Source organism: Callospermophilus lateralis, chromosome 6 (assembly GCF_048772815.1).
Source record: "Callospermophilus lateralis isolate mCalLat2 chromosome 6, mCalLat2.hap1, whole genome shotgun sequence".
Taxonomy (NCBI): domain Eukaryota; kingdom Metazoa; phylum Chordata; class Mammalia; order Rodentia; family Sciuridae; genus Callospermophilus; species Callospermophilus lateralis.
The window spans coordinates 103,598,709-104,175,424 of NC_135310.1; the positions used below are offsets into that span (position 1 = coordinate 103,598,709).

At 37.4% G+C, this 576,716-nt stretch overlaps 1 protein-coding gene and 1 non-coding gene across 2 annotated transcripts; both read left to right on the plus strand.

Moving 5' to 3' along the window:
- Window positions 1–38,977: 38,977 nt before the first annotated feature.
- Pkhd1 (PKHD1 ciliary IPT domain containing fibrocystin/polyductin) lies at window positions 38,978–468,365 on the plus strand. Its single transcript, XM_076860094.2, has 66 exons — window positions 38,978–39,032; window positions 40,585–40,662; window positions 41,284–41,428; window positions 43,762–43,870; window positions 47,483–47,540; window positions 51,358–51,436; window positions 52,665–52,739; window positions 53,707–53,771; window positions 54,266–54,305; window positions 55,196–55,266; window positions 61,948–62,049; window positions 62,852–62,947; window positions 65,264–65,405; window positions 67,427–67,541; window positions 69,220–69,498; window positions 70,502–70,591; window positions 70,700–70,790; window positions 71,489–71,631; window positions 72,976–73,106; window positions 74,100–74,275; window positions 77,138–77,276; window positions 81,756–81,880; window positions 84,132–84,316; window positions 85,203–85,325; window positions 85,929–86,034; window positions 86,513–86,788; window positions 93,690–93,820; window positions 95,870–96,005; window positions 100,288–100,483; window positions 100,950–101,017; window positions 102,730–104,337; window positions 106,271–106,414; window positions 111,458–111,677; window positions 118,141–118,291; window positions 161,018–161,174; window positions 178,914–179,126; window positions 196,435–196,645; window positions 197,049–197,206; window positions 199,430–199,621; window positions 202,637–202,762; window positions 204,970–205,026; window positions 205,320–205,450; window positions 215,357–215,469; window positions 219,311–219,416; window positions 225,462–225,596; window positions 232,437–232,572; window positions 234,896–235,142; window positions 249,375–249,552; window positions 251,059–251,254; window positions 262,239–262,304; window positions 270,977–271,105; window positions 301,317–301,454; window positions 326,349–326,462; window positions 329,478–329,565; window positions 346,352–346,506; window positions 348,047–348,199; window positions 354,499–355,374; window positions 356,104–356,272; window positions 358,206–358,363; window positions 429,096–430,113; window positions 438,468–438,603; window positions 440,003–440,090; window positions 447,457–447,564; window positions 450,889–451,047; window positions 455,332–455,454; window positions 467,926–468,365. Exons 1-66 carry the CDS (start codon window positions 38,978–38,980, stop codon window positions 468,363–468,365), a joined length of 12,222 nt encoding a protein of 4,073 aa, XP_076716209.2.
- Trnaa-cgc (transfer RNA alanine (anticodon CGC)) lies at window positions 112,427–112,499 on the plus strand. Its single transcript has one exon. It is a non-coding gene; the product is annotated as a tRNA-Ala (tRNA).
- Window positions 468,366–576,716: the final 108,351 nt, after the last annotated feature.

Below are 576,716 nucleotides of genomic sequence, written 5' to 3' on the forward strand. Positions count from 1 at the left end.
AAATACAAAATAGGGCTGGGGATGTGGCTTAGTGTTTGAGGGCTTCTGAATTCAATCCCCAGCACCAAAACAACAACAACAACAACAACAAAAAAAAAAACAAAAACAAAAAAAAAAGAAAAAGAAAATTATATAGTATTCTATTATCAAAATTATTATTTATGATCCATCACTGATGACTGGATGGGGTTCTTCAATTTTGTTAACAGTTAAGAGAAGGAAATGGACAACTTGCAGATGAACTTGTTACCCAATTCTGAGCGTGTTTTGTTGGGAGACGTGGTCCACTATGGGCCTGACTGTCCCTGCTCATCCTTGCTGAGCAGGCCAAGAATGGAAGGCTCTCACCTTTTTTACCAGGACCATTTCTCTGAGCAACTTGAGATAAGGTTACATCTCTTTCAGATAAAGGACAGGAGGTTAACTTTTGTTTGCTATAAAAGTGGAGAATTCCTCCAGTGCAGTGGGATACAAACCCCCGGTGTGCATAGCATCCATTTAAGTCGAACTTGTTACCCTCTTGGGACACAGGGAACATGGGAAATGGATACAAACCAACATCCTGCTTGTGTGTCCTGCTCTGCTGACAAGAATAAAGGTTGTAATCTTGGACCCAGGAGTTTCATACCTTGTGCCAGCATTCATAAATCAGTTACAGGTTGGCTTATTTGCTGGTAAGTGAGGTAAATCTCAGATCCTTCGCAGATCTTGAGATATTTATATTTATAATTTCTCGGAATAATACCGAGAAGGCCTTACCAGGACTCATGGAATGAAGGTTAACGGTACTAGTTAGTCTTTCACACGGAGGCATCCTGTTTACTATAATAAATTCAAAATTCTGGAAAAATCAAAATTTTGTTAGTATTAATGCATAATTTGCCTCTATATTTTTGAAAAGCACTTTAAAAATCTTATGTGCTTTAAATATATACGCACCCAAAACTTGGAAGCATAGATTCAGTTCATTCCATTTTGGGGAATGCCTGCCATCATAACCTGATTGGAAAGTCAGTCCTTAGTTGTCAAATTGATCAATCAAAATAAACTTACTCAATGTTGCTTATCTGTCTTTATTGTTTTCAATGCAAACATATGTGTTATTAATATGTTACCACATGCCCTTCCAGGATCCCCTTCTCATTTTTAAATGCAATAATAAATAAGTGTGAATTTCCTCAAAAACATGGAATTCAATCCCCTAACTTTGTAACATATGCTATCTTAAAGGCAGCAACCAATGCACTCAATTTTTTTGCCAACTCAAGCTTGTTTATAAGTAAAATAAGGTTTCATTAAGATTTAAAGCAAGAATCTGAGAACTTAAGCCCCCAAGCTACCCCTTGGGCATTGAAACAGTCCCATAAATAGATGTTCTTATTCACTTTTTCCAAGAAAATCAAATCAACACAAACAAAAGAGAAAGGTTTGAAAATCACTTCTCCAAAAATATACTGTAATTTTCAACAGTTAATTCTATTTCCTTTGGTGTAACGGTGGGCATGGATTATTAATTGGGAGTCACTGAAAGTATCCCTGAATCCATTGATCTGAAAGGGAGATAGTCCTACTGCAATTTTTGCTACAATATGCTGAGTGATGTTTCAATGAAGCACCAGGGTGATGGAATACAGAGTCAGTTTAATCCCCAGAGTGCTGTTTTCTATGTTTCTGAACCACACATTCGCCTGCCACAATCGCATTGGAAAACTCAAATTCATCGTCTCTAGAGTCTTCAATTCTAAAACTGATTCACAAAACTCAACTCAAAATAGATCAAGGATGTAGGCATTAGACCAAAGACACTGCACCTACTAGAAGAAAATGTAGGCCCAACTCTCCATCATGTCAGCTTAGGAACTGACTTTCTCAACAAGACTCAGAGAGCATAAGGAGTAAAATCAAGAATCAATAAATGGGATCTTATCAAACTAAAAAACTTCTTCACAGCAAAGGAAACAATGATGTGAATACAGAGGTTACAGGATGGGAGAAAATCTTTACAACCTGTAACTTAGAGCATTAATCTCCAGAATATATAAAGAACTCAAATAACACCAACCCCCCCCCCCCAAAAAAAAAAAAAAACCACACCCAAATAACCCAACCAATAAATGGGCAAAGGAACTGAACAGGCACTTCACAGAAGAAGAAATATGAATGGTCAACAAATATATGAAAAAATATTCAACATCACTAGCAATTAGAGAAATGCAAATTAAAACTACACTGAGATTTCATCTCATTTCAGTCAGAATGGCAGTTATCAAGAATATAAATAAAAAATGTTGGTGAGGATGTGGGGAAAAAGGTATATTCATATATTGCTGGTGGGATTGCAAGTTGGTGCAACCATTCTGGAAAGCAGTATGGAGATTCCTCAGAAAACTTGGAATGGAACCACCATTTGACCCAGTTATACCTCTCCTCAGTCTATACCCAAAAGTTTTAAAATTAGCATCTTACAGGAATGCAGCCACATCAATGTTTGTAGCAGCTGAATTCTATAGCTAAACTGTAGAACCAACCTAGGTGCCCTTCAACAGATGAATGGATAAAGAAAATGTGATATATATACACAATGGAATATTACTCAGCCATAAAGAAGAATAAAATTATGGCATTTGTTGGTAAACGGATGGAACTGGAGACTATCACGCTGTGTGACTGGCTTGAAAATAAGCCAGTCCCTCAAAACCAAAGGCTGAATGTTCCCTCTAATATGTGGATACTAACATGAAATAAGGAATGGCGGGGAGGGGTGGTGGTGAATAGGATTAGACAAAGGGGAATGAATGGAAGGGAGGAGGGATGGGAATAGGAAGGACAGTAGAGGAATTGAATATGACTTTCCTGTGTTCTTATATAAATACATAACTAGCAAAATTCCATAGCATGTACAACCCCCAAACTGGGATCCTGATTAGAATAAGTTATACTCCATGTATGTACAATATGTCAAAAATACACTTTACTGTCATAAATATCTAAACAGAAAAAAAGAAAAAAGAAAAAAATATAGCTTATTCATCTTAAACTTCCCAATCTTTTTTGATGATAACTTCATCCGTCAGTGGTTTTGACTATAACCATCCAATGCACCTGTTTTCATTTTTTAATCCAAATCCAAGTCATCATGAAATTTTGTAGGCTTTCCTTCAAAATATATCTAGAATCTTGCCATTTATCACCTCTCTACCATATTTACCTTATTCTGAGACATTGCCTTCTTTTTTTGTACTGAGAAGGCAGAGTCCTGCTTCGGCCTGTGCCCTCTTATAGTCTGTTTTCAAGTGAGCAGCCCAAGTGATCATTTGAAGCAGATCAAATTATGTCCATCCTCTGCACAATACCTTGTAATGTGTCCCCATTGCTCACAGTAAAAGTCTATGTAGGACCATGAGACCCTACATGAGCCCTTGTTCCCCAATTCCCTTACCTCCCACCTCCACCCCAGCTCCTCCGCTTTTTCTACTCCTGTCACCACGGTGACTGGCCTCCTTCTTGTTTCTTTGACATGACAAAGGTACTTCCACTTGAGGGTTTTTCCTACTCCCTGTTTCCTCTGCCTGAAACATTTTCCATAAATATTTACACAACTGATACTTACCTCCATCAGGTTTTTGTTCAATTGTCACTTTAGTACAACTTACTCTGAATACCATTAAAAATTGCTGGCTTAGTGTTTCAACCCCTTTTACCCTTTCTCGTGGGCACCTTTAAGAGGGCCCTAGTGACCTTCACCTCCAGTATTTGCAGCCTTGTGTAATCCTTTCCCTTTTATTAACTTGCTTCTAACTAATAGAATGTGACCAAGTTGAGGGGACACCACTTCTGTAATGAGGTTAGGTAAGATTTTGACTTTCATCTCGCCAGCAGATCTCTATATCGCCCTCTCGGCTTGCACACACTGATGGAGCAAGATTCCACGTGGGTTCACGTGCAAAGGAACCGAGGGGCTCTGGCCAGCAGCCTGATGGTAAACGGGGCTCTCAGTCAGACAACTTTCAAAGAACTGCCGGCTGCCTACAGCTGCTGAATGAGCTTAGAGTGGAACCTTCCCCAGTGTAGCTTTCAGATGAGACCACAAACCCATGGATGATGCCGCTTGGATTGCAACCTTGGGAAATAATGTGAAGCAGGGCATTAAGTCATGCCTAGATTCCTGTCCCACAGAAACTAGGAGATAAATGAATATGTTCTTCTTCTTTTTTTTTTTTTTCCCTTGTACTGGGGATTGAACCTAGGGGTGCTCTACCACTGAGCCACATCCCCAGCCCTTTCTATTTTTTATTTTGAAACAGGGTCTTGCCAAGTTGCTCAGGACCTCACAAAATTGCTGAGGCTGGCCTCAAACTTGTGATCCTCCTGCCTCAGTCTCCTGAGTTGTTGGGATTACAAGTGTGTGCTACCACACCTGTTATAAATGTGTTCTTTAAGCTACTATTTTTTTCGGGTAATTTTTTATTCATTATAGTTTATTAAGTCCCTTAATTTTCCTTGCTAGATTATAAACTCCATAAGGGAAGAAGTATTTGCTTTGCTGTTAATTCATTCTAACAATTGTGAACGGTGCCTGGGATTTTGTAATTCTGCATATTTGTTGGATGAATTAATAAACTATGAATTAATAAATAAATGATGTTTTTTGGCATCTAGTATCATTGTAACCATCAACAATGTACATATCTGTATCTACATATATGATAAGCTTTTCTACAATCATATAATTTTCTATCTTTTGCAACGAACATTACTAATTTGTAGTAGATTTTTCAAACTCTGATAAGCACATGAAAATGTTATTTACATTTTTGTCAATACCCTCTGTTTTCATTAACAAAAATATAAAAGTTTTATTTTTCAAATCTAGGTGTTGGAAATTAAGGATGCCATACTATTGTTTGTAGCTAGTCTCATGTGGCTCTGCTTAGGAGTAATACATTCTTCAGTAATAGGAGATTAAAGAGGTAGAGTAATTAAATTAAAATTGAGCCAGGTGCCATGGCTCAGGCCTGTAATATTAGCCACTCAGGATGCTGAGGCAGGAGGATCCTGAAATCAAAGCCAGATTCAGCAAGGCAAGGTGCTAAGCAACTCAGTGAGACCCTGTCTTTAAATAAAATACAAAATAGGATTGGGGATGTGGCTCAGAGATTAAGTGTCCCTTAGTTCAATCTCCAATAACCCCCAACTCAAAAAAAAAAAAAAAATGGCATCACTCCTGCTATTTTTTTCTTCTGTAAGTCTAAATTCTGAAGATCCTGATGCTGGCCTAAAGTTTCATGTCTAATGCCAGATTTAGTACAGACTAAGAAAGAGACAGCCAACTTGATTGTACTTTGAGTCTTGAATAAAGCATGTTTTGCAAATTTTTTAAACTGCTGCTTTGTTCGCAACCCAGAGTTGTTTTTTTTTTTTTTTTTTTTTTTAACTCAGGAAAATGTACCTCAGGAAGAATCAAAGTCATACATTTCTTCTTATAAAGTGGAAGAAATAGAACCAGGGCAGAAACAGAAAAAGCACTAGATTGAGCTGGTGAGGGATGAGTTTCTGCAGTGAGTATACATGGGCACCAAGGACCTGGACAGTGGTTCTTCTAGAACTGTTTATGTCCTTGTAACTTGCAGAAGGCCCCTGTGTACTCCAGTTAAGACCCCTAGTCTAACCAACCGAAAAATGTTTGCTTGGAGTTGGGTGGGGACAGAGAAGTTTAAAGAACCAAGTGACTCTTTTCCTTAGACTCCCAGTTGACTTCCTTCCCATTTAAGACTTAATCATTATTATACTGAGCTAAGAAAAGAAAAATATTGTCAGGTTTTGAGCCTACAACATTTGAGAATCACCAATTCTGTAGATTTAAAGGTGCTCATGAAAAATGGTGAAATTCATCACTAATTACATCTAAGAGTCCTACCATATAAGAAATACATAGGTCACATTTCTATGTATGTATCTTATTAATATTGAATGTAGGTAAAAATGGATTCAATCTATAGAATGATGAGGTCATGAGAATATCAGTTATATTGTACAGAGAGTCCTATGGTACCCATTATTACTGCAGCTGGACCCAAGGAGTGGTCAGTAGGGCCTAGCAGAGGCCGGTTGGCAGCTGGTGTGCTTATCTCTGACTATATAAAAACCTTCCTGATGAGTCTTAGAAATTTTAATGTATTTAGGAGGCACCGTAGGAAGCTAAAGTTCTGCTGAGCATGTAGATAAGAGCAAGTGCTAGTGACACTTGGGTTAATGACACCACATTTGCTGCCACATTCCAGTGTATGTGGGGGCCCTGTGGGAACTCAGGTTACATATAAAAACCTTAGTTCTTTGTGAGCAACAACTGGTGAAACCCTGTCCCTCTTCCTTCCAGTTGCCTCTGGAGTTAACCACCCCCAGCTCCCCCTCCCCCCACCACCTTTCTCCTATGGGCTGGGAACTACTATTTTTGCAATGATTCTAGGCAAAGAAAACTTTTTTCTCCTTGATTTTTTTCCCCCAAGGCATAATTGGAGGTAGACCCCCAGGCCTCCTACGAATCATCTAAAGGAGCAGTGGGAGTGTGGTCCTCACAAGGGTGTCAGGACAATGGTGAGTGCAAATTGCCTGGCCCCCCGGGTGGACAGAAAGCGACATTCCCTTCCACCTGTTTCCCCAGTTTAGCCTTGCCCCAAGACCAAGAATGCCCAGCCGCCTGGTTAATGTTTAAAACAAAAACCTGTTGCACAGAAGGAAATTCCCCCAAAGCACAAAAGGCTTTCATGCTGAAACCCCCTCCCAAGTTTCTCTGGGGCAGAGAACAGTAGATGTATTATCTCAAATATCCTAGTTCTCCTGGTGCAATGGAAGTTCAGCCTCCCAAGGAAAAATGTTCTTAGCATTTGTGTCTAGAAATTAAAAAACCAAAACCAAAACAAAACAAAACAAAAAACCTAAGGAGATTCTAGAATTTAGGGCCAGGAGAGGGCACTGGGCCCTTTGAACACAAACCAGTTACAAGGTTGGCATCCAGGGGGTCCACAGGACAGCCGGACATTCAGCAGAGGGTTCAGTCCAAGTGGCTTCTGAGAAGGGCCGACCTGTCAGTAATTTTGTAAGAAGGCAATCATTAACCTGTCCTAACCACCCTGGAAGAATGTTTTGGAATTTTGATTCAATGTGGTCAATGTGAACAACAAGAAGAAATAACTAGGTAAATATTTGACATTTAGCCTGTGCTCTGGAAGAGACAAGCAATGGAAGTCTACTGAAATAAACCATATTTGATTTTGAATTGTTTGGTAAGAATAAAGGAACTTGTCCCTGGATTGTCCACATCCCTTCTTCCTCAGCTTGGAGTATCCTAGGAGACCTCCTGAGCCTCCTCCCAATCTCACTCTGCTAGGGCTCCAGAGAGGTCTCTTCAGGGTTTATAAATATCATAGGGGTGTATGAAAGGTTAACCCTGCAGGTAGAAGAATGGTTATTAGAGGACTTTAACTGACAACATCATGCTCCCTTATACTAAATTTCTAAAGAGTGAAAGGGGAAAGTTTCAGGGCACAGAAAGGATGATGGCTAAAATTTAAATCAAAGTTTTGTTCACTGATGTATCCTGCTTGATTAGAACAGTGCTTGTTGAATGAATGGCTCTACTCTCATGACAGACAGCCAGCCCCTGCTTACAGACACTTGGGTGCTTCACACAGCTATCCAAACTCCAGTCCAGTTCCAGTGTCCTTTCCCCACCTCTTCCATTAGTCTCTCTCTCTTGCCCCTCATCATAGCCTGTCCACACTAAAAATCAACTAAATATTTATTATAACCCTTTTCCAAATGGTGGATATTCCTTCTCCCTATCTTTGATCACCTGTCCTGATTCTGAACTCTACCCCTGCAAAGGGGAAATGAGTTTGCATGTTTAAGATGAAGAAAATAAGAAATGCAACTTTGTTCTCTATCAGAATTTTTGTTATGGGCAAACAAATTATCTGCCTGTGAAATTGGCCTGCCCACCTCTGGACTCAAAGTTTCTAGGAGGTCTTAGGGAGCATTTTATGGATTAGAAGAAATGGAAAAGCTTTATTCTGTAAGGAATAGAAATTGGCCCAACATCAGCTAGGTTGATGTGTTATGGGTACATTTCAGAATAGTACAGAATTGAGGAGCAGGAGTAGAGAGGAAGCATCATTTCTCTGCTCTGTCACTCATTCATTCAAAATGCATTCATTGTACAATGACTCCACAGTTGCTAGAAGTTGGGGATGCATTGGTAACAGAAAGACAAGAACTCACAGTTTGCCAGAGAACTTAGAAATATCCTACCTATGTCACAATAGCCAGAGGAGTCGCAATAGCCAAAGGCTGTGAATTATTCCAAACAAATCTCAATAGAAGCCTGGGATATTTGGCTGCTAAATTAGCCTGATATAATCAAAATTGTGTTAACTTCTGGGGACACAAAACCTGATCTCAGAAAAAGAATTAAGAATGATATATGAAGAAGTTTTCTAATCAAATATGAGAGTAAGAGTGCATTTAAAAAAATTCAGCTTTAGTGCTGCAGACATGAACTTAAATCTAAGAAAAATACAAAGACTACCATAAGACAAACAATAAATTAGAAGAAAGTATTTGCAACATATATATTAAGCAAAGAGTAGTGTATATTGTATGCATAATGCATTATATATAAAGAGTTCCTACAGATTTATAAGCTATGATGTGAAATTACAATACAAAAACAGGCCAATGTTATTGTATCAGTCAGTTTCCAGCAAGAAACAATTTCTCTCTCAAAGGATTTCAGTGAAGAAGAATTTAGTGAAAGGGCTATTTACAGTTGTATCCAGAACAGAGAGGATGAGAAAATAACAAGAAGTCATTATCATCCCTAGGTCTGGGGGCCTAGGGAGAAGGAATGGTTTACCAGAGCCTAGGGAGAGCTGGCATCCTGGGTGAAGGGACTTCCCTCCTGAATCTGAGCTTGAGTGGTGTAGCCCATACAAGTCAGCCTGCACAGTCCAGAGCAGGGCATAGATGAGCCAAGACAGTTATAAATAGGCACACAACTGAAATTGTAAATAGGAATTATGGCATAGTTTAAAAATAAATGTCTAATAAATGCTTGATTTATTTAAAACTCCTCAACCTCATTAATAAGCAATGAAATCTAATTTTGGAAGTAAAACACTATATCCTCACGTTAGACAGGCAAAACTGGTAAAGTTAGTAAATCACTTAGCACTGTGGAGAAAGAGAAGTAGAAGCACTCTTACGTTTTTGGTAGTGTCTAGAGAACAATTTGCCATTAACTTTCCATTTTTGAAAAGACTCTTTGACCAGCATCTAGAAGCAACTTACTCCACTGAGCAAAAATGGAGTTGAATTACTGGAATTGAAGGTTGTTTTCAGAACACCCCTGCCCTCCTGGAGTTTGTCGTTCATGAGGGAAGAAGGCAGAGTTTTCCTGCCCATTAGTCATATGTGTGTCCCAAAGATGTAGGTCAACTAATACTTATGGAGTACCCACTATGTGCCAAAGTCTTCATCAGGCCCCAAGGACAGAAAGAGAATGAGCCCTGGCCCCTCTCTTTGAGGGTTTATATGTGATGAGGTGATTATAGAAACAGAAAAACAATATAAAGTGGTAAAAAGGAGGAAATAGGCCACAATCACACAGCAATATGGGGGCAAAGAGGAGAGGGCGTATCAGCCAGCCATGGGGTGCAGGGGGATGGTCTTAGAGAAGCTAACATTTTGAGTGTGAGGAGGGACACAGGAGTTAGCCAGGTTATAAGGAGAAAAGGCCTGACCTGTGGAGGAAGTAGTGTGGGCAAAACCTGAAAGCAAAGGCAGATTGGTATGTTGTGGGGACAAAACTAGCCTGGTGGAGACTGCCATTTCTGTGAGGGAGGGTATCAGCAGCTGGACTTAGCCTGTGGCCTGAAACAACTGAGAAGCTCAGACAGAAGGTTCAGACAGTTTTTAAAGAAACTGGACATTCGTGAATGTACTATGGTCCTGGAGAGACAGAGACAAATGAGGAGTTCTAGTATTACTATTTAATTATCATTGAGACATCCAGACCTAGGTGCTGGGGTGGGAAACCTATGAAGTCTCCACCAGACTCCCTGAGTGGAGCAGACAGCTAAGTCCTGGGAGACTAAGGGGGAAAGATTCCACTGCCAATTAGAAATTACGAGTCATGGTGAGAGAAAGTGATAGATCGAACAATGGAGAGTTACACCCTATTCATGGGTTGGAGGACTCAGTATTGTTAAAATATCAATAATCCCCCAATTGATCTAGAGATTTAATGCAGTCCCAAACAAAATTCCTGTAGATGAGGATCCCAATATGAAATGATAAGCAGATTCTGGAATTCACAAAGATCAAGTTATAACAACTTTAAAAAAGAAGAGCAAAATTGGAGGTCTATTATTACTTCATTTCCAGACTTACTATAAAGTCACAGCAATCAACTTTGGTATTGGCATTAAGATAGACAATGGAATGGAATAAAGTGCAGAAGTAAACCCACATATAAATAGACAACTGATTTTTTTTTTTAAATAAGTGTGGAAAGGAGGTTGGTGGAGAAAGCTAGTCTTTGAATAAGCGGTACTGAAACAAGTGGATATATTGAATATGCACATGATAAAAAGGGGGGAATTTGATCTATAGTCTAACCACATAAAATTGACTCAAAATGGACCATAAGCCTAGATGAAAATATCTGAAGCTACAAAACTTCTACAAAATATAAATATATATGATCTTGGGTTATACAAAGTTTTTCTTTTTTTGAAAAATACCAAAAGCATGATAAACTAGCCTTTATCAAAATTAAAAATGTCTGTTTTTTCCTGTTGAGAGAACAAAATTTTCCTGTTGAGAGAACAAAAATAAATAAATAAATAACACAGGAAGGGAAAGATATTTGTAGAGTTTTATATCTTGTGAAGAATTTATATCCAGATTTTATAAAAGGAATTAACTATTGATAAATGCAATATAAATGGGCAGCAAAATAATTATGCTGAGTTAAAGAATTAAGAGAAAAATAATAAATATTAGATAAATATTTTAATACTCTATAAAGGGCAAACTAAATCTATAGTAGTAGACAGTAGATAACTGTTTTCTTGGGAAGATGAGGTTGGAAAGGCCTGGGAGGGAGGGATTACAAAGGCATATGAGTATACTTTGGAGAGTGATAGATATTTCCTCTAACATGATAATGATGATAGTTTCCAAGATGTACACATGCAAAAACTTATCAAACAATGTATTTTAAATAAGTATTGCTTATTATATATTAGTTATACTTTAAGAAAACTATTAAAATCTGGCCTAGCAAAATGATCGGAGAGGTAGATGAAGGCTGGGTTGTGCAGGCCAGGTTGGGCAGGCTTCCCTCCTTTCCTAGAGGCCACCCCAGGGTTCCATCATCTTTTACATAGTGCTGTATTGAAGAGTTTTCTTAGTGATCAGATCAGGTTTTGTGCAGCCTCTTTGGGCAGTTCTGTAGAGGCTGAATTTGAAGGTGGCAAGACTTGAAGAACAGTGCCTATTAGGAGGCTATGGTGATATGTAACATGAGACAGGACAGGAAGCCCTGAAGCAGGACAAGGGCAGTAGGCATGGAAAGATGGGATGCATTGGATGTTAGAGAAAAAAGGATGAATACAAGTGGATCCTGGTGACTGAGGGCACAGAATGTGGTGTGGACAAAGGGTCTAGCATTACTCTAGGTCCTGGCCATAATATGGGGAGAGGAGAAGAGGAGTGGGAACAGGCTTAGCAGAAAAGACAAGAACTTACATTTGGACAGGTGGAATCTGATGCCCCTGTGTGTCATCTAGCTGGATCTGCCCCGTAGACAGTTCAGGAGAAAGGTCAGAATTTGGGAGTCATCAGCATAGAGCTAGAGAAAATAGATGACATTAAGGAGAATATGAAAACCTCAGGGGGAGGAAGGGAGCCCTGGGGAGTGACGGGGCTCAGAGGGCACAAGCTGAGGAAGAGCCCCCATTGACTTAGAAAGAAAGAAGGAGACAAGGGAACAAGGGGCTTGAAGAAGTAAATGGCCAAGCCTCCTTTTTATTAGTTTAAATGTTGATTAGCTTTTGTTTGTTTCTTTTGCTGAGTAAAAATGTACCACCAACTTATAGGCTTAATATAATAATATATATTATCCATTGTTCAGTTCTTTGCTTCACTGACCAAGCAGAGTGTAACTTGCAATCAAGGTCTTCCTGATGCACATTCTCATCTGGGGACTTGATTAGGGAAAAATCTGCTTCCAAGTTCATGCAGAATATTTTTGGCAGAATTCATTTGCCTGCAATTGCACAACTGAGTTTCCTGGCTTTTTACTGGCTGTCAGCTGGAGGCTTCTCTCCTTTCCCAGAGGCATCCCCAGGGTTCCATGTGACCCTGTGGTCACCACAGGCAGCTCACTACTCAACCATTACTTCAAGGTCAGCAGGAGGGTCTCACTCCTGTCTACTAAGGTGGATTCTTATATAATGCATTGCAATCAAGAGAGTGGCACCCTACCACCTTGGCCATAGTGTGTTGACTAAAACCAAGCCCCAAGCTTTGCAAGTACTCAAGGGAGGGTGTTATACAAGTGTATCCTACATGGGGTCACCTCTGGGCGTGGCTGCTCAGAAGTTTCCAGGGTTTGAGGAAATGAGACCAGTTCAGAGATAGTGATAGTGATTCAGGAAAAAGGTGTTGGTGCTTGAGCAGGGATAATGGCTGTAGAGAAGGTGATGGGTTTGACAAGAAGAGCACTTCAAAGTTTCTGGTATTATTGGCATGTTTGAGGGGAGGGGTAAGTTTATGGGTATTATAAGGGCAGATGATGGAGCATCTTGTAGTGATATCTGACAAGAAACCTGGTAAATGACTTGAATTATGAGGGTGTACTTGATTAAGATAAAGAGTTGAACATTACTGACATCTTTGTTTTATTATCAGGCAAGGGAATTGACGGGTCCTCTCTTCCATTCCCATAAATGCATATCAGGGAATAAACAGACGTGTGAAGAGCACCATATCATGCTACTGGTATAAGTCTTTCTATTTTATTTTTAATGATATCTAATACCACTGCTAGCGCTCTATTCTGTTTGGATGGCCAGGGTGCAGAGGGAGAAACCTAGTAATCTCTCCCTCCCCCAGAACATCTGCCCTCCATGATGGGAGTAGCTGGAAGAACACCTCCTAAACCGTGGCAGATATAGGAGGTGCATGGGGCTGAGCTGGTGGCTGAAACCAAAGAAGCTCCAAACCTGTTGTCAGAGCAGCTGCAGGAGCCATAAATTGCTTGTCCAAGCAGACCAGTGACTGGTGATGAGGGGGGAGTGAAACAGGAGCAGCCCCAGTCCGTACATTTTCCTTTGGCTTCTTCATCCAGCTCAGAGCTGCAGGATTCCAGGTTTTTTTCTGGGGACAAACATCCCTGGCTATTTTTTCCCCTTGGATTTCCTTAGAGTGGGGCAGCTTTTCTTAGGGAGGGTGACTCTACCATTGGACTAGCATCCCTTCCCAAGAGAGCACTGTGGAACCTCTTTCTCAAAAGACCTTCCCTGGGCTTATCATGTTGATCTTTATGGCCTTAGAAATGTCTTTTTGCAGATGAGAAAAAGCAATCTTGTGAACTTGCCTCTGCAAGTCAAGTGGGTCCTCTGCCGCCAACCTCTAAGACAGAACATTATCTGTGCATAAAATGTGTGTTTTTGTGTGGGTGGTGTGTGTATGTGTTCAGAAGGGGTAGTTAGTAACAAATTCAAATTTTAACAAGGGCTTTAGTTTACTTGGTGCTACAGAAGAGTTTAAATAAAAGAGGCATCTCAAAACTCAGACTGCTCATTAGAACTATAATAAGAGCAGTAATCTTACATCTTATGTAATTCCCTCCCTTCCCCTTCTTTCTTCCTCCCTCCCTCCAATAATCCTTTAGTGAATAAATAGTTCCTATATGCCTACTGTTATACTAGATGCTGTAGTTATTGAAATGAATTAGTTATTGGCTGTCCTTGAGGAACTATCAATTCTGAGAGAGCTTCCCCCACAGTCAGCAGCAGGCTTGTTTTGTAGACTAATCACCAATAACCAATGGCGTATTACCTTGGTGCCATAGCAGACCCATCCTCTTTGTGGTCTGAATTTGGAGTTCTTTCCCAGCTCTGCTCTTGGATTTGAATTGATCCATCCATACTATCATCTAGTCTCCTGGTCAATCTTTTTTGGACAATCTTTTTAAGGACAATCTTTTTTCCCCAATGATTGACCCCATTTGAGGGCACAATCTATCACTCTGGAAGGCAACAAAGACAACCAGAATACAGCTTTGGGAACTTGGAATTAATGAGTGCAAAGTCTGAGCAATGTACCAGGATTATGCCACTCATTGAGAATCCATTTCTCTCTTTCTTGGATCGTCTCCATTGTCATATAAGAATGACCCAAGATCCCCATTAAAACAACCACCAGCATCACAGACCTACCAGAGCAAAACTTCTGGACAAAATTATCTATGGTCTTTTTCTGCGTTTTCATCAGTTTTTTTTCTCTCCTCTTCTTGACAGTTGGGCTTCTATTCTCTCTGTAGTGAAATTGCTTTTGCAAGGTCACTAGTGATTTTCACATTGCCAAATTCAACTGTTTTCTAGAACTATTTTTGCATCTCAGCAGTGTTCAACTCACTCATTGCATTTTCTCAGTTATTTGTCTTAGTTATTTCTCTTGCTTGGCCTGTAAATACTAGCGTGCCCAGGTAACCTCCAACTCTGCTCTGATATGATCTCTCCCTAGGTGATCTATATAGTTCCAAAGCTTAACATAGTATCCATATGCAGACAATTCCAGGTTTAACTCTCCCCAGTCTTTCTCTTCATTATCCAACTTCCATCTTGATCACTCTGTTTGAAAGTCTGAAAGAACCTCAAAATTAACATAGCCAATACAAACTTTATTCTCACCTCCACTTTACATTCTTTTCCCATTCTTCCACATTTCAGAGTATAAAACTTGATAATTGAGGTCCCAAATCCAGGTTGCTCTCATCTTTGACTTCTCATTTTCTCACATCCAGTCTTTCAGCAAGTCGTTCAAAGTATATTGCATATCTATCTCTTCCTGTCCAGTAACATTTAATTCCAAACCATCATTTCTTGTCCGATTTATAACCACTTTTGCTTCCCTTCAATCAGCTTGTACCTAATACTAGTTTTAACATCATATATCAGATAATTTTACATCATGATTTAAAAACTTCTAATAGAGTTCCATTTTATTTAAAATAAAATCTTAACAGCTTTACCATGACCTCTATAAATTACATGGTTCCTGCAGCTTCTCTTGTGTCAACACCTGCACTTCTGCTTCCCTGCTCTGTTCTAGCCACACTGGCCTCCCTTCCATCCCATAGATACCGCAGCTCCTGCCCACTTTGGTCCCTCTCTACTTATCCCTCTGCCCCCAGATTTTCACACGGCCATCTCCTGCCTGACATTCGAGCCTCTGGACATACTACTGCTTCAGGATGACCTTCCCTGAACATCTGGGGATGCTAGGCAGCCTTATCACCCCCCTTGAATCATCATACCTACTTTTATTATCCTGTTTCTCATTATCTGAGATTGTCTTGCTCACTTATCACTTACTGTGTGTTGCCTGTTTTCCCCAGAGGGATGCATCTTGGTGGGAACACAGACCTTGACTATCTTATCTAGCACTCACTTCCCAGTGTCTGCAACCCATCCCCAGAGCGCATGGTAGTTGTTCATAAGTCACCTCTCTACTCATGACCCCTCCTTTTTCGTTTCTCATGCTGAGTAAAAGTCTTGAACTCTTGATGATCTAAAGGTCCTACATGATCTGCAACCTCTTCTCTATCTCCAATCACCCTCTCTGAGCTCATCTTTCCTTCTCACTCCAGTCACACTGGACTGCTTTTTAAATGATGAGCATACCAAGCAGGCTCTTGTCTCAGGGTCTTTGCTTTTTTTCTCCCTCTGTTGGGAAATTTCTCAGCTGATATCTTCATGGACTTGCTCCCTTACTCTTCTGTGTCTTTATCTAAGAATTTCCCTGTCACAGATTTTAGTTTCTATCCTAATAATTCCTCTCCTGTATCTTTTATTTTTGTCCTTGACACTTAATACAATCTAAACTATTACATATTTTGCTTACTTTTCTTCTGTATTTTCTGTCTCTGTCACCTGGCTGCAAATTCTCTGAGGGCAGGGATTATTGTCTATTTAACTCGCTCCTGGATTTCAGTGCTTGAGCAGTTCCTAGCACACAACAATCCTCAATAAACATTTACTGAATGAGTGAAAAATTAGGGAGAGCCCATTACAAATTTTGGACTCTATTAGAAAGTCATCAAATGATTCTAAGAACAGCATGTCAATTAGCTTTCTGTTGAAAAAAAGATCCATTTAGAGATTGGGACAAATGGATTGAGAGAGTGGACATTAAATGACAGGTTAGGGGGAATCTTGCAAGAAGAGTTTTCAGGAAGAGATGATAATTGCAGGCCGAGGGGTGTGGTAGTGAGGTTTTGAAGGGGGGTGGATTTGGAAAAGTGAAGAAGCCTAATCTGTAAGACTTGGAGATTGATTAGAAGTGGGGAGTTAAACTGTATCAAGAACAAATCTAAGGTTTCTAGTGTGAGTAACTGTGTGAATGGTTGTTCTATTTCTGGAGACAGAAAACACTAGAGGAGGAAGAGCTTTCAGGCAGAAGATCAAGGGCTCAGTCTTTGGACTTGCCTAGGTTCGGATGTCTAAGAGATAGCCAAGTGGAAATTCTGTATTGGCATTTGGAGATTCGGGTTAGGAGCTCAGATGGTTTGAGTCATCGGCACATAGATAGCACATGAAGCCATGGAAGTGGATGATAAATATAAATCAGTATCAGGTCACACCTTTGAGACCATAAACCCACCAAATATTTTTATAGTTCCAACATGGCTATTTCTCTCTGGGAAGATTCATTTGCTATATTGAATGTCATAGTTCTTAGTCTTCAAAGTCTCCAACGGGGACCTTGAAGCCAGTTTCTTCTTCCTGCTGGGCCCTACCTGTGACTCTCTCATCAGGGTTAATCTGTACATAACAGTCAGCTCTCTCTGTCTGTAGGTTCCTCAAATATGGATTCACCCAACTGTGGATAGAAAATACTCGGAAAAAAAAAAGCTGCATCTGTACCAAATGTGCATAGACTTAATTTTGTTGTCATTTTCCCCTAAATGAGCAATTATTTACATAGAATTTACATTGTAGTAGCTATTTTAAATAATCTAGAGATGATTTAAAGTATATGAGAGGATATTCATGGGTTATATGCAAATAGTACATCATTTTGTATAAGATACTTGAGCATCCCTGTAGTTTGGTATTCTCAGAGGATCCTGGGACCCATCTCCCAAGGACACTGAGTGAGGACTAATTATTATTATAATGCTTACAATAATAATAATTGCTATTATTATTCTGTCTTTAAACTCAGTTCCGTTTTCAGGCCTTCCTTTTTCACTACCACAGAGTCTGCCCCATCAACCACTGGCTGTGAAAAAGAGATGAGGGGATGGTGACAGTCACCAAACTCTGCTGCAGATGAGAATTTTCTCCCCTGGGACTTCTGTATGTATCTGTGCTCAGTGTTGAAGGGTGTACATGAACAATGCAATTCCTTTTTCTTCCTCCGTGCTTTTAAAAAATTTTCTTTTAAAACTGGTTCAGTTGATTATCCTGTTAAATTTTATTTTAACTTCAAACTTGGTTGGGCTCAGTAACTTGGCATGACTTGCTCTGGTCCCACTCAGATTTCTCAGGAACAGCTGTTGGCCATGGATGAATACCTTGCTTATTCTGGGGTCTTCTATGTGGCTTCTCCAAGCAGCTTTTGATTCCAAAGCACCTGGAAGTACAGTCCGATCTTTTAATTCTTGGGCAGGAGATGCCATACTCTGAGGACAGGCAGCTGCCTCCCTTCAGGAAGAGAGGGAGCAGGTGGGGCAAGAGGGCGCTGTGTCACCAAATCCCTTGCAAATTTTTCCCCTTCCTCAGCAGAGACTGCCAATCAGGCTGAATACCACAGGGAGATATTTTCCACTGTGAACAACTGTCCCTGGGACAGGGAGCTGGGGATCATGTTTCAGGAATCTCCTATTGCCCTTAAGAAGCCACACTGATGGCTGTCAAGTGTGTGCAGGGGATTAGAAGGCTCCCAAGAGAGGTGATGAGTCACGAGGCACTGAGTGGAAGGCAGAATTCTGGAGGGGTGGCCAATGGAGGGGGTCAGATATTTCCTGCATTCACTTCAACTTTTCATGGAAGTAAGTTAACAAAATCATAGTGACTCATGCTTTAAAAAATTATTCACTTCATTTAATCTTTTTTCTTTACATTTCATTTCATCCAGCTTAAAACATAGTATTATGAAATCTAATTTAAACTTACTAAAATTAAAATTAATTGGACACATGATAATATACCCATTAAAATTTTTTTTGTAGTTGTGTATGGACAGAATGCCTTTATTTTATTGGTTTATTTTTATGTGGTGCTAAGGATCGAACCCAGTGTCTCATACATGCTAGGCAAGTGCTCTGCCACTGAGCTACACCCCAGCGCCCCCATCTTTTATTTTTATTATTATTTGGCTCTAGAACATTTTAGTACCGTCATCCCAAGCACTGTCCATCTCTGTTTTTTAAAATCACACAGGTGGTTATACAAGAGTATATCTTTTTTTTTTTTTTTTTTGGCGGGGGGTTACTAAGGATTGAACTCAGGGTCACTTGGCCTCTGAGCCACATCCCAGCCCTATTTTGTATTTTATTTAGAGGCAGGGTCTCACTGAGTTGTTAGTGCCTCACTTTTGCTGAGGCTGGCTTTGAACTCATGGTCCTCTTGCCTCAGCTTTCTGAGCCACTGGGATTACAGGCATATGCCACTGTGCCTGGCCGTAAGTACATCTTCTTAGTAAAATTTTCAAATAATGTCAAATAACCCTTGCATTTGAGCCACAATACTTACAAAGTGTGTTCATATTTATTTTCCCTTCTACTCTCCAAAAGAAACAGATCCATTGCTTCTTGTCTGACAGAGGAAGAATCCAAAAGACAGAGAATGAGAGAGTACAGAAGTGAAATTAGGATCTTCCCTCCTCTTTGCATCAATTTCCCCACCACACATAATGGAGGACAGTCAGTCTCCCAAGATGGTCCCATCCACAGTTGGATGGAGCAAAGGAGGTCATTTAGTAGAAGAAGTCCTCAACTTTTGCTGTGCATCTGCACATCTTTTAAAGACCCTGGGAAAACAGCACTTGTGGGCAGACTTTTCCAGAGCAATATGGGGAAATACAGAGGAAGGGAGAGGGAGAGGGAGGCTGATTAGAGATGGAAGGTCAGATGGCAAATCTCATCTAATTTCTAATTTAACTTGATGAACCTACATCACTGCCTGGGATAGTTCCTGATCCTGGCCCAAACCCTTTGTTAAAGTTACCTAATTTATATCAGGCCTCTTTCTTAGATCTCACATCCGGGGGCTAGGAGTGGGGGAGCAGGAGGGGTGATGGCACATTTTATGACCAAAGGGATCGATTGGGATTCCAGGAGGCAGCAAGTTAGAGCCAAGTAATGCACTAACACCAAGCCTTGGGGAATGATACACATATTTCACACCTGCAACTCTTCTTCCCTGTGCCTGTGGCCCATCCCAACATTGTCCAGGAAAACCAACCAGGTGACATGGCTCTTCTCCTCTTTACTCCCAACCCCTTCCTTTTGAGAACTATTTTATGGGTCTTTGAATCATTTAAGTCAACACTCTGAACTCATTTTACCAATATTTCACCTGCATGCCCATTTTGTTAGGGGAATTTGGGGCATTGAGGGTGAAACTTAAGGAATGTTTTATCTGAGCCTCACACTCAATTAAAAGAACCAGATCTTATCTGGATTCCCTCCTCCAGGGTTGGTTGGGTACAAGGTAAAGAGCTTTGGTTTCATCACATTCTTCTCTCTGCCCTGATACCTATATTATTAGAATTAACTCTCTAAATTCTAAATTATTAGATTTCTCCTGAAATGGAGAATTGGGGAAAATAGTTCATTCTTAAAGCCTGAGGTAAAGTGAGACTCAGGTTTGAAAAAGGAGGCGACGCCAAAGCTGCAAGAGAAATCTCCCACAATGAGCCTCAGAGTTCCATTTATCAAGAGCAGATAGGGAAGGTGAGCCAAGCACTGGGCCTCACCTTGCCCTCAGCCAGCTGTGGGTCTCAGGCAAGTTATGTTCTGTCTCTAGGCCTCTGTTTCCTCATTGTTAAAACGAGTGCCTGAGACTAGCTGATGATATTGACAATAGTGATTATGATAATTGGTAGATGGCAATTCTAATATCTTCTGATGCAAAAGGCAAGGCCTCCCAGTTCAGGAGATCTGCAAGAACACAAAGCAGAGGGATATTGCTTCTTGGCTTTTAAAGCCTTGGGACTGTTTGCCTTTGCTTCCCCTTCCAGGGTCCTACCCGCTCTCCTCACTGCTGTAGATTTTCCCTGGTACACCTGTTCTCCTTCTTGACCTAACCCTCTCCATGTTGATGCCTCTTATCTTCTGGGAATGGATGCCTGCTGAGGGGTTACCTGGGCATGATGACTCTGCTCAGCCACATCATTCTGCTCCATATGACTGAGAAGAACCCTCTGAGAAGACATAGCAGAGCTGCCTACTCTCATTTGATTGTTCTCTGTTGGAAAGGGCCTACACATGTTGGGTCCCCTCACCTCAGCATCCCATGGGAAGAGTTAACCTGTCCTCAATCCTCCCATCTTCAACTTGGTGTAAAAAATATGTGAAGGCTCCAGAGAGAATAATCAAAGTTCACAGAAACAATGGTGCTGCTCTTTAATTGGCCCTGGATGCCAAAATGTTTGCGATCCAATCTGTGCTCCCAGCCCATCTCATATGCTCTAGGGATAATTAAAGAGGCATCAGTATACAAGAGTTTGCTGCATGGACCAGGTAGCTTCTTTTTCTAGAAATTACTAAGTTCTACCAAACACTAGAAAAACCAACTCCTGAAATTTCACCTGGTGAATACATTGCTTCTCTCAGATAACATATTGTGGGTGTCTTACATCTGAGTCTGTAAATTAGAGTTTCCCAAAGAATGTGGGAACCGCTAGTTCCCAGTGAAAAAATGGATCTGTGATGAAATAAGTAGGATTCCTTTCTTCTGGACCTCTCAGAGGCTTTAGTAAGCAGTTATGCTTTGTCAGTCTTTAAAGGAATGTATAATGTTTGGTTTTTCCTAAAGTTATTTGACCACAGGACTTGGTTTTTCATGGATTGTCTTTCTAGATTATTGAGTCACACAGAATATGCTCTTAAATATTGCTTTACATTAAAAGAAGTTACTGTAATGCTACTCTGTGAAGCTATTTGGTAGAAAGATTTTTTTTTGGACCAGGTTGGGCACTGAAGAATCTCAAATTTTACATTTTGGGTGGTTATCTTTTCCTCATTAGCATTTGCTTACAAGAGTTTGGTTGTATGTTCGTCTTTAAGGGCTTAATATTGCTCTTAGGATGTCAGTCAGATCCTGAATTTTCTGTATAATTGTCCTATCCTTGGGAAGTAACTTTGGCAGTTCCTTCAAAAAATATTTTTTAAGTCACAGAAAATGTAATAGTGCTATTGTACATGATGTCACTTAAAAACGTTTGGCACAGATTATACATACTTGTTTTAAAATGAGAAAATAAAGGTAAGAAAAATGAAGAAAATAAGAACAGCCTATAATATTACTGCTAAGCAATTACCTATTATCTCTTTGATAGATTTACCCTTTCAGTCTTTTGTCTACATGTATACATACAAATCATACCTCTCCACCTCCTGAATTAAAGAGAAATTGTATTGGCTTTTTGGGGGTATATTCTAGCCCCAGTGAAGAATATGTTTCTTGAGTACTTTTGATCACTTTGAAGTGGGTAGGATGAGAGAAAGGGTAAAATATTGAAGGGGTAACTCAGGAGTTAAGTAATCCATTATGTTATACATAAATGTACCATGTCTTCCAATAGGTCCTCCATTGAGGCCAAGTGACAGTTTTTCCTGGCTATGTCAGTTTCCTGTGACTGCCATAATATTGTAGTACAAACTTAGTGGATTAAAATAATTGATCTACTACTGTACCATTAAAATAATTGATCTACTATTGCATCATTCTGGAGGACTGAAATTAGCATCACTGGGCTACAGAAAAGTGCTGGCTGGATGGTTCTTTTGGGCATCTTGGAGGGAAAAAGAGTTTCCTTGCCTTTTCCAGCTTCCAGAGACACTTGCATTGCTTGGGTTATGATCCCTTTCTGTATCATATCAATTCTCCTTCTATTATCACATTTCCTACACTGAACTTGATCTTTAGCCTCCTTCTTGGGGACCCTTGAGATTACACTGAGCCCAGCTAGCTAATGCAGGATAATCTTCCCATCCCAAGACCCCTGATGTGATCATATCAACAAAGACCCTTTTACTATGTAAGGTGATTAGGACATGGACCTCTTCCAGAGGGCCATTTTCCAGTCATCTACATTGATGTTCTGTTTATTTTTAAAGACTCAAAGATGAAAATTGGGTGTTCATGTTCTGGAAGTGACAGTCTCTAAGGACCATGAATTAATCTGGTGAATATGAGAGTTTGATCATTGCAGAAAGTCAACTACAGTCCACTGTGTCACCTGCCTTGGCTGACAGCTGCTCTTTGGGACTGACATAAAGGACTTTGGACATCTACTGCACTGAGGGGACAAGTGGGCATTCTTGGCATGGTTCAGAGTTAGGTCCCAAGGGCTGTTGTGTACTGTCCTTTCCATTCTGAATTTGAGAATTTAGCACTTCAGAGTGTTCCCTCCACATCCCTGCCTTGGCTGTGTGCCCCCTTTGAAGTTCTGTAGCAGTTGTTGTCTATAAATAAGGCATGCCCAGGGCCATCAAAGCGCTGAGATGAAGGGCATGGCTCGTTTACGAGAATATTGAAAGTGCAGGACAATGTTAGGGAGCGATCCTGGCTTCATCCTTCTTCCTCAACCTGTCCTCAATCCTCCCACCTTCAACTTGGTGTAAAAAATACATGAAGGCTCCAGAGAGAATAATCAAAGCTCTGTCACACTTGGCAGATTCTTTCTTGCTTCTCTTTAACAAGAAGGAAGAAAAAGAAACAAGCATTTGGATGAGAGCCCAGTAACCCTCGTCAGTTCAGACTTCTGGAACAGCAGTACCTCCTGGTCATCTCCCTAGGAGGCAGCACTAATGATTACCCCATTTGCTGAGCTTACACTTGTCTTCTTATCTTTGCCTCTACTATGCTAGTTTATTTCATTTCATCCTGTTCACTACACATTGGAGTTGGGGTATAGGAATTTCTATTTTGCAGATGGGAAATCAGGGCAACAGAGAGGTGAATCAGTGCTTTCCCCAAAGCTTTACTTTGAGGCCTACATAGAAATGATAATATTGGAACTTCACCCTGAGGTGAACTGATGGAACTGCTCAAGGTGGAGATAAATGACCTTGGCCCCAGGTACCACCTAGAAGTGGTGCAGAAAATGGTAAGACTTGTAGATACCTGTGAGCCAATCATGATTAAGCAGTTGCCCAAAATTAAAAAAGTTAAGCTGTAGATTTGAAATCATGTTTGTCTGCAACTTGAGTCCAGACTTTTTCTCTTCCCTCCCTCCCTCCCGTTCCCTCCCTCCCTCTTTCCTTCCTTCCTTCCTTCCTTCCTTCCTTCCTTCCTTTCTTTCTTTCTTTCATTAGTCTCTCTGGAAGCATCTCAAATTGAAATCATCATCTCACCTCTAAAGCATGTCCTCTTCCCAGTTATCTTGTTGTCAATCTTAGATTGGCTTCCCTAGAAACAGAGCCTCTGAAAGACAGTCTTGGGCAAGGTGTTAATTGAGGAAGTGGCCTAAGGAGATAATCTGTAAGAATGAAAGGAAGCCAAGCAAACATGTAGTTTAGCGGAGTCTAACCTCAGCCTGATCCCTTGGGGAGCTCTGGAGAGTGTGTGTTGTCATAGTTCTCTCTCTTTGAGGCAAATAGTCTAGACTTTCCCACTTCACAACATCAGTGATTGGGGCTTCTTGGAGTGAAGGGTGTGATCTTCCACATTCTGAGAGAAGGTGGCTCCCAGAGCTGAGTCTCTAGAGTAGGGAGTAGCTACTAAGGAAGCCTCACTCACAGAAACTGGGAAATGGGTACAACAGCCTGGTAAAGGGTATCTGAGCTGGGCATCAACATCTCCACCCCATGATCTCGGTCACCACACTGCCATTTACCCAGTTGCCCAAAATAGGAGCCTCACTCATCTTTGATGTCCTTTTATGCTACCTTATGTCATTGGCCAAGTTCTCTTGATTCGTACTAGAAATTCCTTTCTAATGTGTTCTCTCTCCTTGATGCCTCTGGATGTCGCTTGGGTTTATTATTATTGTTATCATTATTATTATATTAGTATTAATATTATCATATTTTTATATTTTGTCTTTTCCCCTGGACCATTCGGCAAATCTCCTTGTTTCTCTTCTGCATCCATTTTTTCCATCCATCAATTCATACAGGCTCCAGAGTTATCCTTTGTGTTTGCTTCTATCATTGTATGGCCTAGAAACATGGACAGTTTTCCAAAGACTACAGGATAAAATACTATTTTCATGGAATGGTCAAAAATGTTCTTTGTAAGTTGTTTTTTCCCACCTGGTTGTCAGTATTTCTCATTCTCCTGGAGCTACACAGTCACCTGAGATGTTTATCCTGTTTCAGACACCTGCTAAGTTTTTGTTAGATTAATTGATGAATAAAGACAGGTGGTTTTGTATAGAGGTTTACATTTTTGGGTTAATATGGAGAAATTGTGTATTTTTGAAGGATTAGCATACTGACACTGGGTGTTCTTGTTTTAATTCCAAGTCTGAACCATGTTACCAGGGCATGAACTCTACATTTTACTTGCGTTAACTTAGAATAATCTTGTGATTGCCTTATCTGATTAAAATCAGTTTGTTTGCTTTATTTTTTAAATACTAGGAGGTCAAGCATTATACTCTAATGATCAAAATCTTGCCTTTTTTAATCTGCCCAGGTTCTGCTCCCAACCCCACACTGAGCCCATTTAATTTGACTTATTTTGGGGACCTAAGTCAATATTCAATGTCTACATTGAAAAGATATGGAGGAATCAATTATTTCTTAAGGTGATGCAACTGGTCTTTATAGGTAATAACAAATAATCATCCAGTTTTTACTATTTTCTTATGATGCTGGTCAAGAGTTGGTGAGGCTGGTTGAGGGATACAGGAAATGGAGCTCAAAGGAATGGTGAGATGCAGCCCAAAGGTGAGTGTGGGCCCAGGGGCAGGGGGACCAGCCAATGCACCATTATTCAGAAGTGACTGGGAAGGGTCCACACCAGTTCTCAGTTAGTGAATCTGCAACCAGAGACTGATGGACAAAAAGAACAAGTTTTGAAGACTGAGGAGGACAGAGTCTGAAACTCTAGATGAGGGGCCTTCAATCTTCAACTCGGGTTGAGAGGGAGCAGGATCAGATCAGATCATATTTTTCTTTTTTTTGGTAAATTATCTGTTCTCCATGTGTATCAACCTCTCTTAGAAATATTGTATAAGTTGATTTTATCCATAAAAATACAGATCTTCTGTTTCTATTTACTCTACTGGTGTCTGTAAGGCTCATGGCAGTTCATCTACTGAATTTGACCCCAGAAATCTTGGATACAGCATGGGCTGTGGTTTGGGCCTCAATACAGCACCAATGAACTCTGATGTCTATAATCTTCAATGTTGTGTTACAGGGTCTCCCAAGGCTAGCTGATCCATCTGCAGTTCTGAAGCTTTATTTTGCAGGCTTTCAATATGCAGTTTCAGTCATACTTTTGTATTTCCATTCCTGTCAAGAAAACATAGTCCTCTTTTCTCTCCATCTATAGAAATCTCACTTATCCTTCTGTGTCTCCTTCAAATGTCAGCTCCTTTAAAGAGCTTCCCAATAATCTCCAAGCAGAGTGACCACTACTTCCTCTGATTTTGTCATTTGTCCCCCTTCTGTAACACTTCCCCTGTCCTGCTATATGTGGCTTTGTTTGTAATTGTTAATTTTTTTTTCAACTAGATTGAAAGTTTCTTGAGGGCAGAGGCTACATAGTGACTTCCTAGCGACTGGTGTAGCATCCTAGGTGCCCAACCAATGTTTGCTTTTTTGTTTAATTGGATTACATTAAAATCAAGTGTTCTCTGCCTCCACCCCGCACCTCTGTGGGCCCTAGAACATTCACAGAGTCTCCACTAACCAGACTGTCTGTGTGGGAAATGGGATTCACAATAAACCAAAATGAGTTAAGCAGAAAAATCTGATGAGATCACAAAAGATGAGCGGTTGGAAGCTCAACAGCCTACATATCCAGCAGGTGGACATGAACTATGTGGTCACATAGGGCTTTACGGAAGCAGCAGAGAAGTTTTGCATGGAATCTGGGATTGAATCCAGTGTGGATTTAAAAACTCTTAATGAGTGAATCTGGAGAGGATTCTGGAGGGTCAGATTCCGGAGACCATGGCGTGGATCAACAGCCTCCACCTGGAGTTCTTGGACACAAACATATACCCTTTACTTTCATCTGCAGATTTAGAGTGAAGTTGACCAAGCTGTTCCAGATTATGAAAACCACCAATCAACACTGAAGCTGGTAAAATTACTGAAACTGCTACTTTGGGCTCAGAGTGAGCTGGACCAAAATAAAATATCTCCTAAATGACAGAATTTAGCAAAGGTGTGATCGAGGAGCCCAAATAGAGCCTGTACAGGCCAACCCCTCTCAGTCCCATTGCATGGGACTCACCTTCCCTCATTGTGAAAGATTTTCATTGCAGTAGGTTAATAAGGAATAGATAGATAAATTAGGAAAGTTGTAAGTTGTAAAATTATGCCAAGCCATCTGTCATGTTGATTATGAATGAAACACTGTGCTCAGATGTTAGTATTTTATTATTACATGGTTGAGATTTTTGATTTTGTACTTTATTTATTTTGTGGGGGGACTCAGCATCTTTCTTAAAAGGAAAATGTCCCTTTTAAGTGCTGGAAACCCTACAGTGAAGAGCGCCCTCTGGGAAGGCTGGCTGGCTGTGCACATGGCGTGTCATGAGCATCTGGACACCACCTGTCCACATGTTAGGGTGTTCCTGTGCCTGGCTACCACGGGGTGCTGGGTGCCTTGGGCTGTAGATTAAACCCAGGCCTCCCCTGGAGGGACTCGAAGAGCACCCCTCATTCTTGCTTTCTGCGAGCTTGTAGAAAGATACACAATACATTTGTTAATCTTCCTAAGTCTTGTTGGGCCTTCCGCTTCAAGTTTTTCCTGGCTCCTTGTTTTTCATTTGTTTTTTTTTTTCTTCCATAGGAAAGAATGTACAAATTTATAAATGTTAATTCAAAGATGGCTTTTGTGTGAGGCTAAAATAAAAAAAAAATTAAATGTTCTCATTTTCCATGTTCTGTTTCTTTTTTAAATGATAAACCAATGCATTCAATTAATGATGACAAGGGGTGAGTTGTGGGATCAGTTCTTTAGAATCATGTTAGCATATGCTAATTATAGGATTGGTTCTTTAGGACCATTGCTAAGTGCATCTGTGCTGGGGTCTCTGGGGCTGAGGAAGAGAGGTTTCCTTTTAAGTCATCTATCTTCTCTACATTGCATCTAAGGCTCCCAATACATTGGTGCCCATTCAGCCCATACAGCAGATGCATATATCAGTTATGGCTGCAATAACACAATGAATCAATAATCCAGAGACTTGATTGCTAGACATGCAATGCTAAGCACTGTGACTTTTGAAGAGCTTCCTAATATTTCTTGGTGCTACAAGAAAGTGGCGCCTGTAAAGTGGTACAACAACTTACTGGACTGTATTAAGGATCACATGAGTTAATATATCAAAAAAAAAAAAAGAAAAGAAAAACTTAGAGAAAGCAAAACTACCTTATAAAATAAAAAGTCTCAACCATGTAATAATAAAATACTGATATCTGAGCACAGTGTTTCATTCATAATCAACATGATAGATGGCTTGGCATAATTTTACAACTTAGAACTTTCCTAATTTATCTAGCTATTCATTATTTTGCTGAGCATCTATATTGCATCATATAAGATGTAGCAAAATTAAAAGGTTAATCTAGTATATGGTGAGACTGGCCACCTGAGAAGGCTGTTTGGCTCTCATTTAGGTCCTTCCCCATGCTGAACTCTTCCTGAGCCAATTGCCCAAGTTCATGATGAAGCCCAATTCAGAAATCTGCTTCACCAGGATAACTAGAGAGATCTATGATTTATCTCTCTCTAGTGATCACCAATTTCTAAAAAAATGACTGTTTTCTTCCACTGCTCATTAGTTTGTGATCTGGGAGATCCTGGCTAGTATGTCTTTCCCATTATAGCTGCATCTGAGAACCAAACTGTAATCAGGTATTGCTTAGTGGTATGGGATCAGAAGTAACAAGTAATTATTTGATTTGAATATTCAAGGACATCCAGCTTATGGATCCAGTACAACCTCTTCCATAAAAGGATGGCACACTTAAATGGTATCAGACTGTGCTCGTTCTCAAGCTCAAGGATACCCTTCACTAGTAGGGTGGTCTTTTAACCGTGTGTAAAATAGATACTGGTAGAGCCTACCTGGTAGGGTAGGTGTGAAAAATAAATGAAAAGTTAACATATAGGTCAGGAAAGGCTAGTAATTATTAACTATGTACATTGAATATCTCATACGAGTATGCCTGGTCACATTTATTCACTCATTCATCCAACAGACATTTACTGAGTATCTACTATGTGCTAGCTCCTGTGAGCAACGTGGACACTTTCCCTGTGATGCTGGAGCCTATTCAGCTTTATTTAAATAACCCTGGGAGATGGATGATCTGATTTGGTATTGGTGATAGTGGGGAAGTCTTTAAGATGTTGAGTATCTGACACATTTTTGTCCTTAGCCTTCATTAACAGCAGCCAAACAAGACATCGCTGCTTTTTTTCTGATTTTTTAAATGATTTTTAAAAATTTATTTATTTTGCATCACAATTCTTAATACACCATTATACAGTAATTTATCATATCTCTAATTATATATAAGGTACGTTGACACCAAATTCACATCTTGATTTTTTTCTGATTTTAAGTGAGACAGATTCATATGGATGGACAGGTAGACCCCATATTTTAATGAAATAATGGACAAAGAATTTGTAGCCAGTTTTTAAAAACTATCACACCACTCAGCATCATAAACAGGCTATCTGAAGAGTTTGCTATGTTGTGTTAGTTTTATAGGAAATTTTGATCTGCCACTTGATGTTTTCATTATTTAAGTGTGAAGGCAATCTTGCTTCTAGAGTTTTAGCGTTCCTTCACTTTTGTTGTTTACATGTTCCACACATCAGATACTGGAGTTTGTGTTGTTTTATTAACTGTGCAACAGTTGCCAGAAAAGGGGCAAACATTTGGTTTTAGTATCTTTTTTGCTGCTGTGAGTAAAAGACCCCATCAGAACAATTTTAGAGGAGGAAGAGTGTATTTGGGGCTCATGGTTTCAGAGGTCTCAGTCCATAGAGAGCTGGCTTCATTCCTCAGGGCTCCAGGTGAGGCAGAACATCATGGTGGAAGACTGTGGTAGAGGGAAGCAGCTTACATGATGACCAGGAAGCAAAGAGATAGAGGCTCTACCAGTCAGATACAAGGTATCTACCCCAAAGCCACATCCCCAATGCCTATCTCCTTCAGTTATATCCTAACACCTTCAGTTACCACTCTGTTAATCCCCATTAGGGGATTAATTCAATGATTGGGTTAAGGCTCTCATAACCCAGTCATTTCTCCTCTGAAACTTATTTCATCATCTTATACATGAACTTTTGGGGAACACCTAACATCCAAACCATAACACATTTCTTCCATTTTAAAATAATTTCTTCTAAGATATAAAATTGACAGTGTAATAACATTCTGTTCCTAAAGCAAGTATTCCACTGGGCTGCAGAAATGTATGACTTCAATGTCACTCATAATTTTAAAACTAACTGTGAGATATACTTCCAAAATCTCAGTTGGGCTTCCAGACCTCAGACAGTAACATGGTATTAAACTAGAAAAAAAATTAATTGCTTTCGTGTTGTTGCTCCCTGCTGGTATGATTTATTTTAAATTCTTCTGAACCCAGAGAAAAGGAGCTATACTGTAATTCAGAAACTGACACATGTTGTTTTGCTCACATCTCTCACAGATGCTTCAAATTCAAAGAAAAGAAGAATTCTGTGGTTTGGGAAACACTGGCTATTGCAACATCCATTTTATCTGTTGTGGCAGGAATTGAGTTACTACACATAAGTGAATTCTGTGAACAACTGAGGTCTACCAGCCTTGGGTGCCAAGTGTTTTAGCAAATGCTTATTTCTTTCTGGCATAAGATCTGTCTAAATATATCACACTTTTTATTTTTTTATTTTTTATAGAGTTAGGGTGATCAACCATCATGGCTTGCCTGGGACTTTCCCTGTTTCAGCATTAAATGTCCCAAGTCCTGGGAAATCTCCTAGGCTTAAGCAAATTGGGACAGCTGGTCAATTTACAGATAGATGTCAACTTGACTGCATGACTTTCTGATGACCCTATGCCATTTGTATGAACTTGCTGTGTTGAATATTATAACCCAATGACACCCTCAGGATGACTGAGGTATATGGTACCATATTGCATCTGACTACCCGATGCTACAACAGCCAGGCAGCTCTGCTTGTCTGAGAGATGATACTCTCTACGTGCACGGGCTTCATAAGCTTTCCCTCTGTGTTACCCAGTTTCCTTGTTGGACTTAAGGACTCTCATCAGGAGTGTGGAGGTCACTGCTGTTTGCCTTCTGGATAAGTGAGGTTGTTGTTATCAAAATACATTAATGAGCAAAAGGACTTAGGGCAGAGGTCATTTTCTTCTGAATAATTTACTTACTGAGAAAGAAAACTTGTCAAAGAAAGCATGAAGGAAATATTTTGCCTATAGCTTAACCCTCTGGTAGAAAAGATTCATTTTTCATCCAAATTTGAGTCTATGTATTTATTATTCTTGAGAATCTAGTTTAATCAGAAATACAATATTACCCCAGAAGAAAGGTAATCACTTTAATTTGGCTTCTCTATGAAAAGGGGAGACCTAGAGACTTGAGGAAAAGAAAGAAGCATGAGTTGGGTCAGTTCTAGAGAGGTAAAAGGGGAATCTCCTGAGGAGGAGTCTGATGACATAGAAAATGCAAGGGTCTAGCTGCTGCGTGTCTCACAAGAGATGTACCTGCAGAGCAGAAAGAGCTTTCTCCAGAGTCCTCTTGCCCAGGGAAGTTTTTACTTGGAAGGGCCATGTTAGTGTCCTGCTGTCTTGATGACCTACTTGCTTTCTACAGAAATAAGTGTACAACTTGCAGAGAATGAAATACAAGAAAATGAGAAAGCAGGAGAAATGAAAGTGCATGGAACATACTTAGTTTGATTCGCTACCCCTGTCCATTCTGGAGTGCCTTTTCTCAAATGAATCCATGATTCCATTTTATTGTGTGTTGACTCAAAATAAGGTACAATGCAATATATTTTGGGGTCAAGGAGAAAAAGATAATTCTTTTCCTGAAGAAATACACCTCTGCTCCATGTATGTATAATATGTCAAAATATACTCTATTGTCATGTATAAACAAAAAGAACAAACAAAAAACAGCAATGTACATCTGAACTTGAAAATATTGTGTTAAGTGAAATAAGTCAAACTTGGAGAGTAAAGGATCATATCATTTCTCTTATATATGGAAGCTAGGGAGGAAAAGAAAGGTGTATGTGTGGGATCTCATGAAAATTGAGGAAAGGGGCCAGAGAGAGGGAAGAGGGAAGGGAAAAGAGAAATAATGGGGGCTGATATTGACTAAATTACATTATTATATCATGTACATGTACATATATGCAACAATGAATTTCACCATTATGCACAATGTGCAATACACATATTTATTTTTTCCTAAAAAAATAAGGGGGAAAAGTAATATGTCATCTAGTTTAGGAATGACATGTATACTTCAAATGCTGCCGGCAACATTACCAGCCTATGCATGCATATGAGGTCACATTTACAGTAGCACCCAAGTTTCATTGACTTTGAAATCTGTATTTGTTCATATGGGAACTTAGCTCGCTCTTAGAGTTTATATATCAGTTAGGAGTCCAGTAGGAAAGAGATGGCACATTTGAGCTACAAAATTAACACCAGGATTATTTCTAAGAGATGTAGTTAAGGTTTAGGAAGAGTAATAGGGATAGTATAGTAAAGGAAACTAGCAACAGTAGGAACTGTTACCATCCTTGGCCTGAAGAGCCAAAGAGGTGAATTGCATCCGAATCTGGCAGGGTGGGGGGAGAGTGAATCTGGCAGGGTGGGGGGAGAGGGAGAGGGAGAGGGAGAGGGAGAAAGTGAGAGCATGGGAGAGATCACTCTATGTAAAAGAGCCCTCTAGTTCCTGTGCATGTCCCCCTGAACTCAGATTATTCTCTAATTTGTGAAGCCAACAAGACACCAAGGAAGCCCCCTGATACAATCCACATCATCACCCTCTTCTGGCACAGAATAGAAAGGGTAGCGAGCAAACTTAAGTAGAGTAGATGTAGAGGAGCAAATGGATGATATCAAGCACATGATTTCAGAGAATTCCTAGATGATGCCTGTCTCGTCCATCCTCTTGTCTCCTGGCTTTCTTTGTTTCCTATCCATGTCCTCCAACGCTATCTGAAGGGTCTTCCCCATTGACACTGCTCCTGGGGCTGAAGTTCTTGCCAATGGTGCACTCTTCCATTGTACCTGTGTTAGTCTGGTTCCTCTCAGAAGCAGATACTAAGACAGGAAATGCTTCTGAGAGAAAATGGAGCTGGAGGGCTCTGGGGGAGCTGTTGATCCTAAGGGAAGGACAGAGGGTGGAAGCATTGCAGTCTGCCATGTGCTCTAAGGAAGGTTCATAAAGATTGTCAGGGAATCTTTTTTTTTTTTAATATTTATTTTTATTTTTTAGTTTTTTAGTTTTCGGCGAACACAACATCTTTGTTTGTATGCGGTGCTGAGGATCGAACCCAGGCCCCACGCATGCGCTACCGCTTGAGCCACATCCCCAGCCCTGTCAGGGAATCTTTAGGCCAATGTTCCTAGCAGAGAAGTCCTAGGTCCTGACTATCCTTGCCATAGTCAGTCCTTGACTGGGAGCAGCCTATAGAAGTGTGTCCTTAGTGAAATAGATAATGAACTTTAGGGTGCAGCAGCAGGCCTGTGATCAATTATGCTTTCTGTAATTGGTGATCTGCAAGGTGCATTCTTACGGCACTCCCGTAGGTCTCCAGGAATTCAGAATAGGGTAGGGATACAAGAGAAAGCCGTGAGAGAATGACCTTCTCCTTTGACTTCTCTGAGTTTGCTTCATGAGCCTAAGCAACAATTTTTTACTGAGAATTTCACAAACAAAAAACGTTTCCTGTGGAATCTTGTCAATGTCTGGGGTGTGCCTGGTTGCTCTCTTTGGAGTGGCTGGGACCATACTCAGAATGCCATCTGGGGAGGATTTGTCTTCTTAATTAAGTCAGAGATGTGACTGCAAGACTTTACTTAGATTTCTGTGTGAGAGAGCCCTTGGGGTGATTAGATGGAAAGTTGGGGCTTGTCTGGAGGCTGGGTTTACATAGCAAACTTAAGTGTGGGTGTACATTTGAGGTCTTGGGGTGATGAGGAAGCTCCTCTGTGACCTCAATCATGTGATATAGAGTCCTATAGTTTCTCTTTCTAGGTTTTTGGGGTCAAAATGACTCCTTTTACCTCATTTCTTTAAGGATAAAGCTTAATTGTTCACCAGGAAGTTCATGGATCACAGAACCTAGAAACCAGAGTCTTAGATATCATTAGAATTCTTTTAGTCAACACTGGAGGGATACATCTCCACATAAGAAAATTGGGGTTCTTCTAAGATGGGACCTTGAAGGATGGGGAAGGGAAAATGGGAAGGTAGATGTATATAGCATGTTACAAATATGCTACAATGAATCTCATTATTCTGTATGATTAATAGGTACTAATAAAAAGAAATGTTAAAAATGGAGTCTTCAAGAATTCAGAATAGTGTTGGGATACAAGAGTGAGAGACAGCTAGGTTGTCAAAAATAATTATAAATGTCTTCTATCGAAAAAATTTATCCTCGGATAGATGGAATTAATTTACGGATTCATTTTTTGGTGGTGCTAGGAATTGAACCCAGGATCTCATGCCTGCTAGGCAAGCACTTTATCACTGAACTACTTTCTCCAGTCCTAATTTATGGAAATCTTTTGCTGAAATAGTGAAAAAGAAAACAACAGTTAAGCCTCAGGAGACCTATAGGGAGACTCTACAATAATAGAGTATACTTATTTGATTATGTTTCTGTTTTCCTTGCCAGGGAGCAAGCACTTTGAAATGGAAGTTGTGTCCCATTTTTTCAAAACAATTTTTGAATGCATTTAAGTGATTCATTAGTATAATTTCTTTTTACAAAAATAAAAAAAAATTAGTAGGTTGAAATCTTTTGTAAATTTGGTCTGTTACCTCCTTTCCATTACCTGTATGGGGGACACACAAATGTAGTTCAAATGATGCTGCTTGACCTGCATTGTAGGGACCCAGAGTAGAAACAGGGTTCATCAGTCAGACAGGCTTTGAGCTTTTACTCTGATGCACATTTGATCAGGACACAGATGATTTAGGCGAGTTATAGACAGGGAGATTTCCTCTCTGCCATCCCAACCTGGCCAAGCACCCTCTCTCTATATTAATGGCTGCAATTGTACAAGAATTCTTTGGCTTATGGCTGGTTGCCAAGGTGTGCTAGACAGGAGAGTTGGTGTAAACTTCTACCTTCCCCAGGACAGTTTCACTGCTCTCAGGGTTGTACTGTACTTTCGTGGATTAAATCTGATCTTGCTGGGGTTGTTCTTCAGATCTATTGATGTTCCTTGAAGGTGGAGATAAGACTATAAAATTCTACCAAAATGATTTCTCTTCCAAAAAGAGAGGGTGGGGAAAGATGAGAATATGTTCTTACTAGGTACCACACAAACAGATGGTGTAAATTGGAACGGATTGTGGGACAAGGATGGAGAAGTCAGATGTAGACTAAGTTAGATAATATTGACCCTTCTAGGTCCACTGGTTCTCTGGTCTTTATCAAGAACATGTAGTGAAAAAGGCACACTTATACATTTCTGGTGGGATTGCAAATTAGTGTAACCACTATGGAAAGCAGTATGGAGATTTCTCAGAGACCTGGGAATGGAACCACCATTTGACCCATTTATCCCATGCCTTGGTTTATAACTAAAGGACTTAAAATCAGCATACTATAGTGACACAGCCACATCAATGTTTATAGCACCTCAATTCACAGTAGCTGGACTATAGAACCAATGTAGGTGTTCCTCAATAGATGAATGGATTAAGAAAATGTGGTATATATACTCAATGAAATATTATTCAGCTTTAAAGAAGAGTGAAATTATGGCATTTGCCAGTAAATGGTTGGAGTTGGAAAATATCATGCTGAGTGAAATAAGCCAATCCCACAAAATCAAAGGCAAAATGTTTTCTCTGATATGTGGTTGCTAATTTACAATAAGATGGGGGGCATTTGGGAACAATAGTGTTACCTTAGATTAGGTAGAGGAAAATGATGGGGAGGGAGTAGAGGGGATGTGGGGATAGGAAAGATAGTAGAATGAAACAGACATTAGTACTGTATATATATGTGACTATATGACCAATATGATTCTGCAACATGTAAACTCGAAAAATAAAATTATATCCCATCTATGTATGATATATCAAAGTGCATAAATGCATTTCTACTGTCATGTATAACTAATTAAAACAAATTTTAAAAAAATAAAAAAAGAAGAGCCAGTCAAACCAATGACTGGGACTTGTGGTCTGGGTCCTACTGGAAAGTGCTGGTGCAAGTCAAGGACTTCTTGATAAAGAAAGCAAAGTAAGAAGAGAGAGTGAAAAGTGAAAAAACTAAATCTGATCTTGCTGGGGTTGTTCCTTTTTACAGAAGGACTCTGGATAAGATACTTCCTCACTCTGCTTCTTTGGGCGTATACCCCCATAGTGAATGTACACTATCACCCCATAGTACAGCATGCCTGAGTCATTCTTTTGAAGACCCAGAGACCATTCATGAATGGGGATCAGACATACATAGGACTTTTTCCTGGGTTTTCTGTTTTGTCACTAACTTTCTGGCAAATTCTGTCAATCACTGAATGCCTGTTTATCTCACTAGGTGGATTTTTTTTTTTTTTAACATTCTTGTCTGGGGCACATGCAGTAAGTGTAGCAAAATGTAAGATTCTTTTTCTTTGGTCTTAATAAAAGGCCCCAAGGGAAAAATCCGAAGTAGCTTGGGTTAATCATTAAACATGCCCTATGGTCAGTTCTGAATTTTCACTCTGGCTCACGTTTGGCCAGGATACAAAGGAGGTAGGTGAGTTACAGTCCAACAGGAGTGAGCTACCTGCATGGTAACTGCAGACTGGGCTCCCACCAGCTCTCACAGTCTTCGGTTCTTGGCAGAGAGAAACAAGATCATTTGGAAAAGAAAGATAAGTTCTCCCTTAAATCACGACAGAAACAGAAAAGGTACTGTTTGATTTAGAGAAATCTCTGCTCTCTGTTTTCTAGGTATTGCATCTCTTGCTAATGTGGTGAGCCAAAGGAAACCAGGAGGGAAGGTCTAGAGTAAGAGTCTGGTAGCTTTGTCTTAGAGGTCCTAGAGGAAGGGAAGCCGAGAGAGGAAGAAAGGAGGAGGAGGGGAAGGGCAGAAGAGAAAAGAGAGTCAAAAAGAGAGGACTTGGCTAAACTCACACTGCTCTCCTCTGTGGATAGAAACTTTCTAGTTAAAAGATTAAGTTTAGGAAGAATTAGTTACATTTATCATTGATATGATTACTCTATTTTAGAGGAAAAGAGATATTTCTGAATGTAAAATTTAAAAAAATCCAGTGTTTAAAAGGTTATCTTCAATGTCTTAAGCTTGGGAGTAGACACTAAAATGAAATATTAAAATAATGCAGCCAGATGGAAAGCAGACTCCTCAGTACTGAGTTTTTATATTGGGTGTAACAAGCAAGTTCTATCCTGTGCTTCTGGACTAAGTAGCAAATATTCCTGAGGACTAATCTCCGTGCAGTAGATGTATTTCTGCAAACTGAATGTTTGTAAATTAAATTCTATTCCAAATATATTTTAAAATGTAAGGAAGTCTGTGTCTTCAAGGAACATCTGGAGAATCCACTTTGAAATTTAAGAACTCCTTTTAGAAATGCAGGTAGCCTTTATCTATATGCCATTTGCTAATGATGAGGGCAGGTACACAAACTTTATCAGTTTTCTTAGCTCCTAGTACAGTGCCCACCATCTAGTGCTCATACAATAAACCTTTACAGTATTGAGTCAAATATAAGTAATTTTATATTTTGGGCTGTTTTAATCAGGCCCAAGTTTACTGCAACTTTGTTGCTGATATTCTTTTTCTGAGATTGTATTGGGAATTTTACTTCTGCTACTCTCAGTGCTTCCTTAAAAATCTAAATTAAATGAACATTTAGAAGTATATGTGTATATTTAGTGCTTTTATTTATTTAGTTTTGAATTTTCAGAAGACCTCAGAGGCACTATCTTCAAGAGAATTTTGTCATTCTCCCTGACTGGGTGCTGGAGAGCAGCTAAGCACCCTCCGTAGGGAAGGCTCTGGGTATTCCCTAAGGCATAAAGGGGTTCAGCCAGGCTTCTATGGATTCTGCCCATCCCACATGGATTTGAAAGCCATTTCTCTCAGATTAGGTAAAACCAGATTTAGGGTATTTGAACATGCATCCATCAATTAGAATTTAGTGGGCTTTGTGTGGGATCTTCACACTAAGGGGTTTGTGGAAACGGGAGACTAGTCCTGGTCTCTTCAAAGAAGATACTGTTACTGTCTAGAAGACAAGGCCCCTGTGGGGTACAACATTGACTGGTCCAGGTTCATAGGACATGAGGTAGAGGCTTGAGGGGAAGGTCAAGGAGACCTAAGGTGGGCCCTGAGCTGGGCCAGGATCTCATACAGCCATGGAGAAGAATTGGGAATCCAGGAAGACACAAGTAGCAGCCAAGACAGACGCTAATGTGTCAAAGTCTTATCTGAGTGTAAGAGAACAGCACAGCTACAGTGCAGGGTTTAAGTTGGAGAGTCATGTAAGACAGAAACAGAAGGTTGGAAGAAGCAAAAGAAAGTCAACCTCTCCATGAAAAAATTTATTGATTAATAATGAGCTAATGAAAGATATTATCATTCACCCAGTTTAAACATGCATGAAATAAGCTAGTGAAACAAGAGAGGCTGAGTGGTGATCATTTTCTCTAAGATTCTTAGATGATTCCTTTCTCCTGAGCTTGGAAAGATGGTGAGTCCCTTTGAAGACACTAGGGCCATATTTATCTCAACTCTTAAACAATTTCTTGCTTCAACACAGCAAAGTGATAATATATAAGCAAAAATGATAATCATTTTTTAAAAATCTGTTTTTAGTTGTTGATGGACCTTTATTGTATTTATTTATGTGAAGTGCTGAGAATTGAACCCAGTGCCTCAGACATGCTAGGCAAGTGCTCTACCACTGAGCTACAGCCCCAGCCCCCAAAATGATAGTCATTTTTAAAATGTTTTTAGAAAGCTATGCTGCTCCAATCAAAACTGAAAATGCTTTTAACGCCTGAGCAATCTTAAGATGATTGACTTCAGTGGACATGATGGCTGGCTGGCTGCTCTCTGTGATGAGTATTGAAGTACTACTTTTGGCAGGTGAGTAGAATGTAATTGAATGGATTATAGATTAGAACTCGTTAGGTAGCCTTGGGAATTATTAATAATAAAAGATTATTTTGATTGTACATCATAAATATATATAATTTTTACTTGAAAATTGAAGACAAATTAAAAGTATTATTTTGGAAGGAGGTGTTGAAGAATCTGCTTCTGGGTTTAAATTTTTGTTGAATATTTTTTTTCTGATTTATATCTGAGGTTATATACTAAATTGTTATGAACTTTTAATGGCCAGTTCAATAATAAATTTTAACCTTCCTTTTGTAACTCCTTTTAGAGCTACATGATGTAATTATTTTTAGATTTTTCTGCTCCACCTTCCCTAATGAAGTAACTTTTGTTGTCTTAGTGATTAATGACTGCTTATGTTAAAATCTCCTTTTCTAAATCATGTCTCCAACTTTCTCTGTGAAATTTGGTCATCCATGGTCTGATTTGGCTGGGGTTGCCATGATGGTTATGCTGATATAATGGCTCCCCACTATCCTCAGGTGTTCAGTGTGTTACCTGCATGACTGATGGTACATGGAAGGCCTGTGCCAGCCGCAGGTAGCATGGCTTAGATTATTTTTTAATATTTCTGACATGGAAATGAAAGCATGTTCTACATAACAGTTTCCTGCCTCTTTATCTCATTGAGGAACTGAGTGATTTTTGCTGGTTTCCGTGAAGTGCCTTTACCTGTGGCAAGACCTGAACAGAATCATCAACACAGATGGAGGGATTTATTAGGATCAGACTCAGTTGATGGTCTGTATGGGAAAACCAATTTAGCCTAGCATGTGAAGTCCATACTGATTTTTGAAAAGGAAATTCCAGTGATGAACCATGCTTTAGTCCTTTTCTGAACCATCAAGGCAAAAAACAATAAAACAAAAACAAAAACAACCAATCAATCAAACAAACAAACAAACAAACAAAAACCCCAACAAAACAAAACAAAAAACAATGTAGGGAATTTTGTATTCCATTTGGAAGTCATTCTGAACACATGGAAACTTAGAAGACAGGGAACTAAGCAGGAAAATTGAAGTGTGAACAGCTTCCAGAAGTTTTTCTCATTTCTATGAAGTAGAAATACAAGAAATAAATGGTGATCTTTATACTTAAGTGTGGCCAATTGATTAAAGAGTGGGACAGAGGCGGGAAGTAGTACTGGTTCAATTAGGAACTAAATGTGTCTAAAGGAAGTAGAAATTCACGATTGTCCTGGTAAACACTGGGATTTTGAATGTCTAAAATGAAAGGGATTAATTTTCCATATAACAGGTGTCAGAAGGAGTGTTCTCCAGACCTGGTTAAAATGTAATTCTGGTACAAATATGTAACAATGAATCTCATAATTATATATAATGAAAATGCACCAATACAAAAAGAAGGCATGTAAATTCTGAACCAGAAACTCAGGGGTCGGGGCCCAATGATCTATGCTTTATCAGGCTCTTGTGATGATTTGGATACATGCTAAGTTTTGCTTTAAAATATTGGGGAATAGGACCTTCCACACCATTTTTTCACTTATTTGCAGAACCTTGCCTGAATTTATGTATTGAACCTGAAGAAGGTAGCCTTGCAGGGGGAACATGGATCACAGTCATTTTTGATGGTAGGTTTGGGTTTTCTCTTTATTGACCAAGAGTCCTAAGGAATATAAATTCTTGCTTTCTTGTCTAAAGGCAGGTAAAGGAGCTCGTGAAGGAAACAGGTGGATCCACTTCTGTCTTTGCAGATGCTCACTGGCTAATGTCACAGGGGATATTAGGGAGCACATCTCACCATTGCACATTGAAGCTCACTTTCCTGTTCTAGGCTGTGGGATGGAAGGGAACTCTTAAAGAGACTATATGAAAGTGCATATCATAGTCCTTGGCAATGCTTCCCTTGATAATCTAGGTTATCTTCCTCACAGGCAACTCTATCATTGAGAGCTTCTAAACAATGTGCTTAGCATGACTCTTTCTAGCAAAGTACAGAGTAACTTTGTGGGTTGACAATTATTTTGCAGATTTAGGCATACCTGAAGAAAGAAGGCTTTTTAAAAAAAATCAGCTCATAAATGAGAGAACTACTCCTTTTTATAGCAGGCACAAATGCCTTTGGAGATGAGTATTGATTTGCTCCTTAGGCAAACTGGGTGTCTTAGATTGCCCCCAAGTGGCCACTTTTCTCTTTGCCCTATGTGGATTGTCACTGCTCAGCCTAGATTTCCCCTTTACCTTGAGTTTAGGTTTGGAGCCAGGTGTCCTTTACCCCTCCAATGGCTCTCAGCTGGAGATACACCTGGTGAACATGGCTGTGCCTGCATTGAGGAGCATCCCCTGTGACGTCTCTCCTGTCTTCTTGAATTTCCCCGTGGTGACATGCCGTACCAGGTATACCTGTCTAGAATAAGGCCAGAAAGGTTCAGTGGGTTTTGAAGACATATTACAACAATTCTGCTGTGACCACAATTATCAGCTATAGCTTTCAGAAAAGTTCTGCGTGAATACGGTTCTTACATGTTCCTATCAGGGCTCTAGGACTTAAGGGAAGATGAGAGAATGGGGAAGAATTTTGAGATATTTATAAGAGAAACTGGATCATTGTTTCATTTGTTTAGTTTACAAGGAATTCTATTGCTATAAAGATTTCAACAAATGCACCACTTTGGATTCTAAAGTACTCATCACTTGGAATAGACATAATTATAATGATTGTGCATAAATACAGGAAGGAATTTTTGCTTTGGGTTCAGTTGGTTGCTCAGTTTGATATTCTATTTAGGAAATATTTGTATGGAATTCCAGGTAATCTATTGTTCTTCTCAAATTTTTGTTGGCCTATGAAGATTATAGTAGTTCATTCCTTCTTTTTGTATATCTTAGTGGTGCTTCATGAAAAGAATCATTGGCTCAAGGAAAGAACATTGTCATTTCATTTTGTCTTCTGTTCCTTCTTTCAGAAAGACTCCCATCTTCCATTTTCTTCTATTGAAATTCAACAACCAGAGTATAAATGCCACCTCTTTCCTGGCCGTCCAGCTCAGTGTCATCTTTCCCTTCCTTGACAGGAGCCAAAGGATCCCTTTTTAGTGATCCACCTGCAGGATGCACGTGTGCACACACACTCTTTTGTGCAACTCATCATGCTGTACACAAAATCAAAGCATGTGTTGCCTTGTGGCCCTGTTTCCTCTGCCTTGTGCTTCTGATGACACTTAGGTCAGTTGCCCACATGTCAGATTCATCATCATAGAATTAAGTGATGATTAATGATGGTGCATAAACCCAAACTTCGTCTAGGGGATGTGTTTAATTTCACAATCATCATCTTTGGGTGCCTTGCACAATATTTTACGTGTAGAAAATGCTCATCAGATGTATGTTGAATGAATTTCTTTATAGCACTAGTAATGACTTATAAATTGAGATCATTTTTCCTTAGATTTTTATGGAGTATTTGGTCATAACCTTCCTGCAAGTACTTGCCATGAAAAAGCCAAAGCTTTATATGTCTTTATATGTCCAAAGGTTTATATGTCTGATCTCCTCAATCCCAACATACCAATAATTTTAGGATGCATCGTTGATTTTGTGTCACCTTTTTAGAAAACAAATATGCCCCCTTTCTTATACTCATTGGTTGGAAAATAAATATAAAATTCAGTTAACATTCAAGTGTGAAAAATGTAATTTGTCATCACTGAAATGCTATTCTATTCAGTATCATGAAATGATATACTTGCTTTCACTGGGCAGTCATTGTAGCATCGAAATCAGTACTGGCCAAACAAAATATAATGTGGACAAAAATATAATTTAAAAGTTTCTAGTAGCCTCATTAAAGTTAAAAGAAACAAACAAAATTAAATTTAATATTTTATTTAGCCCGATATATACAAAATATTATTTCAACATGTGATCTCAATATGTCATTGAGATATTTTATACTCATGGTGTATCTTAATCGAGACCACCCACATTTCAGATGCTCAGTTAAGCATACAAGGCTGGGGTGAATACAATGAACAATTCAGATTTAAACATTTAAGATTGTGCTAAAGATTTTTTTGGGGGAGGTTTGGCAAGGAGGAATTTCTTGACTGTAACTTCCTTTTGTTCACCATGTTCCCCTTCTTTCAAAAAACCATGTAGATGGCAGCCTTGAAGGGGCAAAGAAGCCACAATGGTATTTCTGCAAAAAAGGTCCAGGACCCTCTGTCAGGTTCATGAGATGTGTGTGGGCTGCTGCAATGATTATGAAGCCAAGGTTTTTTTTTTTTTTTTTTTTGGGCACAAGTAAGATCAATGCCTTTTATCAGTTTGTCTGGGATTCAAGCCCCACTTTACCTGAACATTTGGTGTTTATACACATGTCTCAATCCACATGGGACTGTCAGATTTTTTAAAAAATGGAAACTGGAAATAGATTATCAAAATTCCTTCCAACTCTTAAAAACCTATGAACCCATAATTCTAAGAAACAGGACATTTATTAATTCAATAACTTTCCATAGGCACAAAAAATTATAACTCCTTTTGCTGAAGGATGTGGTGTTTAAGGTATGGTGATTCTGAGTGGACCAGGGGGTGAAATGTGACATAAAACCATGTTTGCTTAGCTATGTTTCTCTGGTGTGGGATGACGTTTGAAGTGGTTATGTGAGCTGCTTGCTTTGGAAATTCTTGGTTTCTGATTCATAAGAATTTGCACTTTTTGCCCTCAGATCTCTGCCATCCAAAGCTCATGAGGGTCTGTATTCCCTGGAAGTGTGCTCTGGGGGACAGGAGGTGGGCAGCCCAAGTTCAAGACCACAAGACAGCTGTACTTTCAAGGTGGGTTCTAAGGGTAGAAGATATGTGTCTGCCTAGTCTGAAGGTGTGCATGTGTTATCAACAAGCAAGTTATAGATCAGCCAGAGTCTGCTTTGACAGAATAAAAAGAAAGGTGAATGGTATTTATGGGGTTTCTAATGAAAGGTTAGTATGTCAGCATCCAGCTCTGTACTTTTTGTACACAGTGTAATGCTCATAACAATTTTCTGAGGTGGCCATTTTTATCTGTTTTTAGAGATGACCAACCTGAGGCTTAGGGAGTTTAAATAATTTGCTTATGTCACCCAGGTAATAAATGGAAGAACCAAGATTTGAACCTGCATCTAAATCTAACTAAATCTGCACCTCACTTGAAGTTCATAGATGAGTGGAAAGATTACCTTTGTGAGTTAGAGTTTCACTTTTTAGCTGAGCTCATGCTGATTGTTAGGATGATGAGGGGACTCAGGAACCCAAGTTCCCTGGCTCAGGAACCCAAGTTCCCTGGTTCAGGAACCCAACTTCTACCCTCTCATTCTCTCTGCTTCATGGTACATTTCTGCTACTCTTCCCGACACTAGAAAGGGATTTGCTTGTGGAATTCTTTGTCATGTTCAGATAGATCAAAAAGGAGGGAAGAAGGGAGGGAGGGAAGAGAAAGAGAGAGAGAGAGAGAGAGAGATTGATTTTATGAGGCCAGTGTCTGACTTATTGTTGAGCCTTGATGTGTATGCAGGGCCTTAATTCTTTGGTTCAGTCTAAGGCTCATTTCAGATGAGTTACACTAACATTTAACACTATCTCTAAGGTGAGGCCCTAGTATTTTCATAAAAAAACAGAGCTTTGGGAGTGCTGCTAATGGCAAAGAGTGCCTCAGTGTTATAAAGAAGGCAATTTAGTGATTCACCTGTGCTCTTTTAGAACTTTACCCTTTGGATTCATCTCTAATATAATACCCATGACATTTAGGCAATTTGTTTTGAAATTTGGTACATGCTCTCCATTGACACTCATCAATTTCTTTCCCAGTTCAAGAGAATCTTGTTTTCTGAAATTTTGCTTTTGCACATATGCAGTGGACAGAAAAAAATTTTCACCATTCTTTCTTATTAAGAGCAGCATTACCACTTCTGCACTGTCTCAGGAAATTCAGCAGAAGAGAGCCGGTCAAGATGCTCCTTATTCTCCATGTTCCTTTTTATCCCAGATAGTAGTTTTTCTACTTATTAAAAGAGCATCAAGGAGAGAGGGCAGGGGGTGGGGAGAAGAAAAACACTTCCTAAAATTGTACATTAAAGAAAACAAGTCTGTCAGCGATTCAACTAGCATGGTGAGTTGATGAAAAATCACCAGGGGATGCAGTTAATGAGAGGCATTCCAAGCTCAGTAAAATTCAGTGTGTCTCTTTGCTTTGGGACCAGGACTAGGGGAACCATGCACATTAAAAATTAATTCCATCTTGCCAGTCCACTCCAAAGAGCCTGCTGCGGGCATTGACAAGTTCGAACAACTCACAAAAGGTTTATTAAGCAGCTGGTGGCTGTGGCTTTATCATTCTAATCTGTGCCACCCCCCCCCCCCAACACACCACCACCCAGTCTTGCCATTGCTGACCTCACTTGGGCTCAAGGATCAGCATGTGGGAAGCTTGATTTGGAAGCTCATTAATTTTTCACTGTCATGTCTCTAGCCTGGTGGGTGACCAGGGGCCACTTTCTCTTAGAAATGTACCATTTTATGTTGTGCCAGTTCAGAGAGAATCACAAGTGAAGTTTTTTTTTTTTTTTTTTGGTTTAACCCTGAGCACTCTCCATCACTCTCAGGGGAGTTAGGAGGGAACAATAAAGGAGTCACTGCATTCCCCACAGACTTTGGTTGAAGGATCACAGACTGAGTGGGTCTTAGATTTCCCAGTGGAAACTGACAGGCATACTTCCTTATTTGGTTTGAACTCAGTGGTTCTCCTGTATCCATTTCTAACACGTGTAAGATGGGACAGTACCCACTGCTGTGCTTTATTCAGGAGGTTCCTATGATAAAGTTCCAATTGAAATAACTTTGGTTAAAGGCCATCCTGATGGCAGACGAAGGCCTGGCTGCAGTCTTGGCTGGAAGGCTGGGATAGGGATTGAATGTTTGGCAGGTGTGTGCAGAACGGCGTTCATTTTTATCTTTTGGTACCACCATAGGCATCTCCTAAACTGTGAAGTCACAGCATTCTTATTTTGACCTCCTGACTGTACATGTTTTCTGTGAACTCTTTTCTAACCTTTTTCTTTACAGAATGAGGAAAATAACCTTGATGGAAGATTGTATAGCTGTGCAGATCAATACACAAACCCACACTTGACAGGCACCATCAGCTTTGTTGAAATGTCTGTTGATTCTTAATGTCTGTTTAGGGCTGTTGATTAACTATTGAGTGATTTTTTGGTGATGTTCTTCTGGGAAGGCAAACTCCTGCCATGCTGGAAGCAGACCAAACAGAAGGATTTGCTGTAGTTTGTTTTGCAAATGGGAAACCTTGTGGGTTGTATGGAATGGAGGCAGTTTAGGAGACTAGGGAAGGTGGGAGTGACTAAGTCTCTCCCTGAGTGAGGCATCAGCTCATGATCAAACCTTGATCTAGTCAGTCCAATTTTTTTGTGCTTCTCCATTTCTTCACATTGGTTCTGACATGATTTCCTGAAGGAGTATTTCACTAATCTTAGATGAATCCAGATGATCACAGGTGAGATGGAATTCCTGAAATTCCCCCATCCCCCAGCTTTTCTTCCCAGCAGTGTATTAGTCATTCCAGATTGAAGTTCATAAAAATTTGAACATCTTCTTCATACCAGGCTATGCATGGTGGATGCAGTAGCAACTGAATCAAGCATTATCCTTTAAATATGGAGCTTGTGATCAACAGATGATGTGCTTCATGAGGCGGAGGCATTGAAAGTTGATTTGGAATACTGTGACTAGGCTTTGGCAGGCTCCCAGGTCTCCAATCAATACCATTTTCCTCCTTGTTGAAGAACAATATTGTTTTTCCTTCCTTGAGTCTTTTGAGTCCTTTTTCTTCCAACAGACATCTTCCATTTCTCCAATGAGCACCTCACTCATGTATATCTAACTTCTCATTTTTTTGTAGCTTACTGATCCTTCCCAAGATGCTGGCTGAGAGTAATTTGTCACAATACTTACATTTAAACAACAAAAAATATTTTCTAGAAAAACAAACACCTTCAAGACTTGAAGACATCAGATTATAATAATGAATTTTTAAAGATTGACATTTCTGTGTGATGGCTTGTCTACCTTTCCTTCTGGTAAAATGTGTGCTTGGGTTGGGTATGGTAGGTGAGCAGGTAGAGAAATAGGTTTACCAAAATTTGAACAATATGGGGCAGGACATGCATGTATGACATGATCAAATTCCCTTTACTTCATCTGTAGAAGAAATGTAATAATTTCTGTCATCTCTGCCTCATGGAAATGAGGGAAAAAAATAAGTAGGTATGAAGGCAATTTGAGGCAAAGAATTCATCCCTATTTTAGACTAATGCTTTTTAAGAAATGGCTTGTATCTCTGATGTTCAAGAATATTTAATTTGGATATTGATATAAAATATGATATTTTTTAAATAGTTTTCCAAGGCACAGACACCCATTGTTTACCAAGTTAATCCGACAAGTGGAGTTCCAGGTAAGGAATCTTCTATTAACATGGGAATAATTGGGAATCCCTTTTTCAAAGCTTGTTGCTAACTTTTGCCTAGGTGGATGGTCTCTGTAAGTGGGAAAAAAATAACTTCTTCTTTGTTATTGTTTTGAAAATAAGTCTCATTCTCTGGTTCATTTTCAACCTGGTTTGGTTTCACCTCTGGGCACTTTTGTTCTATTATTTCACTGATAAGAAAGTCAAACATGATAAAAAAAGAAGCCAGCAAAATCAAACCAGTTGATGCTAGAAAATGGAGGAAAAAGAAATAACTATTGCTCTTAATGTATAATCATCCAAGTAAGAACAAACTCTAACTGAACCCTTACTGTGCTCCAAATTCCATTCAAAGATCTTCATATATATTATCTTACTAGACTTTCACAGGAACCCGATAATATAGGAGAGGAGCTATTATTATTTTCATTTTGAGATGAGGAAAAGAGGTATTAGGAGGTTATGTAAATTGACCAAAGTCAAATAGCTAATACATAACACCACTGAGGTTGGAATCCAGAGAGGCCCATGGACCCATCATTTTGCCTTATGCTTCATTGTGCTGGATACCATTTGGAAGGCCATGAACCCTGGTCTTTCTCTAGGGATTTGTTTACAAGTTAGAGAATATATAAAGCAGACACATAATGATTAGGAAGACAGAAGAGAAGAAAATTGTGTAAAGATGGGGGATTTACATAAAAGGAGATGGGAATTGCTAAGCCTGCCTTAAAACTAAGTAGTAAACATGACTAGGATTATATACACTTTGCTGTCTTATTCTTGGCAAATTTCTCCCTATATTCCAGGGTTTCCAATTTTTCAGTGTTTCCAGAATGGTATAAGTGTGAGAATATAAGTTGCTCCATTTTTATATATGGTTGTGTCTAAATATATTTGTTTTGATTGACTTGGCTGGCCAAGAATGTCAGAATGAATACCTAAGTTATGGAAAAGTATTTGTGCATTTTGTGTGTTTGTGCGTGTGTGTGCATGTGTGTATAGACACAGATTATATGTGTATTTAAATTATATTTCAAAGAACATGAATTCAGCATTATCTCACTCCTGGGTTTTTCACAGATCTGTTCCATTCCATTAATCTGAGCAACCAAGGGGTGATATGTTTTATTAAAGAGATGAGATCTGTGAAAATCCCATGCATATGTTTGGGTTCCTGCTGCTCCAGTGTTAGAAAGCTCCTGTTTAGATGACAGAAGTCTTGTTAAGGTGAAGAATGAGGAAGGAGCCAGCCCTGAGAGGTGTGAAATGGGATGTCAGTTGGCACCCAGATCTGTCAAGCCCGTTTCTCCCACTGAGGTGGAGTTCTGCACACTGGGTCCTCTACTTTCTGGGGGAACGATTGGTGGTTGGCCAGACTGGAGTGGTCCCTCCAGGCAGCATCCACACGGCTGCAGCTTTGCAATCACTTTCCAGATGATTAGTTTCATTTCATTCGGGAAGCCTGCCCAGAGTAGCAGCTAGGGAGACGGGGGAGGAGGTAGGGACAGGAGAGACAATGTTTTAGGAGCAGTTGAATTTTGATATGTGGTGGTTAACAGTCCTTTGCTGTGACAGAATCCCCTGGCATGGTGGTCTGGTTTAGCCTGAATCTAAACAAAGTTGGGCTTCCATGTTTAGAAACAAAACAAAAATTCACAGGATTTTCTAATATCTACAACCTGTTATTTCTTTTTAAAATTGTGCCTACAAAAGTAGAAGTCAAGCCCATTAAAGCTAGGAAATAACTAGTTCAGCTCTATTAAAGTTGAAGTGAATTATTCTGCCAGTTTTTAGCAGTATCAGAGAACTCGAGACTCCACACCCCTGGGAACTATGTGACCTTTGTCTAAATCTGGGTTCCTGCTCTTTCTACCCGTCCATCTGTGGGATGGCTTTAGTCTCACCCTAAAAGTTCCTATCATTTCAGTACAAGTTATCCAATGACTATAGATTAGAGTTACTTCTTATTAATAACACACAAGCATAGTATCAAGGAAGAAGCGTGGTGATGTTTTTTGGTGGCTTTAAGTGTCCATAGAGAGACCCAGAGTCCTCTGGTTTCAGTGACCTGATGAACCTGGTAGGCACTCTTTTCTTTCTCACTTTATAAGGTTTTATCTCACCAAACAACACCTCTCCCATCTCTAAACATTTTCAGTGAGGCTAGAAGTTTACAGAGTAGATGATTAGATTCTCTAATTATTTGAAAGGCACACACATCCAAATAATTGTGGAGCTGTGTGGTAAATTTTAACAATATCGTCTTATTCAGGTGTATTTGCCTAAAACCTTGTCTTGTGCAGTTCCAAAGGTCCAAGTTTCATTTTTTTCCCCTCAAATATGAAATAAACCAGCTCATGTAGTATCTGGCAGGGGCTCCCCAACTCTTTCCCAACTCCTATGAGCACTGGTGCAGGAGTGGCACGGAGTGCTTCTTGCTGAGGGGGCATTGCTGATGCTGCATCTGCATTTATGTGCACTCCATAAGGAGCAGATTAAGGAAAAACTTGCTACCTAGTGGAAATCCTTGCAAGAGGTATAGAGGAGGCCCAAGGATAGAAGTCATCATCCAGATTGGTGTTGGGCAGAAACCAACTGTTGGCATAGCTCCAATTTGCTTAATCTGTTTTTTTTTTTTTTTTTTTTTTTTTTAGATAGGGTCTCACTATGTTTCCCAGACTGATCTTGAACTCTTGGTCTTCCAAGTGGTATCCAGCACAATCTTGAACTCTTGGGCCCAAATAATCCTCTTGATTCAGTCTCCCAAGTAGGTGGGACCCACTGGATTGTGTGATATGAGCTTCTTCATATCACATGTTATTTTCTTATTTTAATCAACACATAAAACTTGTACATGTTTATGGAGTATGTATACATAGTATGAAATGTTCAAATTGGGGTTTGCATATTTAGCTCCTCAAACTTTATCACTTATTTGTGGTGAAAACATTTAAATCCTTTCTTCTAGCTTTTAAAAAAAATGCCGTACATTATCGTTACACGTAGTCACCCTACTTTACAATAGAACACCAGAACTTAGTTTTTCTTTCTATCTGTAACTGGCCTCCAGCTGACTGGCGTTTTCTCATCTCTCCCTTCCTGACTGTTTCCAGTCCCTGGGAACTACTATTCTTTTTAAAAAAATATTTATTTTGTAGGTGTAGATGGACACAACACTATGCCTTTATTTTTATGTGGTGCTGAGGATCCAACCTGGGTCCCGAACGTGCTAGGCGAGCGCTCTACCGCTGAGCCACAATCCCCGCCCCCCTGGGAACTACTATTCTACTCTCAACTTCTATGAAATCAACTTTTTAAGATTTTACATAAGAACGAGATCATGTGGTATCACATGTTTATTTTAGCAAGTGTCCTGGGGAAAGTCCTATAGAGATAGGGCACCCACTGCACATTGTTCTTAGATCCCACTTTGGGTGGATGGTCTACATGAAGCCATGAGAATGGGTGGGAAAGTGTGCAGAAATTGGCCCCTCTTTCTGAAAACCTCCCACTTTATGATACCACGAAGAAGAATCATTACCTCTTCTATACTCCGTGCATAGATAATTAAGTTTATGTTGAAATAATTGGTTATTTTAGCCTTTCTATTGTGTAATATTGATTTTTGGATCACACTATTGACTTTACTGTTATATAGTTTATTTCAAAATTGTGAATTTTACGCATGATGATCAGCTTTGCCATATTGGGTATATGTATGTTATACACATTACAGGCTGTATGTTTTACATTAATTGTTTGAGCTAACTGCATTCAATCTTTAAAACTCTTCTTAAAACAGGGAAACTAATTCAGGTGTATGGCTGGATTATCACTGGGAAGTTGGAGACCTTTGATTTTGATGCTGAGTACATTGATAGGTATGCATGTTTTGTGTTCAACACGTTACATAAGTGCTGGATGACTTCCTGAGGCCGACTTCCCCAATAGCAATAAATTTTAAGCAATTGGCTCAGAATTGCTATTTTTCTCTTTACAGTTTATGGACCCTGGTGGTGTGGGCTTCAGCATTGACTTTGTTCATGTAATTGTGACTGGTCGATTAAGTTGGTCCATTTATTTACTGACAACTATCACTTTGGGCTCAGTGGGAATTGTACTGTAGTTACATCCATGGCTTTTTTTTTTTTTTTTTTTTTTACTCTTTCTCTTTATCCCCTCCTTTCTCAGGATAAAATGAAATCTTTATAAAAATAATACGTAAACCCAAAAGCACATTAAAAAATTCTGGCTTATTTTTTCCATTTGTGCATTTAGAAATGCCATTTATAGTGTGATCAGAAGAAAAAATGTACACGGGTATGAAACGCCATTGAACTTGTAATGTTCTCTGGAAATGATTAGGATGTCCACACCAGTTTTTTTTTAACTGGACAATCATTAAGTGGAAATGTTACTGTTGAGTCATTCATGCTAGGAAAAGACCTGAACAAGATAGAGAGTGTTGAAACTGGGGAGCTTGTGGGAAGCACTAAGCAACTCTCATCATTCAACAGATGAAACAATCCCAGTGAGGATTTAAAAGGTAGATAAACCATATACTCGCACTGTTCCCCACCTGCACAGAGCCTGGGTCTAATCAGTCCTTCACCCTGGATGGATCGGAGGCATTCTCCTCTGTTCTCCGTCTCTTTGATTCTGTCCAGAATTCCAGGCATTGAATAATGGTCAGCTTGTCTTATAAGGCTATTTCTCTTCCTGTAAATAATAGATATTCCAAGGACATTCTTGACAGTATGCAATATTTGCTACTTCGATCCATCTCAGCTTTGTTCTGGGATCCAGTCTTTAAGAGCTGGATAGCTCTGTAGATCCAGTATGGCCAATGTGGAGATAATAGAGATATGTTTTGGGAGAAAGGACAAATGCTCCCTCTGTGATCTGAAGGCTTGGGCCATGAGGGCTTCCCTAGTTTCTGGCCAAGAATTTGACTCAACATCCATTTAAGACACAGCCCTCAGGCCCTAGCCATATGAATATTTCTGAAGGAAAACGTTCATAACCGCGTGTCCTCCACACTTTGACAGGAATGTTTGCTAGGAGCCTCACACTACTGTCTCTTGACTTTTTTTTTTTCTTCTTATCCAGCCCGTTGATATTGGAAGCTCAGGGAGACAGATGGGTCACTCCTTGCTCTCTGATAAACAGGCAGACAGGAAGCCAGTGAGTGTTTTTTTCTTTTCTTGATAATGGGTATGTTTTTAGGTTCTTCCTTATGAATATAGCACACACCTTTTAAAAATATAAATCACTCATAAGTGTTAACTATTTATTTACACTTATGTGAAAGGACACAGGAATTGATTTGAAATGTAAATTGAAGTGGAATCTAAAACTTTGTAGAACTTTTCATGAAAACAAATAGCTAATACTTACTAAGAACTTACTCTAGGTCAAGGCTTGCTCTAATGCTTTCATGTTTAAGTCTCTCGATGATCTTGTGAGTATGTATGGCCAGTAGTTTGACTCTATGGGTGAGAATGCTGAGGCCCAGGGAGGTTAAGTAATTGGCTCAAGTCTTTCAGAGCAAGTGGCAGAGCTATGACCAGAGACCTTTCTGACTAATTGGCCTTCAGGGTTCATGTTCTTAGCCACTATACTGTCATAACTAACCCAAAGGAAAAAAAAACACACAATTTTTAAAAAAATGAGTATCTATGTGCTTCAGCTTGTGCAACCATCTTGCTAGATTTTTACTTCACTCTGAACTGGGTAGTGTAATTTCCTTTGAGGCTCTGGCAAGAATTACATTTCATGGCTTTGCTTTTTGGGACTAGTGTTTAGTAGAGCAAGTTTTATAATGTAATTTCTTCTTAGAGTCTTCATTTACACAGGATAGTCCTTTTTGGGGTTCATACTTTTTTTTTAATAAGGGTTTTGATATAGATTTTAGAAGGTATCAAATGGAAGTTAGGGGTAAGTTAAATTTTGTCTCTCATGCTGTGTTTGACTTAGCTTTTTTTTCATTCATAATTTGTTAGTAAGAACTTGCCCAATGAGCTTGTGATAACTTTAGTACCCATCAATTTTCTGTGGCCAATTTGCCTTTTATTTATTACTTTGCTGGTTAAAGTGTCAGAACTTGTGAGCTGGGTTGTCTGACATTCTCACCTGTTTGTCTTTTCCTTAGCTATCCTTCTCAGGAAGACCGTGGTCTTGGTACTCTGCAGTGCCGTGTGGAAGGCGATTACATTGGTCTGTTAGAGAAGTGACATAATTTTAAAGTCTTACCCATTTCATTTTCTGTACGCAGAAACAACATTTCAACAATTGGTTCTCATGAAAATAATAACTATCATGTGCTGAGAACCCCCTAAAACATACCACACAAAGCAGCTTATTTATAAACTAACTTGATCCCCACAATGAGCCTGTGAAGTTGTTGGAATTATTTCCATTTTACAGGTGAGAAAATTAAAGCTGGTAACCAGTGAATCAGGATTGAAATCACACTCAGTCTAAGTCCAGGCTGGGCTCTTAGCTGCTCTGCACTATTCTATTTGTCCTTTTGTCGTTGGAAATCTACATTGCTGATGGTGCTGCCTAAGATATTTATTTTGTGCACCATCAAAAAAAATGACAGGTTTGGGTGGTAATTTGATGACTTCGGAGTCTTTGGGTTTATGGTAGCAACAGCCCAGGAGATTCATGCAGATCCCTGTACTAATGTCTGTTCCTTTGTGTTTCAGGCTCCCAGAATGTTAGTTTCTCAGTATTTAACAAAGGAAAGTAAGTAACCGGGAGTAGGCAAATTTGTTGTCATCTTATACTGCCTGATTCTCTCATCTTCCTTACTTTTTTTAACCTTTTATAATGGAAAATTTCAACCATATACAAACAGAACAGTATAATGAAATAGCATAATGATTTCTTCGACTTAGATGAGCATAATTGCATCCTGTGCCTAATCTAGAGGCATTATACCTGTTTCAACGTGGTGGTGGTATAGAGTTTTGGGAATTACCTCTTAGGTAATCCCAAAGTTTTGTAAATCTAAACTTTTCCCACATGCCTTATGTGGGATACAGTTTCGTGAAATTCATTGTGCCATTCCAGGAATGCCTTCTTCAAGAAGGAAAGGGTCCAAATACCATCAGCTTTGGAGAGAGAAATTATGATTCTGGATTTCTGTAGGTCTTACTTCATGTTCTGGTGTCATATGATTTGCTAGGTACACCTTTAAAAGTATATCATCTAGCTAATATTAAATTCATTGTGATGATAGTGACATGTTACCTATAGACACACAGCCCTAAGTATGAAATTTCTTCGTTTTCTCTCACTTTGTCCCAAGAACACATCTAGTGTCTCTCTGATATCTACCATAGACCAGCACAATACTGGGCCCCTTCACATTTGTCATTCCATTTAATGCTTGTGACACTTTTTGAAGGAGTTCTTATTCTCATACACTAATTTTATAGATTAGAAAACAAACTTGACCATTGGTGTTATTCTCATGTGTTTAAAGAGAGCTGATAACCAAACTGTTCTTTAGGTCATAATCTTCCATAATCTTCTTGTCCATAATCTTCCTTTAAGGCAGCCAGTTGAATAAGTATAATCTCAGATGATGTTTTACTAAAAAGCAGAATTTTCTTTTTTTTTTTCTTTTGCAGGTCAATGGTGCACAAAAGTGCCTGGCTGATCAGTGCTAAACAGGAGCTCTTCCTGTACCAGACACACTCAGGTACTGTGTCCCTGCATCTTATAAGCCTCATCCCTTCCTTGATGCCTCTTTCTTCTGGCAATCTCTCTGTGACTATTAATACCTGAAGCTGTCCCTGTCATCACGGATGGTTCTTTGGTTTTGGTTGAGATTTGATTCTATGAATGTCAGCTTTAGTTTCTGCAGTCATGCATTGCTATAGAAATGCCTCATTAGGCAATTCATGTTTCTATGAACATTACCGAATGCACCACAGGGATAGATCACTCACTCAGGGTGGCTTCTTGATCTAATCAAGAGAGGAGCTGAGTGTGAGTTGTAGGAGGCTGCTGCCAGTGTAGCCAAGCAGGCTGTTTTACATAATTTTTTTTGTTTTATAAGTAGAAGTACATTCTTAAATAACAATGAAAAGTATGACATAGTAAATACACAAACTAGTAAAGCCATCATTCATTATCATTATTATTATCATATATCACTGATTATTATTATTATCATTCATTATTGTTATTATCCAGTGTGGCACATAATTGTATGTGCATTTTTTAGAGGACTGGCAGTGCAGTAGGTTCATTTACATCTGCATCACTGCAAACATATGAGTCATGTATTGTGTGCTATATTCCTACAAGAGCTGCCACATCACTAGATGATAAGACCTTGTCAGCTCCATTATAATTTTTTGGGGCCACTTTCACAGATGTGATCTGTTGTTGATCAATATTGTTACGTGGCTTGTGATGCACATTAAAAAAGGCTGGATCATAAACTTCTATACAAAGTCGATAGATTCAGGTTGAATGAAAAAAAGGAAAAGTCATGACTTGTTCTATGTTCTGAAAAATCACAGAAAACAGGTAGCATTTAAACATCTAAGAGCATATTCTTCCAGTTACTCTGATAGCCCATCTCTGAGTGTTCACTGAATAACTTATAATTTGCTGAAATTGATGCTAAGCTATTGCATTCCATCCATGAGTAAACCCTCACACTAGAAAATGAATCTTGAAAATTAGAAATTTGCATAAAATTGCGAACTCAGTTAAGTAGTACAAAGTCAGTTGCTAAAGAAGAATACCTAGATTCTAGGATTTGATACAATCACAAAGTCATTGCAGGTATGTCTAAGTGAGTTCATATTCCAGGAAGCAATCAATACCTACAGTTGCAAGCTGGGCTTGGTGGCCCATGCCTGTGGTCCTACCACTTGGTAGACTTAGGCAGGAGAATCCTTTGAGTCCAGGAGTTTGAGACTAGCCTGGGCAACATAGTGAGACCCTGTCTTAACAACAATACAAAACCTCAAATTTGCATTTGCCAAAAGTGCAAGATATTTCACAGGTCATAGGAAAAATGCCATTCACTTTAATTTAATATTTAAAATCATTGCACATTAGTTACAGAGAATAGTGGGTTTCATTGCAGCATATTTGTATATTCATATAACATAATGCATCAATTTCACTCCTCCTCTTGCTCTTCTCTCCTCTCTGCCCCTGATATCTTTCCTCTACCCTAATGGTCTCTCCTTTACTTGCTGAATTTTAATCTTGCTTTTCCTTTTCTTTTAACAACACAATTAGCATGTTGGAGGGTGAATTTGAAGAAGCACCCAAGGTGATATTTACAGTGACAGCATAAACAAGAATGTCAGTCCCTTGCTGAGGGTTTTACATACAACCTCAATACCTATTTTATTAACTAAATTCATTAACTATGAGATGGGTAGCATTAATTACATTTTTCAGATGAGAATACAGATGGAAAGAGTCAAAGTAATTTATCAGAAAGTTCAAGTGCTAAAAAATGCAGATAATTCCAAATCTTTTTTTTTATTTGTTCTTTTTAATTATATTTGACAGTAGGATGCATTTTGACATATCATACATACATGGAGTGTAACTTCCCATTCTTGTGGTTGTATTTGATGTGGAGTTATACTGATCATGTATTTATATATGAACATAAAAAAGTTATGTCTGATTCATTCTACTGTCTTTCCCATTCCTACCCCCCCATCCAATCTGGTGAACTTCCATTCCCTCTTCCCCATATGTTGTGAATCAGCATCTGCATATCAGAGAGAACATTCAGATTTTGGTTTTGGGGTATTAGCTTTTTACTTGGCATGATAGTCTACAGTTCCATCCATTTACCAGCAAATGCCATTACTTCATTCTTTTTTATGGGCTGAGTAATATTCCATTGTATATATGTACCACATTTTCTTTATTAATTCAAACTTTGAAGACCCTAGGTTGGGTCCATTGCTTAGCTATTGTGAAATGAGCTGCTACAAACATTGATATGGCTAGGTCACTGTAGCATGATGATTTTAAAACCTTTGGGTGTAAATTGGGGAGTGGGATAACTGGGTAAAATGGTGGTTCCAATCCAAGTTTTCTGAGGAATCTCCATACTGCTTTCTAGAATGATTGCACCAATTTGCAGTCCCACCAGCAATGTATGAGTGTAATTTCTTCCCCACATCCTCGTCAACATTTATTTTTATCTGTTTTCTTGATAATTACCATTCTGACTAAAGTGAGATGAAATCTCAGTGTAGTTTTAATTTGAATTTCTCTAATTGCTAGTGATGTTGAACATTTTTTTCATATATTTGTTGACCATTCATATTTCTTCTTCTGTGAAGTACTTGTTCAGGTCCTTTGCCCATTTATAGATTGGGTTATTTGGGGTTTTTTTGGTGTAAAGTTTTTTGAGTTCTTTATATATTCTGGAGATTAATGCTCTATCTGAGGTACAGGTGGCAAAGATTTTCTCCCATTCTGTAGGCTCTCTGTTCACATTCTTGATTGTTTCCTTTGCTGTGAAGAAGCTTTTTAGTTTGATAGGATCCCATTTACTAATTCTTGTTTTTACTTCTTGCTCTTTAGGAGTTTTGTTGAGGAATTTTTATCACATATAGATTTTCAGTTTTCCTAGCATCATTTGTTGAAGCTATCTTTTCTCCAATGTATGTTTATGATGTCTTTGTTAAGTATGAGATAATTGTATTTGCATGGGTTTGTCTCTTTGTCTTCTGTTCTGTACCATTGGTCTTCATGTCTGTTTTGGTGCCAGTACAATGCGGTTTTTGTTCCTATAGCTCTGTAATATAATTTAACATCTGGAATTGTGATGCTTCCTGCTTCACTTTCCTTGCTGAGGATTGCTTTGGCTATTCTGGCTCTCTTATTTTTCCAAATGAATTTCATGACTGCTCTTTATGTTTCTTTGAAGAATGTCATCAGAACCTTAATAAGACTTGCATTAAATCTGTATAGTGCTTTTGGTAGTATGGCTATTTTAACAATATTAATTCTTCCTATTCAAGAACATGGGAGAACTTTCCATTTCTAAGATCTTTATCAGTTGCTTTCTTTAGTGTTCTGTAGTTTTCATTGTAGAGGTCTTTCACCTGTTTTGTTAGATTCATTCTCAAATATTTTATTTTCTTTAAGGTAGACAATTCTAAATGTCATGCACATAATCAACATGTTCTTGGAAGAATGCTCTCCTTGTCATCCCACCCCAATCTTCTCTGTGAATCTGCAATCACTGTGAATCCTGGCATGCTGGATAGATTGGAAGAATGTCTGATAACACAGCTATTTTGGATTTCCAGGGTCAGGCCAGAACTTTTTCATAGCCAAGGAGGTTGGGGGGAGAGCAGAGATGGCCAACCCCACAGAGCCCCGGGATGAGCACATTGAGGGTTGGCATTCAATCACTAGTCTAGTTTATTAAGCCAATAATCTTTCTGAGTCTCAACTAAACACCTATAAAATGAATAATGTGTTGTTTGTTCTTCCCAACTCCAAAAATTATCCAAAGAAGTTAATGAGCAAGAATCTTGGACTTCATCTAAGATTTCCTTCCCCCTCTCATTTCCATGTCCATTCAATTGCTAATTTCTCCCAGTTTCACTTCTCACGTTTCTTGATTGTGATATATTCACTTTATCTCCACAACTACTGTCTAAATCTGGCCCCATCATCTCTTGTTACAGACTATGCTGAAATGGTTTCTAAATGGCCCTCGCTCTGACCTTGTCCCTTGCTGATCCATGCTCTACATAAACACAACTACTCTACACCACATATCTAGTAGCATGTGTCTGATGCTTCTTTCTTGCATGCTGTCTATAAGGGTTCTTATCCCCTACAAGAAATGATCCAGGCTTCTGTCCATGGCTGATCTGCTTCTCCAGCTCCATTTCTCCATGTATGTTCCAGCAATACTTGGAGACACTGTGCATTTCTTCCCCATATTTAGACTACCATTTGCTTTTAGTGTCCTTTCTCACCTTCACTTGGTCAGTTCTGATTCATCCTTTAAAATTCAGTTCAGACTGTAATCCCAGAGACTTGGGAGGCTGAGACAGGATGATCCCAAGTTCAGAGCCAGCCTCAGCAACTTAGTGAGACCCTAAATAATTTAGCAAGACCTTGTCTCTAAGTAAAATATTTTCAAAAAGTGTTGGGGATGTGGCTCGTTGTTAAGTGCCCCTGGGTTAAATTCCCAGTATCCAAAAAAAAAAAAAAAAAAAAAAAAAAAATTCAGTTCAGATGTCATCTCTAGAAATTTTGTACCCTCACCCCATCCCCAAACTTCTCTGCACTTCATATACTTTCTCTAGTTTTGCTAAGCAAAATGACTATAATTTTACTCTTTGATACCTTCTCTATCCTAACATAGTGACCTCCTGGAAGAGAGAAACTGTGTTATGTTTATCTTTGTATCCTTATGCTATAAATTAGTTGTTCTGTGAATGTTGAAAAGTTTACCATATATCAACTTTGTTAAAAGTTTAAGAACTTCCTAAGTTGATTTTGTCTGTGGTCTGTGTAATTTTGAATGCATATCAAAAGAATGTGTTAGTGGAGCATGGTGGAGTGCTCCTGTAATCTCAGCTAATTGGGAGGCTGAGGAAGAAGAATCACAGTTGAAGAACAGTCTGGGCAACTTAATAAGATCCCATTAAAAAATGAAACAAGCTGTGCATGATGATGCATGCTTGTAATCCCAGCAGCTCGGGAGGCTGAGACCAGATGATTGCGAGTTCAAAGTCAGCCTCAGCAACGGCGAGGTACTTAACAACTCAGTGAAACCCTGTCTCTAAATAAAATACAAAAAGAGGGCTCAGGATATGGCTCAGTGGTTGAATGCCCCTGAATTCAATCCCTGGTACAAAAACATGAAAACAACAACAACAACAACAAAAAGATAAAGAAGAAAGAATATGTTAATCTTTTCATGTAGATAACCAGAAAATTCCAATACCCAATTCTAATATCCAATATGTTATACTGATAAAATGTGATAAAAAAGTGTATAAAAAGGGGGAGGTTATTGTTAGAATATTGGAAATGGAGGGAACATGTAGGAACCATTTGTTCTGCCAGGAGATCTGCTTCTCTGGTCGGTGACATCCAGGATGCAGTACGGTGTCCCCACACACATCACACTTACCCTCCCAGCTCAGCCCAGTGGTTCAGTAGCACATTCCCAGTGAATGGCATTGCATGTTGTGGCTTTCTTTCTGGTGACCATGAATTGCCCTAGGCTCTATGGCTCTGCACTCTTTATTGCCTGGCCTCCTTCAGTTGGATGACAACAGTTGGTATTCTGTCCACATCTAACCCTTTGGCTTAGGGTAGGACTCTGTTCACTTCAGTCTGGTCCTGCCATCATATTAATATATTTCTCTATTTATAGATCTACATGAGTATTTATATGTATGAAATATAAAAATATTCTCCTTAGGTATTCCATGTGATATTAGACATGTGTCTCCCAAAACACTTGTTTTGTCTTTTAACAGGATCTTATTAAGTTTCCCAGACTGTTCTTCAACTTGTGATTCTTCTACCTCATCCTCCCAAGTAGCTGAGATTACAGGTGCATTCCACTGTAGCCCGCTAACACGTTCATTTTTATATTTGAGTGTTGGAGATCATTTTTTGCCCCGTATACCTCTTCTGCTTTGTCTCATGGACAACAGCACTATGAAATACTCCCATTGAATTCATATTTTGAAGTGGCAGCTATTTATGATTAGCCCCCTCCTTCAGCTTATCCGAGAACGCAGCTCCTCTTTCCTCTAGAGGGAATGAAATTTGAGCAAAGTGTCATAATAGGAGAGGAAAGGATGAGGTGAAGTGGGGATATGTGGCATATTGTGGTAGAGGACCCAAACAACCGGGAACAGCTTGAGGTGGTGAGCACACAGCGGGGAGCCTGCAGCAGGGGCAGCAAGACTGAGTAACTCGTTCTTCTGCTTAGAGCACATCACAGATTCACATGGGTGACTCAAATTCTTGCCCAGTGCAACCAAAGTTGACTCCTCCAGATGGTGTAAACTGCTGTTCCTGACTTGTAAATAAAGTCCTTGAAGCTGGGAGACAGATTCCCTAAGAAAGCATCATGGTATATAGAAGCTTTTCCTGATATGATGAGTGATTCTGCATGTCCCCTCCATTTCCGATATTGATTGGTATAATATATATTTATAGTCTTTTCTTGATATGTGCATTTAAAAATGATTATTAGTAGAAAAAAATTTCAACTGATGCTGGACTAGGAAAGTTAGAATAGAAAATAAAGTATGATAGCTTCTATTATTATATGATTATCTGGGTCATATTCTGATCTATATTTGGAAGCTTACTTTTTTTCTTTTTTTTTAATTTCTTGCAGAAATCCTATCTGTGTTTCCAGAAACTGGGAGCCATGGGGGAAGAACAGATATCACAATTACGGGAGACTTTTTTGACAATTCTGCCCAGGTTACCATAGCCGGTAACTATGTTGGGATAGCTGAAAATAGTTCACGGTTTCAAATGCTGTAGGAGCTTACATATCTCTTATGGCCTGGGGGGCTGTGAAGAAAAGCAGTCTTTGCCTTTTCTATCGTTTCATGTCACTAAGGTCTTTTACTGGTGTTTGGTTGTGACCTGGTGGTCTTTTGGTCCTGTTGCTTTGCCAGTGGGTTATGGGAACAGGATGTCCTATAGACACACTTAAAATGCATGGGCAATTTCCTCAGGTGTCTCCATCTTGTCGGGTGAAGAGAAGAAAAAGATACAGTTGCCTCTTCACAGAGGTTTACTTCTACTAAAAAGCAAGCCCTTTCCTCACCTGCCCTCCTTACCGGGAGTAGGTGGGCACTGGTTCTGCAGACTCCTATGGAATAGCCCTTGGAAACTCTGTCATGGTATCTGTCTGGAACCATTGGTTCTGCCAGGTGGTCTGCTTCTCTGGTGGGTGATATGTAAGATACAGGACAGTGTCCCCACACATTGACATCACACTTACCCTCCTGGCTTAGCCTAGTGGTTCAGCAGCACATTCCCAGTGAATGGCATTGCATGATGTGGCTTTCTTTCTGGTGACCACAAGCTGCCCTAGGCTCTGCACTCTTTATTGCCTGGCCTCCTTCAGTTGGATGACAACTGTTGGTATTCTATCCACATCTAGCCCTTTGGCTTAGGTAGGACCCTGTTCACTTCAGTGTGGTCCTGCCATCATATTGATATATTTCTCTATCTATAGATCTACCTGTGTATTTATATATATGAAATATTAAAAAAATTCTCCTTAGGCATTCCATGTGATATTAGACACGTGTCTCCCAGGAAGATTGAGTGCACCACCCAGGCTCCAGGAAAGGGGGCAAGGCTCACTGCTCCTCAGGCAGGTAAGAAAGTCACCAGGCTGTTCAGTGAACTCTCCAGTTACGTGCTTAGTCATGAGGGCCTGGAGAATTGGAACAAACATGTTTGAATTCTGTCTCAGCTGCTTGGCTGGTTAGCTCAGTGAGCTCCTAGTCTATGATACCATTTCAAAGCTTTCATATCAGGGAGGCTCTGAGCTTTATTCAGTTGCTTAGTGACATTGCACTCCCAGCCCCAGTCAATGTGTAGCCAGTGGAATTCAGCAGAGACCATGATCCTGACAGCATAACTACCATGCAGACACGAACTGCTGAAGGAATCTCCAAAACTGCCTCCCTGCATCTGAGGGGTCAGTTGCTTGTTCTTTATCTAAGAAGATAGGAGCAGTGGAGTGTGCTCTTCTGTGCTCATAAGAGTACTATTAGATAAGACAGGAGAGTTGGGCACAATGGGGTGCATTTAAATGTTGTTTTTCTCCCCTGTGGGCATCTGTCTGCTCCTTTCAAAAATAGGGTTGTATCATAACATTGCCACTAGCAGAGGCCTGCAGTGGGTAGGAGGCAAAGTAGCAGGTGCCACCTGTCCTCCTCTGTTGAAAGCTTCCATCTCATAGCTGCAAGCACTTTTCTGCTAAGCATTAGTATTGGAGGCTGAAGTGTAGTTGGGGACTAAAGGTGGTTGCCATGTTACCCAGCCCAGAAACACAGGCTGCACATCTGTGCACAGCGCCTGACCTAATGGTTAGACTAGATGCAATGAGAGTCAACTCCAGAGGCTCAGTACTTGGAAGGAGAGTTGCCCCACAGGGGAGGAAAACTTTCTAAAGAAAGGCCATTCAGGTGTGAAAATGCATGCAAAGCTTTGGCTTGAGAATTCTCCAGTTCCCAGATCCACAGTTTTTACTTAAGGAAAGCTCCCATTCAAGGAAACAAAACTATTAAAACAAGTAATTGAGAGAATGTGTGTTTCCTGTGTCAGGAAATATATAGCCTGCTCCCTCGTTGAGCGTTTCCCACTTTAGCTACTTGGATAGTGGTAGGGTAATTTCCTGAAAGCAGCTATTTTTGACAGGAGTGTCCTTTATGAAATGCTTTTGAAGTTTCTGCTATGGAAGTAGGGCAAGCTACTATGCAAAGAAGTGTTTTTCTACCACGAAATGTGGTGGATTCTGCCTCTAGGGGACATTTGGCAATGTCTGAAGGAATTTTAGCTGTTTTACTTTGGGATGGTGGTAATGATACTGGCATCAGGTAGGTAGAGGCCAGGGCTGTTGATTAGCATCCTGTGGTGCACAGGACAGCCCCTACAGAGTCACCCAGACCTAAATGTCAACAGTGCTGAGGTTGAGAAACCCTGGGTTAAGGTAACATTATTAAAATATGCTCAACTTTCTGCTTATCCCTTACCTACCTCTTCATCTTATGGAGGAACGACAGTAGAAGTTTAAAATAATGATAAAAACCCTAGCCATCTCTACTGAACACTTACTATATTTTGGACTCTGTATTGAATGTATTTCCAGCTTCCTTTTTACTGGGGTATCATCTCTATTGGCCCCATTTTGGTGCATGAAAAAATGAAGACACAGGAGAGAGGCATTAAGCAGTTTGTTCCAAGCTGCATGGCTAGTAAGTAGGAGAGCTGGGATCTGAACCCTCAGCTATGAGTCCAGAGTTCACCCTTGACCTGAGTCAGTATCCAATATTGATCACACATTTGCTTTGACCTCAGGTTTAACTTAATATAAAACATAAATTAGTAAGCACATTGTTTAAAGTGACACATATTAGCAGTATGCCACATAATTGGCTCTGAATATACTTCCACATGTTGAGGTTGTAGCACTTGAAACATTTTTTTCTGGGAAAAGTGAATTTTATGGAATGGAATTTCCAGGCTGAACTGGACCTTTAAAGATACTGAGGTCCACTTGAGGCTTTGGGAGGCACAAAGACAGGCCATGCCACAACACACAACACCCTGTTATCCTTCACTCGCCCAAAGCGTTTGTCTGTTCTGCTTCTCAGTTCTCTTCTCCAGAACTCCTGTTAAAAAGGGCTCCCTACTCTTCTCTGGTCCTCTGAGAGCATCTCCCTTTACTGTTTCCCATCAAGTGTCTCTTTACAAGAGGTGGCGGTCTACCCAAGGAATATTTTCTGCTTTCCAGAACATTTGTAGTATCTGTAGAGGCTCTCACCTGATTAGTCCATCTTCTCAGATGACTCACCTTTACAGAGAGTACCTGGGTCATTTTCACTCTGTAATTTTAAATTCAGTAGTCTCTCAATTTGGGGAGGGTTGCTGTCTGAAGATTATGAAAAAAAAAATATGTCTTGTAGGCAATCGAGGGCTTCTTTTTGAAGTTGGAGATGCTTCTGATGGCTTGGAACTGACTGAAGCCACCCCTGGGTACAGGTGGCAGATTGTGCCTAATGCCAGTTCTCCATTTGGGTTTTGGTCAATGGAAGGACAACCTTTCAGGTATGTTGTAGAAAAGGTGGGAGTACTTTACTGGCTTCTGTGAGGCTGATACAGATAATTAAGGCAGTGAGGTTTCTGGAGGAGAACTCATCACACCAGCCGATTCAGCAATGGAGCTGGACAGTGTTCTCAACTGCTAGTGATCAGCATAGCCAAATATGGATCAATATGTAAAATTCATATTTTCTACAACTCTGCTTCCAATCTGCTTTGGAGATGATAATCCACTAGAATATCAAGCTAAGCAGTCTTGGTGGATAGCAGAGTAGTATCTCCTGCAGATGTAGTGGAAGTAAAGTGAACATCTGGTTGACACCAAAGTAAGATGCAAGAACTTCCCCTTTGGGCCTGTGAAGGAGCAAAGGCTGGGCAGCAGCAATTCTGTTGGAGCAGCCATCCACCGCTGAAAGTTCACCTCATGGCCAGTGTACAGCAGGGCAATCTCTTGTGGGCTCTGCAAGATGTGGTTTTCTGCCATAGTTATTGCTTGTGATCATGATTTTCCTGTTGAGTGTTTTGAGTCTTTACTTTCTTCAATGCTGAGATTTATAACATTCTATAGTAATCTTAAAAAGATATGAAAAGTTCAAGAATTGTTTAGACACTGCTTCCTTAGTGCACTCTCAGGGTAGTTAGAGAAGCCAATCCATTGGAGCTGATCCCTTCAAAATCCTGCTCAGAGAGGACAGTGGTGGTTCCTGAGTGTGAACTTGAGTCCGTCTGAGACCTCCTCAGGGGTATTACCTTTTAGATTTCAGCTTAGTTGTGGAATGAAAGGCATTTTTCCTGGTCTAAGGAATTCCAGGCAAGGAAGAAGCCAAGGAGGGAAGGAACACTGTAGGTGGAATAATGCTTCCTGGAGCCTCACTGACTAGGAAGTGAACCAACAGTCTGCCATTGAAACGTGCCATCACCTGGGGTCCATTGTAGCACCTCGTATGCATCTTTATCAATAGTTTTTGAGGACCATTAATAATGTTCAATGAAAAACTTTTCAGCTATATTCACTGTGTAAATCAGTGAGCCCTGACCTCCTCAAAAGGCAAAACCAAAAAAACAGAAAGGGTTTTGATTCATATGATAGGACATGTAGGTTATGTCCCTTTAACTGTTATTTCAAGGAGCCACAAACTCGATTGTAAATCATTTTCCATTCTCCCTCTTCTTCGTTTTTTAAAATTAAATATTGGTGTATTGATTGATTGATTGACTAATAAGGTAATGTTGTTATATTGGTGACCCTTTAAAACCACTATTTTGGAAACCATTTTCAAATATAAAATTCTCTCTAAAGACAAAAATATATGTATACATTAAAGGAAAAATTCAAAACTTCTTTATAGTGATGACCTGATGATTTTTAGATAATAACATAAGCAAAAACTGGTGTTGGTATTTATTTAAGTGCTTTGATCAGTTTTTAAACTGTATCTGTCTCTAATATAAGATCACTAGAATTTATCTTGAAACATTTCGTTGAAATGGTCTTATTTTTAAAATGTTTCACAAGACTTCCTATGATCTTCAAAGTTTCATTTTATGACTTTCAATTTAAAAATTATGGACCCCCAATTGATTTTTATCTTTGGGCCATAATTGTTTCTAATTTGGAGATTATTCTGTAGGTGTTGAGGTTGTCTGGCAATCTCAGAGCAAATTCCAATGGGTGGTCTCTCTTTACTTCTGATCTCATATGGATGACATTACATTGGTTGAGTTACCACCATGGTTCATGGCTTATGCTGGTGATAGCAGGCCTTCTTCTCAGGTAGGCCTTCAAAAAGTCCTATACTATGGCAGTGATGCTCCCAGTGATGACATAACCACAGAGGGATTTGTGACCTTGTGAAGCAAGATTTATGGCTCTTCCTAAAAAACCCTGAACAATCATGTGGCATAAGAGGCAGGATTTTCATCATCATTACCATAAAGAAAAGCAAAGTACCAGGACAACCATATGTTGGCTCAGCGATTCAGACCTTGGTTGCTCTCACTTGACTCTGTGTTCTTCTGCTTTACAGAGCGCGGCTCAGTGGGTTCTTTGTGGCTCCAGAGACAAATAATTATACATTCTGGATCCAGGCAGACAGCCAAGCTTCCTTGCATTTTAGTCAGACAGAGGAACCAAAGACTAAGGTATTTATCTTCCTCTCATTTTCCTTTTCTTCGCCCCCAGTCCTGTACCCTTGAAAAAAGGAAGAGTCAAAACAGAGTTCTCATTTCTATAGGTGATTATAATATTCCATGAGATGATCAGGGGCTCTAATTGTTGAAAAAGAATGTGGTTGAATATAATGGTATCTATTATTTATTGAGCATTTACAATAAGCCAGGAATTCTGCTATAGTTTTTACATAGCTCACCTCTAATCTTCACTGTATATCTGTGAGATCTGTATATTTATCTCCATTTCCCAGATAAGGAATTTGAGGCTAAGAAAGATTGTATGGCCAATTCCAGACAGCATGGATAATAAGAGGTATATTCAGGATACATAATCATATTTGTCTGACTCCAAAATGTATGCCTTTCCACTAATTTTGGGTAGAGATGCAACCAGCCTCATATAGAAATTTCCTCATAAACTTTGGAGGAGAAGAGAAGATGCCTTTAAAAAATAGCCAAATGAAGCCATCATGTGATATGACCCAGCTATTCCACTCATAGGTATTTATCCGAAAGAATTAAGTCAGCATACTATAGTGATATGTGCATACCCATGTTTATAGAAGTAGTACAAATCACAATAGCTAAAGTACGAAACCAGCCTAGATATCCTTCAGTGAATAAATACATTAAAAAAAATGTGGTATATATATACAGAGTGGAGTTTTATTTAGCCATAAAGAAGAATTAAATTATGCCATCTGCAGGAAAATGGATGGAATTTGAAAACATATGTTAAGCAAAATAAGACAAACTTAGAAGATCAAGGGTCATATTTTTTTTTTCCTCATATGCGGAAGATAGAGAGTAAAAGGAAAAGAAAGGTGTGGAGGGAATCTCATGAAAATTAAAGGGAGATCAGTGGAGTAGAGGAGAGGGACCAGGAGAGGGAGGAGGGGAGAGAAATACTGGGGAGTGATACTGGCCAAACTATATTGTTACATTGCATGCATGTACAAATATGTGACCACAAATCCCACCATTATGAACAAATATAATGTACAAATAAAATATGGAGAATTAACTTAAACATAAAAAATGCAGCCAAGATTCACTTGTGCTATTGACAGAGAGCCACCATACTTTTAATTTGGAATTGATTTGCTAGTTGGTTAGAGAAAGGTCATAGATTGTGATGTTGTTGAGTCATTCTAGGTCAGATAAGGAAATTGAGGCTAAGAAAGATTGTATGGCTAATCCCATAGGGCTTAATACTACTTTTAAGTAATATTAAAGGCTTAATACTACTTTTTTTTCTCTAGGGCTTAATACTATTTTTTTCACAACATCATGTAGACCTGTGTTGTTAAGTTGGCTGTTCCTGCTTTAAATGTGGTCTGTCTGGCCTCATTTGAATACTGTTGAGAGAAAGAGAGAGAGAAAGAGAGAGAGAGAGAGAGAGAGAGAGAGAGAGAGAGAGAGAGAGAGAGAGCTGGAGAGAAAGAGAGAGAAGTGGAGAGAGAGGGAAAAAGAGGAGATGGAGGAGCATGAGTATTAGCAACCACAGGGCTAAGGTGAGTGGGCCCACTTGCTGGGAAGGGCTGACTGGTTCAAAAGTCTCACATTAGCAGCTGTCCAGACATCCAAAATTTGAGAAGAAAATGGCTGGAAACTTCATGTTTGTCCTGATGTGTGAATTTGGGCACAGGTGGAAGTGGCCTCCGTCAGGGTTGGCACTGCTGATTGGTTTGACTCCTGGGAACAGAACGGAAATGAAGGGCCCTGGCAACAGAAGACAGCCAAGTTGGAGCTGTTGGGGGGAGCCAAGTACTATCTGGAAGCAGAGCATTATGGGACAGCTCCCAGCAGGGGAATGAGAATTGGGGTCCAGATCCACAACACCTGGCTGAATCCTGATGTGGTCACCACTTACCTCCGAGAGAAGCACCAGATCCGAGTCCAAGCCCAGAAACTTCCAGAAATACAGGTCTGCATTTCCTTTAGTCCCACGAAGCAGAAAGTCTTGCTTAGTAGAAGTACTGTCTGGGAGAGGGGACCTGAGTTGTAATTATACTAGGATATGCACTAGATAAAATTGTGAAGATGTTTTCTTAAAAATGCAATTTTATTATTGAGATTACCTTACTCATTGACTTAGTTTCAGGAATTTAAGTTTCAGGTAAGTCTTTTTTTTGAAGACTTATTCCCCATATCCTTCAAACACACACACACACACACACACACACACACACACACACACATACACACACGCAACACATACACTCATGGTGAGTACATAAACAGGAAACACCAGTTTTTTTGACTAGTGCAGGTCCTATTTCCTGATATGCTGTGCTTTCTAAGTCTACCCATAAAGGTTGTCCTACTTAGTAGGTCTTTGAGTTTTGCCCCATATTTTTGGTGAGAAACTTTGATGTACTTTTTGTTGTTCACTTTTTGATGTACAAAGACAAATGGATTTAGACTCTGCCTTCTAAAACTTCTAGTCTAACAGCATCATGCACATAGATAACCATAGAACAAAGTAGAAAATGACAGAAGATTTAAGGAATTAAAAGCTACATAGATCTTATTCCAGAATAAAACTGTAATGGGTGCAAGAGAGAACGTGTTGGAAGCAGAGACTGAATAAGCCTCTGGGAGAGTGGGACATTTCTTGTGGCTGCTTCTGTCTCCTGGGCCACCATGGGAGAAAGCGCTTGGTGAGAAGGGCTGGAAGTGTGGCATTCAGTGGAAATTTTAAGTCTTATGCTCTCAGAAAATTGGTGCAGATAAATGGGGAGGTAGATACATATACTACTCCAATAAAAGTTTCCATTAGGTAAGGACCCTGTGTCTTCAGAGCCTCCTACATCATAGTGCATTTAGAAAACTGAAACTATAATAAAATGGAAATAGCTGGGGAGGAGGCATGTTCTGTGTTTCTAGACTGACTGTGTCAGTTAGTCCTGTCTCTCTTGACTTTTTAGATGCTGAATGTATCAGGCAGAGGCAACCTTTTCCTTATGTGGGACAATGTTTCTAGCCAGCCAATCCCTGCAAATGCCACAGCCCATCAGGTGAGATCCTTCTTCAAATAATGAGGAGTAGGGTGGGAGAACTTGGGATGGTCTTGATGCCTGCCATATGGAATCCTAGTAAAATATATATATTTTTCCTTTTCATAGATTCAAACCACCATTGAGGAGTTACTTGCAGTAAAATGCACACTGGAACCCCTTTCAGCCAACATCCTCCTCCGGCTTGGATTTGAACAAGGTGGTGTTTCTGGCTTGGCAAATTCTGATTCTCTTTCCCATTATTTTCTTCTTCTACTTTTCTGTAAGATAAAGGAACAATCTTTGTTTCCTTCCCAGGGTGTTAACAGATTCAAAGAAAAATGTGAGCACTAGATTTGACACTGAGTGGCCAGAAGAGCAGCTACATGCTTGGGAGCAAGAAGTTTGGCAGAGGGGTCAGGAGAAAGGCTAGGTGTTCCTCCTGAGCTTTGACGTAGGGTGAGGCACTTTCCAGGAAGTAGGAGGTAGGAAGAGGTGCAGACAGACATAGTGACAACTGTATAATCCTGTTTAATTCAAAATGTGTCTAAAAGAATTATTACATTAAAAATTGGTCTTAAGAAATTTTTAACATGTGAAGGCGTCTTCTTAAAACTACACTAAGGCGAACTAACTTCCAGTTGACTATCTTTGTCTCTTTGCTTCTCGTTCTTTCTCATGTCTTGGTGCACAGAGAAAGTGGTAGTGGGTTTCCATGTCCAGGCAGATGGAAAGGGCTTCTGAAAGCTGGAGTCCTTCTAGCTGCAGGCTGCTTGGCACAGTGCCATGTCCAGCTCTCCCGGAGGCTGAGGGGCCACTATCAGAGCGAACACATAACCATTCCCTGCCCACACATTGGGAAGCTCTATCTGTTTAACATCTTTTCCTGCCTTGCTGTTTTACCTGAACTACATCCAGGCCTGGAAGGTTCCAGCTCTGACGGGGACATCACCAGTGGGACAGAGCCCTTCTGTGGCAGATTCAGCCTCCGTCAGCCTCGACAGCTTGTCCTGACTCCCACAGTTACGCAAATGAGCTATCGACTAGATGAGTACCCCCATGTGAGTAGCAGCCCTCATGCTTCCAAGTCCAGTGGGTCATGAAGGGTTGATAGTGTTCTCTGGGTTTGAGACTGAAAACTTCCAGAAAAAGGAGCAATTGCTGTGATTTCCCCCAGGCACCTGGGGGGGGGGGTCCTTGGCGTCTTAACTGCTGTTCCAGGTGTAAATAGACACACCTAGCCACCATTTGTATGTTGTCATCTAGAAATGCCTATATTAGCTATAAGCCTACAGAAGGCTTTCTTTGCAGACCCTGCAGTCAGACTGTCAGACCCTCTGGTTTTGAATCCTGACTATACTCTACAATCCCTCAATATCTTATTTAAGTACAGCATGCTTTGGTTTACTCATCAGTAAAATGGATAATAATGTGGTCTAATTCTCAGGAATGTGGTGAAGATCAAACAAGATGGTCTATTAAAGAGCTTGCCCAGAGGTCAGGACTCAGGAGACTAGTTATTGTTGTTATGGTTATTATTATTACTGATGGATGGATTGACAGGTTTTTTTGAACATCTGTTACATCCTTTGCTTCAATAGCTCTGCCATCCTTCATAAAAGGGCTGCAGCTCATTTGCTCTTGGGAACCAGAGTGAAATCTGGAAAGGTAGAGCTCATGACAGCAGCTTTGTGTTTTCATAGTTGCACTATTAGCTGTGGGAGAGGGGTTAAATGGTTCTGGTCAGGGGCTCAGCTATCTTTAGCCTCTCCTCTATGGCAGGCTCCCACTGGGGGTTGATTGCCCCTTAGGGGAGTGTTGGAAATGCATGGAGATATTTTTGGTTGTCACACTGGGGAATTGCTATTAGTATCTGGTAGGTAGAGACCAGGAATGTCTGTGAACATCCTATAATATGTAGAAATGTCCCCACAACATGAGTTACCCAGCTACCATGATATCAAGAGTGCTGAGGTGAAAAGTTTCTTGTGGCAGAAATCCTTGTGTTGATTTGAATTAGAAACCAAGGATGTTGGGGAGTTAGAGTTGAAGAAAGGCTCAAAGAGGGTGAGTGATTTACTTAAGTTTGCACAGATAATTGGGTTAAAGCAATTAAGATTGGATACTTTAAAATCCTTAGGCATTTAAAAACTCTGTTGAATGTTGATATTTTTGATCTCAAAAAAGCATTTACTTCACTTCCCTCTAGCTTTGTTGAAGTAAGTAAATAACAATTTGCTCTAAATTATTTGTGTCTCAGCTGGACCGGTAAGCTGCAGGAAGGTAGGAACTGGGCTCTCTCATGGCATGTGGCAGGGTTCTAGACACGTGGCCCCTCATTACACATTGTTTAAATGGCTGCTTCTTGCACCAGTGGAACTGAAGAACTTATTTTGTGTCTGTAGCTGTGTATCGCATACAAAGGCTATATGAATAGGATCCTGAAGATGACTGTGTCTTTCACAATTGGCTTTCAAACCATCAAAAAGAAGAATAGCACCTGTGACTGGAGTCTGCCTGGGACCAGCCCTGAGAGGTAGGGATTTGGTGGGAAGGGGAGAAGGGGATTCTTCCAGCTGGGGGAACTGGGGGACAGTGGCCCACTTGAGATACTGAGAGTCTTATATTTGGGACTCAGTTACTAACATGGGGCTTTGAACCTGTTTTTTTTTTTTTGTTGTTGTTTGTTTGTTTAATTTGATAACCAGTTTGACTTAAAAGCAGTCAGCTATTAAGAATAGAATAGTTCTGGGCGCAATGGTGCATGCCTGTAATTCCAGCGACTTGGGTGACTGAGGCAGGAGTCTTGCGAGTTCAAAGACAGCTTCAGCAACTTATCAAGGACCTAAGCAACTCAGAGAGACCTTGTCTCTAAATAAAATATAAAAAAGGGGTGGGGATGGGACTCAGTGGTTAAGCACCCCTGGGTTCAATCCCTAGGGTGAGAGAGAGAGAGAGAGAGAGAGAGAGAGACAGAGAGAGAGAGAGAGACAGAGAGTTCCTAGAAGGAGTTTGACATTTCTTAAAGGAATAGAATTGTAGAACCCTTATTTGGGAGAGAATTTAGAGACCATCCGTTGACATGATAGATGAGGAAAACTGAGAACTTATGATTCACCAAAATGCATTCAGTTAGTGCCTTTGGAAAAATGAAGGCATCCTGATCCTTGATTCAGGGCTCTTTGCACATATTTCTTCTGGGTATTTTCAGCAGCTTTAAACCTAAATGAGTCAGCAATGTCCAGCACCAATCTTCCCTGTGGTTAGAGCTAAACATATAATCTTCTTAAGATGTCCAATTAAATTGTAATTTAAAAATGCTGCTGATGCCGAGTGTCACGAGTGAATGATTGACTTACAGAGTGACTGCCTAGTGTTACGGCCAAAGCTGAGCTGAGCCTATGCCAGGTGGATGTTTGTACCCAAGGCGCTGCTTGGGCTCAGGGATTGTGGAGCCTTTGGCTGCAAAGTCCCTGGACAGGACTGGGGATGTTACTCAGAGGCCTTTTCCCCACTGTGCTGTCTGCAGCTGGGAGTTCACATGCACTGACCTCTGGGACGCATGCATGCATCGCTCCGGGGACCTCCAGCTGCCTCTGTCAAATGTCCCTGTGTCAGTTCATCAGATTGTCCTCCTTCCTTTGCCCCAAGAGACTGGTCAGCTCTATGTGGATGAAATTATTATCACAGACACAAACATAACAGGTGATGATCAAACGTGCTGTCCTCCATGAACCTGCCTGTCAAATGCCTGCCTTGCACTTTCCCGCTAGAGGTTGCTGTTCTTTTAATAGGAGAAAAATGGCTGATTAATGGCTGATTCTCTACTTTATCTGCTGTGGTTCTGAAAGCAGAATGATTGGAGTGAGGTGACCTTGGTTCTACTTCTCTCTCACTGGTCCTTTTCCTCCTTATTTATCTCATTTATTGACTCTTGTTTCTGGTGCTTGTGTTCTTACTCTATCACTTTTTGGCTGGGAAGCTTTGGTTTCCTCATCTGTAAAATGGGCATAAGAAGGAACCTACCTCACTGAATTTCTGTGAAGCTCAACCAAAGTTTAATATAAACCACTCATTACAGGTTCTGACCACAGTGTGCTTTACAAATTAAGCAGTTATTATCATTGTTATTAGGCCAGCAGGATTTCTCCACCTCTCAATTCAATTTATCTGTCATACAGACTGCTAGAAGTATTGCAATGATATTTGGTCTCCCATATAGGCTTGAGGTATGATTTATGAACTTGAAGGAAGACAGGGAGAGTGAGGAGCCATATGCTCCTGAGAGAATGTCCCTGTCCTTCTTTAGGTCCATCCACACTCCTCCCACTCATTCTTCAGAGCTCAGACCTGGTCCCCTCTTCCACAAAGTTTCCTTTGGCCTGTTTTGGGCACAGTGTTCTCCCCTGGCTGGGTTGTCCTTCTTGTGGTAGAGACAAAGTGTTACCAGGGGCCCAGTGAATCTGGCCATGTTTAATGTGCACCATAGCCAAAACCGAATGGTGCAGTTTGCCCTTAGGGTCTCCCCATTTCTCAGTTTTGTTCCTTTTCTTTTTCTGTTAAACATTTTATGACTTTGGGGCTCAGCTTTCCTGTTTTTTTTTTTGTTTTTTTCTTAATAGCTTCTCTCTCTCCAAGGAGAAAAAGATGATATAGTCACTTGAACTTTGATTTACAAAGTGCCTAACGTTTTAGTTTTTTTTTTTTGTCTAAAAATTGCAGATCTGAGTATAGGGAGATTGAGGACAGGTGACAAGAAGACTCTTTGTCAGCCCTGAAATTACATCATCTCTGATACTCATCAAAATTTCATTTCCTATCTGTTTCAGTGAGTTAAGTGTTTTTTTTTTTTTTTTTCTTTTGAGCTGCTGGGTCAGATTGGGCCATTGCATGTATTTCAAACCATTCTTATTCTGGCACACTTAGAAAATGACAGTATTCCAAAGGCATGCAAGGATACCTCTTGGATTTGTTGGTGCCTAAGATAACTGGCTGGGGGACTTTGGTGTCCCCAATTTGCAGTCTGGATTTCCAGAGGGCTGAGGGGATCAGTATTTCAAACACTTGAACCCACTGGTTGGAAAACTCTGGTGCCGTTTCACTTTCTCCTTTAAATGGCATCCTGCCCCTCCAAACCCTGGAAGCCAAGGGTTCAGAACCTCTCTTGCTGCTGCCATCTTTTCTGCCAGCAAATGCTCTGTGGACCTGGAATCATCTAGGAGTGAGGTGCGGAGGGGAGAAGTAATGGAGAGAGTGGGAACCAGAAAGAAGCCTGAGGTTGGCTTGGGTGAAATGGTTTGCTTCCAACTTTGTCAAGTTACTCTACTGGCAATGATTTTGTTCTAAGGATTAATTAATGGCAACATAAACACTACTCAGTTGGGCTCAGGTTTCAAAGTTAATTATATGTTATTTATTTGATAACATATAATTAAATTTAATATTTAATTATATTCACCTATCTAATGTCCTCTATAAACCTGATTTTAATCTAGTGTCAGTTTCCATTTATTTTTCATTTAGTTCCTCAGAAGCCCATAAGAAGGTCCTGTGATCTCCATCCTACGCATGAGGAAACCAAGGCCCATGGGGTATCTCTTAGCCCTTCACTTTCTCCTTTCTCCTCTTGCAGAGCACACAGCTGGGATGTGAGGGAGATCAGAATCTAGGCATGACTGACACTTGAGCAGACCCTTCAGAGGCCCAGTTGAGCTAATAATCATGTACTGGACATACACTCTGTGTCCAGTGTTGTTCTAAACATTGAGCACACAGAGATGGATAAACCAAAGATGTGGCCCTTGAACTCTTTATAGTCTAAATTGTTTTTTTTTTTTTAATTATTGGTTTCTTTTAGTTATCCATGACAGCTGAAACCATTCTGATATAATTATTCAGGCATGGAATATATTTTATTCTAGTTAGGATCCCGTTCTTAGGGGTGTACATGATGGTGGGATTCACTGTGTGGTTTTCATATATGTACACGGGGAAATTATGTCAGATTCATTCTGCTGTCTTTGAAGTTGTCTTTTTTCCCAGTGCCTAAGAGGAAGGTAAAAGGATATTAAAAATATATGGCACCGGTCTCACTAAACTCCCTGCCATGAGATTGTAATCGGTCATGCATGTCAGGATCCCCACCTTACAAATGGGAAAACTGAATCATAGGGAGTTGATGTCAGTTGGCTTACTGGGGACCCAATAGAAGTGGGGAAAGTGTGTGCTCTTTCAGCACCCTGGGAATTAACACTGTGATAGAGGACCTGTATGGGTCTGCCTCCAAGAGCACAGTCAGTGTCCTTTGGCTGACTCCGACCTTATGGGACTTTGCCTTGGAATCAATCATCCACTGAAGCCATGACCTTGCATTTCTTTTTGATATTAAACTGAATGGTGGGTCCTTCTGCCACCTGTCCCTTTGCTTTCTGTGTCAGCAGGTGGGTAGGAACCTGTGCTTTCAGGGTGCACTGTGAGCTGAATAACCTAGCACCTCCATGTGGGATTCTTCATACGTTGCTCTGTCGCCTTGAATTTCTTGATAATAACAGGATCATTGGTCTCTAGTTTCTCCAGTTGATTCTGGAACAGCTCGTCCAGGTGGGAACCTGGTGGAATCCATCTCTGTGGTGGGGTCCCCTCCAGTCTACAGTGTAGCCTTCTGGCTGGCAGGATGTGGCCTGGAGCTCCCACTTATCACTGCATGGTAAGGAGTGGCTGTGTATCCCTGTCCCTCCTTAGGATTGCTGGTTGGCTGTGGGGATACAGAAGTGGGACTTTTGTCTGGACAAGGACCTGTTTTACTGCTTAAAGGAATGTTTTCATCTTGAGCATCTAGCATCAGACTCACCAGGAGATCTTGTTAAAACAGATTGCTGGGCCTGGCTTTCAAAGCCTCTAATGAAGTAAGTTTGGGACAAGGCCTGAGAGTTTGCATTTTTAAATTTTTTTTAATATTTGTTTTTCAGTTTTCTGTGGACACAACATCTTTATTTTATTTTTATGTGGTTCTGAGGATCGAACCCAGCGCCCCACGCATGCCAGGCGAGCGCATTACTGCTTGAGCCACATCTCCAGCCCGAGTTTGCATTTTTTTTATTGGTTGTTCAAAACATTACAAAGCTCTTGACATATCATATTTCATACATGTGATTCAAGTGGGTTATGAACTCCCATTTTTACCCCAAATACAGATTGCAGAATCACATCGGTTACACATCCACATTTTTACATAATGCCATATTAGTGTCTGTTGTATTCTGCTACCTTTCTTATCCTCTACTATCCCCCCTCCCCTCCCCTCCCATCTTCTCTCTCTACCCCATCTGCTATAATTCAATTCTCTCCCTTGTTGTTTTTTTCCCTTTCCCCTCACAACCTCTTATATGTAATTTTGTATAACAATGAGAGTCTCCTTCCATTTCCATGCAATTTCCCTTCTCTCTCCCTTTCCCTCCCACCTCTAGTAGTCTCTGTTTAATGTTAATCTTTTCCTCATGCTCTTCCTCCCTGCTCTGTTCTTAGTTGCTCTCCTTATATCAAAGAAGACATTTGGCATTTGTTTTTTAGGGATTGGCTAGCTTCACTTAGCATAATCTGCTCTAATGCCATCCATTTCCCTGCAGATTCCATGATTTTGACATTTTTTAGTGCTGCGTAATACTCCATTGTGTATAATTGCCACATTTTTTTTTTTTATCCATTCATCTATTGAAAGGCATCTAGGTTGGTTCCACAGTCTAGCTATTGTGAATTGTGCTGCTATGAACATCGATGTGGCAGTATCCCTATAGTACGCTCTTTTAAGGTCTTCAGGGAATAGTCTGAGAAGGGGAATAGCTGGGTCAAATGGTGGTTCCATTCCTAGCTTTCCCAGGAATCTCCACACTGCTTTCCAAATTGGCCACACCAATTTGCAGTGCCACCAGCAATGTACAAGTGTACCCTTTTCCCCACATCCTCGCCAGCACGACCAATGGTACAGAATAGAGGACACAGAGACCAATCCACAAAATTACAGCTTTCTTATATTTGATAAAGGGGCTAAAAGCATGCAATGGAGGAAGGATAGCATCTTCAACAAATGGTGCTGGGAAAACTGGAAATCCATATGCAACAAAATAAAACTGAATCCTTTTCTCTCGCCATGCACAAAAGTTAACTCAAAATGGATCAAAGAACTTGATATCAAATCAGAGACTCTGCGTCTGATAGAAGAAAAAGTTGGCTCCGATCTACATACTGTGGGGTCGGGCTCCAAATTCCTCAATAGGACACCCATAGCACAACAGTTAATAACTAGAATCAACAAATGGGACTTACTCAAACTAAAAAGTTTTTTTCTCAGCAAGAGAAACAATAAGAGGGGTAAATAGAGAGCCTACATCCTGGGAACAAATTTTTATTCCTCACACTTCAGATAGAGTCCTAATATCCAGAGAATACAAAGAACTAAAAAAATTAAACAATAAGATAACAAATAACCCAATCAACAAATGGGCCAAGGACCTGAACAGACACTTCTCAGAGGTGGACATACAATCAATCAACAAGTACATGAAAAAATGCTCACCATCTCTAGCAGTCAGAGAAATGCAAATCAAAACCACCCTAAGATACCATCTCACTCCAGTAAGATTGGCAGCCATTAGGAAGTCAAACAACTACAAGTGCTGGCGAGTTTGCATTTTTTAATGAGTTTCCTGGTGATGCTGATTCTGCTGTTCTGGGGACCACACTTTGAGAACTATTTTCTATTAAATTTGTTTTAAAATAGTTGAATTTTTGTGCTGTTTCGAGATTTCCATTCACATTGTTTTCTGTTTACTCTCCCATTCCATTCCCCATATATTGATCTTGTTGAGATCCTTTGAAGTTAAATGAAATAGTCTTGAGGAACAAAAACAGGCATTTCTGAAAACTCACCACCAGATGGCACTAGAATGCTATAAGTCTGGCTTCTTAGTAGTCAACTATTTCTAGAAATTGGTTTACAAAGCAGCAACTAAGGGTCAGGCTCCCAGAAGTCTGTGGAACACATGCATACTGTAATTCATTCTTTTAACTTTTCTCTTAAACCCCAGTACAATGGAAGAATTCAGATGCTCTGAGTTTCATACGTGCGTTACATGCATAGATATGTACATATGTGTTCGTGTATGCCTGCCTCGAATCTCTTTCTTTTGTTTCAAAAAATGAGTTCTCATACCTACAACCTGCTGGATGGTATGTGAAAGGGAGGGAAAGAAAGCTTGAATCTGTGCTTTATTTTCCTTGATATATTGTTTGTTCCATGATCCTCTGAGCGGGAAATGTGTTAAATCCACCACTAGAAGGAAGAGGTGAGAGAGCTTTGGTGGTGGAGAGGAAGCTTCCATATTGGTTGTCTCTAAATGCCAAAGTTATTAACTCTGAAGCAATAGTGGCTAATTTACACCACTGAACAGTTTCATGCTGAGAGTGGTCCTCACAACCTTAAAGGCTTTCTGAGTGTTCCTCAAATCCCTTGGCTCCTCTGGAAGCTTCTGGCCTAAGCAAGACAGAACAACTTTCAGACTAGGTTCTCCAGGACACATTCCCCACCCAGGCAGTGCCACTCTGTCATTTCTCCATGTTGGCTCATATGCATATCAATATGTGGTACTTAAATAATACTATTGACAGATATTGTACATGTCTCTCATTGAAATTTTGGAAAATACAGAAAAACACATAGAAGATAAAATTCATTCATAGTCTCACCACAGAGAGGTAACGTCTGTTAACACATTGGGCCTATATTCTGCTGTTTCCCCCCCCCCCCAGCAGTGTTTGCATACATGTATCCCTGTGTATATTGATTTTTTAAAAGTCAAACTGGGATCATACATTACATACTCTATGTATTACTCACCCTTTTCAGCTCATATTATAGGTTGAATCTTTAAACCACTCGGCAATGATTTATTTCTCTTTTTTAATATTTATTTTTTAGTGTTAGCTTGACACAGTATCTTTATCTTACATTTATGTGGCGCTGAGGATCGAACCCAGTGCCTCGTGCATGCTAGGCGAGCACTCTACCACTGAGCCACATCCCCAGCCCTCAGCAATGATTTCTATTGAGTGAATTGGTCTATTTGGCTTCTGGAACAAAATCACATAGGTTGGCTATCTTATATAGAACAGGGATTTATTTCTCACAGTTCTGGAGGCAGGGAAATCCGTGATTGGTGCTCCCACAGGTTCAGTGTCTGGTGAGGGTTTTCTTCCCAGTCCATAGATAACACCTCATCATGTTCTCACTTGGTGGAAGAAAGGAACATCTCTCTGGGCCTATTCTGTAAGATCACTATTCCCAGGCATGAGGGCTGAACCCTATGACCTAATCACTTCCATAAAATTTCCGCTTCCCAATAGCATTACCTTGGGTATTAGGATTTCAACATGTGACTTGTGGGGACACGTATGTTCAGACCAAAGCAATAGCTAAATAATGTTCCACTTCATGATGTGTCACAATTTATTGGGCCAATCTGTCATTTTAAAAGCAGGATTGGGTTAGGCATGGTGGCACACACCTGTACTCCCAGGGGCTAGGCAGGAGGGTTGCGAGTTCAAAGCCAGCCTCAGCAAAAGCAAGAAAGCAAGGCGCTAAGCAACTCAGTGAGACCTTGTCTCTACATGAAATACAAAATAGGACTGTGGATGTGGCTCAGTGGTTGAGTGCCCCTGAATTCAATCCCTAGAATCCTAAAAAATAAAATAAAAATAAAATCAGGGTGCGTAGTCTGTAGATAGGAGTTATATAAGAACTGGGCTAGCTGGAATGACTGACGGTACTTCAGCTGGGGATGCTAGGTGAGGCAGCACTTGTGGACCAGAGCACACTGGCTTTTTGTTTGAATATGTAAATGAGACTAGAGAAAACCAAGTTCTGTTTCAACTTTATGGACTGAAGTCATTCGCTGTTCTCTGCTCCTAGGATTAGTGTTGGGTGAAGGGTGGAATGCTCTTAAAGAATTCTAATGTTTATCCTGCATTTTTCCTGCTGTGGTGGAAGAGGGATGCCCAACATATGGGAGCTTGGGCTCCTTTGGCTGGGACCATGGGTGGTGAACTGGTCTTTGAGATGGAGCGGTGTTCTATGTGAACTGGCACGTCTTGAAGGCTATGTGGTTAATGGTTTGCTTCTGCCATGCTGCAGCTCTGTGCCCACTGAAGAAACAGAAGGATCTGGACCGATCCATGTGACAGCACAGAGGCTACAGAGGACAAGTCCACCTTTGGGAGGACATTTTCGCATCCAACTTCCTAACACAGAGATTCCTGGTAAAGGGGCAATTTGGGGGCGCAAGACCTCCCATTTCTATCTCTAAGGGCATTGTTAGACAAACACGTCCTGCGAATAGTTAGATAGTCTGATAGTCTCAAAGTTATTTTGTTTGTCCCATGTCTGAAAATGGCCTTCTTGAAATTAAAGATGTGGAAAGGGACTTACTGTTTACACAACCCAAACTTTTAAACTTTGTAGATATGGAAATTGAGTGGCTTTGCTTCCTGAAACTGTCACAATAAATTATTACCAACTTAGGGACTTAACCCTACAGAAATTTCTTCTCTTCTCGTTTTGGAGTCCAGAAGCTCAAGATCAAGTTATTGCAGGCCCACAATCTCCACAGCAGGTTCTAGGCGAGGACCCCTTTCCTGACCCTTCTAGTTCTTGGTGGACATTGGCGATCCTGGGCTGTGGATATATTGCTCCAACTTTGTGGTCACGCTGCCACTGCCTCTTCCTCTCTGGTCTCAAAACTTCTCCTGCTCTCTCTTATAAGGATACATAGAATTACATTTGGAACCTACCTGAATAATCCAGGAAAAACTCCTCTCAAGACCTTTATTTAACAAAGTCTTTTGGCACATGATAATATTCATTCCTTCCCCTTGTAAGGTAACATTAATATGTTCAGGAGGTTGAAGCATTGGCATGTCTGTTGGGGGCCACTGTTCAGCCAGCTACACTGAGGCACACCCAAAGATCATACAGATAAGTAGTCGATGACAGGGTCTGCATGAGAACCTGTGTACTTGAGTCTCAGATCAGTCCTCTTCTCTCTAGAGCCTCCTAGGCCGAGTTCCTTGATAGCAGTGTCCTTTAGTGTTAACTTAATGGTGACACCATGGGTTCTTGAGTATTTTAGTGGCCATAACAAATGTGGAAAGAAACTGCAGATGCAATTGGGGTAGTGCTTTTAAATCTCTAAGAATACACGTTTCACAACGGACAGAATCAAAAGTGATACCAGAAGGTTACTTATTTGATAAAAGTATGAAGAACCAAAAGGGAGGCTCAGAAAAAAATCAAGAGAGACTGGATAAAAGTTGGTACATAGCTCAAAAGTCTCCTGCTGGAGCAGAAAGACACTCAGCTTGCAAAGGATCTTCTTAATCCAGCAATTTAGGAACAGTTGAGGGCCCCTTGGTCATTATCTGATGCATGAACAAGTGCCTGCAGTGTTCCACTGCCGTGATGTCCCTTACTGACCTTTACTTTTCACAAACAAGAGAGATTATTCGAGAGAGTCCTTTCTGCCGTACTGTCCTGTTGCTGATGTTCCTCACATGGCTGCCTGCAAAAACAACCAGGGGAAGTCAGATTTCACCTGGCATTTTGAAATGGTCATGGGCCTGAAATTATGTTTAAATGTAGAAAAATGATTTTTTTTCCCCAATGATGAGATACTTTTGCCCACTGAAGGAACAGAAGGAAAGTGGCATTTTATTAACCCTTCAGGGCAGTGTGGAATTCAAGAGGAAGGCTCTTGCGTCAGTACAAGGCACCCTGTGTTTTAATCTAAACCTCTCTCGTCAGGTTGGCAAGCTTGTGAATATGGTTAGTTTTCATTTTCTTCATCTCTGAAGTAGGCATCAGTACCCAAGTGACCCACCTCACAGGGCTGCTGGAAGCAGCTAATGAAATGGAAACTTTTGGTAAAGCATGAAGCAGGGTTCAAACACAGAGCTTTGTTATTTCTCTGTGGGGATGTGGAATGGGGAAGCAGGTGGTTGGGCTTAAAGGAAATTCTAATAGAGAAACCGAAGTTAAATGCCAACATTCCTCAGCTGGGTTGGCTAAGTTTTTATGGGTGTCAGCTGCCGTATGCCTCCCCCACTCCCTGTGAAAAGTGGCCAACTTTTCTCTGTTCACAGGGCCAGCTAAAATTTTCCAGGGAAAACCCAATGTTTAATTAGACTTTCAGCCTTTCTATAGATGTCTGGAGCTTATGTTTCTACTTGACAGTCGAGACTGTTTTCTCTGATAAAATGTGTTCTCTGCCTGTTATTTGATATGATTCTGATGGAAGATATTACAACATAAAAAGTGGGCATCTACTTGAGTTTGCACTGGGAAAAATGTTTCAGCTAGGGCTGAAAGTTCTCTTGAAGCTATATCTTGAATTGGAAGGTCTCCTGCAAATTTAGTAGGCATCCTGGTGTTTATTCTTCGTCATCCTTGATGATGAGACCCTGCAAGATGGATTAACCAGGCTTGTGTTTTCTATGCCCAAACCTTCCCTTACAGATGTCCCTGTGCACATTTCTGCAAGGCACCTTCAAAAACTCTTACAGGACAATGCTGATAACTTCACCTCCAGATACCTCAATGTTAGTGATTTCACTGTGAAGGAGGATCTAAACTCTTGCTATGAACATGTATGGACCCTTTCCTGGTCCACCCAGATTGGGGATTTGCCCAATTTTATCAGAGTATGTATGATATCACATTGGGTGCTGTGAATTTGGTGCCTTAGGGAAAAAAAAACAGAGAATCAGAATTATATGAATTAAAACTCTCATGGATTATTATTTTGTTGGGATATTCAAGCAAGGGATCCTATGCTTTCTTTCTGGACGCTTTCAACAAATATTTTGCACTTCATGTTCCTCTTGAGCAATTTAGACTCAATGTCTCTTTCCTAGCCCTCTGTAGTAGAGAAGTTGTTGGTCAGTGTCCGTCGTTCAATAATTCCACATCTGTTATTGGATAATTTAAGCAGATGTGATTGACTTAGATTTTCATGGAGGCAGATGGCAGAACAGAAGGAAGTTTAGAGAAGGATTTGCTGTCTTTGGATAATGACAAAACCAGATGCTCTTGCATATTTAGGATTAAAAAAATAATCTAATGAACATCTAGCATTTGGTTATTATAAAATAAAGCCCATGATGAAATTTTATTCCAGTTATATGGTATTAAGGGTCATCTGGTTTTCAAACAAAACCATGGAGAGGAGATGGAAAAAGTGCTCTTATCTCAAAGCACTGTTTTCTTACATTTCATTTTAGTATTTTGGATTGCAAACACAGAAAATAGAGAAAAATATAGAAGGAAAATATCACAAGACGTAGAAGATTGGTTGGTTATGTCTCTTTTTGAATGTCTCATTTTAAAATAAGTATATTTCTAATCTATTGGGCTTTCATTAGATATTACTACTGAAGGTTTCTAGATCTTAATTCTTTGTCAATTCAACTTCATTCTCTAGCTATCTGAATATCTCAAACAGAATGTGAAGAACCTCTTATCATTTGTTTTAATCAAGAATACATTTCTATTCTATGGCAGAACTTATCAGAAATTTTACTGTCTCAGGTGTCTGATCAAAGTCTGACTGGGATGAATCCTGCGGTAACCGCTCACGTGGTATTTGATGGTGGAGTTTTTCTTGGACCTGTGTTTGGAGACATGCTGGCCACTGCCAACCAGCACACTCAGGTGAGAGTAGATGGGTCCCTGAGGTGCAGGCAGCAGTTCATGAAGTGAAGGTGGAAGGAAAGTGTCTATTTCTTTGGCCTTTAGTCTCAAAGAAAGTTTTTTTTTTTTTTTTACGAGTGAGTGGTACCCAGTTGAAAATAGATTGATTAACAGTCTGTGCAGCTTGCATTTATGACATCTACTTCTGTATGTAGAAGAAATTTACTAACGATTTAGCATATTCAGCTGTGGGTAGTGGTGTATACCCATAGTCCCACCTACTTAGGAAGCTGAAGCGCTAAGATCTCTTGAGTTTGTGACCAGCTTGGAAATCATAGTGAAACCTCCATCTAAAAAAAAAAAAAAAAAAAAATAGCATATTTAACTATAAATATGAATTTCAGTCCTTCTACCATAAATTTAAGAATACTTAATGTGTTTTGTGCCATTCATTACGATTTTAGGTTTTAGGATTTTTATTGGGAAAATAGAAGAAAGAAATGGGAATAAGTGAATCATTAGCATATTTTAATTTGGGAAATCTTCGTAAGTACTTTATGGCTATTCTTGTGTATATGAAGTGTCCACGTTGTTGTTGTTTTAACTTCTTTTACTTTGTTTCAGGTGGTTGTACGAGTGAATGACATACCAGCTCATTGCCCAGGTTCCTGTTCTTTCCAATACCTCCAAGAGTCAACTCCCAGCATCCATTCTGTGTGGTATTCCCTTGGTATGATTTGTGACTTGGCACTGAGACAGTCATGGATCTTAGACTCAGTGATTTTATTTAGAGGCCATGTAGCTGGTGCTGAGGGATAGAAGGTGCATTAGTTCAGTAAGTAGAGGGTGAATAATGAAGCAGAAGGTCCATCTTGAGGTCCATCTAGGGAATTTGTTTATTATTTGAGAAGGAAACAATTATTTTTTTTGATAACTTAAAATATTTTTTTCTTTTTGTCCCTTATTTTGAAATATTCACTTTGATTTTTTAAATTAAGTAGTGGCCTCTCATTACTACTTTGAGAAAATTTAAGATGGAGTCTGTGTGCTACAATGGAAAATGCAGTTGTCAATGGTTGAGTCAGCATTTGACTCTCTGAATTTTCAGAGGGAAAATGAAAGAGAATAAAAATTTGATGTGAGAGAGTGATATCACTGAGAGATGATTCTTTTTTTTTTTTATTTTTAAATTTCTTTCCTCTTTCCAGATGGTGACATCAATCCACTGGTTTATATTACTGGAACTGGTTTCTCTGGTGATTCCCAGTCTTTACAGGTTACGGTGAACAAAATGAGTTGCAAAGTTATTTTCTCAAACCAAACTAATGTAGTGTGTCAATCAGACCTGCTGCCAGTCGGAGTACATCCCATCTCAGTGTTGGTGAGACCCTCTGGTCTTGCCGTCAATGCCAGTGGAGAAGGCCTCTTCCTATACGTGAGACCCAGGCTTGATGCTGTGGAGCCTTCCAGAGCTGCAGAGATTGGTAATCTGGGCCTTGCAATGCATCTGACTCTCTGAAACTAGCTTTCTAGTCAGAATGCTAAATGTAATCCTACCGTGTAGTAAATTCCATATATACCGTAATTTACCGCTTCATGTTCCTATACATTTCTGCAAATAAGCAACAAACCCTTAAGCCCTTATGTGAATTCCTTTGTAACATAGTGTAGGTTGGCTTTGGTGTCAAGCATAATGAGTTAAGTCACCCAGTCACTGAATCCATTGGCCTAGTGGGAACAATGTTGGATTGGGAACCAGAACATTCCTGGGATTTTGCACTATCTCAAGTCAGATGTGTGAACTTAGAAACTGTAGCTACTACCAAGGGATTTAGTTTCCTAATAATGATGATGACAGCAACAATATCATTTATCAGGTACTTCTTTTGAGTAGTCACACATCTTAAAGGCTATACCTGCCCCCCAAATGGAATGATTGTCCACATTATTCAGATGAGACAATGCTGGTTCTAAGAGGAAAGTGTTTTGGCCAAGGCTTCACAGGGAAAGAGGCAGAGCTAGTGAGCAAACCAGAGCTCTCCGACATGAAGTCTCCTTGTTGCCTTTATATGCCATACTCTCACAGCCTTACCAATACAACCACTAATGATGCTTCACTTATAGGCTAGCTAGCCTTGTGTCAGAGGAAGTGAGTTAACAGTTGGGAAAGCTCCTTTAACAGTAAAATCACTCAATAAGTGTGAAGTATAGAACTTGTCCACTAGGAACTTTGTGCATTGCTGATATTTCACAAATGTGTGTTAACTGACGTACACTTGGCTAGTGTGCAAGGCAAACTCCTGTTTGAGTAGTGAGGATCCAGAGGGCAGTGAGTCTTGTTAATATCTGCCCCATGAACTGGGTCTTAGTTCCATGGAGATTTCTCCACGACTTGCTACTTTCTAGGGGACACTACCAGTTAAAAACAACCCAGTTGGATTGTAAGAATCTCAGGAATACTCAGGCTTATGTTTGCTGATGTAAAAAATTTTGGCGCATAAAACTCCTTTCCTTAATGCTTTGGATTTTTCTCATTGTTTGTTCTGGTGACCAGAGGCTTGTAGCTTAGAATACATTTTAAAGCAGTGTATTTTGGCCACGAACTCATTGTTCAAAGGAAGAGTTTGTTTCTGACACTACTTGGACCTAGAAGAGTGAATCACAAGGGCCACCCCACCTCTTCTCTGCACATAAAGCAGAGAAAGCTCTTATTTCTGAGTGGTTTTAGGAAGGACCCAGATGACAAGTGGTGCTCAGAGATCATATCCCATATCGACCCAGTAATTGCTAGCTTGAGTTTAGGGCATATAGGTCTTCCCACTAGATTTATAAGGGATTGTGATTTTATTACAAAGTTGATTTTGCAGTTCAAATCACGCCAACTCTCTTCATCTCTCCCCACTAGTTTGTAGACACCATATGAGCAACGGGTGGCTCAGTTCCGTACACAGAGTGCCTGGCATCAGGAGGGTGGCTAAATGTCCCAGTTTTCCTGGGATGGAGTAGGTTCTCAGGATGCAAGATTTTGAGTTTTTAACTAGGATGCAGAACTTTGAGTATTAAATATTGGTCCCAGGGAAATCAGTTGGTCACTGTACCAGGGATGCTGTACCAATGATACATAGTGAAGGGATTTGAAGGTCTGGGGTGGGGGGTGGGTTATGCATCAAAAGATGAAAAACTCTGAGAAGGGATAAATACCAGTTGGGTGCAAATTTACTTTTATTAAGACTACAGGTAATGGAGGAAGAGAGAGAGGCTGCATCCTGGGTCCTATGTTTAAACTTTCTCTGCCAACCTACGAAGCATTAGCCTATGTTAGTCACGCACACAACACTAACTGTGCCACCCAGTACAGAGTCCCGAACTGTAATGGCAGTACAGTATGTACTGTATTTCAGTACCAATTGGTACTGAAAGGTGGTCCTGGACCAGCAGTATTGGGATCATCTGGGAGCTTGTTAGAAGCATCTAGCCTCAGGCCTGTCCCAGACCTCCTGAACTGAGGTGTATTTTTAAAGGCTCCTCAGACAATGTCCGTGAATAATACAGTTTGAGAACTGTGCTAGAGGCACTTTAAAGAACACCACGTGGAGGACTATGAGAAAAGAACAAAAGAAGACCTGAGTATGTAATGAATATATATCATGTCATCCATAATATTCAGAATCACCACTTCCCCATATGCTGAAGTGCCCCCGAAAAGCTTTTTGAGCACAATCTTGACTGTGCCTTACATACTCCCTTGGTCCCCTGTTGTGCTAGGTAGACTGGCCTTCTGCTTATGCGAGTGCCCTTGTGAGGGACCTCAGCTCTCAACCAGAAATGGAAAGTGTCACCTCCTCAATGACTGCCTTCAACAATGATCAGGATGACAAAAATCGACTTAGCTCTAATATGCCAGGCAATATCAATGCTAGGAATACAGCAAATAAAAGCAAAAAAACCCTCTTTTGTGGAGATGGTAATAAATATATAGGAGGAAAATCAAGAAGGGAAGGGGATGAAGAGTGATGGAGGGGTTTGTGGGCTACGATGGCCATTGGCATTGGAGGAATGGCGTGGATGGCTCTGGAGAGTGGAGACAGGGATGCAGTGTAGGAATGAGTCCTGAGGAAATCTTGGGGGAGAGAACTTGAAGCAAAAGAAAGATTAAAGGTGCCTTGAGTTAGAATGAGCTTGGCTTGTCCCAAGAACAAGAGGTTGCTGAATCTGGATTAGATGGAGTGAGGAAAGTGGGGGAGATGACCAGAAGCAGACCATATGCCCTATGGGACTATGACAGGAGGTTGGCTCCTATTCTGCATGAGATAAGGGCCAATGGAGGATTCTCAGTGGTGGGGGTTGCTGTATAAGGCCATACTACGGGGAGGCAAAGATGAGCCTGAAAAGCTATTACTATCATCCAAGAAAGCGGGTAATGTTGGCTTGCACTCGGCCATATACAAGTAGATTTGCTCTAGTTTTTTTACTCCAAGTGTTCTTTCTTTGAACTTGAAAAGTTAAGAAATAATTCCCACACCACAAAATTCACCTTTTTTTTGTTTTTGTTTTTGTTTACCACATTTTTATGGGTGCATTACAGTTGTACATAATGGTGGGATTTGTTGTTACAGCACACAAAATAACAATATGTTTTGGCCAATATTACTCCAAAATTCACATTTTAAAAGTGTGCAATTCAATGGTTTTCAGTATGTTCACAAAGTTTTGCACTTCATTACTATCTAATGCAAGAACATTTTCAGCACCTCTAAGATAAACCTTGTATTCATTAGTAGCCATTCACTATTCCTCCCTCTTCCCAGTCCTTGGCAAGTATTAATTATTTCCTATTTCAAAGAATTTGCCTATTCTGGACATTTGATATAAATGGAATCATGCAATATGTCATCTTTTGTGTCTAGCTTCTCTACCAGCATTATGTTTTTAAGGTTTGTCCGTGTTAGAGCATGTATCAGTACTTCACAACATTTTATGGTTGAATACTATTCCATTGTGCAGATATACCACATTTTGTTCATCCATTTGTCTTATGATGTGCACTTAGGGTGTTTGCACTTTTTGGCTGTTGGGAATGATACTCCTCTGACAAGGATTTTTGGGAATACATATTTTCAGTTCTTTTTTTTTTTTAAGAGAGAGTGAGAGAGGGGGGAGAGAGAGAGAGAGAGAGAGAGAGAGAGAGAGAGAGAGAGAGAGAGAAGAGAGAGAGAATCTTTTTTTTTTAATATTTATTTTTTAGTTATCGGCAGACACAACATCTTTGTACGTGGTGCTGAGGATCGAACCCGGGCCGCACGCATGCCAGGCGAGCGCGCTACCACTTGAGCCACATCCCCAGCCCATATTTTCAGTTCTTTTGGGCATATATTTGGGAATGAGATTGCCATATGGTGACTGTAGTATTGTTTCATTTCTTGAAGACCTATCCAACTCCTTGCAAAATGTCTGCATGAATTTCCATTCCTACTAGGTTACAGCATCTTCACATCCTCACCAACACTTATCATTTTCTGTTTTTGCTTCTGTTTACTTTTTATAGTAGCCATCTTAATGGGTGTGAAGTGGCAGCTCATTGTGGTTTGATCTGCATTTTCCTACTGATGTTTGCATTTCCTACTGATATTTAGCATCTTTTCAAGTACTGATGGGCCACTTGTGTAACTTATTTGGAGAAATTATTGCTCAAATCCTTTGTCAATACCGAAAGTTGGTTTTTTTTTCATTTTATTGTTGTTATAGCTTTTTTTTTAGAAAATAAATTCCAGATACTAACTTTTTATCAGTTGTATGATTTAAAAATATTTTCTTCTATTATGTGCGTTTTTTTTTTTTAACTTTTTAAGCAGTGTTATTTGAGGCCCAAAGTGTTTCTTTTTTCTTTTGTGGGGCTGCGTTGAACCCAGGGTCTTATTCATTCAAGCAAGTGCTCAACCATTGAACCACATCCCCTGCCCTAAAATTTTTTTTTAATTTTGGTGAAATCCATTTCATATTTGTTGTTGTTGGTTTTGTTTTTGGCACTATATCTATTAAATAATTGCTTAATCCAGTGTTACAAAGGTTTTTGCCTGTGTTTTCTTTTTATAGTTTCAGCTCTTACTTTAGGTTAGATCTTAGACTATTAGCTCTTACACTTGAGTTACTCTTTTTATATAGTAAGATGTGTATTTCCAGTCTTTTTGGTTTTTATCACATTTTTAGAAAAAAAGCAGCAAAAATTGAATAATTTTAATGTGTTTAAGAGGCATTGCATCTTCTTTTGTAATGAACTGTCTGTTCATTTTCTTAGCTCATATTTTCTACTTGAATTATTGTTCTTTCTTAGTGATTTTATTTGTCTCTTATTTTCTATTTTTTGCAATTCATAAATGTGATATATATAAATTTTGTGGTACTGAGGATTGAACCCAGGGCTCACACATGTAAGTGTTCTACCCTTGAGCTATAGCCTCAGTCTCTTTAAAAGTTTTTTTAAAAAATTATTTTGAAACAGAATCTTGCTATATTGCTCAGGATGGCTTTATTTTGTGATCTTACTGCCTCAGCCTCTTGAGTAGCTGGGATTACAGGCATATGCCAATGTACCTGACTAAATAGCTCTAATTTTAATGTAATAAGTTATATCCTCTTTTTATGGCTTTAAGGTTTATAAAATACTTAAGATGAGCTTTCAATCTCTGAAGTTATATGAAAATTAAAATTATATTTCCTCCTAGTTTTTTTGGTGCTTTCTCTTATATGTTTGAATATTTGATGAATTTGGAATATATTTTTGTGAAGGATGTGAGTGAGGTACAAATTCAGATTTAATTTTTTCAGTGTTAACCACTTTTTAAAATTTACTGAATAAATAGTCCATATGTTTCATACTTATGTGAAATGTCATATTTTTCATATCCTATAGCCACATATTTATCTGAGTTTCTTCCTGGACTCCCATTTTATTCCATTCCATGGAGGTGTCTAAGCATGCTCCGTTATTAGGTTTTGATTATATTTTTTTCCAAGATATTTTAATGCCTAGAAGAATATCTCTTTATTCTTACTTTCGAAATTTGCTTTCAACCTATTTTTGTTTATTTTTCATTGAAATTTGAAGTAGATTTTCTAATTTAAGTAAAAATTCTAAAAGAACATTTACTGGAATTGCATTGGTGTTTTTGTTTAATTTAGAGAGATTGTTATTTTAGTTTTCTTACCTAAGTTTTAATCTACCCATTCATTTTTTTCAGTAGCATTATAAAGTCTCTTCATATTTTTCATCTTCATTTGTTCTTCTCATCAAGTTTATTTCCACATATTGTCTCTTTTATGTTGCTCTTGTAGATTGCCTTCTCTTTCTATTTTATTCTCTCATTTAAAAGTGTATTGTGGTCTTGCTCTGATTCTTCAGGATATGATTTAACTTCAGGATATTATTCCACCCAATCACCTTGTTGCCAAGTGTTTTCTTCAGGTTGTGTGAGTTCCCTTTCTCTCCCTGACGTGCCTCTGGCCCCTGCCCTCCTCCTCATTCTCAAGGAGTCCAAATGTCTATTTGGTGGCCTTCAATATTCTCCTAATCACCTTCTGAGTAGAAGGCAGAACTGAATCACTTTTATTCTGAATAATAAGTGGGTCTTCTATTCATCAGCTAGATCAAGAGCTGCTTCTCCCAATAAGACCCTGTCCCACGATATCAGTAGGACTGGCATCATCTCTCTTCTTACCAACCTCTGCCGTGAGGAGGGGGGAGTGTCTGGGGCTGCTTTTCGGTGGCTGGCAGAGAACTCCTGATGGCAGTGGGTGATAGCACCAGTCATTTCTACACTACCATGGTGACTAGAACCTAGAACATGTGGTATGAAATCAAAATCAGTAGAGCTAATGCCATCATTTAAAGATGAGGAAAGTGAAAGCCAGTGAGATGAGGAACGATACTACAAATGACCTGCTTTAAGTGGCAGAGTATTCTGTGATCTTGACTCTGAGCCTACTGCTCTCTTGACCAGGATGCTCTCTTACACTTGCTTTCTCAGGAAAACAATAAGTTTTACAGGATTGGCAGGAATGGTGTTTTGAGGATATTTTCGAATCTAGGACAGAAAGACTTTTCAGAGACCATGTACTTCTCTGACTTGTGGCAATAGTGCATCCTTATGTTTTATTCTTGAAGATCTTCATGATGCATTGCTACTACTTTCTGCACCCTGGCCAATTCTTCTGTGTGTATTGTAATTTGTATATTTCAACTCAGTCTTTTTCTGTAGTTTGAGCATGGCCTTGTATTTTGACTAAAGAATTTCATGATTTAATTTCACTTTCTTTCTCTTCTGATAATTAATTTTTGTCTGCCTATATGCCTGTGGATCCCGTATGAAAATGCTGGTTTTGTTACAGGAGGGCTCTGGGCCACCATCCGAGGCTCTAGTTTGGAAGGTGTTAGCCTGGTGTTATTTGGATCTAAGTCCTGTGACATCAACATCACCGCAAGTAATTCTCAAAGAATTCTGTGCAAAGTTCCACCCAGGGTAAGTGGAATCTTCTTTTTGGCATTTCCTTTTCTTTGGGTGAACAACCATTATTTACAGAAGGTTTTCAGCTAAAACTGCTTACAATTAAATTAACTAAAAATAACTTCTCATCATAAGAGTTTGCTTATGTTATTTATATTGTCTATTTTGCTATGAAGGGGAAAAATTGATCTCACTGATAGTGTTTCTATTTAACATCTGTTAATTCTTTTAATAATAAGAGAATCCAGACAGTTCTATTCTACATGTTCAGTGGATATTAGTGCCACAGAATAAGTATATTTTTATGGGGTGCACATTATGGTAGTAGTTTGCAAAGTTTAAATATCCTATAACTTCTCTTCTTTCTTAAACAAGTGACAAAGAAGTTAGTGTTCACCAACAATTTTGTTTTTTTGCATGGATGTGAATCCTGGAACTCTGTCTTGTAGAATGCCTGATTCCTATGAAGTATCTTTCTAGCAGACTCCTGCCTCTTTCTTTTCCATTGAAAGCAAGTCCCTGAGATCTGGTTTTCATTTTGGTAGTGCTCTGTCATGACCATTAAGGGAGTTGGGGGTCTTTCCTGGTACAGTTGGTGAGTCACTCACAGGTGCAGTTGGATTTCTGTTTAGGGTTGATGGTGGGGGTCAACACACCTAGCACACCCATGATCCCCAAAGGTGTCTGTCTACTGAACAAAAACCTATAGGATTTAAGATTAAGAATATGCTTTTATCCCTGGTTCTGAAATTTTATCTTATCCAGTTCCTTGAATATTATGAAAAGTTGGCTTTTATATGTAAACTACATGCAAATTCCAGTACACTGTATTTTAATTTGTTTAACTCTTTCCTATTGTTGGGCATGTAGAAAATTTCTAGATTTTTCTCTATTATAAATAGTGAAATTTTGATAATCTTAAAAAACTATAATTTTTTAGCATACTTCCCCACCCCCCCAGATAAAGTAATCTAAATTTTAAAGCTTTTGGTATCTAGTATTCCGTTGCTTAAAATTCCTTTTCAGTTTATATTCCCACCATCACTGTGCAAGCGTCTGATTTGGGGCATTTTGGACAACCCTGGGAATTATCTCATTAATATATTTTTTAATATATATTTACCATTTGAATGAGTAGAATTTGTACTGTTTGGATTTCCTTTATAAGAGTGGATACATATTAAAAAGCAAACTTCTGAGTTTGATCAAAGTCATATATACAAAGGCTCAAAGGAAAATAAGCCATCATGTTCTCCTACCTGCTTTTCTTTCTTCTTCTAGTCCTTATTTTTGAAACAATAAATTATTTTGAATTCTAGCAACTTAATTTGTTTAATCAATATAGCATGTATACATTATAATTATTTAAATGATGCTGACAGAACCATAGAATTTTTTTTGTATTTTGATGTTTTTCCTAGAGTTCCTTTTTTTTCTTACCATAGAAATCTACTCTCTTTTAAAAAAAAATCTCATCATAGCAGTTACTTCTTTTCTTTGAAGCTTTCTTGTTTTCCTGTGTCAATTTGGGTTGGTTATTTTATAGGTTATTCTATAGAGTTCACTCCAGTACTTTGGTTGATCACTTTTCTGGTTAGGTTTACTGTTTCTTTGAGTTTATATCTCTTCTTCTTCTTCTTCTTTTTTTCTTTTTTTTGGTTATATTTATCTGTGAGATCATAAATTTTAAAAAATATGCTACAAAAGAAAATTCAGAAAGAATGAGTAATAAATAGTGTCTGAAAGCACTTGGATGCTTGATTGATAGTTTAGCTAGGTATAAATATTTATTTGAAATTGCTTTTTTTCAAAAACATTTGGTGTGTTAGTTGCCAATCATTCTTGTTTACCTTTGAGAGTAGATCCTTCTGCATATCTTTTGCACAGAAATTGCCTAATCTCTCTCTTGCTTTGAGAGAGAGAGAGAGCGTTAAAAGTCACAAATATACCTCTTATTGACAACTTTATTAACCTTTAAAATGAACCTTTTAAAATAGAAATCCATATGGATTTATTTTTTTCTCAAATCAAACTGAGATTGGATTTTAAAAACCTATTTTTCAGGGGAAAGATGAATACAGTGTGAATGTGACTGTTATCAGAGGGAATCATTCTGCAGTTCTTCCCAGAGCATTTACATATGTCTCCTCTTTAAATCCAATGATTGTGTCTCTGAGCAGAAATCGAAGCAATATAGCAGGTAAAATACATGACATCACAAGATATTTATATTTTTAGAGCATCTATTTATAAAAAAGAAAAGCAATGGTTTATGAATTTTGTTGTATTTTAGATGAAAGCTCTTTTTTTCCTGAAAACCAGAAAACTATTTTCTTCATGTTAACTGTCATTGAATTAATATTTTTACATTTTTTTCCTTTAAAATTGACAAGATTTCTATTCTGAAAATTATGTGAGAATTTGAAGGCACTAATTCAATAAATATTTATTGAGTACTTAGTATGTGCTAATAATAGCATAAACATGTATTAGAACTTTATTTAATCCTTACCACTAATTTGTATTAATTTTTACCACTTATTTATTCTCTAGTCTAAGAGAATAAGTGACTTGTATATTCCTTTAGTAAGGAACAAAGCTGAGATTTGAACCATAGTCATTTTTGGCAATAAGTCCTATGGTGGTAATAATTTAACATAATTTGAGAATAAGGTGTCTAGATTAACTAAGAATTCTTGTTCTTTGAGACACTATGTATGTAAAGAATGCATTTTTTTTAGTACTAATTGCATGAAACATTTTAACCTTTGATAATTCAAATGACATGACAGGTTGGAATTATAAGAATATCTTGTCATGACATAACAATATAGATTCAGAAAAGCAGCAGGTAAGATCCCTTTCTGGTTTACTGAATGTCAGTTAACAGATAGTTTATGGCAGCCATGTCTAAGGGTTTGTTATAAAAAGACCATAATATTTCCCAATGAAAAAGCTTGAGTTCAGTTTTTCTGGTACTATTTTAATTTTCCATAACTCAAGAGTATATAAATAAAGAGAAGTGTCCTTTAACTTCTTAATATTATTCAGCTCAGATAGTGCAGTAGAAGAATTTGCTGCCTCAGGCAACCAAAGTGTATAAAATTCCCCAGTGGTATAGATGCTTCCCAAGAAAGTAGAAAAACAGGGAGGAATCTCCATGTTATATTCAGATTTCAGTGACTTAGGCTCTTGATAGACTTTCCTACCCCTAATGAAAAGAGTAAATACATTTCATTAGTGCTTCAAAGACATTCAGGATTAGCTTGACAACTGACCACGTGATATGTGATGCAGTGCCTTCTTTTCAGAATTCACACTTGTATTTAAGTCTTCCTACAGGCATATAGAGAAGAACATAGAGAAGAACATGTTATAAAATCCACAAAGTGTAGTAGCCTATTAGGAAAATCTCTTTTCTTTTGGGGAACCACCTAGTTCCATTCAGGAAATGATGTGATGATAACAATGAAGCCAAGATGAAATGGAAGAATGAGGGAAGAAGGGAGAGAAAACAGGGAGAAAGAATTTGAGGTGCAGAATGATTAGTGTGGTTATTGAAGTCAGAAACAACTTGATCTGAGTGAACACCAGCTCAACCACTTGTTAAAGAAATACTTTTGACAAGTGAATGAAGAATGATTTACAAATTTGGCAGTCCTCAGAACCAGAAGAGGTGCACAGCGCTCCTCTCTGCAGTGTGGGCAGGCAGTACATATAGACAAAAAAATGGAAGTGAGATAAAAAGCAGCTTGGTTTGCTATAGCTCCCCCTTTGCCATATTTGACCATGGTCACGTCATTTGATGGCCTATGATTGGCTGAACTTCAGCTGCTGTGATTGACTGAGAATTAGCTAGTTATTACAAAGGATATACTCAAAATAATTAGGCTTTCAGTTTGTTTACTATTTTGTTAGATGGTAGTTTGTCACACAGGGATTGAAAGCATGGAGGCAGACTCAGGTCAAATAGAGTTTGATTTAATACACAGCCTCAGACATTAAAGAAGAGGTTGGGAAGACATGAAGAAGTTAAGAGGATATGCATGTGAGGAACAGTATGAAGTCAATGGACATTTTTTGGGTGTGTGTTCTGTACTCTATTTGCTTCCCCAGGATATCTAAGTTAATTCTTACAACAAACAACTTGGGATGGACTTTATTGCCATCTGGTTGATGAAAACTCCAAGTTGTTGAGGGTCCAGAGTGAGTCCTCCAAAGCCAAAGAGGTAGTTAAATGACAGATGAAGGATTTGAATGCAGAGTCACAGTCTTCCCATTACATCATATCCCTCTTTTTTGACTTTTTCAAGAAACCTCTTCGTCTAGTTTAGCATGGATTCTATAGATGCTGACTGTGCAGTGGTTCTTCAACATTAAAGTCTAAAGGAGTTGCAGAGGTGATTTACCTCCAGCTGTGGGCACATTGAGACACAGGAAAGGCTTCGTAGACATTCAGGATTAGCTTGACAACTGACCACGTGATATGTGATGCTTGATTTCTGGATTTCATAAAGACTCTAGTTATCTGAAGACTGCATTTCTCTTTCCCTGTAATTCTTTTTAGCTTACAGACTGGAAGAATAGCTTCAATATATTCCTCCTTTGATTATAAATATTTGGAGGTGTTCACAATACATTGAATTTAGTAGATATTTTTCAGGATTAGCTTTTCTATATTCACCCATAAAAGCTCATAAACTTGACCTACCTCCATAGAGTCCCTACTGATATCCACATGAGTCTTATATCCCAGAAAGTCACCCAATTCTATTTCTATTTGCCCAAACCACTGGGTGACTAAGAGAAAGTGCAACAGAAGACTAAATAAAATTGTGAAATTTGAAAAATTGAATTTTAAGTCCCCTATGATCTATCATTATATCTTGGGATATGTCTTTCAAATTGAACTTCAAGTGGCCTCTTGTCCTACTATAAGGCCTTTCCTGACTTCAGAATGTTGTTCTGATTTGAACAATCGCACACCTAATTATGACCTCTATTGTGTCATATCTTTTATAGATGCGATTCTGCCACTTATTTTATCATTTTTGAGGTCTTCTTTGAGGGCATATCTGTATTTAACTATTTTTGTGTACCTTGTGGCATCGTTCTATAGGGCTTAATATGTATTTGAGTTATAAGGAATTGAATTAAAGTGTTCATAATATACCCAACATTTTATTAAGTTAAATTAATTAATTCATTTTATTTGTTCTCTTTAGATATATATGACAGTAGGGTGTATTTCGACATATATACATGGAGTATAACTTATTCTAATTAAGATCCCATTCTTGTGGTTGTACATGATGTGGAGTTTCACTGGTTGTGTATTCATATATGAACATAGGAAAATAATATCTGATTCATTCTACTGTCTTTAATATCCAACATTTTAGCAAAGATGCTAGTTATACTAAAAAGCTATGGAAATTCAGTATAAAGTCTGGGCTCCAGCCTTGATGTTCCCATTTATTGTTATGAGGTTTTTGTTGCTGACCCTGTTTCTTCAAATGCCAAATGTCAGTCATGCTAACTGTCCCATATGTGTCATTAGGATAGTTAGATGATCAAATGGAATTATGTGCATGAAAGTACTGTAAACTATGAGCTGTTACACTCACATACAGCATTATGTAAAGGTTCGTTGCACACAGGAGCTAGAACTTTATATTTCTGTTGGTGGAAAAAAAATTTAGAGAAAGGACAACAGGAATTTGCTAGTGGTGAAGACCATTAGCTCTTCAAACTTATTTTTGAATTGTCTTTACATGAATTAAATTCATGCTTTTTGAGTATAATTGCTCTGACAGTGTTGCTCTTCACAATTTTGAAGTTTTAGACTGTAGCTCAATTAAAAGATTTATTAGAAATTGCATTTAAAAAGTTACGTTAAAATTCTTAATTACATTATTATGTTGAGGGCTGACCATGTATTTAATCCTGAAAGTGTTTTGGCATAGTATAGGAGGTTGAGGTCATAAACCCTCATCAGAGAATATTTTAGTAGGCTTTTTTTTTTTTTTTTTTTTTTACTGCTGTGACTAAAAAGATCTGACCAGAACAAATTTAGAGAAGAAAAGTTTATTTAAGGGCTCACAGCTTCAGAGGTCTTAGTCCACAGAAGGCAGACTCCATTCCTTGGGGCTCAAGGTGAGGCAGAACATCATAGCAGAAGAGTGTGGCAGAGGGAAGCAGCTCATGGTGACCAGAAAGCAGAGAGAAAGGTCTCTACTTCCCAGATACAAATATATACCCCAAAGCCATGCTCCAATTCTCACCTCCTCCAGGCATACCATACCACTTCAATTGCCACTCAGTTAATCCCTACCAGGGGGATAAATTCACTGATTGGGTTAAGACTCCTATAACCCAATCATTTCTCCTTTGAACCTTCTTGCATTGTCTCACGTGTGAGCTTCTGGAGACACCTCATATTCAAACCAAACAGAGAGGTAAACAGATTCTTCTCAACCCAGGAGGGGAGACCCTTTTCATTGGAATGACCCGGCTGCTGAACTATTCAGATTTGGATGTGGAAACACACATCCAGGACACCTTGGCTCAGGTGCATGCACAGTCGGCACAGGGCCTGGAGGTGGTGCTGCCCCCACTGCCAGCCGGCCTCCACAGAATTTCAGTCTCCATCAATGGGGTCATCATTCGCTCACAAGGGTAAGGTGGAACTTTCCAGAACTGGGTTGGGATGGGAGGGGGTGGGTATCTGTAATCAAAGAAGGGAAGTCTGTGCTGTAGCTCTTTAGTAAGATTTCCTCTTGGGTTTTAAATACATGGCCTATAGTAATTGCATGGCCATGTCCTTCCCTTAGCTCCCTCTTTGTCCTGAAGTTGCTCCGCCTGGTATTTCTCTAGAAATTCCCTCTCCCATTTCTGAAAAGTAGCTGAAGTGTATGGGACTGATGTTACCACATGATACTGACCCAGCATCTTTCCATGGCATCTTTCCCCTACCATTTCCTTTCTTCTCTGTTCCAGTTATCATTCACTCTTTCTCTCCATCGCTGCTCCATTTCTTTTCTCCCTCCCCTCCAAATATAAATACCTCTCCTGCCTTCCATCTTTATTTTCTCTCTTTCTAGCCCTGTTGGTTATTTCCTAACAATATCCCTGTCTTCTGTAGGGTTGATCTGCACATCCAGTATCTCACAGAAGTTTTCGGCAGGGAGCCTTGCTGTGGGTCCCTTTTCGGTGAGTGGTTCTGACATCATTGGTGTCATTTACCCGGTGGGCCTATTTACTGAATACACAGATTTTACTCCTGGATTAATTAGCTTGTCACCCTGACATGGGACATCAGGAAGAGACTTTCCTGAGACTCTGGTATAATTTAAGGGTGGGAAAACTTGGTGATGCTTCAGCTCAGTGAGCTCATGAAATTAAAGAGTTTTCATGAAAAGGAGATATGCCTGGCTTTCTTTTCCTAGAGGAAAGGCTGAAATAGTGGATGGGCAGTAATCTTGAGAAGGTATTAGGAAAACAAGAGAAGAGCTTCCTGTCTTAACATTTTAGACCCTGCGTATTCAAGGACCCAAGGAATGAGTCGTTGCCTCTGTACTTTCTTCCAGGGATGCAGATGGAGGAACAGAAATAGAGCCACAAATATCAATGTGGGAAATGTAAGGACAAGAAACAGAGCAATTCCTAAAATTATGCATTTTCAGGAAAAAACTAAAGAGCTATATATTCACTTGTGAATAATGGTTTTAACCTTGCATGAATAGCACCTTATCTTTTTGAACACAGGAAAATCCTTTTTAAATATGGTTGCCTATGTCACAGATTTGGTTAGGATATGGGTTTTGTTGCTCCAGTCTCTGTTCTGAAGATGGGGTTTGATCTTTGATTATCTCTCAACTCAAGAGTAAGACAATGTCTGTGTTTGTTTGTCACCACTGTGACTAAAATAACTAATAAGAAAAACTTAGAGAAGAAGTTTTTTGTTGGGGGGGGGGCTCATGGTTTTAGAGGTCTCAGTCCATGGTCAGCTGACTCTGTTGCTCTGGGCCTGAAGTGAGGCAGAACATCATGGTAGAAGGATGTAATGGAGGAAAACTTCTCGATGTGGGAAGCTGAGAGAGAGATTGAGGCACCAGGAACAAAATATAAACCCCAAAGGCACTCCACTTCCTGTAGTCACTCCCCACCTGTCAACAGCCAGCATCCAGTATAGTAGTTTTCTCAGATTATTAATTCATGAAATGGATTAATCCACTGACTAGGCTACAGCTCTCATAATCTCACTTTACCTCTGAACATTACTTTATTACCTAACATGAGCTTTTAGGGGGGCACCTCGTATCCAACCCTTAACAATGTCTGTTTATATAACAGCAAATTCATTAGTATGTTTCACTGGCTTTTGATATCTGATATATATGTAATGCAGAATATATACAACATATTAGAATATATAATACTATGTATATGAATTCTTGGAATAACATATAGAATAATATAGATGATAAATAGAAGACTTCAACAAACTTTATTTCTTTAGTATGGAAGTTGAGAGCATATAGAATATGTAGAATAATATGTCATATAATACAACAGATGACAAGAAGACTAAATTTGATTTTTTGTATCACGTAAGTGGTAGTTTGTAGGATATACAAAGGTACTTGAAGCGTTTTATCTGAAATATTATAAATATCCTTCATATATATATATATATATATATATATATATATATATTTCATATTATTTTACTGTTACGTGAATTTTAGTACATCTGACTCCTGTAGAAATGATCACAAATTCAGCATTGCTGGGGATTCAGGTGAATTCACCTATGTTTCTCATACCCCACTTTCCACTGAAATGCCTCAGAGCTGACACAGGGGCTCCAAGTTCCTAGTGAAAATCAGCTTTAACTTTTGTTTTCCATCTCTGCACTTCAGGTGGAACCATCCTCAGCATCTCAGGAAGAGGGTTTGGCAGGGACCCAGCTTTGGTTTGGGTACTTGTGGGCAATCAGCCCTGTGACATGGTGAACTTGACAGAGGTGAGCATCTGGTGTGAGACCCCACCTGCCCCGCTGCTGCCCGATGCAGAGGCTCTCACCATCTCAGCCCCCGTGGAGGTCTGGGCTGGCAATGCAACCTTCATAAATGGACCCTCAGCAAGCTTGGTGGGAAAGGGCCTTACCTTCAGGTATGAAGTGGCAGCAACACCAGTGGTCTCCGCCTTGTGGGGAGAAGTCACAAACAGTAGCCTGAAGTTGTATGTGGAAGGAAGTAACCTCTCTAATTCTTTCATCCTCCTGGGGAACTTGAAGTGTGAGGTTGAGGCACAGTCTCTTTGGGGCAACCTGAGCCTGTCTGGGTGCTCCTTTCCCCTGCACACTCTGGAAGCAGGTGTCTACCCTGTCCAAGCACGTCAGAAGCACATGGGATTTGCCAATATGTCTGCAGTGCCCCAGAAATTTGTGGTGACACCTCGGATAATGACCATCTTGCCAGTGCATGGTTCTGTGTGTGGTGGGACTGTGCTCACTATCAGGGGCTTGGCTCTCAACTCTAGAAGGAGGTCGGTTCAGATTGACCTTTCAGGTCCTTTTACTTGTATGATTTTGCATTTGGAAGACCGTATAGTTCTCTGCCGGATTAACCTGATGGGTGACCCCTTGCCTGGAGCTTCCTTCACTCTGAATGTCACAGTCGTGGTCAATGAGCTGCCCAGCGAGTGTGAAGGGAACTGCACTCTCTTCATGCAAGAGGACGAAAGTCCTGTAGTGGATGCCTTGACCATAGACATCATTGGGTCTCTGACCACTCTGCTGATAAGGGGTCAGCGGCTAGACTCCAGAGCTGATGAGCCAATGGTATTTATAGATGATCAACTTCCTTGCAATATAACTTTCTTTAATGCAAGCCAGGTGGCATGCCAAATAAGTGGCTTGACTCCAGGACTCCACTACCTATCAGCTGTCCAGACAAGTAATGGGTATGCTTGTTTGGGTAACATTTCCAGGAATTTCTCCATCATGCCTCAAGTCTTTGATTATTTCCCTAAGAATTTCAGCACACATGGTGGAAGCCTCTTGGCCATAGTGGGCACAATCCTGAGAGGACAGAACTCCACATTGATCTTTGTTGGCCAACAGGCCTGTCTGACAGTGAACATCAGTTCTGAGCTCATCCAGTGCATTGTCCCTGCAGGGAATGACTCTGTTGCTCTGGAAATAGAAGTAGATGGAATTGGCTACCACATCGGAGTTGTTGGTTACAGCGATGTCTTCACCCCAGAATTGCTCTCTGTTTCTCAGAGTAATGGCATTTTAACCCTTGCAGTGGCCCGCATCTCAGGAGCTGCCAATGTTGACATATTTATTGGGAGGACACCTTGTGTGGGTGTGTCTGGTAACTATACGGTTCTCCAGTGCACCACCCCTTTTCTTCCTGCGGGGAAGTACCACGTCAGAGCTTATGACCGCATCAGAGGGTGGGCCTCCTCTGCTCTTGTGTTCCTGTTGAAGGCTACGATTACAGCAGTGACAGAGAACTTTGGTAAGTCAAGCAAGTAATGTTTAATGGCTTAATAGCTTCTCTCACTTCCAAGAGGTGGAAAATCAACATCACTCCATGCAACAGAAGGGAAGAGAAGCCCGGGTGACTTCTTGGAGTCTCAGTGTCTTCCTGTGACTCGTCTTTGTCATGCTCCATTTATGAACTTTATTTTTCATCAAGGAAACTGTGCCTATTCTCTAAGTATTTTATTTTAATGCACTAACCATTTTTAATTTGTGTTTTAAATTAATATCTTTTGTAAGAGCTCATCATTTCATCATTTAAGAATATAAATGCTTTCACCTAGTTTTAGACCTCTATGCCAATTTGCATCGTTTAAAATTTATTAACTGTGATTAATTTTGATCATTTTATAAAACTTCACAGATGAATTCAAATGCCACCAATAATAAGCCAATAGCATAGGACAATTGTATTGGTTTAGCTTTTCTCTGCTTTTATTGTTCTGTTTTGTTGTAGTGCTGGGGATTAAAGCTAGGGCCTCTCGCATGTGAGGCAAATGCTTTACCTCTGAGCCACACCCCCAGATCTTCTGCTTTGCCTGTCCTGAGATTTGCCATGCTTTTCCTTCCAACGATGTTTTTGGTCTCTGCTCACTGAAAGCCTTGCTGCTCTTCAGGTCACTCAGATTTGATGGTGGGTATACAGGAAACTATGGATGAAGGATCTTAGGTCGATGAGGTACTAATCAAGCCATTTTTAGAACAAATTTGTCTTCAACTGGGTGGAACACTGTGGAGATTAGAATTTAGGACTGGTGCTGTGACCCACGTAGCTAACTTAGGCTTGACTTTTCCATGCCTCAGCTTCCTTTTTAAATTTTGCAGTATTGGGGATTGAACCAAGGGATATTCTAGCCCTGAGCTTCCTCCCCAGACCTTTCTTAAAATTTTTGTTCCAAGACAGGGTTTTGCTAACTTGCCAAGGCTGGGCTCAAACTCCCAATCCTCCTGCCTCAGCCTCCAGAATTGCTGGGATTACAGGTGTCTGCCACCACATCCAGACCAGCTTCCTTATTCAATAATGGTATTTGGGCTGGATGCTCACAAAGTTTCCCTATCTACTCCCTAAAATCCATGAAGAAAGAGCATCATGAGATATATCTGAAGCAAAAACAAAACAAAACAAACAAACAAACAAACAAAAATACCTACATTATTCTTGAGTTTGTCAAGTGGTTGTGCAAGTAGCCCCATTCGCCTTGCGGGATGAAGGCTGGAGACTGGAACTCCGTGTCTCAGAATGAACTAGAGTAGTGCACCAACTTCACTTGCCTGAGTGTCCCTAAAATATGTAATTCTTGCAGTACTATTAATAATAGCAAAAAGAGAAATAATGAAGGTATCAGGCAATAGAAAATTTGTTAAACAAATTGTGCCTTAATGATGTAATGAGATTCTAAGTAGCCAGTAAAATAAACTGTAATGACATACCTTTGGAAACCTACCTATACGGTACTTTTAAGTTAAGAAACAAGTTGTAGAATACGTATAGAGTGATCCCTGTATATCAAAAATATATGTGTTGAAAATTCTGTAAGGAGTCACAAAAAACTGTAAATAGAAACCTCCAGGGGTGAGACAGGTGTTTAGGGGGAACTTTCACTTTCACTTTCATTCTATGCTCTTGTATGAAAAGTTTAAGAACTATAAATAATCATTACTTTTCAACATAAAATGGTCACATTACAAGATGCTTTAACATAATACGTTGTTGAATATGGTTGGAATCTGATGGAACCCTGGAGTTCAGAAGCCCGGTGAAGAAGAAGCTAAGGATATCAGAGTCCTCCAGCCAGCTGTGTGGATTCTGCAGGGCATAGGAAGGATATGCAGAAAGAAACCAATAGTTTGAGTTTTGAGTTAAGACAATTTTTCTTCTAAGATCGTGAACTTGTGGTTTGTCTTTAAAGGCTGCCTGGGTGGAAGGCTTGTCCATGTGTTTGGAGCAGGGTTTTCTCCAGGGAATATCTCAGCTGCTGTGTGTGGTGCTCCTTGCCAAGTCCTGGCTAATGCTACTGTGTCCGCATTCAGCTGCTTGGTTCTGCCCCTGGATGGTGAGTAAAAAATCCCATGTATATATTTTTAAAGAGTGTATTAAAATGATGTTCTTTGGCCTTTTTAAAATATTTGTCATTGCTTCTCTACTAGCCATTAATTTTTCCAGGTGTTTCTGAAAATAGAATTTTTCTGTTCTCTTTCAAAAATGCTTGTTACACTCCGGGGCCACCTATTAAAATGGTCCATAATACCTTTTGTCATGGGAAAGGGTCAATAGTAAAGGAACATTGAAAAACTTATTGCCTATGTCCTATGGAGTCACGTGACAAGAAGGAGTAATTCTGGGTTCTGAATATTAGTTCCAGTGACAGCCGTAGACATCAGAAAGAAAACAAGCTTTTGGTCTTGTCCTGAGGTAAGGTTGCCGAAGACATCTGCTTTCTAGAGGGACCAGGAGACGGTGAAGATTATCAAGCTGAATATCTTTTGAATATCAGCTCAATTCCTGAATTCTTATTATAGTCAAAAGAGCCAACATTCACAGTATTCTCTTGTTCTTCAATGTCCAAGTAATTACCTGATCTCTTACTCAGTAGAAAACTATCATTTCTCTCTATTTGAGCTGCGTTCCCATCATGTAAATTGTGGTACCAGAAGCACGGTATTTATGGGAGAGATTATAGAGGAAGGTGCAAAGCTGAGGGCTTCGCAACACATGGTAACTACCCCCTGAGCTTCATGAGGGGGTAATCAGAGGAAAGAAACTACCATTTTCATTACAGATCCTTACTGCATTTGAGAGAACTCAAATCCAACTAGCAATTATCTCATTTACATAATCATAGATCTTGAACCTCTACACTTAAGACCTATTTACAAACATGCTTTGTGTGTAGTGTTTGGAGTTACGTTCCTAATTTTTTGAATGTGAGATTTACAAAGTAATAAGATCACTTCATCTGAGTTTGGATAATATTTCCATCTGTGAACTGCCATTGCAATAGTATTGTCCATCATGGAATTATTATCCAAACTCAGATGAAGTGATCTTATTACTTTGTAAATCTCACATTCAAAAAATTAGGAACGTAACTCCAAACACTACACACAAAGCATGTTTGTAAATAGGTCTTAAGTGTAGAGGTTCAAGTGGTGGTGGTGGTGGAGGGAGAAGGAGTATTAAGGAGAATGAGAATACAAAAAACCATTTAAAATACTAGAATCTGAGTTTCCTAGTATCATGTACACAATGGAAGAGAAATCATTGCACAATAAGAAACCTACAATGCAATAGCAACTTTCAGATGTCATCTTTTATGTTCTTTTGTTTTTTAACCCTGCTACCTCCTTTAGCACAGTGTCAGTCAAGAGTATGTGGAAATGAAACTGAGATTATACGCAACTAGGTTCTAAAGCTTACTTAGTATTACTTCTCTTAAAAAAAATCTATCTCATATGTATTGCTTAAACTAATAAACTTTAAAACCCCTTTGGTATTATTTCAAAACACTTAAATCTCAACTAGAAACACAAAATAAAAATTAATGAGATTTCATGTACAGGTAAATTGTAGTACTGAGAACTCCTAGAAGAAAAATAATAAAATTATTATATTGTAAAAGATTCATTTAAGTTTTGGAAAAGAACATCTCAAAATTCCTTGATATTTAAGTGTTTGGAAGGTGTAACTTTTAATCTTGCCACTAGGTGTCACCAAAGATTCATCTATTTTACAAGGATCATGTTGGGTGAAAAGGATCTCAACTGTTTTCCTCTTTCATTAGGAAGGAAGGAAGGAAAGAAGGGAGGGAGGGAGGAAGAAAGGAAGGGAGGAAGAAAGAGAGGGAGGGTGTTTTTAAATACTTTTAACCACATTCTCTAAAAATGAGGAGCTAGTTCCAAATTTTCCTTACTTAAGATCCAGGATAAGATATTGGGGATTCTGTGATTCTACTGGAACCCAATGAAACCTTTTGAGTCTATGATCATAGTTTGGTTTGTTTTTCTAGTTAGTAGGTCTATAATGGACATCAAAAGTTAAAGGCGTGTGCGTGTGTGTGTGTGGGTGTGTGTGTGAGAGAGAGAGAGAGAGAGAGAGAGAGAGAGAGAGAGGTGAGAGAGAAATCAGCTTTAAGATAGGATTACATATAACTGTTAACTTCTCTTTAGGATTACATTTTATTTCAAAGAGGTTTTTAGAAGTGGCTTCCCACCAGCTATCCTCACACCTGTTTCACACTTGCTTTTCTTGGAGAAATCCATCATTCTACCTAACTAGTGCTCCCCCACTTAGCTTCTTTTCAACCTCAATCAGCTGATAGCCTTTGGAAAGCTCAGGTCACAAAGGCAGCAGTTCTCAAAGCTTGTTCCATGTGGCCAGCACAGCAGCAACTAGTTTTGTGTGTGTGTGGTGGGGTGGAGGCATCTTAGAAATATGAATTCTTGGGACTCATCAAGGCCCAAATTTTCCAAGTAAACATTTTAGTATTTCTTTTCTGTGCTGTCTCTGAAATTTCACATGCTTGCCTAATTGAATCCCCAGACAAGGTAACTCTTCTGAGTAAGCAAGATATAGTCATATTGGGTAACATCATGAAATGCCTGCTTATCATCTGGTCCCAGATCTGTTTGTAAAAGTACACTGATGTTTTGCTGGTTTATAATTTTTTGTTACCTATGATTATCCCAATGTGTGTGTGGGGGTGGGTGGGTGGGTGGGTGTATTTCTAACATAGCTGTTCACAGCTGGATTTTCCTCATATTTATATGATTTATTTTTTCCTTCTGTAGTTTATTGCCTTACTGTTTTCATTGGGCTTTTTGTTTGTTTCTGTTAACTTCTCTAATTTACCAAGGTCACTTTGAATTCTGACTCTTGCTTTGAATTTTAATCTTTAGTTTGACTTTGCATGATAGAGTGATGTTTTACATTCGAGGTTATTGATGATGTCTTAGAATCCAAACTTTCTTAATTATTATTTTGTTTGTTCCTGTGCCACAGTCCTAATATGCTTCATTTTCATGACTGGGACAGGAGATTTAAGCATGGGTCTAAAAATAAAGTTATTTTGCTAGTTTTGTGGTCATCTATCTTTACCTTTCCCCCCAAATTATACTTCTTACCAAAGAAGAATTTTACTTTTTCACATGATGGGTTGCTAAAACATCCTGTTAGGTAAAACTAACACTTTGCATTTGTTTAAAAAGAGCAAAGATCTTTGATCTTCCCGTTTCTTGCATTTATACCTTGAATTATACCAAATGACTTTTTCATGGAAACTTTAACTTTTCCAAGAGGCATGAAAAGCTAAAGCGATTAAGGTCACAGAGCTATTTAGCGGTAGAACTTTGAGTAAAACCCATGGATTTTGATCCCCAGCCCTAGGTGCTTTTTATAATCCACCTTGTCAATTTGCATCCACTTAATCACCTATAATGAATTCATTATTTTATAGGTGTTGAGCCTGTTTTTATTTGCCTTAGGGCTTACTAACTGAGAAGTTCTCATGTTTTGTCTATCCGCAAGAGAATCTTTCTGTCAGTCATTTTTGTTGCTATTATTCATTTAAAGCACATTCACAGAGAACTTCCTTGGTATCAGGTGCTTTGGAATGTAGCAGCAACTATGATAACATCTGGGTGTGATCACAGAGCTACAAACCCTCTCCTTTGGCCCTTGCTGAGGCACTATAATGAGACAGGCCAGCAGAGCCTCAAAGCCTACAGTCCTTGATGGCTGCTGTGGTACCTGCAAGGACAGGTTAGCCACAGAAGTAACAGACCAGAGAGATTTTTCTTTTTCCTCTTTTTTTTTTTTTTTTTTTAGAATTTTCAGAGTTTCTCCTAAACCACTCGTGTAGAGATTTGTTCATCTCCCAGTTAAAGATTATTGTCATTCTGACTTATTGATGCTTTTTACATGTGTCTCATGACCCAGAAAGGGATGGCCTGAGGGACAAAAAAATAAAACCACTTGCTTTTCTTCTTAACAAAATATTGTTGGTCATACGTATATGACAATCAAGAACTTCTGTTAATCAGGAAACCATGTAAAGAGAGAAAAGTCTAGCTACAAACTTAGGAAAGGTAATAGTTACCGTAAAACCTCAAGAGGATTAGTACCCAGCATACTCAAATGAATAGGAAAAAGACAAATATCCCAATAGAAAAATGGGCCAAGGTCAGGAATGGGAATTTCATAGGAGAAGAAACGTTGAGTTATTACTAAATATGAAAAATTGTTCAACCTAAAAAGTAATGATGGAAATGAAAATGAAGGCCACAGTGAGATACCATTTTATACACACTTGACAAAAATTAGGAATCTGATCATTTCAAGTGCTGACAATTGTATGGATAACAGGAATTCATGGCTGGTAGGAATTCATACCCACTTTGGAAAACAGTGTGGCACCGTCTTGCAAAGCTGAACTTGCACTTACCATTTGAACAAGATATTTTCTTTCTAGTCATTCACCCTAGAGAAAACTTTGCACATGTTTGTGGTGGCAACTATTTGGAAATACTCCCAATTCCATTGGAAAAAGAATAGGTAAACACATCTTAGCACTTTCATGCAGTGCAGTCTTTATCAACAGTGAGCCTGTATCTCCAATAGTTACATGCAGTAACAGAGAAATCTTGGAAATTTCACAATGATTAAAAAAAGCAGGACCAAGAATATTTGGTCATGCATTACATTTTATAAAGGTCAAAAGCAAAACTCAATAACCTCTTGTTTAGGAACGCAAACCTGTTTGATAAAGCTATCTAAAAAATGCCAAGGGGTTATTTCCGAGAATGAGGAGGAAAGGAATGGACCCATGAGGGAGCAGACAGATTTAGAAGTATTAGAACTGTTTTCAATCTCATGTTGGCTGATATATACACCCAAGGTTTTTTTTTTTTATGATGATGATTTATATTTTACAAAATTGTTATGTCTTCTATTTGCATAAAATACACATAATACATTTAGAAAGTAAACTGATGCTTCATTTTCCTGTTGGAGGGAGGACATATGAATTTCGTTCTTAAAACAAAGAGCCTTTGGCTCTTTCTGTGAATTTGCCTAACCTGGTAGTGACTGTTCCCTGCAGAGTCCTTGACCTTCCTGTGTGGCCTGAAGCCCAAGGAGGACAGCTGTGAAGTCATCAGCCACACCTATGTGCAGTGTGATTTGACTGTATCCATGGGGACGGAGAGACTGCCGGAATTGTGGCCTTACCTCTATGTTTGTGAAGAAAGTTCCCAGTGTCTCTTTGAACCAGATCGTTGGAAAAAGTCAGACTTTCCATCATTCTCTGGCTTCTTCATCAGGTAGCTACCTTCTCCTTTCCTCTCTGACCTTCCCGATGGCCAGTGGACCCACGGAGTCATTGGAAAGCCCTGGCAGGGTGGACGTGGCCTGGGGGCCTGCCGCTCTCTTGGAGGGGCCATTCCATGGTGGATTCCAGCCAGCTTGCATATCAAAGCATCTCCTGTCTTTTTCAAGTGTTCAAGAGAACATCTGAAAAATCTGCCCAGTAAACAACTCACTTTGTTCTTGCTTAGATTTTAATATTTATCTTCCGATCCAAAGCAACATCTGGTGAATGCCAATGGGGAAAAAGATTAGACATTATGAAAAACAGAAGGCTTTCCCCCCTTTTCCCTTTTTCTTTTCTTCCAAACAGATTCACAAGTATGAAAAAAAGTCATAGAGAAATCCAGCAGATTGCACAATGTTTATTCAAAAGAAGGGGGGTTACACAGAGAATTACTGTAGATCTAGGGCTTAAAAGCCATAAGCTCATAAGGATTTTTTTGAACCTAAAAAAGAAAAAAAAAATCTAAGAAATGAATACCACAACCTTCCAGGTTAAACCCCTTTTCTAAACATTTTTTTTTTTTTTTTAAGTGTGACGGCGTTGGGAACTCTGGATGGCCTTAATTTCAGTCAACAGTTCTTTTCCTATATGTAGGGTGCTAACTCAGGGATGAACAATGCCTTGCATCTTTATTTCTTATCTAGATAGAGTGGTTACATCTGATAACTTAATGAATATAAATTTTCTCATTAAGTGGCTGGGGATATGACTCAGTTGGTAGAGTGCTTGCCTCGCATGCACAAGGCCCTGGGTTCAATCCCCAGCACCCCCCAACACACACACAAAAGAAATCTCATTAAAAATAAAGCTAAACAAGACCCATGGCTCTCAGTGAAGGATATAACCAGTCTGATTTTTTAATGTCTTGAGACAGTCTGTTTTATCAGGAACTTGCCACCAAAGTTTGGTTTTTAGCCATTGGAAAAGAGGAAACTCCTTGGCTGATTGCTTCCTAGAAGGATGTGGAGCATCTTGCTGAGGTGGCACAGGAAATGGGGTATCTCAGGTTGTGCTCTGGTGAGGCTGGATCTCAGAGCTCACAGATGCTGGATACCAAGAAGTACTAGCCAGCAGTTCCTGCTCTACTGAATTCAGGGACTCTACCTGAATACCCCCAAACAATTCCCTTGGATTCTTTGTGCTCTTCCTCTTCACTCTATGCTGAGCCTGAGGCAACTGAGCCTCAGATCCCATTAAAGTTAGACGTTTATTATTCAATATCATTTCAAAAGTCCTCTTCAATGTTCTGGCCATTGCAACAGAAAAACTGAGTGTTTTCTTGAGTTAGAATTAAATGTCCTAGGATTTAAACAATATGTTTTATATTTAGTGGTGATAAGGATGGGGATCCAGTGCTGTCCTTTGTGGACCAGTGGGAAGTCAATATGATCATTAGAAGATGATTTAGCAAAGCACTAATAACACCTTGGTATTCTTCATGCTCTATAGCCCAGGAATTTTATGTCTAGGATTTTGTTCTAAAAGAGCAAATAGAAGTTATAATAGTCACAAACAGCCACATCCTTTGAAATCCCAAGTACAATAAAATAATTTTAAAAAGTTTAAATAATAAAGAATGCATCCAAATGATAAGACATTAAGAAACCTTTAAAAATCATGATGTAGAGTAGTTGAACAAATTGAAAATGCTTGCAATACATTGAGAAGTGAAAAATCACAGGTCACAAAATTGTATATCAATTTAATCCTACTGTTTCATATAATATATATGTATATGTATATACATATATATTTGTACACACTTGAGTGATTAGCAAGAAATACAGGAGAGACATATTCTAAATTGATAGTCTCCATATCTACGTAGCTGAAATACTGATCATATTAATTTTTTTCATTGAATTTTTATGTATTTTTCTAGTGAATATGTGCTGATTTAATAACTGAGAAACAATATAAGTTAAACAAGGGGCATTAAGAAAAGCATGTTTCAAATAGCTTACTTGGTTTCTGTTAGGTTTATGCTTGTGAACCCAGAGGACTATTTTCCAGGGTCTTTTCAGGGAATTCACTTTCATTGAATGCTTTATCTCACGGCCAGCATTACTTTATGGCTTTATTTCATTTGTCAAAGACAGACATATAACTGAAAAAAAAAAAATATATATATATATATATATATATATATATATATATATATATATATAAAATATATGCCTAGCCCATCTGTCCGTCTCTCCTTCTATCATCCATCCATCATTTATCAAGTGCCTACTGTATTCTAGAATACTATATTCTAGCTATTCTTCCAGGTGCCGGTGACTCACTGGTGGTGAGGCAGGAGAGTGTCTGCTCTTAAGAGTGGGGGAGGAAGACAACAAACAGTATGATCACATGTTGTGCTAAATGTCTTAATGCAGTAGAAAAAATGGGGCTGCTTTGGATAGCTTCTTCGGAGGAGTGCCTCTGAAGAAGTGTCTTTTATGCTACTGTTATGGTTGGGATGTGAGGTATCTCCCAAAAGCTCATGCGTGAGACAATGCAAAAAGGATTAGAGGAGAAATGATTGGGTTGGGTGGCAGCCTTAACCCACTCAGTGAATAATTATCTGATGGGGTTAATTAAGTGGTAACTGAAGGCAAGTGAGGTATGGCTGGAAGAAGTAGGGCATTGCGTGCGTGACTTTGGGGTATATTTTGTATTCAGCAAGCAGAGATCTCTCTCTTTGCTTTCTGACCATCATGTGAGCTGCTTCCCTTGGTCACACTCTTCTGCCATGGTGTTGTGCCTCACTTTGAGCCTCAAGGAATGGAACCAGCTGCCTATGGACTAAAACCTCTGAAACTATGAGACACTAAAATAAACTTTTCCTCCTCTATGAATGTGCTAGTCAGATCCTTTAGTCTCAGGAGCGAAAAAGCTGAGTAAAACACCCTTCTCTTGATCCCAAGAATAAGGGATCACTCTGTAAAGCCAGGGAGTGGGGTGGCAAATGCAAAGGAACCATTAGATCTTATGAGCTGTGAGGAGGCCAGTTGAGGAGGAGTATAGTGAGAAGGAAGGAAAGTCCTGGGGAGCTATAGAGGCCTTTAGGCCAAAGAAAGAAGTTGGGGTTCTCTCCTAAGATGATTACTTTCCAAAGTCCACAGTAAAAGCACGGCAGCCATGGCAGCGGAACCCAAGGCTTCTGACTCATGACATTCTTACTGCCATGCTGGACTCTCTGTGTTTGTGATGATAACCTCAGCTGAGCCAAATGGGGCCAATGAGATTCCAGAGCCAGGGGAGCAATTTCCGGCTATGTGGGGGAGACAGAATTTCTGCACAAGCTTTTGCTACCGATTGCAAGGGTGTATATAAGAAGATTGCGTTCTGACTTTAGGATCTGATGAGCCGAACCAAAAGGGCAATACATTGGGAGTCAGGAAACTTAGGTTCTAGAACCATCATTGTCACTATATGAACCCAAAATATTTACCACATTCTCTTAGATATATTTGTATATATATATATATGCATTTGTACATTCATGTCCATCTTTATCTAAACCTGTATCCTTGTCTGTATCTCTACATCTATTTGTACCTATATACATTTTTTTTCTATTTAAATATGTCCAATTCATAACATTATTTGGGAGGAAAACATAGCTATTAAGAAAATTTGAAATTTTGTAAATGCTCATCTATTTTTGATATACTGGTGTCTCAGCTAATTTAGGTAATGGCTTTTAAAAGAAAAATACAATCTTCAGTGAGGTAATCAGGGACGAATAAAACAGTCTAACAGAAAGGGACTGAACTCTCATCAGAGCAGGAAACATGTGATCAGGGAAGACTGCATGTTGCTGACAGGTATTCACAAGGAGGGCAGTGTGACCTGGCCCACTTTACTCACTCCTTTGCCAATGGAGCCCAGTAACGGGGAAAGGTAACGGGCAAATAGTCTCCAAACTAGAAAAGAAAAATGGGAGAATTCTGGAAATTCAGACAACTAAGCCTGACATTAGCCCTGACACAATTCTAGGAGGAGTGTTTAATCAGATGGTTTGTGAGCCTTCAGAAGTAAAAGAGTTCGTCTGGGAACCAATTCACAAAGAGTATGTGGCTGTCAAAAGCCAATGTCATTTCCTTTTGGATAGGTCTACTTGTGACTTATGAGGTATATGGAGGGCGAACTTTCCAAACTATTCTAACAACCTTTCCACCCCCATTAGCAAAAAAGAGTTATGCAAAGTCCTAAGTGGCCTGACACTAACCTCAAATTACTTTGAAGTCAGGTGTTTTAAAAGTTTATTTTGGTTTTGCATTCTATTCTACCATATTGCCATATTTACCTAAATATTACATTGAAATTGCATTCTAATTTAGAAGTTATGTTACTTTGCTTCTCCTTTCTGAATCTTGCAGTTTGACTGACTCTCCAGGAGCAAATGGTGTACTTATTCCATGGCTTCATCTACCCCTTGAATGAGCATTCAACTAAATGGATTTTTATGTTGATTTTAGTCTCCCAATTTAAAAAGTATTGGAGCGATGTGTTTAAGTCAATGAGGTGAAATAAAGCAATAAGGAATGTGAATTTTCATATTTATATTTCAATAACACCATCACCTCCACTACCAACAAAAATTGTGACAACAGTTACCTTTGTTGGATATTTACTGTGTACCATGTTCTGTGCTAATCATTTTGTGTACTTCATTTTTTTTTATTCCTTAATACCTCTATAACATAGGAACTGAGTTATTAGTAACCTCATTTTATAAATGTGAAAACCAAAGCTCACAGAGTCATGTCTTCAAGGCCATATAGATGGGATTCAAATGCAACTGGCCTGTTTCCAAGCCTAACATTTACATGCTTGGGCTTCTCCGAGAATCCACTGACAAATGCAGCAAGGGGAAATTCTCTGGCAATTGCAGCCCTGGGACTTTGACTTCACTACTCTCTTCCAGCAAGCTTAAGGGGACACAAAATAAACAGTGTTAGGTGTTATAGGTGGGAGAGCTCAGATAAAGGGAGACCAGTTCCTCAGTGGTCAGCCCAAACCCTGCATTTTGTTCTGGGTGGTATAGTATTAAAATATCAATATAACCCCCAATAGGTCTAGAGGACAGTAGGTGTTAAAGTCCTGTCTTGGTGGCACGGGGCTCACAATATTTTAGCATGAAGAAGAGAAGAGTAAATGGTGAGATGTGATAGTTCTACTGCTCATTATTTCTAGCAAATTGTGGGAGAAACCATTTCAGTATTGATTTGAAAAAAGACGCTGCAGTTCAACATGATTTATAGTTTCTCAGTCAGTGACCTTTTGCCCTTTCCCCCACCCTTCCTGGATTCTGCCATCTTCACTACTGAAGTTCAATCAGCATCTGAAAATTCAAGAGTGCTGCTCCAAGGAAGCAGGACACCTGGATTCTGAATTTGGGAGCGGCATAATTTTGTGTTGACTTTATGCAAATCCCTGATCTCTTTGGGTTACATTTTTTATTCCTCCACCTAATTTACAGGCTGAAATGAGATCATACATATGAAATTGCTGAAAAGTATAAAACATCATGCATTATTATTACTAATAATCTTTGAGTTAGTTGCAACAGTGCCTAAAGCCAGGATTATTTTTGAATAAATATCACACCTGTTGGGGCTGATATCCTGCAATATCCATGCTTTCACCTCCTCTAAACTGCATATTTTCTGTAATGCTACATACACTGCTGTTTTTTATTTTAAATCTAGTCTGGCTTCTCCCCTTAAAGCAAGGGGACTTTTAAAGTGAGTGGCTGGTAGTATAACTGGCACATATATCGCATCTCCTTAGTCTGGGCTGTTAAGTAAGTTTAATTAATTTACTAAGTTAATGTTCCACTGCTAGCAACAGAGCCTCATTGCCATCAGCTGGGGAGAGGGAATTGAAAGCCTAAATGAGCTCATTTTTTCACAGTTGGAATTAGGGACCAGTTAGCCAGTTGTGTGGGTTTTCCAATTTCTCCATCTGCCCTGGGGGGAATCAGGCAATTCACTCCCCCAACACTAAGTGTGAGTAAGATCAGGAAAAGGGAAGGGGAAAAGGAAAAATAATAATTAAAAAAACCTCTGTCCAACATTAGTTTCCATTTTGGAACTGGAAGTATTGTCTGCGATTATTTTTTTTTTTTGTTAAGTTGGGTTTGGAGAAGCTTTTACTGATGTTCCCGATAGATTGGGAAAAGAAGAAAGGCTTCAGTGAAAGATATTTACCATGTGCATTTTCATTGCAGGGTGAGCAGATAAAGGAAAAACAAATAAACAATAAAAGAATGGAAACAAAATTACAGAAATTTGCAAAATTTGACAAATGGTGGCCTGTAGTTGCCACAAGCTAATGGCTTGCAATGATTAATAAGAGTAAAAATAATTGCATTTCATTAAGATTGATGACACCCCATTTAACCTCCCCTCTCGTTTCAGCCCTAAAGTGGAAAGAGATGAAGTTCTCATCTATAATAGCTCCTGTAACATTACCATGGAAACTGAGGCAGAGATGGAGTGTGAGACGCCTAATCAGCCAATTACCGCCAAGATTACTGAGATACGGAAAAGCTGGGGCCAGAACACTCAGGTATAATCAAATCTTTTTTACAGACTGATTCAAACAGCTCAAATTAAATTTGTAATATTGTGTACATTAAAAAAACAATTTAGTCCAAATGGCAGCGATATATAATATTAAATGCTCTCAAACTTTGAGGAGCTGGTCTAATGCACAACATCTGAATTCATAGTTAACTATGGTTAATCATATATTTTCTCAAAAATAAATGAATGATGCCTGGGCTCTTTTAAAGCAAATTCTGAACAGATAATCTCCCAGCATTTTGTCCTGATTTCTGCGTGCATATTTCTTCATAAAATAAATGGCCTAACATTTAACCAGGCCCTTCTGGAAGGCTTCCAAGTCACTCAGCCCTCCTCACTGTGGTGGGACAGTGAGTCCCTGGACTGTCCTGTTTCTGTCTGTTCCGTGGGGAACAGAGTGCGAATGTCTACCTTGGTGGGGATTGTGTGGAAGGATTGCAGGGCCACTGGCCCAGCATCTCTACCTCAATACATTTGTTTTGAAATCACCCACACCACTCCCTTCAAGTGGCTGTTCTAAGAATGTGTCTTTAAGTCCCCCGTGAAAGATTCACAGCCTCCCCAAGGAATTTGCGAGAATTGAAATCAGAGGCTAAGAGCTCTTTGGAAATGGATCAGATAATCTTTTACAACTCCCCAGGCTTCTCACTGTACACAGACAAAAAATAATATTTATTGAGCACCTTCTCCCCCAGGTGCCTTTCTCTTTATGAAAGCAGTTTTTAGATTTTTCCTCTCTGTCTCTCTTATTTGGAACAAACGTTTATTAAGTGCCTATTATGTGCCACACGCTGTTCCAGATTCACTCAAGAGTGCTGTTTGAGTCAAACCGTCCAAATCCGAAACTATACTTCCTGGTTCATAGTATATGTTTTTGTATAACTTTTGCACAGGTGCTGACAAGGTATATAATTGCAAATATTTTTTTCCCTGTCCTTCCTAAACTGCTCTCTGTTGTCTTTCCACCACTCTGGGGCTTCTCTGTTTCTTCTATCACTTCCTAATCTTCTCCCTCCCTTTACCCCCCTTTCAATGATTGTCCAAGGTTGTCACTTCCTGCTTCTTTGTGTCCTCCTCAAATGCCCCTTCCTTTCAATTCACTGTTGATGTGAATTCTTCATTTCCAGAACCACTGCCTTCCCATTGCAGTCTCCCTTTCACTCTGTGCCTCTTTCTTAGCAGACAGCTCTAACTGACATTTCAAAGTGAGATGGAACTGCTGTGGGATAGTGAGCAACTGTTAATCCTCTCTGGGCTTCAATTCCTGTCTGGATACACAATCGCTTAGTGTTGTTGGGATGCTCACGTAAGCAAATGCTGGTAAAAGGAAGGGAGAGACAGGTTAGCACAGTGGTTAAATCTGTGCGCTTCAAAACTAGAACATTCAGGTTTGAATACATCACTTTCTACCTGGGGGACTTTAGGCAAGTTACTTACCGCTTCCGTGCCTCCATTTCTCATCTGTAAAGTAGATAGCAATAATAGTCACCTAATAGGGTTGTTCTGAGGCTCACACATAGTGAATGTCCAGTATTAGCTATTGTTAGCAATGCTAGTTTACTAGTAGTCATGCCAGAAAAATGATAGAGAGTTGCTTCTCTGTAATTCTTGCTACCTGGGCCAATCATTTAACTTCTAAGATCTTATTTAGCTTTTCATTATCTAAAAGTTGAATTTAGAGACTTTTTGAAGGTTACATGCCTCACTTGTTTTAAAATATTTATGCAACACATAGGTATTGAGGTTTTAAAAATATTTTTAGTTGTAGATGGACACAATGACTTAATTTTATTTATTTATTTATTTATTTATTTATTTATTTATTTATTTATTTATTTATTTTTATGGTGCTGAGAATTGAACCCAATGCCTCACACATGGTAGGCAAGCATCCTACAACTGGGCCACAACCCCATCCCTATCTACTGAGTTTTAACCATGTTCAAGAGCCTCTGCCATGCTCTGAAGCAGACAAGAAAGTAAGACAGAAAGATGCTTCTATTATTAAGGGATATTGGGAAGTGAGGGCACACATGGAAGTAGGTGAGGTTTGAAAGACAGTATCTTAAGTCAGTTTACCATAGTAGGATGAAACATTGGGCACCATCCAGACCAGCCGTCTCATTTCAAAGATGAATTAAGATTTAAAAGAGACCTTGGTAAAGGTCACATAGCTCATTATTTGGCATCATAACCCATGCAGCCATAAGTCATTGTGGTGAAGTGAGCCATTTAATCTTCAGGAACCGATGCTGGGGAGGAGCATATTTGTCAGAACCTACTAGATTAGAGCCTGTGTGGGAAACTTCAGAGGGGCAAAGAGCAAGTAGGTGCCACTGTGAGGTAGGTGCCACTGCTGTAGCTTCAAGACATGATCAGCATTGCACTCAAGTGTTGAAGATAATGTCACACTCTTAAACACTCTTTTGGGAGCAGAGTCCTATCAAGTAGTATGAGGGGAGCAATAGCAGGGATTTACAGCAAAATCATCAGAGTTTAAGACCTACGTTAGCACCAGTGGAGTCCTAAAGAATGCAACTAAGGTCTCAAGCACCATCCCTATCATGCTGACTGGATCAACACGGTGGAGTTGGGAAACAACTATAGCTAACTGTGCCTGTAATTGTCCAGGGCCCAGAAAGCAAAAGGCAATAGAGAAATTATTCATTCTAGATTTTGCTCTCTGGTAGGGTAGTTTAGTTTGCTTCAGGATTGGAATATAATGAAACCTATAAATAGAGGGTTTATAACTAACTGAACACAAAATTGACTTATCACCCAAATCAGAAAGCTTTTGAGAGTGCAAGGATGACAATTAATAATTGTGTTGGGATAATATGGAACTCTTATTGGGGTATGTGGAAACCCTACTGGGCCTGGGAACAACTCATCACTATGCAATACATGGTTACCCTATCTCTGAATGTCTGATTTTCCTGCTTTGGCTTGGGAACAACATGCCACCTTTGCTAGAATGCTTGGTTGCCTTATCTTGGCTTAGGCCTGGGGAAGACCACCACTGGCAGATGATTAATGAGGTCTAAAACCCAGGTTCCCACTTCCAAGTTCAAGGATTTCCTATGTGAGAATATGGGGACATTAATAGAATAGATACGTAAGCAATAAAAGGGTTCCAAAAACAAATACATTTGGAAAGTTGGGTGTAAAATATTTATGTGTGTGTGCGCGCGTGTGTGTGTGTGTGTGTGTGTGTGTGTGTGTTTATTTTCCCACTAAAGGACTTTTTTTTAGAGCACTCAATATGCGAATATATAATGTGATTTCTATAGAAAGCTATGGTGTAGAATGTCACCCAGACTTACCTATGCCCAGATTCCCTCTGGGCTGTTACCTCTCCCACTGCCTTCAATTTGGCAGGTGCCTGTGCCATGCTTTTTCCCTGTGGGAGTGAGGGCTCTGTCCCATCATCTTCAGGTGGGTCAGTCCAGTGAGCTCCATTGAAGTATTATATTATGATGTGCAGTGCAGGTAGGTTTTCAGGGAAGCAGAAGAGGAATCAGGGCAGAAGGTACTAAAACTCTAGGACAGTGTGAGGTGCATGGTGCACATGTAGGGCACTCGTGAGTTGCACGTAATTGTCCAGGGCCCAGAAAAACACACACACACAGGGGAGAGTGGTGATGGGAAGTGTAACTGAAATCTGGAGGTGAATGAAAGGTCTGCTTTCTCTTTAAGGAGAAGTCGGCCTACTCATCCCTCTAAATTCTGTCCTCCACCCAACTCCAGAATCCTGGCAAATCAAATTCTACTCCTCCCAGGAAGGAGATCAAATATTACTCTAGAGAGATTAAACCAGAATAACTGCTCACAGATGCCGGCATTTGAAAGCTTCCTGAAGTCCTACTTAGATTGATCATCTACTTAGATTTTTAGTGTGTTGCTATGACATTTGAATAGACAGATTTCTGGTTTGGGCTAGGAGAGTGTAATGATTTTCAGGCTTACCCACATGCCATTCACAACTAGAAAACTAGTCAAAGTGTATTTCAGATGTTGCATAACTGACAGCACAAAGCTGAGATCCTTGGAGAATGGAAATACACAAGGACAGTGACTTTCTATCTATGAGCATTGTTCAAAACCCAGCACAGGGAAACAGAATCCAGACAGAGTGAAATAGTCTCATTGGAGGGATCATTCAGAGATTGGAGTCCAGGCTGGCTGATGTTGATGGGATTTGCAGGGCAGGTTGATAGAGAGGAGGAAGGAGGTCTGCAGAATAGGAGTTCTAGGAATCTGCATGGGAGTCCTTTGAGACTTTGGCCCAATATTTAAGCAATCATAGTGAGTGCAATTCTGTGATGTTCAGCAGAGAATAGCTACCAAGATGCTTGAAGTGAATAAAAATTTTAAAGTACTTGACAATATAGTACTTGGAAAAGTTCAAGTGAGGATCAATTAGGGTACAGAGACCTCATTTAACATCACAGCATTGAGTTGAGACCACAGAAAGGCCATATTTTCAGTGGCAAGGAAATACAGATAACTGAGTTAGATCACAAATAGGATAGGAAAGGAAGGATGCAAGTAGGTATTATGGTTAGGCAGCAGCTTCCTCATGCCCAAGCTTGCTATCATTGATGGTGGAGAGAGTTTTCTTGAGTTAAAAATATTTTGAATAAAGCTGTGGTCTTTTAGAGTGTTATTGATTTGACAAGATCAAGTCTCCATGGGTCACTTGTCCATTCTTCTGGTGACTACAGAATAGCTGTTAGACAGCTATAATGTTTGGCTGGTTAAATCACCATAATTTTTTTTAAAGTATTTATGTTTCAAAATTCATTTGTGTTCTTTAATGCTTTTTTCCTTGGGAATATTTTTATTTCCTTAAAATTGAAGAATTTTTCTCTTGTGAAATTCCTTAGTACTTTATCATATTCATCTTGTGGAATTTGTCTTCTTATACATTTAAAATGCATTTATTCATTTAACTATCTTAACTGCCAGCGAGGCACTAGTCTGAGGTTGGGGTTCATGTAGAATTCTTCCTTGACCTCTCTTTGGCAAATGAATGGATGAAGACATATATTTGTACTGGACACCGATAAAAAATAAAGCCACGTTGCTTAATTTAATCCCTAATTTTTGTTTAAGGAGAGTCTTCTAGAAAAGTCATGCAATCCGGTGAAGTAACAAAATTTACCTTTTCTTTATAATGTGTGTACCTATTTAGAAACTAACTTGAAAATACTTTTCATTCCCTAATCAATTTTGCTTCTCCTGTTACTGAAATCCAGAAACATTTTTTTTCTCTTAAATTTTATTTACTTTTCTTTTATTTCTTTTAATTTCCTTTTGGTTTTTCTTCGCTTCCACCACCCCACTTCTTTTCCTTTTTCCTCTCCCTTTATCCTTCTTGCTTTCATTCAGTTGTGTATCTTTAAGGTTTTTTGTGCCTCAGACAGGGGTGTTTTGGAAAGCAGAGCTGAGCTAGTCGTTAGATCAGGGATACAAGCTATAGGGACTTGACAGTTTCCCAACTGACTCCAAGGAACCTTACTGAGTTCCTCGTGCCTGTATTTTCTCTGTGAAATGGGGGTCCTAATATATGACAATTTTCTACTGCAGGAGGAGAACAGTCGAGAAGGTTGACATTTCACATCTGAAAGGGCTTTACCTACCTCCTTAGGATAATTAGGCAGGCAGCAGAGACAAATGGGACACACAGTAAGTGGGACTGCTGGCACCTGGCTTCTGATTCTAGCACTGTCCCTGTCTGTGACTGTGGCAACTCACTTCACTTTTAGATTGATTGGTACTATCCCATGGCCACTTTTTGGAGTAGAAAGCAGAACATACCACCTGTTATAGCTGGAGGAATCTAAGTCCATCAGAGGCATTATGATATAGTAATTATGAATGTGGGCTCTAGGATAAGCCTAGATTTATTTGAGGCTCATTCTTCTATTTGTTATGTAATTTTGGGCAAATTTTCTTAATTTCCCTGTATCTGTTAATTCTATCTCATAGTGTAGTAGCAATTAAATAACAAATAGAGAGAATTAGCATAGTGTCTCATCCATAGGTAATTCTCAGAATGTGCCAGACATCATTGTTTGTTAAATCCTACAATTGTTTGTTAAATTCTACAATTGAGAGAGATCATAAATTTGTAAGTGCTCTGCATATTGTTTTACAAGGTTACGGTTGTCATAATTTATGTCCAAGTTTTTCCTGGTGGTGTCGTAACCAGAGCTTGTTGTGTGAAAGCGGTTTTGCCACTTGCTTGAATCTAAGACCTTGCCCTTTTTAAAAAAAGAAAGAGGACATTCAGGTAATATTTAATCTGAATATTGTCTTTAATTCAGCTGAACGAGTTAACTGTGTCTCTCTATGTATTGACTGAATTCATGACATCAGCCTGTTCCTATCATATGTTCATAGTGAATGAGACTGTGGTTTCAATAGTCATTCATCATATTTTGGCAAAAGAGTCCTTATCATTTCTGATTACTATTATGTCAGTGAATAATTACATCACTATACAGGAGTTGAATCATCATAGGTAAACTATGCTTAATATTTACCTTAAAGTCACTCTTATGACCTCAGTGGAAAACAGTGAGTTTTATGAATTCTATGAAAATGACCTTATTAATGACAGGAAGTGGGCAGTCCCCCAGGGACATGACATGACAATTTCCTTCTAAAGTACAGCTTCATAAATTGAAGGCATCTTGGTCTAGATAAATACTGTGTGGAATGTTCTCAGTGAAACTTGATACTATGCAGAAATACATGACTTCATTTTTGGGTTTGACTGTGGGAGTATAATAAGCCTTTCAAAATATGAAATTTTAGCTATCTTGCAGATAGGAATGAATGCTATGAAAACTGCTTTGGATGTTAGAAAGGCCCCTATGAGGGTTCTTTGGATCCTTCAGAGGAGATAAGGCTTGGGGAATGAAGAACCTGAAGTATTCAAATTAATTTATTAGTCGATTCATTAAATGACTGGGTAACAATTTTTTTTAATCTCACATCTTAATTCCCAGATCTGTGTCATAGAAAAATTATATGTAAGACTTCATAACAGCTTGTGCAAACTATAATATGTGAATGTGTTACATTATCAGCACACTTAATTTTTCATGTGAGAGAAAAACTTTTTCACAGGTACATAGTCTAAGGACATTATAGTAAATCACAACTTCTGAGGCTTGATAGAAAGTTTAAAACACTCAGCTATGAGTAGGACCCTTCCCAGGTACAAAGGGTCTCAGATAGGAGTTGAGTGGGTTTCAGAAAGTAGATGTCTTTCTGTTCGGTGTGTGATGTGGTGGTGATATTATGGTGATGGTACATGTGCATGTGGATTTGTGTTGAAGGAATGATGTGAGTTTTGTTAGTGTTTGGATATGTGGTTCCTTACTAGACATTTTAATCTCTTCTTTTTTGTCAAAAGTAATTAAATGTTAGTTTTGCACCTCATGTATGTAGCATGCCTATTTTCAAGAGGAAATAATCATAGTAGTCTTGACATACAAAAGGCAGTAAATTTGGAGATTATCAGTGTCTTCTTAGTGGTTTCTCCTTAAATCTTGTTGTTTCAACCATAGATCTTCCTTTCCAAGGACCTTGCTGTGAGTACCACTGTGCTGAAGTGTGTTCTTTCTTTAAAAAGCCGTGGTAACTGCTTTTAAAATGTATAACTTTATGGAGAACTATAGGAAGGTTTGACAGATAGCTGCAGAGCAGCTGGAGACTGGTTGGTGAAGAAATTTGGGTAAGAGTAAAAGAGGAAGGACATTTCATTTTGGATGAAGGAGAATTTGGCTCTTCAAATATTGAAAGTGTTATGGAAACTGACTCCATCAAATTAAAAATCAGCTCAGAAAGAAAGAACTCCTGTCTCTTAGGAGATTACTTTAGAGGAGAAGAGAAGGAGAATCAGAAGAAGCAGGGGTGTTGAGTGGAATTAAAATTATTGAGCTGGTTTCTGATAATAGCTTTACTCAGAGATTATTTAAATGGTATTATCATTTCTATAAGTGTATGTTAACTTGCCATTGATGCTATAAAATTGTTATTCCAGGCATAAGCTTTTCTGTATGATTTTTGCGTGTTCTGCTCCTTTTCCTACTGGTACATTCCAGCTCTGAGGTAATTACACTAACCTCAATGGAGGGTGCATGTGCCTTACTCCACTGAAGGCTTATTTAGCTATAGTCCTTCTGATGTTTTCACAGATTACTTCCGCCAGTGGCAGGAGGATCAGTCAAGATCTCTTCTGGCCCTTTTGTTAATCTCAGCTAAAGTGGGCCGATGGTTGGTTTGTACAGGGGTATTGAGGAATGTGTGACCCCAGCAATAAATAAATGATAAACAATCAATAAATTTGGAGAACTTGGGTTTCCCCAAGGCACAAGTGACTCTCTGGTTACCTTTCTTTATGGAGCTAGCACAAATGCAATTGAGAGGAAGAATTTGTGGATGAGGGAATCTTTTCCATAAAATATACTATAAAAGATTATTTCAGTTACATTAGAAAGAAGGAAATGGGTCCTGGCTAAGGGAGGAAGGAAAGAAATGTGTAGAAGTGGTCATTTAATGAGGAAATAAATTGCTCTTAAGAGTTCATATATGTCTTTTTTAAAAAAAACAAGAATAACAACAAAAAACAAGAAAGGTGTGCCTGGATCCTATAGGTTTTCTAAGAGAACATCTGGCCTTTTTAAGGTATGATGATCACTAAAGGGAGATGCAGAAAAAAAAACACAGAAGGAATCACTGTGATGTTTTCTTGCTTCCAGCTATAATGCTGGCAACTTCCTCAAATCAATGAGTATTTAACTAATTTTCCATACTCCTCTTTTTCACCTAAGAGAATGTGTGGCAACTCTCAGTTTTTCCATCTGTTTTTCCATCTCCAGGATCTGGTCTCCTCTGTTTTGAGAACAAGGAAGTACTGTACTTGCCCAGGCTTTTGAAATTTGATGGTGCTGTGTGACTTGCTTAGAATGTGGATAGAAGCATTGTATCTCTGGGGCTTAAGCTCTTTTCATTTGCCAGGGTGACTAGCTCTGACTGTGGACTGAATATATGTCAACATATACGTTCTGTTTCAGGGATTTGCACACGTTTGTAGTGGACATTGTGAGAATAAGAAACAAACTTGTGGATATTGTATGAAGAAAAATAAAATTTTTCCCTTGCCCCCACCCCCCATTATGGATCAGCATCCACTTATCAGAGAAAATATTTGACCTTTGGTTTTTTTGGAGTCCAATTACTTTGCTTAGCATGATAACTAATTAGAACAAATAAAAATAAAATAAAATTTTGTTGCATTGTGCCATTGAAGATATGGGATTCTTTGTTGCTACATACAATCTTGACAATAGTCAGTCTTGACCAGATATACATCTTTCACAAGTGACTCTGTGGTCTTGAGGCTGACCCACTGTGTTCCACATGGTGTCTTTAAATGTTTTTTTTTTTTTTTTAATGAGTCCACATGGACATATAACCTGATTTACAATCTTGCTGGCAAATATGACAAGATAGACTATAAAACAAAAACATTAGGCAAAAATTATGGACTTATGTGGATTTAGTGGGGGGGGAAAAACAACTGGATGTTTGATGACATTTAGTTTCTTCCCATCCTTTGGATTCTCCCTCTGCTCCCCTTTCATTGGTGCTTTGGTCCCTATGCCCTGAAGATCCTCTGTGGACTTTTACAGTGCCGAGACACTGTAAAAGACACTTCTTTTGCAGTGTTGTTGAAAGTGGGAGTTCATGGGGAAGACATGGCTCTTCGTAGCATTTCTGCCCATGGTAAGTCTCTGTTTATTTCTTCCTAAGAAATACTTGTGAATGGGCTGGGGTTGTGGCTCAGTGGTACAGTGCTCACCTGGCATGTGTGAGGCACTGGGTTCGATCCTCAGTACCACATAGATTTAAATAAATGAAATAAAGGTGTTGTATCCATCTATATCTTAAAAAATTTTTAAAAAAGGAATACTTGTGAATATTATGCATCAAGAAAATTTGTTCAAATCAAGCTTGTGTCTATTTCTATGGTCCACCTTCATATCCATAGGGCTTTATAATCTATTTATAGATATTTTTAATTACTCATGCTTTCTCATTTCTCTCTTTAAATTTTGCTGTTTAAAAATCTTTTTACTGGGGAGAGGAGAAGACAGGAGAAAAGAGAGGGCAGAAGGGTATAAAAAGGTCAATAAATCCTTCTAATTTGTACAATTGATATGTGTTAATAATTATGATAAAAATATTGTTATGGATACTTCAACCATAGGCAGAAATAGCTCAAATGAGCTTACATGGTGAGGAGATTGAACAGGCTCCCAGGACAGGAAAGCTCAGAGTCCTAGGAATGGTGTGGTGTGGCAGCTCAGGGCTCTACCCTGCCTTTCACAGTGTCAGACTCAACCTGGGCATGTTTCTGTGTGCTCACAAGGTGGTTTGCCAGTAGCCCCCAGGGGAGCTTGCTTTCCTGTTCACATCATATAGGAATGAAAAGGTCTTTTAAGGCAGAGTCTCAGAAGGAGGAAGTTTCTTTCTTAGACTCCAACTTTCAAATGTCTCCTAGTGACACCTAGGTCCAAATCAAGTTGACCACACTGCCCTATGCTCAGGGCAAGGGCTTTGTTGATGGGTTTCAACTAATGAGTGGACCTTAGAATAGAGCTAATCCCACCTCAAACCTTTGGGTAAGAACCTGGGAGCAATGATGCCTGGGAAAATCTTGAGGCTATTGATGAGTGGGGAGCTGGAGAGAGGCAATTGGGAAGTGAGCTAATGCTTAGCACAATGGTCTAGCTTTTGTCTCTACACATCTACAAGAGGGCCTCTTCCTCTGGTCCTCCTCACTGCTCCTTTTTGAGAACTTAAGGCATGCCATTGTATGGGATTTTGATAGAGGTTAAAACAATGTTCCTGTAATTTATAAAGGAGTCAGCTGAGTGAAAAGGAAAGAATTTGGTAAACCTCTTGTAGAATTCATTGGGAGAGTTTGCTTTTAACAAGCTACTATGGCTTAGATATGAGGTATCCCCCAAAAGCTCATGTGTGAGATAATGCAAGAACATTCAGAGGTGGTATGATTAGATTGTGAGAATTATAACATAATCAATACTTAACTCACTTATGTGAACTTGGTGGTAACTGTAGGTAGGTAAGTTGTGTCTAGAGCAGGTATGTCACTGGGGGTGTGTGTGCCTTTGGAGTTTATATCTTGTCCCTGGGGAGCAGAGTACATTCTCTGCTTTCTGGTGACATGTCCTGAGCTTAGTTCCTCCACCACATCCTTCTGCCATGATGATCTGTTCTACCTCAGTCCAGGCCCAGAGCTGTGGAATCAGCCAACCATGGTCTGAACCTCTGAAACTGTGAGCCAAAATACATCCTTCTCTGCATTGTTCTTGTTAAGTCTTTCAGGCACAGGAATGAAAAAAAAATGGACTAAAACACAAACAAGCAACTAAGAAAGCATTATGAACACATAAAACACATTTTTCCAGAAACCTATAGGACCTCAAAATTAGTTTTGTGTTTCTTTTGTAATATGTGTCTTTCTTATTTGAAATGACAGTAGTTGTTTTTATGATATATCAGCTTCCAATGGGGTTCTATGCAAGATAACTCTTCTCTAATAATAAAGAAAAGAGCAATCTAAGGAAAGAAATGGCATGTTCTAGTGTTTGCCTCCCATAATGGTCTTCCCAAACACATCACAAATATTAATTAATCCTCTCAGCCTCTGTGTACAGTGAATGCCTGTTTATACAGATTGCAGTAGACAAAGTCAACTGACCAAGGCTCATCAGTGGTTTAATCTTAAAGACAAAGGCCTTGACTATTGGGGTTCACAGCTGTAGTACCAGCCACCTGAAAACATTGCCATTTAGCTTTCTCCCTTCCCAGAGGGAAGAAACATGCACAGCCAAGCAGAAACTAATGTATTTTTTTCTGTTTCTGCCTGATACCCATTCACATAAGTTTGAAGGACATTACCTGATGAATTTACTAAGACATGGAACAAAGGGAACAATATGACCAGCAGAGGGGCATGGTTCTCCTGTGGCAGGAAAGTGAAATAATCATTTTAGATCTTTAGATATTATTTACAGGTGCCTCAGAGTGTCCCAGAATGGTTATCTTCTAACAGGACATCCTACATTACTAATTGACTAATTGTATTATATTAGCCATTCTATGGGATTTTCAAAAACTTTTCAACAGATAATTTAAGGCTATGAAATTATGAGGGACTTAGATAAAGCAATGCATTCAAAATCCAAAATGGTAGAGCTATTCCAATCCTTTGAACTTTGAAGTATTGTAGTAACTTTTTAGAGGAATAAGATAAAACCCCTACCTTGTTGAATGCAATTTTCAGTAGGAAGGATATAAAAACTTGATATGCAAAGGGTTTCAATGTGATAACAAAGGTATTTGTATTTCAATGTGGAAAATCATTGAAGACAAAGAAATCATCCAACTGGAAAAATGACCTGGGACTTCCTTAAGTGTAGCATTGAAACTTGGATCTAAAAGGATTATTAGGATTTGGATGAGAGGAAATGAGGAACAAAGGTATTCTGGTAAGTATAGAATCCTAGAGGTGGGAAAAGTAGTTCATATAGAAGTAATTATATTTGCCATGGAGTGTAAGATTTGAAAGAAAGCAGTCAGGATAGGAGTCATTGGGAACAAAGGTAGGAAAAAAAACATCTTGTGTGGTCTTGAGTGCTAAACTCAGGAGTGTAGACTTAATCCATAAGGAAATGCAGGCCACATGGGGGCTTAATAAGTTTTGTAGCCATCACTTTGCCTCATAGAGTGTCCCTTTCAGCCCATAATAGAGTCAGAATGCTAGTCTTATTGAATGGCAGCCCCAGGCCAGACTAGTCCTTACACAGGTAGAGCTGTTCTCTTGCACTCAGGTGCTGGTACATGAAGGGCTCTGCTGCCAGTCACAGTGAGAACATCAGGGAGACAGGGTCTTCTTCAAGTGTCAGGGACAGAGGGAGCATGAGTGTCTTGGAGGTTGCCGTGTGGAGGAATCCCTAGCGACTTTCTCAATTAGGAACAACATAAGCACAAGGTGCTTGAGATTCCTGCTGAGATACCCAGAGAGACAGTGGGGCAGAGAGCTGAGAGCAGGCCATCTGAGTCCTCCCTCCCAGGCTTGGGTTTCCTTTGCCTGGGTGATTATAGGCAAGGCTTCAGGAAAACCTGAGCCTGCCCCCATATACAGAGAGGAATTGGACTTGTCCACATTTGCTGATGCAAATACTGTAGGCAATTAGTCAATTAGTAATGTAGGATGTCCTGTTAGAAGATAATCATTCTGTGGTCAAGCGAGACTGAGAAATCCTGCGGACTCAGTTCCACTCTGCAAGTCACCATGGCCAATAACACATTAAAAGCTTGGAGAGTTCTCCAGGAAGGAAGGTAGTTTTACACTATTCAACCTAGTCTTTCCTGTACTTATTTGATCATAAAGAATCTTACTGATTTTTCTTCTGTGCAACACTGATTGGCTTTCTGTTAAACATTGTGGGAAATTTTGGAATAGGTCCTTTGTAGGTGTCTTTTCACTTTCATGGTCTGCTTCCGAAAGTTTCTCCTCCTGTCTTGAATTTTAGAATTCCAAAAGAGGTTTATGCTCCAGCACCGTTGAGTGAATTTTCCTCCCTATATTCTAGTATTGACTTTCTCTCACAGTGGAGGCAAGGAGTTCTTTAAAAGTGTTTTTAAAAGAGCTTAGAGATACTCTGAGGAAGACGGTCCCTGGTGGTTTTGTCATATGACTTCATTAGACACCTTGTATGCTAAGGAGCTATCAACTTCAGCTTCCAGTTAGGAATCATCACTTTTCTAACTTACTCTATTAACTAGGAAAGAGCTGAGGGTTTTTTTTTTTCCTCTCTCTCTTTTTTGCATCTGTATATAATATAATTTAACCTAGCAAAAAAGACACTGATTGTCTGTCCCACAGGACTTAATTAACTCCCAGCTTCATGGTGCTCCATGGAAATAATAAGAAAAGTAAAAGTTCGAGTGTTCCATACCTGTCCACTTCCACCTCTGGTGCATAATGAGACGTCAGGAACAGTGACACTGATGAGATGTGTAAAAGATGCTGATTGCAGGAGGCGGTGAGCTGCTTGCTTAGCTCCTGAGAGCTCTGGCCAGGCTGGAAGAACCACAGATCCAGTGAGCAGTTTTCGCCTTCAGATTACAATTTCCAGCCTTCGCCCCAGTCACCTCTCTGCCACCTGAGCAGTGGTTTTGTTAACCTTTAGCTCTGCCTTCTGCACCCTGGTCGGATGTGATGACAATTGTCACGGGGCAGATGCCATGTTTATTACACTGCCTGTAGCAAATCCAGACTGGTAGTGCAGGATTCTACCAGCCAGCCCTCAGGGGAGCCCATTAAGAAATTGCAAGGCTAATAAAAATCATGCTGGATGAAATTGCAATCCTCTGGTGCCACTCCGTGATGGGTTGACTCTGGTTTTACATTTTAATGGGGACAGGGACTGAAGGTTTGAACCAGGACCCTTGAACCAGTGGTACTGGAGGTTGTACCTTCTTAAACCAGAGCTGGAATGGGTAGCCAGAGATGAGCTTGCTTCTCTCTTTGTGTGAGTTTTCTGCACATTTGAGATAGGAATTTATTAATATTTCTGATACGCTAATACTGCGCTGCTCCTGGAAGAAAGCCTCATTCTGCCACAAATTCTGGGGCATGAAATTTGGGCCATAGTCAGAGTCTCCCAGCTTCTCATTGAAGTCTTCAGTGCCCCATCCAAGGGGGGTCTTGAGAACACAAGACTCTTGGTAAAATTGCTCTCAAACTTTCCTGTACTGGTGGCTTTTTAACAAGGACACTGTGTGGCAATAGGAAGAACCGTTCCTGCATTCAAAGTCATCTTCACATCACACCCTGTAATCCAGAGGCCCCCAGGCCACAAGATGATTCTGCATCCTCTTGCTACATCTCTTCTGCACACATAACTCATAACTTGGATAAATCGATGGTGTTCAAACATTAAAATGAAACAACCAAATATATAATTGCTGTTTGGGGAAGATTGAGGAAAATAGAAGGAAAAACACAATAGGATATTCAATACCAGGTGTGATGCCAATGACAGAAGTATATTCTGCATTTTATTGTAAAAAGTACTGCTGCTACTAACCACAATAGAAAGAAGTAGTATTAATTGCATGCTGATCTCTTATCAGAATTGTGTGATGTACTTTATTTGAGCTACTCACTTAATCCTCAAAAGAAAGCTGTGAAATAATTACTCTTCCCATCTGCATTTTACAGATTGTTAACTGATCAGAGATGGTTGGGCATCTTGTTTCAGGATACACAGCTGCTAAGTATCAACCTGAGATTGAATAATTCTAGAGCCTATACCACTACTGCTGATTTTCTTTAGAAAAAAAAATTCAAAAAAGGAAAATAAAAACCCATTCTCTTTTGTAAACATCACCCAAGATAAATAAACAAAATTACAATACAAATTTGTGGAAGTAGAACACTGGGTAGTGGGAAAGTGTGAATATATTAAAATTTGCCTTCTGAATGCCAGTCACAGCTGTGAGCATGGGTCTGGTGTGCATCACTACAGTTCCTGCCAGCGCCTGCCTGTTTGGGGGCATTGTCCTCCCACTGTTTTCTGGACTCTTCTGGTAAGAATTTCTGCCTCCTCTACCCTTCTGTTGTAACAGTTGTTTAAGTGGAAGTGTGTGTGTGTGTGTGTGTGTGTGTGTGTGTGTGAGAGAGAGAGAGAGAGAGAGAGAGAGAGAGAGAGTGTTGGTGGGGAGATATATATATATATATATATATATATATATATATATATATATATATATATATATATATAGTTCGAGTGTTCTGTACCTGCTGTACCTGTCCACTTCCACCTCTGGTGCATAATGAGATATCAGGAAAAAAAAATATTATATATATATATATATATATATATATATATATATATATATATATATAATATATTTCTTCTCTGTAACTACTATAATAGCAGACAAAGTTTTGTTGAATGAATACCTGAATAAACATAATTAAAATTTGTCCTCATGTGCATCTATAGTTCCATCTGCTTGAGAGACTGAAACTGGAGGAAAACCTGATCCCATGAATTTGAGACCAGCCTGGGTGACATAGAAGGACCCCATCTAAAAAACAAACAAACAAAAATGTTGCCTACATTGAAATCAGTTTTACTGTGAAACTTACTGACTCTGTAGACGTTGAGGGAAAAAAAACTGTACCATACTCTGATCAAAATAATTAAATTATTTCCAGAGTGGTTTTACTCAGAAATCTTTCCTACTTTAAGGGAAGACATTTTGATGTCCAAAATTGGAATAGCTTCACCATTTTCTATCTGGAGCTTTCTGCAGGTTGCAGAGATGCAGGTGAACTTCACACAGGTGATTTTCAGGGTATCTTCTTGAACTCTTTTAATAAGTCTTGATAGTGTAATATTTAGTAGAAATTCTTTATTTTGCAGTATAGGGAGAGCCTTGTAAGTTCCCTCACTGTAATTTTAGTGAAGGAATGGGTGAGCAGATCTGTAGTTCCAGGATGCTTGGTTTAAGTTTGCATTTTTTTTAATTTTGAGGGAAATGAGACAATGCTTCTTGTAAGGAAGGGATGAGAGATGCTTCTGTGGAAGATAAAGACATTTTGTGATATTCAGATGGTTGTCAACATATTGCCCCATAATTCCAACTTCCCTCCTCCTAACACTTTGGCTTCTTCACAATATTACTTCAGTGGTTTAATATACAAGAAAAAAAAATTTAAAACCACCTTCACATCTTATTAAAAAAAATACATGCTTAGAGTAGAAAATTTAACCAGAGACCATAGAAAGAGAAAAAGACAAAACAAACAAACAAACAAATAAACAAACAAAAACCCCTCCTTTCACAATTTCAGCATAGAGTTGCTTTGTTCCTGGTTAAGAATGTTAGTTAGCTGTGTTGTGAATTGTTAAAGTCTTCCCTCGCATCTTTACCCTGTAACCTGCAAGATGGAGAGTGTGGAGATATCTATGGGCATTGATTAAAGAAGTATAATTTGCTGAAATAATTAAAAGATATTCTCTGTACATTGAAATTTGGAAAAATCATAAGTTTAATGCTAGCAATGATGGGAATCATAGTCTATGTCTATGACTATGTATTTATCCATAAAACCCATCATTAAGACAATTTTAAAGATTTTTTGTTCTTTCTTGGGGAAACTTTCTTTTCAGAGCTATCACAAGTAATACAAGTAGAGGTAGGTCACAGTGGGCCTATTTAAGGCAATATGCTTGTTGGGGATTATTTTTATTAATTTTTACTTTAAAATTATGTATGTATGCATGCATGTATGTTTGTGGTGCTAGGGATGAAATCCAGGCCCCTGTGCCTGCACTATACTATGGAGTTATATTCCCAGCCCATTGTTTAACTTTTTAAATGGACAATTTGAAATATAAAAAATAGAGAGAATAGCATAATGAACTCTACACACCATCACCCACCTTCAACAGCTGATTTATTTACTTTTTAAAAAGACATTTAAATATGAACAATTTTATAGGATTTTTACTTTGTGAAGGGGAATCTGTTAAGGAAAATTTTAAGGATAAGGACAAATTTTGACTTGGGGATCTCATAGTAAAATATTTATTTGAATTTATAGAACATGATGCATCTGTGATTTAGATAAAAAGTCAGAGCAAAATATATATGTAATTGAAGTTTTTCTATAATCCCCTTTCATTGTCTTTATTTTATGTTTCTCTCTTTCATTCTGCTCATTTTTAAAATTTAAATTCATAAGGTTTAAAACCTCTGTGGTATATTTGAATTTTAAAACAGGTTTCTTAGAGATCCAATAAGTAAAGTTATAACAGTAGCATAGCAGAAGATCATTTTATCAAGTGATAGCAGAAGATCTTTTTGTATCCAGGATAGTTTATAGCTGGTACCCTATTGAATTCCATCGCCTAAGTAGGTATTCATTAACTTTAAGGCAACAGATAGTAGCTCCAATTTTAAGGCAACAGATAGTAGCTCCAATACATTGAACATTTGTATGTAACATGCATATGGCATATAAGTGTTGTTTTCTACATTATTTTTGCAGTACTCTGGATTAGATGTTGGTAGCTCCATTTTACAGATAGGGAAACGAATGCTTCAAAGTCTCAAGGCCCTGATAACTTCTTATTTTGGAGCTGGGAGTTTGAAATGCAGTCTGCCTAACATTACACCTTCTCTTACCCATAATGTGGCCTGCTGAATAAGTTACTAAGAATGATAGTGAATGAACAGCACGATGTGGGAAAAGGTGGGGTAGGAGAGAAAATAAATTTGAGTTAAATCAAAAGAAATATTTAGATAACAATATCACATCTAGTGAACTAAAAGCCAGGCTATGTGAGTTCACTTTAACTTCAAGAACATCCCTGTATTTACTAAGTAACAATAGAGTTTCTATTTTATTTTGACTTTTTTTTTTTTTTTATAAAAAGGAAGATTCTTTTTATAGCCCATAACTGTTTGCCTGGCTCTGGAATATGGGAAATCTCTGAAAGATGGGAGGGGCTTCGCTCATTTCTACCCTGAGTTACTATGAAAACATGTCCACAGGAATGAAACAAAGAAATATGCCAAACAAGGAAAGCAAAAGGACTCAGGAGCAGATATTATCAGTGCTTGGAGAGGCAACATCTGCACAAGGTTGTTAAGATGTGGCTAGTCAAGATGGCCGCTGCAGTAACCACAGGCTATGGAGGAGATAAATGGTTGACCCCAGCCTGTGTCAGGCTAGGATTGATGCCACTATCAGCCCTAGTGCCTTCCCAATGATTTTTTAAAAAAATCTTTGATAGAGTGTGTTATCTAGTTACTGGCACGAGGGCAATAGCCTGGAGGGGTGAAGGAAAGGGAAAGAATAAAAGGTCACTCCAGGAGGACAATCTCTGTCGGACTAAATGAGAAAAAAGGATCTGGCTCAAAAAGGGAGGGAATAAATAAGTAACAATAAAAGCGGCTGCTAGGTGCATGGATGGGATAAGTGAAACTGCTGTTTCCCTTCTCACTTTCTCTCTCTCTCCCTCTCCCTCTTTCCCTTCTTCCTTCTCTCCTCTCCTGCTCACCTCTTCCTCTCTCTCCCATGCTCCTTTCCTTCCTTCTCATTTTTAAAAGCAAGTTCTCTTGCAGCAGGGGTGGGGTGTGTTAGCAGTCATAGCTATAGATTATTTTCCTCTTGAACTTTTGTAATGTTCTGATTGGGATTGTTAAGTCTTTCTTCGTAAATCTCTAGGAAAGGCGAAATGAAAGGCCTTAGTGAGCACACCCCGTCTTCCTGTAAGATAATAGTGATTCAAGAATGAAGGGGGGGAAAAAAAAGGAAAATAAAATTCCTCCAGGTAATGGAAAATGTCTTTTGAGTATGCCATCAATAATTTATTTGTGGTGAATATGTGAACTCAAATCTTCGATGATTCCTGTCTTCCTCTCCACATCCATTCACATAGACACCCCCACAGGTGTACCCAAGTGCACAGTGTTTTTCGTATGTACCTATATATACTTCTGGAAGGGCAGGAATAAAATTCCTTTTTGCTCTGTATTCTGTTGCTGAACCAACAGAATTCTATTTCATTGTAATAGGAACTTTAATTGGCTCCTTTTGGCTTTGAAAAAAAATTTTACTGGGGAAAAAAGGAAATAGGGAGAGCTGAAGTAGTATTTATGTTGAAAACAGTACAGCTTTAATTAGTTGAATTTTTCTATTTACTTGACCTGGGAACACACCCCTGCCCCACCCCCAGCATGAAGATTTTTTGTTTGCTTGTTTTGGGTACTGGGGATTGAACTCAGGGACACTCAACCACTGAGTCACATCCCCATCCCTATTTTGTATTTTATTTAGGGTCTCACTGAGTTGCTAAGTGCCTCACCTTTGCTGAGGCTGGCTTTGAACTTGTGATCCTCCTGTCTCAGCCTCCGGAGTTGCTGGGATTACAGGTGTACACCATTGCACCTGGCACTCATTGAGTTTTTCTAGGTGGTAAAATGTTAGAACTTCAGGCTGAAGTGGATCCATAGTATGTATATTCTCATTTGAGAATTCTATGGCATATGAAAATATTGGTCCTCCCATTACGTTAAGTGAAATAAGTCAAACTCAGAAGGTCAAGGGTCCTATGTTTTCTCTCATGTGTGGAAGCTAGAGAGGAGAAAGAAAAAGAAAGAGGAAGGGGAATCTCATGAAAGTCAAAGGGAGATCAGTGGAGGAAAGGAACTCAGTGGTGGGAGGTGGAGTGGAAGGAGGTGCTGTGGAGTAACAAATTGGCTAAATTATATTGTTATATTGTGTGTATGTACAGACATATAGTGAATCTCAGTGTTATATACAACTATAATGCACCAACGAAAAAATAGGGGGGAAAAAGAAGCAACTCTGTGAAGAGTAAAACAAAATTCAGCAGATTCCATCCTTTTCTGAAGCCATAGGATTTTAGCAACGTGACTCTCTGGCTCTGTGACATTGTTCTCACTGGTCAGTGCTGTTCAGGGTTATCTTCAGCATCCCTTCCCCTGTCAAAGGCTTCAGAGTACCAGAAAGAGCATGAGACTCGAGGCTGGAAGATGTGAATTTTAGTCCCTGCCAACATTTACTAAGTACTTGGTCTAGGACTTAATTTCTCAGAACTGTAAATTTCTCCTCATATATATGATGACAACAGGGTGTTGTCATCATATATAGGCTAACATCATAGGCTAACAATAGCTTCCTGCAGCAATTTTAAAGTTTAAACATGTATTCAGGTGTGAAAATCCTCCAAAAGTACTAAAGCACTACTCGAACCAAAATGCTTACATCAGTGTGGACTCCAGTATGTGTGTGTGTGTGTGTCAGGGGTGGGGTGGGGTGGGTGGGTTATCTGTCATGTGGCCAAAAGTGCAGTGTAATGTAGGGTTTTCATAGTACAGAAATGAAACAGTGTTTCCTAGAAGTTTCCTTAGGATTATTTAAAGTGGGAGAAAGATAGGAGAATGAAATGTTAAGGCTAGATGAAGAATATGTGGCATGTATTTTTTGAACTTTTAATAGTTTCTAGTTGGCAATGTAACATATATGCTGTATAATTTCATATCATGAAAGTTTTGAGACACCCAACTTAAAATAAAAGTTTATTTTGTAAAGAATTTCTCTCTTTTATTGCTGTGCAAATCATATATAATGAACACACAGATCTTCAATGAACTGTTCATGAACATATGTATATACCAGGAAGTCCATACCTGTCATGGTCCTAGGCAGAACATTCTCATTCTCCGAGGAAGCTGATTTTGCTTTCATTGCTTATATTATTTTATTTTGCGTGAATGGTGATTTTAAAACTAAATCTTTAGAAATTTATTTATTTTTATTGTTTAAGGAAAATATAGGAAAGGGAAGGACCGAGCAATGATACTAAATACCTGTTACATGTGAGGCTCTGAGTTGGTTTTCACATACATCGATTAACTCAGTACAAGAACCCTTGAAAAACCTGCATTTTATGAATAAAGGGTTGAGCTTAGAGGAACTTAAGTGACTACCAATGGCCACACAGTGAGCATACAGTGAAGTTAGGCTATGAGTTTGTGCTGTCTCCAGGGCCTGTTTTCTTCAGTTGGCAAAATAAAACAAACGCAAAGATATGGGAACTCGAAAGTCTTCCGTGGGATCAGAGATGTACTGAAAGTCCACATTTTCAGAATAAAAGATCTAAAGAAAAAGAATTTATCTCCTGTGACAGGAGCAAGCTATGTATACCTTCTGATTGGAGATTCAGTCTGATTTGATCATCTTTCTGTTTCTGAGGGTGCATTTTTCACATCATTTCAGATTTATAAAATCTTTCCTATTATTGAGGCTAATTTTGGTATTGCTCAAGGGTATAGGCTACACAGGTTTGAAAGCAGAGCCTCTGGCTCCCCCTCTTTCTAGGGTTTGGTCTCTGGGCATGTTCCTCTGCTTCTGCAATCTCACTTTTGGCGTCTGTACATAGGCTAATAAGGTGGATCTTTATAGAGATATGAAGAGTAGTGAGTTATAGTTATGAAAGGTTTAGCGTGGTGTGTGGCTTCTACTAGTGTCCCAATCAGTGCTTATCATTATTGTTACTATTTTTTATTTTTGCAGACTTATGCCTTCATCCCTGAGTGCTATCATTGTTCTGGTTTTCATATTAATATTTTTCAAATCTACGTACATCTATTTAATGTACTACCAAAATGGTAGGATCTGAGTGGATGACAAAGCAGTCAGATTTTGAGACTATGCCATGTCCATGTCTTGTCCCCAGCCCTCAAGGGCATCCTGAGCTTTGCTGGCTGGTGCCCTATCCTGATGCCCTCATGTCATCTATGCCTTCTACCATGCCTGTTCCAGTTCTTGTTTTCTGTTAGATTGCATATGTGTCTCAGGGGTACTCCAGGCACCCATTACTGTGCCTGGTTATTAGAGGGTACTGAGCCACTCTTTGTTGAATGAGTAGCATTTCCAAATTTCATTTATGATCAAAACTCCTGATAGTGTCATGTATTTTGCTAGTTTTAAAGTTTCCTAACATCTCAATCTTCTCTTTTCTTTGGGGAATGAGAAATATACTTAAGGAGTTTTCTAGGCAACTGAAAAATTTCCCTTAAAATATCAAACCTTGTTTATTTTGGATATTATCTTCTAAAACATGAAGTTTTTTTCCTGCCCTATTAACTGATTAGAGGTAGTAGTATCAAATATTCATGCTTCTGGATGATCAGCATCAACCTTAGTTAATTTGCTTTTTTAAAAATAATACTTAGGGCTGGGGATGTAGTTCAGTGGTAGAGCACTTGCCTAGCATGGACAAAGACCTGGGTTTGATCCTTAGTTCTACAAGGAAAATAAAAGGTGGAAGATAATACCTTTGCCCTAAGTCATAGTACTAAAATTACAAGAAGGAGTTCCTCACTAAATGGCCCATGATGGTATTGACAGATTTCATTCCATTCTGTGTTATTGGACTGCAAGTCTCATGTCTGGGTGCTTTCAGCAGCCTCTACTGCTTTCTAATTGCTCCTTCACAAGCTGACAAAATAAGAACATTTTAAAAATATATATGCAGAATCAGAGTTAAAAGACTCTGAGTGCTATCTTGAAGGACACTTTCTGAAGAATGCACAAGGTTTTGTGTATGCATATTGTGACATATTCTCCTCTCCCCATTGCTCACCAGTCATCCTCATGACTGAGACTGTGGAAGACTGGCTTTGCTCCTCTCTATATTCAGCAAATAGCTGGGAGTGAGAGCACTTGCCTAGCATATGCAATGACCTGGGTGAAAGAAACAATTTGGTGTATCCATAATACCAGAACCAAATGCAATTGCTTACATTTCTGAATTTTCTAACTTAAGAGGTAATTATAGGTAGACATGTTTCTAAAAAAAAGTAATTTTTTTTGGTATTTATTCCATTAAGTTTATTTCACTTTCTCAGTTTTATCATTGGAAATATGCTAACTAAAAATAAATTGTTAACAGGATCAGTGTTATTTGTTAATTAAAAACTAAAGTACACTCTGATTCCTTAATTACTGTAAGTTATTTTTGACAAATACTACTTGTATAGCTTTTAGAGATAATTTTGAAGTAATGTTCCTTTATGATAATAAAGGAACATTTAAAGATTTTATTTTGTATCTTAAAAGAAATTACAACCCAATGGTTCTTGTTATTTCTATGGGAAGAATATTCAGTAATAACAAAACTATCTTTGGATGTAGTCCAGCTTTCCTGCTTTCCCCTTCTTCTTCCAGGTATGGCTCTGAATCATCTTTGTTGATTTGGCATAACCCATGGGCCTTTTCTCAACTTTGGTTTGGTGAATGAAAACCTTGAGAGTCTGTGTTATTTTTAGTTCATAGATCCTGAACTTCCTCTTCTTTGTAACTGAGATTTCTTCTCCGTTCCTCGGAGGCATCCCAGATTAGGTTATAATTTCTGCTTTTACTTTTACTTGGTCCAGAAATGCCTCTGGCAACGGATATTCCTACATTCTCTAGCAGAACACTGGCTTCAGGGAAAGGGTAGTGGTTCTGAATTTCATACTGATATTGGCATCCAGGAATGTTCAAGGTCAAGAAACTGCACAGGATCACTGCACACAGGACTGTGCCACAAAGTTCAGAACAATGTCCCCCCACACACACACATTTCATGACATCACGCAGGTGGAAACTGACAACAGGTAAATTGTGCCAGAGCAGGCTGCCTGAAAGTGTTCTTTTATTTCAAGCTCATTCCCTCTGTTTTATTTCTTTCTCAAACAAGTCAGAATGCCTTAAAGCCTTCTTCGTTAAGGAGTAAAGCAAAGAGCTCCCTTCTAGGTCTGCCTCTTGGGGAAACCACTTGGTTTATAATGAATTCACTTTCATTCAAAGGACCAGAGTTTTAGTTAGCAAGAATCCACGCCATTTCCCCAACTTCATTCATCTAGTCACTGTGTTTCCTTCTGGATAATGGAATTACCAATAAAGCATAGATGTTTTCATCTTGTCTTTCTACTGAGCAACGGCTGGGGCTGAAGTCTCTGTGATCTTGCTTTATTTTGCCTTATGGTTAGCCTCTTTGTCACAGCTCAGAGTTTCAGACCTGCCTATATTATCCAGGTTGCTGAAGAGCAAAGGACTTCATTAATGTTTTCTTGCTAGGTTTGAAAACAATTAGAACAGCAACTAGAAAGAGTTAAGAGGGCCCCCCAAACCCTGGAACCAAACAGACATCACAGAACAGGGATAGCAGGTAAAGTGGTTGCTATAAACACTTTCTCTTGAAAGCTGTGTCTTTTCAATAAACACACTGTTAGGCTCTAGCAAAATATTTCCAGTTGACTTCATGGGTGGTGCACTGCTAGAAGCTGTTAGCTCATGCTCGGTTAAATTTCAAATGTCAAAGCTCATTAATAGTGATTTTAGCCAAAGACAGCTTGTAAGGAGCTGTGCAAACTTAACTTCCTCAAATAAAATGAGAAGAAAGATGACCATTTAACATTGCTTTTCCTCCCTCCCTCCCCCGCCCCTACTTTCTTCACCTCCGCTTCAAGTTTATTTTTGGTTTTATTGACAGTAGGTTTCAAGTTTATATTCCACATTTCCCTTAATTTGCCTTGTCCTTTTATCCGCCCCCCCTTGGGAAATAGGCCTATTACAAAGGTGTTGCGATGTTTCTTTGAGTTTTAGGAGGAGTGTGTTGTGTGTTTGAAGCAGGCCTGGAGGAGTCTGTGAAAGTGTTAAGGCAGAAGGTTCAGCTTTTGAGAGAAACACACTGTGATATGATTATGTGCTCAGATGCCGTTTCCCAGCCCTGTCTGAATACAAATGTAAAAGGAGATTCCGGTTACACAATAATGATGTTTCAAACTAAAAATACCAGTACTGGAAAGCATCCCCATTATTTGTAATGTGGCCAGTTCTTACCACTGTGGTTACCTGGAAAATTAAGTGGAATAAAAGTTTTTTAAAACCCAGTCTAAATTTACTTGTGCAGTTGTGACCGTGACTCAACCCAGCTGCTGTGTTACATTTCATGAAAAACTAATTAATGATTGAGCTACTGATTATAAATTTCATATCAATATGGTGTCCCTTTTGATTTTGGTTTTTCTTAGCAGCAAACTTTATTGTACTCTCTGTCTGAATTGTCAAAGGCAGTCTGCACTGAGTAAGCAATGCCTGGGACTTTGGCATGTGGTGTGGGTGGCTGGAGGAATCTGGGCAAATAGCTTAGAGGTGGTTAGTTCTTGAGTAGATGTTTGGAGCCTCTCTGTAGCTTCAGTGCTTTTGAGGAATTTGAGCTTGGGTTGAATCAAGATTTCTGTGTGATTGTAATCAAGGTAAAGAGAGAGTGTAGTGGGAATAGAATGTAAGGTGAGTATCAGGAATCCTATTGTTAGCAGAGTTTTCTTCTGAGGGTTATAGAACTTCCTGCTTGGGGGTAATCATTGGTCTTAAATGGAGGTTATGAACCATTAGCTTTTTTTTTCTCTATTTTTTTTTGACAAAAAAAGTCAATTTTATCCTTCCCCAACAATTTGTTTAGATTTCAAGAAGCTGACTGATTTGGATAAATGCTGCTCTGCTGTGGCTGGGGTTGTGGCTCAGCAGTAGAGCACTCGCCTCTCACGTGTGAGACCCTAGGTTCGATCCTCAGCACCACATAAAAATAAATAAACAAAGATTAAAAAAAAAGAGGCTTTAAAAAAATGATGATTTTTTTAAAGGTGATTAATTGCAAATAGTCCATTAACTTGATATCAAAAGGAATCCAGTTACTTTGTTCAAATGGACTACATTCAGATATTGTTCATAGATTTTAATGATATTTGACTCAAAGATAAATCTTTTATTAATATTGGCACCACATATATAAATAAAATAAAAGGTACACTGACAACTAAAATAAATAAATAAATAACAAACAAATAAAAAGTTTGTGTGTTTCTTTGTAAAGTCTGAAATATTTTTTAGGTATTTCTGCAAGTAGGATCTTGGGTCATTCCTAAAAATACTACCTTTTAGTTTTTATTATTCTCTACTTTTGTCTATAAACATCCAGATTTTGTCCTTCTAATAAAAAAAAAAAAAAAAAAACTCTTTGCAGTGATTGGCTTGCGTGTTGGGTGTTAGTCTCTTTTCAACAGTGAGCTTCCTGAGAACAGGAAATTGTATCATTTATCATTTTGTCCTTGAGGTCTGGCAGAGTACCTGACCCGATAAATGTTTATTGGTTGAATTTAGTAAAATTTCATTAATTGATACACTAACAACATTATGGTTGAAATATTTAACTTAAGAGAAAAAAATCAATTTTATGGACTCTAACACATTAATTATCTGCATGCAAATAGAGGCTGCAAATTACAAATAAATGCTATCAATTTATTGAAGCAGGTCTGGAGGCATTCTGCTGGCAGACCCAGTGCCAGCAGTTTGTTACGCCTAAATGGATATTTTTTATAGTCCTTTAAAAAACATTAAATAATTTTAACAGAGGACAAAGAAATTATAGGATTCTAAGCAAGAGAAAGCCTTTTTGGAGTTACGGAAACTCATGTTGCTCCTGTTCCACAGTCATAAGGCTAGCTGAATGTGTTAAGTGGTCTGATTATTTGGTAAGTGCCTACTATGTGCCAAGTATTGTGCCAGTGACTGGGAATACCTAATTGAACACATGTCACACCTGACCTTGGAAAACTCAGAATCTAGCCAGGTAAAGCATTGAAATAACTATGGAGCACAAAAGTAGTTAAGAGCAGAGTGCAGGGCAGATAGAGAGATGGACAGCATCTCAAAGGCCTGAGAATGACACCTCAGGGAGATTTGAAATGGAGCCATTTGAAAGATTCTCTCAAGAGAAGGAGCATATGTACCAGCATGGCCATGATGTGTTAGTGTGACTTCTAGAACAGTTTGAGGATGGTGCCTGATCCAGTGGAGGCTTAGGGAGGAGGCCTGGGGAGAAGCTGCAGATGAAGTTGGAAGGACGATTATCGGGTAGAGGCTTATTTGCCTATTTTAATCTGTATTTTTTTCTCTAGGCATTGGAAGTCAGTGCTTATCTAAGCTCCGCACCTGTGTATCCTAAGTGTGTGTGTGTGTGTGTGTGTGTGTGTGTGTGTGTGTGTGTGTTTGTAGAGAGAGAGAGAAAGAAAAGAAGAGGGAGAGGGAGGAAGAGAATAAATCAGGTTATTTTTTTCATTTGCTTAAAATTTTATTTGTTCTTTTAGTTATGCATATGAATCAGGTTAATTTTTTTTCTAGGAAGAAAATATTAGCAGTAGGGAAGATAATGGAAGGGTGTGGGGAGACTGGACGGGGAGGCTAGAGTGGCTATTGCATGAAATGGTCACTCATTTTTTCATTTAATGAGTTTTTGTAACCTATGATGTGCCAAGTGCTGTGCTAATCTCTGGATGCCTGAACAGAAATACTAGCTCTGCCCAGAGTCAAGAAAATCCAAATAAGAAAAGGGAACTCCTTAAACAAAGGTAGTTAGCACTCCACATGAAGAAAAGGATGGACGAAGAGGCACTGTGAGTGATGACCACTATTTGATGACTGTGGGATGGATGTCATCGGTGAGGGCAGGAGGGGTTGTTAGGTGACTATGGTTTTGGAGCTGGGGAACTTTGTAACTTGATTGGTATTGATGACTAAATTTGTGGGAAGGGAGCTATAACACACGTCATTGCTGAATGTTCAATATAACATATAGATGGTGACGTCAGGCCATTTAGAGGGTACCCAAGCTGTCCTTTCACTCAGAGTTTGAGACATAGGTGTGAGAACTGGGGCTTTCTTGTGTTTGTGGGAGTAGCAAAAAAAAAGGACCAGTCCTACCTATGTTCTAGATTTCTTCCCATCCCTTCGCAGCAGTGCTGGAGATCCAAATGGCCCCAGCCTGTTTTGAATTTTCTATCTCTGTCTAGCTCATCTTCCTCAGTATGCTGTTTAATCTGAAATAATGAATCCCAAACTCCCCCTGGCCTTCGTCTGACCCCATTTACTAAGTGGGTGGGTTTCTTCTTCCCTCACAGCCATGTTTGCTGAAAGGGTAGAGACGTTGGCTGTTTCTGGGGTCCTGACCTCCAGTGCATCCTCTCACAAGCTTCTTGGCCTCAATAGCCACTCCGTACTGAAATGCCTGGCCAAGATCTTCCATGACCTCTGACTGAGAAAAAAATTGGTTGCAAGTCTTCACCGTACAACCTGATTCGAATGTGCTACTCTTGGTGGGCCCCCATACTCTCTCCTAACTCCAGTGTAATCCAGTGTGATTTTAAAACCTCAGAATGTATTAAAATTTTAAGACCCTTTTTACCCCCAGATGGCTTGGAAGTCAGTGTGTGAAGTGGGACGTGGCTCTTTCTCTCTTTCTTCCATCTTTTCCCCTAGTTCTTAGAAGTCTGTCAAGGAAGCGTGCCATGGTAAGAGGAGACATCCTGTGTGGCAGGTAAACCAACTGGGTGAGGTGTGCAGTTGTTAGCCTTCTCTTGGGTCTTTTTGTGGGCCCGTCAGATATCCCTGCTGGGTTACTTTGTGACTTTCTCTGACTGGAGAGCTCATCGTTTCCAGAGTAGGAGCTGGGCTGCTCTCTAGACAACCTGGTCTGCCTCCTGGGAAAGCTCCCTTTCAGTCATACTAGACCTGTGCCTGTTGGAATCCCCATCTACCTTTGTCCCTTGTGAAGTGGCACATAGCTTGCTCCCAAATCAGTACTCTCTTATCTCTGCTACTAAACAGGGACAGCTCCAGCAAGGCTCTTGCCTTCAGATGTTCTAGGTGTGAATCAAACACTGGTGCCTTTTCCAAGAAGCCATCCCATTAGCTCTCTGGAAGCTCCTCTTGCTTGTCTTAAGTGCTGCTGGAGAGGGGACAGAACACACCACAACTTACCAGCCTCATGAGATAGTGTGGGCTAAGGACTGCAGCAGGAGGTACAAAGACCCTGGAAGCACAAGAGGAGTGGGGGGTAGCTCTGTTTTGGAGAGAAGAAATGCTAGTAAAAGCTTTACAGAAAGGGCTGACCTGGTATTTGGAAGAATGAATTTGCCTGGTGGAAAGGGTTGATAGCCTTGCTAGATGAGGTAATAGCAGTAATGAAGACAGGGAATGTGAAATAGGAGTGTCTGACGACTGTAGGTGATATCTATGCACTCTCACACAGTGGGCAGGAGTGATGGAGACGTGAATGAGGACTCAGGCATGGGGCTTGTAGATGCACATGCACTCACACCCTCGCAGACACAAAGTGTATAAGCCCACATTCCAAAGACACGTGTTGAGAGTTTCCTTCTTTTTATTCTTTCATTTTATTGGGACCTTGAAAAACTTATTTAACCTCTGTTCCAGTGTCTTCACCTAAGAAATGAGGAAATCAGATGTTTCATAATTCCCCAATATCAAGTGAGGTTCTATAAAGGCACTGAATGAGCTGGATGATTTTATTGTTTTTAATCCATTGGTTTGTTCCATAGAACTACAGAACAACTTAAGAATGTTGGTAATTTTATGAAATTCAAAGACACATCTTTTTTCAGTTTTAAAAAGTTGTAGAAAAATATACATAACATTTCACATTTTTAACCATTTTAAATGCACAGTTCAGCAGCATTAATTATATTTACATTGTTGTGCAACCATCACTACCATCCATCTCAAGAATGTTTTCTTCCCATTCTGAAACTCATACCCATTAAATCTTAAGTCCCTATTCTGTTCTCTCTAGAACCACCATCCTACTTTCTTTCTTCATAAATATAGCTACTCTAAATACTTCAGTGAAGTGGAATTATGTACTATAAATATTGCGTTGTGTCTCACTTTTTCTCTTACCGTAGTTTCCTCAAGGTCCATTCATATTGTATAAAACATGTATCAGAATTCCCTTTCTTGTTAAGTCTGAATGATAATCCATTATACATACTGAGCTTAGTGCATTCATCTGTTAATGAACACTTGGGTTGTTTCTGCCTTTTCAATACTGTGAATAAGACATGGATGTACAAATCTCTTTGAGATCCTGCTCTCAATTATTTTAGGTGTATGTCCAGAATTTCTTGATCATAGGATGATTCTATGTTTAATATTTTCAGGAACTGCCTTACTGTACTTCACAGTGACTACACCATTTTTCAAATACATATGCAAAGTACAGGAGTTACAATTTTTCCACATTCTTTCCAAACTTTTCATTTTCTACTTTTTAAAAAAAACTTTGATATTAGCTATCTCAATGGATGTGCAGTGATATCTCATTGTGGTTTTGATTTTCCTAATGATTAGCAATATTAAAATCTTTATATGTTCATTGGCATTGTATATTTATTTTTTTATTTTGAGAAATGTTTGTTCAAGGTCCTTTCCAACTTTTAAAATTTAGTTTTATTTTGTAATTGTTGTTGTAGGAGTTCTTTATATATTCTGGGTATCTCCTACATAGAATACACAATTTGCAAATATTTTCTCTTATTCTATGAATTACCTTTTCACTCTTTAATTTCCTTTGATACATAAAAGTTTTTAAATTTGATGAAGTTCAACTTACATGTTTCTTCTTTTATTGTTTTATTTTTGGTGTCATATACAAGAAATTATTACCAAATACAGTGTCATAAACATTTCACTTACATAAAACAAGCAAACAAAAATAAACTGTTAGTCTAAGTTCTGTCTTTGAAATTGAAATGTTTAATCTGCATATTATAATTAAACTTCTTTTTTTTTCACTCTTAATGTTATATATGCTAAACATACTTTGGGTGCCTTCTTATCATCTTCATTGCTTAGAGAATCAGTCAGGGTTTCAATTGTCTATCACTATTACATTGTCTTCATATGTTCATAAATTGTTCAGAATGTTTAGAATAATGTTTTAAACTAAGCAAGGCATAAATTTGCTTTGGTCTCTCCATGTGAAAAGCTTAAAGACTTGTAGATTGGTTATCTACAATGAAAAGGAGGAGAGAGTAAGAAGGAAAGGTTAATTCTTTCTGATTGACAAAGAAATAATGTGGGATTCTTCCCACAACCACTTATTTAATTTTTTTTTGTACTATAAATTGAATCCAGGGGTTCTCAACCACTAAACCACATTCCCAAGTCTTTTTTTTTTTGAGACAGGGTCTCTCTAATTTCTTAGGTCCTTGCTAAATAGTTGAGGCTGGTTTTGAACTTGCCATCCTTCTGCCTCAGTGTCCCCATTTGCTGGAATTATAGGTATGCAATCCACAGGCCCAGCTCACCTATTGATTCTCTAAAACAAAACCAAAAACTACTTTGAGTAGATCCCAGACAGGGGAAATTTCAGCTGGGGGAGGGTGGTATTAGAAATGGTCAATTATTTGGAATTGGGTAATAAGAGAAAGATATGCTACATGCTTGCCAGGTTTTTCTTGGACTGTATTGATGTGTATCTTCTTTGGAATATATCAAGACTACTTCATCAAAAAAAAAAATTCTAAAAGGGCAAAAATCACTTTGATTGGACTCTGGTCCTAGCTCTACCCTTATGCAACTCATTAAGTAATCTTGTAGTAGTCACTTAGTTTCACATTTATAAAACGAAATATTGATAAAGAGATCTAAACTTTCATTAGCCCAAAGTAATATGGGGGCCATATTGGAAGCTGCATTTCCACCTATTAGGAAAATAGGGATAAAAGTTTCTATTTTTTTAAGGCAAAGTACATCCACAGGAATAATTAATCCTCAGTAAGATGGGCCAGTTGGTTTTCAGCAAAGGGGAAATTCCCCAATGTTGGGAGAATTCTGGGAAAAGACATTGTGCACTCATTTTTGAGAGGTGTTGTGGCCTGTGATGACTTTTAATATGGCTCATTGAATTAGCTTGACCTTCAGTTCTTGGGCTATTGATTACTTTAAGGCTCATTTCACGGGGGTCTCTGTGGCTTTCGAAATCCAAAACCATGAGGGGCTTTTTTGGTGATAACTATGCCTGTGGATTGTTTAATATTTGCCAAGAGGTCTGAGTTTTCTGCCTTAAAAGACACATATTAAGAAAAGTTTTTCAAGTATTTGTATAAACTTACATGTGTATGTTATATGCCTGTGTTTATACATTGTGTGAAGAGTATACAATGAATTCCAGGTGACTCTAAAGCAAATAAAAGTGAATTTTGCTGTCTAAAATTATATTGAGCTTTATGAATTTTTAGAAGGACTTTGAAATAATTGCTTTATGAGTTTTCTCTGAAGAGTTTATTGCAAAGGAAAATGCACATATTTCATTAATCTCATTTATCGGCAGTCAGAGCAATAAATTATAAATATATATGTGTATATACACACATATATATTTAAAAAATCTTCAAGTACATTTCTTTGATATACTTCTTATGTGATAATCAATTTTGGGATGTTTTACTTGTTATCACAGGAAGATTTAAATTATATCACCAACTTCTTGCTCCTTTTTCTCATATTGATAACTGGCTTATGGAAATTTGAAAAAATAAAATGCAGATATTTTCAACCTCATGTCAAAATGGCATGTGGTTTTGATCCTGAGAGTGGAGGGTTTCCATCAGACTGCTCTATCTGAAATATCTGGGTCTATTTCCTTCTTTGCCTGGACTGCTGTTACTGGTAGTTGGTGTTATTCAATTATTTCTACATTTTAACCTTGGTGTTTACCTCTAATGCTGCTCAAGTCAGTAAGTGATTCATTGCATCTGGAACTAATAAACAAGGTTTGGCGGAAAAGGGACAATGTGTGGCAGATGCGTTCGGATTAAAGGGAACAATGGATTTGAAACTGGTCTCTAAGAAATGCACTTAGAAATGCAATTACACATTCATGATTATAGGGGTAGGGACCACATTGCCTGGTTCATAGTGAGCACCCTGTGAAGGTTCACAGAGGTGATGGTGATGGTGATGGAGATGATTTTAACCAACCTGCATCTGTCCTACAATGAACAGGCAAGCTCCTTGAATTATCGACTCCTGAGATTTCATCCCAGCTCTGAAGAACTGCTTTCTGGGTTTTCCCATTCCTCAAATCAGACTAATAATTTTATGGTACTAGCATTAATAGAATAATCTTGTGCATTATTGAAATCAGAAAATACATGCATGAATATTTAATAATACACAATGCTGCTTTCAGGAGATTTAAAAACTTAAATTAACATTTCATTTGCCCTCCCTAAAAATTACATAAGTCTCTATTCTGAAGCTTAAGGATACAGGAAGGAAAAGTTATTTAGTGGAGGCCAATGAAGATGCCAGGTGCTGGATGGATTTCTCTGACTTCTAAAACTTGGTTTTCCCTTGCAGTGAATTACTCCCTCACTCCCACCCCTCCTTTCTTCTCTTTCCCTCCTTCCTCCCTTCCAAGGAAGGTAAATAAAAAGTCAAATCCTCTTCTCACCTCAGAAATCAATGTGTGTGGAGAAAGTATTGCTATTAATACCAATTATACTCAACTACCATTCTCAAAAGTGGAGTCAGAATATGGACTTTCAAAAATTCTTAGCTTCTCTCAAAGGACACACATCATGGCTGTGTTTAGCATCAGGTGATTTTGCAGTTCTTCAGCATAAATAAAAAGAGGTTCTAGTTATATAGAAGTCCTTGTGGCATGAGCTGTATCTTTAGTAGTTAAAACTCTTCCTGAGTGAATAGAAGGTCTGCATCCAGTCTTCATTCACACTTCTTGGCATCCTAAAGAATTTTATATTGTGTGTCCTATATGTGAGGAGTCATTTCTGCAGTGAGAGAACCTGCCTTCTCTCTAGTAATGGCCTCCCAACGTGATCTTGTTATCTCCCCTTTAGAGAAGTTACTTCAATGAAGGAGGAAAAAGAAATCATGTTCTCTGTAAAAATTGCTCTTCAAAGAAGGCCATTATGGTGGCACATTATTTTTCTATCTGCTTAATAAATGACCACACTCTGGCAACTTAAAATCATGCCTATTTATTATGTCACCATTCTGTAGTCAGACATCTCACACAGTGTAGCTGATTTCTATGTTCAGGGTCTCACAAAGCTGAAATCAAGGCGTCAGCCAACTGTATTCTCATGTGAGGCTCAAAGTCTTTCTCTACACTCATTCAGGTTGTGTGCAGAACTCAGTTCCTTGAGTCTGGAAGAAGTAGGTCCTCATTTTCTGGCTGGCTGTTTGCTAGGGACTACTTTTAGCTTCTAAAATCTGTACTTGGACCATAGCCACATGGTCGCCTCTTAGTCACATGGAAATTTTAAGACCATTGGGAGAATCTCTTTTAAGCACTTACCTGCCTAGGCAAAGTTCATCTCCCTTTTGAATAACTCAATCAACTGACGTCTGTAAAGAATTACATTTGCAAGACCTTTTTGCTATTGCCATATCACATAAGCTAATTATGGGTATTATATCCCCTCATATTCATAAGCTCTATTCCCACTAAAGAAGAGAGGGTTATAGGGTATGTGTACTGGGGCTGAGAATCCTGAGAGGAGCATCTTAGAAATCTGCTTAATATAGATAGTATGTTAGAGGACTTGAGAAGGTCACTTAGCCTTGGTGAAAGATGAACTTCTGCTAGTATTGCAGGAATCTGATCCATGTCTTTCTGGACTCCACATATTTCATTTAGGTTCAAGGAATGGACTGATCAGTTCTCTCCTTGAAGACTTTACTGGGGCTAAGTTGGCTCCAGTCTTCCTTTAAGAAGCTGAGGCATGGGGTTCCCCGTAAGGGGCTCCTTCCATGAGGTAATCAGAAATCTTAGAAGGTTATCTAGTCCTGTATTCAGTTTCCTCAAGGTTATGGTGTGTTTGATGTCAACCAGAAGCCTGAGAGAAGACTTGGTTTAGTTTGGTTTGGATCCAAATGTAAGGAACTGTCATGGAGTAACCTGAGACCCGTAAGTGTGTCTAGTCAGCTTCTTACCCTCTGTGAGCTATGGGCACCACTCCTCCAAAAAGGTGGGAAAAGAAGAAAAGGGAAGACCCTCCAAGGGAAATCAATTTGTTTGTGATATTTAGAGACCTACCCATTCTCCTAATTGATTGTTCACCACAAAGTAGCTTGACACTTCTTTAGCCTGGGAGCTAAATATAATCAACTTTTGTTTGTTTCTATGAAAAAAAAAATTCTTTTACCCTTGAGGAGATCATTATTTCTATTGTACGAAGATGGTAGCCCAAACATTCGAAGTAATTAGAGCAGATGGCAGTGAATACTTTTATAGTAAAATACATTGATGCTTATAAACTGGTTTTCATTCTTTGGGCTTCTTTTTTTTTTCTTTCTTTTTCTTCCTTGCCATGATATATTCATTTTGCTTCCCTTCAGGTATAAAGGGGAGGAAAAAAAGAAAAGGAGGAAAAAAAAAAGGTTCCCCTGGTGTATGAGACTGAGAAGCTGTCAAAGGTTCATAGCAGGAAAAGTGTGCTCCTGTGTATTCAATCACTGAAATTAAGTGTTTTCGAAAGCGGTGCAGTCACGGGTCCATTGCATGGGGAAATAACATGTTGTAGTCCATCACTTAAAATGTTAACCTTGTCTCTTACTAGTGACTAGGAGCAGAAACACGTGCTGCATGCTCGCTGGTTAAATGGCAGTGTGTCAGCTCTGTGAAAAAGGCTAGCGTGTATCTGTCAATCTTCTGATTCGACTCTGTGTGTGTGTGCATGCATGGGCACACTTGCGCATGTGGGTGGCATGCATACACACATTCACACACGTACACACATATACACACACACCAGCCCATACTTGCTCTTGCCTTTATGTGGTCTCCTGAGACCTGGTCTATTACTTACTAGAAAATGAGAAAAATTGAACCAATTTTCAGTACTTTAGCATACATCCTTTACTAAGATGTTTTTGCTTTCCAGTTCTATAACTGTATTATAATTACTTATTTTTAGTTACAGAATGTTCCATTTGAACATATTTCAATATTGGTAGCATGCAGATGCATTATGCAGAGAATATTATAGTACTATTCTGACAGTATGAATCAGAACATAGCAGGCATCCCCCTAGCTTTTTCTATAGAGTTAGATAGCAAGTATTTTAGGTCTGGCAGGATATGCTGTATTTGTCATGAACAGAAAGCAACAAAAACAATATATAAATGAAATGCTTAGGCTGTGTGCCAACATCAAAATACTGTTGGGGCCAGATTTGGGCTGTAGACTGTAGTTTGTGGACTGTTATATGGTACTGATTATTCCCCTTAATTCTCTTTTCTGTGGCATGTAGAGAGCTTGCTATCTGCCAGGTTTTATGCAGTCCACTGCATCAGCAGGAAGGTCACAGCACAGGAGTGTCCCTTCCTTCAGTTCCAGCACCTGCCTATCCTTGCTGTACATGCAGGACATCAAGCGAGCTCCTTCCTCAGGGTCATCCTCAGATAGTCTCTGCTTTTCTAAATAATCCCTTATCAGGGTCACAGACCTGATCACTCAATATCATATAGTTCCTCCCACCCTGTCATAGCTGCTCAACTTCATCTTGCTTTTTTTAAAACTTTCTTTCAAAGCGTGCTATTTGTTTTATATATGTATCTATTATGTTACTAAAATATAAGCTTCCTAAAATCAGTGATTTGATTTGTTTTGTATTTAGACCAGTGACTGGGTTGTAGTGAGGGCTTAATAAATAAGTGTTGAAGGGGGCCAGGAGGAAGGAGGAGGAGAGGGAAGGGCAAAGTACTGGCAAATGAAATAGATCAAATTATATTGTTGTATGTGTACGTGAACAAATATGTCACAACAAATGCCACTATTATGAATAATTACAATGTACTAATTAAAAAAGAGGAAAATATTTCTTGAATGCATTGGACTCACCTACTGTAGTTCAGGCAAGAAGTCTGAAAAGAGTCTTTGATTATTAAATAAGAAAATACCCATTAGGTGCACTCAGTAAATCTTAGTCATCATTATTAATTTTTTAACCTTAAACTTTAAGTGGAAAAAAAAACATCTGTTTTAAAGTTGTGAGGAACAATGACTCTGTAAGTAAAATGTACAACCATATGCCTGGGACGTTAGAGGCATCTGAGTAACTATTGTTATCATTATTATTTTCTCCAGCAAGTGGAATGATCCTCAGATTTAAAATTCAGAAGAAATCATGTTAGAGACAATTTATAGACCCAAATAGAGGAGACCATAGACTGTGAATCTATTCTGTCTGCAGACTATAATGGTCCTCTGGAGTTCTGAAGTAACTTACCTATATGAACCATTGAGCTAGTATCAGTAATTAATGAGAAATCACAGAGAATAGGAAGAGTGTCAAATTAAGAGATAGCCTGGTGGATTGGTTCACTTTCTACGGGGGACAAAGAGTAAGTTGGAACTGGGTATATGTCAATGAAGAAAAAAGGTATTATTGGTATTTCTTTGAGTGTTCAATGACCTGGGCAGTTTGGAAAGAATTTCTCCTGTTATCTTCCTATCACAAAGGGTTTATAAGCATTGAGGAAAAAAAGTGATCACTTAGGGCCAGCCTGAATTTACTAAGAATAAATTATGCCAAACTAATTTAATTTCCTTTTTGTTCCCTAAAGAGTTATTGAGTTAATAGGATAAGGGCTCTATTAGTAATCCTGGATTTGTAGATGGTTGACTTTTCTACAATGACTATCTTTTGTTTCATAATCAGCTGAAGTAATCTCAGCCTGTGTTAATTTATCTGTAGTGTCCAGATTAAAAGTAGAAAAAGGGATTTCATGCACTGGATTTCACCTGGAAGGCAGTCTCAACAAGGGTCAGCCATCCAATATCCTGAACTCCCAAAGCACATTGGTTATGTTTTCAATTATTGAACTAATCACACTTTAATTATCTGGCTGTTTGTCTTTTTCTAAATGATAATGGAAACACCTTAAGAACGTGAATGGATGGTCACATTTCTCTGGAAGAGATGCCTTTGCAGTAGCTTATGCACAAAAGATTTGGAATTTTAATTGGTTAACAGGTATAATATCACTCAACATTTTAATGCCTTGTTAAAATAGCCAATACTATTAGTTAGGAGTTCAAATATGTAATGAATAGTGTAAAGATAATCATCTAACTATTAGTGGGAAGCAAAGCAAGAATAAAAAACAAGAAAAAATGGAAAACTTTCTAGTAACAAATTTCATGTTAGTTCAGAAATAACATATAGACATAAAATGCTACAAATCAAGAATGTATAAGTGATATTCATGTCAGAGTTAAAGAAGGATCCCCCCTCACAAAATAGTGAAGGATCTCACAAAATGAAAGGTCAGTGAATTAAATTAATTTTTCCTGATATGTTGACACACACCTGTAATCCCAGCTATTCAGGAAGCTGAGGTAGGAGGATGGCAAGTTCAAGGCCAGCCTGAATGTTATGGTTTAGATGTGAGGTGCCCCCCAATAGCTCATGGGTGAGACAATGTAGAAGTGTTCAGAGGTGAAATGGTTGGATTATGAGAGCTGTAACTTTGTTAGAGATTAACCCATTTTATGGATTAATAATTTGAGTGGATTAATGGGTGATAACTATATGCAGGTAGAGCATGACTGGAGGAAGCAGGTCACTGGGGGCATGCCCTTGGGAATTATATTGTTCCTGAATCCTTGCACTTAAGCTGTCTGCTTCCTGGCTGTCATGAACTGAGCAGCTTTCCTCCACCATACCCTTCTGCCATGATGTTCTACCTCACCTCTGGCCTAGAGGTATGGAGTTGGCAAACCATTGACTGAACCTCTGAAATTATGAGCCAAAATAAACTTTTCCTCCTCTAAGATGTTCTTGGTAGTCTTTTGGTTACAGCAATGAAAAGCTGACTAACACATTGAGTAACTTAGCAAGACAGTCTCAAAAAGTAAAAAGGGCTGTGGATATAACTCAGTTATGAAATGCCCCTGGGTTCAATCTCCAGGACCAAACCAAACCAAACAAAAAAAAATCACAATAACTTCTATGTAGAATATTGGATAAAAGTAAAAATAATTTCATGTTCATGTCAAATTTTTGTAGTTATGAAGATATTCTGAATTATGGTATAGTGATTATAAACTCAAATAAGAGTTGGCCATTCTTTCAAATATATTTTAGGGGTACCCACTCTATGCCAGATATTGTTATGGGAACTGGGGATACAGCAGAAAGCTGAGAAGCTCTTATGAAGCTTCTTTACAATTTAGTAGGGATTGATTGATGACAAACAAAAACAACAATGGTGATAAGTACTTTGCAGAAAATAAAGGAGGGTAAGGAGGTGGAGAAAATGTTGGACACACTGACTTGTCTTTTCCTATTTCCAAGACTTGCATACTGAGCAAGAAGGCATTATGGTGAGGTGTCAAAACAGTTCTTCCTTGTCTTTGTCAGGCAGGAGATACTGACTAGAGAGATTCCCATAACCTACCTCTGCCACCCCGGCTCAGTTCATACGCTCACAAATAGGTCTTTGCTTTGCCTGATGTTTCAACTTGCTGATCAATGACTTCTTTCAAGATGACTCTGGTGGTGTTGCAAGTACATTTAAGGTGACAAGTAAGATTTGCAGACACTGCACATTCCCTGAAGTTCAGAGAAGTGCTGACATTTTGTAAGAAGAAAACAAATTGCAAAAGCTTCCAAGCAGAGGCAGGAAAGTTAAATTGCTTTCTTTCTTTCTCTCCTTCCTTCCTTCCTTCTTTTCTCAGGCCTGTATGATTTGAGCTAAAGATGAAGGCATGTGCTAGACAATTCTTACTCATCTATTTCCCTACCTGCTCCCTGTGCTTGTAAGTAAATTAGTTGCTTCATCTGCAGAATAGATATGACTAATTCTTTTATCAAAGAAGAAAATTAAAGCTAGCAGGTGAGCATCCTGGAAACTGATGGGGGCAGAGCTTATGCTAGATGGAAATAAAAACTACATTGGCCTATAAACTAGGTTCATGACAGAGCATATTCTTGACCAAAAACATCTCCTTGGTTGACACTGAGCTAGTCTTTCAAGCTCACTCAGAGCTAGGTAACAAATATGAATGCTAATTATTACAATTTTAAAGTATTCTCAAATTAATGAAAGGCACCATGGAATAAGTTGACACCCTTAAGTACCTAATTGATTCCTGATTGTTTCAGATCTTTTTGCTGTGGGTGTCATGAGGACTGGTTTTCTTTGTAGTTCTGTGGCTATGGATCTAATCACCTGGCTAATATCAGAAAGAGTTACACTGATGAATTCTTCATAATTCTAATAGTTGTTCCACACACCATCCTACCCAGTCTGCTGGAAGTGAGGGGACTCAGACCAAAGACCCTGAGCTTGTGTGCTGGTTTGTAGGAAACTTCTTAGTTTCCTTTTGGGAGGTATCTCTCTCTCTCTCCTTTAGCCCCTCCCTTGACTTGGTCCTCAAACTTTGAAGCAGAATTGTCATCAGAGTAGATCCACTTAAAATTACAGGTCCCTGTGCCACCTCCTGAATTTTGATTCGAGAGCTTTGAGAGGATGTCTGAGACATTGCCATTAGGACAAAAGGGCAGGATTATGCTAGAACATTCTCTCTCTGACTTGGAAATTCAAACTTTTGCAAATGTCATTTTACTGGGGACTCTGAGCTGACAGTACAGATAACCTTGTTCACCTTGTTTTGCAGTTGATGTTACTGTGTTTTCCCCACTGTGTCACCACTTTATTTCCCTCCAGTTTCCTCCTATTTGCCTCCCTTTCTTTTGTCTGTATTTGCAGGAGTGAATTGAAGGATTATAATAATGTATAATGTATAGCCCAATAAGAAATCATTTTCCTTAATTTTACTTGATAGCTACCTCTACAGGGACATCAACTGGAGAGTTAAACTTTTTCTTACTTTTCTGGTCTGTGGATGATCATCAATCAGACATCATTTGTATGTCTGACAATGATGCTTATGGGAAACCCATTCTTTTTTCATCCTATGCCTTTCCATCTCTTAAACTGGGATAAGTCATAGAATTTATTTTCTTCTTTGGGATAAAATTAAAAAAAAAAAACTATGCCTTCTCCTATCCCAAAGCTCCTCAGTGTTTGTGTTGATTCTGCCACTCAAAACTATTGACTTAGGAGTCAGTAACCTCTTCTGGAAAATGTACTGGCCCTTCATGTAGCATAATTCACCAGAGGATCTTTTAGGCACTTCATTTTGCAGGAACTCAGGCTTCACATTTGGTTGGAATCTGGACGGGAAGAAGACCATGTATGGAGAGGCACACACATGCAGTGTGTGTTACCTTGAGGGAATCACCACCTCTATTCTGGTTTTATTCTATTTATCATCCTAATAGTTCCATCACGTCACAAGATATTCAGACATGTTTTCAGCCTCTCACATGGAAGAATACTGCTCTCTGTGATTTTTATATCCTTGTTTTGAAAAAAAAATATGACTTTAGAGTGGCCCTATGTTAACAGAAGAGACAAAAGTTCTGAGAGGAGAACTGCGGCTGGGATGGTTAGGGGCTTCTTCCTTCTCTGGCTCCTTCTCCCAGTGCTGCTCTTTGCCTCTCACTCAAAGGTTTCAGGCTATTCACTTGTCATCTGAAGTTGGACTGCATTTCATGTATGCATGCATGAGCTTTGTTCAGCACCAATGCACCAAGCACAGAGGAAAGGCAACAATAATATTAAAAAAAAAAAGTGGGAGGATAGATCTGAGCACTTGGAAAGAGGAATGTTCCTATAAAACAGGGACACTTGGCAGTAGAGCCAGTGAAAAATGATACCAATTACATAAAGCAAAATGCCACCCATCAAGCAGAACATTTTAATTCTCCCTATTCCAGGCTATTTATGACTTTTTGTCCAAGACTCAATACATGTCTGTAAAAATAAAAAATGGAATCAACTCCATCTGTTAGGTAGAAGGGAGCCTGTGCTGGAAAAAAAGAGTAAATTCCAGGGGCTGAGCACTGAGGCACTTCAAGTATAACTTTGTCTCTTCCATAGTTTCCTCCTATTTGGGTTAGTTATATGAGAAAGAGAGGGGTGACTTATTTTATTGAGACATTTAAAATATTTAAATTAATTTTACTTTCTTTGAAAGTTTCTACGGTGATTGATCACCTGAATAATCTTGATTAAAAAAAAAAATCCTCTCTGTTTCCCAGGGCAACTCTTCCTTTCAGTTCTGCCGGAGATGGTCCAAGGCTTACAGTTGGTTTCCTGAAAAAGTGCCACAAGATGGCGACAACGTCACAGTGGAGAATGGCCAACTCTTTCTGCTGGACACCAATACTAGCACCCTCAACTTACTGCACCTCAAAGGTCTGTGCAGTTGGAAGTTCGGTGGCATTATTCTATGCAGTTCTATCACTTGTAGTGGGTAGTGGGGAGGAGAACATTTTCTACAAGTTCTGGCAATTAGTTGGCAATTTATTCTCAGGCCAAATTGAGATTTTACTATGAAAAGGATGAAGTGGTTGGGGGTTCAAAGTCAAAGGCCATCCTTTTGGTATTTATAAGCACAGAGTTTGATTAGTTTAGTTTTCAAAACCAAAAATGTTAACTGTGTTCTCAACGAACACGATGCTCTCCTGAAACTATTTATAGTCCTACTCATCCAGGGCAGCCTCCACAAGATAACAAAACACCTGAAATGGGGTAATGCTGCTGTATTTGAAATTCCCTCCCAAGGAAGCAAGGCCTTCCTGCTTTTACCCTGTTGTGGTTTTGACTTCATGGTCCCATGGAACATCCTGTAAATTGGCTTCCTCATTGCAAAACCAGCCACCAAGCTCTAGGATCTAGGAAATTGGAAGAAATGAGAATTCAGATTTCAGTTCCTCCCCTAATTTGCCAAATGGCTAAGCAAGTTATTTCACATCTTTGTGTATTTGTTTTCTTATATGTTAAACAAGAATCAAAATCATTGTCTACTTTAGGGGTTGATAGTACGGAATGGTTATCAAGTGATTGTGCTCACTGGCAAATGAAAATTGCTTGGGAGATGTGATTTGTTATGGATGTCTATAAAACTCTATACTAAAACATTATTCTTTACTATAAATACACCTAATACAAATATTTTTCCTTGTTAAAGTAAGAGCATGGCTGTAAATAAAGTATTTCAAGGGGATAGATTAATGCAATTTGGGTGCCTGTGTATTACGGAACTCAGGTTTTTCTGACTAGGTATTTTGTCATTCTGTAGTTTGGAAGATGTCCCCCCAACAACCACCTCCCCATCCCAGTAGGAATGAGAAGAGTTTTCAGTCAAATCCATTAATTAGTTACCAGCTTTGACTCTTGCCCCATCTTTGGGGTGTGTATGTGTGTGTGTGCATGTATGTGCCTACAGCTAGTGGCTATTGAGAGTGATCTATTGACTACCTAAGGACTAGCAATGACAAAGAAAAAGTACAGACTTAGAGCCTCATCTCAAAGCAAAGATTCTCTTGTAAAGTCTTTAAGCAGGACTTTCCCCTTAGGAATCCAATTCTCCTGGGGTATCATCAGGTACTGAAAGATCTTGATCTTATATTGCCACAATCATTTGGGAGAAGTTTCCTAGCTCAAAGTCATGGATTACTAAATCTTTGGATGTGCTATGACTTCCAGGTAAATGTTCAATCAAGGAATGCTCTTTATAGGACAAGATACCAAAGATACAAATAAGGCATCAGAGAAACATTAAAGGGTGGACATGTATAATATATATATATGTGGCTTCTTACCCTTGTAGATTTCAAGATCTGAACAATCCAAATACTTTGCCCTCTATAATGGTTTTCCTTAATACTCCTGGTTTAGATAATATTTTATTCTCTGTTACTAAGAAAAAGTGAGATATGTTTGAAACAACAAAACTTACCTCCTAAAGAGTGAAACTCAGATATCTGTAGGATCCCCTCTTTCTTCTGGGGAGGAGGACTGTTGTAAGAATGTGAAGATAAGTTGTGGACACCATCTTCTATATAAATAGAACAAAGGAGTTGAGCAGGGAGCAGGGTTGTATAGAGAGACCTCTTGAGCTTTTTATCATAGAGACAAGAGTTATCGCTTCTAGACATAGTAGTCAAAAACAAAGAACCCTGATCAAATTTTGTTTAACAGATATTTTGTGAATGCTTATTAAGTGGCCTAGGAACTCTCTGTAAAAGACAAGAAAAAAATAAATAATACTTAATATCAATTATATATAATATGCATAAAAGAAAATATAACTGGGGAATAAAAACAAAGGACTAAAATTTCTAGTTCTAAAATAGGTGATAACAGGCAGTGAGGAAGAATGAGGATTGTGAGATCAGAGTTGGATTGTGAGGGTATGAGGAGCATTTCATTTGTGTCTGAGACATGTTTTGATCACACAGATATAATATCTGCCCCAAATCATAGCACGGGGAATCCCTCTATCTCATTTATTGGTACTGCATCTGTTCAGTGGCTCAGGCCAAAGACATTGGGGGCACCCTAGATTTCTTTCTTCTGCTCACATCCTATGGTCAGTCTATCAGTGAATGCTGTTGGCTGAATCTTCAACATGTATACCAAATATCAGAACTTATATTTGTGTTGATTTAACCCTAATACCAAAATTTGGGGTCAGGACTATGACAAGTTGTCTCTACACTGGTTCCTGTTTCTCCATTTCTTTGTCTTCCTTATAAGCAAAACCCCAAATTCATTTGTGGTAGTAGTGTACCCAGCTAAAATGCTGGGTTTTCTGGCCTCTTTGTTGCTAGACATAATCTTGTGGTTAAGAGTGGGATAAAGAGATGTAAGAGGAATATTGTGTGGGATACCTAGGAAGTCTGCTAAAGAGAGCTGATCCAGTAGGAGGCTTGTACATTCTTCCTTTTTCTTCTTTTCTGCCTCCTGTCATGTAAATGTAACAGCTACAGCTTTGGCCGCCATTTTATCATGAGGTGAAGAATGGGGAAGAAAATGGAAGAAACCCAAGACCCTATAACTTCAGAATTGCTATATTAGCATTGGACTGCCTACCTCTGAAATTACTTTTTCTGATTGAAAGATAAGCCTTCATTTGTTTAAGTCACTGGAATTTGGCATTTATGCTGTATGCTAAAGTAATCCTAACCTTTTATAGTCAATATGCTTTAAAAAATATGTCAGATCTTATTACTTCTCTCCTAAAAACCCTCTAATGGCTTCTCATCTCACTAGGAATAAAACCCAAGTCCTCTGATTAATGTCCTATTCCTTTTTTGATCTTGTCTTCCCTATTGATTCTGCTCCAGCTCTTCTGTGAATATACCTGCTGCAGGTCCTTTGCCTGTAATATTTGTCCTCCAGACCCACATGACTGGCTCACTCCATTTGCTCTTTGAGAAAATATCAACTTACCTAAGAAGATTTGATGGCCATCTTTTCCCAGTTACTACCTCTGTCCATTATTCACTATCCTTTTGATTTGCTTTACTTTTTCAAATAGTTCTTATTACTGTATGACATATTATAAACTGACTTGTTTGTTTACAGTCTGTCTCCTCTGTTAGAATTAGCTAAAACAATGTGAAGGTCTTCATCAATTTACTTATTATTTTCTCTTCAGGGTCTATAATAATGCCTCACATATAAAAAGGGCTCAAAATTATATGTGTTGATTATTAAATGAATGGACCAATAAAAGGTACAGCATTCAGGTGCTGAGTGAAATTTAATAAGTATATTTTAAAAATCCTTGCTCTCTTAAATATCATTTTCTCAACTAAGATCTATGGACTGTCTTTATTTGTTTTCAATGATATACAAGTCTGCCTGAATACACATGTGTATATGCATACATAAACACATTTATTCACATACATACATGTATAGTGTATCCAGACACACATACATGTGTGTGCATGTGTATCGTTATGAGTTCTTAGGAACACAAATTGGCAAATTATTTTTCTGTTTTTAAAAGCATTTGAAGAACAACCTTAGTGGTAGAGAACCAAAACTCTTCAATATGTGGTTGATAGAATATAGTTCCAAATCTCTAATATCTTCTATGATCTATAATATGTGTGAAAGCACTTGAAGTATAATATAGATCTATTTGAATATGTGACTGAATCATTATTATCATCACCACCAACAGCAATTCACTCTGAATATCTGTTACTGCCTTTTTCATATCTATTCATGATATCAGAAAAATAGCTGAGTGGAATTTTTATTTTTGTGATTCAATCTACAGGCTGAGAGAAAGCATGAGATTTTAAAGTCCCAAAATAATTCTTTTAAAATACTTTAAATGAAAAAATATAAAGTACTATGGTAGAAATTCTTTCTCAGTGTTTTCTATACTACAAAGAATGCATTCTACAGGAAGTATGCATACTTTGAAAAGATTAGCGGTAAATGAAAAGGAAACTGGATCACTTAAGAAGCACACCAGATACTACTTCTTGAAGAGATGCATCTGCTGTATTATGTTTCTATTCATAGAAGCCAGAATCCCAATGTACAGAGGATGAGGCTCTTACATTCAGAAACCTAAACTTCTACCTGTGGGCCCTCGGGAGTCTTGAACTCTGTGCTTCACTCATATTTTACCTTAAAAGAGACTTAGCATTTTTTTTCCTTAACACATATGACTTTATAGAATAGAAGGTAGGATTATAAACTTCTTGGTGGGCTTGGGAAATGGCACCAAATAGTTTTGTTCCTTTATTTATGAAGCTCTATGCATTGATTTTTGAACTTTATTGAAAAATGCCAGATTTTTTTGTGTGACCATAATAAGAGATTCAGTTATGTTAATTATTATTTTACTTTAATTAGTAAAAGATCCAAAGCTTTCATCCACTTACTGTCTCTACTTCTTCCTTCCTGCTCCCTCTCCCTCCTTTTAAAAAAGTACTTTAGGAGCACCTTTAAACAAAAAAAGAGAATTAATCAACTGATACTAATGAGCTTGGATAAAAATATGCATATTGTCTTGATTTCATTGATTATATTTTTTGTTCTTTTATGATAAGATGTCCATTGGCCATAGGCATTGCTGAATTAAAATTTATTATTTTTATTCCAAATAATTTTGATGAACCATAATAACAAAGAAGCAATGTTACCCTCTTGTCAAAACCTTATGCATCCTGAGCAAGGATTTGGGAATTCAGTCTGTAGTCAGGGAATCATTCATATTTCCTCAATGAAGCAATGAATCTCTTTCTAACCTAGTGGTCAAGCACCTTGATGTGCGGTGGAATAGAGATGATAACCAATACAGACTCAGTTAGGGGAGCCTGAACTTCCCCATGGTGTTGAGCTTTTAGCTTCTCTTGTACACACACACACACACACACACACACACACACACACACAGTATCGTAATTTTGATTGATGAAGCTATTAATTTGCTAGACTTTAGTAATATCTATAAATGCCATATTGTACACCTTGAGTATACACAATAAAAAGGATGATGCTTTGTGGTTTCTTGCTACTTTGTTTTAAAATGCTTGAGCAGAAACTTGTTTCCAGTCTCTATTGCTGCTTAACGGTGCACTTGTCCCTTGTAATGTGACTCTCTATGTCTTGGTCTGCTGGTGTATACTAAAGCAATTAAATGTGTGTAAGCCTTTCAAGCCGGAAAGAACTGAATTTGAATGTAACCTTCACCACTTACCATCTCTGTGACCTTGGGGACCCTATGTAATCCTTGGGTTTTTCCTCACTAAGACACTGCCTGATTATAACAGCAACAGTGACAGTGATAGCTAGAATTTATTGTTTGTTGTGTGACAATATTTCCATGGATTGCCCTCCTTGTGTAGATGGTTTGAGTATGAAATGAGGGAATATATGTAAAGCCCTTATTACAGAGTCTGGCCCAGTTTAAGAAGTCAATTAATTAACACTGGCTGTTGCATTGGAACTAACTTAGGCTGAATATCAGGCCTAAATTATAGTTTTACTTACAAATAGTTACTGTTTCTATATATAAAACCAAACTAGATTTTTGAAAGGATTATGTAATAAAGACCTTGGGTTGCTTTCTTCCTATTACCTACAGAATGCACATGGAAGTATTTTTCTTTCTGTTGAGAGAGAGGTAGGCATACAGCGGTTGAATTAGTAGAACCTGTTTTGCCTCCACTCACCTTGTTGGACTTTGTGGAAATGGAGGCATGTTTTTCTTTTGCAGCTTGGAAAGTGATCTCATTTTTTTCTATACTTTTTAAAAAATTGTTTTTAGTTCATAATGCTGAGACTCTCAGATCTTTCTGAGTCTATTATAGATGAGATTTCTATAGTATACAAGTTCCTGGTCTTATTTGTTGAGATGAAGTATCTTCTCTTGACTCACCATCAGGTTCATTGTCAAGTTTCTTTATCATTGGCAAAGGTTTGAGGATTTCAGAATGAGGCATCAAGTGCTGTACCCAGCAGTCTTCTATCCCAGGGATTGCATACTTTGTTTTTCCTGAATTAGGTAACCCCTTACAATGCAGTGATCTAGGCTTGTCTTGAAATATGGCTGCCTGAAATATCACTCGTGATCTTTCTTTCTGTACATCAAGCTGATGTGTATCCCTTGGGAAATTACTCTAGGCCTATAGTTTCACGACTTTACAGATACCACCTTGGATTTGAAGGAAACCCATCTGAAGGCAGGTTGGAGTTTGATACCAGTGACATATTATGCAGTAATGTTTCTTCTTGTAAATATAGAATGTCTTGATGAACATGAGATGTTTTTGTAGGCTGGTACAATTGGTTGCAAAGTGGTAGATTTAAAATGATTTATCTTCAAGTTAGCTGTAAAAGATTGACTGAATTGGCTCCTTTCTCAGTTCAAACAGCTGCCCTTTGAGGCAGGAGATGGGATGATTATGGCAGATAATACAAAGTTGACCCATTGTGGTTTACTTAGCAAACTGGGACCTGAGTTCAAGTTTAAGGCAGTCACTGACTCTCCTATGGCATTGAGGAAGCCCTCTCACCCTTGAATTAGTGCACAAGGGGGAAATGATAATGATTCCCTTCCCTTTGAGGGGGAAAGTGCTTTTAGAAACCTCTCCTGGATGTTACTGTTGTTTGTGTGAGCAGCCCAGTGGAGGAAGAGTGGTACGGAAGATAATTAACTCACGTCTGGTGTTTGTATACATGGTGCTTCAGAGGGGGCCTGTCTGTGTAATAACCCAAAGGGGAAGCTTGGTGAAGTCAGCATCAGGAAGAACTAAAACCTGAGTGGTTTTGAAATCTCACCCTCAACTAACTCTCTTTACCTTGATCATCTTTGTATGGCTGGATTTTCTTGGTGACAAGTTGGTGTTACTCATTTTATGGGGGAGTTTTCTATCAAGTTAAGTGGATCATTGATAGATTTTTTTACTTGGATAAGAACTTGATTTACTATTATATTTAATTCTGCACAAATTTAATATTAGGGTGTATTTTTCTTCTATCTTTGGGGAAGTTTATAGAGATCTAGATTATAAGCTTATGTTATGTTTCTGATACAAGGTGCCCCTCCCAAAGCTCCTGGGTTAAAGCAGAAATATTCAAAGGTGACATGATTAGATTGTAACCCAATCAGTCCATCCTAGTTTGAATGGATGGGCAGGGGTGACTAGGGGCAGTGGGTCACTGGGGACAGGCACTGGATGGGGGGCATCTTTCCTCTGCCCCCCCCCCCCAGTTCCTGGCTACCATGCACAGAGCAGCACTCCTCTGACACACCTTTCTGCTATGATGTGCTGCTTGCTTTGGATTCAGAGTGATGGAGTTGGCTGACTAGGGACTGCGCCTCTGAAACCTTGAGCCAAAATAAACCATCCTTCCTTTAAGTTGTTCTGGTCAGGTATTTTGATCACAGTGATGAAAATTTGACTAACGTGGCTTAGGAAAGTCAAATCTGTTTTTGCTTACCTTTATATCACCAGCACCATCATGTCCCGAAGCATGTAATATGTACTCAAATAATTGTTGAATGAATGAACTAATGAATGAGTTTCTGACCTGAAGAGACTGATGAATGTTAGTTGTGAATTTGTCTATAATCAGAGTCCTTCCTGGTATCCTCAAATGTTAGTGGTTCAGTCCAGACAGTGACCAATTTCATTTGCTATTTGTATATCAGGAGATCAGAGACAAAGGCTTTTTAATGTGGGGGACACTTGGCTCTGAAATCCCTTGTTTTTCCCAATCAGACAATGACTTACATTATTTACCTCCAGAGAACAGTCCCAGACACACTTGATTAGCCTTAAATGAAAGATAAGACACTGCTGTGAGAAGGGGCATGTTTTCAGTACATAGGCAGACAGACAGATAGATAGATATTTAACAATTTACAGTTTTATGTCTTGACAACTTGGATATTGTAATATGAAAAATGCTACCAAATGGGATCAGTCTCTTCTAGCACAGCAGCTATAATATTTTCAGTAATGAAAGATAAACGTTTCAAACTTCCTTACTTAAACCCTTCATTGGCTTTCCATTAGCCTGTAAGTTCAAGTCTAACCATAATATGGCTCACAGTCTTTCATGACTTGGTTTCTCCTTACCTCTCTATTTCATTTGTTGATTAATAACCCCTACATCCTATTTATCCAGACTGGGAATGGAACTAGAAATCTGGGATACTTTGGTATCTGGGATTCTTGTGCAGATGAAAATATATTGAAAACTGAGCTTTTCTTTACTATGGGTTTTCATGCACTGGACAATAGACCTGGGGCCAGGTAGGAGATATTCTCATTTTTTTTATTATTGGAAGAAATAACTTCTTTCATTTAGAATACTTTTATGGTATAGCCAAATCATATGTACAATATTCAGAGAATAATTATATTTAGAACCTATTGAATAAATAGATTGCTCAGAGAAGTGTATCAAATAGCAGGCTGGTCAGAAATGTGATTGGATGAATGTTAAGGGAACTTTGATGAAGAGAAGGAAGAAGATTATTTCAATGAATTTGGTAGCTAGGGAGATTTTTATCTGTTTTATCTGGGGGAAAGACAGTTTTTTTGTTTGTTTGTTTGCTTTGTCTTCTTTGTTTCTCTTCAAAAATAGTTTTCTTTCTGAAGTCTTAAGTGACTTTTTAGAAACCCATGGAATAGCTGAGGGCCTTGAGCACTTAAATGCAGGAAGCTTTATTGATAAAACAATGTAATGAGGGCTGGGACTGTGGCTCAGTGGTAGAGCACTTGCCTGGCATATGTGAGGCACTGGGTTTGATCCTCAGCACCACATAAAAATAAATAAATAAAAATGAAGGCATTGTATCTGTCTACATCTAAAAATATATTTTTTAAAAGAATGTAATGACTTTCTGGAAGTAGAAAGGAAATCAAATTAAGTAGTAATTGATAGCAGTAGCTATTGACAAATGCATTTAGTTATATCTCAAGTGTTTGAGTTCCTTTAAACATTTCTGTATAGTTTGTCTTTAACAAATATGTTTTTATTTTATAACTAGTATAGACTTAATTCACATATAAGGCTAATGTATTTTATATTTTGAAGAAAAAGCAAAATCTGAGTTGTACCTTCCTTTTTTTCTGTTATCCATAAAATAGGCCAATTCACTAAAATTTGGGTGTTTCCATTTACTGAGAGCAGTTCATTTTCACTATGAGGTTCTGGAAGTGGAGAGTGTATGTTTTCACGTTTATTTTAGCAGCTGACAGAGGGACTGGAAATTAATAGTAAATGTTGGTTAAATGATTGAGTATTAATCTGTAGTTCCAGGTTTATATTTCTCAGGCTGTTTTAGATGACAGTCAACATCATGAGACAATGGACACCCACTCCATACAGCATTCACTTCATTTGCATGTAGCAGTGTATGAGTACCTTTAGTTCTCAGTGTGTGGTCCCCAATACACAGCAGCAACATCACCTGGGAACTTGCAAGTAATGCAAATTATTGGGGCCCACCACAAACCTACTCTGGAGGTGATGCTGCCCAATCTTTTTTTTTTTTTTTTTTTTTTTTTTTTTTTTTTTTAAGAGAGAGAGGGAGGGAGAGAGTGAGAGAGAGAAGAGAGAGAAATTTTTTAAAAAATATTTATTATTTAGTTTTCGGCGGACACAACATCCTTGTTTGTATGTGGTGCTGAGGATCGAACCTGGGCCACACGCATGCCAGGCGAGCGCGCTACCGCCTGAGCCACATCCCCAGCCCCACCAATCTTTGTTTTAAGATTTCTAGGTGATTCTGAGGCATGCTCCAGTTTGGGAGCTACTACCCTGAAACAATAAAATGAATCTTGTAGAATTCTCAGAACTGGAAGGCAATTAACCTCCCCTACTTTCTCTTTTTTTCTAAAGGCTATGTGACCTTTGCAAAGAACAGTGGCAACTAAGCTGGCCACATTGAACGGGCTTATCCTAGGCATAGTATTTTTAGCTGAATCTGAGCTGATGAAAACTCTTTCTTCCAACTGCTATTATATGCAACTCTAAGTCAGTGATTTTATTTTAGATATATTTTTTTTACCTCTACATTTTCCCCATTTGGCTTCAGTATCAGAATAATTAAGGAATTAATATATGGCATTCTTTCTAGGGAGGTGTATGATTCTTTTCCTGTATCCTGAGAACATTTTTGCAAACACTTTCTAGTTCATATTTTCTTTTTTTAATCAGGCAGAGACATTACAATTAAAATACCGTTAAAGTGATTCTGGCAAGTATTGCAATAAGCATGTTTTTTAATTAAAGGAAGAACAGGGGGATGCATAAGCAGCATCAGCTAAAGGGGAAAATTTCGTCCGATATCTATTTTAATTGAAATGAAAAGCAAATGGAAACACAGCAGCAGCAGCAGCCTTTGCCTGCCCGCGTGTGCATGGCTCTGTCCCAGGTTGCTTGGTTTAGGTGTTCTGTGCTTGATTAATTAGTACCCAGTCAGAGCGTCCATTCCCTTTGCCCCCAATCCTTAAAGCCTGATTTATGCCTCACATCCCCCATGAATATGTGAGAGCTCAGGCATCTATTTCCTGAGCTGCTAGTGGATAGGATTATGGAGCGTGGACTGAGCTCTTGGGGGCTCTCGTTTGCCAGCCAAATTGATTTTCCGCCTCTCTGGCTGGGGACAAGCCCACCTCGAAGGCTTGCCAGGCTCTGCTCCAGTGGATCAGGCACAAGTCTAATCCGGATCTTTCCAACAAAGGAAACTGTGTGCATCCCCATCACAATGCAGGTTTCCAGATGGATGTGGCTGCCTTTGCTGGGTGCTACACTCCTGTTCTTCCTGGCCTCCTCCTGGCTTCGACCACCACAGCACACAACAGTAGGGTACAGTGATGAACCCCAACTCTGCCCAGGTCACTTAGCCATACTCATAATGGAGGCAGAGTCATATCTGTCCGTCTAGGATGGAGATCATCTCTACGATTCAGGAGAAGGGAATTTCCCAGGTTTCCCTTACTATGATGAGACAATTTAACAATTGAACAGTAATGAGATATAGGCTGCTAAAAATTTTAAGAAGAAAAGCTAAATGGCCGTTAATCAATGTAGGTAAATAAATGGGATGGTTTACACCTTAAAATTCAGGTAGTTCAAGCTTTGAGTAAATGAAATATCTAGTCTGGTGATATAGATTATTTAATTAGTTGGGGTCCTCAGATCTCTGCCTGGTCTTCCTTCCATTCACCTCCCACCTTCCCTTTGCTTGTGATGGAGTTCATCTTATCACCTGACACTATCTCCTCACCCAGCCTGCTGGCTCTGGCACTGCCTTGCTCCTTCTAAAAATGACATTAAGTTTTTGACACTCTCATTACCACTTTTATAACCCTTGAAACTTTTCTTAAAGCCTGTGTCTCTGCAGCCTTTCATGTCTTCTTTAATTTATCTAATTCATTGACTCACTCTCAAGAATCTCTGCTACTTCTCCTCATTCTAGTCTTTAAATCTGGGTGTTTGATAGTCTCTTCCTCTTGTGACTCTCTGTCTTCATTCCACATTTCCTTTCCAAGAGACCTCATTCACTTTCACAGCCAACTTGCCATTTTTACTTGAAAAATATTTAGTGATGACATACCACATTCCCCATGTACCAGGAACCTTTCTAGGCACCGAAGAAGCTATGGCTATGAATAAAAGAGATCTAAATCTTTCTCTTGTGGAATGTACTTCTATAATGAAAACAGTAAGTAAGTAAGTGAATTATATTTTTGTTGGATTGACTTACTACCACAGAGCAAAATGTAGTGAGTAGAGAATGCACTTTGAGGTGGGTGGGAGAATTTGAACATGGCAAGGGCCATTGCTATGAGAAAAGAAAGCAAATCAGTGTGCACAGAGTACTGTGAGCAAAGGGTAGAATAGAGGGAGACTGGACCAGAGAAGGCAACACTGAAGAGGGTCGCTGGCTTTGACTCTGAGCCATCAGAGGATTTTGAGCAGAGATAACTGATATGGTTTACATTAAAAGGAAAACTAGCAACACTGGGTGCTGTTTTGACAGTTTACCTTGAAGCAAAGTAAGGGCTGAATAATCCAGAGATGAGATGAAAGTATCTTAGACTTTAGAAGGATTTATGGAGGTGGTGAAATGATCATGGAAATATTTGAAGGTAGAATGCATCAGATTGCCTGAAGGTTTGGTTGTGGGACAGGAGCAAAAGTCGACTCTATGGTTTTCAGAATGAGCAACAGATTGGAGTAAGCCATTCATGGAAATGGGAAGACTATGGAATGATCCATGAGGCCATAGGGGGAGTTGATTTTGGATGTGCCAAGCAGAGAAGCCTGTGAGGCATCCAAATAGAGATGTTGGGTGTATGAATCTTGAGCTGAGGGCAGAAGTCAGGCTTGCAGATATAAATTTGGGAGTGATCAGCAAGTAGCATAGGATGATGTTTAAAATCTTGAGACTGGATGAGACAACCAAGGTGGTGTGCACAGTCTGATAAGTGGCCAAATTGTCTTGGGATATACCAAGTGTTGGTTGGGATGATCAGAGAAATCAGATGGAAGGGACTAAGGAGATACCTGGGAGTTAGGAAAAAATCAGGAAGATATGGTGCTAGGCAAGTGAGAGGAAAGAATTTCAGGAAAGAAGAAGCACCCAGGGTGTCACAGGCTGCTGGCCACTCAGGAGAGGTGAGGGCTGAATTTCTCAGCATGGTTGCCATTTATGACCTTGACAGGAACAGTTTTGGTAGAGAAGACAGGCAAAGGCCTGACCAAGGAGGGTTCAGAAGAGAAGGGAAGAAAAGCATTGAAGACAGGAGGGATGGCCAGCTCTTTTAAAGAGTATTATTATATGGTAAAACACTTGTGCTCTATTTTTTTCTGTGAAGGGAAAATGGAACTTTAAAAAAACACAACAAATTATTTTGTGGTTATTATAGAGGATGGTTAATTGTAGGGTTAAGCCAAAAATAGGTTTTGATGTGCCTTGCAAACATTAGCTAGCTGTTAAAAGTCTCTTTTACTTCCCTTTAAAAGAAATAAAAGAGATGTTTAATGGAAAGAAGTGATTACATGTAAAAAGTTATGATCATTTACTTATTTTAGAGGGGAAGTAACAATAATGATGGTTGATTGATTTTTATAAAATTACTCAAGGTCACTTGTGGGATGTAGTCAGCTTTCAGGAAAGCAATTTAAGGGTCCCAGTCAAAGGCTGGTCTCAGCCCTGCTCTTTATTTTAGCTTTCAGAAATGGGGTCGAGCTCTATAAAGTGAAGAGATAAAGTCCTCCCACTGTCCTCCCATTCTCAAGTCACTGTCCTGTGAAGCAGGCCACTCTGTATTTATTGTAAAGCAATAAAGCGTGAGGATAGAAATCTTGAGGTCTTGGTGCAGATCTGGAGCACATATAAGCTTTATTTTCACAAAGAGAAGCTTTCACTCTGCTTGTTGCTTATTGTTTCAGGCAAAAAAAAAAAAAAAGCTGAATTCCTCATCAGTCTCTCCTTCTAATGTACCTAGATGCACTTGTATTTGCCACTGATGAAGTGGGGAACGGTTGGTTTTTGGCAGGGGTCAGTGATGTTTGCATTAATTAGTCCAACTAATAGCACTCTTCACAGTACAAACTATTCCTTTTCTTTGAGTAGACCTCTTCTCCCTTCATTAGCAGCATTATTGGTTCTGGTCAGTAACCAATGTTTCAAAATTTCTAAAATTTGTTCCGGTGTATTTAATATTTTGCTTACTGCTATAAGGGACAAAGCCCAGGTTTATTCATTTGTCCACTAATCCTTATAATCTGCTTCAAATCCTTTTTGGAACGAGGTGAGGTGTATCTCCATTAACAAAATTAAAATAAACCATATACAAACAAGCCATAGCAAAAGTACTTAGGTTAACACATGTTTTTTCTTAACCCTAATTAGTAAAAAACTACGGTTTATGGAAATGGGTAAAATATGAGCTTTTCTATAAGGTGGCCCTAGGTTCTTGTGCTTGACTCTACCTCTTCTGGGCTGGAGAAGGTCTGAGCTTCTTTCTCCAAGCCCATGTCATGCTTTGCAAAATAGAGAATGGGAGGTTGACCTTGCAGACTTATTTTAAAAGTCATTTCAGGCAAAAATTTAAAGATTTTTTGGTTTATGGTAGGTGCCTAATAAAGGCTAGCACCCTTGTTTTCCTATAGTCTAATTTGAATTGTTGACCATACATAGATTTTTCTCAAGTGAAATTCTAAGTTCACTGCAGCCTAGTTGGTGTGGGGAAAGCATGAGCTTCATGTCTTCATTAGTATCAAATGTGCAGTTGATTGCACTCTTAAAGATGGGCATGTTCAAGACTCTAGAGTGGGGAGGACCCTCAGTGTATACACCACGATTCTACCATCCACTTTGCCAATGAGAAAACACACTACACCTGAGTAATCTGAAGCAGAGTCAGGAGAGGAACTCAGAGTCTGTACCCAGCCTTTGCCACTTACTCATTCATCAAGGTCATTTTGGATTTCCTGATTATTTGAAATAAAGAAACCTGCCATGCAAATCCATGATCCAGCACTTGAACATATTTAGTTATGATGTTAAATGTGACTGTGTATGAAAGTTTTAGTTAACATAAATATGTGAACCACATCAGAAGATGTGTTTTTTTTTTCTCCTTGTTTTCAGGGGGATTCATATTGATTATTGCATTTCTAGGTGCAATGATAATGGAAGGGAAAATTAAAGTCAAAATTGCTCGTGGTTCCTATGGACGTCTGGTAATCAGAGTACAATTGCTACAGCATGCGTCTATAGACTGACAGAAGAGAGTTCCCTATTTTTGCATTTACTTACTTTATAGAATAATTTTTATGATGTGGTCCAAAGAGAAAGTCAGGACTGGTAGCAGTGAAATGTTTGTAGTCGGTAGCCTACCAGTGCTAAAGTGATGGAACAACGGTAGCAATAGCCTGGGGAGCCGAAACGGTGAGTGTGGTGGCAGCAGACACCATTACATTAAGAATTCGGTAGCTATCAGACCCTAGAGCAAAGACCTACAAGTATCATTTTAATAACTTTCACCATAATTCTCTGAAGTAGGACTTCTTCCCATGAACATCTTACAGAAGGAGAAATTGTATGCCTGGATGAGGTCTGTCATTCTAATTGTGGCTGAACAGAAAGAGTCATGAGGGGTCAAGTCCAAATAAATATCTTGTGCCTGTTACTGATGGTGTGTGGCTTGGGCTTTGGGAGTGAAGACTGAAAGTCTTGATGAAGTGAGGCAAAGAAAACTCCAGAAAGTTTCAGAACAGAAGGTCAGGGAAGAAGTGGCCTCTACATTTGACTATTGGTCAAGCATTTATCAATCATTATCTCTGCACTAAGATGAAGGTTAAAAAAAATAACTAAAGGTATCTTAGCCTTTTCCTTCTCTACCTCTCATTCCTCCAGAGTGTGATTAATCACTCTCAGTTGTTATTTCTGGACAGAAGCAATGATTCAATAATTTGGCACACTGGATTTAGGAATAAATTTAGCAGGTTGGGGTCTTTGCTGTCTATAGCTCCTCACTAAGATTCACCCTGTAATAATGGAATCTGCCCTTTGAGCCATTTTTTTTCTGGGGTGCCGGGAGAAGGAAGATACTAGGAATTGAACTCGGGAGCACTTGATCACTGAGTCATATCCCCAAGCCTATTTTGTATTTTATTTAGAGACAGCTCTCACTGAGTTGCTTAGTGCCTCTCTTTTACTGAGGCTGATTTTGAACTCATGATCCTCCTGCCTCAGCCTCCCAAGCTGCTGGTATTACAGGCATGAGCCACCATGCCTGGCTCCTTTGAGCTATTCCTAAAGTGAAAATTCAGTAAAAGAACATTCTAAGCAAAAGAAGATCAAATGCATAGGATTTGAGGTCTGATGAAAACCAACAGGCAGGCCAATATATTTGGAATATGTATTAGCCAGCTTTTTATTACTATAATGAAGTACTGGGTACATGTTACTTTATATAAAAAGAGATTTATTTTGACTTAAAGTTTAGAGGCTGGAATTCTAAACAATATGGTGCAGCTATTGCATGTGGCAGGAACATGTGCATATCTCTGTGTAGTCTCTCTCCCTCTTCTTATATAGCAACTAGGATTCATTTACAGGGGCTGGAAGCTAATGATCTAATCTAATCCAATCTAATCACTTCCCAATGGCCCCCCTTTTAAACATAGCATGGTCAAGTTTCCAGCATCTTTACTTCCATTAACATAAAACTTTGGGGTATAAACCGATACATGAGTTTGAGGGGGATCAACCATATTCAAACTATAGCAGAGCAGATGAGTGAAAGAGTACATTTCAAAAGATGATGTTGGAGAGATGTTCAGAGATGGGTGGCAAATCAAGAGGGATCTTTTGTAGCTCAGCATAAGGACTTTGAATTATTCTGAACAAGATGAGAAACTGTTATAGGGTTTGGAAAAGAGAACCTCTGGTGCTTCCAATATAGTCACAACATTAACCACTTCTGTACAGAGTAGAAAAGTATAGTGCAGTCTGTTTGCAAACCACTTTTAGCAGGAAGATAGATTTAATAGCTTGTTTATGTTAAAGTGTTTACATGTGATACTTTAATTATTTCAACATTATTGAGAAAATTGTGTATGACATGTAAATATTTTAAATCCTTCTGAAGAAAGATATTATAGAGATAAGAGTATCTTTTTGATATTGAATTATTTGCTCTCATGATTGAGAATAGTTTTATCATATTCCTGTGTTATAGATAACTGGGACATTAGAGCAGAATGGTATCTGAATCAGTTAAGGTTATGGGTTATAAATAACAGAAGTTTAACTCTCTTTTAAAAGGAAACATATCAGGAAGGTATTAGGTAGTGTACTGAATCAATGGAAATCAGTCCACAAAGCAGGCACAGAAACAAACAGGAATCAGGGCATTGGATAGGGAGGTGACAGGTGGAGGTCTCAGAAGCAGGAACTCTTCCAAGACTCTTTAGAATACCACCACTGGAATTAAGATTTAATCATTTCCTGTCTTTTCTCCCCCTTTGCTTCACATTCCTTTTGAAATTTTACTATGTGTCTTAAGCTATGGTAGGAAAAGAAAGTCTTGATTGGCAGTGTCCCTCCAATCTATTCAATCGAGGCAGAACTCTCAAAGAAATTAATGTCTATCATCAAAAGAAAGTATAATGGATGAGACCAGTTAAAAATGCCACAAACGGCATTATGTTAGCCCTAAATGTATTACCTTTTATTGTAATTCTTTTACTTTTGGCACATTTCTTCTTTCCCTATTTTTTATACTTGTTTCCCAATTTTTATAAGCTTAATTTTATAAGCTGTTTTTGTTAAATGGTAAAGCTAGTAACCCTCTAATGCTTTGTTTAACTAGTCCTAAATTTCTGTATGTTTAGATTATTGTATTGAAAAATATTACAAATGAAGCTTTAGAATGCCTAACTTCACTGGCTTAATAATACAGTGTTTCTATTCTTGGGTGTCTGATATACCCTAATATAGTTCTGGAAGAGAGTGTAAAATAAAATAAGTCTAAGTTCCAGAAGAAGTATATACATGAAGGGGATTTCATCAGGCATTGGAACTGTCAAAAATGGGTGAGACATACCCTCTTAGGGACTGACTGTTTTCTCTTTGTCTATTAGGGGGCAAGCTGATTTTTATGGATGCAGGACCCATCCAGCTGAGGGCCCACTCCATCCTTATTTCTGATGGTGGAGAACTCCGAATTGGATCCAAGGACAAGCCTTTCCAAGGCAAAGCTGAGATCAAACTCTATGGGAGTTCCCACTCTATGCCCTTCTTTCCCTTTGGAGTCAAGTTCCTGGCTGTGAGGAATGGAACTCTTTCCCTGCACGGTGAGTGAGGCAGTTGACTAGAGGAAATGAAGTAGGGCTCTGTATAGTAAATGTGCAGGCAGTAAAAATCGATGTATAGAAATGGAAAATTTACATCTTTCACTAATCAGTGAGCATTCATAATCTACCTTTATGTGCTTACAAGTCTTTGTGATTAAGCAAATGCCAATTTAAAGAAATCCCCAGTGCCAATGCTTACAGTCAGTATGATGAAACTGAAGCACAGTTGATGAGTCTGATGTGTTTTGAAAATTTTGAAAGTTAAAAGACATGTTGCCTCTCCAGCTGTGTGATGCTACTGGGTACAGAGAGTGAGACCTCTTTTCCCTCTGCTTCTTTCATTTTTATCTTCTCTTTCCTTTTCCTCCTTTTACCCTATTTCCTCTTCTTTATTCCCTTTCTCTCTCCCCTTCCTCCCAGTCAACTTCCCTCTCCATTTATGTTTTCAGATTTGGCTGCCATCAGTGTCTATTCAACTGCTTCCCCGAAGTCCTTCCCTCAGGGGGTGTCTAGGATCTCACATGACATAGAGCTTGCACATTGAACACACGTGAAATAAAGCTATTTCCTCTTTATATAAGACTGTTCCCACCTCTATATTATATAGAAAAGAGTAGCCACTGATGTGAGGTGTATACTGATGTATCTATCAGAGAATCCCAGGTACCTCTGTGGCTCATCAATCCTCTCCCTCACCACCTGAGGTCTCAAACAGATTTCCCCTCAAGCATGGTGGTATATCATGGTTAAAATCTTTGCATAAAGTCCCTGGCCTTTTCCCAGGGCCAAAGGTGGGTCTGATGACACTGAGGCTTTAGAGAAAAACTAATTTTCTTTTGCTGTCAAGTATGCAAAAGAGTGAGCAATATGATTCACTGCTTTGTACCCAGAAAGTCCCTAATGACCCAACATTCACTCTACTTCTCAGAATAGTATAATTCACCATTATTAGGTGCATAAGAGACTCTTCTGGGGAGAGTGTATAAATCTAGATTTCTGGGTCTCATCCCCAGAGTCTGATTCAGTGGCCCTGGAGTGGAACCCAGGAATGTGCATTTCAATGGATCCTACATGTGGTTTGATTCAAATGGTCCCTTGACTGCACTTGGAAATTCACTGATTTTAGTAGTTGACAGTTGTGGAATCAGAAATTGGTTTAGTTCTCCTGCTTTTGAGCTATGACTTTGGACAAATTAATATCTATGAAAGCAGAAAAACACAGCCCCCATGCTTAGTGCTTGTGAAGTGTTTCTGAGTATTTGGCACACAATAACTCACAAGCAGTAGTAGCTATTACTATTTTGATTATATTCTTTTTTTCTTAAATCATGGAGTACCCAGTACCAAATAAATCATATTTTCTTTTAGGGGGTAAGGAAATGTTGAGGGGGCAGAGGCTTTTATTTCAAAATTTGGCATAGGGCCTGTCCTGCCTAGCAATTTTTGTCCTTATTAAATTTTGTGCCTATCTCTTCATCAGCTAGGAGAGGATTTAGCCTTGGAGATTATGAGTCAACAATATTCCCAGGCACCTTTTGTTCTGTTCCCACCACCCAGTGAACACCTTTAGATTTTAATCTCTCTGGGTGCAGCTGCTTTTCGGCACAGGACAACCACTGTCCCTGGACATGGTTAGAACCAAGTTCTTGGAAACCACTTTCGTGGGCCCTAGCATACTCAGAAGTAGAGCACTGCTCAGCAAATCAGGCCCTTTGCAACCTTGATTTTGAACATACAGAAGTAAAGCTACTGATGGATTCTAATTTAACTATTCCTTGGGTAATACTGTTCCCATCCTCTCTCTCCCTTTGTGTTCTTCATTATTGCCCTTTGTAACCCTTCTGCTCTAGCTGATTTTTATCATAGATTAAAATAAGCAAACAAGCTTTGCTGTTCAGTTGTCACAAGAAAAGCTGGAGTTGAAAGCACATTTTATGTCTTTCTATAATTGATGAAACTTTCACACACTCATGTGTAGAAGACTTGCGCCAGACATTAAACCACCCCTTCCCCCATATACAGCTGTACAGGACAGGGGATGTTCTGAATCTTGGGTGGAGTTCAGATTATTTAGTAAGCTCTGTCACCTGCTCACTTTGATGTATTATATGATGAAAGGGTTGTAGGATTCCTCCAGAGTAAAGGTCTGGGGTTTGGGTGGTTGTAGTCAATAAGGAAATTTCACTCTTGCCTTTTGCCTTGGCTGTCCCATCTGCCAATCCAGCTTCACCACCCCGAATAGAGTGCCAATCACTTGTCACTTTTCAAGGGGGTCGCTGTCAGCCTGGGCAACTTGAATTTTTGACAATGTAATTATGGCTCTTGCTTCCACAGTGGGAGGCTGAGCAGAATGGTGGGACTTTTATTGATTGTTCAGCAGGGAAATTTATCAATGTCGCTCATTTCATTTCCAGTTCCTCCCTGAGAAATTTGGCTGACAGTTTCTTAGGAGAAAAGCAGTATTACGGCCTTGACTGGACTTCTGTCTTTGTCCTTTTCAAGAAATTACAAGATACAGACATTAAATATAAATGAAAATTTCTGAGAAAAAGCTAGTATGTGGGGAATGATTGAGGAAAACACTAGTGCAATTGTTATGATCATAAGAATTTAGTAGAAATAAATAAGGGAAAAAAGCAATGTAAGTAAGCAAGTTTACACATGGCTGGTTTTCTTTCTGTAAGTACCATGTTGTCTATATTTCACAGTTCTTGTGAACACTGTACTGTATTCTATTATTTTGGTTGCTAAAGAGAATCAGGCTGTGGTTAAGCACAATCCAGTGTGCATGGAGTAGGCTGTATATGTAGAAGTGTGTTCCTGATTAATGATTTTCAAACTGTGTTGCATGGAACCCAAATGCTTCCTGGAGGGCCTTTCAGGGTTCCAAAAGCTGAAGTATTTGGGAGTCAAGCAATCAAGGCTTAAAATGCTCAAGTAATCTCTTCACTGCTTTTGTTTTTGTGTTGGAAGTAATATTTCTTTAGAAAAAAAAAGAGATCCAAAATGGGGCTCACATCTGTAATCTCAGATACTCAGGGGGCTGAGGAAGGAGGATTATAAGTTCAAGACCAGGCTGGGCAACTTAATAAAACCCTGTCTCAAAAATAGAAAAGCAGGCTAGGAATGTAGCTCTCTGGTACTGTGCTTCTGGAATCAAGCCCCAGTACCAAAAAAAAAAAAAAAAACTAAGAACAAAGCAAAATCAAAAAAGAAAAAGTTCTACTGTCAAAAATTGAGATTAAGAAAAACTCTACTAGGTCATCCTTTCAACTATGGTGTGTAGCTCCTTTTGAGGATCCAGGGCCTCTCTTTGCATGATTCCTCATTTCTAGGACCAAATAAGCTCCAGAATGTTTTCTATAAAATCTGTTCTTTGATGTAGGGGTGAAACTTTCTGGGACCTGCTTTCAAATTTCATAAGATTTTTCTTTCTCAAACATTACATTTTGAGATCTCTGCTCCTTTGTCATTTTATTCATCATTTCTTATCTTGTCTCTTCTCCATCCATATTGTTTCCTCTTGCCCTTACTCCTTACCTACTTCTTCTTGTCCATGATTTTTCTCTTCTGTTTCTTATTCCCTTGGGATGAAATATAAACCATAGCTGCAACATGGCATTTCTTGTATGTAGCTGTATTACTTGTAATTTTTTTAACTAGCCTTGACATGTGTGCCACCAGGGCTCTTAATGCCATGAGGACTCACTCTCACCTCTGGGTGTCTTTGCATGCAGTGGCCTTGATGTCTCCCACTCCTTGCTTCTTGACTATGGCCAGTGACATTTACTGGTTTCACATGGCCTTCCATTTTCTTCTTGTCAAAAAATAACCAGGGAAAGCCTCACAAAGTCCTGCTTGATTGCCTAGCAGGCTTAGGACTATACTTGGCTCCCAGGAAGACAGCGTATTGTGACTGTCTCTGCTCAAGTCACCTTCTCACTCCATTACCACTCTTCAAGGTCCAGAAGAGCCATGTGAGAAGATGCGATTTTGCTTTGCAAGGACCAGGAGGTGTGGGGTGTGTGCACCTGAGTGCACATGCATATATGTGTATGTGTGCTTGAATGAGGATATGTTCTGGGAATCATCGCACCCAAAGAAAGATAGTTCCAGAAGAAAAGTGTTGCTGGGAAGACAAAACCCATAGGTACCCTCTAAGTTACTTCAACTAAAATCTTAAGCTTTTGACTTTTCATTCAAGATCTAATATTTCAAATTGACGGAAGCTCATAGGGAGGAATAGTCATCTTTGGTACAATATTTACTATTATATAGACTGGAGCAAAAAGTTGAAGTCACTTGTCATTTAGGCTGAATAAAATGTGTGTGGGATCAGGCAAACAAAAATGCTTATTAAGTTCCTGGTACAGAGTCTGTAGCATAGAAAAGTCCTATCAAATATCAGCAGAGATTTAAAAAATTGCTGATATGTTTACTCTAATTGGACCCCAAATTTAAAAGTTTGATGTTTCCCAGAATTTTGAAATCTCTCTTTATCCAAGAGCCATTAATATATTCTATTTTTTTAGTATATATTATGGCTTTCCTCCTTTCTCTCCAGGATCTTAGATTTCTTCAGTTCAGAATTGAAAGGGTTTTCTGCCTTCCCCTAATTTTATCACCACAAAATATTAGATGGGATTTCATGGGAAACAAGCTGGTATGGTGTGTTAATTGGCTGCAAGGCTACACAAATGGGAGAGGTACATTTTTAGAGATGTTTGGGAGACAGAATAGACCTGTTTTTCTTTGGTCACTATCATTTTCCTCCTCCCCCCCCCTCCTGTGTATAGGTATGTATGTTATAGGAAGTTGAACCTAGGGTTACTCTACCACTGAGCAACATCCCTAGCCCTTTCTTTATCAATTTTTATTTTAAAATTTAATTTAACTGTTTTTGTGTTGCAGTACTAGGGATTGGACTAGGACATTACACATTCTTGACTAGCAGTCTGACACTGAGCTACATCCCCAGCCTTTTAATTAATTAATTAATTAATTAATTAATTAAAATTTTTGAGATACTATCTCACCATGTACTTGCCAGGACTGGCCTTGAATTTGCAGTCCTCCTGCCTCAGCTTTCTGAGTTGCTGGGATAAAGGTGCACCACAGTGCCCAGCTTCATCCATATTCTAATGGATATTTTTTACTGTCCTTTAATAACACCTTGGGCTGGTACTTTTCATTTGCTTTCCCATATTACAAAGGTCAGTTTTAATGAATCCAGTTTAAGCCTTCAGTCTTGTACTTTTTAAACATCCCTTCCTCCCCTTAAAAAGCTGTAGCGGAGGTGTTTGGAGTATAGGCATGCAGTTGGCTGCTTCATTCTTCCTCCCAACTTTCTCCTTGTACATTCTCTTGCTGTGAGCAAGTAGGGTAGAGTTAAGGCAAGAAATTGAACAAGCTTTTCACTTAACTGTGCAGTGTGTGTTCTTTTGGGTGTTGCTGCCTCTGGATAACACTGGCTGACTGTTGATTCTCTCTCCTAAGGTGTCTGCATGACATCATTGGAGCCTGGTAGGAGATCTTCCCAGGGCACAGTTTCCCAATGTGGAAAACCCACCAGGGTTCGCAATATTCTAAGCTTCCACCTTGGGGTTGGTCTTGGGTGGGGTACCAGAAAGTTGGTTCAGGTCCGTCTATCTTCCCTAGAATCCACTTGATCATAGGAAGTTTTTACAAATCCTTCCCCACCCATAGATGCTTCACTCATCACCTATTTCACTGTCCTGTGCATATGCTAATTCTTACCACTGCTCAGAGGTGTGAACAACAGCAAATCTGCTACATACGCAAGCATTTAATCTGGAAAAAAGTCCATCTCCCTTGCTCTTAGGAAGCTTCATGAGGATATGTACAAAGCTCTCTGTCTTTGCTTATATGGAAAAAGATAGCCTCGTGCATTCTCTGTAGGAAGGAGAGATAAAGGTTATGGCTAGATCTCTCAGGATGATGGCTCATTCCTATCTCTGAGGTACTTTAAATCTTCTCTCTTTATCACTTATAGCCTAGAATGGGGTCTGCTCCAGACCTGGCTGAGATGGCAGATTTAGATTAGTCTCCTTTAGCTAAGTCCAAGTAGATGCCTATTCCCTAAATTTTTAAGGCTCCTTCCAAGGTGGGGTGCTTGTCACCTCTTTGTCAAATGCTTGGTTCATCCTGGTGGGTTCTTCTCTAATACCTGTAACATATGTACACAGGGACACTGGCTCAAAACAGGAGAGCCATTGTTTTGTTTGTTTTTATAGTATTTTGTTGTCATTTAGGGCTGGGAAGGAAGGAAGATGTAAAAGAATGGAGAAATGGAGTGTGAGGAAAATTAAAAACATTCCTGCAATGTTAAATTTTAACAAATTTCAATACAGCTTTGGGGTTTTGGTCACCTGGCATGATGTAGCAGATTGCGATTAGACAGTTAACACTAGTGTATGTGAATCTAGTGTAGTTCAGCGTGGGAAGACAGCCAGAGACAGGATGGCTAGCTCTCCCTTGAATGCATGGATAGTGGTTCTTGGTTCTATATTGTCCAAAACATAACCAGCATTACCAACAAAAAATAAAGCAAAACATTTTCTCTGTTTTGTTCAATAATGCTTCAACAAGGCCAAAAATACACTGTATTGTGCACAGTGGCAGAAACTTCCTTCCAAAATCTTATTGATCTGGACAAGAATGATGATGAAACAATCTATAAGAAAGGGATCCCTAAATTAATAGAAGAAACCACACTTTAAGGAACTTTTAAAAACACGTCTAAGTGAGCATGCTGTTTTTAAGGTCTTTTAATTTTAAGTGTTTACATGTAAATGTATACTGCTAATTAGAAATGAGTTCTAGCTATTCAATAATCCAAGTACAGCAGGAACCCCACTTAGAAACACATTGGAAGGTACTTCAGGTTTCTATATATACTTGAAAATGTTGGCATTACTCAGGTCTTTTTTGGTTGCAAGTGACAGAAAACCCAATTCAAGCAAAAATAAGGGCATTTATTGCCTCGTGTAACTGAAAAACCTTGAGGCACAACTGAGTTCAGGTGCTCTAATGAAAGCATTAAGACTTTGTTTCTCTGTAGCTCTTGGTTCTGCTTTTCCCTGAGTTGGCTTCACTGTCAGGCAAATTCTTCCCTCATGAAGCAGAAATGGGGCCCTGTTGCTCCTGATGAAAACGATGATTACCTATTTCCCAGAGCCACTTGATCTTTGGGCACACTGTGACATTCCCCCGCTTTGATCCAGAATAACCCTCAAAAAGGTCATGTGTTAGAAACATGGCCCCCAATGTAGCTAGGTTCAGAGGTGGGGCTTTTAGGGCAATGATCAGATCAAGGGATTTTGATCTCATTAGTGGATTAATGCATTTAATGAATTAATAATTTGAATGGAGTGCTTGGGAAGTGGTGAAAACTATGGGCAAGTGGAGCATTGCTGAAGGAAACAGGTCATTGGGGGAATGCCCTGGGAGGGTTTAATCTTCTCCCTAGCCACCCCCTTCCCAGCTCATGAGCTGAGCAGCTTTCCTCTGCTGTGCCTTTCCATTATGGTGTTCTGCCTCACCACAGGCCCACAGTTTGGAGTTGGCTAACCATGGACTGAGGCCTCTGAAACTATGAGCCAAAATAAATCTTTCCTCCTCTAAGTTGTTCTTGACAGGTATTTTTGTCACAGTGATGAATAGTTAATGTAACTTTCTTTTTTAACCCTTAGCTTTTAACATTATCTATTACATTTATTTAATTAATTATATTTATTTCACTGCCTCTCCCAGTAAAACAGATATACATCAGAGGGGAGGTAAAGAGAAAATACTGGGGAATGATATTGGCCAAATTGTATTGTTAGATTGTGCACATGAACAGATATGTAACAACAAATCCCACCACTATGGGAAACTATAATGCACCAATAAAAAATTAAAAAACAAAACCAAACGAACCAACCTGTGAACTACTTCCTTATAAAATCCCAACTGTTTATAGAGTAGTAAAAATGGTATGTATGTTCTTATGGTTCTAAACTTACTCCTCTATTTTCTTTTGGCTGGGATTTCATATGATTATGGAGGCTGGGAAGTTCTAGGATTTGCAGTTGGCAAGATGGAAACTAAGGAGAGACAAAGTGCTGTTCCCAGTCCAAGTCTAGAGCCTGAGAATCAGGAAAGATGATGGTGTGGGTTATTGTCTGAAAGATGGCAGACAGGAGATCCAAGAAGAGCTGATGTTTCAGTCTGAATCTGAAGGACAGATAAGACCAAAGTCTCAGTTAATATGGCCAGGAAGAAGTTCCCTTATCTAACCCTTTTTTTTTTTTAATTCAGATCTTCAATTGATTGTACACGGGACACACCCATTAGAGAGAAAAATATGGTTTATTCAGTTTACTGATATGAGTATTAATGTCATCTAGAAACACCCTCACAGACAAACCCAGAATTACATTTGGCTAAATGTCTGGACATCCTTTTGTCCAGTCAAGTTGGTATATAAAATCAACCATTGCAGTCACCAAAGTGGACCTCATTTTCTAGATATATCTTGGACACATAATTCAGACAGAGATCAAACCTCTTGTCTTGACACAAAGTTTTTCAAGGGAAAATAACTAGGTCCACAATCTATCTCTTCAGCTCAGGATTTCTAGCTCCCTTTTCTCTTTACAGTATGGTTGAAGGCATCTTCTCTAGGTGAGCTTGAATTTGCTCAGTCATGGAGTAGTCACTAACCCATTTTCCTATGGATTAGGTGTTCAGATATGGGTCCAAATTTCATCTCTAGCAGGAACCAGCTATGAGTCTTTGAAAAGCTTCTCAGTGTTTAATCTGTCACGTCTTGAGATGATGCTAAAACATTTCTAAGTGTTACAGTTAAGCCAAATAAAATATATAAAGTACTAAGCACAGAGGCAGGCATTATACAAGTACTCAATAAAAGCTTATTATTGACAGTGTTCTTGTGTGCCTCCAGTTTTGATTTGGTGAGCTTGACTCATTATTATTCTAAGAAGGATGGCATGTTTTTTGTTTGTTTGTTTGTTTTCTAGTCATCTCTCAGCCAGAAATCTGGCTGTCATTCTTCATACCTCTTTTTCTCTAATTTCTCATATTTTTGTCTATCACCAAATTCTGTTTAATTTTGTGTTTACTCATGAACCCACATGTTTCTCTCCATCTCCCTTATTGTCACCTTAATTTATGATACCTTTGACTTGTGCTTGGAGTATTGGATAAACATTCTAATTCATCTTTTTGTTACTGTTCTATTTCCTCTCCAATTCATTTTTGTCCTGGAATCAAAGTGATATTTTTAAAACACAATTCTGTTTATAGCATCTTGTTGCTCAAAATTCTTCAGTGGCTTTCCATTGTTTCTAAGATAAACTTCAAAATTTCTGCCATGACTCTAATGTACTAGCTAACTTGGATCCTGCCTAGACCTTCTACCTTGCTTTCCTTCCTCCTCATTTCTATTCTCCAGTAGTAAACTTCTTTTAGTTTATTAACTGGTTAATATAGTCCAGCTTTTACACTCTTTGCATTTTGAGTATCAAAAGAAACTCATCTGTGTTAAGTAAATGGAAAGCTATATATGCACAATCTTGTGATTTTCCCTTCAAAGAACATTCTTTCACATGTGTCATCAAAGCAAAACTATTAATAGCCTGGTCATGGGGAAAGGGTACCATTGAATTAGGTATTATATTCAGTATTTGTTAAAATTGGATTTCACCTAGACCCTGGCACTTTATAATTTTCAAAGCTATTTCCATTCTCTCCTCTCACCTAACTCTCACAACACCTCTGTGAAGTAGCAAAGGCTGGAATTATTTTATTTGAGAGATGATGAAACTATGGCTTGGATGTGGAGGTAACTAAAGTTTACGTCACCCTCTTCATGGCTCAGATGCACATGGGATGCTTTTGTTTTGTGTACACATCACTGATATTTCTCTGTGCAAACATAGAAAATATTCCTTCTGAGTGTCTGAAAGTCTTCTCAATTTTATTTATTTTTTGGGGGGCTTATTTTGGGTTTGCAAGTGAGGCTTTATTCCTTATGGTTTCTTTTGTGATATTCTTCATAGAGGCACAAAAAGCCTGCTTATTTACTATTTTTTTAAAATTTTCTTTCACTATTTTTATGCAATTTTATGATCGCTACAATTTCAAATATACAAATATTTTCCTTTATGATTTCTCCCTTTAATTCTGTGTCAAGAAACTCTTTCCTGTGCAAAAGATTAAATATTTACCTATTTGTTTCTGAGAACAAAAAATTTTATTGAAGCACAGCAATAGCTGCTTTGCCTTTCAGTAGCAAAATTGAGCATTTAGGATAGAGATTGGCTCCTTGAGAAAAAAAGTTTGCTGACTTCGACTTTAATCAATCTAGAATTTATTCTAATATTCCTTGTAAGTCATCTATCCAATTTTCCCCTGAGTGGCTAGTTAATGTTCTCAACACTATTTACTCTATATTGCAATTATAGGAGGCTGAAAAATGACCCTGAAACATGTTTCCGGTCCTGATCCAGGAGACCCACAAATATTACCATATTTGGTAAAAGGAACTTTGCAGATGTAATTAAATTTTAGATCTTGAAATGAAGAGAGTATCCTGAATATCAGTGGGTCCCACGTAATCACATTGGTCCTTATAAAAAGGATGCAGAAGGTGTCAGTCTGAGGAGGGAATATGATGCTGGGAACAGAGATAGGAGTGATGTCCTTTAAAGATGGAGGGAGGAGCTCCAAGCCCAAAACTATGCATGATGCTGAAAACTAGAAAAGGCAAGGGGATGGATTATCCTCCCCATGCTTCTGGAAGGAGGCAGAACTGACAACACCTTGACTTTATCTGAGTGCAAATAATTTCAGAATTCTGATCTCCAGAACTGCAAGAGAAGAAATTTGGTTCCCACTGTATTCAGTAAAGAAATTTATAGAAAAAAATGGCATGTGTATTCTGCTCCACCTGTCCTAGACAGAGAGATGTTTGCATGTGTGTGCTTTCCTGCCTCCTTTCCTGCAGGGTCCTTGGTCACTATGGCATAGTAGAGGCAGCAGTGTCTGTCGTTGTTGGCCTTTGTAGCAGCAGCATCAGTGTCAGGCTCTGCAGAGGCCACCCCCAGGAACTTAAGCCATGGCCCTTTTCACAGCATCCAGAAGCAGTATTGCCATAACCCACAAAGATACCTTGAAATGAGCACATTACTCAATTTCATCAAAGCCCCAATACATAACCAAGATCAGCTTCCTAAACAATGAGTCATTAATGGAGAACTTGATGTCTCTCATCAACCAGTCAGATGTGGAGGTCTGGAGGTACCCAAGCATTGTAGACCTCATGGGTTCTCAATTGATAAGGTGAAGGTGGGCTTCACATCTGAGTGGCTGTCTGAATGAGTTGGTCAATGGCTTAGACAACTCTGCATGGCTTTCTTCCCTGGGACAGATTGTATATTGGAGAAAATGAGCTGGAAGGGGTTTGACTTTGATGTCCTGATGGATGTAAATAATCTGGAGACCATGCCAGATGAGCTTTTAGCTATGTTGAATGATATGTATGATCTTGTGTCCCCTTAATCCAGGAGACTAGTAATGAGCCCCCCACCAGGCAATGACCCATTGAACATCTCCCAGAAAACCCACCAGTTTTCCCCTTTCACCTTCTTGCAGCCTCTTCACCTTTCCTCATGAGCCTCCATTCCGCTCCTTAGTTTAGAGCTGGGCAGTGAAGTGGGTATCTCTTAGAGATAGGAGGCCTGACTACTGCTTGCGATCATGTATAAACATAGAAGAGTGGGTAAAGGAGAAAAAGACATCCCCTCAAATAACAATGGTGGCATCTGTAGGAGCTCTGAGTTCTACCTGGGCTCTACCTACTACCACTCCTCTACTTTTGGGATTTCTCCAAATAGGAGTCTTCCATCTTCCATCACCCTAGGTATCTGCTGTGGCTCTGTACCCAAACCCTAGGACCCTCCTAAAGAGAAGATGGTGACAGCGAAAGTGAAGGGTGAGGAACTGGATAAGAAGCTAAAAACTACAAAGCAAAACAAGATAATATTCATCAGACCGCAGGAGAGGAAGAGGTGGAGCAGGAGGCCCTCACTGGGGAATGTAAAGAGTTAGAAAAGGATAAAGGAGGCTCTGAAAGAGAGGGTAGATTCCCTGTTCTAGGAGATCCAATATTGACCTCTTGATAGAAGAGGTATCGAAGAAAAGTCGGGGGAGAGTCCCCTAGTAGGATAACAGAAGAATCCTGCACACAGGAGTCTTGGCATCACTGATGCTGTGTTGTAATATTTTCTAGTAAGAGTAAAGAAAGAAAAGAGAAGGAATGCATAGAATTATAGTATTTTTTACATATATTATAGTTTTTCAGTATATATACACAGAAAAGGAATAATAGGAAAGACCTATATTAATGTGTTAAGATTGCACATGTTTTTCTGTTTTTTTCCTTCTCTAAATTTGTACTTTAAGTAGAATACATTCATAATTTTTCTAAAAGTAGTTATTAAAAATTAACCTTTTTTCTTGTCCCCTTAACTCTCCTGGAAGACATAAAACCTAGTAATGATAATCAAAATGATTATCTACCTGATCAAAAGTATAGCTGATTTATATTATGGTATCCCCTCAACTCTCTGAAAATTGTGTTTTATGGTTGCATTTGTGAGGCTTACATAGCTTATTTAAAAGCCAAAATTGCTTTTACTCTTTTAATTTTATTTTTTAATTAACACAATAATATTACATACTTACAGGGTGCTGTGTAATGTTTTAATATGTGCATACAGTTTGTACTTATTAAATCAGTGTAATTAGCATTTCCATTTCCTTATCATTTCTTTATATTTAGAGCCTTCGAGCTCCTCTCTTCTAGTTTCTCATAAATATATAATAGGTTGTTGTAAAATATAGTTACCCTATTGTGCTGTGGAATGCTAGAACTTATTCCTCCTGTCTAATACAGTTGCTTTTATGACAGTCTTTGGAAAGAGATGGAAGGTCTCTGCTGTGGTTTAGATATGGTTCAAGTTTTCTCCCCCAAAGTTCATGTGATAAAAGCTTGGTCCCCAGTGTGGCAATATTGAGAGATGGAAAAATTTTAAGAGGCATAAAATAAAATTAAATTAAATTAAAAAAAAGCATAGCTGATTTTTAAATATATTTTTGGGGTAATCAGAAGTAGATGTTAAAGATATTTCATAGAAGACTTTAGCTCTGACCAAGTGGGTTTTGCATCACTAACTGAAGGATATTCACTTGAGTTCTGTACGGCCTAAGCATGGTGTTTATTGAAGACCTGAAATCCTCACAGGAGCTAGAAACAAGGATCCAGATGTTTCCACTTATCTTACAATGTCCTGCTTTTTCTCAGACTTGTTTCAAGTCAAAGCCACAAAAATATAAAGCTCTAATTGCATAGAAATGAAAGCTAGATTTTTCTCTGATACCTTTAGGAAAATATTGCTCATTGTGGCATTAAAAAACAATGGTTAGCTTTAGTCTAAACCAAAAGAACAGTGGAGTCCTTAGTCTTAGAACAGACCTTGTCCCAATTCCCTTTCATCACAATGCAGAAATGCTCACTTCAGCTGTGGATGTAGCTGGCTGATCTGCCCTTTTTCAGAGGATTGCTGGTGATTCACCCTCCTTCAGGGAGGGAGTTCCCTGCTTGCTCAGGACCCCTGAGATGAACCTGTAATGATGCAGAAGGCTCACGGTGCACACACACAGCAGAGCTCATGCAGGGTACCCTTCCAGATTTTGTCTTTATCCAAGGGAGATATCACAGCAAGTGGTTCTCAAGGGCAGAAGGAAATGGCACATGAACAATGTCTCTTCTCATTTTGTCACCTGGGCAAAAGGCTTATCCTTCAAAATCCAGCTCAGCTATTACTCTTCTGGGAGGCATTCCAGAAACAACCACTCCCTTGCTGTGAGTGAAGTGCTCCCTGTCTGTGCACCACTAGACCCTGGGTCTCCCCCAAACTCATCTCTTAGCATGGAATATTTGTGATTTTAGTCTGTGAGGTTCTTATACTAGTAGTGAGTATTGGATAAAGGGGATTCTGTTCACTTTGTTTTGACTTCCAGGTGCTTGAGAAGTGTTTACTTGTATATGTAGGAAAATACAGCATTTCCTGTTTTGCCATAATAATGGGGAAGCTGTGTCCAGAGATAAGGGTGAAATACAGTGTGCATACTTGAGAATAAAATTTTTGGCTTCTTTTGTGAGTTCCTTTATATTTCTATTCTGATGTCAATATTATTTTAATCAAATAGTTCCTTTCTCTCTCCCTCCCTTCCTCCTTTCTCTCCTTCCTTTCCTTTATTCCTTCTAAATGGTTTGGAAAAATCTTGGCAGTTATTCACTTGAAATAAAGATTTAATTCCTACAATATAAACAGAAGACAATTAGAGATTTTAAAGTGTGTCAACCCTTAAAGTTTATTTTCTTTCTCTCCATGCCCATTTGGTAAGAATGGTTCTCTGGGACTGACTAATTATAGATGAATGACACTGAAATGCTTGAACAATAATTTGTAGAAAATATAATTATGAGCAGAAGTCATTAGTGGGAGTAAATGAATAGTTTGTTGGTTAGCAGGTCAATGTTGAAAGCCAAATGTGGTTAAACACTGGATTAAATTACAAGACCATACTCCTTTTGTCATTTAAGTATATTTATAAATTACTGAGCTTCTAAAACTGCTTTTATATGCTTTTTGATTTATGGTACAGAAAGGAAGGGAGCTGCCCAAGCTGGGTTTCAGGAGTTTGACAAAGAGAATGACTCACACGTGTGCCATGTTCTCTTTAGCAGAGGGTCCGCCAGTCCCCCTTGTGTGGTGCTTAAATAACCTTTATAAAGTAATGCATATGATTTTTGAGAATCAAAGCTAATTGGGTATAGTTAATTTATAGAGGCTAGGAGTTTAATTACTTGTCTAGTTTTCTAGTCCTGGACTCAGAAGTCCTGCTTTCAGAACTAGGTACTGAGGCTTCATTATTATACAACCTTGTTTTTGAAGAATTTTAGTTTCTCATTTGTGCAATTTGTAAAATTAAAAAAAAAAAACAAAAAAAAAACCGAAACCCAAGGAGTTCTTACATCAGAGAAAAACTAGGTTGTGTTTATTCAAAAATTCCAGTAACTTTTTTCTGTTTTATATATTGGATATTATATGCTCAGTTAGGTATAATCAGATTATACCTGACAGGGGGTTACAAGTGATTGTCTATAGGAAAAAAATTTAAAATAATTAGTTTAAACCACCCTGAGTTGAATGCTGACCACAAGTCCAATGCTTTGTTGGGAATTGTGACATAAATAAAGAAAACACAAAACAGTGGTCATGCATTCATGATCCATTCTTCAGGAGGAGAGATGAATCATGCATACTGTGATAATTACAGAGCTATTGCATATTGAAATCTATGGCACCGGCTCTAGGTTAGAACTGTTCCAGCCTCTCTAGGCTGGTACTCCTGAAATATTCAGGCTCCATGTGATCATACATAGATATGTCATTTCCGTAATTCAAATGAAAAAGTTATGAGATAGTCTTACTGCTTTCTAAAGATTCTGTCAACACTTGAAAGGACATAAGTGTATTTTAATAGTTTAAAATGGCCTTTAAAGATTCTCTATAATCTTTTCCCATTCATTCTGACTTGACCACTGTTAAGAAAAATTAGTTGAGTAGTATCTTTGTGATCTCTACTCTGGATTCTGCCACACATAGCTTGCATGTATATAATCGATGATCCTTGCATATTGACTGAGCATTGTGAACATGTGTCATTGCGTTTGAGAGCATTTTGCATTGTACTTGATAAACATTTTCTATGCTTGGCATGAATCTTTCTACATAGACAGTCAAGAAGAGGTCAGAGAAATCCACACATATGCATATACATAAAAACAAACCTTATTTCATTTTATTCTTCCCAAAGGTTAAGATATACAAACAAGCAATAAAATTAAAATTATTTTCTTTTGGGGATGATTTATGTCTTAATTTTCACCTGCCCTATAATTAGAAATTTTGAACTCTGTAAATATTTTTAAGATAAAATTATTGCCTGAGTAAACTTTAGAAATTGCATCATTAACCTGAGACCTTCCTAAGACTAGAACAACATTATTGGTGCAAGTGTCTGCATACACAGAGAGAAATAAAAAAAGGGAAGTTTAAAATAATTTGAAAATGATTTATTGTTGGCTACCTCTGTAGTTAGAGATTCAAGTATTATTACTGTATTTTAGTGCAACAAGGGAGGACAGTAACTTGCTGTGGGCTAAAGGTAAATTATGATCTATTGCAAAGGAGGAAGGAAGTGTACTGGGGAAAAAGGAAGGAGTTGGGAGTAACCCATGTGCTTTTTAAAATATTGCTTTAGATAATGCCTTAAAAAATTTGCCATGACCTTTGCTGGAAAAGTCCAGAGTAAACTGAGAGATAGATGATCTTCTTAAATCTTTGCTAGTTAAGGACTAACATGCTTGGTATGGGGAGAGTCAGATGGAAATACCAGAGTGTAGTGCAAACTAAGATACCGAGACTCACAAGTTTTCCCTTCTTCAAATTTTCTTAGCAAGCCTGTCCTGGATACACTCAGGTTTAGTGTTTGAAGGATTCGTTTAATGTACCAAGACAACCATTCCTAAGTAATTTTGATTATGCACTCTGCTTACCTTATTTGTAAAGTGAGTTGAAGTCTTCATATGGGAAACTAGTTATTGCCTCCTACATCAGAGCCCAAGGATCATTTCTTCTTTTTGGAATAAGAAAGAAGTAGTAAAAAATCTCATTCTCAAAACACAAAGTGATGCAGGAAAGAAAGAAAAATGAATAACATTTATTGAGAGTCTATAATGTAGCAAGATCCAAACTAGATGTTTCATACATATTGTCTCATTTTATTCTCCTAAAACCTAGTGATGGAAGACCATGCTATTCCTGTTTTAACTAAAGCCTGTTCACTGAAAGGAACCTGGTTATGTTATGGCAACACTATGACACCAGTCCAGGTTCAGTCTGATCACGTTTGCTGTGTTCTTCATACCTTACTACTCTATCCTGGATTGCTTTTATTATCAACTTTCAGAGATGAGAAAATAATACCCCCTCCCAGCTTACTTCAAATCAAAACCAAAACTAGTATCCAAAAAATCAGTGCCTTTTGATTTTGAAGCTTGTTCCAGACTCTTTTTCACAGAATTCTTTGGCCAAATAACATCACAATTCTCTATTAAATATCTGAACTTTGTTTCTCTGGGCTGCTTTAGGTTCACTGCCAGAAGTAGTTGTCACCCATCTTCGAGCAGCTGCCCATGCCCAAGACAGAGTGTTGTCTCTGGAAGACGCTGTGGACTGGCATACTGGGGATGAAGTGGTCATTGTCAGTGGGACGGGTGTCGAAGGTGCCAGACCAGCGGAAGAGACTGTCATTGTGGAGGCCGTGCACCATGCCGACCTCTACCTGAGGTCGCCCTTGAGGTACTGAGTGACAGTTTGGCTAGGTTCACGTGGAAAAGGAGGAGGTTTTAACTGTGTTGGGGTCTGGACACTGATCTTTCAGTGCTGTATTTTAAAATTAAGTAATGCTAACATTCTGACAAGAAAATTACAAAGCTTGGGATGTTTTGAAGACTAAGACTTCTTAAATAAGTTTCTTGTTGAGACTCTCAAACTTTGGTCTTATATCAATTGGATAGTGCAATAATCAGCACAGTTTCTAATTCTTATATATTTCTGTAGCAATTCACTCTTTTAAATTTGAGTTTCTGTAAAATAGATCCTCAAAGGAAGAATCCCACTCATCTGGTGGCTTACTATCACCATTCTGAATAAGATTAGGGGTGACATCTTCAGATGTATCTTCCTCTTTTTCTCTTTTCAGATATTCTCACAACTTCACAGAGATTTGGGTGGCTGGAGAACACCGCATTTTAAAGGTCACAGTGGCTCTGCTCAGCAGGCGTATTACCATACAAGGAAATCTCACTAGTGAGAGGAAGACATTCCTGGCTTCCTGTCAAGAGGCCAACATGGCAGAAGGTAGAGAATTATTTCAAAGTTCAATAAGTAATGGAAAGTTCAATAAGTAAAAACAAATTTTCACCATCAAATGATATGTATCAGTGCTATGATTGACCACTTTTAAAACAGAATAAGCTCTTAACCTTTGAATGTCCATAAAATTCAGTAATTTTCAGAGGGCTCTTGAGAAATTCTCATTCCACACCCCCATACTTCCTAAGGACCTTAAGAAAGAAAGAGACAAATGACAAAAGAAATAGTAAATTAATTATTTCTCTGGTGTAAAAAAAATCCTGTTGAAGAATAAAACCTGAGAGTTGAATTACCTTTCTGGGTTAGATGTCAAAATAAAGTCTTAGCATTGATTCCAAGCTTCTTCTAAGATTCTCAAGGAAACCCTAATGTCAGAATCCCAGGCTCAAGCAGCACATTCCTATTGATTAGGCTTGTGCTCCTGCTCCTGTTGAGGTTTCTTTCCTGAGTGAACTACCACATACTTTAGGTAAGTGGTAGGAAAAGTCCATTTATCTTCTAGTAGAATAGCAGGCACTGAATCACACTGATGTGCCTATTAAACATCTATTTCAGGGATGGTTAGTTTAGTAGGTTATGTTTTGGTTTCCCAGGCTGTAGATTATGAGGCTTTCACATGTTGTGAAGACATCATTTGTCAACTTTGGTCCAGGATGGTGTGGGTGTCAAGGATGACTTCCAGGCATGAGCAGTGGATGGATGATGAGGCTATTTACTGAGATGGGAAGAGGAGCAGGTTTTGGGGTGGGAGGGTGGTGATCATGAGTTTAATTTTGTACACGTCAAAATTGAGATGGCTGGCCAGCAACGGCGCAGAGATGTTTGGTAATATCTGGAAGCTGGAAGAAATGCCAAGATGAGAGCCAAAGATCTGAGTGGTATCTGTGAATAGGTGCATGTAGATATGATATGACTGGGTAGGGTGTTGTCAGTATATGGAGAAGGATACTGACCTCATCCCCCTCCACCCAAGTCATCCACTGATGAATATGTCATTCTCTAAAACAATGTTTGGGAAACAGTAGGTTAGAATCAGTTGACTGTCAACTTTAAGTATTCTGCAAAATTGCCATCTGTGTATTATTCAGACTCTCTTGATAATTCTCATATAGGTTTTTTCAGATTACATTTTGCAAAATATTGTATTCGGTCATGCTGCCAATGTGACATTGCTTCCAGGTCTGAGTCATTATAGATCCATTAACTCTTAATGGAAAGCATTCCTCATTTCATCATAAATCTTAAATGTAACTACAATATCCTCGGAATAAGTCACTCAGCCTTTGGGTGGGGCTGAAATATTAGGCACCAGTAGCTAAAGCCAATCATAGGAGACCTGACCATTTGAAAACATTATCAGAAGCACCAAGAGTTATGATAAAGCATGCAAATACAAAACATCTCATTATCTGCCTCTTATGTCCTCAGCCTCTGGGCCTTAGCAAATAAGCTGACTCTGAAATTTACTATGGAATGACACATTGTTTTGTATCACTGCTAATTCTTGTTTTATTTACATGAATAATAAAGAATCAATTCAGGATATGATGTCTTCTCCATCCTGTGGTTAGTTCATACACCCACAAATCATGTGTCAGCAGAAAGCATTCTGGATCCTGAGGTCCCAACAGTGTAGCCATGGGAGTTGTGTCTTTTGGGTTCAGGTAGTTTGCTGTCCTCAACTAGTGGCACAGCTGGGGAAGGAGGAGATGTGCAGAGGCAGCCCTTGCTTTGCCATTCTGTGGTGGCCTTATTGCAAAGTCCCTAAATTGTAAAATAGTGCAGCAAAGGGGAAAAAGCCACTGGACTGTGTAAAAAGTTCTGTGACAACATTCAGTATCCACATCTCTTCCCTAAAATTGTGAACCATTTGAAGGTCATCTTACTGTGCATTCCCTCCAGTGGAATTTGGGGATCGAAATCAGCTTCTGTTTAGGTTGGTTGTGGGTTGCAGTCTGCTACTTTGTAACAATATTTAGCTGAATATTTGGGGGGGTTCTGGAAGCAGTAAAGACAACATCATGCCCTAGTTATTGAATTTTTTAATGAATAATCCAAAGAAAGGAATCAAAGTAAAAGTGAAAGCTATTAAATGAAATAAGCAGTAATGGTTTTTCTTTGGTGCCAACAGTACCTTTCCAATGCGGGGAGTTATCTAGAGGTATGTTCTACTTGCTTCAGGTCCTCTGGACCTTATCTGTGTTTCAGGTAACCTGCAGCACTGTTTGTATTCCAAGAGTGAGAAGATACTGGGATCCAGGGATCTGGGGGCCAAAGTCATCGTTTGGTCCTCTCCAGAGGAACCCAGCCAGGTCCAGCTGGAGGGGGTGGAGTTCCGAGACTTGGGACAAGCCTTCCATAAGTACATGAGCTCGCTCACTCTGGTGGGCACTATGAGAGGTGAACCAGACCTACAGCTTCTCATTTTCCCTTCTTTACTCATGTTTGAAGACACTTTTCTTTCTTCTCTCATGTTCATGCAGGGGTCATGATAAGTAGACTTGAGGATTCAGAGATAGATAATTGTTTATATTATTGATCTCTGTTTTTCAAACTTTAGTGTGTCTGAACAAGTAACTTGTGAAGTTTATTGAAATTCAGAGTTCTGGACCTTTACCTAACAAATCTAGTCTAAAGTGGGCATAGGGATCTAAATTCTAAATATAGAACCTTATTATTCTGGACAAAGTAATCTAAAGAGTAAACTTTGAGAAACATCACAAGAAAGTACAGTACTTGTGGAGTGAACCACAGAATCCTGTGCTTTGATTCCTGCTTCTGCCACACACTAGCTTTGTGACTATAGGCAAATCACTATTAAATAGTAGAAATAATAAGCACTCTGGGAGTCCAGGAATAGTGGAAGGCATTTCTATGAAAATTTGTCCTAACTCAGAAGAATCTTCTATCTGGAAAAATGGGGAAAGATGACTGAGACCAGGTGCTTTTCCTGGGAACATGGAATAGGCAGGGGTGTAGATTTTAGGCAGGGTTTAAGATATAGACAGGAAACAGGAAGGATAAAATCCAGGTGAGAACCACCAGATATATAATGAGATCAAAATCAGAAAAAAAAGAATGCAATCATCTGAAAGTATAAAAGTTCTGAAACCAGGATCAGAAAGTTGTAGGATGTGTCTCAGTGGTTGGGTGCCCCTGAGTTCAATCCTCTGTACACCGAGCCCTCTGCCCCCTACCAAAAAATATTATATTTTGTTAGTCTCTATTAAAATGCAGATATGTTTCTTTGCATAACAGGGTAGGTAACACAGTAGCCCAGAGGTTAGAGATTTCTGGCATGCTTACCAAAGAACCTTTTATTAGGCCTTCATGAAGGTTCTCGTGCCCTGTGAGGTAAATTGGCACTAACAGTATCACTAAAAGTTGTTAGAATTTTTTTTTTTTTTTTTTTTTTTTTTTGGTACTGAGGATCTTACCCAAGGGTGCTTTACCACTGAGCCACAATCCCAGCCACTTTTTCTAATTTTTATTGTGAGACAGAGCCTAAGTTACTAAGGCTGGCCTTGAATTTGTGATCCTCCTGTCTCAGCCCCCCCGTGTCCCTGGGATTACAGGTGTATGCCACTACAATGGTCAAATCTTTGCATAGTGCTTTCAGCAGCTTACCAGTCCCCTAAGCTTCACTCACAAGAGCTATTCAGATACATTAGTTGTTACTGATTATTTAGATGGACAGTCATGTTCTCCTGGGGTGACATGGTGGAAAGTCAGTTTGGAAAAATCTGTAACAGCCATGTTTCTGAAAGAAGTAGATATGAGTGACGAAATTTACATAGTGCATCCCTGATAAGTAATATGAGGTTCTCTGGTTTTAGGGAAGCTGAGATTGAGGGAAACAGGGAGTAGTAACTATGAGGTATATCAGTTGAGAATTTTCTGGGTAGTTCAATTTTAAAAGTAATATTCCATAAACAAAACTAACCTTTCCAGTATCCCAAATATTTGTCATCTTCATCTCTTAGTACCTGGTAATAATACCAAACTCCTTTTTCAGGATTTATAATTTAACCATTTACATAATAACTATTTAAGTGTTTTAATGTCAATTTATTTTATCAGACTGAAGATACACAAATTCATCTTAGTTTTCTTCATCTTTACATCTCTAGCATAATTAATAATTCCTAAATATATACCATTTGTGTCAATTAATAATTTGGGAATGTTTTGAAAAATGCATCATTAGGTAATTTTCCTTGTATGGACATCAGAATCTACTTATACAACATAGGTGGTCAAGGTACATCATTCTATGTGATTTCTTGAGGCAATCAAGAGAGGAGGTTAAACATGAAATATATGAGGTTGGTACTGAAATATTGTTTTACAGCAAACTTTTTTAATTTTACAAGTAGAAAGATTATACTAAAAACTTTGTTTTATACAAATACCAGTAACAAAATCATATATTGTCATTACCAAGTATTATATACTCTACATAATTATTTGTGCTGTGCTTTTATATACATGGCACTGCAGAAGGTTGCTTCACACCAGCATCACCATAAGCACATGAATAATGTCTTGTGCTCCAACAGTATGATAGCTATCACATCACTGGCAGATAGGAGTTTTCCACTCCATTATAATTTTATGGAACCACCATCTGATATGCAGTCCATCATTGACAGAAACGTCATTAGTTATTAGGTGGTGCATGACTGTGGCTGATAGTCAGTAAATATTTATTCATTGACTGATCCAGGCCATATAATTTGATTTGGGGGGTCATATATACAGAACGCAGATACAGAACCAGACTAACAATTTTCCAAAATGTCAATTCCTTATAGCATAATAGAGGACACTTCCCTGTTAGCTTCATAAACCTACCATATTCAAATGTGAGAGTTATGATCCTCAGGTCAGCTTTTGGCCTTGCTAATATTGTGGAATAGGAATCTTGGACTATCTTTGGTTAAGAATACTATTGCTTGGCAATTTGTATATACTAATTTACAGCTCAAGAAATAATGACCACATTTCCTTAGGCAAGATGCAATTTTCAAGGATCAGAGTTGATCCATAAGCAGTACTCTCCACAGTCCTTAACTTCTCATCTTCCCATGCTGTGGGAAGAGTTTATGCCTATCAGGAGGCCAGGTAGAGTTCTTAACATCATGTATTCTATTGTGGTTTGAAGATCCTATCTTTTCTCGGGTGATTCTTTTCTAATACTTGATCCTTAGATTTCAACCTCTTTATCTTTGAGGGCCATTACCCTGAGTTGTCCATTTTCTTGATTTGATTGCTCCTTCTGTTTCCTCTACTGAGTTCCCTTATTGTGTGGGAAAATATTTTTAGCCATGGTGTAGCTTGCTGTGAATATGGCCAACAGAATCTAAGGAGTCTTTGAGATCCCACTGTGAATGACACTTACTCTTTCCTGCTCAGATTCCTATGTCCAGGGCTGTACAGTACGGAGCTCCTTTAGCAGAGGCCTCAGCATATACAGGACCTTGGGCCTGAAGGTGGACAGTAATGTGTTCTACAAGATTTCAGGTCATGCTCTGCTGGTGGGTGAGTAAAACAAGCTTGTTTAATTTTAGAATTCTTAAGTAGGATGCACAGTTTTCTACAAGGCACTCTCCTAAAACATTGAATTCCCAATTTATAAAAAAATATTTAGCTTTCTTATTAAGTTTAATTATTACTGGTTGGCTTCCTAAATTTTTATCAATGGGAAACTGATCTTTTAAAGGTTCAGATGAAATTATCAACTATATAATGGGAGGTATTAAAATTTTACTGCCAGAAATTTTAAAATTCTAAGTCAGATGAATATGTCCATGTACAATTTCACAGATTGTCAAACTTGGATATTTGACAAGGATTTAAAAATCTTAAATTATCTTCTTAAATGTTCCTATGACTTGCTGGAGAAGTTCACAGTCACCCTGTTTCCATTATTGTCTCCTAAAGTTCATTGCAAAACCTAGAATTATTATCCTTAGAAATCTCAATTTGGAGTAAGGAGGGTAGGGAAAAAAAGGTACTAGGGGGGAACAAAACTAGCCAAATTATAGTGGTATATTGTGTGCATATACAAATATATAACAATAAATCCCTCTGTTAGATATAAATTATGAAGTACCTACAACCTTTTGAAAATCTCAAATTGAATTATGTCATCCCTCTTTTTAAAACCCTGTAAGAGTTTCTTACTGTTATAAGAATATAATAGGAAAGTTATAATCTGGTTTAAAAGGCCTTTTTAGTGATTGTGACCCTGGTAATCTCTGTAAACTTGTCTTGCTATTTTTTTCTCCTTCTGCACCCTAATGAGGCTGATCTATTTTATTTTATTCTTTCAAAAGATCACACTTCCTTCTGCCTCAGGGTCTTTGGACAAGCTATTCCCTTTGCTCATGCCACGCTTTATCTGGTGCAAGATCCTCCCCCACCAAACCCCCAAGTTCAATGCTTCTGTTTAAGCTCTTTAAACACCAATCAACAGTCACCAATTTAAAATTATATGTCACATTTGTGACCATCTGATTAATGTCATTTTACTACCAGATTCCATGAGGACATAGTCATCTTAGTACTTAGCATAACCACTAGTGCATTGTAGGTCCATCAGTTGAAAGAAATGTATGAATTAATGAGCAAAAGAGTCTAGTTGTATCAGAATAAAAAAGCAAATCAGAAATTTTCACTGAAAGTTAGATTAAATTGTATTTGTTAAATAGTGTTTTGTATTTAACTCTGTGATATGATCAGTGGGAAAATATATGTTTCATTTAAGAACAGCTGTTGAGATGAAAGCTGCAAAGGTTCTAATCCTGAGAGAGAAACTGTTTAGTGAGGAAATATGGATCTTATAAACTTGCTTTAAAACAAACTCCAGCTCTAAAAGGCACAGAGCTAAGGATATTGGAGATGCTTAGGTGCAGAAAAATCTTTCGGTTATAAAAAGGGAGTCCAAGAAAAGACAAACTAACCAACATTGGATTTCTTTATTTTTATTTTTGTCTGTATAAAAGGAAGGGTGACACCTTCAGCAGAAATTCAGGAAGAGACCCCAGTGATATGTAATGGACATTAATCAGGCAATAAAGCAAGCCCACAGGAGGAATTCTCCTTGGATATTATGAATTATAGGCTCTTGACATCTAGTGTATTACAATGAGAGAATTAAAGTATTTGTTTGTTAACACATTCTATATAAAGTACTCTATGTCATTGCAAGTTTGCAAACCCAGACCTTTGAAATGACATGGACAGGGTTGCGTTGAGCTGTTCCCTGTTGATATGGCTTAAGTGATGAGTCTTTCTCTACGTGTCATGACCCAGGCATATTCCTCTGTTCTCTTCCTCTCTATCTCATTGGGTTTGAGGGTCCCTGGTACCATCCTGTTCGCTCCTCCAGGACATGCCAGATCCTTCAGAGAGGAGGGGACCTGTGGGTTGTTGGTGGTCAATTTGAATATCTAGGGGTGAGACTGTACTGACACAGGTTGTGTAGCATTTGACAATAGAGACAGTCAGTCTCCAAAGTAGTGAAACAGAACACAAATTACTCTGCTTTTCTTTTTATTTAAAGTAAACTTCTGATCCATGAACTAACATGTTCATACAATTTATATTTCTTTATGTGGTTCATAGATAAAAACATAAAAATAAAATTAGAACAACCAATACCCCAAGTGAAAATAGGTTGCAGTGTCCCATGTTTTCCTGAGTGGCATCAAATATGCTGAATTGATATGGTCTTTTGTTCTCAGGGACGTACATGGGGATGAGCTATATCTCCTGGGAAGCCATTCCTGGAAGAAAAAATGGTAAATATATAAATTGATTTTAAGTCTGTTATAAATCTATTACAGTCCATTTTCAATTGTTATATATTTTATACACAGACCTGATGGCAAAATGTTAGATGTCTCCAATTTATTCAGCATACTAAATGTTTTCTAAAGATGTATCTATATTTGTATCTACAAATAGACACATATCTACATATAGAGTACATTTTGTGGACTCTGATATTATTAGTAGAATCCAGTGTTGAGCTGTGCAAATTTTGATTGTGTTTGTGAATTCCCTGGGTTTGATTTATCTTTTTTGAAATTAGACTGGTCAGAACAGGGAAATATGATAAGAAACAATGTGATCATCAGTGTTTCTGGTGCTGAAGGCCTCTCCAGTCCTGAAATGTTGACACCATCTGGCATCTATATCCGTAGTCCCACCAATGTTATAGAGGTAAGAGCTTTATCTCCCCCAGGAGGGTTAGAACTAAGGGCACACAATTTACTCCAAAAGTTCACTAGAGTAGCAACATATGATTTGAAACATTTGCTTGCTCTATATTAATATCAAGAAATTAATTTATGCTTTTATTTGTTAGACAAGCACTTCAGAATAAATTTAATCATTTTCTCAGGACTCCTATAAAGAACTCTTTGGAGCAATATTTATATAGAACACAACAACGGAGATATTGATTATTTTCTAGTCATTCAGATTAATGCAAAGCATATGATCTCTCTGAATTATCCACTGTGAATGCTGATTTTTATCTCTCTTGATTCCAATACCAATTGCTTCCAATGCCAACATGTTTATTATTTTGCTATGTTAAATGTGACCATATTGTTGCCTTTTAAGCATGTTCAAAATTGAATAAGGAGGTGTATGAGATCATGTCAGATTTCAGGAGGATGAAGTATACATCTTTTTTTTTTAACCCCACTTATTTGGTGAAAATCAACATTAATTTCTCTTGGCAACTTTTTAACAACTTTATAACATTAGTCTTTCTGTGTACGGTTTAATCATAGAACTGTGAGTGAGGGATTGCCTCAGAATAGTGGAAGATCACTTAATTTCTTCCTTCCCAGTGACTTTGTCCCCTCCACTGTCTACGCAAGGGGGCAGGGCCATGGTATTCCAGGACACTGTTCTGAGCATCTTCTGTGCCTTGACAATTCTGCCAAGCTTCTGAGGAACTCCAAGGATGAGCATGTTTCTCACCAAGCATCTGTTTTTAATTACTTTCAGCTGAATAACTCTGATAAAAGTTGTGGTTACCAGTTCAGTCCTCCTTAGACTCTTAATTGTGCTTATTCCAAGCACAGCATTTACACACCATTTTAGGCGCCTAATGGGGGTGGCTAATATGCCAGCGAGGAAAGGAGGCAGAACTGCATGCATCATAAGAAACCAAACTCTAGACAAATTGCATTTAACTTGTTGGTCACTACAAGGCTTGTTGCACAGCAAGCTTGGGGTCTAAAGAACCATGTATTCATGTACTTTCTTGACTACATTGAAATGCTTAGAAGAAGGAAACCCTTGAGATTGCCCAGCTCATCTTTCAGAGTGAGGCTGAGATGTCCTTGCCTCACTGTGTAGGAAGTATACTTTCTCCCAGACAGGTCTCCTGGCCACTAGTGATAGGAAGAAGTATCAAGCTGCCTATAGTTGCTGTGAGCCAGAGAACCATCTGATCAGCTGGTGGGTCTCCTAAGCCTTTGTAGACTGACCTATAGAATGATCCCCTGTGGAAAAACTGGAGGGGAGGGAACGGAGGGAGTGAGATAGGTCAAATTATGTTATGTACATGTATGAATATGGCACAATGAATCTCACTATTATGTATAATTATAATGTGCCAATTAAAAATTTAAAAGAATTGAGTTCACAATAAGCTATTTGTTTCTCATGCAGACGACTAAGGAGGACTGAATGGGTAAGCACAACTTTTATCAGGGGTTATTCAGCTGAAGGTTATTCAGCTGAGGAAAGTAAAGAATCAAATCTAAAATTTGAAAATCATTTTGATGATTGAGAAATGAGAAGTTTAACCAGTGACAGCATTTAGATCCTGTTGGACTCATCTGTCAGTGTTAAATCTTGCCAAGTCCAGCCCAATTTTTCAGCCAGGTTGCTGGCTTTCTAATATGCTGTATCTTCTGTGTTCTATTGTCTGGACTGTGCCATCACTGAAGACAAGGGTGATAACTGAGCATGAAAGAACGAACAAGGCTTGTCGTCGGAGCAAATGCCCGTTTATTGAGGAGCAGCTATGCATATTTATAGAGCCAGGGGTGGTTTGACAGTTGTCATGGGGTGCTTTTTGATTAGAGGGTAAGGATCAGGTGAGCCAGCAGGACTAGTCTGATTGGTGGTTAGGATCAGGTGAGCCAGCAGGGCTCTGATTGGTGGGTAAGGATCATGTGAGCCAGCAGGGCTCACCATTGGATGGCTCTTCTTGGGGGATGGCGAAGTTAGTCTTTGGAGCCTGGGTGACTCCCAACAGGGCATAAATATAAAAGCATAAGAATTATAAGCTTCATTGGACCTTGAGGGTCATTGAAGGTCATTTCAGTTATTGAGCAAGTGATAAGTTAGTGTTTGTTGAGGGTTTCTTTTCTGGATGATTCACAAAGTACTCTGAAGAATATGTTCTAGAAATGTAGTTTTATTGCACAGGGGTATGAGACAACAACGATAGTAATATGTATATGTGTGTTTGTGTGTGTATATCTGTAGTGTGTGGAACAGAAAGAGGAGCTGTTTCATGGGTAGTGGTTTTCGTTTAGCTATGTGACTGGTTCAGGACCAAATTGCCCCTTGAGAGAATGTATATAAGCCTGTGTATCAGTGGATTAGTATGTTTAATTCAGACTGTCTTCGTTATTTTAAACTTTAAATTTTTGAAATAACTTCAAACTTAGAAAAATTGCAAAAATATAAGAGAGTTTCTATATGCCCATCACCTAGTTTCCACCAGTGATAGTGTAACCACCACCTGGTCATGGAACAATATCAAAACCAGCACATTACACTGGTATGATACTGTGAACTAAACAAAAGCTTTTATTTAGACATCAAAAAGGTGGCCTAGGTGTTATGTCTTGGCAGCATTCCCAGGAGCCTAAACTTTCTCTCTCCATGTGTATGAGTCTGCCCTTGAAATCTCTGACCTGACCAACAGGAGAAGAGAACTTAAGTCTATGCAATAGTTTGTGAATATATATTATTCCTCAGTTGTCCTGACCCAGAGCCCTGGACCTTTCTCTCAGCCACAGTGTAAGGAATTCATCCTGGCTTCCAGTCAGCCACCTTTACAGTTCTCTCACCTTCTACTCTGCATGGTACAAAGGAATTTCAAGTGCAGTATCTCCATTTAGTTTACACATCCACAGATGGTCTGCTGTGTCCCTGTGCAGGCTGCAGCTTCTCCAGCTTCATTTTCTCTGAAAAGCAAACAGAGTCCTGCACCTTTTTACCCATGAGGACTCACGTGCTATATCCTGTTGGAGTCTCCCAGGGCCTTGTGGGGGATTCCTTTGTACACTCCTTCATAGGCCTTTGAGGTGCTTTCTAGAAAAAGGTGGCAGTTCTTCCACACATTGCTGTGGTTTCTTGGCAAACTTCATGCCGAGTCTGTCTTCCCTCAGCATTGGTGTCTGTGACTCCTCTCACAAGCATTGCTTGTATCTATCCAGAGGCTCCATCTTGCTGGAAGGTGTAACCTATGAGAAACTGTCCCCATCTTCTCAGGCTGGACAGTCTTTGCATTCAGATACAAGGGACAGCTCATGTCCAGAGCATCAGTCTCTCCCATGTTTATGTAGGTGTTTGAAATTTTCTCTGAGCAGACTCCTGTTTAGGAGAGTCTGTGGGAAAATCCTGAAGAAGAGCCCTTTGGAGACACCATTTAATTTGAGGGGAATTTGTTCTGGTTTGTGAATCAATTTTGTAAGGAATTCTGTGTTTAAAGGCCCAACTTCAGTTCTCTGGCTCTCTTCACTCAATAGGTAATGCATATTTAAGAGCTGCCTGAAGGGTTAACTCACTTTTTTCTTGTGACTATAGATGCACACCTCAAGGAGCTGGCTTACTTGGGCAGTTAATTTCTCTCTGGAATTTCTCTTGCTTGAATGTCCATAATACATTGACTTCCGCAAAGAATTGATTTCCACACAAAATTCCCTGCTTGCCTTAAACCCTTCCCCGCAAGCCGTTGGCTGCCTGCATAAATATGTGGTTTCCTCATGAATCGTTTGTAGCATACCCAATTGGAATTGAGAGTAAAAGGGCTGGGAAGAAATGTGATCTGACTGTTGATGTGCTTCTTTTATGAGAAAAGTGAGACTTATCGACTGATAGAAGACCACAATTGCAATCTCCTGCCCACCTGACAATGCACCTGGAAAGTGTTTATATGTGATCATGCAAATATTCCATAAACGCTCATGGAATTGAGCAGATGAGTCAACAAATCCAGCCATTAGCTAAAAATGCATGCTTTCTGAGCACTGGTGCTGGCATTGGTGATGACAAGAGTTATAAGCCATGGACAATATTTTTGAAATGTTGAAAACTTTCCCCTTTGCATAAAGTCTTGGTAATGAACTGTCATTTCATTGATAATGAAGTAGAAGTGTGTATCCAAGTGAGATCATCAACTTTAGCCTTCAGGGTATAGTTCTCATTGTATACTTTCAGAAAAGGTGGGTTTAAAAAACCTCTCTCTCTGGCCTGAGGATCACAGGTGTGGGTCTTGGTGTGATCACTTGTGTGCTAGGGAGCTGGACACTATGCACAGGTTTTCTTGAAGGTGGGGATTCACAATTACTCTGAAGGGAAAGATTTTAGCAGTTAATCATGACTGGGAAAAAGAGCTATGACATTTCTTGTGTATTGATGAGGATCAAAGATATATACTGGGCATTTATATTTGCCCATTCAAAGACAAAGATTCTTCATGGGCTTGAGACTCTTTAGTGCATACTCAGTTTTGTGCATAGGGAAGAATTGAGATAACTGATTTAATATTACTAAATGTACTTTTGACATGCATAAGGCCAGATTGATTGCTTAAAAACATATAAATACCCACTTCATTAGGACTATTTTTTTAAGAGAGAGAGAGAGAGAGAGAGAGAGAGAGAGAGAGAGAGAGAGATTTTTTTTTTGATATTTATTTTTTAGTTTTCGGTGGACACATCTTTGTTTGTATGTGGTGCTGAGGTTCGAACCCGGGCCGCATGCATGCCAGGCGAGCGCACTATCACTTGAGCCACATCCCCATCCCAAGGACTATTTTTAAAGCATTGATTTTATAACTGATAATATCTTCATGCTTAAGTTGGAAATATGGAATTCCATCAAAATTTAGAGATGGGCTACTGGAAAGTAGGTATGGATTATTTTCATGGATCCAGTGTAGATTGAAGACTATGGTTTCTCAGCTCTGGTAGGCTGATATTTGGGCCAGGCGATCATTTGTGATGGGTGCTGTCCTCTGTGCTGCACTATCTTTGATTTCTACTTACTGCAGATAGCACTTTCCTCCACCTTCTGAGTTGTAACAATCAAAAATGTCTCCAGAGAGTTCCAAATGCTCTCTGAGGAATGAAATTGTCTTTGGTTGACAAGTCCTGCAATAAACTAAGATCAATGAAGGCTTAGAGAGGACCCTGGATCCCTGAAGTCATGTTAGCATCTTGAATAGTAATTCAACTGAATATCATCATTAATATCCAAAATCCACTTTTGCTGAGTACCACATGGTGAGACCTGTGACAAGCACTGTAAATGACCTCTGGAAGATGGAGAAGTGCTCAGAATCAAAATAATGAAGTGCAGTGGAGAATGGGTCAAGTAGTCCACAGAGGGGGAAAAAAAAACAACTATTCTGCAACTGAGTAAAAACCATAAAGAATGGCTGTCTTTCTACTAATACCCAAGATAGGAGAACTGCCGGGGCCCACAGTGAACAACAAGCAAAAGTTCAGTAACAGCATGATGGCTGCATTGACGTGAGCTGGTTCCCCTCACCTGGCTGCCTGCTCATCTAACTTCCAGCCTCAGGGTGAGCTCTGGTTCTGCCTCATATTCCACCAGAGCCTGAAGCCCTCCTGGGATTGGGATGTTAGTCCCTCCTGACAGGAGTCAGGGAATCTGAAGAGTACTGGTTTAGAAAGAGTGCATGTTATTAAGAAATAGTGCATCATTGGATGTTGCATACATGTAAGCCCAGCTGCTGAAGATGCTGAGTAAGGAAGACCACAGATTTGAGGCCTGCTTGTTAACCTGAGGGAGACACTGTCTCAAAATAAAAAAATAAAAATGGCTGGTGATGCAGCTCAGAGATAGATTGCTTGCCCTGCATATTGGAGGCCTGGGATTCAATCCCCAGAATCTTGACCCAAATGGAAAAAATAAATGTAAAAAATCCTATTTCAGATTTTTTCCCCACGGGGGCTGTGCTTGGCTATGTGTACATGTGTGAATGTGTGTGTGTTCCTTGTGGAATGTGTGACACATCCAGAGAGGAGCAGGGTCTTCAAGCTCTCCTCCTGTCAAGGATGCTGCTAATGGGTCACTCAGGGTCAAAGAGATACCTTTAGTAAGACCTACAGTTGTTCTTTCGTTTATGTGTTAAAGTCAATAAAATACTACTTAAAGGGAATGAGGATGTTATGGAGAAGGAGAGTTCTGGAATCCCAGCATAATGTGCATCAAAATGTCACATCTATTCCCAGCCTACCTTTGGGAAATGTCACACATCCTTTCCCTCAAGTTTTTCTCTGCACTCTGAGCTAAGCATGTTTCCTTTCTATGTGATGAGGGTGGAAGGGATTTTATATTGTCTGGATTTTGGGTGTGGAAAGAGAAACTCCTTAGCTAAATTTGACCTGAAAAGCATTCTCTAATTTTGGAGAAATCTGTATTTATGTAGCAATATCACTTTCCCTAGTTCTGTTTACCAGGTAACCTTGTGTCTGAAGGGCTAGACTTTATGGTGAGAATAGATACACACCTCAAAGAATTGACTTACTTGTACAGTTCATTTGTCTTCTGTTAATGCCCACAAAAACACCAATTTTTGCAGAGAACATGTTTCATATGCTGTGCATTTGGAAGGCCACAGCAAATGCCCCTTCCTCCCAGCCTGGTCACCAGACTCTGCTTTCTGCTCTGCTGTGTATATTTTACCCTACTGTTTGGCATTCTGTTTCCCCGATGTTGGGGAGAAGAAAGAGAGGGTAGGCTCTTCTGAATTACACAGAAGTGTTGTTTATAGATCTACTCTAGACCACTGTTTCTATCATTTCCCAATTTGACTTGGAGTTGGTTTTGGCAATTATTTACTCTCTGACTTTGGGGAAGTTACCCAGCATTCTTGAGTGTTGGTTTCTTTTCTGTTACACTTGTAATCATAATACATACCTCACAGAATTGTGAAAAATCAATGAGACACTTGAATATGGCAACTGGACTAAAATGGCTTCTCTATAAATCTTTATTTAAGGTGAGTATTATCATTATACTTTGTAATAACTTCTTTTAGAAAATATAAAAATACATCTAAGGAAAAGAATCAAATTGAACTGAAGTGTAACTTGCACAGAACTGGACATGCTTTTTGCTTAGGGTCTAGTAAAAGACTCCTACCCTGATTTTCTAGGTTTCTTTCCTCCTTCAGTTTTCAGCAGTGATTTCTATTTGTAGTGAGTTTCCAAAGCAACTCATGGCAAAATCACCAAGAAGTGATCTTTTCCAGTGTTTCTCTCCTCTTTGAACATCTTCTAGGATGAGTAACTACACAGTACAGTGTTGCTCTCTCAGTCATCTCTAGGAAAGTCATTCTCAAATTGGGGTCAAAGATCACATACATCACAACCATCAGAGCATCTTCTGATCAAGAGGGCTCCTGTGTCCCCATCTCTTCATCATGCTACCATCTGCTAAACTTGAATATAGGGTGGTAGGGCCTAGAAATCTGTCTCTTGCATACCCTTACGTTAGGGTTCCCAGAGAAAATACAGTATACCTGGCCAAATTTAAATTACAGATATGCAACAAACAAGTTTTTAGTATATGTATCTTCTGTATCATAATTAGAATATACTTATATTCCAATTTCTGGGTATTAAACAATCTGGAATTCAAATTTCTCTGGCAATTCTGTGTTTTGTTTTGTTTTGTTATGGGGGATTTAACCTAGTTGGGCTTACCCAATGGGCCACATCCCTAGCCTTTTATTTTTTTGTATTTTATTTAGAGACAGGGTCTTGCTGAGTTGCTAAGTGCATTGCCAAGATGCTGAGGCTGGTTTGAATTCGCAAATTCTCCTGCCTCAGCCTCCCAAGTCGCTGGGATTACAGGTGTGTACTACCATGCCCAGCTGAATTCTGTTTTTGTTTGCTAAATCTGACAACTTTACACTACTACACATTAAAGTTTAAGAAGCGGTTCTAGCCTGGCAAAGTGGTGCATGCCTATAATCCCAGTGGTTCTGGAGGCTGAGGCAGGAGGACTCAAAGTTCACAGTCAGTCTCAGCAACTTAGCAAGGTCCTAAGCAACTTAGCAAGACCCTGTCTCAAAATAAAAAAGTATAAGAGCTTGGATGTGACTCAGTGGTTAAGCACCCCAGGATTCAATCCCCAGTACCAACCAACAAACAAAAAACCAAAGTGGTTTTAGGAGGATGTGCATAGTATAGATGCCACTGAGCCCAGCACAGAGGCAGGAATTGCATAGAAGTGTTGTTTACAGAATGGTGTTTAATGCCTTGCTGGGTCAATGGTGTTACAATTCTTCCTTATCCACATTTTTCTTTTCCGTGTCCTGATCCACATTCAGGATGAGTGTTCCAATCCCTGCACTGTGTGCTGTTGAGACTGAGTTACGTGCAGGGAGGACACCCTGGGCGTTCTTTGCCCCACACCACCCCAACTATGTCAAACCTTGATAAGGTCAGGATGAACCATGTGGGAGCCTCTGAGACTCGCTGTATTAGGGTGGAACAAGTGTAGCCTGCAACAGGCTGAGCAAGCTGTTCTTAACTTGGATTCCCTCACTAGACATGAACATCTTGGCCTCGGACAGGCTCTCAGGCTGGAGGCACATATGTGTACAGTGACATAGGAAGCAGTTCAGCAACTCCATCAATGGCCTTTATTCTTCCCACCTTCAGTGTCACCCTAGCGCAGTAGTCTGATAGGGTCCCTAGTTTTAATCAGAGTTCTGTCTCCCTGATGTTGGGGAGAAGAAAGAGAGGATAGACTCTTCTGAGATGTGAGCATCTGCCACTGGCGGGTCTCAGAAGCAATTCAGAAAAAGGGTCAATAGAAACGTCCGTGGAATAGCCAACACGCCAGTTATTTTAGTGCTTGGAGTTTAGAGGTTGCAAATTCAAAAGTGTTCAGGGTCTAGGGAAAAGCATCATAAATATATAAAACCAGAAGGGTGGGGAGTACAGAGAGATAATCCATGGCCAAGAAGGTGGGCCCTTCTTATCTCCAGCTGATCCTGGACCACACCACAGGAATTTGGATTCAGAAAAGCTAAAAGTTTGATTTTTTTTTTATATTGTCTCCTAATTTTAAAATGTTGGAAATAAAATAAAAATTTTTGGAAACATTGGGTAAGCCAAGTAAAATACATCTGTGTGCACTATCAAACCCTTTAGAAAGTCAATTTTCTTAGCTATCTTACACTGTATTACATAGCTATGAACATATTATAGAAACTTCTTAGAATTTACAAAAATAATCTCATTATGTTTACTTTGTGCAAAATTAGATTCCCAAACTCAGTGGTCCAACAGAGAATTTAGATTTTATATGAAAATATAAAAGACACAAAATTATTTTGATAGTAAATCCTATAAAGAAATATTAAGATGATTTAATAATTTAAGCAGCACAAGAGGGCTTTGAGGAGATTTGGCTTGTACTTGAACTCCGCCACCATGTCTCAAACTCAAGCATGGCTAACTCAATGATTTGGTCTTCTGCTTAGAGCCAAACCATTGACTGTGTGTCTTTGTGTATATCATAGAGGAGAGGCTCAGATTAAGTGTCACATGTAACCCTCTCGCTGTGCAAACTTAAAAGGTAGACAATAAAAGATGCTAGTTCTTGAAGTGTGCAAATTATGGTCTAGGTGAGCTGCCTGGAGGAAAGGGAGTGGGAAAGATTTTGATCCTGAGGGGGAAAAATAAATCCACAAGAGTTTCAGTATGTTAACACAAAGTGTATAAAAATGTAGAATCATTGCAAATAAAGAGTTTTTTTCTTTTTCAGCAACCTCAACATATGTGGAATATATTTCAGTTTTTAAAAAACTCTTCATAATTTCTGTAGGGGAACAGAGTGTGTGCTTCTGGCTATGGATACTTTTTTCATCTTGTGACCAGCCAAACATCGCAAGCTCCGCTCCTGTCATTCACTCGGAACATTGCACATTCTTGTACAAGGTAACTTTGGGAAAATTCATATGTGAAATGCTTGTGATTTAGCATTTTTCTTTGGGACTCTCACACAAGGGAAAAACTTTTGAAATTTTCATTTGATATTTGATGATGCTGAAACTGGAGTTTTGAGATGAGACTATATTCCCTGCTTCTGTTGGTGGATGGGGTTTGTGCAAGCCACCGACTGCTTTTTGGGGTCTTTTCTCACAAATTTGAAGAATACAGTCCATGTACAGTGACAGAAAGGAAGAGTGAATGGAGTAGGATTTATTGAGATAAGAAAATAAGAGAGAGCACTCCCATGAGAGGGGGAGATTGATAGCAGAAAACCCCTGTTGGTGTGCTAGCCTGAGGGCCTGTATGATTTTTGATTTTGATCATTGACCAAAATTTATGTTAAACAGGCATTAAAAAAAGCACCAAAGCAAATGGTCAAAATCTATGTTAAACAGATGCTGGAAAAGTGTTAAGGCTCTTGGCTTGGTTCTTTAGTCTTTGAGTTTTAATCCTTCCAGTAACATCCCTCTGGGTTCATCCCCACCTTCCATTTTCCCTCTTGGACAAAGGGGTTGACTAGAATGTTCCCAACATTTTTACTTACTTTCATAAGTAAAGTCTCATGGTCTTTACTTATGAAAAAGACGTTGATGGGGCCCATTACCCGGATTGCTTGACCATTATATATTCTTATTTAATGCTGCCAATTTATTTTTTTTTTAAATCACATTATTGAAGTGTGATTGATGTACAAAAAGCTGTGTATATGTAGTGTGTACAACTTGATAAATTTGGAGAAAGTATACACCCTTGAAACCAATGTCAAATCTATGCTACAAGCATATTCATTACCACTAACAGTGTTATGTAACCTCGTCCAGCATAGCATCCTCTAGGTTTATCTACATTGCTACAAATAGGGGGATTCTTTTCTCTTTAAAAGCCAAATAATATTCCACTGTTAGCATGTACCACATTTTCTCCATCCATTCATCTGTTGATGAACACTTACAGTACATGCTTGTCTTAGCTACTGTAATTGTGTAAGCATTTGGATCATAAAAATTTGGTGGCGAGGGGAAAGAAGAAGTCACTTGAGAAAGCAGCAGGTCAGATTGTTCCTGTTGTACCTGGAGAGAATTTTACAGACAGAGCAATTAAACTTCCAAGAGATTGAAGCAACTGGCAATGCAAAGATCTTAGGAAGCTGCTGAGTCTGACTCAGGATCCCAGTGGAGAAAATAGTCTTGGAGAAGAGGCTGGGCTCATGACTTGCTCCTTTTAAAAGAAGAAGAAACTTGTTAAGTCTTTGTTATGTAGACAGAAAGGCCTTCTAAGAGCAAGGACTTGGGAAACAGGTGGGGGAAAGAATTTGAGAAACGTAAAAAATGCTGTCTTCAGAATCAGATTCTGATTCAAATTCCTTAACTCTATCCCAGTAGATTCACTATTTTTTTTTTTTTTTAAGTCAGATACCTTATTTGTAAAATAGGTACAAACCTGCATTGAAAGTTCCGTGTGAGGGGTTGGGCTTGTGGCCCAGGGGTAGAGTGTTCACCCAGCACACGTGAGGCACTGGGTTTGATCCTCAGCATGACATAAAAATAAATAAAGATATTGTGTCCATCTACAACTAAAAAATTTTTTTAAAAAGAAAGTTTGGTATGAAAATTGGAAATGATTTATGTGATACACTGAGGAGAGCACCTGAAATGTAATAGCAACTTGAGACTTGATAGCTATAAATAATTATGAAAATAACTTTAGTAATGTAACTATGATGTTAAATGATAAGATGAATAGAATAAGGATTATGAACAATTGCTCAGCAATGTTGAGATGCCAGTTGAGGCCGGAGTAGTACATGCTGTTGAAATTATCATTATGACCCTGAAGATTTTATCCAGCAGCTCTGGGCAGTTCTGGAATGTGAGGGAAGAAAGTATCCCTACCCAGAGTACAGTGATGGTCAGGCATTCCAGAAAGAACAAAAGGTGAAAGGATTACAAAGGTCAGTATCCACTCATGTAAGAAGGGTGAATTCAGAGGGGTTGATAGAATAACAAGGAACCTATAGGCTGCATTTTGTTAAGATGCAGGCCCCAGAGGGCAACAGATCAGAAAGGCTGAGGGAAGAGCAGTGACAGAGAGGAGGGTCACAGGCTTAGTGACCTCCACTCTCTCATATTTACTACTTTTATGTCTGATGAGGGATTCATATTCAGAATATATAAGGCAAATGCTTCAATAGCAAAAATAGGGGTGGGGGCAATAGAACTAAATTGACATTTTTTTTTCCAAAGAAGTCATGCAAGTGACCAAGAAATATATAAAACAAAAAATTCTTAAAATCACCAATCATCAGGGAAAGGCAAATCAAAATCACAGTGTGATCACACTTCATAGTTGTTAGAAGAGAGATAATCAGAAAGACAAAAGGTAAGTATTGGGCAGGATGTGGAGAAAGAGAAAAGCTTGTACAGTATTGGTGGGAATATAATGTGTGGATAAACACTCTGAGGAGCCCTCAAAAAATTAAAAATGGAACTACCACATGATCCATCAATTTCACTGCTGTGTATGTATCAAAAAAATGAAATCAGTCTGTTGAAGAGACATCTGTACTCTCATGTTCATTTTAGCACTACTTGTAATAACAAAGAAATAGAATCCATGTGTCTATCAAGTGATGAATAAGGAAAATGTGGTACACATACACAGAGGAATATTTTAAGCTCTAAGAAAATGTCAAATACTGTCATTTGTGACAATATGAATGAAGCTGGAAGACATTATGTTGAGTGAAATAAACCAGACTCTGAAAGACAAGGACCCCAGGATCTTACTTATATGTGGATTCTAAAAAGTTTAACTCACTTAAATTGAGAGTTGAATAGAGGTTAGCAGAGTCTATGGAGAGAAGGAGGGAGAAGGATCAAGTACCAAGTTACAGTCAGGAGAAATAAGTTGTGGTGTTCTGTTACACAGCAGGCTTGGCTGTGTTGTAGGATTCTTGCACAGAGAGACAGGACACCAGGGCTTTCAGCAGGAAGCCGTGTTTATTGGTGCTGGCACTGGCCCAGCAGGTTCGTAACTAAAGGCTGATCCTTAGCACAGCAGGGCATTGCTTTATATACCCTGTGTTAGTCCTCCCCGTACCTGATAGCCCTGTTGCCTCCCCTATATGGTGCCATACATTCTGATTGGATATTCTCTTCTATAGAGATGCAACAGAATTGTGGTAGAGTTACCACATATTTTGGACCTAGGTACTAAGTGTGCCATGTCACCTTCTTTGTGTTGTGGGAGAGCTAGCTACAGAAAATGATAATGTAATGTATATTTCAAAAAATCAAGAAGAAAAGATTTTGCATATTCTCATCATGAAGAAATTATGTTTGAGGAGGTAGATATTCTTACCCTATATGAACATTATATAATGTGTACATGCATAGAAGGATCATATGAATTCTGTAAATATGTACAATTATTCTGAATCAATAATCCCAGAGACTCTGGAAGCTGAGGCAGGAGGATCTCAAATTCAAGGCCAGCCTCAGCAATTTAGTAAGGCCATAAGCAACTTAGCAAGACCCTATCTTAAAATAAAAAATAAAAAGTTCTTGAGATAGGGTTAGTAGTTGAATGCTCCGGGGTTCAACCCCTAGTACCCAAACAAAGAAGCAAATGAAAACAACAACAAAAAATGAATAAACAGAAAACAAACAATTATTATGTATCATTTAAAAAAATAAAAACACATAAAGCTTTTGTAATTCCAATGTGAAAAATTAGGAAGTTAGAAAATAGCAATTGGCTTAGTTTTATTCTTTGTTTCACTTTCTAGGTATGGTCTCTTTGTATATCCTAAATTTCAGCCACCCTGGGACAATGATTCTGGCCCCACTGTGCTCCAAAACTTCATGGTTTGGGGAAGTGCAGGTGGTGCCCAGGTAAGTTTCATTAGCTTTTTGAAAAACTAAAGCTGTTTCTTGTTTTATTCTGACAGTTTATTACATACTTCTAATGAATGGGATGATTTACTGGTGAAGGTGGCACTGACATGTCACAACACCAATGGCATCAGAGGTGTATATGGAGTAGTTGAATGAACAAAGTCTTGTCGGTCATCTAGGGTTAAGTCAGTTTCTCTATGGGACAACCCCAGTAGAAAATAGTATTTAATAACTAGGATGAATTAGGGATTTCAGAGGTCCATCCATTCTTCCTTTCCCATACCTACTTGCAGATAATAAATCAAAGTATAAAATATAAAATTTGTCAAATGTCACATAGTTGCTTAATAGCACAAGCAAGTTCACAGTCCAGATATATTGTTGCACACCGGATACTCTAATATCCTGAGTAATGCCTATACCTGTCTTAGGAAGAAGCATGGCTCATCATGAGAACACAATTCCAGCTCAAGCTGCCATCCTTACTTTAATCAATAAGTTGAACTTTCTTCATGTTTAATCATTTATGCTTTATTATCACAATGATTTTTTTAAGAAGACACTTGTATGTTCGATGCTATTAGCAACATATAAAACAATCCAGGGTTAAGTTGATTCTGTATGAATTGCATACACTTGGTCTCTGAAATCTGGTCTTAGAAATTTGAAGCCAAAGATATATAAATGAAAATTTTTTTATAGCACATTCATGAAATAAAATAAAATCATATAATTAGCTTACAATTAAAGTCAAATATTTATTTTATATATCCAATAAGAAGGAGACACTTGTAAATAAGAAAGCTCAAAATATGAATAACTGGAAGACTACCACTTGCTTTTGGTATTTTTTTTCATTTCTTTTTTTTTTTTTTGGGGGGGGGAGGTGGTACCAGGGATTGAACTCAAGGGCACTGGACCACTGAGCCACCTCCCCAGCCCTATTTTGTATCTTATTTAGAGACAGGGTCTCACTGAGTTGCTTAGCACCTTGCTTTTGCTGAGGCTGGCTTTGAACTTGCAATCCCTCTGCCTCAGCCTGTTGAGTCTCTGGGATTACAGGTGTTTGCCACCACCACACCTGGCCTGTTGTCATTTAATTTTATGAAACACTTTGTCTCCCACAAAGGATGAAAAGTCTACTAGACACACAGGTTTACAGTCTGTGTTCCCTGTCCTTGAGGACATCTCCAATGAAACAAGACCATTAAAAGACATTTATTGAAGATAGTTTTTATTTTATTTTATTTTATTTTTTAAGGGTCTGCCATCAGGAATTCTAATCCTGTGAAAGAAAAAACAGGCCCATACAGATTGAGCTCTTGTGCACTTAAGTTTAGTGAGTCAAAGAGTTGAAATAATAAGAAGGTCTTTGGAACTTCACTCTTATGAGGAAAAATTAAAAAAAAAAAAACTAAATAAAAAGCATGATGGCAGGGAATTTAGAAAGTAATCATCTCCAAAATAATCCTGAGTAAAGAATCAAGATTTATTCTTCCCCACTTGAAAACTTACTACAAAGTGATGATAATCAAGACAGGTAATGGAACAAGAGTAGATAAACCAAGCAGTGGAATACAGTTGAGAGTCTAGAAATAAGCCCCTAGGTTTATGATCAAATGAATTTTGATGAAGGATGTTTAGACCACTCAATGAGGACAGGAACAGTAACAGTCTTTCTCACAAATGGCATTTGGACAACCAGTGCGCCTCATGCAAAAGAATGAATAGAATCCTTATCTCGTACTATTTTTAATTGGCTCAATGAATCAAGGACTTAAATGTAAAAGCAAAAATTATAACACTCAGAAGAAAGCATAGGATAAATCTTCTTGACTAAGGATTTGGCAATGAATTCTTAAAGATAACACCAAAAACACAGGTGATAGGAAAAAAAGCAGATAAATTGGACTTTATCAAAATTAAGAAAATTTAGTGCCACTATCTAGACATCCTATGTTATTTTACTCAACTAAAATTCCAAAATAGGGAAGGCTACAGAGGTGAAACAACCTATAGAATGGTAGGTTATGTTTGCAAATTATGTAGTTTAAATACATAAAGATTACTGTTAACTGCTATAACTTAACAATAAAAAGACAAATGATCCAATTAAAAAATGAAGGTAGTGATCTGAACATACACCTCTGTAAATAAGCTCTTCAATAATCACATGGAGAATTTTTTTTGTTTTAATTTTTATTATGCTGCCTTTTAAACCCAGGACTTCATGCATGCTAGGCAAACATTCTACCACTGTGGTCTGCTCACTACCCCACAGGAAGAAATGTGTGACATCACTAGTCATTAGGGAAAGGCAAATCAAACCCTAAATGAGATACCACCCCATACCTACTAAGTGTCCTGAACAAAGATGATAAGTAGTTGGTGAGGATGTGGAAAAATGATTCTTAAATACTTATGTTGGGAGTTTAAAATGGTCCAGCCTTTTCAGGAAATATTCTGGCAGATTCTTAAATGATTAAAAGTAAAGTTACCATATAACTCATGAATTACAGTCCTAGGAATATGCCTAAGAAAAAAATTTTAAAAATATGTACAAACAGAAACTTGTATCCAAATGTTTATAGCAGTATCATTATTCATAATAGCCAAAGGACAGAAACAACCCAAATGTTTATCAGTGGACAGATGAATAAAGTGTGACAGATTCATGCCATGGAAAATTCTTCACCCAGAAAAAGAAGTGAAGTACATATGCTGTCATATGAAGGGACCTTGAAAACATTATGCTAAATGATAAAAGTCAATAACAGAAAAAAAAATCATCCTATGTTATTTTCCCCAACTAAAAATCCAAAATAGGGAAGGCTACAGAGGTGAAACAATTAATACTTACTTAGGGGTGGAGGGTCGGGGATAATAGTGGAAATGGAAGGAGGAATGATAGCTAAAAGGGCATGCATGAGCTTTCTTCTTGAACTGAAAACAAGGTTCTAAAGTTGACTGTGGTGATGTTCGCCCATATCTGTGAATATAGTAGTACCACTGAATTGTAAAGTAAGTTAGGTGAACTGTATAGAATATGAATTATGTTTTAATAAAGCTATTTACAAAAAGGTAATATCCTATGTATCTGGTTATGCAAAATCTCAAATGTTCCCATTTTCTTTTAATGATTGAGAAAATCCTCCCTAACTTGTGCTTCATTGGTAAGATGGAGACAGTAATAGTAGCTAAAGAATATTTATTTTGAGTGTTAAATAAATACCTAAGTACTAAGTTACAATTCCATAGGAGAAATAGTTCTGGTGAAATAGCACAGTAGAATAATAATCCTAATGTATTGTATATTTCAAAAAAAATTAGAAAGGTATTGAATGTTTTCTGTACACACACAGGAATGATGATAGGTATCTAAGGAGACAGATAAGCTTGTCCTGACTTGAACCTTATATACTCTATACAGGTATTGAAAATTCACATGGCCCCTATAAATATGTACAATTTTATGCATCAAAAAATGATGATGATGATGATGATGATAATGATGATAACAGTAAGTCCCTGAATATAAAATGCCCACAAGATCTTCCTGAATGCTCATGAACTCTAGCTATTATTATTGTGAGTTTCACTAAATAGGATTGGAAAGTAATACACTGATGTTGATAATGATGTCTCTCAAAAATTATACCAAAAAGTGCCCATTACATCATCAAAACTACATTTGTATATAAATTTCATAAACTCCCATTATTTCTGATCATTTATACCCAAGTGTTATGTATATAGATACTAGAACAGAGTATTCCATTAGTAAAATTCCTATTTTTTTCTCATTGGATTAATTTTATTTTATTTTTACTAATTGATTTTAATTGACAAAAATTGTAAATATTTATCATGTACATTATCATGTTTTGAAACATGTATAAAGAATGTCTAAATTGAGCTAAATTGTGCATTAACTCACATACTTACTTTTAGTGATGAGTACACTTTAGATCTGCTCTCTTAGTGATTTCTAATATATAATACGTTGTTATTAACTATAGTCACCATGTTGTACAATCTTTCTCTTGAATTTACTCCTCCCACCTAACTGAAAATTTGTATCTATTGACTAACATATTCCCATTCTTTGTTCCCCTCCTCCAAACCCCATTCTATTCTGTGTTTGACTTTTTTAGATTTCATATGTGAATGGGAATATGTGGTATTTGCCTTTCTTTGCCTGGCTTTTTTCACTTGGCATTAAATCCTTTGGATTTATCCATGTTATCACAATAATGACAGGATTTCCTTCTTGTTTAAATCTGAGTAGCATCACATTTTCTTTTTCCATTCATTAAGTGATGGACACTTAGGTTGCTTCCACATCTTGGCTATTGTGAATGGTGCTATAGGTGGATGCAGGGGTCTCTTCAACATATTGATCTTTATTTCCTTTGGATATATATGTAGTGGTAGGATTTCTGGGTTACATAATTGTTCTTGTTTTTACTTTTTTGAGGAAACTTCACATTGTTTTCCATAGTGGTATACTAATTTGTGTTCCCTCCATCAGAGTGTAAGGGCTCCGTTTTCTCCACATCCTCACCAACCATTATCTTTCTCCTTCTTGGTTATAGTCATTTTGAAAGTTTTGAAGTGATTTTTCATTATGGTTTTATGTTGCATTTCCCTGATGAGGGGTGAAGTTGAACAGAAATTTTCTATTGTGTGTAAACATGAGGCTGTATCTATTTGATGATATTGTTAAGATTTTTGAAACTTTTCCCTTTTAATAATCTTAACCTTGAGGTTATTTTATTTCTTTTGTATGTAAAAGTATCTAAGGGGTAAAATACTTGCTAAAGTCTCACAGCAAAAATGTTAATTCCAAGCAAGTGATTTGACACTTCTACATTAAATAAAATTGAAAAAGTACCTTCTTTTCATCAAGTTTCATAAATGCAAAGTAATACTTCTAGAAGAGGGCAAATTGACAGCACACTGTTAAAGATGAATTGTCTCTAAAAATAGATGCATTTTTCTATTGTATATTGGTTTCCTTTTCAAATCAGCACATTTCCTAGCTCATGCTAGGTGTTAGCTGGTTTTGAACATGAATATATTTGCAAAAAGGGCATATTTGTGGATGTCTATAATTAGGTAATAGCTGTTATCAGTTTTCAGCTCATACCATACCTACTTGTTTCAAGTAAACCTATGCCTTCAAAGAACTATCATTTTATAGAAAATATATATGTCATGCATAATGGAAATTTCAAATACAAAGACTGATTGACATGTAGAAGAATGATAGTATGATAAATCAAATTAAGGATACCTTGGCCTTAATTAATAAGAAACTTCCAGTAAAGGTATGATACTCTTTAATGAATAATTAATACATTTCATTATTATAATTAACAAATTGGTTTTATTGATTATATTAATGAAAAAGGGATGACTCTTAGTTTTAATGATAGTTCTGACTTGCACCCTGATTTTAAAGATGTTTGAACCAAAGCCTATGAGAAGTTAAATATCTTACCTAAGATCATATAGACCAGTGGGATTCTTTCAACATTAACAAACTAATTTTGTTACTACTTGAGCACATACAGCCCAGTTGTCATAAATGTACATATGTACCATATGCTGAGTCCACACACAATCTGTAGCCATGCTAAGTTATTTATTTTATATTTACAATCTGCTGACTCTATGAGTTAATATATACTGTATTGAAGAAAACGCTAAGCACTGAAATTCCCGGGTGCTGTTTTTCTGCATTAATTATGTACTTTTTATGCACTGTAAAACTATTTTAAATAGGTGAAGAATCCACTCTGACCTTTCAACATATTAATTCTTTGAAGAGAACTGGAAAGTACAAAGGGGGTATAAACAAAGGGGACTAGTTGGTGCTGACCTTGTGGCAATGTCTATATGTATATGCATGAATAAAAGTTGCTTAAAAATGGCATAAAATGCTTATTTATATTAATTGATAATTAAAGAAGTTTCAGGAATACTGTAAGACAAACCACAACTCAGACCTTTGCCATAACATATGCTCTTATCTTATAGATTTTTAGAAGTAGCAATCTTCACCTGAAAAATTTCCAAGTTTATTCATGTAGAGACTTTGGAATTGACATCTTGGAAAGTGATGCAAATACTTTGGTTACTGACAGTTTATTACTTGGTCATTTTAACCAAAAGGTAAGTGCTTTAGTGTGATTGTTTATAGGTTGTCCATAAAAACAGAATCATATGGGCAGGGATCCATTATGATCCATGATGTGTAATTTTAATTCTATTCTTTAGTGGATCTTATATTTAACTGGTAAAAACTAGAAGAGCTTTTTATTTGTAACAGTGATGGTATTAACAATAAGATTCAAATATACACTGAAACTCAGGGTTTCAGTGTTGGGTCCTTATAAATAATAATAAAATAATAGCTAGAAGAATTCTTATTTGATTACATTTCAGGCTTACTATTAATTTCTATATTGAACCTAATAATTTAATTTTGTCTAACCATACAAGGATTATAATATAGTATAGTTTCATATTGTTTCTCTGTTTCATGTTTTACCATTTTATTAATAAGACCCTTACTCCATTTAAGGTGCCCAGAGACTGAATCAGATAATATAAATTTACACAGTTTGTTATAGTACCATAAGATTCTGTATGTATTCCCTAGCTCTTGTTTAAGTGTGGGTTCTACATAAAAATTAGACTATAGAAGATGTCTCCTCCTTTGAATGGTCAGGGTATCAGAATGCAGATGAGACAAAGTATATGTCCCAAGGGAGCAGTCCTAGTTCTCCTTAAAAGAATTCAGACTACAGTAATCTCTTAGGCTTTAGTCCTTTATGGAACTCCTATATTCTTGCTTCAGAAAGAGCACTCTACATACTAGCAATCATATTGTCCGAAAAATCATAGACAGAAGAGGCCTCTAACATTCCTGGGAACCATGGAAAAAACTTTCTCTTCAGTTTGTTGCTGAATATGTTGTCCATTTGAAATTTAAATGATAATTATTGGCTTATGCATCCACTGGAGATTATTGCATAGCTCTAAATAGAAACACTATCATTTAGAACACCATTTTCTTACTGAGATACATTTTTCTATATTTGATTTTAAATTTTCCTTAGTTCAATTTCTTTTAAATCATCCTTTCTGAAAGCAGGAACCTGCCATTTCATTTTTTTTCTAGTATAGGGTCACCAACTCAAAGGATGAGTCTTTTCAGACTATAGTTTCCAAGAAAGGATGGCACTCAGATTTATATTTTGTGACACTGGTAGATCAAAGGCCCTTGAACTTTCCAGAATAACTTTAGAATAGATGCTAGAAACAAAACACCCATCAAATTGGATAACTGTCCTGGTAAATTAATGCTGCTGAATATCTTAATTGATGTTAAATAGACATCATAATTAAAGGGAGAGTGACATAAATTAAGATATAAATTATGATAAAAGGGTGCTTATCATGAGATAATCACAAATAATCACATGCCTGGGGTACAACTCACTAGGAAAGCAGTGTAGCTGAGGGTTTAAAAAAAAAAAAAAACCTCTTTTAACAAGTGCAGGACAAGAGTTTTCTGATACAAAATGTTAAACTCTATTGTTCTAGAGAAATCTAGATACTGGTTAGTCATACAAATCTTAAAGCCATGCGATTTCATAGCTCAGTGTTACTTAAAAGATTATCTGAGTAGAATTTCTCAATTTGCAGGTAAAAAAATGGAAACTTTGGGGAATCAAAATACAGCTCAAGGTCTATGCCTGGTATTTCAGATTCAGGGATACTTTGATATCTTCCCAACTTCTGATCCAATAATCTTGATTATATATGGCAAATGGCTTTGCCATGAACATGCATTGGTGCCTACACCAATATTCTCTGAAGCATTCTCTAGAAGTGCCTAGCCCCAAGAATATGTCTGGGAAAGAAGATTAATTATGTCTATACTATGCTGCTTTCCATATTGTCTGTTTTCCAAAACCTTAAATAAAACCTAATGTACAATATGAAGACTCTAGTTAATAAAATTGCATTGGCAATTTTTAAAAAATAAATCAATGTTAGTTGATCTTGTAAAAAATAGTAAATATATGAGATAATGTGGTATTTGCTTCACTGTAATAACCATTTTACAATCTATATGTATCCCATAACATCATATTATAAACCTTAAAGACATACAAAAAATTCATTTAAAAAAAGAAAGAAAAAAATTACAGGTTCTGAGAAATTCTGGGATTAAAACAAATAAGAAAGATATCCATTAATCATTAATTAACACATTTCTGAAATTTATTTTGCTAATCCCTTTATTGCTAGGAATCAGTTGTTTGAAGTGGGTGGAGCAGGTAGAAATACCTGACCTGAGGTTGTAGAACTATGACTTCAGCCTCTATCTCTCATTCCTGAGATTTCTCTCTCATGCCTGACATTCCTTTAGGAATTAAGATTTTCAGAGTATTTGACCCCTTCCATGTATAGGCCTCTCACCTACACTTAATTCATAGCATTCTATTATCAGGGATTCATGTCCTCAAATAGATATCAATATCTAGAAGAACTTTTTTTTTTTATCATTAGAAAGGGTTTATTTGGTACTCTCACACCCAATCTATATAGAATATTTTAATTGACATGAAAAGATGCACTATGGTATTGCTACACATCTCAGTTTGGTTGAGCAGTGTGTTGATATCCTCTCTCCTGACATTCAATCTAATTAGCATCCCCTTTCAGACTCAGAAATACCCTGATTTGGATTTAATCTATGGTCACCCACCTTTTGAACTATCTTTGGAGTGATTGTCTTTCTGTTGCTATTATAATTAATTTGAGCAGAAGATGGTACTTTTAAAAATATCTTATCAGGCATCAGGCAGGGGCTGATGGGGATGCTTTATTCTTTCTCCTTCTTCCCTGGTATTTAGTTTCCATTTTCACTTGTGGATCTGTCTTCCTCAATTTAGACCTTTCATCTTTTTGTTTCCCTAAAGTCTGGTGTAGGGCCCCCTCTCTTCTCATCATACTTGCTCTCCCTGGGAGAAATCTCATTTGCTCTTGTGGTTTCAATTACCATCTTCATGCTGATGTCTCTCATATATTTGCATTTTTTTTCCTACCATCTTATTCTGTGCTTCCAATTTTGCAATCCGTTTTCTTTCTCTTTCCTGACTTTTCTAACTTGATTTGTCTTGCATTGTATTTCTTCAATAGTTTCTCATTTGAAAATTATTTGTTCTGTTTTGATTGTCTTTGCTCTTGGTCTTATATTTTAACATGCTTGCTTATCTTAATGAAGGTCTCAATTACATTAGCACACATGAACATTACCTGTGCATTTCAAGGACCTTCAACTGCTCAGCGTCTTTCTTTAGCGTTTTATGCTCTGTGTTACTTTCCCCTAGTATTTGTCCTACTTTTTAAAATAAATGTTTTGTGAAAATATAATATTTATGAAGAAAAGTGCATAAACCACAAGGGAAAAAAATCAGTGGATTTTTATAGAGCAAACCAACCATGTAAATATCACCCAGATGAAGAAATAGCACATTATGGGTTCCTCTGAAGCCCTCCTGTCCCCCTATTCCAAATCCTACCCATAACTCTACAGCCAGAGGGGAAGTGTTATACAGACTCACATTGATACAGATTAACTTTTCTTTCTTTTAAATTTTGTATCAAAGGATTCATAGAACATGTAGCTCTACTTCACCTGGCTTCTTTGGCACAATACTTATGTCTGTGAGATTCAACTATGTCTTTATTGTGTTCCACTAATTTATTATTCCAACCATTACATACTATTCTATTTTATGACTATTCCAATCATTACATGTCTTTCTGTTTTTAAAGGTATGTTACTATTGATGACTATTAGATTTTTTTTTTATTTTTGCTATCTTCTATCAATATCCTTCTACATGTCTTTTGGTGTTCATGTTCATACATTTCTGTGGAAAATAAGTGAAGTTGTAAAATTGTTGATTGTAGAGTACCCCTTCATCTTTAGTGGATGGTGCCAGGCAGCCATGCAGATGGTTAGTGCTCACACCAGCAGAACCTGAGAGGGTCTCCTCATGTACCTTGGAATCTCTCTTTTCCATGCCCTGGAGGTTTCCTTTATATTTCTATAGTGTTGGAATTCTTGGTCCTCATTCCCACCTCTTCCCTCTTTCTTTCTAGTTTATTTTCTCATTTTGCTAGAGCATAGCCTGTAGTAACTTTCATGAGGAAAGGGAAGTTTAAAAGGTGAAAATTTTGAGCTACCTATAGAAAACCCCTTATTGGTACTTTGTCAGTTATAAAATTCCAGATTAGAGTTAACTTTTCTCTAAATTTTTGAGGGTAAACACTATTTATTCCAGCTTCTAGTCTCGAGGATGATGGTTTAAGATACTCAGATTCTGGATACTTTATATGTAACCATTTATGTTTTTCTTTCTTGGGAGCTTTTGGAACTTTATCCTTGTCCCAGTGTTTTACATCAATACCATGTTTTTGGTGTGGCTCTTTGTTCTAGCTACTGAGTTAGGTATTGAGTGGGCCTTTGAGGACTGAAAAATTTTACCCTTCCTTTTTAGGAAGTTATATTCAATTATTTCTTTGATAACTGTCTCCCTTATATTTTCTTCTTTTTTACTTAAAATATTATTATTTGAATACTTGGCTATATAGATTGCTTTCCTAATATTTTTCTGATTTTTTATCTCTTTGTCTCTTTGTCCTGCTTTTTAAGATATTACCTTAATTTTTCTATTCAGTTTTTTATTTCTACTCTCCTATTTTTATTTTTTTAAAGAATTCTCTTAAGAGTTCTTTTGTTTGTTTCATGGCTATACTTATTTCTCTTAAGTTATTAATGATGCTGTTTAAATTTTCCTCTGATCTCTACAGTATCTTTGTCTCCATTTGGTATTTTCTTCTTCTTTTTTTTGTCCCACTGATGTTTATTTTTGTCACTGTTTTTCATGTTGAAAGCTTTTATAAAAACTCTACTGATTCTCAAAATGTGACTATTTTTAACAATGGAACAGTGAGCAAGTCCCTAAGAAATTGACTGAATGGGGTTTGTTGAAGTGCTTTTATGGGAAAGCTTAGAAGCAGCTTTTCTTTCATTTCAAACGTTATTATTATTTTTTTATTTTAAGCTTTTTATTTAAACAATGATAGACCTGAAAAACAAATCTAGAATTTGTATTTGAAATTCATATTTTCTTTAAGGGTACTTGAGCATATACTGAATCCAACATTTTGTGATAGTTTATTTTTCTATATTGACTATGACAAACCTGACATTTTTGATGAATAATTCTCAGAATTTTAAACACCTACAAATATATATAACCATAACCACCACAGTCAAGATGCAGCAAGTCAGTTACATCAATCTGAATTCTGTGGAGCACCATCTTTGGAGCCACATCCTCTTCTCATTTCTGACTCCTGGCAATTACTAATCTACTTCCTGTGTCTAACTGCCTTTTCAAAAACTATATAAGTGGAATTGACATGGCTCTCAAGCTGCCAAACCTCTGGTCCCTGTCCAGAAGCGGCAGAAGAAGGGGGGAGCAGTGGAATAAACAGCTCATGTAGGTTGGAGCGCAGGTGACAACCATGACCAGAGCCAAGGCACATTGATGGTCACCCTTCTGCGATCAAGCCTGGGCACTGTATGGATGCCTGCTGCAGAAGCTGGCTCCATGCAGCAATGTAGCCCAGAACCTGCAAGCACAGACCATCTCACAACCTCAATCTCCTGCTCCCTGGAGAAAATGGAAGTAGGCAGACCCGAAAGGAAGTCTGGTTTGGAGAGCTGACCAATAGCGGTGGTTGGGTTCCAAACCATAATTTGAATAGAATTGGACCAATAGCATTTTACATCTGTCAAACCCTAATTAGCTTAAGTTTGAATCTATAGCAGTGATCCAAGTACTATATAAACCCCTAGACTTGCACTCTCAGAGAGGAAAAAACCTGATACCAGGTTTTTTATTGCAATGCATTAGTTGTGTTCCTATTCTGCTCATAAATAAATCCTGCTATTACATTCAGTCATCCTTGTCTGTATACTTGAATTTTTGAATTCACAAGACAAGGACCCTGAAAGAAGAAAAATTGACAGTGAGCTGTAGGGGTCTGCTCTGTCTGGATGGTATGGTCTGCTATTAAGAGTTGCCTCTTTTCAGCTGCAGCTGCACCTGCTGGCAGAAGCAGTGAATTGAATTTCATCTCAAAACTTTGTTTTCAGAATCATATGGCACCTAACTTTTGAATTGGCTTTTTTTCATACCCAAATGTGTTTGGGAAATTATGCGATTTGTTTCAAGTATCTTTTTTTTTAACTTCTTTATTGTTACTGAGCAGTGATAGATGTAATATGGGTTGTTTATCCCTCCATGTCTAAAAAAAGCATTTGAGTTGTTCTTGAGATTTGAAGGTTATAAGTGGAATCATAATCATTTATTTAAGGTTTTTGTGTGAATGCAAGTTTTAATTTCTCTAAGGTAAACACCTTGGGGTTAAATTGTTACATCTTATGTGAAGAGTGTATTTAACTTTATAAGGAACTGCCAAACTGTTTTCCTCAGTGGCTGTCCCATTTTGCATTCCACCAGCAACGTATGCATTTTAGTTGTTCCTCATCAGCAGCACTCTTTTTTATTTAATCATTCTAATAAGTATATAGTGAATGTATCTTCTTTTGATCTTAATTTTCATTTCCCTAATGAATATTATGTTAAACATTTTTTCATGTGCTAATATTTCCACTTTATTTAAGAAAATGTCTTTTAATTTTTTTAATTTTTAAGATAAATTTTCTTTTTATTGCTATTGAGTTATGCAGGTTCTTTTTATATTCTGGATCAAAGATCTTTGTCTTATATGTGATTGACAAGTATTTTCTCTTAGTCTGTAGTTTGTTTTTCTATTCTTTTTTATGTTTACTATATATCATTCATAATCCATATTACTTTCTTTGCTTTTTCTTTCTGTTCTTAAAAAAATTCACAGGGAAGTCTTTGTATGTCAGCTGGGATTAAAACTCCCAAAAGATGGGAACTGCTGGTTTCTAACACAACCTTTGTTAATTTTGATCTCATCAACTGTGTGGCCATAAGAACCTGTTCAGGCTGTTCCCAAGGACAGGGTAAGTTTGAATAGACAGGGGAGATGGTAAACATGGCCAATGTTCAAGTGAACATGATAAATAGTGGCAAATCCTTTGTGGGTCAATATTTCTTTCAGATCCAAGATTGCATCACTAGAAACTGTTGCTCTGGCTTCTTAAAAGAACTCCTAAAGGAGGCCCAGTACTCCCATGTCATTTCTGTAGTTCCCTATCTTCTGCTTGTCATGATGCCCATCAGATTCTATTAGTATGTTGCTGTGTCTCAGTTGAATGCTGAGCTTCATAAAGGCTCTCTTGCTCAATGTTTTATTGCTAGTACATACTGGAGAGCATGGTACCTAGAGAACAGTTCATTTATAACATGAATAAATGGACACATGGGCATAAACTCACTTTTATACAACCCCTTCTGAAGGAGCCAGTTCAAGTGCTTGATGTTTTCAGCAGCTTAATGCTTGATATATGCACAACTAGAGCCATAGCATTCTTGCTTACTTGCTATCCACATCTCAGAGGTGGTAAGAAATACCTTGGAGGACTCATGAGTGGAAGGAGGTAGAGAGCAATCTAGTTTATCTGATCATTGTAAACAGCCAAGCAAAGTAATTCAAGTAAATATGCTCTTGTGGTTTAAATCACCAATTTAGATAATTGTTTGTTTTTTTTAATTAAATGAATAATCAGCAAGTCTTCACTTGACTTTTTTTCCCCCTACATAGGCAGAATCAAAGATTGTTCTTATTTGAGAGGTATCTAGGTTTAAAATTTAAAAAATAAATTGTATAAATAAAAAATGCCTTATGGCAAATACTTCAAATCAAAATTCTACAGTTCTTTAATAGCTTTACTGTTTCATATCATTCATAAGTCACTGAAACAAATACCATTTTTTCCATCATTGTATAGAGAGTGATGAGTACAATATCAGAGAACCAACACAGTTAGCAAAGGGGTCCAGGGAGAGAGAATGTAAGACTTCATGGGTGACTTGAGTAGGGTTTTGAAAGGTAAATAGATGTTTGCAAGGGGAAGTAGGCAGAGGGAAATGCCTAGGTATTAAAATTAGCATATGCAAAAAAATAGAGATTCTAAAGATAAGTGTGTTTGGGGAATCACTAAAATCCTCCAATATGTCTGAAGTGTAGAGCTATGGGTGGTTGTGTTATTAGGTGAACTACACATATTTCAAGAGGTAGAATTGTGGAGTCTTTCCTACATAGCTGTATTTACTGCATGTACTGCTAATGCAAAATGGCAATATTAGTCTCAATTTATGTCTTATTCTTTTTTATTTCCTTTTTTCAATATTTTATAATATATATAACAACATAACATCATATGTACTATAAAGTATATACTCAGTTTTTCTTTTTTAGTGACAGGTATGTGTGTTTGAAACAATCACTGCTTCTTCCAGGGCAACTGGGCTGGAAGTACCAAAGAATCACCTGGTGGTGATGTTAGGGAAAGCACTAAGAAGTATAGCCCTAGAGCTAATACATTAAAAGTGTGTTACTATTTATACAAATGACTAATCAAATCTTGCTTTTGAAGGTGAATGTTTAAAGTATATACATCACAGTTAAAAGTTTTGCTGATAGGATTAGAGTCACCAGAGAGGAACAGAAGCTGAAAGATTGCAAGACTGGAGTATAGCACCTTTAGTATTTAGTATTTGATAAATTAGTGTTCTCTGTCTCTATTTCCCACAATACCAGTGTTTTTTACCCTTGATATTATTGGTATTTAGGGCCAGATAGTTTTTTGTCATGTGGACAGTCTTATACATTGTAGAAAGGTTTGCAGCATTCCTGGGCTCTACCTACTAATTGCTAGTAGCACTGTCAATCCTCCCTCCAGTTGTAATGGCCAAAACCAATTCCAAATGATGCCAAATGTGCCCTGGGGAGCAAAACCACCCCTGGTAGTGAACCACTACCATAGAGCACAGGGTGCTTGACAGCTAAGCAATGCTGCTCTCTGGTCCCTCAGTATCTCAAGCACACATAACCTGTCATAAATACTTGTGGTGTTTTTTTCTTGAATGAATAAGGGAGTGAATTATAAAACTGTATAAATATACAGCTTAAAAGTATTAAAATGAGCCTGGTGAATTGAGTTGTCATTTGTGATAATTGTCTCATGCTGTTGATTTGTAGGTGGATTTACTGTGAAGACCAACCAGTTGAAGTTTATAGACTCTTCAAACTTAGTAGCATTTCCATTTCGAATAAGGGAGTGAATTATAAAACTGTATAAATATACAGCTTAAAAGTATTAAAATGAGCCTGGTGAATTGAGTTGTCATTTGTGATAATTGTCTCATGCTGTTGATTTGTAGGTGGATTTACTGTGAAGACCAACCAGTTGAAGTTTATAGACTCTTCAAACTTAGTAGCATTTCCATTTCCTCATGCAGCAATTTTGGAAGACTTGGATGGTTCTCTCTCTGGGAAAAATAGAAGTCACATTCTGGCCTCTATGGAAACCCTTTCCGCTTCTTGTTTGGTCAGTGCAAGCTTCAGTCAGATTGTCCCTGGCAGTGTCTGTGGGGAAGATGTTCTCTTTCATCGCGTGTCCATTGGTTTGTAAGTAGAATTAATTATAAATTTTAGTTTTCCAGTGAGCATGTGTGGGTCATTTGGGTTATTGAGGCTTGTATAAAGAAATTATTTTCTGACTATTTAAAGTCTTTAGTTCCATAAAAGTGAAGTGTGAATAATTTGGATACTTTCACTCACATGTTTCTGATAGTTTCAGCCTGATTCAAATGGCAACTGTCAATATCTTTGGGCCAGATCCAATACCCATAAACTCTTATGAACATTTTGAGATAACAGCTTCTTCTTTAAAAGATTTGCAACCAACAGAGAATTTGAAATATATTCAAATTAAAAATATTATTGAGAAAATTCCAATAATGTCCATTCTCATTTATATACATGCACTGTCTCCACGCTGTCTTTAAGTGCTCACTGTGCTCCAGGGAAGCAATGGCTGATGCCTCCTATTACTTGCAAAGTTGCTCCCAGTTCATTTTCCTTGTTAATTTCATGAACTATTGGATTCGTACAATACCTTTCCTATTAATATTGAAGCAAGGACTCCTTGGTTATACTACTCAAAGTACCATTAAGTCAGCAGCTGGGCTGTTTATAATGCATAATAAGATTGCTTCTGCCCTCTTTAATTTCCAGGTAATGATTGCTGAGTGTCTAGGGTTCTCTCTTTTACCTATTTCAAATGCATTGTATATATTTAGCCACACTTATTTCCTTCCTTTATTTTAAGTGTCCTAACTCCATGAATATTAAGTCACGTAATTCAGTCAGACCACATTGGCATCTTATTTGAATAGGTAAACTCCAGAGAGCAAGAATAATTGTGGTCAGGATTGCACTAACTCTGCATTTTGAATGCATATGGAATCAGTATCTTGTCGTTCTGTTTTGGAAGTCTCAATAATACACTGAAAGCATCGGAAAGTCACTTTTACTTTCCATTTATTATTCTAACATTAATAGTCTCATTTCCAGTGAGTTAAATAACAATAATAGGGGGATAATACATACTATCATATATATTTTTTCTTTTTTAAAATTTTATTTTTTGGTGCATATTAATTATACAGAATAGTGGGTTTTGTTGTTGTATATTTATACATGCATATAACATAATCTGATCAATATTACCTCCTAATACCTTCCCCACTTTCTAACCTTCTCTCCTCCTACTTCCCTTCCTCTCATCTGATGATTTCCTCTCTACTTTCATGAGAACTCTTTCTCTCTTTTTGTTCTTTGAAGGGATATTTTTTTATTCATACTCATGATTGGGTACAGCGTGACTTACTTTTTCTTATTATTCTTAGAAATAGGCTAATTTTAACTGTTAATTAGAGGTTTTTTTTTTTTTTTTTTTTTTTGTAGTGCAGGGGATTGATTCCAGAGCCTTATGAATCTGAGGCAAACACTCTACTAAGGGAGCTATATCACAAGTGTCATTTAGAGCTCTTACCAAAGATGACTTTAATGCATGTTTGAGATTTATGAACGTTAGTGATTAATTTCCTGAATATACTTTTTTTAATGAGGAAAATAAAATAGATTTTGTAGTTAAGAGGAATATTTTATGCTTGTATGATATTAATTTCTATGTATTCATGACAATGCCTTTTGTAATTGCTTTGGGACATTCTTAGGTTGTCTCTTGAAGCAACACTTGTCAACATGCTGATAGAATGTTCTGCAGAGCGTCAGCCTTGTCTGAGAATCTGCTCTTTGAGATCTTCATGGCAGGAAACTTAGGTCCTTGCCTTGGCGACAGATCATGCTGTCACCACTCAAAGACAGACAAAGTCGAGAAGATGATAATCCTGGTGCTATAATCTAAGTTGATTCAAAAGACTCTGCATGGAGTGAAAAATTCAACCTGGTTTTCTTGGAATTTCCTGTTTTAACATAGAAAAATTCCAAGTCCTGGAAGCCTCTTTAGGACCACAAAAACCAGGATGACTGATCACCCTTTACTCACTATGCTTCTATTTAAAAACTTCAGACTGACCCACAGGTTTATGGACAAATACCCAACAATCTAAATTTAATCATAGGGAAGTCTCAGCATACCTCCAGTTGTCAGTCTCTTGGCCCTTGTGTCCTGACCTCTAGGAAAAGGCAGCTGGATTAGGTGAACTCGCAGGCCTTGCTCAAAGTACACTCCAAAGGCTCACCACCACCAGGGCACCCCTCAGAAATTCTGAAACTCAGACTGGACTTTGGACATCCTGAATCAGAGTGCCCAGGTGATTGGTATGACAAGTTTGGGCAGCACGGCTCTAAGGTCCTTCTAATTTTATCCTTCTATGATTCTAGCCTTAGCTATTTGTGCTCCGGGGCTTGATCTTTGTCCCAGAGCATTATAACCTCATTAGGAACATGTCAGAGCTAATGAGCAATTTGGATTCAGTGTAGATACAAACTTTGCTGCATTTCATGGAGAAAGGATTAATTTGTTGTGCTATTTGCCTTGGGGCAAGCACCCTAAGAGTTGATTTACAAAGCTCTCACAGTCATGATCTTTTGGGGTTGCATGTTGATGGAGATCTGATATGGCACAAGCGCCCTGCTGTCTTCACTTTTAACTGTTCACTCTCTCCCTCAGCAAGAGGTCCCCAGAGGGCAAGAGTGAGGCTTTATATATAGGGGCATAAACAAGGTGCTCCTTCCCCCAAGTGCTTGGAGTGTGATTTCTTCCTTGTAATGTCCCCTCTCTGGTCTGTTTTTACTATAACTGTAACTTCTTTGTTTGACTTCAGTGACCTTCTGTTCCTGTCCCTCACTGCCTCATTTTAATCTGTTGAGTGCCCACCTTTGTGATACTTTCCATTTTATAGGTTCAATGCTAGCAGCTTATTGCATATAAATATTTGAGGTTGGCCATAATATATTTAATATTTGGGTGAAGAATAAACTGCCCCCCTGTACAAGGCAGAATCAAGTTTATGTCTTGTTAAAATGACAACATGCTTGATCTGCATGGTTGCTGCTTATATTGGTCTCTCTTGTACCTGTTTTAAGAACATGGTTTCTGTTTTCAATATTCTGAGTCATGTTCCTTCTCTAGCTTCTGTTCCTAACAACCTCCATCTGTGAACTTCATTCTTCCTAATGAGGCAAGGGTTGGGACCTTAGTTCAGAAAAGGATGTCATTGAACATTTTTTTTTTCCAGAGCCCCCAGGATGACATGCTTTACATAGTTCTTGAATTAATTTGTCTAAAAATTTAGATGAGTGATTTTCTCTGTGTAGAAATAATTGTACAGAATGAGGATAATATTCTTGATAGATTTTTATATGCTATTTCTAGATGTCCTTTGTAAATTCTGGTCCCTGTTCTTTAAATGCTGGTTTACTTTAGGGTTCTGTGAGCTTTCATTTTCTCTAAGCCATGTACCCATCCCAGGCAGTCTTGGTTACTTTCACGTCAGTTAAGATTCACTGATGATTACCAATTGTTTCCTCCAGTCCAATGAGCATACACTCTGGACCCATTTTTCTGCTGCCTTGAGATTGTTCACTGTCCAGTATTATAGCTACTAGAAACATATGACTGCTGAGCACTTGACATGTGGCTAGTCTGAACTGACGTGTACCATAAGGGGAAATTAAACACAAATTCTTGAGCCTTAGTATGAAAAAATATATATAAATTAATTTGCTCATATTGGTTACACTGATGATATTTTGGATATATTAAGTTAATATATTACTAATAGTAATTTCTCTGCTTCTTTTTACTTTCTTATTTTTTTCCTTCTTTTTACTTTTGAAATGTGGCTACTACCTCTGACTTGTTCATTATTGCTTTTGAGGGTTTCTTGAATTTCCACCGAACAGCAATACCTTGAGTATTTCCACTAGTAGACTTAATAGTCATTTCAAACTCATCTTGCCAACAGAGAATTTATGATCTTATCTCTTAGACCTGTCATCCCTCCTTGGGTGTTTAGAATCCTGCTGAGGCAAATGTTTATCTAAACCAGAAACATGGAGTCACCCAAAACCAACTCATCTTCTTACCTAACTCATTACATTAATCATCTACCAGGTCCATTTTATTTTCAAAAAAAGAAAAAAAAAACCCACAAATTAAACAAAACTAAAGAAAAACATCCTTCCTGAGTATTTCTGCTTTTCTCCTTTACAACTTGGCCTACTAGTCCGGCCTTCTAACCTATATAACCACGATAGCTTCTGAGCATGCCACTTTGCTGTGTTCCAATGGTTGAACTTTGAAAATAAAGGTCTGGTCTTGCTTGAAACTCCAGTACCTCCAGAGGAAGGTCTACCGTTTTCAGTGTCTTCTGGGCTTTTCATGATCTGCTCCCTACTATGGTTCCAGCATCATCTCTCGAGACTGTCTACCTTCCCTTCATTCTATCCTCCAGCTGCTTTCAACTTCTCTGCCCCTTTCAGTTCATGAGGTTCAGCCTCTGTGAACTCGGCATGGAGCTTGTTTCCTCTGGTAAGCTTCCCTGAGCATCCTGGGTAGATTTTGGTCTCCGGGCTGTATGTCAGCTCTTGAGGTTTGCTCTGATCAATACTCTTAGTCCCTACATAGATCCGCAAATTGTATGTTTTTCCTTGTGCATGGGAAGGAGTGTTTATTTGTTTGTCTTAGGGCGCCAATACCATGTTGAACAAACAGTGGTTTGAAATTAGTGTTGTATAAATTAATACTAATAAAAATATTGGAGATTCCTCAGAAGCTTCCTTTGGTGTCATTATTGCTCATTTCTCTCTTGGGGCATATTCATGAGGTGTCCCTGACATTGACCTTTGCTCCCAAAGATATACACATAGAAAGAAGTGGAGCTGTGATTTGTACATGCAGATCATTTTAAATTACATATCTATTCTTTACTTTTGAAAAATAATTTCAAATAAATGTATATGTCTTGAACACATTTATTGTACAGCCTACAAAAACTCAAAAGGTTTGGTTGGACAACTTAAAACATTTTGCAAACATCTAATTTCCATCACACTCAAGCCAGTCAATAACTGGAAGACAAAATCAAGGTCTGAATAAGTCTATGAAAACTGAAAAAGCTAAAGAGGTCTCTAGACCTCTGGATGATCACTGTGAGGCTGAGTTATCATTCTCCTCCATCCCAATTCCCTGTATGGATAATACCAGGGCAGGAAAATAACTACCAATGTAGGCAAACTGCTAATAGAGGCAGTGGGCTAAAAGTCCCCTGGAAACGGAGTTGGCTAAAATAAATCCTCTGCTCAACTGATAACCTAGGAAGGTAAAAGTTCAGAGGACATGAGGAAAAAGCATTAAGTGTTAGATGATTCTAGGAGTTTTAGAAATAAAGACTGAGAATAGCATTTTAATCCCTAAATTTTTTGGAGCAAAAAAATAAAAAATAAAAAAAATAAGTGCCTGCATTTGTTTTTGCTTCTAATCTCACATCAGTAAAATGGGCATAATAGCATTTATCTCACAAGGTCACTGTCTGGCAGATAATAGGTGTTCAATAAAACTGGCCTTTAAAAAATCTCTGTTTTACATTTGTTATATACAGAGGAACACATCGGCAAACTACTACTTGATTAAAACACTATAGATTTTTATGTTTCTGAGAAACAAATGCCTGGCAAGGAAATTAAATTTGTTCAAATGTAACTTAATCCAATTCTTGCAAACAAGTGAATCATTTCCAATAATCACATGACATTATGCCAGTGGAGCAAAATCTCCCAGGTGGTCATAAAATCTGGAGTCATGCAGTACATAGGCTTTGATTCTTTGCATCCGAGTACCTTCTGTTTCTTCCTTCCTTCTTCTAGAAAAGAAAAGGTTAATGTTCTTGTTGATCACCTTGATTCTTAGATCTTGCTTAATATCCTCTCCTGTCGTGCTTGCGTTCAGTTTTTACCTATGCAACCGCTCTTAATGTGTCAGTGTTCAAAGTACGAGGCACCCCCTGCCTCTGTGAATGCAAAAGTAAAGAAGAGTTCAAATGGAAATTTTGGCCTAGCTTTTCGTCTAATAATCACCTAACTCTCCTTCCTAGGGATAAAGAGGCATAGCATCACTAATGATATCTTTTCAGTCCTTAAAAAACAAAAAGAAAAAAAAACCCTGTAAGACAGGGAAATTTCAAGATGTATCATCCTCTAGCAGATTTACAGAAGTAAAATAGAAAGTAATCTAAAAATCATAAAGGACCCAAACTGTGCTATACCAATACTATAGATTATTAAGTTTCATGAATAATAAAAGAGTACAGTGGTGTGCCAGCAAATGTTTTAACAACTAGCTCTGCAGAAAAAAAAAAAAAAAAGACCTGGATAGTGGTATTTGCATACTTCTGCAGTGAATATACTCTCATATAAATTATTTGAAGCTGCAACGTTACACTGAACATAGAGTTGGGAAGAGAAACTAAGAAAAGATTCTCATGAGCTGATGTCAGCTAGTTCTACCCCAGTATCAGGTATGTCTGTATCTGTGTGTATATTATATATATATATATATATATATATATATATATATATATATGCATTTTATATACATACATTATATATATGTGTATATATATGTGTATACATATGTGTGTGTGTATATATATATATATATATATATATATATATATATATATATTTAAAAAGGAACAATACATATATATGTATATATTAAATGGAAGAATGGAAGACAGGTATATTAGTATAACTCCTACCAGATGCATATTGTTATTTTTCAGTATCCCTGATAAGTACTTGCCTGCATTCTGGTCACATAGCTCTGGGTATGGTATTCTGCTCTGAGGCAGTTTTCCAGCTAGATGCAGCCAAGGCAAGAGATGCCATGGTGTATGAAGGATCATCAAAAATGGGATGATGGAAGACTCTTTTTTTCGTGGATTAAGGTAGAATGAGCAATAAGTAGTGCCCAAATATGACAGTAGATAAGTCTATTGCAAAATGGTAGAGGCTACCTTAGAGGTAGTGCCAGGTTGGTTCTGGGGTCCTCTACAATCATTTATTACTTTAGCCAACTCTCAACAAAGAGAGAAGTATATATTTAAAAAGTCATGGAGGAGGAATGGTTGGGTGAACCCACCAGAAACACAAGAATTATGAAGTCGTATGACTTGACTTTCTGGGTACTCATTTTATTTTGCCTGATAATTTAAGAATTTTTAAAGTTTGGGGAAAGGCTTAGTGATTTTTTTTTTCCTTTAGGTTTCTTACTTTACTCAGAAGGAGCAATATTTAAGTATTTCTGAGTCAATAGTTTATATGGAGAAAAACCTTACTGATAGGCATGAAATATTACTGGATGGTGGTAGGATAGCAGATAAGATAATAACAAGGACTAAGCTTAGTGTATTTTTAAAGGCTGCTCATACAAAGCCAGTCAACAAAAGCTTGCTGTAGAGCTCAAAATTTCAATTTTTGTCCTTTTTGTGCAGTAAAGAGAAACAGCAGTAAGCACAAATATCCAGAAGTTGCTTGCAGCACCCTTTGAGGCTAGCTATTATGATGTGTCTAGCTTAGGAGACGTGTAATTATAAAGAGTTTATTTCACAATTGTTCTGAATCAAGAACATTTAGAGCTCAATGCAGTGTTTTTGTAATACACAGAGATATGAACCCTCAGGAAAAGTAAGCTAATGGTAAACACAAACCAGGGAGTTAATATTTGTTCTCATTGGTATTGTTGATTGCCTAACAAATCCTCTGTGGGCAGTATACGTTCAACAGTTCTGCACAGCACATGGGCACTAAATTACGTAACTGTTTAAGCAACTCATATGGTAAATTGGTACTTTGGGAAGTTTTTATCCAGAGATAGAGTCATATTTCTAACGGAACATATCGCTTAATTAAAAGGAGATTTTTGCCTTTAAAAAAGAACAAACATTAAAGAACCCCCTGGAAAAAAAAGCAGCATGTTAGGCCTACGGTCCTTTGTCTTTTCAGTTGTATACAGGAGCTGCTGCTAATGCAGAAGGAAGGGTTAACATTTAAAATGGACTGGTTGCCTCCTGATTTCTTGCACATAAAGCCATGAGAAGTTCAGGGAGAGACTTCTTCGCCTAGTAATGAAGCTCTCTGCTGCTAATGGCCCATGCAGACTCCCTTGGCTCCTCCAAATTAGAAATACTTTTGTGCTCCTTTGCTTCATTAACAGTAAAGAGAGGGAGATTGGTGGCTATTTAGGGCACAGGGAAATTGGTGGCTATTTAGGGCAAGTGAAAATTGTAGTAATTATGGTTGGTAAATTCTCTTCATGGTGTTCTTTGACTCTTGATGTTCTTTTGGTGCTTTTCAGAAGAGTCCACCACTGTCAATGCTGGCATTTGGCCTAGAAGGATAAGAGCTGATGTGACTTTTAATATTTGGCCCCTGGTAATGGTCAGTGTGAGGCATCTTGCTTACCAAGAGATGGGTCTTTTACATTTTTTATTTGCTCTTTGCAGTGTGCCATATGACCATATCACCAGCTGTGATGGAGGGATGTTTGATAGCCCCCTGACAAAAACTGGTGCTGCTCATGATTGCCTGTGAATTTGTCTCCTGAATAAACCTTGGTTGAAGATGGATCAGGTGGTTTGATAAGATCAGAACTATGAGAGAATGTGCCTGGCATGAAGAGGGAAGAGGAAAGTTTAACTTAGGATCACAGTGTGCTCTGGTGCCTTTTGGGTTGACCAAGGGGATAGCATCACTGCATCACACTATTGGAAGGAAAAGAACCTCAAAAGGAATGTATAAAGGCCTGAAGACAAGTAAAACTTAAATGCTGTGATTTCATTGTTTGACAGTATTTGAAGAAGGGGATGTGTTTGTAAGGGCCTTTAGAAACAGGAGTCTTGAAATTCTTCTTTCAAAAACTGAAATACCAATCTATAGAAACCAAATCAGAAGAAGTAATATCTAAAATTGTTTAGGGAGTGTGTTGCTGGTAAAATTTTGAGAAAAAATTATGCAATTAAGATGACCAGGGGCTGGGGATGTGGCTCAAGCGGTAGTGTGCTTGCCTGGCATGCGTGAGGCCCGGGTTCGATCCTCAGCACCACATACAAACAAAGGTGTTGTGTCTGCCGAGAACTAATAAATATTAAAAAATTTCTCTCTCTCTCTCTCTCTCTCATTCTTTTTTTTTTTTTTTAAAAAAGATGACCAGGTAGGGAGATTCTTGGGGCCACATTGATGGCATTTCTGAAAGTACCTAATTGGTTGTATTGATATATATTGATAAAATAGTTTCTTAATTCTCAAGGAGATGTGAGGGATTGCTAAGCAAAGAATGGTGAGGTAGGAGGAATTAAATGGAAACAGATGAGTGTATTTGAACAAACGGAGTTCTGTTGTTGGATAGTTAAAATAGAACAATTCTTTAGTGGCCCAAACCTGAGTCCTAGGATGTAACCTTCATCTACAAACAACATTGGGTTTTACCACCTGCCCCAACACCTTCTACATCAGCTATCTCTGTAGGCTATGGCTGGTCATGAAACCACTAGTTTGGCCAGTGGCACAGCCAGCATCTGTGCAGGCTCTAGAAGCTCAGGTTCCCAGATCTCTTCTTTCTTATTCTACCAGTATTCAGTGTTTCTGAGGGCCCAGGAGAATGGTTGTGGGGTTGACTGGGGATTGCTTGGGAATGGGTAGAATCCAAAGTGTGAAGACCATGTAAGACCAGAATAACCACCTGTCCTCCACCAGGAGACTGAAGACTGGTAATTGGAGCCTAAAAAGCAAAATTCAGGAATACCTGGAGAAGAGGGGGTCCTCAAGGAAATGAGGACTCAGATCTTTGCAAATTCACTGGACAATGCCCAGATTGTTCTATAGATTGACAGGGCATATTTTGCTGCTGATGGTTTTATGGTCAAGTGTGAGTTGGAGCAGATCATATGCCAGTCTGAAGAGTGTCATCCATGGGCTTCCCAAGGTCACTGATGACATCAATACCATTTAACTGCAACTGGAGAGGAAATTGATGCTCTTGAGAGGGAGTTGATATTTGTGAAGGAGATTAAGGAAGAACTGAAAGGTCTGCAAGCCAAGAATACTAGTTTTGGATTGATAGAAGAGATGAATGCCCCCAAATCTCAGGACCTAAGCAAGATCGTGGAAGAATTGTGGACCAAGTATGATTAGCTGGCTCTGAAGAACTGAGGAAAGTGAAACAAATAGGTCCCAACAGAATGAGGAGAGCTGTAATCCCCAGAGATCAGAGTTCCTGAGATGAAGTTCACACAGCTGAGAAGCACAGTCCAGTCCTCAGAGATTGAACTTAATTCAATGTGATATCCAAAAGTCAGTTTGGAAAATAGCCTGAGGGATGTGGAAGTCTATTAAACCATGCAGAGGGAGCAATTCAATGGGTCCTGCTATACCTAAAGTTCAGTCTGGCACAGACCAGGAATAAGAGTCCCTACTGAACATCAAGGTCAAGGTGGAGGCCAAGATTGCCACCTACCATCACCTGCTGAAATATGGAGAGGACTTCAATCTTGATGATACCTGGTCAAAACAACTCTTTACAAACCATTCAAAAGATCAAGATCACACTTCACAGGATTACACATGTCAAAAAAGGCATCTGAGATCAGTGACACAAAAGTACTCAGGCATTGAGGCAAAAGAAGCAGTGTTCTCTTAGGGGAGCAGGGGAGCAATAAAAGTTCAGAGGTCATTGGACATATGAAATTATTTTCCAAAGTGGTTCAATTGTGAGCACTTGAGTAGAATAGAAGAAATATGGGCTATTAAGAAAAAATTAACATTTTCCTGAACCAGGACCCACTACTAGTGCATATGATTTGTCCATGACCCAAAGAAGTTTTCTGACCACTAAATATAATGTTCAAGTCCTTGTGACAAACATTCTGTAGATATGGGTTGACTATATCAAATTCTGATAACTTAAGATCAGTTGCTTATTTCCTTTGATGAATAAGTTCACAAGAAATATTCTGACACCCTGCAGTTTGCTGGCTGGACTTCTCTGTTGAGGAGAAATGTCACTCAGTAGCCAATAGGAGTGTGCAGGTATACTTCACACTTATTTCTTCATTTGATGAATACTTTATTGAACTCCCATACAAATGACAGTTTTATTTATTACTGAAATTAATTGGAAATTCCAACTTATTGATTAGTTTCTCCTGGATTTAGGTCTTACAATTCTTTATTCAGATCCCATACATCTCTGTGGAAGCTGAAAAGATGCACTTTCACAACCTGAAACACTTGAACTCATTCTCAGGATGGTGGGGAGTCCCATCCCATCCTAACTACTGACCTTGGTACCTATTACAGACAACTTATCTACCTCTTTGATTTCTTAGTTCTCACTATCTCTTCTTATCACATTTGTTTGCATTTATTTCCCCAAACTTATTTTTATTTATTAAAAATATTCTCTAGGCAAATCCTAGGACTGAGGGTTTCACTCAGAGGAAGAGATAGCCAGGGAGACTGAAGACAAATAGCTAGAAAATACAATTTAGCATTCTAAAGGTGTTCTAAACATTACAATTTTAAAATAAATTCTATAAATGTAATGGTTTTCTTTTTGAGCATGTGAACACTCAGAACTAGAAGTGGGGACAGGGTGAAGTACCATGGAGGCAAGTCATGCAATGGCCTGTAAGTTAGAACAGAGGCTCTGTGTGTCCACCCTGAGCTACGACTATAAGCTAAGGATTTTCCAGTTATTCCAATTTAAATGCTGATAAAAATGGAGCACATGAACTCTCAGTATTTCAGGCCCAAAGAGAAGAAGAAATTATCCCCTCCCCCAAGATTTGTAAAGGTACCCTTAATGCTGCATAGAAAATATGGGGAGGGCTGGGATTGTGGCTCAGTGGAGAGCACTTGCCTAGCATGGGTGCAACCCGGGTTCTATTCTCAGCACCACATAAAAATAAAAGGCATTTTGTTGTGTTCCATCTACAAAATAGATTCTCTCTCTCTCTCTCTCTCTCTCTTTCTCTCTGTCTCTCTCTCTCTTAAAAAAAAAATATGGGGAAAGAGTAGTTGCTTAATTTACAAATTATCCCACCACCAGCACTTTTATTTCATTAACAGATTAAACAAACATAATTTCTCTCACAGGTGTAAATGTGTGTATGCATGTGTGCGTGTGCGTGTGTGTTTGTGTGTGTGTATCTCAAGTGCTATCAAGTGCTACATTGACAAGGCCTATTCTCTGTAACATGAAAGCTTTGGGGAATGTTTTAAATGAACAAATACCATGGATAGGCTTCTAGACATACAAATAAGTTGGGAAGAATGGCAAATCTTAAGTGAGCTGTAGGGAGGTGCTGTTGGGCATGGTGATGCCTACTGAGTGCTATATGTAGATGATCTTTTAAAGTTGCACTATACTTACAGGAAGTTTATGTGCACTATCCTTGTCTCCATTTAAAGTTGTGGTTCAGTAGTAGAGCGCTTGCGTAGCATGTGTGGGGCCCTGGGTTTGATCCTCAGCATCACATAAAGATAAATAAATAAAGGTATTGCATCAATCTACAAATATATATATATATATATATATATATATATATATATATATATATATATGAAATAAAAGAAAGGAAACCAAAGCTTAAACAGAGTTAGTCATTTGTCCAAGTTCATATGCACTCCTGTGTGCAGATCTACTTTTCTAACTTATATGTATTAGACTCCAACTTGCTGAGGCATTTAACGTTAATAAATTTCCCTTAGCTGGGCATGATGGAACACCCTTACCCAGGAAGCTGAGGCAGAAGAAGTGCTTGTTACCCTGGAGCTCAAGGCCAACTTGGATGACAAATCAAGATCTCTCCTACCAAATAAAAGTTCCCTTTTGATAATATGCCACCGTATTATAAATTGACTTTAGATATCCTCATGTCCCACTTCACTTTGAAAACCCAACATCCTCCTCCTCAATTTCCTCTATTTTGAGAATTTAATTATCTGCCCACAGCAAAATGCCACAAAGATTCACATGAAAACTAAACCAAAGGGGAAAAGAGTCATAACATGTACTGATTTTTAAAAAACTTTTGTTTTATTTTTTTAAGTCTATTTTGACTCACTTTTAGAGACTTAGCATGTGACTAAATCTATTTATGTTCTAATAGAGACTTAAAAATCACTTTCTGGAATGGGCTGAGTAGAACAACTTGGGAGACATTGGATCATAAATTTCTGTCTTATGCCATTTACATATTTCTGCCATACTCTGCATCAGTTCCTCCATTTGCTAAAACATAGTTCTTGAAACCTTTTATATAAATTAGAATGACACTGTTTGCTTTTGGAAGTTCTTATCATGCATTCTTCATTCATATAATAAACACTATCTGGATGCCAGGGTCTGCAGGACCCAGTGCCTCACAGCAGGTATAAAGAGGCAGAAGAAATATCTCTAACTTAAGGATTTTATAACCTATATTTTTAAAAAAGCAAACTCAAAAACACTGAGGGGCTGTGCTAACAGTGAGCACTGGACAATAGGCCAGCCCACAGAACAGGTACCAGATCACCTCTTCCTTCTAGGGAAGGCTACTGAAGTCTACTTGCTAGTCAGTTGAAGAGGACATCTTAGAGTCTAGGCATGTCAGGTCCTGGACTTCTATCATTGCACCCCATAGATATATCTAATTACTCAAAGTAATGTGTTTCTGCTGTTAATAAACTTGGTAAATGGGCTGAACTCATTGGCGCATGCCTGTAATCCTAGCGGCTCAAGAGGCTGAGGCAGGAGGATTGCAAGTTCAAAGCCAGCCTCAGCAAAAAGCAAGGTGCTAAGCAACTCAGTGAGACCCTGTCTCTAAATAAAATACAAAGTATGGCTGGGGATGTGGCTCAGTGGTTGCATGTCCCTGAGTTCAATCCCTGGTACTCCCCCCACCCCCCAAAAAAATAAAAACCCAAACTTGGGATATGGGAAAATTCTGACTGTAGACATTTCTTTGTTAAAATAATCATACATAGTTCTGGCCCATGTGAACTCACTGAGGTAACATGACATGTATTAGTGAACTTAGATCTGAGTGTTACCAACTGCAGTGTACCAGGCCAGGGTAATTTGGAAATGATCCAATGGCAACTTCCCTCTGGAGTGTTTTGATCCACACAGTGACTGCTAAAACTTCTACATATACTCAAACGATGTGCCTAAGACACACAGGAGAGAATAGAAATATGATTATAATTGATGGACAGGAAATACACTAGATCCAGAAGGGACCAATAACCAAGAAACGCTTTTTTTTTTCTCTTTTCAAATTACCCTAGGGTTAATTCTCCTGATGTTTCTTATGATTTAACCCTGAAGGACAGCAGAAATAAGACAACCACTGTCAATTATGTACATGACACATTGTCCAACCATTATGGCTGGATGGCTCTGCTTTTGGATCAAGAGACCTACTCATTGCAATTTGAGAATCCTTGGATCAACAGATCTTTGCAGGTAACCCCAGGGATCCATTCATTGGTTGGTATATCTCATCCCCAGTATGTGATTCTTGTGTTTCTTCTGTGAAGTAATGAGTTGCAAATATTAGCATCGTCTGATGCTGGAGAAAAAAACTAAAGCTGCATTTTTACTTGGTGAATATAACTTGAATATGAGATTTGGTTGGTTTGTTAACTTGAACATTTCAGAATCTGTTTAAATCCCATCTTAAATGCAGAACGGCTCTGCTTGAAAGATTTAATTTATTAAATCAATGAAAACAGCCTTGCAGCATTCTCTAGAACTGCATTTTTAAAAATTTCAGGTTAAAAACCAAGCAGTTTTTATACCCCAATTTGTAGCCAGAGAAAATGTTTTAACAAGGCATTTGTACATTTCATACTGCCACCTTGTGGTCAAAGATTAACTTCTCAAGCAGAGGTCTCAGTCCGCAGGCTGGGTTGGGTTGAAGGAGTCAAAGGTCTTGGGGAGCAAGAAGGAATAGCTACATGGAAAGTGTGTATATTTGGGGGGAAAAAAGTAATCCAGTGGATACCTCAAGTCTCTTTTCTTCCTTTAACACAGTTCTTCCTGTCTCCTACACATTTCCTCAGTCATGATCCAATGCCAACTTCCCTCTGGAGTGTTTTGATCCACACAGTGACTGCTAAAACCTCTACAGATACTCAAATACCTAAAAGAGCCTATTTTAGGGAGAGAGAAGCTGCTTTAGGTGCACTATGGTTATGAGGAGTTCAGAACAGAATCTCCCGATCCTTTCACCACCGCCCTCAGCAAGTATATTCAGCTCTCTTTCCTTCCCTTGAGGTTCCTCTGGGAACATTCTGGGGAGTTTTCATAAAGTGAAGGTGGTGGGATGTGGCTCTGGATGTGGGCATCCCAGGTGTTATTCTAGCTCAGCTCTCTCCTGTTTTATGAAACAAAGCAAGTTACTGAACCTCTTCTTGCCTCAGTTTCTTCCACTGTAAAATGAGACAGTAAGAGTAGCAATCACAGAGTGTCTTTCAAGAATTGAATGACTCTAATGACTAGTGACTGAGGGTTCGGTGATTGCTCCAACACTGATGGCTATTACTGCTGCAAATGCATGTCGCTCTGACATTGCCTGCCTCTTCAAGTTGTGAGAGAAAACTGGGAAGGGATTCTAGATAGGGCCCTGTCTCATCTAGGTGTTTGACCTGAGACAAGTCAATTCACTTGTCTGAGCCAGGGTTTTCTTCTTTGCTAACCGAGGTGGTTTAAACAAGATGAACTTGATGGCTTCTTTCAGTCTTCCTGTTCTATGATTTTGTAGCTATGAAATTTTGCTTGTAGTTTTGAACTTTTTATGGAATAGATTTAAGTAGGCCCAATTCCCACAAGAAAAGTTTTTGTTTCTAAACTACTCCATCTGTGTTCTAAGCTCTTGGGTTTTGTTTTTGTTTTTGTTTTTTTGAGGGGAGAAAGGGGGGTTCTTACTAAATGATTGTTATTTTGGTGTGTTTTTTTTTTTACTTCAAGTATGAAGCAACATTTGACAACTTTGCTCCTGGCAATTACCTACTGCTGGTGCACACAGACTTGCCACCTCTGTCTGATATTTTTATAAGATGTGGGAGTCAGGTGGGTCAGTCTCTGCCATCTCTGCCATCGCCTGGGCGGGACCAAGGCTGTGACTGGTTCTTCAACAGAAAATCAAGGCAACTCACATATCTGGGTAAGTGTTCAACTGGGGGAGCATTTTGAGGGCATTGAATCAGAAATCACCATTTAGTTTTAATTCCAGACTTTTGTGCTATGATGTGAAGCACTGAAGGGAACAGCTATGTATAATTTATAATTGAATGAGTGGGCTCTGAAATCAGATTGCCTGGGTTTAAATCCCAGCTCCGAGACTTAATAAGTAGGAGACACTAAGCAGGTACTATTTCTAAGTCTGATCCTCCCAATACCTTCCTATTGTTCATTTTTCATAGGATCCCAATGTTAAGATCAGGATTGTCTACCTCTTTTGACTTCCTGGAGTTTATGTCTCATTCTTTTTCCATCCTAATATCAGCACTGGTCACTCTGAGAACCGTGGTGTCCACTTGTACCAACTTCATCAACTCACTGTAAGACCACTTCTTATATGGTCTGTAAGAAAGAGAATCTGACAAAACTTATCTCAAATGATGATTTTCTTATAGATTGCTCTTAATAAATCCTGGTCAAATTCAGGGTACCTTGTCAGTATGGCATATCCCCTGCCACAAGCCAGACTTGGTCCTCAGTCCCTTGACTTTCCCACCTGTGCCTACCCATGTCACATCAAGGTCTGATGCACAGTTCAGCCCTGGGACTCTTCAATTTTAATTGCACCAGAGAGGATAGTCTGGTGCTTTCTCAGTTTTCAGTTTCTTGCCAATTGGACTCTCATGTTTTCTTTATACTGAATTTTACCATTTACATTTTATTTCTAATTTAATCCATCCATAAATATAACCTAAAACTATTAAAACTCAGGATGGACAGAGATTGCTGACAGCGTTTTCCCACTGGAGCCAAATACAGTCATTAAGTAAGAGCAAATAGTTGCCATTAACTTTATAACTATTTACTTGCTATGTACTCTTGAAAAAAAATCAATTTTAATTGCTCTCTTTCTATTACTTAGCACACTTCTCAAAGAGGCTGTCTTTTCCATTGGTCAGGTTTTGTTCATGAACTGCAAGCTAATTTGAATACTCACTTAAGCCAAATGTTTATGACACAAAGGAAAACCAATCAAATGATGCAGCCACCAATTTTCTCCCCTTTTGATAGCATTATTAATTGAATTAATGCAAGTCATCCGTCACACTTTATGTTCACTTCTTTGGTATAAATGCACATCTGTCTAAGTATCTTTACCTGTGTGCATGTGTACTTACACATAGATGTATATTTTTGTGTGTGCTTACATATGACATAGGTGACTATTTTAATATAGTTCATTAGGTAGTCTTTATTAATTTAAGAAATATTTGTATCAAAATGTTCTAAAATCTCTACCTTTATTTATGTTTTGAGTAAGGAACAGGGAGTCACAGAAGGTTGGTTGAGAGTGTCTTAAACCTGGAGACCCTTGCTCCCTGAAGAGGATTCCCAGTAGTAGCTCTCATGGTCAGTAGTACCGCCCTCAGCAGCCCAGATGAGTGATACAGCCATTTCTCTTCCCATCTCGGGGCTGGCCCACTGAGGATGGAGGATTCCAGAGGAACTGAGGCTTGCACCACGCCTCCATGGAGGTTCCCCTGCAGCTGCATTGGGTTGTGTAGATTTGGTTGTAATTTTCGTATATCCTCTGCATAAATTTGCAACATTGGTAGGGAGGTGGTGTTAAGGTACCATGATTTCTGCAGAACTGTCAGCATTTCCCAGTGCCTTGTGGCAGTGAGATAGTTATTGTAGACAGTATCCCAACAAAGCCCCAGGAAGTAGAATCCCAGTCCTTGGGCCACACATTTGATATATTGATTAGGTTGCTACTTTTACCTAATTGTCTTTTCCAGACTCTATAACTCTAAAATTTGGACTGAGATAATTTACATGAAATACACTTAATCAAAGAAAAGGCCTTAGGCCAAGACATCGCTGTCTACATGGGCAGGTGCTAGAATGCAAATGCATGGGAGGAATGGTACCGACAGAAGATTCATTTCATTGTAGGGAGCTCCTCCATCTCTTTCTCTGCTGTTTTTCTCCTGGGTTCTGGGGGTGCTGCTCCTCTCTGTGCTGTTATTTCATTCCTAGTGCTACTTCACTGATGGCTGCGTTTCATTGACTTTCTAAGTGAACCCTCTTTGTATTGTTTGCTTGCAACCTTAGCACATGCCTCAGGACAGGAAGTTTTTACAAAGTCACAATTATCTATGTTTTCCCTATTGGGCTGCTTCACATGTGATTAATCTTAGACCCAGCTGAGAATGGAAAAGATCCGAACCCAGGCATTCTAGCTCCTGGCTATGGATCCCTCCACTAGAGTGTGCTGCCCACTAAATAATCATTGATCACTGACCAAAGAGGATGGGGCGGGTGGGTGCTAGGCAGGGTTATGGATGAAAACTTCTCATTGATCCTCAGTAACAAAGAAAAAAGTGCTGCATGTATGTTTTGACTCTTGTATTTCTCTTTTCCACTAAGTCAAGTTTTGTCTTTGTTCAGCCAACATCCTTATGGAGTGCTAGGTTTTTGAAAAGTTCATAGCCAGTACTTAGGGCTTACAGTTTTAATCAGTGACTGACTGGCTGTTCTATGTAGGGCATGGCATTATAATTGTTCCATGCCTTTACTAGCTTCATTTATACCACAAGGTTAAGAGTATTTACTTGTCTTGAAAATGTGGTATTAAATGCTCAAATATATTAGAGTATGATAAGCATGCCATATTACTTTACTAAAATTTTTCTCAAGAGATTAGTAGGTTTTTTTCTTTTTCCCCAGAAAATTACCAATATTGTGCATCTTGATTTTGGTGTGCATGTGATCAGTTCTTTTTCTTCTCTTTCTTTCTTGTTTTGGTACTGGGGATTGAACTTAGGAACACTTGACCACTGAGCCACATCCCCAATCCTATTTTGTATTTTATTTAGAGACATCTCACTGAGTCTTTTTCTTTTTCTTTTCTTTGCTTTCTTTCCTTTTTTTTTTTTTTTAACTAGGTTTTGTAAGAGAGTTGAGGTCCATGATCATATGACATTAATGGTATATTGTTTCCATGACCGAACATGAATACCACTTAAGCAATCGTTATCTGTAGAATAAGATAACTTTATTCATTTGAAAAATATCTCTTAAGGAGTTTGGTTCGGGGTTGCCTTTCCAAAGCTACTAAACATTTTGTTCGAGGAGCTTCTTAGAAGAGGCCACCAGTTTAAGAGTTTGTGGGCTATGGTTGCATTAGGAAGCAGCAGGAGCAACATTTGATGTGATAAACTGTTGAGAATGACTCTTCCCCACTACTACTTATCTGCCAGGCTTGGGAATGAGTATGACTGTAGAAAAGTGTTCTTTTCTCATTGACAAAGTTGGGAGTCAAATCCAGCAAGCCTGTTTCTCCCTCCATGCAGTTTCCCTTACTGGCAGCTCATGCCTCTGCCTCACAGAACCAGTTCCCTCTGCCTCTTTCCCTGCTGTTTTTTCCAGGGATGTTTCAGTTCATGGTGAACTATTTTTATTTTTTAGTTACATTAACGCTATGAAATAATTAGTCAGCTAATTAATCTGGTTTACAAGCTTTGTAGGATTCTTCAGCTGTCAGTCAGGCCCAGGCCCGAGGCCTCCCTCTAGTCTCAGCTCTCTTGCTCATGTGATTCCTGTTGCCATGGCTACTGGCTACATCTGCTGACACCCCACTCTCTATTTATTGCTTAATTAAGAATTTCACGCTCAGCCCTTATCTGCCTCTAAGAACAAGCGCACACTGTTAAGAAATTCCAAATTTAGGCCCAGACACAAGGAAAGCCTTTCTTATGGGCTTGGCTGTTTGGAGCCTCTCTAACGATCCTCTCGGCATCCCAGCCGCCACCCTTCAATCAAAAATCATTAAATGGGGCAGAGATAATGAGCATGTAGCATATCAAAAGAAGGATGTTTGCTTGGTCCAAAGGAGGAAAAGCTGCTAGGCCCCATGCTCAGCTCCACTTCAAAGGGAGATGAGACCCCCTCATCACTGGGGCCTGATAAAGCCTCATTTGTTCTGGGCTTGACTTATGCAAAAGGTCTGGTATGTCAGAGTCCCATCTCACAGACGTGAGCTCCCCCCCACCTCTTGCTTCCACCTCCACCAGCCCCTGCCCCAGCCTTCCCCACACTCGTGTGTCAGCACTTAGGCAGCTGGGTCCCCCAAAGCATCAGGCGGAGCGTATAATCACTGACTCTCCACTCACAATGGACACTTGTAGGGGGGTGACCAGGAGGAGGTCTTCATCACAATAGAAGCACAATTATTGCAGCTGCTGGGGAGGGCTGTGCTTCTTCCTGTAGAAATATAATAGGACTTGCCCAAAACAGGAGGTGAAGGTTGGGGGGGTAGGGATGGGGGTTGAGAGGGGTGGAGAAACAATCTTGAGTTGATTATTCATATTCTGACTCTTGGAAGCCCGATGTGGAGCCAGTGGGGTTCCAGCAGCTGCTCGTACACAGCCCTCTTCTAATAATTGTACATTCTGTCAGGGGTCAACTTACTTTTGACCCTCTCCTTTTATATTGGTAAAAGGCTCTTTAGGGCAAACTGTTGGGTTGTGGCAGGGTGCATTAAATACTCAGAGCCCCTTCCCTTTGCTTTATCCCCCACCCAACCAGCAGCCGGTGATAAATTCATATCAGATGCTGCACCATTCACGGTTGCCCTCCTGAGTTCACACAGCCCCCACTCAGGCAGCAGAGATGCGGAGGAAGCTGGGATATTGTGTGAAGCAGCAGCTGAACAGGTCCGCCTGGGAGGCTCCAGAGGCTCCTGCTGCACTACCTTCTTCTGATCTGACTGAAAAAAGCCCTCTCTTGGCAGGCTGGCCAACCCACTTGTCCAAATGTCCCCCTCACCAAGATAAAGGCTGGCTGTGTGTCCAGGAGCCAGGGCTGTGCTCTACAGGGTGAGAACACCGTGGACAGGAGGACAGATGGATTTCATTGTCTGTGCCAAGTTGCTTTGAAGAGCTTAAGTCACATCACACAGAGGGATCAGAAAATGTGCTGTTAACTTGGGGGATCTGAAATTAAAGAAGCTTTCCTGAGTTGGAAGCCAGGCTCAGGATCCTGGCTGTTGTTCAGGATTTCTGTTCTCAAAGCAGTGTGGGCGCTGGCTGATGCCCGGACTCATCTGTTCTTCAGGGCGGCTGGAAGACCCCATGTGATTCCTTGAGAAGGAATTCTGTTAGGATCTGAGGGGGAGACGGGAGTCCACTGGCTCCCCTGACCTCTTGGGAGGATTTTGTAGGCAGAGCAGAATCATAATCTTTTGCAACTCTGCAGCCATTCCCATGCTGAAGCCCTCTAAGGCAATCTATAGCATTCTAGTTAATAAATTAATTTACATTCTTATAGAAAACTCATTCCCCAAAGATCCCCAAGGACCTTTACCAGTAATGTAGAGGATTGACTTGAGGGAAATGTACTAACCTTTGCAGCAAAAATATAGATAATGGAATAGGAGGTGGGGATGTGAAAAGGGATTTTGCCTCTTGGTTAGAAGCAACTTCTCCAAAAGGAAAAGATGTGGGGGAGGGGAGAAAGGAAGGAAGGAAGTGGGGGTGGGGAAGAGAGACAGACTGAGGGAGGGAAACTTAGAAGTCAGAATTTAATGGACTTTTTAGTAATCTTTCAGGCTAGGGAACTAAGTCTCTGCAATACTAAATGGCTAACTTTTATTCACACAGCTTATAGGTGGTGCCACCAGTACTCAGACTCAGGTGTTTTAACTCTGGGAACATTGCTTTTACTATGATGTTATTTAAAAAAAAAATAATAAAAAAAAATCTATGCTTACGTAACTACCCTTGTAAGCCACACCTTTTTCCATTTACAAGAAAACTCTGTACTTACTAGCTAACATTCTGCTTCCTAGACTAGATATATAAGCACCATTGTTATACTTTTGTTACATTCTTTTGCCTCCTATACTACCATATATTTAGTAAATATTTCCAAATACCAATTCATAACTGCCTTATTTTTAAAACCCAACTTTTTATTCATATAAGCATGGATTTAATGGGCTAGTTCTTTTTTCTAAATACCTTAAAATTCATAGCCATTAAAACAAAACTTTTTATGCCATCACAATGGTCACTACATGTTGTATATTTGGGGAATATAATGTGGTGGTCTGCAAGGTTTTGGTTGAGTTCATAAAAGGTGGCTATATAAGGATCTTTTCTATCAGGGTCTTTCTCTTCACTTGTTAAGCACACCTGCTCTTGTGAACATGCCATGTGTTGAGAGTATGGTGCAAGAGAAGTTGTATAATGCCTTAAATTGGCATTTTAAAAATTTATCTTAAGGGCAAGCAGGCAGAATGCTTGTTCCTAGGTCCCTCTCTGAAGTTTGTGGTTCTGTAGGTCTGCAGGAAACTCAAGGTGTTACGAATGCCTCCACACAAGTGTAGTAAACATCCCTCTGAGTCAGTGCCACAATTGCTATTGTTCTCTGAGTTAATTAAGAAGGTTTAATTGAGCTAGCTCTCAGGACCGTGGATAATTCAGATATATCTGTTGGCATCTTGATCAAATTCTTTTACACATAAAAACTTACACTCTTTCATGAATGAATGCTATTGGGGTTAATAGAAGACTCTAAGGTGATCACAGGATTGTCATATTGTATTTCCACGAAGGTCTTTTAAAGGACCATGTGTTACGAAGGCCAAGGTGACTTTCATGGTTGTCTGTGTGAAGCTGAATTCATAACAGGAATGTTGGTCCTATGAATCAAGCTCCCCATGGACCAATTGACAAGCAAGCTTTTTCTGCAGCTAAATAAAAATGGTCTGCTTCTGGGGAATGAATTCAAGTACACCCAGCAAGACAAGACAAACAGCAGGAGAATGCAGGTATGTGAGGCAGTTTTGAGGAGAAGAGGTGGAGATAGCAGACATGGCAAGCTAAGATGAGAGAGGACTAGATCCAACAGCTATGTCAAGAAGTCAAAGCTGGGTTCTGGGTCAACTGCAGATAGAAGCAGAAAGCGAAGCCATGAGCCAGGTGAGATACAATTTGTAGAAATCAATTGCAGTTGCTATTCTACGTTCTCTTCATTGTATGGTCAGTGGCTGACTTATTGGATTAACATGGACTCAATGAGGAGTTCTAAAAGGTGAATAAACTGAAGTGTCAAAGTGAGACCTGGGATATGAATGGAAGAGTCAAATAGGGAAGGAGTCTGCGGCTTACTAAGATGCCACATGCATTTTCCTTTTTAAATAGGTACTATTTCTCCCTCCAAAATTTCAAAAGAGAATGAGACCTGTTAGGGAAGAATTATTTATTTTCTTCCCTAGCATCCTAGAGGGACAAAATTTACCAGATACAGCACATCACCCTGTAGGCATTTGCATGGTATCTACTTGAGTAACTCCCCTTCCTCTTAACAGGTGCCATTTCTTGGCACATTTTTCTCCTCCTCATACATGATTGTGTTTATAGCTAGCTTAGATCATATAGTACTCATCAGAAGAATATGGCAATTATTGAGTCAAATGCTTTTTTTCTTTTGGAGGACCAGTTCTTAAAATCCAGGAAGGATCAACTCCATGGGGCTTCATTTACAAACAAGGAAGATTAACCATTCTCATATTACAAATGTAAAATCAGAAATTCGAAGCACCCAGAAAGCATACCTATAAGGGCATGGCTTGTGGAAGGCTTGGGAAAACTCTTCCCAAGTCCATACCTTTATTCTTAAATGACTTTCATTCCTCTTTGTACTTATTCAAATTGGAAATGACACTTCACATTTACAGTCTTTTAGAGTCAAAACACTTAGCAAACTAGCAGATCTCGTTAAGTTGCTTACAACTCTGTAATAGTGCAGCTCATCATGATTAGGTGCAGCTGTAAAAAGAGCGGAAAGAAAGTAAAAGCATATTTCTTGAGCCTTGTTAACTGGTGCCTAGCATAACGTGCATGCCATAATGGTAGTGTTGATAATAGCTAATGTTTATTGTTTACTATGTGCCAGGCCCTGTACTAAGTAGCGTGTTCCATAGAATATCTCACTTTTTTTTTTCTTTTAATCAACAACCCTAGAAAGTAAATAGTATGATTTTCCCATTTTCTGATGAATTGTGTGAGGTTCACAAATGGTAGCTAACTTGTCATTTGTCCTTTTCCAGGAAGGGGAAGAGCCAATATTCAAATCTAGGCTAGGGACCCTTCCACATTTTCCCCACCACACTCCCTTGTCACTCATGACTTGGAAATGGTGTTTGGGAAGATTTCCTCTTGCAACCTGTGTTCACAGGTTCAGAACCAGCCCCAGAGGCACATAGAAAGCAGTGGGATGAAAAGTCAGACTCTGCCAAGTTTTCCTACTTTTGATAATGTCTCTGTCTTTTTTGATACTGAAACTGCTTCATGGCCTTCTGACACTTAACTTTAAAGGATGACTAATAGATTTTTAATATGCCTTTTAACTTTTCAATGTCTGTTTGGGGAAGGGTTCCTCCTAGAGGTGAGGGTGCATTTGTGCATACGTAGAGACAAGAAAATCACTAGCCACTCAGTGCAGGAGCTATCCACAGGGCGCAGTGACAGCTCCACATTTGTCACGCACTGCACCAGGAAGCCTCTGTTTACCAAGAAAAGTAGCTGGGTACAGGGAGAAGGGAAGAGAGGACAAATGGAGCAGCCTCTGATGGATGTTAGATGTGTGGAGGATGTGCTTCTTCAGTCCCAGAAGTCAGTGCAATTAGACCTGAAGCTCAAGGATGCTTGCCACATCCCTTCTCACTCAAGGGGTTTTTGGATACATTGGTTCTTTTACCTCTATTTTAATTTTTTCATCTATGTGGTTGGGAAAAAAAAGCTGTTAATCTTCCTTTCCCCCAACTATTCTCTTATAGGTATAATTTTACTTACTTTAGGTTGAATAAATCATTGTAAAAACTTGTTAGTACTTCCCTTACCTCTGGCTCTGTCATAAAGAAGAGGGTATGAAATCTAGGCTGCTTAGAAACCATTAAACAAGAGTGATTTTTTTATAACATCTTTAAATGAACTGATTTCTATTTCCAAATGTTTCCTGGACTTCTTTTTAATTTCCCTTCCTTAAGAGTTTGACTCTAGGGGCTGGGATTGTGGCTCAGTGGTAGAGCGCTCATCTAGCGCAGGCGAGACCCTGGTTCAATCCGCAGCACCACATAAAAATAAAAGGCATTGTGTTGTGTCCATCTACACCTAAAAAATAAATATTTAAAAAACAGAGTTTGATTCTATGGCAACATTTAATCCCTCATCTTGAAGAAAGGCATTCCATTGTTACTGTCTTTGCATGTTTTCCGATGATGCCATCTTGTCTATTATTGTCTTTTCCTTTTCTGAGTACTGGATACTCAGAGTAGAGCCTTGTAAACTTGAGATTTCTAAATTGACCCATGAATATGAAGTCTCTACTTTTCCAGAACTATCTAGGGTCATAACATACATAAGAAAAAATCCCTCTCTTGAATATTTGGAGCCAGTGGGTTTAGCTCAGAGGAAGCACCTGCCAAGCATGTATAAGACCCTGGGTTCGTTTCCCAGCACCACAAAATGAAACAAAATGTGGAGACAAAGCTAATTGCTGATGCAATACTAAATGAACTGTTGCTAATCAATAACTAGGAATTGAGTTGAGAACAAATTTGGGATAAATGTCATAGTATAGAATTAGAAGAGCTTTTCAACTTTTAAAAAACATATAGATCAGTGTATACAAAAGTGGATATGTCAGAACTTACAGATAAAAAGAGATGAGATGGTTGACTTGTGGCTTTATTATTTTTTTTTTATGTTACAAAGGTGAGTAAAATATGCAAGAAGATAAAGGAACAATTTAAGCAAAGTCTTGGAAGTAGTGATAAAAATGGAACACGTCAAGAGCATGTTGTCATTGTGCCTGGTCTCAGGATGTGACAGTACAAAGAGAAAGTCAAGACTCATGCATTTTATAATTGAAAAAAAATTAAATTAGAAAATGATCAAAATAAGAATATAAGAATTGGAGAGCTCTCATCATTAATCTTTTTAAGAATTATTTTCCTTATAATGTTCTGAAGCTTATGCTTTGTCATTAAAAAGAATGATTTCTAGTCCATCCCATCTGTGATGGAAGAAAGGGTTTAGGGTTCCAAGAAAACAAAAATGGAGAGCAGGGGTTTGACCAAGACCCCAGCATTGGGCCCTCCAATGGTGGGCAATGTCAGCTCACCTGACATCTGATAAGCAGAAAGGTAATTAACCAATAAGAGACAAGGTGTTACCAGAAAAATGGAGTTTGCGCACCTGATTACTAATTAATCAGGCGTGAGAGCACCTTGTAGATGCATTCACTATTTAATTATAGCAGCCTCTCTTGGCAAAGGAGCATATGTTCCCAGCTTAATCTACTGGTTTATACTGACATCAAATTGTCATTATCAGAAAGAATCAGGCCTTTTGATTATTTCCACTAATTTATTGAACACTTAAAATTAATGAACCCCAGGTCTTTTAAATGTGCTCAGTTGGTTTGGAAGATGGGAGGAAAAAGGGGGTGGGGGAAAAGACTTCATTAAAAGGGCAATTTGTTTGGATAAAGGTAAAGCAAATACATTTCATGGGTGATCTGAATTATATTGGCAAAAACCACATGAATTCTGAAAAGTGAGCCTACAAAATGATGAAGACAAAATAGGATATGGGGACTGACCTGCTGGACACCATTGGCTTTCTAAGCGCATATGGCTAAAAGTCCCCCTGTTCCTCAACTATTATTTGCTAGTTCTCTTGGAGAAACTCATTGTAATTAAGCTAAATCAAATTAAAGCAATCAAAATACAATGTTAGAAATCAATTGTTAGGTTAACTAACAAGGACATCATTTTTTTTTTTATTCTGAAAATTTAGTCTGGGAAGCACATGTAAAGTCATCTTTCTCACAAATTAATTTCCTTAATATTAAGATGATCCTTGTGTGACATCCATGTTGTGGCTTTTTATATTCAGTTGCAGGTGAAGGTCAAGTTCAAGTGATTCTCCTAGTGAAGGAAAGTGTGCCCCCAACTATTTCAGGTGAGTATCAACCCACTGAATGGAAGTGCCTGGTACAGAAGAATGTCCTCCAGTAGTTGTAAACTCTTCCTCATTGTATTTATAAACAAGAAAGTATCAGCCCTAATGTGTTTATGCCTAAAAATTCTCTAATGTGTTACCCTATAACTAAAATATGTGTCTGCATGTCAAAGAAAGATATAAGGGTGCATTTATTTGTCAAAACAATAGAAAGTAAGAATTAAAACATGTAAATAAGCACATTTCATAAATTATGGACCATATGTGCACACAGGACTCCAGATCTGCAGATGGGCCATTAGGCCCCCTCCAAATGGAAAGAAAAATTCAGGGTATCTCTAAACTTTAATTGTTCCTGGTAATTTCAGGAAAAAAGGGTAAACAAACCTTCCCCCAAAGTCAGATAATTTTGTGAACTTTAACTCAAAAAAAGCCAAATTCTCACAATCTGAATATTTCATAACAACTGCTTATGTATTTCATGGTTTGTTTTTGTTTACCCTGAGTCAGTTTAACACTATGTTTGCAGGAGGGATAAATCTTTTCAGAGGTGGAGTTTTCCTTGATTTTCAGTGTCATTTTGTGTTATGTCAGAACAGCCATATATAATAATCAGAAAATGATCTAATTCTTTCATTTGAATTAATAAATTAATGAGGCAAAGATATTGGACTAAAACTATGAACTAAAAGAACTAATGGCTTCTAGTCGATGCTTTTTGGGCAATGAAGAGTATAAATTGAGATTGTTTTTGTAACATTTTCTGAGCTTCTATAGTACTTTATTTTCTATGCCCTCTGTTTTTAATCCCTCTTTTCCTTTAGCTGGTTCAAAATGTGTTTATTGAATGCCTCTGAATGAGGTATGGGGGATTCAATAATGGACAAAATGGAATCATCTTTGACCTCATGGGGTTTTATTGTCACTTGGGGATGGATCTCAAACAGGTGACTAATTTCCTCAAAATAACTGTACCAAAGAAAAGGTACCCTATAACTCTTATCTCTCTGAAAGTCATATACTCAAATTCCCTAAGAGGATTGGCTGAGCTCCTACTTTGAAGAGGCCATATATTGTGGAAGTGTTCACCAGACTGCCTATGGGTGACCTTCCTCTAGTTCAACCAGCTATAGTCAGGGTAGCATGTCATGTAGTACCTCATATGAAGATTTCTGTATTAGGGATTCTGTGGAAGGACAGCCTGGGTGATCAGCATCTGAGGCATTTCAGAAGGGGTAAGTTTAACTGGGAGATGTTTCATTTTGTCAAAGGCAACACACTGGTAAATAGGAAGCCAATGTTTCATAGAGTAGTTTTTTTTTTTTTTTTTTAAGGTATTGGAGATTGAACCTGGGTCTCATGCACATCACATAAGCTCTCTCTCTCATGGAGCTATATCCCTAGCCTAAGTAGTAGGATTGTAATAAGAAAAGGGACCATATAGGTATTCCTATCCAATCTGCTTTACTTTACAAAGGGTGTGGGAGTCTGGAGATTAAACAGTTTCCATAGTTATATCTTAGTGTTTGAGCCTAGAAAGAATTCACATGTTCCAACTCAGTCCAGTGTTCTTTCTGCTATCTCATGCAGCCTCTGATGTGTTTAAATTACTTTTTTTGGACATATATTAACTTATGAATTCAACTAAATTCTAGTTTAATTAGAACTAGCATACTCTCATCAGGAAGAAATTTCAAATAATATGGGTCTAAGACATTGCCTGGTTCCTATGGTATAGGTTATATGTGCTAATGCCAAAACTTAAATATGGGAGTATATTTTATTTAGTGAAGGAAGAGTCCTATAGAAAACAATAAAATTATTGCAATATCAACAATTCTTTGCCACACACACACAAAAAAATGGAATGAATAATGGAGTTCTCTATGTCAACCCATTCAATTATTCAATACAGATAAGTAATACAGATGAAATATTTGGAAGACATATGTTGCAGAGACAGCCTCTCAGTTCACTCAGTCAACTGAGGGTCTATTTTGTGTACAAAATTGTGCTGTCATAGTGAGGGCATTGTGGACAAGAAAATTTCAGGGCAGCAGAAACTAGGGTACATATGGGCCAGTGTCAGAGAGGCAGAGAAGGTGATGGTGGTGTAAGCTGCTATCTAAAAGCTTAGTGGTTTTGGTGAGAATGGATGCTATTTTGGCTTAAGGTGGAATCCATGTGTTTGAAGAGCCTAATACAGGTCTTTGGTGCTTCTCTAACATTTTAGCTTTACTGGTTTCTCTCAATGTCCACCATACTGTACTGTATACAAGACAGGAGAGAAAAGGATGAGTGAAGCAATTCCCTCTTCATTTGGTAAAAGATGAAGAAATTTTTGAAAAGTCTATGCTTCAATCACATTGTCATGTCGGGAGGCTAATTAGCAAATAATGTCCACAATCACATGAGAACATCATCAGACAGTCTCTTCCTAAGTTTGCCAATCCTTTCCCCATAGACCTAAGTTTATATCCTTTCCTCTGGACTCTGAGAATCAGGCAGTCCCTTTCTTATTTAAAGCCAGCCTATCCTTTCCAGCATCTTCACCTATCAGATAACGACTCTGTCCTGTCTGGTTGATTTTTTTTTTTGTTTGCTAGTTCCTTGTGTTCAAGGCTTCCCAATGAAAAACAGACACCCCTCACCCAAAACATTGTGAAAAAGAAATTCTCCTTTAGTTGATATCTCTTCTGCAAACTTCCCGAAAGGCTAGCCTCCCTTTGATGCAAAGCAACAAAAAGTGGGGCAAGTGAAGACATGGTAGGCAATATTTGACTCACATGTCAAGCTTGAGACCATCTCCAATCTGGCTACTTTTGAGTGACAAACATTTAGAGGGAAACAGAATGGCACCTTCTTATAAATGCTGGTCCTGACAAACTTTGTGGACTTCAGTTTGGAAAGAAGTCTAATTCTTCAGTGACTGGAAAGGCAGACTGGGAGTCTGAAATCTGAAAGCTGTCCTCTCTTCAGTGAACTTCTGGGAAGATCTGACCCAACATCATTCCTTCTTCCCCTGCAGTGCATTCCACAGTTCACTGCAATATGGTCTCCTCCTCCACCACTCCACAGAGGCCACTCATGTCTTGATCACCCAAGCCCTGATACTATCAATGGTCACTTCTAATTCCTTCTTTTACCCGAACTTTGCTGTTAATGAGATCACTTCTGCCCTCTGAACTGCTATTTCTTAGGCTTCTAAGGAAAGATGAACACTGTATCTCTGACTGTTGCTCTTGTTGGCTTCTTTTTTTCTCTTCAGCTTTCAATATCAATAATAGTCATATGGGGTAGAAGCCTGGTGTTAACTGTTTAGAAATCTAATTACCCAACAAGGGACTGAAACATGTTTTAATCTTGAGGCAGGATGGTATGTAAAATGGTCAACTTTACACATAACATTCCTTAGTTAAAATAGCTACCTACAGGTCTGGTTTGTTCAATTAAAAATAGTTTTACCCCTCCTATAAACTTGATTGAAAATGACAGAAGTGACATTATTTTATATCACCACTATCTGTGATATAAATTTGAAGTAACAAAGGGTATTTGGGGTTTGACACGGAGTTTTAAAGAACCTAGCATTACCCCTTTAAAATATCACTAAAAATGCATCCAAAACATCCTGTCTGGCCATTGTGGTGTGAGTTAGTGGCCACCCCAGGAGTTTCCCTTATCAGATTCCCACTTGTATATTCAGCTATAACACTGAGAAGGAGGGAAAACTGGAAGAAGGCTTGGGAAGGCATTAGAGGGTAGATGTTCACAAAACATTTAAAAACCTCTTTTGAGTGAGGCTTAATCCAAGACATTGTGCCGTGGTGTATGGTACACTTTGTGGTAATTAAATTGCCTATGATTTCCACTTGGCCACAGTCTCCATACTTTCAACTTATCCTGGTGTTCTAATTAGACCATGGCTACTGGGAAATTGGGTGCTGGCAGAAAAATAGTAACTGAATGTTCCACAAGGTTCTGACATCAGACATTTTCTCTTTTCACTTTGCAATACTCTGGAGCTACCACAATCATCACTGGAGATAAAATACAATCTCTGGGTAGATGATGCCAAATCAATCTCCCTCTCTCTCTCTCTCTCTCTCTCTCTCTCTCTCTCTCTCTCTGACTCAAAGCTGTCTCCCAGCTTTCAGACTCAGGTTCATACACTGCTTGCTTGCATTGTTATTTTTTTTTTACCTGGAGACTTCAGAGGTATTCTGGACTCTATATGGACAATTCATATAGAAGTTGATAGAATTCATCAACTTCTGGAAATTCTGGGTCCCCCTGCCTTCATTACCCTTTGCACTCTGACCTCTGATCTTTTCTCCTGCCTCAGCATTTACCTCCTGCTTGTTCTGTGATTCAACAACATTAGGTCTCTATGGTTCCCTGACTTGATCTCTCATTTCTTGTCTTTGCTTATGTTCCTTCCTCCATCTGTGGTGCAAACCCTTTCCCATACCTTTACTACAACCACAACCTCTTTTTACCTGTGTAACTTCTTTTTCTTTCTTTGCCGTTCTGGGGGTTGAACAGGGCCTTGCATATGCTTGGCAAATATTCTGTCCCTGAGCTACATCCCTAGTCCTTTTGTTTTATGTTATTTTGATACAAGTTCTTGCTAAATGGCACAGACTGGCCTTGAACTTCCATCCTCAGCCTTCTAAGTAGCTGGGATTACAGATGTGTGCCACCATGCCTGGTCACCTTTAGCTTCTAAGTTCTTAGAAATTCTGCTCAGTTACTTATGGCTTCTTCAGGAAACTTCTTTTGGCCAAGTCTGGCTTCCTTCCTTTGTTAGGTACTATTAAAGAGAACACCTCTGTGTACATGCATGTTTTGATTCTCCCAATATTCAATGACAAGACAGTATGAGCTCCTCGGTAGCCCAGAGATATTTTATTCCTTTTTGTATCCTTACACTTTTAGGACAGTTCTAAGAAGAAAGATGCTCATTATTTGTGCTTGCAAATTTAGCCAGTAATAGGTGGGATTCACTCCACCCTTCAAAAGAGGAGCGCTTTTCATCTTTCTTTTTGAAATAGTCTTTCTGCCCATCTGACTCTGTCCCAGTGATCATATCCCAGAAAAGAACAAGAGGATACAGTTCATTGTGCTGTTGTACATGGTGTGATAATGGAAGTCTCTATTACATTCACATTTGGATTCTTTGATAGAGATGCCAGTGGAATGGTTGAAATGCCATTTCATCATCAGAGTTAGAATCAGTGAGAGCCAACTGGAACATATGATCTGTGTGTAAATTACTGCCCTGAGAAGTGCCCAGATCACTATCCTGCCACTGATATGTGCTAAGAGCTGTGAGGAGATCACACTGGCTTAGTCATGTACTAAGGAGTCTTTTTATGAAGATAATCAGGACTATTAGCAGATTTACATAGAGAGATAGATCATACCCCATTACTTACAATTAAAAGAAAAGTGGAAAGATCCTAAATGTCAGACATCAGTGACATTATGAAATGTAAGTTATAGATTTTTTTTGCATTGAGGATTGAACCCAGGGGTGCTCCACCACTAACTTATGTCCCCAGCCCCTTTTATTTGCTTTTAAATTTTGAGACAGGGTCTCACTAAGTTGCTAAGGCTGGCCTTAAATGATGATCCTTCTGCCTCAATCTCTCAAAATGCTGGGATTACAGGTGTGCACCACATACCTGTCAAATTATAGATTTTTGTATGATAGAATATTATGTAATTATTAAAATTATGTTCACAAGTAATTTTAAATACATTAGAAAATGCATAGAAAAATGGCTAAGCAAAAATGGTTATGCTATCATTCAACTATATAAAAATGCAGATAAATTCTAGAAGGAAACACCAATGAAGGGTTGATGGCAGTTATCACTATGAGGTGGTGACATTATAGGTAATTATTATTTTTTTATTATTTAAATTTTCCAAATACTTTGTGATAAGCACATGTGATATTTATAATAAAGAAAAACACAAATGTCTAATAAGATTGGAATATATTTTTTCCAGAAATTATTTTCTAGGTGAAAAATGTTTTTCATAGAATCTTATAAAGTATCAATATCCCTGATGAATATAGATGAAAAAATTATTAATAAAATACTGTCAAATTATATACAAAAACACATTAAAAATATAGTGCACCATGATCGAGTGGGTTTTATTCCAGGAATTCAAGGTTGGTTCAACATACAGAAATCAATAAATGTAATTCACCACATCAATAGACATACAGGCAAGAATCACATGATTATATCAATAGATGTAGAAAAAGCATCTGACAAACAGCATCCATTCATGTTCAAAACACTAGAAACACTAGGGATAGTAGGAAAATACCTCAACATTGTAAAAGCATATACGTTAAACCCAAGGCCAACATTGTTCTAAATGTAGAAAAACTGAAAGCATTCTCTCTAAAAACTGGAGCAAGATATGGATGCCCTCTTTCACCACTTTTATTCAACATAATTCTTGAAACTCTGGCCAGAGCAATTAGGAAAAAGAAATAAATTAAATGGATACAAATAGGAAAAGATCTTGAAATATCCCTATTGGCCAATAACATGATCCTATATTTAGAAGACCCACAATCTCCACCAGAAAGCTTCTAGAAATCATAAAAAATTCAGCAAATTAGCAAGAAAATAAATTAATACCCATAAATCAATTCTTCAATGATGAATCAGCTGAAAGAGAAATTAGAAAAACTATCTCGTTCCAGGCATTAAAAACAAAAGCAAAACTGGGAATCAATCTAACAAAAGAGGCAAAAGACTTTTCCAATGAAAACTACAGAACACTAAAGAAAAAAATGGAAGAAGACCATGGAAGATGTAAAGATCTCTTGTGTTCTTGGATAAACAGAATTAATATTTCCAAAATAGTCATACTACCAAAAGTGTTATACAGATTTAATGCAATTCTTTTTAAAATTCCAATGATATTCTTCATAGAAGTAGAAAAAAAGGTCATGAAACTCATTTGGAAAAATGAGTGACTCAGAATAGCCAAAGCAATCCTTAATGAGAAAAGTGAGGCAGGAGGCATTACAATAGCAGACCTTAAATTATACTGCAGAGCTATAGTAACAAAAACAGGATGCTCTTAGCACCAAAACAGGCATGAAGACGAAGGGATAGAATAGAAGACACAGAGACAAACCCACATAAATACAGTAATCTCATACTAGACAACGGTGCCATAAAGATACATTGGAATAAAGATAACTTCTTTAACGAATAGTTCTGGGAAAACTGAAAATTTATATGTAGCAGAATGTGAACCCCTCTCATCTTGAACAAAACTCAATTCAAAGTGAATCAAAGACCTAGGCATTAAACCAGAAACCCTACATCTACTAAGTAAAAAAGTAGGCTCACCAATCCATCATGTCGACTTAGGAACTGAATTCCTCAACATGACTCTTAAAGTGCAAGAAGTAAAACAACAATCAATACATGGGATGGAATCAAACTCAAAAGCTTTGTCACAGTAAAGGAAAAAACCAAGAATGTGAAGAAGAGTCTATAGAATAGGAGAAAATCTTTGCCACCTGCACCTCAAAGCATTAATCTCCAGGATAGATGAAGAACTCAAAAAACTTAATACACAACAACAACAGCAAAACCCAAATAGATCTAATCGATAAATGGGCAAAGGAACCAAATAGATATTTCACAGAAGAAGAAATAGTCAATCAACAAATACATGAAAAAATATTCAACATCTCTAGCAATTAGAGAAATGCAAATTAAAACTATACTGAGATTTCATCTCACTCCAGTCAGAATGGCAATAATCAAGACTACAAGTAACAAATGTTGGCAAGGATGTGGGGAAAAGGGTACACTCATACATTGCTGGTAGGACTGCAAATTGGTGCAACAACTATGGAAAGCAGTATTGAGATTGATTCCTCAGAAAACTTGGAATGAAATCACCATTTGACCCACTTATCCTATTCCTCAGAATATACCCAAAGGACTGAAAATCAGCATACTATAGGGACACAGACATACCACAGACATGCTTATAGCAGCTCAATTCACAATAGCTAAGCTACAGAACCAACCTAGGTGCCCTTCAACAGCTGAATGGATAAAGATAATGTGGGATATGTATACAATGAATATTACTCTGTCACAAAAACAAAATTATGATATTTGGCAGAAAATGGATGGATCTCTTATGCTAAGTGACATAAGCCAATTGGCCCCCAAAATAAAGCTTGAATGTTCTCTCTGATACGTGGATGTTAACACACAATGGGAGAGGGGATAGAAGTTCAGGGGATTAGACAAAGGAGAATGCAGGGAAGGGAGGGAGAAGGGAATAGGAAAGACAGAATGAATTGGATCTAACTTTCCTATGTTAATATGCGAATAAATCACAGTGAATCTCCACATCATGTACAACCACAAAACTGGGGTCCTAACTGAAATAAAATGTACTCCATGTTCATATCAATATGTCAAAATATACTGTACAGTCATGTGTATTTAAAAAGAATGAACTAAGAAAAGAATCTTATGAAGCATTACAAAGTGGTTACTTTTGGAGATGAAAATACCCCCAGATTCCTAAAATAAGGATAGAATTTGGAAGTTTTATAGTGAATCAGATGTTCATATTTACCTGTGTTTTTTTCCTTTATTTTTTAGCTTCCACCTCTGCCCCTGAATCAATTTTAAAGTGGTCAGCTCCTGAAACATGGCAAGACGTTGAAGAGGGATGGGGAGGACACAACCATACCATACCTGGCCCGGGGGATGACGTCCTGATTTTACCCAGTGAGTGAGACACCCCATGAGATTAATCACAGACAGTCTGAGCCACGTCAACCTGATTGAGGATTATGTTTTATTTACATTTTACAACATAGTAAAGACAGTAGAAAGGAATAACCACTTGTTTTACAGCCCTCTTTGAGATAACATAGGAGTCTCACAGTGCAGTGAAATCCAGAACAGACAGTTTGGACTATGTTTATTAAAAGTGAAATGAATGATCATCATGCCAAAAGAAGGGAATCATTTGCTAACTAGATCACTTTCTAATGTTTCAGAGGACAAATTTACAGCTTCTAATATTCTTAAGTCTGAAAGACACAAGGAAAAATGGAGAACAACTTACACATGCCTCCTTATTTTTGCCTTTGTGAATTTTACATACAGGACTTAAGACAAATGAAAAATTCTTCATTGCCAGGTGTGGTGGTGCACGCCTATAATCCCAGCAGCCCGGGAGGCTGAGGCAGGAAGATTGTGAGTTCAGCAAAAAGTGAGGTGCTAAACAACTCAGTGAGACCCTGACTCTCTATAAAATACAAAATAGGAAAATAGGGCTGGGGATGTGGCTCAGTAGTCATGTGCCACTGAGTTCAATCCCCAGTACCAAAAAAAAAAAAAGGAGATTAAAATAAAAACAAAACAAAACTCTCCATTATCATGACTTCTCAAAATTATAGGGAAGAAATAGTTTAATAAATTAGAAAAATATCTATCTGTCCATTCGTACATACATTCATGTGTTCATCCATTTCCAACTCTCTCCCAAATACCCAGGTACAGGAGAAAGACAATTCTTAAGACAAACAGAAACACACACCCTTATTTACAACATTCTTTTTCCTTAAAAGAAAGCTCAGGATAGTTCCAGAAAATCTCCCTAGCCTGAGAAGTAAATATTTTTCAGAGGATAATTATATTTCCTCCAAAAGACCTAATTTCATTTATGGTTTAATTTGAACCTCTTAAGGTAATAGGAATTAAAAGAAGATCTGTAATGGAAGAAAATTTGGCCATCTGTGAAATAATAATACTGTCAAACACTAAGCACTAATAGTGTACCAAAAACTGTTCTCTGTGTACAAAATTAGCCCTCAGGAAGACCTTGTAAGAGAAATAATATCACAATTTGCATTTCTGCAGACAAAGATACAGAGGCCCAGGACAGTTAAGTTACTTATTCAAGGTAACACAGCTTGCAATTCAGCAGAGTGAGGAATTTGAACCCAAACAGTCAGATTCCAAGTCTTTATTCTGAAACAATACTTTCTCTTTCTAAAAGGACTGAGGTCAAAATAAAATGAAGTAGTTATGTTGTTTGCTCTATTTACAATGGCAGAATGAAGGCAGAATAAAACGAAATACACTGATCACCTTCTGGGCCCTGGTGATGCCTCTGTGTAACCGCACAGAGGGACGCAGAGCAGGAGAGAATGGACTGCCCAATACAAACTCGAGTTATTGTCGTCCGGCTTCCCCATCATCCACCTCTCTTCAATGGAGGATGTAACTTTTTGAATAAACAAGCTTGTGAGTCATCTTATACGGAAAAGGAAAATCTGTTCTGTCTCAGCCATCTCTTTGATGAATCTAGCCAGCGGATTCGCCCTGGGCTATGGTTTTTCCCACTAAGCAAGCTGTTTCTCCCACCCCATGCAGGAAGCAAGAGAAGCTTTTGAAGGTTGCCAAGCTTTTAGCGTCCTCTGGGGCCTTTGTGCTGAGCGATGAGCCATCTCGCCCATCCTGCCTGGCAATGCACTCCCTGTGCCCACTGTGCCCTGGCTCCCGGGAGCCCCTGGTGTTCCCCGTCGTCCTCTGTCCCTTTGTTCATGGTTAGCTCAGAAAATGGGTCTGAATTCTCCATGAAGCTGCTCTTAAAGAGCACAAATCTGTGCTGAAGGAAAAAGGGAGGGGGCGGTGGGCACTGGAATTGTAAGCTACCTTCTCATTAGCCCTTCAGTGCTATGGGGAGAGCAAGAGAGGCAGTGTCTCTTTAAGGCACACAGTATGTTCATTATTTGTAGTTTTCAAGTGGAAAGGCAGGTGATGAAGAGAGACACAGGACATAGAGTCAGATCCTGGCCCTTGGCCCATTGCGCTCTCTGTTCACACATAACCTCTCTTCTAAAGCCAGAAAATGACCTGCTCCCAGGCAGCACTGGAATCCATCCTGCTGCTCAGATTTGAGGCTTGTGCAGGAGCTGCTGTGATTTTTTTTCCCTTCTGACTTTTGGTGAATGCCTCCTGATACTTTGACCTCCTCTGGACGGAGCCTCTCTCTTCTTCCTGCCTGTGGTTTTGCCTCTCTCTCAACCCTTCTTCACCTTTCTTGGCTGTGCTGTTTCCTTCAGTCCCACCCTGTTTGAATCAAGTTTCTTCACCTGAGTCTGATCCAGGATGGATGCTCAGGAAGTTTAGCCTGGGTGATGTGCATGAGCTCAGGGATACCACCCCTAATTCAATCACAACATGAATCTGGGGTTTGACAATACAACTACTAGACCTTAGGAATCTGGAAAATAACATTCTTTGATCAGATTCCTGGAAATTATTAAGTGATTTTTATGATTGTTGCAAGTGTCATTTGAGTGCTTGGTGTGTGTTGGGTACTGTGCTCGGTGTTTTATATTGATTTTTTCACTCAATTCTCACACTTACAGTACAAGAAGTTCCTATTTTCCACATTTTTGCTGACAGAGAATTTGGAACACAGAGAGGTTAAGTAACCCGCTCACCTTTTACCCAGACAGTAAGGAAAGAAGATGAGAAGGAAATCAGAGAGTTTGACTAAGACCTCTAATACTTGATTGTATACCTTTTTTTAAAGTTACTACCTTTACCTGCATTGATTTTAAATTAGGCTGCATATTATCCTGAATTTCGATTTCTCTGTTTGCTATTCACATTGTTCCCTTAACTAGAACTGAAAACAAAAACACAATATTATCTATTATCTTATTCACTGTATGTTAAATGTTCTGTTTAAGGGATTTAATCTTTGTTTGTTTGTTTATTTTTGGTGCTGGGGATCAAACCCAGGGCCTTCTGCACACAAGGCAAGCACTCTACCAACTGAGCTACATCCCCAGCCCCAAGGAATTTAATCTTACCACACTTGAAAAATCTAAAGAAACTTTCAAATAGGTATCTAATGCGAAGAAACATTATCAAAAACACTTTTCTTGCATCTGTCAGCAAATGTAACTCAAATTAACAGCCGTTTCCTGTTCAGTTTAATAAATCTTTACTGAATATTTCCAATGTTGGAGGTGAAGTGCCAAGTACTTAAAATCTGGGTCCCAAAGACACTAAGGTACAGCCATGACTTAAAATAGCTGGTTAGTAATAGTTGATTTAGCTGAGTTAGTAAAACTCACAATGCCTTATCATACAACATAGCTATAATAAACACAGAACGTGTTTAGAATCAAACTGTTTCAGGTGAAAGAGTAAAGATTTCATGGAGGAAGAAGTATTTGAAACATTTTGAAAGATGATGTAAGAAGTTGGGATGCAGTTATGAGGCACATGGGGATATTGAGGATTCAGCTGTTAAACTAGGATAAACCTGGGTTCACACTGGATTCTGATGTTTACCAACTGTGTAACATTGGTGGAAACCTTTCTGACCCTCATCTACAACATGAGAGCTATAATTAATATATCATTACGTTAAGAAGATTCAATGAGATGGCATCTGTGCACATGGTCACTGTGTAGAATATGGTGGTAATGAAATTATAGATGAGAGCTGTGATTTGTAATGTATCAGGTGCTTTTTTCCCTCATTTTTCCATCTGGCCGCCCCTCTTGGCCTCTGGTATTAGCGACACTTTGTATTTGCTTTCCAATGGCTTATTATTTAATTTTCACAACATCCTTGGAAGCTAAATAGGTAATAACTATTATTACAGTAAAAACCCATTTTTACATAATACGATTTTAATGGAACTGCTGATTTTACAAAATGAAAGTGACTGGTAAAGAAGATTTAAGTGATACTTTTGAACCTCTAATATAATTTTATGGTGTTTTGTGTATTTTAATTCATTAATAAAGGAAACGTGTAGAACATTCCCATCATTATTCAAATAGAATAGCATAATTTTTCAATAAAATTCTTAGGGTAAATTGCCTATTTCCATTTTCTGGGAAATCAATTTTATGGAATGACCTCAGACCCATCCTATTCCATAAAAATAGGACTTTACTGTACTAATAAAAGACACCACTACCTTAAGTATGGTACCATTTTCCTTCAAGGCGTTCTTTCTTTATAGCCATTGGATTTTGAAAGAGATGTTCATTTTTCTCTGTGGTATTATATGTAGTAAACTGAGTTGATCATGAAGAACTAGCTCTTTTAGTTTAGTTTATGATAACTTTGCCTCATACAAATAAGTACACCTGGCTGTCTCTGCCTTCTAAATAGTTGGTGAATTGGCCCAATGTATTCTAGAATTCTTAAGTGTTAGGAACAAGTTCTATGTAACTTAACATAAAAAATTCTAAGCCTTGAAAAAGATGAGTTGGTCAGTTGATAAAATGATCCCTTTAGCTTCTCTTCTCCATGCTTTTTCCTGAACTTCCCTGAGAGCATTTTTGTAAGAGGTTTTGGGGCTTTTCTCTGAAGGATTCTCAGCCTTAGAAGGTTGATACCTTTTGCACAGGGCAGACTTGGTGGGAGAAGAATGTGTTATAATTCCAAATGATAGGATTCTGTTTTGAAGGGTACAGTGATGATATCATGTAGCCTCCAGCATCTTTTATTTATTTATTTATTTTGGTGTGTGCATTTTGGTTAAATTCACTGTTTTATTCTCTGTATTACTTTGAACTGTTCTTATTTGCAAAGATGAATGGGAGAGTACTGTTGTTTCTTTTATAATAATCCTTCTGTTTGTTCTGATTTTCAATACTTGGGTACTTTAAATGGCAAGAAAGGCTCATCAAAGTTATGTGATGATCAAAGACGGCAATATTTAATGCATTTCCTTGTTTAAGTGCAAGGCATTATAACAGATTGGTGATCTGAAGCAAGATGATCATAAACTAGGAAACAATATTTGAGGGGAGGAATTTCTATAAATATTGTGATTATAGAATTATTGTCTTTTTCTTATCTGTGATTATATTTAATTTGAATTGCACATACATAGCAATTTGGGTTTAGAACACCAATTAGAAGCAAAACATTGTAAACATTGGTGTTGTTTCTTTAGCTGGAATAATTCTTGTAATATTGGCTTTGTGCCATTTGTATGGGATAGGAAACTATAGCTTGCTACCCACTTATTCTGAATTATTAGCAAGTGGGAGGGGAAGAAATTTATGCTTAGATTATTGGCATCCTTTCTATGATGCATGGCATCAGAATGGTGATAGTTGGAATGTGGATGTTCTGGAACTCTATCATTACCTGACAAGCTGCCAAGAAAACTACAAGCTTAAAACACCCATTTTATTTTGCTCATAATTTGTTAGGAGGGCCAGGTTTGAGAGTTATTGTTTGGTTTCTTCCAATAATTACAGTCAGACCACAGCTAGAGTGAGGTTAACTAAAGGTTAAACTTGGCTGCATGGTCAAAGATGTCTCAATCATGTGGCCAGCAGTTGAGGCTGGTTTGGGGCTGGAAATTTATCCAAGAAAATCAACTGAAAGTCCTCAGTTCCTGTCCTCTTAGGTTTCCCTGTGGAACTGGTTGGGCTTCCTGACAACATGGTGGCTAGATTCTGAGAAAGAGTAGCTTAAGAGAGAGTACCCCAAGAGCGAGTGATCCAAGAGAACTAGATGGAAGCTGCATACCTTCTGAGCCAGTCTTATGTCCCCAGAATATCATGCTCCTCACATTCTATTGGTCAAGCAAGGCACCAAGATAGCCCAGGGTCAGGGAAGGAAGATTAGTTTCTATTTCTACCTGGAAAGAATAGCAAAGACTTTGCAGCTGTCGTTAATCTACCACTGTGTATATGTTTATATGTGTGAGTATGTGTGCATGTATGTAATTAAGAGCAGATGTATCTGACTTAATTGCAAAGGTATTTTAGAATCTTCTAAATTTGTGCTGTTTTTCTCATCTAGGCAGACCTTATTTAGATTTTGTTGGCTTGTGTGAATCAGAAATTACATAATACCAGGAGACAGATTGGCCAAAGGATTTCAATTTCCTTATTTTTATTACTTACAATGCATAGTTACTGCATGTTTTCTTCTCTTTAAGTGCATTCTTCAACCCTTCAAACATAATTCAACCCCTGATTTAGGATTTCTCACTTTAGAAGGGGATGAGTGACAGTGTGTGGGCTGCAACCTGTGGCCAAATTCCAACATTCAAGACCAGGAACATCTTCTCAGAAGAGAGGACTGTGGGATTCCAAAGAGGGTTGTGGGGGGATAGAGGAAAAAAATGGGGGCACTTTATTTCAGGGCAGAAATGAAAGACTGAAAGAGAAAACAATCAAACATTTCTTTGACCTTATTTAGAACACAAACTGGAAAGCCATTTTTTTGAGACTTTATAGGGAGAAATAGTAGACAAATACATGATTTTTAAAGAGGTACCTTTGACACAGAAGCTTTTATCAGTGTTATTATCAAATAAAAATAATCAAAAAGAAAATCTAAAAGGATCTTTAAAGATAGTATAGTCCTTTGTTTTTGCCAGTTATTTAGAAGAGAACAGAGATAGATTTAGTGAATCTTACTTCATGATAAAGGATGCTGAGACCATGTCCTAAGCACAGAAAGGAAAAGTAAGGATTTTAAGCTCCATAAAATAGATGTTCCCTTAGACATCTATAGGCAGAATTTTTTTTTATTTTAATATTGAATGTAAGTTGACTTTTCATATATTTAATCATTGAGAAATATACTATAGAAAATTACTATTTAAAAGTAATATAAGAACAACATTTTTTGCAATATAGAGTCCTTCAAAGAACAGAATGATTAGCAACTTATTTGTTTTATTTTGTGGTGGATTTACTTGTATTAGGTAAATATTAATATATGTTAAATACAGATAACATGAAATTATTAAGCTGGTAGAAAACTTGGTGTCTGTTTAATCCAAGTAAAATAAGCTAAAATGATCCAACTGTTTTATAAATTGTGAATAATATGTTAATATTATTCTCCAAATTATATGATGCTTTGTACAAAGACTTAGAATTTCAGTCTTTTTGTTTCCAACCCAAATACTGCTATCTTCCTCCTAAAATTTAGGAGAGGGAATACAGAACTTGTCTGTTGTGTTTTAGATTTGTGTCTGTCACATAGGATTGCATTTGTGAGACACAGCACTCAGAGGTTGGTAATTGCTTCTAAAATGCAATGAGCATGATTCAAATGGCTAGTCTAAGTAAACAGCACTAGCCCTTAACTTCCTGGCCAAGACAGGTGACATGGTGTCCTTTGTAGGATGGACATCCAAGAGATGGAATTTTTTTAAAAATTACAGATATGTGTAGTTTCCTCATAAAAATAAAATTTTGATTAAAGCAACAGCAGCTATCGTTATTTCCTTTAAGTGACATAAAAGGAACATAAAAATATAATTATGTTGAGATAGGTTATCACTTTTTCTCTAATCTCAAATTGTCAATCTGTTTGACTCAATCATAGTGTTTGTTTCTAGGATAATTAGAATCCACTTAGAATCTTCTCTTGGGATCCAAAGTCATGTAGCCCCTGACACTTTTTATAGCTTGCTAACTTGCTGGAACTAATTAGAGTTTTACTCTAATTGAGTGATTTTTTTCCAAACCCTATTCTTTTCTCACTCACCTGAGAAACATACTCATTGTCAAAGTCTGTTAGTCTTAGTATCATAAATTATAGTAATTTTAGGAGGGGACATACATCCTCAGGACACATAGATCCTAGTTTAGGTGGGTGTAGGGGTATAAATCTTGGTAAGTGTGAACTATTTAAGAGACCCTGATTTATTTTTGTACTTAGCTTCACCTAGGGATCCATTGATTGTACATTTCACATTCTCTTCTTCCATCTATGAGAGGTCTGGGCCTACTGAGCACCTGTGTTCCAGCTTGAGTGGAACCTAACAGGTATACTTGTAAAATAGCCATGATGCATTCCTTAACTTACAAGAGGTGTGATCTATTTATTTATTTGCTATTATAGTAACTTCTTTCTCTTGCATAACCTCTACAGAATTCCATCTGCAGTTTGCAACTAATTCTTTATGGGACTATGTATTAACCTCCTCAGAATTTTGAAAAATATTTTAGGCTTTTCAATACAAATGACAAGCTTCAGGGGAATGGTAAATGTGGTGGTGGTTGCCATATAAAAATATTATGTAGCATAAATTTGATTGGAAAGCAGAATTAGCAAGTTATCAGTTTTATGCAGGGTAAAGGGAGATGAGTCTAAGTATGATCAGAACTTTTACATGCAGGTGACTGGCTATGGGTGCCATCAAAAGAAATAGAGGATGCAGGGAAGGAATAGGTTTAGTAGAAAGAATAATAATGTTCATTATAGATGTATGCTAAATTTCATGAGCAGATGCCTAGATGGTAAAAAGGAATGTGGATCAGGAGTTTAGAAGGAAAGCCAATGGGGAATTTGGTTTTAGATTTGGTAACCCTCAAAAGAGTTGACCAAAGAAATTTTATGGATTGAACAAGGGTTAGAACCAACATGGGTTATGAACTCCCATTTTTACCCCAAATACAGATTACAGAATCACATCGGTTACACAACCACATTTTTACCTAATGCCATATTAGTGACTGTTGTATTCTGCTACCTTTCCTATCCTCAACTATCCCCCGCTCCCCTCCCCTCCCATCTTCTCTCTCTACCCCATCTACTGTAATTCATTTCTCTCCTTGTTTATTTTAAATCTAATGTATGAAATATTATATATCAAGAGCTCTGTAATGTTTTGAACAACCAATAAAAAAAAAAAGAACCAACATGGGGACCATTGCAGAGAAATGTAAGAAGGTGGTAGAAGACAAGATCTTGGAGGAAATTCTAATTTAAGTGGTAAGAAAATATACTAGAGAAGGGGTAGCAATGGAGTCAAGGGAGAATCAGGACAACATAGGGCAATAAGTGAGCATACCAAGATGATGGAAGTAAGGAGCCCAGGAGGATGTAATTAAGGAACAGTTGGAGAATAAATTATGTACTCTCTGCTGGCTCCTATAAATCAAACACAAAATCTAGTGCAAAGTCTCTTGCTTGTCTTGATAGTTGCACATATTTAGTTTGAATTAGTGTCTTCAAGGAGCCACCATATCTTTACTAAAATGAAAGCAATCACTCCATGATGAGACAGCAGACTTCTAGGGAAGGCAGTAAGATTGTCTTTGATCATCAGTCACTCTCTGGTTAGCATGCTGCCAAAGTATTCGGAATTAATAGGCTCATGTGATAGGTTCAGACCAATCAAACTGTTTAATTTGCACAGCTCAATTAGTTCAAGTGGAAAAGTAGAATAGGCTATGTCTTATAAGATATTATTGTCATTTTTAAAGGGGTATTGTGTTACAAAAATATAAACACCATAGAAATATTTTTAAGAAGATTTAGGGATCACGTGTAATGCTTATAATGAGTTCAACTCTAGAAGTAAATATTAAGGTTCCCATTATTCAAAACAGGCAGCATTAGTCTGTCAAAGAACACTGTTTAATTTCTTTTAGTTATAGAATACTGAGCATAACATCCAGAGTTTTTGATATTTATTTTGTGATGTCAATCTCTTTAAAATCATTAATAAATTGACCAGTTACCCTGGTTTCTCCAGGACTGAGGGGTTTCCTGGAACACAGAACTCAAAGTAGTAAAATCTGGAAAGTTGGAGATCAACTGGAATATGTAGATCTCCCTAGGAGAAAAACACCTTTAAAGTCATACCAATACCATTTTCTGTGATTTGCAGTGCAACAGATTTGCTAAGGGTTAATGAAAATTTTCCTTGACTTAAATCCATCAGTTTATATTTTGCCCAGTTTTATTCCTCCAAGAACTTTGTCTCATGGAATTAATATTGCTTGAGGAGACACAGGCCTTTCTAACAAGAGAAGGAGACCTGAATGATTGCACATGTATTTTACCCTCCTGGTTAGGGTTGGGGAAGTGCGAGCCAAGCAAGGAACACTGCCCATGGAGGTTTTTAATGTAGAGCAGGGCTTTATTCACTTGCTCTAATCAAATTACTTCTTTTTCTCTTTACTTTATGGTCTGTTTTCCATGCAGATATTTTTGGAATGTAGAATTAAATAATTCATGATTTCCCTATTATTGGTTTAGGTATAGTTGCCATTTCTTGAGTTGATTATCTTCCCTCGAGGGGGTTTTTGGAGTCTCCTCGTATGCAGAGGTTTAAGATAAGAATTTGGCCAAGTAACTAAGCATTGCAGGTACAGATGGGCCAGCAGGCTCACTTTTGACCCTTGGGTGACTGCAGTGTTATACAGCCTAGGGGGTTCTTAATGTTTTTGTGTCCTAGTTCCCTTTAGGAGTCTGGTGAAGCCTAGATCTAGTCTCAGAATAATGTTTTTGATACATAAAATAAATCAGTTATGATTACAAAAGAAACCAGTTATATTGATATAGCTATCAAAATATTAAAAATAAAATTTGCTATATAATAGCATGTTTCTATATGAAGATTGAATAGCAATATCTAGAGCTGGTTCTAATAACTTTCATAATTTCAATGTCATCATTGCAGAATTTCTCCAAAAAGGCGTGCCATAAACGTCCCTTTGTGTAAATGCATGTTGTGATGTTGTAGCCCCCTGTGGAGAAGTGGAAGCTCATTTCTCTTTATTTAAGTCTGGGCTGGCTTTAGTGACTTGCTTGACAGAATGTAGGAGTGAAGCTCTGGGAGCTCAAAAGACTAGACCACAAGGATACTTGCATTAGGAGACCTGTTCTTTGGGTGTCTCTTACTTGTTATTGGAATGATCCTCTCTTTTTGGAACAAGGTCTTTAGGCTATGGGAATCCAAAAATCATGCAGAAAGCCCATGTCTTCCATGCTGGTTAAAAAGCCAAATAATTCCCAGCCAGTAGGCAATGTTAATTCTCAACTACGTAAGCAATCTGTGTTGGATGCCCAGCCAGTGAAGTCCAATAGTGGGTCATAAATGTTGACAATTCTGAAATTTTCTTCCTTTTATCAGCAAACACATTATAAGTTCCAAATTTTATTCATGGGTCAACATTCCATAGAATTTCTTACCTGTGTCCAACAATGTTTCCTTAGAAGGGGAATCTAATATTCTGTTCATTTGGATGACACATGGGCACTGGTAGTATTAACAGCCCACATCCAAAGGAGACAGAATATTAAAATCTCTCTTTGAAATGAGTATTGTTCTTCTCTAAAATTGATTTACACTTGTTCCATCACTGCCATTTGCACAATGTGTGTGGTATTAAAGCCTCGTTCAGAAATCATGTGCTAATTGAACACCTATTGACTGGGTACATCACTCAAAATGTGTCAGATACTTTTCTGGGGATAAAATAGTAGGCAATAGAGTTGCAGGAACCTACCTGGGTCTCACTTCATGCTGGTAGAGACAGAAATGTAATCACACCTATAATCATAAACAATAAAACTAAAAAAAATTTGGTATAGGAAACTTTCAGAGCCATGAAATCATATACCATGGAGATCTGGATTTGAATGCAAATGATTCCACTACAATCCATGTTGTAAGGCTAAAACCAGCCATTTAGTGCTAATTAGCTTTAATAATTAAATTGACCCAGCATTTCTCAAAGTGTTTCCCATGAAACTAGTTCTTATCAGCATCACATGGGAAAAAACAAATAAGTCAAATAAATTTGGAAAAGCACAGATAAATTTCTTTTCATCTGGTCTTTTTAAAGCCTTTTATATGATCACATGGGTTATGTAACTTCCAGAGAGAGAGAGAGAGAGAGAGAGAGAGAGAGAGAGAGAGAGACAGTATGTGCTGTTTCTCAAATACTTTTGATCATCTAACTCTCATCACAGAATAGATTGTCATGTCAGTGTTTCAGGGAAATAGAGCACAATGTACTGTCACACCTAATCTCAACTCCCTTACTTAAAAATAATATTTGATGTTGTCTTGGACTCCTTCTATCTTCTTGGCCCACCATTTGTTGTTTCCATTCCCAAGTTACCCTGTATTCCAATGTCTGCTGGAGCTCCAGCCATTCCAACTACTTTCCAAGCAACTGGAAAATAGATTCTTCCTGTAAGTTTCACATAACTTTTCTGTTTATATCTTTTGGGCCTAAATTTCGCCAAATTTTGTTAGTTTTATTGTTTATAATTATATGTGTGATTACATTTCTGTCTCTACCATTTTCTTACTAAATCCCATGAAAGGAGACTTGGTAAATAAAATATTTCAGCTAGGTGATGGTGTATTCAGCTGAAAATTGGAATTTTCATAACTAAGGAAGGAAATAATAAATAAAAATGAGTTCCCTCTGCCACATTTTTTCTCTCATTTTAGAGCTGAGGAAAAATGGGTTCAAAATTGCATGCTCAAGAAAGAGCTAAAAATTCATAAAGACAGTGCAGAGTCAAATTTGGCCTCAGGATTCCTTGAGTCTCTTGAGTTCATTACTCCCACTCCTACATAAGCAGGAATGAGAAATGAAAACAGCTTTTCAAAAGGCTTATGACACAAAGGATACAGGTGTGTGTACAGATAACACCATTTTAGAATAGATTTTAAAAGATAGAGTAAATTGCTTCTTGGAAGCATGTGCCCAGATTTGGAAATTAATGGCACTTGATTAACAAGATCCTGTGAGTGGTGCGTGGCATCTTCATGTTTAACTTCATTCTTCAGATGCAGTCTGAAGCCACCTATTTTTGCCTGGTTCAGCATCAGTGGACTAACCCATCTAATTACATTTCTCCAGCAGTGGTAAGGTATGGAGAGGTAGGTGGTGTCAGCAAAGCCAATGTGGGAGAATCTTGAGGAGGTGAGGACTATCTGTGATCTGCCTGACCTGCCTGGACTGGGCACTGTGAAAGGCCCCGTCTCTCTGCTGTCTTCCAGCACATTTTTGATATCTTTGTGCTTCCATTGTTAGCACAGATACAGGAAAGCTGTGTGGAACCCCTTTTTCCTTGAAAAATACAGAGGAATGTGTGTCTAGAGCTGAGTTTCCTTCCATTGGTTCAAGTATTGGTAATTCCCATCCTCACCAAAGTGGCAATTTTTCTTACTAAATCACATGAAAGAGGGAAATGATCCTATGAAGGTACAGATTTTAAGTTTAGCAAGGCCTCCTCTGTCAAGGGATAATAGTGTGGTTCACAGATTGCTGACTTGTAAATCCTCTGGGTTAGGGTAGAAATGGAGCTGAAAAAATTTCCCCTTGAAAAACAAATCTCTGAGGTCCTAGCTTTGTGGTGATATGGAAAGAACTTCCAGAACAGAGACTACCCTGGAAGGCCTATGATTGCCCTGGCCCTTGGCCCCTTAGGGGAAATGTCCTGCCTCTAACCTTCTGACTCTGTTCCAAGTTGCTTTTCTTGCATTAGAAAGATGAAGAGCTTGCTTTATAATTCATTTTATCCTTCACCCTCACATTGACACCAGTAAACTGAGGAAAGGGTGTGATTTTCCTTCCAGTCCTGGTCTATTGCCTCAACATGTTTTTGTTGTTGTTGTTGTTGTTGTTTGTTTGTTTTGTGTGTGGTGCTGCAGATCAACCCCAGGGCCTCCTGCATTCAAGAAGGCACAAACTCTACCACTGTGCTACATCCCCAGCCTTGCCTCAAAATTTTGGGGCTACATAGCCTACTACATGGACTTAGGCATGTTACCTCATCAGCGTCCTTGATTAATTTCTTTGTCTGTTTTTCTTCATTTGGCTGATTTGGATTATTGAATAGCATGTTGCCATTAACATGCAACTATACAAAGTATAGGGGAGGTGGGCCTGGTCTGTATTAACTGTCTAATGCAGGACACATTCAAGAGGAGGTGTGAAAGAGAACATGCTGAAGAACAGATAGAAAATATTATAACTTTTATTTTTATCCTGACCTTTGAAAAGTTTCTCTTCATGTATGTTTCATGATGTAGGTTTTATTTGTGACATTAGTATTATATCTGTGTAATTATCAATTCATCAATACATTTATAAGTAAAATAATACAGAGAACATATGGTTAAATTTTTACTCTTCCAAGAGAGAAAAGAAGTACATAGGTTCTTGAGCCCAGGAACTGTATATATTTAAAAATAAGTTTGAACACATGTTCTGTGAAAACATTTCTGTACATAGGAGAACACAAGACTACCATTTGCTTTGGGGTACTCGTAACTTGTGAAAAATCCACCCAAGTTTCATGATCAGTTTTTAAGTCTTTTTTGTCAATGTATTAAAACTTTGTTTTCTAAAATGTTTTGTAGGGCATTAAATATGGTGTTATTTGTCATATATGAACTGAAGAGTTAGCAGCTTATTTTTTTTCTTTTGTTTGATTTAATTGGAAAACAAATCAACGTATGAAAATAAAATATATTTAACCTCAAAAATTTTTTTTACTCTTTCAGAGAAGGGCTATTTGTTATTTATTTAAGTTTTAAAACCATATCAGTGTATGGTAAGAGTCCCCTTTAAAAATATGTGGTAACAAATATGTACTATATGTAGTACATCATCATGACTGTGTATCAGATTTTAAAATGCAATGACAAAATATAAAGTTAGCAAACTGACCTCAGGAACCCAAGCTTAGGTAAAAAGATGAACTTAAAATAATTTTATTTTTCTCCTATTTGATATTGAAAAATCTGTATAGAAATCTGAAAAACCTAATTGTCAAAAGCAGTACAGAGATTTAGCCTTGTTTCTCAATACTGAATAGTATTTGGGGGACTTCCTAAAACTTTTAGGATAAATTTCAAACTTGCTCATTTGGACCACATGTTTTGGGGGCCCTGACTTCATTGGCCACTACTTCCCTGCGTGTGTCACAGCTGAGCCATGCTCACCTACTTTCTGCCCTCTCCTTAGATGGAGCAGACTGTTTCTCCTGTCCACTTATTTATACTTGCTCTTCTCTCTGCCTTTCTTTTTCTTCTTCACCTCTCCCAGCCCCGATCATCTTCCAGCTGACTCCTCTTCTATCTTTTAACACTCAACTTAGTGTCTCTTCTAGAAGGTGTCCTTGATTTTCCAATTCGTTTCATTCTCCTTCCTATGTTCCTATAACACATTGGACATGTCTCACTTAGATCCTTGTTCTGTTGTTATTGTTGTTATTATTATTATTTAGCAGAGATTGACCCCAGAGGCACTTAACCACTGAATCATATTCCCAGCCCTTTTTATGTTTTATTTAGAGACAGGGTCTCACTTAGATCCTCACCAAATTGTTGAGGCTGGTTTTGAACTCACAATCCTCCTTCCTCAGCTTCCAGAGCCACTGGGGTTATGGCTTACTTTTATGTCACCTTCAGAACAGAGACATCCTTAATAGATGTTTTATAACTCCAAGACAGAGCGCAGAATTTGGCATGTGCCATGAACTCAATAAATGCTAGAGTGAATGATTAATGAGTGAGATGCAAATACTGACCCATCAGTCCCTCCTAAAGTATTTCTGGGATTCTGGAAACTGTTATACTGAGAATTTTGCCAAACAAAGAATGGGTAGAGAGTGTCGGTCTCTAAAGACCTTAGCACGTGAGGAAGGGTGCTGATCTTGTCTGCAAGACCTGGTGGTCCTCTGAATCACCTGGTCTGGGACATATTCAACACAGTATGTATTTACAATCTCTGGGCCAGACACTTGCTCTGCTGAGATATGCTTCTCCTGCTGGTAAGAGGATGCTCTGTGCTGGAGAAAGTGGGTTCATTCCTTTTCTTAATGGAGTTCTCTCAAACTCTAGTATTCCCAGTAGGTGCCTCTCATTTCCCTTCACCCCTGGTGAGCTGGTGGCCTTTCATTCAAACTCCTGCACACAGCTTGCCTCCTCCCTCCTCCCCATGTCTTCCACCTGAGCAGTTGATGGGCCTCCTGTGGCTCAGCACCTGAGGAACTGATGGGCCTAGTGTGGCTTGCCAATCAGGAGTTTAGAGCTCTCTGGGGATTTACTGCCATCCCAGCCCGCAGGCCTCCTGTGGCTCAGCATCTAGGCAGTTGACACACCTCCTGTGGTTTTAGCTAGTGAGCAGCTTGTGGATCTTCTGTTTGCTGTGCAATAGTTTCAGAGGTTACCTTTTCTCATTTGCATAGTATGGATGCACCTGTTTCTGTTTGTTTTCTTCTTTGGTGAAACGATAAGAGTGTAAATGAGAAAATGATGTGGTTTAGAGCTAGGACATTGGCTACTGCTGAGGGGCCCAAGTTTTGCTGTTTGGAAAACAGCTGAGACCTAAATCCTAGTCCTTTTGAGGAAATTATCTGTGACTGGGGGAATTTCAGAGGGCAGTAACTCTTTTAGGCTCCTGGCATATGTACTTGGTCTGTATTTAATGCTATCTTGACCATCTGAATGAATCAAAAAAACTTCATTCATTTCTTAATTTATCTTATTCATCAGAAAGTACCACTTGAGGGAAGGCTTCAGGCAGAACAAACTGGCTGAAATAGTTCAAGTGGAGAAGAAAGGAAATGGTTAAAGGATTTTAAACTGCTAAAGTGGGCTTTTACATTTTTTCTGGGAAAGCAGCAGTTTGTATGGAAATCACAGCTTTTATACATTAAGTATGGTTATGAGTCTCTTCCCTTAAGCTGTGTGAGAAATGTGGGCTTCCCCCCACCCCCAAAGGAAAAGGAGACTGGAACCAAATACTCTTGTAGCCCTCTGCCCAGGATTTTTAGGTAACAAAGAGAAGGGAGAGGCTGGTTGGTTTTTAGGAAACAGGAGATTTTATTGATATCATAGTTGTTGTTATACCATGCTTTGTCTAAGCCTTGCTTAGAAAGGATAACTTTAGCCACAATTTTTATAAGCTGTATTTTCCCAGTATCTTCTCTGATTCACCATCTTCCATCACAGGCAAACAAGGTCACCTGCACTGTTAAGGACCACATCAGGATGTCAGTGCCAAGGGCCATGTTTGCTTTTTCAGGAACCCAGGTTACTTGAATAATAGCTGTTGGAGGGATAGGTTAAAGTCAGAAGACCATAAAATATTGTCAGCAAGAAATGACACAGGAATTTTAGAGGTATTCAAATATCTTTTTTTTTTTTGAGCCAAAAAAGGAACTAAGACTCTTCCTGTAGTGATAGTATTTTGTAGAGTATGCTGATATAAGAGGTACTACAATTAATAATAAGCCCATTATTACAATGAGATAATAATATGAGCTTGGTGTTTCAATGTGTAATGCGCTGCATTAAATATTTTTTTAATCTCACTGAAGCTTTATAAAGTGGTCAGACATCAACATCATATTTTATCAACAAGGAAAGCAAGATTAGAAGCAGAAGCTCTTATCCTTTAGTATGCGTGAGAATCAACTGAGTTGGTTTTAAAATATTAGTCATCTACATTTTGAACCAGTTCTGGTACTGATGCAGGGCATCCCTGGACCACACTTTTTAGAAAGCCTGACTTAGATGTTTAGTAATAGTCCTGGGGTCCCACAGCCAGAAAGTGGGTATGTTTTACTCCTGCTGCCCTATCTACACTGCCCTACCTGTTGTTATGTACCAGAAGGAAGGTTCAGTATTTCTTTCGTTGATCTTATATATCAAACTGTATATGACTATTGGACATTACTTACTTGGAAGCATCCTTATACATCCTTGGATTTCTGTAACTTGATTATTAAAAAAAATTTAAAATGTGCATCAATTATTTTCTGTACAAAGTAAATCAATAATAAGAAATACAAAAGCAAAATATCCAAGAATACTTTAACCTGTCTTCTTGCCTTTCTTGGATATCTACTGTTATTAACTGAGTTTATGATATAATTTTAATGTGTGTATATATATATATATATTTTTTTTTTAAATATTACTTTTCTATGACTAAGCATTAGTTTTCTATCCTAAGCATCTTGGATTAATTCACATTGGGATTCTCCTAGCCACCTTATGAGGCACTGTTAACTCACTTTATCAGACATCAGGGGAAGCTGAAAAATGAAGATCCTAGCTAATTGGTGGAGAAATAAAATTTAAACACTATCATCTGGATTCAGAGCTCTTATATGCTGTGCTAAGCTGTCCCTCAAATCATTAGTGAAAAAATATGTTCTTAGTATTCATACATGACTTCAAAAAATGTTGAATAATTGAAATACTATCTTATCAGTAAAGAAAAAATCTACCACATCCTTTTAAATGACTGCATAGCATCCCAGAATAAAAGTGTGGTATATTAAACTACTATCTTGTGATAACGCTTAAGTTTTTTCTCCAGTTTTTCACTATCATAAGCAATATAAACAATAAAAATGTTAATGCCTATTGTACTAGTAGAAAAAATTTCTCTATGCCAGTTGAGTCCCACAATATCATCTATAACCTCCTATATCTGAGATCACACAGAGGCCTCTTTAACAATGAAAACCTAAATTTAAAAAAAAAAGGTGAGACATTGATTTTAATATTTTAGATGAAAGCAAATATACTCCAACTAGTAAGGATTTTTGAAAAGATTGATTTGGGGAAACTTGCTCTAGATAATGCTTAGCAACCAAATTCTTAAAATGACACAGAGATGGAAGAAAATAAACAACAGAGTTCAGGAGCAGATCTGTGAATATATGAGAATTTACTTGGTGAGGAAGATTTTGCTCAAAAAACAGTGGGAAAGACTAATTTCAGTAAATCTTATTGGAATAGTTGTCTACCCATATGTTAAAAAATCCTGTAATAATATCAAGCCATATCATGCAAGATCAACTAAAGTTCTATATTAAGTTTAAGGGAATTACAGGAGAACATATTTTATATTCTCTTCATATTCATATTTCCAAAATATGCCTGAGAATATGCTGCAGCTAAATTTTCCCCTTGTTCTGTTGTGTGTGCATTTGCTCTATTTTGGGTCTTGTTTCTTGGAATAGTTGATTGTTCAGAATCACTCTCATAGTTTTGTAGTTTTGTGTTGAAAATGACTGTAGGTCTTCTCATGAATCCTTATTTCAGGAAGTTGTCTCCAGTGAATATGGGTGAACAAAGTTGAGATAAGGAAAACTTTTCAGAGAGCAGTATAATCCATGCAAGGTAGCAGAGTTTGGTCTTGACCTAATATTGATGTAGCAAGCAATAGCTGAAGTCAAAATGAATTAAAACTTTGTACCAAACTCCAATTCTAGTAGCAGAGTCAAGTTTTTCCTTGTTTCGTAGACACTCAACAGTGTGAAGAATTTCACATGAATCCAAATGTGGAAAGGGCAAAGGTGGAAATAAAATGTAAACTAAGAGAAGTTAGAAACACAAAGTAAAATAAAGTCATGTCAATTAAGAAGAGATTGCATAGCTTAGTGTCTTTCTCAAGGTATTGCTGGCAGTAGGAGAAAATTGCAAGGACAAAAGAGAACTCAAGAAAAGAATTATATACGTACAAAGGCATACTCTAATACACATGGAAGACTAAAATTTCACTGGTAGCAAATACAAATCTAACTAGTCTCGACTTTTAATTTCACTTTCAGTTTTTGATTTTTTTTTTAAAAAAGGTGATTTATATTCCTTTTTTAAAATTCCAAGGCATGAAAGAATAGTTCTTGAAATTTTGTCTTCAGTTTTTTCTTCCTGTCCCTCTGCTTTATTTCCTGGAAATAACAATATTACTGATTCCTTGGATTCCCCTACAGAGATATTCTGTGCCAAATATATGAAAATTATACATTTTTTTTATTACCCTCCTTTTACATAACTCTAACATATTATGAATTGTTGCATCTTGCTTCAAAAGGTACACTGTTTTGAAAATGCTTCTATATTAGTACATAAAGTACCAGAGGTATAATTCACATACCATTCAATTCATCCACTTAAAGCATACAAGTCATGGCTTTAAGTATATTTACAGAGTTGTGCAACCATCACCACAATCCATTTTAGAATATTTCGTTTCTTTCAAAAGACACTCTGCACTCCCTTAGCTGTAACCCTGTAATCCCTCATTCTTCCCAGCCCCAGTCAACCACTCATATATATGCTTTCTTTTTTGCTTATTCTAGACATTTTATATAAATGGAATCATACAAGAGCTTCCTTCACTTTGTGTATGATTTTCAAGTTTCATCCATGTTGTAGCATGTGATCAATTTCTATTTATGAATGGATGAATGGCTAAAAAGATCCCATACATAAAGTGTTTATTTTGGTATGTAGGTATATAGACATATGTTCACTAATTAGGTTAACTATTTCATGTGTTTATTTTTTATTTTTAATGGGTGTTTTTAGTTGTAGTTGGATACAATTCCTTTATTTATTTATTTATTTTATGTGGTGCAAAGTATCTAACCTAGTGCCTCACACATGCTAGGCAAGCTCTTTACCCCTGAACTACAACTCCAGGCCTATTTCATGTATTTATATAGCAGTCACTCATTCTTATGTATTATTTCTCATTAATTACATTTGTTCAAATACCCAGATATATGGATTTACTTCACACAGAGTTTTCTAAGAGATCATCCCTAATTGGGTTTGGGCAGGTGGAGTCTAATGTTTACCTTATATGACTAAGAAGGGAACTGAAACGGTTCTAATTTCTCAGGGCATTGAAGATATCTTAATATTTACTCCTTGTACCAGTCTCCTTTCAAAGGTCCTTTTGAAAAGAGATAAGTGCACATGGGTTACATGTTTCCCTGGCTTCTCCTTCTCCCTCCTATTTAAAGAAAGCAGTCATCTGCTCCCAAAGAGAGTCTCCCCTGGTGCTCTCTGAATCCTATGTTTGTCTTCCTTTCTCTGTTCCTAAGTCCCCTAGATGTCTTCTTCTCTCCCTTATCTGAAGTCTTGACTTATCTACAGGATACTTCCTATCAGTGTATACACATTTGTTTGTGTGTATGCTCTATATGTCTAAACAAATTCCCTTGAATCCTCATCTACTTCTGGACCCAAATTCTTTTCTCCACATTCTATTTTTGCTCCTTTGGTGATTTCTGAGGACATAAATTTGCTAGTTGTGAAGCTATTGACAGTATTTGAAACTATGAACATGCTTTTCTTTTTTCAAGTATCACACCCATATGCCCAACTGTCAATTGAAATCTCTGCTGGGATGATGTCAAAGTTTAGAAGCTAAAATAACTCACTGAGCTCCTCTCCCCACCCAAGTCTGCTCTCCCAGTTCCACTTGCACCTTCTCCCCACTTCGGTTTTCTCACATCAGCCCATGACATCTCCTGCTGTTACTGATTGCTGAAAGTTTTCTTAACACTTCAACCCACCCTGATTATTTTGATTTCTGAAAAGTACTCCATATGCATTTTTTGCAATCTTTTCTGTCTCTACCCTAACTTATGTGTTATCACCTCTGGGATGGACCACTAGAATGCTTGCTACACTTACCCTTATTTACTTCATTCCGCAGAGACATCTTTTGATAATACAAAATGGCTATGTGATTTCCCTGCTAAAAACCCGTTGGTGATATATACGGTGTCCTCTCTACTTGTTTCATTGTGACTCAACCTTTAGATCTTGGTTCTTTTATTCTTCACTTTTCAATGTTATTCTCCTAGCATTATGCATTTTCTTCTTTAGCATTTTGCACAGTTTGTGCCTATGTAATTATCTTTGTGATTGTGTTTTAATGGCAATTTCCTCTTCAAAATATTAGGTTTCCTGAGAACTGAGTCTGGTTTCTTTGGTTCACATAACAGGTTCAGAGAGAGCACTCAAACATATATGCTTGACATGAAAGAGGGGATAACTAGTGATTGAATGCCTCTTACATATCAGGCACTGAAATATTTTGGGTGTGATTTCACCAAATCTTTACTGTTGAGCTCACAGATTATTCTCTACATAGACATGTATCAATGAGTAGAGCCTGAAAGGAATACAGACATAGTTGAGAAACCATTGGAACTATAGAACTACTCAGACCCTGGATATGTGTGGAGTATGGGTAGATAGAGTACCAGTGGGATTCTGAACAGTAGGGCAGTATAAATCAGCTTTTTTTTTCCCCCCTGTGACTAAAGGATCCAACTAGCACAATTGTAGAGGAGAAAAGTTTTATTTAAGGGCTTATAGTTTCTGAGTTGTCAGTCCATAATACAGCCAGCTCCACCATGGTGGAAGAATATGGCAGAGGGAAACTGCTCACATGATGATCAGAGAGGAGAGAGAGAGAGAGAGAGAGAGAGAGAGAGAGAGAGAGAGAGAGAGAGAGAGAGAGAGAGAGAAGAATCCACAATTAGCATATACAAATATATACCCCAAAGTCCCAATTCTCACCTCCTCCAGCCACACCCTACCACTTCAATTACCACTCAGTTAATCCCTATCAGGGGATTAATTCACTAATTGTGTTAAGATTTTTACAGCCTAATCAGTTCTCCTCTGAGCCTTCTTGCATTGTCTCACATGTGAGCTTCTGGGGAACACCTCACATCTAAACCATAATAAGGGCATTAGGAGCAAATTAGGTTTCTCAGGCATTAGAAGGAAAGGAGGAACAGACACTGTTCTACTTGTTTGGAAACATGTCTGGAGTTTGCAATGATTATTTTGGTACTCTAATTATTTTGATTATTACATCAGAAGCAAATACTTCTTTTACTTTTTCCTTCCACTAATACTCACCTGATCAGTCTTGTAAAAAATAGTTACTTCTCTATGTGAAATGGAAGTCTTATTTTGTTTATGGATTTTTTTGCATATATTGCAGTGTCTGACAAAGCACTTGACAATATTTTCTAGATGAATGAACAAATTTGTTTGTCAGTAATAATACTTTTCTTTATATACTGTTCTCCTCTGGGGGACTTCTAGAGACCCTGGGTTTAAAAGAGGGATTTATTCTAATGACAATATCTTTGCCAGGCAGTATGGAGATATTTTAGAGTATTGTGACTTCTGGAAGAAGTTGTAGAATCTGGAAATTATCATTGCAATACTTAGAAATGTGAATAAGAATTCTAGAAACCTTCATGGTTTCTGGGACAGTATTTTAATTCAAGTGTAAAGGAATTTATTTGAAAACCAAAGCAAGACTTTTTGCATTGAATATATAGAATTTACAGAAATCACAGACACACTCAGTAAAACCTCTTGAAGGCTTTGGGACATTACAACAATATGGAAAATATGGAAATATTGAAAATACTAAAAACTTGCATTGAAATTGTTTTGTGTGTATGTAAGTGCATTATTAATGTAGAAGCATAATATATAGTCTGGTTTGCTCAGAAATTATAAATTTTGAGACTATATTAAAATGTTGAGTATTTAATTAGTATTTATTAGTCAAGTATTATAGTCTAAGCTCTCTCAAGCATTACCTATTCATTTATAAATAATGTCTATCATCTTAAAGAACAAATGGAATATTAGTATCTTTCAAGAATTTAATAAAATTTAATTAGAAGAAATAATTTAAAACTTGAGAAAAACAATAACAGTGAAAAGAAATTAAAAAAAAAACCCTCAGTTTTTTGGATCTATTGCCCTCTCTAGTGTCAAACAGAGAAAAAGGGAGAGGATTTATTTTCAAAAAAGAGCTGATGAGGGAAATAAACTCCTTGAATGCAGTGTTTACTGCATAGAATATTGCTTGAGCTTTTTTAAAGAGTGAATCACTTATTTTGTATAGCTTCATATTTTTTTTCTTCAGGTTTAAAGTGTGAAAATGTATTAATTTATTATAGTTGTGTAAGGGTCCGGCGAAGCATTGGAGGGAGAGACCACAAGAGACCGGCTCCATGCAATTGGCAGAAGGGGTTTTATTGATTCAGCATGCTGACGCTCCAGGCTCACTCAGGAAGATAGAGCAGCCTAGAGCCCAGAGCAGAGGTCAGGCAGAGCTTAAGTACACTTTTTGGAGAGGGCGGGGGGCTTTGCATACATCAGAACAAATCATCATGAGGCGTGGGAAAATTGAACAACAACTCTGAGACCTGATTAGTACATTCATTCATTAGCGGGAACAGATTGGACGGGGGTGATTGGTCACTTCTAAGCGGGGTGCACATTCAAACTGATTGGTTTTGGGGCTTGGATGCCTACGTGCCAGCTTCACAGAACCCCAGGTTATTAGACAACCAGAGGAGTCAGTGAGAATATTTACTGGGCAGTTCGGGTATTGTCCTAACAGCTACAGGGATTACAGGTTCCGGGGGTAGCAGAGGAATTGTAACAATACTTGGTCTTTTACTTTTTAAACCAAGCCCTGCAGTTTAGAAACTTTACAATGTCCGGTCTTTTACACTTTAACTCAGGCTCTGCGGCTTAGAATCAGCTTAGAAATTTTACCTTTACAGTTGGTTTCAATGTCTTTTCTAAGGAAACAAATCTAAATGCTAACCCACATATGAAGTAAGTGTGACGTCTGGTTCAGCTTGAATACAAACTGCAACTTGTAAAAACATAACAGTATGCTCACTGAGCATTGCCACAGTCTGCCTTGGAAGGTATGTGAGCACATTAGTATTCACTATTAGGGCTTGAGAGGGATTGTAACCCCAAACCTCAGGTCAGCCCAGATTCATTAACAATGAACAGGAGTAATAGAATTACGCGAAGAAAGCCAAACTGTAGTTTAACATCTGACCTCAAATTTATTGAAATGAATACTCTCCGTTTTTAGGTCTTCAGGGGATTGTAGGTTCTAGGGATTTTTGTGAGACTAGATTATGTGAGCAAGCACAGGGCACCCTGTTTCAATGCCAACTCAGCGAGTCAGAGACTTCCAGGCCCTATGGAGAGCTCAGCATCATGACCGCATCTCAGGAGAGAAAAAACCAAACAAAGCAAGGTGGGAAGAGAGAAGGCAGATTCCTTTCTACCTTTATGAAAGCAGCCGCACTCTCTAGCATTTTTTTCTTTTAGAATTTGGGATCCAGAGGATTGATCTAATACAGTTGGTAATTTTATTTAAAAACCTTCCCATTAAATAGATTCAAAATATTTTTAAAGAACAGATGGCGTAGGCTAGAGGAAGAAATAAACATTGTATGTTAAGCATTTTATTGATCAATTAAAATATCATAATTTAAAGTGTTGATTCTACTGTGGGAATTATGCATGTCTCTATATGACTTGAGACACAGAGAGTAAATGTGGGGAGTGGGATGGAGATTTATTATATGAAATTTAAATGGGTCTCTTTCCATTTAGTGAGAATAAGGGCTGTTCTCCTTCCCCCCTCCAGTTCTTCTCTCTCTCTCTCTCACACACACACACACACACACACACACACACACACACCAGGTGAGCAGATGTGTTTTCATGAAGTTGTTGGGAAATTGGCTTTCAGATTTGAATCATGTGCCTCTGGGCACTTTGAAAACTGCCTCTTCTGCCTATTTTTAAGACCAGTTTGAAAAAAAAAAAAAAAGATAGAATAGAATAAAGAAACCACCTGTGTGGATTTGATGAAAAAGTCAAACTATAAAGTTTGCAGCTCTTTGGTTATAGAAGGAAGGTATCTTCATCTTCTAGCACTGTTTTATTCAGCTTTTTCTACAAGGAACTATTGAAAACCAAATACCGTCGTTTCAGTAAATTAGTCTACTTGACACTAATTTTCAATCATGTTACCCTTTCATCCCTGTGAATTATTTATGTCTGAGAGTTTCCACTACTTTAGGAGTATTTTTCTTGGGTGTATAAGCCATCTTCATAAATTATGATAGACTATTTGAATAAACCATTAGATTGACCCAAAGTTAAACAAGACCACAAAGAAGACACCACCAATCATTGTGTAAAATGTATGTTTAAAGTATTTTAAGTAATCATTTTTGAACTACAAGCATTGTTTTCTTCACCTTTTTAGAAGGAAGGCTAAATCATTGAATAGTTATACAAATGGTATTAAAATTTACTTTCCCCTTGGTTTGCATATTCATAGGAAAATATTTTGTAGCCAAAACTGAATGCAGATGCAAACCCGCTAATTATGGAAGGTGCAGGAAAACAACAGCCTATAAATGGTCCTTGTATGTCCTCCTGTTTTCTCATGTCATTGCTCTCTCTAAGCACTCTCCAGGACATCCAGAGTTGGTGCAGGCTGTGTTCCTGACAATGGCAGAGTTGTACTGGGAACCACCTAAGTTAGAAGCCTTGTACAGTGAATACCATACAGTGGGCCTGCCTCCCCTAAATTATGCTTGTTCATGTGACCCCATCATTATTCTGAGGATCTCTGCCCTTTGCCCTTGATCTCATTTCTATGGGTTTTAGACAAGTGTCAGACCCTTGGAATGTTACATGCTAGTGACCTTGATTGCTGAACTTTCCTGGGCTAAAAAAAAAAAAAAATTGAGTTTAAATCTAGCATTGAAATTATAGGGAATGCTTTGTAACTCTAGGAGTTGAATTATTCCTGATACAAAAGGAGCCTGAGAATCTCTGTCAGAGATGTCTGTTTTTTGATTTGACTCAGGTTTTCTGGTTTTGATAGTGGCTAATGCATTTATAAAAAATTGGACCTTTGTTGTTCTTTTTCTTGCTGTTTCATTTGGTGCATAGGGAGACTCAGGGATTTCTTTAATGTTGTTTCCAGATATTATTTCTAAAGCTTTATTTTTAATTGTCAAAGAAGACACTTTCAGAAATACAATAAAACATTGCCTGGTGATAGATACGAGGGTAAAGATGGTGGGTGTTTAGTGCTTGATGGATGAACAAGTGGTGGGAGGGTGTAATTCGGAACCAAGAGGCACTACCCCATGGCTGGTCTTGAGCTCCTTTGGGGGGAAAACAGTCTTTAATTACATCTGGAACTCATTAATTCTTTTTGGAGCCTCTTTCCAGATCAGCTCCGCCATCAGCCTCCTATTGAGCAACAGAAATTCCAGATGGTTCCCTCCATATGCCAGTGCTCATTCTCTCAAGTAGGATAGATTGGTCACTGACAGAGGAGGATGGAATAGCTGAGGCCAAGGCGGGACAAGGTGGAGAGCATTGGAGTGGTCCATCATTCATGTTTACTAGATGCGTTGTATAAATAGCTATTTCCCAGTGAGTGCTCTGGAAAATAATTTCACAGAAAGGATGTTACTTCTGGATAAAGTGGAATGTTGACCCCAACTCACACCTGGAATAAAAGAAAAAGTCTCCACAGGCTTTCACTGCAGCTAAGAACTGGCCAATTGGCCTGCAACTGATCTGCCCTGGAGGCTGCTTTGGTGTGGATTCTTCTGCTTGTGGCGCTGTGATCTCTTCTATTGGGACTCAAAGAGAACCCACTTATAAAAATCTTATAGGACACATGATTATTTTGTTTTAGCAGAATTTTGTTAAAAATAGATGCCTTGATAGACTTTCCAGTTTGAAGTAGCTGAGAGTGACGATAGGATCAATCTTTTTTTAATAAATAAAGGGTGTAGTATCATTTCAAGTCTAACACATTTATACTTATTTTGTTTATATATTGTCTTTATCTGATGTTAGGAGATAACTCTTTGAATTCCTGGCACTTGACAAGACTTGACATGATACTAGGAAGGAAAAGAAGAACAAAGAAAAGATGGATAGATGGATCTAGGAAATTTTAAGATAAAGTGTGGAATCAAAGGAATTAGAGCAATGTTTCTGCTCCTGTCTTTATGCTGTCACTTTCCTCTTGTAGCTATTGGATTTGTGTGTGTGTGTGTGTGTGTGTGTGTGTGTGTTGTTGTTGTTGTTCTTCTTCTTCTTCTTCTTCTTTTTGTGTGTTATTTTTGAGCACCTACTATATGCTAGATATTGTTCTGGGAAAATAAATGTGAGGATGGCAGCTATGGTTCCTGTTCTTGTGAAGTTATGATAGTTAATCTATACAGACTCTTGGGAAATTTATTGGTATATTTGGAGTGGGTAGAGCAATTAAAAGGAAATATTTCTTCTAACAGGATATGTGATAGAGTCCAAAGGGAAAATTAAACTCTGGGCACTTGTATTTTAGCTGGAAATTATGTTTAAAGTGCCTACCATCATATGTGAGGGTGTGTATGTGTGTGTGGATATGTGTGTTTTTAAGAGAGAGAGAGAAAGAGAGAGCGAGGGAGAACTTTGTGGGTGAGAGATAGAACTTACTGAGTTAGTTTTATTATTTTCTTCTTTAATTTCAATAGATAAATGTAAATAGTCAAATGGGATAGATTTTGGAATAAAGGCAATTTGTACAAAACTCTTGTTTTAAAAGTTACTTGCTTGGAATAATTTTTCTCTTAAATTTATGAACCCATGAAATATGTGCTAAACATAGAACATTTTCTTGATATTTTACTTTTTATTAGAATGTTTTGAAAAGTACCAGAGATCAGACTGAAATATGTATTTATTTTTATCTGTTTAGCCTGATCATTCATTTTGTACCAGTCAATAATGAACTCTTGAATTTAAGGTATGCAGGGAACTAAACTCGATAGATCTAGGCAACAGTTATTTACTATTTTTATTTTTAACATTACAATAAGCATGAGGGATTTTTTAAAAAGTCTTTTTCTCTAAAACATAAATACGTTGAGGCATATACCTCCTTACCTACAGTAATGTATGTGTGTAAGTCAAATAATTCATTTTAGTGCTGTGATATTAAGTGTGTGGACAGCATCACATCAATGGAGTGATAAAGAGAGGTTGTTTCCCCAGAGCCATCGAGAAGACTGGAAATGACCAATTATCAGAGAAAAAAAAATGTATTACCTTCTGAAGGATGAGTGGGTGGTGCTGATGATGCTGGACTTCATGTCCACCTGAGGGACAAAAGGAAGAAGAGCGAACTTGCAAAGCCTATGGACTAGGCCTGGAGATGTTATACTTCAACTCTGCCTGCACTTTGTTGAAATATAACTCAGTCACATGGCTTCATCTAACTTCAGAAGAGGCTGGAAACTAGTTAGGCTAGTTAGAGACTAGAGAGTCTATTAAACTAGAATCTAACTGTGAACCCAAGAGAAAAACAGAAATGATTAGTTTATGGCCATTATAGTATCTGCCACAGGAGGGCATGACTCATATCTCTGGAAGCAGGCAAGGGCTAAGAAAGACAACTGATAGCAAGTTAATTGGCTTGGACAGGTCCTTATGAACGGCAGGGTGCTTTGTTTCCTGGACTGAGATATGAGATTTATGTTAACAAAAGAACTCTCTAAAAATCTTTACATGTGTCAGTGATTATGGTACTTGAAATTTAAGCAGAAACATTTATTTTGATATCTTTAATTCATGCTGAATTACTAGTAAGCTTTAGAAAGTAACAATTAGTACTTTGGCATACATGAAATATTAACTACTTTAAATGAGAATGTTTTATTCATATATTACTTTATTGTTTATTTCAGACAAAATCCATGATAATTTCTTCTGGAGTTTTATGGAACAAGATTTTATAAAAGGGGAGATGAAGGATAGTGGTTTTAAATGGTTCATGGGCTCTATAAGCATGCCAAGCAAATGGACAACAGTACAAATAGTGATTTTGTCCAGCACTTGCTAAGCATGCGCCACATATATTGCCTTACACAGTGGTAATTAGGAAATTACCAAAGACTTACTAGGATTATTTAAGTACTTTAGATCTATTAACTCATTTGATCCTCACAGGAAAAGTTCTAGGAAGGAAGAAGATTTTTTTATTATTATGCCAATTTCACAGACAAGGTAACTGAGGTACAAAGAGATAAAGTTGCTGGTCTACACTTTAGCAAGTAGTGGAGCTAGAATTTACATCCCATTTTTTGCCTTATGAGGCCCAGGTCATATCTACTGATTTGTGTCTCCCTAAAACTAGAGCCCAAAGTAAAGGGACAGGAATAAAGGGCAGGCAGCTCACTTGATCTGTAGGTTCACACTGAAGTTTGGAACAGGAGCAATGCCTTTGAGCCAGAACACTTGTTGTGTTAGGCAATGGTAGCATTTACTATTCATGGCTCCCCGCCTGTCCTTTTAATAAGGCCTAGCCTCTGGCAAACTCTGTTCTTTCAGATGCTGCACCTGTCCTGGCATAAAGTTGCAATGTAAATAGCTCCCGAATTGCCAGGGGGAACCCCAACGAAAAATCACTGGAGGAGAGAAGGTGACGCTTGCTTTTGGTCTGTGTCTAATTTCTTTTTCTTCTGCAGACAGGACTGTCCTTGTGGATATAGATCTTCCCTTCCTCAGAGGCCTCTATGTAATGGGGACTTTAGAGTTCCCTGTGGACAGAAGCAACATCTTGAGTGTGGCATGCCTGGTTGTTGTAGGAGGGGAGCTGAAAGTCGGTGAGTAGAGTCAAGGGGAAGGGCAGCAGCATGGGAATTAAGCTTGGTGAGAAAGGGCTCTGGGAAATGATTGGCGGCACCAAGCAGTGGCTTAACCAAGGCTGGGAAGGGCTAAGGCAAGGGGTGGGTGGACAGAGGAGGCTTCTACTGGTCATTTTCTTATGTTCACCCTCTGTAATCCATCTGTACGCCTGGCCTGGAGTCTGCATGCTGCTACTCATTTCAGGGTGCTTTTTGCCTCCTTCAGCCTAAAGATCAGTTCTTCTGTTAGTTTTTTTGTATCAGACTTTTTGAGGCTCACTCTTGCAGAAGATATCATCGATGGAATTGAGATCATCTAATCAACTACCTTGCAATGAAATTTCAATCGTGGTTTCAACATCGTTCCCTCAGAAAACTGAAGGAAAGCCAAACTTATGTCCTAAGACATGATTGGGGGTAGATAATCCCAGGGGTGTTAGAATGAAGGGAAAATAGAAGTGAGGGAGAAAAGGAGGAATATCAAACACAAGGTGACCTTTCACACCTCTCGAGGAAATCACTGTTTCCTTGGTATATAGGAGGCATGGAGAGAAGACTTGTAGAACCACCACATCTTGGGTCAGTATTAGGCAGAAACGTACCAGGTCAGGCCATTCACTCTTCTTTTTTTTTTCTTTTTTCTTTTTTATTTCTGTGCCTACCTGGAAAGGTAGTGGAGTGGGGCAGATAACTCAGGAGATTCTAGGAGATAAAGGTCCTCCAGTTGGGACTTGAGGCATGTGGCTGGTGTCCCAGGCAGGGAGGAGAGGATATGGAATGATGTATTCAGCAGATTGGGTTCACTGGTTTAAAAAATAACAAACAAAATAAATCATGAATTGCTATCAAGAGATTATAAACTTGGAACTACTGCAATCATAAGTATAAATGCTGAAATAGTATATATCCTGGCCCCAAAGGAACTACCTTTGACTATATTAAAAACATTCTATTTTTGCCTCCAAAAGAAATTAAAAGAAAATTCTCAGAAAATATAATATCCCATCCCAAAGAAAGAAATCTTTGATGGGAAGAAAATATTTAAATGTCTTTTTTTTTTGGCATCATCTCATTTATTTTGGGATCTCTGTACAGAGCTGAAATCACTGTTAAGAACATTCCTGAAAAATTATGGTGAAACCTCTTCTTGAGTAAGAGAGAATTCACTGATGCAGTAGATAGAGGCCAGCAGCATCCTGGGACCCTGAGTAGGGCAGAAAAGGGCGGAATTTGGAAAGGGAGATGTCGAAAGAAGTGGTCCAGCACAGTCGACTTCCTGCTACTAGCACAGATACAGTTCTCTTAAGACAACCAATGACTAAACTGTCTTTCTCCAGCCAAGCCACCCTCTCAGTCCTGCCAGCTATATTGTCAACCCTAATTCCTACTCTTTTTTCTACGTGCCATCCAAATACACATCTCCACATGGTACTCTCTGTAGGAGTTATTTTATTTTCCCTTGGGTTTCAAGAGAATCTAAGACTTTTTACTTATTTCAGTGCATCTTTCCATACTGAGGAAATACTTTTGGATTCTGGACTTTTCCTCCCAAATTAGTAATATTTGCTCATCTGTTTAGTATTCTTATCAAACCCCCATCTAATTCACTGATAGAAATATTTAATAAAACTAGGCCCTGCTTTTGTTACCAAAGAACTTATTTCAGGTTGGTATCGTCTATTGCTAAAGTTGGTCTTTTAAAAGTTATTTTTAGGTTTCTGAAATCACTATAGTATATAACTTATGGCCTGAATATCTGTACCTTTGAAAGAAAGTTATACTACATCAATTTCCAGTTTTGCTTTATAAATTCCAAATCTTATTTTTTTAAGTTTCTTCATTTTCAACTTTTTTTTTTTTTTTTACCCATCACTAGATAATGGTGTATTCTTTTTCTCTGCACTTCATCCATGTGTTCCAGGCCTAAAGGTTGATTATTGGAACCCATCTGCCCAATTCTATGTGTGTTATGCCTGAAGGAAGACTTTCAACCCATCTGTCCAATTTTACCACACCCTAAAGAAATCCCAACATGAAATAGATAATGTGACTAGTTAGTAAACAAACTTAATAGATGTGGACATTGGCACAGAGTGGTGCCAGAATGTATCTGCTATCTGATGCCATTTGATCCAAGTCCCCACAGTATGGAATCCTATTTCTTGGTGGTCCTGCTTTTAAGGCAACTGGTGCTGGCAAAAGGTGCCAATTGACTTTTAGTAGAGTAGAATCATAGAATGCTGGCATTAGAAGGAAATTCAAGATCAAAGCTTTGCTCAGAGGGCTACAGCTGTATCACAAATGCCAAACTCAATTTCATTCTTTCTGTTCAGCGCTTGTCTCATTAGTGTGGTAGAGCACTTTAGATAAGCTTAAAACATTTCACTCCTGTGTCCATTCTTTCATTTATCATGTGTATTCAGGGCCTACTATGTGCCAAGACCAAAAGAGATATTGAATGAACAGAAATAGAAATCCTGAATCCTTGCTTTCAAAAGGTGTCTAAATAAAATGATAGAGAAAAAAATAAGTAAAAACATAATTACAGGGGTCATATCTTTTGAAAGATATGGAGAGGGTTTAAAGAATCAGGAAGAAAGCAGAAGACACATATTTATGGACTATCAGTATATGGGTAGGGCAGGCATGAATCTGCATTGTAAGCTTTATCTGGAATGGTGGTAGCAGATGAAGCTTCTTGGCCTTTTATACTATGCCATGAGGGCAGTGGATAGTCACTGGGTAGTTCTACACAGGGAAGTGGTTTGATTTGGTTTGATCTTAGCAGTGTGGGAAAAGCAAGAACAAATTATAAAACTGGTTGATTATAACTAAGGTACAGGAATTAAATAGGAAGGAATGAATTAGGAAAATATGAGAAAATTAAAATCTCCAGAATCTAGTGACCATTTTGATGTGCTATTTAAGATGCATCTTAGGTTCTGGGCTGGGAGATCCTTATTAATGGGTTGCAAGGAATGAATCCAATTATCAAGAACTAGTTGTCTGTTTCCTTACCTCTAAAATGGAAAAAAACCCTATAATTTTATTTCAAAGATTTTTTATAAAAATTAAATGAGTTAGTATTTATTAAAGTGCTTGAATATCACTGGCACATAGTAAGCCCTGTGTAGTGGTTGGTTAAATAAATAAACTCATATATCTTAAGCTTAGATTTCAGTGGCATATGTAAGGGGCAATCTCTAAAGAGAAAATAGATATATGAAGAAAGGATCTAAGAGAGAAGTCTATACTGAAGGAGTTTGAAATCAATGATAAGTATAGAAATAATCAAACAGAACTTGGGAACAGGGAAGGAAAATGACTGAAGGAGTGCCAGACTTTTAAGGATGGTAAGGGAATCTGATCTGAGCTCAAAAAGGAGAAAGGAAAACACACACACACACACACACACACACACACACACGCAACACAACTGCTGTATTGGTAGAAGGAAAATGAAATGACGAGAATTTCATCTTGAAACAAAGGGGGAAATTTATAGGAAAGAGAAACTGGTCAATAGTATGAGATTCTGTGAAAAGGACAAAGAAAGTAGGAGGAAACATCATTTATCTTGCTCTGGCTTTTTGTTTTTTATAATGGCTTATTAAATATAATCCTGACACAAATGTTACTTTGCATGGGGAGCAAATGACAACACGTATTTCTCAAGAGGTAGTAACTCTTAATAAGTGCAGTATCATTTATCTATTCTTTAACAACTTCATTTTTAGTTTTAATATTCTTTAGCGATTGGACATATTAAATATCATCATCAAAAATGAACAGTTGATCATATTGACTGACATCCTCAAACCTGTGAAGAATTGATTTCATGAATAACTAATTTACATTTTTGTAAGAAATGGGAAAAAATAAGTGGGGTATTAGGGAAATAACAATTCCTCCGATGGAGTGATTTTTTCAGTTTAATTTAATTTAATTTTTTTTAGTGTCATATATATTTTTTTAAATTTTTATTGTTGGTTGTTCAAAACATTACATAGTTCTTGACATATCATATTTCACACTTTGATTCAAGTGGGTCATGAACTCCCATTTTTACCCTGTATACAGATTACAGAATCATATCGGTTACACATCCACTGATTTACATATTGCCATACTAGTGTCTGTTGTATTCTGCGGCCTTTTCTATCCTCTACTATCCCCCCGCCCCTCCCTTCCCCTCCCATCTTCTCTCTCTGCCCCATCTACTGTAATTCATTTCTCCCCCTTGTTTTTTTTTTTCCATTTCCACTCACTTCCTCTTGTATGTAATTTTGTATAACCATGAGGGTCTCCTTCCATTTCCATGCAATTTCCCTTCTCTCTCCCTTTCCCTCCCACCTCTCATCCCTGTTTAATGTTAATCTTCTTCTCATGCTCTTCCTCCCTCCTCTGTTCTTAGTTACTCTCCTTATATCCAAGAAGACATTTGGCATTTGTTTTTTAGGGATTGGCTAGCTTCACTTAGCATAATCTGCTCTAATGCCATCCATTTCCCTGCAAATTCTATGATTTTGTCATTTTTTAATGCAGAGTAATACTCCATTGTGTATAAATGCCACATTTTTTTATCCATTCGTCTATTGAAGGGCATCTAGGTTGGTTCCACAGTCTTGCTATTGTGAATTGTGCTGCTATGAACATCGATGTAGCAGTATCCCTGTAGTATGCTCTTTTTAGGTATTTAGGGAATAGACCAAGAAGGGGAATAGCTGGGTCAAATGCTGATTCCATTCCCAGATTTCAAAAAAATCTCCATAATGCTTTCCAAATTGGCCGCACCAATTTGCAGTCCCACCAGCAATGTACAAGTGTACCCTTTTCCCCACATCCTCGCCAGCACTTGTTGTTGTTTGACTTCATAATGGCTGCCAATCTTACTGGAGTGAGATGGTATCTTAGGGTGGTTTTGATTTGCATTTCTCTGACTGCTAGAGATGGTGAGCATTTTTTCATGTACTTGTTGATTGATTGTATGTCCTCCTCTGAGAAGTGTCTGTTCAGGTCCTTGGCCCATTTGTTGATTGGGTTATTTATTTTCTTATTGTTTAATTTTTTGAGTTCTTTGTATACTCTGGATATTAGGGCTCTATCTGAAGTGTAAGGAGTAAAGATTTGTTCCCAGGATGTAGGCTCCCTATTTACCTCTCTTATTATTTCTTTTGCTGAGAAAAAAAATTTTAGTTTGAGTAAGTCCCATTTGTTGATTCTAGTTATTAACTCTTGTACTATGGGTGTCCTATTGAGGAATTTGGAGCCCGACCCCACAGTATGTAGATCGTAGCCAACTTTTTCTTCTATCAGACGCTATGTCTCTGGTTTGATATCAAGCTCCTTGATCCATTTTGAGTTAACTTTTGTGCATGGTGAGAGAAAGGGATTCAGTTTCATTTTGTTGCATATGGATTTCCAGTTTTCCCAGCACCATTTGTTGAAGATGCTATCCTTCCTCCATTGCATGCTTTTAGCCCCTTTATCAAATATAAGATAGTTGTAATTTTGTGGATTGGTTTCTATGTCCTCTATTCTGTACCATTTGTCCACCCGCCTGTTTTGGTACCAGTACCATGCTGTTTTTGTTACTATTGCTCTGTAGTATATTTTGAAGTCTGGTATCGCTATACCGCCTGATTCACACTTCCTGCTTAGAGTTGTTTTTGCTATTCTGGGTCTTTTATTTTTCCATATGAATTTCATGATTGCTTTATCTATTTCTACAAGAAATGCTGTTGGGATTTTGATTGGCATTGCATTAAACCTATAGAGAACTTTTGGTAATATCACCATTTTGATGATTTTAGTTCTGCCTATCCATGAACAGGGTATATTTTTCCATCTTCTAAGATCTTCTTCTACTTCTCTTTTTAGGGTTCTGTAGTTTTCATTGTATAAGTCTTTCACCTCTTTTGTTAGGTTGATTCCCAAGTATTTTATTTTATTTTTTTTGGAGGATATTGTGAATGGAGTGGTTGTCCTCATTTCCATTTCAGAGGATTTGTCGCTGATATACAGGAATGCCTTTGATTTATGCATGTTGATTTTATATCCTGCCACTTTGCTGAATTTATTTATTAGCTCTAATAGTTTCTTTGTAGACCCTTTTGGGTCTGCTAGGTATAGAATCATGTCATCTGCAAATAGTGATAATTTAAGTTCTTCTTTTCCTATTTTTATGCCTTTAATTTCTTTCGTCTGTCTAATTGCTCTGGCCAGTGTTTTGAGAAATATGTTGAACAGAAGTGGTGAGAGAGGGCATCCCTATCTTGTTCCAGATTTTAGAGGGAATACCTTCAATTTTTCTCCATTCAGAATGATGCTAGCCTGAGGCTTAGCATAGATAGCTTTTACAATATTGAGGTATGTTCCTGTTATCCCTAGTTTTTCTAGAGTTTTGAACATAAAGGGATTCTGTACTTCGTCGAATGCTTTTTATGCATCTATCGAAATCATCATATGGTTCTTATCTTTAAGTCTATTGATGTGGTGAATAACATTTATTGATTTCCGTATATTAAACCAGCCTTTCATCCCAGGGATGAATCCTACTTGATCGTGGTGCACATTTTTTTTGATATGTTTTTGTATCCGATTCGCCAGAATTTTATTGAGGATTTTTGCACCTAGGTTCATTAGAGATATTGGTCTGTAGTTTTCTTTCTTTGAAGTGTCTTTATCTGGTTTAGGAATCAGGGTGATGTTGGCCTCATAGAATGAATTTGGAAGTTCTCCCTCTTTTTCTATTTCCTGGAATAGCTTGAAAACTATTGGTTTTAGTTCTTCTTTAAAGGTTTTGTAAAACTCTGCTGTATACCCATCTGGTCCTGGGCTTTTCTTAGTTGGTAGTCTTTTGATGGCTTCTTCTATTTCCTCAATTGATATTGGTCTGTTTAGGTTGTCTATATCCTCCTGACTCAATCTGGGCAGATCATATGACTTAAGAAATTTATCGATGCCTTCACTATCTTCTATTTTATTGGAGTATAAGGATTCAAAATAATTTCTAATTATCTTCTGTATTTCTGAAGTGTCTGTTGTGATATTGCCTTTTTCATCCCGTATGCTAGTAATTTGAGTTCTCTCTCTTCTTCTCTTCATTAGCATGGCTAAGGGTCTGTCGATCTTATTTATTTTTTTCAAAGAACCAACTTTTAGTTTTGTCAATTTTTTCAATTGTTTTTTTTTTGTTTCAATTTCATTGATTTCAGCTCTGATTTTAATTATTTCTTGCCTTCCACTTCTTTTGCTGTTGTTTTGCTCTTCTTTTTCTAGAATTTTGAGATGAAGTGTGAGATCATTTATTTGTTGGTTTTTTCTTTTTTTAAGGAATGAACTCCAAACAAAAAATTTTCTTCTTTGAACTGCTTTCATTGTGTCCCATAAATTCTAATATGTTGTGTGTTTGTTTTCATTTATCTCTAAGAATTTTTTAATTTCCTCCTTGATGTCTTCTGTAACCCATTGATCTTTCAGTAACCTATTGTTCATTCTCCAAGTGATGCATGATTTTTCCTTCCTTCTTTTATCATTGATTTCCAGTTTCATTCCATTATGATCAGATAAGATGCATGGTATTATCTCTACTCCTTTATAATGTCTAAGAGTTGCTCTGTGACATAATATATGATCTATTTTTGAGAAGGATCCATGTGCTGCTGAGAAAAAAGTGTAACTGCTTGATGTTGGGTGGTATATTCTATATATGTCAATTAAGTCTAGGTTATTAATTGTATTATTGAGTTCTATAGTTTCTTTATTCAACTTTTGTTTGGAAGATCTGTCCAGTGGTGAGAGAGGTGTGTTGAAGTCTCCCATAATTATTGTATGGTGATCTATTAGACTCTTGAACTTGAGAAGAGTTTGTTTGATGAACATAGCTGCACCATTGTTTGGGGCATATATATTTATGATTGTTATGCCTTGTTGGTGTATGGTTCCCTTGAGCAGTATGTAGTGTCCCTCTTTATCCCTTTTGATTAACTTTGGCTTAAAATCTATTTTATTTGATATGAGTATGGACACTCCTGCTTGTTTCCAAAGTCCATATGAGTGATATGATTTTTCCCAACCTTTCACCTTCAGTCTATGTATGTCTTTTCCTATCAAATGCGTCTCCTGTGGACAGCATATTGTTGGATCTTGGTTTTTTTTTTTTTTTTTTTTTTTTTTTTTTTTTTTTGATCCATTCTACTAGCCTGTGTCTCTTAATTGGTGAGTTTAAGCCATTAACATTTAGGGTTATTATTGAGAAATGGATTGTTCTTCCAGCCATATTTGTTTATTTATGTTACTTAACATGGTTTGTTTTTCCTCTTTGATTATTTTTTCCCTTTACTGTACTACATCCCACTGTCGGTTTTCATTGTTATTTTCCATTTCCTCTTCCTGTAATGTTTTGCCGAGGATGTTTTGAAGAGATGGTTTTCTAGCTGCAAATTCTTTAACTTTTGTTTACTGTGGAAGGTTTTAATTTCATCTTCCATCCTGAAGCTTAATTTCGCTGGATACACAATTCTTGGTTGGAACCCATTTTCTTTCAGCGTTTGAAATATGTTGTTCCAGGATCTTCTAGCTTTCAGAGTCTGTGTTGAAAGATCAGCTTTTATCCTGATTGGTTTACCCCTAAATGTAATCTGCTTCCTTTCTTTTGTAGCTTTTAAAATTATCTCCTTATCCTGTATGTTGGTTATCTTCATTATAATGTGTCTAGGTGTGGATCTCTTATGATTTTGCACATTTGGCTTCCTGTAGGCTTCTATGATTTGGGATTCTGTCTTATTCTTCAAGTCTGGGAAGTTTTCTCTTATTATTTTGTTGAACAGATTGCTCATTCCTTTGGTTTGGACCTCTATACCTTCCTGTATCCCAATGACTCTTAAGTTTGGTCTCTTTATGTTATCCCATATTTCTTGGATGTTCTGCTCATGGTTTCTTAACAGTCTCACTGAGCTGTCTATGTTCTTTTCAAGTTGAAATACTTTGTATTCATTGTCTGATGTTCTATCTTCTAAGTGTTCTGCTCTGCTGGTAGTATTCTCATTTGAGTTTTTAAGTTGGTTTATTGCTTCCTGCATTTCTAGGATTTCTGTTTGTTTTTTATAACCTCTATCTCCCTATATAGTTGATCTTTTGCTTCTTGGATTTGTTTATGTAATTCATTGTCGAAGTGATCTTTCATTGTCTGATTTTGCTGTCTAATATTAGTCTTCCTTGAGACTCCAGATCATCTGAAGCATGTATATCCTGAATTCTTTATCTGACATTCCATCTGCTGCAGCTATTACCTCTTCTAAAGTTGAGTTGACCTGCATTGCTTGTGGTCCTTTCTTTCCTTGTCTTTTCATACTGCTCGAGTGTCTTTCTGCTTGGTGAAACTGTTGTGTTATTGAATTTCCCCCCTATGTATTTATATTGCTCTTGTATAGTTGCAAAGTCTCCCTTGCAGATGCGGGCGGCGGCTGTGCTCCTCCTCCAATTGGGGTGATCTGTCTATCACGCTGGCCGTCCGCTGGGCCCCTTCTCTGGGTCGCCTGGTCTGCCTACCTTGCGGGCAATGGTTGGGCCCCTCCTCCAATAGGGGTGATTTGTCTATCATGCTGGCGGGCCACGGGGCCTGTTCTCCAGGTTGCAGGTCTGCCTACCTTGCAGGCACAGGCGGCGGCTGTGCCCCTCCTCCAATTGGGGTGATCTTTCAACTAGGCCAGCGGGCCGTTGGTCCCCTTCTCCAGGATGTGCGGTCTGCCTACCTTGCGGGCAGCAGCTGGGCCCTTCCTCCAATTGGGGTGATGTGTCTACCACGCCGGGGGGCCGCTGGGCCTGTTTTGCCGGTTGGTCGCAGGTCTGCCTAACTTGCAGGCACGGGCAGCGGCTCTGCCCCTCCTCCAATTGGGGTGATGTGTCTACCACGCTGGCGGGCCGCTGGGCCTGTTCTCTTTAGTTTAATTTTAAATGTGTGTGTTCCTTTCTCCTTTTCTTCCCCCTTTCTCTTTCTCTCTCACTGAATGCCAATTCAGTGCCAGACAATGTTCCTGGGACTGGAATATTGATCATTGATCAAGATTCCTGTTGGGATTTTTTTTTGCTGGGGGAAAATGATAAAGAAATAGTAATGAATGGGAAAAATAGGTTTAGATGGCTATCCATGCTTCAGAGGAAAACTAAGTAGGGGGATGATTTCAACAGAGGTCTAGGTTGGATGTTTTCCACCACAGGTTACTTAGTAAAAGATCTTTCTGAAGCATCAATATAACCTCAGATCACAAACACAAGAAGGGACTACACCTGCAAAAATTTGGACAAGAGAGCTTCAGACATGAGGAAGAGTTGTAAAATTCCTGAGGCAGGAATGTGCTTTCCATGGTGGTGAGGCTGTGATTGCCCCTGTAGCTGTAGATAGTAAAGAATAGCAACAAATGTATCCTAACATGAACGTCAAGATTCAGGCTGGATTTTAAAATATAGTGTTGCTTTCTAAAGCATAAAAGTAAAAAAATATCCAGTTTGTGCTGAGAATTCTACTTACTAATATCTACATCTACCTATCTATCTATCAATCGATCCACATTTTATATATATATATATATATGTATATATATATATATATATATAACTGAGACTCTGAAGGACTACTTATTTGTTCCAAGGTCTTATATTTGATAAAGAACAAGACCAAGACAGAGGCTATTTCAGTTATCTTTAATGCTCAGCCTTCATGCTCTCCCCAAGGACTACCTTTACTCTGAAGCCTTTCCTGTCACCATTCAGTAGACTTCAGAATATTCTTTTTTCAGGTCCATTCTACTTATTCATGTTGTCATTTTATTGCTGTAAAGTGGTATATTTTCATAAATGTCCTCTCCCTTAAATGGTAGACTTCTTCAGAACATTTTACACAATCCTAGTCCCTTCTGCACAGTAGGGTTTTGATAACGTGTGTCTCACTGATTAGCGTACATAGAACTGCATGCACATATTTGGTTCTATCTTTCAGCTAAGTGCATTTTTCTTGTAACACATCATACTTAAATGTCTGTGTCTGCGAAGAAGGAATTATAGTGTTCATGTTTAAATGACTGTAATACATTTATTTCCTATATGAAAGGAACAAAGCAAGTGTAAAAAACACATTGAAAAATTTGGTGATTTTATACAAATCCATATTCTATTTTTATAGTCTGTTTAGGACTGATGAAAAATGCCCAACTCAAAGCCTGATAAATAAACATTGGTTTGATGAATGTTCTAAGTGTTTGCATTTATTTCCCACAAAGAGCTGTCTGAACTCATCTCCTTCAGTCCTGCTTCTTCCTAGGTAAGATGTTGTTCCTGTGCCTTAACATGTCTTCCTTGTTATCAAGGAAGGTATCAGTGATGCTAGCAAATTATTGACCCAGATGTTCAGCTTGTGGGGGACTGTTGTTGTCTTGTACTTTTAGAATTTCATATAATTTTTTTTCTTGTAATAGTTTATAGAAAGATTTCAGAGAGGATAATCATCAATAATAAATTTCTATAACTTGAATTATTATTATTGTGTAATAATAATTTATTATTGTATAACTTATAAAAATAGTAATATCAAATAAATGTACTATATGTAGTATATAATAACACACCTATTTAGATACTCAATTTATATAAATTTGTGTAATTTATTTGTTTTATGCAAATAAATTTATGTAATGACTTTTCTGGTGATATTTAAAACTTAGCAGACCCTCGGGAGTGGCTAGGTCAGCAAGGCATACCCCATACATCAATGTAACTGGGACACAGAAGTTCATTGTTTCTGTGGCCTGTCACAGCCAGATCATGTGATGAACTGCCTTGTTGTTCAGTAATTATACTAGGTACTTGGGCTTTTGTCCTAAAACTTGTCACATTTTGTTTTTCAGAGCCAGTGATGGGTATTTGTCAGCCCTGTCTCACATTTGTAGCCAGGAGCCTAAGGTCATCATTAGCAGATGACTTTGATTGTCAGGAAATGAAGTACAAGGTCTATGGAAATTTCATTCATTGCTTCCATGATTGGGGTTTCTCAATCCTAAAGAAGAAGAAAAATCCATACACAGTTTATTGCCTTCCAAACTGACAGTTCTGTAAGGCTCATTGGATGATTAAGTAATAAGAAGGAGACAAACCTGAGAAAAGTGTAGATTAAAATGTATCCTCCAGCCTAAAGCCACAATACCACCGAGCAACCAGAGAATCTTGTATGTGATGTTTGTTAAAAAACAATATATTAGGGTAAAGAAATATTAATAAATGTCCTCTTTCAAATTTAACATTTATTGGAAAACAATACAAATACTGATTTAAGTTGTAAATGTAATTTTTACATAGATGTTTGTAATAGATGGTTTGTAAATTAGCTAATGAAGATTATCAGTCAACAAATCACTTTGTTTACATTGACAGTTGTCTAATCAAACTAATAATTAGCTAATAAACTAAAAATGAAGCATCAAAGGGATATCACTATTATATTATTCTTAATTCTTTTTCTTTTAAGGATACAGAAATGAAGTCCCATTTCTGTGCTCAGAGCATCTTTAATGAAACTGACATGTAACACTTAAATAATATGTATTTCAAAATGAGGTTAAACATAGAAATATCTCTTTATTTTTTGACGGATATTATACTTTCACAAAAATCACATTACCCATGAATTTTCTGTATGTATTGTCAAGCAAAACACTAACATAGAGATTTTTCTGATGTACTGAATATATTTGCAGTAATCATGTTTAGGATTATAGTGTTGTCAGTCTTAGTGTTTCCTAAACTGTACTTCTAACTCAGAAACTCTATAACAGTAACATAAGCTTTCTTAAAGAGCTATAAATTTTCATTTAATTATAAAAACAATCACACAATAAAACATTAAATATTATTTGATTAGTTAATTTTGCCTGGAAAACAAAATTATTTTAAAAAAATAGTTGAATAAGTTAATAAATGAATGATGTGGGTATTGTGTTTTGATGTTTTATTTTGTTTGGTTAGAAAACTATTGTAAGATTTAATGAATTTGAGAGCAATTTAAAATTTTTTAAAATTTTTTTTATTTATTCTGATTTGTTGTACATGATGGCAGAATGCAATTCATTTCATATTATATATATAGAACACAATTTTTCAAGATGCTAATTGTACACAGAATATTTTCACACCGTTTATGTCTTAGGGTAATGATGTCTAACTCATTCCACCATCATTCCTACCCCCTTGCCTGTCCCTTTCCCTCCCTTCCCATTTCACTATCTAAAGTTCCTCCATTCTTCCCATGTTCCCCTCTCCACAATTGCCATTATGGATCTCCATCCTCATATCAAAGAAAATATTCGGCTTTTTATTTTTTGGGATTGGTTTGCTTCACTTAGCATTATATTGTTCAACTTCACCCATTTACCTTCAAATGCCATGATTTTATTCTCTTTTAATGCTGAATAATATTCCATTGTGTATATATACACCAAAGCTTCCCTGTCCATTCATCTACTGAAGGCCATCTAGGTTGGTTCCATAATTTAGCTATTGTGAATTATGTTGCTATAAACATTGATAGGCTGTGTCCCTGTAGTATGCTGTTTTTAAGTCCTTAGAGTATAAACCGAGGAGTGAGAGAGCTGGGTCAAATGGTGGTTCCATTCCCAGTTTTCCAAGGAATCTCCATATTGCTTTCCAGAGTGACTGTACCAATTTGAGTTCCACCAGCAATGTATGAGTGTGTCTTTTCCCCTACATCCTTGCCAACATTTATTGTTGTTTGTGTTCTTAATAGCTTCCATTCTGACTAGAGTGAGGTGAAATCTTAGAGTAGTTTTGATTTGCATTTCTCTAATTGCTAGAGATGTTGAACATTTTTTCATATATTTGTTGATTGATTGTATATCCTCTTCTGAGAAGTGTCTGTTCATGTCCTTGGCCCAATTGTTGATTTGGTTATTACTATTATCATTATTATTATTTTATTTTTTTTGGTGTTTAGCTTTTTGAGTTTTTTATAGACCCTAGAGATTAGTGCTCTATCTGATGTGTGAAGGGTAAAGATTTGCTCACAGGATGTAGGCTCTCTGTTCATCTCACGGTTTGTTTCTTTTGCTGAGAAGAAGCTTTTTAGTTTGAGTCTATCCCATTTATTGATTCTTGATTTTAATTATTGTGCCACAGGAGTCTTTTTTAAGGAAGTTGGGCCTAATCCCACATGATGGAGAGTAGGGCCTACTTTTTCTTCGATTAGATGCAGAATATCTGGTTTAATTTCTAGGTCTTGATCCACTTTGAGTTGAGTTTTGTGCATGGTGAAGGATAGGGGTTTAATTTCATTTTGTTGTATATGAATTTCCAGTTTTCCCAGCACCATTTTTGAAGAGGCTATCTTCTCTACAATGTATGTTTTTGACACCTTTGTCTAATAGAAGATAACTAAAGTTACGTGAGTTAGACTGTCTGTCCTCTATTCTGTACCATTGGTCTACAAGTTTATTTTGGTGCCAATACCATGCTGTTTTTGTTACTATTGCTCTGTAGTATAGTTTTAGGTCTGGAATAGTAATGCCACCAGCTTCATTCTTGTTGCTAAGGATTGCTTTGCTATTCTGGGTCTCTTATTTTTTCAGATGAATTTCATGATTGCTTCCTCTATTTCTATAAAGAATGCCATTGGGATTTTGATTGGGATTGCTTGAATCTGTATAGTGTTTTTGATAGTATGGTCATTTTGACAACATTAATTCTGCCTATCAAAGAACAAGGTAAAGCTTTCCATTTTCTAAGGTCTTCTTTAATTTCTTTATTTAGTGTGTTGTAGTTTTCATTGTAGAGGTCTTTCACCTCTTCATTAAGTTGGTTCCCAAGGATTTTATTTTATTTTATTTTTTTTTTGAGGCTATTGTAAATGGGGTGGTTTTCCTAGTTTCACTTTCAGCAGATTTGTCACTGATGTACAGAAATGCCTTTAATATTTTGGGTGTTGATTTTATATCCAGCTATTTTGCTGAATTCATTTATTAGTTCTAGGAGATTTCCGGTGGAATGTTTTGGGTTTTCTAGGTGTAGAATCATATCATCTGCATATATTGATAATTTGAGTTCTTCTTTTCTTATCCATATCCCTTTAATTTATTTCAACTCTCTTATTGTTCTGGCTAGAGTTTCAAGAACTATGTTCAATAGAAGTGGTGACAGAGGACATCCCTGTCTTGTTCAAATTTTTAGAGGGAATGCTTTCAATTTTTCTCCATTTAGAATGATGTTGGCTTGGGGCTTAGCATAGATAGCCTTTATATTGTTGAGGTATGTTCCTGTTATCCCTAATTTTTCAAGTGTTTTGAACATGAAGGGATGCTGTGTTTTATCAAATGCTTTCTCAGCATCTATTGAAATGATCATATGAATTTTATCTTTGAGTCTATTGATGTGATGAATTACATTTATTGATTTCCATATGTTGAACCAACCTTGCAGTTTTTGGATGAACCCTACTTGATTGTGATACATTGTTTTTATATTCGATTTGCCAGAATTTTACTGAGAATTTTTGCATCTATGTTTATTAGAGATATTGGTTGGTCTGAAGTTTTCTTTCTTTGATGTGTCTTTGACTGGTTTTGGAATCAGGGTGATATTGGCCTCATAGAATGTGTTTGGAAGTGTTCCCTCTTTTTCTATTTCATGAAATATTTTGAGAAGTTTGGTGTTAGTTATTTTTTAAAGGTCTTGTAGAACTTAGTTGTATATTCATCCAGTCCTGGGCTTTTCTTGGTTGGTAGACTTCTGATGGTGTCCTCTATTTCCTTGCTCGAAATTGATCTGTTTAAATTGTGTATATATCATCCTGATTTAGTTTAGGCATATCATATGCCTCCAGAAATTTGCGGATGTCTTTGATATTTTCTATTTTATTGGAGTACAGATTTTCAAAATAATTTCTAATTACCTTCTGTATTTCTGTAGGGTCCATTGTAATATTTCCTTTTTCATCATGGATGTTAGTAATTTGAATTTTCTCTCTTCTTCTCTTTGTTAGCATGGCTAATGGTTTATCAATTTTTATTTATTTTTTTACAAAGAATCAACTTTTTTGTCAATTTTTTTCTATTATTTCTTTTGTTTCAATTTCATTGATTTCAGCTCTAATTTTAATTATTTCCTATCTTCTACTGCTTTTGGGGTTAATTTGTTCTTCTCTTTCTAGTGTTTTGAGATGTATTGTTAGGTCATTTATTTGTTGATTTTTTTCTTCTTTGAAGGAATGAACTCCATGCAATGAACTTTCCTCTGAGCCTGCCTTCATGGTGTCCCAGGATTTCAATATGTTGTATCAGTGTTCTCATTTACTTCTACGAATTTTTTAATCTCCTCCTTGATATCTTTTGCAACCCATTATTCATTCAATAGCATATTATTTAGTCTCCAGGTATTGGAGTAGCTTTTATTTTTTATTTTATCATTGATTACTAATTTCATTCCATTGTGGTCTGATAGAATGCAGGGTAGTAGCTCTACTTTTCTGTATTTACTAAGATTTGCTTTGTGGCATAATATATGGTCTATTTTAGAGAAGGATCTATGTGCTGCTGAGAAGAAAGTGTATTTTCTCACTGATGGATACTCTATACAGTTAAGTCTACATTATTGATTGTATTATTGAGTTCTATAGTTTCTTTGTTTAGATTTTGTTTGGTAGATCTATCTAGTTGTGAAAGAGGTGTGTTAATGTCACCCAGAATTATTGTGTTGTGATCTATTTGACTCTTGAACTTGAGAAGAGTTTGATTGATGAACATAGATGCTCCATTGTTTGGGGCATATATATTTATAACTTTTATGTCTTGTTGATGTATGGTTCCATTAAGCAGTATGAAATGTGCATCTTTATCCCTTTTGATTAACTTTGGCTTGAAGTCTACCTTATTTGATATGAGGATGAAAACCCCTGCTTGTTTATGCAGGCCATGTGAATGGTATATTTATCTCAACCTTTCACCTTCAGTCTGTGGGTGTCTTTTGCTATGAGATGAGTCTCTTGAAGGCAGCATATTGTTGGGCCTTTTTAAATCCAATCTACCAGCCTATATCTTTTGATTGGTGAGCTTAAGCCATTAACATTTAGGGTTATTATTGAGATATGATTTATTACTGGTCATTTTTGTTATTTAGCTTGACTTGTTTTCTCTCTCTCTCTCTCTGTCTCTCTCTCTCTCTTTTTTTTTTTTTACTTTTATTTTATTGTAGCTCTGCCGTTGGCAGATTTTCATTTCCTCCTCATGGAATATTTTGCCAAGAATGTTCTGTACTGCAGGCTTTCTTGCTGTAAATTCTTTTAGCTTTTGTTTATCATGAATGTTTATATTTCATTGTCAAATTTGAAGCTTAATTTTGCAGGATATAAGACTCTTGGCTGGCATCCATTATTTTTTAAAGCTTAGTATATGTTTTTCCAGGATCTCCTAGCTTTGAGAGTCTGGGTTGAAAAATTTGCTGAGATTTGAATTGGTTTTCCAATATAGGTAATTTGATTTTTCTTTCTTGTGGCCTTTAAAATTCTATCCTTATTCTGTATGCTAGGCATTTTCACTAGAATGTGTCTTGGTGTGAATCTGTTTTAATTTTGTACATTTGGTGTTCTATAGGCCTCTTGTATTTGATTTTCTAATTCATTCTTCACGCTTTGGAAATTTTCTGATATTATTTCATTGAAGAGACTGTGCATTCCTTTGGTTTGAATCTCTGAACCTTCCTCTATCCCAATAAATTTTAAGTTTGGTCTTTTGATGGTATCCCATAATTCTTAGATGTTCTATTCATGATTTCTTATCATCTTCACTGTTGAGGTAAACTTTATTTTCAAGATTGTATATTTTGGGGGCTGGGGATGTGGCTCAAGTGGTAGTGTGCTCGTCTGGCATGCGTGCGGCCCGGGTTCGATCCTCAGCACCACATACAAAACAAAGATGTTGTGTCCACCGATATATTAAAATTCTCTCTCTCTCTCCCTCTCTCACTCTCTAAAAAAAAAAAAAAGATTGTATATTTTGTCTTCACTATCTAAGGTTGTCTTCCAAATGGTCTAGTCTGTTGGTGATCCTATCTATTGAGTTGTTTACTTAGCTTATTGTTTCTTTCATTTTGAGGATTTTTACTTTTTTCTGTATCTCTATCTGTTTTTTGAAGTAATCTCTTAAAACCTGTATTTGTTCTCTTATCGCTTTGTTGAAGTGATTGATTGTTGCCAGTACCTGCTCACTTAGGTGGTTTTTTAATTCCCAAATCATTTTAGTTATGTATATTCTGAACTCCTTCTCTGGCATTTCACCTTCTTCACTATCTATGGATTCTATCATTGTAGTGTCTTGGTTTGTTTGGGGCACTTTCCTCCTTGTTTTTTCATGATGTCTATGTGTCTTCCTCTCTTGCAGTGTAGATCTGAGATATTATAGCTTCTGCCCTATTGTCTTATTGTGTGCCTGTAGGTTACCAATACTTCACTTTTAAGGGAGAGATTAATATTATACACTCAATGTAATTGTGCAGCCATATATCAGCTTCTATTTTTACATTTACAGTTTTGTCACTATAAACAGAAATGATGAGTTCAGTTATCTTCCACAATATAATCAATAAGGTTTGCATAATGGTTTACAGTTTCTGATGGTGGAAGGGGGTTTGGGGGCTTGACTAAGATGTTTATGAGGTAGGATGTGAGAATATAGATGTATTAAATTATATGACCATCAGAAGTTGGCTGTTAGGAGAAATAAGAGATAGGCAATCCTATGCAAGACTCTCTGTTACTTCAGCAACAGGATAACTTTTAGCATCCCTAGTAGAGAAAACTCTGTTGCAGCCAGGCCACAGGGACCTTGGTGTTGTATTAATAGGTCCTTACTGTTGTCTCTTGATGAAAGCAGAGATAACACAGTTTCTTGGCGGTGGCAGCCTCAAGCCTGTATGTTTCCTGATGTTGGGCTGTGGAGCCACGCTTTGTTGAATAAGGAACCCCAGTGCAGGTTGGTTCTCTGCATGAGTGCAGAGTGGCTCTGCCCGAGTGCAGAGTGGCTCTGCCCTGGAACTCTGGGCCGCCAATGCAGGATGGGAAGGTGGGCTCTGCCTGAGAGGAATATTCTTTGTGTTCCTTATAGTTCCTTGGGCTGGCCAAATGAATGATCACTTAGTTTTTATGCCTCTGAAATGTCTAGTGTCTTAACACTTTGCTAGGTGGACATTAATTGCTAAGAAGAGCTTGCCTTATTTTTCTTAATTTCCAAACTTAAATGTTAATTTTGAAATGAATGTCATATTTTTATTTTTACCTCTACTATTTTTATTATTATTATTATGAGCCAACATTTTTTAAAGGCCCGTTTTATATTAAGACATTGCATTGTGCTTTGCACTATTGAAATACACTAAATCATTTAAACTGTGCAAGAAATGAATGATATTATTGTAACCATGTTACCATTGGGATACTCAGGCAAATAGAAATAAATTAATCTGACGAACCTCATGTATGAAGATTTATATATTTTGCAAGTAGTGAATTAATAACACATTTGCATATTTATTTTAATATTTTATCAATTATTGATAAATTGAGAGGCAACATTGAAGATAAAAAATTTGTCATCCTGAACAAAATCACCCTGTGAGCGCTTAGACTTAATTACATGATAATGACTGCTGGTTTTTATTACCAGTAATTTTTAAAAGTTTAAAGATTTTTAAAATAATATATAAAATTATACATATTTATGGAATACTCTGTTATGTTTTGATACATATATACATTGTGTGATATTCAAATCATGTCTATCTCTTTAAATGTTTGTCATCTCTTACTTTGTGAGCTGCAAACCCCTTCCACTATCCATTTATTTTCTGGAAAAAAGTGTGTTAGGATAACTGGGCAATTATACACTAATTCAGGAAAGAGTATGCATCATAATTTAATTGGTTCAGAACTGCTTGCCATCTAGGATCTAATAGTAAGACCATTCTGGAGGCTCTACTCTGGAAAAAAATAGAGCAGGACAAGAGAAACATAGTCATGCTTTTTCAGTAGAAGCTCAACTTACAGAGTTATTACCATATAACCTACTTCTGATGGAAGGAATGAAATGAGTAGAAGTGATTTGGGTGTTGGTTTCCTAATCCATATTTCATATTCAATCATTGTATTTATAAGAATTTCAAGGTTAATTCAGGTACAAATACAGACTATTTCAGAATTTGGTTGTTTTCAATTCAGTGAATAGCAACTAAAAAGTATTCAGAAGATATGTTTAGAATTTGGGCCAGTTTTCATTTGTTTTAGTAAATGAAACTTACTGATGAGTGTTCTTGAAACATAATAGTCACTTAATAAATTTTTATTCATTGTAAAAGATGACATGTATATAGAAGATTTTCAGAAAATAAAAATATGTAATTCAATTACACATTATTTATCTATTCCAGTAGAAATATAGTGAGATTTAATTATTATTTTAACTTTATATATCTTATTTCTAATGTAATCAAATAATTTTTATAAATTTATTTCCTTTTTTTAATATTTATTTTTTAGTTATAGTTGGACACAATACCTTTATTTTATTTATTTATTTTTATGTGGTGCTAAGGATCGAACTCAGGGCCTCATACGTCCTAGGTGAGCACTCTACCACTGAGCCACAAGCCGAGCCCTGTAAATTATTTTCTATTTGGGAATAATTTGTGAAGTAATTGTTTTCTTATTCTTTTTAATGATAGATAATCTCTTTTTTATTTACCTATTAAAGACATTTATAGTTTTCAGATATAATACTTTTTGGCTATATACATTGAAAATGTATTTTCTCATCTTGCTTTTTTATTTTCCTCACAGTATCTTCAGATAACTGGAAAAATCTTTATTCTCATATGGTTCTTACTTTTCATTATAAATTATACATTTTGAATGAACTATAGTCAGAAAGCATAATATATATAATTCTGATCCTTTTAAATTTGTTAAACTTGCTTTATGGTCATCATATAATCAGTTCTTACAAATGTTTCTGCATGCTTGAAAAGAATGTGTATTCTTTGTTGATTTATGTTTTCATCTTTGATTATTATTCAAGCAGTCTATTTTTCAAAAGTGCTGTAACCTTATTTTATTTATTCTGAGTCAGGTGTGTTGACTTCTCCACGATTGTTATAGATAGATCTATTTTTTCCTCATAGTTATCTCATTTTTGCTTAGTTTATGTATTTTGAAGCTATGATATTAAATGCATACAAGTTTAAAATTGTGAAATAAGATTTTTTTTAAACTACTACAAAGTGTTTGTCTTTATTTCTAATTGTTTCATGGTGGAGAACTGGTAAAAATTATCTAGTTCACCATTTCTGTATAAAATATTTACAAATGAACTCTGCTGGCCACATACTATTTATTCTCTCAGCTCACCAAGGAAAGAGTCAGGCAGAAGGCAGTTTTTGAAGTCTTGAGGTAAAACATGGCATACTGGGACAGCTGGATAGGACAACAACCCAGACTAAGTTGACAAAGAAAGATCCAAAGAGAGGTGGCATCTAAATTGTGTTTGGCAGTAAATAAGAGCCATGATTCAAAGGGGAGGGGTAGTGTTTCAGGCCAAGAGAGCAGAGGCAAGGGAGCAGGTGGAATGCTTAGGGCTTGTGAGGTCAGCTATTGAGCTTGTTAGGAAGCCAGGGGTGACAGGAAGGGGTTCCACATGATCAGAGACATTTCTAGTTGTTTGCTGTTTCAAAGCATTTAAAATTGTTTGTGATTATTTATAACAATAACATTGCAGCAAAGAATTTGGGCATTAAATTTTGTCCATAATAACTCTTCAGGACAAATTTCGTGAAGTAGAATTATTGCATCAAGGGGGCACAGATATTTTCATGCACAAAACAGGGGCATCTAAGTCAAGTGCATAGAAAACTTTTAGAAATCAATTACAGGGAGCCAAATGTTGAGGGGAGATTAAGAGGAAGAATGAGGGTTAAAAAAAAAAAAAAGATTGAAGGCTCTTGTGTGCATGGAGAATGCTAAGTGATTGGTAAGTAATCCAGTATGGGTTACCCAAGTACAAGGTGTCAGGAGTCGTGTTGATAGAGTGGACTTACGTGTAAACTTGGATTTTACTTGATTCCATCAAAGAGGTTTAGTTAATAAAATAATAAAAGGTCCTTTCCCCCTTTTCTTACCTTTTGAAGTTCATGGAATCCATTTGTACCATATTCCCCAAATCATTATTATGGTTATCTTTCATACACCAGAACTTATTTTCTTCCATCTCCCCAGGTGATTTTAGCATCTGGAACCTGTTCTGTTTCCCCTTCGTTACCCACCATCATGCTAAGTAATAGCAACTTTGCTTTACTTCTCTTTTATTCCTCCACAGCTAAATATCCTAGAATGGTACTTATTAAGTCTAAGGCCCAACTTCACCACCTAATAGCTATGTAATTTATGACAAGTTACTTAACCTCTCTTTGCCTCAGTTTCCTCATGAGAACCTCTACAATATTTATCAAAAGCCTGCAAGAATGAAATGAAATCATGTCTGCAAAAACATCTGGAACAGTTTTGCAGCGCAATGACAATTCTTTCCCCTCCCATTATGTGTATATAAATTCCTCCAGATTTTACATGTTTTTTTTTTGCTATGGTTTGGGGCAGCTGGGAGTAGCTTTATGTAGATAAACCAAGGACAGACTATCTTATCTGGAGCATCTTCTCTTAGAAGTGGCTACTCTCATTTAGGGGCAAAGTCCATGCTGAAGAAAGTGCCTCATCTTTCTTTGCTAAATCTGAGAATAACACTGAGGATCTCAGCCTTTAGTTTTCCATTTGTCAAGCTTTTACAAATTCAAGAAGCAGTGCATCTTGATGTTAGAATAGCTTTTATTTCCTCTTTTATCCTTGCCTGAATTCTACCCAGTCTCTATCCTCTGCTCCCCACCCCTATCTTAACAAAAAAGAATCCAAACTCTGGTTACTTCGGATACCAAAAGATCATGGCAGGCCGACTAATTTTGCCCAGGCTTTCTGCGAAACTCCACATGTGCTGCAGTTTTGGGTTGCATAATTGATTTAATCTCTGATTTTAGAGAAACGCTGAACTCTTTTTGTGGGACTCTGCATATATTTCTCTAGGGCAAAAACTGTCCTACTTTTTTTTCTCTCTGGTATCTGTTTAGTGCTAGGCCATTTTTTTTTTTTCCCTCAAGACTTTAAACTACCCTCCGTGAAATAAATGAAATCACAGTTGGAAAACAGCTTACTGGACAGACTTATAACCGCAAGATAAGAGCTGTGCCCTACACATTTGCTTAACATTCTCCTCCTCCCCTGCTTCCCTTCTTCCTGCTCTAGCACATCTTTGTTTGAGCTGAGAAGATACACTTGTTTTTCAAGTGGGGATGGGTATTACCTATACAGAGCAACAGTGGACCTTAGTGTCCTCTTGGAAATATACAGCCAGTGGGCTCTAATCCTCACTCTCTTGTGACCTGACTCTAGGCACATTCACTTGCCCCTCTGAGCCTTCCTGTCAACAATTCCTTTCAGAGTAGAGACTGTGAAGCTTGCAGTGTGCAGATGGGTATTTAGCAGGCTTCAAACTCACCTGGAGCCTTTTGTCTAACCAGTAACATACGAAATGCCAGTGGGGACAATGATTTTTATGCTATTTGAAAAACCACTAACCCAAAGGAAAACTGGGTAATTTTAAGTTTACCAGTTATTCATATGGTATCTGGCAATCTCACTTTTGGTTATGTTTTCAGGAAATTTCTGAACTGGAAAGTCTTGTTTGATAGCAGATAGTTTTTGTGAACTTGTTTGATTCACTATAGGGTTTGAGGACTACTTTTCTACCACTTATTTCTTAAATGATCAACTCTTTCTGATATTTTCTGTATTCTAAGATGTATTTTCAAAAGAATATATACTATATAGATCCTTATTCGCTAGCCCACTTCAGCAAATTCCCTGTACAATTTCATACTGTGAAAGTGACCAAATACCACTATTTGTAGCCATAGGCTTAGGTCAGCAGTGATTCTTATATGTTGCCTGAGTATCCTTGTCTCATGTCTTTATGTGTCTTTATGCTGCTAAAAGAATTTATAAAAATAGCACTTGCTTAATAAAACACAGGCAAACAGACCTTTGTTCAAACATAGTTGCTTACTAGTTGCCCCCATTTTAGACAAGTCCCTTAACCTATGAGCCTATTCATGTATGAAAATTTTAAAATTGGGCAAGAATCATCCTTCTTGGGTTTATGGTGAAGATTCAATACTAAATTGCATATCCAGGGATTTGTGAATCCCAGAGCCTTAGACAACATGTCAGCCAGGTTTTGCTGCAATAATTGTATGGAATAAGTAACCTCTAAATCTCAGTGGTTTGTAAAAGAAAGATATTTATGTTCAACTGGGTTGTCCTTGGCTCCAGCTTACATGTTCAATTGAGATTTGTTCTGTATGTGGTTTGAGAGCAGAGAGGTCATTGAAGGAATTCTCCTTTCCTGGCAGAGAAGGCCACTGTAAGAGATCTGATGAAAACCAGCCTGTCTCTATAAACATCATCTGAGAACTTATATCACTGTCACTTCCACCCAAATTGGGGCTAACTATTAGTAGGTCAGGATAGTGTACCCTGAACTAAGGAAGAAAGAATGGTGAATATTTGCTGAACAGTAATCTAGAGAAGTTAACTTGTACTCATTTCTTTCCCTGCTCTTATTCCATCTATGTGACTGTTAGTGCTTCTCTCTAAATTTCTCAGCAGCAACTTTGCATACTGTCTCAATTTCAAATTACTTTGAACGATATACTTTTCTTTGTAATCAGGTACTTTAGAAAATCCATTAGAAAGAGCCCAAAAGCTACTGATTCACCTTAGAGCCTCAGAAGGAATCTTTTGTGATCATTACAGTGGAATTCGTATTGACCCAGGAACAATTGGTGAGTATAAAATTGTTTTTATTAAAAATTAATTATTTGTGCACGTCTCTGTGTGTGTGTGTGTGTGTCTAACAGAGAAGTGACATTCATAAGACATCTACTAAATTCTGTGCATTTAGATGATTTGTATTTATTATTTCACTTACCAGTTCACCTGTGAACAGCACTTATTTTACAAATGTCAAAACTAAGACTCATCATGAACAATCTGCAGAAGGCTACACAGCCACAGCTTTGTAGTGTCAGAACTCAGAATTATGTTAATTATGTCCACATGGTAAAACATCACAGTATGAACTAATAATGTATAGTATCAACAATAAATACTATATGATTATTGGTACATTTAAAAACTTAAAGATACTTAGATTACTAAGAGACATTTACTGTTAACAGTTTCTTCACTTGACATTGCTGTGGTACCATATCCTATTTTAAAATTGTTCTGTATAAGAGCATAGAAACTGGGTCTGGACTTGTATAATCATGTCAGAACTTCAAAGCGACTCAGTCTTAAGGGATAAGAGGATGTTCATCAAATTTCAAGTATTTTTTTTTTTCATTGTCTCTGTTGGCATTACTAACTTCATAAGTAAAGAAGGATAGCTAGGTATCCCTCATACTTTCAAACACTGTATTTCTTCTAGTTATTTCCTTTCCCTCACTTATTGAACGGTTAAAATGAATCAGTTCACTGTTCTTTCATTATGTTTGTAAATACTATGCTGTCACATTGCTTAAATGTGTTTCTGCTATTGTCCAGGGTACTGATTTCACTGGCTCCTCCCCTACAGCATTGTTGTGTCATGTTTTCAAGTGAGTCTGCTAATGTTGGGGCAAAAGAGAAAAGACCATTCTGTATGAAGATTCTGAACACTATGAGATATTAATGTTAGGATAGCATGACATTTGTTAACTTAGTTCTAAGTTCTTAGTTCTAATCATTAGCATATAATACTTTGATAGTGTTTTTCAGTTTTCAAAGGATTTTCATACATACTATCTATTTATTTTATTTTTCCAATAACTTGAGGTTGAATCATTTTTGCACTTTTTCCATTTGACAAGCTAGAAGGATCCTAACAAGCTTGTTTGACTTCTCTTCTGGGGAGTGATCCCATTGTATCAAAATTTTAGTTAGGGGCATACATGGATGTATGTCCTGATCCCTGATCTAGCCATGTAGACAAATAAGTGTTTTTCAAATTTTCTGTGATTTTAAATTGAAATATAGAATGAAATATTTATTTTACTGCATGCTTAAATTTTTATAGTATCCTAAGTAAATGAAAGATTTTAATCCTTTAAAATCCTTTATAATCTCCTTGAAACAACTATGAAATGGTGTCGTTTTACAGTAAACCTTTGATGATTGGAAAAGACCAAGAAATCTGCTTTTCTGGTCAATTGAATTTTCTGGATAATTCAGATTTAAGGACATGACTGCTGTTTGTTATAAACGTTGTTGTTGGAAATCTCTGTAAATTACTTCAGAATTCTTCTGTGCCTAGTTTACTTGATCTAAGGTGAAAAAAGATTTTTTTAAATTAAATGATATCTTGGGGAAAATACTCATGAAACTAAATTATGAAAGGTTGGGTCAAGAACATGTCCTGAACATGGGATTATTTTTACACCCATTCATTCTATTTTTTTTTTCTTTTCTGGTACTGGGGATTAAACCCAGAGGCACATCCACTGATCCACATCCCAGCCCTTTTTTTAGTATATATTTTTGACATTGGGTCTCATTAAGTCATTTATGACTTCATTAATTAAGTAGTCAAGGCTGGCCTCAAACTTGGGATCCTCCTCCCTTTGCCTCTTGAAACACTGGGAATTCAGGTGTATGCCACTGTGTCTGGCTCATTAATTCTTATTTTAGTTTTGTCTTCTAATTTTTTTTTGAGTTACAATATGGGAAAAATTACAGATGTTAATATTAATAGTCAATTAAGTTCTAAAATGAGGATTTTATTTTTTTAGACCACAATGGATGAAAAGCCAAGGCATATTATGGGTTTCTTATTGGTATTTACTTTATTTGTAAATTTTTCTGCTGAACATTCTGAAATTTTTAGATTCTTAAAAGTTTAAATTTTTTAAAAAATTAAATTTAGATTTTAGATTAGTGGCTTGCAACCAAATGGGGTCCATTGGAGCATAGGAAAAAAATATGAAAGCTTCAAGTCAAATATGCATATGAACATGTTCACATATATGACTATTTATTTATCTAAAATAATGAATATTATCTAAGTTCATCTAAAAAGCTTACATATGTTTGGAGTACATGGTTATAATTTTTTCTTTTTACTTCTGGAGTTCATGGTCACAATATTTTTAGATCACTACAATATGAGTAAGTATGCTCAATATGGCTGAAAATGGCAAAGAAATATGTAAGAGGAAACACCTGAAGGAATAAAGTGAGGGTGCACCAAGCATGTTCCTGTAAGACTTTAATTTGTGAGGCTGAAATAAATTATAGTTTGAAACTAAAGGGCCTACAGAACTCTCCCTTGATATCTGTTAAAAGACAAAATATTAAGTCTAACCACTGAAAGCAAAGTTAATAGTACCAAAACCCTATTCTCAGGAAATAAAATTAGCTTTGCCTCTTGGAGAATCTAGTGTATAACATAAAACATTGAAAACCAGTTAACTTCCAACAGAATTGCAAATACTTTTAAGTTGTTTAATGGTGGAAAGCAATACCTCTCCAAATGTAACTAGTTAGCCATTATAGCAGTCTGTGTCCCAGACTTTAGGTATGTAGCATTCACTTCTTGATCAGTTTTGAGAAAATACGTATCACACCCATGTGAGGTATATTTGACTTACTGTAAAACACAGCACTGAAATATTCTATTTTCTGACAAGATGGACACCTTTATTTCTAGATTCTGTATCACATATTTCACACAATAGCCTCTGAAGTGAGTTTTACTTACTTGGTCATAATGATTCTGAAGGTTTTTCTCCTTTTTTACTTTCACTTCTTTTACTTTTCAGGGGTTTATGGAAAAGTTCAGCTTCACAGTGCTTATCCTAAAAAATCCTGGACACATCTTGGAGCAAATATTGCCTCAGGAAATGAAAGGTAAGGAATGATTAAATTAGATGCTTTTATTTTTTTTGGTTTAGTTTTTTTTTAATATATATTTTTAGTTGTTGATGGACCTTTATTTTATTTATTTAGATACAGTGCTGAGAATTGAACACAGTCCCTCACACATGGTAGGCAAAATGTTGACCCATAAATTAGCTATCACAGTTTACTCTGCCACTGAGCTACAACCCCAGCCCATTGGTTTAGTTTTTTTGTCTACTGGAGGTTTTGTTACAATGTGGAATTGAATTTTAGATTAGGCATAGTAATTCAAAATTGAATTAAATGGCAAAGTAAAGTGTTATAAGGTGCTTGAAAAACCTCCATACCATAATTAGGAGAACAGAACATGCAAAGAATGGAAGAAGAGCATAATTCATTCCAGGAGTGAATTCTAGATAATGCATATTTGTTATTGTCTACAAAAAGTATTTTTTTAATATCTTTATTTTATTTATTTATTTTTACGTGGTGCTGAGGATTGAACCCAGGGCCTTGCACGTGCTAGACAAGTACTCTACTGCTGAGCCATAACCCCAGCCCTGATAAAAAGTTTTTTAAAAAGGGAATTCCATGAGATAACAGATGAAGTGTGAGTTGAGATTACGATAGAACTGAAAAATCATCAGTTTCGGATACAGGCAGAAATCAGAGTGAGAATAAATAACAGTGAGAAATGGCATGAAATTTAATGGTTCAGCATAAAGAAAAATCACCACAGCTTTAAACTGAATATCAGGCAATATGAAGAACCAATTGATGCAAACCTACAAAGAGTTAGAAGACAATATCAGCAGATAAAAATGACAAAAGAGAAGGTACTAGATAGAGATCAGAAAAGCACTAAGACAAAGAGATTGAATTGGATTTAAATTAGGGGATAGGAATGAAATTCAAGAATTCTATAAAATATGATAAACACTGAAAATGATTTAATAGTGTAACTATGGTGCATTTAAACCCTTAAAACAAACACATTCTAATAATTGTTCTTATGAAAGAAACTGTTAATGCGTCAGTCAAGAAATCAAGATTCTGTTTATATAAAATATGGATGGAACCACAAGGTGCATGCGCACAGTACGGTAAGTTGGTACCCTGAAGTGGGGGTTGGCAAGGTGCAAAGTTCTGAGCAAGAGCTGATGTCGCTGTGTTGAGGCAAGAGACTGAATTTCTTCTTCTTCAGGGAAATATCAACTTTTTTATTTTTAAAGTCTTCTGACTGATTGATAAGGATCACCCACATTATTGAAGATAACTGTGTTAACATCTATGAAATATTAAATACACATCAACTGACTGTGTTAACCACATCTACAAAATATATTCACAGTAACACCTAGATAAGTGCTTGATGGTGTTAAATAGACTAACAATGTTGACCCATAAATTAGCTATTACGGTTCAAAATTCTCAAATAAAATCTGGGATGATAGCCTTGGAAAGAAGGGTGGAAATGGCACATGAGAGTGCCATAGGAAGTTTAAAAATAAGTTAATTAGTTCTATCTAGCAGAATTCAATATAAATAGATATTGTTATGATTTAGAAGTGAGTTATCTTCCAAAAGCCCATGTGTGAGACAATGCAAGAAAGCTTATAGGTGAAATGTTTGGGTTATGAGAGTCTTAACCTAATCAGTGCATTAATCTCCTGATAGGGATTAACTGGTTGGTAACTATGGAGAGATAGTGTGTGGCTGGAGGAGGTGATTCCCTGAGTACATGCCTTTGGGGTATATATTTTGTCCTTGCTGAGAAGAGCTCCTCTCTCTCTCTCTCTCTCTCTCTCTCTCTCTTTCTTTCTTTCTGCTTCTTGATTCCATGTTCTGAAATGATTTACCACCACTTACTTCTGCCATGATATTCTCAGTCACCTCCCACTCCAAGGAATGGAGTCAGCTGTCTATGGTCTGAGATCTTTGAAACTGTAAATTCCAAATAAACTTTTCCTCCTCTAATTGTTCTTGTCAGCTCTTTTGGTAGGTCACAGCAATGGAAAAGCAGACTAAAATACCTTCCAAATCACTGAAGGGATCAAGAAAAAAAGAAAACATAAATAAGTAGGAAAAGAGAAGAAAATGAATAGTAAGAGAACAAAACAACTAAAAGATATATAAAACAGAAGAAAGTAAGAATAAATCTTTGTAGTAGAAATAAAATATTGTTAAAATTACCCAATTTAGGAAAAATATGAGCTAAAAATAAAAATATTTTATTTTCTTTTTCCAGAGAAAAATTTCAAGCCAAACATAAAATATTTAAATATTGGATAAAAATGAATTATTTAATTTTAAAAAGAAAGTTCTCAAAATTATCAACAAAAGTGTAAAAGTCAAAATAAATGTCTCAAATTGTTCAAACAAGTGCATTTTGCATTAATAAACTTCAATTTCCATTGAGATATCAACAGGAAAGCTTTATACATGATTACATGATATAAAAATATATAAATGAAGTCTCTTAGAAATATAAAATGAAATTGACAGAAACCAAAATACAGCCAGGTGCAGTGGCCCACACCTGTAATCCCAGAGACTCAGGAGGCTGAGGGAGGAATATCACAAATTCAAAGCCAGCCTTAGCAATTTAGTGAGGCCCTAAGCAACTTATTGAGATCTCATATCAAAATAAAAAAAATAAAAATGGGCAGAAGCTCTGGCTCAACAGTTAAGCTTCCCTGGGTTCAATACCTGCTACCACAAAGCAAATAAACAAAAGTATAGTCATCTAAAAAAATTTACTTGCCCCTTTCACATTTATTTTGAAATGTTAATAATTTGACTAACATAAAGCCAATCTCATTTAAATATAAAATTCTTTAAACCAGAGTATACATTAATATTTAAAACCTTTATAAATTTTAATGCTAATAGGGTCTGATCACAATATAATGAATGCAGAGACAAAAACAAGATATAAACAAAGAACCTGAATTTCTTGCAACATAAAAAAAGGCAAAAATCATTTTTATCAAAGAGGTCATCAAACCATCATCAACAGAATATTTGGGAAATAACCAACAATAAGAGTACTACAAACCATTTGACCCAATCATCCCACTCCAATCATTCCACTCCTAGATTTATACCTAAAGGACTTAAAATCAGCATACTACAGTGATGCAGCCACATCAATGTTTATAGCAGGTCAATTCACAATAGCTTAGGTGCCCTTCAATGGATGAATGGATAAAGAAAATGTGATCTATCTATCTATCTATCTATCTATATCAAATAAAATTATATAATGGTATATATATTTATTTATAAATATATGTGTGTGTATATATATACATATATATGTATGTATGTGTGTGTGTGTGTGTATATATATATATATATATATATATATATATATATATATATATATAAATATTACTCACCCTTAAAGAAGAATGAAGTTATGGCATTTGCCAATAAAGGAATGAAAATGGAGAATATTATGCTAAGCAAAATAATCCAATCCCAAAGAAGCAAAGGCCAAATGCATTCTTCTCTGATATGCAGATGCTAATTCACAATGGTGGCCATGGGAAAATAGAGGTATTTTGGACTAGACAGAGGGGAGTGAAGGGAGTGAAGTAATGTATTTAGGAAAGTGGGCATAGGGGTAGGAATGATAGTGGAATGACTCAGACATTATTACCATAAGTGCATATGTGACTGCATGACCTCTGTAACTCTACATCACATACAACTAGATGAATGAAGTTATACTTCATTTGGGTATAATGTGTCAAAATGCATTCTACTGTCATGTATAATTAAATAGAACAAATAAACAATAAAACCCCAAGAATATAACGTGTGAAATATGATTGAACTTGACAGCAATTAGATGTTTCATGATTGAATGAGAAAAGAAAAATAAAGTGTTCATTTGAGAAATCAGAAATGAAACAACTAGTAAGTCTAATGAAATCAATCAATGCAAGGTAAAGGCAAAAATTGGCAAACTTATTAAAGTTTTAGCCACTGTATTCAGGCAAGAAAAATGGATTAAATTTAACTATTGACAACAATTCAAATGATTTTTTTGTATGGATTATAATGTATTTTGTCCTAGAAAACTAGAGAACCATCTGAAAACATATTAATTTTATTTAGCAAGCACATATCAATAGCCTTTTAATATATGAGCAATAAAATGTTAAATTATAGTGTAAAATTCAATTTAAAATATCTAGAAGGAAACTTTAGAAAACTTACAGGACCAATAAAAGGGAAGCTATATGACACTATTAAGAGGCATATAATGAGATAAATATGATGAAGCATAATATAAATTGAAAGATTCAAACTTTTAAAGATGTCAAATTTAATGCAACTTTAATCAAAAACCAAATATATGCATCAGAATCTGCTCATTAAAGTCTAAGTTACTTGGAATAATAAACATTTGAAAATTGCCAAACATTAGCAGTTTGTTTTTTAATATATGCCTTTAGTGTGAGGAAAGTAATGTGTTATTAGCACCCACATGGAAAATAATGTCTAGAAATATACCCATGCACATATTACTGTATTACTTGTAAATTGAATAAGTTAGCAATTTAGTTGAAAACATGCTGGAATATTTAGTAAATGCTAGGGAAAATATAAAATTAGATTTTCACTTTATACTTTACTCTTAAATTATAAATTATAAATGGATTACAAAATAAAATGTAAAAAAAATTAAAACCATAAAAATTATTTGAAGAAAATTAAGTGAATATTTGTAACTTAACCTAGGGGGGACTTTTCTAATAATAAAATTAAGGAAACAACCATAACAATAAGAAATAATAGATTTGATGACATAAAAAATTAAAATTTCTACATGTCAATTAAAAAATGTAAGGGCAAATTTTGAACTAGAAAACATTTGTAACATACAACAGTACAGATGGAAAAGTAATGTATTTAGAACTCATAAAAATAGTTTAAAAAGTGTGAACCAGAAACATAATCTCTAAAAGATTTGAATATGTGAACCATAAAAGAGTCCATGCATCTGACTAATCCACTTAGAAAAAAACATATCTTCTTCTCTACAATAAATGAAATAAATGTTAATTAGAATAGCAATTTAATGCATTTTAAAATTTTTAATTGGCAGATAAAGAGTAAATTTTGAGTTGACAAAGTGGAGAAAATAAAGGAATTTAATCAAAACTAATGTTTTTATTAGCCTAATTTTGTAAATAAAATATCTTTGTATATATGTATTTGGATAGAGAAATGTCTAGAAGGATATGCAGTACAGTAAGGCTCCCTGTGGGTGAGAGGATAGGTAGTGATTGCTTTGGTGTGCTTCTCTCTAGGTGCATATATTTTTTTTCCCATGGAATAGGTATTGCTTCTGTTGTTATTTCAGACTTTTTATTTGCACAACATGGTTTTCAAGGATGCATATATAGTGTCAAACTAATGGTCTGGAGATACAATAACAAGTAAAGACTGACAAGAACTCCATCCTCAGACATTAATCAAATAAATATCCAACAAATGTAAAAAATTATATATATGGTAAATGATGTAAAAGGAGGGGTTGATAGGATCCCAAGAATATGTGCATAGAAAAACTCAAGGCAGGGAAGGCAGTTAGAGAAGGCTTTCCCAAAGAGTGATTTCAGAGAGGGAAATTTAAAGACATAGGAGCTTTATTTAGGCAAGGTGGGGTGTATGTAGAAGAAGAGCTTTGGACAGTAGAAACCGTCAACACGCAGCCAATATCTGAGAAATACTTACTATATGCCAGGTCTGGTTTCAGAACTAGGATATAAAGGCAAAGTAGTAGGGATTGCTGTCTTCCAGGAGCTGACATCTCAGTGGGGAGAGAAACAACAAACAAGCAAACACAGAAATAAAGACATAATTGCAGAATATAAAATGTGCCAATAAGGAAATCAGTAGGGTGGTATGATAGAAAATGGCTAGGGTGGGGAATGTGACAGGGTAACCTTTTGGATTACCTATGTCTTTATGGGGAAGAAAAATTGGAGCTGAGATCTGATGGAAAACCAACTGTGTAATATGAGTGGGAAAGAATGCACTATGAAGAGAGACAGTATTCTCCCCACAGTGGCCTATGTGTAATGGAAGGGTCAGGAAAAAGGTCACTATCACCAGAACCCAGTGAGCAGAGGGTAGACTTGTATGATATGGCAAGTGCCCAGTTACATGGGACTTTGGGCATGAGACAGCAAAGGTGAAATTTCTTCATGGTTTTATGCAGTGGAATAATGGAATCTGGGTTGTTCTTAAGAAACAGGTCTGGCTTTGTAGATGATAGGTTGAGGTGACAAGAACAAATGTGCGGTGTTGAAACTGTGATATGAAACTTGATTCTCTACTTCTGCTGGTGCCTGGGGTCTGCGTAAGCTGATATCTCTATAACCAAGAATGCCTGTTGTAGTGTTAGCAGCTAATCACAGCAGGGGATGCCTGCTAGCATCAGCTCCCAGAGTAACAGCCAGCAACGCTGAGACCAGTTCTCCTCCACTACTATCCGGTGGTGAATTGCAGCTCTTAATGGGGGGCTATGCCTTCCAGTGTCTCAACAAACCCCAGCAACTCACTGCCAATTTCTTTCCAGTTCTTGTCTTGTAAACTCAAAGAAGGAAATCCACAGACAATAATAAAAGGCAAGAGTGAAAACAGAAGGGTTTATTCACGTGAGAAGACAAGAGACAGAATTCTCGCAGGGCAAGAAGGATCCTGTTAGCAGGTTGAAGCTGGGATGTGTTGGTCTAGGGGTTTATATAGCTCTTGGGCCAATACTGTTGGCCCATTTTTCTGCTGCTACAGGACCAAGGCTTGGATTCAACGTCATGAGACTAATTGAGGACAGAAACCATGGTGTCTAGGAAAGTAAAGGAGGCAGTGAAGATGAGGAGAAGAGACGATATGCTAATGACTGCATGTTGAGGTGAGGGAAGTGTGCTCTAGGTATTTTGATTATACAATCTGGTAGATGATGGAAACTTGCATGAAGATGAGAGGACTTGGGGGGGTGGGAAGGTTTTTCCCAGTTGAAGGTGGCTGGTACATGTTAATTTGGAGACAGCAGGCAGAAATGTCAAAAGGCAATTAGATTCATAACTTAGAAGTCAGGAAAATAGAAGGAAGTCCTCCTGGAAGTAGGTTATGTCAATAATCCAGAAGATAGAGGTAGAGTAAGGATTTGGAGCTTAAGAATAAGATTAGGGTCACTCTGACTTTTTAGAATTTGAGAGTAGAGGAATCAACATAGGAGATAATGGAGAAAGAGAGGCCTGAGAAGTGATTCTGTGGCAAGAAGGGACGGTGGAGAGAGTGCCAGCATGTTTGATATAGAAGGCTGGGGCTGAGCATTATAGGGTTTCAAGTAGTCATGGGGGTCAGAGCCATGGTTGGTAATATTACGAGGTTTGGTTTTTAATCTAAGAGCACTGTGATTCTGTCAGACTTTAAGGAGGCAGTGTAAGTGTGAAGTATTCCCTATGATTATATTTATAGGAGAGGTCTAAAGTAAATTCTGGGATGTCAATTAGGAGTCCAGAGCAAGAGCCGGGTAAGTGATGGTTGGAAACTGCAGGCCATGGAGATAAGTTGGAAGAATTATAAAATATAAAATATTTAAGATACTGAATTAGTCAGTCTCCAGAGAGGCAGACACAATAGGATAGACACACACACACACACACACACGAATGGGAATTTATTAGAGGAATTGGCTCATATAATCATGGAGACCAAGAAGTACCATGGATGTCATCTGGAAGTTAGAGAATCTGGAGGCTGGTCAGTGGGTCATCAGGAACCCTCACAACCTGGAATGCTTGTGTAACTCTCCATCCAGCACTTCAGTTCTGATAACCTGTGGGACCACTGGTATAAATGTTGGAGTTCAAAGGCTAAAGAACTTAGAGTTCTGATTTCAAGTGTAGGATAAGGAAGTTCCGACCCAGAAGAAAGAAAGAAAATCCATCTTTCTTCTACCTGATTTTATCCTGTCCCCTATCAATTGAATGGTACCTGCTCACTCCGAGGGCAGGTCTTTTCCCATCAGTCCACCGACTCACAGAAACATACATACTATCAGAAATAATGCTGTACCAGCTTTCTAGATAGCCCTTAACCCAATCAACTTGACTCCCAGGATTCACTGACACATCAGATGTGAGGGGCTTTCCTGTGTATCTGTGTGGACCCGTGGTAGCCTCATTCTCCAGAATAGGACTGAGTGTGGGGAAAAGTTTATGAATTCAGACATGGTCATGCTGAGTGTGAAGTGCCTTTCTGAACCCCAGAAGAATCTATGAAGTAGGCATTTCTAATAGGGATCAATAAGAAACTTTAATTATAATTAAAAGGTTAGCAAGTTGGAATTTGGCAGAAGCCATGTGAATGGATTTTTCTCATAGAATGTGTTAAAAACCTCATTCAGACTCTGAGCTACAGGCTATTTTGAAAGAAATTCAATTTTATTAATTAAAACTATCCATAGTTATTAACTAGCTACCATTTATTGAGTTCTTATCATGTAGGTTTGCTATATATCAGGCCTCTGCTAAGCATTTTACATGCATTATCTCATTTAAATCTCTCAGTACTGTAAGTAAGGTATTATCTGCATTTTATGGATGTGAAAATTGGGGCTGGAGAACTTAAAGAAATTTTCCAAGTTTGTAAAGCTAGAAGTTCCTGTAGCTGAATTTATCTCAGTTTGTCTGATTCTATTGCTTGTGTTCTATGTATTATAAATTAAAGATGAAATTTCTTAGTATCTGTTAGATGGAGGAGTGATTTAAAGAGATTATATGAATGAAATGTAATTAACATGATGTACTGGTTTTATGGATATTTTTCTTTATATATATATATATATATATATATATATATATATATATATAAATTTATATATATATATAAATTTAAGACTCAAAGGAAATTATAAAAATAATAGTTTCCATACACGCTTTTCTCAGTATTCCCTGATAATAACATCTTACATAGCTACAGAACATTACCAGATCCTGCAAGATGATATTGGCACAGTATTGACTGAACTAAAGACCCTGTTCAAGCCATTTCTTTAAGTATTGCCCTACAGTCTTAATGCTAAGTCAGTGTAATAAGCCAAATGTATTGTGGTAAGATCACATTTTATTTGGACCCCTTTACAAACTTCTACCGACAGACTTAAATATCTGAATTTATTTGTATATAAATAATTTATTTTATCAATAATATTTGTGTGAGAACTTCAGCATAAAGATTTCATGTTAGCTATAAACTTACATTCATTTTTTTTTGCACTACCAACAAAGTAAGCTTAGCAAAATATCATAAAGAAAAAAATGTTTTTCTTTTTGTCCTATGTTATTTACAAATTTATCTCTAAATTACTCTTATCATAGCTTATTTCTGTTGGTTTTGGGAAGACAGATGAATAAAACCGTTGGAATTTTTATGTACTGTAAGTAAATCAAAACAAATTATATAAAGATAAAGAACTTGCTTTTCACCCATTGCTCTGTTATGTATGTGTTTCACTTGGGCGTATTTGGGTAACCATGTGTTCTTTGAGATGAAATGGTGACTTTGTCAATTAATCTTATGAAAATATTTGTATTTTATTCTGACCTTTGGAAGATTTTTAAACAAAACAGAAACAGGGCCTGACTTGTGCTTGAATCTGATTTAAGCTATGCAAAAACTGACTGATAAGACATTGCAATAACATAGCAGTTTTTCAGGTGACACCAGATAGTGGCTTAGATAAGGGGTTAGTGATGGAGGAGGAAAGAAGTGATTAAATATATGTTGAAGACAGGCGCATCATTTACTGATGGATTGAATTTTGCATAAATGAGAAAAAGTAAAAGCATATTCTGAACCATTTTACCTGAGCAACTGGGTGAGGAGCAGTGTTACCTATAGGAAAACATGGAGAACCTTTTGCAAATTTTCTTTTTTCACCCCTGATTCCTTATTGCCCTTACCTTGTGGTAATAACTTGATCAATTTTACTCTCTTTATCCTCCCATCTTACCTCCACCTGGTTCCTTTCTTTTTCCCTATGGGTCTCCCTTCAGTTTTCATGATATTGTTTCCCCACTGCCCCTTTTCTTCCAATAGCTTCCACATATAAGACAAAATATAGGTCTTATCTTTCTTTCTAAGTCTGGTTTATTTTGCTTAATACTCTGCCCTCTATTTTCATCCATTTTCCTGCTAGTAACATGATTTTATTCTTCATGGATGAATAAAGCTCCAATGTGTATTGATACCACATTTTCTTTACCCATTCTTTTGTTGATGGACACCTAGGCTGATTCCAAAACTTGACTATTGTAAATTGTGCTTTGATAAATATGGCTATGCATGTATCTCTAAAGCATGCTGACTTTAATTCTTTTGTATAAGTATCAAAGAGTGGCATAGCTAGATCATATGGTAGTTCTGTTTTTAATTTTTGAGGAATCTCTGTATTGATTTCCATAAAGACTATACTAATTTACATTCCAACCAACAGTATATAAGAGTTCCTTTTCCACCCATATCCTCACCAACCTTTATTATTATTTGTATTCTTGATAGTTGCCATTCTGACTAGAGTGAGATGGAATCTCATTGTCATATTAATTTGTATTTTCCTGACAGTGAATGATGTTGAACATTTTTTTTCATATAATTGTTGGCCATTTGAAATTCTTTTGAGAATGTTAGTTCATTTGCCACTTTGTCAAATGGTGTGTGTGTGTGTGTGTGTGTGTGTGTGTGTGTGTGTGCATGCGTGAAACTTTTTTGATTTCTGGATCTTAATCCTCTGTCACAAGAGTAGTTGGCAAAGATGGTCTCCTTTTTCATAGGCTCTCCTTTCACATTGTCATTTACTTTGCTGTACAAAAGTTTTAAAATTTATGCTACCCTATTCATGGATTCTTGCTAGTAGTTCTTGAACTATAGATGTCCTATTTGGGAAGTTATTGCCTGTGCCTGTTTGTTGAAGTATTTTCCCTATCACATTTACCTTTAGAGAAAGAAAATTGATAAGGCATTATCCAGTATTTTTGTCCTATAGTGCTTTGTTTCTCAAGTGATATACTCATTTATTTAAATTTATTAACCAATAAGTTTAAAATGACATGTATTTATCATGTGTGAAATCATTTGGAAATATGTGTAAATTGTGGAATAGCTAAATTGAGCTAATTAACACATACATATGTACCTCATATATTTGATTTTTTTGTAAATGGTTAAAATATACTTTCCTAGCAATTTTTAAGATATAGTGATATATTGCTAATAACTGTAATCATCATGATATACAATAAATCTTTTCAACTTATTTTTTCCCCTCTAACTGAAATCTGTCTCTTTTGACAAGTATCACCTCAGTTCTCCAACCACCAGCCCCTGGTAATCAACCTTCTGTTCTTTGCATCCATGAGTTCAATATCCAGATTCCACACATAAGTGAGGTCAGGAGGCGTTTGTCATTCTGTACTTGTCTAATTTCACTTACATAATGTCATCTGGGTTAATCGATGTTGTTGAAAATGATGGAGCTTCCTTTATTTTTAAGACTAAATAGTACTCCTTTGTGTATGTGTACCACATTTTTTTTATTCACTCATCAATTTGTGAACACTTAGGCTATTTATATTTCTTGACTGTTTTGAATAAGCTGCTATGAACTTGACAGTGCAGAAGTCTCATGGGTACACTGATTCCATTTCGTTTGGATATGTACACAGAAGTAGTCGGCTGGGTCCTGTGGCAGTTCTACTTTTAATTTGATAAGGAACCTCCGTACCGGTTTCCGCAATGGCTGCACTTATTCATATTCCCATCAACAGTGTGCAAGTTTCCCTTTTCTTTGTGTCCCCATTGCACTTGTTATCTTCCATCTTTGGTATAATAACCATTCTAACAGGGGTGAGGTGTCTCAAGTGATTTATGAATTTAGTCTGTTATTTACAAGGAAATAACTCTGAGCTGAAGAGCAAATTAAGTTGTTCGATACCTCATCCTTTCCACTGACCTTGCCCTTAATTGAGCATCATATTAATAGTATCTCTTCCACAAGCTCCTGTGTCAAATTAGTGACATATTCTTTGGATGCATTGTGTTTAGAATATTTTTTTTTCCTCTTCTTGCTGCTACATTTATCACTTAAGCCCTACACATGTGGCTTTCTATAACAATTTTACTATTGGGCCTCTCTAAATACTTAGTAAATAAAATAAAGGTATCAGATGCAGTGCCCTCCCATCTCTTCTTTATCTGTACAAGTTTTGCTTATCCTTAAAGATTCCATCACATTCTTCACAGAGTTATCAGTCTTCCCTCTGGCACACATTTCCTTACCATCCAAACCATTATAACATGTGGTTTTGACTTTATGATTTCTAATTTTAATAACAATATGCTTCCTAACCTGTGTCAGTAAGCTGCTTAAGGTACCTATGTCCTGTTCCTCCAAGTGACCTCTACAGGAGAGGAAAATATATTTTTATTGATTTGGTACAAAGCAGAACATAATGAAAGTGTCTGATATATGCCTGTTACATTGAAGTTATGTAAAAATCTTTTATGGAAATTAAAACTTATTCAGGTTCTTGGTCAGTAGCATATTATCTAATAAATAAGAATATCTTTTCTGGAATTGAATTTAAAAAGTGATCACAATTTATTTTGCTTATTACTCAAACTTTATTATAATAAGCCAGTTCAAGTATTAGAATATATAGAGTCAGGCCTGGTGCAGTGGCTTGTGCCTGTATATTGCAGCTACTCAAGAGATTGAGGCAGGAGGATCCCAAGTTTGAAGCCAGCCTGGCTAACTCTATGGAATTCTTCCTCTCAAAAAGAAAACAACAACAACAATAACAACAACAAATTATATAGAGTTAGTAGCTTTATTCACTTATTAGCAAATCTGGGCCACATGTGTAACCTTTAAAAGAAGATATTCCCTCTAGTTCAATAAACTTCTCTGTTTTTTACTTAAATGACCTACTCTCTCCATGCTGGAGAAATGTGTATGAGTTTGGAAAGTAAATTAGCAATAGTATTTGACAATAACAAACAGTTTGAACTTTGTGGTCAAGCAAAGTAAAATAATTCTAATTGTTCAGTGAATTAAATGTCTAACTTTAGGCATTTATCCCTCTAACTAGTTTCTTTTTCTTTAATTATGAGAGCAATAATACCTAGCTTATATAATAATTGTAAGGACTAAGTGAATTAGTGTATGTGAAATTTTTAGCCCAGTTTCTGACACAAAGTAGCCCCAAGACAGGGTAGCTAGTGTAGAAATCAGGGTTATTTTAGGTGGAGGTTAAAGTAAAACTAACTCTTCTTAATCCATTTGGGGGATTCTACTACCTTCACTCCCTCCTTCTCCATTTTTGCATTTTTCTATTTCAGCCACAGTTTTCCTACTGAATAGTAGTGTTCCCACTTTTGTAGGCTGCAAGTAAACTCAGAGCTGTTGGGGTTTTTTTCAGCTATACTACCAGAGAAGACATTACTCTTCCCTCAGTTTCATTCAAGAGTTCAGGGGAGAGATTTTAGCAAACATTCCTAGCCCTGGTGAGAGCTTTATGTGACTTTAATCTATAGCTCTCACTAGAGCCACTTAAGTAATAGGGTGGCTGAAAGGAACAGTTCTCAGAAGAGATGTGATGGATTTCCTGGAATGAGGGAAGAAGGAGGTCAGGTAGACAAATAATTGATATCTACTATAGCTATTATAGTTGTTGAGTTCTTTTTAACATCATTATAGGACTCTATTTCTTTAATACTCAGCATAGTCTAATGCAGTTTTAGATTCCTCATTATATTTCAATGTTACTGATAAAAATTTAAGCTGGAGTTAGAAAATAAAAAGATTCAGTGTTAATAGAGCTCAGAAATCTGTGGCCATTGCTAGTTTTTGGGAGAAAATATTTTTGGATCACTATACTCTGAGCCTGGGGTCAAATGCAGCTATTATCATTAAGATCTCCCAAAGTTTAGTTTAAAATTTAACTTGTAGGTGTTTATTTATGAATGTTTTATACATGGTTGCAAGAACTTTTAAATCAAATTTGCATATACTTTTTGTTCTCTGTAACTAAATAAGTATTATATTTTTGATTAATAGGCATTATATTTTCCCAGAACTAGGTTAAATATTAATGCCAAAATAAAGGAAACTGCTGATATTTTGTTGATATTTCTAAAAAGTTATCTTTCAGGAGACTTCCTAAGTGATTATTCATAGTTTCCTCTCTCTTTTCATATGGTTCCCATTTAGATCCAATTATTTTTCAAACAGGTCTTTTGATCTTTGTTTGTTTATTGTTTCAAGTATGTTTTTCTCAGAACAGTCAAGTTTCTCCTCTTCCCTATAGCTGCAGGACTCTCACTAGAATTAATCAGAAGCATAAAATATAGCTGCATTTTAAAAAAATTTATAGTTATCAAGTTAGGATTTCTTGAAATGACTGAAGGATAACCAAAATGGTAGAAGACTGGGACTAGTAACAGTGGCTGTTGAAATTGAAGGAAAACTGATACTGGGACCATAGTTTTCCCTGAAGTACCACTGTTACTATATAGACACATAGAAATGGAAGGGACTATGTGCTTTTAACACCTTTGTGTTGTTCTTCTGACATATAGAATTCTAAATCTCCAGGTAGTATAGAGGAGAAATTTAATTTCCATGAACTTATAAGGTTTTGAAACCTTCGTGGAAAAGGTCAGATTAAGCTCATTCGTGTTTTTAATGTAATGTTTGGACTAATAGTTTTAATAATTCCATGTACTCTTTCCCTAGTGCATTACTAGATGCTATGGGATGTGCACATCTAGATGGTCATCTTTTCATAAACAGTAACTAAAATACTAAAGTTAGATAGACACAGAAGAAATGATAACAAGGCACTAGTATTATGTGAACTTTTTGATGGTACAGAAAACGCTGAGCATTCAGACTCCCAGGGAAGACTTCTTGAAACAAAGTAGAATTTTAGGATGAGTGAACTAAAAGGGAAAGTAAGCTCCTCTTACTGGAGTAGAGGACTTATATAAAAGAGTTAGTGACTGAGTATTTTTTTTCAAGCTTACATAGGAATTCTCTTGGAATTTTATGTTCTATGAATTTTGATATATGTATAATGATGTGTATCACCTCATACACTGCTCTCAAAACTCCCTGTGTTCCATGTGGGAGAAATTTAATCTCAATTATAAGGATCTTTTTACACTATTATGGTGATCTATTTCCTGCTTTATTCAGCAACACAAATAATAAAAAAAGATTACCTAATACAGATTATAGGAGAAAAGACTGATTTTTTTGTTAAAAATTGACTTTGGTGTGATTTTAAGTATTTTTTCTTACTGTAATGTACTTCCTGCTAAGTTAGAAAATTTAGATTAAAGTAAAAATCATGAATAAATTCATTGCTCATAGGTTGGCTAATATTTTAACACGTATTTTTCCTATCTTCTATTTGGTATGCATGTATTATGTTTTTTGTTTGTTTGTTTTTAAATGAGGCATGTTGTTTTATATCCTGCTTTTTAAATCAATGCCTCATGAGCAAAATTCTTTGCAATTTTGTACACTCCTATAGTAATGTATTTTTAAAATGACTATATAGTCTCCAGTGTATTTACCAGTTTTTTTATTATTTCATGATTACCATGATATATTATGAAATGTGGAAGTAGTGTGAATCATAGTTTCCTTGCTTTTTAAAGCTAGCATTCATTTTAGTATTCTGTTACTGCGTTTCCTTAGAAATCATAGAAAATCAGGAACAGAAGTAAGACCCTGATTTCTTTCATTAAAATTGCATGAATTTGCAGTATTCCCATTTTATGTCTTTTTTTTCCTAACTTAAGGTGCACAGGTTTGAATTCATTACAATCTTTGGTTCATAAGAGACTCATGTTATTGGCACATAAATGGTCAGCTAATCCTCCACCCCTACGGTAGAAAAATCTCTAAGCTATTATTTTAAATACACATGACATATTGTTTTTTTTACTGTTGTGTCTGTAGGACTTCTATAGTGTCTATAGAGCAGTGGTTCTCTCAGCATATTTTGCATGATTGAATGGCTTGCATGTGTACCCTGTGCCTAGATGAGCATTCATTGATAGGAAAGCATCTAGGGTCAAAGCTTGCTAAGATTTGGGCATTAGCTAAAGAGGAAGGACATTAAAACAAATTTACACGGTTGGTATTGGTAAAGAATGTGAATGGAGAATAAAGCAGCCATATTTACCAGGAAAAGCTTGGCAGTGTGACAGACTGGTCAGTGTCATGCAGTAGAAACTGGCACCTTTAAGTCTCACACTTGTATCTGTCTGACCATGAAGCTTTAAGGGTTAATGCATGATAAATTGTCCAAAAATGCAACACAGTTTTTCAGAAAAGTTGAGGAAAGATTTATTTATTTATCATTCTGTTTCCCAATCAATAAGGAAGATTGCTATTATAGAAGACCACATGAAGATGGACACACTGTGCTCTGGAATGCATACTGTTTTATATTCCTTTGCCTTGAACTTCATGGCTATAGAATATCTTTGCATCCCTGTAATGTGTACATAAATAAGTCAGAAACTGGACTCCATTAGGATTAAAATGTATGCAAATGCCTTTTTCCTTGTCTTCTTGTTTCCTTCTCAGTTTCCTCAAAGGATTTGTCATTTGCTGGGATTTTCTTTGCTCTCTGTAGAATTAGCTGGTCTCTGTTGCACTACTCATATATTTGACACCATCTTCATGCTGTTACAGAATTATAGTAGAAGATGCTGTGGACTGGCAACCCTATGACAAATTGGTCCTTAGCTCCACTTCTTATGAGCCTCATGAAGCAGAGGTCCTCACTGTGAAAGAAGTCAAGGGTCATCATGTCAAGATCCACGAACGCCTCAAATACCAGCACACTGGTAAACCTCTGGATTGTTGGTTGAAGGAAGTGAATGTTTCAGGTGCCCAGACACCTGCCTATGGATCTTTCATCTGGTTGCCATTCAAAGGAAAGGATATGCCTTTATTGCTGCCCTGGACGTACCCCAGAAGACTTTATCTTTATTTCTTCATTCATTTTAGTTGTTAAAGAATACTTAGATATAAGGGAGGTTTTTTTTTTTTTAATTCATAATGACAAGTCTAAGAGTAGAAGCTTTGAGAATCTTGTTCAAGGTCACTGAGCAGTTTTGTGGCTAAGCCAGAATAAAAGTCATAGACACTAACTTTCCAGTTAATTTCCTGGCACATTGAATTTGTAATCCCATAGAATATGCTAGTTATTGTCAACAATGACTTCATTTTCCATACTTAGAAATGTATCCTTCCTGACACCAAATGCATATTATATATTGACTGCTGCTGCTACTAAGACTGAAAAAAGGAGAAAAACTTACTATATCTTTTTGTAAAAATACTTAATATTTTTATATTCTATACATAGTACAAATGTACTCTATATAAATAATAAATAAGCATAATCTTCCTGTTCTATTAAATAAATCCACCTCAGGAGATATAGCTAATTAGTGACAAAACATGAAAATAAAGGGGTTAGATAATTTTTTTGTATTATATATGTAAGAGGGAATTATATGTTTCCACCAACACTGTCTGAAACTACTTCTAAGTCATAATTTCAAGGATTAATTCTGCCTCCCCCCCCATCTCTTTCTCTTTCTCCCTGTTTTTGTTGAGATGAGGGTCTCACTATGGTGCCCAGGTTGTTCTCACACTTCTAGGCTCAAGTGTTCCTTGAGCCTCAGCCTCCTGAGCAGCCTGTACTACCATGCCTGGATTGATTTCTTTTTTTAAAAAAAAAAAAAAAAAAAAACGTAGCAAAGTAAAGAGAAATCATCAGCAACCTTTGCTCATAAAAGCCAAAGTAAAATGGCAATGGAGGCCATGAGACCGGTCAGTAGGTCCTTCCATCCCTCCATCCCATGCAGTAGGAGCTTGTTCAAGAAGTGGAAAGCCTGAGACTTGCCGTGAGAGGGTGCTGCTTCTCTTTTTGCTTTACTCTAATACCTTGCAGCTTGTGCTCTGTCACTGCCTGGGCTGATCTGGGATTCCTTACTCTCCTGGAAGAAGTTGGTGGATGATATACAGCATCTCACAATGGCGATTTAAGGAAGGGGGCTGGGAACCTGCTAATTGGACAGGTCTGCCTTGATTTCTCTGTACCAGTGGCCTGTTCTGGTCCCCACAGTTATTGAGAAGAGATGAATTCTCACTCAAACACTTACTCTGATCCCAAAGAGAGACAAGTGAACAGATTTTTCATTTCTCAGCTGACATTTGTGAAGAATGCCCGAGGAAAAGTAGACCTTAATGTTGGTAGGACTTCCGAGGGGAAAGAAGTGTTTTCATTTGTGAGATGCACTGGGTCCCCAGCTAGCCATTTCCAAAATAGGTTTTTAAATGTTTTTTTTTTTTTTTTCCCAACTCCTTTTGCCCCAGGAAGTGTCCACGTCATGGAAGATGGCCAACACATCCATTTGGCTGCTGAGGTTGGACTGTTGACCCGAAATATACGAATTCAGCCTGACACATTGTGTAAGGGGAGACTACTTGTGGGGTCCTTCAGGAAGTCTAGCAGGGAAGAATTTTCAGGTAAATGAAAAAAGTTAAGTTACTAACCATTACCACTTGGGACCTATTTATCTGGGACACTCAGAAATTCTAACTGTGAGAATTTTCACTTATACTACAGAATGTTCAAATTAGATGTTCCTTTGTCCTCTAAAAAGCTATGAATTTTCAGTCCTAATCTGTGCTTAATTATCAGTGTGATGTTAAAATAATATACCAGAGATCAGCACATATGCACATTTTTACCTCAAAAAAAAATCTTCAGCAGATGTGAAATTTCCTCTGCTTTGAAATTATAGATGATTTAATGACCATTTGAATTTTATCTCTTTCCTGAATTTCTATTACTTGTTCCCAGTAGCATGCTATATCTGATGGCAGACATCAGCTCATGCTATAAATTAATGGCTTAAATTTAAATAAAAATGATTTCCATATTCTCCACTGCTTTAAGGATCAATTCAATCTTTTTTTTTTTATTCAAGCTTTAGCCCTTTTGGAATGCTGCAAAATTGTTTGATTAGGACCTCGTTTCTTAAACTTAAACTTGTGCTCCTTAAACATTCCAAAGTCGCTTCCAAAGTTTGGGAAAGGCTATCTTTGTGGTTCCATTTTGGAAAGTTGCTATGTACACAAATATAATGAAATCTCAGAGAAAGTCTGGAGTAAAGGATCTAGCCACTTTCCAAATATGTTCATCATGGGACCTTCTGTTGATGCATCTGTCTCACCAATTTGGCAAAAGGCAATATTTGAGCTCTAAATTGACAGGTTCAGGATTTCTGGTCCATAGAACAAGTTTTCTCTCCACAAGTTCTAGTTCCATAAAGTCTTGCCAGAGTTCACTTTTTTTTTGACCCCTAGGAGGCAATTGGCAGTATTTGTAATAAATTTTATTTATTTATTTATTAAAAAACTTTTTTTTAGTTGTTGATGGGCCTTTATTTATTTATTTATATGTGGTGCTGAGAATTGAACCTAGTGCCTCACACATGTGAGGCAAGTGCTCTACCACTGAGCCACGACCCCAGCCCAGTCAATTTTATTTGTCACAAGTTGGGCATTTCCAGAATCAAGTAGGTATATCCTACAACTTCCTAAAATGCACAAGACAGTCACTCATCTGGGTCAAATGTCAATAATGTGGAGGATGAGAAATCCTGTTCTAGAAGACTGAGACAAAGGCTGGGTTCTGGTCATGTAGAAATGAGACATTTGCTGTTATGAATATGGAGAATAGGAAAGGGACAAGATAGGACCTCCATTAATTGAGACTATAGGCCAAGCTGGAGTGTGGACCTGGAAAAGGAGAATGGACCTGGAACAGGAGAGAAGACTGAACATAAGGTTTTAGCTGAGCATGAGGCATGAGCAGAACTAGCATCAAGGCTTATCTAAACCTCTTACTTTACTCATTTAGGGCTTTCTAAAGTATCCCCAAGGAGATAAAGAGAAACTATATTAAATGCTTATAGGAAGCATGCTGGTTTTCACCCAATGGAATGCCGCAGTCTCTGGCTGGGCACAAATCACGAGTCTCCACACAGCTTGTAGATTCAAACAGCAATTCTTTATTCCCGAACTCACACCAGCCATCTACAAACACGTTCTGGGGAAATCCACGTTCTCTGCCCAAATCCACACTCTGCCCAAATCCACTACTCTGCCCCAAATCCACTACTCTGCCCAAATCCACTACTCCTGGGCTTCTGTCTCCCAAAATATACTGTCTGACCCTAAGAACTCAAGAGGAACTCAGCAGCAGGATACGCCCTATTCTAAAGGGGGAACACCCTAATCTCCTATTATGCTAAACTGCCCTATTCTAAAGGGGAAACACCCTAATCTCCTATTATGCTAAACCGCCCTGGTCCTTGAGCAAGGTCACCTTTCAGAAGTCCTTCCACTAGACAGCATGGGAGTAAGCTGGCAAGGAGATTGTCATACCTACTTGGCTGATGGCTCCCAGCAGGAAGCATGCTGGTTTTCACCCAATGGAAACTTTGTTCTTATTTAATCCTAATATTTTTGTGAGAGAGACATGTTGTCTTCCTATAGTAGGAAACAGTATGTAATCCAATTTCCTATTTATTTGTATAACCTCCTTCATAAGCTTGTGAACTCCTAGAGGGTAAGGTTGGGCCTTTCATTTCTGCTCTCCTAGTATGGTGACTGCTGTGTATTAGGTGCTTATTAAATATGAACAGATAAAATTAATGAAGAGTAATAAAAGTCATTTAATTAGTAAGTGGCAGATTCAAACCTTACTCTTAAGTCCTTCTTAAATAAGAACTTAATTCTGTAATAATTTTGGGTTTTTAACAAAGTTATAAAGATAGTATGAAGAACCCCTATAATTCTTTCACCCAGTTTCCTTTACTGCTAATATCTGACATAACACCGGTACATTTGTGAAAACTAAGAAATAAACTTTGGCATATTAATATTAATCAAACTCAAGACATTTTTCTTATTTCACCAGTTTTTTCACCCACATCCATTTCAGTTCCAGATTACAACACAGGTTATCTTTCTACATTAAGAAACTTGATGATCAGGGAAATTAAAATCAAAACTATACTAAGATTTCATCTCACTTTAATCAGAATGGCAATTATCAAGAACACAAATACAAATAATAATAATAAATGCTGATGAGAATGTGGGAATAAAGGTACACTTGTACTTTGTTGGTGGGACTGCAAATTAGTACAATAGGTCTGGAAAGCAATATGGAGATTCCTTTAAAAACTAGGAATGAAACTGCCATATGATCCATCTGTCTCACTCATTGGCATTTATCCAAAAGAACTAAAATCAGTATACTATAGTGATATAGTCTCTTAAATGTTTGTAGCATCAAAATTCACAATAGCCAAATTATGGAATCAGCCCAGATGCCTGTCAGTAGATGAGTGGATCAAGAAAACTTGATGCGTGGCCAGGTGCTATGGCACACACCTCTAATCTCAGCTGCTTGAAGGGAAGCAGGAGGATACCAAGTTCACAGCCAGTCTCAGCAACTTAGCAAGGCCCTAAACAACTTGGTGAGATCTTGTCTCAAAATAAAAAATATAAAAAGGGCTGGGGATGTGGCTAAGTGTTTAAACGCCTCTGGATTCAATTCCTGATACGAATATACATATTTATATATATATTTACGTAATGGATTTTTAATCTCACAATGAAGAATGAAATAATGGCATTTGTCAGTAAATGGATGGAAATGGAGAATATCATGCTAAGTGAAATAAGCCAGACTTGGAAAATCAAGGGTCAAATGTTTTCTCTCATATGTGGAAGCTAAAGCAAAACATGGGAAACGAGTCAGATGGTGGTGGGGATAAGATATAAATACATAGAAACAATTAGTGGAATAGAAGGTAGAAAAGAAGAGAAAGGGAGGGAGGATGGGAAAGTGGAGGAAATGTGGAATGAATCTGTGAGGTGTCCCCAAAAGCTTACATGTGAGACAGTGCAAGAAGGTTCAGAAGAGAAATGATTGGGTTGTAAGAGTCTTAACACAATAAGTGGTTTAACCCCATAGGGATTAACTACGTGGTAACTGAAGTGGTAGGATGTGGCTGGAGAATGTGGAAATTGGGGCGTGGCTTTGGGTATAAATTTGTATCTGGCATGGGGAGAACTCTCTGCTTCCTGACCACCATGATGTGAGCTGCTTCCCTCAGCCACACTCTCCCGCTATGATGTTCAGCCTCTCCATTAGCCCCAAGAAATGGAGCTGGCCTTCTAAGGACTAAGACCTCTGAAACTGTGAGCCCTCAAATAAACCTTCACTTCTACAATTGTGCTGGTTGGGTCCTTTAGTCACAGCAGAGAAAAAAAAAAAAGACTAAAACACTCACAAAATCATGTTATATACATATATAAGTGTACCAAAGGAAATTTTACCTTTATGCATATGTAGAAAGTACCAATTAACAGTAAATAAATAAAGAAGCAAAAAGAATATCAGTCAAATAGAAGGAGGATAATAGGGAAGTGAGGAGGGAAGGAAAGCAAAAATGGGGAATGGGGATTAAAATCAAATTACTTGCATGCATGATTTTGTCAAAATGAGGCTAACTGCTATGTATAAATTCTAACATTAACTGCTATGTATAAATTCTAATATTAAATATTAAGATATCATCACCTCCACCCCAGCCCACCCCTAAACACACCAGAGCCTGGATGAGGTAGGATCTGCAGGGGTAGGTCAGGGAGGCCACCTATAGGTGTTGAATGGTTAGAGAACCACTGCAAAGCAGGCCAGGATAATTCCTACTTTTACATTGGAAGGCAACATCACTTTTCGCCTTTCATCCAATAACATCTAGGTAGAAAGTTTTTCAGAACTGTGATTCAAAAGGAAAAGTAGGAAAGTACTTAAAAATGAAATTGTTGCTTAATTCTTCATATAATTGCTCAAGACATTTGAAGTAGTTGCTACTGATTAATTTTTAGTCATTGGTTACTTTGCATGCAAGTAATAGGTCTTGAACAATTTAAAACTGTGAATTACAATCATACAAGTATAAGCCATTAAAAATAATTAAAAAAAAACACTGATATGATGCCTTGACTGAGGCACTAGAACTACCATCTGTAATAGAAAATGGGCTATTTGTGTGTTGGCTTACTCTTGCATTCGGTGCCCTTTGTGCCAAGGCGAGGTATATCACCTGATGAGTATGTTTAGGATGTTTTATCATTGTGAATGTTTCTATAACATCTATCAGTTCCTCTTCAAGCAGTATTAGCTGAGAAATGCTGGAATCCTGTTGTCTGGTCACAAGGAGACCCATATGTCTGTCACTTTGTGTCCTTCCCACAGGGCTTGCTTCTTCACAGAAGCTGATTTTCAAGGGTTCTAACTTTTCATCTGTGAAAAAGGCAGGGGAGAAGTGAAGGGTTTAGGCTGGACTACATTTGAGCTTTAAATACGATTACTTAAACAGTGAAATTGAAACTTTAAATGCATAGTGTCCTCATTTTTAATGAAAGAAATAACTTTCTACTTTACCTTTGTCAGTACCTCAGAATTTCAAAAGCCAAAGAAAGGAGTGAGGAACCAAGTTGTGCCCCACCTAGCAAAAAAATGCATGATGTGTTTTTGGCATTTATAGCCCAATTACCTGAATCTAATCCAAAGTTAGTCCCTTTGTACCTCCACAACTTCCACTCTGGTTAGTGTGCTGCATAGGTTAATAGCACAGCATTATGTATAGCAGCATATGCCCAAGTCCCGGTCCTAGCTTGTCAGTTAAGCCTTCTTTCCTCTGTTTCCTTATCAGCAAAATGGGGATAATGACTATACTGACCTCATAGGATATTTGTAAAAATTAAGATTTGACATATACATGAATTAGAGTAGGATCTGGCACATAATGAGTTTTATATTAGAGTTATATATTATAGTTACTAATTCAGTTCATTATTAATTTATATGAATTTACCTGTCATCAGGAATATATATACTGACTTATTAATGTTCATTATATTTTAAAATCAATGTACTGGGTGAATTTTTTACCCATGGTAACAATATCTCCTTAAAACAGTACAAATAAAATCCTCAAGGAGACTAAATAATTTACTATCCTCTTCTGATATAAAAGCTGCAGAAAATCTTGTTATTATAGAAATGAAGCAAGAAATAAAGTATAGTTAGGATAAGAATTCAGAAAAGATTTCATAAGGTCTTTTAAATTATTTTGAAAGTGTGTTATGGTTTCTGTTATACTTCCATCAAGTAGCACATTTAATTTTAGATTTCTGGACATTAGTTGGACACAAGTAAATTTTGCACTTGTACTTCTCTTAAGAAATGTTTAGAGTGTTTTATGGGGTTGGTCATTATATCATATACATGATATCTTTGTGGAAATGGTTATGGTCTTTTTACTTGAACTCACCGAGACAGAGAGGAAGATTTGACTCAGGTGGGAAGCCAGGAACACATGTTCCTTTCATTGTTCCCCAGGACCTTGACCCAGCCCTCCACAAATGCACAGAATCTTTAAACCAGCTATACCTATATCCAAAGCCTTTCTCTTTCCTCTACATTTTATTTCCTCTCTCCCCATCCTATTCTAGACACTTCAGGCTGCACGTGGAATCTTTTTATGAATTAATTTGATATTACAAGTGATTCATATTTTGATAGTGAGACTCAATGGTGTTAAATATAGAGCTGGTGCTATGTATAAACTTCTACCTTTTAATTTAAAAAATCTGCATGTTCTGCTGCCCTGTAGTGGACCTTCCTTTTGCATTTTATGAGGAAGAAGCCTGATGACATGTGTTTTTTTTTGTAGGTGTCCTTCAACTTCTAAATGTGGAAATTCAGAATTTTGGCTCACCATCACATTCATCCATTGAATTCACTAATGTGTCAGCGGGATCCTGGATCATATCTTCTACGGTACACCAGAGCTGTGGCGGGGGCATTCATGCATCTGCAAGTCATGGCATAATTTTAAACGACAATATAGTGTTTGGCACAGCTGGCCATGGCATTGATTTGGAGGGTCAGGCCTACTCTCTCACTAATAATCTTGCAGTTTTGATGACACAGTCAGTGTGGTCTGCCATTTGGGTGGCAGGAATCAAAGTGAACCGTGCAAAGGATATCTACCTCCATGGCAATGTTGTGGCAGGATCAGAGAGACTTGGCTTTCATCTACGAGGACACAGGTGCTCCTCTCAAGTGTTTTGGTCTGGCAATGTGGCCCACTCAAACCTTCATGGTCTTCATGTGTTTAAGGAAAGTGGACCTGACAACTGTACCTGTATCACTGGCTTCCTGGCTTTCAAGAACTTTGACTATGGTGCAATGATACAGGTGGAGAATAGCATGGAGATAGAGAATATCACCCTGGTAGACAATGCTATTGGTCTTTTGGCAGCAGTGTATGTGTCTTCTGTTCCACAGAGATCCATCAGCAACGTGCAGATTGTGCTTAGGAATTCAGTCATTATAGCCACCAGCTCCTCTTTTGACTGCATTCAGGACAGAATGAAGCCTTACTCGGCCAATGTGACATCAACAGATCGAGCGCCTCCCAATCCTAGAGGAGGCCGCATCGGTATCCTGTGGCCTGGGTTCACCTCAGAACCAAACCAGTGGCCTCTGGAGCCATGGCACAAAGTGAGGAATGGCTATTCAGTTTCAGGAATCATGAAACTTGAAGGTAGGGTATTTAGACTTGTCCAAGTAATTCAAACGGTTTCATACATGTGTGCATAGATTTTAGATAGCATTCTGAAATTATATCAACCAAAAGGTATAGTGTAGTCTAGTGCTTGTGTCCAATTATAGTCTTCGGTTTTTATAGCCACAATGTGGTTTATAATGAAAGTGAGTTATTGCAGTTAATTGGTTTATACATGTTGGAGAGGTTTCATAGCAATTACTTAACTTGATTATTTGACAATTCTTTTAGCTAGATGCTATTTATCCTGTTTTATAAGAGAGTAAACTGAGATGCAGGGATTATGCCTCATGTGATGTTGCTAGTAGAGGGATGAGTAGCTAAGGTTAAAATCATACTTTTGCCACAATTTGTGCAGTTCCTCTTATATCAGATCATTTTTGGATTAATGTACTCACTCCCCACTCAGTTTACCTGGCAGTTGGTTTTTCTGTAAAATAAATGGATTTTGATCAAGTCTTTGATAAAAGTATTATTCTAAAGACTATAATGTGTTAGAATACTCTTTTCTTCTGCATACAATGTCCATGTGTTAAAAATTATGGATATTTTATATCAAAATTTATGGAAACTCCTGATCCTATCCTGAATAGCTTAAACTGACTCTGGGATATCCATTATTTATGGGAATATTTCATTGTGTAATCTGTATTTGTGATTGATGACTTACATGATATAATATTATGGTATATTTTAAAATTTTTTCAGGTGTCACCTTTTCTGATTTTGTAAAGAGTTGCTCTAGTGATGACCTGGACATTTGTATTCTGCCAAATGTAGAGAGCCCTGGAATCATGCACCCAATAATTGCAGAAAGGACTAGGATGCTCAGGATGAAAGACGAGAATAAGTTCTACTTTCCTCCATTACACCACAGGTACCACTTTGATTATTGAGAATAAGACATGTTTTTGAAGTATTTGGCAATTCTTCAACCATTCCCAGCTATTTTTTATAAAAAATGAAATCATCAAAGATCTAGAAATAAGTACTGTAGAATGAAATAGGACATTAATTTAATGACCTCAGTTCTTTACCCCTCCTATATTCTTTTCCTTTCCTGTATGATTTTTGAAATATCTCTTCCAACTAGGCAGAGGTTATTTTCTTCCCCTTGAGTTTGGAGTAAACCATCTGCCTTTCTTTGGCTGACAAAAGAGGTAGAAGTGATGAAGAGAACTATTTATTGATGCTGTTTTATAGTTTTGTCTTAATTAGAGAGACATTTTTGGAATATTTTCAAAATAACTGGAAACAAATTGCCCTAATTCTTCACTCTTTCATGAAGTTGTACAGTGTTAGTAGTCTTCAGAAAGAGACCCTGGTTATGAGGTGGCAAAGATATTGATCGACTTTGTGCAGACACAAGAGTATAGAAGGAGATTATGTCTTCTCCCCAGAATCCTTGAGCTGAACCATGAGACAAATACTCACATTCCAACCCTGTGGTACTACTGTTCTTGGACACAGGATCTGAAAGTTTTTTCAAGAATATGAAAATTAGACAGGGAGTATGGATCACTTGTACTTTCACACAATACTGGGGATACTCGGTTAATTTTACGAAAAGAATCTAAAAAAACCCACACTAATTGGAAAGTTTATGTGTTTGGTCTAACACCAGTCCCTTTTTTTTTTTTTTTGATGTTCATTCTTGAACCATTTTAAGTACCTAAGCACTTAGATATGCAATCCATTGTGAATACCCATGTTTCCTTCTATTGTCCAATTTTTCTTCTGTTTACTTCTCATACCTATGGGTTGAAATAATTGTAAAGCTGCATGTCGTAGTCAGTTTGAGTGCCTTTAACAAAATATCATAAACTGGATGATTTGTAAAGACTAGAAATTTATTTCTTACCAGATCAAGGCACCAGCATGATTGGTATCATGTGAGGGCTGCTGTCTGCTTCATCCTTCTGAGCGGAGGAGTATGATATCCTTCCCTGACAGAGTGGACAGAAGGACAAAGAGTCTGTCTTCAATGTTGAGCCCTTTTATTAGGGTGCTAATCCCATTCATGAAGACCCTATCCTCATGACTCAGTCATATCCCAAAGGCCATACTTCTCAATACAGTTGCCTTGGGATTAAGTTTCAACATGAATTTTGGAGAAGCAGCATCATTCAAACCACAGTATTACATGGTACTTCAGTCTTTGTACTATAATACCAACATGTTGTTGACATACAATAAATATTTAATATTTTTACTACTGGCACCTAAAAATAGTAGATAAGCCAAAGTAAAATAAATGATCTATAATTGACTGTTATAAGGTACCTACCTATTACTTATTTTATATACTACTTAACTAAATTCTAGAAGTGCAGGGATCATATATAGTTATATCACCATTACATTCCCAACCTGTCAGTAGTACTTTCCAATAGATCTTTGAATGAGATTATCTATTTTTACTGTTCGTATATAGTTTAAATATCGTTATATTTATAGAGATAATCTTAAAATATTACAAAACTCTGAATGTCTATGAAGAAATTATTATAGTGTTCAGTAGATACCAGAAGTGGAAGCATGTATCATACCTTGCCTCTTAGAAATTCAATAATTCATATAAATATTACATAACCAGATGTCCAGAATATTTTGTTAATAAAATTGTCTTTCTTCTTGACCATGTAACTGGGAAATAACTTATTTTCTATGGAGTTTTATTTCATATCTACTTAACATATTATTAATGATACAATTCTGTTGAACTTATTATATATGAGCTTAGCACTACCCAGTGTTTTCTTCTTGCTGCCTATCATGAAATGAGAGCTGCTTTTTCTCTTTCTTCATAGGAGAGATTTGGAAAGAGTGACCTGCCCTGAATCAGATTGTGAAAGTCCAAGAAAATATCTCTTCAAGGATATGGATGGTAGAGCCCTGGGTCTGCCTCCACCAATTTCTGTATTTCCTAAAACTGAGGCAGAATGGACTGGATCTTTCTATAACGCAGGTTGGTTGTGTCTGCACAGGATGCCAGTGGTAGTACTAGCATGTGTGTGAAGAAGCTGGTTGGGCTTTGTGGTCTAGTGGCAACAAAATATACTGCATAGGAACTGAGTTCGAGAGTTGGAGTCTGTGCTAATATACCATCAAAGTCACATGCATCGCAGGAATGCTGTCATTAAGAGGTATCACAACATTACTGTGGTGCCCTGTATGGTTTACCTGTGTCTATGTTGCAGGCACAGCATTCAGGTCTGTGCACAGGTGGAAGAACACTCCTCTCACTGGCTGGGTCATCTGGTTTGAGCAGCTCTCATACTCAATGTTCCACAACATGCATTGAACCAGTGCTTTTGGATTTTGACCCCACTTATCTCTTGTGTCAGAAGGCTGTCACTCTGGACAGGGTGGTACAATAGACACCACAAAGTTTGTCTCCCTTTTCTGCAAGTGTCCCTTAAACTGTGCTGTGCTCAGAGCCACTTTGCATAGCAACTTTTATATCTGGGTCCCTGGGAAGATTATTGTCTTTATGTTTCCACTAACAGTGAGACTCTGAATTCCCATTTGAATTCATCTGGAACCTGTTGCAGGCATATTTAAAGAATATTTCCTGCTTTCTCCCTGCTTCATTGGTTGATTCTTTTAAAGATTTATTTTCTGACAACTCTTCTCCTTTTTAAGTTCTGAATGTATGACTGTCCCAGGACTATGTTCTTAGAACTTTTACTTCTTTTCCCCAATTTTGCTCAGGACCAAAATGGAAATACCATTCATTCAATGGTGATAACTTTCAGTTTGCAGAACCAGCCCATAGTCCAATCTTTACACAATAGCCAGAATTATCTTTTTAACCTTCCAGTGGCATTCCATGAACACAGTATTAAATCAGAATTAAATCCAAACGACCAGCCTAGGAGAATTGGAGTATTTGACTCCTGCCTGCTGATTCTCTCATCACCTACGGCTTCCCCTTTGCTTAGCTATCATGGTCTTCTTAACAATTTTTCCTTTAATGTAAAACACTTATCCCTAGCTCAGGGTATTTGTACTGGCTACTATTCTGTCTGGAACATCTTATTATCTCTTCTTTAAGAACTGATTCCCTTTTTTCAAATAATGACTCTTCAGAGAAACCATCCATAACCACTCATTTAGAGAATTATTTTGTCCACTATTATCTGGCCCCACTAGGCATGCATTTTTATTATTATTTTTGGTCAGAATCCCATTATCTGACAATATATTATAAATATAATTGCTTAATTGTTGATCTGTTATTTGCCCTTTTAAACACAAACTTGATGAGGGCTGGGATTTTGTCTGGCTTACTGATATGTATTTGGGATGATGCCCAACAAATATTGGTTGACTGGCTCATCAAATGAATGGGTATGGATACCCAGGAAGAATGTTTACAGTATTTGTTCCAAACCATTCAAGAGCATCCAGAAGAAATTAAGGCCTTCAGGTCATTGGCTTATGGATTTATCTCTAATATTGAAGTCTGCAATGCAGAAGATTCTAGGTAATTTTTTTACTTGGCTGCATCTTTCTTCCATTTGAACTACTGTCACAGTATAAAATTTGGCATTTAGTATATTGGTATAATTCTTTTAATTTCCATAAAATTCCATGTTTGAACAGTTACACTTTTTTTATATTCATCTTGCATCTTTCTGTATATTGAAGACTTATCTTTGCAATAGAGTGACATGCTGTGGGGACTATAGTATAGGTTTTAAAGTCATGCTGAGAATGTAGAAATGCTGAGTAAATATTAATTTTAGTATATAGGTTGTATTTATGAATATAACCAGCAAATACATGTTTGCACAGAAGAATGAATTTCAGATACACACACACACATACATGTACATATATATGGAGAGAGAGAAAAAATATGTGGAGAGTTGTAAAAGAAAAATAAAGATGATAGGCAGCTACTCTTCCATTTACTGCTAGATCTACTCAAATAGATTTCTATAGTTAGATTTTTCTATTGATTTTAAGAATAATCTCATTTTCACAAGTGTTTGTACCATCCCATGTGTAAGTCCGTGAATTATGGGACTTTTCTGGACTTGTTACTTGGTAAGGGACATATTTATGTGCAACTAAGAACAAGGGATATGGGTCCTATAATGTTTAATGAAAATTTCATCCTAAAAGAAAAGAAAAAAGACTAAAGATAATGTCTAGTTCAAATGCAAAGCTTAGAATCAAGTGGTTTATGTGGCTAATCCCAGAAAACTTCAGTAAGAAAATGGGAAATGAGACTGGGAAATAAAGCCAATAAAGGATGTGTCATCAAACAAGTGAGCACTGTGTAAGCTAGACCTCAACTCTGCTGGAAACTCCAGGAGATCATGACCCCAAATGGTCCCAACCAAGTCTTGAGAAAGCTAATGATGCATTCACAAGTTATACATCTTCTTGCCATAGAATGAGAGATGCTTCAGGCTATATGGACTCTCTAGCCCTTGGGCTTTCTCTCACCACAGACCAAGTATACTCTTTCCTGTAGCCAGAAAAGAATTTTTTTTTTCTTAGAAGGAAGTCATAGGTTTTTGCAGTAGCACACTTTGATATGCAAAGGTGGGTGCCAAAAACAAAGATGTGAAAATATCTGTTACAAATAGAACTCTGAAATATAAATCCAATGCCCCATGTTTAAATCATAGGAGCATTTTTATGAACTTTTTAGGTGGATGCTTACCCCAATATGCAATTCATTATTTGGGCATAAACATGTTGTTGCCATTGTTTGCAATACTGGTGTGTTAGTTTTTCCTCAGCTCTCTACCATGGCTATGAAACACGAATCAATGGTAAAACTCTGGAAGATAATATAATACTACCTGTCATTTACTATCAGGGTATGGACTAGTATATATATGTATGTGACTGGCTGAGTGTATATATGAAGCAGTGTATGACCAACTGTCTAAGGTCCTGATGTTTTTGAAGCTTTATAAAAATTAGATGATGTTGCTATAGATGCCAACAGCAAGGATTCTCACAGTGGAATTTGTTGTTTGGTGCATTAGGAAAATAATACATATCCTCCTTCAATGAAGGAGACAACACTGAGTCATGGTGCTTTCTAGGTACTAATAGATTTGTAGTATTTTCCTTTGATTTCCAAAATAAGGGTAAATCTTTTCTTCACTAAGGCAAGGCTTTAACATTTTTAAACTATTCTCTCTTAGATACTTTCTAGTCCTTGTCCACAATCTATTAGATGAGAAAAGCATAAATTTAATTTTAAGAGAATTGTATTTTGTATTTTTAAGACAGCAGTCTGTGCTCTTCTGTCAATCAGAGAAAGGAATGTGACTGAGGTGGAAATGGAGACCACTAGAACTGAGGCTCAGTTTACTCCTAATGTCATTGGGTTTGTCATACCCTTATGTCTTTTATCTCTTTCATTGGCAAATCTCTCCTATCCATTTGGAATCCATTGTTCTTTGAGGTTTACTTTGAATTTGGAAACAACTGATTTTATTTGCACATTTAAGTTGTACTTACTGGGTCCCAAGCATACTGTCAGGCATCAGGAGCAAAAATCACCCGTGTGGATCAGCTAGTAGTAACGCTGTGCCAGTGTTTTGCTATCTGTGTAGCACAGGGTGTGTAGCCAGGGGAAAAAGTGAACTGTTAATTTTGCTTTATACTTATCTGCAAGTTTGCATTTGCAGCCAACTTTGAAAAATTCATGGCAATAGAGTGCAAGACAGCTAATCCCAAACAGACGATCCTTTGCAAACTACTTGCATTTTATTCCAGAAAGAATTTCTTTTGATTAGATCTATAAGTCCAGAATCATTTAGAAAAAACAAAGCCTTGAAATTAATATCTCACTTAGATGAATATTAATACCAGGGCTTTCCATTCTGGCTTCTTAATCATTTCCTGTTTGTCCCCTTCTAAAATGGATGGCATCACCTCACAGACTTGTTGACACCTGGGAAGGACCTGTGCTGGTGTGAGGAAACTGAAAGAAATCAGAGCTTTAGTTTTGATAGCATTGGACAATTTCTCAACCATGCTGAAGAAGGTTAGGAGGGAGAAAATATAGAAGCTACAGTTACTTGAGCACCTTTCATGTGCTAAGTGCTGAATTTGGCATTCTCCTTCATTCCAAAAATGTGTTTTTGTTTGCTGAGTATCTACCAGCATCTTTCTACGTGGAAACCATATAGTGACCAGGATGCTATCATGAAATATATACACGAAACACAGTAGAGATAAGAGGAATTTAAAAAATAGTGTTTTAGACTAGAGAATTAAAATTATTCATGGGGGTATACGGAAGTAGATATTTGAAATAGAGTTACATTTCAGTTAAAAATCGAAGGAAGAGAGAGGAGTCACTACTCTGAGAAAGGGGAGGAGATTTCCAGGGATGGGGACCAGTTAGAGCATGGGCTCTGAGATAAGAATCGTCTCAGCAAGTTTGAGAGTGTGGGTAGAAAGGAGACCAGTGTGAATGGCATGTAGTTAATGAGAAGTAGATGCAGGTAGAGAGGAGCAAGCTCCTTTGTAGGCCAGGTTAACAGGCATGCAATTGTTAAAATGGAGTTATTTAACTTTATTATGTATGGTTAAGTTGTACACCATGATGTTTTGATATGCATAGAGAAATGGTTGCTATAGTCAATCAAATTAGCTTATTCACCATCTCAGATAGTTATTCACCTTTTTTGTTATTTTTTATGGCAAGAGCACCAAAAATTAATTATTAGTAAAAATCTTGATTATAATACAATGTTATTAACTGTAGCCCTCATATGGTACATTAGGTATCTAGACTTATTCTCTCTACATATGTGCAAGTTTGTCCACTGTTTTACATCTACTTATTTCCTCTCCCCTCTACCCCCTTTCCCTGGTAAGTGTTGTTTTATTCTCTATTTCTATGGACTGTGTTAAAGGTTCAGGAAGGAGGTGGTAGGATTCTATCAATTCTCTGCAAAGAGCCTACTGCCTGCTGGGGAGTGATGGCCCAATGGATGGGAGAAAGCTCCAAGCAGGCAGTGCACTCAGGAAGCTGTGTAGGTTGAGACAAGAGAGGCTTCTAGAGGTGCTGTCCAACACCAGTGCCCCACCAGTCTGTGCTGGCCTACAAGCTTTTAGTGACCACTCAAAAGACATAATTACAGAAATTTACCATTGAGAAACCTAGCAATTTGGGCTGAGGATGTAGCTCAATGGTAAGAGCTCTAGCCCAGCAGGAAGCCATGGGTTCAATCTCCACTACTGAAAACAACAACAAACAAACAAACAAAAAAGATGCTTTCCCACAATGAGGCAGAAAGTAATTGTGCATCAGAAGATAGAAACACAGCAATTTGAATAGAGTCTGATCAGTCTAATAAACAAAATGCAAAATGTGGGGCTTACATTTCATGTGTCTAATTTGTATTATAACTTACATTTATGAATTTACATTAATGTCTTTGATAGAAAATTTAAAACAAAACAAAACCCCTAATATTTCTTCACAATGTGGTCAGGATAGGGGTTCCCAAGGCTGGCTTATAATCAGATTCATCCGGCCATTGAGCATTCATTTGCATGTGGAAGGGAGGATTTTGACACAGTAAGCATGCATGAATTCTAGGCCTTTTACTTGTGCAAACACATGCATGCCACCACAAGTGATTCTACTGTGTTGTATTTAGAATCACTGCTATAGAATTATATATGCCCTTTGAAAGAGACAAACAAGGTATTTAAGAGGGCAATATTTTTAATTTAAAAAGAGGGCAGTTTCAATTTCTCATGAGAAATAAGAATTAGTTCTCCATATGGAATACTAACAGACACAAACATTTACATATATACACACTGGATATATTTCTGAAAGGGGAAAAAAAAAACATTAAGAAGACACAGGAATGTTTGCAATCTAGATTAAGTCTTGGAATAAAAACAATGTGTTAAACCCTTACGTTTTAACAGATATCTTCTAGTACTGAGGTGAGTCAGATAACCTCAAAATGTCACTTTCATCGCAAATCACTGAATACAAATGGGTTTGATATTGTTTATTTTTTAAACTCCACATTGAATCATTATTTTTTTAAAAAAAACTAAGTTTCACGATAAGCTTTTCCCACACTCTCCATGACATTATTTTCATCAAATTAGGGCTGTCAGAGCAGCACTTTTGACCAAATCTACATTTAGGGTAGGTGTGAGTTTCCCATTCTTTACCAAGAGGGTGAGGAACATCTTTCAAATAGTGTTACTTCTTGGACACTTCTCAAGAAAGTTATAAACCATGGTGAAACCTTAAGAGTGACTTGTCTCAAATCAAAAATAAAATATTAGGCTGATAAAAAAGAAAATAAAGTTGGCCTTTGACTGTCAGCCCACATCATGATGAAGTGGCTTCTAACTGAATAAAGGGAGAGCTGGAGTAACCAGCAGAGTGGCAAGCATTTTCTCAACCCTCTGTTGCTAGATCTTGAAATGCGTCTTTTCTTTAAGCTTCCTAGGCTTCTATTTCTTCCCATTTGTCCTGAGAGTGACAGCAAGACAGTATTATAAAATGAGAGAATGGAGAGGGCGGGAGAAAATGAGAGGACAGAATGGAGAGAGGAAACGGTTGTTAGAAAATTTGTCTGCCAATATCTGTGCTTGCAGAGGTCTTTTTCTTCTAGCTAGAGGGGGAAATACCATTCTCTTTTCCCAAGCAATTATAGGCCCCAAAGATTGAAACTTGGTATATAGCTCTTTAATCTCAGCAGATATTTATGGTTAAACATTAGACTTTTAGGATTCCAGATGTCAGGGTATTAAAATATAAAGGCACAGTGAAGTCTCAGAAAATATTAGACTCTTTGGGATATGTGGCTGCAAGGGATTTTTATCCCAGGCAGAGGATAAGGCTTCTAGTGGTACTTTGTAAGACCCAAAGAGCAACTTTCCTTCACCTCATTTTCTCACTCTCCCGGACTTGCCTGGTCTTCAGGCAATGAATGGCATAGCAATAACTGATTGCTTTTTTGGAGTAGTCCATGCTGAGCGTTGGTATGATTTTCATGTGCGATTTGTAAAGGATGACATGAAAAGACATGTGATCTGTGGGGACAATTTCCTTTACCTTTCCTCAATCTGGACATTTTATTACTGTGATTATCTTGCTCCTCAGATCTTCTATTAACAATAACTATCATAAAAAAAATTCACTATATTCCTGGCTTGCTGCTGAGGCTTGTAGATGAATCATCTCATCTAATGTCATTAACAGGATCTATCCTATGAGAAACACTCTTACTGCCTTCATTTTTTAGATATGGAAACTGATATGGAGATGTAAGATACTTTGTCCAAGTCACTTAGCTAATGAGCAAAGGACTCAGGACTGAAGTGTGTTCTTAAGACTGTGCTGTATTCTGTCCAGAGCCTACCATCCAAGTTTTTTTCCTTCTTTCTCTACGTTCTTCTATGTTAGCTGTCTTAAGTCTATCAATTTCCTCACAAAGCTCTGTCAATAAGTACAGAGCACACTGGGTCTGTGCAATTATTCCAGCAATCATCCACCCTAACTAGTAATAATGATGGTCGCCATTTATTCAGTACCCTCCATGTGCCAGTCATTATGCTCTGTAGTTCGTAAACATCCTCACTTATCCTTACAACAACCTGAACATGTAAGACTTGTTTTTTCCCTTTAAGCATTTGGGGAAATAAGGTTTCAGAGAAGTTAACTAATTTTTCATGCTTCGACAGCTAAAATGTGCAGAACCAAAATTTAAAACCATATTTGACTCCAAACTTGGGCTCATAACCACTTCTAGATAATTACCATGTGGTCTAAATCATCTGGTGTAACTCTGTGCAGATATGTATTTAACCAAATAATTCACATATTTCTACTGTATTTGATAACAAATACAGTAAAAATCTAAAAATTTTTAGATTTTAAAAAGTAACTGTCAGTTCCTTTAGCATTTTTTTGAAAGGCAGTGTAATAACAACAAAAAGTCTCATTTAGTTTATCTTATTTGTATGTAATACAAATATGTATTTATAGATGGCCATTTCTTAATAAAGGGACTATGTTGCACCTAAGACAAACCAAATTTTTACAGCACTAACCAATGGAGGTTGTTTGATGAAAATGAAGTAGTTATAGAGAACTAGCTATGGTCATAAGGTTAAATTTTATTGTGGCAATTTTTCTGTAGTTTCCCCTTTATGAATGATGTTGTTTTTTTCTTTTTCTTCCAATCTAGACAGTATCTATTGAGTACTCAGTGAGAGCAAGGTGCCATGCACTTTTAGGAATCCAAAGAAGAGACAATTCCTTCCTTCACACACGGTGGGAGGCACGCCACGACATGGGATGAAAGAATACAGTTGATCCAAAATCAGCACAAAGTACACTGTGGAAATCACATGTACTGGGGGATGGGGATGTAGACAAAGGCAATGGGGAGAAAATGAAATTTTTAATGAGACCTGTGGGTAAAGATTGAAAAGGACTGTGTGAAAAATGTAAGCAAAGGCATTGTGTTTAGAAACAGCAGGTGCAGTTCTGTCCTCTGTAGTGCAGTGTAAGCACCTGCCCTGTGAAACGCTCACTGCCTTTTCCACATGGGTGTGGATATCCTGCTCTCAATGCATCCGCCTGTCACTCAACTCCATTGCTGTCCTTCTCACATTCTACTGCCTCTATTGCACAGGTCTGCCTTTTCACTAGACAATAAGTATCATTGTGATGATATATATATGAGGTATTCCCCAAAAGCTCACATGTGAGACAATGTAAGATTTTTTAGAGGTGAAATGGTTAGATTATGAGGTGTAACCTAATCAGTGGTATAATTAATCAATCCACTGACATGGATTAACTAAAGAGTAACTATAGTCAGGTACTAAGTGGCTACAAGAGATAAGTCATTGGGGATGTGTTTTGGGGATTTATGTTTTGTTCCTGGTGAGTGAAGCTCTCTCTCTCTCTGCTTCCTGGTGCCATGTTCTGAGAAGCTTTCCTCTGCCATGCCCTTCCACCAAAATGCCTTGATTTACCTTGAGCCCAGAGGTAGAGAGTCCACCATATGTGGATGGGACCTCTGAAACTGTGAACCAAAATAAACTTTTCCTCCTTTAATTGTTCTTTTCAGGTCTTTTGGTCACAGTGATTTAAAAAAAGTTGACTAAAACAACCATGAAGGCAAACATTTTTGAATTTTTAGTACAGTTCCTAGAACATAGTACAAACTTGGTAAATGTTCATCGAATGATTGAATAAATGTCAAAAGTCACGAATTCTAATGTGATAGTCAACTCTCCCACAAAGTACATTGCATAGACTTAATTAATGCATAATTTATATTATCATTTTCAAAGAATGTTCCTCAATCATTAAATCAGGAGATTGTGAAAATTATGGTCCATGATCAAATAAATTTTGAAAATTCTTTTTCCAATTAAATTTATTAAAATCATCAGTTAAACTCATTGAAAAATACACCATGTAGCCTTGTAAGTGTGTGAACTTTCTGAGAAAATAAAGGTAGAGCCACCTATGCATTGAATGGGGATAGAACCTAGTCATCTTACCAAATCAAAGATGCTAAAATCTTATGATTTCTTTCCAACTTACATGTCTTCCTGCAAACTAATAAATTAATATGAGGCAGTATTTCCCAAAATGTATTCTGAAGCTCACTAACTGCAAGGCATGAAGTGTATAGAATCACTTTGAGAAATACTGGAAAAACACAAAATTAATCAGTAGTTTTGGTTTAATCCCAGAGCTTAGAATTTGTAATATCTTGATATATACAGAATTGCATGTGGTACCACTAAACTACATCCCTAGAGCATTTTTAAATTTTTATTTTGAGGTAGGGCTCTCACTGATTGCTCAGACTGGTCTTGAGCTTGTGTTCCTCCTATTTCAACCTCCTCAGTATTTGGAATTACAGGAATAAGTCACTAAGCCCAGCTGAAAGAATCTTTGATCTAGTTTTTAGTGTTTGTTTTTTATATGCTTATTTATTTATTTATATTTGCATTTATATTTTTATATTCACAGTAGGTGCAAAAACTGTTTCTAGTTTTTGATGTTTTAAGAGCAATAATTAAAAATACCTTAGAAATAGAAATGTTGATAAAATAATTTTTACAAAATCAGAAATAGTTGGGTGAGTGGCACGTACATATAGGCTAATGGCTCAGGAAACTAAGGCAAGAAAATTGCAGGTTCGAAGAAATCTTCAGCAACGTAGTGAAGCTCTAAGCAATTTAGTGAGATCCTGTCTCAAAAATGAAAAAATGAGTTTGGGGTATGGCTCAATGGTGAAGTGCCCTTGAGTCTAGTCCCTGACACAACGAAACAAAATAAATAAATCCAAATTCATTTGAGGATTTTTGTCTACAGCAAAGATGGCATTTTAAATCAGAAGGAAACACAAACTCCATGTAATGATGTTGGAGTATTTGACTAAGCACATAAGGAGAAAAAAAAAATTCTTTAGAAATTTACATATTTCTCTTTATAAAAATAAATTTCATGTGCATTAAAATTGAGAAAAGCCACAGGTTTATCAGAAAATACTAATGAGGATGTATAATCATAAAATAATGAAGATATTTTCTTTCATGAATTAAAATTAGAAAATAGAACAAGCTTTGAAAAATGTTATATAAAAATTAAAAACTTCTATAAAGATTTTGTAGAATAAAACTTAAAAACTAGGAAAAGATTATAACCCAATATGTGTATATATATGTGTGTATATATATATATATATATATATATATATATTAAATTCATATAAATATAAATATATATGAGTTATATATTTATATTTATATGAATTTTTACTAAAATTTAAGATGGAAAATAATAAACCATTTGAGAAAACATGAAAAAATTTCAAAAAGCATTTCATAGAGAAATAAATACAAATGCTAATAAACATAAATAAAATTCAATTTATTTCAAAGCAGAGTAAAACCGTTGCACTGAGTACAGTCACCAGAATTGGATTTACTCACTACATCTGCAACTCTAAGCAAGTTACTTATCTTCTTTAGTCTCTGTATCCTCATTTAGGAAGCAGAGATATTAGTACTATATGCTCATATGATTATTGTAAGGATTAAAAGAGAAAAGCTCAATAAAGTGTCTACCACTACTATTAAGACAACAATGGCCACTACTACTATAATTAAAAGCATTATTGTTTTACCAATCAGATTGCCAATAATTAAAAAGTGTGATAATTCTCAGTGTTGGGGAAAGTGTGGATAAACAATTCTTAAACATTGCTTTCAAATACTACTTGTTATAGCATTTTGGAATCTAACAACCATCTGAAGGCTTATATTTCTATGGTAACAACTTCACTTTTAAGAAATTATCCTACAGATTTTTGTTGAATGAATAAATGAAACAGTAAAATATATACAATGGAAAAGTAAAGATCCCATGCCTCTTACCCCTCTGCTATCCTGATCTTCAGGACTGTTTCTTAGAGGGAAAGACTAGGAAGTTATATTCTTTAAAAAAATCATGTACATGTACTACTTATTATTTTAATAAGAACAGTGATTCTAAACTCATTTATATGACCAATGGAAATCCTGAAAATTGAGTTGGATGTTATGTATAGCATGTCAGCAAAAGGGAAACTGAAGAAAAGAAATTTTCCTAGACCTAGAAGCCAATCTTTCTGCTGTGGAATTAAGGACTCCCAATGGGACCCAATTCCAATTTGCTTTGCTCCCTCACAGGAGACATATTAATAAAAATTGAATGTAAGTTTCTGAAAGTAATTGCCATGCAGAAATGGAGGTGAAGCTAATGTTTTAAAATGTGGTTATGGATAATAATCTCTTCCCTTTTGGGTGATGTTCATAGGATGCAACTTTCTTTATGCCTTGCTCATGTAGAAACTAGCCTGTCCATACATCTGCGCTGTACTTTTTGTGTTTGACCACGTTAGTGGCAAAGGGGCAGATCCTAGAACATGATAGCTTTAAAGAAAGATTGCATATAAAGACCTTAGTCCCATCCTGGCATGGGATAAGTGACTACTATTCCATTGCTGTTGCTCCTTTTTATCATGGCAGTGCTTGAGATGGTGAATTTGACTATTTGAGCATTGCCAGCTTCATTGGTTCTGGCATTTGTTTTCTATTGCTGCTATAGCAAATTGATAATACTTTAATGTCTTGAAACAACTCCCTTGTATTGTCTCACAGTTTAGTAGGTCAAAAATATGGTGGACTTGACTGACTGTCCTTGTTCCAGAGCTGTCTGGGAGAAATTTCTGCTATCTCTGGGCATGAATCCACTTCCAGTCTCATTCGGGTTCTTGGTGAGATTCAATTCCGTGTGTAAGACTGAGGGCCATTTCCTTGCTTCATGTAGGCTGTGGTTTCTGCTTAGTTTTTAGGGAGCCTGCATTCCCTGACTGTGGCTCCTTTTATCTTCCAAGCAGGCAACAGTGAACTCTCATGCTTTGAATCTCATTTTCTCTTCTATAGCTCTCTGAAACCAGCCAGAGAAAGTTCTCTGCTTCCAAATGCTCAAACTGCAAGAAGACCTCCCTACTTTAAGAACTTTAATCACATCTGCAAAGTCCCTTTGCCATGTTCACTTATTCAGGATTAGGGCATTTTATGGAGGAATATGCCTTAATTTTTCTAAGGCCTTAATTTAAGTTGGGCAAGGTGAAGTAAGAAATAAGAGATTGGAATACAGATGCTATCTTTGTAAGATTTTATTTTTCTTTCAAGAAAGAAGTTAGATCTCATTTATCTTGTTTCAGAAGTACTATGGAAATGTGAATAACTTCGTATTTATTCTGTAGGGTCAATATCAAGCTTTGATGGAAAAATTATCAGTATAACCTTGTTGACCTTGACATGAGTATGTTATGTTATGAATATTAACATCATTTTGTCTAATTTTCATCACAAGTTGAAGCAAGAAAACATTTTATTTTGATGTACATTTTAAATACGTATTTTACTACTTAAATTTTAATTATAATTGTTTACTATAAACCATCTTTGCTGATTTTTACTCTGCTACTGCCAGCATTTGCCTCATCCTCCAATTGTCCCTAAGTTAATGGAACCAGAATTTGGGCATTAAGGAACTTCTGGATGTCCAGTGCCTGATGATGCTTGGTGACACAAATGTGAACTTCTATAATAAAGGAAAAAAGCTCATTTTCCCCAGATCTCTCAGGCACATCTATGGCCTGACCAAATAGCTGAGTATGAGCTTGCAAAAGCTTAGATGAGGGAGCACTGCATTTTGCAGCAATTAATTTTGCAAAGGAAGCAGTCTGTTTAAAGATGCCTGCAGCACTCACTAAAATGGGGGTTGTTTTTCAAGGCCACCAGAGCTGCATGTGGCTAAGGCTGGCTCATCAACAAAACAACAATGCTAAAATATGGCCTCTTGGGTTTTGCAAAAGAAGGGACTAGAGGGGCAATGAATTATGCTCACCTGCTAGAACTGGGTGAAGGCTGTAATTGTTTAGCCCCCTAGCACAACCCTGCAAGGGTTAAAATGACAGAGATATTAGTTTGTGATGGCTAAAATTGTTGGTTTGAAGCTCTCGGCAATACGCAGAATGTTATTTACCGGACTTGGTCGATTTACTTCTTAATGCAATAATGACCTGTGAAATGAAACGTGAGCTAGACAATTGTTCCTCATTGTTTCCAGTAAAACATCCTTTCATACCCCATTAAACCACCATTAATTCCATATGAAAGAGAGTCACGCACAAGCACCCTATGGTCTCTTTCTTTCTTTCTTGGACTTTCTTGCCCCCATACTTTTATTTTTTCCCTCTTCTTTGTAGTACCTCTTTTCTTTCCCTTTTCCTCCTTATTCCAATGAAATATGAACATAATGGGGGTACACAATGAATAATTCCTTTTAAGGAAACCCTGAGTCACATCTCTTCCAAAACAGGGGCAAGGTTTCAATTGCTGTGCATCCACATGGCTCTTCATTTTCCTTGGACCTGAAAATAGCAACAGAAACAGAAAAGTGTTTTGGAACAAGGAGCAACTGTTTAGTCCTGCTTAAAAAAGATCCAGATGCCTATTCCAGATGATTGGGTGCACATCCTCCATGCTGGTGTGCTGACTAACCACTAGTGGGGAAGCCAGCCAGGTCATCTGACCCCTTCACCTGCCTGGGGAGGAGGCCCTATAGCAGAAGCACGTGTGGGTCTCTAGAAGCCAAGCTGTTTTATAGCAGCCTAACTAGTTTTCAAGTACTTCCTTTTATTTCTGGATCCACCTTAATTTTTCCATAAAGAGCCAAACCAAGAAGAGCGGAGCCACAGGGCATGCAAAGTGCTCCTATAGTATTTCTTCTTTCTGACCTGCTTCTCCCTGCAGTAGTGCAGTAGCACACCTGGGGGTTATCTTCATTTTCTTCACTTCATGATGGGAATTTTTAGCTATATGTAGCTTGCTCTTTGTTATTAGCATGGTCCCTACAACATTCTAATTTCTGTCCCTGTGGTTCCATTGCCTTCTCCTGTTTCTGTAATCAAAACTTCCTTAGCCTCTTTCTCATTGCGATGCTCATGGCTACATTTAGAACCCACCTGGATAATTTATCCAGTACATCCTCCCATCTTCAGATCCTTAACTTAAACAAAATCTCTTTTGCCATATAGGTAACATTCATAGGTACTGTGATTAGTGCCATAATTCAGACTAAGATACACAGTGATTCCAGGAAACCAAGATTAAACACACACAAACAAAACACACATGTACACACACACACACACACACACATGCACACACACACACACACACACACACACACACACATATATATATATATATATATATATATATATATATATATATATATATAAAATCTGAAAAGTATCCTAAATCACTTGATTGCACACAAACATACAACCCATCAAAAATGTCATCTCACTTTTGATTGTTTTTAAATAACCATTCTTATTTTAACTTCCAATTTGAAAGTTAAAAAATACATCATCATTCTTTGAAATTCTCAGTAATTAATTTTCCCGTTTCTTTCAAAATTATTCCACATAACCTGAATTATTCTTCAATAGTCAATAGGTTTATAGGCATAAATTCTGACATTTATCTATCTATATGATACCTATCTGGTAATTAGAAAGGCCAGATTCTTTATATTCCACTTTCCAAACTGGGTCCTTCATGCTGGGGGATTAATGGTGCAAGAGGTGGAGCACTAGCACAGGTTTTCTTTGCTTATGACATGGAGAGAAAGCTTTGTAGACCTACCATATGAACTCACTGAATTGTTTTAAAGTGGGGCTCATCACCTCACTCTTTGCTAGATGCTTCCTATAAAAAGCATATCCACATTTCTTATGCTACTGTTGATATTAAGGAGGTCTCAGGACAGGATGACTCCTTTAAGATCATGTAACCTATGGAACCAGACTTCTTATACTTGATCTTAACTGAAAGGCTGAGAGTAGTTCAGACCAGATTTTTAGTCCCTGTATCAGGATGCCTTTAATAAAAAGGTAATTAAAAAAGAAATCAGTGAAGTAATTAGTGAAGTAAATAAATGATTAATGGCTCATTTAAAATGAGTGTCATTTTATTTCTTTTAAAGAAAAACCAAATGAGTAACCCTTTACTCATCAGAGTAAGCCCATTCCTGTGGGTGTTTCATGTGGCAGGGGAGTTTGCAGAGTCTGCCTGTACTTCAGGGGACACATGGTATCCACCCCAGGAGGAAGGAAATCTCCCTGCTGCACAACCTTGGAATTTACTGGTGATATCATTCATTCATGTTACATTTTCCTTAGAATGCTTAATAATAATAACACATGATGGTAACTCCCCCCATCAGATTATAACCTCCTGGAGGGCAGGAAAGATTTATTAAGCTAATTTTATTTTAACTTAACCAACACGTCTTGTTCTCTATGACCATCTAATAAAGGTCTTACCCAGTGCCTTTCACATGTCTGACACTGTGTTAATGCTTTATATATCTTTACAATAACTTAGGAAGTTATTGTATTATCTTTCATATTATTTCACCAGAAGGAAGAGGTACCACTGAGATATTCAGCAGGGGTTGGAAACTCTGGGATTGCAGCTACATTTTGCATATGAAGAAACTCAGCATCTCAGAGTTTCAGGACTTTGCTAAAGATTATATAGCAAGTGGTAAAACCAGGAATTTTTTCCAGGTCTTTCTGAATTTAGTGTTCAAGCTTTTGTTGTAAATACCTATGATAATTCCTGCATATAAGCTCTGTGGAGAACATATAAGTAAGATTCTATTTTAACTTTAAGATAACAATTTAGTAGGAGGGGTAACCCAAGTAGTTACTCCAATAACATCAATGTATGTATGCATAAATATATAAACCATATTCCCAGAGCATTTATTGGTATAGTTGGTGGGATTTTGGCAGAAAAAGAAAATGGATTTTCATATTGAGTTTAGGCATAAATAAACAACTCAGTTTTACAAAACATGAGGCTTTTCCTTTGGATGCAGTATGGAAAACATGTTGAGCAGGAAGAGAAGGTGGAGCCATATTAATGGAGAGACTTTACTATCCAACCAAAATACTAATAACACTTGTGTTTACTTCAGTAACCATTGAGAAGGCCTTGAAGATTTTGGAACAGAGGAGGAGCCTATAGGAAGCTAGGCTACAGAGCACAGCCTGTAGGAAGATTGATCAGGCATCAGGAAACAGAATGAAAAAATAGTTTGGAGCATGGACCAAGTGGAATGACTCACGAGGATACTGTCCCAATTGTTTAGATTTGGAGGAAATACATTGACTTGGAAGAGACTGATGACAACTAGTATGGAAAGGATGGAATAGATCAAAGAAATAAGAGAGGAAATCAAAGTTTCCTTACTTTTGACTTTTGGGGACTGTGGAAAGGAATCAACAGTGTCTCTATTGTCCATAGACAGTCTATTTTGGAGGATGGAGGTTCCAAAAGCACATATGGGGGGATGAGAAAGAAGAGTATGATTGCTTAAGCTTTGCTTTAAAGAGTTTGGAGTGCCCACCTTATGGAAGAGGAGCCAGTGAGATATTCATCAGGTGGTTGACACCTCTGGGATTGGAGCTTGGTATATAAATTGCAGCTAGAGTTAAAACTGAAATTTATCTGGAATAAAGTGGTAGGTGGAACAATACAGTAAGTGAGATTGGTAAAGAAAAGGGAAATAACACTAACAGAATGAAGAACTTGGGAAATACATGGCATTTTAAAGCAGGAGAGCCTTTGTTTGAAGGTGTTTGCAAGTAGATGAGCAACACATAACATTTTATTGTTTGTCACAGAGGCAAGAGTGCACAAAGATAGCACTACCCACTGGGGAACCAAAGTTCTCACTGCATGTTTACCTGCTTAGTTCTGAGCTGCTTTAAGGAAAATAATAACCCTCAATGAAGATGAATTGGGGGGCATTTAAAGAGAAGAGACACTGGGTCAATCTTCTTCACTGAAGGAAGAAATAGGTGCAGATATACTGTGCTTTGAAGGATTGGTCCTTCTTGGCCTTGCTGACCCTCAAATACATTTCCTATCTGAAAATTTTCTCTTTCTAGTCTAAAATGGCTATTGTTGCTTCCAGAGCTTTTCCTTTAGGAGGTTCAAGTTAAAATTATTTCCTTATTCACTTAGAAAATCATTGATTCAACAGATACTTATCGGACATTTCCTGTGTGCCAGGTACTAGGTGTACAAAATGACACCTTGTCATAACATTCTATTAAAAGAAGTAAACCATAGGAAACAAATCACACACACACACACACACACACACACACACACACACGCATATATGATTGCAGCTATTATAAATGCTATAAAGAAGAAAAACGGGTGTGCCATAATTGCATCATAGTTAAGAATGCTGATGGTGTTGGCCAGTGGAGGGTGGCTAGTGTGCATGGAAGTGTACACTGAGACCAACATGGAGTGGCCAGGTAATGTATGGAGGAAAAAGTCTTCTAAACAATGAGCAAATTTTGAGAAAGCTCCAAGTGAGAAGAGCCTGAGCATTGAGAGGAGAGAAGGGTAAAGGACTGGTGGAGAATGGAAGGCAGATGAGCAGCCTGCGACAAGAATGGGAACCTGGAGGGAAGTCAGGTCCCGAGGCGTCTGGTGGGACATATTTTTAAAAATGGGATTTTGTTCTGCTCTCAGTGGGGGCTTATGTGGGGGAAAAAAGAAGTTTGTGAAAGTAGATAAGAGAGGAATGAGTTAGTAGTTTGATCTCAGTGATCCATAATGGCCATGTGAATTATTCTGGTGGCAGTGGAGACCTGATAACTTTCTGAAAATTATTGAAATCTTAGCATAATATAAAAATATAATTCATAGTAGAATAGAATTAAGGATGTTTCATTAGCAATGCCCATCCCCCACCATGCACTCCTGTGGAAAGCTTTTCTAGTGTTAGAAATGCCAAATATGTGCCATTCATGAGAATCATTGAAGTTGAAACATTCTTAAAATATACACGGTAAGTTCTCTTTGAAGACCTCCTGTGTGTGTGTGTGTGTGTGTGTGTGTGTGTGTGTGTATGTGTGTCCTGGGGATTGAACTCAGGGGCTGTATCCCCAGCCCTAGTTTGTATTTTATTTAGAAGCAGGGTCTCACTGAGTTATTTAGCACCTTGCTTTTGCTGAGGCTGGCTTTGAACTCATGATCCTTCTGCCTCAGCCTCCTGAGAAGCTGGGATTATAGTCATGCACAACTGCTCCTGGTGAAGATTTTCTGTTTCTTTCACAAAAGAGTTATGGATACAAGCTATGTATACAGGAACTGGATTAGGCTCTGGGGATACAAATATGAGAAAAGAATGATCTTGTTCTTGAAGAGATGCAAGACTTGCTTTCTTGATGTATGTGGCCAAAGTCACTACACCTGGCTAAAAACATAACTATGTTTTTACTAAAAGAAAGAATGCCATTTAAAAAATGTAATTTGTCCAATTAAAAGATTGGAAAAATGTTGTATTATTATATAAAGAAATATGATTATTTGTAAGGTAACTTACAACTTATAAAAACAGTAACTTTTTTTCATTTGGTTCTCATAAGAATTCTTTAGGTCAGTAGTTCTCAATGGAGTGGGAGAGTGATTAATGTTAACTTTGTCTCTGTGTGACAGTGGGCAATATTTGAAGATAGTTGTATCTGTCACAACTGCAGGGATGGCTTGGGGACCCAACAGGTGGAGACCAGGGAGGCTACCAAGCATCCTACTATGGGTTACATAGCCCTCCTCAATAAAGGATTATCTAGCTCCAAATGTTAATAATTCTGAGATTGAAAATCCTTGTTCTAAATTTGATTTTATTTTTTGATCTATAGGAAAAGATTGCCTAAAACATAATCTAACTCTTATTTTGGCATGTTCTCTATTACTGTGTGTTACCTGAAACTTTTAACATCTGACTGACACTGAAGTCCAATCTGTGTAAGTACTTAAATTGGCTGTTCTTTACACATTTCTATGAAGCTGTCATGTCAGGATATTGGCATGTGGTCATTCTTGTTAGCTCAGAGTTTCATAAGCCTCTAAGGACTATGTACTGAATTAAATAAGGTGGTGAAATGATTGGAACGGCTTAAGTACACACAGTATAACTCCTGTACCATGTTATAAGTAGTTAAATGATAATTTCTCACAACATAAATAGGAAATAAACTGCAAACACATGATCATTGAATTTGTATTTGCTTTTGTCTTGATGCAGGGTGCTTGCATCTATCATTGTGTGGAACTGCATTATCAACTTTAAATGCCGCTTCCATGCTTTTTTTATTTGATTATGTCTCCATTTATAGTTGTTCTCATTTTATGTGAAAAAGCAGGAAATATCATAAATCACTTTCATTGAGACCATCTCTATTTATCTATAGATCAGATGGCAGATAATAAATGTTATTTAATGATTGTGACATAGTATGGCAGTATAATTTTTTATCCATGCTCAACTTAGATCCCACCAGGAATAACCTTATTGCTTAAACTTCAAGTAGATAATCTGCAAGGGAATTTTTAATATTTCTATGTGCCCTCTAAAATTTTAACTCTTAGGAAACAGTGACTAGATCCACATTTATAGTCTTCGAACATCAATACTACTTGTGATTCAGTGGAAGCACAAAGATAATATTTCCCTGGATTTTTTTTTTTCCAAGAGGAAGTAGTAGGTGTGGGTGAGATTCCTAGAGTAAGCAGCATTCTGCACATTGCTGGGAGAATGTGGTGCACACCTTGGAAGTGTGGTTTAGAGAGGGAGCAGGGCTTGCTGGGAGGCCAAGTAAGCCTTGGTTCACAGAATGGTATGATTTGAAGGAAGCTGGGGAGTGGTTCCTTTCCCTCCTACAAGGTCTGTTCAACTTGCCTGCCCTCTGGGCTTGAATTCCAGCATAAAAAGTGGATCCTTTGGGTAGAATAAAGAATTTTTGTGTGGCACAGGCCACTGTTAAAATGTTAATGCTCTGAGATGAAGCAGAAATTTTAACCATTAGAAAATAACTACTTAGCCAAGGTTTATTTAACCTAAGTTTTCTCTGCTGGGTTACCTTGTCAAGTGTAAGGCCCTTTGCATTCAGCCACGTGGTAGGGGCTTGAAGTGAGAGTCAAAAAAAAAAAAAAAAAAGTCTTTTTTCTCTCAGTCTGGCTTTTACCTACACTGCTGGCCTTGTTTCTTGACAGAGCTCATCCCTCTGAACCCAGGCTACTTTCTTTTGCAATGGTACTGTATGCTTTCATGACTGTGTCCGGCTTCTCTCTTCCCAGAATCTCCTTCCTTATCCTGCCTGTCAGGAGATCACTTACTCAAAATATTAATCAGGGCAAGGAAGTGAGTCACAACCATGAGAACCGTAAGCAACAGATCGATATTTGGCTTGTGCCTCTGGGAAGGACATTGCAAACTCTAACAGAATTGAAGAAGTAGAAGAACCAGGCCCTTGAAGACTACCAGGAACTGAGGCCAAGGACAAAATGCTGCCGACATCTCTCTTTCTCTTTTGTGCTTACCTCTGCTGCTCATGACACTTGGCCTCATTTTCTCCTGCTGCCGAAGAGCTTTTGTTATATGCAATGGTGGTGGTGGTGGTGGGGAATGGACTCAGTTATCCCAGCTCAGTAAACCCAGGTGAAAACACTTCATTTTCAAGGTTTGTATATCAGACCTGGGTTAATATGGATAATTCTTTTTTGGCCACTAGCACTTCAGGATCAATCACTAGATCCAAAATAATGGAGGAATAGTATTGAGAAGATTTCAGTTCTAGATCTCTGTGGGAGAGGTCAGGATCCATAACCAGGAAAGGGAGGAAGAGAAGACATGCAGAGCAGCCAGGCAGCAGCTTCACAGTCAGCCCCACTCAACACTCCAGACCTCGCTGAGCAGGAGCTTTATGCTGCTTTTCTTTTCTTTATTTTTTTTTTAAATTTATATATGACAGCAGAATACAATACAACTCTTATTACACATATAGAGCACAATTTCTCTGGTTGTATACACAGTATATTCACACCAATTCATGTCCTCACACCTGTATTTTGGATAATAATGACCATCACATTCCACCATCATTAATTACCCCATGCCCCCTCCCTTCCCCTCCCACACCTCTGCCCTATCTAGAGTTCCTCTATTCTGCCCATGCTCCCCCTCCCTATCCCACTACGAGTCAGCCTCCTTATAGGAAAGAAAACATTTGGCATGTGGTTTGGGGGGATTGGCTAACTTCAATTAGCATTATCTTCTCTAACTCTATCCATTTACCTGCAAATGCCATGATTTTATTCTCTTTTATTGCTGATTAATATTCCATTGTGTCTATATGCCACCTTTTTTAATCCATTCATCTACTGAAGGGCATCTAGTTTGGTTCCACAGTTTAGCTATTGTGAATTGTGCTATTATAAACAGTGATGAAGCACTATACAGATTTAATGGAATTCCGATCAAAATTCCAATGACATTCCTCATAGAAATAGAAAAAGCAATCATGAAATCCATCTGGAAAAATAAGAGACCCAGAATAGCTAAATCAATCCTTAGCAGGAAGAGTAAAGCAAGTGGCATCACTATACCAGTACTTAAACTATACTATAAAACAAAAATATAATACAATAATAACAAAAACAGCATGGTATTGGCACCAAAACAGACTAGTAGAACAATGGTACTGAATAGAGGACACAGAGACTAACCCACAAAACTACAGTTATCTTATATTAGACGAAGGTGCCAAGAACATTCATTGGAGAAAAGATAGCCTCTTCAACAAATGGTGCTGGGAAAACTGGAAATCCATATTGCAACAAAATGAAACTAAACCCTTGTCTCTCACAATACACAAAACTCAACTCAAAATGGATCAATGACTTAGGAAAACAACCTGAGACCCTGCATCTAATAGAAGCAAAAGTAGGCCCTAATCTCAATCATGTGGGATTAGGCCTCAACTTCCTTAATAAGACTCCTGTGGCGCAAGAATTAAAATCAAGAATCAATAAATGGGATGAACTCAAACTACAAGTTTCTTCTCAGCAAAAGAAACAATCTGTGAGGTGAATAGAGAGCCTACATCTTGGGAGCAAATCTTTACCTCTCACACATCAGATAGAGCACTGATCTCTAGGGTCTATAAAAAACTCAAAAAGCTAAACACCAAAAATATATAAATAAATAAGTAAGTAAGTAAATAAATAAATAAAATAACCCAATCAATAAATGGTCAAGGACTTGAAGAGACACTTCTCAGAAGATGATATACAATCAATCAAGGAATACATGAAAAAATATTTATCATCTCTAGCAATTAGAGAAATGCAAATCAAAACCACTCTAAGATTTTATCTCACTCCAGTGAGAATGGCAGCTATTATGCATACAAACAACAATAAGTATTGGAGAGGATGTAGGGAAAAAGGCACACTCATACACTGCTGGTGGGACTGCAAATTGGTGCAGCCAATATGGAAAGTACTATGGATATTTCTTGGAAAATTGGGAATGGAACCACCATTTGACCCAGCTATTCCTCTTCTCAGTATATGCCCAACGGACTTAAAAACAGCATACTACAGGGACACAGCTACATCAATGTTTATAGCAGCACAATTCACAATAGCTAAAGTGTGCTACTTAAATTGATGTGAGAATAGGCTCTTCTACCTTGAACTTCTACCTCTGAATAAACTCAAGTTATTGTATTATTTTTTGTACATTTGAACATATTTACATGATCCTTTCTGAAGCTGGTGATGGGTATTTTTATTGTTTCATTTTAGTTATACATGACAGTAGAATCCATTTTGACATAATTATAAAAGCATGGAATTCATCTTGTTTTAATTCAATCCCTAATACCTCTCATTCCCCTTCCTCCCCAACCCCCTGTTCCCTTTTCTCTATTGATCTTTCTTTCATTTACCTATAGTTATTTTTTTAAAATTAGTTTCTTGTGAATATACACAATGGTGAGATTCACTGTGGTATATTTATATATGTGCATAGGAAAGTTATATTAGATTAATTTACTGTCTTTCCATATCCCATCCTGTCTCTCTTCCCTTTATTCCCTCTTTGTGTATTGAGTGTACTCTTTTCTCCAAGTCCTCACCAACATTTATTTTTACTTGCATTCTTGATAATTGTCATTCTGTTTGGAGAGAGATGAAATCTCAGTGTAGTTTTATTTGCATTTCTCTAATAGCTAGAGATATTTATCATTTTTTAATATATTTATTGACCATTTAAATTTCTTTCTTTCTTTCTTTCTTTCTTTCTTTCTTTCTTTCTTTCTTTCTTTCTTTCTTTCTTTCTTTCTTTCAGAAGTATCTGTTTAATTCCTTTGCCCATTTATTGATTGGGTAGTTTGTTTTTTTGGTGGTAAGTTTTCTGAGTTCTTTGCATATCTTGAATATTAATGCCCTATCTTTGGAGCAGGTGGCAAAGATATTCTCCCATGCTGTAGGCTCTGTCTTCACACTATTGATTGTTTCCTTTGCTGTGAATAAGCTTTATAATTTGATGCCATCCCATTTTATTGATTTTACTTCTTGTGCTTTAGGAATTTTGTAAGGAAGACAGTTCCTGAGCCAACCTGTTGGGAGTGTTGGACCTATATTTTCTTCTGGCTGGTGTGGGGTTTCTGTTCTAATTTCTAGGTCTTTGATTCACTTTGAGTTGAATTTTGTGCAGGATGTGAGATAGGGGTTAAATTCCATTCTGCTACACATGGATTTCCAGTTTTTTCAGCACCACTGCTTAAAAAGGCCATTTTTTCCCTCCAATTTATACTTTTGCAACCGTTCTCTAGTATGAGATAACTGTATTTATGTGGGTTTGTCTCTGTGTCTTCTATTCTATTCCATTCATCTTTATGCCTGTTTTGGTTCCAATACCATGCTATTTTTGTTACAATAGCTCTGTAGTATAATTTGGGGTGTGACATTGTGATGTGTCCTGCTTTGCTTTCTTGCTAAGGATTTCTGTGGCTATTCTGGATCTCTTATTTTTCCAGTGAATTTCATGACTGCCTTTTCTATTTCTATGAAGAATGTTGTTGGAATTTTGGTGGAAATTGCATTGAATCTGTATAGTGCTTTTGGTAGACTGGCCATTTTGACAATATTAATTCTGTCTATCCAAGAACATGGGAGATCTTTCCACTTGTTAAGTTTTCATTAATTTCTTTCTTTAGTGTTCTATAGTTTTAATTGTAGAGATATTTCATTCACCTCTTTGGTTGGTTAGATGGATTCCTAAGTTTTTCTTTTTTCTTTTTTGAGGCTATGATGAATGGTATAGTTTTCCTAATTTCTCTTTCAGCTGATTCATCATTGGAGTGCAGGAACATGATTGATTTATGGGTGTTTATTTTGTATTCTACCACTTTATTGAGTTCATTTATGAGATCTCAAAGTGTTCAGGTAGAATTTTTCTGGGTCTTCTAAATATAGGATCATGCCATTGGCAAACACAGATAATTTGATCTCTCTTCTCAGCTCCTCCATCTAGGTCAAGAGTGTAGCAGTGACTCATAGGAAGGATGTGGTCAAGCTACGTTAAAAGAAAACCATTTCAATCTCATACCTCTCTTTTGTTAGCATATCTGGGCAACGCCTTATTCAGAGAACATTGTTTTAGTCTTCTGTTGGCCTTATATATATATAAAAAAATTGTTTTTCAACAAATAACTTAAGACCAAAGTACCTATAAAAATAATCTGTATCCTAGCAAAAGCAGCTTTAGTAACTTTGCTTTCTTATTTTTAAAAACTTATTTGATTTTAAAGAATTCCACCTTTGTGCTATAAAGACAAGCATAATGAACATGTGCATACCCACCATCTACCTCTAGAAGTATAACTTTTCAAAGCTTATAAAGACAATTGAAGCAACTTTTGGACTTTCTGCTTCTAATTAGATTCTTTTCCCTATCCCTGTGGAATTTGGCATCTCTCATTCCCTTATATTTCTTCTGATTTTTCGTTAAGCATGGTTGCAAGAGGAGAGAGAGAGAGAGAGAGAGAGAGAGAGAGAGAGAGAGAGAGAGAGAGAGAATGAACCAGCATCTACTGTAGGTAGGCATGTACCCTATCAGCAGCATGATCTGAGGTCAAGTGACTCTATTGGGTGACACATTTCTCTCCATGTCCTCCTAGAGTTGGCACTGACTGGATTACTATTGTTGAGTAAATAACAAGATATCCTCGACAGGAAAAGTGGGATTGTGCTCAACAAAACCAAAACAATTTTGCTGAAGGAAATGGAAACCCTCCAGTGTATTTCTTTTGTGTCCTTCATCAAACTAGGTGTTTCTCAGCATCCTGTTAATAAAATTTAGCCTTTAATTTTAATTCTGAGCATTCTAGGCATCTGGGAGAAGATACATAATTGATAAATGAAAATTGTGATGATCTTTGAGAGCAGCTCAATCTGAATTATGGCTTTTTCTGTGTTAGTAAGAATTTCTTTCCCAGGTTCTTCCTGCCTTTCAGGAAGAAGCGCAGTGAGGTGGAAGGAGCTTTAGCATTCTTGACTCTCCCAGTCACCTTTGGCAAGTCATTTATGTTTTTTGAGCTCATTTCCCCATTTGTGCCATGGACAGGCATGCTGATCATGGTTCTGCCTGCTCTTAGGGGTTGCTTTTAGAAAAATAAAAGAAAATTTACATGGATTATAAAACTATAAAACCTAGAGGATATATAGCTTTGGCGAATGCTATTCTGTGTTCCATCCTGTAATTAGGAAAGATGGAAATGTTTACTGTAATGGAATGGATTTTTTTTAGACTTGAGATTCAATCATAAGAATTTTAATTAATCATTTCCACTTTATGTATGATATAAGCATTTAAAAATGGTCTTATATTCATGTGCTTTGACATATCCTTATCCAGAATCCAGATGTTAAAAATCTGCTTACTGCTTATGTAACAAACTGGTAAATGTGAATCTTCCTCATCTATTATAACTTAGCAGAGGCTCTAAGGTCTAATGACAAAATAACAGGCTAGAAAACATTTGCCTTCAAGGGAAGATTTTGGAGTGTTTGCCCTCTCTATGCAATGTTCTGCAATGATGAAAAATTTCTGTCTGTGCTGTCTAACATGGTAACTGACAGCCACACGTAGGAACTGAGCACTTATAACATCACTAATGAAACTGGGGAACTTCATTTTTTGCTTTATATTATTTTGAATAACTAAAATTTAAATCTACATGGCTACATATAGTAAGTGGCTACTATGTTGGACAATGCAGAGTAAGATCATCTCTTTGGGGCTTGTAAAAGGAAGTGGCTGAAACCTAGTGTGATCTCTGTTTATCTGGCCCATCCTGTATCTCCAGTACACAGGAGGGGGTGAGAATTCATTGCCATAGAGAAGACTGTGGGGAAGATCATTTGCAGACAGTTTCATTGTGTTATGCATTCTCCATCTCTTCTCACAGCAGGTGGAACATAGTGCTTGCCTTCATATTTCACACAAAATAACTTGGTCTTCAAGGCATCACTAGCAGAAATTTATAGATAGAGAGGGATTGTTGTCTGATACTCAGAAGATTCTACAACTAAGAGATTGGTTGAAGCAACTTATGCTGAAGAAAGTTCTATGTCCACCTTGCTGAGCAAAAAGACCAACTAGACCAGTATGGACCTGTTAGGGAAGTGCATTATGGATCATGTTGACAGGCACCCACCCAAGAGGGTGAGGTCGCGTTAAGTGAGTTATAGACATCACACAAGAGGCTACCAGAGAAGTCTTAAAATGGCCAATTGGAACAGACACTTCCCATGCCTGGTGGATAAGTGCAGATTCCAAGGTTAAATCTTTGTTGAACCAACAGAAGTTTCTGATTCCATAAAGGGTCCATCCAGGCAAATGTATTACCAACATATTTAGTCACGGATGATCTTTTTCACACTGTATTGCACTCCCTTCTCTCAACTCCAGGCTCCAAGCTCAAACCTAGAGAACCAGAGTCCTCAAAGTAAGTGGAGGAGGAGGAATAAAGGAAAATGGTGAAAAGTCAACCCAAATTCCCTCCTGCCCCTGTCACTGAGACAATCTCAGGCAGAGGAAAGTAAGAGGTTTTTGAAAGGATCTGAGATGATACTAGATTGGTTTGAGATTTTTCATATTTGAAAATAATCAAAAAAGTTGTATCCTCTTCCTAGAGTTTCATCCCAGGATCTGAGAAAAATCGTAAGACAGCATGAGTTTAAATGATAATTGTTTAGAAATACTAAATCTCCTCCCTTGCACCTGCTGAGTCTAGCTCATTCAATAAACTGATGGCAATAATAAGGATAATTAATTGTGCATTATTAATGTAGTGATGAATAGCTAACATTTATAAAGTGTTTGCAAACTGCTAGTATTTGGGGGGTGTTGGCAGGGCTAGGAATTGAATTCAGAGCTTCTGCATGAGAGGAAAGTCTTCTGTCACTGAGCTATAAACTTAACCCCCTGCTAGGCTTTCTTCCAAGTCTTTTCTCTGTTTTAACCCCTCAGCTGAATATTCATGTGGGATTTATTCCTGTACATCTGAGTTCAGATACCAGGACCATAGACTGTCTCAGTCAGGCTAGAAATTTCAGTCACACCTCTAGAGAGTGACTATCCTCTACTATTAGTATTTATCAAATACTTTACATGCACTATTTTATTCATTACTTTAACAGTACTATAAAATTAGTATGCATTTTATCCATCATTTTGATGAGTACATTGAGATTCAGAGAAGCAAAGCCAGTTTACCTAGTGGCAAGGTCTGGTCTGTCAGACTTCAGTGCTTTGGTCTTTGCCAAAAGACCAAATATATGGGCACAAAAGGCTGATGATCACCTCATTTTCTCTTCTTGAAAAGAAGTGTGTGAATTATAAAGAATAGGAAGTGTTTTGCTCAAGCAAAATTAAAAAGTTAATATAGTTGAACACTGTAAACCACATGAGTACTAAACAAGGAATAAGTAATAGTAAATGGGTTTCTCCTCTTGACTTAATCTTGATAAATTCTTAACTTCAGTGTGGAGAAGAGTATACAGAAAAGGGCTCAAATTCATGGTCAATGTGAATTATGGCAAATACACTAAAAACAAAACCAAGGAGAACTGTTCATTTCTGACCCCCTCGAGTACTCCTGACCCTCTCAAATCTTCCTCTCCATTTTATTTCATTGTTGTTCTTGAAATGAATTTCAAAACCCAAGAGAGGAATAAGGCTCCTACCAAAAAGAAAAGGAAGAAGCTATGCTGTTACGGTTCAGTGTATTCTGAACTCTTGAAATTTGGGGACTATTTATACTTCAAGACAAATAGAGATCATGTTAACAATAGCAGATGTTTCAAGGAAGGATAGAGTTTATTATAGGCTCGTCTATGTGGGATCAGAAGCAATAGGCTCTTCCTGTGGAGGAAGTCGGTGGGCAGCTGCAACTTGGCTAGAGAGAGCTCATTATTGTATTATGGCCTAGGCTGAGAGCACAGTGTGGTGCCCATCTCTGTTGGTGAGATGCACTTGCAGCTTCGCTACTCTGAGTACATTTCTCTTGTTTGTCCCAGGCATTACTTCCAAATCTGAGTAGGTTACTCAAATGTGAGGAAAACATGTAACCATTTTGGAGGACACAGAAGATGCCTCATATTTGCAAATATGATTGGAAGCATTTATCTTCCCTCCCCCCATCTTCTAAATATTAGCATTTAATAAAATACACATTTCTTTCATTTATTTTGAACTCCCTCCAAAGCCAGCAAATACCAGAACCTCCAATGTTATGATAGGATAGGTTCTTTATTGGTTTGTTTTCTTTTCATTCTTTCTGTTTTTACTGTGATTCTTTTTCATTATAAATCCTTATGTTTCCAACTCAAGGAGCCTGACTAATCAGAAGGGCTTCCAGCAGAGGTAGACAAATATTCTCAACATGGTCCTGAGACCCTACAGATGCAGATAGCTTTGCTATTCACAGGAAATGAAGAAGTCAGGTCCATCCGAGACAGGGGATTTCCTCTTCAGATAAAATTTGTTAGCTATTGAATATTAGTTCTATAAAGCTGAGGGACAGAGACAAGATGATTTCAGATGGTGGAGGAAATGGCTTCTTCTTATCCTGGATGCCACCAAAAGAAGGGCCCAAGACCAAGCCGTGCACATAGGTTATTGATTTGGGAAGTGGTCCCAGGGAATAGGAATGAGGGACAGCAGTAGTAAAACAATTGGAGGAAGCAACTCAGGATGCCTACAGGAAGCACTGATCTTGTGAGGTTTTTTGAAGACCCTTATAAAAGGTATTTAAAAACTGTTCATGGGCAAAGGGGAAAGACAGAGATTCATGTCTGTGATTGGCCAAAAATATCTTGGCTACACATGTATGAACACTAAGTGGTTCACCTCATGCAGTAGCATCAGAAAGGCCCCCTGGGCAGAAGGCAAGGCACAGTTAACCTTCTCTTCATGGAACTGGAAGCCACAGCAAACTGGAGTAAGAGATGGGACTGAGAGAAACTGAAGTAGCTTATAGGGAGTGGCTAGTGCAACCTCCAAAGGAAATAGGTATTATAATTCTTAGTCAACTTGGAAAGGTCTGACTTAAGCCACATCTGTATCACTTTTCAGCTATGTATTCCTGCTCAATTTATTTGCCCCTAGCACTAGTTTTTTCACTTTAAAATTTCTGAATTGGTAGCATTTCCTTCATCTGATTGTTTGTAATGAGAAGAAGAGTTACATAAGGTTAGTGTCTGTCTATACATCATACGTGGTCAGTTCTCATATTGTTATTAATAATATTAGATGTGTATTTGATGAGTTTGGACTAGACCTCAGACCAGTGATGGCAAGACATTTAGAAAAGAAATGAACAGGAAATTTTAAAAATATTTTCTATTGGATAGGGAAGATTCATGTATGCCTAAAGTGGAAAATAGATTTCTGTATGATGAGCTGAAGCATAAAAATTCAAAATGATTTCTAAATCATTTTAAAAAGAAATAAAATATAAATATGATATTTGATTATTGTGTATTTAATATTGCTGAAGGAGCTTTACACACTGTAGCAACATTTACTTCCCTGGTCTTCCACATCTGTATTCACAAAAGAAGGGCATTGAGTCAGATGTGATTTCAGTTCCTAAATTCTGTATCCCCAAATGACTCATCATTCCCAAACACTGATTAGTCAGAACAGCCGATTCTCCATTTGGCATGATCGTGCATGGCACACAGAAAAAAAGAACTTACCAAAAAGATATTCATTAATTGTAAAATATACTGACTATTCCAAACTCATGATAGATTGATTTCCAAGAATTTGGTTATTTTCTATATGTTTTCACATAATGACTATGTTAAAAATAATAAGCTCATTTCCAGGTCAGTAAACAAAATGTATTTTAGTTTTTAATGTTCCATAGATGCAGTATTTTACTGATAAGTTTTCTGGATTCTGAACACTTTTTGTTATAATGATTCTTTTCCCAGCAGAAGAGTTCTGCCCTTTTTATACAAAGGTCACTATCGTCTCTACATCAATGGTCTAGGAAATCCCTTCTTTCAGACAGCTGGGCGTATAAAATTTTTCTAAATTTCTTAACTTGCTCCAAAGTAGGATACTTTGGAGAGGGAAAGAAGGAACTATTAATTATTTTGCTGGGACAAAGTGCATAAGTAATTATCGTTTTGAAAAAAATTGAGGTAAATAATAGCTCCAGTCCTATACCCACAGAAGTGCTCCCAGGATCTATATGTGAATCCCAGCAATGTGAAAGATGTTATTTATTTTCATTTTCATTTTGGCTAATTAAACAAATGTTTGCCTAGACTACCACGTACTACACACTTGGGATACAGTATGATAACGATGGATATGGATATGGTAACTCTAGAGAGTTTAGAATCCAGTGTGAAAATGAGACGTTAAAAGAAGCTAATTGTAATATAAAGCATGGATGTGATAACTGGGAAATTCAAGAACATCGAGGGACACATAGTGGAGGAAACTAAGTTTATATCTAAAGCAGGGTTAGGAAACTTTTCTAGAATGTGTCAAATAGTAAATATTTTAGTTTTTAAAGGCTACTGTTTGGGGGCTTAAAGGGCTGTATATGAAATTCAATCTGCCTGGAGAATAGCACATAATATTGGGATAGGAATGATAAGTTCTCAGAATATCTAATAATCCATGTTAAGCATTTTGACTTCATCTCAAGAGTGGTGATAATTTCACAGAGAATTTTAAATGAAGAAATATTATGATCATTTCTACAGTTTAAAATTTATGTTCTGAATTTCCAGTTAAAGTAACTTGTATAGGGGCAAGAGAGGACACAGAAAATCCAGAAGGTAAGGAAGCAGGAGAAAATGAGGCAGCACAGATTGGAATGATAATATGAGAAATACACAGATTCAAATGGGATTTTTCTGGAGTGAAATTGGCTGTCCTTGTGACTGATTGGATTTAGGGGATCATGAAGACAGAGAGGCAAGGATATCTCCCACATTGCTCCTTTAACAGCTGAGTGGTTGGTAGTGCCATGTGCAGACTTGTTCCTTGAAGGAGAAAAGGTTTGGAGAAGAATTCAGTTTTACATTGAATATGCTGTACATTCAAGCAATGTCAAAGGAGTCAGATATACAGCTGTGTACATAGTTTACATGAGAAATAGAGGATTTGAGAATCCTTCAATGGATGGCAGACAAGAACAAGAGACAGAAGGAAATTGGGTATAGAATGAGAAGAATCCCTGCCCCATGCTGAAGCAATGGGTAGGCAAGGAGGATCTTACAATGCATATACACAAGGAGTATGTAGATGTGAAGGAGGAATTCAGGGCAATTGTAAGGTCACTAAATTCCTGAACTGAAAACATTTCAAGGTGGGTTAGATAATAGTGTCAAGGACTGCAACTAGGGAAACACAGTAAGCTTTGAGAAGAGATCATTGGATCCAGTAACAGATTTCATTGGTGATCTTGATATAAGCCGGTTCAGAGAGATCTTAAGGCTGGAAGTCAAACAGGAATGGGTTGGGGAATAGGAGTATGCAGAGATGCTGAGAGTAAAGCCTTTTGTTAGGCAGTCTAGCAGGTACAGAATGTTTGGAATTAAGGGAGACAGGATAGTAGCTGGGGTTTATGAGAAGGGGGAAAGGATTTGCTAAGATTGGGGAGATCTTGGATATACTTTAAAGCTCACAAGGACATGTAAGTAGACATAAAGAGCAAGATTGCTTGAGAAATTGGGAGGATGTGGAACTCAGAGTACATACAAGTCTGCTGAGGAGGGCGACCAGGGTTGCTATCCAGCCTGTGCTCTGCTCACTAAGGATTGCTTCCTGGCATGACTGGAGATTCCTTGCTCTCTTTTGCAGACAGTTATCTTTTGGACTAGAAGAGATCTTAAATAGAAAAAGAAACATCTTAAATGAGGCAAAAGAAAGCAGAAAGAATGAGCAAAATGTTGGTCGTTTTTTTTTTTTTTTTTTTTCAAATGTCATTTTCAGTTTCAACATTCTTCATTAGGGTGAGTTTCAAACTTTTTGATGGGAAAATCATCCTCTTTCTTTTAATGTCAAAAAAACTAATCAGAGTATCACAGTGACTATTGTTACTTATTTATTGATATTGGAAATATGCATTTTGACAATAAATACCTATATATTCAACAATTCTTTTAATTTAACATGTTTTAGTAATTGCCATGAAAATAAAAGTTGGAATCTATGTGTTAAAATACTATATTTTCCATTCTTTATGAAGCTTCATTACTACATGAATTCTCTAGTACCTTGTAATAATTTTAAAGGTTCAACTTATAGCATCTCCATCATTGTTCAAACCCAAAAGTTAGGGTCTGGGCTCAAATGCTATTTTAGACAAAGGCAGAATTACATATACATATAAAACAAATTGTTAGTCCTTGGCTATCTAAAGCATTGAAGTAAACTTCATTCATATTTTAGAGAAGAATCACACTTTCTTAGACATTTCATAATGAAGAGTTTTACCTGGGATTGGACTACAGGAAAAAGGAAGGAGTGGACAGGCAACGAAGTGAGACACAAGTCAGTGATTAAGTGAATAGAATTTTTTTTTCTCGTGTCCATTGGCTCCTCTTCCACCTTCTCTTTGTCTAATTTCTCCTTTTTCTCTCCCTTACTTATTAGTTATGATACCAGTGTCCTACTATGGACTGATTCTGAAGTGGAGGTGAGAATTAGAAATGGTGTCTGTAAAGTTGTCCTTGACAGGAATGGGAAAGTATGTTCAATTTTAAGTAGAAATGAAGCACCTTATCAAAGGTGCAGTGCCTCTCAGACAGGTTGAAGCACTACTTCTAGTTGTTCACATGCACAAGGAGGCACATATCTATGGGGTATCCATAAATTGTGACTGACCTGCCTCCACTCAATGTAGACCTATGAGGACAAGAAAAAGAATTGAGATGAGATAGTAGTAAACACTACAAACACAGGCATGGCGGGGTTCTTTCAATTGATGAAGAAATTTCCAGAGAGGAAAGTCACCTAGGAATCACTGTGAGACTTAGATTTTCCCACTTCCTTCCTTCTGTTATTATAAATTGTAGGGGGAAATTACAATTGATTCCCATAAGTTTAGCCCTGGGGCATTTAACATTTGTAACTGCCTCCTGTACCACCTTAATAGATTTAATTTTGATCCATGTTAGTATTAAATTTAAGTTGAATTTTTTATTCTTAGAAATTGATACTCTGTGTATGATGCCCCTCTGTGTATAAGGCATAAATGATAACTTCAGCTAGTCAAAACCAGTAATTATTCAGAACTCTTCTTTTCTGACCATATCTATACACATCATTTTTTTATTATCAATAATGATTGAATTCAGGGCCAGCTCAGGAAAAACCATGAATCAGGTAAAAAGAATTTTTTTTTTGCATTTGCCTTCTTACTTTCTCTTTCTTCTTTGAGCATCAGTCCTGGCCTCATTTCCAGTTGTTAGTTGGATATTTGCACTTTAATAGAAAACTGCTGCCAGTAAAAAGCCTGTAAGGCCCAACTAAATGAGTCTTTCATAGTGGACTTTTAGATGGAAATGGGACCCTATGGGAGAGACATTTCCTAGAGAAGGGCAGCCTTCCATTTATGCTGCTGGCTTTGCAGGTGTATCACATGGGGTTCTGAGGAGTCGCTCCAAGACAGGGTTTCTACTTGTGTCTCAAAACTATTTTTGTGAGTCTTTGACCCAACATCCCTTGGGGCTAGTGTCATATCCTTCATCTCTTCATAGGCAAAATTTTCAAAGAGCAATCTGCCTTCCTAGACTTCCTTACTTCCCGGTCTCTTACCACTGCACTGTGGTCCCTTCCCCATTATTTTTTTTTTTATGATATTGCACTGTGAAATATTAGCTACTGCCAAATCGACTAGATTATTTTGCCCTTATTTATGTGAACTAAAGGGAATTTGACACTGAGTCCACCCCTTTCTTCTTAAAATTCTACCTTCCTTTAATTTCTAAGGCAGTGCACTCCCCTGTTTCTTCTTCCCATCACTACCAGGATAACTGAAAAGTGGCCTGAGCTGGGGACATGTCCATCGGCAGCCCTCATGTCCTTTGCTATGGACAGTGGAGTTTTCTCAATTCTTATATCAAGTACTAAGCACATGAATCTTCAAATGTTCTTTTGACCTGATCATATTTCTCTTTTAAAAGAGAAAGTTGGGAGCCAAAACTGTCCCAGCCATTCCTTCTTTCTCATATTCTCCACCTGAATTCTCTTATACCCTTATCTTCAATGTTCGTGTTCTCTAAGTTCTTGTCTTTAACATCTTTTCTTTCCTCTCTGGATCTTATCAATGCCCTGGCCTTTGACTCCCAGATATTTGCTGAGGACTCTCAACTCTCTGCTCTACCCTGACTCCCACTCCCAGCCCTAGGCCAAAATATTCAACTATCTATCCAATATCTCCATTCTGGTTGTTTCAGATTGCCTTGTCCTCAACACTCCACTCTTGACTCAGTCTTCCAAATCAGCAGTCACTAATTTGGATGTGGCCTTTCTCTCTGATTACTGCTTCCCTTCAATGTTGGCATGGCTGGTATGACAGTGAAGTACAAACAACCCTTTGAGAACGTATCAGTCTCAAATGAAGGTCATTACTGCAGTGATGTGAACAGCCTGCATTGCCTCAGAAACTGCAGAACATCTTGACTTTGTATGTGTGTTATTGTCATCTGAGGTTTCCAGAAACTAACACAAAAAGGTAGACATCCGCATCCTTTTGGTATGGAACTGGGAGATGCTAAAGTTATTATCTGATTCATATCTGAAGAAAAATGGGTCCAAGTTTCTTTGTAGTTCATCAGTCAGGCATGCTGCTATATTTTAGGTCATAGTTCACAACAGAGCAGCTTTGGAAGGAGGAAACCGAGAGTTTGGTTTCTTTTTAAGTTAATGTAAAAAAGTATGGTTTTAATTCTTGAAATTACTAGGGGAAAGTCCTGCTTTAACTGGGGCCCTCAGAATCTTAATTGTTAGGAGAAAAGAAAATGTATTGTGATAGTTGTAGTAGAAACATAAAATATATCTTAACTATGTCCTCATTGTTCCTTCTGATTTAGTCAAAATCACCTGGAGTACCCTGGGATTCCCAGTACTATACATCTGTATAATGAAAATGGATCAGAACAGTCATGCAGTAGCAATGCAGCCATTCTTAATCAATTAAGTATTCCAAGAGCCAGGGAAGAATTAGATATCTGAAGAAAAACCTTCAACAGTGTTTACAGAAGACCTCCATCTATGAACAATAGCACTTTATACAAATGTTTATGGAGCACCATGTATATACATTAATCATATCACATATTACATGCAATTATTGTGCTTTGTCTTTCTTTCTTCTTTGGGATTTTAGCAATTTGAGTGCAGGGAGCTATTTGTCTTGGTGCCTTCTTTATCCAGGACAGATTTAAGGAAAATTCAATGCCATTTAGTTGAAGTCAAGTACAAGCAAAGAAAAAAAAAAAAAAACATAAAGAAAGAAAGATGGATTTTTGCTAGTTTTGAGTCCCAGAGAAAATGTGGTACATTTGAATTCTTTATTTTTTATTGAGTTTTTATACGAAAAATATAGAACAGTTCTGCTAATTACATTGAAATATGATAAATCTGATATAAGTTTTGAATTCCATAAACAACAAATGGTGGAAATTTGTTTTTTTTTCTTATTATACATGTATGTGTATAGATTATTCTTAGTTTTGCCTCTTGACCCACAAAACCTAAAATACCATCTGGTCACTTAGAGGAAAATTTTGTTGATTCTTGCTCTATGAAATACTCCGATGAATTCCTATTAATTTGAAGAACTAATTAGTTTCAAAAAATTTCCCTAATGCAATATTTTAACACTAGTCTGGATTTTAAAATCATAAATTTTATGACACACCTGTATCTATGTCTGATCCTTCCTTTTTTTGTTTCTTTTTTGATCCTACGGATTGAACTCAGTATCTTGCCTGTGCTGGGCAAGCACTCTGCTCCTGAGCCACATCCCCAGTCCATTTTATTTCATTTTGAAACTGTCTCCTTCTAAATTGTCCAAGCTGACTTTGAATCTACAACCCTTCTGTCTCAGCCCACACATGCCTGGGATCACAGGTGGCAACCCCATGCATGGCTTGTATAGCCCTTCTTGTATGTCTCATTTTTCTTAGCACGGGATGGAATCATTATAGATCCTTAGTAAAAACTGGCAAGTTTATACATTTCTTTAGCTGAGTAGTCTTAGGAAAAGACTGTACTGTATCCCACTAGAATTTAAATTAGTGGAATCTTCAAAATGTAAGGTAAACAAAAGTATTTAAAATGAGGATTATTTTAAATGACTTGGTCACACTATAAGAAACATACCCAGAAATAAATGGTGAAAATTTCAGACAGATTTAATCTCTGCCTAGCATTAGAAGTTGGTGAAATCTGGTCTAGGATATCTGTCGCTCAGTGGTAGAGTACTTGCCAAGCATGTGCAAGACCCTAAGTTCAATCCCCAGCACTACAAAAACAAACAAATGAACAAAATGAAAAAAGAAGTTGGTGAAATCTATGACTGACTGACAGGCAGTGAATTCAGCTTGTGAGATTCCTTTGGATTAATATCTCAGGACAAATAAGCTGATTTTTGCTTAATTCTAGTTTAATAATTTAAAATACAGCATTACCAGTAATACTAACTATAAAAAAATTTTAGTTAACTGTCTAGCAAAGGAAATTTCATTGTGTAAAATATAACAGAGAGTTAGAGTCTTGAGTATTTAAGACTAGTGTCTTAATGAAACTTTTTTTCCTTTTGGTTACAGGGAAGTCCATACTAATCTCACTTGTTTAAGAGAATGTGCATTTTCGGCTGCCTGGATGAGGCAAGTTGTGTTGTAAATCTTGCCTAAATTTAGCTTGAGTAAACCAGTCAAGAATTTAACCTCTGTTTGACAAACTAATTGGCTGGAAGTTTAAAACCATCAGTTATGTAATAAAACTGTATGCAATCAATTAGGGTGAACTGATTATGTTCAGGCTGCTTCGTTTCTGAAGAAGCTTGTTAGCAGTTGAATTCTTGAGTTACTTGTTTAACTCCCAGAAACTGACTCAGCCTTTTGTATAAGCATGGGGTTCTCAATTCATTGAAAATTTCACAGGGTTTTCAGGTAATGGGCTGCATTTTACCAAAGGAAGCAATGTTAAGTGCACAGGGATAGAAGAATACTGGCCTATTATGCCTTCCTTAGTGTACCTCAAATGAGCTATTCATATCAGATTTCCCCTTTGGGTGACACAGAGGAGGAATGGGTGCGGTGGATTGGTATCCTGAGATGGGGACAAAACCAGTCTATAACAGTCTCTTGCTTGCTATTGGGTAGCTGCAGACAGGCTTTAGGGGCAGTAAGTCATCCATCCCAAGGAATTACAGCAGGAGAACCCTGGTATGGCCCTATATGGAGCTGGAAAGCTAGAAATCTGAACAAGAGTGAGTTTTCAGAGAAAGAAGGCAGAGCAGAGAAGGAATGTGGTGATACTTCTCAGGCAAAAAGGGAAATTGAGTCTTCACCATTGATGACATTTGAGAGCTCTCTCCGTTCATCTACATTTTTGATGTTTTAAATATTTTTCATAGTTTTTCTTCTGTCTGCATTCTGGAACTACTTTTTCTAGAATCTTGGAACGGACGGTTTTTATCTAGTTACTAAAATTTATATATTTTACTTCATTTCTAATTTGTACTAATTTCTCAGAAACATCTGGTAATTCCATCATTTTCTATGAAATCAGACTTTAAATACTGTTGATATTTTATTTATGTTCTCAATGAGTGAGTACCTGGAATTGATCAAACCAATGCTAAATTCTCCCGGAAATAGTTCCAGGTAATATATTATAGGCCTATCCTTAGAATGAATAAATTCTCATGTAATTGATCACTATTATCTGAAAAACACCACCCACACACCCACATAGATACACACCATGCCTCATGAGGACAAAGGCCTGTTGTGTCCTATTCACTACTATTCTCAGAATAATAGCATAATAACACTCTTCAGGTATTTGTTGAGTTAACGAATGTGTTATGGACAGTCTCTAAAACATGGAGCACACTTTTATGGTAAAATATTGTTTTAAAAAATATTAACCACATAGTTCATGCCCATTACAATTCCTTTTAACAAGTTATATAATGGAATTGTAGAGGATCTTTTAAAACTGTATTAATACTTTATTGTTTCATATTTTTAATATCAAAATATATTCCATAAAACACCTTATTGGAAAATAAAATAATGGTATTTTTCAGTTGGATTGCTAGCTGCTTTGTAATAACTACGTCCTAGCCTATCTTACTGATGTGGACAGACATCTGTTTTAATCAAGTCATTCTAGTGTTCTTAGGTTATAATTCTTGGTCTAGAGAACCAAGTGCTGGTGAAGGAGTGGAGCATTTACATCTTATTGACAGGAGTGCAAAATTGTGTATCCATTCTGGAAAGGAGTTTTCAAAGTCTCTTATGAGGTTATACATATATATTTAACCTATGCCCAAGAAATCCCAATTCAGGTCATTTAAACAAGAAAAATGGAAAGTCATGTTCAAGGAGAAGCCTGTAGATGAATGTCTACAGCAGTTTCATTTTGTGACAGTCAAAACCTAGAATCAGAGTATCCTTCATCTAATATTGACTATGTTTTTACATTTCACTAGTGTTCAGAAGCAAAAAGGAACAAGTTCTTGATATATTTACAAAATTGGACTATTCTCAAAGACAGGTAAAATCAGAGAGTACATTATACCAAAGGCTACACATTGGTATAATTCCAGTTACATAACATTCTGGAAAAGGGAAAGCTATAGCAATAGTAAATCGATTTGTGGTTGCCAGAGGTTATGGCTTGATGGAGCTATCACCATGTTTCACTGCATAATCATCACCCCCGTATGTTCACGAATATTCTGTTCATCCTAATCTTGCACCAGAGATAGCTTAGTAATAAATGATTTTTAAGTAATCCCAGCACTTTAGAAAAGAAGTTTCATATAATGGTTGCACCCTACTTTTTGCAAAAAAAAAAAAAAAAAAAAAAAAGTGGCATAAAATCTATGACAATTTTGCAGTGAAATATAGTACGATAAGGGGTGATGCAAAGGAATTTTGGGAGATGTTTTTTGAGGGAATTGTTTTTTATCCTGATTGGGGTTGTAGTTCCATGAACTCCATAGAACTGTACACTAAAAGAAAAACCCTACCATATGACACTTAAAAATAATAAAAAAAAATATCTCAGCTTATGAGCATTCAGTAAGTCTTCATGTAAGACTTACTTACAGTCAAGTGTATCTTCTTTGGCACAGAATAACTGGAGACCATGTGTTTTGGAAACCATGCACAGTTTTCTGAGAAGTGGAAAACTGGAAAAAGTCAGAAATATTATAATTTTAAAAAGTAAAATAAAATGGTTATGATCAAAAAGAAAACTAATTCAAAAAGTAGAGTTGTGGGATCGTGTTTGAACTTGTCACTTTATTGTTCAGTTATGTGGATTTCTCCCCCTGGTACTTACTCTGGCATTAATTAATATAATAGCATTTGAAAGAAAGATTAGAAATGTGTTATCTTAGAAATAGACTTGCTCTAAGGGACATACATATTGATATACCAGGAAAACTTGGGCAATTTTCTCACTGCTGAGATTTTTTTTTCACCCACTCTGGAGTCCAATGGAAACCACATATTTATTAAATGATTGATGCTTGTGCTCCTTAGGAACCATGGGAATTACCATCCTAGATCAGATCATTAGTCTGCCTAGTCTAACATCTTGCTTCTGGCTTAGGTAATTATCTGATGCTTTTGAGGGACATTTAACTCTTCCTTGTAAAGTATTTGACCAGTGTTTCACATAGCGTTGATTTTCATTGTTGAGGTATAGGTGAGAAGTCTGGGCAGAAGATAAATAATACAGTTCAATTAATTTTTTAAATATTTTTAAAATATATTTTGTTTTTACCATTTGATGAGATTGATTAACTCTTAAATGAGAAGCAATGTTGTGATACACTTGATTTAATTCTCAAGGATGTAATTTTTATACTCTACAATGAGGCTACAAGATAAAAATTCCATTGACGCTAAATAGTTTTTACACTTCTGGAAGTTTTTTGAATTTAGTTTAAAATAAAAAGAAAAAGAAAATAATTTCTTCATATTTGTAATGTAGTTATACTGTGCTGTTCAGTGTTCTCAGAGTTAATTGTTTCTAAATAATTGATAATTGCTAAATCTTTATAAAGTTTTTCTGTACTATTCTAATATATTGCTTTGATTTCTAAGAATGGAACAGTTTAATTGGCTAAGATGATAGGATCCTTCTTCTTTCCTGTCTCCTAGGTAGATGTGGTATAAGCATTATTTTAGGGTCACAGTAACTTATTTAGCATTTTAAAAATCTTAATGGGGAGATTTTGTATAATCAGAAAAAAACCTGGTAAGAGACAAACCATTTTGCAAATCACCAGAATCGGAATTTAGGCAGCCTGCTAAATGAGAATATTTGAAGTAGTTGTTATTGTTTATAAGCATAGTTCTAGTTGAAGTTTCAAATTGGTAAAAAGGCAACCAAGAGCCTTAGGTTTACAGGCATGTGAAGAATCCTTCTACAGCACTGACTTCTCAACTAGGATAACTTTGCCCTTCAAAGGGCGCATTGGGCAATGCCTGGAAACATTTGTAGTTGCCATGACTGGGTTAGATGTGTTTACTGAAATTTGGTATACAGAGGCTGGGGATGGGCCAAATGTCCTGTAATGCACTGGGCAGCTCACTGCAGCAAAGTGTGACCCACCCGGATCAGTATGTCAAAAGTGCTGAGTTGGGGATGCTCTAAAGTGGAAAGAGTATTTAGCACTGAGCACAGCTCCTTAATAAACATGTTAAGTGCAGATTATGTATTGACAAGATTTTCACAAGCAACTTCTCAGTACAGACTCAGGGCATACAGGGAAAGTATTCATTATTGTAATCAAGCAAATTGCAAAGAAATGTTAATCTAACAACAAATTTCATGTTATTTGTTACAATTATTGCACAGTGTGTTTGATTAGACACACATGCAAAGCAGTTCATTAAAAGGACTATTACTAGTATCACTTTTAACCTGAAACTGAACATTGTTTTACTCTCTTCTCTGTTGGAGTTAATTTTCAAGGCTTGTTCATTAGTTTTCACTCATCTCCCACTATGGATAATATGAAGTTTCTGGAGCTCATGCTTACTAGCAGGGCTCTCTTGCTCCCACTCGCAGTTCTCCAGGGCTGTGTGAGACTCTTATGCTTCACCACCTGTCTTCTAGTTCACAAATTCTCCTTTTTGCTGCTCTATGACTAAATGTGAAGGGGTTGGGAACATTCAATCCAGACATTTTGTCCCTCTCCCTCTGAATTCTGAGTCTTTAAACTTATTATATTGAGATAGGAAATAGCAGGATAGGAGCTCTGGACAAGGAGAAGGTTATAACATGAGATGTCCCAGAAACAGTAAAGAGGAGAAAGGTTCAAGTATCTCAGACCCTGGTTTGGAACTAAAAAGAGTCACTTTCTGGACATTCAGACAGGTTTTTTCTTAACTGGGTGGTGTTCATGATGGCTGTCATGAATCTTGCTTTACTGTTCTGAAAAGTCATCTTCCGGAATCTTCTGCCCTATTTCCTTCTCTTTAGGAGATCAATAATGCCTCTGATGTCCACAGACCAGCTACCATTTTCCAGTGACTTTGTGTCTACCCATTGCTGCCAAATGCTTAAAGCAGAGCTGGCTTCAAACTAGCATTTTAAGTGTGACGGGTTAATAGAGACGGGGAATACTCCTTTCTATAAATCACAGCATGGCTTGAAACTTGGTATTTATAATTCCTTTTAAATCCACAACCAGAGAATTTTTAAAAGTTCAAACTTATAAAGGCAAACTGGGACTGCTAGCTTATTAAACACATTTTCATTGAAATTCAAATAAGGAGAGCAGATTTTTTCTTCAAAGGAAGAGAGGGTAGTTTTGTTGTTGTTGTTTTAGCCCTAAAATGGGAGAAGTTTCTTCAGGAACCAAAAAGATCATCAAAGGCAAACTGTTTCTACTTCAAAATTTTACTTTGGGCTTTTGCTGTCTTTCTTCTGCTCTCACATCCAGATGTACGACAGATATAAGAAAATAAGGCAAGAAAGTGGATTAAGATTTCCATTCTAGAGTTCATATTGCGTCAAGAATTTTATCCATCTTATAGCCTTTACAAAACCAAGAAATTTGTAATTGATGCGCTTTCCATGCTTCCTAAACATATTCACATACACCCACATTGTTATTATTTTAAACCAATGATAGGGGACAGCCATCAGTTTTCATTTTCAAAACCTTTGAAGAAAATGTTCTCAGGATGTCAAGAGTGCCAGTCTCTGAGACTCTGGTGAATGCAGCATTGCTTCAAGCTGAATAACTGTAGACATGCATCCTAAGCACAGGTTGGATGTACAGATGTTATGTCTTGAATACCACCAATATAATAGACCTCTGGACTTCAAGTTTTCTGCTCTTTTTCTTCCTTGTCTCCTTTTTTCTTTCTCTTCTCCCTATCCTCCATTTTCGTTGGACAAAGTGGTCTCCATGTTTTAGAAATAACAGGATTAAGTACTATGGTGAGGGGCCATAGGGTTGAGATTGAGGTTGCATTATAAAGACAAGTTAAAAGCTTTAATTTATACTTGAGAATAACAAGATATGAAAGGATTTTGTTAAAATCCTTTGTTCATTAGATAATGTTTATTTAACAAGATGAGTGTTTTCAATGAGATTAAACTGTGGGTTTTATTGAAAAGACTCTAAGAAGTAAGGTCTCTGTTCTTTAAATCCCACTGATTTAAAGAAATATTACTAAATACTTTCTAAGTCCATTTTTATTCAGCTTCGTCTACTTGCCATTGGTTATAATAGACTTAGAACCTTAAAACGTGTTTTTTATTCTTCGTTTTCTGTTTTAAAATTTGGGCTAGCTTGTTTTCTTTGAGCTTGTTGTTATTCAAAGTTTCCAGCAGAATTCCAATCCTCCCTAGTCAGTGTTATTGGAAGAAGCCAAGGTATCATGGCCAGTGGCAAAGCTGTGAGTGAGGACATCTCTTCAGTGATAGAGGGGATGTGCATTACCTTCTATGGGTCAGAAGTGCTGTGACTGTACACCTGCTCCACCCAGAACAGTCCAGGACTATTCATGCTGTCCCAGCATGATGGCAACAACACTCATGTCCCCAAGTGTCTAGGTTAACCAATAAATTATAAGATCACTCTAGACTTAGAAGGCCATAGGAGAAAGTGTCAATGATCTCTAGTGTCTCAAGTGGTTTTGTTTTGTTTGTTTGTTCTTTTTTTTTTTTCTTGTAAGTAGATGGTGTGGTGGTTTGTGAATAAGACAATGAGATGAGAAATAAAGTGGAGATAATCCTCAATTTATAATGGTTTCACTTATAATTTTTCAACTTTTTGTTAGTGCAAAGTCCATATGCATTCCATAGGATCTGCACTTTGAATTTTGATCTTTTCCCAGGCTAGTGATGTGCAATAGGATACTCTCTTGTGAGGCTAACTAGCCACAGGGAGCCACAGCTTCCAGTCAGGAGCGGAAAGGATCAGTGCTCTACAGCATGCTGTGTTGCTAAACTGTGCTGTTCAGTAGGTTAGGCATATTAAATGCATTTTTGACTTGTGATATTTTTAAGTTACAATCAGTTTATAAGGACATAACTTCATCCTAAGTCAAGAGAATCTGTATTTTTTGTATCATCAGAGCAGTTGTATATATGTGTGTATGTGTGTGTAATTATGTGATTGTCTACAGAATTCTTAAACTTCCCAAGGAAAAGGATTAGATGCACAGCTTTGTCCAGTGTGGGGGATTTTCAAAGGAGACATGGTCAAGGACAAGGTGAGAGGTTGGTAAGGCTGTAAATACTGATGGCAAAGGCCATGAAGAGGGAAGTAAACATTAGGTAAGACATGGAAAAGAGCAGGGAGAGGCCTGGAGATCAGTCAATGAGTTCAAGGAATGTGTCCAATAAGAGTATAAACACAGAGAGACAAAACAAACAAACAAACAAACAAACAAACAAAAACCAAGAGGTTTGTTTGATGAGACAGATTTTACTTAGGATGTTGGAGATGGAGGGATCCTGATAAATGAAAATGTCAGGGTAGCCAGGCATGGTGGCCCATTCCTATAATCCCAGCAGCTCTGGAGACTGAGACAGGAGGATTGTGAGTTCAAAGTCAGCTTCAACAATTTAGTGAGGCCCTAAGCTACCCTGTATCAAAATAAAATATGAAATAGGGCTGGGGATGTGTCTCAGTGGTTGAGTGCCCTTAAGTTTAATCCCAATACCCCCACTCTCCCAAAAAAGAAAGAAAATGCCAGGGTATGGCCATAAGAATGGGTACTAGCTTGGTGATCACTTAAAGGTAAAATCCTTTTGGTGGTGATTTTAGTAAAATTCTTTTTAGTGGTGAGAGTTGAACCTCAATAATAACTTATTTAATCTTATTTTTTTAAATGGTGGGTATGGCACTCCAAGAGCTAAGGCAACTTATTTAAAAACAGTTAAATTGAGCAAAACTGCTGGTAGAACTCAGGTAACTTTATCCCCAATATGGGGTTGTGTTTAATAAACCACACCCTTGTGTCCTTAAAACATCCAACTCTTGATATGCTCAGTGAAGGCAGAAGCACCATAGTATAAAACAGCTCTGGATTGTGCTTAGAAATTAACAAACTGATCTCTCCGTGCACACTTCATCAAATAAATTCATGGTGTCAAATCCTAGAAGCCTGCTGTGACCGATGACATGTACATCAGAGAAAAAATGTAATCCCAGTGACATGTGACTTGGAAAGGTCACATTGCCTAGCACAGGCCCTTGCTTAAGTCTAGTTAATTAGTGGTATTTTTTTGTTAATTCAAATGGATAGAGCTCAAGGCAATACTATTTGTGGAATGCAGTCTGATAGTTTAGTTATTCTCTCTATACTCTAATTTGAAATATTTTAATTATTAATGCACATGGTTTGAAAATATGAAAATAATTTCAAGATAACGTTGGAGATTGTAGTGTTAAACCTTAACTGGTTTATTCATTCATGAGCCTATTCATTGTATGAGAATTTTTATGGGCAACACATAGAACATCACGACATATGTCAGGAGGCCTGTAGTGTTTGTTAATTCATTATAGTTTGGGTCAAGTTCTAAGTAAACTGTATAAAACTTGCATTTCTCTTCAGCAAATGGAAATACCACTCCTCATACTGGTCATCCACTGTTATTGTGAAGGGCAAATGATGGTAAATGTAATGGTGGCAGAGAGAATGATGTCTGAGAATGGTTTCCCATCCTGACTTGTAACCCGACACTTGGGTGTCCATGTATATTTATTTAACCAATAGGAACTTCAGTTTAGTCATTTGTAAAATAGAAATAAAAGTACTATTTTTCATTGTTTGGCTAATATCTATATATAATTTATATATCTGTAACATAAAAATATTTATTACTAATGTACCATAATAAGAATAAAATCATTACATAAGATATTAAAAGGTGCCATGCAAACATAAAGTATTTTTTTCTCCTTTTATCTTCCAATTCATATTGAAATCATTCCATATTCTTCATCTTCAGATCCCCTTTATTCAGGCAATCAGAATAAATTGAGAAGCCTAACTTAGTGACCATCTTACCTCCTGTTTCATTCATTCCTCTATTTGTGGGAGTGGGGTACTGGAAACAGTATCATCCATTCCCATGCATAAAAAAAAAAAAATTAGCTACAAATGAGTAGAACACAGATTCCTCTTAACTTTCAAACTGACCGTGAGCAAAGCAGAAAATATGGGTATTATTAATGGAAATAAATTTATTTGTTAAGTTTATTTAATTTAATACATATTTACTGATTGTCTGCTGTGTGCCTGCTATTTTTCTAGGTGATAGGTGGGGTTCTCAAGTATGAAAACTACTTGAAGACCCCTGTCCTCATGGAATTTTCCTTGTTGAGGAGAGAAGGACCAAATAATTACACATAAAAATGTTATCAAACATATTAGAATATCATAAGTACAAAAGAAAAAAAAACAGTAGAACAGCATAGGAGGTCATAGCATGTGTGGACACAGACTGATCAGAGTGGGTCTTGCTGAGAAGGACACATTCAGTCAAGTAGAAGAAGGCGTGAGTCACATGAACATCTGGAAGAAGAAGAGAGAGGTCTGCCTTGGCAGAGGCCCAATGGGATACATGCCCAAAGAGTTTGAGATGCAGCCAGGAGGTCAGAGTGGACTGAGCAGAGTGACTGGAAGGGGAAGTAGCAAAAGATGTGGGTCACAAGTAAAGTGCCCTGGTCCCTCACCATACTTTTGGTGTGGTTTTAAAGATCACAAAGTATAATTCCTTGAACATATAAATCTGAAGGGCAATCATTCTTCTTTACAAGGGGAGCATGACTCAATGGTTCGCAGAACTTCTCGCCCTGAATCAGGAATGCCATTCCATGTTCAGGCCAGGTCATATTTATGTGTGGTTAGCTAAACCTGCCATTCATCTACGGCAACACTGTTGATTTGAAAGTAAATTATGGAATGAATTCTGTCAGTCAGCGATCAGCACATAAAGAGCGTTAGAAAAACTTTTTAGAAGCTTAGAACATATCAGATATGGAGGGGGCAATGGAACTTCCATGGGAGTCTAGGTAAGGCAGAAACATCAAATGTTTTACAGAAATCTTATCGGGGCCAGATTTCCTTATAGAAAGTTCAGCCATGTTTTCCTGATAGTAAATTTAGTCCAGCCTCTGACATATCAGACATCCCTCACACCATACCACCAGAACCTTTCAACAAATGTATACTTTTGTTTGCATGCACAGTGTCAGGGATTAAACCCAGGGCCTTATGCACACTAGGCAAGTGCTCTACCATTGAGGGACACCCACAGTCTTAATATCTAAAATAATAATATTAACTCCTATTAACGACACTCCTGGGATAATAAAGGCAACATAAAAGATAGTACCTTTATTTTCATTTTAAAGAAAAATAAACTGAGTCTTATCATGCTTAAACAAACAGACATCCAAATATTCAGTTGCAAGACAGGATCTGAAACCCTATCACAGTCATTGTTCCAGGCACTTCGTCACCATTTCACCTGCCACCATTTCCCCTTGATCACGTTTCCTATCAAGGTCTTAATGTGGCCTGGTAATAGTTTCTAAGACAATACTTTGGCCACTGTCACAGGAAGACATAAACTCTTGTTAACTAGAAGAGCAGTTTGCTTGGGAGAATAGTAAAATGAAGTACAAGGAAGCAATTGGTAAAGAAAGTTTGGTTAAGGGCTGGGGTTGTGGCTCAGCGGTAGATCACTTGCCTAGCATGCGTGGGGCTCTGAGTTCGATCCTCAGAACCACATAAAAATAAATAAGTAAATAAATAAAATAAAGGTATCGTGTCTAACCAAAAAAAAAAAAAATCTTAAAAAAAAAAAAAGAACCTTTGATTAAAAGTCGCACTGTGCACCAACAGGTCACGTAAATGCAGGACTTCTGGATGGGAGATGACAAAGTGAATAGTCTTTGAAGCATCAGGAGATGCAAATACAAATTTCAGTTTCAAAGGAGTAGTAAAAATATTTCTTTTGTCTTTACCCTATTTCATAACATGAGAACAAGTATGCTCTCAATGAAATTAATAGTGGGAAAATTTAAGACAAATAAAAGGAAATACTTGTACAGTTAGCGTGTAATCAGCCCATAGACTTCTCTACTGAGGAAGGTCAGGGAGTCAAACGCTGAAGAGGAAAAGAAAAGAGAGGAAAATCTGGTTAATTTTATGACCAATAACAACATTGTAATTATGCCCTAAGTTAAGAATAACGAGATTGAAGCTTTGGGGTATAAAACGATCGTCTCAGAGGACAGGAAGGAATTCTCCCACTCTTACCCCTAACCATTTGAATGACACCAAAGATTCAGCCAGATGCATTATGGGGTGCAGTATCTTCCCAAGAGGCAGCTCCTATTAACCTTGAAAACCATTCTTGAAAGACCAGTGGCTGGTTTTATCTGGAAAATCCTGTATTTCAGGGGAAATCAGCCTTGAATTTGAGCAAAAAGAATTTTGTCTTTGGTGGAATGATAAACTCCCCAGTGATGGATACAGTCCAATTTTGCTCTTGATTCAGTGTGTGAATTTTTCTAAACATAATATTCATATTACTAACTTAGTATATTATAATGGATGGTAGTTGGCCTTTGACACAGAGCAGGTCCAATGGAAAGCACATGAGCTGTCCCTTAGGAATTACAAATATGCTCTTGCCCTTTTGCTAAGCTTTTTTTTTTTTTTTTTTTCAAAGTTCAAACGAGCTGCTTGTAGCTTCTAAGTTGGTTTCTTGGTGTGCAATCCGCTGCTTGAGCGCTTGTTTGAGACCTTAATGAAGCTCTGAATCCTTAGCAGTCTCTAAGGGCTCTCAAATTAGTTTTGAGCAGGTCGCCAAGTAGAGAACGCCTAGGAGGGCAAAGCTCATCTGTAGCCACTTTTTAATGAACTTCCAAGAACACAGAGTAAGGGTGATAATGCCCTGCAGATGCTCTTGGAGCCTCCTTAAATGGTAGATGTAGCTTTGGTCAGGAAGTCAGGACACCTGTCTTTGCCTCTTAGCATCGCTGCTAAACTAAAGGGCACCTTGGCAGTATTTGCTCTTTGTCTTTCTATACTTATTCACTTAAAAATTTTACTTCATTTACTCACAAAAAAACAGACATAATGTGTGAGCCAGGGTTATTAACAACAGCTAACAAATAAACCCCACATCTCAGTTGTTTAACGAAATAAAAACTTTGTTTCACTCCCATCTCAGGCTGGGGAAGGTGAGGTGGCTCCCTTGACAGATGTCATCCTAGTGGTGACTCATGTAGCCAGGTTGCTTCTAACTTCTGGCTCTGACATCTCAGGCTCCTTCAACTCCAGTGCTTTTGTTGTTTGTTTTTGTTTTGTTTTGGTGTTGAGGATTAAACACAGGGGTGCTTAAACACTAAGTGACATTCCCAGTTCTTTTTATATTTTGTTTAGAAACAGGGGTCTTGCTAAGTTTCTTAGGGCCTCACTGTGTTGCTTAGGGCCCGCTAAGTTGCTGAGGCTGGCTTTTGAACTCCTGATCCTCCTGCCTCAGCCTCCAGAGTTGCTGGGATTACAGGCATGTGCTATTGCACCTGAAAAGTTCAGCATTTTCTTTTGGAAAACAGAAGCAATAAGAATAAACCTCTTTATACTTCGTAAAAGTCATTCCCTTTTGCCTTACTTACATCTTTCATGCTGCATTTTAAGCCCATTTCATAATTCTTTTTTTTTTTTTTAATTTTATTTTTTTTATTGGTTATAAAGACTATCTGGCATTAGACAGGATCAATAAAGAAGTTTTGTTTGTTTAAAAAAAAAAAAAAGAATAAACCTCTTAGTTTGTCGTGATAAGTAAGTAAAATATGACTCATGTTTTGATGACTTTCACAGTACCTGTCACATAGCACACACTCAGGATTTTTTGGTATTTCTTCCTTTTCTTGTACGCAACAGGTACTGGTGCGAATGAATGGGAAACCTTGGTATGCTGCGATGAGCAAAGCTGATATCTACACTCAAATTGTTCCTGAGCTTAGTGTTGCTACGAGCAATTTTTTTTTCTATAAATGTGACTCTAATTAGGCTTCTTTCCTGAAGGCAAGCATGAGATCTCTTCTTTTATTTTTAACTACCATATTCGCAAAGTTTAGCTCAATATCAGAATAATGGCAAATGCTCTAAAGTAGTGTTAAAACAATGCTTTTGAAATATCAAAACCATACAGGTGGAAAGGCTAGAAAATGACATTCTTTTCTGGTTTCCCTCCCTGTCACCCAGAGTTTACAAAATATCTAAGATTATAAGATAATATCTATGGTGACTATTGTTTTTCTGAATCTGTATCAGGTGTCTTACAAATTGAAGAGAGCATCTTGAAGTAGTACTATGTAACCATAGTATACCAGTGCTTATTGTTTTTCACTCTTATGAGTGGTTGAGTATAACTAAACTTTTGCTTAATTAAGTATTCTCTTCCATTTTTGAGATTGCATATTATTTTATTAGAATCAGTAGATAAATCTTTTAGTAATTGTTCTTACATCTCCCACTACCACTTTGCTTCATAATTTGTCTAAATCTTTTGTTAGAATTATTCTTTCTCCACATTTTTAGTGCCAACTGTTGCACCTCAATAATCTGGCTATGTTTTGTTGCTCAAAATTGTCCAAATTGTCTTTAAAACATATATCTTGCTCAGATGTGATGCACCAGGTTTCAGGAAGAGTCATTAAAATTAAAAGATGACTTGAGAATCACTTATCTGCAGTCCCTGGTTCAGTACCCTATTGGTAAGAATTCTAACAAAATTGATTTATGAGAATCCTGACTGCTGATTTGTTGAATTGACTAAGCAGCTTCTGGTTGATTTCACAATATTTCCCAAACATTCTCCCTTCCTAATGCCTATTTATTACCTTTAGTGAGTAGATTGCTTGGTGAGCACTATCTCCTCTTTCAATCCACTTTCCCCTGCCACATTTTACAGACATCTGAGCCATTAATTGTTATGCAATCTCCTTGTGCTAGATAGATATCTAGATAGATAGGGAAACTGAGGTGGACAATGATCTGTCAGTGATCGAAGGTCACAAGGAGTTAAAAAAAACAAAATTGGAATTCACACTGCAGACATGTCTCTGTTCATCAGATCAGAGCACTTCTTTTGGCAAGATTCTCTTTGGCTTTGCCTTCTATGGCTGATACCAGGAGCACAAAGCATGATGCTGTCATGGTCTCCATTTCTCTGTTTCCAAAAAGCAGCAGCAGCTGCAGCCTGTTTCTTTTTCCCTTCAAAGGGAAAGATCTAACATAGCAAAATGAGCAAGTGCAGCCATCTGTGTGCATGTTTCTCCCATATTTAATCTGTTGAAGCCCAAATGTAAGAACTCATCCTGAAAGACTACAGCAGGCCAATTCTGGGTTTATGAAAATATCTTCCTCTAAGTACTTCAATAATTTTGGGGTGTACTGTATTGAGGAAATTACTTTTCTTTTTTACTAGGAATTGAACCCAGGGGTGCTTAACCACTGAGCAACAGTCTCAGTCCTTTTTATTATTTTATTTTTAGCTAGGGCCTCCCCAAATTGTTGAGTCTGGTTTTGAACCTGCAATCCTCCTGCCTCAACCTCCCAAACTACTGGGATTACAGGTGTCACCACTGTGACCTATTGGAAATTTCATCTTTGTAAACACAATGGCAAAGAAGGCAAATTTGCTGAGACCCATAGAAATAGTTTTTCATAGAATTTTAGCAGAAAAACTTAATTCTCAGATATTAAATTAAGCAAATACTGGGATGAATCCTGTAAGGGAAGTTTGTGTTTAGAGAGGCAAAAGTTCCAGACTAAATGTTGGTTGAGAACTTAAACACAATCTGTCTTCATTCTTAGTTTCCTGATGACAAAAAAAAAAAAAAAAAAAGAAAAGAAAAAGAAGAAAAGGAAAAAAAATCCCTTAGATTCTTTGCTCCCTTTCATAATGCAGCATGTAATATATATATACTCAGGAAAAAAAGGTACATCACAATATAGCATATAAACTTCATCCATTAGGGTAGGCTAGGTTAGGGTTTAGGAAGCCATATCTAATAACCTGCAAACCTCAATAGATACAACAGCAAAGTTCTATTTCTGGGTTGCTCTTCTCTGTCTAGGGTTGACGGGGATCCAGGATAAGAGATCAACCTCTATCTCCTACTTTGCTGGTCTCTGTGTGAGAGACAAATTTAGAACTGGTAGAACAGAAGTTTGTAGACATTTTCTGTAAAAGGCCAGGGAGTAACTATTTTCAACTTTGTAGACAAACAGTTTATGTTGCAGTTAGCTTTCCTGCTTCTTCTGTTGTAGTGCAGCGCAGTCATGAGATGATACACCAACAAATGAGGAGTGCTGTGTTCCATAAAACTTTATTTATAACAATAACCATTGGGCCGGATTTGGCTTGTGGTCTATAGCTTGCCAAGCCTGTCAATTAAATTATATGGCCCAAAAGGAACACTTCTTACCTCTGCTCAGTAGTTAATGACCGATTAATGATCCTGTTCAAACTTAAGAGGGCAGTACAAGTCTGTCACTTCCTGAAGTCAGATTGGGCTTATCTGTACACACACACACACACACTAAACACACACACACACACACACACACACACACACACACACAGAGGAAATAATGAAGCAATAGTGAAGCAGTTATTTTTATGGATCTTAATCAATGCTTGATTAAGGATTCTGGTCTTATAAAGTTCCTCTATGCTTTTAACTGAGAAGAGTCAACTTTAACTGAGAAGAGTCAACTTTTCAAGTTGACAGTGTTAACTTGCTAGTTAAAAGGCCTTAGAAGTGACTGGCCAATCAGAGATGACACTGGTTTCCCTGAGTTTATTCAGCTTTGGTGGCTCTCTGGGGTAGACATCTGGAGTCCTCCATAAATCTTCACCTTTGGGAATCTCAAGGAAAGTGAGGAGCTGCATCCTAGAAGCAGGACTTAGGAAAAGAATTAATTTGGAAGTAGCAAGGGAGACATTTTATCAGATGACATTCCATAACCATGAAATCGCCTCAGGGAAAAAGTCCTTTTCTCACAGACCAATATCTAAGTTTCCTAGATGTTTCAGAGTAGCCTCTACCTGGGGTGCAAAGACAAGGTGGAGTTTGCAGTTGATTTTATTAGAAATGGAGTAAACCCATCTTACCAGAAGGATGCCTCTTCTTTATTTGATTTTCTAGCAGGCCTCCATATCCCAGTCACAACCAACTCACTTAACTATATATTTATTTTGTCCCATCTAAGTCCCTCATAGTCTTATTAAAGCCACACACCCTTACCTTCAATTGGCATTCTTTTGAAAAAGTTTTGTTGCCATTGCTCTAAGAGCAAAATTTTAAAATTTCATATATCTTTACATAGCTCAACTCATTAGTATGTCTGGCTTTTCCCCATCATTTAACTAGCTATAGAGAAACATATATCCAAGTGGATTTTTCATTCAGTCAAAATGATGATAGTAGGAATCTCTGTGTATACTTCTATAAATGGAAATATCTGTTCGTATTGATTCTAATCCATGGCTCCTAAAATTTTAAGGCACTTTCTTATATATGCTCACATAAGCAAAACACTTTAGCAAGCCTTTTTTCTTTATTAAAAAGTTAAAAACAAAAGCAAGATCAGATCACATACTTGGACTACAATTCATTGGGTAATGGGAGCTCCTGACTCATGTCCCCTTAACCAGTGATATTTCTGTTGAATCTGAGAAGACTCTAGAGTCATGGAAAAGAGCACCACCTTCGAAAGAGTGAAAACAATCTTCATCTAAAAACACATCTAGGGTCTAGTTGATGTCTTTGATTCGGGTAATGCTGTACTAGACCTTCACATTGTCATTGATTTAAATGAAGGTACTATTATGGTTTTCTCCCTGCAAAGTTTTAAATTCCATTGCCAATGTCAAGCTGTCATAGAAAAGAGATTCAATATTGCTAAAGAGACTATATGCCAAGTTTTTGTTTGGTATGATAACAGGTTTTCTGTGACAGGCACTCTTCTGAGCATTTTAAAATACATTTGTCACGAACACATTATGAGTGTGTTACCTGCTATGTTTTGAATATGATTTGTTCCTTCTAAAACTCATGTTGATATTTAATTGTCAACAAAATGGTATTGATATTTAATTGTCAACAAAATGGGAATAGCTTTTAAGAGATGTTGGGTCATGCAGGTTCTGCTTCATGCAAAGATCAATGTAATGTGTGAAAGAATGGGTTTGTTACATTATAGAGCATGTGGTCCTCTTTGTCCCCAGCTCTTTTGGCACAAACTTGTTTGCACTTCCATTTTTCTGCCATGTGTGGAGTAGCGTGGGACCTTCATTAGAAACACACCAGTTGTGCCCATCTAATCTTGAATGCTCATCCTCAATAACTGTGAACTAAATAAACCTCTTTTCTATATAAAATACCCAGTTAGGGGTGTTATGTTATGGCAACAGTAACAGACCAAGACAATACCATATCTTTAAACTTTCCTCTTTGTAGGAGGAAACTCAGGCACAGTGACATGAAGTGACTTGACTAAAGTCACAGAGAACATAACAGAGCCAAGATTTAAATGCAGATGGTTGGCACCATAGTTCATTGACCCAAAGTCATGAGAATCACCACTGTGCTATACCATCTTTCCCAGCATTTTTTATACTTAGGTGAACACAATATCTTTATTTTGTTTCTATGTGGTGCTGAGAATCGAACCCAGTGCCTCATGTACTCACTCATCCTAGGCAAGTGGGTTACCACTTGAGCCACATCCTCAATCCCAGACGTGTTTTGAAGGTCTTACAAACAACTGAGCAAAATTTAGGCTCCTTTTATTTATGTAAATTGACTAAAAAGTCACTGAATATTGGCAACTTTTTTTACTGAAACTATGAAGAAAATGCTAACCACCACCTCCCCGCCCTGGCTTTTTTTTTTTTTTTTTTTGGTAGTACTAGGGATTTAATCCAGAGGTGCTATATACCATTGAGCTACATCCCCAGCCCAATTTTTAAATATATTTTTTTCTTTAGAGATAAGGTCTTGGAGAGTAGCCCAGGCTGACCTTGAACTTGGAATCCTTCTGCCTCAGCTTCCCTGATAGCTGGGGTTACAGGCATGTGCCACTGCACCCAGCTGCCAAATCCCTTTACTTAGGCAACTTTGGTGTACAGATTTTTGTTCTTGAATAAAGTCAGTGCAAAAGGAAAGAAAGAACTCATAAGCTTCAGTTTGCTATCCACAGGTAATCAGGGAGTTGGGTCATTACTGATACCTCTCTTGCTCTTTACTTAAAACATCTGGCGTGGCTTTTCTGCCACACGCTTTCTTAGAAACTCTTCACTGTACCTGAGTTCCCATACAGGGCAGTCTTGACTTGCAAAGAAGATTAATATAAAATATCAGGCAAAGGCTTTGTATTCCCAGCCCAGATCTTTATCTCAGAATAAAAGGGGGAAATTTATCTCCTGTGAGTCACGGTCACTGAGGAGCTGGGAACATTTCCCTGGCAGGGAGAGTTGGCAAAAATAGTCCTAGTGGATTTCAAGTTAATTTGACTAATTCTTTCACCACTTGTCAAATGAAACTACTTTTGTTTAGGTAACAAAACAAGCTGTTTCCTCTGCCATTTCTCCAGTGAGCAGTATAGGCACTTGTGGCGAACACACATTACTGCTAACTGTTATGATGTTTGCTGTCAAATTCATTTATTTATACAACTGCTGTAAAAAGCCTGAGGCCCATAAGCAGCCATGAAAGATTTCAGAGTCATGGTGTGGGGTCATGAGAGGGGGGGAAAAAAAGTCTCCACTGGTTATGAGAAAGGAACTGACACAGGAAATGGTCACATATGGCGCAGATTTATTGTGTCCGGGGCTTCCCATTCAAATCTCATTATAGCCACAGCTCAGAGCAGGCCATGGCACAGTCACATTCATTTCAGTTTTGGCATCCAGCAGAAATTACTGCCGCTGCTTCAGAACGAGGGCTGGAGAGGTGATAAGTTTATCATTCTGGGGAAAGAGTGTGCCAGGAATCTTATTTTGTAAAGAATGCTGTTGGCTGTCCTGCCTTTAAACTAACCCATGAACGTTGCTTTGTTTAAAGTTGGCAGGCAAGGTTTGCTAGCAAAAGAGAAATAGGAGGAGGAGAGTAAGGGTGGGGCGGATGGAGAGTACTACAAAATGAATGAAGGGGAAAGTTAAGAAGAGATGAAAGGGAAAACCATCTTGGATTTTGCAAGGTTTTTATTTTTTCATTAAAGGAATAAAATAAGTGCTCTACTGATAGACACATGTGCATGTGCATGCAAACCCATATGTACATATGTACATCTGTACATACACATATGTGATTCTCTTTTGCCTAAAACATAGATTCTTGTTTTTCACTTGTAGCTTGCCTCTTTGATCAACATTCATATAAATGCTTGCAACACATATACATGCTATTCCACACTATGAGGCAAATACTAGTTGCTTCGTGAGGAAAAGAGGAAATAACCCACCCACCCCACCCCACCCCCCCGCAAAAAAAGGCAAAAGCAAGTGTGACATTGCTTTAAAAATATTCCTTTTCTGATTATGGCAGGTGGAACAGCTTATATGTATTGACAAGTTTGCTGTGGACTTGGTGCATGTTCCATATCATTTAACCTTCTCCATCAGCCTAACTGGGTACAATTCTTAATCCCTTTGACAAATGAAAAAACTAAGTCAGAGAGAGGAGAACCAAGGTTTTGCAACTAGAAAGTGGCAGATGCAGAATGCAATGCAAATCTCTTCAACTCTAAAATGATCTTTCACTCAGTAAGCTGTACTTCCTGAACTTGAATTTGTCCCGGCTGCTTTCAGTGTAGTAGTCAAAGAATAAAAGTCATGAATAGGACCAAATTCATTGTTATTTGCAGGTGAAATTATATCACAACAAAATAGCAAAAATACAATAGCACTTTCCAAGACATTTATTTCCACTGTATATTAATGATGACATTTTAGCACAATGAAAAATATATAGAATATTTGCTGGAATTTGTTCCACTAGTGTTCCGTTGAGAAAAGTAAGGGCTTTTTTTTTTTTTAATCTAAAAAAGTAAAAATAAAATTGAAAATAGATGAGTCAGAAGAAAGTCTTTCTACATGTATGACCCATTACTTGTCCTTCATTACTTATTTTTTATTTCCTGATCATTATTTTTCTCAAAGTAACACTTTTATTAAAAAAATAGAAAACATTCAAAAACACCCATAAGAACTTAGTGAAGGCAGAAGGACTTCTGGCACCCTGAAATGGCTGATTTTATGTGGTTTTCCATTTCTCTAGATTCACATGGAAATGTGTCCCCATGGAAAAAGGAGCTAAGTACAGAACTTTGATGAGATGGTGCATAGTGTTGAGACAGATGGTATGATCTGTAGCTCCTGAGGTGACCAGCCCTATCTATACCTGTAGATGTGTGCACCCTCCCAACTAGCAACTTCCTGTTAAACTGCACATCATCTTTGTTCTGTTAGAACTGTCTTCTCATGTGGGGGGTCTCAGGACCCCAGAGCGTTGAAAGACATTTTACTGCACTGTCACTAGAGTTGCTGTCCTCACTGAGAATGGTACCAGAGGTGATTGACTACTCTCCTAAGTGCCACTGTGTAACAAATTGTGAAAACCAATCTGTAAATGCATTTATTTTGAAATTCCAGGAACTAAAAATTTCAATATTCATTGTACTTTTTCAACCAAATGAACTTACATTTCTCAAATGACTTATAATAATTACTATTATAATTGTATATATAATATATAATTAATATATATTAATATAATTAATATAATTATAATTAAATGCAACTTACTCATATATTTCCGAATATAAGTAAGCGTACATGTCATTTGTAATAACTAGAGATTCCATATTATGGTCACTCAGTAGACTTTAAAGACCTCTGTTCCAGACTTTAAATTAACAAAATTGTGTTTCCTGTCATCTACATTGAATATATTGTGCATAAGAGCATCACTTCTAGTTACTTTCACTTTACAAATATAATATCCACCTATTATTTTGAAGCTATTAAAAACATAATTTTTAGCTAGCATTCCTCATTTTGAAAAAGCAGGCTATTTTGCACTACCATTACTAATATGACCAAAACATATTTTCTTTAATAATTCTACTGAAGATCTCTTTGACTAACTTTGTATACTTAGGAACTTGGCTTTGAGATTTTGGAGTGTCACTCCTCATAGCCTGAGGACCTGTGACAACATATATAAATGGGGATAAATTCAACCTGTCTTCACTTTATTTGATCTGTGCCTATTTATATTTGTTAGATTAGAAATAATGAGGTGTAAATGTTGTTTGACAGAAAAAAAAATTGTAAATGATTTCTTTTCATTTCTTGAAAGTAAGAGAATGATCATACGTTTTGTGTTTGTCAAAATCTTGTATATTTTACTGTACCACAAATTGTGAAATTTGTCACAAAATGGCTAAAAAATTATCGAGGGAAATGGTGGTGTTAACCTCGAGGAAAAAAAATCATTAATGTTGATGTATTTCATTCAATTTTAAACACATAAATTTTTCTCTTTTGTTGAAAATGGGAAGATGGAAGGATTCTATGTGCCTTTGAGTCAAAACATTTATTTTAAAAATACTTTTTTTTCTTTCCTTCTGATCCATTTTTCTAAATAAAAAATAGAAGTTGTTTCTTTCTTTTATCTTTCCTTTTAATTTTTTTTTCCCTAGCAAAGACAACCCCTTTGGCATATTTTCTTTTCAAACGTGAAATGAGGTGGAAAATCCTCATTTCACGACAGGAAGGACAAATATTGACACAAAGTTAATATTTGCTAGAACCCTGGAAGCAACCTGAGTGTATGTACACACACACACACACACACACACACACACACACACACACCCCTGTTCCCCTTCCTCCTTCTCCAGACAGATCTAGCTCACCTCTTGTCTTGGTTTTTACATCCATGGTTTCCAATCTAGGGAAAGGTGGACTGAGCATAGTTCATGTCCAGGATGTTTTTAGAAAGCAAAGTGTACCAGAGCAAGTGCTCATGTGCACACATGCACACACATATACAACCTGCTTCATCTAATTTCCCCCACTTAGAGAAGAGCTTCTGGACTTTATCACTGCTCTTGTCCATCTTGAATGCAATAGCATATGCCAAGCCAATACTCACTGGTCACTCAGCATTCATTAAGTGCTGTCCACTCTTGCCTTTTTTGAGAAGAATGCCCCGGGGTGACGGGGCGGCTGCCCTGACAGGCTGGATCACTTATCTGTTCACATTGATTATCAGAGTCAGCTGTGGCCAGACCTTGCTTTTTCTCCTTCTTCCCTCAGCCCCTCTTACAAGCACCCCTGCCTGGATTTTCATGAGGAAATAATCAGATTAGGCCTTTCACGGTGAGTTCATATGGAGTTCTCTTTCTCCAGTGTGCTACTAACTGAATAAATGTGTTTAGTGGTAAATTGTAAATGACATTATGATTACCAAAGCCAGCATGGGTTTCATTTAAAAGTGATCAGAATTGCAGACCACAAAAATTGTGACTGGCAGATAAGGCCATTTGGAAAAGTGAGAAAAGAAACGACAAAAACAAGTAGGAAAGATAATCATTACTCAAAACTAAACCTTCTCCAACTGAGAAAAGCAGGAGGGAAAGAAATCTGCAGGAAAAAACAATGAAACCCAAGTTAGAAATGATGTGAGACTGTTGCCATGAGCTCCTACCCACCAGAGCTGGAGGACTGAACTGTGAGGCTGCCTGGCTCTGTGTGCACCGTCTCTTAAGGGTACCTAAGTAATCACTCTGTGTGCTCTCTGCCAAATGAAGATCGAAACGACTGTGCTGCTTCCCTATGTGTTGGTTTTGCCCCCTGCCAAAATTTGAGATGCTAGAGTTGATTAACTCTAGAGATGACATTGGAGGAAAAATGGTAAGATACTGATAAAAACCACCCCATCACCTAATCATTGGTAAGTCCTGGAGAAATAAAAATAAAAAGTCTTGGAGTAATTTATCAAGACCAGGATTCCAAGTTAGGCTGCAAAACTGCCTAATCAAGATTACTTGTTGATCATTTTTCTACTATCACCTTTTTTTTATATTTGTGACTATACTTTTATTCTCCTTTTAAATATTTATTTAAAAGGCCAAATAATAATATTTAAAAAAAATGAGATTTCACCAAATATGTGATTTGTCAATAAGCAAAATTCTTTCCCTGTGTGCTTGTTAATGGTACAGAAAAGCCCTAAGGATTGTAGCCCTCTCTCACAGTGTCAGTCATCGCACCTGAACCTCACGTCTAAATGCAATCCAAAGGGAAATTGCTTAGATTACATTTCATTTTGCCAGAGGCATATGTAGAAAGAAGTTTAGAAATATGTTTTTTTTTTCCCTCCCTCTTCTACCTCATTATTACTACTAAATAGTACATTGGGTCAGAATCCCTGTAACTCATTTATTTTTTAATCTATGAATTAAGAATCATTAAACTTGCTATCAAGAGGTTTTAGATAAGGGAGGCTAGGGAAGAAGAGTAAGATAGAAGGCAGGCAGGCAGGCAGGCAGGCAAAAACTGCTAACCATGTGATGTAAAGGCTTCTTGTAGGGTCAAGATTTGTCCTTGGCCTGTCCATTCTGCGCCCCTTCCAGTTTTCACACCACTAGTCTGTAGACTTCCTGTTAGATATTTATGTGCCTACAGCTTGCCTAAGCAATCATTCTATGTTGGGAGAAATGACCTTGGGGTGACCACCATCCTGTCCATATAAAATCTGCTTAAGTAGTAACTCAGAGCCCCCCAGGGACAAAGACTGCCTGAGCCCTCAGATTCCCTTCTCATATTCCATACCTTCCATAATACCCTTAGTGTGAGGATGCAGTGTCCTTTTCTGAACAGTCTATCTACCACCCACTTTCTACCACCTCCAGAATGAACATCTCTTTCCTGAGATGTTCAGGAGCTCATCTAACCGTTTACACCCCTTTTCCAAAATTTGCTCCCAGTGATGCGTGGAATTCTGAAGCTGAAATCAGCATGAGCTTTTTTAACTTCAAAGAGCATTCTTTTCACCCTCTTGCTTCTGTTGGAACCTCACTTTCTTGTAAAAATGTGCACTCCCTTTAAGGCCCCCTTAAGTCACAGCATCAGATCTTGAGTTTCCTTCCTGTTCCCATGCTCTGAGTAACACCCGTTAGGTAAAACCCCTGCACCTCCCAGGCTGCCCCCATCTGGCTTACTATCTGTGCTCCCTGTTTCCCATGGCTTATGCTCATATAGTAGGCCTTGCTCTTTATTCTCTGATTATAGGGACAGGATCGCTGGTTTCTTTCCCATTCTAACTCTGACATGATTCTTATCAAGGTAGATAATTTGGCCAAAACCTTGACTGCTTTGGAAATAAATATCACTCAAAGGAGAACAAACAAAAACTTTATATCCTGAATTTGCTACAGCAAGAGAGTCAGCCGTCATCACCTATCTTTGCAAAGACTCAAAGGTAGAGTGAGAAGTCTTTATGATGGAGAAGAGAGAGGGCTTCAGGTGCACCCTGAGAGGAAACTGTTGGTCTGAGAAACTGTAGGTGAGCCAACTAAATAGGGCATTCGATGTGATTGGCTAGGGGTGTATATTTGGTTAGAATCGACTAGCTTGGAGGCTAGTGGCAAAACAGTGAATTATTATAAAAATTTGCAGCTATTAATCAAGTATTGGCTATTCAGGGGTCATTGTTTACCTTTCTTGAACTGGTTGCTGCTGATATTGGGGTGGCTCAGTAGACTGACTGGTTCCTGTAGATGGTAGGTTTTTTGAGTTTCATTTTTCTATATAGTATGGTCATTTGTTGTATATTCAGACTCTCGTTGCTCAAGTTATCTTTTGGTCTTCTCTAGAGGAATAACTGACAGGGATAGGATTTTAATAAAAATTATCATTATTATTAAATTTTTTAAAATCAGGGATATTTTCTCTTCTCACTCACTGCATTTACCACTCACTGAAACAATGATAACATTGAAGTTGTCATCACCACTGACCTTCAAAATAATGAACACAGATATCCTGCTATCAGACTATAATTTATGTTTTTCTAGCTCACTTGTTCAAAGTCCTTTATTTGTGCTTAAACCCAGTTACATGTATATTTTTCTCCCATATGCAACTGCCACCTCCTTTTATTTTCCTTCGGACGAAGCTTAAATGATCTATGCTTCCCTTTAATTCTTTCACAGATACTATTAATATTGTGACCCCCAATCTCTTATTCTCAATTGCTGGGCATAACCCCAGCCCTAAGTGAACCTGTTATCTTAATTGTCTGAGCTTTTACTAGGCTGTCAAGGCTTTGGCTCATATTCCCTGCAACCCAGACCAATTTACTGTGAAGACAATGCAGTTTAGGTTGTAGGGTCTTCATTTACATGAGTCCCTTCCAGGAATCCTAAAAGAGTCCTAGCAATGTGTTTGCATGGATCTATGCTTTTGTAAAATCTTTAATGTTAAGACATTTTAGCTAATGTTAGTTAAGTTTACACTCTCTTTCAATTCTAGATTCCCCTTCAACATAAGTGCTATAGGGTTAGGTGACAATGGACTGACCATAGCATTTTCTGGAATCTGGCTAAGGGGAAGTTGAGTTAGACACATGTTTGGTCTGGATTTGTAGGGAGTTATTTTTAGGGTTCACACTCAATTTACATGAAATTACTACTGAAGATCTGAGTCTACTTACCCATTGCTATGGCACATAGGAACCAGATCCTAGGTGTGATGTGAATATGTCTTAGGATATGCAAAGATAAAGCAAGAGGTGAAGGAGATGTAGTGTTGAAGTGACAGTGCCATAAATGACAGCCTGTGAAAATTTATTTGGATAATACAGCTTATTATAGGAGAAAAAATCATAAAATATCCTATATTTTTAACAATTCTGAACATTTATACATACCAAAAGTGAGTTGTGGAGCTGAAAGAACTGAACTTGTAAACTATCAATGCTAGGAAAAAAAAAGGTTTTAGTCATCTAGACTGAAGAAAAGACTGAATTATCTTTGTAAGACATTTATAGTAAATCTTACAATCTTTATCATAAAAAGAAGCAACACAAACATATATAATCAGAAATAAAGGAAAAAATATAGAGGTGAGTTGGTAGTATCAAGAAAACATTTCTTTCCCCTAGTTTCTACCAGATTTGTGCTATATATAAGGCTTGTTGAACTTACAATTGTGTTGTGATTCTTTTTCTCATTTTAAATAATATTTGTTCTTACTCCTAAATTTGAATTTATAAATTTTTGCCTGCATTTATAGACTCATACCCTCATGTAATACTGAGTTTATGCCTCTTCCACAGTGAGTATTTTACCCCATTTTCTCAATCCACAAATGTTCCATCCAACCTTCTGCCCCTAATTTTCAACCCCCCAACACTTTGCTTCCCTTCTCACTCTTGGCTTTCAGCTGATGATCTTGATTTGTTGCATATCTCCCAGCAGAAAAGAGTGCCTACCCACCTCCACCTCCTACTTACCTCCACCTCCTACCCACCTCCACCTGCACATGTGTTCTCCCTCCTCTATGCTCCATGGGAGATACGCATCTTTCAACCTATCCAGTCTCACTTGCTTTTGAAAGAGCTCTGGACTCTGTTCTCCCTTAGCCTGTCAAGAAGCTTACTCTGCCAATCATCTGCTCTCCTACCTCAGTCTCTTTTTTCAGGGATTTCTTATCTGTAGAACTTTATCTTGAATCTAAATACAAGCATCCATCTTTTATTCCTTGTCCACTTTAAGAAGCTCTGAGTTATCTATTAAATGTTTTTTACAATTTTATCTTGAGTATCAGACTGGTTTGCTTCAATAACATTAAAGACTTAAATACTTTTTTTAAAAAAACTGACTTTTCAACCTATGTCAAGTATTTCCTTTGATTGAAATCTTATTGTTAAAACTCATAGAAATAGTAGGCTTGTACTACCAGAGATTACTGTGTAATTGTTTGGTGGGATTATGTGTTGGTTTTGTCTGTTTTATCTTCTTTTAAAAAAAGAATCTTTTCTAGTTAACTACAGCAATGTGTTCAACTATATAAACCCCTGCTTCCATTGTGTAAATGATACTCACTGGTAGGTTCATCTTCCTTATGAAGAGGTTGAGAAAGTCACTTCCTGTCATTGTTATCATCCTGTGGTCAAAAAACTTCAGCTCTGACTGCTGAGTAGCACAGGACTAGAGGAACAAGGTGTCTTTCACAAGCCTGGGTAGCCTTAAACATAGTTAATTTGTTATTTATTACAGATTTTTTTTGCATAATGTTATTCTTAGGATAGCAAAAATTTTCTTTTGTCAAGAAGATCTAAACCAAAGGATAAATTTATTCTTTGTATTTACATTTATTCAAAATAGGTGTGTCCTTGATCATATGGGAGGAAAGCATGGGGAGATTATTTTATAATAATCAATGTTTGTTGAAATGCTTTGTGCTTAAATAATGATTTGAATATGATTTGTCTCATCCAAAAATTTATGCTGAAATTTAATCCTGATTATGAGGTGTCACTACGGTGGAAACAGAATACAACCATGTTATTTGTTGTTTAGAGGTGGAGTCTTTGAGAGGTGATTAGGATGGAACAAGGTCATCAGGGGTGGAGCCCCCATGACTGAATTATGGTGGCTTTATGAAAAGAGAAAGACCAGAGGACTCACACTAGCTTCATCTCTTTCACCATGTGATGCCAGGACCTCCATCCTCAGGACTCTGACAGCAAGAAGTCATCCCCAGAAGTGCTTCCTAGACCTTGCACCAGTACTATGAGCCAAAACAAAGCTCTTTTCTTTATAATTTACCCAGTTGATGGTACTGTGTTATTAGCAATAGGAAACAGACTACTACAAGGCACTAATCACCAACTTCGTGAAGGTCATGGTGGTAAATTTTCAACTAAATGTTGGAGAAATCAGAATGCTTTATTCCTTTCACAGAAGATGTTCATACACAGAATTTTAAGAGAAAAAAGAGCGGGGATAATTAGGGATGGGAACAATGCATGCAATTGGCATTGCACTTTTTCCTTTGAAGTCAGGAAGATAATTGGCTAAGCTTAAGCCAGCAAATAGTTAACATGTAGTGGAAAAGCCCTCTGTGCCTGTCATTTAATCCCTAGTCCCAGTACCATGCTTACTACTGACAATAAGACAACTAGGTCTTTATTATTGAAGAGGGAGGTTATGAGGTAACAAAATCTTCTTCCTGTTTTTTGTTTAAACATACACATGGAACTCCAGTGAATATCTATTCACGTCCCTTAGTTTCTAGATCTTTTAATCCAACTCACACAGAACTCAAATGAATATTGAAGATGTGTGATTTTTCATAGTCTTTGACCTTACTCATGGGCATGAAGCCCTAGCTAGACTCTCACAAGTGTACATGTTGCCTGTTACACAAACTTTCGGCAGGGATTGTGCCCTCTCAAATGCTCACCTCAAAGCTCTAACTCTTCCTAACTCAAATCCTTCTCTCCTTCTTTCCCTTATTCTCTGACTCAAAGTCTTGCCATCTTTAAGTCTAGTCTGCCATAAAGAGGGTCAGCTCCATTCTTCTCCATCCAATGTCACTGCTGAATAGATGAATAGAGGCTCTGGAATCCTGAGGGCAGAGATGTTTTGGGGGACTAGACTTTTGGGGGGGACTTGCTTCTGGGTGGAATTGGAAAAATCAATCAATAAATTAAAAGGACTTTTTCAGTGGACCTCTTTGAAGAAGTATGTATGTATACAAATAGTCCCTATACCTTCTTACTTCAAAAGAGTACTTGACTCTTAAAATAAATGTTTCACTTTTGTTATTTTAGCCTTAGAATGCTCCTGTTATCAGGAATGTAATTATGGAAAAATTCATGTACCTCCATGTTTGTTTATTTAATGAATAAATGAGTGATTCCCAAAACACTCTATGTCACAGTCTATTGTGAACAAATCAATGTGAATCAAGAACAGAAGAAAATCTATGTAAACATAGCCAGTCATAATTTTCATCTTATGGACTCATGAAATAGTTGAATTTCTCAGAGTTATCATATATTAATCATCAATTTAGGGGAAAATACAATAAAATATTTGATAGTCTTGATTATCATTTTTATTTTGCATTGTCTTAAAAATACTTGAGCTATGGAATAATTTTATCACTAGATGCCTAGAAAGAATAACAGAACAAGAGGAACTTTTAAAAGAATATTACATGTTAATTATCCAATATGTATTATGGAGCTTCTACTATGTTTGAGGTAAGATGCTAATCTTTGTGTAATTTAAGTATGAGATATAGTCCTGCCCTTGAGCAATAATCCCTTAAGGGCAAGTTTGCCTACTTTGGTTAGGTGAGATATTTAATTACATATAGGTATCTAGTAGCAGAGACTAATTGAGAATCATATCTAAGAATTTAGCAGTCCATAGAGGTCACTTTAGAAGACATTATATCTCTTATATTAGAAACAGGAAGAAGGAGAGATGTATAAATAACCAGAGATGTATAAAACTGGGTGGAATGTGAATGATTAATCAATGACATCATCATGGCTGGAAAAATATATATATATATGTGAACTCTAAAACATAGAAAAGGAGAATCAATGTGATTCAAGGATTTTTCATGAGGAAAGGCCAGCTAACTGTCACTCGGAAAGGATATAACTATAATTGAGACTGGTCACCAGGGTCTCAAAGCATAATTTCTATGGCCACCAAGATCATTCAATGAATTTACTTCAATTGGATCCATGCTTTTGAAGATAATTCTTAACTTAAAATCTGCATTATCATATTATTGAACCACAAGGAGAAAACATACCGTGTAAAAGTGACAATTCTTTTGAATATGATAATTAAATTTTTGCTTAATTGAATAATTCAGCATTCAGTTTAATAAGCCCAATTTCTTTAAGAGGCATAGAGCAATTCAAAATTGTTTCATCCTGTGTCAGTTTTTAAGAAATCTATTTCACCTACATTGTTAAATTTGTTGGCATAAGGTTTGTAATGTTAAATTATACTTTATTGTGAGATCTGTAATAATAAACCTTGCATTCCTGTAACTGGTGATTTGTAATCTCTTTTTCTTTTTCTATGGTCAGTCTATATTAGATTAATTGTTCTGTTGTTATTTCCCAAGAACACTTTGTTCACTTTTTCTTGTTTTGTTTTATTGTTGTGGTTGTCTCTTTTCAATTTCACTGATTTCTACTGTCAAATTTATTATTTCCTTACTTCATCTTACTTCAGGTTGTGTGTTCTTTTTCTGAATTCTTTCTTTTTTTCACTCTTGACATGTTGGTCCTTTTCCAGATATAATGAGGCATAAATGAGAAAAAATTATATATACTTAAGGTGTACAATGTGATGTTTTGAGATGCATATACATTGTGAAATGACTTTCATTATCAAATTAACTAACATCCATCAACAGTTTACCTTGTGTGTGTATGTTAGGTGTATATGCATCTCTGTGTGAGGACATTTAAGATCTTCTCTTTTAGAAAATTATAAGTATGCAAGTTAATATTATCAAGTTGTATTTTAGATGTTTTTCCAATTTCTTAAAGTGTATTATAAAGCATTTCTCTTAAATTGTTCTTTCTTATATAAGCATTCAACACTGCAACTTTCCTTAGAGGTAATATTTCAACCACATCCCACATATTTTCTTATGTTAAAATTTTGATTATTCAGTTTGAAATGTTTTGTAATTTCTGTTGTGATTTTTTTTTACCATCATTGTTTTTGCTATTATTTTCAAGGGTAAAGGAAAGCGTGTTCTATATTTCCAAGGCAACATTTGGTAATTAAATCTAGTGATATCATGGACAATATTGAAATAGACTTATAATAATATCATATGGAAGGAAGACTTGGGGAAAACATAGATTATGTTCAAACAGTGTTTCTTATATTAGTAATTTTGATATTTTTTAATTCTTCAAATTACTTTGAAGAACTTGCACTAAGGGAAATTCAAACTATCTAGAAAACAATGCAAAAATATTTTGTGAAAATTTATTTTAAAGCAAAGGAAATCTTTTTGGGAGATAAAATATCACGGGGGATTCAGAACGAGAATTATCATAGGTTCATAGGGCAATTAGGAATGGTGGGAATAATGGATAATGATATTTCTTTAAATATTTTTTATTAGCCTGACCATCCTCAAGTTGTGCTTTATTTAATGTCAACAATTCTCCCAAATTATTACTTTGTTCTTTTTATCTTACTGCTCTTCATTATTCTTTATATTTGGGGGAAAAGAAAGTGTGAGAAAATTTTGAAGTTTGACATCTGAACTCTTTTACAATCCAATCATAATATGTATTTTCAATGTTAGCGTACCTCCATAAATTCTCTTTTACAATCCCCCCCAATTCACCTCTTTGTCCATTGACTTGAATATTATTACTGCTTCTCCCTTAGTCTTTTTCCATTATGGAGCTGGGATATTTTGGTATAGTGAGAATCACATATATTGGTCTCTGTTACAATGGAGTTAGAGCTCCTAGAACCCCTTTGATATGGATGATAGGAAATATTTTGTACTAATATTTAGGGGTTCCTAAGCCAAAACCTCTGAGATTTTTGTTATTTTCTGTGTGATAGGAACTTCTCACACAGAGCTTTTAAATTCTTTGAATTTTCTGGATGATAGGAGCATCATTTGTCCTACTGAAGTGAGTTTTGTTGGATTCCTGATAGCCTCAGGCTGTTGGCTGGTGGCCAGGGGATCCTACCATGTGACTAGAGGATTAGAATATTTAGCCCCACCCCTTTACAACCAAGGAAGGGAGAGGGGCTGAAGATTGAGTTGAGCACCAAAGGCCAATGATTTAATCAAGTTTGCCTTCATAATGAAGCCTCTATGAAAATCCAAAAGGACTGGGTTTGGGGAGCCTTTGGATGGCTGAACATGGGGAGGTGCCAGGTGGATTTTTTTTTTTTTTTGCCTCTTTCCATGAGCTTTATACTATGCATCTCCTCCCTTTGGGGGTTTATATCTTTTGTTGTATCTTCTATAATAAATGTTTAACATGAATAATGTGTTTTCCTGAGTGCTGAGCCTTTTTAACAAATTAATTGATCCCAAGGACAGGGTAAGGGAACCCTGATTTACAGTTGATTAGTCAGAAGCACAAGTCACACCTGGGACTTGTGATAGTATCTGAAGTGTGTGTGGGGGGATGATTTTGTGAGACTAAGCCCTTATCCTGTGGGGTCTGATGATGATAACAGGTAGTGTCATAGCTGATTTAAGTTGTATGGCATCCAATTGGGGTCAGAGGGAGAATTGGTTATTGGTGGGGAGAAACATCCCTGCAGTTTTGATGAAGTATTCTGTGTTGTATAGCATGTGTGAGAGTGGGAAAAAAAAAAAAAAAGTTTTTCCTCCAAATTCTTTAGTGATTATTTCTAACTTAAGTCTTTTACTGATCCAACTCTTTTTACACTTAATTATTATTTTTACCAACTTCAAATAATATACATCATGTAGCATAGTTAAAATACAACAAACAGCTATTATTTAAGGCATATATCTTTTCATATTTTTCCCAATTTCTTTGTTTGTACTCTTGATGGGGATATAGCTCAGTGGGTAGAATGCTTGCCTCTCATGCAAAAGGCCTTGGGTTCAATCCCCAGCACCACCAAAAAAAAAAAAAAAAAAAAAAAAAAAAAATCTTTGTACTCTCAATCCAGCACATTTAGATGTTCAATAGATATTTCAGGAAGTTACAGAGAATGGGAGTAATGGATTGCAGATCATCTTTGAGTGATCATGGCTCATGTGTCACTTATTTTTCTTTGTTTTATAGGTACATATAGAGAAGAACAGAAATGTACTTACCGAACATTGATACAAGGCTTTATGTGCAAACAGACTGACCAAGTACTCCTAATTATTGAAAATGTTGATATCACTTGGGCAATCCAGAATGTATATCCAGTTGTATCTGTTACTAGTGGTTTTGTTGATGTATTTAGTAGTGTAAATGCCAATACCTTCTGCTCTACCCCTAGGCCTGTATCCACTTTCTATACCATTTTACCCACCAGGCAAATCACCAAGGTCTGCTTTGTAGATCAGACTCCTCAAGTTTTACGTTTTCACCTATTGGGAAACAAAAGTACCTCTAAGTTTCTTTTAGCTGTATTTTACCATGAGCTCCAGAGACCCCACATTTTCTTAGGGGAAAATTTTATTCCACCTACCCTAGTGCAATCAGTTTCCTCATTGCTGGATGAGCCTATTGGTGCCAACTATTTCAACATCATGGATAACCTCTTGTATGTTGTCCTGCAAGGAGAGGAGCCCATCGAAATACGCACAGGGCTTTCCATTTATTTGGCCTTCACTGTGACAATTTCAGTCCTAGAAAAAGGCTGGGAAACAGTGATGCTTGAGAGATTGATTAACTTCCTTCAGATTGATAAAAACCAAATCAGATTTACTCATGAGATGCCTGGCAATGAAGGGACCTTAAAGACCATTGCTGACAGTAGAGCCAAAAGAAAGCGCAATTGCCCAACTGTGACCTGTGCCAGTCATTATAGAAGAGTTGGTGGGCGTAGAACTCTCATGGAAATGAGCTCAGACACAATCTTACCACCAGCCACTATGGAAACTATCTCAAAAGTGATCATCATTGAAATTGGTGATCTGCCAAGAGTAAGGAGCTCTGAACTGATCCCATCCTTATCAAGTAGCAAATTACAGAAGTTGGCTCGCCAAATCATCACTGCTCAACAGACTGGAGTGCTGCAGAATGTTCTGAATATGACTTTTGGGGCATTAGTGGTGACTCAGCCAAAGGGAGGAGTCATTGGCTATGGGTAAGTACTAACATAATAATATCAGAATCAGGGCTGATCTTTCTTAAAGCGTTTTTTTGGTGCTTATTAATTATAGATAATATGTGTTTCATTGTGGCTAACTTGTGTATATATAAAAATATAATTTTATTAGTTTCACTCCCTAGTACCTTCCCTGAAGACTGATTTCTTGAGTTCATATTGACACGTAATTGCGAATGTCAACCTACTTACACTGAATCACATAATCTGGCTGTGTTTTAAAGATGAGAATAAAAGCTCAAAAATTAATTTAAAGATTAAACTATCAATTTTTAAATTCATTATTCAATCCACATTCTTCACAATTTTTCTATTTTACAGGCATTTAAAGACATTTTATTTTGGTAACTTAAAGTAAAAGTATATTAAAATGTTTTTATGAAACAACTTATTTTCAGTTAATTTGCTCACTTATTCATTTAATAAATTTAAGCAAGGGGCTAGTCTCTGGGGTTGCTAAGGTGAAAAGTAATTCTTTTGCTACTTTTGTCATTTTTTGGTAGTGCTAACAAATAAGCAATTCATATTTAATGGATAGTATTTATTTGTAATCAACCATCTTCTATGTGTGTGGAGTTCTCTAGAATTGAACAAAAAGGAGAACCAAAAAGAGAGACTCCTTCACACTCACAGGTCTATTCACAAATACATTCATTGCCTTTTTATGCACAGGGTGACCTATCCAAATGATGCTTAGCATTTTTGTACTGTGTCTTTAAAATGGAGATAGGTGTTCTTTTTCAGTGAAAAGAAAGCTGAAACCATTTTTGTTTGTTTGTTTGTTTTTGTTCCCCCCCCCCCACCAATCTGGTATATTTGAAAGGCATTGGAAATTGTTAGCTTAGAATTAAAAAGTACTTATAGTTTATGATTGCTCAAGCTATTAAATCTTGAATATTTTTGCCAGCCATCAAACTTTTACCTTATTGGTGATGTTATTATATTATACATGAAATATTAGGAATCTAAAAGATTTTATAAGTAAAACATCTTAGATTATACTTAATTTTTTTCTTTCCTTTACCATAATTTTATTTAGGTCTCACTGAGTTACTGTAAGTACATTATAGGCATGTGTACCTCATTCAGTCCATTGCTTGATTTTATTTAGAATTATAGTTCTGACCTGTCCTCATAGGTCATCATTCCAAAATGACCGATTTTTATTTTGTATAAAATTACTCAGTGAATATTCAATCTTTAACTAGAGAGAGAAAAGTCAATGAGTAGAACAATCAAGGTACATCTGAGGAATTCCTGCAGACATTGGGTCTGACACCAATCAGGTACACACCCACATAGAGTATGGCATATCATTCCATCACGAGGAATTGAGAGAACATCAGAGAAAAAGATCACTTTTACTTTTCACCCACCATTCATCACAGTCCCCATGTTTTCACTTTTGACTCAGATATTTCTGATTTAATGAGAAACTACTGAACGTGTATATTGTAGCATTGATTTTCTGTTGGAGTGTGTTATATCCTCCATTTCTTTCTATTTCTCTGGTATTTTAAGAGAGGTTTCTTAGACATCATTCAAAAAGTAAATCTTCTGAAGATAAAGTCTGCTTTTTAAGTATGTCTGAACAAATCTTTGCAGAATGAGAAACCCATGTTCTATGCAATTGAAAGAGAATTAGCAAGGTTTCTCAACTCCTAGGAGTTGCCAAATATGGTAAATACAGCCCCCTTAGCCTTGCAGGCCCCAAGGACAGCTTTGTTTCCTTCAGCTTTGATCAGTGTCAGTGGAGACTTCCATTCAACTCACTGGAGAGCCATTGACAAGCTAATGAATTGACCTTGAGACAGCAGAAACGAGTCCAGCAACCAGTCCTTCCTGGAAAAGTACCATGTATGTTCTCCAGAGATTCATTCTTGTTAATCTAATGGGGCTTTGGAAATTTCAAAAAATGAGGCCAAATTGGATTGCTGCATTTCCAGGAGCTTGCTGCTTACTTTCAAGAAGGTACCAACTTTGGCTTTGTGGGAGAGAAATATGTATATTTGGTATGTGGCAGAGTTGACCATAAGCTATAAAATAGGGAGAATATTCTGGATTATCAAAGTTGTCTCAACCAAGCACACGACCCTTTAAAAAGGAGAGTTTTCCTCTGTGGTCAAAAATGGCAGAAGAGGAAAGCAGAGCCTTTGAAGTGTGAGAAGGCCCTAATGTGTCACTGCTTTTAAGGTGGAAGAGGATATGTGAAAAGTATGGTAGGTAGACTCTATGAGGAGACAGTGGACATTGCTTGGCCACTAGTGAGCAGACGGGGACCTCAATTCTATAGCCACAAGGGATGAATTCTGCTGATACCCAGAATGGGTTTGGAACTGGATTCTTCCTGAGAGCCTCTTCAAGTACATGGAACTCAGCTGAGCGTATTTAGATTCTCACCCATTCCCTAATGAATAATACACTGGTGTAATTCTAAGTTGTGGTATTCTGTTATGCTGCAAAGCATAAAGCTCTTTGATTGTGACATTATCATGAACCATGGACCCAGAAAACAGTTGTGGATCTATGAAGGGGATAATGACAATGTGGGAGATTACATCTGTGTGTTTGTGTGTGGGGGTGTGTATGTGTGCGTATTTATCACATTAGTGGCTTTTTAAGTTCCCCTCTTCTACATAAGAAGTACACTTTTAAATGCCTTGGAACAGAGAAGAAAACTAGGAGAGTCAATAGGTAATGCCAGTTAACTGATATCAGTTCAGGTTTTTATTTCTGCAACTCAGGCACCTGCTTCTAGGAAACAGCTACTTGAAGTATGCAAGGCAGAGTTTTCAACAGAAGAGGATTAGCTTTCAAGATTGGTAGAACCTTTGTCCTGGAAGATAATCCTGTGTTGCCAGTTCCTCAATGCAAAGCCATGACCTTACCACTGCAGAGTATTTTGATGCCATATCATCTTTTCACTACAGAGTAAATTCACTACTTCATTGAGTTAGGTGAATGACAAAATTATTGTAATAATGTTTCATATTTGTGGCCTTAAGTTCTGCCTAAGCAAGTTTTCTGAACAATTAAAAGTTGTTCCTTTAATTACTAGCAGCATTTTAAAAAGTCTTCAACTAAAACTAAAAAAAAAAAAAAAAAAAAAAAAAAAAAGACAGATTACATAACATCCAGCCTTATTAAATGGGAAATAACAGAGAACATTCACACTTTTATTGATGATTCATGGTTATCATTAAAACTATCATTTATTTCACAGCACTGTTTCTGCAATAATGCCCTTGGGGACTATTGTTCTTATACTAAATGGTCTCAGAACACTAAATCTTTGATTCTTGTTCTGCAGTTTACATCTTTTATTTTCTATTTTCCTTGTGAACAGGATGTTAATTGTAATCTTTTGCTGCTGCTGACATGTCTGCATCCAGCGATTCCCTGCTTTCATGTATATGAGATTCTAATTCCAAAATTGAACCACACTATCTAAAAATCAAATAAGTTAAGATTTTTTGTGCACACATGGCAAATTTATAAGTAACTGCAATAGACTCATGAAATGCTACATTTTGGTGTTTTTTTTTTAATTCCCCAAACATTATTTTAACAGCTATTATGTTCAAACTATTATATGAATTCTATAAAATCTAGATTTTTTTTAGTGAAGGGGTAAAAAACATTTATTCAGCTAGTTCATTAGAATATATTAATGTCATTGTATCTTTCTTACAAAAAATCATTAATTGAATATGAACCAGCTTAACCACTAGTATAGTTTTCCATAAAACTGACTTGAATTTATTTTCATTTTTATATTTACTCAGTAGTCAAGGTTTCAACTTACTGCTGTATTCCCAAGAATTCCTAATACAGTTTCATTCACAATAAATGATCATTTGATATTTATGATAAATAGTGAAATGTAAACTTAATGGCATCTCTATTATTCTAACAGTCCTATGTAAATAATACCTTATATTGAATCTCTTCCTTAGAAAAACCTTGAGTGGTTTCTGCTTTTCCTGGCCAGACTGTGACTGTTATAGTCTCCCAATATAAACAGGAGATTTTGAATATTTTTGTAAGATCTTTAAAATTCAGTTATAGTTTCCATTCCTGATAAAATATTTATTAGGTTTATTATAAAATATTATTTCAAATCATTTACTAATTACAATACTTCACTTCTGTTACTTAAACTTAATGTTTTAATTGATAGTATTGAAGACATATCAAATTTATTCCATGTCTTTATATATTCCTAACACAGTGCAGTTTACACCTAGGTTTCCTCAAATCTCAATTTTAAATGAGCAATGGAAAGGAATCACAAGAGTTTAATCAAAAATACTATAGCAGAGCAGTAAGCACATTGCTTGAGTGGCTCATCAGAACTTGAAACTGGCCAGGCCAGGATGGGTGGTGGCTTTCCATAGGCAATAGTGACCTGAGAACAGGAAGAACACAATTGGCACTGAGCTGGCAGGATTACTATAGTGAAAAATATTGGGTGCCTATAATGTTCCAGGCTCAAAACCACTGCACCATAGCGCCCAAAGAAAACTGTCAGATTATAAGGCACATCTTCCCTCCTGGGAGTTGACAGCTTCTGAGGAAGCCCAACTGGGTTTAATGGGGAGCATGAGTCTCATGGAATGGAAGTAAAATGGTATGCATCAATTCAGAAGGAGAGCCAGGAAAGTTATTCTTGTCTTACAAACTATAAAGGAGAGCACTCCTGAGGGGCAGAGGTCATGCTGTTTTATTTATCTTCCTGTATCTCACAGTGCCTTGAACAGTGTACATAACAGGAGGACTAACATGTTTGTCCTGCACAGTTGAGTAGGGGACTTGCTTTTCCCCCCCCAGGGTATAGAATCATCTAGACTCCTATAGAATTTAAGTCCCCTCATGCTAGAGACTATTCTGCCTTCTTTAATCTATTTTATTTTTAACTTTCATAGTTGAAGATGGACAGAATGCCTTTATTTTGTCTATCTTTCTGTGGTACTAAGGATAGAACCTAGTGCCTCATACATGCTAGGTGAGCGCTCTGTTCCAGTACCCTTTAATCTATTTTAAGCAAAAGAGAACAAAAATTCTCAGGACACCCTGATCATTTAATCAAAATTGTTTCTTTCAAGGAACCTGACTAGTAGCTTTGAGAAGGCCAAAGAGGAAGGCTTCTTTTTCCTGATCCCCACGCTCATCCCACCACACTTGGTTTTGACTGGAGTTAGTTTTTCACCAATAGGATTTATCTGTTTGCTGAGTTTGCCATGCAAATAAAAATAATCCTGTCCTCCTCAGGGTAAACATTACAGATGTATCAGATTTAAAAACAAGAATTGAAGTGAATACTAGTGATCTCTGAACTGGGAAATTTCTGTATTCTCTTGATCTCTCTCCTTTATCCTGCACTTAAGCATTGGAGAGAAAAAATTTTTTCCACATACCTGAGTGGATATTGGAAGCTATTAAATGGTGGTTAAAACTGGGAGGGATAGAGGGAACTTTCCTCCCCCATTTTTTAAAGTTTGGCTGTAGGTCCTTCTGCCTGCAGGCTACAGTCACATTAGCAGTTGGAAATTGGATAACGACAGCACAATGACAAATCCAGGTTGCTTGCAATAAGTTGCTAATCCCTTTGCTTTAATATTGGAGCAGCGTGTAATGATGTTTGGACATCACTCCAGTTTACTGACGACCCCACTGGGGCCAGCAATAGAACCTTACAACTGTCTAACAAGGCGTCAGGTGACTCCCGTCGTCACAGCAACGGACACTGGAATCTAATCTTCCCTCCATCCCTTCTAGCACCCAATAACGCCTAGATTATATAAGTGGCCCATCATTGCTTGGTAACTTGAATCAATTAACGTTAATTCGCACAATGCTATGATGTATTGTGATCACTTTCATTTCAGGGAAGGGGGGGAAATTGCTATAAGTCACCTAAAATGAGGTTGTCTGTGGTGCTGAGGTATTAATTGGGTGTCCATATTAAATGCAAAAGGAGCCCCATCGTGAAAGGAAAGTGGATGAGTGACTCTCTTGGCTGCTATTGACCTATCAGAAGAAGACAGTGCCCTTTTCCTTTGCTTTTATCTATTACAGTTTTCCCTATTGCGTGTCAAGTTGATGTATTATAAAAAATTCATTTGGTGACCTTTCACCCCCTTAGCAGATTAAACAATTTCACTTGGATGGCATCATTAACAGGACCCTGCATTTAATGATGATTTCTCTAAAAGGCCACGGAGATTCGATTTTAAGCTAACAGATTTATTGCACTATTATAACATATCGTAAAAAACTGTACCACCTACGGTCAGGTTTTAGGATAGAAACTGCTTAAGAGTTTATGTGGAGCTTAAAGTGGTATTACCTTGGGATATGCTGCAGCAGCAAGTCTCTGACCTCCAGTGAGATGCTGTTTACATTTAATAAGAGATGTTTGCTCACAATAAACTTTGAAGTGTGTCAGGGACAGGCCTTTCTACAGTGTTCAGGCAGTTGTTTCTCATCGCTTTGTCTCCAGACATCAATGTACTTATGTCAGAATCTTTAATGGTTCTCTCAGTTTCTTTAACCCAGACTGCTTGCCTGCACTGGCCCCTCATCAGAAAGCCTTTAAGGACTAGGTTAGGAGAGAAATAGGATCTGGTAACAATGTTAAAATTTTCCAATAACCTGGGACCTATGGAAGGATAGAATTAATGGCACAGATTTTAAAAATCTGGTTTAAATTAGTCCCTTAAAAAAAGGGAGGGTGGGGGAAGGACCCATAGTCACTCAGGCTAAGCAAATTAATGAGTGAAGATTGAGCTAATTGAATTCCTGGGGAGTGATTCTAGCACAGAGGCCAGAACTTTAGCTGGTAGGTGACCAAAGGTATGACCACAAATGCCCACTCTGCCTTCTTGTCCTAAGGTTCCCAGGGGAGAGGGGAGTTACTTCGTACAGAAACTTCCTCATGTTGTGATCAATGGATCAAAGTGGTGTTTGCTTTTCCACTATTACTCCTTTCAAGACTAGTCTTCAGCTTTACCAAACCTGTAGCCTTCGGGAGAGCAAATACTTTCTCCTCACATGAAGAAGGGGAAGAAGTTGGGCAATAGAATAAGTGATTTGCATATATTTACTGAAAGGAGAGGATAAGATACTCAAAACAAAACAAAACAACCTTATTAGATCAGGTCTAGGCTGATTTTAAGGCAACTCAACAAAGGATGCTATGTTAGGGGAATATATATGATACATATGATATATAGTGTCTATATATCATTTAATTGTCAAATATATGTTGCATGCCTGTGATTTAAAACATAATATATTTAATGGAATGTAAGTGTTTAGTTTTTTTGTCCTTTTAATAAAGCTAACTTGGTCATCCAACATATTCAAATCTGGGTGAAGATGTTAAGTTATCATGGATTATGTAACTATTTTAATACTAAATAACATCAGCAATTAACATGCTTGAACAAGATGAGAAGTGATGTATCTCACTGCTTTGCCACTTAAGACCTTGGTGAACAACTAAGACCTTTATATCAAGTTACGTAAGTTGTTTGGACTTATTATTCCTCAAATGTAAATAAAAGCACCGATATCATAGTGTCATTTTTAAAATGCAATGAGTTTATACTTGGAAAGTTTTTAATAGCTGGTACACAGTTTTGCTCAGCAAATGTCCCAAGCATTATACTCCTCAGATGCTTCTTGCAATCAAACTAAGTTAATCAATTAATGCCATAGGTATTGAATCTACTTAATGCATACACACCGGGAGAACATAAATGTGAAATAGTGGTTGTGAGGATACTAAATGCATAAAGTGCTGGTGTATTGGAGTTTTCTTTTGGCTATCTCTTCCCAACTCTTTTCAGTTACATTATCTTGGTTACCCAGGAATCAGCATGTCAGGAGAATGTTTACACCACAGAAATTGGAACACACTCCAAATCACAGTATTTTTTTCTCCACAAAACCAGGATGTTTTCTGGGAGAGCTGGTTAAATAGCCTGCTATTCAACTTATACCAGTCCCTAAATAATTCAGTCTGATAATTTCCTTTACCAAGGCTTTATTTTTTGCTGAAGTTAATACACAATGATAGAAATATAAGTGCATAGTTTGTGCTTCTCCCCTATCCTACCTAGTTCACTTTTTATTATGCCTAAGCATACATATCAAATATACATATAATTTACATATCAATATAAAATGAGCCATTATACAGTATATTATTAATTTTCCAGCAAAAAGGGAAAACAACATATTTTCACTGGTAATAATGTCTTTTGGAAAAGAGTTATTGCAATGATATTTGTAACCCTATGGATGTATTCTGTTTTTATTTCTGCTAGAAACACAAGTAGTTTCAAAACTGAGAGCTGGATATACACTCGGCCCTATGTTCTTTCAGTGCTAGTCCAGCCTTCAGATGGAGTAGTGGGAAAAGAGCTGCCGGTGCAGCCACAGCTTGTTTTTCTGGATGAACAGGTAACTTTGCACAGGTAATGGACTTTATATAACACGTTTTAGGTTTGTCATCATTGATACACATTTGCAGAGTAACCAACGTGTGAAATTTTCAACACAAAACTATTTACTGTTATTGTCATTTTTCTTCCAAGTCACAGTCTGCCTCCCTTCCATTTTCTATGAATGTTCAGAATTTTATTAAGGATAAAGAAAATTCTGATACTTTTCTCCACCAGGAAAATTCTTGAAGCATATTTCTCATATCTTCTCTGAAATCTAGCCTTCCTTTTTAGTCAGCTTTTTCATTTCTGTAACCAAAAAAACCTGACAGGAACAATTTTAGAGGAGGAAAAGTTTATGTAGCACTCACAGTTTCAGAGGTCTGAGTTTATAGACACCCAGAGGAGTATGTGTTTTGGCCCATGGTTTCAGAAGTTCAGTCCATGGTTGACTGACTCCATAAATCTGGGCCGGAGTTGAGGCAGAACATGATGTTGGAAGGGTGCAGAGGAGAATAGCAGTTCAGGACATGGCACCAGGGAGCGGAGAGAGCTCCATTGACCAAGGACATGATATAAACCCCAGAGCTATCCGCCCAGTGACTCACCTCCTCCAGCCACTTCCCAGTTAATCCACATCAGTAGATGAATCCACTGATTGAGTTGAAGCTCTCATAATTTAACCCCTTAGCATCGGAATCTTCCTGCATTTTCTCACACATAAACTTTTTGGAGACACTCATATCTAAACCATAACACCTATTCAAAGAAGAATGTCTACGTCTGAAGAGGTCTTCTCATAGTGAAAAGCTCATGACGTCACATATATATTACGGTTCTGTGTTATCTTTTGAATTATCTCTCTTACATGTGGTTCAGTAAGTCATTAACAAGAAGCTTCTGTACATAATACTATTTTCAGGCTCCATGGCCACTGGTTGTATTTCATCTTTTCTAAGTTTATAAAATTTACGAGGGAAATGAAATAGGATTACTAGATCACTTTTCTCCTCTTTACAAGTACATCCCTTGACACGTAGAGCTAAGGTCCATACTTGGAACCTGTCACCTTTGATCTAGGCTAGCACTTTCCAACTCCCTCTATCTTCCTTCTGCTAACCTTTCCCTTCTTAGTAACCTTAAACTAATAATGACATTCTTCTCTTTTATAAACTTATATGTCCTTTCTCCGGTTTTCTATCCTGCTTCAAATTTTCCCATCATAATCTCTATTCTCTTTCAGTAAACTATTTTGGTATCTTTTTAATATAAGAAAGAAAGCATTTATTGTTTTCCTTCATTTATTTCTATTGAACATATATTCAATAAAAAATTCAGTCTGAATCTGCTTTTCTTTTAGATAATTTTACAGAATACTCTTCTGAATCCAACTTTTTCTCTCTATCCCCCATTTTCAGAATCGAAGAGTGGAGTCCTTGGGACTCCCTTCAGAGCCTTGGATCATTTCAGCTTCCCTAGAAGGGACATCAGATTCAGTGCTAAAAGGTTGGTATCAGTGACTTTCAAATATCTATTATTACTTTGTACAGAAAATAAATATTTTCTTTATCTTAGTCTATGTTTTGTTATTATAACAAAATGCCTGAAGCGGGAAATTTTTATAGAGGTTTATTTGGCTCAAAGTTCTGGAGTTTCAGGGATCTGCATCTGGTGATGGCTTTCTTGCTGGTAGAGGCCTGAGGTAGTGCAGGGCATCACATGGCATGAGATGGGAGTGCATGTATGTCCATGTCTGTCTGGTCTCACTTTTATAAAGCCACCAGTATCTATTTGTGGCCACTCTACCCTGATGATTTATCTAATTCTAAATACCTCCCAAAGGCTTCAACTCTAAACACTATGGCCAGATTAAATTTTAACCCTATTAATATCTCACAAGTAATATTAAATTTCAACACATGAACACTTCTCTGTCACACTTGAACCATAGCCAAGCCATAGTAGTTCCCATTAGGAATTCATAGCATCATTCATTTATCCTCACTATGGTGTAAAATAAAGGGCACAGATTCTTTGGCTTGGTCTCAAACCCCAGTTTTTTTTTTTTTTTTTTTTTTTTTTATGAACTACTTTCTCCATGACACCTAGTGGTTTGGTACAGTATCATGGGCTGGTACAGGATGGAATTTACCAGGTACAATGTAGTTTCAATGAGAAACAGAAACACTTTTCTCAATGTTCTATAGAATAAATCATTGATAAATGCAAAAGCATCTGATCCTCAGAGTTCATTTCCTCCTCTCTATCCTTTTTCTTGTTCCTGTTCTTGCCTTTTGTTCAATTCCAGCACAACTGCCAGTTCCATCTCTTTTTCTTAGAGCTTGTGTATATGAAATTGAAAATGGGTTTACTTGGAATGAAGATTCTGAAGTCTTGGCTTCCTCCAAATTATATCAAATATTATCTAGAGAGGACCAGGAATATGCATTTTGGGGCCAGGTCCATACAGAAACAAACATGTATAAGGTGGTTATTGAATAAAAAATTAATTCTGAGTTCTAAATTCTTGGCCATAGAATCTGCAAAAAGAATCCCACTACAACATACCCAAAGATTAAAGAATGTACTTGCAGGTGTGCCCTAGTGGTCTGCCACAAGTGAAGAACTCAGAATTCCAAGGATCATTTCTGTGCCACTTGTTTAGTCTTTGTTTCAGAGCTTAAAAAGAACACCTTCTCTAATTACAAAATAGTTCAATTATTGAATTTTAATGTTTTAAAACAGTACAAATGTGATCCATGTAAAATAGTTTTAGGAGGGATACCAAAAGGTAGAGCAAAAGGAACAGGGGGAGGGAGGAGAAGGAGTACGGGAAAATACTGGGAAGTGAAACTGATCAAATAATGTATTCATGTAGCAATACACCACAATGAAAACCACCATTCTATGTAATAATAGGCATCAATTAGAAATAATTAAAAATAATATTTCCAGAAGAATATATTTGAGAAACAGAAAAAGCCAAATAAACCTAGTAACTATGGGAGATAAAGGGGGTGGTAAAGTCAAAGAGTTGGACTGAAGCCAGACCACCAAGGGTTCTAGAGACCACATGGGGGGTCTGAACTGTATTCTCAGTGAGATTCCAAACCTCTGAGACTTCTAAGCAGATCAGCAACAACCTATGACTTCCATGTTTTGATTCCCACTCTGCTCTAGAGGGTGGATTGGAGAATAAGGATGAACCTACTAGTCCAGGGATCAGTGACTGGAGAAGACCAGGCAAGAAATAAAGGAAATAAAAAACAAAGCACAAAAACAAACACAAACCTAAATGTTGTTTCAGAGTGTCTTTTATAAGTAGAATCAACAGAGTGTTGTGTAATGTAAGTAAAGGAAACAAGGATTTAAGGATAAATCTAATTTTGTCTTCATATATTGTTTGGACATTGGTCTCCTTTACTGAAATAGGAAAGACTAGGAGAAACAGAAAAATGTCAGTCTAACCCATTTGCTGGGTCAAATTAGATAAAGGTATAGAAATACCTTTACCTTTACCTATACAATGGTTTTAAGTTTTAAGGAAAAAGGAAAAAGAAGTTTCTTCTTCTGGTTGTTATGGTTTGTGTTTCAAAGTGTGAAAAGGGTTGCCTTGCTTCAGCCTACCCCAAATTATTAATCACTATTCATACTATGAGTCTTTTCTATTTCATGAGCCAAAGTTTTCAGCTCCCAACATAAGTTTTGCCTAAGAGCTTCAAACTCCCCATGCACACAACCTTCCTCTCTACACAGGGACCTTAAGCTTTTATCTGGCCACAAGTAGCATTATGTATTTTTCTTCTCATTTGAGGAAATCCCAATCATGCACAATCACAGTTCACTTCTAAATTTGGCCATCAGGTGAGGAAAATTCATTTTAGATCAACTGGATATAATCAGGAACAGGATGGTTCATTGGAACTTTCTAAAGCCATCTTCTATGTTTGAACAGGAGGCCAGAGATTTTAACAATCTAAAAAAAATGAACCTGTTAAGTCCCTTTAATTATTCCATAGTTTCAATGAGAAAATTCATAAGATATTCCCCTCAAACTGGTTAAAACAAATTTTAAGGTGGGTCATGGAAAATATTTCTAGAAAGGAAAGCAGCCTCCCTCATCCACACAACATTTATCCCAGATAGCCCTCCTCAAAAAAAAAATATTTATGGGGTGATCTAATTTAAAAATTAGAACCAATGAATTTATCTTGTCTGTTTGAGTTCAGAGCTATGGAAAAATTTAGACCAAGAGCTGGGTCACTCCCAATCAAGTCTCTAAATTAAACATTTCTATTGCTGTTTCAGATTTTAAATACTTTCTAAGTATTAGCTTTATTGTTTTTCAAAAATAATAATAAATGTTTTTAAAATATGCACATTAAGAGATATCTGTCAGTAATGTTAAAACAACAACAACAAAAAACAGAAATAAAAGTTTTAAGTAAATCTTATATTAGTACCATGATATTTACATAGGGAAAAAGTGAGGAATATTGTCAACTTTTACAAACCATTCTTTATAGACATATGGTTTTAAGCACTGGTTATTTATGTAACATTATTGCTGTCATGGTAATAATGTGCCCTTTGAGATTTTTCAGTAATATGTTAGAAGGAGGTTTCATACCAATGAATCACTGGCAATTTTAAATTGCTATGGCATATATATATATATATATATATATATATATATATATATGTGTGTGTGTGTGTGTGTGTGTGTGTGTGTGTGTGTGTGTGTGTTGTGTGTGTGTATACATACACACATACACAAGGTAATATACCTTCATATAATTGGTCTACTAGCCCTACCTTATACAAATTTAAGGATTATTCACAACTCGGATTTCTTACATACTTCATGGGCATTTCTATTGTTTTTATATTGCCTAGAATATTGTTTTTCCAAACTTAGAAATGATTGATCTGCCAGTCTAAACATCAACCTACTTACAAAATTGTCCATTTCCAAGAATAGGCTGAAACTCTTCATTTATTTCTTGCTCTATCCAACCTATGTGTCTAAGATCCTTTACATGGCATCCAGAAAGTTTATAAAATGCTACAGTGAATAGGAGTAAGTCCATCACAGAAGAGCTAAATCTTGTCTCATCTGCTAGCTATAGATATTTTTGACCTAAAACAGTTCAGTTAATGTGGTACAGAGCACCTAACTCTCTTGAGGGTATTGCTCTTTCATTTTTTTTTTTTTTTTTTTTTTTTTTGCTATATGTCGAAAAAAAAGAGATGAAGTTGTTATGATGAAGTTTTCAAGGTAATGAATTCTCCTTCACATAGGCTTCATGATTCAGTCTCGGATCTTGGGTTGTTTAGCATCCCATTTTGTTTCCTACAAGGCTACACCTCATCAACTCCAGAGAACAGAACTCTCTCCTGAAAACTCTCTTGAGGAGGCAATCACATCTTGTGATTAAACATTTCATAGCTTCAAAACCCTTGCTGTTTAAAACTTGTTGTTTTCTTGTTAGAACTATTTTCCTACCATCTCTTTTCAAGTTGCCTTTCAATTATTATGGCTTGCAAATTCCCTATTTTTATCTACCTATTTATTAAGAAACCAAATCCCTTCAGCCTGCCCATAAAAATAATTTTCTTCCAAAATCCCAAAGTTCTAGCACCCTCCTCAGTTTCTTTTTATACAGTTTAATTTTACAGGCCCAGGGAACACTGTGTGTTTTGTGAGAATCTCCCCCTAAACTTTGCAGAATTACATAACCTGTTTGTGCTCATATTGGTAAAAATAGCACCCATAGTACAGACTTCTTGTTTTTTGCTTTGGGTCATTTTTTTTAACCCGAATAGTAAAGTCTGAAGATGAAAGGAGAGTACCAAATGGTCTATGTACAAATTTCCAGGAATAAGTCACATCATCAGGAAATCATGGTAATAAGTAAAGGCTCCAAGTCTGGCCAATGTGAAAAATCAAACATCATGTTATGAGACAGTTTTGAACTGTTGGTTTTGATGGAATCATTCTGTCATTGTTCAGGGCCATTTTGTTGTGTTGGTTTTATGGTAAAGAGAGTGCTTAGAATATAACAGTAAGTTCCCTTTTGATCATAATCTATCAGCATCAAATATTAATTTCCAGTTTTTCTCATGTTCCAGTATTACAACAGATATTCTAATATGTCTATTGAAATTTACCTACTTCTATCCTTTTCTCCACAACTTAACCATATCTAGGTTTTACCCGTATTCCATGCCTTCCCCACATTCTATTCCTTATTTTGAATTCATTCCTTTATCAATACTTTGTTTTGCCCACACTTCATACTTTATCAGAGTCCATGCCTCATTAATTCTTCATGTCTTTTATAATCCACACATTGCCCATATTCAGTACCTTACCTATATCTACCTTCTCCTATATCATTCTTTACTCATATTTTGTTCCTCATTCCATAGTTTGTCTTTCCATACCACCTTTCACTAATGTTCCCTTAATTATCTTAAGGACATCCACACTGATCACCTTAGGATTATATTGGAGCCATGCAAAAAGAATGATGCATGAATCCTTTTGTTATTATATTCTGTTAATATCAAATCATACTTAAGCCAGTTGGCCCACCTGGATCAGTAGCCTCCCCATTGTCCCTTTCAGGAGATCTGATGGGAGAGTATGAGGAATGACTGAGGGTTTTTTCTGTGCACAAATTGTGTGTGTGTGTGTGTGTGTGTGTGTGTGTGTGTATCATAAAGTAGGGAAAAATCATGTGTATTTTTTCATTTTTAGAATGCTCATCTCACAGAAAGCACCCTATTTCATATGATTGAAAGTTTCTCTTGAAGCCATCATGAAATATTTCTCTTTAACTTCATAGGAATAGTACCAAAAGCATTTGGGATGGATTATCCAACTTGTTCTAAGTGTTTCCTGGAGAAAAACAAAATAGCAACTGCAAAACCATATTTATATGTCTAGTCTCTTTTATTCTGCCATTTAACTTCATGTGCTTTTTTCTAAGGAGAACCTCCTTCATGAAAAAGATGTTATTTCCCCCCAAAAGTGGATTTATATACTCAAAAGACAATTATTTAAGGATCTTTCAGATCCTTCGACATTTTATTATATATCCTAGTGACAGAAAAAAATGTATTTCTAAAGATAATGCCTTAGCATTAATTATACAATAGTTTTCTAGTGCGTACAGCAAGGGGGAAGTGAATTTGTTGTAGAGATGGTTTAAGTTGCAAAGGTATTTTAGAAGCCATACACTCTGTGGAAACACATTCAGGTAATATTCTCTGGTAGCCATGTAATCAATTTCAATACTGCTTCCAGCCCAGCACCCTACTACATCCAGCCAGTGCCTTGTTTATACCAGCTTGATCAGGGAGACTGTCAATGGCATTTGTATATTTTATAATAGCTATTCCAAAGATATGATGAACCCTGGAGTAATGTACTGTACTTGGCAGCAACTGCTTCAGCTTTTGGGCACATATGCTTCAAATCTGAGAATATCATAGATATATAAGGAAATCTTTGTCGAGATCTCCAAGGCAAGCTGGTATTTAACGCAAAAGCAAACCCATTTGGAACTAAAGTACTTTCCATTAGGCAGTTTGGCGGCTGTTCTATGAGGCAGACTCACTGTGCTCCATGGACACATTTCGATTAAATGCTGCTTTGTATTCTACCAAAGATGGGAACAATAAGGACGTTTGTCAAAGGAAAAACTGCAGCAAATGATTTCATGTTGAACATCTGTACTCTGCAGTTCATTGTTTGCAAGAGTTTATTGACCATAATTTTGATGCATATAGGTTTTAAAGAGTATAAACTGCATTTATCTTGGGCGCCTATCATTTATTTGAGTCTTGGCTTATTTATTTCCATTTTTCTGGGCATTTTATTTATTTTGGGACTCTAAAGAGATGAAAGAAAAGATGTTTCCCCAAAAAGTTTTAGTTAGCTCTGCAAAATTGATGAGGAAGACACTGTTTTCACAAAAAGGATTGAGCAATTGAATTGAAAAATGTAACACTAAGCATGCTATATCTTTATGATACCTTTCAGCCTTAGAGATCTCAAACCAATTTATAAACTTTAACACCACTCTTATACTCTGTCCACCATAACAATTATAGTGACATTTCCAGAGTGAAGTGTAGCAGCTGTTAATTAGCAAAGTAATTTAGGGGTAGTAGAGTCCAAAACAAATTTATGGTGTTGGCAATGTAATCCTGAGTTAAGTTTCCTCTTTTCCTTTTATAAATGTATGGTTTATTGTTATAAAATGTGAACTTTCTTGTTTGAATTTAATTCAGGGAAACTAAGACCCAGAAACTCTATGCTAAAGCATGGTATAAATGTTGGTCATGATTTTCTGACTAGCTGTTAATCTGATCTATTGGCTTAACTCTGCTACCACAAAATACTCATAAAAATACTGACCCCCTGGAAAGATAATAGACGCTTTCCTTGACAGACTTCTAATAATAAAACGTCAACCTATAGTAATAGTTAAGAATACAAATTTTGAAATCAGGAAGATTTCGGCCATAATCTCAGAATTAAGTAATTTTTATGCATCTACGTTTTAATCTCTAGAATATTGGAAATAGCATATTGTGCAGGGTTATCATATAGTTTATAGACAATGATATGTATAAAGCCCAGTGTCTAGCATATGAAAGTCTCAATATATGTTATCTGTTATTATTCTATTTTTAAATATTTGGTTTTAAGACTTGTCTAAGAACTTGATGGGTTTGGTAACCTCTCTGATTTTTAAAACATTTTCCTTTATTGTCCAATTTCTTATCTTCAGAAAAGACTGAAGACACTGATCTTGAATAGATAACTAATAGCTACATTTTGTTTTGTGTTTGTTTATAGGGTGTACCCAGGCAGAAACACAAGATGGTTATGTGAGCTTCTCCAACTTGGCAGTCTTGATCTCTGGGTCAAACTGGCACTTTATTTTTAATGTTACTTCCCCTCCAGGTAATTTCAGCACAGTGTGCTTTTATTATCTGTTTCCTTTCAAAAAATAATCCCTTCATCCTTATAATGGAAATAACTCCTCTTGTGAGTAAGAAGTTATAATAGTTTAGAAAAAAAACTCACTTGGCTGTATCATTAACCATGTGAAGAGCAAGTACACATAGAAATTAAGCCTCAGGAGGCTTCATGGTGAGCGAGAATGTAAGTGTATATTTTCCTCTAGATGTGAAAATTTACTTTGTGTGTTCTACTTATTTCCTTTCTTATTTCTATGATACTCAGTTCAGTATTAGTGAGAATTTTTAATTTATAAGAGAGACAGTCTTGAGATATTGAGTATTATGAAATCTTCTCTTTGGGTCCCCCTCTCCTCATACATTCCCATGTGGGAAAATGGTGATAAAGCCTAGTAACATCCTGGGACTTCAGAACCACAGGTAGAGGGTGTGAACAAAATGTGATATGACCCAATTTTCCTTGATAAAACACTTAAAAGAAATTTCCCTTTTGGTGCATTCAGGGCATCTCTTGTGGAAATATATAATGAGCACTTGTCAACAAGTTATTTAACTCATTAATAAAGGAACTAGAAGGATGGCAAGACTATTTTAAAGAGCATTTGAAGTATAACACCATATAGCCAAAAGAGAAATGCTGAAATAAGTTTGTCAATTGGATACAGGGCAATAAAGCCATATTCTCTGAGGTTACACGCCCACATATCATTTATTTATTTATTTAACACCTCTATCATTTATTTATTTATTTATTTAACACCTCTTCATGCACCTTTATTTTTATTTTTTTGCCATTATACATGAGCTCTATTATTATTATTATTATTATTTGCATTACAATTCTTAATACACCTTTATACCACAATACCACAATCTCTGATATATAAGGTATGTTGACACCAAAGTCACATCTTCATGCATATATTTTGTATAATGATGAGGGTCTCCTTTCACCATCCATGCTATTCCCCTTCTCCCTCCGTTTCCCTCATACCCCTATTCCCTATCTAGAGGTAATCTTCCTCCCGTGTTCTCCCTCCCAGCCCTATTTTGAGTCACCCCCCTTATATCAGAGAAGACATTTGGCATCTGTATTTTGGGATTGGCTAGCTTCACTTAGCATATTTATATCTTTATTGGATTGCAGCTTATCAATCTTCTACAAATTAACAAGTCTAAACTCTAATTAATGATAAACATTACTATGTGCCTGAAATCCCAGCTACTTAGGAGGCTGAGGTAGGTGAGTCACTTGGGTTCAAGAACTCAAGACCACATTGGGCAACATAGCAAGACCCCATCATAAATAAATAAATAAATAGTCAATCAAAAGTATACTCTAGAGAATTTGATAAACTTTTGATAAGACCATTTTGAAAAAATGCCAGTAGGTCTTGAATAAAGTTTGAAATCATCTTCCTTTAATTCCAAGTTTTGGATCACTTAACAAAACTATTTTTTGAGGTGATGTAATACTATTAGGTATAGTTTCACAGAGTGACATGTTCAGTGTACTTGAACCTGGAACTTCAGGTGTTTTATCTTGTGCACCAGTTTCTGAATGGATGTGTTTTAAAGGGTCAGATAGGCAGGGCTGGATATTGGTCTCAGATTTGTTCTGACATTTAAAAGACTTTTGTCCTTTAATTTCCTTAGTGATTATCTAAGACTAGCCAAATACATCATCAATGTTATTTTAAGGAAAAAGTTATAAAACTAAAGGTAAGATATATTGTAGACAGAAACTTCTCAGTACCACATGTGACACCCAACTGACCCTGGCATTCACATTTGGTACATCACTACTTTTAGTTTCCTCCATGTAACTTATAAAGTGGAATAACTAAGGATTTGTCTTAAAAGTCTTTTCCCCTAAATAGTTCTTCAAGTTTTCAAGACCAAGTCTATAAATTGAGGCTCTGTAAGAAAGAGATTTTACAAAAGAACAGAAAAAGCATTAAATGGTCTGTACTTTAGGGACCCCTAATTGACATCAAGCTGATTAATGGTACAGATCCCAAGGGTAACTGCTTGTTTGTAAGTGTATCAATTTCTAGTGCTAGAAGGTTTGGAAAGCAGACTTTATTCACAAATTCAGGCCAATTATTTATTTTTTTTGTTGGCACTCAAAAATAATAGGTTTGATGAGCATTGATTCATATAGCTTTTTCATTTATATGTGAATCAAGCAGAGAGCTGGTAATAATGTTCTTCAATTTCTTGGGTAGAGGAGCAATTGAATAGATATTACCGTTGTGTATACAGAATCCTCATAAGTCTCTCATACATTAAAAACACAGCTCATTATGGCTTCTTCTTTTTTTTTTTTTTTTGGTACCAGGAATTGAACCCAGGGGCACTTAAACACCAAGTCACATCCCCAGCCCTTTTTAATATTTTATTAGAGACAGGGTCTTGCTGAGTTGCTTAGGGCCTCACTAAGTTGCTGAGGCTGGGTTTGAACTTGTGATTCTTCTGCCTCAGCCTCCTGAGTCAGTGGGATTACAGGTGCGTGCCACAGCACCTGGCGCCCCTTTGACTATTGTTTATTCGGTCCTCAACTGAAAGACATTGGATTATTTCTGGGTTTAGGTAGTTATGCATAGAATTACCATAAACATTTGTATATAGGTTTTTGTGTGTATAGGCCAATTCCTTTTCTAGATTATTTTGTGCCTTGCTCCATAAGTAATAATAGGATAAAACCCAAACATTTCAATCTACAAAATGGCAAGGGTTTCAGGTGAATTCTTAGATGTACTTTCTCAATAGGAAATTCCTCATCTTGCCCCATCATACGTAACCAAACTGGCTCCATCTGCCATTAGTCTACTCCCATTTTCCAATTCTTTCGAACTTCAGAAAGTCTATTGGCACTCTTGGAATTTCTGTGCCCCTATTTTAATGTGTTACCCTTCATATTTAAAGCAGATACAGAGCAAGTAGTTCTATGCACTATGGAACTGAGTATATGCTTTTTTCCTAATTAGTAGAAGAATGAATGAATCTACAATTTTGTGTTGATGGATAAGGTATGTCTGAGAATAAAATGAGACAATTGAAAAAATTGGATAGAATTACACAGGTTCTGCCTGTGTTGGAAGGAATGAGTATGAATTATTGATGGTATCCTATAGTTCTTCAGGAATATAAATCTTGGATTTATTATTGACTCAGTTATTTTATAATTTAATTTAATAAATATTTATTGAGTACCTGTTAAGTGGCAGGCACTATGATAAACAAATCTTTTGTACAAGTTTTTATTATTATTTGAATATATTATGGAACTTTTTTTTTTAAACAGGAGCCAATTTTACAGCTCGATCTAGGCCCTTTGCTGTCTTGCCTGTGACTGGAAAGGACAGGTCAACCATTCTGATGGCTGCTTCCCTGTGCTCAGTGGTCTCGTGGCTGGCTCTGATCTGTCTGGTGTGTTGTTGGCTTAAGAAAAGCAAAAACAGAAGTACGTGATTATTTTGTTTTGGAGGGGGAAGGAATAAAAATATTTAGAAAAAAATCTTGTATGTTTATTTTTTTATTCCTTCAAAGAGTAATGTTTGTGTGCTTTGCAATACATAAAACTATGTGGAGTCAAACTGTTCAATTAATATAGTAGAGACAAGGATTGCAAAATCTTAAATAATAGCAGCGACAAAATAATAAAAGCTCAAATTCATTGAATATTCACTATGTACCAGGCTCTAAGGACTTTAGATAAATTAATTATTAATGCTCACAACAACTCAATTATGCAGGTGATAAATATTATGCCTACAGTACAGATGTGGAGAATGAGGCATAGAAAGGGCAAATAACTTGCCCAAGGTTACTCAGCCACAAAGCATCCAGGCAGTTAGCTCCATGTCCCTCTCCCTGAAACATTATGTTCCATTGCCAGCTGACCCTGCAGAAAATGGGCTAAAGAATCACACAGAAACATCCTTTTCTCCTTCAAAAGAGGGAAACAAGTGCTGGGCATTTTTCTCTGGAAACAAAGAAATTAAGTATGTCCTTGAATATTTCCCCAAAAGCAGAATATCTTTTCATTTTTTATTTTTTAAGTTGAGTCATTGAGGGAAGGGGGGGTCTCTGAAAGAACTTCTTTCTATCTTTCTCGCTGGTTCTTAGGAAGAGAAAGAGAGGCAGATAGAGCATTAGTAAATCCCTTATACTAGCCAAACATTATGCTCCAGACCACCACATGTATTTATTATAACATCAAAGTTATAAGCAAGAATGAGTAAAAAGAGCCAAAGTTATAAACCAATGAATAAAAAGAGGCAAAAGGAAAAAAAAATAATAATAATAGTAAAGTACAAAAGAGAAAGGAAAAAGGAGGTAGCACAGTTCTACCAACCAAATATTCGCTGTGCTTGAATTTCTGAGGGATCCTAAGGAAGGGTTGTTCACTTATCAGACCTTGTGTCTGAACTTCACAATGGCCAATTGGCCCTGCCTCTCTCTGTGTCCTGGTTATTTGGGTGAACAAACTGTGATTTGTTGAAATGCAGTTTTTTATTTTGTTTGGGTTTTAAATCCAATCATCTACCCACACCCCACCCCTGTGTGTGTGTGTGTGTGTGTGTGTGTGTGTGTGTGTGTGGTGTGTTTGTAGTACTTTCGGTTTTGTAATAAACTTCTGTGTTTTTTTTTTTTACTTCAAGTGATCCTGTGTAACAGGTGATTTAATTCTTGGCCTCAATTTACCATCCAAACCTACTAGCCATTTGAGGACTCTCATTAAGCTCTGCAGATCTTATCTCCTCTTATTTGTTCCCTCAATGCTAGAAGTAGCTTATTCTTGAAGTTACTTGTATCTATTATCTCAGTCCTTTCTGTTCTTTAAAACTTTCAGTATCTGTGAGCACATTTCCTTATATTAAATCTTCACATTTTTCTTACTGGGTACATTCCTAGCTAGTTTAAAAATTATAAAGAGATGGAAAGAAAATTGACAAAAAATTTCACAGCAATTAGCTCTATATGAGTAACTTGCTTTTTCTTTTTTATGTTCTATACTTTATTTTCTGTACTTTAATTTCTAAAATTAGCATTTCATTACATTAGAATCAGATAAATGTACTGCTTTCTAGCTTCCTCATTAAATAATTCTCCAATTCAGCTTATGTTCTATGTCAGAGTTGGCAAAATTTTTGTCTGAGGACCCTATTATACTGTCAACAGTTATGGAGAACCTAAAGAATTTTTGTCTGTGTGGGTTCTATACATTAGCATTTCCAAATTAAAAATAAAACAGAACATTTAGAGTTTATTTGTTAATTTATTTTGAAATAACAATAATATAGACAGTGAATGTAAGCATAATTAACACTTTCATTTTTAAAAAATCTATATTTTTCAGAAAAGACATTATGAATAAAAAAAAGTGGCAGTTTTACAAATCTCTTAAATGTCTTCCTTAATGGGAGTCAGCTGGAATCTTCTAGCAGCTTCTACATTCAGTCTGTTGCAATGTATTGGTTTGTGCTGAAGTATATCAAGGAAATCCAGCATCATACAGCTATATAGTAGAAAAATGGAAAATAACTTATTAGGTTTTACAGATAATTGTGAATATTCTTTGACAAGAAGGACTTAAGGTCCACCTCAGTTGCACTATTACATGCACCTCTACTAGTCTACCATGTATTTTTAAATGGAGCATCTACCCAGGCATGATTTTGAAGTACTATCTCTTGGTCATTTGATAGATAATTTTTCACTGAGTTTTGCTGGCTGCTAAATGTTGATATATATTTCCTCCTACAATTAAAAAAATCACAAGTGTTCATATTAGTCTGTAAGATTTTCAAATCTATGAAATTCATGGAAATTAATATAGGTTTTCCAGAATTCTAAGTTGCCCATGAAAACTTGATTTAATCACTCATGAAAAATGCTGTAAGTTCTTTCTTTCTTACGATCTTAGTTCCTTCATTTTAAAAAAAGAAAACTTTTCAAATACCCAAATACTAATGACCAGTTTTTCCTCAATTATCCTTTTTAGTTCGGTGAGTAGAAATCATGTTTTATAAAAATATCAGCAAGTTCAGCTTGAAACTCACCTATAAAATTATTTTCACTTTAGGAAATCACTATTTATATTTTTGATAAAATTAAATCTCTTTATAGTTTCATCAGAGATATTCTTTGTGGCTGTTGATTTTCATTTTGTTGACTGTGATTTCATCTCCAGGTATGTCCTTCCTGATCACACCTATCTCCAAACATTTACTTTCTCCCCCAGAACAATCGCCTTTTCACACAACATAGCATTTCTTGACATTATGTTACAAACGTATTTATTTATCTCTGTCATCCATACTAGAACAAAAGCTCTATGGAAGCATGTATGGAGTATTTTTCATTCATCATAGTTTTCACAGTGCCCAGAACAGTATCTGGCATGAAAATGTAAATATGTTTGTGATGATTATATTTATTAAACAAATGAATGGAAAATTAAGTATATGTTCAGCCACAGATGGACATAAGATTTAAATTTTTCAGTCAAAAGCATGCATTTGTTTGAATTCTGTTGATTGTACCAATATCAATTTCCTGATGTTGATACTGTTTTAGTCAGCTTCACGTTACTACAATGAAACCTGAGACAACTAACTTATAAAATGAAAAGGTTTATTTAGCTCATAGTTTGGGAAGTTCAAAATCCAAGACCAGATGGTCCCATTGGTTTGGCCTCTTCTAAGAATAACAGATAGAAGTACATCATCCGGGGAAGATCTATAGTAACAAATATTTACAGCTCATATTGGGTGGAGGGAGGGAGGGAGGGGAGAGAGAGAGGGGGGAGGGGAAGGGAGGGAGGAAAGTACTAGGGAGAAAGAGAGACCAGGTCCCATAGTCTCCTTTGAGGTTATGTCCCTAGTGACCTAAGGACCTCTGAGAAGGCTCCATCTCCTAAGGGATTCACTACTTCCCAATAATGTCATCCTATGAACCAACCCTTTTTAGAATCTATAATTATTTCAAATCAAAAGGTTAAAAAGTTAGTAACATTCTGTTAATTATTAGCTCTTCCAACAGAAATATAACATGATCCACAAATGTGAAACACATAGTAATTTTCTAGTTGTCATTCATCCTAATATAGTGAAAATATCATTTTAATGTGTAATGAATGAAAAAAAAAAACAGTATATACCCCAGTGTTAGAGTTTGTAAACAGTCTGGATGGTGCCTGGCAAAATGCCAGAGGGAGTGGTTTGTGAAGTAACAAAAGCGAGCCATTAAGTGTGGAGATTCCTTATTGGTTGACTGCTGTATCTAGTTTATGTTAATTAGATAAGCTGTGTGAAATGTATAAATACCGCTCCTGTCCTACAATAAACGGCTCCTACTCCTGCTGTATCAATCTACACAAGTTGTTCGTCACCCCCCAATTATTTTGTCCAGCCAGCCGGGCTGCGGCACCCCAGCACAGGATATTTTACTTTTTTTCAAAACCAACTATGCATTTTATACTTAGGACACATCTCCATTGGAGCTAGTCACATTTTAAGTGTTCAGTAGCCACATGTGACTACTACTGTTTTGGACCAACAGTTTTAAACTGTAATGTTGGTGATTGATACATGGGATTCATTATTGCTTAAGTTCTGAATTTATTATATGCATTCTATTGCGTGTATTTCACAAGGATACTGGGAGGAGGCTTAAAGAGAAACATTTTATAAATAAAAAATGTTCTTTTAATCAGAAGAAATAAATTTTTGTGTTAATACAGAAACAAAACCTGAAGAGGTACCTAAATCCCAGACTAATGATCAGAAGAACCATATCCACGTCTCATCCAAACGCCGTCGATCACAAGAAGAGAAAGAAAAAGAAGATGCTTTGGCAGAAGAAGGTGAGTTTAGACAATGCCAACAACTCCACAGAGGAGAACCACTGGGAACAAACTGTGGGTTCGTTACCACCCCCAGAATGTCAGTTTCTAAAACAATTCTGTTAAAAGACCTTTCTTTCATTTTTTTGTGACTTTTTTTCCTCAAGCAAAGTATACCCCAGCATAAGAAGGTACAGGTTCAGCTGATTTTCTCAGCTAGTAACCAATTATTTAAATTGATGTTTATATAATTTTCTTAGTAGATTATTGGTTTAACATTTGAGTTGTTACATGAGAAAAGGAGAAACCAGAGTATAGGCATATAATCTTTCCCTCAGCTATTACAAAGCTGCCAATTTGGCAACATTATTGAATTTGGGAAAGCAGAGAGTGTAGTTGCCAAATACCTACTATGCAAATTAGATTGAATGTGGAACCCTCAAGAAATAAGTCAGCTTTGCTAAACCCTGCTTTGTCATTTAGTTGTATTTTTTTAGCAAAATGCATGATTTGCCTATATTTTGCATTATGCCAGATGATTTTATTTGTTATATTGTTAAATTGCCATTAAAATTGGTGCCAAGCAAAGATTAGCATTTACCTTGGATCAATGCTCTGCCCTTGTCCTGTTAAGGATGCATATAATAGGAATATAGAGCCCAGGACACAAGATGGCTTTGCCAAGTATGGCTATGGTGTATGAAAAACATTCATGTGATTTCCATGGGTCTGAAACATTTTAAAACATACTCTAAAAGGAAGAATGTTCTCTTTTTTTTCCCAAGTAAGAATCAATTATCATATTTTCTGCTTGAAAAAGGAATACCAATCTTACTGAGTTCATGTTTAATCCAAATAGAGCAGCTCAGTGCACTGATGTGTGTGTGTGTTGGGGGGCGGGTGTTTGGGTGTGTGTGTGTGCATACATATGTATGTATGTTTGTTTGTTTGTCTTTTTGTGTCTTTACCCATGGATAAAATGAGTTGAAAAAAAATTCCAGATTATCCATCTCCTGGACATACAACAAATGGTAGTAGGAGGTGTGGGTTGAAGTATGAGTGGAGGAGATGAGAATGGAGATGGAGAGAGGGAACAGGTTCTTTCTAGGTGCCATTGAAGATCATTTTAATTTTGGCTTCTTGTCTTTCTTATTAATGGATAAACTCTTGTCCATATTATTGTATGTAAACACAGGGAAGGTGTTTGAAACAGTGTCTGGACCTAGCTCTTGACATTCAGCTGCACTCTTCAGAGAATGGTGGGAACATTGCTGATCTCTCCCTTCATCTAATTTGGTCATCTACATGACTTTCGGTTGTCTCACTTAAATTAACTACATTAAACAGTCCACACACCTGGATGTTTTAATAAGGAACATTTATGCGGTGGCTTATTAATAAATTATCAGGAATGAGACAGGGACCGGGCTTCTTGGAAGAGGTTTGTTAGAAAATCCACACTGAAAATAGAAAGATGTGTTATCCAACCCCCCTCACTGTGATCCCTGTATCACAGTGAATTTATTTATCACCTAAGCTTCTTCCAAATCTTAATAGAATCTTTTCCAAAGCAAATAATGAGGCATCTTCTATAGTTTTTGAAAATTATTATCATCTACCTAATTATTGCTAGCTTGAAATACATCTGGTTTTATTCCCCTATTTCCACAACATTTTGGTTTTCCTTTTCTCGCTCTGTTTTTAAACTTTTGGGGTGTGCTATTAAAGTGGTTGGCTGTCTTGCTGCTTGGCCCTTTGCCATTACTAAGCATTATTATTGCATATGAAATTATTTAGCTGATGGAACTATTACTACTAAATTTAAGTTGCAAGCTTATTGTGATATTACTTTTACCAAAAATCTCATGAATGTAATAGGGTTTCTAGACAGTTGCTATAGAGAGATAAGGGAAGTAAGGTATATATATCTCATACTGGACTGTTCAGTGCTTTTGATGTAAAGAGTCATCTAAATCACCTTTCAAAATTCATGTCTGATCATGTTGCTCTGTTACGTATAGATTTAATGGATTCCCACTGTTGGTTGGAGGGGCAGGGGAATCTGACAAGATTGGGCATGGAACCCAGGGTTGGACAGATCAGATTTAAATCTGACTTCCTTTAAATCTGACTTCCTGGAAAAAGATATTACTCATCTTTGTGACATTTAGGTGGGAACCTGCTGAAGTGTCTATAAGTACTATTTTAGATTTAATCTCCCCATAAATAGAAAATAATACTTACTTAGTACACAACAAAGTCTTCTCTGTACATTTGCAATGGGTGGTATCTGGCTGACTTTGTGCCTTCAAGCAAGACAACCTCTTTGCCCTTCAGTTTTTCTCATTGATAAAATTGTTATAATAATACTGCTTACTGATTAGGATTGTTATTGATATTAAGCTGGTTAACATCAGTAAAGCCAGCACAGAACAATTCCTAGCATACTGTAAACATTAACATATGTGTTATTCTTGTTACTCAAGACTCAAAATCTTCAAGTCTTGTCTCTGTTCCATCTTTATGATCTCATTTTGGATTTTACTCTCTTGCCTCCTGCTGACAATTACCCTAGGATTTCTCTCCCTTCTTCCTTCTCATTTGCTTGCAAAGTTTCTTCAAATTGGACTTCTTGCCTTCATCCGTTAAAATTGCCTCCATATTAAATCACTGACTCAGATAACTTTTTTTTTTTCCCAAGAAAGCTTTCCCCAATAACTCCTACTTCAGTCATAACATTTTCTTCATTGGGTTCAACAAATCCTAAATATATGTCTCTGTGGCAGTACTATTGGTGTTGGGAATTTATCCTAAAGATGACTCTCTGTTCCCACAGGCCAGAGGTTCGTCACTACAGCAATTTTGCCCTCTAGGTAGGGTGACTAACACAACCTGGTCTTCCCAAGTACTGCCTCAGTTTTAAAGCGTAAAGCTTTGGGTCTGAATTCCTTCAGCAGTAGACATATTTGGACAGTCACCCATCCTACCTCCAGAGGATGTATGCAATGACTGGGAACATTCTTTTTGTCATAGCTTGGGAGGACCAGGATATTATTTATAGTGAATAGAGATTAGGGATACTGTAAACATCATGTATTATAAATACCACCTTTCCAACACAAATTATCTGGCTCAAGATGTCAGTACTACCAAGGATGAGAAACCTTGGAAATAGATATTACTCATCTTTGTGACATTTAGGTGAGAACCTGCTGAAGTGTCTATAAGTTACTATTTTAATCTCCCCATAAATAGAAAATAATATTTACTTAGTACACAACAAAGTTTTGCCTGCACATTTGCAATGGGTGGTATCTGGTTCCTTGTCCTTTATGAATTCCCAATATGGTTGGTACACAGAAATAGTATTTGGGGAACAATTGGAGAACAAGTTAATTCAATAAACAAGTGTAAAGCAAATGCAACAATATCTATTGGAAGAACTGAGATATAGGAGGGAATGTGAAAGGCAATAATATCATTTTTCTGAGTTGAATGATTAATCCTCTGAGTGCTAAATCACATCACACGGTTTCATATCTTATTTAGTGAAGGCTTGATTGTCCATTTTGCAGAAACTCTGGTTCATAGAAATGCCAGGAAAAGACTTCTGCTTTGCCCTGTCAAAGCTCAATCTCACATCACTTTTACTCAATGGTTTCTTTGTTCCTTTAACTTGGTCAATAACACCCGAATCTCCCAATCTAGACACCTCAGAGTTATAGATCTTGAATTCCTAGTTCACCCTTTCCCACTCTGTCCCTTTCTTGCTTATCAACCTCTATCATTTCTACTTCTTCTGTGTCCTTGAGTTTCCTCTCTTGTTGCTTTACCTCTCAGATGTGTCTTCATTCAGTCACATTTACCACATTGCTGGCAGGTGTGTCTCCTCTTTCTCTTCCAGAACAGTATTCCCGATCTGCAACACAGGCTTCCCCATTTCAAAATGTTTTTCTCCAGTGTATCCACATAGTCACAGTCTCCCATTTCTTCCAAATACCTTTATTCTTTTTAAAGTCTCTTTATCTAGAAGGAGTGGTTCCCATCTCTCAACTTCTAAAATTCTACCCTTGTTTACATAACATGTAATATGTAATGTAATTGTTTGTGTTCCTCCTATCTTTTGTATAAATTCTGTATCTTTTTTTAACCCGAGAAGCTCTTTACTATAGGGACTTATTGTTTTAGTTAGGGTTTTTTTGCTATGACCAAAAGACCTGAAAAGAACAATTAGAGGAGAAAAAAGTTATTTGGGGGCTCATGGTTTCAGAGGTCTTAGTTCATATGTAGGTGATTTCATTCTTTGGGGCCCAAGGTAAGGGAAAACATCATGATAGAAGAGGTGGCAGAGGAAAGTGGCTCAGAACATCATATCAGGAGGAAGAGTGAGTGAACTCCCTTCACTAAGGACAAAATATGAGCCCCAAAGACACACCTTCAAGGACCCAGCTCTTTCAGCCATACCCTACCTACCACCAACAGTTGCCACCCAGTTAATCCCTACCAGGGGATTAAGGTGTTCATTAGGTTAATTGTTCTCATAACCCAATCTGTTAACCTCTGAACTTCCTAGCATTGTTTCAGACGTGGGTTTGGGGGGACTCCTCACATCTAAACCAGACCAATTATGATATAAAACCACTAATAAGTATTATTGAGTAAATGATGAAGACAGAGATGAAATGATTCTCCCTTCTTTCCAAAGACCCTTGGATTCCAGCAGTTGTTAAAAACTGGTAGGAAAGAATAAAGCAAAATTATCCTCACTTTCTTTAAAAACAGATCAACAACAGGATAATGCCCAAGATTAACAAGAGTATAAGAACTGCACATCACTGTTAGCAATAGGCAGAATGTGACATGATGTTTCCTGCTATGGCTGCCTCTTTCCGTTGTCTTGACAGTCCTCTGTCTTTGCAGATCTCAGTGCATTCTTCTCCGAATCTTGCACTGATGTTTGGCCACTCACGAATTTTATTTGTAGAATCCATACATCCAATGCTAGGAATGAAAATTCTACATGTAAAAAAGGCTTGCCTTTATACCTATGTGATTATGAACGTCAACTTCAGGGACTCCTTATCTCTATCAGTTTAGAGACTATTAACTATATCTGATATGCTTCATGAATGTGAAATAAAAAGGACTGTTTATGAACTTATCTTTTGTGAGCATCAATCTAAAAGAATGCCAGAGGATGAAGAGGAGAGAGATGGCTTCAAGGTGTTTAGAAGTAAGGAAGACACAACAGCTGAGACATTTCCCAAGCTCCCAGAAAAGTAGAAATATGTTTGGAATTCATTAATGAATAACATGTCTATATCACATAAGGGAAAAAGATAAGAATGTCCCCTATTTTAAAACCATGAAAAAAATTAGCACTTGTTCCATAAGAAAAAATAATTAAACTTATAATGGTTTGGATATGAGGTGTCTCCCCAAAACAGCTCATGTCTGAGAAAATGCGAGAACATTTAGAGGTGAAATGATTGAGTTATGAGACCTTTCACCCAATCAGTGAATTAATCCCCTGCTAGGGATTAGATGAGTGGTAATTGGAGATGGATAGGGTGTGCCTAGAAGAGGTAAATCATTAGGGGCATGCCTTTGGGGTACATACTTGGCAAACTGAGCTTAGTTCCTCTCTCTGCATACTGATCATCATGTGAGCTACTTCCTTCCACCATACTCTTCTACCATGATGTTCAACCTCACCTCTATCTCCAAGGAATGGAGCCAGCTGTCGATTGACTGAGACCTCTGAAACCCTGATCCCTCAAATAAACTTTCCTCCGCTATGATTGTTCTGCTCAAGTCTTTTAGTCACAGCAGTGAAAAGGCTTATTAAAAGAGAAATATTGCTAAATAAGTGTTTCAACACTATGAAATATTATATTTAACAATGGAATATTAGAGTACTTGCTACTGAAATGAGGACACATTGTGTAATGCTGAGGAATGTAGGCAGAGATAAATTAAAAGGACAATGTTGGAGATGGTTTGCAGATGATATAATTATTGGAGGTAACTTAACTGCTATCGTTTATAATTAACTTGAGTAACTTATTCAAATAAAATGTCAATCTATAAAGACATAATATTTTATAAATGCTAAATAAACATCTTTTTCTTATAAGTTTATTCTGCCTCAGGTATTTCATTATATTCTATTTATTTATTTATTTTGTACTGGGGGTTGAACTTGGGGGCATTCAACCATTGAGCCACATACCCAGCCCAATTTTGCATTTTATTTAGAGACAGGGTGTCACTGAGTTATTAAGAACCTTGCCATTGCTGAGGCTGGCTTTTAACTTGCAATCCTCCTGTCTCAGCCTCCCTAGCCACTGGGATTACAGTCCCACTGTGCCTGGGGTATTTCATTATAGTAACACAAAAAGGACTGCTACAAGAAGTTAGGAGTACATAGTTACAAAATGTGATAAAATATACAATAGTGGCTAAGGGATATGGTATCTTGGTAAAAAATATTAATGAGAGATGTGTTGAAGGTATATAACAGTAAGATGTGTTTTGCTGAGTAGTTTAAAGAGAAGACATGAATGTAAAAGGAAATATATTTGTATTTAGACTGACTAATATTTCAGGGACCTCAATTATTTATAAATTAGCTTGGTTTTAATGCAATTTCAATAATTTTGCACAGTGTAAAGTGGCATAAGATGAATACAAAGTTCATCAGAAAGTACAGACCAATGATACAAAGCAAATTTTCTAAAAGAAATTGATTTTATGACAATGGGAATGTGTAACTCTAGCAGAGAAATAATATTTATGTTACTATTCTTAGTAAAATGTGATACTGATAAAAGAATACCCTAATGGAAATAACCCCAATGAGTGTGTGTGTGTGTGTGTGTGTGTGTGTTGTGTACGTGTTAGGGTGTACATGTATTCTTGTGTTGTATCACATTATGTACATATATATGCATATATGTATATTGCATAAGTATAGGTCATAATTATATATTATACATAATAAATATATACGTTAGGTATAAAAATGTAATACATGCTTAAAAAATAAATTAAAGCATTCTATACATAGAGCTAAATAATTTGACTATTTAGAATAATTATTAACCTAAATTCTCACTTCAAAAAATATACCAAGGTAAATTCCAGAAGCATAAATGAGCTGAGTTTGATTTACTAAAATGCATTCATTGTTAGAGCAACAGAAAATCAATGGAATAGAGATCACTTGTGACTCAATGTGGGAGACTAACAGTATGTTTTCCTTCCTTTTATTTTCTCTAATTTTTATAACTTTTGATTGACATTCCATTGCTTATTAAAATAAATGATAACTTTCCACTTAAAGGAAAAGTAATTGAGATAACACTGGTGATATTGTTTACTAATTACTGCATATGTATTTTCTAATATGTGGGCAAGACGTTTTCCTTTATCAATAAATGATAGAATCCATTTTTGACATATTAGTTGTCCACTTCTCTTCCTCAGACCATGTTTAGACTTCAAAAATGTCAACTATTTTGAGACTGCTTATTGAATCTCCAAGTCTTCTAACACTGAACACTGCACATGGAATTGGCGTGAGAGAAATAGAAGGGAAATTCATTACTAATCCTCTGATAGCAAAAGAAGCCAGAGATCAGAACTCACAGAAATCTTAAAAAATCAAGGGCATAGTGTATATTCACTGCTCTTGAAAGTTTCATAAGCCACAGGATGTTAAGAAGAGCTGGAAAAATTGCAGCCGATTGTAGGTTTACCTGGAAGCACCCCAAATCAGACTGTAGGTGTACCTGGAATCACCCCAACCCAGTAAGGGCCTCATTTTGTAGAGAAGGGATATATGTGCCCCATATTTGGTCTCATTCTCCCTAAAACTTGATCATACCTACCAATGGAACTCTATGAAGCATGGGTACAGGCAATTTGAAATCTCCTCTTTCCTTTCTAATGGAAACTCATCAACCAGGCAGTGATGGGAAGAAGGCATGTTAATTCATATGTTTTGATACTAGCTATCCTTCCATCCCTAAAACCCAAACATTCAACTGAATGCCTTAGGACACATATCTGCTATAAATTCATTTTTTATCTAATTTGTCTGAGATCTAAGCTTCCTGTGGAGGTCCTAGATCAAAAGAGCTGATTCCTTCTGATGTCGGCACTGACATGTAATGTGTGCTGACTTAGTTCTGTCTATAACCTCACAGTGGGAGGTGGCCAGCCTCCCTGGGCACCTTTACACAGTGAACTTTCATTTCAGCTGGGGAGTCTGTCAGGTATGTTGCTGATTGGAGCTTCCATGTAAATAATTTATGGGAGACTTTTAAATGTTTTGGGGTCTGCAAAAGAAAGCTAGGCTTGCATTAGTCTTTTATGAAGAGATACAGACTTGAAGAACAAGGGGGGAAATATTTCCAATGAAAGTCTCTCAAAAACAGGATAACAATATTTTCAATGGCTTAAAAATAGGTGACTTGTAGCATTTGATTCATCTTATACAAAGTGCTATTGGTTTTACCAAGGGATTAAAATTCAAAGCCTCTTTTCCTTTTTTAAGTTTGCTTCTACCTGACAATTTATTCTTCTTGTTCTTTGGTTATTTGCTGATCCTGATAAACTATGCCTTTTCCTCCTGGTGAGAGCAGTAATTATGGAGATGATACCAAGCCCAGTGCTTGGTATAGAACTGGGCATAATGAGCGAACAGGGTTGATAGCACAAAACATCTCCTTCCCTAAAGGCACTCAAAGTCCTAAGAGGAAGATGGGACTGTCACACAAAGAAAGGTGACCAATAATAGAAACAGCAGCACAGGTCAAATGAGAAACTCCAGTCAACAAGTATTGAGGCATAAATCAATGTAGTTGAGCTGTCAAGAAACACTTCTGGAAGGAGTTGCAGATCCCATAGGAAAACTAGAGTAACCGGAAAGTTCTCACAGCTCCAAGCAAGAGAAATCCTCCAGGCAGGTAGCTATGGCAGATAAACGCTAGACAAAAAGACTGTGTGGAAAGTGAAAGGGGAAATATGAGTAATATAGACTTATCAGGATAGTAATATAAGCATTGTGGGAACAATTGAACAACATGATTACTTTATCTTATTTACTGGTCCAAGTAAAAAGCATTTTAGAAGTCACACACCTGTAATCCCAGCTATTTGGGAGGATGAGGTAGGAGGATCATAAGTTTGAGGCCAGCCTGAGAAACTTAGCAAGACCCTGTCTCAAAAAAAAAGCAAAAATTAAAAAATAAAAAGAATTATTACGTTTTCATAACCTCACCTCATTACTTCATTTTCTACCCATCATCTGTTGCTAGATTCGATTAAACTACTAATAAATTGGGTTTTTAATTCTATGATATAGATAGCACTATTGTCTTCTGACATAGCCAGGACAGCTCCCAATAAACTGAGAGAAGCATAATACAGAAGTTAATACGTTAGCATCTACATTGTGTGTAAAAAAAAAAAAGAGTAGTTAATGAATTTAGTGGTGAAATGCAAGAACATTAGTGATAGTAGATGTCGATGAACATGTTGCCACCTACTTCCCAAGGGTTTAAGATGAGTCTTTTTTTATTCATCACAAGGCACATGAAAGATGACCTTTGCACATTTGACATACTGATATGCATATTTCTAGCCAAACACTCTTCTTAATTCTTAATTGCTGTCTAGGACTTTATACATTGTTGTATGGTGCTGACAAGCACAGAATCTGGATCAAAATATCTTGAACTCTCTAAACCAGATCTGCCCTTAATTTACCTGTGGTATTGGGAAGGTATACTTAGTCATTCTGTCTCTTAATTACCTTTCTTCTGAAGGGCAGATAATAGCTGGGCATGGCACACCACTGTAATCCCAGTAAATCAGGTGGCTGAGGCAGAAAGATCTTACGTTCAAAGCTAGACCCAGCAACTTTGTGAGACCTTGTCTCTAAATAAAAATACAAAAAAGGACTGGAGATGTGTCATAATGGTTGAGCACCCATGGGTTCAATCCCTGGTATGTATACATATATAAATGACAGATAATAACAGCATGCACTGCAGAGGGTTATTCTAAGGACAAATTACATACATGATGTAGTGCTAAACATGTGTTATTTGGTATACTTGCTGTATAAATGGTACTTTAAATTATTAAAGTAAATTTTGAAGGCAAAAGAAAGCCTAAGGTTAAACACCTAAGGACTATTGTATTGAGGTTGTTTGTTGCTATATTTTAATATGAATTTGTTACTGTCTATGTTGGTGTATTTTAACATGAAATTATCTTACTGTCTGTGAGACAGAACTATTAACTTAAGGTACTTTTATTAAAGTAAGTTGTAGACAGATTTAGAAAAGAAACTTATAGAATCATTTAATAATTATTTTAAGTGATTAATGCATGGTCACATGAGATTATTTGAATTCCCATGTACATACTTAGAAGCTTTACAAATATGGTAAGTAAGCCTACCATCTGTACTTTTGACTTTTGTGAGATGAATCGAAATATATTACGCAGACTGGCCTTTAACTCTTGGGCTCAAGTCATTCTCCCACCTCAGCCTCCTTGGTGGTTAGAAGTACATACAGGTGCATACCATCATGTCCAGCTTCACTTTCATTTATTCTTCTATAAATCAAGGACCATAGTATTAATGGTTTCTTGGGTTGGCTCTAAGAATTGAAAGAATGAGCGAATATTACAAATAGAAACCAGCACTTGGCACTATTATTTAAACATTAGAAATTTCAACAATGATGGTTATTATAATGGTAATGGCAATTATCATGATAGTTATTTTAGTCAGCTTTGAATTGTTCTGATCAATGTGCCCAATAAGAACAACTTAAATGAGGAAAAGTTTATTTTAGCTCATGGTTTCAGAGATTCAGGCCATTGTTGGCCAACTCAATAGCTCTGGAACTGAGCTTAGGCAGAACATCACGGTGGAAAGGTTTGGTGGAGGAAAGATGCTCAGTTCATGACAAACAAGAAGGGAGAACAAAAGTAAGTTGCCAGGGATGAAATATAAACCCCAAAGGCATGCCACCTGTGATCTACTTCCTCCAGTTTCCTATTCACCCAATTCAAGTGGATTAATCCACTGGTTAGGTTAAAGTTTTCATAATCTAATTATTTCACCTTGTGAACATTGTTGTATTATCTCACACGTGAGTTTTATGGGGGCACCTCACATCCAAACCATATGATAGTCTTTACCATATTGTTGCTTTTGGGCAGTACTTTGCATGCTTCATCTGATTTAACTTTAAAATAATCCCACAAGATAGACACCAGCACTATTATTGTTTCAAAGATGAGCAAGCTGAGGCACAATGTGATAAAGTACAGTTTACATGTTTATTCAGCAAGTAAAGGACCAAGCAGGAACTATAACCACATTTATTTGATTATAAGCCTATGCTATTAGCTGCTATGCTATATAGCTTTGGGGAGTCATATTTTATATATTTAATAACATAAACAACTGTTCTGGTAATTCTGACTATGATATCACTGAAATTCTATGTATTCTTAGTTCATCATCATTTACTGTTCCGGTAATGTGAGAAGTTACTTAACTCATTTACTTGGAGCATGATCACAGTATTAAGTGTGTGTGTATATATATAATAGTGCACTCCCCAAAATTAGGCCAGATTAGGAAAAAAATGCCTAGATCATTAGTTTACCAATATTGTACTCTTCTGAGTTAATTTTTAATTATGTTTAATAAGAAAACTAAAGTACAAATGAAATCTCAATGAAAGAAAATAATAACTAAAGTTGCTAAAATGAAGGAAATTTTAGTAAATTAAATAACGACTGATAATAATATTAAATTTTACAATTGAAGCCATGACAGACTAAGAGGTGGAATGAAAGTCACACAGCCACCCAGAAAAAGGGGAATTTTAGCAGAACACTAACTTTGTGACTAAATTACAATTCACTTTCTCTCCTTCCACTATTACACAACCACACATGCACATGCTCATAAATGTATTTATATATTTATATTAGTCCTACCTATGTTTATATTCATTTTTATAAAATCAAAGAGGTTTAAATTGTAAATTTGGTATACAAGCCAAAATACTAAATAAGACTGATTTTTCAAGTTCACATTTCTTAATATAGGTGTGGGTTTCCCAATAATTAGACCTGCCTAAAGTCTATATATCAAATTTAAGCTCTGTGCTTACACTTAAAATCCTTGTTTATTTAATAACATCATAAAAGTGGGGTTTTTTTGAAGACATATTATCAAACTTATTGGATGGTTAGTATTAATTACAACTTGGGTGTGGGATACAGTACTTTTATTTTAGGAAAAAGTGTTTTTTAAAGGTATTTGGAAATTGATCATCAGTTATAATTCAACCTTTAATTAGTTGATAATATATTGTCAAGATTCCTAAATATTCAAAATATGTTATCAACTGATTAAAAACTAAATGATTTCTTTCCCTATTTCTCCTTCCACAGATATGAGAATGAAGGTCATGCTGGGCAGGCTGAACCAGCTTCCCAACCATGCCCTGGACGGAGTGTCCAGAAGGAAGGTGAACAGCCACACTGTCCCAGAGGAAGTGGCTGCTACGGCTGCTCCCAGTATTACCGGTGTCACATCCCAGAGGCACACTTGTGCTCCGGGGTCTCCTTCTCAGCAGTTGTACCTGCAGGAGAGTGGGAACTGGAAGGTAGCCCAAGAGCAGCTGCTCAGATACCAGCTGGCAGGCCAAGATCGACTGCTGCTGCTATGCCCAGACCTCAGACCAGAGAGCCATCGGTGGCAGGGACAGAGTCAGCTCATTAAGAGAAGTAGCAGCTTGGGGCTTTCCCAAGAGAAGAAAGCCTCCTGTGGTGCCACTGAGAAGTTCTGCCTTCATTCTGCACAACCAGAAACTGTTCAGGAACAGCTGTGACCAGGGAATGGTGAGGGCATTTGGACTGAAAGGCAGAATGTTCAAAATATTTCCAGATAATAAACAGGGGAGGTGAGGGTGAGGCTTGACATGTGTTCCTAAGTAGGTAGGAGGAGTTTGACTATGAATCCCATTTAGAGCTTTAAAATGCCTGTGGACTGAAACAGTGTCTGATTATATATCTTTTGTGTCTATCACAGATCATTTGCCAATGCTGGACAAATAATAGATTCTCAAACACTTGATAAGTTTTTATTTGTTTTTGACTTAAGCCATCTCTGCTTCTAGTTCAGCAACTTAATAATTGTATTAATACTGACTTATACCGGTAGGAATTGTTATTAAACTTCCCCTGGTATGACTACCCATAGCACTTTGGGCTCCTCTTATGGAAAGAATCATGGGAAGTTCTCGTGTGCAAGAGTTAGTTTTTCAGTATTACAGAAAAACATTTGTTTTCCCTGAATGAACATTTGAAGACTGGAAAACATCCTGCTTCCTCCTGTATCAGGGCTTACCTTCTAATCACAAGACAACTACCTAATTTTTTACAAGTGGCTTATTTTGTAGCTTAAATTCAATCATTATTGATAACCCAGAGTAGTGCATGCATATCAGGTTTGCATCTTATGAGCATTTACAGTCAAAAATTGATATTTTCATGTGCTTTGCTGCGATTTTACTCAAGAATAAAGATGTGAAAATACTAAACCTGAGAAAGGAAATTGTCAATGGATCATAGCTATATTTTTCTCTTAATTAGTAGCTGAATCAAATTTATAAATGGAAGACAGTTTTATTGGAGGACCAGAGATAACCAAGTGTCTAAGTAGATTGCCAGCTAACTCCTCTATTAAAGAGCTGCTTTTTTTTGGAGAAGAAATGCATAAAGCTGCCCAACAGAAGGGAAGAGAGATTACATCAGGTGCAGCCTTTCTAGATTGTTCTTAGGGTCTAAGGGAGACCATAGCAAAGGATCAACTCATATTGATAAATTAAGTAAGGATAAAAATGTCAATTCTCCAAATTCATACACTTGCGTATGTCCAAACTGGAGGATACTTTAAGCAGCCAGAACGTGTCCTTGGCTCCAAGAGTGAAAAGCACAGGTAGCAGAAATGAGAATTTCCAAATGGAATTGTCCTCAGATATTCCCAAAATGTGAACCAGGATTTCCCAATATCTGAAAGGCTGAGGGGCACTCTTGTGTTTGGGTTGAAAGAGAAGAAGGACATACACTCTTCTATTGCTGAATTTTAAATAATGAAATCTGGGATCAGGACCCATGGAAAACACTGACAGAAAACCATAATTTGCAGGGAATCCATGGGAAGGTATGACTCACCCTGCCATGAGTGGACAGGGACAGTCTCAGCCTCAGATTTTAGTACTGTCCCTGAAGGGAAATGGGCAACATGCTCTTTGGTGCTGTATTGGGTTCTGAGTGCAATAGAATTTAGATATCAGGGTTGGTGCTCTCCAGGAGATTTCAATCCAAGCTATTTTGTGTGTAAAGAAGGACACTGAAGTACAACTTAGCCTGTAGGAATTTACTCTGTAGGTATAAGCTGGTCACCTGCAGGACATATCCTCTTTGTAGATGTGTTTTGGAAGGCAACAGGATTTAAGAACATGACAAAACAGAGTTGGGAAGATGGCCGAGTAGAGGCACCCAGCACTAGTCAGCTCCTCAGTGGGAAAAACAAAGAACAGGTGTGAAGTGCTTGAGGAAGTGGGTGGCTACAGGTGACCACTAGAAACTGACAGAAGAGAAAATGTGTTCTGGTGAAATTCAGAAAGTAGGGAGAATAACAAAGCAAGAGAGTAAAAAATATCCCAGTACCTACTGCTTATTATATTGGTTGGGAGAAAAGGGTTGACTGTCCCCTCCAGAAGGGTAAAGGTGAAAGACAGAGTCACAGCATGATGTAGAAGGCTATACACCCTGCAGATAAACAGCTTAACTGAGCAAGTAACCTAGAGTCTGCACAAGAAACTCGCCTGACATTTCACTGCATCTCTCAGAGTGCTGTAGCCAGGAGCCATCTTGAGAAGGGCCCTATTATTGTCTGAGACTCCCTGCTCTTCTGTTCAGAAAATCTGGCATAATCATATCTCAGGGTCCCCATGAACACCTTGCTGCATTGGCTGGGAAGCTGGTGGCTACACGAGACATTCGTGGCTTGGGGGGTGCCTCTGAGACAAACCTGCAGAGCATCTTATGCTGTGGGGAGTGCAGGCTGTGACAGGGAGGGGACTGGAAGACTATGCCCTCTGGAATCAGTGGTATTAATGAACCTGCCCTCTAGCTGGGAAACCAGGCCCACGTGGTTTCATGTGGGGGCCAGAACTGAAGGCACAGGCCTTGAGGATAGTCAACTGTTGTGTTCCCACAACCCCTTCTCTAGCACAGAACTCAGTGGTTCAATTTCTTCTTTGAATCTCTGAGGCATTGACCTTTACCATACCCCAGGTGCACAGATTAAAAACCTACAGAACAGATATATACACCAAAGGTGTCATCGAGAGACTTACCTATAACAGCCCTGGAACTGGCCCTTTCCCTAGGTACACAGACTGAAAACTTCCAGAGAGAATATACCCCTAGAACAGCCAAGGTTCTGCCTTAACCCACTGGGCAAAAAACACCTGACACAGCTTCTACCCTGGTGTGAGCTGGGAAGAATTTTCATAAGTTGTAGCTTCTACACACTACCCTCACCCCACCTTACTGGGCAGGTTCTAAATTTAGAAGATCCAGAGAGATTAGCTTGTCATGGCCTGCTATCACCTTCTCTTGTTTGAGTCTCCAAACATCTTGCCTAGGAGAAATTTTTGACTCATTTTTTTTCTGTGTCTATTCTGTCTTTTATTACTATTACTATTTTATTTTTAATTTTCAATATACTTTTGTTTTCTTAATTTTATTTCATTTAATTTTTAAGATTTGATTTTTCCCTTTTTCATTTTTTTAATTTCTATTTTTATTATTTACTATTTGTTTTCCTTTCTACTTATCTTCTTCATTTTAATGATTAATTTTTATTTCTTAGTCTTTTAACTCTCTCTTTTTCCTTCTGCTGCTGGGCATGGAACCCAGGGCTTCATGAACATGGGGTAATTGCTTAGTTTTAAGTCATACTCCCAACTCAGCAGAGAGGAATTAAGCCCATTTCCAACCACAATCCAGTCCCACTCAAAATTTTACTTAAAGAAAATATATATTTAAATACCCTCTAAAAAAAAGGAACATCAGCTCCCAGATATCAAACCCTCCTTGGTAGGCATAGCTAGTGGGAGGCTGAGGTCTGGTGCCTGGGCAGATACCTCCACAGTAACTACAGGGAGAAAAAAACTCAGTGGCAGACATTGAGTCTATGAGGGGATCTCTACATAGATTGTAGCTGCATATGGTCTAATTGCATAGGGGTGAAAAGGTTGAAGGGGAGGCCCAAAGAGGGGAAGCTCTGATTCCAGTTTCCTCCCCATAAATTACCTACATCTACACCAGTCACCAATCTGTTGCTCAGTGGTATAATAGTTGCCTAGCATGTGTGAGGAACTGGGTTCAATTCTCAACACTACAAATAAATAAATAAATAATAAAAAGGTCTGTCAACATCTAAAAAAATTTTTAAAAGATATCAAAGTGGTAAAATGCTGGATGAAGAATTCAGAGGAATGCTTTCAGGAAAGCTCAAGGAAATCCAAGAGAACACAAAGCGAATATTAAATAAATTCAAGAAGGCAATGTGGGATACGAATGAGCAATTCAATAAAGAGAGACTTTGAAAAAGAACTAAAAAGAAATCAACAAATCATATTTTTAAAAACTCAATTGAAAGCCTCATCAAACAGATTAGATCAAGCTGGAGAAAGAATATTAAGAGTTTGAAGGCAACACTAGTATATATTACATTCTGATAGTAATAAAGAAAAAAAAATAAGACAGAATGAACATGCAAAATCTCTGGGATACCATTAAAAGACATGAAGACCAATGAGACAGAACAGAAATCACAGAGACAAATCCACATACCTATAGCCATCTGACACTTCATAAAGTTGGAAAAATATCTGTTGGTGAAAAGAGCCTTTTTAAAAAATGGTGCTGGGAAAACTGGATAGCTAAATGTAAAACAATGAAACTAGGTTCCTATCTCATATGTTGCACAAAAGTCAAATTGAAATGCATCAAAGACTTAAGAATTAGGTCAGATATCTTGAAACTGTTAGAAGAAAACATAGGGACAACACTCCATCAATATAGGTGCAGGTGTTGACTTCCTAAATCATAAATTCCTAAACCAGAAATAAAACTAAGAATAAATGAGATGCCATCAGATTAAAAAGCTTCTGCACATGAACATGATCAGAGAGCCCACAGAATGAGAGAAAATCTTTGCCAGCTATTCTTCTGGTAGTAAATTAATATCCAGAATATACAAAGAACACAAAAAAACTTAAGACACACACACACACACACACACACACACACACACAAAACACAGTCAATAAATGACAAACGAATTAAACAGAAGCTTCTCAAAAGAAGAAACACAAATGGCCAACAAATAAATAAAAAGATGTTCAACATTTCTAGTAATCAGGGAAATGCAAATCAAAACTACATGAAGATTTCACTCCTTTCATAACAGCAAAGATTAAGAGTATAAACAATAATAAATACTAGCACAGATGTGGGGAAAAAGGTATACTTGTACATTGTTGGTGGGACTGCAGATTGATAAAACCACTCTAGAAAGTAGTATGGAGATTCCTCAAAAAACTTGGGATGGAAACATATGACCTAGCTATCCCACTCCTTGGTATATTCCCCAAAGAACTAAAATCAGAATACTATAGCTATATCATCATCTCAATATTTATGGCAACACAATTAACAGTAGCTAATTTATGAACTCAATCCAGATGTCCATCAGTAGACGAATGGACTAGGAAATTGTGGGTATATGTACACAATGGAGTTCCATTCAGCCATAAAGCAGAATGAAATTATGGCATATGCTGGTAAATGGATGGAAATGGAAAACATTATGCTAAGGGAAATAAGCCAGACTAAGAAGCTCAAAGGTCAAATGTGTTCTCTCATCTGTAGAAACAAAAGGAAAAGGAAAAGTGGAGGTGGAGGTGAATAATAAGATATCAAAAAACATAAGGAAGATCAGTAGTGTAGACGAGGAAGATCAAGAGGCAGGTGGAAGGATGGGAAAGGGGAGACAAGGCAGAATGAATTCTTTAAAAATCATGTTATATGCACATATAAACATACCACAGGGACTTTCACTATCATGAGCACTTGTAATAGAAGAAATCCAAGTAAATTAAAAACTGGCAATAATCAAACATAATAATTACAGTAAACCATTAAACTTCTAAGATGAATATGAGAGTAAGAATATTTAAAAAAAAAAACCAGAAGTAATCAACCAAATGACAAAAACAAGCGTATGAATTTCAATAGTAACTGAATGTAATAGGTCTTTACTCTTCAATTAAAAGACAGCCTGGCTAAGTAGATTGAAAAATAAGAATGAACAACATGCTGCATACAAGAAACTCAATTCACCAACTCAGGCAGAATATCCTTTCTCCTCACCATAACTATTTGTCTCTTTTTTGTAAATTCCTGGTTCATGAATGGCATTGTAAACTCTAGTGCCTACACCAAGTTCTCAAAGAGCTGTAATCTTCTTGGTAAACACATTTTAGAAGTTAAGGGTTTTGGGGGTTATCACATCACAGCCATCTAAATCCTTGCACTACTTACTGAGAACTGAGGTTTATCCACACATTCCCCACTTTCACTCCAGGGACTTTCTTCACGACTTCAAATTTCAGCTGTCTTTCTCTCTACCACATAGTTATCTGCCTAATGCGAACTTCCACAAAGTCATCTCACAGCCACTATGTTAACACAGTCTTAAAACCCGTGGCTCCTTATGCTTTTTCTAACTCAATGAGTGACGTCACTGCACTCAGAAATCCAGAAGTCAACCATGACTCCTTGTCTGTTATGCCCAGTCAGCTCTCAGGTCTATTATTTCTACTCCTTCTTCCAATCATTACTATTCCCCTATCAATCCTCCATGTGCCACAAGACCCATTGCTCTGGAAGGCAAGTTTCCTCTTCTTTCTCTTTTTAGGAAGAACCATAATTAACCTATTAATTATACCCTAGCAAAGTCTGGGATCTCTGAGGTAAGAATTGACTATTTGGGGCTGAATAGCAGGCAGAAGCATCTGGAGTTGTATTCAGAGCTACAGTATATGGCATGGAATTTCACAGTGGAGCCAGCATTCTCTGACCCATAGCTAAACTAGTTCTCTATTTTTCTCTTCAAAAATTGGGAGAACATTATGTGCAACCACAAGAAGGGGATCCTACTTGGAATAGGAGAAATGGGCAATTACTAGAAGCAAAGAAAGAGGTTCTTAGTTCATTCATTCCTGGAGATGAGCCAGTAGAATACCATTGTAGACCAACCTGGAACTGATTTAGACCACTAACTTTGGCAACTATGAAAAGCTACATCTTTTGTCCAAATAAACTATTGAAAAATGACTTCTTCCTGTGTAATTTTAAAGAATATCTTTTTGTTGCCCATTTCTGATTTTCTATACACGATGGACTCCTTCCTCCCAAGAGACTGAATAAACTAAAACTTTAAGGAGCTCAAAAATGTTTTAACAGTGTATTTTAAGTGTTTTTACTAAAAAAAATTGATAAATATGACATATCAAAATGCATTCTACTGTCATGTAAAATTAGAATGAATAAAAATTTTTAAAAAGAAGATGAAAGGGAAGAAGGAAAGTATTATGGAATATGAAGGAAGAAGAGGAAAAGCATGTGTGGAGTAAGTATGTATGTAAAAGAACTATATTCTAAACATCTATGGCAACCAATGATGTTAATTATTACTAAAAAGATTAATACATAGCAGAATAAATATATTATTTTGCAGCATGGACAAAAATGCCCAAAGAAATAGCTGAAAGTATTCAAAGCAGTTGTTTATGGAGAGTGGGAAAATTTGTCCAGGGATTACCTAGATTTTGCTCTATGTGTTGCTGTACTATTTGAGCTTTACAATGATGTACATTATTATTTTGATTAAAAAAAGGAACAGAGCAATTAAATAATTGTTGTGTTACCAAAAAATTATAAATATGTACAGCGATGCCAACTTGAGCCATTCCATAGTGTATACATAGTTTAAAACATTATGTAGTACATGAAAAATATATATGATTTTTGTTTCTCAAATCAATACAAAAATGTTTATAAATATTTATGAATGTCAAGAGTGAGAGGGAAGTATGAAGGGAGGTAGAGTAGTTTGGACTATTTTTTCCTACTTTTAGGATTGTCTTTAGGATGGTATTAAATAAATATCTCTCCCAGAATAAGAGACTAAACCAATTTGATCATGGTGTGGCATGTGGCATATTTGACCATAATATTGCCCAGTGAGCTTGCCAAAAACCAAGATGCCATGAGCTCTTTCAGGGACCATCCCTTTCAAAGATTATTCATTTGAATGAGTCTCTTCCATCCAGCAGTCTGATTCCAAATGTATGAAATTACTATATGTTAAAATACATGCAAACTATATTCAAACATGAGTATGGAGGGATAGAATGTAAATTACATGCAAATATTATTCAGCCAAGCTTCTATAAAATTGTACATGTCAATAATAGTAAAGAATTTTAATTAATTCTGTCATTTAAAATTCATGTATTTATTCCACCTTTTGCTTCCAGAATTTTTAATGCTTTAAGTGTCAAATTTGAAAAAACTATAAGCAGAAGGAATTAAGCATGATTAAATGGCAAACAGTTTATTTCAACCTATGTTATAGCACTGTGGCCAATTAATTATAGGCATGTTTGAGAAACAAACTACGCTTTCAGAATGTAATTTTTATAAGTCAATGCAACGCTCTTTAAAAGTTAAATGAGGTCTAAGTGGTAGAATACAGAGATTTAGGTATTTGTTAATATTTTTAACACTTGTTATCATGAAGCTTTAAAAAATTACTAAAAATAGCCAAGAATCTCTTTGCTTGGAACCATGTAAGAAAAGAGATTCTTCTCATCAGTCCGGTCTGTTTTGAGACACAGGATTCATTTAATGCATTTGTAGCACATTCTAAAATTGCTAAAATTTGAAGAATTGTTTCTTTATCATCTTTAATTTTAGTCTCAAAATGATCTCATTTATTATTACTACCATATCTTTTATTTCAAAATTAAAATCTGTAACAAAGGGATAGAGAGTATATTTCCTTTAGGACATGTGGGCAATACTCACTCTTCTCTCAATTTTGATGAAGTAACAGTCAGTTGTAATCACTCTGTTATGGTCCAAGCCAAATTGGAAATTTTTTTGAAATGTACTTGCTTTCCTTTGAAAATCCCCCAAATTTAGAAATACATTCATCTAGTAGAAGGATCACTTTAGAAACTACTCAAGTTATACTACTATACTAAAAAAATGCTGAACAATTTGTATAAGTGTTTACCTATACTTTGTTTATATAAAGAGATAGCCAAGATGATTTTGTAAAAAATAATTATCTCTGGGGGATGGAGTAAGAAATATGGGTTGACATGTGCTTCAAATTGTATTTCTTTTGTATTTCAGTAATATATTACTATTAAGACTAATTTAGGGCTGGGGTTGTAGCTCAGTGGTAGAACAGTTGCCTCACACATGTGAGGCACTGGGTTCGATCCTCAGCACCACATAATAAATAAATAAAATAAAGATATTATATCAGTTTACAAATAAAAAATGTTTTAAAAAAGATATTGTGTCTATCTACAGCTAAAAACATAAAAAAGATTAATTTAAAAATATTTTCTCCAAGTTATGATTAACTAGAGTTTGGCAGTCTTTTTAGACCACAGAAATATGATATGCTTACAGGAAATGCTCTTATTCCTTGAAGGAGGAGAAAGTCATACACAGAAGAATCGGAAAAGAGTATAGTAAAAGATGAATGAATCAAGAGGTCAAGGAGCAATAAAAGGAACAGTAAGAAAGGTGTATATATGAAAAGGATGTGCTATAGTAGATAGTGGTTAGAGTGTGGCTGAATCTGCTTTCCTAGCACAGCATCCCAGGCATGTTAGGTATGGTACCACCACCATCCATTCTGTTTCAAAAGCCCACAAGTAAAAGGTGTACATGGCAATGGCCTTAGCATCTCTTAATAAAATCCAGGTGTAAAAGAAGAATCTTCCTACTTCTCATGTGGAAGAAATACTGGGAAGGCAGATGCTCATTCTGGGTCAAATGTGTTCACAAACATGATCCCCTTGGTAATGAGAAGCATCCACCTGATAGCACACTTGCTTCCTTCAGTCAGCACCACACGGCTTGCTTCTACTAGTCCCTATCTGCAGAAACTTACTCGAAACTAAACCAAGTTCTGTAACCTTAAAAACAAAGGGCTGACACTTGTTAACCACAATTGTTGCATACTTTTTAGGGAGGTTCCAGTGATTAAAACTCTTGTGATGAGACCTGAGTCAACAGGCTGTGGCCTTCAGTACGTAAATAATGGGTGCACTTGCAAAAAACAAAAAAAAAGCTTTTAAAGTTCGAATAATTAAATAATCCCTGCACAGCAATGGAAACAATTAAGAACAAAAAGAGATAACCTACAGAATGGGAGAAGATCTTTTCTAACTACTCTTTTGTCAGGATTAATATCTAGAATATGTAAAGAACTCAAAAAGCTTAACACCAAAACAACAAATAACCCAATTAATAAAAGGGCAAATAAATTAAACAGACACTTTTCCAAAGAATAAATACAAATGACTAGCAAATACATGAAAAAAAAATGTTCAGCATCATTAGCAATTAGGGAAATGCAAATCAAGACTACACTGAGATTTCATCTCACACCAGTCAGAATGGCAGTCATCAAGAATACAAACATTAATAAACACTGGAGGGAATGTGAAATACAAAACAAAACAAAAAGAACACTTTTACACTGTTGGTGGGACTGTAAATTAGTACAACTACTATGGAAGTCAGTATGGAGGTTCCTCAAAAGAATAGGAATGAAACCACCATATGACCCACTTCTTGGTATTTATTCTAAAGAATTAGTAATCATATTACATTGATACTCCTTCAATGCACACTCACATCATCAATATGGGAACATATTCAGATAAAATAAAGGTAATGAATCGTACATGAATAAAAGGTCCATGTGTTTATAGAAGGGCAGTTCACAATAGCCAAGCTATTAAACCAGACTAGGTGACCATTAATGGATGAATACAAAAAGAAAATATGGTATATATACACAAAGGAATTTTATTCAGCCATAAAGAAAAATGAAATCATATCATTTGCAAGAAAATGGATGGAACTTGAGGACACAATTTTAAGTAAAATAAGCTAAATTCAGAAGGTCAAGGGTCATATGTTTTCTCTCATATTTGGAAGCTGGAGAGGAAAAAAGAAAAGAAAATTGGAGGGGGAAATCCCATGGAAATCAAAGGGAGATCAGTAGAAGAGAGGAAAGCTAATGGCAGTGGGAGGCTGGAAGGAGGTGGGGAGGTCCTGGAAGTGACATTGTCCAAATTATTGTGTTATATTGTGTGCATATGTAGCAACAAATCTAACCATTATGCACATAGAAAAAATATGATGGGAAAAACAATATCAAGGGAGCTTTTAAATTACTTTATTAGAAGACTGAATAAAGTTCTTGTTCCTTTTTTTTGAAAAAAAGTAAATAGATAAATAAATAAACAATCTTAGGTACTTATCCATACTTTCCATAATTCTAGAAGTGCTATAAATTCAGGCTATAAGTACAATAATAGCAAATATCAAGTCTACCCTATACATATTCTATTTCCAAAGATTTCACTGCCTCAATTATCATCTCTCTTTCCAACATCACCAATCTCTCCCCACCTACTAGTTTATTCCTGTGATGAATCGGCATGGTTAAGAAGTTTCCACCTTACCTGTAAACCCAGTGGCTCAGGAGGCTGAGGCAGGATAATTGCAAATTCAAAGCCAGCCTTGGGAATATAGGGAGACCCTGTCTTGAAATTAATAAAAAAGGTTTGGGGGAGCTGGAGATGTAGCTCAGTGGTAAAGCACCACTGGATTCCTTCCCAACACAGCAAAAAAAGAAACAAATGTTTCCACTTTAGCAAAAGATTTGATTCTATAGACAACTTCAAATCTCTTTCCCATTTTCTACTTTCATTCCAGCAGTTATCAGAAAGACTCTGGTTCACACATTTCATTACTTCCTTGTTTTCTGTTCAGTCAACCAACACATTAGTGTGTCACTGGGTTTCTCCTTGGAATGGAAGCTGATTCAATGCCCATCACCATTGATCTCCAGACTGCCAGTTCTGAAGAAAGATTCCCCTCCTCACCTTGCATAACCACTCAGGAGCCTGAAATCCAGGCTTTCTCTCACTCTTTCTCAGACACCATATCTTCTCAGCTTTTTCTCTCTCCTTGGTTTCCTCAGATATCATCACCTTGTATGTTTTCTTAATAAACAATAGGGTAAAAGCTCACACCTTGGTCTATGATCCAAAATTCATGTTCTTTTTCTAAAACATGATAATTATTAACACATATTACTCATACAAATTAATAGGATTCACTGTGACATTTCCATACACGAATCTCTCAAGCACTGATCATGTCTGCCTACCTTTCTTCTGCCCTCATCTCACTTTCTCTCTGCCCTCTGCCCCTTACATTCCTTCCAGACCCTCATAGTACCTCTTCTACTTGGAAGACCATTTTAATTTTTTCGGTCCCATATATGATAGAAAACATACAATACTTGTCTTTTTGTGTTTGGCTTATTTGGCTTAATGTAATATTTTCCAGTTCCATCCATTTTCCTGCAATCAACAGAATTTCATTCTTTATGGCTGAACAATATTCCACTGTGTTCATACCATGTTTTCTTTACCATTCATCTGTTGGCAGGTACCTAATCTGATTTCATACCTTGGCTTTTGTGAATAGTGTTACAATAAACATAGATAGATTATCTTTTTGTATGTTGATTTTATTTTGTTTGGATATACACCTAGGAGTGAGGGTATTCAATCCTGCTATGGATTGAATATTTCTGCCCCCATCCCAAATTCCTGTTGTGATCTTAATATGATAGTGTTTGGGAATAAGACCTTCAGAAGGTAATTAGAATTATGAGGATGGGGCATTTGTGATAAGATTAATTTCCTTATAGAAGAGGAAGAGTTGTGAGATCTCTACCTTTCCTCCACTCCTGGCTATGTGAGGGAACAATAAGAAGCTGGCCATCTACAAGCCTGGAAAAGGAGCCTCACCAGTAGCAGAATCTGTTGTTAAGCCTTTCAGGCTGTGGTATTCTGTTATAACATCCTGAATTGGCCAGGACTCCTTCAATGCACACTCACATCATCAATACGGGAACATGTCATTTCTCTTTATCCTTTCTATTGTTTGCTTTAAAGGCTGGTCAACTTGGAATTAATCATATTATTGCTTCTAATGAATGTATTTAACATAGGTTTAAAAATATACTTTTACACTCCTGCCTCAATCTAGTCTTATGAATCAAATTTTTTATTGACTAGTAGGATCAATAATGTTAACAACAGATTTTACTAACAGTGATGCTAAATTAATCTTTTAAAATATTTCTCATTTCAAAATGATGTTATCATTTGCATTTCATGTTATAAGCAAACGCTTAACAACTATTTAGATGTATTTTTATGCTCAATTTACTTCTATGTTCAGATATGACATTTTATATCATGACCTTTTATTCATGTACAATTCATTACCTTTATTTTATCTGAATATGTTGAAGTACATCTAGTAATTTTTGCAAGGAATGAATGAGGGCTGTATGTTTTCTGATGCCTTTTGTCATGGAAAGTAGCTTTCATACACAAAAATAGTTTGGCTACATATAAAATATTTTAATCACAATCTTTACTTTGCAAAGTTATGGAAACATTCCAGTATTTTCTGACTTTAGTGCCTTATAGGATACATTCAGAAATAAATATGAGTTTTCTTTCTTCCTGTCTAGGGATGATTGAAAAACCCTAGTATCTTTTTTCCTACTTTATTTTAAGTTATGCACTGATAATTTTCTATAAATAAAATTTATCTATAAAATACTCTATATTTTTAATCTTTTACATATTAATAATAATTGCAAGGAGAATGTATGTGGTTTGAAAAAGGGAAGTAGTCTTCATAGGGAAGGGGAACTTAAGTAATATGTTTGGATAATGGGTATGATTTAAATATATATAGGGGCTGTTTCAGGTAGGGGAACTGTATACATGTGACTAGAAGAATTCCTCATCCCCACATCATGGATTCTTTAACGATGAATTATTGCTGTTGGATACAGGAAATAAAAGACTAAATGAATAATTAATGACCATTTTAAACACTTGAGGTTATATTTAAAAGGTGGTAGAAGTGGTTTCAACTGGGACAGATAGAAGGATACTCCCTGTAATAGAAGAGATTAGGCATTAGGAAAAAAAAATCTGATAGTTTGGAAAAATTGTCAGTAAATATGAATATTTCAGCATTCCTCTCTATTAAAAAATTTAAGGCATGGCTAAATTCCCCTTCTCTAGTCTAATTTATACACCAGAAGAAAATGGAGTAAATAACCTCTAAATTATCTTATGTCCTAATGTGTCAAATGAAACTTGGGTCAGAGATAAATGGTACTCCAGCCAATAGTGCTTTCAGATCTAGTCACTCTGCAGTTTCTGCCCAAGATGCTGATTCCCAGAGGTCTCCACTTTGTGCCACATGTCTAACTGCATTCTCTGATGAGTGGCAGATAGGAAGTTAGTTATTCCAACTGTGGGAAGGATTCTGTGCATAACTGCTGCTTTAAAGATGAGGAAGGTCATCTGGCAAAGGATGTACATGGTCTCTAGATGCTGAATGAGTTCCCCAGAAGACAGCCACCATGGATCCAGGGACTGTAGTTCTGTCTATGCAAGGAAATTAGTTCTGCCAATAGCCTGAGTGTGTATGGTAGCATAGCCAACTCTTCCCCAGACGCTCCAGATAAAAGCCCAGGCAGGCTAACATCTTGATATCACCCTTGTGAGACCCTAAGGAGAAAATCTAGTTGTACTAATCAGTTTTATTTCTTTCTTTTTCTCCCCTCACATTTTTATTGGTGCATTATAGTTGCAAATAATAGGAGACTTGTTGTTTTGTATTTGTACATGCACACAATAACAATACATATTCTTTTCAAGTTCACATGGGACAACTTGAAGAATAGTGATCGAATAAATGGGTATTAATTTAAGCCACTATTTGTGATAATAGAAAACTGATATAGATACAATGGCTTCACTGAAATAAGGGAGATTAGTCCTCTCCTCCTATCTCTTCTCCATTTCTTGATCTCTTTTTCAGCTGGCATGAATCACTTTGAGACCTCCATAAGCTTAAACTCCCCATTAAACCCACATATTTCCCTCCCCAGGAGCAGCTGGATGGTATCAGTTCCCATTGCTTAACTGGGTTTCATACTGGCACACCACCTCCTTCCATTGTGGAGATGGTCAACTATCAGGTCTTCGAGGCTCAGTCAGTTTATTTCCATCGCTGAACTCACAAGACAAAAACAAGCTGAATTATTGCCTCTTCCTTTTCCTCCTCTCTGACTTCTCATTTCTCAGTCTGTTTCCCCAACTAGATTCTGACAAAAGTTATTTGCAGCATTCCCATCTGCTCCATGAGTGACAGGAGACTGGTGTCAAGTGAGAAAATGAAATGTAAATTTTATTAAACACCCCCTCTCATCTCTGCGTATCAATCCAGATTCCAGCCGAACATAGCAAATCAAATCCTGTCTATGCTGGGCCTCAGGGCACACGGAAAATCATTTCTCCTTAATACCATTCCCTTCTAGTAAAATATTTTCCTGTTTAGTAAATGAAAATTTTAAATGCAAACCCTGTATTAATCCTGGTGAAAAGTATATCTTCAAAATGAGCATTTGAAGGAGGGAGCACAAAAGAGAAGAGGGAAGATTTGGGGGCAGAGGAGAGAGAGAAAAGGGACGGGGAAGTGGAATTGTATTTAGCTGTGTCTTATGCAGTCTTGTCTGGTAGCTGTGCAGGGATGCATATCCATAGAACAAATGGTAACAGTCTTTGAAAGCTTGAACATTAGGACATTTATCCACATGCTGTCCTGACTCAGAGATAATAAAGGCCTTAAATCTGATACACTGACTTGAAATAGCATTAGAAATATAGATGCTTCATTTTAGATGTGAATATATGTACAATTGTTGACTTCTTTGTGGTTTGACAGGTGGTGTCGGTGCATAGAGAAAGATCTAAATTTGGGGCTTTAAAATATGATTAACTTCAAAGAAAGAAGCACATTTTAATTGCACATTGAATTAAAAATAAAATTTAACCAAAAATTAAGTTAGCATTTAAAATACCAGTACAATTTAAAACACATGCTCTATTTACCCATGTTTCACTATGTCATTTTAAATTAAAATTATAAATATTATGGTCTGTTTAAAAAGAAAGTAATTTAATCTATTTTCTTTAGGAAATCTTGAAATATTATTAAAAATAATTGCCTTCAAAAATATTTTGCTGTAAATATGAAGACAATATGGACATTTCCATTTAATTAAAATATTAGTGAAGTTTTATTTATTATTGATATGCATAATATTTGGGTTCATTTTGAAATAATTATAAAACATGGAATATAATTTACTCCAATTTAGTCCCCAGTTCCTTGTCTTTCTTTCCTCTCATGAGACCCTGTTCCATTTCCTCTACTGATCTTTATTTACTTATATATTTTTTAATTAGTGCATTATGGATATACACAAAGGTGAAATTCACTTGGTTCATTCATATATGTTCATAAGAAATTAGATTTATTCCAAAGTTTTTTCCTTTTCCTATGCTTCTCTTTCCTTTACTTCAGTGATCTCTCTTCTATATTAATGAGATTCCTGCCTCCACATTTATTTTTTTCTTCCCCTTACTTTCATCTAGCTTCCTCATAGGAGAGAAAACATTTGGCCCTTGATTTTCTGAGTCTAGCTTATTTCACTTAGCATGATATTCTCCAGTTCCACCACTTACCAGCAAATGCAATCATTTCATTCTTCTTTATGGCTGAGTGTTATGGTTTGGATATGAGGTGTCCCCTAAAAGCTCATGTGTGAGACAATGCAAGAAGGTCAAAGGAGAAATGATTGGGTTGTAAGTGTCTTAACCCAATTAGTGATTTAGTTCCCTGATAGAAATTAACTGAGTGGTAACTGAAGTGGTAGGGTGTGGCTGGAGGAGGTGGGCATTGGGGGTGTGGCTTTGGGAATACTTGTGTATCTGGCTAGTAGAGTCTGTCTCTGGGCTTCTTGATCACCTCCCCGACCATGACATTCAGCCTCACCTAGATCTCTGAGGAATGGAGCCAGCCTTCTATAGACTAAGGCCTCTGAAACTGTGAGCTCTCAAATAAACTTTTCTCCCTTTAAAATTGTTTTGATCAGATCCTTTAGTCACAGCCATGAAAAAGCTGACTAAAAACGGAGTCAAACTCCATTGCGTACACATACTACATTTTCTTAATCCATTTGTCACTGACAGTTACGTTAGGCTGGTTCCATAGCTTGGCTATTGTGAATTATTGTCATAAACATTGATGTGGTTGCATCCATATACCCTAGAGTATCCTGACTTTACATCTTTGGATATATATCAAGTAGTAGGATAGGTGGATCATATGATGGTTCCATTCCTAGTTTTTTTGAGGAATCTCCATGCTGTTTTCCAGAGTGATTGCACTAATTTTTATTCCCACCAACAATGTGTAAGTGTATCTTTTCCCCCACCTCCTCACCAACATTTATTTTTGTTTGTATTCTTGATAATTGACATTCTGAGTGGAGTGAGATAAAATCTAAATGTAGTTTTGATTTGCATTCCCCTGATTGTTAGAGAAGTTGGACATTTTTTTTTCATGTTTCCTATTGGCAATTTGTATTTCTTCTTTTGAAAAGTGTATCTTTAGTTTTTTTGCTCATTTATTAATTGGCTTTTCTCTTTCTTTCTTTTTTTTTTTTTTGGTGTTAAGTGTTTTGAGTTTTTTATATATTTGGAATATGTATCCCCTATCCAAAGAGCAGGGAGTAAAGATCTTCTCCCATTCTGTAAGCTCTCTTTATATACTCTTAATTGTTTTCTTTGATGTGTAGAAGTGTTGTAATTTGATACAATCTAAGTTATTGATTTTTGGTTTTATTTTTTGTACTTTAGTAGTCTTGTTGGAAGCAAATTTGTGCCTGTGCCAGTATTTTAGAGTGTTGAGCATACATTTTCTTCTAGCAGTTGCTGAGTTTCTGGTCTAATTTCTAGGTCTTTGTTTCATTCATTTTGAGTTGACTTTTGTGCATGGTGAGAGATAGGTATCAAGTCACATTATTCTACATATGGATATTCAATTTTCTCAGCATCATATGTTAAAATGTCTGTCTTTTTCCAATGTAAGTTTTTGGCAAATTTGTTGAGTATTTGATGATTGTATCTATGTGAATTTATGTCTGTGTCCTTTATTCTACTTTTATTCTATTTCATTGATTTTCACATCTTTTTTCTTTTTTGCTAATACCATGATGTTTTTGTTACTATAGCTCTGTAGTATAACTTGAAATTGAGTAATTTGAGATTGTGATGCCTTGAACATTGCTCTTCTTACACAGGACTGCTTTGCCTATTCTGGGTCTCTTATTTGTCCAAATGAATTTTAGTACTTTTTTTTCCTAGTTCTTAGCAGTTATTTTTCACAAAGAAGAAACACTTTTGCATAACAAAATATTAAACAAATCATCCATCGTAAGTTACCAATAGAAATTTTGATGTTCAAATTATGCAACATTCACATGAGAAAATTTGAGCATATTACGTTTACCATACTGTTCCACTTAATTCTGTATTTCATTTTCACATTAGGCACATTCTTATGTTATTTATGATTTTAATTGATGAATAATACTTCTACATATTTATGGGTAAAATGTGTTAATTTGATGCATATCTATAATGTGCAATGATCAAATTATTCTTAAACACTTATCACCTTTATGTATTAATAATTTATAAATGCTTTTTTAAGTTCTTTATACAAAATATAAATAATTCAATGTGAACCATTGTCACATTGTTATACTGTAGAACTAGTTATTTCTCCTACATACCTGTATTTTGGAACTCATGATCAAACTTCCCTTTACATCTCTTCTCTCCTATTCCTAGCCCCTTTTGACCACTATTCTATTCTACTCTTTACTTCTGTAAAATCAATGATTTTAGCTTCCAAGTATGAATGAGAATACATGGCATTTGCTTTTCTGTGCCTGGCTTTGTTCACTTAACATACTGTCCTCTAGTTCCACCCTTATTGTCATAAATGGCAAGATTTTATTTTTTATATGACTAAATAATATCCCATTGTGTATGTATTGATGAACACCTGAAATCATTTCATGTCTTGCCTTGGCTATTGTGTCTACTGCTGCAGTGTACATGAGAGTGGATTTGTCTCTTTGATATGCTGATTTAATTTCCTATGACTATCTGGATCATATGTACTTATATTTTTAGTTTTATAAGGAATCTCCATACTGCTTTTCATAATTATTGTACTAATTTACATTGCTTTGAACAGTGTAGAAAAGTTCCTCTTTCTTCATCTCCTTGCCAGCATTCATTTTTTTTCTCCTTGGTTATAGCCAATCTGACTGATATCTCATTGTGCTTGATTGGCATTTTCCTGATGATTAGTGATACTGAGTGTCTTTTTACATATTTTTTTGCCACATTCCTATCTCTTTGAAATAATATTTATGCAATTTGCCCTTTTAAAAATTGCATTATGATTTTTTTTTGCTATTGAGTCTTTGAGTTTCTTATGTATCATGGATAGTAGTCCTTTACCAGATAAAAAGTTTGCAAATAATTTATCCTATTGTACAGGCTGCCTATTCATTCTATTGATTATCTCCATTACTATGTGCAAACTTTTAGTTAGATATAATAATGTTTGTCTATTTTTGCCTTTTTTCCCTATGATTTTGGAATCTTCTCCAGAAAGAATCAATTTGTAACCTCTTTTTAATTTGTCCATTTTTAGTGAATCAAAATATTTCTGAGTTGACTTTTTTTGGGAATATATTTGTATTTAGACCATCTATCCTTATTTACTGAAATTGGAAGTTTAACTAGTACATGAAATTTCCATGGCTAAAACCAGAAAACCTCTGAAAGTCCCTGAAAAATCAATATAAGTTGATTACTTCAAAGTAGAAATTTTGTATGCATTTATAAATAAATATTTTAGATGATATTAATATTTTACCCATAGCTCCTACATTCCACAACTGTAGTTCTAAGCTTCATAATGGCAGTCTGGCTTCTGGAGAATGAATGGAGGGAGAGACAATGATCATGGAGCTAACATCATGTGCACCTTAGCTTTCTCCAAGGAAGATTCCTTGCAGCTGCTAATGTTGTATAAGTTCTACCTATGCTGGTAGAACTTAGACACAGATGTGTATCTAGCATTGAAAGAACTGGGAAATGTAGTCTTTAGTTTGGGTAGTCTTGTGCTCATCTGTGAAAAAGGAAACAATAGAGATTGGGGGAGAAATTTGAGTCTCTAATATACTAAATGAACTTCTAGCTGTGCCTGAAATAGTACAGTAATTTACTTGTTGTAACTAGTTACAATGGACAGAAATGATTAAATAAATTTGTGCTATTTATATAATTAAAGATGTATTCATTAAACATTATGCTTTCACATAAAAGTGGCATTATTTTTAATAATAGTGAGACATGTAGCATGTGAATCAATAAAGATCTGACCTAGATTTGCATGTGTATTTATACCCATTTTTATATTTGCTATGTGTACTAGTTAACAGGAGATACCTGAAAAAGGTGGTATTATTTTCATATTTTATATTTTGTTTTTAAATTATTCGGAATTTCAACAATTTAACTTGTTACCTCTAAATGAGGAAGTTTTAAAAATTCAGTAAGTTCTGGTTTAAATGAGGGTCAGAAACCCTAGCCTCTGCATTAATACATGTATCTCCCAATGTTAACTCTGGGGATGCCCAGTTGTACAAATTCACTCATGCTGATGTATTTTCCTCCTTCCCATCCACCTTGTAGGTGGATCAGCTGTAGGTTTTGAGCACAGTCTTTAGCCTTTAGAAGACCTGGGGAACATGCCAGTTTTAAAAGATCATGGAGCCCTGGCCTCTTGAGAAAATTCTCCATTTCCTGTATTCTTTCCTCTTCTTTGTCAACCTTGTCCAAAGGTGAACATGGTCTATTCATCAGAGTACAACAAAAGAATTTTACATCTGGGAAAACACTGCTCTTATCCCTGCTCTCCCAACAGTTGTCTGTCCAGGAATGGATGGAAGAAGTATGCCTTAGTGTGCAGCCAGCAGAGGATGGAAGTGTAATAAACGTGAGCACTGAGTAGACCCAATATTAGTGATGGTGCTGGGAAGCTGTCCTGGCTTTGGGCTGCCCGAAGGCAGTGGTGATCCCCTGCTTGTCCTATCTGTCAGTCTATTTGATCTCCAAATGAATTGCTTTTGATAACAGCTATATAAATGCAGAACTGATCCGCTGGGCCTTCTTAAATGAGACTCCTCGCTTTCATCTCCCAGTCATTTCAAAAAGCAGATAGACTTGTTAGAGGTTTTAATGCAATGATTTATGTTTTATCTTGCTTGGTTTGAGGCAGCATTTATTTAGCACTAAATTCTTCCCAAGCTTCTATGTGAGGGGAGGAATGTTTGAACACACATTATTTAGGGTTTCCTTTTTTTCAAAAAAATGCAATAATACATTTTTTCTGTTTTATTTTATTTAGGATAGGCAAAAACAAAAACAAAAACAAAAACACCTCTTTATTTTGAGGAAGCAGGGTGGGGAAAGAAAAGCCACTATTAAAAAAAAATTAATAATCACATTCTTGAAGAAGTTATCCGGAAAGGAGAAATAACAATTTGTAAATTCTTTAAAGCAAGTAATTTAGTTCCTTCCATGTATTCACTAACAGAAAAGAAATTGCAATTTATTTAACTAAAACAGAGATAAATAAGATTTTTAGGGGTTTTATATACAATTTACATTATCCATAAGAAACAATCTGTGGAAATTGAAATTATTTCTGTCTTAGACCTTTCTCTCCATCATTTTCTAATCTGTTTCTACTTTTCTCTTCTCTCATTATATGAATGAAGATCTCTCTCTCTCTCTCTCTCTCTCTCTCTCTCTCTCTCTTTCTCTTTCTCTTTCTCTTTCTCTTCCCCTCTCTCTCTTTATGGACCCCAGGACCTTGCATTATGCTAGGCAAATATTCCACCACTGAATTATGTCTCCAGATTAGAAAACTCAGACAATGGAACATCATTCATAATATAGATCTTTCCAATATTTCCTACTTTTGTATGAAATTGAAGCTTCTATTATTTTCTTCTCACATGCAATAAGAGGTCAGACTTAAAGAGCAAAGATAATTCACTGCAACAAAAGAATGAAATAGAACTTGATTTCCATTTTATTAGAGATTTGTCTTACTTCATGAAATAATTGTTATAAGAAACACAATTCAGATTGTATATATGTGTATAATTCAAACCATCTAATTTATCTGGGACAAATAACTATTTAAAAATTTAATTATGAAATAAAATATGATTTTCAAATAAAATAAACCATCAGCCCAGATCTGAATTTTTCATTGATTCTATTTGGTGCATGTGCAACTATTCTCATACAAAACACCATGCCAATTTAGTTCAAAAGGTAAGATTATAAAGATACCCTCTTAAAAGCAATATATAGTAGAAAGAGAAATAGAAGCTAGAGAGTAAAACATATTTGACATGTTTATGTCTAGGAGATGAAATTTAGTTTTTGAGAGGTGAGGGGTCTCAAAATTCATATGTTGAAGCTAGCTGGAGATGGATATATTCTATGCAATAGAAAAACATTTGTAACTTACATAAGGCTTTTAATCTAAATTCTTTTTGAGTCAGAAGAAAAGATGAAGCTTTTAAAATGTTGGAACATTTGGTTGAAGCAGTCTATATTGTTGTCTCAGCATTGAGTGCAACAGGTTACAGCTGTTGGGTGATAATTAAATGGCCCCAGTGTTTTTTTTTTTTTTTTCCTTCTTACTATTTCTAAGTATTTCTATAAATACTGAGAAACTTGAGTTTTTTTGAAACAGAATATACAAGATAAAGGAAAATTAACAACTATATATAGTTTTCCTAAAAGATACCCTGTATTGATAATTGTAAAAATATCAATAATAGATTATTGTGATTAGAATATTCTCCAAAGAGGAGAATATGACAAACAGTTTGATTCCCTTTTTTTTTTTTCAGATAAGTAAGCTTATAGAGTTAACTAATAGACATGTATCTTAGAAGCAAATGTTATGGATTAGCTATGAAGTGTTCTCAAAAGCTCCTGTATTAGCACAGGAGGCGGATTGATGGATTAATCATTTAAATGATATACTGACTGATAACTGTAAGTAGGTGGGTCATGGCTGGAAGGAGTGGGTCACTGGGTGACTGGCCTGGGAGTGATATTGTTTCTGGCTCACAGTCTCTCTTTCACTTTTTCTACACTAGACAGCTGCCATCAAGCAGCTTTCCTCCCTCATGCTCTTCCGCCCTGATGTCCTCCCCACCTTGGGCCCACAATAATGTAGTTGGCCAACTATGGACTGAGATTTCTGGGACTGTAAACAAAACTAAACTCTTCTTACTCCTAAGTTGTTGTCAGTTCTTTTGGTCACAGTGATGAAAAGCTGAAAAGCTTCGGTACTAAGAAGTGAAATCATTGCTATGATGAACCTGACCATGTGATACAGGAGGAATATGGAAAATTTTGGAGATGCAGAATGAAGAAGCCTTAGAATGTTGTAAGGAAAGCTTAATGGACAATTCTGATGGGATCTTGGAAAGCCAGAATGCTGATAGGAATGCAGACAGTAAGTACTAAGCTAATGAAATTTCAGAGAGAAATGAGAACTCTACTTGGATTTGGATTAGATCTGGCAAAGAACTTTTTACATATTGTCTATTTCCTGGGAATTTAAGCGTGACTGAATTTAAGGGTGAAGGACTAATTGTTACTGTTGAGGAAATTTCAAGGCAGTACAGCATTCAGGTATATTCAGGTATATATAATGGATATTGCTGGTATCCTTTAGCCATGTTTACTGGGGCAGAAAGAAGAGCAGAAGGATTTTGGAACCCTGTAGTTTAGCAAGAAAAAAATTTAGGTTAAGAAAGGTATGATTGTTGAAGAGATTCTGCACTAAAGAAAGGGTAAGTAATTTGAACAGAGACAATAGGAAAGATGCCTCAAGGGCATCTCAGGAATTAGTAAGACCACATCCATAACAGTCTCAAGAGTATAAAAGTCAAAACTTATTTAAGTATTTCAGAGACTATGGGGCACTCTTGTCGCACAGGGGTACCTAGAAAGTTGTTTCCCCAGGATTCATCTCAACATGCTCAGCAACACAGACACTCAGAAGCCACTGCAACCATGTCTAAGGAGGCCTGGCTACTATGCAAGCTGTATGCAGATTCTGGCATTGTCCACAAGGGGCTGACAAGCAGAAATGCAGGATGCTGGAGTTAAGGGGTTATGGAGGCTTCCACCATGATTTCAAAAGAATGTCTAGGAGGCCAGACAGAATGTGCAGTTTTGGAATCCCTGAAAACATCCCATGAAAGGGGGAATGCATCAAGCTGTAAGAAGATGCCAAAGCTTCAGTGGAGACCACAGGAATTAAGAGTTGCAATTAATACCCTTCTTTCTATGCCCCTATTTCTCCCTTTTGGAATGGGAATGTTTATTCTGTGCCATTATATATTAAACATATATAGCTTGCTTTTGATCTCTATAGGAACTCAACGGCCAAGAATTTGTCTTGAATCTCTGATGAGACTTTTCACTCGAACTTTTTGGCAATTCTGAAACTGTTAAAACTGTAGTACTCTTGGAAGTGAACCAAGTGCATTTTGCACTGTTACACAAACTTTTGGAACCAGAGAAAATGTTATGTTTTGGAGGGGTTCCCCCAAAGCTTCTGTGCTAATTCACCAGGTAAAATTATTAGACTATGAGAGTCACCACCTAATTAGTGAATTAATCCATGTACTAATGTATTTTCTGGATTAATAAGAATGGATGGTTGAATGGTAGCTGGAGAAAGATGGGGCATGGAGAAAATGGATCAATGGGGACATGACTTGGGGATTATATATTTTGTCCCTGGATCTTTCCACCCCTTTCCCACCCTCTTCTTGCCCTATTTTCTTCCCAGCTACCATGAGAAACTTTTCTCTGCTATGCCAACCTGCCATAATGTCTTGCCTCACCTTGGACTCAGAGCATTGGATGGAGTCAGCCAATCGTGGCCTGAGATGTCTCAAGCTATGAGCCCCAAATAAACTTTTCTTCCTTTAAGTTTTTCTTATCAGGTCTTTCACTCACAGTGATGAAAAGCCAACTAATACAAAAAAAAAAATATGATGCCTGAGTTGCCTGATAGTTACATTGCTGACTTTCCCGTGGGATACAAAGATGACTTACACCTTCTTCTGAGTGCACAAATCTTAATTAAATGTGTAGTGCCATATAAATTACCTTAGGAAAATATGTTATTAAAAAGTACAAGACCATTTTATGTTCTAGAAAGAGAAATCATTTTAGTAATGATTTTTAAAACAGTCACAAATCACAGTATCCAAATGAACCCATTTATGAAAATTAAACCCACTTAACAGATAAGAGTATCTATTTTAAATATTATTCTATAAAATTTGAGATATTTTATTGCTATAATTTTGGACAGCATTTTTTCTTTTATACGTATTAAAGCTTCAAGGTTTAAAGTGATTTGCCTTATATAATAGGACATATTAGTACTACTTGTTTTGAATAAACTTGGGTCTTTGACTTTAAGACCAAGGCACTAAATATTTGGTGAAAGAGATCTCAAATTATTCTCAAGATGAGCTCTTCTAAGTGGGTGGCATAATGATGATCCATTTCTTTCCAGTAGAAAAATCCAGGCCACAGGTGTTTTTGTAGCTTACTCAAAATTGCTGAACCTCAGGCATATTAAACTCTCACTTTCATCCTTTTGATTTGTGTGCTCCACTCCCGCATGATCCCAAACATATTTCTTGAGGAAAATGTCATGGAATTTATTATCCACATGTATTTCCAAAATGATCTCCATTTGGGACAAGATCATATCTCAATGAAAGCATATTTCACTTCTTTTTTGAAAGTGTACCATCTTCCTCACTCCAAGACATGATATGTATATACTGTCCAGGTATGTTACAGCATACTTTCTCTGTCTTCAATGTATATATGTAATTATATTGCTCTCCTTTCATCCAGAAAAATTTGAGATCATAGGAGTGATTTCTGTGTCAGTTTGTGTGACTGTGACCAAAGCACCTTACAAGAACAACTTACAGGAGGAAAGATTTATTTTGATTCAATTTTTCAGAGGATGCAGTCCATGATCAGCTAGCTCCACTGTACTGGGCTTGAGGTGAGGCAGAAATAAGGCAGAAGGGAGTGACAAAGGAAAGTAGCTTAGGTTGTGGCAGCTGGGGAGGAGAGGGAGGTGGGGGGAGAGAAAGGGAGAAGAAGGGGTTGGGGCATATCACCCCCGTGACCTATTTCCTCCAAGTAGGTCCCTCCTCCAGAAAGTCCAACAGTTATCAATGTATTATTTCTGATGAGGTCAAAATCTGCATGATCCAATTATTTCCTAAGACATCCTCCTCTGTACCTTGCTGCTTGGGGACCATGCTCTCAACACATGAATTTTGTGGGACATACCAGATCCAAATTGTAATAATTTGCCTTAATAGAGTCACAGTATGTGGACTTGTAGAATTAGAATTAGTAGGAGCTTAAGAATTCCTCCCTATATAATGTGCTTGTATTAAAGATAAGGAAAAAATCTAAATAGATTAATGTATCCACAAAGAAGGAAGGGTTAGGGTTGGTAATACGGGGGTGGAAATGGTCAAAATATGTTATATACATGTATGAATATGATGCAATGAAACACACTGTTCTGTATGATTAATATGCACCAATAAAAACAAGCCTTCTATTTATTCAGTCACATAGACCTAGTGGTGACTTTCAAAAATCATTGTAATGTAAAGTGTGATAAATCGACTTAGGGATAGAAAAGGAAGCTCTGCAGTCAGGTGTTTGGATGTTAATCTTTGCCATTTACCAACTCTTCAGGCTTGGGCAAGTTAGTTTAACTTTCTTTTCTTCTCCCTTTCACTATTTATTTTTTAATTGACAAGAAAAATTGTGTATATTTATGGCATACAACATAGTTTAATATATGTATACATTGTGAAATGACCAAGTCGAGCTATTTAACATAAGCATTACCTTATATTTTTATTATTTTTATAAGGAAAACACTTAAAATATACTATCTTAGTCAATTTTAAGTGTACAATATACACATAAGCATAAATTATGATGTTTCTGACCCAGACAGCTTGTGTCTTTTGCCTGCTTTATGAAATTATGGAACATTAACTCACTGGTTACAAAAGAGTAAAATTCAGACCCTTCACAATTCTTTGCAATGGGAACTTTTAGGATCCCTGGAATCTACTGCTTTAGGAAACTTCTTCTAAATTTACCTTCTCATTGGCAGAGTATTCATTGTGACTTCCTTGTCCCTATTCAGTGCATAATTTTCCATAGCTCATGCTACACTAACTCTCCCTATAAAACTCTATCCACTCTTGGGAGAATAGAACTAAAATACTCCAAGTTGGTCCTCTCTCCCATTTGGCTAACATCTGGCACATAGGAAGTATTAATGTATATCCTGATTTGTCAAACTTTTCAATGTCAACTCAGTTTTAATGTTGACACACACCGTTTTAGTTTGTCCAGGAATAAAACAGGTACTAATCCTCCAGGTTATCCTATATATTTCAAGCTCTTCAAGGAGTCCCATGGAAGTCACTTTTATTGTCAGCAGTCCTATCCTTCTCTAAATGTGCTCTTATGAAATAAAATTTTTGTTAAGAAAACTACTCATACATTTCTACTTATTATTTGACTTTTTCATGGTATTTCTGTTAAGAGTTCAAGGATCATAAAACTGAATATGGCACATTTCATTTAAAAGTCTTGCATGTGAATAAATGCTTCATACTTAATTTAGTATCTTATATCTATCAAATTAATGTCTTAGGAGCAATTGAGAAAAAGAGGGCTTCATTTAACTGGTTCTATAAAATTATTATTATAATAATTCAACGAATGATTGTATGGGTTTTCCCTGTATGGTCTTCTGCAGATTGTCAGCAGACATGATACAATCATGAAAGTGAATGGAACTCATAACATGTTCAAATGAACAATTGCAAACATGTGAGTTAAATACTAATATTAGAATTATGAGCAAATTATTCAGACTAAAAGGAAGAACCAAACTAAATTTTTTAGAACTAAAAGGAAATTATTAAAATAATAATTTACTTATGGTCTCAGTAACAGAATAGAGATGGCAAATGTTCTAGCCAAAGTTGAAGATAGATCAATAGAAATGATATAATCTGAAAATAAAGAGGAAAGCATTAGAAAATGAGTAGACCCTGAGCAAGCTATGTGCTCTCTAGAGCAAACTCACTTAAATATAATAAGTTAAACTAAGAAAAAAGTGTAAAATGATATATAATGCAAACTTTAATCAAATAAAAACTGGGGGTTTGGGATGTAACACAATGGTAGAGCATTTGCCTAGCATATGTGAGGCCTGAATTCAGTCCTGAATTCAGGCCTGAATTTCAGCACTGAAAAAATAAAATGAAAACAGGCTGGAATGATTACCTTAATATCAGATAAGCTAGATTTCGAGCAGAAAAAAATTATTCAAGGAAGAAAGAGATATTACATATTGATAAAAGAGTTACTTCATCAGGAAGAAGTGACAATTCTAAATGGGTATGAAAGGGAAATTTTTAAAAAATGTACAAAAAAAAATAACTGAAAAAAAAATGAAATAAGAAATAGATCCATCACTAAATTGGGAAACAGGACTCTTCTCTCAGTAACAGAATTTATCCAAGAGAAAATTGAGAATGTTATAGACCTTAACATTTCCATCAGCTGATTATGCTTGAAAGTTACAAAACATGGCACCAACTGAGAGCATAACACATTATTTTTCTAGTGCATACGTGAGAATTACCTAGATGGATCATAAAACACATCTTAACAATTTTAGAAGGATTGAAGTAATTCAAAATGTAATCACTGAAACACTTTGGAATATATAGATACACACTTTTGGAATAATAAAAAAATCTCCAAACATTTGAACATTAAATAGCATAATTCTAAATAATCCATAGGCCTAAAAAGGTAAGTCTTATAGAAAATTACATGATATTTTGATTTGAATAAAACTGAAAATACAGCTTATTGAAATTTTTGAGGTATAGATAATGTAGTGCTTATAGGGAAACTGATAGAGCTAAATGCACATATTAGTGAAATAAAAAGTAATCTAAACTTTCATCTTGATAACCTTAAAAAATAAGAAAATATGTCCTAATCAAATATAAGTAGGGGCATAATAAGAAGAGCAAAGGGAAATAAAATGGAAAATACAAAACAATAGATAAAGTCAATAAAAGCAAAAACTGATTCCTTGAAAAGATCAATAATTGATAAACTTCTAACAAATGTCTCTAGCAGTTAGAGAAATATAAATCAAAACTACACTATTTTCTTCTCACTCCAGTCAGACTGGCATCTAGAATACAAGTAACAATAAATGTTGGCGAGGATGGGGGAAAAAATGTACACTCATACATTGCTGGTGGGACTACAAATTGGTGTAATCACTCTGGAAAACAGTATAGAGATTCCTCAGAAAGCTCTGAATGAAACCACCATTTGACCCAGCCATCCCACTTCTTTGTTTATAGCCAAATGACCTTAAATTTAGCATACCATAGTGACACAGCCACAATAATGTTTACAGCCTCAATTCACAACACCTAAACTATGGGAGCAGACTGGGTACCCTTTAACAGACTGTATGGATAAAGAAAATGTGTGGGGCTGGGATTGTGGCTCAGTGGTGGAGCGCTTACCTAGATCCGGCAGGACCCGGGTTTGATTCTCAGCACCATATAAAAATAAAAAAAGGCATTGTGTTGTGTCCATCTACACCCCCCCACCTCTTCTTTAAGAAAAAGAAGAAAATGTGTTATAGAGCACTAATCTCTAGGGTATATAAAGAACTCAAAAAGTTAAACTCCAAAAAAACAAATAACCCAATAAATAAATGGGCCAAGGACCTGAACAGACACTTCTCAGAAGATGATATACAATCAATCAACAAATATATGAAAAAGTGTTCATCATCGCTAGCAATTAGAAAAAGGCAAATCAAAACCACTCTAAGATTTGATCTCACTCCAGTCAGAATGGTAGCTATTATGAAGACAAAACAAAAATAAGTGTTGGCGAGGATGTAGGGAAAAAGGTGCACTCATTTACTGCTGGTAGGACTGCAAATTGGTGCAGACAATATGGAAAGCATTATGGAGATTTCTTGGAAAATTGGGAATGTAACCACCATTTGAACCAGCTATCCCTCTCCTCAGTCTATGCCCACAGGACTTAAAAACAACATACTACTGGGACACAGCCACATCAATGTTTATAGCAGCACAATTCACAATAGCTAAACTGTGGAACCAAACTAGATGCCCTTCAGTAGATGAATGGATTAAAAAAAAGTGGCATATATACACAACAGAATATTACTCAGCAATAAAAGAGAATAAAATTATGTCATTTGCAGGTAAATGGTTGGAGTTAGAGAATATAATGTTAAGTGAAATTAGGCAATCCCTAAAGTACAAGTGCCGAATGTTTTCTCTGATATAAGGAGGCTGATTCATAGTGGGGTAGGGAGAGGGAGCATGAGAAGACCAGACAATCTCTAGATAGGGCAGAGGGATGGGAGGGAAAAGGAGGGGGCATGGGGTTAGAAATGACGGTGGAATGTGATGGACATTATTATCCAAAGTACATGTATGAAGACACAAATTGGTGTTAATATATTTTGTATACAATCAGAGATATGAAAAGTTGTGCTCTATATGTGTAATAAGAATAGTAATGTATTCTGCTGTTGTGTATAAATTTTAAAAATTAATTAATAAAAAGAAAATGTGTTATATATTCACCTTGAAATATTACTAAGCCATAAAGAGAAATGAAATTCTGGCATTTGCTGGTTAATGGATGGAACTGAGACTATCATGCTAAGTGAAATAAGCCAATCCCCCAAAACCAAAGGCCAAATGTTCTCTGATACAAGGGGGGCTAACAGATAATAAGGTGGGGTGGTGTAGGGGAGAATACAAGTACTTTGGAACAGACAAAGGGGAAAAAGAGAAAGGAGGAGTAATGGAAATAGAAAAGATGGTAGAATGAACTGTACATTACTTTCCTATATTCATAATATAAATACTCTACGAACGTAGTTTCACATCATGCACAACCATAAGAATGGAAAGTTGTACTCCATGTAGTATAACATGTCAAAATATATTCTACAATCATGTATAACTAAAAAGAACTAATAAAAAAATCTGACAAAAATAAGAAAGTCATGCTAGGCGTGGTGGTCACATGCCAGTAATCCCAGTGCCTTGGGTGGCTGAAGCAGGAGGATCATGAGTTCAAAGCCAGCCTCAGCAAAAGCATGTCTCTAAGCAACTCAGTGACACTCTGTCTCTAGATAAAATACAAAATAGAGCTAGGGATATGGCTCAGTGACTGAGTGCTCCTGAGTTCAATCCCTGATATTCCCTTGCCCACCCCAAAATAGAAAAGACACAAAATAACAATATCAAGTGTAAATGAGCATCATTATAGATCACATTTATTGTATGGTTTGTATTTATTATCTCATATCATGTTATAAAGGGGAAAAGAGCAAACTACAAATAGCTCAACACACATAGATTAACTTAACAAATTACTCTAAGCAAAAACACAGACTAAATTGAACAACTCTTCTGAATCTACAGAAATACAAATGCAAGTAGTTCAACAAAAAATAGAGTCCTTGAGATCAACAATATGGCAGACAAAGAGTCTCCTGCCTTTTCTTCCTCCAGCAGATGCAATGAATGGATAGCTACATGTGGATTAATTCTCTCTGGGATAAATCCAGAAGCTAGGTTAGAGACTATCAAAAAATATCTGTATTGAAAAGGTAGGAAAAGCTGATATACACTAATTAATTATATGAACCCTATGAGTCACAGTTTCCTACAATTGGGATGGAACCATCAGCTTCCAGCTTCTGCCTAAAAACTGCCTCAACTTAAAGCTCCCAGTAAAGGAATTGGTTTATAAATTTTGTAGCTCTGAGAGTGCATGGGGCTCTACATTTTTCAGTTTTTTTGTGTCCAAAGAAAGAGTCCTTGAAGTCAACAAGGTGGCGGACAAAGAGCCTTCTGCCTTTTCTTCCTCCAGCAGATGCACTTTGTCTGCCATATTGTTGACCTCAAGGACTCTATTCTTTGTTGAACTACTTGCATTTGTTTTTCTGTAGATTCAGAAGAATTGTTCTATTAGTCTGTGTTTTTGCTTAGAATAATTTGTTCAGTTAGTCTATGCGTGTTGAGGTATTTGTAGTTTTCTCTGTTTTCCTTTATAACATAGAAGTTTTCCCAGCACCATTTGTTAAAGACGCTGTCTTTTCTCCAATGTATGTTTATGGCATCTTTGTCTATTATGAGATAACTGCATTCCCCTGTCCATTGCACCATATTTAATAATAGCAAAATTTTAGAAACAACTGCTGTGTCCATCAATAGATGAAGAGATAAAGAAATTGTGGTATACACCGAGGAGTGGGATAGCTGGGTCAAATGGTGGTTCCATTCCAAGTTTTCTAAGGAATCTCCATACTGCTTTCCAGATTGGTTGCACCAATTTGTAGTCCCACCAGCAACGTATGAGTGTACCTTTTCCACCATATCCTCTCCAACATTTATTATTGCCTATATTCTTAATAATTGCCATTCTGACAGGAGTGAGATGAAATCTTAGAGTAGTTTGATTTGCATTTCTCTAATTGCTAGAGATGTTGAATATTTTTTCATATATTTGTTGACTGATTATATCATCTTCTGAGAGATGTCCAGTTATTGACTGGGTTATTTTCTTTTTGGTGTTTTTATTTTTATTTTTTTGAGTTACTTATATACCTTAGAGATTAGTGCTCTATCTGATGTGCGTGCATGTGGTAAAAATTTTCTTCAATTTTGTAGGCTCTGTCTTCACCTCACTGGTTGTTTCTTTTGCTGAGAAGAAGCTTTTCAGTTTGAATCAATTCCATTTTTGATTCTTGATTTTATTTCTTGTGCTATAGGAGTCTTGTTAAGGAAGGTGGGGTTTAATCCAACATGATGAAGATTTGGGCCTACTTTTTCTTCTATTAGGTGCAGGATCTCTGGTCTAATTCCTGGATGCTTGATCCACTTTGAGTTAAAAACAGCATACTACAGTGATGCAGCCACAATGTTTATAGCAGCACAATTCACAACAGCTAAATTGTGGAACCAACCTAGATGCCCTTCAACAGATGAATGGATAAAGAAACTGTGGTGTATATATACACAATGAAATATTACTCAGCACTAAAAGAGAATAAAATCATGACTTTTGCAGATAAATGGACGGAGTTGGAGAATATCATGCTAAGTAAAGTAAGCCAATCCCAAAATACCAAAGGCTGAATGTTTTCCCTGATATGTTGATGCTGATCCATAATTGGGGTTGGGGGGAGCATAGGAGGAACTTTAGGTAGAGCACAGGGGAGGGAGGGAGAAGGGAGGAAGCATGGGAGTAGGAAAGATGGTGGAATTAGATGGATATCATTATCCTAAGTACATGTATAAAGACACAAATGGTATGACTCTACTTTGTATACAACCAGACATGAAAAATTGTGCTCTATATGTGTACTATGAATGCATTCTGCTGTATGTATAACAAATTAGAATAAATAAATAAATTTAAAATAATTTAAAAAGAAATTGTGATATACATATAGAATGGAATATATTTAGGCTTAAAAAATTAGAAGATCATGCTTTTTGTGGAGAAAAAAAAAGGGGGATAAAGAAGGAGGACATTATGCCAAGGGATATAAGTGAGACTCAGAAAGAATAATACTACACTTATATGTGGAATCTGTAATAGTTGAGTACATAGAAACAGACTAGAATGTTAGTTACCAGGGGAGCAGGATGAGGGGGAGAGATGTTGGTCACAGGGTACAATTTTACAGTGATGTGGGATAAACAAGTATACTGATCAAATGTACAGCAATAGAAATAATATGGTGTCATATACTTAAAATTTGCCAAAAGAGAAGATTCTAGGTACTTCTCTTCATCCTCATAAACAAAATTAAATATGTGAGAACATTTATATACTAATTTTGTTGGCTCTAGTAATCTTTTCATTATATATGTGTATGTTAAAACATCATGTTATACACAATACACATACATTAAAAAGAAATAAAATTTTTAAAATAATCAACAAATTATATTGACACAGTATGGCAACCATAGATTAAAAAAAGGTCAACTTTGACCTAAAGATCACCCAATACAAAATTTACAGTTATGTAAATTGATAATAGTTATAAATGCAAAATATTAAACTACTACATTTGGTTGACCCAAATGAGAAGAAAATTTTCCTGACCTAGATTAGAGGAAAACTGTTCAGACACTGACACCAAAATCACAACCCACAAAATAACATTGATACATTGAGCTTCATCAAAATTGCAAATGAATTCCTGGTGCAAGACTATAAAGGACAAATTACAGATTGAAAAAAGTGTTTTCAAGTTACATATCCAACAAAGGAGTCATATTCAAGTGCCAAAATAATTAAACAAAAAAAATTCCTTAGTTTATGTAAGGAACTTCATTAAGCATTTCAATAAAATGGGGAAAAGGGATGGTAAATAAGCACATGAAAAGATTTTTCAGTGTCATTAACCAACCTGGGCCAGTGACAGGTCTCTGAAATTTTTCACTATGTTTGTTCAAATTCTAATTCCCAAATCATAGATAATTTTGTTATCCATTGCTATAAGCTGTTCCTGGAGAAAATTACAATTAGCCCAATTAGTTGATTTGTATATCCATATTAAGTTATGCAGTAAAAAGTATCTTCTTTAAGCTTATGTGAGAGAATGAGAGAAAATGCAGAAATCAAACATTGAATACATTGGTCTACCTTCCTTCACAGATATCAGGAGAAATATAGACTACACTGAGTATGCAGTTTTAGGTCAGCTTGAAACACCACAGCCCAGTTCAGACATAAGTGAGAGGTGGGAGACACGAGGATAGGAGCCACCAGGTGATTAAACGTTTTGTTCAAATATGTTATCCATAAGTATGATGAAGATATTTAGAAACGTCTGTGTTTCATCCCATTTGGAGAGGTAAGGAGACAGAAAAAGAGGACAAGAAGGACAGCTATTATGTGATTAGGAGCACAGTCTTTTACTTTGCACGTTGTTGTCCTGAGTCTGAACTCTTCCTGCAGTTGCATGGTGATTTTGGGGTAAGGCATTTCACCCAGTTTTCTCCTGTTGTGAAATGAGACTAGTAGATGTATTACTTCATATAATTACTGTGAAGACAAATGAACTAATATAAATGAAGCACGTAGTTGAGTACTTGGTACATAATAAACATTTTAATGGAGCTTAATAATTGGCTATAGTTATACTACTTCCTTTATTCAAACCAACAATGACATTATTATTATAGCTTATGAAAAACATGTGTTGTACTATTATTATTTATATACAAGTTAATAATTGCCTTTTTTATTTGCTTCATTTTCTATGTTCCCGTCACTAATTTGATGTAAACTTTCCAATAAAACCAGAAAGTACCTTAATTAAGGTCAAATATCAGATATTTTCTATTTTCATATTTCCTTGGAACCACACTTTTGAAGTACTTTGCTCCTTTATCTAATTGGAATTAGTTATTGTATGGATCTACACACCCCGGATCCTAAGGATGCGCCTACACTATTAACCTAGAATGATAATACCTTTCTTCTCTCTTCTCTGTTTAGCCTGTTTCATAGATTCCAACTCTTTTACTTTCTTGGTTCAATCCTTGTGGGGAGTACACTCTCCAATCGCTTTATAAGAGCATGTTGAGAAGTCAGTTTCTGAAATCTCAGATATCTGAAAATATGTCTATTCTATACTCACAGTGTATAATTTTAGTAATAAGTAGATTAAAAACTACTTTTTTTTCCTCGGGATTTTAAAGTAGTTGAGTAATTATCTTCTAACTTATAATGTTAGCATTTAGAAGTTGATGCTATTCTGATTTGGATTATTTTTTTTCTTTTTAGGAGCTTTTAAAAATAATTTATTTGACAGCTGGGCATGGTTGGATGTGCTTGTAATCCTGGCAACTCTGGAGACTGAAGCTGTTAGGGTCTGTAAACAAGTCAGGATGGCGCCTGGCATTTTGCCGAGGGAGTGATTTGTGAAGTAATGCCAGCGAGCCATTAAGTGTGGAGATTCCTTATTGGTTGACTGCTGTATCTAGTTTATGTTAATTAAGATAAACTGTGTATAATGTACATATACCCCTTCTGTCCTACAATAAATGGCTCCCACTCCTGCTGTATCAATGTACACAAGTTGTTCATCACCGCCCACCCCCCTCAGTTATTTTGCTGCAGCTGGACTGCGGCATGAAGCAAAGAGGATCATAAGTTTGAAACCTGCCTCAGTATGTAAGTGAGACCCTCAATAACTTAGTGACCCTATCTCAAAATAAGAGATAAGAAGGAGTGGGAATGTAGCGTAGTGGTAAAGCCCTCCTGCATTCAATTCCCAGTACCAATAATAATAATACTTTGTTCATCACTGTTACTCAAATTTATTATTGATCATCTTTTTGATTCTGCTTGACATTCCCTAGACTCAGTGTGGAAACATGAATGTCAGGTCTGATTAATTTTCTTGAATTAGTTCTTTGATGATGTTATAGTTTGAATATAATATGTCCACTGAAAAGCTTAGGAAAGGCAGTAGTGTTCAGAGGTGAAATGATCAGATTAAGAGATGTAACCTTGTCAGTGGATTAATCCATTTGATGAATTCGTAATTTGAATTAACTAATGGGTGGAAGCTGTAGGTAGGTAAGTATGGCTAAAGAAAGTAGGTTACTGGGGGTATGAACTTAGGACTGAAACCTTTGAAACCATGAGCTCAAAATAAACTTTTCCTCTTCTAAGTTGTTCTTGTCAGGTATTTTTGTAACAGTCTGAAAAAACTAACTAAAACATGATTTTCTCCTTTATTTTTGCTTTTATTTGTTTTTGGTATTTCCATTTGCTAAATATTGGGCAACTAATAGGAATTCCTAATTTTACTGAATTTAAAAAAAACACATTTTGTCTTTTTTTTTACTTTATAAGAGGATTCCTCTATTCTACTATTTTTTTTTTGTATTTTTATGTTGGTTTAACACATTCTGCTTATGTATTTTTTTTTTAATTTCCAGGACCCCTTTTTATTCTCAGAATGCTCTTCCTGAGAATAAAAACCTCTCCTTATTTCATGAAGACATACCTCTTCCCCTTAGTTCTCCTAAGATAGCAATTTCTCTATCCATATGTAGACACATAGACACACATTTTTCTTTACCTTGCTTTCCTTCAAGCTCTGTTTGTTTATTTTCTAGTGTCTTTTAATATGCTAGAGATCTACCTTCAAATTCCATTTATCTGTGGCATCATATTTATATTTAAAAAGAGACAAAAAAGAAAAGGTAAAGAAAGTAACTGAAAGCCCTGGTGCCTGAATGAGCTCAGAGGGGCTCACTGTAGTTGATTAGTCTGCGATTTTACAATTATATTAGAGACACTAGCATACTCCACTCTGGAGGTCTTGTTCTAGTGAATGAAATCAATTTCCTTAAAAAATGTTACCGTTCTGCCTGTGATTTGTAATCATAGCTACTACTTTTCTTGGAGCTAAACAGGGAAAGAGTACTAAGACATTCTCAGTTTCTGGGATGTAGCCTTTTATTTCAACCACTTGTAGCCTGAATCTATACTTTTTCTGACTCAAACTCTGTGGAGACCCAGCTGTCTGTCTTTTCTTGGGATTGGGAAAGAATTTAAAAGTCTAACTCTTCCTTAAAATCTCTCTTCTTATTGTTGTTTGCATGCAAGCATACCTGATACCTTTCACGGGTGCTGGCACGTTTTCTAGGGCTCTGTAGCAGGGAGCCATTTAGTTGGTATCCTAGAGAAGTTGGCTTCTTTTCTCTGCTAATTCAGTTACATACGTACACATCTGCTTTCCACTGAAACATTTTGTAGACATTTGTCTTCTGTTATTTCCTTATTTTTTGTTGTCTTTGCTTGGGTGGGAGCTTAAATATCCTATTCTTTTTTTTTTTTTTTTTTTTTTTTTGTCATCTTAATGTTTTTACTAGAAGAAGCAAAGATAAAATAATGTAGTCAATATGCCATGGTAAACTAGACATCTTTGCCATAAATATTATATCAACCCATTCTTTCACTTACCTCTTTTCTCTGATTCTATGGTAAGTCCTATCCCCTCCCCCACAACCTTTTTGGGAGACAGAGTCTTGCCATTTGTTACCCAGGTTAGCCTCAAACTCCTGATTCTCCTTCCTCATTCTCTGGGGTAGCTGGGATTACAGGCACAGTGCCACCAATCCCTGCTCGATATCCTTCTCTTTTTGTTTATCACTAGCTTCTCTGTTCTCATCTAATGCCCCATTTCTACCCCCTGCAATCTTTAACACTTGGCAAACGTATCTTTATAAAACCAAATTCTCATTCTGTCAGTACTCTCTGTAAAACCCTGTAGTGCACTAACAATGAGAACTTCACAATGTGATGCACTAGGTCTTGCTTGAGTCTGATTCTCTAGACTTTTCCTAGAGAATCAGACTCACAGTGTTTTTCCTTAAACACTGTCCCAGTCATACTGATCTCTTTAATAAGTCTCCAAATGAATTCTGTACCAGAAAATGCTTTCATCTTTCTTCCTGACTATAAGTTTCTATTTTTCTTAACAAAACTCAACTCAGGAGTCACCTCAAGAATTCCATCTGCACCTACCAGTATGTCTATGTGACCCCACAGTGTCTTCTGCATCCTCTACTCATAGCAGTTAGGCAAATAGGCAATGCCAATACTGTGCAATTTCTTCCCTGGAGTAGCTCTGTTCTGATCCAAGTGTCTGGCATGAATCAGGCAGTAAATGTTTGCCAAATGGATGAAATCAATGAGTGTGTTGGCTGTTGGGCAGGATTGGTGTAACATGCTGTAGATTAAAGAAAAATTATAAGTTTATCAATGCTGGTTCTGAATTCATGAAAGATACTATCAGTTTCTAGAAAAACTGTCCCACTGCAAACTTAGATTTGGACACTTCTCATTCTACTGTGGATTGTTGGTCAGTCATTTTAATTATTTAAAACTAGTGAGTGATACAGTGGAGGAGAGAAGAGTGGGCAAGTACTTTAGAGTAAATGGAACTGAGAATCTATTGGTAAACAGGGAGAAGTTGCCAGAAATGAATGATCTCATGAATCCATGAAAAAGACCTTGGTCCATGTCTTGCTGCATCAAACCCCATGTTCCCTCATGGTACTGTAGGACACAGTATCTTCATCAACAAACTGCACTGGTTAGCTTTGTTTCCATTTTGCTCCCATATCTAAAAGGTTATTAGCTTTTATGGGTGAGAAGGGATGCTCAAGTCCTTTTCTCTCTGTGAATCTTTTGTGTGTATTGCCTCCCTACCCATGTTTTAGGAGCGAATAATACTATTTTCAGTATCATTGACTGATTTTAGTAAGAGAAAGTTCACATTTATTTTGATGCTTGTTTCACATGACGTCAGCTCCCCCTCCCCCTGTTTCTTGCTGTTGGGTTAAAACACCTTTCTTTAGTATTGAGCTTTGGGGGGTTGCTTTGAAATAAAGAGAGTAGAAGTGCAGGCCATGGTGCTTTTGTATCTCCCCCTATGTATCACTTATTAAACTCCTGTTGCCCTGACCATTGTTGCTTCCCACTGAAGTCTGGTTTATTTACTTGAAAATCTGATTTGTTTCATTTTATTACTGTGTTTGCGAAGTAACTGATATCAGATTCGGAGGGAAAGAACTGCCATTTACCAGCAGGCTGTGATGGCTTTGCCTCGGTCTGCAGGCCTGATTTTGAGGCCTCGTCTGCCCTGGGGCTCCCACAGAAATAAGATTACTGGCAATAACTGCTTCAACTGCTTTGAATAACAGACACAACTCAGAGAGCATAAAATTAGCATAAACACAGCACTAGTGTGTTCCCTCAGCGGATATGAGACAGGCAGACTATGGAAAATTGACTGAAATGGGGTCAGACAATGTAGAAATCTGAAACATAGGAAATACCGCCTAAGAGATATGAGGTATTACCACCTCTTTCGTTTTCTTTTATCTTTCTCTCTATATATTCATGCAGTTTTAATGATAAAATGTTAGAACTGATGAAAATTAAAGATGCAAAATCACCACCCCTCCCTTAAAATGCCTACATTATCTTTCCAGACAAATTATTATTAATCATTTCTCAGCTTTTTAATCCTGAGGGTAGAAAAATAAACACATTTTCACAGTAATTTAAAATTGATTTTTCTTTTTAGGGGGATATTAGTTTGAGGATAGAGAGCTTGCCAGAGAAAAGAGGTGAACAGCTAAAGCAGTACAGGATTGTAGTTTGAAACAATTCCTCCCATATCTATTTATCAAATATTAAAATGGAATATGCTGCCGACAAATGCAATAAAGTCTAACATTACAGGGATGAGAGTGACGCTGTGCATCCCAACAGGCAGATGGAAGCTATGATCTTGCTGTTTTAATAATATGTTGTCACATATGGAATACAGTTTTCAATATAACTGCATATAGATGGACCCCACTGCTTATTTATTTAGTTTTGGTGTGATATTGGCACAGGTCCAAGTTACCATTCCAAAAAATGTAAATGGTCTTGGAACTTAGCAGTTTTCGGTTTTATACTGGTCACATACAACGTTCAAAGGTTGCTAACCCAACACTTCAGATTTAGATTTGGGGGAGAGGGTGTAAATGTTTAATGACATTGCCCTGTCATAAGACTAGATTTCCGTCCCTCTAGCACAGTCTGAATATATTTTGTTTCATAACTTTTCACATTTGGAATTAGTTAGTTAATGTCAGTCTCCCCAGTTAATCTGCAAGCTCAGTAAATTCAGGGACTGTTGTTTGGATACTATTCACTACCATATTCTTAGTGCTCGGGACTGTCCTGGTATTTATTAGGTACTCAATAAATATTTACTGAATGTGCAAAGTATGACTGAATGACACAAAGATATAACACCGTAGGGAATAATACACATTTTAGGCATTGGTTCTGGTAGTATCTTTATTAAAATTTTGATTAATAAAAAAGATAATGACAGTGGGTTTACTGTCTGGATTCTCAAAAGAAATGAACCTTTAAATATATATAAAATGATGCATAAATACCACTAGTTTTCCCTAAACACTTCTAATAGAAAATATATCTCACAGAGTAATTCTAAAAGATTCCAATATTGTAAAGTGCAAGTGACATGTGGCAGTTTTTCATTTAACATATTCACAGAGAGTTAACCAGTTTACATTGTCAGGTGTATGTTCACATAATATAGGCGCACCAAATAGATGCAAAATATCAGATGTCATTTTACTCTGTGTTGCAAAGATTTTGGTGAGGTATCCATTTGTATATCTTTAAATTTTGTTTAGATGTGCCATACACTCTGCAATCAAATGGACAAAAGTCACATTTGGCTTTCCTTTGTCTAATTATATTATTTGCTTAAGCTTGGGAAAAAGGTCAATTTATCATATTTCAAACAATTTATAATAAGGGGGGCATCTTTTCCTCTGATCTCATAAGAACTCCAGTCTGAATCACCTAGTTGAGACAGAGAAACTGTATTTGAGCACTATTAATTACTTAGATGCCTATTAGCTTGCCTTCCTAGGTCAGTATCAGTGGGCAGATACTGTGCCTCATGTCACTTACATTTTCAAATCTTTTGCATATGGGTGGTTTACATCTGAAGAGGTATACTGAAAAGACAATACCCTGAATTTAGCTACCAGTTTCATGTACATCAGCTTGCGTGCACACACAGAGAGAACAAAAAAATAGATGCTAATCCAAGGATCATCTTATACACATATTTGATCTTAACTCATTTTCCAAAAAGATTTTTCCTACCCTAGAGTAATCTCTGATTAGGAGATCATAAATTACCAGGTTCAGTCATACCTGTATGTATAGAATAGAAGGGATTAGAAAAGTCAGATTCTGTAGTGAAATTTATGGGGTCTAAATAAAGTGATAGTAGTCCACTTGGTTCTTCTTTGTTCATGATAAATCCTTTTCTTTGAAGTCCTTCAGAAATGGAGCCCTGTCAGCTAAATGTGTATAAACGAATATGATCCCGTACATAGTTGATTGAACCATCCACATAAATTGGATTCTTTCTTTAATAAAGTTCATCTCGAATGTGAGAAGTTCTAACTTAGTCTGCCCTGTTAGCATGAATTGAGGTGATATAAACTGTGAATATGTGGGTGACTGTTTTTCTCCAGCAACTAGAGCAAGAGAGAAGGTTCATTTGACAATAATAAAAAGATCAAGTAGATGTTGTACCAGCTAGGGATTGTGTTTGCAGTATATGACAGAAACCCAACTACTGCGGCTTATGTTTCCAAACACTTTCACATGATGATAGGTGCAGAGATAGGCAGTCCTGGGGTGATAAACTACCCATACCATTTTTTATGTTCCGCTCCACTAGCTTTAGCACATGGCTCTCATCTTCTTGGCTACCAGATGGTTATTCCATCTCCAGGAATAGTATCTATATTCTGGAAAGAAAGGGAAAATTTCCAAGCCACTTAGGTTTGCCCTGTTAATAGCTCTCTAATGTTACCACCTGTGACTTCTTCTCCTTGTTTTTATTCACCTGAATAATCTCACTGTCTCAATATATAGTTGCAAAGTTTTCTAAGAAACTAAAATTAAATGGTGAAAATGTTGTAACTCTGAACAAAATAGTAATTCTTCTAGTAATGAAGAAAAGGGGAATAGATGAAAATGGACACAGAACAAGCAACCACTAGGGTTGGCCACAGATACTGGTTTAAGAAAGCAAGAGAAAGAGGAAGAAAGGATGGAAGAAAGGAAGGAAGGAAGGAAGGAAGGGAGGGAGGGAGGGAGGGAGGGAAGAAAGAAGTTAGTTTAAAAACTGCAGACTAGGACTTTGGTAGTCTAAGCAAAAGAGAATAAGAGCATAGATAGTTTTCAGATAGTTTTCCTGCTTTCTGTTCCAGTCCCTAATCAGAACTGTCTATTCTGTCCATAAGCCCTGAGTGCCCCTAGGGCAAAATACTTTTGTTCCTGCATCTCTAGACCAAGTTTTTTTATGTTCTTTGTAAATACATACATACATACATACATACATACATACATACATACATACAGGGTCTTATAAAGAAAGTGGTCCTATAAGTAGATAAGAAAGATTAATCTACTGTTTAAGTCTCCTTCTCCTCCTCCGTCTTCTGTAAATGCATCTTAAAATTTAGAGCAGTTTTAGGTTTACAGCAAAATTAAGTAAAAGTACAGAAATTTACCACACACCCTCTGCACAAACATATACATAGCCTAAGGTTGTACATTGTTACAAGTAATGAATGTGGTGGCACATCAAAATCATACAAAGCCTATGGTTGACATTAGAGTTCACTTTTACTGTTGTACATTCCATAGTTTTGAATAAATTTATAATGACATGTATTCCCTATTATAGCATCATAATGAGCATTCTCACTGTTCTAAAAATCCTCTATTTTCCACCTATCCATCCCCCTATCTCCCTTGATCTCTAGCAACCACTTATCTTTGTGATGTCTCCATCAGTTTGACTTATATATGTCATATAGTTGACTTAAAATGTCATATAGTTGGAATCATACTTTATATAGACCTTAAAGATTGGTCTCTTCAGTTAGTAATATGCATTTAAGTTTCATCTATGTCTTTTCATTTCTTGACAGCTTATTTCTTTTTAGGGCTAAATAACACTTCATTGTCTGGACGAACCAAAGTTGATGTATGCATTCACCTAATGATGGGCACTTTGGTGGCTTCCAGGTTCTGGCAGTCATACACAAAACTTGTCATAAGTTTTTTTGTGCAGGTTTCAGTGTGGCTATAGGTTTTTAATCTGAGTAAATACAAAGAAATGTGATTGGTGAATCTGAGTCTCATTTCCACATATGGAATTTCTACAAGGGCCAGGGCTACATCTATGTGTTTTCTCAATATCTATTTGATTATCTGTGGTCAGCCTATGAACTTTTGCACACAATTACTACAGGTATGCGGGTTTGCCAGTACATAGCCTACTACTTGATTTAAATTAGACATTACCTTTTCTTTTCTACACATTCATTAAGTTGAATCAATTCTAGCAGACATCTACAAATGCTTGGATCATACAAGAAAACACACTAGGATAATGACTATCAATAATAATTTTTCTGGGAAGAAGTATAAGGACATTTTATGAAGCTAGCTCAAAATAAACAAAACACATTACAGCTTTTAGAATTAAGGAAATGGGAGTGGAAAACAGTGTCATGTAACATACACCTGTCTTCCCCATGTTTCTGTCTCGGGATATCATAATTGTGCTTATTCCCCAATTTGGACTATTCATTCATGACCTATTTCTTCTTGTAAACACTCAAGATCCACTCATTGCATTTCCGTCCTTTTTACTGACTGCACATTTTCAAGTTTCTCTCTATGAAAGATTTTGATTGTGGCGTGACACCAACAAGAGTCTTAGCCATCAAATATTTATTGTGTTCCTGGTTAAGAGTATGTATGTGCACAATAAATATTTGTCGAAACAACTCATTAATATCACAAATATTTATCAAGTACTTCTTTGCCAGTTGCCTAATAGGTTCCGAGAATACAGAACTGAAGGAGGCGATCAAGGTCCCTCCTCCCTTGGAACCCATACCAAGTGGTTCGCCAGGTGTGCCATCCCTTAGAAGGATTTCCCCTCAACATTGACAGCTAAGGCCACTCCTGGGACTGATTGTAGTATGGGGACGCCTTTGTTACCTGATGCCCACAAACCAATCTATCACAAATGAACATTTATTTTTCCTACTTGTCTGCTGCTCATAAGGAAACATAGGCATTCTGCCTCAGTATAAGCTGAGGGACAGGTCTGATGTGGGAGGTCACATGAGAGTCAGGGCTGATGCTTAGGTAGCTCTCTTGGGCCCTCTGGTTCTGCTTATGTTTGATCTTAGGTGCACCAATCACATTAATATAGATTGCCACTAGCCTGGATGGCTATATGACTTAATGGTTCCGAAAGACCCCAGCTCATCATCGACAATTCTGGATGCATGATCACTTTGTATTCCATGGCTGTGTGTTCCTCCTTAGCCAGGATTGAATAGCATACCAGGAGTTGACTTTTAAATGTATAATTCTCCAATGTAGACTCTCCATTGTAGACCTTGTTTCATAACCTCAGGGAGCTATATTATGATTCCAAAAAGGTTCCTGTAAAATTCTCAGTGTATCTTTCCCACCATAAAATCTCCAAGACCATAGGGTTGGCTGGGTCAGCAGCCATTTTTGTTCAGTGCCCTATTCAAACCACTCCACCACCTATGTGTAGACTGAGAAGTATTCCCAGGTACAGAGCATACTGCCTCAAAACTGAGAGAAGCCTGCCTGACATTCTGCTTCATTTTCCACATTGACAACTGTGAAATAGAATATTTTGTACTTAACTTTAAATGTGATGTTTAAGTTTAGATCACTGCATCCCTAAAGATTTTGCTGGCATGGATTTCAATACTCAGACTTTATGTTCTACCCCTACAGTTCACATGTACCACTGCATATGCCATTTCCTATGCAGTCTAATTAGCATGACTCCATTAGTGAGGTGAATGGGTGTCATGTTCTGTACCATGTCAAGGAATCCAAGTCTGATTATGATGTGTCACCAGCTGGCATTTATTCTGTAGTTAGTCATCCCTGTATAACTGAACTCTGTTCTAAAGTAACATATCCCGTTTTCTTATTGCAAAATCTCTAGTGACATTGTTGCCCCTCTCAGCAGCATATTTTTCAGTATCTTCAGAAAATGAAGTATTCCTTAGACCCTCCTGTGAGATCATGATCATCTAATGAGTTATTCAGCATTATGTAGTATATCCACTCTAGCGAGCTTACTTCTATGAGCCTTTTGATTCATTCTTCTACCATCAGCGGTGGAAATTATGGCATTTGTACTCCAGTCTGTGTGTACGGTTTGAAAGCTATAACTTTCTCAAGCTTTTATAAGCCATTGAAGCAGCATGTTAGCACTGTTTACTGGGATCCTTGCAAGAATATGGAATCTTATGTAATAGGAGAGTGTTCCCTAACTAATAAACTCTTGCTATTCAATGTCCTGTTCCTCTAACTTTAATCTAGCATTCTTATGATCCAGTATCATATGAACTCTCCAGGGTCCTGCTGGTAGTTGAGGACTAGGTCCTACAGTGCCTTTTCAGTTGTGACTCTTTATTCCCCTTAGCAGGTCCAGAATTTCCTCAGCTTAGATTGTGATTTGAACTTAATCACTGCTTTGGGAACTATGAAGTCACATGAGGGTACATCCTGATTGGGACACTTCTTTTGTTTTGAATAGTAGAGGTCCCTGTACTGTCCTCAAGCGAGAACAACTTCTAGCAGCAAGGATTAGGCCAATGCTGCTGGTACAAAGGATTTACAGCAGTGGTTTCAAACTAGTATTCCCCTATAGCATTTGACAATGCCTGCAGACATTTTCAATTGTCATAAATTAAGGGTACTAGCAGCATCTGGTAGGTAGAGGCTGTGGATGCTGATTAACATCCTACTAGGCACAGGACAGCTCCCACAACAGAGAATGATCCAGTCCCAGGTGTTAATTGTATAGTGGTTGAGAAATACCGGTTTAGAGGAATTTAGGTAGTTTTGATTCGTTATCATACTGGATGTCCATATAATTAATCTTGGTGCTGCATTCCTTTCTAATCAGAGCCCTGACATAGGATATCTTCTTGGGGTCTTGAAGTTCTGTGATTCTTATGATTCAACTCTGGGCTGCACCTCACCTTGCTTTTACAACTGTCTCGCAACTGTGAGAGATGGACATCTGTTTGTATGTTGCCAAGTAGGTCTTCCATCCTTTATGTTTAACTTTTAATTTCCAGTTAATCCTTCCCTTCATTTTTCTAAAGAGTCAAATATCCCTAGCAAAAGCTTTTCAATTCCATGGTTCTTCTAGTCTTCTTCTGAGAATGTCTTCTCAGCATTCCTCAAGCACCTGATACATTACACCCACCAGAGCATTTCCTTCCACCAGCAGCCAACACAGTTCTCCCCAGGTGAAAACTTAGCAACTGTGCAGATGCCTGTGCCAGGTTATCTACACTCTACCTTCTACCAGTGACGAGTAACTCAATGCTTCCTGGCTGGCAAGTGAGCCACGTTCAGAATCTCATGTAAGCATCTGCTTTCTCAGGCCCCTGATATAGTTACCAGTCAGATTCAACCAGAAAGGAAATCAGACTCTGCAATGGAGGTTTTGTACAGATGAGTTATTAGGGAACGTCCATGAGATGAGCACTAATGAAAGATGGGAAGGAAGCAGGGGCAGCAGAAGAGAATCCTACTGTGGCTCAGGCACAATCTTAACAGTGGTCCCAGTTAATTTCCAGGGAGTTCTGAAACTCAGATGTTCCTGCAGAGTTTCCCAAATTCAGATGAAGGAGTAGTTCTTTGCTTTTCTGAATCCTCCCATTAATAAATCCAGGCTGCAATGCTCTTTAGTGGAGGTTGAAAAGAATGTGCTAAATGTAAACAGAAATCCTCTAGATGGGCATCAGGTCTTTCAATCCAGAAGGGAGACCTGGGCAGCACGGCACAGCAGACATTGCAGCAGGTAACCCACTCTGGCTGCACTAGGTAGAGTTTCTGGGCATCCAGGCTCTCTGCACTCAGGGGCCAAGACAATAGAGAGGAGAATGGGGAGCTTCCACAAGATTTCCTTCTATACAGCTGGCAGTAAGTGGAGGGCCTCTTCTCTTCTCTCTGGTGGCAGGATACCGTGGCAGTCTATAGGTTGGTGACAATTTCACCTAATGGAAGCTGAGAACTATATCAGCTCTCAGGGAGATCAGAAAAAATAATAGTCAACATATGTATACTGAAAAAATGTTACCTTTGTGTGTTTGTGTGTATGTGTGTGTTTGTGTGTTGTTGGAAATTGAACCCAGGGCTTTGTGCATGCAAGGCAAGCACTCTACCAACTGAGTTATATCCCCAGCCCAAATGTTATGTTCTTTTTTAAAAAAAAATTTTAAATTTATATATGACAGCAAAATGCATTCTACTTCTTATTACACATATAGAGCACAATTTTTCATATCTCTGGTTGTATACATAGTATATTCACACCAATTCAAGTCTTTATACCTGTACTTTGGATAATAATGATCATCACATTCCACCATCATTAATTACCCCATGCCCTCTCCCTTCCCCTCCCATTCCTCTGCCCTATCTAGAGTTTCTCTATTCCTCCCATGCTCCCCCTCCCTATCCCACTATGAATCAGTCTCCTTATATCAAAGAAAACATTTGGCAAATGTTATGTCCTTAATAGCTATTTCCAAAATTTTTCTTAGCCTGGGAACTATCTCGGGGTAGAGTGTGGAACTGCAAGCTTACGGAAATGCACATAGGACTGAACAACAAGGAATGGGCACCGAGGCCTGTTACCTGAATTAAAAGAGAGAGAGAACTTTTCATTACTGAGAGGAAGGAGAATTGAAAAGAACACTATAATTGATTAGGCTACTTCCACCTAATGACAAGAAGCTGATTCAGATGGGCTTAAAAGGTAGTACCTTATAATTACAGAAACAGAGTGGTGCAACTGCTGGCCTATTGAAGGCAGTGGCTTGGGCCTGTCCTGGTGGACCCAGGTTCTTTTGTTTGTTTGTTGTTTGTTTATTTATTTTGCCCAGCCACTCAAGGTTGAAACTTCTTCATGGTGGTCAGCTAGCTGATGGGGCTTGTTTCTGAGAAGCAAGGGAAGGAACATCTCTCCTTCAATGCTCTTTCCTTTCAGAGTGGTGGGATTATCCTAGTTCACATGATTCACACAGGACTCCCCAGCCCTGCCAGGACAACCTCTGTGCTGGATGTAGTCTGCTTTCCTTAAATTTTAATATAATGAGGAAGGAAAGACACCTAACTAAAACAGGGCTCTGTTTGTAGGGGTAAAAGTGAAATGAATGTTGAATAGACAACCAATCAGGTTCTCCGTTAAAAGAGAGAGAGAGAGAGAGAGAGAGAGAGAGAGAGAGAGAGAGAGAGAGAGAGAAAGGAGTAAAAGGGAGATTGCAATTGAATAAAAGCTGGGAAGGTGAGGGTGAAAGGCCAGATAAAATCCCCAAAGTGTAGGAGGTCAAAAGATATTATAAGAACAATGATGGCTAATTTTCCTCTTACAGTTATTCATGGTCATGCTATGACCTCTAGTCTATTTCTTTTCTCAAACCTCTTGAAAAACAAAAAACAAAAAACAAAAAACTATTATCTTCAAGACCATGTTGTTAGAATAAGTTTTGTTGTTTTTTATTTTAATTTTTATATTTTTAATTGAGATATAAATATTGTGTATATATATGATACAATGTGATCTTTTGATATACATCCTAGAAAGATTAAGCCAAGCCAATTAGAATATTCTCTCAGAACCTTTAAAATAAAATCTTTATACGATTTTGAAATATAGAATTCCTTTCTCTTAACTGTAATCACTATGTTGTGCAATTACTCACTAAAACTTATTCCTCCTGGGACAGGGGTTGTGGCTCAGCAATAGAGCACTCACCTAGCACGTGTCAAGGCGCTGGGTTCAATCCTCAGCACCACATAAAAATATATAAATGAAATAAAGGTATTAAAAAAAAACTTATTCCTCCTGTTCAACTGAAACTTTGTATATCTTTACTTTATTTATTTATTTTTATGTGATGCTAAGGATTGAACCCAGGGCCTCATGTGTGCTAGGCAAGCACTCCACCACTGAGCCTCAACTCCAGATCAAAACTTTGTACCTTTTGATGGACACCTCCATGTTCCTCATCCCTGACATCCCTTCTGCTCCTGGGCTCTGGTCGCCACTATTCTACTCTCTCCTTCTATGTGCTTGATTCTTTTTAAACTTTACATACAAGTAAGACAAAATATAACAAGTATTGACGAGGTGTGGAGAAGAAGGAACCCTGATACACTGTTGGTGGGGATGTTAATTAGTAGAACCATTTTGGAAAACAATCTTGGGGTTCCTCAACAACCTAAAAATAAAATTACCGTATAATTCAGTAATCTCACTTCTGGATATGTATCTAAAAAACACAAAGTCAAAAAGACATCTGCACTCCCATGTTCATTATTCAAAAAGATCACACATAAGGAATCAAAGTGACCATCAATAGATGAATATATTTAAAAAATGGTATATATACACAAAGGAATACTATGTAATCTTGAAAAAGTGACAACAAGAATAAACTTCAAGGACATTATATCAAATGAAATAAGTCAACCACAGAAAGACAACAACTGTATTATTATGAAATATAAAATAAAAGGTTGTAGTGCAGAATGTTAAGTATATGTATTAGCATGTGTGCTTGTATATACATATACAAACAAACAACAACAAAACCCCCAGATTTTAAAAACCCTAAGATTGGAGAAATACAATGAAACACACTAATAAATCACAGAACTCTTTCTGAAATTTTTTTTTTTTTTGGTTTCCACAGGGCAAAGGATTCATGTTTGAGACAAATTCACCTAGATTTCAAAGCATAAGAAATCCGGTTTTATCAAGATAACAACTAGCATGTGCCAGAAGCATTATGAATAAGAATGATATTTGGGGATGAAAAAAGTCTTTCAGAAATTTACAATCTAATTGGGAGAGAAAAGTCATATACACCTAAAAACAAAACATATTTTATTTACATGGATTTCTAACATTGTAGCAAATGAATAGCATAGGCTAGAACAATTCAGAGGAATAAGACTTTGTTTTTAAAACAATGATTACTTAATGTCTGCTTTGTCAGACTTTCTTTGTTCTAATTCTTTTTTTTTTTTTTTTTTTTTTTTTTTTTTTTGAGTCAGAGTCTCACTATGTTGCCAAGGCTGGCCTTGAATCTGAGATTCTCTTGTCTTTGCCTAGTAAGTCTCTGGGATTACAGACACATGCTTTTGCATTTGACTTCTAAAGATAATTTCTGTCCCCACGTTAGACACAAGGAAATTTATGCCTGAAAAATCTCTAAGGATGCTGCTAGTTTTGTTGCTTTTGGTTTTGTTGTTCCTAAAATTCTGGGGGAAAATTCCTTTCATATCTTCCATTTATTTCAGTGTTTCCCATATTGTGCTTACTGATACCTATGAAATGGCAGCATGTTGGAAAACTCCTTTTGCTTGTCAAATATTTTTTGTGAGTTAAATAATATGACTCAAAGACAGTTGCTGTCTTTCAAATGTTGCAGATGTTGTGATAAGTAGAATGTTAATTTATTCAAACTGTTACTTCACACACAGAACCATAGTTTTCAAGATTATATTTATTATGTCATAGGGCAGTAATAAGTTATATAAAAAATCACTGATTTGTCAAGTAGATATATTTTTGTCTTAACAAGCACCACACACACCACACAGTCATACATTCATGAACAGGATGACTACATTGGTTTGCATTTATGCCTGATACAAATGTAACTATTATTATTTTTAAAACCTCAGATAAGTGACTTAGCTTATCTTTTGCATTCCTGCAGAAAACTCTGTGTGTGTCTGTGCACATTTACACTAATAAAGTAGAAATAGATGAAGTGTGTTGAAGATATGTCAGATGAAATCATTGATATGAAACTATTGTTGTTGCTATGCTTGATATCTTTTCTCAGTTTTCTTTTGGTGGAACAAGAGTTGGTCATTACTGTATTGATTAGAAAAAAGAGTAGTATTTACTCTGTTTTTAATGACAATACCCAAATCTTAAGTAAGTGCAGTGTGTAACATCATGCAGAGATTTCAAAGTCGAATCTTTTCTTCTAAGCTTCAAATTCTTAAAATTCCCCAACAAGGCAGCTTTTTCTCCATGACACAATCAACCACAACACGATTTTTCCTACCCATAGATTGAATGCTATTTCACAAGCAACACTGAAATTAATCTCGTTTTTAACACGTCTACCTATATCTATCATAGTTCTAGGTATTTTGTGTAGGTACTCATTTTGTAATAAGTAAAAGATTTAATTATTTAGTATCTATATTTCCAGATAATTCTCAACTTTCAGATAAATTCCCCTGTAGCATCACGGAGGTGCATTTTTCAATTAAAAAACTATAAGATATCTTCCATCAACTAATGCAGTGCTATGCACAGATTGGTATGAAAATGATTACTGTCATAATTAAGAAACTACAAAGATATCAATTTATTAAATTAATGTATCAGCCACCATTTCTTTCTTTCTTTTTTTTTTTTTTTTTTGGTGCTGGGGATTGAACCCAGGGCCTTGTGCATGTGAGGCGAGCACTCTACCAACTGAGCTATATCCCCAGCCCCAGCCACCATTTCTATTTATTTAGCTTTATCTTCATATTGTCAGGAATTATTTCAACTGATTGGGTTTATTTGACCTGTAAATTTCAAGATGAAAATTAAAGGAAGCAACGAAAAGAACTCTCTGTACTTGAGCATCTAAAAATTATGTGAGGTGGTATTTCCTTTCCTTCCATATCTTACCTTTATTCAGATGTGTGCTATAAACATTTGCTTGGACTCTTGACATTAATAAGCACGGGGTACAGACAATTTTAGTGCGGGTTCTAGAGTCAGAATGAACAAGACAAGTTTCTAGAAACTTACTATCATAAACATGTGTAATAATGCAGTCATACATATGTAAAATCATAGTCTCATAGGTTAATGGTTCCTAATTGAGAGGGAGAATTGATACCTGAGGGACATTGGGCAAAGTCTGGAGATGCTTTTGGTTGTCACAATTTAAGGACAGGGGATGGTGTACTAAGGACATCTTGCAGAGAGAGGCCAGAAAGTCAGCTAAAAATCCTGCAATGCCCAAGAATGTCTCCGCAACAAATACCTAACCCCAAGATTTTAGCAGTGCAGAATCTGCGAAATTTCAGGGAAAAGGGCAGACTATGGGCTGAATATTGAAAATCTGGATTAGAATTTAGATCTCCTGATCATAGGAAAAATCATATCACTGAGTTCAGCTCCTGTGGAAAGGATGAGTCCATTTTCCAAATGGTGCTCACTTGCCCAACTGCAGAAAATATACCTACTTTAAAGGATTCTTTTGGGTTTAGATGAGATGCATGTGGATATCCAGAAGGTTCCTGTTAACTCCCTACTCCAACAGGAGATGCAGCCCTCTGTAAAATCAATCTGCATTTTCCAGTCATTCCCAGTAATAAAGGTAACATACCTGGGCCCTTGACTTTAGGTTACATTATCTCCCAACAAGCTCCTCGAGAACCCCTGTAAATCAGTTTACCAGAAAAGTCCAAATATACCTGAGCCCTAGTAATTTCTTAGACTAAGTTTGAAACTCCACTACATAAGAACAATAAGAAAGCACACTTACATAAATTTATCAATAGCATTTTCATGTATAGGTTGAGAAATAATGTATACCATAGACTCTGCACTCATCTAAAGAAACAGACCATCTCCAGTCAGCAGACGAGCATGTCCCACCACAACTGCATCCTCCTCCCTAAACACCCACGACCGATCGCCTTCTTTTCAGAATGTCAGTCTCAATTTGGTGTTGATTATTTGCATGTTTTCAGTTTATATATTTACTATATGTGCTCTTAAATAATATATTGTTTAGTTTTGGTTTTTATCCTTATAAAAATATTATAAGGCCTATTTTTGGGGCCTTGCTCTTTTCTCACAGAAATAATAATTTTGTGACTTGATTCAACTTCATGAATAATTAATTTCATGAATACACATTCATTATTATTGATGTTATACTTTGCTAATAAATATAGCATAACTAATTTGCTCATAGCATATTGAAAATTATTTGCACTATTTCCTGTGCTTTGCTATCACAAATAATGTTGTTATGAATATTTTCTTTCCTTTTCCAGAAAAACACTTAGGGATAGAGTGATAGGTATCAATGAGTATATTTATTCAACTTGGCTAATTAATGTCACCAGAAGAAGGTGGAAATTTTTATTATATTAATCCTTCTTAAGTCATTAACATACTTTTTGTTTTCTAGCTTAACATATATTAAGTGCGAGGTTGTTTACTTTTAATCTGTACCTCTCTTTTAACTAATGAGTTTGAATATCATTTTTTATGCTTCATCATTCAATTGCATTTTAGTGAAATGCCTGTTACTGGCTATTATCCATTTTCTTACTGATTTGAAAGTAAGATTTAATTGTTTATGTAGCTTGGACACTAAACCTTATTTTTTTATCTTTGATTGATTTTATTTTTTTAAAATACATGACAGCAGTGGAATGCATTACGATTCTTATTACACACGTAGAGCACAATTTTTCAAATCTCTCTATATAAAGTATGTTCATGCCAATTCATGCCTTTATACATGTACTTTCTTTTTTTTTTTGCATTACAATTCTTAAAACACATATATACCACAATTTTTCTTATCTCTGTTTGTATATAAAGTATGTTGACACCCAATTCAAGTCTTTTGTTATGTGTAAGGATTTTATTGTCCTTTCAATTTCTTCACAGGTATCATTTGTTAGATAGTAGATCTTAAAATTTTTGAGATAATGTATGCATTTTCTAAAAGTTCTTTAAGGACCCCCTTTCTGTTCTTGTTCTTAAAAATATTTTTCACATTATTTTGAAAAAAATTTTAATCTTAGAATGAGTTATCTCTCATTTTTGTTGGATGGCATGCACCCCTCATGCATTTTTTTCTTTTTATTCTTCATCAGGAGATGAAGTACTCCCCTAGTACTGGGAATTGAACCTAGAGGTGCTCTACCACTAAGCTACATCCCCAGTCTATTAAATTTTTTTTTTTATTTTGAGATACGGTCTCAAATAGTTCCTGAGATTGACCTTGAATTTATGTTCATTCTTCCTCAGTCTTCCAGATTGCTGGGATTATAGGCATAGGTCAATGTGCCTGGCTTGCTATGATTTTACATGTTTGTTATCAACTTTAAAACAGGTTGAGTTTATTAAGTTCTCTCCCATTACATAAGTGGTATTTATTAGGCAGATAATTACTACTAACAATGGGTATTATTACTTTGATTTCATCTATAGTATTTTACGATGCAGCTTTCCACAGAGTATTGTTTTTTATTTTTTATTTTGTGGGATAGCATCCCTACTTAGAACCAAATTCTTTTATGGATGTCTTATGTGGTGACAGAGGAACTAGTTCCAATACATTTAAACAGCTACAGTGAGTCAACTCACTGTTGTTATGCTTACAATTTTATTGTAACCTATGTAACAATTTGTTTAAACCATGTGTCATCTAATAACAATTATTAGAGCCTCTCCTTAAGAAGCAATGCACTTGAATTTCACAATCAGTTCTGACTTTTCTTGTTTGGCATTTTATTACAGGGAATGAGTCCAGACCTAGGGGAACAAGGTCATTTCTTTAAAACATAAAGCTCTTTCTTAACCTAAAATTTTACTACTCCTTACAAAAGGAATTTTTAAGAGATGCAATTGGTATATTTTCTAGAAAATGTCAGCTGTCCTGCCTTAATTTACCACTTCTACTTTAATTTCAGCTATACACTAGCAAAGGGAAGGAGCTAGCTAGAAGCTTCCTATTGCCAACACAAGTACAGTTTGAGAAGCAGTGTGTGTGGGAGAACTTGATAGTTCAAGTCCAAGGAGGTATCCAACTCTCCTCTATTACTTATGGGCAGGAACAAGGACAACAACAACAACAAATCAAATAACCAGTAACACATTCTCATTCTAGACCTGCAGGCATTTAACTTGCATTTGGGTCCAGAAGCCTTTCTTTAACTAATTCTGTTTTTAATGGCCAGTTCTTCTTTCATTATTTTTATAAAAACTAAGCAATGTGAGCCCTCGTCTAGACAGCAGAATCAGTGAGTGTTCCTTCTCTGTGCCTGTCTCACATCCATAGGGCTGCTGCCACGTATTCTAAAGGATACATATTAAAATTTCCTACAGAATTTACTAGAAATGGAAAAAAAAAAGAATTCATGGAAGTGCATATATTTCCAGCTTTTCACATGCATTTATATTTATTTTTCCTAGTTATTGTTTCATTTTTGTCTCAAGCCTCATTCATGTAGCCTTTATAGCACAGTCCTTAACTAGGGGGCTAATGACATAAAACATAGTGACATAAAACCCACATTGTGTAACCCATGAGAGGTGAAGAAGGGATGTTAGGTATTCCTTCCTCTTTAACTTTATGAATCTCTGGTAATACTCTTTGATCACTGAAGACCTAATCCAGTAAAGGTTGAGGAACTCTAGAATGTGTCCTTCTTTTCTACCATTCTGTGTTCTGTATCCCATTTCCACAGGGAAAGCAGGAGAGAGGGAAATGTTACTTATGTTATTTCTCCCAGGCCAGATGAAATGAACCTGGCAGGGGCAGATGTTAAATTGAAGCCTTTGAAAAGTTAACAGTGACTTCTGTAATTGAAACCTTAGGGAGGAAGCCTTTACACAATTGCCGATGGACAAGGAATACACGTACAAATGTATTCCTAGAGTCATTTCTTACATCCCCGCTTCCAAAGAAGCAAAGAAACCAATAGCTGGACAGTAGGGATGGACAGAAAATTATCAGTCCTAAAGAACAGAAGGCTTCCAAATCACCCCAATCTCAGCTCTAATTCCAAAGAACCCCACAGCCAGCCTTTCTCAGTGGACCTTAGGCATTTCTGGCAGGAAAGCCCCTGTAAACTCACATACGTATATCAAGTGGACTTCCGTGTACATGCGTGGGATTTTTGTTTTTGGAATATGTTCTTTCCAATGTTTAGCTATCTGACAAACACCCGGTCATGCATCCTCAACAAAGCTGTTGAAATATGTGGCCTTTAAAATGTTTCAGTAAATTATTTTAGTCCTATCTTGTTTACATCCAGTTATGCCAGGGCACTGCGGTAGGTTGCACAAAGGACAATGAAAGTGGCTGAAGACAGTTTGGGAGCACATGATTTACTGGGGCAAACTGATCAGTGACTGCTCCTGGAGTTCACTGGTGATGGGCTGAACAGCTAGTCCCTCTGTCCCTCAAGATGCTTTACCAAGCAGTGCTTTTTCTCCCTCCCAGTGTTTTGTCTAGCGGTGGCTGACTAGACATGTGGCACATGTTCTTTCCACAGTGCCCTCCCTTCTGCACCAGTTCCTCAGTCAAAAGAGGCTTTATGTGTTAGGCTGCAGAAGCAGTGACATCATGAGCACTAGCTTGCTTGTATACACAGCATCCCAAGGAGCAACTCTCCCAGCTTACATGCAAGAAAGAAGCTCTCTAGAGATAACGGTGGTTTGCCCTTATTCCCAGAGTGCACAAGACAAGGCTAGAGTCCTTCAAGATATATGTATCTGGACTTTCTGACTCAAGCTTGTTCTTCTTGTTCCCTGAACTTGACTGATTTTTGAGTAACAGAAAGGGAGCATTCAGGGACACAGCATTTTATTGTCCCCCTTTTCTTCAGGAACATTACATGTTCTATGGTCACTTCATTAGCACTTAGTCCTTCCAGATTATTATTAAATATTATTAAATATATGATGATATATGCCAAGCTTGTTTTATACAACTGTTTTGATTGGCTGCACAAAGAGGGCTTAGTGTGTATAAATCAAAGTTCCATGTGTCTGTTGCTTTGAGGTATTTGTGTACTTGAGGTGTTAGGCATGTATATCCCAATTATAAGTTTTAAAAGCCAAAAACAGAAAGAAATTGTTAGGATTCAGAACTGTGAACTCAGGGATTTTAATTTTTGTTCCACCTCTTTCTAGCTGCATAATCTTGGGCAAACCATGTGACCTCCTTAAGCTTTAATTTCCACCTTTGTAAGTCAAGATAATTATTATTCTAGCTTATTTTGATGAAAAGTACTAGGACTGTGTCTGGCTCACAGTTAGATTTAAATACAATTAGTTGTAATTTTTCTAATCATTTTACTTGACTTGCATAATAATGTGCATAAAACAATAATGATACAGTTAAGATGCATGAAACAATAATTTGTTATTAGTATTATTATGTTTAACCTACTATGTCAAGGAAGGCAGTCTTCCTTGAGAGCAAAGAAGAATCAACTTCACTCTAAATGTGTTGGTGAGTGAGCAAAAGGACAAAAAGAAGTGCAGGACAAATTCTAAGGCCAGAATTATTTTCAGCACACCTGAGATTTTATATTTGTGGTAACATATTTCCTTCATGTGTGTTTTGCTAATTAATACAAATTACCCGACTCTATCACCTCTTTTCCACCTTATCCTCACCTTACAAACTCATCTTCTCTTGTTCCCTTCAGTTCCTGCCCATCCTCATTCTTTACTTCTTTTATGTCTTTCTTTAAACTTCAGTTTTAGAGATCTACTTTTGTATCCAATCCTTTGAGTTATTTTGCGTTCTTGTGCTTATGCTGATATGAGAAAAAAGTTGCACAGGAATATTCTCCAAGGTATATGCCTCACTCTCCCAACTGTATTTTGCTGTTGTTGTTGTTGTTGGATTGTACATCTTATCAGAACTTCACTATGCAAGATCTATTTTAATTTAGACATTAAAATATTCTCCAGGCTTCAATATTGCATTCTGTCAGTTCAGTGTCTTGTATTATTGATTGTTCTCTTTTCCTCTTTTATTTACTTAGATCTTTCTTTCCCCCTTGAGGAGAAAGGCTTCACAGAATTAGTGAGGCACTCCCAGCCAGGGTCCAGAGATTTCAGACAGCATAGTGAGCTGGATCCTACAGCACCTTTCCTCAGCCCAGGAGTAACTGAACAACCTGTGTGTGCTCTAACTCTCTTGCTGCCACCCTCAGGCACCTGGAGGAATGGAGAAACAGCTGAGGACAGGCTTCCCCTTCCCAGGTAAAGGCAGCGGCAGGAATTGGCCTCTTAATACATATGCAGAGTAGGAAGAGAATGTTAAGCCAGATTTGTAACTTTTCCTTTGTTTCTCCTTTATTATCAACCAGTGGAATGGAAGTATAGGGATTGAGGGTCAGAATAGACTCCTTTCCCCTCTTATGAAAGAGAAAACATGCACTTAAGTAAGAAGGTGTCTTCAAACATACATTAGGTTTTTTGAGTGATAGATAGAAAGCAGAGTATCAACTGGTTCCTGTCCCAGGAGAAACCATTTCTAACACCTTTTTTCTTTAGTGCTGGCACAGTACTTAAAAAATTGTGAGAATCTCATCACTACACACACACACACACATACGCACGCACGCATGCATGCACGCATGCTCATGCACGAATCTCACAATTCAGAAATGTGTTTTCTTGAAATTAAGCAATACTTTACTAATATGTTTATAACTAAATATTTACCTAAACCTTTTTCTTTTTTTTAATTGGAGAGAGCCTAGGATCTTGGCTAGGCATTCAAGAGTCCTTTGTTAAGTGACCTTTCCAACTTCTTCGCAAAAATTTTCAACGTTACCAAAACTCATTGGCTTTTGGCTTTCTTTTTCATTCCGTGTTTTTCATGCTGTTTTCTTCTTGCTGCTGCTAAAATAGTGTTTCTTATTCAGAACCACAGTCACTTTTCCTGACCCCTTTAACTGATTGTTATCTGTCCCTTTTATTGTTTTCCTAGAGAACCTCTAGTCTTTAGTGCTTTCTAGCAGATTATCATAATGCAAGAATGAGCAAATGTTGGTGTAGTGTCCTTGTAAAATGCCACTTCCTAAACCTTATTCTCATGAATTTGTTAATACCAACGTTATTTTCTATATACTTGTCAGTTAATTAACTTAATTAATAATTAAGTGTGTGGTTTTTGTTTCCCCCCTGTTCAATTCCATGGTATTGAAGGACAGTTTACACTATTCACTTCACACAGTGTTTTAATTCTAAAAAATATCAGTGCATTAATTGATGTATTTTCCTTGAACACATAAAATCAATTTTATTGTGCTAAGTTCAGTATTAGGAAGAAAGTTGACCTACAAAGTTACGCACACAAGAAAAATAAAATATAACAGCTATTATTTTTTTTTCTTTTTAATTGTTGAAAGAGGGGTAAAAGAAGGTTCTAACCAATGCTTATCATTAAATATTGATTGACTCGGGGCCAGGTATTCTCCTAATATTTTGGTACACTACCATTTAGGGGACACATAGAATTCTTTATTTTCTGTCATCCATTGCGGTAAAAGTGAATACTGAGAACCGAAACCTAAAAATTATAAGGATGCCGCAGGACATCTTGTTGAACGGAAACCAATTTTCCTGGTGAGAAACTTGGTTTCATTTTTTATTTTATAAATGTTGGCTTAATACTGATTATGTGTCATGGAAAAGCCCCACAACATTCGCTACATCAAATGCTGTGAAAATTATCCAGCTCATATTATACCTCTAAGCGCTTCACCAAAATGTAATAATTTCCTGAAACATAAAAGAAACTTTTCCCCATCTTTATTTTTTGTCAAGTGAGAGAACTGGGTTTGTACTTTAATTCCACATTCAAAACTAGAAGCAGTGAAACCACTTTATTTCCTCTTACTGGCAGTGAAGTTGGGTGGCTCCGGGTGGGGGGTGAACTGAGAGCTCTGCTATTTCTGCCCCTAGGATCACTGGTTCCAGCTTCCTGGGTATCAATGGAGGCAAACCATCTTTGTGATGCCCAGAGAAGATGAGAATCCAAACCACTGACTTAAAGAACCAGAAAATCCAATTTCCGGAAGTTCAATGCATATATTTCCTTGGTCTGGAAAGAATTTTTGTAGATACTCTGTAAAAATAACTGTAAATTCTCTCCCAGGAAAGATGGCTACTTAGCCTCCATGTAGTAAATAGGAGCGCTTTACGCTATTCCTGGACCTGTTTCTTCTAGTTATTGCCACATGCGGTTGCTTTCCTACCTAAAGCTCATCAGGATGCCCTCAAAAGATGTAGACTAATAGAAATGAACTGCAAACAAGAGCCATTTTACAAACAACATGTCTGTCCAGGTCTCTCATATTCTGTCTCCGAAGTTAACTGCTTTGAATTCCTTGAGCTTTTTTAAAGTTTAACTCTCTTGGGCAGAGAGACGCTTTTGTTGAGACTTCTGGATGACTGCTACACCTTCTCAAATCCTTGTCTCTTATCATGGTTCAGTTCACACTTTGCACCTTAAAAGAGTGCAGGTCCACCTACTGTACTTTGGGTCAGATTGGACCTTGTACTGCCTTCCTCGGAGAGTGCTCCACTTTGTTTTTTCCCTTGCTTTTTAGTCTTCACAAGAAAGTTCTAAGCCTTTCAGCCACCTTCCCAGCCGATTGCCTGAGGCCTTATATCCCTGATACCATCTGTAGGTTGAAAGTATGATGATAAAAGTCTTTGTTTCATATCGAAAGGGGTTAGATTCCAGGGGTTCTTTTTTCAAGATTGATGGTCTGTACAAGAGATCTTTTTTTTTCTCTTTTTAAAAGTGTTACTCTATTTTTTTCTTCATCTCATTTTTCTTCTGCCCCACCCCCTCCCATCTCTCTCTTTCTCTCTCTGGTGAGATTTGGAACAAAGATTATTTTTGATATTTCTTTTAAGATATTGGAGTCATTCCCTTAATTCTTCAATTTTCTGAATTCATGTTATTTCTATCTACATCCCTATACATATACCACACCCCTCTTCTCCTTTTGCTACATGTCTATGACCTGTTCCATTCCTAAGCATACAGTCTGGTGGTCACATTCCTTTACTCACTTCAATATTTTCAGTACCCATTGGCCAGAATGATGGTTTGCAGTCCATCATAGTCATCCAATTTTTCTTGCCAATGATTGCTTTAGAAATGATGTATGCCCCAGTGTTGGCCTATAAGATATTATAATTACAGTGGGTGCTTTGGGCATTGCAAAATTTTGTAGATTTTCCCCCCCTTAGAAATCGATCAAATATTTTCACGTTGTTAAAGTGTTCATAATTTCTTATTCACAAACTTTCTGCAGGAAAAATATCCAATTTTCTAAATTGCTTAAATGTGAATTAAAGCTATATAGCGTATTGCTAATATTTCATATATATATAATATATAGATAAGTATACCTATATATTTTAGTCCCTTTTTTAAAAACATCCTTTAACTTGTATTTCCAGAGGTGAAATCACAAGGTCGAAACTAGGTAAAGTCTGTGTATGGGTTTCTAAAAAGTTTATACTGACTTCCAATGCTGTTAGGAGGTTAGAAAAATGTCAGTCTGGCCACACCCCTTGGAAAGTATTGGGCATTACCTATTTTTACTAATTTGTTTGAATTTGCTTTTGATTTTCAGCTAGCTAGAACTTTTTTCCCCTCACCCATTTATACTAATATTTCTCTTTGGACAATTTTCATCTATCTTCTTCCTGTCAATTATTTGTGGGTTTTTATTTACGTTTTTAAAATAAATATTTGGAAGCTTTTCATATTACACAGTTATTGGTGTTTGCCTTATTTGCTGAATGATTTTCTTTCCTATTTGGTCTACCTTATTTTGACTGCAGAAGTTTGAAACTTTAATGTTATTAAATTTGTTTATTTTTCCTTCATGATTTCTTTTGCTGCTTTTCAGTGCAGAGGGTCCTTTCTCAAATCCCCCAAATCTAGTGGATATTAAATTCCTCATCTGAATTTTCTAACATTTTATTGTCATATTTAATTATTTTCTCCATCTTGAATTCCATTTGACCAATATTCAGTATTATAGATTTTGATATATTTTTCTCTCCAAAATGCTAACCAGCCATTCAACTACCATTTACTGAATAATCCTTTGCTTCCCTGCTGCTTTGATAAAATAAATGTTACATATAATAAAGTGTTTCAAGGACTCTCTTCTGCTCCATTTAGCTTTGCTTTGTAGTTTGCAAGACATTTTAACATACATTATCTCATTTCATCTTTCCTACCCCACACTGATTGCTTGGTTCGCCTCCTGCTGCTTCTTCTGCAACACAAACATCCAGCAACGGGACTTGTCCCATTCCTCTTTTATAGATGGAAAACAAAATCCTGAAAGGTAAAGCCACTCATTAACTAGTCCTCTCTGCCATTCAGTACTGCGAAATGGAAAGTTCCAGTGTTTACTTTCCCAGTGCCCTGGGACACCTCATCCTTACACTGGGGAAAACATTAGTCACCATTTGTATTGGTTTCGGGGTCATCAGGAAACCTTTCCTTTGAGTTCCCTCAAACTGCAAACCCTTTTGTGCACATTCCCACCTTTCAGGATAATCTTGGAGCTTCTGCTCCTACAGCAGAGGGGAACAGCTGTCTGTCTGGCTTCCCAGCCTGCATATATTTGGCACTGACTGAGAACTCTGCTTTCTGTCACTGCATTTGTGCGGTGACACATATTCTCCGGTGATTAGATTAACGCTGGCAAAGCCAATATGAAAAACCCACACAGATTACCACTGTCACCCGCAGTAATTACATTTATTCATTTCCATTTAGCCAAGTTTTTACAAGCCGAGCAAGGGGCCAAATAAGCAATAAACACAGAGGCAAGAAATTAAAATGCTGATCTGTTTGCTGTGAAAACAATCAAACTATCATCTTTCTTTAGGCACCTCATTCATCATCGGAGAGGGCCACACTGGTGAAATGGAGGTTGGGAGCCTAATGTTATTACATGTAAATTCACTAACATGAAATTACTGCCTCTGATGTGATTTTACTAATAAATTAGTTCATTTCTACCTTTTCGCTAGAGACTTTAGGGACCGTGGAGAATTGTACATGTGTCTCCTAATCTTGCCTGCTTTATTTCAGGCTGGCTAGCTGTTAAATTTCTATTTCTTTTCACTCCCTCCCATCTGATTCTTTAGTTTCCTTGCTATGCCTTATTGGATAAACATGCCGTACAATTTGTTGTCTTCACATGTAGTTTGAAAATAAGCAGCTTAAGGACAAATTCTCTTTCGCAGGCGATGAGAACAGCATCGGGAAGCATTATGAATATAATGGTTCTCGCAGCTAGTTGGCAGCTATTATTAATTCATTGCTGGGTGTGGTGGTTTTTCTCATTTCTGTATAAATTTTCAATTTGAAAACGGAATGAAGCCAAACTTTGCTATGTCAAGTAGCTATTGAAGCAAGGAAATCAATCTGCAAGCAGCTCCCTCGACTTGCAAGCCCCTCTGCTGTGTCTTCAAAGTAGCAAAGACTGCACAGTTGAGGAGCAGGCGATGGCTCACAGATGACAGATGCACCATCTCCTTGGATGCCTCCTTCCCTGGGACTTGCACGGTGCTTCTCTTGCTTACTGTTAATGGTCCATGCCTGCACATAGAATAGTTCATTTATTTTTTAAAGTTTTCATCTGCCCTACTGTTTATCTCCACCCCAACCTCACAATCCATTTTTACAAGATTACAAATGGTTTCTATGAACATGAATCCACCAATGAAGGAGTGCAGATGAGATGAGACCTGGGGAGGGAGGAGAGACTAGTCTTTGGGGGAAACCTCTCCCCATCTCAACACCCCTCCATTTGTCCCAGAATGAAGATTCTATGAGATGTGGCCCAATGTGAAGCCCTGAGGGGAATACACAATATGCACAATAGTATGTTCATGCTTGGTACAGCAAAAAATGTATTTTAAAAGTTTCTTCAAGGCAGTGGTGTAGTGAAAACCAAAGGCATAGAGATGGTAGACATTATGCAGTATAAACGATACCCACTTCACACGTGATCATTGCATACAGTTCTCTCATCCTCATAAATGGAAATATTAAGGAAATAAATCAATATAAACAAGAAATAACTAATGTCCTATTAATAATAACTAATACTGTTTGGCTCCATACTCCTGAATTTCACTCATTAATGAATGAAATATATAAAATATCCATTTAAAATAACTCCATTGAATAAATATCTATTGACCAACTATAGTGTGCAGAACCCAAAGCTAAATGCTATCAAAAGACAAAAGGAAATACTTTTGCTTTTCAGGATTTTCACTAAATTAATATTTTTTTTTTAAATTTTAATTCCTGAGGTCACTCACGCCTCATTGTGCACCCCTATTATGTTGTACTTTTCTCACAATTCTTACCACAATCTTTGTTATTGTGTTTTGTTTGATTATTTCCCTATTATCTTTCTTCCCAGTTAGACTATCTTGTTCATTAGAGCAGGGACTTTGCTGTAACTCAGATCTGGATTGTCCCTAAAGGGCCCATGTAACAAGGGCTTGAAATTCAGCTTTGTGCTATTGAAAAGTGCCAGAAACTATTTAAGAGGTGGAGCCCAGTGGAAGGTTTCAGGTAATTGGAAGCATGCGTTCAAAGGGGATTGTGGGACTCTGGTCTCTTCCTCTTTCTTTAGTTTTTATATCCAGGAGGTGATCATTGCTGAATGTGGTGCATGTATTCCCTGCCATAATTTGCTGCCTCACCACAGGGCCATCAACAAAGGGGCCACGTAACAATGGATTGAAACCTCTAAATGCATGAGTCCAAATAAACCTTTCCTCTTTACAAGTTAGTCATCTCACATATTTGTTATAGTGAAGAAAAGCTGACTAACACAGACTCAGATTCTCACCATTCTCACCATTTTCATTGAGTATACATGAAGTGTACAATACATATTAAATACATAAATGGAAAACTGAATTATATAGTCATGTAGAAACAGAGATAGTATAGAAGTCATTTTGAGTTGGTATTGTTCCAAGACAATTTTTTTTAATGAAAATAGTCAAGAAATAGTTATTGAGCGTGTATTACATGTAAGGTCTGAGGATATCGCAGTGAACGAGATAGACAAAATACTTCCTTCATGAGCTTCTATTTGTAGACAGAGTAGGTAAAAGAAGGAGTATATTTCCAATCATGAATGATATTTGTTATATTTTTATATATAGCCCTCTATCAGATGTTGATCTTATTTTTTTGGAACAATAGTTTTGTTCAATTTTTGTCCATTTTAACATTCTTATTGCAGTACTATATATAATATAATATAATATAATATAATATAATATAATATATATATATGTATGTATCTTATACATGTATGCATGTGTGTATGTATATACTTGCTTATGTGTATATATATGCTTGTATGTGACACACACTTGCTTATATATGACATTTGCTTATGTATATCATCTATGAATATGTGTGTATATAAATATATATGTATATATTATGCAGTTAACAAAGGCTCTTAACAGTCACTTAGCCTCACGTACTTTCTTTCTTTACTCTGTGGAATACTCTGATTCTTCCACACTGAATGGCTTTGAGAGTTCCTTCCTTTATATCTAGTTAACGCCTTTGCTTTTGTGGACTCACTACCTGAGATGTTGATATTACCAGGTGTGACAGTGGAATCCACTTGTGGCCCTGCTGCCCTTCCATCTGCTGGACATACTGTAACCCTTCCCCTCTCTATAACTTTGCTCGACTCTCTCCCTGCTCTATTTGTTCACTTCTCTGAATTCTCTCACATGTCAATGTCTTCTTTGTGCACCATCCCTTTCACCAAGGGATCTAGACCCAAGCACCAAATAACACTTCATTGCTCTAGGTTGATAGTTTATTCAGAAAACAATCATATTCAGTTCAGAATAATCCTGCTTTGCCATTTATATAATTATTTTTTTTTTCCCTACAGTTCTTGCACTCCATGTTTTATTTCCCCAATCAGATCCTTGTCTCCCCAGGGAAAATATTTTTGTGTTATCTATAGTGGCTGCTATAATACTGTACTTATGATAAGCACTCAATGAACTTTTATTAAATGAATAAAAATGAATGAAAAGTCCTGGCATTTGAATTCTGAAGATCTCCAGTGGAAACTATCAATTGAATTAATATTATTCTATTTATTACTACATCAAGGACCACAATGTTTGATCTTCATTTTCTCTGATTCAGAATAAAAAGTGAAAGAAAAAATCAGTACTGTATTTGTAGAGTGTTTTGAAGTACCCAAGATAAACAGAATAGGTGAATGGACACAGATACAATCACCTGCACTTTAAGACCCCTCCAAACACAGGGTTTAGAAAATAAGTTTTCTGTCTACAACTAGTTTCTCATTATTGTTAATACATCAAAACCATTATATTAATATAAAAGGCCAACACAGCTTTAGCAAGCATTACTTTTTATTATAGTAAAATGCTGATGAAGTTTACCATCTTACCCATTTTTAAGTTCAGGTTCATCAAGTACATTCATATTGATATGTAACCATCACCACTATTCAGCTCCAAAATTGTTTCATTATTCCAAGCTGAATCCATAACACCCTACCATTTCCCAGAAAAATATTGCTTTAAATTATTGAAATATTGGCAATATTTGTAACAAATGTTTAGTCCTTTACTTAGATCAAAATCAATAGCATATCCATCAACAATAATAATATTTAATTAAAAATTATATACTTCCTCATAGAGCAATTATTATATATTGAAAAAGAATAATTCATGTAGACTTAGAAAAAGCTCACACAAAGAAGTAGAATCTGTTTCCTATATTTAGTACATGCTTCCTCTATCATTGTAATTAGTTATAAGAAGGATTCAAAGGTCAGGAATAACCTATGTACCCATTTCCCAGAATTCTGTAAATTATTGAGCAATAAAGACAAAGTATAGCATACCTGCAAGTTGTGGTGTATTTTAGGATGACTATTTTGGTTTTCTTCAATAGAATCAAATTAAAAGCATAAGAAGAGAGCTCTGTACATGTTTGTGCCTGTGTGTTTGTCCCCTGAATTCCCTCTGTTATCAAACAATGTAGCATAATTCCTCCATTGTTCTGAAAAACTCTCCTAAGCAAGAGATGCTTCAATCCCACAACTTCCTTCCTAATCCATGGCCTTCTCAGTTAATCATGAATATCACTAAGTGGATTTAGAAGCCTCTCACACGAATAGTAAATAAAGGTATGGTTTAGTGTTGGTTTAATAATATATTGTTATCTTGCTCAACACTGTAATTTCCATGTTCTTATTGATTGTAATTTATAACATCATTAGCTTTCTAAACTGCCATTAACTAATGATGGACTCTGTGAGCTTAACAGCTCTTTGAAATCAGTTACTGACAAGTTGGCCCCAGAAGCATTTATCAAAAGGGTAATGGATCCCTATTGGAGTGACAATAAATTAGGTTATGCTCTTATCGAATTAAACAATGGATGAAGGAAAATTAGCTATCAATAAACATCTATAAAGCCTACCTGATTATTCCCAGTCAATTATATCAATTAGAGATCAAACAGGGAACCCCTGCAGTAAGTTAAATAGGACTAACCGGAGCCCAAAGAGGCCAAATAATGCTACAAAATGCAACACCAGGGGCAGCTGCAAAAGAGGTAATCATTGCTGCCATTGACAAAAGGGCTGCTTTATTAGAACACAGGGTACTGCCTGGAGGCTTGCTTCTGGCTCCAGGACAAAGATTCCCTAATAAAGGCAAAAAGAGGGAGAGGGAGGAGACATGGGAAGAGGAAGAACAAGAGAAAGAAAAGAGAGTAGTAGGAGGCAATGTCCACATGGTATGGAGTAAGACAGTGCAGGATATTTTGTGTATGTGCAGCCTCCCCCTTTACTGGTACAAAAAATTAAACCTTTTGGCTCATAAGGATAAACCACCAAGGGATGCTTTCCGTAGGGCTCTTATCATTTTTAGTGAGTCTCAGTCCTACATAGATACATATTGGCATGTGGGTATATACACAAGCATGAAATGCAGATAGATGTAATATGATATAGTACATAAGGTACATAAGTAGATACATAGGTAGGTAGAAAGCATGTATAGTCTACTCTGTTTTGTGGGAGAAGTGTTCTGATAATCTTGTGCTGATTTTTATTAGGTTACTTCATTAAAATGTACGAAATCTTCAGGAAAATGGAGCAAAATATGCTTTCAAGTGACTTGAGAGCATCAATGAGATGTAAGGGGAAAATATGGTAGGCTTTCTTATTGATTAAATTTTAATTCTCGTAAGTCTTACATGCAGTGAACTCCCAATAAACACCTGTTGTCTAAATTTGACAAAAGGCCTGAATTATACATATAAGTAAAAGGAAATCATGAAGCACAAAATAATGTACTGGCCATCTGAGGCTGAGTCCAAAGCTGTCCTGACATATGTGCCTTCTTGGTCTTGCTGACATGCTTTATAAGGGATGTATATCTTTCTACTTCATGCCTTCAAATTTTATGGACATTTATCAAGTGTTTCAGAGAGATCCCACTTTATTGTTCTCCATGAGAAATTGCTCACCAGGAGCAGCTGCTGATTCTTTGTCTCTGCCCATTTTTCACCCTTCTAGGAATCCAACTGAATACCCATCTAAGTACCTTAAATTACCTATTCCCACTTGTGAGCCTGGCCACGTTCTGTTGGGTTTGGTGTCTGATAAAGCTTTTCAGGACAGCCTGGGGAATGCAGCGTTGTTAAGACCCGGTTGTGGCACCAGACAGAACACTCATCAGCTTTGTGTGTTTCCTCCTCAGTAAAATGGGAACAATAAATCTGACCTCTCAAGAGCAGTTGTGAAGATTGGAGGTGATGCTTGCAGAATGTCTGCAGCTGCTTCAACCCTCCCACGGACTCATTTAGCTTTGAGTTTGGGGGGTCCTCATCTGTGAAATGGGCAGACAGCCCCTGATATCTTGCAGGCCTTTTATGGAGCACAAAAGCAATAATCATTTTGAAAATTTCTGTGTAAACGATAAAGCATTAAACAACTGTTAACTGCTATAGAAACCACAAAACTATGTACCTTTGAATTCAATAAGAGACATGTTGATTCTCAGTGTTATCTTTCAGAAACAAACCATTTTGTAGGTAACTGAGATAGAAATTGCTTCTTTCCCATGTCCACGTTCACCAAAGTCCTTTAGTCACTTATTCCCAACTTAGTCATTCCTCTTTCCAAGTCGCTTCTCTTCCTTCCCCTGATGGCACACATGCATGCAGGTACCTTGACTTGGTGCTGAGCTCTGAGGCATTTGGGGCTACTTTTATGCTCACAGAACTGCATGGCTTCTCATTCTTTAGTCTGTATGATCTATTCAGGTCTAATTTTCAATGTCCTGTTCTGACCAGGAAGAAATCATCATGATTCCTTCAGCAGCAATGATCATTTGTTCCAATCCCTCTTTTCAACATTTTGATTTGGTGATATAAGAATATCTGAACTGCTACAGAGCTTCAGGCCAGGATCATATCTAGACGGGGACACCGAGGGTGGTTCCTGAGAAAACACAGGTATCTTTTAAATAGTCTGATTCTAACATAAGAAGATATGCCTAAATGTGTCACTTCTATATGGCTAAACACCTCTTTTCTTTGCCAGTTAAAGAATGACAAAATTCAGGAAAATATCCTTGGCTGCATATAATGAATTTCCAAATGTAGACAAATACCAGTTACTCAAATTCTACTAAAGAAATGAGCCTTATTTAATATTATAGCTCAGGCAAATGTGGGCTTTATTTTAAATATCTAAAAAGAAGATTCAACACATAGTTAAGCCTGTAGTGTAAAGGGTACTTAAGGATTCAGTTTTGTCTGGGATTAATAAATCAGAAAACCTCAATTCCAGTGTTGGCACTGTGATAGAGATGTTGGTTGGCAAGTGGTCTGATGCTATGGTCTTTCCCAGGATCTTTCCCAAGCATGGCTGTTAGGGCTGAGTGGGTGCCTCCTATGCCTTCATTTCCTGACATGCAAAAAGAAGGTAATATTTAAATCATAGGATTGTTGTAACAATTAAATGCGAACACAGATAAAGCTTCCCCACAGCACTGAGAATGTGGCAAAGTCAGTGTGGGTATAGTGTTCTCAATGTAATTTTTAAGAAGTTAAAATTTTCAAGTTCTGCCATGTGTCAAACATCTGACTTACACATTTTCTTTTGTAAACCTGGAGTCTCTATTTTCTCCACTGTAAAATGGAAATGGTAGTGCTCACTTCAAGGGGTGGTTTCAAATGCTAACTTATTAGCAATAATGCATAGCTTGTCAGTGGTAGACCTAAGTTTTAAATATGTTGGTCTGACTAAAACCCATGCTCCCTCTATGATCTCTGTGGTCTTCGGTAGTCTATTGAGCAACAGACCTTTTATTTGTCAGTATTTTTTACATAGTTTTTATTTTTATTAAAACTTGAGCTAGTCCCCTAAAGTTACTTTATAGATGTTAACTCAAAGAAAATGTCAAGTATTCTTAAGAGAAATGGGGGGAGGAATGTTACTCTTTGCTTTCATTGCATTTTAAAAATGAGGAACTATGTTTTCTTACAAATAAGAAAACTACACTTATCCAATATTTGTTCTAAGAGTCTTTTGTGTCTATGGATGGTACAATATAAGAATTTATTGCTAATAACCATCAAAGGCATGCATGAAATCTCACAACCGGGAGAAATAAATTGTGCAAAGTATAGCCCTGAAGAAGTAGGTAGCTTAATAATTGTAGAAGTGGTTTGAAAGATAACAGTTCTGCTCTGAGGACATGTTAATCTTATAGTGATGTGAGTATGTCTGTGTTTCTATGTAGAGGCTTGGAATAGATAATATATATATATATATATATATATATATATATATATATATATATATGACACTAAGAACATTTTGTCTATTTATTAGAATTATTTCTACATATATAGTACCATTTTATATGAGGGGGTGGCAAAGTAGAAAAGGAAGATGTGTCTGGGGAAAAGTAAAAGGTGAGAATCACAGACAAAGTTCCAACCTGAATTTGAGAAGCTTACAAGGGAGAAAGAATGAACATGCATTTAATAAAGGTAAAAAAATTATAGCATATTATCAATATAGACAGGGCTATGGTGCACTAGTGAAATTTAAGTGCGGTTAGGCAAAAGGATTAGAAAACATACTCTGTTCTTCCAAAATGCCCACAGACAGCTGTGCTATGTAAGCTTGGATCCTCCTGCCAGTGCTGCATTTGGGGGTAACAAGGCCTCTTCAATGCTCATCTCATTGGTTAAGGAGTCACATGTAGATACCAATTGACAATATTTTCAGCCTCTTTCTCCAAACCACATTCTTTGGCCACCTCTAAAAGAAGAGAGAAAGGAAAGGAAGGGTTTACTGAATTTCTACTAGTCCTCAAATCTAATATCCTTCCCGAGTTGCTCCACTTAGGCCTTAAGCCTGTGAAACTCTGCCTGATAGATGTATCAGGCAGAACAGCCTAGAAAACATACAAAGGCAAAAAAAAAAAAAAAAAAAAATCTAGTTAACACAAATGCTTCTAGAACAGAAGCACAAATATGTATTTAAAACATTTGTGGTTCCACATTACAAAATGCATATTAATGTTAGCAGTAGACACAATGATACACAATAAAATGCAGACTTTAATTCAACAAAATGTCTAAAATTAGCCAGTTAAATTAGCTATAGTAGTTAACGTTTATAAATTGGCCTTACTGAAGCTACACAAGATTTCTGAAAAAAACATTAGCAGTTGAATATGCATTTATCACTCTGAAATAGACACACTCTGCCACATTGCTTTTGAAATCATCTGGGTGGCCTTGAATGAATTTGTGGTAGTTTCATTAAAGGCTTGATTGTGTAATTTGGTCTGTGATTTTAATTTGTTCAACTGGCCACTTTAAACAAAGTTAATTTCTCCCTATGCTTAAACTTACTGCCTGGTGTTCCCACATTAACACTTTGAATCTCTGAAAACAATTTCTGAGGTCTTTTCCTCAGAAAAAATAAAAACACATTTTTATTGAATACTTCCTAGTGCGAGATACTATTCTAGATCCTGAGAATAGAGCAGTGAATAAAACAGTAAATCCTGACTATATATGTTTTTCTTTTCTACTTGGAGTATATTAATGATAACCATGATAAAGAAGAAAATATACATGGTACCAGGCTCTTTAGAGTGCCAGGAAGAAAAATAAGCCAGTTCTGGGAAATAGGAAGCATGCAGTCTTTGAGAAGGGGAAGGAGTGTTGAAAAATTAGATGAAAGTCGTTAAGTGCTCCCCAAAGTGATACTTAGGTCAAGAAATGAAGGGAGGGAGGGAGGGAGTTGTTTAGATATCCAATGAAATGGATGAGAAAAATAAATAGCAAATGCAAATGCCCAGAGGCAGGACTGCATCTTGTTATGGTATAGATGTGAGGTATCCCGCAAAAGTTCAAGTGTGAGGCAAATGGGAGAAAGTTTAGAGGTAAAATGACTGGGTTAGGAGCCTCTTAACCTAATCAGTCCATTGATCACCTGATAGAGATTAACTGTGAGGTAACTGTAGGCAGGAGTGTGTGGGAGGAGGTGGGTGTTAGTGGAGGCGTGCCTTTGGGTATATATTTTTTCTCTTGGTGAGCAGAGCTCTCTTTCTGCTTCCTGATCAATTGTCATGTCCTGAACCATTTTCCTCCACCACACTCTTCTCCCATGATTTTCTGCCTCATTTTGGGTCCAGAGAAATGGAGCCAACCTTCTATAATCTGAAACTTCAGAAACTGTGAACACCAGATAAAATGTTCCTCCAGTAAAATCGCTCGTGTCTGATCTTTTGGTCACAGCATTTCCTGAGTGGCTAAGGGTTATAACAAGGAGGCCTGAGTAGAGTGAATGACCAGGAGAGGAGAGGAGGTGAGCTTAAAGGATTGAGAGGCCCAGACCCGGTAGGACCACAGCAGCCTTGGCGAGAACTGTGGCTTTCACTCTGTGTCAGACAAAGGTAGTTAAAGGCTCTGGATAGAGCGACACATGTACCAAGAACATCTCAATCTTTTGAACTAAAGACTAGTTCTTGCTCAGGACTAGGTGAGTGAACTTATGATTTGAGCTGTGGTCATGAAAACAAATTGGGGTGCACCTAAATGTGATGAGGTGCAGCAGAGATGAGGGCAGAACCTTGCTGATCTCTCCATTCAGCTTTGACACCTATCCTCCATGACACGTCCCATTTGTCCCCTGCATAATCCCACAACTGCAGATAAAGCCAAGCAGCAAAATGTCCTTTTAAACCATCATTCAGATTCCACTCAATCCAGACATTTTATTGAAATAAATTTTATAAAAGAACACAGAACTGAAAATGACCCCCCAAGGCTACAATTCCTAAGAATAAAAGTCTTTTGGTAAATCCCTTGATTTTTAGGCCCCACACGTGTGCCTTCCCATCAGTAGCTTCTTTGTGAATGGGAACATATTACTAGTGCATGAAAGTGTTTTAACTATCCAGCTTGCTCTTCACCCAGGAGGCACATAACCATTAAAAAGAGTAAAATACATATTTGTTAATATTCACCTTGTTATAAATTGTTTCTATCTTAGACAAGTGGCTGCATATCTGCAGGAGAAGAAAGTACACAGAGAACTTGAAAGTAAATTTTTCTCTTCGATCATGGAATGTACAGATTGCAATGCCCACAAACTCAGCCAAGTTCAAAGACAAAAAGGAACCCAATGACATATAGATTGATATGTGATTCTTTGGCTCTTCTTAGTACTACTTGTTTGAAGACGAAGCAGTCACCAAGTTTAGAAAGGGGTCGTTTTCTAAATTCTCTTTTTATCCCTTGATTAGGAACTCAAAAGACATTTTTCCCTGAGAAACAAGAAGATTGATGGTGTTTGAGCTCCTTCGTGAACTCCGGAAGCCTCCTTAACCCAGAGCAGGGTTGAATTATAGCAAAGATGTGGTATCTTGGGAGAGCAGGTCAAACAAAGAGCAGAAGAGAGAACCAGGAGAAGAAAGAGGAAGAGGAAAGAGTCTCTTTTCTCCTTCCAAGTTGTTGAGATGGGTTTAGCCAACATTTTGAAAATGATGGTTGCATGCGCTACTTTCCCCATCTGTCCTGGTGCATGTTCCTTTCCATCTCACCAGTAGTCTTCTTTCCAAGTACCAAGGGTCTCATGTTCAACACCATGTGAGCTTCCAGCCCACCTCTCCCCAAAGTTGATTTGCGATTCAAAAAGATTCACCTCAACTCTACCCCGAACGAAACTCCCCCAGGGTCCTGCAGATTTTGTCCACACCACAAGTTGGAAGGAAACCTGATCACATTATCTCATTTTGATGAGCAATGAACAGGCATAGGTAGACCTTTAATAAGTATTATATTTTATGCAAATAAATCCCAACATGGTGGAATTTCTGTCAGATTGATCCTATGAAATGAAATAAACAACCAACATTAGTATAGATAGAAAAGACATCACCAGGAAGCGTTTCCCCAGAGATCAGTTGTTCTAATTAATCCTCAAATCCTTAAAATGACTTTCTCAGCATTGTCCTTCTCTAATTTTTCACACGGGTTGAGGGTTTTTCAACAGATACCCGGGTGTGACAGTGTCAATGTTCATGGTGATAGAATTAGGTTTCCATGGGTCTGGGAATGTGGGGATGCGTGAGAGTGGTTGGGAAGGTGGGGGCAACATTGTACCTTTTATTTTTCAATGTTGATTCCAGAAAGGTAAGCCACCCCCAAATCTCCAAGGGCCTTTTATGATCACTTATGTTCACCTTACTTTCTTGTTACATTCTTTCAACCCAATGGGTATCAGAATTCTGAGCAAAATAAGCTGTTATAAAGGCAACTTATTGTTATCCTCATAAAAGAAAGCATTACAATAACTTATAGAAAGAATATAAAGCATCTTTCCAGTCTTTTATCATGTCTTGGTGTCTGCAAGCTAGTGATTTTATGATATTTTCTTTTTTAAGTAGGATATTACCTTTCAGTTGAGAATGGAATAGTAAGCCCCAGAAGTTTTAGCTCCATGAAAATAAATAAGAACCATGCCTAAAATAAGAACCTAGAAGAGTTACTGCCTAAAAAAATTGTAGCTGAGCCACTACCATAAAACAAGACTAGATGAATTCCAAGACAGTCAATTTATATAGCTGTACTCAGTGGCATAGTTTAAATTCCACAGCCTCCAAGCATATTTTTGCATAGAAACTTGGCTCTAGTTTCTCCATCCCTGCTTTCTATGAGCCCACACCACCCCTCATCCCCACCCATGTAATAAATGTACAAAATGCCTCCATCATAAATCTATGGCCTTGCTGCTGTCACAGTTCCTCAGTGACTAACAGAAAGCCCAGGTTGCACGAACACCCAGGGCAGCACTGTGAATAGGTTTAAAAATGAAGATTGGACTTTTTTTTTTTTTTTTTGAAGACTCCTTCCCTCTGCCTTTGCATAAGTTGCTAACAACCATATTAGTTAATGTTCAGGCCCTTGATCTTGTGAAGCAATCATTCCTTTCTAAAGAGCACAGTGGGGGTAATTCTTACTTTTATTTGTTTTCTTTTGCATTCACTGTATCTGTTTTTTTTTTCCTCCCTTAATTCATGCTCCTATGGTTTTTCCCTCTGTGCCTCAGCTATATATTGCCTTGAAAAATCAATAAATCCTTTGCACATAATAATGCTTACCTACTCTACCTCACAGGGGTGCTGTGATGCGTAATTAATTAATGTGTGTAAAAGAGCTGAGGGATCATGCAACATGAGACGCCCTATAAGTGAGAAGAATCATTATTAATAAGTGTTATTACCCAAATGCCTCTAGATGTCAGCAAAACATCTTTTTAAAAATATAATTGGGCAGCCTGTTTTGAAAAGCCTAGGTTCATTCTTTCTCCCATATAGGGAAGACACAGAGAATGGCATCAGGAGCCATGCTAGTGGATCTTTTTCTTGGGGCTCAGGGAGGCTCACTCAATCTTAGAATGCGGACTTTGAATAGAAGTAAGATTTGGAGCAGAGCAGCACTGGGATGCCTAGAGGCCTGAATGGGTGGCAGGCTGGGCTCTTTTCTGAAAAATCCATATGAAAGAAGTTTTTTTTTTTCCAAAAATAGCATTTCATCTCCTCATCTCTAAAGGTGCTGGTGTTGATAACAAATGTATGAGAGGGTACATATCTATACATGCCCACGTGCATGCACATCTTGTCTCCTTGTATTTGAAAAGGTGCAAGAGGTATTCACCACAGAGAAACTGGTGCAGGTAGTGCTGAATACATTGTATTGCTGAATACACTGTATTTATTCCCTGTTGGAAAGGTGCAAATAAAAATTTAAGCAATTTCTCACAAAATACAGGCAATGATATTCCCAATTTATAGTCAACACATATCACATAGTAGTCTAATTGATCAGTTATTGATATTTATCTCAGAACCAGATATCCCCTTTTCTGCTTTTTTCTTGAACGTCATTTGGTCCAGAGAAATTGAAGTATGAAATGTAGATTCAGACAGCAAACCAGAGCTAGGGATACATGTGAAGAGGTTCCTCAGGAATGTGAATGAGCACTAGGTGGAGGTGAAGTGCGAGGAAGAAGATAAATTCTGTGGGGAAAGAGCTTTCCGTTAAATGAATTTTAATTTAATTAAACACAACCTGTTTTGTGTTGCGGTATGTTTAGTGATGACGACTTAGTTTTCCAAATTTTTCTCATGTGATGAAAGTTTTATTTCGAAAGTTCCAACAATAAATAAAAATAGTTCCTACAAATTTTATATATACATATATTTTTCCTTTTGAGGTGAGTATTCAGGAGCACTCAACAACTGAACCACATCCCCAGCCCTATTTTGTATTTTTATTTAGAGAAAAGGGCCCTACTGAGTTGCTTACACCTCTCCATTGCTGAGGCTGGCTTTGAATTCTTGAACTCGAAATCCTTCCTGTTTTAGCCACTGGGATTACATTAACTCAAGTATAGTTAAGTTGCAACTTTTTGTTGTTATTGTTGTTCCCAAGTATCACTCGGATGTTGTTTCTTATGGAGTTTCCCATCATAAAGTATGGGTTGGACTGTTATTCTCTCTTGGTCTGGGGTGATAAGAGGGTCCCTTAGAGTCCAGCTTGCCAGGGCAGAGCAGTCAGCAGCCTGTGACCCATGCAGTACACCTGGTGGCATATGCTCTTCTTAGGAAGAATGGAACAGCCCTTGATGGCTCTGGAGTAGCTTTCTCTGGACCCAATTTTGAGGCTCCAGACCAGAGGGATATGACGGATTATGGTCCTGGACTTGGCACTGACAATGAATATGGTCATTCGCTTTTCTTATTCAACAGTCTTGTGACTGATGAATTCGAGTTCCAGAAATGGCCAAGGAGAGAAAATGGGAGAGCAAAAAGATGAAGTACAAATATAACTTAATAAACACTTTCTTCAGTAAGTTTAAAATCACATTGAGAACTTCAAATTATGTAGAACTCCGCTGCTATTTTCGAGCAATAAACAGAATGCCACAGGAGCATTTCTGAAGGATTCAGCTATGGGGATTTCTTCCAGATGCATGGCTGGTGGAGAGGTTGAAATGCATACCTGCCATCTACTGCCTCCTCTGCTTTACCTCCCAGCCTGTCTCCTCCTACACTCTTGCCTTGCTCCTCCTGACAGGTCTCCTTCCCTATACAGAGATTAAGCCAATCGCTCAGCTTCCCAGTTCCCCTCCTGGGATTGTCATAAGACTTAATTAAATAATGTTCATGAAACACTCTGCTGTTCAGGTGTCCCTGGATAAAATGCAAAGCACAATATTATTGTGATTATTATTAATTAGGATGATCCTGTCTGAGACAAGGGAAGCTTCCTGCCAGCATGGAAGAGTTCTACTCTGGCCTCTAGCTTGGCAAAGAGGATTTACGGCTGATCTGTATTCGTGATCTTTGGGAAACCTCAAGAAAGCAAGATGGATGCCAGGAGAACAGAAGACCCGATGTTGCCAGGCTTATTTTTAAGAGAGAATAAAGGGAAAAAAAATGTAAACAACTCATGAGGGCCTTTGATTCTAGTACTCTTCCCTCCAAAAATAATTGGGATTGTTTATTAAAAGGCTGACTTTATAATCCCTGGAGAATGTAGTAGCAACTATTAAAAACCAATTTGGGACACCAAAAACAAACAGTCTGCCTTCTCCAGTTCTTCCTCTGATAGGCTCTTTATACCAAATATTAGCAAGACATAATTCACACAGAAGTCAGGATTCTTGAAAAACATCTCAAGTGAAACTCATAGACAAATTTGAGGACCATTGAGTGTATATATGTAAATTGTCAGGTTGCAAAGAGCAGAAGCCAGGAGAACTGGTTACTGGACATGAATTGTCCCAGGTGGGGGTCATCATCTTAGTTAGACTCTGCTCTGTCCAACATCCTTAATTGAGGACTTAAGTGCCATATTATTTGGAATGAAAGTGGATACATTGAATAGTTTTAAAATGTTGATGACTGGGCATGATAGACTAAATCTTAGAAGAAAACCTTCCGCAGGAACTAGTGTAAAGCTTTATAAACCAAAATGCAAAAGCCTCTACCGGAAGATGTGACTTGGGTGGATTATGAGATTTCTGGTACTCAGCAAGGTTGGCGGTACACTGCCATGGTCAAGAAGCTAGACACAGGCAGACTTCCTTAACCAGACTTCTTGTTCTGGGAAGAATATACAGGCAATATCAACAAACTGGGATGTGGCATAGATGGTCTTTGAAGTCAGATTCTGTGCTTTATGAATCTGGGCACCAACAGAACATAGCATAACAGCTGGCACAGTGTAGGAACTCAACAAATGTTTGTTGAATGAACAAAGTTAGGGTTTGGAAACATGCCATACAAAGTTGGATTGATGAAAGTTTTGATGTTTAATTGGGAAAAGAGAAGACTTGAGATAATATGATTACTATCTCCAAGTATTTGAAGGATTGCCACATGACAGAGAAATGAGATAGGTCCTAATGACACAAGGGTCATCAGGGGGACTAGTGTTTTCAGAGTGCTCAGCTGCATACTTCTGGTGGCAGCATGCACAGAAGAAATGTCTGGGGAGCCCTGGAGATGCTCAGTGCACAGCCTGCACAGCTGTATAGAGAAGCCTTGAAAGTGTGCAAGCTCAAAATGAATGGAAAATTTCCCCCTATATTTTAGACAAAATCAAATCAAGTTTTTTAAAGAGTCTTTGATTTTCTTTAGACCTTGAGCTACTGTTGGTCTACTTTTCCAAATCATGGAGTTTATAAAGATAGTTCAGGAAGTTTTTGTTTTGAAAGGTGGTAATGACATCAGTTTCAATTTTAGCTAAAACATTATCTAGATATTTTCCTTTAAAGGAGGAGCTTAAACATCTGGACAGAATGTGTGTGCTGGCTGCTAGCTCCTATGATCAGGCATGGGATTCAGCCATCGCCCAGTAGCCAGCCAGTGAAAAAAGAAGCCCATTGCAACTTTAACCATTCCATAGTTTAAAATCATTTTTAGCCCTAAACATCAGGGTAAACAAGGTAGAGATAATAAATTAATTAAAATAGTACTATATTAGCTAGATGCTGTTTCAATTACTTTTTTCTCACAATTTTATTCTATTATTCTTTTAATGTCAGTGAGGTACATAGTAAAGTTCCCTATTCTGTTTTTTAAATTTATTGGGTTTTTTAAATTATATGAATAGGAAAAGAAGAGCTAAAACTATCTTTCTTTGCCACCAAAATGATTCTATATTTATGACACACACCAAAAAAAAAAAAAACAAAACAAAACAAAACAAAACAAAACAAAAAAAAAAACCTCTACCAGAAAACTTCAGGAACTCATAAATAAATTCAGCAAAGTAGGAGGATACAAAATTAACATGCATGAATCAATTATTTTCATATAATCTAATGACAAATCCTGAAAGAGCAATTAGGAAAACCATCCCATTCCCAATAGCCTCAAAAAAAAAAAAAAAAAAAAAAGTGGGAATCAATCTAACTAGAGGTGAAAGACCTATGCAATGAAAACCACAAAACACTAAAGAAAGGAATAGAGGAAGACGTCAGACAATGTGTTAATTACTTTAAAAATACTAATTCATTTTAATCCTCCTATTAATCTTACACTATAGACACTATCAGTGTGCCTATTTTACAGATGAAGGAACTGAGGCACAGAAAGTTTAAGTAATTTGCTCAAGGTTTCAGAGATAGGAAGTCCTATGGTGGGAAAAGAGGGGAAGCAGGGACTTTGGGTTTAAATTCAGTGCTTGGCCCCAGGGTCTCCCTCCTAACTATCACACTGTGCTTGCTGTCTAAGGGCCCCCCGAGAACCCTCCTGCAGCACTCATTGGATCAGTGTTCTCAGATTTCTGCATCTGCATTCCTTCAAAACAAATACAGGAAGCATAGCAATGATTCTGCCCAATGTGGTTGTTCATTTGTTGGGAATAAAGTCTGCCTGTATGGAAGGTGCATTATTTGCAGAGACACAAGGTAAATAGCAGCCCAAAACCTTTTCTCTTCTCTTGCCCTTTAAAAATCTACCAGAAAAATGTTTTTAAAATAATAACCTTAACATAAAGTGCAAGAACTCCAAGCAAAAATTTATAATAATATTTTTAAAAATTATCTCATTGGGTAATTTTGCTATTTTGTAATTTTATTTATTAGTGCATTATAGTTATACCTAATATTGGGGTTCATTTTGATAAATTCATAGATGCATATAACAGTTTTCTTCATGTCAAACTCTGGTACTTATTTTTAAAAGATTTTGATGCTATAAAACACAGTTAATTCTCAATCCATACATTAATAGAAATGATTTCTCCAAACCCAAATTCAATATTTTGTTCAAAATCTATTTGCATGCAAATAATGCTTTTTCTTACATAATTAAATAGCAAGTTAAACTGCATATCTTTGTGAAATGGGAAAAAGTAACCATTTCTCTTATACGTCACATATTATTAATCGTATAATTTTTATTAATCATATAACTTTGAATTATATTTTGTTTTAAACTTAATATTTTATATTTAAAAATATGTTCTTATATGAGGATAAATCTATGTAGTAATTTATAAATTGTTCATAATGCATGTTTGTCAACATTTTATATATATTCATATGAATATATATTCACAGTTTGAAATGTTGCAAAATCCCATTGCAGAGGAATCAAAACAGAAATCAAACTGAAGTCACAGAATATGATGAGCTTTCTCCTGCTAGGTTCTGTGTTATGCCATCACTATGCTTTTACTGCTTTTGCTCATAGGGTAACTTCAGAATATTTATTGGAGTTCATCAAGTTTATTTCAATGAAAAAAAATAGCTAGGACGTTGGGCATTTTCTAAAATATGGAGCCAAGTTTAGCTCATAAGTTTGTGGTTACGAAGGGAGGGGAACATTTTTAAATGCCTTCTTTGATCTACAGTACTTCTCCAAATCCTACTCATTTTCCAATTCTCAATTATTTCACCACACCCAGGCCATCTCTGAGCAGTTAGGCCAGCCTCCTTGATCTTGTTGAGGAATTAATGTGGGTGCTTACTCACCTGGTGCCTGCACTGCCATTAGTAGAGAAGGTCTCCTGCCTTTCTCTTGCAATCTCCTTCTGGAAATTCTCTCTGTTATGGTTTTATAGTGAGGTTTCTGGCTCCAGGGCCACTCTCCTTTTCTAAAATTTATCTCTATTTCTTATTTTTCCAATCAGAATGTGGTAGTGTCTATCCTGGTGCTCCAGGTGGTCTTGGTCTTAAATTGATCTGAAGACTAGATAATATCTCTTAACCTTAGATTTTTCTCACCTTGCTTTTTGTGCCCTTAACAAAAAACAAACGGAAAAAAAAAAAAAACTTGGCCTGTGTTTCCTATCTCTCTGCTCTATGGGCTAAAAGGAGATAAAATGGGAGCAGGGATGCCTGCAGGAGACAAGATCGGAGGGAGAAACCCTTTCCTAATGACCAAGATTCTTTAGGGTCTCAACTTGCAGTGCTAATTTATCGCCTTAAGTATTACCAGAGCGATCTAATCTGTTTAATTTCACAAAGTTTCACTTCCTTTCCCTCCATAAATCTCCTCATTCCTAGTTTTATGCCAAGGATGACGCTCAATGGCTGCATTAGCTAAAAGAGTAATGGAAATTTAGAAAGTAACTAATGACCCAAAGTTTCCTGGGAGAACTTTTAGAAATAGCCTGAGGATTGAATTACCAATTTGATCCTCCCATTCTCAGCCTATTGTGAAAACCCTGCCCCCTACAGTTGTCTCCTCCACTTTAATGTACTTCTTTGGCAATTCTATTACCAGTTATCTCTGATTATTGAAAAATTTAAAAAGCATCAAAAATCAGAACATCCTTAGAGGTAAGGATAGTAGCTGGTGGTGGGAAGACAGGAATAAAGAAAAAAAAAAATGCAATAGCACATCTGCAAAAAAAAAAAAAAAAAGGTACATAAAGCATCTAGGACATGCAACCTGTTCAATGGCCTCTTACTCTGTCTCTCTCCCTGTCTCAACAAAGGACTAAACAGTTAAAAATGGAGACACTCCATGCCACTTAATAGCATCTCTGTTGATCTTTCTCCAGTAGGTGTAAGTATTGAGAGCAACAGCACCTCTTGTCACCAGCTGGGGATGGGGAGTGGCTGCCTCAGGGGAATCTGAGCCTAAAAAATCCACCACTGAGAAAAGGCAATAACAGAAGTCTGTTGCTGTCTAACCTGCCATATAAATGAAACAATCAAGCAAGACAACAAAGGAAACTCCAGTAACCACCAGAGGCAAAAGCAGTTGGTGTAATATATCCTGGCTTTGGTGACTATTTTTAGTTTTCACCCATCCCCCCCCTTAAAAAAAAAACACCTCTAATTTAGATTAATGGGGAAAAACATTAAATAATTCAAGGGAGTCAGAAACAAGACAGGTGAGTAGCAGAGACACTGAGGGCACACACCTGAATAAAATAAAAACCACACTGATACCTTGAAATCTATGTGTGAACATGCCTGAGTCAATAAATAATGGAGATTGTTTAAGAACTAAGGGAAAATTATCCCTTTATTGGCGTCTATTGGAGTTAACACTTACCAAGATTTCACCTTATTTCTTTTTTCTTACTCATGAATCCATATTCCAAAAACATGAAGTAAACTCAGAGAAAGGATTTTCATGACCATAAGGAAGAGAAATAATTTATCATAATCATTATTAGCAGCTCGATCCTTTAGTCTCCCTCTGGGCAAGATGCTGTAGGTGCTGTACCTAGTGAACCAGCAGGTCCAAAAATTGCTGCAAATGTTTAAACTACTCTTTAACAAATTTTTTTGGTATATTACTGGGGATTGAACCCAGGACCTTGTGCATGTCAGAAAAGCACTCTGCAACTGAGCTACATCCCCAACCCTTAGCATGTGTATTTAATATCATCTCACCTAGTATCTTGGTGTCAGTGGGCAAAGTTGTAACTCCTCAATGGAACCGTGGAATCCTTCAGACTCAAGAAAGATTTAAGTGCTTCAATCACAAATCTATGGAGTTTTATATGTATAATTATTTTAGAAAACTCTAGAAATAATCTTGCTGGTATAATGTGCATGTGAGAATAGCCAAAGTGAGAAGGCACTTTCTCAGAACCTCCTGTTATTATACTACATCTATTTCAAACTGTAGCTTCCAAGGGACCCGAGAGTGACTAGATAGTCCATTTACTCTCCCTCATGACTAAATGGCATTGTTCCAAAAGGAAATTCCTCACACTGTAGAATTTTGTTCCATCCATTCAAGTCTTAAACACTTTGAGACATTGGATCCCCTCTCACTAACCACCCCCATATGTTCACTAATGACTTAATTACTAAGATTCCTTGGAGAGACATTTACATTAAGAAATAGATACATAATTGTGGAACTTCCAGACACCAAGGCAGACCAGTGGTGAGTAGAGTGCCATGGAAGGATACTGTGTCTATGCAGTGCAGAATGAGGACATTGGAGGAAGGGAGGAAACCTAGAAAGTGAGGAGAAGGGTTCTGTAGTCGAAGGGTAAGGACAAAGTTCACATTTCACTTAGTCAATAACTTTCCTGAGACTAGCCTTGATTGTCATCATCATTATCACTTGCCAATCAATCCTATCCTGTCTCTGTTGGGACATTTATGAAAGAGCAGAATTCTACTGATATTGTCCTGGAGCCATCTTTGAGGATGAATGGCAAGAACACAGGAAGAGTGCACAAAGAAGAGATGTAACCCTCAGATGCAGACCTGGACCAAGCTGAGATGCAAGTGCATGTGGCATGGAGAGTGAGGAAGCAGAGAGAGAGTGAGGAAGCAGAGAGAGTCAAGTGTCCACAAAGAATCACTTGATGTTCAGACAGACATCAAACACTTCTTCAAAACAGGCTACACAGAAGAGAGCCCTAGCAAAAAGGACTACAGCTAAAAGCAGACGTGGAAATTGTGAAGAGTGGCTGAACCCAGATTCTCAGGGAGTCAAGTTGGACTTTAACAGAATCCTTGTGTCTACTGTGTAGACACAAGAGGAGGAGAACTATGAAGGTCAGGACTCTAGCTTAGTGAGTTAAACTTCCATGCAGGGCTGGAGTTGTGGATTCGTGGGAAAGCACTTGTCTAGCATGTGCAAGGACTGAGGTTCAATCCCTAGCACTATGGGGTAGGGCGGGGACACAAATTTCCATGTAGAGGGCAGAGCAGTGACATAGAATGCAGGCACATGGAGATTTTCTGAAGATTTTAGGAAGGCACATTTCAGTATGTCTTCATCATTATATTGTGTTTCATAGCACTATGTTCTTATTAAATGGGATCCAATGATACAACGACTTATTAATCTAATATGTAGAAATATCCTCCATATGAAATTAGGTCAATTCTATCTGGGCAGGTGATCAGTATCTGACTGAGGACTGTAGCCCATGTTGGCTCTCATATGTGACAAATACTCATTTCCTTGCAGTGATACCTACAAATGCTTTTTTTTTTTTTTTTTTTTTTGAGCAATATAAAGTCGGCCCCTTTATATTTTCAGCTCTGCTTTTCACTAATCCTGATGCTTATTCTATGTCTTTGTGTCCCTGGATCTCCTATCTGTCTCTTTTTTTCTCCCCTTCAAGTTTTTCCCCATGTTTGCTATCTGTTCATTTATGCCATGTCTCTGTGTTTCCCTTACAGATAACATATAACAGATCCTCAGATGTAAACTTGTGCCCTTTGTAGTAATTGTAGCTTATATTTATGGATACATTTAAAGACAAGTGGTCCATATGGGCACAACTAACAAGAGAGGAGAGAACACGTTAAGCATGGCACGCACATGAATTCACCCCTCGTGGCAGCCCTAACGTGATAGCACATAGATACTATTACAAACAAGGAAACCAAGTCAAATAAGGTTACCAGGAAATAACAGAACTGGGATTTGAACCCCAGCAATATGCTCTGAGACCATGCTCTTAACCTTTACAAAATACTGCCTCCTTTATGAATAGCACATGTTCAAAAACAGCCCCTTGGGGAACAAGACCTTAGACATATCTTTAATGCTTTATAGCTCATAAAGTTCTTTTACATACACCATTTCATTTCATCTCTTATCCGGGGAAATTGGTGTTATTAGCAAAATGGAAAGACTGCATTCAGGATTCTGCAGAACTGAGGCTTGGGTTCAGTTTTTGTGATCTATGTGGAGTGTTTTTCCCACTTTAACTGCTTTAACTGCAGAGTTGGCCTTCCCCTGGGCAGGATCCAGATGTCCATGAGGGCTGAATGTGTAAGCCTGGTATGTGGAAGGAGGGAGAAAAAAATAGAAGAAGAAAGGGGATCTAGGCAAATATGAGAAGAGATTTGGTGTAAGTACAAATTTGGGCTGTAAGTGCAGAAATTCATAGTTCATTAAGGTAGGCAAGGGAGAGAAAAAAAGAGAGGGAGAGAGAGAAAATGAGTTGTCCCCTCTGAAAAAGCACCCTTGCACTAGGGAGTATAGACTAGCTCAGGTCTTTTTAAAAGTCATGTGCCTGGGACTCACCTAGAGACCTTATCTCCATGTAGGTTCTGATCTAGACTAACTAGGTTGAGGGCTGAGAGTCTGCATTTCTAACAGAGTACCCCCAACTCCCAGGATGCCCATGATGCTGGTCCCTGGACCACATTTTGAGTGGCAAGAGTTCAGACGACTTTTAGAGAGAGTCTCCTAACTTGTTCTCTGAATTCCCTGAACAGTTTCTAAATTCCTCAGCAGTCTAGCATCGCCTAGTTTATAGTCAACCTGTCCGTTGCTCTCTGATAGAAACCTGCTGAAGCTGAGCAACCCTAATTCTGAAACTCCAACTGTAGAAACAAACTCCAACTTTGCCCAGGAAATATCTGTTATCATGTGGCCAGAAATCTCAGATGCTGAGGAAGAACTGAGATCTTTCTGTGAATTAATGAGGCAAGAGCATTTCTTACAATACCCCCCATCCCCCCCCCCAAAAAAAAAGTGTTCCTAGAATCTATTTAGATATATCAGGGACAACCTACTCTGAGTGACCTACATTTAGGGAACAAGGTTAGTCAGGAATGGATACCCAACTCCAGTCCAAACTCTTCCCCTCCATTGGGAGCCCAGAGTTTTCACTCACAGATCACACAGGGCTGAGCAGAGTGCTCCTAGGGTGCCCTTTCTGTTTTGACAGAAGCCCTTTGAAATGATATTAGTGCTGGCTAATGGTCTGTAAATGTGTCAGAATGATGCCACCTAGTGCCTCGGATGCCATTTCCCCTTGTGAAGTCACACTGGCTGCACCACAGCAAGCCAGAATATAATTAGTGTTAATTTGGTTTTTCACTGAATGACTACTGCACAGCATTCAAGGTCTCCACTTTGTGCTTATTGGGAGATTTCTTTCTTTTCTTTTTTAGCATGCTGAGGAGTAGGAGCAGGAATGTTAGGGAGGGGACTGCACATTTGGCTCCTGTTTGGGCTGATGGGTAAATGTTACCAGACTAAGTGTCAAATTTGATATCCTTACTTTCTTTGCATTTGGAATTTTATGGCTTCATACAAACTGGAAAGAATCCCAAGACAGAGATCCTGAGTTTCTTGCCCCCTCCCCTCAGGTATCATTGAACCTAAGACTTTTCAGCTAAACCAGTACCCATTAACCTTCTAAACTAGTTGTAAAAGCCACAAACGCAGTAAACATGCTTACCAACACACAATATCTGATGCACCTAATGGTCCTATCAACTTGAAATACAGTTTTAATGTTGAGGCTGATATTCTATCTTTTTAAAATTGTATTCAAGTTGTTCTGATGCCTGGTTTCTTTTAGAACTATACTAGTATCTTTCAGGTTCTGGTGCTGTGGCTTATAAATAGTTTTGAGATTTGTCTAACTTAGGTATAAAACGCCCTTATGTAACTCTCTGAGATAACTCACCTCAGGGAGGAAGCTGATATAGAGGTCCAACTAGGACTTAACTCATTTCTTCTTGTTTAAGTCTCAAGGGAAGGCAAATAGCCAAGCCTACCTGGTAGAAGAGCTACCTAGTGATAGGCCCTACCTGGCTTTCCACAAGTGAGCATGGGCCAGTGGTTATATATACACATAATAAAGACTTGTAAAGTGAAACATCCCAGATGCTTTACCACATGTGGAAGAATTTCACTCTCTCTGGAGAACTTTGATCCACCCAAATAGTAGAAGGCATAAGTACCCCTAGAATGTGATCATCCAGTCAAAGTTGAGTACTTTAGTATAGAATTGAGAGTCCCAAATATTTTGCCTATGACTGTCAGTGATTAATATAAGAAAAGCTCTTGGGAGTAGTCAATTCTTTTGGCTTTCTTTGTTTTTTGTTTTTGTTTTTTGGTCATGCTTGGGATTGGGGATCAAACCCAGGGCCTCATACATGCCAGGCAAGCAGCCCACTACTGAGCCTCATACCCAGCCCTGATTTTCTTTTTCATAATTTAGTAGGAAAGGGTTATTTTATCCTACTCTCAGGATCTTCCAACACTGTGCATACTAGATTGGATCAGACATGGTTCAGCCTTTCTGAAGAAAGTCAGTATAACTGGAGTTTAAAAATAAGGTGATAAGTCAAACACTCAGTCTGGAAGTGGCCAAAGGCACAAATCACATTGTCTTGGGGCTAGGTCAATGCACCATGAAAACAGAATTATTTCACTATGGGGACCCTACTTTCTATTACAAAAGCTGTACCCTTTCCTTTCCAATAGACTATTTCTTTATTGACAAGGAAGGAAAGTCCCTGGCTCTGTGATTTCTCTTGGTCACCAGCAGCATCATGAACCAGAGTTTCAGTGCTTAATTTACAAGGAGATAGACAATGAAAAATCAAGATGGTAAAGAAACTGTGTACATTACACCTGAACAGAAGTTTAAACAAGAGAACATTTGGTAAGGTAAGCTCTAAGAGGGAAATTACCATATCATGATCTCCAAAGGCACTCTCCAAAGACTGTGGAGAAAAAGAAAATTCTCTGTGAGATGTAGATATCTCAAACCACACCATCCTGTTTCTGTCCTGTAATATGTATGACCTTATATGGTCTCAGGATTTGAATTTATCTTAAAGGCCAATTTATTCCAGTTCCTGTGAATCCAAAATTTGAAGACACGGACCACTGCTGCACCTCCTTTAAGTATTCCTCCAGACTCTAGGTGAATTCTCTGAGTTTCAGAGGTTCTACTGCAACGTAGTTCATTTCCTTCCCACCTCTAGGTCAATTATGAAATTGCAATTAGGCAATCAGCAGAGTGGGAAAGTTCAAATCCTGACTCTGCAATGACCAGCTCTGAAATCTTGGGCAAATTACTTAGTTCCCCTGGGTCTCCATGTCCTTTTAGCTAGAGTGAGGATATCATGCAGAACTTAACTTTTGTTAGTTGGACTCTTGAAAGGTCTAAGATGCAGAGGCACATCAAGGCTAGCCCTGCTGACTAGGAAACAAGGGAGAATGAAAAACCATCTCAGCAGCCACAGGAAATCAGGAGGACTCAAAGAAACACAGGCTGAATAGTGGAAGGCAAGCCAGGTAAGGCAGCATGTGCATATAATACCAGCTACTCAGGAGGCTGAGGCAGGAGGATCACAAGTTCAAGGCCAGCCTTATCAACTTAGTGAGGCCCTGTCTCAAAATAAAAATTAAAAAGAGCTGGGGATGTGGCTCAGTGGTTGTGGCTCAGTGGTTAAGTGTCCCTGGGTTCAATCCCTGGCACCTCACCCCCTCCCACAAAAAAAGAAGATTGGAAGGTAATAACTATTCTATTTTAGACATGCCAAGCTTGAGATTTAAGTGGTCATATGAAATACTCAGAAAGATCTACAAACAAAGAATTCAGGTTTGTGTTTGGGCTGAAAACACATATTGAAAATTTGTCAACCTAGTAAAGCTAGCACTAAAAGATGGCCTCCTGTTGTAAAAAAAAAAAATAAAATAAAATCTATTATTTTAAAGGTATGGTTCAGGATGAGATCACTCAGAGACAAGAAGCAGATAGAGAAAAGGTCCTGAACAGATACATGGGGGCATTCCAAACCTGGAGGGACATAGAGGACAAGCAGCCCACAAAGAAAACAAGACAGGGAATCCCCAGAGGGAATCCTGGAGTCTGGTAAAAGGGAAACTGCAGAGGCTGAGAACGGAGAATGTCTCTAGGTGGGTGTGGTGACCACGCACCTAGAGTAGGTTGAGGACAGAGAATGCCCACTGGCTTTAGCTCTGTTCAAAGTGGGAAGTGGTGATGGCTGACCCGGACACTAGAGTCACCCACTGGTTTGTGAGAACGTCAAATGAAAGAGTGTGATGAGGGCTTTTATCAAGCCTCTCAATGCTGTATATGTGAGCCAGTTGATACTGAGCCATTAGCACCCTCCCAGCCTTCCCCTGACTCACCTGCTTCCTTTCCCACTGGGCCAACCTGCCATCTTCATCAGGATTCGTTCGATTTTTGTTCAAATCTAAGTTCAGGAAAGCATCTCTGACTTTCCCCTCCTTCATCTTCCCACCCCCTGCCAGTGTATTTGGTCACTTTCTAAGGCACTTTCCAGCATGTATCCTCTCTAGTAGTACTTGTTGCATAGTACCACAGTTAGTTATTTAGTACCTCACTGGACTAGACGCTTCTGAAAATAGGAGACATCCCTTAACTCCACTTTTCCAGGATCTACTCTAGCACAAAATCTTCAGTAAATGTTCATTGAGTTCAAGTGCTCTCCCTGGTACTGAGCTGAATTTTTCTCCCGTGACTCTTCAGGTGGCTCCTGGGTCCTTCCTCTGGGCTCACGTTATTAACATACACTCACTGGGTCTAAGTGCATCTTCTGAGGCCTCAACCTCAGGCTAAGGCTGCCCAGTAAAAAGAGGTCAGATGCTGGTGGAACCTTAAGCATTAGAGAATTATACTCTACAATCCATTTGTTGTTGTTGTTGTTGTTGTTTAGCTTGACTTTCTTCTTTGTGAGTGATATAAGTAAGATCTTCCACCCAACAGGATAAATATGTTAAGGAACGCCTAGTAGGCCATGGCCAATTAGAAACTTGTTTATTAGTCAGTTAACAACAGACAGCAGAACCCACTGGGTTGTGGGCCACTGTGCTGCAGTTATGTTGGAGTTAGGTTGAATTTGTTACATTTTCACAAGCACATAACGTTCCTAAGGATCCTTATAAACTGTTAATTCTACTCTGGTTTTATGAGTGTACTCATAGTGCAAACAGATGTAAACCACACTGGACTCTGAAGAGAAAAAGTGATTGTGAATTTAGCACAAAGACTTCTGCAGCAGGCTCCTGGAGTGCTCTTGGAAACCCACACTCAGAGGCAGCATGCACACACTACCACCTGTGAAGTGTTAACCAAGTTAGTTTAGAAAGTGGGAGCTCAGTCAAAATTTTAACCAATGCGATGTTAGGAATTCCCAATTGCCTAATGGTGTGAAAGGAATCTGATATCCTAGAACAATAGAAAATATTGGAGCAAAATGGCACCTCTTATGGATTCCTGGGCATAATTGGTGGTTCCTATCCACCCTACATCATCTGCAGAGTGGGAAGGCTATGGGAGTTAAGCCTTAAGTTCAGGTTTTGGCATCTGTAGTTTTCTATTATAATCAATAATATCTACAAACAAGGAAGAGGTGAGATGTCATCCTATACAGCTGTTGTAGTTAAGAATCTGACGTCAAAAATCTTTCCCCAGGGTTGCTGGTTTGGTCTTTTCCTCAGATGGTCTTTTTTCACCCCTAGCTTTGACAAAAACATTATGTGTTATATATCATGTCTCCTTCCCATGTTTATCCTCACCTGGCTTTGTTGGTCTTAGAATGAAGAATATTAGGGACTATAGATTCACTCATGCAATGCACACACAGTTCTCTCTTTTTCCAGATTGTCTTTAGTTTCTCGTAGTGTCATGAGTGATGTGATTCATGAAGGTCTCCTGAGCTCCCAGCACTGCAGGGAGACGCTAACATGAGGCCTTGGAAAGTTACTGGCTAAATGATGAAAAGGAGAGCCCATTTCTCACTACAAAAATCACCAAAAGGGATGTTATTGGAGTAGAGGCTTTCATTGTTGATGATCAACAAGTGATGTACGAATCAGAGCAGAGTATCTTGAGAAGATTCTTGCATCTCAGTTCTGTCCACACTTCTTGGGTACATACTTTGAGCAGGTGCTGGGTTCCAGTGTATTAAGGCAGACAGGACATAGGCCCTATCCATGAGGAGTTAATGTCTACTGTGACATAGATTCCACAGGTCACCAAATACTGGTCTTCCAGGTTTTAAGTCTGATCTAATATTGGTATTCACCCTAATTCATCACTTTCCCCAAAACACATGTAGCTGTTTGTCAAAGACAAACTGAAGTGCTCACTGGGTGATCTAGGGCACAATTGGATATATTTCATAGAAGTCTCTCAACTCCTGGGAACTGTTATTTCAGGAATTAAATCCTTTACTTTGGATTTATATATTTGTCCCCTTGCTGGCATGTTTGGAGACTATGTATTAAATTCTGTAAGATGCACTGGATGAACCTGAGTACTCCTAAAACTTAACATCTAATCATTTTTCTAAATTTAATCACCGTTCTCTCATTCTGTTGCTTCTCATTCCTCTCTAATGAGATTCTCTCTCTCTCTCTCTCTCTCTCTCTCTCTCTCTCTCTCTCTCTCTCTCTCTCTCTCTCTCAGGAAACCCTTATCCTTTGAATTAGGGTTTGGAAGAGAATTCAGACATTGTGTTATTTCCTAACAAAAGCACTCTTTGTACATGGCTACTCTGAGGCTTCATCTCTTATCCTCTCTGAGGATCCCAGGTTTTATGGATTAAGGCTCCAGGTTATTACTTCCTCAATGTCTCTTTCCAACAATTATTACAAACACTCTATAATTCTCAGAATACCAGAATGAACAGGAGACTCTAGATTATGAAAGAGAAATGGGCTTCTTCTGGAGCCAGCCTGCTCACCCTTCTTCAGCTATGTGAACTTGGATCTGCTGACATAATTTCTTGAGCTTTCAATGCATTGTAGATAAAGTATAAGAAATAATAATTAAAAAATCCATTTCATAATATTTTAGTGAGGATAAGATCAGTTATCTCCAAGGAACCATAGGTTTTATTTGGCAATTTTGGTAACTGTATATTCCCTTCTCCACATTAGAAATAAATTAAGATGTACACTGGATGTCTAATAACTTTTTGCAAATAAATAAATAAATAAATAACCCATACTGCTAGGCTTTCGCTCTCCAACAATTTCCACCAATCAGTGATCTTAGTAACTCACAAAAACTATCAAAATTCCATGCACTTGGTATGTTCTCAATACATATTTTGCAAATAAATGGATAAATATGTGTTGCAATATTAAAAACTGTAAGTTAGATAGTAAAGCCAGCAGATCATAACAAGAGTCTGCTTTTCTGTTAGATTATATTAACTTTTAAGAAGTTACACACTTTCCCCCTAAAAAAAAGATTATTACTAGAGAGCTCTCTTGCTGAGGTATTGGTATCTCACTACATAAACTACAGGAGGCTCAGAGAGCAGGAGGCTCTAAGAGTGGCATGGAATAAGCAGGCGTTGGGGTTCTGGCCTGCTAGCTGAACATTAAGGGCACTGGAGCAATAATGCCCCAAATCGCTCTAATTGACTGAAAGAACCATTCCACAAGCACCTGGCTTATTCCCAGGGAGGAGCTTATGAGGCCAGCTAACCTGATTCACTATGTCATTCTCTTCCTTATGAGAGACTGCTTCTTTCTGTGGCCATTGAACAGAGTAAGTAGGATACTGAAATACTGGGTGACCATATGATATTTGGACTCACACTGTAAGTTAGCAATAGCCTGGCTATTGAGTTCTGTAGAAGAGCTCAGCTATGTATAAATTCCCAAAACTGTGAAATGACTTATATTTAAGCATTTATGCATGGGTCACAATGGTGAGTATACAAAGCGTAACCAGCAGACAGGAAATATTAAATAGTGGCTACATAGTCCAGTGATTAAGAATGTGATCCTTGGAGTCAGACTTCCTGTCTTGAACCAAGCATTGTCATGTACTTTAGCTGTGTGACTTTATGCAATACTATAATTTCCTCTGTAGCAATTTCTTCAGTTGTAAAATCAGTGTCGTGAAGTACTAACCTCATAAGAGTGCCATGACAAATAAATAGGATAAAGCATCAAGAGCAGGTATCTCAACGGGAGATCCTCTATTTCTGCATTTAACCAGGTGTTTTGTTCCATTCTCTAAAAATTCCATAGAATGGTAATCTGTGTTATCGGGGAAAAAAAAGGATTTCAAAATAAATTAGATGAATATCAGATGAACATTACATTAAATAAATTTTAGCAAACCATATATAAAATAAATGTTAGTAGTTCTACAACTACAAATTTTAGGTGCGGTTTTTAAACTTCTCATTTTCTGATGACATTTATCAATATATATTCCTAATCTCAAGGAGGTGCTTAGAACACATGCTGACCACACTCATAACCACAGAGCTCCAGGGAGTGACTACCTTTAACTATACTTGGGGGAAGTGGTTCCAGGGAGGCATAAGAGGGATCATCAGATAGCCTCATGTCAAATGGAAACTGCTTTGACTGAACAGCTGGCTGAGAAAGCAGAAGCAAGAGAGGGACGCATTTATCTATTTTGGAATCCTCAACTATCCCTAGAAGAAGGGGGCTATTTAATAGCTCAAGTTGATTCCTGACATCAGGATTACTGTGAATGCTCTGGGACTCCCCTTGTTAATAAATAGCATACCATTGCTTAAGTCAGAAAAATCTACATGGGTAGTAAAAATCAACTTTATCAACAGGACATGTGTGGGACTTTAAATTTTCCCTACAATTTACCACCCATTATGGGTCTAATAGAGGTATTTCTTAATTTAAAAGGTTTTCCCTAGAGAGAGAAAAAAAATCAATTAAAGATTGCTTTAAAATTATGCAAGAAATATTAAATTGGTTTTAGAAATTATTGTACCTGAATAATCTCACAAAGTTTATGAGATGAAAAAATTACATCTGCAAGTAACTTTTCAAAAGGAACGTAATGATTATTTGTAAGAACACTACTTCCATGCACTCCTTACATCTCCACAGTTAATTCATACAAATATATAGTAGTCATATGACTTAATAAAATGCAAATCGATATTGGCACTGATTTGTTAAGGTGTCTTATACTTTATCTTGTTTAAATGCCTGAAGTATAGACATTTCCCTTTTGGATCATATTTTAAAACCTATCTATCTCATAGGAATCCTATGAGTATCAAATAAAATAATTTCTAGAAACAACCCTCCCCCTGCAAAAAAATTACATACTCTTCACGTATAAAGTCAGTCTTCCACTTCTGATTTAGGCATGCCAAGAGTGTTTCTCCCACCCCTCTATCATTCAAAATAATCTCCCAGAATATGAGCTCATATTCCTCTAGGTTTTGTACTTGCCATTTAACATGAAGAATAGAGTCCTTAGCCTACATTGGTTGGCAGCACACTTATAGTGGGTCTTAGAATATTGGAGCACAGATCTGATGTTTGAAATGAATTAGGAGGGTGGTATGTGTTGCAAGTGAGGTTGGAGTAGAGTGAAGTTGATAATTGAAGAGACTATTAAAATAGAGAAATATTAGTCAGGACTAGTTCGTTTTAAATGACCTCACCTCCTCTATTTATGTTTAATCATTTCTTTCTGAATTTTTTTTTTGTTTGTGGAATTGAGGATTGAACTCCGTGTTGCTCTACCACTGAGTTACATCCTCAGCCCTTTTTATTTTTATTTTTGAGACAGAGTCTTACCTAGTTGCCCACATTATCCTTGAACTTGTGATCCTCCTGCCTCAGACTCCCAACTTCCAAGGATTACAGGTATGCACCACCACACCTGACATCTCAACTTAAAAAAAAAAAAAAAAAAACAACAGAGTTTGTGGGTTGGTATAATCAGGAAATTAAAGAGCCTGTGTAATTCAGAGATTTCATTCTCTCTGTATCAGCTGACTTGTCTTCTCGCTTGTTGACTTTGTTTCTTCAGCAGATTCTCTACACTGATAGAAAAAGAGGGCTCTGGCAATATCAGGACCTTGTGACCCACAAGGGAGACCTAACTGCTTTCTTCAATACTAATTTTGAAAAATCTTGGGAAAGACTTCCATTTGCAAGTCTCCAATCCTACCCTTCAGACCAGGATAAAAAAATGGGACTAGAAAATGAAATAACAGGACTGGGGTTGTAGCTCAGTGGAAGAATGCTTGTCTAGCATGTGTGAGGCACTGGGCTCAATCCTTAGCACTACATAAAAATAAACAAATAAAATAAAGGCATTCTGCATTCTGTCTGTCTACAACTACAAAAAAATAATTTTAAAAAAAAGGAACAAAAGGACCACAATTGGCTCAGCATTGTGCAATGGCTGGATTAGAGGTAGGAGAGAGAGAGAATGATAAATGGTGATTGATAAATTCACTAAGGCCACAGGAAAAGAAGAGGGGTTCTCTAAAGGGAAGTATGCTAAATGAGGGGCCTGGCTTCTGGGCAAAAATCCATGTGTGATTCTTCATTCCCATAAGTATGGCTTCCCCAAGCAGGCCTCATGGGAAATGCCTGTTCTCTTCACCCCAGATTTGGGGCACTGATGCTTCTGAAGGCATTTGTAGACAAGGACTCAGGCATTCCTAGATGTACTAGTGTACTCCTAGCTTGGTGTCTTCTGTGGACTCTTTATGGGCTTTTGGCCAAGGTACCAAAGGCATCTTTCGGAAGACCTCCTTATGGGATTGGGAATGGCCTTGAAATTAGTTTTCTTCACTTCAACTCAGGTCTCAATTCTCTATATATTCCCAACTCCTTCCCTGATTGCCTCAAACTCTGCAGCAGCACAGGTGCATGAAACTGCAGGATTCTTTTGTTTGGTAATTCCTCAGCAGAAAGACTAACCCCACTGCTATACTGATCCACTTGACCTTTGATTGGTGCCATTAGGAGGGTTTGGGGATAGAAGAGAAGGAATTTAGCCTCTTGCTTATGCCATTGCAGTAGAGGATTAAGGGCTTCCGTGTTACTTGAGCTTTTGGGTTGTTGTTGTTGTTATTATCAGTTAACTTCAAAACCTGGCAGCTCAGCTTTCTCCATCTCATCTGAACTTCTGACAAATGGATGCAGTAAGCATCGGTAATTAAGCTCAAGGACTTTTAAAAAAAAATTAATTGATTTTATTTTTTAAATACATGACATTCTTATTCTATTCTTACTACAAATATAGAGCACAATTTTTCATATCTCTTTTTGTATATAAAGTATGCTCACACCAATTCATGTCTTCATATATGTACTTTAGATAATGATGTCTATCACATTCTACCATCCTTGCTAACCCCCTGCCCCCTCCCTTCCCTTCCCACCCTTATGCCCTATCTAGAGTTTGTCTGTTCCTCCCATGCTCCTCCTCCCTACCACATTATGGGTCAGTCACCTATATCAGAGAAAACATTTGGTGTTTTTTGGGGATTTGCTAACTTCACTTAGCATTATCTTCTCCAACGCTATCCATTTACCTGCAAATGCCATGATTTTATCCTCTTTTATTGATGAGTAATATTCTATTGTGTATATATGCCACATTTTTTAATTCATTCATGTACTGAGGTACATCTAGGTTGGTTCCACAGTTTAGCTATTGTGAATTGTGCTGATATAAACATTGACGTGGCTGTGTCCCTGTAGTATGCTGTTTTAAAGTCCTTTGGGTATAGACGGAGGAGTGGGATAGCTGGGTCAAATGGTGGTTCCTTTCCCAATTTTCCAAGGAATCTCCATAATGTTTTCCATATTGGCTGCACCAATTTGCAGTCCCACCAGCAATGTCAAGGCCATTCTTGAAGCATAAAAAGACAGAAAAGCCTAAGTTTACTTTCGGGAGTAGCTAGCATGTTCCTTGGGCAATCTAGAGGGGTGTCTTGGAGTGCTTCACCAGTGGGTCTCTCAAAATGATAGCAGATTCCCTGGGGTACTTTACAAGCCTTGACAATGTATCTTAGGAAGTTTTTGTGGAAATGGCAGGTTATTCTTGGAGACTGCAAGTGGATTGTTTATGTAAGGTTTTTAGTTCTGGGAAGAATCATACTTTCATTTAACCCACAGAGGAGTTTGGAGAAAGATAGAAAAACAGTTTCCTAGTCATTGCCTAAGGCCTTCTGACAGTCAGTGGGGCCAGATATGGTCAGGGGGTCTTGCTTGAGTTCAACAACTCTAAGCAAGTCCAAGGCACCTCCTAACACCTGTCACTGCTGCAAGTTGTAACTTCAGTGCAAAAAAACAACAAATCGGAAAACAAAAAATCATTGGGATCTCTTTCCCCAGAGTCCCAAAGAGACATTAGAGGTCTTATTATTAGATCTCCTCCAGAGGAAATCTTACTAAGGTTATCAAAGGAGGAGAGGAATGAAAACATTTGGATTCAATCTTTCAGAGCAGATTATCTTGACCTCAGTAACATTTGAGGAAATACTGTGTGTTTGAAGATAGTTGATTTAGCTGGTGGGACATAGAGTGAAAAAGAGACCGTTCTCTTAGAACAACTCTCAAAAGATTCTATAAGAGATTCAACTGAGAGTACTGTACAAAGGCAGTTTTCCAGTATTCCTCTACATGCTCATTTCTGGGATCTCCACGTTTGGGTTTAGTTAGTGAAAGCTGCTCAGGGATGGGAGGGTGTCCAAGGTCTAGATGGTATTACTTCTTAAGCAAGTCCTACTGTATACCTTTATAGTTTGTAGAGATATTTATCAGATAAAATAAATACTGGTATTCCAAAGAGCTAAGAATTGTTACTTCTATGAACTAACGGTATTCTCAACATTTCTACTATTCCAATTAACCAAACTAAGTTTCTTAAACTACATTGTCTGAAAATACAAAGATTTTCAAAAATATCACTCCTATTTGAGACGTCTAACATACCTACATATATAATCATATAGTTACTATTGAATAGATTACAACCTCATAGTTGATCAATCATTCATAATAGTTTATGCTTTTTATTTCCTGGATTTTGGTAGGCATTTAAAAGGGATAAAGGACCTATAAAAAGTAATTTCTCACCTCAAAGAGCTTAGTTTACTTGGGGGTAACAAGATAATAATATGTATGGAAATACAAACAAGAAAACTTCAGTTTAATTACCTGCTAATGTGGGTGATTAAGATTCTAAAGGTTGTAGGAATCCAAAGGGGCAGATCTAGGAGTGGAGGAATATGCTAGGAAGGTTTCTCATGCCTTGGGTTTGGGCTCCTCCTGCTGCCTCTGACACTTGGTGCCATTTTTTTTTCCATTTCAGTCATCCCCACTCTTGGGTCTCTGTCTCCCAGCACAAAACACTGCGATAATTTTTTCTGTTCTGTATCTCTGACTACTGCCCTTCACATCCTACTGGTTGACTTCAATTTTAGAAACACAAACACACAAAAATATTTTTACGCTTGATAATTACATTTACCAATATGTTCTGTAATTTTGTCTATTCATCTCTTCCCTTCTATTGGGGAAGTGTGTGTGGTTAAGCACATGTCTCCCAGATCCCAGCTTTAAACCCCAGTCTACCAGTTCCTAGTTCTGTGGAAGTTATATATCTTTCTCATGAATACAATTTCTTAATTATAAAATGGAGCTAATAATAGTACCTGTTTTATTGGGTTGTTGTAGGGATTAATTGAGCTAATCATACTGCCACTCAGAACTATACCTCTCAGAGATAAAATACTGGGAGATTATTTACTGTTACTCATAGCATTTTTTACCTTCCATATGAATTCTTTTTTCTTCTTTAAAGCAATGTTTAATGGTGGTTTAAATGAGTTTGGTGTAAATTCCCTAACTCTTATACGTTTTAAAATGTTTCACTTTGTCCTTAAGCTTAGATGGTAATGCACTTGAAGATAGAATATTAGGCTGGTAATTATTTTTCTTCAATTCTTTGAAGATATTATTCTGTGACCTTGGCATTTATTGTGACTTATAGAAAGCCTACAGTCAATCTAGTTTCTGTTTCATTTAGGGTTCTTTATCTTTTCTCTGGATAGCTTTTGAGCATTTTCACTTGTATTTGATGGACACCTCCAGTATGTTTCTAGTTTATAGATATAATAGTGTCATTGTTATCCATTCTATATGCTGTTTACCATGCCCTTTTTAATTTTCTGTAATTTTCAAAAAAATTTATGGTATTCATTAATTCTCTGTCATTTCCATTATCTTTTTTTTTTTTCTCAGAGAAGTCTTATTTGACACTTGTTGGAGCTATTCAATCTTTCCTCAGTAAATGTTAGCTGTCTTCTAATATTTTTATCTTCTCATCCTTTGTACTAGATTTTAAGTTAGTAACTTGGTATATTTATAGCTGCTTCAATCTAGAGTTTATTTCATTTATAGAACTTTATTTCATTGATTATATTTTTACTGTTTGTAATATTTCCAGCTACTCCTTTCTCATATATTACTTTTATTTAGTTTCTATTTCAGTTCATCATTTATTATTCTTTTAAATGCATGTTTTCATACCTATTTAGAATTCTAGACATACATATTTTGAAACTTTTCTCTGAGTACTCATCAAACGAATTTATCTGAATTTGGTTTCTCTGTTACCACTTGATTTTTCATGTTTTAGAAGTTTGGTTTGCAGGCTTATTTTGAATGGTTTATTTTCTGTTTGCTTCCTCTCTTCTTCCTTAAATGTTTTCCTTTTGTCTCTTCCCACCCCCCTATATAAAATTAGATCTCTTAAGTAGGTTCCAATACTCCTAGGCCTTAGTTCTTTTTTTCATCAATCACTACTTGGACTGTTACCCAAATGAGTGTAATGTCCCCAGTGTTTTCTTACCTCCAATTTTGTCCATTTCCACCAGCATTTCTTCTTGAGAGCCAAATTCTTTGGCATTCTCCACACTTCTCTCAAAACAAACTTCCTAAAAAATAGAAAATTGAACACATTACTCACCTCCTTAAAAATACTTTGGTGGGTGGATTCATATTTCTGGGATGCTATTTTTGTTTGACATATAAATCACTTTATGATGGTTAGGGTCCTGTCTCCTTCAGCAGCTCCGTCACTCACCATCTTCCTCCCTAATCTCATAACTGCATGTTTAACTCCTTGTAATACCTTGAAAGCTCTGTGTTCTGTCAGACCTTTCCACACTCCAATCTTTCTGATTACAGCACTGTTCCATTATTTCCCCATGATTTGCCCTTATTGATTATCTAGTGGATGCTTGTACATGAGTCAAAATGCTGCTTAGTTATGACCTTCTCTGGAAAACTTTATAAGCTTATTCTCCTACCTTCTTCTTGCTCCTTAAAGTTTACTTTTACAGAATTGTGAGCAGCTATAGTTCCCAGTCTACCACCATCATTGTGTTTATTTGAACACCATCTTCCCCATCATCCTTTAAGTTTTTTCAGTCAAAATCTATATCTTTCTTTTACCTTGTTAACTTCCATCCTCCCAGGACCTAGCATCGTGTCTGTCCTGGAGCAGGTACTCAGTATTTTTTGAACTAATGTGTGAATGAATCAGATCAAGAGGCATGTAAATAGTGACTGATACAGAAAGGGTAGGAAAGCTAGGGGAATAAGGAGAGTCTTAGAAACATTCCTGAGCTTTATTAAAGGTTCTGTTAGAATTGCCAGATGCTAACATTATTGATGAGGGGCTTAGTTAGGGTGACATATGCATATGGAGCCTCAAACCTCTCCTGGTAGCTTTCATACCCAGGCCCATAGTAAATATTGAAATATGTCTCATTTTTATGAGAGAAGACCTCTATCTGACAGGACCACAGTCTAGAGGGAGATATAGATGAATGAAATGATAATACTAATACAACATGATAGCTGCTAACAGATATGAATAAAAACCACAGATACACAGAGGGGAAAATGAATGACTGCTTATAGGAATCCAAAAAGTCTTGATGAAGGTGACATTTCATCCAAGTTCTCAAAGGAAAGAAAAAATTTAGGCAGAGAAATGAGGACTTTCCGGAGGAGAGTAGTGTGGAGAACCATATATGTGCTAAATTGTGTGGTTTGTGTTTTAAAAGCATGGGAATTTTTTAAACTATGAGATACAGGGAGATAGACCACAGAACCTTGACTTTTGTGTTTGAAATCCCAGATTAAGATGCCAGTTTCCTCCTGGACTAGCTGCATTACACTGTGATTGTTCTTTTGTGCTTAGTGTCACCTTAGGTAGACAAGGCTCAATACTTAGGAGTTTCAATTTCTTCATCTGCAAAATAAGAAAAGTCACAAACTCATCTTTGGCATGGCTGGGAGCAATAAGTTAGTTGATAATTGTAAAAGCATTTGGCACATTATGAAGTTTTTATTTATTTTGGATTAGAATAATACAAACATTTTAAAATGACTACATAAATAAGGAGGTCTTTATCTTTAGCCAAGATGTCTGAAAATTAAGTAGGCTACATACATTTTAAGAAACAAGATAAAAATTAAAATAGTCCAGAAGCAAAATCCCTCACACCTCTTTGTGTCTCTCAAGAGATGAGGAAATCTACCTTTTACATGTTCTGACCTTCAACAGGACTGACAATGCTTCAAAGTTTAGTTGAGGTGCTATGCTTCTGAGTTAAAAAAGTTTCAATGGTTATAAAAAGGGATGAAATTTCTGCTTTGCAAGTGCCATTGTGCCACAAGGGGGTAGGGGAGTTCTGTGTAAGTCTTTGCCATGTGCTCTTCCTAACCAAATCTCCTGACTAAAAAATAAGATTAAGAAACCAAACCAAAACAAAGCAAAAAAACTTACATCAAATGTTAGAGAGATGTTTAATTTAATAGATATCTTCTATACCATCTACAATTCTACTATCGTTTTCCTATAATTAACATCTGTCCAGAGACTTCAGTAAAGATACCAAATACCAACGTATTTAATGTCTGTCTTTCTGTCTAATGATCAGCAGGATAGTTCTAGAGGGCCACAGAGGGTGACCTTAGGGTTGGAAGATTTGGTTACAAAGGCCACCTTTCATTAATCTGAACAGATAGCCACAGGGCAATGTGAATCTTCCACAACTGGATTTTATCACAGCAAGTTCTCTTCCATGTACGCCCATTAAAAAGAATTCAATAATAATAAAAAAAAAAAAAACACTTTAAAAAGTCTTCTGTTCATTACATACTTCTTGAATGAAGAAGAAAACAAAATGACTAGATGAAAGGGGAACCGACTAATCCCTTAAAGAATGCACTAAAAAAGTTGTTCACAACGTGTGTGCCTCTTAAGCAACATGCCTTTTTTAAAAACAACTTGTTGAAGCATGTGGTGGTAAGTCCATGACATCATTTCTGGATAAGGTGTCCTTCCTCAGTGCGGAGGTTGTCCAGGGCAAAATCATGGTGCTCCTCTGTGGAGCACAGAAAAACACAGCTGGGACACTAGGGAATTCCGCTTATGATCCACAGACCAAGTCCAATTATTTACCTCTGGTGTTACAGAGTTAATAGATTCCACCTGCACTATGTGGGTCCTGACACCCCTTTTTTTTCCCCATACTCCTGAAATTGAATGCCCAGCACCCACCTTTTTATTTATTATTATTATTGTTATTATTATTATTTGGATTTTCTTACTCTTTAGCTTGGGCTATTAAGTTATCTGTACCTTGAGTTCAGATAGTTTGGTTTATTTGGTGGACTTTAATACTATGTCATCAAAGTTTCACATCATTATTTTTCAAGTGCTTAGTGAAGAAAACAAAGGTCTGTGTACATGATGGCTTGAGTACAGATTCACGCAGCCACAGTGTCTCCCCTGCTCCCCTCAGTGGCACACAGCCATTCTGGGCCCACAAGCAATCTGTCTGTAATAAGTGACAGATTCTGCCTCCTATAAAGGAAAGGGCCGGAGGAGAGCAGCCCAAACCCAGTACAATAGCGAGGCAGGTGCTCCGGTCAGACTCCACTCTACCAGGAAACGCTTCTGGAATGCATGACCAATTTGGTTTCAGAACAGAATACTCCCTTTAATGGACAGAAAACACTAACCTTTTCTTTTTCCTTTTTCCTTCCCTTATACCCCCACCCTACAGACTCCCCAGTTTCAACAAGCCCCCTTTTCACTTTAACCCTTTCAAAGGATAAAGGGCCAGGCTTCAATCTGCACACACCCGTCCATCTATACATAGCTCTGCTAGCAATCCAGGAAGAGGAGGGAAGATTCATTGGCAACAAGAACAAATGTCCTCTTAGCCAAGAAACACCAGAGCCTTATGGGTCACTTTTTCTTTTACATTGTCATTTTACAACAACTTCAAGAAGCCTACTTTCACAGAAAGGACTGGAATATAACATGTCTAAAAATAAGAGAGGATGAAAGGAAAAAATACGTTATTAAATATAAAATATCAAAATCACATTAAATTATCTCTGTCCTTTTGGAGATTTAAGTGAAATAATCAGCTCTCACTTTAAGGAGTTTCAGAGTGTTGTATCATTTTTATGATGCTAAATTAAATAATAAAATAATAAATCAATAAAATAATAAATAATACTGTTATTATCAATACTATGGGTGTAGCTCACACATTATTCATAGGTGGCAACACTGCCTTGTCTATTATTCAATATGTCAGTTTTCCTGCATATAAAGAAAATAGCTAGAACTTGGGAGAAAATCATTAACCAATAGTCCAGTTAAAGTCTTCATATGTGTACCCTGACTCTATTTGACCAAGCAAGATTTAAACAGACTTGTATGGTTTCTTTTCCATGCAACAGTGTTTGAAATGCAGTGATAGAGAGTAATGTCTATTAACAGTAATAGGGGTTTCCCCTCCGAGAGTTGTTGTAACTTATCTTTGAAGTTAAGCTCATTTATCATGGGGAGAATAGACCCCAAAAAGTACAGCAGCCGCAGCATCCTGCTTGAGGCAGAGTTGAAGATTTCCACTAGCTGCTGTAAAGAAACATTTTGAAAATGTGTTTATTACTGCACCGATAAATCTTTAAAAAGAAGAGTTTTAATTACAGAGGATGGCAAAGCCAAGATTTTTCAAATGAATCCAAAAGTATGACTTGAGAGCTTTAGCCCCCACTTCCATGCTACCCAACCTTGGATAAATTTATATATCTTCTTCATCTGGGAACAATAGTCTGCTTTTGAACAGGACTCATGAAGGATATCTTTCTTTGTACAATAGTATCGGGAGAAACAATGGAAGTGAAATATAGTAAGTCAATCTATATGCACATATGAGGAGCAAAGAATGTGAGAGGTGCACCGTGAATTCTTTGGGGGCATATTGCAGATTGTGTATACGGGAGAACGTGTCATGCATGTGTATGTATCTTCCCTGCATGTATGTGTGGACATGTGTTACTATGCAGCTTGATCCTCAATTGTCTGCTTCTTTAAAGAAAGAAAAAAGAAATATTAGTGTTGCTTATGTCCTAGGACTAAAAATGAAGTCCTATTTTTTGCGGGGGAAAAAAAATAAAGCTAATGAAATTAGGGGTTGTTAAAATCAGAGGCAATTAAAATGCACACATTTTTTCCCCTAGAATCTGCAATTGTATTCAACATTTGCAGTACAACGCCTGCCTGTAGGATAAATAATGTAATGGGTTTTGTGATTTGGTACTAAAAGCATAACAAAATCCTACAGCTGTAGCCTCATTTTTCTCCACACTCAAACTGTTCCCTTCTTAAATTGCATATTTTGTACAGTTTTTTTTTTTTAAGAACACAAAGTAGGTTCCACAGCTTTGAGAACCAATTTCTAACATAATAGGTAATTGCACATAATTACAGGAGTTTCAGAAACTGAAACAAGAAAACAAAACAAAATAAAATCTCTTCCCACTCAGGTCCTTCCTTTTTATTAAAGACTGGGATTAAATCATCATCTGATTCTATTCAATTTTGTCCTTAACTGCAATAAATTATATATGCTAAAAGTAACAAAAGGTGAAAACTACCTGAACTGCTTCTGATATCCAGTCATTTATTACTAATTTAGCATTTTGATTATACAGATACAAGGACTGGTATTTTTATAAATTTTTTAGATATGTATTTTTTTACTTCTGCTACATTATAGGGGAATGTGGTCAGTTTAAGGCTTGAAATTATGTGGACTGTATTTTAAATTATTTTACTATTTTCTGCATCCACACTCAAGTGCATCCTAATATTCATTCTCTCACACACTAAGGACCAAAAGAGCATGCAAACCAATAAAGAGGATTTTGCACTTTGAAATGAGAGAATGAGAGAAAAGTCTGACAGTAAGGGGAGACTTTTTTCTCATCTTTTCATGTTTGTTTGGTTTTGTGGTGATTTAAGTGGGATTGGGGCCTGGGCAGAGGTAAGGCCTGTCTCTAAGGCCTTTGTGGGAGTGAGTTTTGCAGCTGTACAGCTGAGCTTCTGGGTTTCCTGTGTTTGCGGTAAGTGGTGGTTCTTTTCTCTCTCTGCTTTTTCCTCCTGACAGGAGATTGTAGATTGGAGGTTGAAAGAAAGTTTTTAGAACTTTCTACCATACTTTCCTATTTCTCTGAGTGAAAAATAAATGCATCCTCCTCAGTGGGTAGATAAAACTGGCTGGATCATCTTTTAGTTTGTATGGTAGTTGTGGGTTACTAAAAGGCTTGCAAACTGACCATTTCTCAGATATCAGGAGGAGGAAGTAGAGGGGGGAGTTAGTTTCACAATCCAGTTAATGGGCTTCGCTGTTACTTACAGGGCAGGCATATCTTTTATTGTTTATATTTCTCCTATGACAATAACATGCCACTCAATATCACGTAAAATTAATAAAGTACATATTATAGGTCTGCAGTCATCTTTTTCTGAAACTGTAGGCTTGTAAGTATCTGAACAAAATGTATATGAAACAAAATAAATTGGGGAGTTCAGATCATTTTTTTTTTTTTCCCAGTGAAACCAGGGAACATTATGGATTACTGGTGATTCAATACTCATTTCTTTGTTCAGAGTTAGAAGTGAGGAAACAAGTCTATAAGTTTGATCAGAAAAATAAAATTTAGGGATTCTGTTCCCTATTAATATGTAAATGACTTCAACAACAACAACAACACAAAATTCAAAACAATAGTGGTGTTAGCATTTCCAGCAAAAAGAGTTTCCAACTTCAAAATACAAGTCGGAAAGGATTAAATGTCATTATTCTTATTTTGCAGATCTGAATGATGACAGCGCAAATCACAGAAGGTTAGAACTGGGATAGGAAGATAATGATGTTGCTTGAGAGGCAGTATGGGGAAAAGAAAACTGCCTTACTCTCAAGGAATCCAGAAAAACCTCCTCAAGGAGATGACTTTTGAAATGTCTCTGAACCTCACTTCCATCAAATGCAAAAATCCTCCTACTAGTGAGTACTATTCTTCCATCCCTTATACTACTAGTTCTTGATCTACTGTATAAAGTCTACATGAATACTACTACCGCTATTCCACATGAGGGCAGGGACACACAATGAGTTTAGAATTTGTCACATCCTGTGTTAACCAATGTTAACCAAAGTCTGTATTCTGCCATGCTGTGAAGTGTTCATCATATCTCTTCAGCTTTTCAAGAGTGTCTGGCATATAAACATTTCACAATATCTGATAAATGAAGAAAGAAATGAAGATTAAGGCTCCTGGGGTCCCAGGTTTTGTTTAGATCTGTGAACTTAATGATAATCAAATTAAGAAAAGTGTAAGTAAAATTATACTCTTCTACTTTGTTGTGATCTTATGATGCTTCTTGCTTAATTCCTGCCCAACACATCACAACCCAACCTAATAATTCCCCCAAATTAGAAAACTGTTGAGTGTGGCGAAGTGATGTTTTTTCTTGTATTCCACACAATATCTCACACAATTTGGGAACTTACTAACTACATGTCAAAATGAGATGAATAGTGTATCTAAGATTTAAGGCAAGGTCAGCAAACCTGCCTAAGGTGACCTATGGCTTATTTTTGTAATTAAGGTTTTGTTGGAACACAGTTACACCACTCAGTTACAAATCATCCATGTTTTACAATATAATGGCAGAGTTGAGCAGTTCCAACAAACATCCTATGGTCTGTTAATACTAAAATATTTACTATCTGGTCTGCTGTAGGAAATAGTTGCAGACTCCTAACTTAGAGGATGGGCTCAATTTCACTCACACTTTAACTTGGAGACCGTGAGTTCTGATCTTCCACCTCTGCTCAAAGAAT

Coding starts and splice junctions, on each gene's coding strand:
- Pkhd1 (XM_076860094.2), top strand. CDS start 38,978: ATGATGGCTGGCTGGCTGCTCTCTGTGATGAGTATTGAAGTACTACTT. Junction 51,437..52,664: donor GATGCTGAGTACATTGATAG/GTATGCATGTTT, acceptor CTTCTTATCCAG/CCCGTTGATATTGGAAGCTC. Junction 70,791..71,488: donor CCGGCTTGGATTTGAACAAG/GTGGTGTTTCTG, acceptor AACTACATCCAG/GCCTGGAAGGTTCCAGCTCT.